The following is a 576,716-nucleotide window of genomic DNA, read 5'->3' as shown; positions in this document are numbered from 1 at the left end:
TCTGTTTCTCTCACTCTCTGTTTCTCTCACACACACTCTCTCTCACACTCTCTCTCACACACACTCTCTCTCTCTCTCTCTCTCTCTCTCTCTCTCTCTCTCTCCTCTGACAGAACACAAAGTCTCTCTGTGTCTCCTCTCTGTTTCTCTCCCTCTTTCTCTCACTCTATCCTCTGACAGAACACAAACTCTCTCTGTGTCTCCTCTCTGTTTCTCTCCCTCTTTCTCTCACTCTCTCTCTCTATCTCTCTCTCATCTGACAGAACAGTCTCTCTCCTCAGTCCCTCTCTCTATCTCTCTCTCATCTGACAGAACAGTCTCTCTCCTCAGTCTCTCTCTCTCATCCTTCTTTCTCTCTCCCTCTGACAGAACACAAACTCTCTCTCCTCTCTCTCTGTTTCTCTCCCTCTTTCTCTCTCTCTCCTCTCTCTCTTTATCTCTCTCTCCTCTGACAGAACAGACTCTCTCCTCAGTCTCTCTCTCTCTCTCCTCTCTCTCTCTTTATCTCTTTCTCATCTGACAGAACACAGTCTCTCTCCTCAGTCTCTCTCTCTCTCTCTCTCTCTCTCTCTCTCTCTCTCTCTCTCTCTCTCTCTCTCTCTCTCTCTCTCTCTCTCTCTCTCTCTCTCTCTCTCCCTCTGACAGAATATAGTGTGTCTCCTCTCAATTCAATTCAATTCAAAGGCTTTATTGGCATGGGGAAACATATGTTCACATTGCCTACACAAGTGAAATAGATAATAAACAAAAGTGAAATAAACAATTAAAAAAGTACAGTAAACATTATACTCACAGAAGTTCCAAAAGAATAAAGACATTTCAAATGTCATATTATGTCTATATACAGTGTTGTAACGATGTGCAAATAGTTAAAGTACAAAATGGAAAATAAGTAACCATAAATATAGGTTGTATTTACAATGGTGTTTGTTCTTCACTGGTTGACCTTTTCTTGTGGCAACAGGTCACAAATCTTGCTGCTGTGATGTCACACTATGGTATTTCACCCAGTAGATATGGAAGTTTATCAAAATTGGGTTTATTTTCTAATTCTTTGTGGATCTGTGTAATGTGAGGGAAATATGTGTCTCTAATATGGTCATACACATGGCAGGAGGTTAGGAAGTGCAGCTCAGTTTCCACCTCATTTTGTGGGCAGTGTTGCACATAGCCTGTCTTCTCTTGAGAGCCAGGTCTGCCTACGGCGGCCTTTCTCAATAGCAAGGCTATGCTCACTGAGTCTGTACATAGTCAAAGCTTTCTTTATGTTCGGGTCAGTCACAGTGGTCAGGTATTCTGCCACTGTGTTCTCTCTGTTTAGGGCCAAATAGCATTCTAGTTTACTTTTTTGTTGTTCATTCTTATCAATGTGTCAAGTAATTATCTTTTTGTTTTCTCATGATTTGGTTGGGTCTAATTGTGTTGCTGTCCTGGGGCTCTGTGGGGTGTGTTTGTGTTTGTGAACAGAGCCCCAGGACCAGCTTGCTTAGGGGACTCTTCTCCAGGTTCATCTCTCTATAGGTGATGGCTTTGTTATGGAAGGTTTGGGAATCACTTCCTTTTAGGTGATTGTAGAATTTAACTACTCTTTTCTGGATTTTCATAATTAGTGGGTATCGGCCTAATTCTGCTCTGCATTATTTGGTGTTTTATGTTATGCACTGAGGATATTTTAGCAGAATTCTGCATGCAGAGTCTCAATTTGGTGTTTGTCCCATTTTGTGAATTGTTGGTTGGTGAGCGGACCCCAAACCTCACAACCATAAAGGGCAATGGGTTCTATAACTGATTCAAGTATTTTTAGCCAGATCCTAATTGGTATGTCCCTCTCCCTCTCTCCCTCTCTCCCTCTCCCTCTCCCTCTCCCTCTCTCACTCTCCCTCTCACTCTCCCTGCCTCTCTCTGCCTCTCTCTGCCTCTCTCCCTTTCTCTTTCAATTCGCTTTATTGGCATGACTTAACAATGTACATATTTGCCAAAGCGTACCTTGGAGATTAAGTGATTCATTTACAATATTTACATCATTAAAATAATAATAATGAATATTGTCAACGGGACAATCAGTAGCAACAATAGTCAACGGGTCAAAATAACCATTCAATGGACAATAACAATAACAATAAGCATAGAGGATATGTGCAGTTGGTTGGTCTGTCAGACACTGTCCCTCATCTTATGGCAGACAGCAATGTAGTGCGCTGCCAAGCCACAGCTCTCTGTGTCCTCCCCCAACAGGATGGGTAGCCTACTCTCATCAGAGAGGTCTTTGAAACCTTGAATAAGGGTTTAACATTTGGGGAAATTACACTCTTTAATTGTTTTATATGTTGTACATTTTTATAGGAAATGCAGCTCTGTCTCAGGTTCTGCTGTTGTGCAGTGGCTGCAGGGAGCCAGGTTTTCCTGTGTCTACCCTTCTCAATGGAAAGGCTGTGCTCACTGAGCCTGTACGTTGACAAGGTTTTTCTAAGGTTTTGATCAAAAAGTTTGCCATGGTGTACAGGTCAATTTAGGGCCAGATAGCACTGCATATTGCTTGTGCTTGTGTTTCCCAATAGGTAATGTAGTTTAGTTTTGACTGTTGTTGTAATTTGGTTTATTCTGTTTGATTGGATGTTCTGGTCCTGAGGCTTCAGTGTGTTAGTAGAACAGGTTTGTGAACTCAGCCCCAGGACCAGCTGGATGAGTGTCCTGAGGCTTCAGTGTGTTAGTAGAACAGGTTTGTGAACTCAGCCCCAGGACCAGCTGGATTAGGGTCCTGAGGCTTCAGTGTGTTGGTAGAACAGGTTAGTGAACTCAGCCCCAGGACCAGCTGGATGAGGCTCCTGAGGCTTCAGTGTGTTAGTAGAACAGGGTAGTGAACTCAGCCCCAGGACCAGCTGGATGAGGGTCCTGAGGCTTCAGTGTGTTAGTAGAACAGGTTTGTGAACTCAGCCCCAGGACCAGCTGGATGAGGGTCCTGAGGCTTCAGTGTGTTAGTAGAACAGGTTTGTGAACTCAGCCCCAGGACCAGCTGGATGAGGGTCCTGAGGCTTCAGTGTGTTAGTAGAACAGGTTTGTGAACTCAGCCCCAGGACCAGCTGGATGAGGGTCCTGAGGCTTCAGTGTGTTAGTAGAACAGGTTTGTGAACTCAGCCCCAGGACCAGCTGGATGAGGGGACTCTTTTCTTTGCTCAGCTCTTGGCATTGCAGGGCTTGGTAATGATATGAGAGGGGGTCACTGTATTTTAGATGTTTCCAAAACTGAATTGCTATTTTTTGAGTTTTTATTATTAGTGGATATTGGCCTAATTCTGCCCTGCATGCATTGTTTGTAGTTTTCCTCTGGACATGTAGGAGAATCTTCCAGAACTCTGCATGGAGGGTTTCAATGGGGTGTTTGTCTCTTTGGGTAAAATCTTGTTTTGCAAGTGGACCCCACACCTCGTTACTTTAAAGAGCAATTAGTTCAATGACACATTCAATTAGTTTCAGCCACATTTTTATAGGTATTTCAATTTTAATTTGTTTTTTAATGGCGTATAATGCTCTGCGTGTTTTCTCTCTCAGTTCGTTCACTTCCTCATTTAGGTGTCCAATAGAGCTTATATTCAAACCTCAGGAACTGTAGTGTACAGTACTCTATATATTCAAACCTCAGGAACTATAGTGTACAGTACTCTATATATTTAAACCTCAGGAACTGTAGTGTGGACAGTACTATATATATTTAAACCTCAGGAACTGTAGTGTGGACAGTACCCTATATATTTATACCTCAGTAATTGTAGTGTGTACAGTACTATATATATTTAAACCTCAGGAACTGTATTGTGGACAGTACTCTATATATTTAAACCTAAGTATTTGTAGTGTTAGAGTTTAATGGCTGTGATAGGAGAAAACTGAGAATGGATCAACAACATTGTAGTTACTCCACAATATGAACCTAAATGACTGGCACAACCCGTAAGGCTGGCACAACCCGTCCTGGCTGAATGCTTACTTTAGCCTGGCAAGTGCGGGGCGCTGGTACAGGATGAACTGGGCTGTGAAGGGGCACTGGTGACACAGTGAGTAGAGCTGGCGCAGGATATCCTGGACCGAGGAGGCGTACTGGAGACCAGGAACGCTGAGCCGGCACAATCCGTCCTGGCTGAATGCCCACTCTAGCATGGCAAATGCGGGGCGCAGGCACAGTGCACACTGGGCGACGAATGCGCACTGGAGATACAGTGCGCATCATAGCATAACACGGCGCCTGGCTGTTCACCTGATCCCCACGGTTACCACGGGGAGTTGGCTCAGGTCTCCACCCTGTCTCTGCCAATCTCCCCGTGTGACCCCCCCCCCAAAAAAAATGTGGGGGCTGCCTCTCGTGCTTCCGTCGTTGCCGCGCTAGTTCCTCGTACCGTTGCCGTTCCTCTCTCGCTGTCTCCACCTGCTTCCATGGCAGGGTCTTGTCCCCTGCCATTACCTCCTCCCAGGTCCAGGACGTCCTCCACTCTCTCTTCTCCCGGGCCCAGGATCCCTGCTCCTCCTGGGTACGCTGCTCGGTCTTTTTGTGGTGGGATCTTCTGTAACGTTCGTTGTTATGGGTAGACCAAGGCACAGCGTGAGTTGGGTTCATCATAATTTTATTTAAGGTGAACCAGAAAAAAACAACAACACAACGAACGAAAAGTCTTGCAGGCTTCTAACAGCTATAAAAAAACAAGATCCCACAACTAAAGGTGGGAAAAAGGGCTGCCTAAGTATGATTCCCAATCAGAGACAACGATAGACAGCTGCCTCTGATTAGGAACCATACTCGGCCAAACACAAAGAAATAGAAAACATAGAATAGAACATAGAAATACAAAACCAAAATAGAGAAATAAAAGGGCTCTCTATGGTCAGGGCGTGACACTGCAGCCGTATCTTACGGCAGAAAAGAGCTTCTGGATATCAGGACAGCGATCACTCACCTCGGATTAGACTAAGATTTATTCTTCAAAAATGTTCTTCAGACACCCGACAAGGCCGAAATCCCTGTCATTTGGCAAGAGAAAGAGACCCAGGTATAGAGGACTCAGGGCGGGGTGCCTTGTAAGGATCTGCCGACGGCCAGTGGGAAATCTGCCCATCAATATTACTTGCCAACGTACAATCATTGGACAGTAAATTAGACGAAGTACGATCACGAATATCCTAACAATGGGACATTAAAGACTGTATTATGTTTCACCGAGTCGTGGCTGAATGACGACATGGATAACATTCAGCTGGCAGGATATACGCTGCACCGGCTAGACAGAACAGCACACTCCGGTAAGACGAGGGGGGGCGGTCTGTGTATATTTGTAAACAACAGCTGGTGCATGAAATCTAAGGAAGTCTCTAGATTTTGCTCACCTGGAGTAAAGTATCTCATGATAAGTTGTAGACAACACTATTTGCCCAAAAAGTTTTCATCTATTTTATTTGTGGCTGTTTATTTACAGACACTGGCACTAAGACCGCTCTGAGTCAGCAGTATAAGGATATAAGCAAATAGGCAACCGCTCACCCAGAGGCGGCACTCCTAGTGGCCGGAGACTTTGATGCAGGGAAACTTAAATCAGTTTTACATCATTTCTATCAGCATGTTAAATGCGCAACCAGAGGGAAATACATTCTAGATCACCTTTACTCCACACACAGAGACGCGTAAAAAGCTCTCCCTCGCCCTCCAATTGGCAAATGTGAACATAATTCAATCCTGCTGATTCCTGCTTACAAGCAAAAATTAAAGCAGGAAGCACCAGTGACTCGGCCTATAAAAAAGTGGTCAGATGAAGCAGATGCTAAGCTACAGGACTGTTTTGCTAGAACAGATTGGAATATGTTCCGGGATTCTTCTGATGGCATTGAGGAGTACACCACATCAGTCACTGGCTTTATCAATAAGTGCATCGAGGACATCGTCCTCACAGTGACTGTACGTACATACCCCAACCAGAAGCCATGGATTACAGGCAACATCCGCACTGAGCTAAAGATTAGAGCTGCTGATTTGAAGGTGCGGGACTCTCTTTTAACCTCTATGGGCTAGGTGGGACGCAGGCGTCCCACCCGTGGTGCACTCCATCAACAGCAGGTGCATTTCAAGAGCGGCAAATTTGAATCCAAATAAATGTCAAAATTCAAATTTTTCAAACATACAACTATTTTACACCCTTTACAAGATAAACATCTCCTTAATCTAACCACGTTTTACGATTTCAAAAAGGTTTTACGGCGAAAGCATAAATTTAGAGTATGTTAGGACAGTACATTTACAAGAGTTGTGTGTAATGTTTTGTCAATTCAAAGACAGGGTCACCAAAACCATAAAACCAGCTAAAATGATGCACTAACCTTCTATAATCTCCATCAGATGACACTCCTAGGACATTATGTTAGACAATGCATGCATTTTTAGTTCTATCAAGTTCATATTTATATCCAAAAACAGCGTTTTACTATGGCATTGATGTTGAGGAAATCATTTCCCTCCAATAACCGGCAGTCAAGTCAGCATCACAAATTAAATAATTAAAATTAGAAAACATTGGTAAAATATTATATTGTCATTTAACCTGTTAGGGCTAGGGGGCAGCATTTGCACGTCTGGATAAAAAAAATGTACCCGATTTAATCTGGTTACTAATCCTACCCAGTAACTAGAATATGCATATACTTATTATATATGGATAGAAAACACTCTAAAGTTTCTAAAACTGTTTGAATGGTGTCTGTGAGTATAACAGAACTCATTTGGCAGGCAAAACCCTGAGACATTTTCTGACAGGAAGTGGATACCTGATGTGTTGTATTGACTTTAAACCTATCCCATTGAAAAACACAGGGGTTTAGGAATATTTTGGCACTTCCTATTGCTTCCACTAGATGTCACCAGCCTTTACAAAGTGTTTTGAGTCTTCTGGAGGGAGATCTGACCGAACAAGAGCCATGGAACGATGATGTCCCATTAGACACCTGGCGCGCGAGTTCATGTTGGGTACCCTCGTTCCAATACGTTATAAAAGAGTATGCATTCGTCCACCTTGAATATTATTCATGTTCTGGTTAAAAAAGGCCCTAATGATTTATGCTATACAACGTTTGACATGTTTGAACGAACGGAAATATATTTTTTCCCCTCGTTCATGACGAGAAGTCCGGCTGGCTGAGATCATGTGCTAAGAAGACGGAGATTTTTGGACATAAATGATGAGCTTTTTTGAACAAAACTACATTCGTTATGGACCTGTGATACCTGGAAGTGACATCTGATGAAGAGAATCAAAGGTAATGGATTATTTACATAGTATTTTCGATTTTAGATCTCCCCAACATGACGTCTAGTCTGTATCGCAACGCGTATTTTTCTGGGCGCAGTGCTCAGATTATTGCAAAGTGTGATTTCCCAGTAAGGTTATTTTTAAATCTGGCAAGTTGATTGCGTTCAAGAGATGTAAATATATAATTCTTTAAATGACAATATAATATTTTACCAATGTTTTCTAATTTTAATTATTTAATTTGTGACGCTGACTTGACTGCCGGTTATTGGAGGGAAACGATTTCCTCAACATCAATGCCATAGTAAAACGCTGTTTTTGGATATAAATATGAACTTGATAGAACTAAAAATGCATGCATTGTCTAACATAATGTCCTAGGAGTGTCATCTGATGGAGATTGTAAAAGGTTAGTGCATCATTTTAGCTGGTTTTATGGTTTTGGTGACCCTGTCTTGACAAAACATTACAAACATTACACACAACTCTTGTAAATGTACTGTCCTAACATACTCTAAATTTATGCTTTCGCCGTAAAACCTTTTTGAAATCGTAAAACGTGGTTAGATTAAGGAGATGTTTATCTTTCAAATGGTGTAAAATAGTTGTATTTTTGAAAAATTTGAATTTTGACATTTATTTGGATTCAAATTTGCCGCTCTTGAAATGCACCTGCTGTTGATGGAGTGCACCACGGGTGGCACGCTAGCGTCCCACCTAGCCCATAGAGGTTAAAGAATTATAGATTTACATCTCTTGAACGCAATCAACTTGCCAGATTTAAAAATAACCTTACTGGGAAATCACACTTTGCAATAATCTGAGCACTGCGCCCAGAAAAATACGCGTTGCGATACAGACTAGTCGTCATGTTGGGGAGATCTAAAATCGAAAATACTATGTAAATAATCCATTACCTTTGATTCTCTTCATCAGATGTCACTTCCAGGTATCACAGGTCCATAACGAATGTAGTTTTGTTCAAAAAAGCTCATAATTTATGTCCAAAAATCTCCGTCTTGTTAGCACATGATCTAAGCCCGCCGGACTTCACTTCATGAACGAGGGGAAAAAATATATTTACGTTCGTTCAAACATGTCAAACGTTGTATAGCATAAATCATTAGGGCCTTTTTTAACCAGAACATTAATAATATTCAAGGTGGACGAATGCATACTCTTTTATAACGTATTGGAACGAGGGTACCCAACATGAACTCGCTCGCCAGGTGTCTAATGGGCCATCATCGTTCCATGGCTCTTGTTCGGTCAGATCTCCCTCCAGAAGACTCAAAACACTTTGTAAAGGCTGGTGACATCTAGTGGAAGCAATAGGAAGTGCCAAAATATTCCTCAGCCCCTGTGTTTTTCAATGGCATAGGTTTAAAGGTAATACAACACATCAGGTATCCACTTCCTGTCAGAAAATGTCTCAGGGTTTTGCCTGCCAAATGAGTTCTGTTATACTCACAGACACCATTCAAACAGTTTTAGAAACTTTAGAGTGTTTTCTATCCATATATAATAAGTATATGCATATTCTAGTTACTGGGTAGGATTAGTAACCAGATTAAATCGGGTACATTTTTTTTATCCAGCCGTGCAAATACTGCCCCCTAGCCCTAACAAGTTAAGAAATCCTGCTATGCCCTCCGATGAACCATCAAACAGGCAAAGCTTCAATACAGGACTAAGATCGAGTCGTACTACACCGGCTCCGACGCATGTCGGATGTGGCAGGGCTTGCAAACTATTACAGACTACAAAGGGAAGCACAGCCGCGAGCTGCCCAGTGACACGAGCCTACCAGACGAGCTAAATCACTTCTATGCTCGTTTCGAGGTAAGCAACACTGAGGCATGCATGAGAGCATCATCTGTTCCGGACGACTGTGTGATCACGCTCTCCGTAGCTGACGTGAGTAAGACCTTTAAACAGGTCAACATACACAAGGCTGCGGGGCCAGACGGATTACCAGGACGTGTGCTGACCAACTGGCAGGTGACTTCACTGACATTTTCAACATCTCCCTGTCTGAGTCTGTGATACCATTTACATCATTTACATTTAAGTCATTTAGCAGACGCTCTTATCCAGAGCGACTTACAAATTGGTGCATTCACCTTATAATATCCAGTGGAACAACCACTTTACAATAGTGCATCTAAATCTTTAAGGGGGGGTTAGAAGGATTACTTTATCCTATCCCAGGTATTCCTTAAAGAGGTGGGGTTTCAGGTGACTCCGGAAGGTGGTGATTGACTCCGCTGTCCTGGCGTCGTGAGGGAGCTTGTTCCACCATTGGGGTGCCAGAGCGGCGAACAGTTTTGACTGGGCTGAGCGGGAACTGTGCTTCCTCAGAGGTAGGGAGGCGAGCAGGCCAGAGGTGGATGAACGCAGTGCCCTTGTTTGGGTGTAGGGCCTGATCAGAGCCTGAAGGTACGGAGGTGCCGTTCCCCTCACAGCTCCGTAGGCAAGCACCATGGTCTTGTAGCGGATGCGAGCTTCGACTGGAAGCCAGTGGAGAGAGCGGAGGAGCGGGGTGACGTGAGAGAACTTGGGAAGGTTGAACACCAGACGGGCTGCGGCGTTCTGGATGAGTTGTAGGGGTTTAATGGCACAGGCAGGGAGCCCAGCCAACAACGAGTTGCAGTAATCCAGACGGGAGATGACAAGTGCCTGGATTAGGACCTGCGCCGCTTCCTGTGTGAGGCAGGGTCGTACTCTGCGAATGTTGTAACCTCTATGGGCTAGGTGGGACGCTTGCATCCTCAGGAAAGGAACTTATCAAGGCGTCAAGCTCATTGATGAACTCTCCAAGGGAACCTGGAGGGCGATAAATGATAAGGATGTTAACCTCTATGGGCTAGGTACTCAACAGCCAGTTGAATCCTGTGGCGCGTTATTCAAATCCTTAGATATGCTATTACTTCATTTTTTCAAAAATATGACTATTTTACACCATTTTAAAGATAAGACTCTCGTTAATCTAACCACACTGTCCGATTTCAAAAAGGCTTTACAACGAAAGCAAAACATTAGATTATGTCAGCAGAGTACCCAGCCAGAAATAATCAGACACCCATTTTTCAAGCTAGCATATAATGTCACATAAACCCAAACCACAGCTAAATGTAGCGCTAACCTTTGATGATCTTCATCAGATGACAACCCTAGGACATTATGTTATACAATACATGCATGTTTTGTTCAATCAAGTTCATATTTATATCAAAAACCAGCTTTTTACATTAGCATGTGACTAGCATGTGACTAGCATTCCCACCGAACACTGCCGGTGAATTTACTAAATTACTCACGATAAACGTTCACAAAAAGAATAACAATTATTTTAAGAATTATAGATACAGAACTCCTCTTTGCACTCGATATGTCCGATTTTAAAATAGCTTTTCGGTGAAAGCACATTTTGCAATATTCTCAGTAGATAGCCCGGCATCACAGGGCTAGCTATTTAGACACCCAGCAGGTTTAGCACTCATCAAAGTCAGATTTACTATAAGAAAAATGTTATTACCTTTGTTGTCTTCGTCAGAATGCACTCCCAGGACTTCTACTTCAATAACAAATGTTGGTTTGGTCCAAAATAATCCATCGTTATATCCAAACAGCGGCGTTTTGTTCGTGCGTTCTAGACACTATCCTAAAGGCTAAATAAGGGTGACGAGCATGGCGCAATTCGTGACAAAAGAATTCTAAATATTCCATTACCGTACTTCGAAGCATGTCAACCGCTGTTTAAAATCAATTTTTATGCCATTTTTCTCATAAAAAAGCGATAATATTCCGACCGGGAATCAGCGTTTAGATAAACAGACAAAGGAAAAGAAAGCATTCGGTCGAAACGGGCACGCGCCTAAGCCCATAGTACTCTGAGTGGCCACTTGCCAAAAGCGATAAAGTGTTTCAGCCAGAGCCTGCCTCGATATCGTTCAACTTTTTCCTGGGCTCTGAGACCCTATGGAAGACGTAGGAAGTGTCACGTTATTGCACAGATCCTGAGTCTTCAATAAAAAGAGCCAAGATGAAACACTACTTCTCAGACAGGCCACTTCCTGCTTGAAATCTTCTCAGGTTTTGACCTGCCATATGAGTTCTGTTATACTCACAGACACCATTCAAACAGTTTTAGAAACTTTAGGGTGTTTTCTATCCAAAGCCAATAAGTATATGCATATTCTAGTTACTGGGCAGGAGTAGTAACCAGATTAAATCGGGTACGTTTTTTATCCAGCCGTGTCAATACTGCCCCCTAGCCCTAACAGGTTAAGCAGACCCTCATAGTCCCTGTGCCCAAGAACACAAAGGTAACCTGCCTAAATGACTACAGACCCGTAGCACTCACGTCCGTAGCCATGAAGTGCTTTGAAAGGTTAGTAATGGCTCACATCAAAACCATTATCCCAGAAACCCTAGACCCACTCCAATTTGCATAACGCCCAAACAGATCCACAGAAGATGCAATCTCTATTGCACACCACACTGCCCTTTCACACCTGGACAAAAGGAACACTTATGTGAGAATGCTATTCATTGACTACAACTCAGCGTTCAACACCATAGTACCCTCAAAGCTCATCACTAAGCTAAGGATCCTGAGACTAAATAAACTCACTGAAATACCAAATAGAGTAGGAATGGAGGCAGGCTGCGTAGTGTGTGTGTTAGTCCTTACCCATGAGGCCAGTGTAGGACAGGAGGCAGGCTGCGTAGTGTGTGTGTGTGTTAGTCCTTTCCCCATGAGGCCAGAGTAGGACAGAAGACAGGCTGCGTAGTGTGTGTGTGTGTTTAGTCCTTACCCATGAGGCCAGAGTAGGACAGGAGGCAGGCTGCGTAGTGTGTGTGTTAGTCCTTACCCATGAGGCCAGAGTAGGACAGGAGGCAGGCTGCATAGTGTGTGTGTTAGTCCTTACCCATGAGGCCAGAGTAGGACAGGAGGCAGGCTGCGTAGTGTCTGTGTGTTAGTCCTTACCCATGAGGCCAGAGCAGGACAGGAGGCAGGATGAGTAGTGTGTGTGTGTTAGTCCTTACCCATGAGGCCAGAGTAGGACAGGAGGCAGGCTGCGTAGTGTGTGTGTTAGTCCTTACCCATGAGGCCAGAGTAGGACAGGAAGCAGGCTGCGTAGTGTGTGTGTGTTAGTCCTTACCCATGAGGCCAGAGTAGGACAGGAGGCAGGCTGCGTAGTGTGTGTGTGTTAGTCCTTACCCATGAGGCCAGAGTAGGACAGGAGGCAGTCTGCGTAGTGTGTGTGTTAGACTTTACCCATGAGGCCAGTGTAGGATAGGAGGCAGGCTGCGTAGTGTGTGTGTGTTAGTTCTTACCCATGAGGCCAGAGTAGGACAGGAGGCAGGCTGCGTAGTGTGTGTGTGTTAGTCCTTACCCATGAGGCCAGAGTAGGACAGGAGGCAGGCTGCGTAGTTTGTGTGTTAGTCCTTACCCATGAGGCCAGAGTAGGACAGGACGCAGGCTCCGTAGTGTGTGTGTTAGTCCTTACCCATGAGGCCAGAGTAGGACAGGAGGCAGGCTGCGTAGTGTGTGTGTGTGTGTGTGTGTTAGTCCTTACCCATTAGGACAGGAGGCAGGCTGCGTAGTGTGTGTTAGTCCTTACCCATGAGGCCAGAATAGGACAGGAAGCAGGCTGCGTAGTGTGTGTATGTTAGTCCTTACCCATGAGGCCAGAGTAGGACAGGAGGCAGGCAGTGTAGTGTGTGTATTAGTCCTTACCCATGAGGCCAGAGTAGGACAGGAGGCAGGCTGCGTAGTGTGTGTATGTTAGTCCTTACCCATGAGCCCAGAGTAGGACAGGAAGCAGGCTGCGTAGTGTGTGTGTGTTAGTCCTTACCCATGAGGCCAGAGTAGGACAGGAGGCAGGCTGCGTAGTGTGTGTGTGCTAGTCCTTACCCATGAGGCCAGTGTAGGATAGGAGGCAGGCTGCGTAGTGTGTGTGTTAGTCCTTACCCATGAGGCCACAGTAGGACAGGAGGCAGGCTGCGTAGTGTGTGTGTGTTAGTCCTTACCCATGAGGCCAGAGTAGGACAGGAGGCAGGCTGCGTAGTGTGTGTGTGTGTTAGTCCTTATCCATGAGGCCAGAGTAGGACAGGAGGCAGGCTGCGTAGTGTGTGTGTGTTAGTCCTTACCCATGAGGCCAGAGTAGGACAGGAGGCAGGCTGTGTAGTGTGTGTGTTAGTCCTTACCCATGAGGCCAGAGTAGGACAGGAGGCAGGCTGCGTAGTGTGTGTGTGCTAGTCCTTACCCATGAGGCCAGTGTAGGATAGGAGGCAGGCTGCGTAGTGTGTGTGTTAGTCCTTACCCATGAGGCCAGAGGAGGACAGGATGCAGGCTGCGCAGTGTGTGTGTTAGTCCTTACCCATGAGGCCATCGTAGGAAAGGAGGCAGGCTGCGTAGTGTGTGTGTGTTAGTCCTTACCCATGAGGCCAGAGTAGGACAGGAGGCAGGCTGCGTAGTGTGTGTGTTAGTCCTTACCCATGAGGCCAGACTAGGACAAGAGGCAGGCTGCGTAGTGTGTGTGTGTTAGTCCTTACCCATGAGGCCAGTGTAGGATAGGAGGCAGGCAGCTTAGTGTGTGTTTTAGTCCTTACCCATGAGGCCAGAGTAGGACAGGAAGCAGGCTGCGTAGTGTGTGTGTTAGTCCTTACCCATGAGGCCAGAGTAGGACAGGAGACAGGCTGTGTAGTGTGTGTGTGTTAGACCTTACCAATGAGGCCAGAGTAGGACAGGAGGCAGGCTGCGTAGTGTGTGTGTTAGTCCTTACCCATGAGCCCAGAGTAGGACAGGAAGCAGGCTGCGTAGTGTTTGTGTTAGTCCTTACCCATGAGGCCAGAGTAGGACAGGAGGCAGGCTGCATAGTGTGTGTGTGTTAGTCCTTACCCATGAGGCCAGAGTAGGACAGGAGGAAGGCTGTGTAGTGTGTGTGTTAGTCCTTACCCATGAGGCCAGAGTAGGACAGGAGGCAGGCTGCGTAGTGTGTGTATGTTAGTCCTTACCCATGAGGCCAGAGTAGGACAGGAAGCAGGCTGCGTAGTGTGTTTGTGTTAGTCCTTACCCATGAGGCCAGAGTAGGACAGGAGGCAGGCTGCGTAGTGTGTGTGTGTTAGTCCTTACCCATGAGGCCAGAGTAGGACAGGAGGCAGGCTGCGTAGTGTGTGTGTGTGTTAGTCCTTATCCATGAGGCCAGAGTAGGACAGGAGGCAGGCTGCGTAGTGTGTGTGTGTTAGTCCTTACCCATGAGGCCAGAGTAGGACAGGAGGCAGGCTGTGTAGTGTGTGTGTTAGTCCTTACCCATGAGGCCAGAGTAGGACAGGAGCCAGGCTGCGTAGTGTGTGTGTGCTAGTCCTTACCCATGAGGCCAGTGTAGGATAGGAGGCAGGCTGCGTAGTGTGTGTGTTAGTCCTTACCCATGAGGCCAGAGTAGGACAGGATGCAGGCTGCGCAGTGTGTGTGTTAGTCCTTACCCATGAGGCCATCGTAGGAAAGGAGGCAGGCTGCGTAGTGTGTGTGTGTTAGTCCTTACCCATGAGGCCAGAGTAGGACAGGAGGCAGGCTGCGTAGTGTGTGTGTTAGTCCTTACCCATGAGGCCAGACTAGGACAAGAGGCAGGCTGCGTAGTGTGTGTGTGTTAGTCCTTACCCATGAGGCCAGTGTAGGATAGGAGGCAGGCAGCTTAGTGTGTGTTTTAGTCCTTACCCATGAGGCCAGAGTAGGACAGGAAGCAGGCTGCTTAGTGTGTGTGTTAGTCCTTACCCATGAGGCCAGAGTAGGACAGGAGACAGGATGCGTAGTGTGTGTGTGTTAGTCCTTACCCATGAGGCCAGAGTAGGACAGGAGGCAGGCTGCGTAGTGTGTGTGTTAGTCCTTACCCATGAGCCCAGAGTAGGACAGGAAGCAGGCTGCGTAGTGTTTGTGTTAGTCCTTACCCATGAGGCCAGAGTAGGACAGGAGGCAGGCTGCATAGTGTGTGTGTGTTAGTCCTTACCCATGAGGCCAGAGTAGGACAGGAGGCAGGCTGTGGAGTGTGTGTGTTAGCCCTTACCCATGAGGCCAGAGTAGGAATGGAGGCAGGCTGCGTAGTGTCTGTGTTAGTCCTTACCCATGAGGCCAGAGTAGGACAGGAGGCAGGCTGTGTAGTGTGTGTGTTAGTCCTTACCCATGAGGCCAGAGTAGGACAGGAGGCAGGCTGCGTAGTGTGTGTATGTTAGTCCTTACCCATGAGGCCAGAGTAGGACAGGAAGCAGGATGCGTAGTGTGTTTGTGTCAGTCCTTACCCATGAGGCCAGAGTAGGACAGGAAGCAGGCTGCGTAGTGTGTGTGTTAGTCCTTACCCATGAGGCCAGAGTAGGACAGGAGGCAGGCTGCGTAGTGTGTGTGTGTTAGTCCTTACCCATGAGGCCAGAGTAGGACAGGAGGCAGACTGAGTAGTGTGTGTGTTAGTCCTTACCCATGAGGCCAGAGTAGGACAGGAGGCAGGCTGTGTAGTGTTTGTGTGTTAGTCCTTACCCATGAGGCCAGAGTAGGACAGGAGGCAGGCTGCGTAGCGTGTGTGTGTTAGTCCTTACCCATGAGGCCAGAGTAGGACAGGAAGCAGGCTGCGTAGTGTGTGTGTGTTAGTCCTTACCCATGAAGCCAGAGTAGGACAGCAGACAGGCTGCGTAGTGTGTGTGTGTGTGTGTTAGTCCTTACCCATGAGGCCAGAGTAGGACAGGAAGCAGGCTGCGTAGTGTGTGTTAGTCCTTACCCATGAGGCCAGAGTAGGACAGGAGAAAGGCTGCGTAGTGTGTGTGTTAGTCCTTACCCATTAGGCCAGAGTAGGACAGAAGGCAGGCTGAATAGTGTGTGTGTGTTAGTCCTTACCCATGAAGCCAGAGTAGGACAGGAGGCAGGCTACGTAGTGTGTGTGTTAGTCCTTACCAATGAGGTCAGAGTAGGACAGGACGCAGGCTGCGTAGTGTGTGTATGTTAGTCCTTACCCATGAGGCCAGAGAAGGACAGGAGGCAGGCTGCATAGTGTGTGTGTGTTAGTCCTTACCCATGAGGCCAGAGTAGGCCAGGAGGTAGGCTGCATAGTGTGTGTGTGTTAGTCCTTACCCATGAGGCCAGAGTAGGACAGAAGTCAGGCTGCGTAGTGTGTGTGTGTTAGTCCTTACCCATGAGACCAGAGTAGGACAGGAAGCAGGCTGCGTAGTGTGTGTGTGTTATTCGTTACCCATGAGGCCAGAGTAGGACAGGAGGCAGGCTGCGTAGTGTGTGTGTGTTAGTCCTTACCCATGAGGCCAGTGTAGGATAGGAGGCAGGCTGCGTAGTGAGTGTGTTAGTCCTTACCCATGAGGCCAGAGTAGGACAGGAGGCAGGCTGCGTAGTGTATGTGTTAGTCCTTACCCATGAGGCCATCGTAGGACAGGAGGCAGGCTGCGTAGTGTATGTGTGTTAGTCCTTACCCATGAGGCCAGAGTAGGACAGGAGGCAGGCTGTGTAGTGTGTGTGTTAGTCCTTACCCATGAGGCCAGAGTAGGAATGGAGGCAGGCTGCGTAGTGTGTTTGTTAGTCCTTACCCATGAGGCCAGAGTAGGACAGGAGGCAGGCTGCGTAGTGTGTGTGTGTTTGTCCTTACACATGAGGCCAGTGTAGGATAGGATGCAGGCTGTGTAGTGTGTGTGTTAGTCCTTACCAATGAGGCCAGAGTAGGACAAGAAGCAGGCTGCGTAGTGTGTGTGTTAGTCCTTACCCATGAGGCCAGAGTAGGACAGGAGGCAGGCTGCGTAGTGTGTGTGTGTTAGTCCTTACCCATGAGGCCAGAGTAGAACAGGAGGCAGGCTGCGTAGTGTGTGTGTGTTAGTCCTTAACCATGAGGCCAGAGTAGGACAGGAAGCAGGCTGCGTAGTGTGTGTGTGTTAGTCCTTACCCATGAGGCCGGAGTAGGACAGGAGGCAGGCTGCTTAGTGTGTGTATGTTAGTCCTTACCCATGAGGCCAGAGTAGGACAGGAAGCAGGCTGCGTAGTGTGTGTGTGTTAGTCCTTACCCATGAGGCCAGAGTAGGACAGGAGACAGGCTGCGTAGGGAGTGTGTTAGTCCTTACCCATGAGGCCATCGTAGGACAGGAGGCAGGCTGCGTAGTGTATGTGTGTTAGTCCTTACCCATGAGGCCAGAGTAGGACAGGAGGCAGGCTGTGTAGTGTGTGTGTTAGTCCTTACCCATGAGGCCAGAGTAGGACAGAAGGCAGGCTGAATAGTGTGTGTGTGTTAGTCCTTACCCATGAGGCCAGAGTAGGACAATAGGCAGGCTACGTAGTGTGTGTGTTAGTCCTTACCCATGATGTCAGAGTAGGACAGGACGCAGGCTGCGTAGTGTGTGTGTTAGTCCTTACCCATGAGGCCAGAGTAGGACAGGAGGCAGGCTGCATAGTGTGTGTGTGTTAGTCCTTACCCATGAGGCCAGAGTAGGACAGGAGGCAGTCTGCGTAGTGTGTGTGTTAGACTTTACCCATGAGGCCAGTGTAGGATAGGAGGCAGGCTGCGTAGTGTGTGTGTGTTAGTTCTTACCCATGAGGCCAGAGTAGGACAGGAGGCAGGCTGCGTAGTGTGTGTGTGTTAGTCCTTACCCATGAGGCCAGAGTAGGACAGGAGGCAGGCTGCGTAGTTTGTGTGTTAGTCCTTACCCATGAGGCCAGAGTAGGACAGGACGCAGGCTCCGTAGTGTGTGTGTTAGTCCTTACCCATGAGGCCAGAGTAGGACAGGAGGCAGGCTGCGTAGTGTGTGTTAGTCCTTACCCATGAGGCCAGAATAGGACAGGAAGCAGGCTGCGTAGTGTGTGTATGTTAGTCCTTACCCATGAGGCCAGAGTAGGACAGGAGGCAGGCTGTGTAGTGTGTGTATTATTCCTTACCCATGAGGCCAGAGTAGGACAGGAGGCAGGCTGCGTAGTGTGTGTATGTTAGTCCTTACCCATGAGCCCAGAGTAGGACAGGAAGCAGGCTGCGTAGTGTGTGTGTGTTAGTCCTTACCCATGAGGCCAGAGTAGGACAGGAGGCAGGCTGCGTAGTGTGTGTGTGCTAGTCCTTACCCATGAGGCCAGTGTAGGATAGGAGGCAGGCTGCGTAGTGTGTGTGTTAGTCCTTACCCATGAGGCCAGAGTAGGACAGGAGGCAGGCTGCGTAGTGTGTGTGTGTTAGTCCTTACCCATGAGGCCAGAGTAGGACAGGAGGCAGGCTGCGTAGTGTGTGTGTGTGTTAGTCCTTATCCATGAGGCCAGAGTAGGACAGGAGGCAGGCTGCGTAGTGTGTGTGTGTTAGTCCTTACCCATGAGGCCAGAGTAGGACAGGAGGCAGGCTGTGTAGTGTGTGTGTTAGTCCTTACCCATGAGGCCAGAGTAGGACAGGAGGCAGGCTGCGTAGTGTGTGTGTGCTAGTCCTTACCCATGAGGCCAGTGTAGGATAGGAGGCAGGCTGCGTAGTGTGTGTGTTAGTCCTTACCCATGAGGCCAGAGTAGGACAGGATGCAGGCTGCGCAGTGTGTGTGTGTTAGTCCTTACCCATGAGGCCAGAGTAGGACAGGAGGCAGGCTGCGTAGTTTGTGTGTTAGTCCTTACCCATGAGGCCAGAGTAGGACAGGACGCAGGCTCCGTAGTGTGTGTGTTAGTCCTTACCCATGAGGCCAGAGTAGGACAGGAGGCAGGCTGCGTAGTGTGTGTTAGTCCTTACCCATGAGGCCAGAATAGGACAGGAAGCAGGCTGCGTAGTGTGTGTATGTTAGTCCTTACCCATGAGGCCAGAGTAGGACAGGAGGCAGGCTGTGTAGTGTGTGTATTATTCCTTACCCATGAGGCCAGAGTAGGACAGGAGGCAGGCTGCGTAGTGTGTGTATGTTAGTCCTTACCCATGAGCCCAGAGTAGGACAGGAAGCAGGCTGCGTAGTGTGTGTGTGTTAGTCCTTACCCATGAGGCCAGAGTAGGACAGGAGGCAGGCTGCGTAGTGTGTGTGTGCTAGTCCTTACCCATGAGGCCAGTGTAGGATAGGAGGCAGGCTGCGTAGTGTGTGTGTTAGTCCTTACCCATGAGGCCAGAGTAGGACAGGAGGCAGGCTGCGTAGTGTGTGTGTGTTAGTCCTTACCCATGAGGCCAGAGTAGGACAGGAGGCAGGCTGCGTAGTGTGTGTGTGTGTTAGTCCTTATCCATGAGGCCAGAGTAGGACAGGAGGCAGGCTGCGTAGTGTGTGTGTGTTAGTCCTTACCCATGAGGCCAGAGTAGGACAGGAGGCAGGCTGTGTAGTGTGTGTGTTAGTCCTTACCCATGAGGCCAGAGTAGGACAGGAGGCAGGCTGCGTAGTGTGTGTGTGCTAGTCCTTACCCATGAGGCCAGTGTAGGATAGGAGGCAGGCTGCGTAGTGTGTGTGTTAGTCCTTACCCATGAGGCCAGAGTAGGACAGGATGCAGGCTGCGCAGTGTGTGTGTTAGTCCTTACCCATGAGGCCATCGTAGGAAAGGAGGCAGGCTGCGTAGTGTGTGTGTGTTAGTCCTTACCCATGAGGCCAGAGTAGGACAGGAGGCAGGCTGCGTAGTGTGTGTGTTAGTCCTTACCCATGAGGCCAGACTAGGACAAGAGGCAGGCTGCGTAGTGTGTGTGTGTTAGTCCTTACCCATGAGGCCAGTGTAGGATAGGAGGCAGGCTGCTTAGTGTGTGTTTTAGTCCTTACCCATGAGGCCAGAGTAGGACAGGAAGCAGGCTGCGTAGTGTGTGTGTTAGTCCTTACCCATGAGGCCAGAGTAGGACAGGAGACAGGCTGCGTAGTGTGTGTGTGTTAGTCCTTACCCATGAGGCCAGAGTAGGACAGGAGGCAGGCTGCGTAGTGTGTGTGTTAGTCCTTACCCATGAGCCCAGAGTAGGACAGGAAGCAGGCTGCGTAGTGTTTGTGTTAGTCCTTACCCCATGAGGCCAGAGTAGGACAGGAGGCAGGCTGCGTAGTGTGTGTGTGTTAGTCCTTCCCCATGAGTCCAGAGTAGGACAGGAGGCAGACTGCGTAGTGTGTGTGTTAGTCCTTACCCATGAGGCCAGAGTAGGACAGGAGGCAGGCTGCGTAGTGTGTGTGTGTTAGTCCTTACCCATGAGGCCAGACTAGGACAGGAGGCAGGCTGCGTAGTGTGTGTGTGTTAGTCCTTACCCATGAGGCCAGTGTAGGATAGGAGGCAGGCTGCGTAGTGTGTGTTTTAGTCCTTACCCATGAGGCCAGAGTAGGACAGGAAGCAGGCTGCATAGTGTGTGTGTTAGTCCTTACCCATGAGGCCAGAGTAGGACAGGAGGCAGGCTGCGTAGTGTGTGTGTGTTAGTCCTTACCCATGAGGCCAGAGTAGGACAGGAGGCAGGCTGCGTAGTGTGTGTGTTAGTCCTTACCCATGAGCCCAGAGTAGGACAGGAAGCAGGCTGCGTAGTGTGTGTGTGTTAGTCCTTACCCATGAGGCCAGAGTAGGACAGGAGGCAGGCTGCATAGTGTGTGTGTGTTAGTCCTTACCCATGAGGCCAGAGTAGGACAGGAGGCAGTCTGCGTAGTGTGTGTGTTAGACTTTACCCATGAGGCCAGTGTAGGATAGGAGGCAGGCTGCGTAGTGTGTGTGTGTTAGTTCTTACCCATGAGGCCAGAGTAGGACAGGATGCAGGCTGCGTAGTGTGTGTGTGTTAGTCCTTACCCATGAGGCCAGAGTAGGACAGGAGGCAGGCTGCGTAGTTTGTGTGTTAGTCCTTACCTATGAGGCCAGAATAGGACAGGACGCAGGCTCCGTAGTGTGTGTGTTAGTCCTTACCCATGAGGCCAGAGTAGGACAGGAGGCAGGCTGCGTAGTGTGTGTTAGTCCTTACCCATGAGGCCAGAATAGGACAGGAAGCAGGCTGCGTAGTGTGTGTATGTTAGTCCTTACCCATGAGGCCAGAGTAGGACAGGAGGCAGGCTGTGTAGTGTGTGTATTATTCCTTACCCATGAGGCCAGAGTAGGACAGGAGGCAGGCTGCGTAGTGTGTGTATGTTAGTCCTTACCCATGAGCCCAGAGTAGGACAGGAAGCAGGCTGCGTAGTGTGTGTGTTAGTCCTTACCCATGAGGCCAGAGTAGGACAGGAGGCAGGCTGTGTAGTGTGTGTGTTAGTCCTTACCCATGAGGCCAGAGTAGGACAGGAGGCAGGCTGCGTAGTGTGTGTGTGCTAGTCCTTACCCATGAGGCCAGTGTTGGATAGGAGGCAGGCTGCGTAGTGTGTGTGTTAGTCCTTACCCATGAGGCCAGAGTAGGACAGGATGCAGGCTGCGTAGTGTGTGTGTTAGTCCTTACCCATGAGGCCATCGTAGGAAAGGAGGCAGGCTGCGTAGTGTGTGTGTGTTAGTCCTTACCCATGAGGCCAGAGTAGGACAGGAGGCAGGCTGCGTAGTGTGTGTGTTAGTCCTTACCCATGAGGCCAGACTAGGACAAGAGGCAGGCTGCGTAGTGTGTGTGTGTTAGTCCTTACCCATGAGGCCAGTGTAGGATAGGAGGCAGGCTGCTTAGTGTGTGTTTTAGTCCTTACCCATGAGCCCAGAGTAGGACAGGAAGCAGGCTGCGTAGTGTTTGTGTTAGTCCTTACCCATGAGGCCAGAGTAGGACAGGAGACAGGCTGCGTAGTGTGTGTGTGTTAGTCCTTACCCATGAGGCCAGAGTAGGACAGGAGGCAGGCTGCGTAGTGTGTGTGTTAGTCCTTACCCATGAGCCCAGAGTAGGACAGGAAGCAGGCTGCGTAGTGTTTGTGTTAGTCCTTACCCATGAGGCCAGAGTAGGACAGGAGGCAGGCTGCGTAGTGTGTGTGTGTTAGTCCTTACCCATGAGTCCAGAGTAGGACAGGAGGCAGACTGCGTAGTGTGTGTGTTAGTCCTTACCCATGAGGCCAGAGTAGGACAGGAGGCAGGCTGCGTAGTGTGTGTGTGTTAGTCCTTACCCATGAGGCCAGACTAGGACAGGAGGCAGGCTGCGTAGTGTGTGTGTGTTAGTCATTACCCATGAGGCCAGTGTAGGATAGGAGGCAGGCTGCGTAGTGTGTGTTTTAGTCCTTACCCATGAGGCCAGAGTAGGACAGGAAGCAGGCTGCGTAGTGTGTGTGTTAGTCCTTACCCATGAGGCCAGAGTAGGACAGGAGGCAGGCTGCGTAGTGTGTGTGTGTTAGTCCTTACCCATGAGGCCAGAGTAGGACAGGAGGCAGGCTGCGTAGTGTGTGTGTTAGTCCTTACCCATGAGCCCAGAGTAGGACAGGAAGCAGGCTGCGTAGTGTGTGTGTGTTAGTCCTTACCCATGAGCCCAGAGTAGGACAGGAAGCAGGCTGCGTAGTGTGTGTGTGTTAGTCCTTACCCATGAGGCCAGAGTAGGACAGGAGGCAGGCTGCGTAGTGTGTGTGTGTTAGTCCTTACCCATGAGGCCAGAGTAGGACAGGAGGCAGGCTGTGTAGTGTGTGTGTGTTAGTCCTTACCCATGAGACCAGAGTAGGACAGGAGGCAGGCTGCATAGTGTGTGTGTGTTAGTCCTTACCCATGAGGCCAGAGTAGGACAGGAGGCAGGCTGCATAGTGTGTGTGTGTTAGTCCTTACACATGAGGCCAGAGTAGGACAGGAGGAAGGCTGTGTAGTGTGTGTGTTAGTCCTTACCCATGAGGCCAGAGTAGGACAGGAGGCAGGCTGCGTAGTGTCTTTGTGTTAGTCCTTACCCATGAGGCCAGAGTAGGACAGGAAGAAGGCTGCGTAGTGTCTTTGTGTTAGTCCTTACCCATGAGGCCAGAGTAGGACAGGAGGCAGGCTGCGTAGTGTGTGTGTGTTAGTCCTTACCCATGAGGCCAGTGTAGGATAGGAGACAGGCTGCGTAGTGTGTGTGTTAGCCCTTACCCATGAGGCCAGAGTAGGACAGGAGGCAGGCTGCGTAGTGTGTGTGTTAGTCGTTACCCATGAGGCCATCGTAGGACAGGAGGCAGGCTGCGTAGTGTGTGTGTGTGTTAGTCCTTACCCATGAGGCCAGAGTAGGACAGGAGGCAGGCTGTGGAGTGTGTGTGTTAGCCCTTACCCATGAGGCCAGAGTAGGAATGGAGGCAGGCTGCGTAGTGTCTGTGTTAGTCCTTACCCATGAGGCCAGAGTAGGACAGGAGGCAGGCTGTGTAGTGTGTGTGTTAGTCCTTACCCATGAGGCCAGAGTAGGACAGGAGGCAGGCTGCGTAGCGTGTGTGTGTTAGTCCTTACCCATGAGGCCAGAGTAGGACAGGAAGCAGGCTGCGTAGTGTGTGTGTGTTAGTCCTTACCCATGAAGCCAGAGTAGGACAGCAGACAGGCTGCGTAGTGTGTGTGTGTGTGTTAGTCCTTACCCATGAGGCCAGAGTAGGACAGGAAGCAGGCTGCGTAGTGTGTGTTAGTCCTTACCCATGAGGCCAGAGTAGGACAGGAGAAAGGCTGCGTAGTGTGTGTGTTAGTCCTTACCCATTAGGCCAGAGTAGGACAGAAGGCAGGCTGAATAGTGTGTGTGTGTTAGTCCTTACCCATGAGGCCAGAGTAGGACAGGAGGCAGGCTACGTAGTGTGTGTGTTAGTCCTTACCAATGAGGTCAGAGTAGGACAGGACGCAGGCTGCGTAGTGTGTGTGTTAGTCCTTACCCATGAGGCCAGAGTAGGACAGGAGGCAGGCTGCATAGTGTGTGTGTGTTAGTCCTTACCCATGAGGCCAGAGTAGGCCAGGAGGTAGGCTGCGTAGTGTGTGTGTGTTAGTCCTTACCCATGAGACCAGAGTAGGACAGGAAGCAGGCTGCGTAGTGTGTGTGTGTTATTCGTTACCCATGAGGCCAGAGTAGGACAGGAGGCAGGCTGCGTAGTGTGTGTGTGTTAGTCCTTACCCATGAGGCCAGTGTAGGATAGGAGGCAGGCTGCGTAGTGAGTGTGTTAGTCCTTACCCATGAGGCCAGAGTAGGACAGGAGGCAGGCTGCGTAGTGTATGTGTTAGTCCTTACCCATGAGGCCATCGTAGGACAGGAGGCAGGCTGCGTAGTGTATGTGTGTTAGTCCTTACCCATGAGGCCAGAGTAGGACAGGAGGCAGGCTGTGTAGTGTGTGTGTTAGTCCTTACCCATGAGGCCAGAGTAGGAATGGAGGCAGGCTGCGTAGTGTGTTTGTTAGTCCTTACCCATGAGGCCAGAGTAGGACAGGAGGCAGGCTGCGTAGTGTGTGTGTGTTAGTCCTTACCCATGAGGCCAGTGTAGGATAGGATGCAGGCTGTGTAGTGTGTGTGTTAGTCCTTACCCATGAGGCCAGAGTAGGACAGGAAGCAGGCTGCGTAGTGTGTGTGTTAGTCCTTACCCATGAGGCCAGAGTAGGACAGGAAGCAGGCTGCGTAGTGTGTGTGTGTTAGTCCTTACCCATGAGGACAGAGTAGACCAGGAGGCAGGCTGCGTAGTGTGTGTGTGTTAGTCCTTAACCATGAGGCCAGAGTAGGACAGGAAGCAGGCTGCGTAGTGTGTGTGTGTTAGTCCTTACCCATGAGGCCAGAGTAGGACAGGAGGCAGGCTGCTTAGTGTGTGTATGTTAGTCCTTACCCATGAGGCCATCGTAGGACAGGAGGCAGGCTGCGTAGTGTATGTGTGTTAGTCCTTACCCATGAGGCCAGAGTAGGACAGGAGGCAGGCTGTGTAGTGTGTGTGTTAGTCCTTACCCATGAGGACAGAGTAGGACAGGAGGAAGGCTGTGTAGTGTGTGTGTTAGTCCTTACCCATGAGGCCAGAGTAGGACAGGAGGCAGGCTGCGTAGTGTGTGTATGTTAGTCCTTACCCATGAGGCCAGAGTAGGACAGGAAGAAGGCTGCGTAGTGTCTTTGTGTTAGTCCTTACCCATGAGGCCAGAGTAGGACAGGAGGCAGGCTGCGTAGTGTGTGTGTGTTAGTCCTTACCCATGAGGCCAGTGTAGGATAGGAGACAGGCTGCGTAGTGTGTGTGTTAACCCTTACCCATGAGGCCAGAGTAGGACAGGAGGCAGGCTGCGTAGTGTGTGTGTTAGTCGTTACCCATGAGGCCATCGTAGGACAGGAGGCAGGCTGCGTAGTGTGTGTGTGTGTTAGTCCTTACCCATGAGGCCAGAGTAGGACAGGAGGCAGGCTGTGTAGTGTCTGTGTTAGTCCTTACCCATGAGGCCAGAGTAGGACAGGAGGCAGGCTGTGTAGTGTGTGTGTTAGTCCTTAACCATGAGGCCAGAGTAGGACAGGAGGCAGTCTGCGTAGTGTGTGTGTGTTAGTCCTTACCCATGAGGCCAGTGTAGGACAGGAGGCAGGCTGCGTAGCGTGTGTGTGTTAGTCCTTACCCATGAGGCCAGAGTAGGACAGGAAGCAGGCTGCGTAGTGTGTGTGTGTGTTAGTCCTTACCCATGAAGCCAGAGTAGGACAGCAGACAGGCTGCGTAGTGTGTGTGTGTGTGTGTTAGTCCTTACCCATGAGGCCAGAGTAGGACAGGAAGCAGGCTGCGTAGTGTGTGTTAGTCCTTACCCATGAGGCCAGAGTAGGACAGGAGAAAGGCTGCGTAGTGTGTGTGTTAGTCCTTACCCATTAGGCCAGAGTAGGACAGAAAGCAGGCTGAATAGTGTGTGTGTGTTAGTCCTTACCCATGAGGCCAGAGTAGGACAGGAGGCAGGCTACGTAGTGTGTGTGTTAGTCCTTACCAATGAGGTCAGAGTAGGACAGGAGGCAGGCTGCATAGTGTGTGTGTGTTAGTCCTTACCCATGAGGCCAGAGTAGGCCAGGAGGTAGGCTGCGTAGTGTGTGTGTGTTAGTCCTTACCAATGAGACCAGAGTAGGACAGGAAGCAGGCTGCGTAGTGTGTGTGTGTTATTCGTTACCCATGAGGCCAGAGTAGGACAGGAGGCAGGCTGCGTAGTGTGTGTGTGTTAGTCCTTACCCATGAGGCCAGTGTAGGATAGGAGGCAGGCTGCGTAGTGAGTGTGTTAGTCCTTACCCATGAGGCCAGAGTAGGACAGGAGCAGCCGGCGTAGTGTATGTGTTAGTCCTTACACATGAGGCCATCGTAGGACAGGAGGCAGGCTGCGTAGTGTATGTGTGTTAGTCCTTACCCATGAGGCCAGAGTAGGACAGGAGGCAGGCTGTGTAGTGTGTGTGTTAGTCCTTACCCATGAGGCCAGAGTAGGAATGGAGGCAGGCTGCGTAGTGTGTTTGTTAGTCCTTACCCATGAGGCCAGAGTAGGACAGGAGGCAGGCTGAGTAGTGTGTGTGTGTTAGTCCTTACCCATGAGGCCAGTGTAGGATAGGATGCAGGCTGTGTAGTGTGTGTGTTAGTCCTTACCCATGAGGCCAGAGTAGGACAGGAAGCAGGCTGCGTAGTGTGTGTGTTAGTCCTTACCCATGAGGCCAGAGTAGGACAGGAAGCAGGCTGCGTAGTGTGTGTGTGTTAGTCCTTACCCATGAGGCCAGAGTAGAACAGGAGGCAGGCTGCGTAGTGTGTGTGTGTTAGTCCTTAACCATGAGGCCAGAGTAGGACAGGAAGCAGGCTGCGTAGTGTGTGTGTGTTAGTCCTTACCCATGAGGCCAGAGTAGGACAGGAGGCAGGCTGCTTAGTGTGTGTATGTTAGTCCTTACCCATGAGGCCAGAGTAGGACAGGAAGCAGGCTGCGTAGTGTGTGTGTGTTAGTCCTTACCCATGAGGCCAGAGTAGGACAGGACGCAGGCTGCGTAGTGTGTGTGTTAGTCCTTACCCATGAGGCCAGAGTAGGACAGGAGGCAGGCTGCATAGTGTGTGTGTGTTAGTCCTCACCCATGAGGCCAGAGTAGGCCAGGAGGTAGGCTGCATAGTGTGTGTGTGTTAGTCCTTACCCATGAGGCCAGAGTAGGACAGGAGGCAGGCTACGTAGTGTGTGTGTTAGTCCTTACCAATGAGGTCAGAGTAGGACAGGAGGCAGGCTGCATAGTGTGTGTGTGTTAGTCCTTACCCATGAGGCCAGAGTAGGCCAGGAGGTAGGCTGCGTAGTGTGTGTGTGTTAGTCCTTACCCATGAGACCAGAGTAGGACAGGAAGCAGGCTGCGTAGTGTGTGTGTGTTATTCGTTACCCATGAGGCCAGAGTAGGACAGGAGGCAGGCTGCGTAGTGTGTGTGTGTTAGTCCTTACCCATGAGGCCAGTGTAGGATAGGAGGCAGGCTGCGTAGTGAGTGTGTTAGTCCTTACCCATGAGGCCAGAGTAGGACAGGAGGCAGGCTGCGTAGTGTATGTGTTAGTCCTTACCCATGAGGCCATCGTAGGACAGGAGGCAGGCTGCGTAGTGTATGTGTGTTAGTCCTTACCCATGAGGCCAGAGTAGGACAGGAGGCAGGCTGTGTAGTGTGTGTGTTAGTCCTTACCCATGAGGCCAGAGTAGGAATGGAGGCAGGCTGCGTAGTGTGTTTGTTAGTCCTTACCCATGAGGCCAGAGTAGGACAGGAGGCAGGCTGAGTAGTGTGTGTGTGTTAGTCCTTACCCATGAGGCCAGTGTAGGATAGGATGCAGGCTGTGTAGTGTGTGTGTTAGTCCTTACCCATGAGGCCAGAGTAGGACAGGAAGCAGGCTGCGTAGTGTGTGTGTGTTAGTCCTTACCCATGAGGCCAGAGTAGGACAGGAAGCAGGCTGCGTAGTGTGTGTGTGTTAGTCCTTACCCATGAGGCCAGAGTAGAACAGGAGGCAGGCTGCGTAGTGTGTGTGTGTTAGTCCTTAACCATGAGGCCAGAGTAGGACAGGAAGCAGGCTGCGTAGTGTGTGTGTGTTAGTCCTTACCCATGAGGCCAGAGTAGGACAGGAGGCAGGCTGCTTAGTGTGTGTATGTTAGTCCTTACCCATGAGGCCAGAGTAGGACAGGAAGCAGGCTGCGTAGTGTGTGTGTGTTAGTCCTTACCCATGAGGCCAGAGTAGGACAGGAGACAGGCTGCGTAGGGAGTGTGTTAGTCCTTACCCATGAGGCCATCGTAGGACAGGAGGCAGGCTGCGTAGTGTATGTGTGTTAGTCCTTACCCATGAGGCCAGAGTAGGACAGGAGGCAGGCTGTGTAGTGTGTGTGTTAGTCCTTACCCATGAGGCCAGAGTAGGACAGAAGGCAGGCTTAATAGTGTGTGTGTGTTAGTCCTTACCCATGAGGCCAGAGTAGGACAGGAGGCAGGCTACGTAGTGTGTGTGTTAGTCCTTACCCATGAGGTCAGAGTAGGACAGGACGCAGGCTGCGTAGTGTGTGTGTTAGTCCTTACCCATGAGGCCAGAGTAGGACAGGAGGCAGGCTGCATAGTGTGTGTGTGTTAGTCCTCACCCATGAGGCCAGAGTAGGCCAGGAGGTAGGCTGCATAGTGTGTGTGTGTTAGTCCTTACCCATGAGGCCAACGTAGGACAGAAGTCAGGCTGCGTAGTGTGTGTGTGTTAGTCCTTACCCATGAGACCAGAGTAGGATAGGAGGCAGGCTTCGTAGTGAGTGTGTTAGTCCTTACCCATGAGGCCAGAGTAGGACAGGAGGCAGGCTGCGTAGTGTATGTGTGTTAGTCCTTACCCATGAGGCCAGAGTAGGACAGGAGGCAGGCTGTGTAGTGTGTGTGTTAGTCCTTACCCATGAGGCCAGAGTAGGAATGGAGGCAGGCTGCGTAGTGTGTGTGTTAGTCCTTACCCATGAGGCCAGAGTAGGACAGGAGGCAGGCTGCGTAGTGTGTGTGTGTTAGTCCTTACCCATGAGGCCAGTGTAGGATAGGATGCAGGCTGTGTAGTGTGTGTGTTAGTCCTTACCCATGAGGCCAGAGTAGGACAGGAAGCAGGCTGCGTAGTGTGTGTGTTAGTCCTTACCCATGAGGCCAGAGTAGGACAGGAGGCAGGCTGCGTAGTGTGTGTGTGTTAGTCCTTACCCATGAGGCCAGAGTAGAACAGGAGGCAGGCTGCGTAGTGTGTGTGTGTTAGTCCTTAACCATGAGGCCAGAGTAGGACAGGAAGCAGGCTGCGTAGTGTGTGTGTGTTAGTCCTTACCCATGAGGCCAGAGTAGGACAGGAGGCAGGCTGCGTAGTGTGTGTATGTTAGTCCTTACCCATGAGGCCAGAGTAGGACAGGAAGCAGGCTGCGTAGTGTGTGTGTGTTAGTCCTTACCCATGAGGCCAGAGTAGGACAGGAGACAGGCTGCGTAGGGAGTGTGTTAGTCCTTACCCATGAGGCCAGAGTAGGACAGGAGGAAGGCTGCGTAGTGTGTGTGTTAGTCCTTACACATGAGGCCATCGTAGGACAGGAGGCAGGCTGCGTAGTGTATGTGTGTTAGTCCTTACCCATGAGGCCAGAGTAGGACAGGAGGCAGGCTGCATAGTGTGTGTGTGTTAGTCCTCACCCATGAGGCCAGAGTAGGCCAGGAGGTAGGCTGCATAGTGTGTGTGTGTTAGTCCTTACCCATGAGGCCAACGTAGGACAGAAGTCAGGCTGCGTAGTGTGTGTGTGTTAGTCCTTACCCATGAGACCAGAATAGGACAGGAAGCAGGCTGCGTAGTGTGTGTGTGTTATTCCTTACCCATGAGGCCAGAGTAAGACAGGAGGCAGGCTGCGTGGTGTTTGTGTGTTAGTCCTTACCCATGAGGCCAGTGTAGGATAGGAGGCAGGCTGCGTAGTGAGTGTGTTAGTCCTTACCCATGAGGCCAGAGTAGGACAGGAGACAGGCTGCGTAGTGTATGTGTTAGTCCTTACCCATGAGGCCATCGTAGGACAGGAGGCAGGCTGCGTAGTGTATGTGTGTTAGTCCTTACCCATGAGGCCAGAGTAGGACAGGAGGCAGGCTGTGTAGTGTGTGTGTTAGTCCTTACCCATGAGGCCAGAGTAGGAATGGAGGCAGGCTGCGTAGTGTGTGTGTTAGTCCTTACCCATGAGGCCAGAGTAGGACAGGAGGCAGGCTGCGTAGTGTGTGTGTGTTAGTCCTTACCCATGAGGCCAGTGTAGGATAGGATGCAGGCTGTGTAGTGTGTGTGTTAGTCCTTACCCATGAGGCCAGATTAGGACAGGAAGCAGGCTGCGTAGTGTGTGTGTTAGTCCTTAACCATGAGACCAGAGTAGTACAGGAGGCAGGCTGCGTAGTGTGTGTGTGTTAGTCCTTACCCATGAGGCCAGAGTAGAACAGGAGGCAGGCTGCGTAGTGTGTGTGTGTTAGTCCTTAACCATGAGGCCAGAGTAGGACAGGAAGCAGGCTGCGTAGTGTGTGTGTGTTAGTCCTTACCCATGAGGCCAGAGTAGGACAGGAGGCAGGCTGCGTAGTGTGTGTATGTTAGTCCTTACCCATGAGGCCAGAGTAGGACAGGAAGCAGGCTGCGTAGTGTGTGTGTGTTAGTCCTTACCCATGAGGCCAGAGTAGGACAGGAGACAGGCTGCGTAGGGAGTGTGTTAGTCCTTACCCATGAGGCCAGAGTAGGACAGGAGGAAGGCTGCGTAGTGTGTGTGTTAGTCCTTACACATGAGGCCATCGTAGGACAGGAGGCAGGCTGCGTAGTGTATGTGTGTTAGTCCTTACCCATGAGGCCAGAGTAGGACAGGAGGCAGGCTGTGTAGTGTGTGTGTTAGTCCTTACCCATGAGGCCAGAGTAGGAATGGAGGCAGGCTGCGTAGTGTGTGTGTTAGTCCTTACCCATTAGGCCAGATTAGGACAGGAGGCAGGCTGCGTAGTGTGTGTGTGTTAGTCCTTACCCATGAGGCCAGTGTAGGATAGGATGCAGGCTGCGTAGTGTGTGTGTTAGTCCTTACCCATGAGGCCAGAGTAGGACAGGAGACAGGCTGCGTAGGGAGTGTGTTAGTCCTTAACCATGAGGCCAGAGTAGGACAGGAAGAAGGCTGCGTAGTGTGTGTGTTAGTCCTTACCCATGAGGCCATCGTAGGACAGGAGGCAGGCTGCGTAGTGTATGTGTGTTAGTCCTTACAAATGAGGCCAGAGTAGGACAGGAGGCAGGCTGTGTAGTGTGTGTGTTAGTCCTTACCCATGAGGCCAGAGTAGGAATGGAGGCAGGCTGCCTAGTGTGTGTGTTAGTCCTTACCTATGAGGCCAGAGTAGGACAGGAGGCAGGCTGCGTAGTGTGTGTGTTAGTCCTTACCCATGAGGCCATCGTAGGACAGGAGGCAGGCTGCGTAGTGTATGTGTGTTAGTCCTTACCCATGAGGCCAGAGTAGGACAGGAGGCAGGCTGTGTAGTGTGTGTGTTAGTCCTTACCCATGAGGCCAGAGTAGGAATGGAGGCAGGTTGCGTAGTGTGTGTGTTAGTCCTTACCCATGAGGCCAGAGTAGGACAGGAGACAGGCTGCGTAGGGAGTGTGTTAGTCCTTAACCTTGAGGTCAGAGTTGGACAGGAGGCAGGCTGCGTAGTGTGTGTGTTAGTCCTTACCCATGAGGCCATCGTAGGACAGGAGGCAGGCTGCGTAGTGTATGTGTGTTAGTCCTTACCCATGAGGCCAGAGTAGGACAGGAGGCAGGCTGTGTAGTGTGTGTGTTAGTCCTTACCCATGAGGCCAGAGTAGGAATGGAGGCAGGCTGCGTAGTGTGTTTGTTAGTCCTTACCCATGAGACCAGAGTAGGACAGGAGGCAGGCTGCGTAGTGTGTGTGTGTTAGTCCTTACCCATGAGGCCAGTGTAGGATAGGATGCAGGCTGCGTAGTGTGTGTGTTAGTCCTTACCCATGAGGCCAGAGTAGGACAGGAAGCAGGCTGCGTAGTGTGTGTGTTAGTCCTTACCCATGAGGCCAGAGTAGGACAGGAGGCAGGCTGCGTAGTGTGTGTGTGTTAGTCCTTACCCATGAGGCCAGAGTAGGACAGGAGGCAGGCTGCGTAGTGTGTGTGTGTTAGTCCTTAACCATGAGGCCAGAGTAGGACAGGAAGCAGGCTGCGTAGTGTGTGTTTGTTAGTCCTTACCCATGAGGCCATCGTAGGACAGGAGGCAGGCTGCGTAGTGTATGTGTGTTAGTCCTTACCCATGAGGCCAGAGTAGGACAGGAGGTAGGCTGTGTAGTGTGTGTGTTTGTCCTTACCCATGAGGCCAGAGTAGGAATGGAGGCAGGCTGCGTAGTGTGTGTGTTAGTCCTTACCCATGAAGCCAGAGTAGGACAGGAGGCAGGCTGCGTAGTGTGTGTGTGTTAGTCCTTACCCATGAGGCCAGTGTAGGATAGGATGCAGGCTGCGTAGTGTGTGTGTTAGTCCTTACCCATGAGGCCAGAGTAGGACAGGAAGCAGGCTGCGTAGTGTGTGTGTTAGTCCTTACCCATGAGGCCAGAGTAGGACAGGAGGCAGGCTGAGTAGTGTGTGTGTGTTAGTCCTTACCCATGAGGCCAGAGTAGGACAGGAGGCAGGCTGCGAAATGTGTGTGTGTGTTAGTCCTTAACCATGAGGCCAGAGTAGGACAGGAAGCAGGCTGTGTAGTGTGTGTTAGTCCTTACCCATGAGGCCAGAGTAGGACAGGAGGCAGGCTGCGTAGTGTGTGTGTTAGTCCTTACCCATGAGGCCAGAGTAGGACAGAAGGCAGGCTGTGTAGTGTGTGTGTGTTAGTCCTTACCCATGAGGCCAGAGTAGGACAGGAGGCAGGCTGCGTTTTGTGTGTGTGTTAGTCCTTACCCATGAGGCCAGGGTAGGACAGGAGGCAGGCTTCGTAGTGTGTGTATGTTAGTCCTAACCCATGAGGCCAGAGTAGGACAGGAAGCAGGCTGCGTAGTGTGTGTGTGTTAGTCCTTACCCATGAGGCCAGAGTAGGACAGGAGGCAGGCTGCGTAGTGTGTGTGTGTTAGTCCTTACCCATGAGGCCAGTGTAGGATAGGAGGCAGGCTGCGTAGTGTGTGTGTGTTAGTCCTTACCCATGAGGCCAGAGTAGGACAGGAGGCAGGCTGCGTAGTGTGTGTGTTGGTCCTTACCCATGAGGCCATCGTAGGACAGGAGGCAGGCTGCGTAGTGTGTCTGTGTTAGTCCTTACCCATGAGGCCAGAGTAGGACAGGACGCAGGCTGTGTAGTGTGTGTTTTAGTCCTTACCCATGAGGCCAGAGTAGGAATGGATGCAAGCTGCGTAGTGTGTGTGTTAGTCATTACCCATGAGGCCAGAGTAGGACAGGAGACAGGCTGCGTAGTGTGTGTGTGTTAGTCCTTACCCATGAGGCCAGAGTTGGACAGGAAGCAGGCTGCGTAGTGTGTGTGTTAGTCCTTACCCATGAGGCCAGAGTAGGACAGGAGGCAGGCTGCGTAGTGTGTGTGTGTTAGTCCTTACCCATGAGGCCAGAGTAGGACAGGAGGCAGACTGCGTAGTGTGTGTTAGTCCTTACCCATGAGGCCAGAGTAGGACAGGAGGCAGGCTGCGTAGTTTGTGTGTGTTAGTCCTTACCCATGAGGCCAGAGTAGGACAGGAGGCATGCTACGTTGTGTGTGTGTGTTAGTCCTTACCCATGAGGCCAGAGTAGGACAGGAGGCAGGCTGCGTAGTGTGTGTGTGTTAGTCCTTACCCATGAGGCCAGAGTAGGACAGGAAGCAGGCTGCGTAGTGTGTGTGTGTTAGTCCTTACCCATGAGGCCAGAGTAGGACAGGAGGCAGGCTGCATAGTGTGTGTGTGTGTGTGTGTTAGTCCTTACCCATGAGGCCAGAGTAGGACAGGAAGCAGGCTGCATAGTGTGTGTTAGTCCTTACCCATGAGGCCAGAGTAGGACAGGAGGCAGGCTGCGTAGTGTTTGTGTTAGTCCATACCCATGAGGCCAGAGTAGGACAGGAGGCAGGCTGCACAGTGTGTGTGTTAGTCCTTACCCATGAGGCCATCATAGGTAAGGAGGCAGGCTGCGTAGTGTGTGTGTTAGTCCTTACCCATGAGGCCAGAGTAGGACATTAGGCAGGCTGCGTAGTGTGTGTGTGTTAGTCCTTACCCATGAGGCCAGAGTAGGACAGGAGGCAGGCTGCGTAGTGTGTGTGTGTTAGTCCTTACCCATGAGGCCAGTGTAGGATAGGATGCAGGCTGCGTAGTGTGTGTGTTAGTCCTTACCCATGAGGCCAGAGTAGGACAGGAGGCAGGCTGCGTAGTGTGTGTGTGTTAGTCCTTACCCATGAGGCCAGAGTAGGACAGGAAGCAGGCTGCGTAGTGTGTGTGTGTGTTAGTCCTTACCCATGAGGCCAGAGTAGGACAGGAGGCAGTCTGCATAGTGTGTGTGTGTGTGTGTGTTAGTCCTTACCCATGAGGCCAGAGTAGGACAGGAAGCAGGCTGCGTAGTGTGTGTTAGTCCTTACCCATGAGGCCAGAGTAGGACAGGAGGCAGGCTGCGTAGTGTTTGTGTTAGTCCATACCCATGAGGCCAGAGTAGGACAGGAGGCAGGCTGCACAGTGTGTGTGTTAGTCCTTACCCATGAGGCCATCATAGGTAAGGAGGCAGGCTGCGTAGTGTGTGTGTGTTAGTCCTTACCCATGAGGCCAGAGTAGGACAGGAAGCAGGCTGTGTAGTGTGTGTGTTAGTCCTTAGTCATGAGGCCAGAGTAGGACAGGAGGCAGGCTGCGTAGTGTGTGTGTTAGTCCTTACCCATGAGGTCAGAGTAGGACAGGACGCAGGCTGCGTAGTGTGTGTGTTAGTCCTTACCCATGAGGCCAGAGTAGGACAGGAGGCAGGCTGCGTAGTGTGTGTGTTAGTCCTTACCCATGAGGCCAGAGTAGGACATTAGGCAGGCTGCGTAGTGTGTGTGTGTTAGTCCTTACCCATGAGGCCAGAGTAGGACAGGAGGCAGGCTGCGTAGTGTGTGTGTGTTAGTCCTTACCCATGAGGCCAGTGTAGGATAGGATGCAGGCTGCGTAGTGTGTGTGTTAGTCCTTACCCATGAGGCCAGAGTAGGACAGGAAGCAGGCTGCGTAGTGTGTGTGTTAGTCCTTACCCATGAGGCCAGAGTAGGACAGGAGGCAGGCTGCGTAGTGTGTGTGTGTTAGTCCTTACCCATGAGGCCAGAGTAGGACAGGAGGCAGGCTGCGTAGTGTGTGTGTGTTAGTCCTTAACCATGAGGCCAGAGTAGGACAGGAAGCAGGCTGCGTAGTGTGTGTGTGTTAGTCCTTACCCATGAGACCAGAGTAGGACAGGAGGCAGGCTGCGTAGTGTGTGTGTGTGTGTTAGTCCTTACCCATGAGGCCATCGTAGGACAGGAGGCAGGCTGCGTAGTGTATGTGTGTTAGTCCTTACCCATGAGGCCAGAGTAGGACAGGAGGCAGGCTGTGTAGTGTGTGTGTTAGTCCTTACCCATGAGGCCAGAGTAGGAATGGAGGCAGGTTGCGTAGTGTGTGTGTTAGTCCTTACCCATGAGGCCAGAGTAGGACAGGAGACAGGCTGCGTAGGGAGTGTGTTAGTCCTTAACCATGAGGCCAGAGTAGGACAGGAGGCAGGCTGCGTAGTGTGTGTGTTAGTCCTTACCCATGAGGCCATCGTAGGACAGGAGGCAGGCTGCGTAGTGTATGTGTGTTAGTCCTTACCCATGAGGCCAGAGTAGGACAGGAGGCAGGCTGTGTAGTGTGTGTGTTAGTCCTTACCCATGAGGCCAGAGTAGGAATGGAGGCAGGCTGCGTAGTGTGTTTGTTAGTCCTTACCCATGAGACCAGAGTAGGACAGGAGGCAGGCTGCGTAGTGTGTGTGTGTTAGTCCTTACCCATGAGGCCAGTGTAGGATAGGATGCAGGCTGCGTAGTGTGTGTGTTAGTCCTTACCCATGAGGCCAGAGTAGGACAGGAAGCAGGCTGCGTAGTGTGTGTGTTAGTCCTTACCCATGAGGCCAGAGTAGGACAGGAGGCAGGCTGCGTAGTGTGTGTGTGTTAGTCCTTACCCATGAGGCCAGAGTAGGACAGGAGGCAGGCTGCGTAGTGTGTGTGTGTTAGTCCTTAACCATGAGGCCAGAGTAGGACAGGAAGCAGGCTGCGTAGTGTGTGTTTGTTAGTCCTTACCCATGAGGCCATCGTAGGACAGGAGGCAGGCTGCGTAGTGTATGTGTGTTAGTCCTTACCCATGAGGCCAGAGTAGGACAGGAGGTAGGCTGTGTAGTGTGTGTGTTTGTCCTTACCCATGAGGCCAGAGTAGGAATGGAGGCAGGCTGCGTAGTGTGTGTGTTAGTCCTTACCCATGAAGCCAGAGTAGGACAGGAGGCAGGCTGCGTAGTGTGTGTGTGTTAGTCCTTACCCATGAGGCCAGTGTAGGATAGGATGCAGGCTGCGTAGTGTGTGTGTTAGTCCTTACCCATGAGGCCAGAGTAGGACAGGAAGCAGGCTGCGTAGTGTGTGTGTTAGTCCTTACCCATGAGGCCAGAGTAGGACAGGAGGCAGGCTGAGTAGTGTGTGTGTGTTAGTCCTTACCCATGAGGCCAGAGTAGGACAGGAGGCAGGCTGCGAAATGTGTGTGTGTGTTAGTCCTTAACCATGAGGCCAGAGTAGGACAGGAAGCAGGCTGTGTAGTGTGTGTGTGTTAGTCCTTACCCATGAGACCAGAGTAGGACAGGAGGCAGGCTGCGTAGTGTGTGTGTGTGTTAGTCCTTACCCATGAGGCCAGAGTAGGACAGGAAGCAGGCTGCGTAGTGTGTGTTAGTCCTTACCCATGAGGCCAGAGTAGGACAGGAGGCAGGCTGCGTAGTGTGTGTGTTAGTCCTTACCCATGAGGCCAGAGTAGGACAGAAGGCAGGCTGTGTAGTGTGTGTGTGTTAGTCCTTACCCATGAGGCCAGAGTAGGACAGGAGGCAGGCTGCGTAGTGTGTGTGTGTTAGTCCTTACCCATGAGGCCAGGGTAGGACAGGAGGCAGGCTTCGTAGTGTGCGTATGTTAGTCCTTACCCATGAGGCCAGAGTAGGACAGGAAGCAGGCTGCGTAGTGTGTGTGTGTTAGTCCTTACCCATGAGGCCAGAGTAGGACAGGAGGCAGGCTGCGTAGTGTGTGTGTGTTAGTCCTTACCCATGAGGCCAGTGTAGGATAGGAGGCAGGCTGCGTAGTGTGTGTGTGTTAGTCCTTACCCATGAGGCCAGAGTAGGACAGGAGGCAGGCTGCGTAGTGTGTGTGTTGGTCCTTACCCATGAGGCCATCGTAGGACAGGAGGCAGGCTGCGTAGTGTGTCTGTGTTAGTCCTTACCCATGAGGCCAGAGTAGGACAAGACGCAGGCTGTGTAGTGTGTGTTTTAGTCCTTACCCATGAGGCCAGAGTAGGAATGGATGCAAGCTGCGTAGTGTGTGTGTTAGTCATTACCCATGAGGCCAGAGTAGGACAGGAGACAGGCTGCGTAGTGTGTGTGTGTTAGTCCTTACCCATGAGGCCAGAGTTGGACAGGAAGCAGGCTGCGTAGTGTGTGTGTTAGTCCTTACCCATGAGGCCAGAGTAGGACAGGAGGCAGGCTGCGTAGTGTGTGTGTGTTAGTCCTTACCCATGAGGCCAGAGTAGGACAGGAGGCAGACTGCGTAGTGTGTGTTAGTCCTTACCCATGAGGCCAGAGTAGGACAGGAGGCAGGCTGCGTAGTTTGTGTGTGTTAGTCCTTACCCATGAGGCCAGAGTAGGACAGGAGGCATGCTACGTTGTGTGTGTGTGTTAGTCCTTACCCATGAGCCCAGAGTAGGACAGGAGGCAGGCTGCGTAGTGTGTGTGTGTTAGTCCTTACCCATGAGGCCAGAGTAGGACAGGAAGCAGGCTGCGTAGTGTGTGTGTGTTAGTCCTTACCCATGAGGCCAGAGTAGGACAGGAGGCAGGCTGCATAGTGTGTGTGTGTGTGTGTGTTAGTCCTTACCCATGAGGCCAGAGTAGGACAGGAAGCAGGCTGCATAGTGTGTGTTAGTCCTTACCCATGAGGCCAGAGTAGGACAGGAGGCAGGCTGCGTAGTGTTTGTGTTAGTCCATACCCATGAGGCCAGAGTAGGACAGGAGGCAGGCTGCACAGTGTGTGTGTTAGTCCTTACCCATGAGGCCATCATAGGTAAGGAGGCAGGCTGCGTAGTGTGTGTGTTAGTCCTTACCCATGAGGCCAGAGTAGGACATTAGGCAGGCTGCGTAGTGTGTGTGTGTTAGTCCTTACCCATGAGGCCAGAGTAGGACAGGAGGCAGGCTGCGTAGTGTGTGTGTGTTAGTCCTTACCCATGAGGCCAGTGTAGGATAGGATGCAGGCTGCGTAGTGTGTGTGTTAGTCCTTACCCATGAGGCCAGAGTAGGACAGGAGGCAGGCTGCGTAGTGTGTGTGTGTTAGTCCTTACCCATGAGGCCAGAGTAGGACAGGAAGCAGGCTGCGTAGTGTGTGTGTGTGTTAGTCCTTACCCATGAGGCCAGAGTAGGACAGGAGGCAGGCTGCATAGTGTGTGTGTGTGTGTGTGTTAGTCCTTACCCATGAGGCCAGAGTAGGACAGGAAGCAGGCTGCGTAGTGTGTGTTAGTCCTTACCCATGAGGCCAGAGTAGGACAGGAGGCAGGCTGCGTAGTGTTTGTGTTAGTCCATACCCATGAGGCCAGAGTAGGACAGGAGGCAGGCTGCACAGTGTGTGTGTTAGTCCTTACCCATGAGGCCATCATAGGTAAGGAGGCAGGCTGCGTAGTGTGTGTGTGTTAGTCCTTACCCATGAGGCCAGAGTAGGACAGGAGGCAGGCTGCGTAGTGTGTGTGTTAGTCGTTACCCATGAGGCCAGACTAGGACAGGAGGCAGGCTGCGTAGTGTGTGTGTGTTAGTCCTTACCCATGAGGCCAGTGTAGGATAGGAGGCAGGCTGCGTAGTGTGTGTTTTAGTCCTTACCCATGAGGCCAGAGTAGGACAGGAAGCAGGCTGTGTAGTGTGTGTGTTAGTCCTTAGTCATGAGGCCAGAGTAGGACAGGAGGCAGGCTGCGTAGTGTGTGTGTTAGTCCTTACCCATGAGGTCAGAGTAGGACAGGACGCAGGCTGCGTAGTGTGTGTGTTAGTCCTTACCCATGAGGCCAGAGTAGGACAGGAGGCAGGCTGCGTAGTGTGTGTGTTAGTCCTTACCCATGAGGCCAGAGTAGGACATTAGGCAGGCTGCGTAGTGTGTGTGTGTTAGTCCTTACCCATGAGGCCAGAGTAGGACAGGAGGCAGGCTGAGTAGTGTGTGTGTGTTAGTCCTTACCCATGAGGCCAGTGTAGGATAGGATGCAGGCTGCGTAGTGTGTGTGTTAGTCCTTACCCATGAGGCCAGAGTAGGACAGGAAGCAGGCTGCGTAGTGTGTGTGTTAGTCCTTACCCATGAGGCCAGAGTAGGACAGGAGGCAGGCTGCGTAGTGTGTGTGTGTTAGTCCTTACCCATGAGGCCAGAGTAGGACAGGAGGCAGGCTGCGTAGTGTGTGTGTGTTAGTCCTTAACCATGAGGCCAGAGTAGGACAGGAAGCAGGCTGCGTAGTGTGTGTGTGTTAGTCCTTACCCATGAGACCAGAGTAGGACAGGAGGCAGGCTGCGTAGTGTGTGTGTGTGTGTTAGTCCTTACCCATGAGGCCAGAGTAGGACAGGAAGCAGGCTGCGTAGTGTGTGTTAGTCCTTACCCATGAGGCCAGAGTAGGACAGGAAGCAGGCTGCGTAGTGTGTGTGTGTTAGTTCTTACCAATGAGGCCAGAGAAGGACAGGAGGCAGGCTGCGTAGTGTGTGTGTGTTAGTCTTTACCCATGAGGCCAGTGTAGGATAGGAGGCAGGCTGCGTAGTGAGTGTGTTAGTCCTTACCCATGAGGCCAGAGTAGGACAGGAGGCAGGCTGCGTAGTGTGTGTGTTAGTCCTTACCCATGAGGCCATCGTAGGACAGGAGGCAGGCTGCGTAGTGTATGTGTGTTAGTCCTTACCCATGAGGCCAGAGTAGGACAGGAGGTAGGCTGTGTAGTGTGTGTGTTTGTCCTTACCCATGAGGCCAGAGTAGGAATGGAGGCAGGCTGCGTAGTGTGTGTGTTAGTCCTTACCCATGAGGCCAGAGTAGGACAGGAGGCAGGCTGCGTAGTGTGTGTGTGTTAGTCCTTACCCATGAGGCCAGTGTAGGAATGGAGGCAGGCTGCGTAGTGTGTGTGTTAGTCCTTACCTTTGAGGCCAGAGTAGGACAGGAGACAGGCTGCGTAGGGAGTGTGTTAGTCCTTAACCATGAGGCCAGAGTAGGACAGGAGGCAGGCTGCGTAGTGTGTGTGTGTTAGTCCTTACCCATGAGGCCAGTGTAGGAATGGAGGCAGTCTGCATAGTGTGTGTGTTAGTCCTTACCCATGAGGCCAGAGTAGGACAGGAGACAGGCTGCGTAGGGAGTGTGTTAGTCCTTAACCATGAGGCCAGAGTAGGACAGGAGGCAGGCTGCGTAGTGTGTGTGTTAGTCCTTACCCATGAGGCCATCGTAGGACAGGAGGCAGGCTGCGTAGTGTATGTGTGTTAGTCCTTACCCATGAGGCCAGAGTAGGACAGGAGGCAGGCTGTGTAGTGTGTGTGTTAGTCCTTACCCATGAGGCCAGAGTAGGAATGGAGGCAGGCTGCGTAGTGTGTGTGTTAGTCCTAACCCATGAGGCCAGAGTAGGACAGGAGGCAGGCTGCGTAGTGTGTGTGTGTTAGTCCTTACCCATGAGGCCAGAGTAGGACAGGAGGCAGGCTGCGTAGTGTGTGTGTGTTAGTCCTTACCCATGAGGCCAGTGTAGGAATGGAGGCAGGCTGCGTAGTGTGTGTTAGTCCTTACCCATGAGGCCAGAGTAGGACAGGAGACAGGCTGCGTAGGGAGTGTGTTAGTCCTTAACCATGAGGCCAGAGTAGGACAGGAGGCAGGCTGCGTAGTGTGTGTGTTAGTCCTTACCCATGAGGCCATCGTAGGACAGGAGGCAGGCTGCGTAGTGTATGTGTGTTAGTCCTTACCCATGAGGCCAGAGTAGGACAGGAGGTAGGCTGTGTAGTGTGTGTGTTTGTCCTTACCCATGAGGCCAGAGTAGGAATGGAGGCAGGCTGCGTAGTGTGTGTGTTAGTCCTTACCCATGAGGCCAGAGTAGGACAGGAAGCAGGCTGCGTAGTGTGTGTGTGTTAGTCCTTACCCATGAGGCCAGTGTAGGAATGGAGGCAGGCTGCGTAGTGTGTGTGTTAGTCCTTACCCATGAGGCCAGAGTAGGACAGGAGACAGGCTGCGTAGGGAGTGTGTTAGTCCTTAACCATGAGGCCATCGTAGGACAGGAGGCAGGCTGCGTAGTGTATGTGTGTTAGTCCTTACCCATGAGGCCAGAGTAGGACAGGAGGCAGGCTGTGTAGTGTGTGTGTTAGTCCTTACCCATGAGGCCAGAGTAGGAATGGAGGCAGGCTGCGTAGTGTGTGTGTTAGTCCTTACCCATGAGGCCAGAGTAGGACAGGAGGCAGGCTGCGTAGTGTGTGTGTGTTAGTCCTTACCCATGAGGCCAGTGTATGATAGGATGCAGGCTGCGTAGTGTGTGTGTTAGTCCTTACCCATGAGGCCAGAGTAGGACAGGAAGCAGGCTGCGTAGTGTGTGTGTTAGTCCTTACCCATGAGGCCAGAGTAGGACAGGAGGCAGGCTGCGTAGTGTGTGTGTGTTAGTCCTTAACCATGAGGCCAGAGTAGGACAGGAAGCAGGCTGCGTAGTGTGTGTTTGTTAGTCCTTACCCATGAGACCAGAGTAGGACAGGAGGCAGGCTGCGTAGTGTGTGTGTGTGTGTTAGTCCTTACCCATGAGGCCAGAGTAGGACAGGAAGCAGGCTGCGTAGTGTGTGTGTTAGTCCTTACCCATGAGGCCAGAGTAGGACAGGAGGCAGGCTGCGTAGTGTGTGTTTGTTAGTCCTTACCCATGAGGCCAGAGTAGGACAGGAGGCAGGCTGTGTAGTGTGTGTGTGTTAGTCCTTAACCATGAGGCCAGAGTAGGACAGGAAGCAGGCTGCGTAGTGTGTGTGTGTTAGTCCTTACCCATGAGACCAGAGTAGGACAGGAGGCAGGCTGCGTAGTGTGTGTGTGTGTGTTAGTCCTTACCCATGAGGCCAGAGTAGGACAGGAAGCAGGCTGCGTAGTGTGTGTTAGTCCTTACCCATGAGGCCAGAGTAGGACAGGAAGCAGGCTGCGTAGTGTGTGTGTGTTAGTCCTTACCCATGAGGCCAGAGTAGGACAGGAGGCAGGCTGCGTAGTGTGTGTGTGTTAGTCCTTACCCATGAGGCCAGTATAGGATAGGAGGCAGGCTGCGTAGTGAGTGTGTTAGTCCTTACCCATGAGGCCAGAGTAGGACAGGAGGCAGGCTGCGTAGTGTGTGTGTTAGTCCTTACCCATGAGGCCATCGTAGGACAGGAGGCAGGCTGCGTAGTGTATGTGTGTTAGTCCTTAATCATGAGGCCAGAGTAGGACAGGAGGTAGGCTGTGTAGTGTGTGTGTTTGTCCTTACCCATGAGGCCAGAGTAGGAATGGAGGCAGGCTGCGTAGTGTGTGTGTTAGTCCTTACCCATGAGGCCAGAGTAGGACAGGAGGCAGGCTGCGTAGTGTGTGTGTGTTAGTCCTTACCCATGAGGCCAGTGTAGGATAGGATGCAGGCTGCGTAGTGTGTGTGTTAGTCCTTACCCATGAGGCCAGAGTAGGACAGGAAGCAGGCTGCGTAGTGTGTGTGTTAGTCCTTACCCATGAGGCCAGAGTAGGACAGGAAGCAGGCTGCGTAGTGTGTGTGTTAGTCCTTACCCATGAGGCCAGAGTAGGACAGGAGGCAGGCTGAGTAGTGTGTGTGTGTTAGTCCTTACCCATGAGGCCAGAGTAGGACAGGAGGCAGGCTGCGAAATGTGTGTGTGTGTTAGTCCTTAACCATGAGGCCAGAGTAGGACAGGAAGCAGGCTGCGTAGTGTGTGTGTGTTAGTCCTTACCCATGAGACCAGAGTAGGACAGGAGGCAGGCTGCGTAGTGTGTGTGTGTGTTAGTCCTTACCCATGAGGCCAGAGTAGGACAGGAAGCAGGCTGCATAGTGTGTGTTAGTCCTTACCCATGAGGCCAGAGTAGGACAGGAGGCAGGCTGCGTAGTGTGTGTGTTAGTCCTTACCCATGAGGCCAGAGTAGGACAGAAGGCAGGCTGTGTAGTGTGTGTGTGTTAGTCCTTACCCATGAGGCCAGAGTAGGACAGGAGGCAGGCTGCGTAGTGTGTGTGTGTTAGTCCTTACCCATGAGGCCAGGGTAGGACAGGAGGCAGGCTTCGTAGTGTGTGTATGTTAGTCCTTACCCATGAGGCCAGAGTAGGACAGGAAGCAGGCTGCGTAGTGTGTGTGTGTTAGTCCTTACCCATGAGGCCAGAGTAGGACAGGAGGCAGGCTGCGTAGTGTGTGTGTGTTAGTCCTTACCCATGAGACCAGAGTAGGACAGGAGGCAGGCTGCGTAGTGTGTGTGTGTGTTAGTCCTTACCCATGAGGCCAGAGTAGGACAGGAAGCAGGCTGCATAGTGTGTGTTAGTCCTTACCCATGAGGCCAGAGTTGGACAGGAGGCAGGCTGCGTATTGTGTGTGTTAGTCCTTACCCATGAGGCCAGAGTAGGACAGGAGGCAGGCTGCTTAGTGTGTGTGTGTTAGTCCTTACCCATGAGGCCAGTGTAGGATAGGAGGCAGGCTGCGTAGTGTGTGTGTGTTAGTCCTTACCCATGAGGCCAGAGTAGGACAGGAGGCAGGCTGCGTAGTGTGTGTGTTGGTCCTTACCCATGAGGCCATCGTAGGACAGGAGGCAGGCTGCGTAGTGTGTCTGTGTTAGTCCTTACCCATGAGGCCAGAGTAGGACAGGACGCAGGCTGTGTAGTGTGTGTTTTAGTCCTTACCCATGAGGCCAGAGTAGGAATGGATGCAAGCTGCGTAGTGTTTGTGTTAGTCATTACCCATGAGGCCAGAGTAGGACAGGAGACAGGCTGCGTAGTGTGTGTGTGTTAGTCCTTACCCATGAGGCCAGAGTTGGACAGGAAGCAGGCTGCGTAGTGTGTGTGTTAGTCCTTACCCATGAGGCCAGAGTAGGACAGGAGGCAGGCTGCGTAGTGTGTGTGTGTTAGTCCTTACCCATGAGGCCAGAGTAGGACAGGAGGCAGACTGCGTAGTGTGTGTTAGTCCTTACCCATGAGGCCAGAGTAGGACAGGAGGCAGGCTGCGTAGTTTGTGTGTGTTAGTCCTTACCCATGAGGCCAGAGTAGGACAGGAGGCATGCTACGTTGTGTGTGTGTGTTAGTCCTTACCCATGAGGCCAGAGTAGGACAGGAGGCATGCTGCGTAGTGTGTGTGTGTTAGTCCTTACCCATGAGGCCAGAGTAGGACAGGAAGCAGGCTGCGTAGTGTGTGTGTGTTAGTCCTTACCCATGAGGCCAGAGTAGGACAGGAGGCAGGCTGCATAGTGTGTGTGTGTGTGTGTGTTAGTCCTTACCCATGAGGCCAGAGTAGGACAGGAAGCAGGCTGCATAGTGTGTGTTAGTCCTTACCCATGAGGCTAGAGTAGGACAGGAGGCAGGCTGCGTAGTGTTTGTGTTAGTCCATACCCATGAGGCCAGAGTAGGACAGGAGGCAGGCTGCACAGTGTGTGTGTTAGTCCTTACCCATGAGGCCATCATAGGTAAGGAGGCAGGCTGCGTAGTGTGTGTGTGTTAGTCCTTACCCATGAGGCCAGAGTAGAACAGGAGTCAGGCTGCGTAGTGTGTGTGTGTTAGTCCTTACCCATGAGGCCAGTGTAGGATAGGAGGCAGGCTGCGTAGTGTGTGTTTTAGTCCTTACCCATGAGGCCAGAGTAAGACAGGAAGCAGGCTGTGTAGTGTGTGTGTTAGTCCTTAGTCATGAGGCCAGAGTAGGACAGGAGGCAGGCTGCGTAGTGTGTGTGTTAGTCCTTACCCATGAGGTCAGAGTAGGACAGGATGCAGGCTGCGTAGTGTGTGTGTTAGTCCTTACCCATGAGGCCAGAGTAGGACAGGAGGCAGGCTGCGTAGTGTGTGTGTTAGTCCTTACCCATGAGGCCAGAGTAGGACATTAGGCAGGCTGCGTAGTGTGTGTGTGTTAGTCCTTACCCATGAGGCCAGAGTAGGACAGGAGGCAGGCTGCGTAGTGTGTGTGTGTTAGTCCTTACCCATGAGGCCAGTGTAGGATAGGATGCAGGCTGCGTAGTGTGTGTGTTAGTCCTTACCCATGAGGCCAGAGTAGGACAGGAGGCAGGCTGCGTAGTGTGTGTGTGTTAGTCCTTACCCATGAGGCCAGAGTAGGACAGGAAGCAGGCTGCGTAGTGTGTGTGTGTGTTAGTCCTTACCCATGAGGCCAGAGTAGGACAGGAGGCAGGCTGCATAGTGTGTGTGTGTGTGTGTTAGTCCTTACCCATGAGGCCAGAGTAGGACAGGAAGCAGGCTGCGTAGTGTGTGTTAGTCCTTACCCATGAGGCCAGAGTAGGACAGGAGGCAGGCTGCGTAGTGTTTGTGTTAGTCCATACCCATGAGGCCAGAGTAGGACAGGAGGCAGGCTGCACAGTGTGTGTGTTAGTCCTTACCCATGAGGCCATCATAGGTAAGGAGGCAGGCTGCGTAGTGTGTGTGTGTTAGTCCTTACCCATGAGGCCAGAGTAGGACAGGAGGCAGGCTGCGTAGTGTGTGTGTTAGTCCTTACCCATGAGGCCAGACTAGGACAGGAGGCAGGCTGCGTAGTGTGTGTGTGTTAGTCCTTACCCATGAGGCCAGTGTAGGATAGGAGGCAGGCTGCGTAGTGTGTGTTTTAGTCCTTACCCATGAGGCCAGAGTAGGACAAGGAAGCAGGCTGTGTAGTGTGTGTGTTAGTCCTTACCCATGAGGCCAGAGTAGGACATTAGGCAGGCTGCGTAGTGTGTGTGTGTTAGTCCTTACCCATGAGGCCAGAGTAGGACAGGAGGCAGGCTGCGTAGTGTGTGTGTGTTAGTCCTTAACCATGAGGCAAGAGTAGGACAGGAAGCAGGCTGCATAGTGTGTGTGTGTTAGTCCTTACCCATGAGACCAGAGTAGGACAGGAGGCAGGCTGCGTAGTGTGTGTGTGTGTGTTAGTCCTTACCCATGAGGCCAGAGTAGGACAGGAAGCAGGCTGCGTAGTGTGTGTGTTAGTCCTTACCCATGAGGCCAGAGTAGGACAGGAGGCAGGCTGCGTAGTGTGTGTGTGTTAGTCCTTACCCATGAGGCCAGAGTAGGACAGGAGGCAGGCTGCGTAGTGTGTGTGTGTTAGTCCTTAACCATGAGGCCAGAGTAGGACAGGAAGCAGGCTGCGTAGTGTGTGTGTGTTAGTCCTTACCCATGAGACCAGAGTAGGACAGGAGGCAGGCTGCGTAGTGTGTGTGTGTGTGTTAGTCCTTACCCATGAGGCCAGAGTAGGACAGGAAGCAGGCTGCGTAGTGTGTGTTAGTCCTTACCCATGAGGCCAGAGAAGGACAGGAGGCAGGCTGCGTAGTGTGTGTGTGTTAGTCCTTACCCATGAGGCCAGTGTAGGATAGGAGGCAGGCTGCGTAGTGAGTGTGTTAGTCCTTACCCATGAGGCCAGAGTAGGACAGGAGGCAGGCTGCGTAGTGTGTGTGTTAGTCCTTACCCATGAGGCCATCGTAGGACAGGAGGCAGGCTGCGTAGTGTATGTGTGTTAGTCCTTACCCATGAGGCCAGAGTAGGACAGGAGGTAGGCTGTGTAGTGTGTGTGTTTGTCCTTACCCATGAGGCCAGAGAAGGAATGGAGGCAGGCTGCGTAGTGTGTGTGTTAGTCCTTACCCATGAGGCCAGAGTAGGACAGGAGGCAGGCTGCGTAGTGTGTGTGTGTTAGTCCTTACCCATGAGGCCAGTGTAGGAATGGAGGCAGGCTGCGTAGTGTGTGTGTTAGTCCTTACCCATGAGGCCAGAGTAGGACAGGAGCAGGCTGCGTAGGGAGTGTGTTAGTCCTTAACCATGAGGCCAGAGTAGGACAGGAGGCAGGCTGCGTAGTGTGTGTGTGTTAGTCCTTACCCATGAGGCCAGTGTAGGAATGGAGGCAGTCTGCGTAGTGTGTGTGTTAGTCCTTACCCATGAGGCCAGAGTAGGACAGGAGACAGGCTGCGTAGGGAGTGTGTTAGCCCTTAACCATGAGGCCAGAGTAGGACAGGAGGGAGGCTGCGTAGTGTGTGTGTTAGTCCTTACCCATGAGGCCATCGTAGGACAGGAGGCAGGCTGCGTAGTGTATGTGTGTTAGTCCTTACCCATGAGGCCAGAGTAGGACAGGAGGCAGGCTGTGTAGTGTGTATGTTAGTCCTTACCCATGAGGCCAGAGTAGGAATGGAGGCAGGCTGCGTAGTGTGTGTGTTAGTCCTTACCCATGAGGCCAGAGTAGGACAGGAGGCAGGCTGCGTAGTGTGTGTGTGTTAGTCCTTACCCATGAGGCCAGAGTAGGACAGGAGGCAGGCTGCGTAGTGTGTGTGTGTTAGTCCTTACCCATGAGGCCAGTGTAGGAATGGAGGCAGGCTGCGTAGTGTGTGTTAGTCCTTACCCATGAGGCCAGAGTAGGACAGGAGACAGGCTGCTTAGGGAGTGTGTTAGTCCTTAACCATGAGGCCAGAGTAGGACAGGAGGCAGGCTGCGTAGTGTGTGTGTTAGTCCTTACCCATGAGGCCATCGTAGGACAGGAGGCAGGCTGCGTAGTGTATGTGTGTTAGTCCTTACCCATGAGGCCAGAGTAGGACAGGAGGTAGGCTGTTTAGTGTGTGTGTTTGTCCTTACCCATGAGGCCAGAGTAGGAATGGAGGCAGGCTGCGTAGTGTGTGTGTTAGTCCTTACCCATGAGGCCAGAGTAGGACAGGAAGCAGGCTGCGTAGTGTGTGTGTGTTAGTCCTTACCCATGAGGCCAGTGTAGGAATGGAGGCAGGCTGCGTAGTGTGTGTGTTAGTCCTTACCCATGAGGCCAGAGTAGGACAGGAGACAGGCTGCGTAGGGAGTGTGTTAGTCCTTAACCATGAGGCCAGAGTAGGACAGGAGGCAGGCTGCGTAGTGTGTGTGTTAGTCCTTACCCATGAGGCCATCGTAGGACAGGAGGCAGGCTGCGTAGTGTATGTGTGTTAGTCCTTACCCATGAGGCCAGAGTAGGACAGGAGGCAGGCTGTGTAGTGTGTGTGTTAGTCCTTACCCATGAGGCCAGAGTAGGAATGGAGGCAGGCTGCGTAGTGTGTGTGTTAGTCCTTACCCATGAGGCCAGAGTAGGACAGGAGGCAGGCTGCGTAGTGTGTGTGTGTTAGTCCTTACCCATGAGGCCAGTGTATGATAGGATGCAGGCTGCGTAGTGTGTGTGTTAGTCCTTACCCATGAGGCCAGAGTAGGACAGGAAGCAGGCTGCGTAGTGTGTGTGTTAGTCCTTACCCATGAGGCCAGAGTAGGACAGGAGGCAGGCTGCGTAGTGTGTGTGTGTTAGTCCTTACCCATGAGGCCAGAGTAGGACAGGAGGCAGGCTGCGTAGTGTGTGTGTGTTAGTCCTTAACCATGAGGCCAGAGTAGGACAGGAAGCAGGCTGCGTAGTGTGTGTTTGTTAGTCCTTACCCATGAGACCAGAGTAGGACAGGAGGCAGGCTGCGTAGTGTGTGTGTGTGTGTTAGTCCTTACCCATGAGGCCAGAGTAGGACAGGAGGCAGGCTGCGTAGTGTGTGTTTGTTAGTCCTTACCCATGAGGCCAGGGTAGGACAGGAGGCAGGCTTCGTAGTGTGTGTATGTTAGTCCTTACCCATGAGGCCAGAGTAGGACAGGAAGCAGGCTGCGTAGTGTGTGTTTGTTAGTCCTTACCCATGAGACCAGAGTAGGACAGGAGGCAGGCTGCGTAGTGTGTGTGTGTGTGTTAGTCCTTACCCATGAGGCCAGAGTAGGACAGGAAGCAGGCTGCGTAGTGTGTGTGTTAGTCCTTACCCATGAGGCCAGACTAGGACAGGAGGCAGGCTGCGTAGTGTGTGTTTGTTAGTCCTTACCCATGAGGCCAGAGTAGGACAGGAGGCAGGCTGCGTAGTGTGTGTGTGTTAGTCCTTAACCATGAGGCCAGAGTAGGACAGGAAGCAGGCTGCGTAGTGTGTGTGTGTTAGTCCTTACCCATGAGACCAGAGTAGGACAGGAGGCAGGCTGCGTAGTGTGTGTGTGTGTGTTAGTCCTTACCCATGAGGCCAGAGTAGGACAGGAAGCAGGCTGCGTAGTGTGTGTTAGTCCTTACCCATGAGGCCAGAGTAGGACAGGAAGCAGGCTGCGTAGTGTGTGTGTGTTAGTCCTTACCCATGAGGCCAGAGTAGGACAGGAGGCAGGCTGCGTAGTGTGTGTGTGTTATTCCTTACCCATGAGGCAAGTGTAGGATAGGAGGCAGGCTGCGTAGTGAGTGTGTTAGTCCTTACCCATGAGGCCAGAGTAGGACAGGAGGCAGGCTGCGTAGTGTGTGTGTTAGTCCTTACCCATGAGGCCATCGTAGGACAGGAGGCAGGCTGCGTAGTGTGTGTGTGTTAGTCCTTACCCATGAGGCCAGAGTAGGACAGGAGGCAGGCTGCGTAGTGTGTGTGTGTTAGTCCTTAACCATGAGGCCAGAGTAGGACAGGAAGCAGGCTGCGTAGTGTGTGTGTGTTAGTCCTTACCCATGAGACCAGAGTAGGACAGGAGGCAGGCTGCGTAGTGTGTGTGTGTGTTAGTCCTTACCCATGAGGCCAGAGTAGGACAGGAAGCAGGCTGCGTAGTGTGTGTTAGTCCTTACCCATGAGGCCAGAGTAGGACAGGAGGCAGGCTGCGTAGTGTGTGTGTTAGTCCTTACCCATGAGGCCAGAGTAGGACAGAAGGCAGGCTGTGTAGTGTGTGTGTGTTAGTCCTTACGCATGAGGCCAGAGTAGGACAGGAGGCAGGCTGCGTAGTGTGTGTGTGTTAGTCCTTACCCATGAGGCCAGGGTAGGACAGGAGGCAGGCTTCGTAGTGTGTGTATGTTAGTCCTTACCCATGAGGCCAGAGTAGGACAGGAAGCAGGCTGCGTAGTGTGTGTGTGTTAGTCCTTACCCATGAGGCCAGAGTAGGACAGGAGGCAGGCTGCGTAGTGTGTGTGTGTTAGTCCTTACCCATGAGGCCAGTGTAGGATAGGAGGCAGGCTGCGTAGTGTGTGTGTGTTAGTCCTTACCCATGAGGCCAGAGTAGGACAGGAGGCAGGCTGCGTAGTGTGTGTGTTAGTCCTTACCCATGAGGCCATCGTAGGACAGGAGGCAGGCTGCGTAGTGTGTCTGTGTTAGTCCTTACCCATGAGGCCAGAGTAGGACAGGACGCAGGCTGTGTAGTGTGTGTGTTAGTCCTTACCCATGAGGCCAGAGTAGGAATGGATGCAAGCTGCGTAGTGTGTGTGTTAGTCATTACCCATGAGGCCAGAGTAGGACAGGAGTCAGGCTGCGTAGTGTGTGTGTGTTAGTCCTTACCCATGAGGCCAGAGTAGGACAGGAAGCAGGCTGCGTAGTGTGTGTGTTAGTCCTTACCCATGAGGCCAGAGTAGGACAGGAGGCAGGCTGCGTAGTGTGTGTGTGTTAGTCCTTACCCATGAGGCCAGAGTAGGACAGGAGGCAGACTGCGTAGTGTGTGTTAGTCCTTACCCATGAGGCCAGAGTAGGACAGGAGGCAGGCTGCGTAGTTTGTGTGTGTTAGTCCTTACCCATGAGGCCAGAGTAGGACAGGAGGCATGCTACGTTGTGTGTGTGTGTTAGTCCTTACCCATGAGGCCAGAGTAGGACAGGAGGCAGGCTGCGTAGTGTGTGTGTGTTAGTCCTTACCCATGAGGCCAGAGTAGGACAGGAAGCAGGCTGCGTAGTGTGTGTGTTAGTCCTTACCCATGAGGCCAGAGTAGGACAGGAGGCAGGCTGCATAGTGTGTGTGTGTGTTAGTCCTTACCCATGAGGCCAGAGTAGGACAGGAAGCAGGCTGCGTAGTGTGTGTTAGTCCTTACACATGAGGCCAGAGTAGGACATTAGGCAGGCTGCGTAGTGTTTGTGTTAGTCCATACCCATGAGGCCAGAGTAGGACAGGAGGCAGGCTGCACAGTGTGTGTGTTAGTCCTTACCCATGAGGCCATCATAGGTAAGGAGGCAGGCTGCGTAGTGTGTGTGTGTTAGTCCTTACCCATGAGGCCAGAGTAGGACAGGAGGCAGGCTGCGTAGTTTGTGTGTTAGTCCTTACCCATGAGGCCAGACTAGGACAGGAGGCAGGCTGCGTAGTGTGTGTGTGTTAGTCCTTACCCATGAGGCCAGTGTAGGATAGGAGGCAGGCTGCGTAGTGTGTGTTTTAGTCCTTACCCATGAGGCCAGAGTAGGACAGGAAGCAGGCTGTGTAGTGTGTGTGTTAGTCCTTAGTCATGAGGCCAGAGTAGGACAGGAGGCAGGCTGCGTAGTGTGTGTGTTAGTCCTTACCCATGAGGTCAGAGTAGGACAGGACGCATGCTGCGTAGTGTGTGTGTTAGTCCTTACCCATGAGGCCAGAGTAGGACAGGAGGCAGGCTGCGTAGTGTGTGTGTTAGTCCTTACCCATGAGGCCAGAGTAGGACATTAGGCAGGCTGCGTAGTGTGTGTGTGTTAGTCCTTACCCATGAGGCCAGAGTAGGACAGGAGGCAGGCTGCGTAGTGTGTGTGTGTTAGTCCTTACCCATGAGGCCAGTGTAGGATAGGATGCAGGCTGCGTAGTGTGTGTGTTAGTCCTTACCCATGAGGCCAGAGTAGGACAGGAAGCAGGCTGCGTAGTGTGTGTGTTAGTCCTTACCCATGAGGCCAGAGTAGGACATTAGGCAGGCTGCGTAGTGTGTGTGTGTTAGTCCTTACCCATGAAGCCAGAGTAGGACAGGAAGCAGGCTGCGTAGTGTGTGTGTTAGTCCTTACCCATGAGGCCAGAGTAGGACAGGAGGCAGGCTGCGTAGTGTGTGTGTGTTAGTCCTTACCCATGAGGCCAGAGTAGGACAGGAGGCAGGCTGCGTAGTGTGTGTGTGTTAGTCCTTAACCATGAGGCCAGAGTAGGACAGGAAGCAGGCTGCGTAGTGTGTGTGTGTTAGTCCTTACCCATGAGACCAGAGTAGGACAGGAGGCAGGCTGCGTAGTGTGTGTGTGTGTGTTAGTCCTTACCCATGAGGCCAGAGTAGGACAGGAAGCAGGCTGCGTAGTGTGTGTTAGTCCTTACCCATGAGGCCAGAGTAGGACAGGAAGCAGGCTGCGTAGTGTGTGTGTGTTAGTTCTTACCCATGAGGCCAGAGTAGGACAGGAGGCAGGCTGCGTAGTGTGTGTGTGTTAGTCCTTACCCATGAGGCCAGTGTAGGATAGGAGGCAGGCTGCGTAGTGAGTGTGTTAGTCCTTACCCATGAGGCCAGAGTAGGACAGGAGGCAGGCTGCGTAGTGTGTGTGTTAGTCCTTACCCATGAGGCCATCGTAGGACAGGAGGCAGGGTGCGTAGTGTATGTGTGTTAGTCCTTACCCATGAGGCCAGAGTAGGACAGGAGACAGGCTGCGTAGTATGTGTGTGTTAGTCCTTACCCATGAGGCCAGAGTAGGAATGGAGGCAGGCTGCGTAGTGTGTGTGTTAGTCCTTACCCATGAGGCCAGAGTAGGACAGGAAGCAGGCTGCGTAGTGTGTGTGTGGTATTCGTTACCCATGAGTCCAGAGTAGGACAGGAGGCAGGCTGCCTAGTGTGTGTGTGTTAGTCCTTACCCATGAGGCCAGAGTAGGACAGGAGGCAGGCTGCGTAGTGTGTGTGTGTTAGTCCTTAACCATGAGGCCAGAGTAGGACAGGAAGCAGGCTGCGTAGTGTGTGTGTGTTAGTCCTTACCCATGAGACCAGAGTAGGACAGGAGGCAGGCTGCGTAGTGTGTGTGTGTTAGTCCTTACCCATGAGGCCAGAGTAGGACAGGAGGCAGGCTTCGTAGTGTGTGTATGTTAGTCCTTACCCATGAGGCCAGAGTAGGACAGGAAGCAGGCTGCGTAGTGTGTGTGTTAGTCCTTACCCATGAGGCCAGAGTAGGACAGGAGGCAGGCTGCGTAGTGTGTGTGTGTTAGTCCTTACCCATGATGCCAGTGTAGGATAGGAGGCAGGCTGCGTAGTGTGTGTGTGTTAGTCCTTACCCATGAGGCCAGAGTAGGACAGGAGGCAGGCTGCGTAGTGTGTGTGTTAGTCCTTACCCATGAGGCCAGAGTAGGACAGGAGGCAGGCTGCGTAGTGTGTGTGTGTTAGTCCTTACCCATGAGGCCAGAGTAGGATAGGACGCAGGCTGTGTAGTGTGTGTGTTAGTCCTTACCCATGAGGCCAGAGTAGGAATGGAGGCAGGCTGCGTAGTGTGTGTGTTAGTCCTTACCCATGAGGCCAGAGTAGGACAGGAGGCAGGCTGTGTAGTGTGTGTGTGTTAGTCCTTACCCAAGAGGCCAGAGTAGGACAGGAAGCAGGCTGCGTAGTGTGTGTGTTAGTCCTTACCCATGAGGCCAGAGTAGGACAGGAGGCAGGATGCGTAGTGTGTGTGTGTTAGTCCTTACCCATGAGGCCAGAGTAGGACAGGAGGCAGACTGCGTAGTGTGTGTGTTAGTCCTTACCCATGAGGCCAGAGTAGGACAGGAGGCAGGCTGCGTAGTTTGTGTGTGTTAGTCCTTACCCATGAGGCCAGAGTAGGACAGGAGGCATTCTACGTTGTGTGTGTGTGTTAGTCCTTACCCATGAGGCCAGAGTAGGACAGGAGGCAGGCTTCGTAGTGTGTGTGTGTTAGTCCTTACCCATGAGGCCAGAGTAGGACAGGAAGCAGGCTGCGTAGTGTGTGTGTGTTAGTCCTTACCCATGAGGCCAGAGTAGGACAGGAGGCAGGCTGCGTAGTGTGTGTGTGTGTGTGTGTGTTAGTCCTTACCCATGAGGCCAGAGTAGGACAGAAGGCAGGCTGCGTAGTGTGTGTGTGTTATTCCTTACCCATGAGGCCAGAGTATGACAGGAGGCAGGCTGCGTAGTGTGTTTGTTAGTCCTTACCCATGAGGTCAGAGTAGGACAGGACGCAGGCTGCGTAGTGTGTGTGTTAGTCCTTACCCATGAGGCCAGAGTAGGACAGGAGGCAGGCTGCGTAGTGTGTGTGTGTGTGTGTTAGTCCTTACCCATGAGGCCAGAGTAGGCCAGGAGGCAGGCTGCATAGTGTGTGTGTGTTAGTCCTTACCCATGAGGCCAGAGTAGGACAGGAGGCAGGCTGCGTAGTGTGTGTGTGTTAGTCCTTACCCATGAGGCAAGAGTAGGACAGGAGGAGGTTGCGTGGTGTGTGTGTGTTAGTCCTTACCCATGAGGCCAGAGTAGGACAGGAGGCAGGCTGCGTAGTGTGTGTGTTAGTCCTTACCCATGAGGCCAGTGTAGGACAGGAAGCAGGCTGCGTAGTTTGTGTGTTAGTCCTTACCCATGAGGCCAGTGTAGGACAGGAGGCAGGCTGCGTAGTTGTCCTGTTTGCAGCCGCTGGCAAAGTGCTCTGAGGGCTGACAGTCGTACTGGAACTGGGCCCAGCGGGACCTGGGTGGGAAACACAAGACAACATCCATCAGTTAGGAACTGGGCCCAGTGTCCCCAGTCTCCCTAGTCTCCCCTGTCTCCCCAGTCTCCCCTGTCTCATCTGTCTCATCTGTCTCCCCTGTCTCCCCTGACTCCCCTGTCTCCCCTATCTCCCCTGTCTTTATCTCCTCTGTCTCCCCTGTCTCCCCAGTGTCCCCAGTGTGCCCAGTGTCCCCAGTGTCCCCTGTCTCCCCTGTCTCCCCTGTCTCCCCTGTCTTTATCTCCTCGTCTCCTCTGTCTCCCCTGTCTCCCCTGTCTCCCCTGTCTTTATCTCCTCTGTCTCCTCTGTCTCCCCTGTCTCCCCTGTCTCCTCTGTCTCCTCTGTCTTCTCTGTCTCTCCTGTCTCCCCTGTCTCTCTCCTGTCTCTCCTGTCTCTCCCCTGTCTCCTCTGTCTTCCCTGTCTTCCCTGTCTCCCCTGTCTCCCCTTTGTCATCTGACTCGCCTGTCTCTCCAGTCTCCCTTTCCTCCCATGTCTCCTCTATCTCCCCTTCCTCCCCTGTCTCCTCTGTCTCTCCTGTCTCCCCTGTCTCTCTCCTGTCTCCCCTGTCTCTGTCTTCCCTGTCTCCCCTTTCTTCCCTGTCTCCACTTTCTTCCCTGTCTCCTCTGTCTCCTCTGTCTTCCCTGTCTCCCCTTTGTCATCTGACTCGCCTGTCTCCCCTGTCTCCTCTCTCCTCTGTCTCCCCTGTCTCCCCTGTCTCCTCTGTCTCCCCTGTCTCCCCTGCCTCCTCTGTCTCCTCTGTCTCCCCTGCCTCCTCTCTCTCCTCTGTCTCCTCTGTCTATCCTGTCTTCCCTGTCTCCTCTGTCTCCCCTGTCTCCCCTGTCTCCTCTGTCTTCACTGTCTCCCCTTTGTCATCTGACTCGCCTGTCTCCCCTGTCTCCCCTGTCTCCTCTGTCTTCCCTGTCTCCCCTTTGTCATCTGACTCGCCTGTCTCTCCAGTCTCCCTTTCCTCCCATGTCTCCTCTATCTCCCCTTCCTCCCCTGTCCCCTCTGTCTCCCCTGTCTCCTCTGTCTCCTCTGTCTCCCCTGTCTCCCCTTCCTCCCCTGTCCCCTCTGTCTCCTCTGTCTCCTCTGTCTCCCCTGTCTCCTCTGTCTCCCCTGTCTCCTCTGTCTCCCCTGTCTCCTCTGTCTCCCCTTGTCTCCTCTGTCTCCTCTGTCTCTTCTGACTGCCAGTCAGTTAATATTGTCTGACAGGAGTAAGTTAAAAATCTAATGGACTGAGGCTGTGTTTCTACTGAGCTGACGTATGGAACTGTAATGAGACGGCCATAGCAAGGATAATTTGTTTGATTTAGAATTTGGCCTTACTGCTATTATCATGACAGAAATTATATGAATAACATATTCATCTCTAAACAGATGGCAGGAACACAGTGTGTAGCTCAATCTGTTTTGGACTCTACAGACAGAAGTTGGCAGATCGGCGGTGTTGACTTCAGACGAGTCCCGTGACGCCGGCGAAGGGGGTCGTGAGAGTCTCATCTTTCCGTAGAGGGGGTGACATTAAATTCTAACCGTTCAGACTCTGAAGACGTTTTCGTGAGAAATCCAATTTTTGGGATGTCTCTCTAGCTCTTTCATCTTCCACAGCAGACTGAGACTCAGCCCTACCATCTTCTACTGCAGATTGAGACTCAGCCCTACCATCTTCCACAGCAGATTGAGACTCAGCACTACCATCTTCCATTACAGATTGAGACTCAGCCCTACCATCTTCCAGAGCAGATTGAGACTCAGCCCTACCATCTTCCACCTCAGATTGAGACGCAGCCCTACCATCTTCCAGAGCAGATAGAGACTCAGCCCTACCATCTTCCAGAGCAGATAGAGACTCAGCCCTACCATCTTCCAGAGCAGATAGAGACTCAGCCCTACCATCTTCCAGAGCAGATTGAGACTCAGCCCTACCATCTTCCACCGCAGATTGAGACTCAGCCCTACCGTCTTCCACCGCAGATAGAGACTCAGCCCTACCATCATCCACCGCAGATTGAGACTCAGCCCTACCATCCAGCCCTATCATCTTTCACCGCAGATTGAGACTCAGCCCTACCATCTTCCATGCAGATTGAGACTCAGCCCTATCATCTTCCACCGCAGATTGAGACTCAGCCCTACCATCTTCCACCGCAGATTGAGACTCAGCCCTACCATCTTCCACCGCAGATTGAGACTCAGCCCTACCATCTTCCACAGCAGATTGAGACTCAGCCCATGCCAAAAAAACAAATATTTCTACCTCATATTAAAAGATTTTGATGGGGATTTTTTTATTGGGGCCCGGACATCGACTCTTGCTCATATTATGTAACTGGAGTAAGATTGGCGAACCTGCACACCGTGGAACCCAAAACAAACAACAACACGAAGACTTCTCTTCTCTTTTTGGACTTACAACAAAGAACCAAGAGAAAAAACATATACGTGATAATTTACAAACCTTATAATCAACTATTAAAGACTACCACTGGATTCACTGCCTTCTACACCATCAAAAGGAACATGAAATTCAACATACCAATTAGTATCTGGCTAAAAAATACATCAGTTATAGAACCCATTGCCCTTTATGGTTGTGAGGTCTGGGGTCCGCTCACCAACCAAGAATTCACTAATTCACTCTGCATGCAGAATTCTTTTAAAATACGCTTATTGTACAACGCAAAACCCCAAACAATGCATGCAGAGCAGAATTTTACCCGCTACTAATCAAAATCCAGAAAAGTGCTGTTAAATTCTTCTACAACCACCTAAAAGGAAGTGATGTCCACACATTCCACCACAAAGCCCTCACCTACAGAGAAATGAACCTGGAGAAGAGTCCCCTAAGCAAGCTGGTTCCTGGGGCTCTGTTCACAAACACCAACAGACCCCACAGAGCCCCAGGACAGCAACACAATTAGACCCAACCAAATCATGAGAAATGTTTTATACACTGGAAAGAATCAATAAAAAAACAGAGCAAACTAAAATGCTATTTGGCCCTAAACAGAGAGTACACAGTGGCAGAATACCTGACCACTTTGACTGATGTGGCGGATGAATCAGAATGAGTTGGGTAACATAGATAATTAAGATGTTTTATTTGCATAATATGCTTATGTGAGATACTTGTCATATGTGAATGTATCTGTTAAACCATGTGAAAGGATGACGTGATTAATGGGGAACCAATTACTTGTCTCCACAATGTCTGTGTGCAAGTCACTCCCTCCTTTGGCATTGTGGGAAGGTGTATGGCCGTGTCTGGGACCATTGTATGTCCTCTCTGATGTTGCACTTATCTTGGGATAGTGTATGACCTAGAGGCTCACTCCCCTCAGTGAGCTTGTCCAGGAGTGGAGTCAAGAGGGGGTTTTACTTGAGATGGGAGTATCTAGAGTTGTCAATTGATTTATGCCATTGGATGAGCTAATGGTTCTGTTCTATACCGTACCAGGGAGAGACGGGTCCAGTTTGGAGTAGGAGGACCAGACACTGGTCTGTTCTATACCGTACCAGGGAGAGAAGGATCCAGTTTGGAGTAGGAGGACCAGACACTGGTCTATACAATGAAAACTGTTGCCACAGCAGTTGCTGTCTGCTATGTTTTATAGATATCTTTCATACATAGAATGGGTCACAAGGTTAAGTTTTGTATCTGTGGTTTGTCATGTACATTGAGAGGGGTGTATCTTGGCTATAAAATATCTTTGTACTTTTGTGTTGTCACTTTCAATGGTTCATTAGAAATGGTGCATCATTGAAAGTCAAAGGGCTTTTGCAAAAAGCTCTTAATAATTAACCTGTTAGGGCTAGGGGGCAGTATTGACACTGCTGGATAAAAAACATACCCGATTTAATCTGGTTACCACTCCTACCCAGTAACTAGAATATGCATATACTTATTACATATGGATAGAAAACACCCTAAATTTTCTAAAACTGTTTGAATGGTGTCTGTGAGTATAACAGAACTCAAATGACAGGTCAAAACCTGAGAGATTCCTTTACAGGAAGTGGCCTGTCTGACCGTTTCTTGAACTTCTTTTCCATCTCTATCATTTACTAAGGATCTCTGCTCTAACGTGACACTTCCCACGTCGTCCATAGGCGCTCAGAGCCCGGGAAAAAACAGAATGTCGTCATTCCAGCCCCAGGCTGAAACACATTATCGCCTTTCTCAAGTGGCCGATCAAGGGACACTGGGCTTAGGCGCGTGACCCGACCGCCCCCGCCTTTGGGATTTTTTCCTCTGTTTGCCGAAAAGGAGATTCCCTGTCGGAATATTATCGCTTTTCTACGAGAAAAATGTCGTAAAAATTGATTTTAAACAGCGGTTGACATGCTTCGAAGTACGGTAATGGAATATTTAGAATTTTATTGTCACGAATTGCGCCATGCGCGCGACACTTCTTTACTATTTCGGATAGTGTCTGGAACGCACGAACAAAACGCCGCTATTCGGATATAACGATGGATTATTTTGGACCAAACCAACATTTGTTATTGAAGTAGCAGTCCTGGGTGTGCATTCTGACGAAGACAACAAAAGGTAATCAAACTTTTATAATAGTAAATATGATTATGGTGAGTGCTAAACTTGCCGGGTGTCTAAATAGCGAGCCCGTGATGCCTGGGCTATGTACTTAGAATATTGCAAAATGTGCTTTCACCAAAAAGCTATTTTAAAATCGGACATATCGAGTGCATAGAGGAGGTCTGTATCTATAATTCTTAAAATAATTGTTCTGCTTTTTGTGAACGTTTATCGTGAGTAATTTAGTAAAATGTTAGCGAATTCCCCGGAAGTTTGCGGGGGGTATGCTAGTTCTGAACGTCACATGCTAATGTAAAAAGCTGGTTTTTTATATAAATATGAACTTGATTGAACAAAACATGCATGTATTGTATAACATAATGTCCTAGGGTTGTCATCTGATGAAGATCATCAAAGGTGAGTGCTGCATTTAGCTGTCTTCTGGGTTTTGGTGACATTATATGCTGGCTTGAAAAATGGGTGTCTGATTATTTCTGGCTTGGTACTCTGCTGACATAATCTAATGTTTTACTTTCGTTGTAAAGCCTTTTTGAAATCGGACAGTGTGGTTAGATTAACGAGAGTCTTGTCTTTAAATAGCTGTAAAATAGTCATATGTTTGAGAAATTGAAGTAATAGGATTTGAAAATCACGCCACAGGCTGCCAGTGGCTGTTAGCCCATAGAGGTTAAAGATGTAGTTATAAGTATAACTCTGACTGGTGTGTGAAGTTTGTAACTCTCCTCATTTGGTAATGCAGAAATTAGCCACCACACTGACCCTAAATTAAGAAAATCCTTGACTATATACAGACTCCGTGAGCATAGCCTTGCTATTGAGAGAGGCCGCCGTAGGCAGACCTGGCTCTCAAGAGAAGACAGACTATGTGCAACACTGCCCTCAAAACGAGGTGGAAACTGAGCTGCACTTCCTAACCTCCTGCCAAATGTATGACCATATTAGAGACACATATTTCCCTCAGATTACAGACACACAAAGAATTAGAAAACAAATCAAACATTGATAAACTCCCATATCTGTTGGGCAAAATATTGCAGTGTGCCATCAAAGCAGCAAGATTTGTGGCCCGTTGCCATGAGAAAAGGGCAACCAGTGAATACAACCTACAGTGGCGAGAAAAAGTATGTGAACCCTTTGGAAATGCCTGGATTTCTGCATAAATTGGTCATCAAATTTGATCACAACAACAGATAAACACAGTCTGCTTAAACTAATAACACACACATTATTGTGTTTTTCTTGTCTATATTCAATACATCATTTAAACATTCACAGTGTAGGTTGGAAAAAGTATGTGAACCCCTAGACTAATGACTTCTCCAAAAGCTAATTGGAGTCAGGAGTCAGCTAACCTGGAGTCCAATCAATGAGACGAGATTGGAAATGTTGGTTAGAGCTGCCTTGCCCTATAAAAACACTCACAAAAATTGAGTTTTCTATTCACAAGAAGCACTGCCTGATGTGAACCATGCCTCTAACAAAAGAGATCTCAGAAGACCTAAGATTAAGAATTGTTGACTTGCATAAAGCTGAAAAGGGTTACAAAAGTATCTCTAAAAAGCCTTGATGTAAGGTAAGACAAACTGTCGATGAATGGAGAAAGTTAATTTGTAGCTACTCTCTCTAGGAGAGAGTAAAGATGACTGCAAGAGCACAGCACAGAATGCTCAATGAGGTTAAGAAGAATCCTAGAGTGGCAGCTAAAGACTTACAGAAATCTCTGGAACACGCTAACATCTCTGTTGACGAGTCTACGATACGTAAAACACTAAACAAGAATGGTGTTCATGGGAGGACACCACGGAAGAAGCCACTGCTGTCCAAAAAAAACAATTGCTGCACATCTGTAGTTTGCAAAAGTGCATATGGATGTTCCACAGCGCTACTGGCAAAACGATATGTGTGGAGAACAAAATGCACAGCACAGAACACCAGTACCAACTGTAAAGTATGGTGGATGGAGCATCATAGTTTGGGGCTGCTTTGCTGCATCAGGGCAAGGACAGCTTGCTATCATCGACGGAGAAATGATTTCCCAAGTTTATCAAGACATTTTGCAGGAGAATGTAATGCTATCTGTCCGCCAATAGAAGCACAACAGAAGTTGGGTGATGCAACAGGACAACGACCCAAAACACAAAACACAGAAGTAAATCAAGAACAGAATGGCTTCAACAGAAGAAAATACTCCTTCTGGAGAGTCCTGACCTCAACCTGATTGAGATGCCGTGGCCTGACCTCAAGAGAGCAGTTCACACCAGACATCCCAAGAATATTGCTGAACTGAAACAGTTTTGTAAAGAGGAACGGTCCAAAATTCCTCCTGACCGCTGTGCAGGTCTGATCCGCAACTACAGAAAATGTTTGGTTGAGGTTATTGCTGCCAAAGGAAGGTCAACCAGTTATTAAATCCAAGGGTTCACATACTTTTCCCACCCTGCACTGTGAATGTTTACAAGGTGTGTTCAATAAAGACATGAAAACCAATTTATGCAGAAATCCAGGTATTTCCAGGGTTCACATACTTTTTCTTGCCACTGTATATTTATCTGTTTTGTTTATTTTCATACTTCAACTACTTGCACATTCCTACAACACTGTACATAGTCAATAATGTAACATTTGAAATGTCTATATTCTCTAAAAACTTTTGTGAGTGTAATGTTTACCAATGTTTCAATTGTTTATTTCCCTTTTTGTTTATTGTCTATTCCATTTGCTTTGGCAATCTAAACATATGTTTCCAATGCCAATAAAGTATTTTGAATTTAATTGAGAGAGAGTGAGAGAGACCGAGAGAGAGACAGAGAGAGAGGAGAGACTGTTTCGTCAGAGGAAAGAGACAGAGAGATAGAGAGAGGGAGACAGAAAGAGAGGAGAGACTGTTTTGTCAGAAGAGAGAGAGAAAGAGACGGAGGAGACTGTGTTCTGTCATAGGAGAGAGAGAGAGGGAGACAGAGAGAGAGAGAGAGAGAGAGAAGAGAGAGACACATAATAATGATATTATTATTATATTACTGATAAACAAACAAATAAACACACACAGACAGAAACACACACACACCCACCCTACACCCCCCACCCCTACCTGCAGACGTAGTCAGCCCTGCAGAGTCGCAGCGCAGCCAGACAGTTGGGTTTGTCTTTGTCTTCATAGGAGCAGGCTGGTATGATGGTCTGTCTCCGTCTCTCAGTGCACGCCGTGTCTGGACAGTACAGGGTTATGTTTAATCTCTCTCTCTCTCTCTCTCTCTCTCTCTCTCTCTCTCTCTCTCTCTCTCTCTCTCTCTCTCTCTCTCTCTCTCTCTCTCTCTCTCTCTCTCTCTCACTCTCACTCTCTCCTGAGCACCCGTTTCATCACATATATACACTTCATGACCAAAAGTATGTGGACACCTGTTCGTCGAACATCTCATTCCAAGATCATGGGCATTAATATGGAGTTGGTCCCCCCTTTGCTGCAATAACAGCCACCCCTCTTTTGGCAAGGCTTTCCACTAGATGTTGGAACATTGTTGCGTTGGGGGGGGGGGGGGGGGGGCGACGACAATGCAAATAGTAGCCAATTGATTACCTGTTCAGGATCAGGATTACCTGTAGCTTAGCATCTGCGTCATCTGACCACTTCTTAATTGACCGAGTCACTGGTACTTCCTGCTTTAGTTTTTGCTTGTAAGCAGGAATCAGGAGGATAGAATTATGGTCAGATTTGCCAAATGGAGGGTGAGGGAGAGCTTTGTACGCGTCTCTGTGTGTGGAGTAAAGGTGATCTGGAGTTGTTTTTTTCCTCTGGTTGCACATTTAACATGTTGATAGAAATGTAATTTAAGTTTCCCTGCATTAAAGTCCCCGGCCACTAGGAGCGCCGCCTCTGGATGAGCGTTTTCCTGTTTGCTTATGGCCGTATACAGCTCATTGAGTGAGGTCTTAGTGCCAGCATTGGTTTGTGGTGGTAAATAGACAGCTATGAAAAATACAGATGAAAACTCTCTTGGTAGATAGTGTGGTCTACAGCTTATCATGAGATACTCTACCTCAGGCGAGCAAAACCTTGTGACTTTCTTAATACTAGATTTTGTGCACCAGCTGTTGTTTACAGATATACACAGACCGCCCCCCCTCGTCTTACCGGAGTGTGCTGTTCTGTCTAGCCGGTGCAGCATATATCCTGCCAGCTGAATGTTATCCATGTCGTCGTTCAGCCACGACTCGGTGAAACATAATACAGTCTTTAATGTCCCATTGGTAGGATATTCGTGAATGTAGCTCGTCTATTTTGTTATCCAAATGATTGTACGTTGGCTAATAGGACTGATGGTAGAGGCAGATTACCCAGTCGCCGTCGGATCCTTACAAGGCACCCTGACCTACGTCCTCGATATCTCCGTCTCTTTCTCATGCGCTGAACGGGGATTTGGGCCTTGTCTGGTGTCTGAAGTAAATCCTTCACGTCCGACTCATTAAAGAAAAAATCTTTGTCCAGTTCGAGGTGAGGAATCGCTGTCCTGATATCTAAAAGCTCTTTTTCGGTCATAGGAGACAGTGGCAGAAACATTATGTACAAAAATAAGTTACAAACAATGCGGGGAAAAAAACACACAGTAGCACAATTGTCCGTAAAATGGCAGCCATCTCCTCTGGCGTCATTAGCCTGGCTTCCAGTCTGCGTTCCATCCCAATGGTGTTTGATGGGGTTGAAGTCAGGGCTCTGTGCAGGCCAGTCAAGTTCTTCCACACTGATCACAACAAACCATTTCTGTATGGACCTCGCTTTATGCACAGGGGCATTGTCATGCTGAAAGAAGGAAAGGTCCTTCTCCAAACTGTTGCCACAAAGTTGGAAGCACAGAATATTCTAGAATGTCATTGTATGCTGTAGCGTTATGATTTCCCTTCACTGGAACTAAGGGGCCAAGGCCGAACCATGATAAACAGCCCCAGACCATTATTCCTCCTCCACCAAAGTTTACAGTTGGCACTATGCATTTGGGCAGGTAGCGTTCTCCGGGCATCCACCAAACCCAGATTTGTCCCTCGGACTGCCAGATGGTGAAGCGTGATTTATCAGTCCAGAGAACGTGTTTCCACTGTTCCAGAGTCCAATGGCGGCGAGTTTTACACCACTCCAGCCGACGTTTGGCGTTGAGCATTGTGATGTTAGGCTTGTGTGCGGCTGCTCGGCCATGGAAACCCATTTCATGAAGCTCCCGAAGAACAGTTATTGTGTTGATGTTGCTTCCAGAGGCAGTTTGGAACTCGGTAGTGAGTGTTGCAGCCGAGGACAGACTTTGAAAGTCACTGAGCTCTTCAGTAAGGGCCATTCTACTGCCAATGTTTGTCTATGGAGATTGCATGGCTGTGTGCTCGATTTTACACACCTGTCAGCAACGGGTGTGGCTGAAATAGACTAATCCACTAATTTGAAGGGGTGTCCACATACTTTTTTTTTTTTATATATCTATATATATATATATATACACATACACCTGCCACCCCCCCTCTCCTACCTGTGCAGGGGCAGAACAGCAGCTCGTGGGTGTAGTCAGGAGGGACCCGGTCGAAGAACTTCCTGAGAGCCTTGTTGCACCTGGCTCTGTTACAGGTGCCTGAGCGGGCCGACTGCTGGATGCAGGCCGAAACGTATTCCGTACGGAGCTTCTGACACGTCTCGTCCACGTTACACGTCTTCACCGCATCCAAGCAACGGTTCACCGTCGCTATGCCAGCTGCACCTGTTTGAAGACAAAACAAGGAAGGGCAGTTTTTAGGGTTCCAAATGGCTCCCTATTCCCTATGTAGTGCACTACTTCTGGGCAGAACCCTATGGCTTCTAAGGGTACCAGTTGGAATGCACTCGTGTCGTTTGTTTAATTGCCTTTGTAAATTGAGACATATTAAATGTCAAACAATGATTAATAACAATAATTGCAGTCTGTATTGACAAGCGTCTACAAATGAAATTAAAAGGATTCATAATTCTAAGTAAATTCAAAAGTATTTTAAATTAGATTATATCATCTGCAATAGAACACGACTCAGTAAATATTTGATGATGCTCAGCCTGTGTGTGTCAAATCAATCAAATCAAATGTAATATCTTACATGATTCGTAAACAACAGGCGTAGACTAACAGGGAACTTACGTGGGGCCCTCCCAACAGAGTGTAGTGGTATAGTGGTGTAGTGGTATAGTGGTGTAGTGGTATAGTGGTGTAGTGGTATAGTGGTATAGTGGTATAGTGGTATAGTGGTGTAGTGGTATAGTGGTATAGTGGTGTAGTGGTGTAGTGGTATAGTGGTGTAGTGGTATAGTGGTATAGTGGTGTAGTGGTATAGTGGTATGGTGGTGTGGTGGTGTAGTGGTGTAGTGGTGTGGTGGTATAGTGGTGTAGAGATATAGTGGTATAGTGTAGTGGTGTAGTGGTGTAGAGGTGTAGAGATATAGTGATGTAGTGGTGTAGTGGTGTGGTGGTATAGTGGTGTAGAGGTATAGTGGTGTAGTGGTGTGGTGGTGTACAGGTATAGTGGTGTAGTGGTGTAGTGGTGTGGTGGTGTAGTGGAGTGGTGGTGTGTTGGTGTGGTGTAGTGGTGTAGTGGTGTGGTGGTGTGGGGGTGTGGTGGTGTGGTGGTATGGTGGTGTAGTGGTGTAGTGGTGTAGCGGTGAAGCGGTGTAGTGGGATAGTGGTGTGGTGTGGTGGTGTAGTGGCGTAGAGGCATGGTGGTATAGTGGTGTGGTGGTGTGGTGGTGTGGTGGTATAGTGGTGTAGAGGTGTAGTGGTGTAGTGGTGTAGCGGTGTAGAGGTGTAGTGGTATAGTGGTAAAGTATGGTGGTGTGGTGGTGTAGAGGTGTAGAGATATAGTGATGTAGTGGTGTAGTGGTGTGGTGGTATAGTGGTATAGTGGTATAGTGGTGTAGTGGTGTAGTGGTATAGTGGTATAGTGGTATAGTGGTGTGGTGGTGTAGTGGTGTAGTGGTGTAGTGGTGTGGTGGTATAGTGGTGTAGAGATATAGTGGTATAGTGTAGTGGTGTAGTGGTGTAGAGGTGTAGAGATATAGTGATGTAGTGGTGTAGTGGTGTGGTGGTATAGTGGTGTAGAGGTATAGTGGTGTAGTGGTGTGGTGGTGTACAGGTATAGTGGTGTAGTGGTGTAGTGGTGTGGTGGTGTAGTGGAGTGGTGGTGTGTTGGTGTGGTGTAGTGGTGTAGTGGTGTGGTGGTGTGGGGGTGCGGTGGTGTGGTGGTATGGTGGTGTAGTGGTGTAGTGGTGTAGCGGTGAAGCGGTGTAGCGGTGTAGTGGGATAGTGGTGTGGTGTGGTGGTGTAGTGGCGTAGAGGCATGGTGGTATAGTGGTGTGGTGGTGTGGTGGTGTAGTGGTGTGGTGGTGTGGTGGTATAGTGGTGTAGAGGTGTAGTGGTGTAGTGGTGTAGCGGTGTAGAGGTGTAGTGGTATAGTGGTAAAGTATGGTGGTGTGGTGGTGTGGTGGTATAGTGGTGTAGTGGTGTAGTGGTGTGGTGGTGTAGTGGTGTAGTGGTGTGGTGGTATGGTGGTGTAGTGGTACGGTGGTGTAGTGGTGTGGTGGTGTGGTATGGTGGTGTAGTGGTACGGTGGTGTAGTGGTGTAGTGGTGTGGTGGTGTGGTGTAGTGGTGTAGAGGTATAGTGGTATGGTGGTGTAGTGGTGTGGTGGTGTAGTGGTGTAGAGGTATAGTGGTATAGTGGTCTAGTGGTGTAGTGGTATAGTGGTGTAGTGGTATAGTGGTGTAGAGGTGTAGTGGTGTAGTGGTATAGTGTTGTAGAGGTATGGTGGTATAGTGGTGTAGTGGTGTGGTTGTGTGGTGGTGTGGTGGTGTAGTGGTGTAGAGGTGTAGTGGTGTAGTGGTGTGGTGTGGTGGTGTGGTGTTGTGGTGTAGTGGTGTGGTGGTGTGGTGGTTTGGTGGTGTGGTGGTGTAGTGGTGTAGTGGTGTGGTGGTATGGTGGTGTAGTGGTGTAGCGGTGTAGCGGTGTAGTGGGATAGTGGTGTGGTGGTGTAGTGGTGTAGAGGTATAGTGGTGTAGTGGTGTAGTGGTAGAGTGGTGTGGTGGTTTAGTGGTAGAGTGGTGTGGTGGTATAGTGGAGTAGTGGAGTGGTGTAGTGGTGTAGTGGTGTAGTTGTGTAGTGGTGGTGTGGTGTTGTAGTGGTATAGTGGTATAGTATGGTGGTGTGGTGGTGTGGTGGTGTAGTGGTGTGGTGGTGTGGTGTTGTAGTGGGTTGGTGGTGTGGTGGTGTAGTGGTGTGGTGGTATTGTGGTGTGGTGGTGTAGTGGTACGGTGGTACAGTGGTGTAGTGGTACGGTGGTGTGGTGGTATGGTGGTGTGGTGGTGTAGTGGTGTGGTGGTGTAGTGGTGTGGTGGTGTGGTGGTATAGTGGTGTGGTGGTATAGTAGTGGTGTGGTGGTGTGGTGGTATAGTGGTGTGGTGGTGTAGTGGTGTAGTGGTGTAGTTGGTCCTATGATTAAGTATAGTCTGGCCCAGGAGTGTGAAGGTGAACGGAAAGGCTGGAGCAACGAACCGCCCTTGCTGTCTCTGCCTTGCCGGTTCCCCTCTTTCCACTGGGATTCTCTGCCTCTAACCCTATTACAGGGGCTGAGTCACTGGCTTACTGGTGTTCTTCCATGCCGTCCATGGGAGGGGTGCGTCACTTGAGTATGTTGAGTCACTGACGTGGTCTTCCTGTCTGGGTGGCGCCCCCCCCTTGGGTTGTGCCATGGCGGAGATCGTTGTGGGCTATACTCGGCCTTGTCTTAGGACGGTAAGTTGGTGGTTGGAGACATCCCTCTAGTGGTGTGGGGGCTGTGCTTTGGCAAAGTGAGTGGGGTTATATCCTGCCTGTTTGGCCCTGTCCGGGGGTATCATCGGATGGGGCCACAGTGTCTTCTGATCCCTCCTGTCTCAGCCTCCAGTATTTATGCTGCAGTAGTTTAATGGTGTCGGGGGGCTAGGGTCAGTCTGTTACATCTGGAGTATTTCTCTTGTCTTATCCGGTGTCCTGTGTGAATTTAAATATGCTCTCTCTAATTCTCTCTTTCTCTCTTTCTGTCTTTCTCTCGGAGGACCTGAGCCCTAGGACCATGCCTCAGGACTACCTGGCATGATGACTCCTTGCTGTCCCCAGTCCACCTGGCCGTGCTGCTGCTCCAGTTTCAACTGTTCTGCCTGCGGCTATGGAACCCTGACCTGTTCACCGGACGTGCTTGTTGCACCCTCGACAACTACTATGATTATTATTATTTGACCATGCTGGTCATTTATGAACATTTTAACATCTTGACCATGTTCTGCTATAATATCCACCCTGCACAGCCAGAAGAGGACTGGCCACCCCTCATAGCCTGGTTCCTCTCTAGGTTTCTTCCTAGGTTTTTGGCCTTTCTAGGGAGTTTTTCCTAGGGAGTTTTTCCTAGCCACCGTACTTCTTTCACATGCATTGCTTGCTGTTTGGGGTTTTAGGCTGGGTTTCTGTACAGCACTTTGAGATATCAGCTGATGTACGAAGGGCTATATAAATACATTTGATTTGATTTGTATAGTGGTGTGCTGGTGTAGTGGTGTGGTGGTGTAGTGGTGTAGTGGTGTGGTGGTGTGGTGTGGTGGTATGGTGGTGTGGTGGTGTGGTGTGGTGGTGTAATGGTAGAGTGGTGTGGTGGTGTGGTGGTTTAGTGGTAGAGTGGTGTGGTGGTATAGTGGAGTAGTGGAGTGGTGTAGTGGTGTAGTGGTGTAGTTGTGTAGTGGTGGTGTGGTGGTGTAGTGGTATAGTGGTATAGTATGGTGGTGTGCTGGTGTAGTGGTGTGGTGGTGTAGTGGTGTAGTGGTGTGGTGGTGTGGTGGTGTGGTGTGGTGGTGTGGTGTAGTGGTGTGGTGGTATAGTGGTGTAGTGGTGTGGTGGTGTAGTGGTGTGGTGGTGTGGTGGTGTGGTGTGGTGGTGTGGTGGTGTAGTGGTGTGGTGGTGTGGTGTGGTGGTGTGGTGGTGTGGTGGTATGGTGGTGTGGTGGTATAGTGGTGTAGTGGTATAGTGGTGTAGTGGTATTGTGTTGTAGTGTTGTAGTGGTATAGTGGTATAGTGGTGTGGTAGTATAGTGGTGTGGTCTAGTGGTGTGGTTGTATAGTGGTGTGGTGGTGTAGTGGTGTGGTGGTGTAGTGGCGTGGTGTAGCGGTGTGTAGCGTGGTGTGGTGTGGCAATGTGAAAATGTTGGATGACTGCTCAGTCTGTTCTCTGGCTGTTTAATCAGTCCTCATCTTTTCATATTATGGTTAATGTAGAGCTGTGCTTTGGACACACACAGACGGACACGGACACACACACGGACGGACACACACACAGACGGACATGGACACACACGGACGGACATGGACACACACGGACGGACACGGACACACACGAAAACACACGGACACACACGAAAACACACGGACACACATGGACACACACGGACACAGACACGGACGGACACGGACGGACACGGACACACACACGGACGGACACACACACAGACGGACATGGACACACACGGACGGACATGGACACACACGGACGGACACGGACACACACGAAAACACACGGACACACATGAAAACACACGGACACACATGGACACACACGGACACAGACACGGACACACACGGACGGACACGAACACACACGGACACACACGAACACACACACGGACACACACGGACACACACGGACACACACGAACACACACACGAACACACACACGGACACACACAACGACACACACGGACACACACGGACACACACGGACACACACGGACACACAGTATGAAAAGAAAAGCAGTGTCTCTTAAATAACGTTTGTTAACGTGAGAGAACCTTGAGAAATTACAGTGATTAAGTAGTTTTCCGAGAGAAGACAGTATGTCACCTTTAAAAAAATACAATTTCTACAGTGCATTCGGAAAGTATTCAGACCCCTCCCTTTTTCCACATTTTGTTACGTTACAGCCTTATTCTAAAATGGATTAAAGTAATTGTTTTCCTCATCGATCTACACACAATTCCCCATAATGACAAAGCCAGAAAACCTTGTGTACATTAGTATTCAGACCCTTTTCTATGAGACTCAAAATGTGGATCAGGTGCATCTTGTTTCCATTGATCATCCTTGAGATGTTTCTACAACTTTGGAGTCCACCTGTGGTAAATTCAATTGATGGGACATGATTTGGAAAGGCACACACCTGTCTAATTAAGGTCTCACAGTTGACAGTGCATGTCAGAGCAAAAACCAAGCCATGAGGTTGAAGGAAATATCCGTAGAGCTCCAAGACAGGATTGTGTCGAGGCACAGATCTGGGGAAGGGTACCAAAACATTTCTGCAGCATTGAAGGTCCCCAAGAACACAGTGGCCTCCATCATTCTTAAATGGAAGAAGTTTGGAACCGCCAAGACTCTTCCTAGAGCTGGTCGCCTGGCCAAAATGAGCAATTGGGGGAGAAGGGACTTGGTCAGGGAGGTGACCAAGAACCCAATGGCCACTCTGACAAAGCTCCAGAGTTCCTCTGTGGAGATGGGAGAACCTTCCAGAAGGACAACCATCTCTCCACCAATCAGGCCTTTATGGTAGAGTGGCCAGACGGAAGCCACTCCTCAGTAAAAGGCACGTCAGCCCACTTGGAGTTTGCCAAAAGGCACCTAAAGACTCTCAGACCATGAGAAACAAGATTCTCTGGTCTGATGAAACATGGTGAAGCATGGTGGTGGCAGCATCATGCTGTGGGGATGTTTTTCAGAGGCAAGTGCTGAGAGACTAGTCAGGATCGAGGGAAAGATGAATGGAGCAAAGTACAGAGAGATCCTTGATGAAAACCTCCTCCAGAGCACTCAGGACCTCCGACTGTGGCAAACGTTCACCTTTCAACAGGAAAACGACCCTAAGCACACAGCCAAGACAATGCAGGAGTGGCTTCGGGACAATTCTCTGAATGTCCTTGAGTGGCCCAGCCAGAGCCTGGACTTGAACCTGATCAAATATCTCTGGAGAGACCTGAAAATAGCTGTGCAGCAACGCTCCCCATCCAACCTGACAGAGCTTGAGAGGATCTGTGGAGAAGAATGGGAGAAACTCCCCAAATACAGGTGTGCCGAGCTTGTAGTGTCATACCCAAGAAGACTCAAGGCTGTAATCGCTGACAAAGGTGCTATAACAAAGTAGTGAGTAAAGGGTCATTTTTTAATTTGCTAATTTTTATTTTTTTTAACTGTTTTTGCTTTGTCATTATGTGGCATTGTTTGTAGATTGATGGGGGGAAAACAATTTAATCAATTTTAGAATAACACTGTAACTTAATAATAAAATGTTGAAAAAGTCAAGGGGTCTGAATAAGGCACTGTATGTCACTGTGCTTGTATAACGGTATAGCTTCCTTCACAATCCCTGTCCCCCTTACAGGGCTCAAACCAGTTATCCTGCTCTCCTGATTCATAAACACACGTGACAACATCTTAGCCAGTCGCGCCACCGAAGCACACCAATATGAGAAGTTCTACTGCAGGACTGTTTTGATAAATGTTTTATTTAATTTATTTAACCCTTTTTTTGAGAATAGCGATTGGAATATGTTAAAAGATTAATCCACCCAAGATGTAATCATTAACATTGAGGAATAATCATAATCAGTCACAGGAAATGTGTTAATGCTGGTTGTAACCCACAATAACAATCCGGACAGACCTCAACCAAAAACCCTGGATGAACGGAGATATCCGTATCATGCTGATAGACTGTACTGCAGCATTCAATATCAGCAGAATGAACCCCCATGACTCAGTTATACTCCATGCGTTTAAGGCTAGCAGGTACAAGTTCCACAAATCCATTAGGGACACAGAAAGACAATACAGACTGACTTTAAATGTTCGACAACTCAGACTCGTGGCGCATGTGGCAAGGACTAAAGACTATCCCAGACTATCACAGACCGCAAAGGCACATCCAGCTGTGTGGTGCCCACCAGAGCCTCCCACCCAGACGAGCTTAACACATTTAATGCTCGATTTGAAGGCAGACAATTAAAAAAAATGGTTTACCTTTATTTAACTAGGCAAGTCAGTTAAGAACGCATTTTTATTTTCAATGACAGCCTAGGAACAGTGGGTTAACTGCCTGTTCAGTGGCAGAACGACAGATTTGTACCTTGTCAGCTCAGGGATTTGAACTTGCAACCTTGCGGTTACTAGTCCAAAGCTCTCACCACTAGGCTACCCTGCCACCCCAATGATACAGAGCCATCCAGGAAGACTCTCGCTGCTCCAGACAATACCGAGCCATCCAGGAAGACTCTAGCTGTTCCAGATGACCAGACAATACCGAGCCATCCAGGAAGACTCTAGCTGCTCCAGATGACCAGATAATACAGAGCCATCAAGGAAGACTCTCGCTGCTCCAGGTGACCTGACAATACCGAGCCATCCAGGAAGACTCTCGCTTCTCCAGATGACCAGACAATACCGAGCCATCCAGGAAGACACTAGCTGCTCCAGATGACCAGACAATACCGAGCCATCCAGGAAGACTCTAGCTGCTCCAGATGACCAGATAATACCGAGCCATCCAGGAAGACTCTCGCTTCTCCAGATGACCAGACAATACCGAGCCATCCAGGAAGACTCTAGCTGTTCCAGATGACCAGACAATACCGAGCCATCCAGGAAGACTCTAGCTGCTCCAGATGACCAGACAATACCGAGCCATCCAGGAAGACTCTAGCTGTTCCAGATGACCAGACAATACCGAGCCATCCAGGAAGACTCTCGCTGCTCCAGATGACCAGACAATACCGAGCCATCCAGGAAGACTCTAGCTGCTCCAGACGGCCAGACAATACAGAGCCGTCCAGGAAGACTCTCGAAGACTGCTCCACATGACCAGACAGTACCGAGCCATCCCGGAAGACTCTAGCTGCTCCAGACGGCCAGACAATACAGAGCCGTCCTGGAAGACTCTTGAAGACTGCTCCACATGACCAGACAGTACCGAGCCATCCAGGAAGACTTTAGCTGCTCCAGACGGCCAGACAATACAGAGCCGTCCAGGAAGACTCTCGAAGACTGCTCCAGTTGGCCAGACAATACAAAGCCAACCAGGAAGACTAGATGCTCCGGATGACTACGTGCTTTCACTCTCCGTGTCTGACATGGGGAAAAACTCTAAAAAGAACCGTCCCAGATGGCATCTCTGGCCACATCCTCAGAGTGTGTGCTGACCAGCTGACGGGCATCTTGTCGGACCTCTTCAAACTGTCCCTCTCCCAGGCCGTAGTCCCCACCTGCTTCAAGGAGACCACTATCGTCCCAGTGCCCAAGAAAAACAAAGTGACATGTCCAAATGTCACACTAACCCCGGTCATCATGAAGTGCTTCGAGAGGCTTGTCATGGCCTACATCAAGGCCAGCATGCCAGGCACACTGGACCCACTCCAACATATCCATGGAAAAGTGTCATGTCCATCACGATTCACATGGCCGTAACACATCTGGATAAGAGGAACATCTTTGTGAGAATGCTGTTCATTGACTACAGTTCAGCATTCAACACTAGTGTTCCCTCCAAGCTCGACACCAAGCTCAGAGCCCTTGGTCTGGACACCGCCCTCTGCAACTGGATCCTGGACTTCCTGACGGGCCGACCACAGGCTGTGAGGATTGGCAACAACACCTCCTCCACACTGACTCTTAACACAGGGGCCCCCCAGGGATGTGTCCTCAGCCCTCTGCTGTACTCCCTGTTCACCCACAAACTGACTCATAACACAGGGGCCCCCCAGGGATGTGTCCTCAGCCCTCTGCTGTACTCCCTGTTCACCCACAAACTGACTCATAACACAGGGGGCCCCCAGGGATGTGTCCTCAGCACTCTGCTGTACTCCCTTAGGGGGCCCCCAGGGGTGTGGCCTCAGTCCTCTGCTGTACTCCCTGTTCACCCACAAACTGGGTGGCTTTGCACGACACCTACTCCATCATCTAATCTCCATGACGACACCACGATTGTAGTCCTGATAACCAACAATGACGAATTAGCCTATAGGGAGGGGGTAAGTGAACTGGAATTGTGGTGTCATGACAACAACCTCACCCTCAACATCGGCAAAACAAAAGGTGTTGATTGCTGACTTCAGGAAGCAGAGGACGGAACACCAATGGGACTGCAGTAGAGAGAGTCAGCAGTTTTAAGTTCCTCTGCATCCACATCACTGATGACTTGTCATCAACCAACAACACCACCGCCGCTCTGGTCAAGACGGCGCAACAACATCTCTACTTCCTGAGGTGGTTGAACAAATTCGGACACTACCGCTGCACCAGCGAGTACATTCTGACTGGTCGCGTCACGGCCTGGTATAGGAATTGATCCGTCCACGACCGCAAGGCCCTCCAGCGGGTGGTGAAGACGTCCCAGTACATCACTGGGGACCGTGCTCCCACCCATCCAGGACATCTAATGGAAACGGTGCCTGAGGAAGGCCCACGGCATCATCACACATCCCACACACCCCAGCCACGAGCCGAAATTTGAAACTTGACATGTCAAGCTGGGGAGTGAAGTTACGTTACAATCTCACTGCTGTTTTGAGGAAGGGGCGGAGAATGTTTCCAACTATATACATTCATGTTCTTACATATTTGACTGTATATAAATGGGTGATAACATTAAGAGGTGAGACTACAGCTTAGAGAAGCATCATCTTTCCTCTAGTGACACTCTTTACATAACAGATTTATCCAATAAAATCCCAGAGCCATATTTGTTTAGCCTTTATAAAGTCATCGTGAGATATAACTTTATCTGGCAGTTTCTGTGGAGGATGGCTGCTATCATTAAAAAACCAGTTTTCTGCTGCTCCCCCATAGACACTTCCCTTCTGCTGCTCCCTCATAGACAATTCCCTTCGGCTGCTCCCCCATAGACTCTTCCCTTCTGCTGCTCCCCATAGACAATTCCCTTCTGCTGCTCCCTCATAGACAATTCCCTTCTGCTGCTTCCCCATAGACAATTCCCTTCTGCTGCTCCCTCATAGACAATTCCCTTCTGCTGCTTCCCCATAGACAATTCCCTTCTGCTGCTCCCTCATAGACAATTCCCTTCTGCTGCTTCCCCATAGACAATTCATTTCTGCTGCTTCCCCATAGACAATTCCCTTCTGCTTCTCCCGATAAACACTTCCCTTCTGCTGCTCCCCTATAGTTAATACCCTTCTGCTGCTCCTCCATAGACAATTCCCTTCTGCTGCTCCCCTATAGTTAATTCCCTTCTGATGCTCCCCCATAGACAATTCCCTTCTGCTGCTCCCCCATAGACAATCTGAGATGGGCTCTCTGAGCTGCTATTTAATGTAAATAGGTGATTAAGGTATTTTTTACCTTGAGGGCAAACAGCACATTCTGCCCCCCTATAACTGACCCCAGCTACCCCTCCAGGAAGCAGCTGCTTCTATAGTTGCCCCTCTATAGCTGCCCCCCAGACACACATTCTGCCCCTCTACCTACCCCCCTCTACCTACCCCCCAGACACACGTTCTGCCCCTCTACCAACCCCCCTCTACCTACCCCCAGACACACGTTCTGCCCCTCTACCTACCCCCCTCTACCTACCCCCCAGACACACATTCTGCCCCTCTACCTACCCCCCAGACACACATTCTGCCCCTCTACCTACCCCCCTCTACCTACCCCCCTCTACCTAGCCCCCAGACACACGTTCTCCCCCTCTACCTACCCCCCTCTACCTACCCCCCAGACACACGTTCTGCCCCTCTACCTACCCCCCTCTACCTACCCCCCAGACACACGTTCTGCCCCTCTACCTACCCCCTCTACCTACCCCCCAGACACACATTCTGCCCCTCTACCTACCCCCCTCTACCTACCCCCTCTACCTACCCCCCAGACACACATTCTGCCCCTCTACCTACCCCCCTCTACCTACCCCCAGACACACATTCTGCCCCTCTACCTACCCCCCTCTACCTACCCCCAGACACACATTCTGCCCCCTACCTACCCCCCTCTATCTACCCCCCAGACACACGTTCTGCCCCTCTACCTACCCCCATCTACCTACCCCCCAGACACACATTCTGCCCCTCTACCTACCCCCCTCTACCAACCCCCCTCTACCAACCCCCCTCTATCTACCCCCGAGACACACGTTCTGCCCCTCTACCTACATCCCAGACACACATTTTGCCCTTCTACCTACCCCCCTCTGCCTACTCCCAGGGCAGACACAGTCAGGTCATCTATACTCCTACCAGACTCACCTGCAGCGATGGAGGCCAGGCGTACGTAGTCGAAGTCCCTCTCTTCGGGTTCGTACGGGTAACTCTCCACCAGGCTCAGTCCTGACAAGAGGAATTAATGTTTTCAAGAAGAATCACCCAACACGTTTAGTCATTAAAGTAAGTACACATTAATTCAAGACCTGACCGAGTTGGGTTCCCATGATCCTATGTCTGACCTTTAACCCCCTGAGCTCTCCCCTGGTCCTTCCTTGCTCCAGTATACAGTACCAGTCAGAAGTTTGGACACACCTACTCATTCCAGGGTTTGTCTTTCTTTATTTTTACTATTTTCTACATTGTAGAATAATAATGAAGACATTACAACTATGACATAACACATATGGAATCATGTAGTAACCAAAAAAAGTGTTAAACAAATCAACATTTATTGTATGTTATTTTGCACACTCTTGCCATTCTCTGAAACTAATTAATTGGGGTAGTCACCTGGAAGGCATTTCCATTAACAGGTGTGCCTTGTTAAAAGTTAATTTGTGGAATTTCTTTCCTTCTTAATGTGTTTGAGCCAATCAGTTGTGTTGTGACAAGGTAGGGGTGGTATACAGAGTCCTATTTGGTAAAAGACCAAGTCCATATTATGGCAAGAATAGCTCAAATAAGCAAAGAGAAACAACTTAAGACATGAAGGTCAGTCAATGCGTGAAAAAAATTCAAGAACTTTGAACGGTTCTTCATGTTCAGTCGCAAAAACCATCAAGCGCTATGATGAAATTGGCTCTCGTGAGGACCGCCACAGGAAAGGAAGACCCAGAGTTACCTCTGCTACAGAGGATAAGTTCATTAGAGTTACCTGCCTCAGACTGCAGCCCAAAAATAATTCACAGAGTTCAAGTAACAGACATCTCAACATGAACTGTTCAGAGGAGACTGCGGGAATCAGGCCTTCATAGTCGAATTGCTGCAAAGAAACCACTACTAAAGGACAACAATAAAAAGAAGAGACTTGCTTGGGCCAAGAAACACGAGCAATGGACATTAGACCAGTGGAAATATGTCCTCCTGATGAGATTTTTTGGTTCCAACCTCTGTGTCTTTGTGAGACGCAGAGTAGGTGAACGGATGATCTCCACATCTGTGGTTCCCACTGTGAAGCATGGAGGAGGAGGTGTGATGGTGTGGGGGTGCTTTGCTGGTGACACTTTCTGTGATTTATTTAGAATTCAAGGCACACTTCACCAGCATGGCTACCACAGCATTCTGCAGTGATACGCCATCCCTTCTGGTTTGCGCTTAGTGTGACTATCATTTGTTTTCAACAGGACAATGACCCAACACACCTCCAGGCTGTGTAAGGGCTGTTTGACCAAGAAGGAGAGTGATGGAGTGCTGCATCAGATGACCTGGCTACCACAATCGCCCGACCTCAACCCAATTGAGATGGTTAAGGATGAGTTGGACTGCAGACTGAAGGAAGAGCAGCCAAAAAGTGCTCAGCATATGTGGGAACTCCTTCAAGACTGTTGGAAAAGCATTCCTCGTGAAGCTGGTTGAGAGAATGCCAAGAGTGTGCAAAGTTGTCTTCAAGGCAAAGGGTGGCTACTTTGAAGAATCTAAAATATATTTTAATTTGTTTTACACTTTTTTGGGGAAGCTGTGAAGTACTGGGACAGCTGTGAAGTACTGGGGCAGCTGGGCAGAACTGGCGAAGCTGTGCGGAACTGGCGAAGCTGTGAAGCACTGGGGAAGCTGTGAAGACCTGGGGAAGCTGTGAAGACCTGGGGAAGCTGTGAAGACCTGGGGAAGCTGTGAAGCACTGGGGAAGCTGTGAAGAACTGGCGAAGCTGTGAAGAACTGGCGAAGCTGTGAAGATCTGGCGAAGCTGTGAAGGACTGAGGAAGCTGTGAAGCACTGGCAAAGCTGTGAGGAACTGGGGAAGCTGTGAGGAACTGGGGAAGCTGTGAAGCACTGGGGAAGCTGTGAAGTACTGGGGAAGCTGTGAAGACCTGGGGAAGCTGTGAAGACCTGGGGAAGCTGTGAAACACTGAGGAAGCTGTGAAGCACTGGGGAAGCTGTGATGCCAGCTGTAGTCGGTTATTAAAGAATGTGAAGCAGGGGTCTCCCGAGTGGCGCAATGGTCTAAGGTACTGCATCACAGTGCTGAGGCGCCACTACAGCCTCGGGTTCAATCCCAGGTTGTGTCACAGCCGGCCGTGACCGGGAGACCCATGGGACGGGTGCACATTTGGCCCAGCGTTATCCCAGTTAGGGGAGGGTTTGGCCGGACGGGATTTCCTTATCTAGGGACTCCTGCTGGACGGTGTTTCCTCTCATTGGTTGCGGCTGGCTTCCGGGTTAAGCGAGCAGCGTGTCAATAAGCAGCGCGGTTTGACAGCGTCGTGTTTCTGAGGGCGCACGGCTCTTGAACTTCATCTCGCCTGAGTCTTTGGGAGAAAAAAAGGGGTATAATAATAACAACAACAAAATATGTGAAACAATGTTGTGTATGTTAACTGTTTCCTGATTGTGTTCATGAGTCTGTTATTAAATGTGTACGTTCACTGCTTTTCATTAAATCATGTTAAATCGTTAAATCATTAAATCATGTTAAATCATGTTAAACCGTTAAATCATGTTAAATCATGTTAAATCATTAAATCATGTTAAATCATGTTAATCATTAAATCATTAAATCATGTTAAATCATGTTAAATCACATTAAATCATTAAATCGTTAAATCATGTTAAATCATGTTAAATCATGTTAAATCATTAAATCATGTATGGCTACAAATATTGTATTGTTCATATGGCAGAATATTATAGCGTAGAGAAATTGGTTCAGTTATGGCCTAAAATAAATGGGTTTATATGGGCCTAAATGAGTTAATCTGGGCAGAATGTTTTTTATATGAATTAATTCATATGTTTATATAAAGGCTGAAGGCTAAAACCAGCCTAAACTCATCTAGACCTATATCTAGTTCTACAATGTATTTTCCTTTTAAAGAATCTATTTTAGTTTGACCTAGTTTTCACTCCATCCATTAACACCAACCATTCACTATAAAACCTGTGCTTGTCAACAAAAAAGCTGAGCGAAATACAAAGAAATTGGCCAAAAACAAGTATACCTAATACAGTCCATTCGGAAAGTATTCATACACCCTTGCCTTTTTCGACATTTTGCAAATGTATTGAAAATAAAAAACAGAAATACCTTATTTACATAAATATTCAGACCCTTTGCTGTGAGACTCTAAATTGAGCTCAGGTGCATCCTGTTTCCATTGATCATCCTTGAGATGTTTCTACAACTTGATTGGAGTCCACCTGTGGTAAATTCAATTGATTACACATGATTTAGAAAGGCACACACCTGTCTATATAAGGTCCCACTGTTGACAGTGCATGTCAGAGCAAAAACCAAGCCATGAGGTCAAAGGAATTGTCCGTAGAGCTCCAAGACAGGATTGTGTCGAGGCACAGATCTGGGGAAGGGTACCAAAACATTTCTGCAGCATTGAAGGTCCCCAAGAACACAGTGGCCTACATCAATCTTAAATTAAAGAAGTTTGGAAACACCAAGGCTCTTCCTAGAGCTGGCCGCCCGGCCAAACTGAGCAATTGGGGGAGAAGGGCCTTGGTCAGGGAGGTGACCAAGAACCCAATGGTCACTCTGACAGAGATACAGAGTTCTTCTGTGAAGATGGGAGAACCTTCAAGAAGAACAACCTTCTCTACAGCACTCCATCAATCAGGCTTTTATGGTACAACGGCCAGACGGAAGCCACTCCTCAGTAAAAGGCACATGACAGCCCACCTGTAGTTTGCCAAAAGGCACCTAAAGACTCTCAGACTATGAGAAACAAGATTCTCTGGTCTGATGAAACGAAGATTGAACTCTTTGGCCTGAATGTCAAACGTCACGTCTGGAGGAAACCTGGCACCATCTCTACGGTGAAGCATGGTGGTGGAGGCATCATGCTGTGGGGATGTTTTTCAGCTGCAGGGACTGGAAGCCCGTTCAGGATCGAGGGAAAGATGTCCAGAGCAAACTACAGAGAGATCCTTAATGAAAACCTGCTCCAGAGCACTCAGGACCTCAGACTGGGGCGAAGGTTCACCTTCCAACAGGACAACAACCCTAAGCACACAGACAAGACAACACAGGAGTGACTTTGGGGCAAGTCTCTGAATGTCCTTGAGTGGTCCAGCCAGAGCCTGGACTTGAACCCGATCGAACATCTCATAAGAGACCTGAAAATAGCTGTGCAGCGACACTCCCCATCAAACCTGATAGAACTTGAGGGGATCTGCAGAGAAGAATGGGAGAAACTCCCCAAATACAGGTGTGCCAAGCTTGTAGCGTCATACCCAAGAAGACTCGAGGCTGTAATTGCTGCCAAAGGTGCTTCAACAAAGTATGGAGTAAAGGGTCTGAATATTTACGTAAATGTGATATTTCAGTTTGGTATTTTTAATACATTTGTTTTTGCTTTGTCATTATGGGGTATTGTGTGTAGATTGATGATGAAAAAATAAAACGTAATCAAATTTAGAATTAGGCTTTAATGTAACAAAATGTGGAAAAAGTCAAGGGGTTTGAATACTTTCCCGAATGCACTGGACATAACAAGCTTTCTTCCAATAGGTCCGACGTTCTCCCATGTTGCCTGAAAGTATGCCAGGAGCTCCTCCATTTGATTTTCTGGCCACTGAAAGATCCGGGTATCCATCATTCCTTGGACGCCGCCAGTGAGCGTCATGTGACCGAGGCGTTCAAAAGCATCCTATTCGGTAAACTTCCAGAAAGACTGCGGTCTGTCGATCCTGTCTGTACGTGTAGACTTAACGCGCCAGGATATTTATTTTTCGAAGCACAGACAGGATCAATAAGAATAATGAATGCTGGGTAGCGTGTGCTTTATTAGCATATGAACGACTTCAATTTGATATCCAAGCCATTTTATAACGATCCGGGCACTTCAAAGAAGATCGTTTCAAAGGTAATCAATTAGTTATTGTTCATTAGCAGCATCATACATTTGCCTTAATTATCTTCTCTCTCTTAAAACAGTCTTTACTCTTCTTGTGCATATGTATAGCCCACTGTACTGTTTGTCTATCTGCCTGTCTTGGTGAGAATCTTAAGTTAATAAAATAGTATTCTTGTAATGATTTTCGCTGAGAGTCGGTAAACAAGTATAGGGAGTGAGTGTTTTAATAAATAAACAAAACAATAAACACAAAACACAAACACCTGAGGAAAGAACGAAGGGGAGTGACAGATGTACAATGCCTTGCAAAAGTGTTCACCCCCCTTTGCATTTTTCAATTTTTTTTGCATTACAACCTGTAATTTAAATATATTTTTAGTTGGATTTCATGTAATGGACATACACAAAATAGTCCAAATTGATGAAGTGAAATGAAAAAAAAAAACTTGTTTCAAAAAATTCTAAAAAATAAAGAAAAAGGGAAAAGTGGTAAGTGCATATGTATTCCCCCCTTGGCTATGAAGCCCCTAAATAAGATCTGGTGCAACTAATTACCTTCAGAAGTCACATAATTAGTTAAATAAAGTCCACCTGTGTGCAATCTAAGTGTCACATGATCTGTCACATGGTCTTCATAATACAGCTGAAATAAGAAGTTTACATACACCTTAGCCAAACACATTTAAACTCAGTTTTTCACAATTCCTGACATTTAATCCCAGTAAAAATACACTGTCTTAGGTCAGTTAGGATCACCACTTTATTTTAATAATGTGAAATGTCAGAATAATAGTAGAGAAAATGATTTATTTCAGCTTTTATTTCTTTCATCACATTCCCAGTGGGTCAGAAGTTTACTTACACTCAATTAGTATTTGGTAGCATTGCCTTTAAATTGTTTAACTTGGGTCAAACGGTTCAGGTAGCCTTCCACAAGCTTCCCACAATAAGTTGAGTGAATTTTGGCCCATTCCTCCTGACAGAGCTGGTGTAACTGAGTCAGGTTTGTAGGCCTCCTTGCTCGCACACGCTTTTTCAGTTCTGCCCACAAATTTTCTATAGGATTGAGGTCAGGGACTGTGATTGCCACTCCAATACCTTGACTTTGTTGTCCTTAAGCCATTTTGCCACAACTTTGGAAGTATGCTTGGGGTCATTGTACATTTGGAAGACCCATTTGAAACCAAGCTTTAACTTCCAGACTGATGTCTTGAGATGTTGCTTCAATATATCCACATAATTTTCCATCCTCATGATGCCATCTATTCTGTGAAATGCACCAGTCCCTCCTGCAGCAAATCACCCCCAGAACATGATGCTACCACCCCCGTGCTTCATGGTTGGGATGGTGTTCTTCGGCTTGCAAGCCTCCCCCTTTTTCCTCCAAACATAACGATGGTCATTATGGCCAAACAGTTCTATTTTTGTTTCATCAGACCAGAGGACATTTCTCCAAAAAGTATGATCTTTGTCCCCATGTGCAGTGCAAACCGTAGTCTGGCTTTTTTATGGCGGTTTTGGAGCAATGGCTTCTTCCTTGCTGAGCGGCCTTTCAGGTTATGTCGATATAGGACTCGTTTTACAGTGGACATAAATACTTTTGTACCTGTTTCCTACATCATCTTCACAAGGTCATTTGCTGTTGTTCTGGGAATGATTTGCACTTTTCGCACCAAAGTATGTTCATCTCTAGGAGACAGAACGCGTCTCCTTCCTGAGCGGTATGACGGCTGCGTGGTCCCATAGTGTTTATACTTGCGTACTATTGTTTGTACAGATGAACGTGGTCCCTTCAGGCGTTTGGAAATTGCTCCCAAGGATGAACCAGACTTGTGGAGGTCTACAATTTATTTTCTGATGTCTTGGCTGATTTCTTCTGATTTTCCCATGATATCAAGCAAAGAGGCAGTGAGTTTTAAGGTAGGCCTTGAAATACTTCCACAGGTACACCTCCAATTGACTCAAATGATGTCAATTAGCCTATCAGAAGCTTCTAAAGCCATGACATAATTTTCTGGAGTTTTCCAAGCTGTTTAAAGGCACAGTCAACTTACTGTATGTAAACTTCTGACCATCTGGAATTGTGATACAGTGAATTACAAGTGAAATAATTTGTCTGTAAACAATTGTTGGAAAAATTACTTGTGTCATGCACAAAGTAGATGTCCTAACCGACTTGACAAAACTATAGTTTTGTGGAGTGGTTGAAAAACGAGTTTAATTGACTCCATCCTAAGTGTATGCAAACTTCCGACTTCAACTGTAGATACGCCTGTTCTGAAAGGCCCCAGAGTCTTCAACACCATATAGCAAGGGGCAACATGAAGACCAAGGAGCTCTCCAAACAGGTCAGGTTGTGGAGAAGTACAGATCAGGGTTGGGTTATAAAAAAGTATCTGAAACTTTGAACATCCCACGGAGCACCATTAAATCCATTATTAAAAAAATGGAAAGAATATTGCACCTCAACAAAACTGCCAAGAGAGGGCCGCCCACCAAAACTCACCGACCAGGCAAGGAGGGCTTTAATCAGACAGGCAACAAAGAGACCAAAGATAACACTGAAGGAGCTGCAAAGCACCACAGCGGAGATTGGAGTATCTGTCCATAGGACCACTTTAAGCCGTACACTCCACAGAGCTTGGCTTTACAGAAGAGTGGCCAGAAAAAAAGCCATTGCTTATAAAGAAAAAAATAAGCAAAGACGTTTGGTGTTCGCCAAAAGACATGTGGGAGACTCCCCAAACATATGGAAGAAGGGACTGGGAAACTGGTCAGAATTGAAGGAATGGCACTAAATACAGGGACATTTTTGAAGGAAACCTGTTTCAGTCTTCCAGAGATTTGAGACTGGGACGAAGGTTCACCTTCCAGCAGGACAATGACCCTAAGCATACTGCTAAAGCAACACTCGAGTGGTTTAAGGGGAAACATTTAAATGTCTTGGAATGGCTTAGTCAAAGCCCAGACCTCAATCCAATTGAGAATCTGTGGTATGACCTAAAGATTGCTGTACACCAGTGGAACCCATCCAACTTGAAGGAGCTGGAGCAGTTTTGCCCTGAAGAATGGGCACAAATCCCAGTGGCTAGATGTGCCAAGCTTATAGAGACATACCCCAAGAGACTTGCAGCTGTAATTGCTGTGAAAGGTGGCTCTACAAAGTATTGACTTTCGGGGGGGTGAATAGTTGTGCACGCTCAAGTTTTCATTTTTTTTCTTATTTCTTGTTTGTTTCACAATAAAAAATATCTTGCATCTTCAAAGTGGTAGGCATGTTGTGTCAATCAAATGATACAACCCCCCCCCCAAAAAAAATCTATCTTAATTCCAGGCTGTAAGGCAACAAAATAGGAAAAATGCTAATGGGGTGTATGATTTCGCAAGCCACAGTAGGAAAGATAAAGGAGGTGATGGAGTCCAGGTAAGTGTCATGAGGTGCAATTACTCGTTACGATGGTGACAGGTGTGCGGGATAATCAGCAGCCTGATGACCTAGAGGCCGTAGAGGGAGTATATGTGACGCTTCTTTAGTCTGCCTGGACTGTCTGCCTGGACTGTCTGCCTGGACTGTCTGCCTGGACTGTCTGCCTGGACTGTCTGCCTGGACTGTCTGCCTGGACTGTCTGCCTGGACTGTCTGCCTGGACTGTCTGCCTGGACTGTCTGCCTGGACTGTCTTGGTGAGAATCTCAAGTTAATAAAATTAGTCTTTAGAGTTTTACATTCAAGTGACTTCCTAAAACTAGATCTTTCTTTTGGCCGTCGTGGCAATTAAACATTTTAATAACATTTTACCTGTCAAAAAAATGGTGTGACATAAAACACTTTTAGTTCCTTGTATTAATAATGGCAGTGTTGTTAATCCTATCAATAATAACAATTTATCTGTGAAAATTAGACATTGAACTTGTTTCAACAAGCTGATTCAGAGAATCATTTTCAGAATGACAGTAAAAGGGAATAGTTGTTTTGATATGACACCGGAGATTTAAACAATGTTTGGATGTCTCATACCTAAACAAAAGGATAGTCCCAACTATATAGGGGAAACATATAAGCCTATAGCATTTTAAAACAGGCTAAATAGCTTTAATTTCTTGTAATCCAATGTAATCCAATGTAATCCAATAGTTTCACCTGAGTGTCCTTGCCAGCCAGGTAGGGCAGCGCTTTACAACATTCCAATGTTATAGTCCTGTGAATCTCTCTCTCTCTATATATATATTTATGTGAACAATGGGAGAGATGGGCAAATAGGCAGCCTGTCATCAGCATCTGGTTCTGAGGAGCATTCCTGGGAGATGAGGCATACCCAAAACTATTCAATAAAATTCCTTATTATATTCTGTCTCTGTCATTGAATTAAGCCTGTACTCGATTTAACTATTTTCATAACTAATATAAATTCAGTATACTATAGCCTATATATAATTGTAACGCCCTGGCCATAGAGAGGGGTTTTTTGTTCTTTATTTTGGTTAGGCCAGGGTGTTACATTGGGTGGGCGTTCTATGCTCGTTTTCTAGGTTTTTTGTATTTCTTTGTTTTGGGCCGTGTGTGGCTCCCAATCAGGCACAGCTGAAGTTCGTTGTTGCTGATTGGGAGTCACACATAAGGAGCATGTTTTTCCGTTGGGGTTTTGTGGGGGATTGTTTCTGTTTAGTGTTTGCACCTGACAGGACTGTTTGGCTGTCGGTTTTCTTGTTTTGTTTTGTATAGTGTTCTTTCTATTATTAAATTCAATGATGAACACTAACTCCGCTGCGTATTGGTCCACTTTCTCAGACGATGACTTCTCTGTTCGTCTGACGACGAAGACAACCGTTACAATAATATTCTGTTTATTTTTATAACTGATATGAATTCAGTATACTATATTCTATATATATACTGCTCAAAAAAATAAAGGGAACACTTAAACAACATATCCTAGATCTGAATGAAAGAAATAATCTTATTAAATACTTTTTTCTTTACATAGTTGAATGTGCTGACAACAAAATCACACAAAAATAATCAATGGAAATCCAATTTATCAACCCATGGAGGTCTGGATTTGGAGTCACACTCAAAATTAAAGTGGAAAACCACACTACAGGCTGATCCAACTGTGATGTAATGTCCTTAAAACAAGTCAAAATGAGGCTCAGTAGTGTGTGTTGCATCCACGTGCCTGTATGACCTCCCTACAACGCCTGGGCATGCTCCTGATGAGGTAGCGGATGGTCTCCTGAGGGATCTCCTCCCAGACCTGGACTAAAGCATCCGCCAACTCCTGGACAGTCTGTGGTGCAACGTGGCGTTGGTGGATGGAGCGAGACATGATGTCCCAGATGTGCTCAATTGGATTCAGGTCTGGGGAACGGGCGGGCCAGTCCATAGCATCAATGCCTTCCTCTTGCAGGAACTGCTGACACACTCCAGCCACATGAGGTCTAGCATTGTCTTGCATTAGGAGGAACCCAGGGCCAACCGCACCAGCATATGGTCTCACAAGGGGTCTGAGGATCTCATCTCGGTACCTAATGGCAGTCAGCCTACCTCTGGCGAGCACATGGAGGGCTGTGCGGCCCCCCAAAGAAATGCCACCCCACACCATGACCGACCCACCGCCAAACCGGTCATGCTGGAGGATGTTGCAGGCAGCAGAACGTTCTCCACGGCGTCTCCAGACTCTGTCACGTCTGTCACGTGCTCAGTGTGAACCTGCTTTCATCTGTGAAGAGCACAGGGCACCAGTGGCGATTTTGCCAATCTTGGTGTTCTCTGGCAAATGCCAAACGTCCTGCATGGTGTTGGGCTGTAAGCACAACCCCCACCTGTGGACGTCGGGCCCTCATACCACCCTCATGGAGTCTGTTTCTGACCGTTTGAGCAGACACATGCACATTTGTGGCCTGCTGGAGGTCATTTTGCAGGGCTCTGGCAGTGCTTCTCCTGCTCCTCCTTGCACAAAGGCTGAGGTAGCGGTCCTGCTGCTGGTTTGTTGCCCTCCTACGGCCTCCTCCACGTCTCCTGATGTACTGGCCTGTCTCCTGGTAGCGCCTCCATGCTCTGGACACTACGCTGACAGACACAGCAAACCTTCTTGCCACAGCTCACATTGATGTGCCATCCTGGATGAGCTGCACTACCTGAGCCACTTGTGTGGGTTGTAGACTCCGTCTCATGCTACACCTAGAGTGAAAGCACCGCCAGCATTCAAAAGTGACCAAAACATCAGCCAGGAAGCATAGGAACTGAGAAGTGGTCTGTGGTCCCCACCTGCAGAACCACTCCTTTATTGGGGGTGTCTTGCTAATTGCCAATAATTTCCACCTGTTGTCTATTCCATTTGCACAACAGCATGTGCAATTTATTGTCAATTAGTGCTGCTTCCTAAGTGGACAGTTTGATTTCACAGAAGTGTGATTAATTTGGAGTTACATTGTGTTGTTTAAGTGTTCCCTTTATTTTTTTGAGCAGTGTAATATTCAGTGTATTTTCATAACTAATATAAATTCGGTATACTATAGCCTATATCTAATATTCTGTCCATATGAACACTTGCATTTTAGGCTATATAAAGGACAGCTCTGCATGATTTAATGAAAAGCAGAAAATAGACACAACATTACTTCTCATTCTAAAACAAAAGACTCAGAAACAGGCAACAGGCTGTAGAGCTGGCTTCACAGTTTCCCTGCAAGGAAACAACTCAATTTATCTCAACGAAGTGGAGAGCGCGAGGGGGTACTGTGTGCTGCGTAGTACCTTCCTTCTCATCACCATGTAGGACAGACTGGTACGATAGATCAGGGCTAGGTGTTATACAGACTGGTACTATAGATCAGGGCTAGGTGTTATACAGACTGGTACTATAGATTAGGCTAGGTGTTATACAGACTGGTACTATAGATTAGGGCTAGGTGTTATACAGTCTGGTACTATAGATTAGGGCTAGGTGTTATATAGACTGGTGCTATACATTAGGGCTAGGTGATATACAGAGTGGTACTATAGATTAGGGCTAGGTGTTATACAGACTGGTACTATAGATTAGGGCTAGGTGTTATACAGACTGGTACTATAGATTAGGGCTAGGTGTATACAGACTGGTAATATAGATTAAGGCTAGGTGTTATACAGACTGGTACTATAGATTAGGACTAGGTGTTATACAGACTGGTACTATAGATTAGGTCTAGGTGTTATATAGACTGGTACTATAGATTAGGACTAGGTGTTATAAAGACTGGTACTATAGATTAGGACTAGGTGTTATAATCTCACCATGTAGGACAGACTGGTACTATAAATTAGGACTAGGTGTTATACAGACTGGTACTATAGATTAGTGCTAGGTGTTATACAGACTGGTACTACAGAATAGGACTAGGTGTTATACAGACTGGTACTATAGATTAGGACTATGTGTTATAATCTCACCATGTAGGACAGACTGGTACTATAGATTAGGGCTAGGTGTTGTATTCTCATCATGTAGGACAGACTGGTACTATAGATTAGGGCTAGGTGTTATACAGACTGGTGCTATAGATTAGGGCTAGGTGTTGTACAGACTGGTACTATAGATTAGGGCTAGGTGTTATCCAGACTGGTGCTATAGATTAGGGCTAAGTGTTATACAGACTGATGCTATAGATTAGGGCTAGGTGTTATACAGACTGGTGCTATAGATTAGGGCTAGGTGTGATACAGACTGGTGCTATAGATTAGGGCTAGGTGTTATACAGACTGGTGCTATAGATTAGGGCTAGGTGTGATACAGACTGGTGCTATAGATTAGGGCTAGGTGTTATACAGACTGGTACTATAGATTAGGGCTAGGTGTTATACAGACTGGTACCATAGATTAGGGCTAGGTGTTATACAGACTGGTACTATAGATCAGGGCTAGGTGTTATACAGACTGGTACTATAGATTAGGGCTAGGTGTTATATAGACTGGTACTATAGATTAGGGCTAGGTGTTATACAGACTGGTACTATAGATTAGGGCTAGGTGTTATAATCTCACCATGTAGGACAGACTGTTACGACAGATTAGGGCTATGTGTTATACAGACTGGTACTATAGATTAGGGCTAGGTGTTATACAGACTGGTACTATAGTTTAGCGCTAGGTGATATACAGACTGGTACTATAGATTAGGGCTAGGTGTTATACAGACTGGTACTATAGATTAGTGCTAGGTGTTATACAGACTGGTACTACAGATTAGGACTAGGTGTTATACAGACTGGTACTATAGATTAGGACTATGTGTTATAATCTCACCATGTAGGACAGACTGGTACTATAGATTAGGGCTAGGTGTTATAATCTCATCATGTAGGACAGACTGGTACTATAGATTAGGGCTTGGTGTTATACAGACTGGTGCTATAGATTAGGGTTAGGTGTTGTACAGACTGGTACTATAGATTAGGGCTAGGTGTTATCCAGACTGGTGCTATAGATTAGGGCTAAGTGTTATACAGACTGATGCTATAGATTAGGGCTAGGTGTTATACAGACTGGTGCTATAGATTAGGGCTAGGTGTTATACAGACTGGTGCTATAGATTAGGGCTAGGTGTTATACAGACTGGTACTATAGATTAGGGCTAGGTGTTACATAGACTGGTACTATAGATTAGGGCTAGGTGTTATACAGACTGGTACTATAGATCAGGGCTAGGTGTTATACAGACTGGTACTATAGATTAGGGCTAGGTGTTATACAGACTGGTACTATAGATTAGGGCTAGGTGTTATACAGTCTGGTACTATAGATTAGGGCTAGGTGTTATATAGACTGGTGCTATACATTAGGGCTAGGTGTTATACAGAGTGGTACTATAGATTAGGGCTAGGTGTTATACAGACTGGTACTATAGATTAGGGCTAGGTGTTATACAGACTGGTACTATAGATTAGGGCTAGGTCTATACAGACTGGTAATATAGATTAGGGCTAGGTGTTATACAGACTGGTACTATAGATTAGGACTAGGTGTTATACAGACTGGTACTATAGATTAGGGCTAGGTGTTATATAGACTGGTACTATAGATTAGGACTAGGTGTTATAAAGACTGGTACTATAGATTAGGACTAGGTGTTATAATCTCACCATGTAGGACAGACTGGTACTATAAATTAGGACTAGGTGTTATACAGACTGGTACTATAGATTAGTGCTAGGTGTTATACAGACTGGTACTACAGAATAGGACTAGGTGTTATACAGACTTTTACTATAGATTAGGACTATGTGTTATAATCTCACCATGTAGGACAGACTGGTACTATAGATTAGGGCTAGGTGTTATATTCTCATCATGTAGGACAGACTGGTACTATAGATTAGGGCTAGGTGTTATACAGACTGGTGCTATATATTAGGGCTAGGTGTTGTACAGACTGGTACTATAGATTAGGGCTAGGTGTTATCCAGACTGGTGCTATAGATTAGGGCTAAGTGTTATACAGACTGATGCTATAGATTAGGGCTAGGTGTTATACAGACTGGTGCTATAGATTAGGGCTAGGTGTGATACAGACTGGTGCTATAGATTAGGGCTAGGTGTTATACAGACTGGTGCTATAGATTAGGGCTAGGTGTGATACAGACTGGTGCTATAGATTAGGGCTAGGTGTTATACAGACTGGTACTATAGATTAGGGCTAGGTGTTATACAGACTGGTACCATAGATTAGGGCTAGGTGTTATACAGACTGGTACTATAGATCAGGGCTAGGTGTTATACAGACTGGTACTATAGATTAGGGCTAGGTGTTATATAGACTGGTACTATAGATTAGGGCTAGGTGTTATACAGACTGGTACTATAGATTAGGGCTAGGTGTTATAATCTCACCATGTAGGACAGACTGTTACGACAGATTAGGGCTATGTGTTATACAGACTGGTACTATAGATTAGGGCTAGGTGTTATACAGACTGGTACTATAGTTTAGCGCTAGGTGATATACAGACTGGTACTATAGATTAGGGCTAGGTGTTATACAGACTGGTACTATAGATTAGTGCTAGGTGTTATACAGACTGGTACTACAGATTAGGACTAGGTGTTATACAGACTGGTACTATAGATTAGGACTATGTGTTATAATCTCACCATGTAGGACAGACTGGTACTATAGATTAGGGCTAGGTGTTATAATCTCATCATGTAGGACAGACTGGTACTATAGATTAGGGCTTGGTGTTATACAGACTGGTGCTATAGATTAGGGTTAGGTGTTGTACAGACTGGTACTATAGATTAGGGCTAGGTGTTATCCAGACTGGTGCTATAGATTAGGGCTAAGTGTTATACAGACTGATGCTATAGATTAGGGCTAGGTGTTATACAGACTGGTGCTATAGATTAGGGCTAGGTGTTATACAGACTGGTGCTATAGATTAGGGCTAGGTGTTATACAGACTGGTACTATAGATTAGGGCTAGGTGTTACATAGACTGGTACTATAGATTAGGGCTAGGTGTTATACAGACTGGTACTATAGATCAGGGCTAGGTGTTATACAGACTGGTACTATAGATTAGGGCTAGGTGTTATACAGACTGGTACTATAGATTAGGGCTAGGTGTTATACAGTCTGGTACTATAGATTAGGGCTAGGTGTTATATATAGTGGTGCTATACATTAGGGCTAGGTGTTATACAGAGTGGTACTATAGATTAGGGCTAGGTGTTATACAGACTGGTACTATAGATTAGGGCTAGGTGTTATACAGACTGGTACTATAGATTAGGGCTAGGTGTATACAGACTGGTAATATAGATTAGGGCTAGGTGTTATACAGACTGGTACTATAGATTAGGACTAGGTGTTATACAGACTGGTACTATAGATTAGGGCTAGGTGTTATATAGACTGGTACTATAGATTAGGACTAGGTGTTATAAAGACTGGTACTATAGATTAGGACTAGGTGTTATAATCTCACCATGTAGGACAGACTGGTACTATAAATTAGGACTAGGTGTTATACAGACTGGTACTATAGATTAGTGCTAGGTGTTATACAGACTGGTACTACAGAATAGGACTAGGTGTTATACAGACTTTTACTATAGATTAGGACTATGTGTTATAATCTCACCATGTAGGACAGACTGGTACTATAGATTAGGGCTAGGTGTTATATTCTCATCATGTAGGACAGACTGGTACTATAGATTAGGGCTAGGTGTTATACAGACTGGTGCCATAGATTAGGGCTAGGTTTTATACAGACTGTTGCTATAGATTAGGGCTAGGTGTGATACAGACTGGTGCTATAGATTAGGGCTAGGTGTTATACAGACTGGTACTATAGATTAGGGCTAGGTGTTATACAGACTGGTACCATAGATTAGGGCTAGGTGTTATATAGACTGGTACTATAGATTAGGGCTAGGTGTTATACAGACTGGTACTATAGATCAGGGCTAGGTGTTATACAGACTGGTACTATAGATTAGGGCTAGGTGTTATACAGACTGGTACTATAGATTAAGGCTAGGTTTTATATAGACTGGTACTATAGATTAGGGCTAGGTGTTATACAGACTGGTACTATAGATTAGGGCTAGGTGTTATAATCTCACCATGTAGGACAGACTGTTACGACAGATTAGGGCTATGTGTTATACAGACTGGTACTATAGATTAAGGCTAGGTGTTATACAGACTGGTACTATAGATTAGCGCTTGGTGATATACAGACTGGTACTATAGATTAGGGCTAGGTGTTATACAGACTGGTACTATAGATTAGTGCTAGGTGTTATACAGACTGGTACTACAGATTAGGACTAGGTGTTATACAGACTGGTACTATAGATTAGGACTATGTGTTATAATCTCACCATGTAGGACAGACTGGTACAATAGATTAGGGCTAGGTGTTATAATCTCATCATGTAGGACAGACTGGTACTATAGATTAGGGCTAGGTTTTATACAGACTGGTGCTATAGATTAGGGCTAGGTGTTGTACAGACTGGTACTATAGATTAGGGCTAGGTGTTATCCAGACTGGTGCTATAGATTAGGGCTAAGTGTTATATAGACTGATGCTATAGATTAGGGCTAGGTGTTATACAGACTGGTGCTATAGATTAGGGCTAGGTGTTATACAGACTGGTACTATAGATTAGTGCTCGGTGTTACATAGACTGGTACTATAGATTAGGGCTAGGTGTTATACAGAATGGTACTATAGATCAGGGCTAGGTGTTATACAGACTGGTACTATAGATTAGGGCTAGGTGTTATAAAGACTGGTACTATAGATTAGGGCTAGGTGTTATATAGACTGGTACTATAGATTAGGACTATGTGTTATAATCTCACCATGTAGGACAGACTGGTACTATAGATTAGGGCTAGGTGTTATAATCTCATCATGTAGGACAGACTGGTACTATAGATTAGGGCTAGGTGTTATACAGACTGGTACTATAGATCAGGGCTAGGTGTTATACAGACTGGTACTATAGATTATGGCTAGGTGTTATACAGACTGGTACTATAGATTAGGGCTAGGTGTTATACAGTCTGGTACTATAGATTAGGGCTAGGTGTTATATAGACTGGTGCTATACATTAGGGCTAGGTGTTATACAGAGTGGTACTATAGATTAGGGCTAGGTGTTATACAGACTGGTACTATAGATTAGGGCTAGGTGTTATACAGACTGGTACTATAGATTAGGGCTAGGTGTATACAGACTGGTAATATAGATTAGGGCTAGGTGTTATACAGACTGGTACTATAGATTAGGACTAGGTGTTATACAGACTGGTACTATAGATTAGGGCTAGGTGTTATATAGACTGGTACTATAGATTAGGACTAGGTGTTATAAAGACTGGTACTATAGATTAGGACTAGGTGTTATAATCTCACCATGTAGGACAGACTGGTACTATAAATTAGGACTAGGTGTTATACAGACTGGTACTATAGATTAGTGCTAGGTGTTATACAGACTGGTACTACAGAATAGGACTAGGTGTTATACAGACTTTTACTATAGATTAGGACTATGTGTTATAATCTCACCATGTAGGATAGACTGGTACTATAGATTAGGGCTAGGTGTTATACAGACTGGTGCTATATATTAGGGCTAGGTGTTGTACAGACTGGTACTATAGATTAGGGCTAGGTGTTATCCAGACTGGTGCTATAGATTAGGGCTAAGTGTTATACAGACTGATGCTATAGATTAGGGCTAGGTGTTATACAGACTGGTGCTATAGATTAGGGCTAGGTGTGATACAGACTGGTGCTATAGATTAGGGCTAGGTGTTATACAGACTGGTGCTATAGATTAGGGCTAGGTGTGATACAGACTGGTGCTATAGATTAGGGCTAGGTGTTATACAGACTGGTACTATAGATTAGGGCTAGGTGTTATACAGACTGGTACCATAGATTAGGGCTAGGTGTTATACAGACTGGTACTATAGATCAGGGCTAGGTGTTATACAGACTGGTACTATAGATTAGGGCTAGGTGTTATATAGACTGGTACTATAGATTAGGGCTAGGTGTTATACAGACTGGTACTATAGATTAGGGCTAGGTGTTATAATCTCACCATGTAGGACAGACTGTTACGACAGATTAGGGCTATGTGTTATACAGACTGGTACTATAGATTAGGGCTAGGTGTTATACAGACTGGTACTATAGTTTAGCGCTAGGTGATATACAGACTGGTACTATAGATTAGGGCTAGGTGTTATACAGACTGGTACTATAGATTAGTGCTAGGTGTTATACAGACTGGTACTACAGATTAGGACTAGGTGTTATACAGACTGGTACTATAGATTAGGACTATGTGTTATAATCTCACCATGTAGGACAGACTGGTACTATAGATTAGGGCTAGGTGTTATAATCTCATCATGTAGGACAGACTGGTACTATAGATTAGGGCTTGGTGTTATACAGACTGGTGCTATAGATTAGGGTTAGGTGTTGTACAGACTGGTACTATAGATTAGGGCTAGGTGTTATCCAGACTGGTGCTATAGATTAGGGCTAAGTGTTATACAGACTGATGCTATAGATTAGGGCTAGGTGTTATACAGACTGGTGCTATAGATTAGGGCTAGGTGTTATACAGACTGGTGCTATAGATTAGGGCTAGGTGTTATACAGACTGGTACTATAGATTAGGGCTAGGTGTTACATAGACTGGTACTATAGATTAGGGCTAGGTGTTATACAGACTGGTACTATAGATCAGGGCTAGGTGTTATACAGACTGGTACTATAGATTAGGGCTAGGTGTTATACAGACTGGTACTATAGATTAGGGCTAGGTGTTATACAGTCTGGTACTATAGATTAGGGCTAGGTGTTATATATAGTGGTGCTATACATTAGGGCTAGGTGTTATACAGAGTGGTACTATAGATTAGGGCTAGGTGTTATACAGACTGGTACTATAGATTAGGGCTAGGTGTTATACAGACTGGTACTATAGATTAGGGCTAGGTGTATACAGACTGGTAATATAGATTAGGGCTAGGTGTTATACAGACTGGTACTATAGATTAGGACTAGGTGTTATACAGACTGGTACTATAGATTAGGGCTAGGTGTTATATAGACTGGTACTATAGATTAGGACTAGGTGTTATAAAGACTGGTACTATAGATTAGGACTAGGTGTTATAATCTCACCATGTAGGACAGACTGGTACTATAAATTAGGACTAGGTGTTATACAGACTGGTACTATAGATTAGTGCTAGGTGTTATACAGACTGGTACTACAGAATAGGACTAGGTGTTATACAGACTTTTACTATAGATTAGGACTATGTGTTATAATCTCACCATGTAGGACAGACTGGTACTATAGATTAGGGCTAGGTGTTATATCCTCATCATGTAGGACAGACTGGTACTATAGATTAGGGCTAGGTGTTATACAGACTGGTGCTATATATTAGGGCTAGGTGTTGTACAGACTGGTACTATAGATTAGGGCTAGGTGTTATCCAGACTGGTGCTATAGATTAGGGCTAAGTGTTATACAGACTGATGCCATAGATTAGGGCTAGGTGTTATACAGACTGTTGCTATAGATTAGGGCTAGGTGTGATACAGACTGGTGCTATAGATTAGGGCTAGGTGTTATACAGACTGGTACTATAGATTAGGGCTAGGTGTTATACAGACTGGTACCATAGATTAGGGCTAGGTGTTATATAGACTGGTACTATAGATTAGGGCTAGGTGTTATACAGACTGGTACTATAGATCAGGGCTAGGTGTTATACAGACTGGTACTATAGATTAGGGCTAGGTGTTATACAGACTGGTACTATAGATTAAGGCTAGGTTTTATATAGACTGGTACTATAGATTAGGGCTAGGTGTTATACAGACTGGTACTATAGATTAGGGCTAGGTGTTATAATCTCACCATGTAGGACAGACTGTTACGACAGATTAGGGCTATGTGTTATACAGACTGGTACTATAGATTAAGGCTAGGTGTTATACAGACTGGTACTATAGATTAGCGCTTGGTGATATACAGACTGGTACTATAGATTAGGCCTAGGTGTTATACAGACTGGTACTATAGATTAGTGCTAGGTGTTATAAAGACTGGTACTACAGATTAGGACTAGGTGTTATACAGACTGGTACTATAGATTAGGACTATGTGTTATAATCTCACCATGTAGGACAGACTGGTACAATAGATTAGGGCTAGGTGTTATAATCTCATCATGTAGGACAGACTGGTACTATAGATTAGGGCTAGGTTTTATACAGACTGGTGCTATAGATTAGGGCTAGGTGTTGTACAGACTGGTACTATAGATTAGGGCTAGGTGTTATCCAGACTGGTGCTATAGTTTAGGGCTAAGTGTTATACAGACTGATGCTATAGATTAGGGCTAGGTGTTATACAGACTGGTGCTATAGATTACGGCTAGGTGTTATACAGACTGGTGCTATAGATTAGGGCTAGGTGTTATACAGACTGGTACTATAGATTAGGGCTCGGTGTTACATAGACTGGTACTATAGATTAGGGCTAGGTGTTATACAGAATGGTACTATAGATCAGGGCTAGGTGTTATACAGACTGGTACTATAGATTAGGGCTAGGTGTTATAAAGACTGGTACTATAGATTAGGGCTAGGTGTTATATAGACTGGTACTATAGATTAGGACTATGTGTTATAATCTCACCATGTAGGACAGACTGGTACTATAGATTAGGGCTAGGTGTTATAATCTCATCATGTAGGACAGACTGGTACTATAGATTAGGGCTAGGTGTTATACAGACTGGTACTATAGATCAGGGCTAGGTGTTATACAGACTGGTACTATAGATTATGGCTAGGTGTTATACAGACTGGTACTATAGATTAGGGCTAGGTGTTATACAGTCTGGTACTATAGATTAGGGCTAGGTGTTATATAGACTGGTGCTATACATTAGGGCTAGGTGTTATACAGAGTGGTACTATAGATTAGGGCTAGGTGTTATACAGACTGGTACTATAGATTAGGGCTAGGTGTTATACAGACTGGTACTATAGATTAGGGCTAGGTGTATACAGACTGGTAATATAGATTAGGGCTAGGTGTTATACAGACTGGTACTATAGATTAGGACTAGGTGTTATACAGACTGGTACTATAGATTAGGGCTAGGTGTTATATAGACTGGTACTATAGATTAGGACTAGGTGTTATAAAGACTGGTACTATAGATTAGGACTAGGTGTTATAATCTCACCATGTAGGACAGACTGGTACTATAAATTAGGACTAGGTGTTATACAGACTGGTACTATAGATTAGTGCTAGGTGTTATACAGACTGGTACTACAGAATAGGACTAGGTGTTATACAGACTTTTACTATAGATTAGGACTATGTGTTATAATCTCACCATGTAGGACAGACTGGTACTATAGATTAGGGCTAGGTGTTATATTCTCATCATGTAGGACAGACTGGTACTATAGATTAGGGCTAGGTGTTATACAGACTGGTGCTATAGATTAGGGCTAGATGTTGTACAGACTGGTACTATAGATTAGGGCTAGGTGTTATCCAGACTGGTGCTATAGATTAGGGCTAAGTGTTATACAGACTGATGCTATAGATTAGGGCTAGGTGTTATACAGACTGGTGCTATAGATTAGGGCTAGGTGTGATACAGACTGGTGCTATAGATTAGGGCTAGGTGTTATACAGACTGGTACTATAGATTAGGGCTAGGTGTTATACAGACTGGTACCATAGATTAGGGCTAGGTGTTATATAGACTGGTACTATAGATTAGGGCTAGGTGTTATACAGACTGGTACTATAGATCAGGGCTAGGTGTTATACAGACTGGTACTATAGATTAGGGCTAGGTGTTATACAGACTGGTACTATAGATTAGGGCTAGGTGTTATATAGACTGGTACTATAGATTAGGGCTAGGTGTTATACAGACTGGTACTATAGATTAGGGCTAGGTGTTATAATCTCACCATGTAGGACAGACTGTTACGACAGATTAGGGCTATGTGTTATACAGACTGGTACTATAGATTAAGGCTAGGTGTTATACAGACTGGTACTATAGATTAGCGCTAGGTGATATACAGACTGGTACTATAGATTAGGGCTAGGTGTTATACAGACTGGTACTATAGATTAGTGCTAGGTGTTATACAAACTGGTACTACAGATTAGGACTAGGTGTTATACAGACTGGTACAATAGATTAGGACTATGTGTTATAATGTCACCATGTAGGAAAGACTGGTACTATAGATTAGGGCTAGGTGTTATAATCTCATCATGTAGGACAGACTGGTACTATAGATTAGGGCTAGGAGTTATACAGACTGGTGCTATAGATTAGGGCTAGGTGTTGTACAGACTGGTACTATAGATTAGGGCTAGGTGTTATCCAGACTGGTGCTATAGATTAGGGCTAAGTGTTATACAGACTGATGCTATAGATTAGGGCTAGGTGTTATACAGACTGGTGCTTTAGATTAGGGCTAGGTGTTATACAGACTGGTGCTATAGATTAGGGCTAGGTGTTATACAGACTGGTACTATAGATTAGGGCTAGGTGTTACATAGACTGGTACTATAGATTAGGGCTAGGTGTTATACAGACTGGTACTATAGATCAGGGCTAGGTGTTATACAGACTGGTACTATAGATTAGGGCTAGGTGTTATAAAGACTGGTACTATAGATTAGGGCTAGGTGTTATATAGACTGGTACTATAGATTAGGGCTAGGTGTTATACAGACTGGTACTATAGATTAGGGCTAGGTGTTGTACAGACTGGTACTATAGATCAGGGCTAGGTGTTATACAGACTAGTACTATAGATTAGGGCTAGGTGTTATACAGACTGGTACTATAGATTAGGGCTAGGTGTTATATAGACTGGTACTATAGATTAGGGCTAGGTGTTATACAGACTGGTACTATAGATCAGGGCTAGGTGTTATACAGACTGGTACTATAGATTAGGGCTAGGTGTTATACAGACTGGTACTATAGATTAGGGCTAGGTGTTACATAGACTGGTACTATAGATTAGGGCTAGGTGTTATACAGACTGGTACTATAGGTCAGGGCTAGGTGTTATACAGACTGGTACTATAGATTAGGGCTAGGTGTTGTACAGACTGGTACTATAGATTAGGACTGGGTGTTATACAGACTGGTACTATAGATTAGGACTAGGTGTTATAAAGACTGGTACTATAGATTAGGACTCGGTGTTATAATCTCACCATGTAGGACAGACTGGTACTATATATTAGGGCTAGGTGTTATAATCTCACCATGTCGGACAGACTGGTACTAAAGATTAGGGTTAGGTGTTATAATCTCACAATGTAGGACAGACTGGTACTATAGATTATGGCTAGGTGTTAGACAGACTGGTACTATAGATTAGGACAAGGTGTTATACAGACTGGTACTATTGATTAGGGCTGGGTGTTATACAGACTGGTGCTATAGATTAAGGCTAGGTGTTTTACAGACTGGTACTATAGATTAGGACTAGGTGTTATACAGACTGGTACTATAGTATAGGGTTAGGTGTTATACAGACTGGTACTATAGATTAGGGCTAGGTGCTTTACAGACTGGTACTATAGATTAGGGCTAGGTGTTATAATCTCACCATGTAGGACAGACTGGTACTATAGGTTAAGGCTAGGTGTTATACATATTGGTACCATAGATTAGGACTAGGTGTTATACAGACTGGTGATATAGATCAGGGCTAGGTGTTATACAGACTGGTATTATAGATTAGGGCTAGGTGTTATACAGACTGGTACTATAGATTAGGGCTAGGTGTTATACAGACTGGTACTATAGATTAGGGCTAGGTGTATACAGACTGGTAATATAGATTAGGGCTAGGTGTTATACAGACTGGTACTATAGATTAGGACTAGGTGTTATACAGACTGGTACTATAGATTAGGGCTAGGTGTTATATAGACTGGTACTATAGATTAGGACTAGGTGTTATAAAGACTGGTACTATAGATTAGGACTAGGTGTTATAATCTCACCATGTAGGACAGACTGGTACTATAAATTAGGACTAGGTGTTATACAGACTGGTACTATAGATTAGTGCTAGGTGTTATACAGACTGGTACTACAGAATAGGACTAGGTGTTATACAGACTTTTACTATAGATTAGGACTATGTGTTATAATCTCACCATGTAGGACAGACTGGTACTATAGATTAGGGCTAGGTGTTATATTCTCATCATGTAGGACAGACTGGTACTATAGATTAGGGCTAGGTGTTATACAGACTGGTGCTATAGATTAGGGCTAGATGTTGTACAGACTGGTACTATAGATTAGGGCTAGGTGTTATCCAGACTGGTGCTATAGATTAGGGCTAAGTGTTATACAGACTGATGCTATAGATTAGGGCTAGGTGTTATACAGACTGGTGCTATAGATTAGGGCTAGGTGTGATACAGACTGGTGCTATAGATTAGGGCTAGGTGTTATACAGACTGGTACTATAGATTAGGGCTAGGTGTTATACAGACTGGTACCATAGATTAGGGCTAGGTGTTATATAGACTGGTACTATAGATTAGGGCTAGGTGTTATACAGACTGGTACTATAGATCAGGGCTAGGTGTTATACAGACTGGTACTATAGATTAGGGCTAGGTGTTATACAGACTGGTACTATAGATTAGGGCTAGGTGTTATATAGACTGGTACTATAGATTAGGGCTAGGTGTTATACAGACTGGTACTATAGATTAGGGCTAGGTGTTATAATCTCACCATGTAGGACAGACTGTTACGACAGATTAGGGCTATGTGTTATACAGACTGGTACTATAGATTAAGGCTAGGTGTTATACAGACTGGTACTATAGATTAGCGCTAGGTGATATACAGACTGGTACTATAGATTAGGGCTAGGTGTTATACAGACTGGTACTATAGATTAGTGCTAGGTGTTATACAGACTGGTACTACAGATTAGGACTAGGTGTTATACAGACTGGTACAATAGATTAGGACTATGTGTTATAATGTCACCATGTAGGAAAGACTGGTACTATAGATTAGGGCTAGGTGTTATAATCTCATCATGTAGGACAGACTGGTACTATAGATTAGGGCTAGGAGTTATACAGACTGGTGATATAGATTAGGGCTAGGTGTTGTACAGACTGGTACTATAGATTAGGGCTAGGTGTTATCCAGACTGGTGCTATAGATTAGGGCTAGGTGTTATACAGACTGGTACTATAGATTAGGACTAGGTGCTTTACAGACTGGTACTATAGATTAGGGCTAGGTGTTATAATCTCACCATGTAGGACAGACTGGTACTATAGGTTAAGGCTAGGTGTTATACATATTGGTACCATAGATTAGGACTAGGTGTTATACAGACTGGTGATATAGATCAGGGCTAGGTGTTATACAGACTGGTATTATAGATTAGGGCTAGGTGTTATATAGACTGGTACTGTAGATTTGGGCTAGGTGTGATACAGACTGGTGCTATAGATTAGGGATAGGTGTGATACAGACTGGTACTATAGATTAGGGCTAGGTGTTATACAGACTGGTACTATAGATTAGGACTAGGTGTTATACAGACTGGTACTATAGATTAGGGCTAGGTGTTATAATCTCACCATGTGATACAGACTGGTGCTATAGTATAGGGCTAGGTGCTATACAGACTGGTACTATAGATTAGGACTAGGGGTTATAATCTCACCATGTAGGACAGAATGGTACTATAGATTTGGGCTAGGTGTTAAACAGACTGGTAGTATAGATTAGGGCTAGGAGTTATAATCTACCCATGTAGGACAGACTGGTAATATAGATTAGGGCTAGGTGTTATGCAGACTGGTACTATAGATTAGTGCTAGGTGTTATACAGACTGGTGCTATAGATTAGGGCTAGGTGTTATACAGACTGGTACTATAGATCAGGGCTAGGTGCTATACATACCGGTACTATAGATTAGGGCTAGGTGTTATACAGACTGGTACTATATATTAGGGCTAGGTGTTATACAGACTGGTACTATAGATTAGGGCTAGGTGTTATACAGACTGGTACTATAGATTAGGGCTAGGTGCTATACAGACTGGTACTATAGATTAGGACTAGGTGTTATAATCTCACCATGTAGGACAGATTGGTACTATAGATTTGGGCTAGGTGTTATACACACTGGTACTATAGATTAGGGCTAGGTGTTATACAGACTGGTACTATAGATTAGGGTTAGGTGCTATACAGACTGGTACTATAGATTAGGACTAGGGGTTATAATCTCACCATGTAGGACAGATTGGTACTATAGATTTGGGCTAGGTGTTAAATAGACTTGTAGTATAAATTAGGGCTAGGAGTTATAATCTACCCATGTAGGACAGACTGGTAATATAGATTAGGGCTAGGTGTTATGCAGACTGGTACTATAGATTAGGGCTAGGTGTTATACAGACTGGTACTATAGATCAGGGCTAGGTGCTATACATACTGGTACTATAGATTACGGCTAGGTGTTATACAGACTGGTACTATAGATTGGGGCTAGGTGTTATACAGACTGGTACTATAGATTAGGGCTAGGTGTTATACAGACTGGTACTATAGATTAGGGCTAGGTGTTATACAGACTGGTACTATAGATTAGGGCTAGGTGTTATACAGACTGGTACTATAGATGAGGGCAAGGTGTTATACAGACTGGTACTATAGATTAGCGCTAGGTGTTATACAGACTGGTACTATAGATTAGGGCTTGGTGTTATACAGACTGGTACTATAGATTAGGGCTAGGTGTTATACAGACTGGTACTATAGATGGGGTCTAGGTGTTATACAGACTGGTACTATAGATTAGGACTAGGTGTTATAATCTCACCATGTAGGACAGACTGGTGCTATAGATTAGGGCTAGGTGTTACATAGACTGGTACTATAGATTAGGGCTAGGTGTTATACAGACTGGTACTATAGATCAGGGCTAGGTGTTATACAGACTGGTACTATAGATTAGGGCTAGGTGTTATAAAGACTGGTACTATAGATTAGGGCTAGGTGTTATATAGACTGGTACTATAGATTAGGGCTAGGTGTTATACAGACTGGTACTATAGATTAGGGCTAGGTGTTGTACAGACTGGTACTATAGATCAGGGCTAGGTGTTATACAGACTAGTACTATAGATTAGGGCTAGGTGTTATACAGACTGGTACTATAGATTAGGGCTAGGTGTTATATAGACTGGTACTATAGATTAGGGCTAGGTGTTATACAGACTGGTACTATAGATCAGGGCTAGGTGTTATACAGACTGGTACTATAGATTAGGGCTAGGTGTTATACAGACTGGTACTATAGATTAGGGCTAGGTGTTACATAGACTGGTACTATAGATTAGGGCTAGGTGTTATACAGACTGGTACTATAGGTCAGGGCTAGGTGTTATACAGACTGGTACTATAGATTAGGGCTAGGTGTTGTACAGACTGGTACTATAGATTAGGACTGGGTGTTATACAGACTGGTACTATAGATTAGGACTAGGTGTTATAAAGACTGGTACTATAGATTAGGACTCGGTGTTATAATCTCACCATGTAGGACAGACTGGTACTATAGATTAGGGCTAGGTGTTATAATCTCACCATGTCGGACAGACTGGTACTAAAGATTAGGGTTAGGTGTTATAATCTCACAATGTAGGACAGACTGGTACTATAGATTATGGCTAGGTGTTAGACAGACTGGTACTATAGATTAGGACAAGGTGTTATACAGACTGGTACTATTGATTAGGGCTGGGTGTTATACAGACTGGTGCTATAGATTAAGGCTAGGTGTTTTACAGACTGGTACTATAGATTAGGACTAGGTGTTATACAGACGGGTACTATAGTATAGGGTTAGGTGTTATACAGACTGGTACTATAGATTAGGGCTAGGTGCTTTACAGACTGGTACTATAGATTAGGGCTAGGTGTTATAATCTCACCATGTAGGACAGACTGGTACTATAGGTTAAGGCTAGGTGTTATACAGAGTGGTACCATAGATTAGGACTAGGTGTTATACAGACTGGTGCTATAGATCAGGGCTAGGTGTTATACAGACTGGTATTATAGATTAGGGCTAGGTGTTATATAGACTGGTACTGTAGATTTGGGCTAGGTGTGATACAGACTGGTGCTATAGATTAGGGATAGGTGTGATACAGACTGGTACTATAGATTAGGGCTAGGTGTTATACAGACTGGTACTATAGATTAGGACTAGGTGTTATACAGACTGGTACTATAGATTAGGGCTAGGTGTTATAATCTCACCATGTGATACAGACTGGTGCTATAGTATAGGGCTAGGTGCTATACAGACTGGTACTATAGATTAGGACTAGGGGTTATAATCTCACCATGTAGGACAGAATGGTACTATAGATTTGGGCTAGGTGTTAAACAGACTGGTAGTATAGATTAGGGCTAGGAGTTATAATCTACCCATGTAGGACAGACTGGTAATATAGATTAGGGCTAGGTGTTATGCAGACTGGTACTATAGATTAGTGCTAGGTGTTATACAGACTGGTGCTATAGATTAGGGCTAGGTGTTATACAGACTGGTACTATAGATCAGGGCTAGGTGCTATACATACTGGTACTATAGATTAGGGCTAGGTGTTATACAGACTGGTACTATATATTAGTGCTAGGTGTTATACAGACTGGTACTATAGATTAGGGCTAGGTGTTATACAGACTGGTACTATAGATTAGGGCTAGGTGCTATACAGACTGGTACTATAGATTAGGACTAGGTGTTATAATCTCACCATGTAGGACAGATTGGTACTATAGATTTGGGCTAGGTGTTATACACACTGGTACTATAGATTAGGGCTAGGTGTTATACAGACTGGTACTATAGATTAGGGTTAGGTGCTATACAGACTGGTACTATAGATTAGGACTAGGGGTTATAATCTCACCATGTAGGACAGATTGGTACTATAGATTTGGGCTAGGTGTTAAACAGACTGGTAGTATAAATTAGGGCTAGGAGTTATAATCTACCCATGTAGGACAGACTGGTAATATAGATTAGGGCTAGGTGTTATGCAGACTGGTACTATAGATTAGGGCTAGGTGTTATACAGACTGGTACTATAGATCAGGGCTAGGTGCTATACATAATGGTACTATAGATTACGGCTAGGTGTTATACAGACTGGTACTATAGATTGGGGCTAGGTGTTATACAGACTGGTACTATAGATTAGGGCTAGGTGTTATACAGACTGGTACTATAGATTAGGGCTAGGTGTTATACAGACTGGTACTATAGATTAGGGCAAGGTGTTATACAGACTGGTACTATAGATTAGCGCTAGGTGTTATACAGACTGGTACTATAGATTAGGGCTTGGTGTTATACAGACTGGTACTATAGATTAGGGCTAGGTGTTATACAGACTGGTACTATAGATGGGGGCTAGGTGTTATACAGACTGGTACTATAGATTAGGACTAGGTGTTATAATCTCACCATGTAGGACAGACTGGTACTATAGATTAGGGCTAGGTGTTATAATCTCACCATGTGTGACAAACTGGTACTATAGATTAGGGTTAGGTGTTATAATCTCAAAATGTAGGACAGCCTGGTACTATAGATTATGGATAGGTGTTAGACAGACTGGTACTATAGATTAGGACAAGGTGTTATACAGACTGGTACTATTGATTAGGGCTGGGTGTTATACAGACTGGTGCTATAGATTAAGGCTAGGTGTTTTACAGACTGGTACTATAGATTAGGACTAGGTGTTATACAGACTGGTACTATAGTATAGGGTTAGGTGTTATACAGACTGGTACTATAGATTAGGGCTAGGTGCTTTACAGACAGGTACTATACATTAGGACTAGGTGTTATAATCTCACCAAGTAGGACAGATTGGTACTATAGATTAGGGCTAGGTGTTATACAGTCTGGTACTATAGATTAGGACTAGGTGTTATACAGACTGGTACTATAGATTAGGGCTAGGTGTTATAATCTCACCATGTGATACAGACTGGTGCTATAGTATAGGGCTAGGTGCTATACAGACTGGTACTATAGATTAGGACTAGGGGTTATAATCTCACCATGTAGGACAGAATGGTACTATAGATTTGGGCTAGGTGTTAAACAGACTGGTAGTATAGATTAGGGCTAGGAGTTATAATCTACCCATGTAGGACAGACTGGTAATATAGATTAGGGCTAGGTGTTATGCAGACTGGTACTATAGATTAGTGCTAGGTGTTATACAGACTGGTGCTATAGATTAGGGCTAGGTGTTATACAGACTGGTACTATAGATCAGGGCTAGGTGCTATACATACTGGTACTATAGATTAGGGCTAGGTGTTATACAGACTGGTACTATATATTAGGGCTAGGTGTTATACAGACTGGTACTATAGATTAGGGCTAGGTGTTATACAGACTGGTACTATAGATTAGGGCTAGGTGCTATACAGACTGGTACTATAGATTAGGACTAGGTGTTATAATCTCACCATGTAGGACAGATTGGTACTATAGATTTGGGCTAGGTGTTATACACACTGGTACTATAGATTAGGGCTAGGTGTTATACAGACTGGTACTATAGATTAGGGCTATGTGCTATACAGACCTGTACTATAGATTAGGACTAGGTATTATAATCTCACCATGTAGGACAGATTGGTACTATAGATTAGGGTTAGGTGCTATACAGACTGGTACTATAGATTAGGACTAGGGGTTATAATCTCACCATGTAGGACAGATTGGTACTATAGATTTGGGCTAGGTGTTAAACAGACTGGTAGTATAAATTAGGGCTAGGAGTTATAATCTACCCATGTAGGACAGACTGGTAATATAGATTAGGGCTAGGTGTTATGCAGACTGGTACTATAGATTAGGGCTAGGTGTTATACAGACTGGTACTATAGATCAGGGCTAGGTGCTATACATACTGGTACTATAGATTACGGCTAGGTGTTATACAGACTGGTACTATAGATTGGGGCTAGGTGTTATACAGACTGGTACTATAGATTAGGGCTAGGTGTTATACAGACTGGTACTATAGATTAGGGCTAGGTGCTATACAGACTGGTACTATAGATTAGGACTAGGTGTTATAATCTCACCATGTAGGACAGATTGGAACTATAGATTTGGGCTAGGTGTTATACACACTGGTACTATAGATTAGGGCTAGGTGTTATACAGACTGGTACTATAGATTAGGGCTAGGTGTTACACAGACTGGTACTATAGATTAGGGCTAGGTGTTATATTCTCACCATGTAGGACAGACTGGTACTATAGATTAGGGCTAGGTGTTATACAGAGCGGTACCATAGATTAGGACTAGGCGTTATACAGACTGGTACTATAAATCAGGGCTAGGTGTTATACAGACTGGTACTATAGATTAGGGCTAGGTGTTATATAGACTGGTACTATAGATTAGGGCTAGGTGTTATACAGACTGGTACTATAGATTAGGACTAGGTGTTATACAGACTGGTACTATAGATTAGGGCTAGGTGTTATACAGACTGGTACTATAGATTAGGGCTAGATGTTATACAGACTGGTACTATAGATGGGGGCTAGGTGTTATACAGACTGGTACTATAGATTAGGACTAGGTGTTATAATCTCACCATGTAGGACAGACTGGTACTATAGATTAGGGCTAGGTGTTATAATCTCACCATGTCGGACAGACTGGTACTATAGATTAGGGTTAGGTGTTATAATCTCTCAATGTAGGACAGACTGGTACTATAGATTATGGCTAGGTGTTAGACAGACTGGTACTATAGATTAGGACAAGGTGTTATACAGACTGGTACTATTGATTAGGGCTGGGTGTTATACAGACTGGTGCTATAGATTAAGGCTAGGTGTTTTACAGACTGGTACTATAGATTAGGACTAGGTGTTATACAGACTGGTACTATAGTATAGGGTTAGGTGTTATACAGACTGGTACTATAGATTAGGGCTAGGTGCTTTACAGACTGGTACTATAGATTAGGAATAGGTGTTATAATCTCACCAAGTAGGACAGACTGGTACTATAGATCAGGGCTAGGTGCTATACAGACTGGTACTCTAGATTAGGGCTAGGTGTTATACAGACTGGTACTATAGTTTAGGGCTAGGTGTTATACAGTCTGGTACTATAGATTAGGGCTAGGTTTTATATAGACTGGTGCTATACATTAGGACTAGGTGTTATATAGACTGGTACTATAGATTAGGACAAGGTGTTATAATCTCACCATGTAGGACAGACTGGTACTATAGATTAGGGCTAGGTGTTATACAGAGTGGTGCTATAGATTAGGGCTAGGTGTTATACAGACTGGTACTATAGATTAGGGCTAGGTGTTATACAGACTGGTACTATAGATCAGGGCTAGGTGTTATACAGACTGGTACTATAGATTAGGGCTAGGTGTTATATAGACTGGTACTGTATATTAGGGCTAGGTGTGATACAGACTGGTGCTGTAGATTAGGGATAGGTGTGATACAGACTGGTGCTATAGTATAGGGCTAGGTATTTTACAGACTGGTACTATAGATTAGGGCTAGGTGTTATATAGACTGGTACTATAGATTAGGGCTAGGTGTTATATAGACTGGTACTATAGATTAGGGCTAGGTGTTATACAGACTGGTACTATAGATTAGGGCTAGGTGTTATAATCTCACCATGCAGGACAGACTGGTACTATAGATTAGGACTAGGTGTTATATAGACTGGTACTATAGGTTAGGGCTAGGTGTTATATAGACTGGTGCTATAGATTAGGGATAGGTATTATACAGACTGGTACTATAGATTAGGGCTAGGTGTTATAATCTACCCATGTAGGACAGACTGGTAATATAGATTAGGGCTAGGTGTTATGCAGACTGGTACTATAGATTAGGGCTAGGTGTTATACAGACTGGTACTATAGATTAGGGCTAGGTGTAATACAGACTGGTACTATAGATTAGGGCTAGGTGTTATACAGACTGGTACTATAGATTAGGGCTAGTTGCTATACAGACTGGTACTATAGATTAGGACTAGGTGTTATAATCTCACCATGTAGGACAGATTGGAACTATAGATTTGGGCTAGGTGTTATACACACTGGTACTATAGATTAGGGCTAGGTGTTATACAGACTGGTACTATAGATTAGGGCTATGTGCTATACAGACTGGTACTATAGATTAGGACTAGGTATTATAATCTCACCATGTAGGACAGATTGGTACTATAGATTAGGGCTAGGTGTTATACAGACTGGTACTATAGATTAGGGCTAGGTGTTATACAGACTGGTACTATAGATTAGGGCTAGGTGTTATATTCTCACCATGTAGGACAGACTGGTACTATAGATTAGGGCTAGGTGTTATACAGAGCGGTACCATAGATTAGGACTAGGTGTTATACAGACCGGTGCTATAGATTAGGGCTAGGTGTTATACAGACTGGTACTATTGATTAGGGCTAGGTGTTATACAGACTGGTACTATAGATCAGGGCTTGGTGTTATACAGACTGGTACTATAGATTAGGGCTAGGTGTTATATAGACTGGTACTATAGATTAGGGCTAGGTGTTATAATCTCACCATGTAGGACAGACTTGTACTATAGATTAGGGCTAGGTGTTATAATCTCACCATGTCGGACAGACTGGTACTATAGATTAGGGTTAGGTGTTATAATCTCTCAATGTAGGACACACTGGTACTATAGATTATGGCTAGGTGTTAGACAGACTGGTACTATAGATTAGGACAAGGTGTTATACAGACTGGTACTATTGATTAGGGCTGGGTGTTATACAGACTGTTGCTATAGATTAAGGCTAGGTGTTTTACAGACTGGTACTATAGATTAGGGCTAGGTGTAATACAGACTGGTACTATAGATTAGGACTAGGTGTTATACAGACTGGTACTATAGATTAGGGTTAGGTGTTATAATCTCACCATGTAGGACATACTGGTACTATAGATTAGGGCTAGGTGTTATACAGACTGGTACTATAGATTAGGGCTAGGTGAAATACAGACTGGTACTATAGATTAAGGCTAGGTGTTATACAGACTGGTACTACAGATTAGGACTAGGTGTTATACAGACTGGTACTATAGATTAGGACTAGGTGTTATAATCTCACCATGTAGGACAGACTGGTATTATAGATTAGGGCTAGGTGTTATAATCTCACCATGTAGGACAGACTGGTACTATAGATTAGGGTTAGGTGTTATAATCTCACAATGTAGGACAGACTGGTACTATAGATTAGGGCTAGGTGTTAGACAGACTGGTACTATAGATTAGGACTAGGTGTTATACAGACTGGTACAATTGATTAGGGCTGGGTGTTATACAGACTGGTGCTATAGATTAGGACTAGGTGTTATACAGACTGGTACAATAGTATAGGGCTAGGTGTTTTACAGACTGGTACGATAGATTAGGACTAGGTGTTATACAGACTGGTACAATAGTATAGGGTTAGGTGTTATACAGACTGGTACTATAGATTAGGGCTAGGTACTATACAGACTGGTACTATAGATTAGGACTAGGTGTTATAATCTCACCATGTGATACAGACTGGTGCTATAGTATAGGGCTAGGTGCTATACAGACTGGTACTATAGAATAGGACTAGGGGTTATAATCTCACCATGTAGGACAGACTGGTAATATAGATTAGGGCTAGGTGTTATGCATACTGGTACTATAGATTAGGGCTAGGTGTTATACAGACTGGTGCTATAGATTAGGGCTAGGTGTTATACAGACTGGTACTATAGATCAGGGCTAGGTGCTATACATACTGGTACTATAGATTAGGGCTAGGTGTTATACAGACTGGTACTATAGATTAGGGCTAGGTGTTATACAGACTGGTACTATAGATTAGGGCTAGGTGTTATACAGACTGGTACTATAGATTAGGGCTAGGTGCTATACAGACTGGTACTATAGATTAGGACTAGGTGTTATAATCTCACCATGTAGGACAGATTGGTACTATAGATTTGGGCTAGGTGTTATACACACTGGTACTATAGATTAGGGCTAGGTGTTATACAGACTGGTACTATAGATTAGGGTTATGTGCTATACAGACTGGTACTATAGATTAGGACTAGGTATTATAATCTCACCATGTAGGACAGATTGGTACTATAGATTAGGGCTAGGTGTTATACAGAGTGGTGCTATAGATTAGGGCTAGGTGTTATACAGACTGGTACTATAGATTAGGGCTAGGTGTTATACAGACTGGTACTATAGATCAGGGCTAGGTGTTATACAGACTGGTACTATAGATTAGGGCTAGGTGTTATATAGACTGGTACTGTATATTAGGGCTAGGTGTGATACAGACTGGTGCTGTAGATTAGGGATAGGTGTGATACAGACTGGTGCTATAGTATAGGGCTAGGTGTTTTACAGACTGGTACTATAGATTAGGGCTAGGTGTTATATAGACTGGTACTATAGATTAGGGCTAGGTGTTATATAGACTGGTACTATAGATTAGGGCTAGGTGTTATACAGACTGGTACTATAGATTAGGGCTAGGTGTTATAATCTCACCATGCAGGACAGACTGGTACTATAGATTAGGACTAGGTGTTATATAGACTGGTACTATAGGTTAGGGCTAGGTGTTATATAGACTGGTGCTATAGATTAGGGATAGGTATTATACAGACTGGTACTATAGATTAGGGCTAGGTGTTATAATCTACCCATGTACGACAGACTGGTAATATAGATTAGGGCTAGGTGTTATGCAGACTGGTACTATAGATTAGGGCTAGGTGTTATACAGACTGGTACTATAGATTAGGGCTAGGTGTAATACAGACTGGTACTATAGATTAGGGCTAGGTGTTATACAGACTGGTACTATAGATTAGGACTAGGTATATAATCTCACCATGTAGGACATATTGGAACTATAGATTTGGGCTAGGTGTTATACAGACTGGTACTATAGATTAGGGCTATGTGCTATACAGACTGGTACTATAGATTAGGACTAGGTATTATAATCTCACCATGTAGGACAGATTGGTACTATAGATTAGGGCTAGGTGTTATACAGACTGGTACTATAGATTAGGGCTAGGTGTTATACAGACTGGTACTATAGATTAGGGCTAGGTGTTATATTCTCACCATGTAGGACAGACTGGTACTATAGATTAGGGCTAGGTGTTATACAGAGCGGTACCATAGATTAGGACTAGGCGTTATACAGACCGGTGGTATAGATTAGGGCTAGGTGTTATACAGACTGGTACTATTGATTAGGGCTAGGTGTTATACAGACTGGTACTATAGATCAGGGCTAGGTGTTATACAGACTGGTACTATAGATTAGGGCTAGGTGTTATATAGACTGGTACTATAGATTAGGGCTAGGTGTTATAATCTCACCATGTAGGACAGACTTGTACTATAGATTAGGGCTAGGTGTTATAATCTCACCATGTCGGACAGACTGGTACTATAGATTAGGGTTAGGTGTTATAATCTCTCAATGTAGGACACACTGGTACTATAGATTATGGCTAGGTGTTAGACAGACTGGTACTATAGATTAGGACTAGGTGTTATACAGACTGGTACAATTGATTAGGGCTGGGTGTTATACAGACTGGTGCTATAGATTAAGGCTAGGTGTTTTACAGACTGGTACGATAGATTAGGACTAGGTGTTATACAGACTGGTACAATAGTATAGGGTTAGGTGTTATACAGACTGGTACTATAGATTAGGGCTAGGTGCTATACAGACTGGTACTATAGATTAGGACTAGGTGTTATAATCTCACCATGTGATACAGACTGGTGCTATAGTATAGGGCTAGGTGCTATACAGACTGGTACTATAGAATAGGACTAGGGGTTATAATCTCACCATGTAGGACAGAATGGTACTATAGATATGGGCTAGGTGTTAAACAGACTGGTAGTATAGATTAGGGCTAGTAGTTATAATCTACCCATGTAGGACAGACTGGTAATATAGATTAGGGCTAGGTGTTATGCATACTGGTACTATAGATTAGGGCTAGGTGTTATACAGACTGGTGCTATAGATTAGGGCTAGGTGTTATACAGACTGGTACTATAGATCAGGGCTAGGTGCTATACATACTGGTACTATAGATTAGGGCTAGGTGTTATACAGACTGGTACTATAGATTAGGGCTAGGTGTTATACAGACTGGTACTATAGATTAGGGCTAGGTGTTATACAGACTGGTACTATAGATTAGGGCTAGGTGCTATACAGACTGGTACTATAGATTAGGACTAGGTGTTATAATCTCACCATGTAGGACAGATTGGTACTATAGATTTGGGCTAGGTGTTATACACACTGGTACTATAGATTAGGGCTAGGTGTTATACAGACTGGTACTATAGATTAGGGTTATGTGCTATACAGACTGGTACTATAGATTAGGACTAGGTATTATAATCTCACCATGTAGGACAGATTGGTACTATAGATTAGGGCTAGGTGTTATACAGAGTGGTGCTATAGATTAGGGCTAGGTGTTATACAGACTGGTACTATAGATTAGGGCTAGGTGTTATACAGACTGGTACTATAGATCAGGGCTAGGTGTTATACAGACTGGTACTATAGATTAGGGCTATGTGTTATATAGACTGGTACTGTATATTAGGGCTAGGTGTGATACAGACTGGTGCTGTAGATTAGGGATAGGTGTGATACAGACTGGTGCTATAGTATAGGGCTAGGTGTTTTACAGACTGGTACTATAGATTAGGGCTAGGTGTTATATAGACTGGTACTATAGATTAGCGCTAGGTGTTATATAGACTGGTACTATAGATTAGGGCTAGGTGTTATACAGACTGGTACTATAGATTAGGGCTAGGTGTTATAATCTCACCATGCAGGACAGACTGGTACTATAGATTAGGACTAGGTGTTATATAGACTGGTACTATAGGTTAGGGCTAGGTGTTATATAGACTGGTGCTATAGATTAGGGATAGGTATTATACAGACTGGTACTATAGATTAGGCCTAGGTGTTATAATCTACCCATGTACGACAGACTGGTAATATAGATTAGGGCTAGGTGTTATGCAGACTGGTACTATAGATTAGGGCTAGGTGTTATACAGACTGGTACTATAGATTAGGGCTAGGTGTAATACAGACTGGTACTATAGATTAGGGCTAGGTGTTATACAGACTGGTACTATAGATTAGGGCTAGTTGCTATACAGACTGGTACTATAGATTAGGACTAGGTGTTATAATCTCACCATGTAGGACAGATTGGAACTATAGATTTGGGCTAGGTGTTATACACACTGGTACTATAGATTAGGGCTAGGTGTTATACAGACTGGTACTATAGATTAGGGCTATGTGCTATACAGACTGGTACTATAGATTAGGACTAGGTATTATAATCTCACCATGTAGGACAGATTAGTACTATAGATTAGGGCTAGGTGTTATACAGACAGGTACTATAGATTAGGGCTAGGTGTTATACAGACTGGTACTATAGATTAGGGCTAGGTGTTATATTCTCACCATGTAGGACAGACTGGTACTATAGATTAGGGCTAGGTGTTATACAGAGCGGTACCATAGATTAGGACTAGGCGTTATACAGACCGGTGCTATAGATTAGGGCTAGGTGTTATACAGACTGGTACTATTGATTAGGGCTAGGTGTTATACAGACTGGTACTATAGATCAGGGCTAGGTGTTATACAGACTGGTACTATAGATTAGGGCTAGGTGTTAAATAGACTGGTACTATAGATTAGGGCTAGGTGTTATAATCTCACCATGTAGGACAGACTTGTACTATAGATTAGGGCTAGGTGTTATAATCTCACCATGTCGGACAGACTGGTACTATAGATTAGGGTTAGGTGTTATAATCTCTCAATGTAGGACACACTGGTACTATAGATTATGGCTAGGTGTTAGACAGACTGGTACTATAGATCATGACAAGGTGTTATACAGACTGGTACTATTGATTAGGGCTGGGTGTTATACAGACTGGTGCTATAGATTAAGGCTAGGTGTTTTACAGACTGGTACTATAGATTAGGGCTAGGTGTAATACAGACTGGTACTATAGATTAGGACTAGGTGTTATACAGACTGGTACTATAGATTAGGGTTAGGTGTTATAATCTCACCATGTAGGACAGACTGGTACTATAGATTAGGGCTAGGTGTTATACAGACTGGTACTATAGATTAGGGCTAGGTGAAATACAGACTGGTACTATAGATTAGGGCTAGGTGTTATACAGACTGGTACTACAGATTAGGACTAGGTGTTATACAGACTGGTACTATAGATTAGGACTAGGTGTTATAATCTCACCATGTAGGACAGACTGGTATTATAGATTAGGGCTAGGTGTTATAATCTCATCATGTAGGACAGACTGGTACTATAGATTAGGGTTAGGTGTTATAATCTCACAATGTAGGACAAACTGGTACTATAGATTAGGGCTAGGTGTTAGACAGACTGGTACTATAGATTAGGACTAGGTGTTATACAGACTGGTACAATTGATTAGGGCTGGGTGTTATACAGACTGGTGCTATAGATTAAGGCTAGGTGTTTTACAGACTGGTACGATAGATTAGGACTAGGTGTTATACAGACTGGTACAATAGTATAGGGTTAGGTGTTATACAGACTGGTACTATAGATTAGGGCTAGGTGCTATACAGACTGGTACTATAGATTAGGACTAGGTGTTATAATCTCACCATGTGATACAGACTGGTGCTATAGTATAGGGCTAGGTGCTATACAGACTGGTACTATAGAATAGGACTAGGGGTTATAATCTCACCATGTAGGACAGAATGGTACTATAGATATGGGCTAGGTGTTAAACAGACTGGTAGTATAGATTAGGGCTAGGAGTTATAATCTACCCATGTAGGACAGACTGGTAATATAGATTAGGGCTAGGTGTTATGCAGACTGGTACTATAGATTAGGGCTAGGTGTTATACAGACTGGTGCTATAGATTAGGGCTAGGTGTTATACAGACTGGTACTATAGATCAGGGCTAGGTGCTATACATACTGGTACTATAGATTAGGGCTAGGTGTTATACAGAATGGTACTATAGATTAGGGCTAGGTGTTATACAGACTGGTACTATAGATTAGGGCTAGGTGTTATACAGACTGGTACTATAGATTAGGGCTAGGTGCTATACAGACTGGTACTATAGATTAGGACAAGGTGTTATAATCTCACCATGTAGGACAGATTGGTACTATAGATTTGGGCTAGGTGTTATACACATTGGTACTATAGATTAGGGCTAGGTGTTATACAGACTGGTACTATAGATTAGGGTTATGTGCTATACAGACTGGTACTATAGATTAGGATTAGGTATTATAATCTCACCATGTAGGACAGATTGGTACTATAGATTAGGGCTAGGTGCTATACAGACTGGTACTATAGATTAGGACTAGGGGTTATAATCTCACCATGTAGGACAGATTGGTACTATAGATTTGGGCTAGGTGTTAAACAGACTGGTAGTATAAATTAGGGCTAGGAGTTATAATCTACCCATGTAGGACAGACTGGTACTATAGATTAGGGCTAGGTGTTATACAGACTGGTACTATAGATTAGGGCTAGGTGTTATACAGAATATTACTATAGATTAGGGCTAGGTGTTATACAGACTGGTACTATAGATTAGGCTAGGTGCTATACAGACTGGTGCTATAGATTAGGAAAAGGTGTTATAGTCTACCCATGTAGGACAGACTGGTAATATAGATTAGGGCTAGGTGTTATGCAGACTGGTACTATAGATTAGGGCTACGTGTTATACAGACTGGTGCTATAGATTAGGGCTAGGTGTTATACAGACTGGTACTATAGATCAGGGCTAGGTGCTATACATACTGGTACTATAGATTAGGGCTTGGTGTTATACAGACTGGTACTATAGATTAGGGCTAGGTGTTATACAGACTGGTACTATAGATTAGGGCTAGGTGTTATACAGACTGGTACTATAGATTAGGGCTAGGTGTTATACAGACTGGTACTATAGATTAGGGCAAGGTGCTATACAGACTGGTACTGTAGATTAGGACTAGGTGTTATAATCTCACCATGAAGGACAGATTGGTACTATAGATTAGGGCTAGGTGTTATACAGACTGGTACTATAGATTAGGGCTAGGTGTTATACAGACTGGTACTAAAGATTAGGGTTAGGTGTTATACAGACTGGTACTATAGATTAGTGCTAGGTGTTATACAGACTGGTACTATAGATTAGGGCTAGGTGTTATACAGACTGGTACTATAGATCGGGGCTAGGTGTTATATAGACTGGTACTAAAGATTAGGGCTAGGTGTTATAATCTCACCATGTAGGACAGACTGGTACTATAGATTAGGGCTAGGTGTTATATACACTGGTGCTATAGATTAGGACTAGGTGTTATACAGACTGGTACTATAGATTAGGGCTAGGTGTTATAATCTCACCATGCAGGACAGGCTGGTACTATAGATTAGGACTAAGTGTTATATAGACTGGTACTATAGGTTAGGGCTAGGTGTTATACAGACTGGTATGATAGATTAGGACTAGGTGTTATACAGACTGGTACTATAGATTAGGGCTAGGTGTGATACAGACTGGTACTATATATTAGGGCAAGGTGTTATAGAGACTGTTACTATAGACTAGGGCTCATTTTTATACAGACTGGTACTATAGATTAGGGCTAGGTGTTATAATCTACCCATGTGGGACAGACTGGTAATATAGATTAGGGCTAGGTGTTATGCAGACTGGTACTATAGATTAGGGCTAGGTGTTATACAGACTGGTACTATAGATTAGGATTAGGTGTTATACAGACTGGTACTATAGATTAGGGATAGGTGTTATACAGACTGGTACTATAGATCAGGGCTAGGTGCTATACAGACTGGTACTATTGATTAGGGCTAGGTGTTATACAGACTGGTACTATAGATTAGGATTAGGTGTTATACAGACTGGTACTATAGAATAGGGCTAGGTGTTATACAGACTGGTACTATAGATTAGGGCTAGGTGTTATACAGACTGGTACTATAGATCGGGGCTAGGTGTTATATAGACTGGTACTAAAGATTAGGGCTAGGTGTTATAATCTCACCATGTAGGACAGACTGGTACTATAGATTAGGGCTAGGTGTTATATACACTGGTGCTATAGATTAGGACTAGGTGTTATACAGACTGGTACTATAGATTAGGGCTAGGTGTTATAATCTCACCATGCAGGACAGGCTGGTACTATAGATTAGGACTAAGTGTTATATAGACTGGTACTATAGGTTAGGGCTAGGTGTTATACAGACTGGTACGATAGATTAGGACTAGGTGTTATACAGACTGGTACTATAGATTAGGGCTAGGTGTGATACAGACTGGTACTATATATTAGGGCAAGGTGTTATAGAGACTGTTACTATAGACTAGGGCTCATTTTTATACAGACTGGTACTATAGATTAGGGCTAGGTGTTATAATCTACCCATGTGGGACAGACTGGTAATATAGATTAGGGTACTATATTGTGTTATGCAGACGTGTACTATAGATTAGGGCTAGGTGTTATACAGACTGGTACTATAGATTAGGATTAGGTGTTATACAGACTGGTACTATAGATTAGGGATAGGTGTTATACAGACTGGTACTATAGATCAGGGCTAGGTGCTATACAGACTGGTACTATTGATTAGGGCTAGGTGTTATACAGACTGGTACTATAGATTAGGATTAGGTGTTATACAGACTGGTACTATAGATTAGGGCTAGGTGTTATACAGACTGGTACTATAGATTAGGGCTAGGTGTTATACAGACTGGTACTATAGATCGGGGCTAGGTGTTATATAGACTGGTACTAAAGCTTAGGGCTAGGTGTTATAATCTCACCATTGAGGACAGACTGGTACTATAGATTAGGGCTAGGTGTTATATACACTGGTGCTATAGATTAGGACTAGGTGTTATACAGACTGGTACTATAGATTAGGGCTAGGTGTTATAATCTCACCATGCAGGACAGGCTGGTACTATAGATTAGGACTAAGTGTTATATAGACTGGTACTATAGGTTAGGGCTAGGTTTTATACAGACTGGTACTATATATTAGGACTAGGTGTTATACAGACTGGTACTATAGATTATGGCTAGGTGTGATACAGACTGGTACTATATATTAGGGCTAGGTGTTATAGAGACTGTTACTATAGACTAGGGCTCATTTTTATACAGACTGGTACTATAGATTAGGGCTAGGTGTTATACAGACTGGTACTATAGATTAGGGCTAGGTGTTATATAGACTGGTACTATAGTATAGGGCTAGGTGTTTTACAGACAAGTGCTATAGATTAGGTCTAGGTGTTATACAGACTGGTACTATAGAATAGGGCTAGGTGTTATACAGACTGGTGCTATAGATTAGGACTAGGTGCTATACATACTGGTACTATAGATTAGGGCTAGGTGTTATACAGACCGGTACTATAGATTAGGGCTAGGTATTATACAGACTGGTACTATAGATTAGGGCTAGGTGTTATATAGTCTGGTACTATAGTATAGGGCTAGGTGTTTTACAGACTGGTGCTATAGATTAGGGCTAGGTGTTATACAGACTGGTACTATAGAATAGGGCTAGGTGTTATACAGACTGGTGCTATAGATCAGGGCTAGGTGCTATACAGACTGGTGCTATAGATTAGGGCTAGGTGTTATACAGACTGGTACTATAGATCAGGGCTAGGTGCTATACAGACTGGTACTATTGATTAGGGCTAGGTGTTATACAGACTGGTACTATAGATTAGGGCTAGGTGTTATACAGACTGGTACTATAGATTAGGGCTAGGTGTTATACAGACTGGTACTATAGATTAGGGCTAGGTGTTATACAGACTGGTACTATAGATCGGGGCTAGGTGTTATATAGACTGGTACTAATGATTAGGGCTAGGTGTTATAATCTCACCATGTAGGACAGACTGGTACTATAGATTAGGGCTAGGTGTTATATACACTGGTGCTATAGATTAGGGCTAGGTGTTATACAGACTGGTACTATAGATTAGGGCTAGGTGTTATAATCTCACCATGCAGGACAGGCTGGTACTATAGATTAGGACTAAGTGTTATATAGACTGGTACTATAGGTTAGGGCTAGGTGTTATACAGACTGGTACTATATATTAGGGCTAGGTGTTATAGAGACTGTTACTATAGACTAGGGCTCATTTTTATACAGACTGGTACTATAGATTAGGGCTAGGTGTTATACAGACTGGTACTATAGATTAGGGCTAGGTGTTATATAGACTGTAATATAGTATAGGGCTAGGTGTTTTACAGACAAGTGCTATAGATTAGGGCTAGGTGTTATACAGACTGGTACTATAGAATAGGGCTAGGTGTTATACAGACTGGTGCTATAGATTAGGACTAGGTGCTATACATACTGGTACTATAGATTAGGGCTAGGTGTTATACAGACCGGTACTATAGATTAGGGCTAGGTATTATACAGACTGGTACTATAGATTAGGGCTATGTGTTATATAGACTGGTACTATAGTATAGGGCTAGGTGTTTTACAGACTGGTGCTATAGATTAGGGCTAGGTGTTATACAGACTGGTACTATAGAATAGGGCTAGGTGTTATATAGACTGGTACTATAGATTAGGGCTATGTTATTATATAGACTGGTACTATTGATTAGGGCTAGGTGTTATAATCTCACCATGTAGGACAGACTGGTACTATAGATTAGGACTAGGTGTTATACAGACTGGTACTATAGATTAGGGCTAGGTGTTATAATCTCACCATATAGGACAGACTGGTACTATAGATTAGGGCTAGGTGTTATACAGACTGGTACTATAGATTAGAGCTAGGTGTTATACATACTGGTACTATAGATTAGGGCTAGGTGTTATACAGACTGGTACTATAGATTAGGGCTAGGTGTTATACAGACTGGTACTATAGATTAGGACTAGGTGTTATAATGTCACCATGCAGGACAGACTGGTGCTATAGATTAGGGCTAGGTGTTATACAGACTGGTACTATAGATTAGGGCTAGGTGTTATAATCTCACCATATAGGACAGACTGGTACTGTAGATTAGGACTAGGTGTTTTACAGACTGGTGCTATAGATTAGGGCTAGGTGTTATATGTACTGGTACTATAGATGAGGGCTATGTGTTATAAAGACTGGTACTATAGATTAGGGATAGGTGTTATACAGACTGGTACTATAGATTAGGGCTAGGTGTTATACAGACTGGTACTATAGATTATTGCTAGGTGCTATACAGACTGGTGCTATAGATTAGGGCTAGGTGTTATACAGACTGGTACTATAGAATAGGGCTAGGTGTTATACAGACTGGTGCTATAGATTAGGACTAGGTGCTATACATACTGGTACTATAGATTAGGGCTAGGTATTATAAAGACTGGTACTATTGATTAGGGCTACGTGTTATAATCTCACCATGTAGGACAGACTGGTACTATAGATTAGGACTAGGTGTTATACAGACTGGTACTATAGATTAGGGCTAGGTGTTATAATCTCACCATATAGGACAGACTGGTACTATAGATTAGGGCTAGGTGTTATACAGACTGGTACTATAGATTAGAGCTAGGTGTTATACATACTGGTACTATAGATTAGGGCTAGGTGTTATACAGACTGGTACTATAGATTAGGGCTAGGTGTTATACAGACTGGTACTATAGATTAGGACTAGGTGTTATAATGTCACCATGCAGGACAGACTGGTGCTATAGATTAGGGCTAGGTGTTATACAGACTGGTACTATAGATTAGGGCTAGGTGTTATAATCTCACCATATAGGACAGACTGGTACTGTAGATTAGGACTAGGTGTTTTGCAGACTGGTGCTATAGATTAGGGCTAGGTGTTATATGTACTGGTACTATAGATGAGGTCTAGGTGTTATACAGACTGGTACTATAGATTAGGGATAGGTGTTATACAGACTGGTACTATAGATTAGGGCTAGGTGTTATACAGACTGGTACTATAGATTAGGGCTAGGTGCTATACAGACTGGTGCTATAGATTAGGACTAGGTGTTATAATCTCACCATGTAGGACAGACTGGTGCAAGCTCCAATAGATACTGAGGCAGTTCTTTTCTCTCTTCATGCCTCGTTTACACTGGCAGCCGTGGAGCGGTGAGGACAGCAGGGCCGTGACTGCGTTCTCACACTGGTTCCTGGCCCCGGGGCCCAGCTTCACACTGCCGTCCCCCGCCACACACTGTCTCAGCGTCCGAAGGCGAGGGCTGCACGCGTCATCACTGGAGCAGGTGTCCCCAGCCTGTAGACAGTCTCTGTCCCGCCCTGTAGACATAGCGAGTGGGAACCCTGAGGAAGAGGAAGAGCGCTCATTAAAATAGTTTCAGATGGAAGTACAGCGCCATGTCATCAAACTGGTTAGGACTAGGTGATACTACTGGTTAGTACTACTGTAGGTGATACTACTGGTTAGGACTAGGTGATACTACTGGTTAGTACTAGGTGATACTACTGGTTAGGACTATGTGATACTACTGGTTAGTACTAGGTGATACTACTGGTTAGGACTAGGTGATACTATTGGTTAGTACTAGGTGATACTACTGGTTAGGACTAGGTGATACTACTGGTTAGTACTAGGTGATACTACTGGTTAGTACTAGGTGATACTACTGGTTAGTACTACTGTAGGTGATACTACTGGTTAAGACTAGGTGATACTACTGGTTAGTACTACTGTAGGTAATACTACTGGTTAGGACTAGGTGATACTACTGGTTAGTACTACTGTAGGTGATACTACTGGTTAGGACTAGGTAATACTACTGGTTAGGACTAGGTAATACTACTGGTTAGGACTAGGTGATACTACTGGTTAGGACTAGGTGATACTACTGGTTAGGACTAGGTGATACTACTGGTTAGGATTAGGTGATACTACTGGTTAGTACTAGGTGAAACTACTGGTTAGTACTACTGTAGGTGATACTACTGGTTAGGACTAGGTGATACTACTGGTTAGGACTAGGTGATACTACTGGTTAGGACTAGGTGATACTACTGCTTAGGACTAGGTAATACTACTGGTTAGGACTAGGTGATACTACTGGTTAGGACTAGGTGATACTACTGGTTAGGACTAGGTGATACTACTGGTTAGGACTACTGTAGGTGATACTACTGGTAGAAATATATATCATAGAAAATGAAGTGTCTTGGATTTACGTACAGAATAATAGAAAGTGCTGTGAGACTAAGTTGCTTTTTGAGAACACACACAGTACAGGTTAGGAACAGCTCATGATATCATATGTCATATTGTGTTTGATTGTTGTGTTATTGTTTTCAGGGCACTTTTGTGAATGAAACCCTGGTCTCAATGGGTTTTTTCCTGAATAAATAAAGAATAAATAAATCCATAAATAAATTCAATAAATTGTTTAACAACAAGGTGTTCTGTGTTTTCAGGGCAACCTGGCAAGAGGTCAGTAGGAGCTACAAACAGACAACAGTATAGCAGACATGGGTTAGGACTAATAATGTTATGTTTCTGATGTGTTATGTCATGTTTCTGAAGTGTTATGTCATGTTTCTGAAGTGCTATGCCATGTTTCTGAAGTGTTATGTCATGTTTCGGATGGTGGTACAGCAGAATTCTCCGTTAATGAACAGGAAGATGTAGCGAAATTAAGACACTCAGCAACTTGACAGAGAGAGACTCCCAACCTAATTATCATCAGTGATTTACTTGAATCCCAGGCCAACACAACAACCAAAAGGCTATTTTTATAGCTACTGCAAATTAGTAGAGGGAGGGAGGGAGGGAGGGAGGGAGGGAGGGAGGGAGGGAGGGAGGGAGGGAGGGAGGGAGGGAGGGAGGGAGGGAGGGAGGGAGGGAGGGAGGGAAAGAGAGTGAGAGTCAGAGACAGAGGCAGAGAGAGAGAGAGAGAGAGATGAGGGAGAGCAATAAGGAGAGAGAGAGAGAGAGAGAGACAGAGGCAGAGAGAGAGGCAGAGAGAGAGAGAGAGAGAGAGAGAGATGAGGGAGAGCAAGAAGGAGAGAGAGAAGCAGAGAGAGAGAGAGAGAGAGAGAGAGAGAAAGATGAGGGAGAGCAAGAAGGAGAGAGATAGACAGAGGCAGAGAGCGGTAGCGAGAGTCAGAGACAGAGGCAGAGAGAGAGACTGAGGGGGTGAAGAGACAGAGACAGAGGGAGAGGCAGAGACAGAGGGAGAGGCAGAGAGGCAGAGAGAGAGAGAGACTGAGGCAGAGAGAGATAGGGAGTGGATGAGGGAAAAAGAGGGAGAAGCGAGAGAGAGATACAAATACAAATTCCATCTAGACACCGTTGCCCCAGAGCACACAAAAAACGATATATACTTCGGCCTAAACATCAGCGTCACAGGTAACTTCCACAAAGCTTTGAAAGAGCTGAGAGACAAGGCAAGAAGGGCCTTTTATGCCATCAAAAGGAACATTAAATTCAACGTACCAATTAGGATCTGGCTAAAAAATACATGAATCAGTTATAGAACCCATTGCCTTTTATGGTTGTGAGGTCTGGGGTCCGCTCACCTACCAAGAATTCACAAAATGGGACAAACACCAAATTGAAACTCTGCATGCAGAATTCTCCAAAAATATCCTCTGGGTACAGCGTAAAACACCAAATAATGTATGCAGAGCAGAATTAGGCCAATACCAGCTAAATATCAAAATCCAGAAAAGAGCCGTTAAATTCTATAACCACCTAAAAGGAAGCGATTCCCAAACCTTCCATAACAAAGCCATCACCTACAGAGAGATGAACCTGGAGAAGAGTCCCCAAAGCAAGCTGGTCCTGGGGCTCTGTTCACAAACACAAACAGACCCCACAGAGCTCTAGGACAGCAACACAATTAGACCCAACTGAGCTGCACTTCCTAACCTCCTGCCAAATGTATGACCATATTGGGGAACATATTTCTCTCAGATTACACAGACCTACAAATAATTAAAAAACAAACCCCATTTTGATAAACTCCCATATCTACTGGGTGAAATATGTTTCCCATGCCAAAAAAACCCTTTGAATTGAACTGAAAGAAGGAGAAGTAGAGAGAGTCAAATTAAATCAAATTAAATTTTATTGGTCACATACACATGTTTAGCAGATGTTAATGCGAGTTTAGCGAAATGCTTGTGCTTCTAGTTCCGACAGCGCAGTAATATCTAACAAGTAATCTTTCATGACGTTGCCCTCTTTGGGTACATCGAGCACTATACCCCCCCTCCCTCTGCACCAGCCCTTTTCTATGCACCACCCCCCTACCTCTATACTCCTGACACCAGGCTCTGTCAGAAGAGGTCGTAAATTCCTATGAGGAGATCCTCTCCTCATGGCCACAGTATAGAGAGAGAGTGAGTTTTCATAGAGAGGACAAAGGAATTTCTTCCACCTCACAGGACTGGAGAACCGAACGACATTTATGTTCTGGAGAAGGTATAAAAGATCGGTGAAGAATCCAGCTACGAACTGGTCCGTTTGGTACAATTTTGTGAAACTCATGAGAGACAATACCACCACATTGCCATAACCATGTTTATAGAAGAGTCTCAGGTATGAGACTTACATCTAATGGTTGTATAAAATGAATGAATAAGGATGAAGCTATTTGTGAGATGATGGAATGCTATGTAATGATGTTAATGTGAGAGAATGGTATTTCTGTTTAAAGTTTCAGTAAGTGCTTGGCACACCCCCAGGGGCACAGACAGGACCTGGCGTCATGAGACAGCCTTTTCAATGTTCCGAATAAAACCCCCACCTAGGTTTTCTATCACCAGACCAGCTTACCTCGATAGCGAGAGGGCCAAGGTTTGAGAGGAGACCAAGCTTACCTCGATAACGAGAGGGCCAAGGTTTGAGAGGAGACCAGCTTACCTCAATAACGAGAGGGCCAAGGTTTGAGACCATGCATTTCTCTTGCTGAACTTTTAACCATACCACGTGGTTAAACTCTTAGACTATCGATACCGACAGAATAAGAACAAGTCTTTGATATTAATTACTTGTCTGCAGCCAGGAATTCGGTATCATTGAACGTGAAAACCGACAACCGCCGAAACAGCTATTCTATAACGACAAGAATGAATGTTACTCTGAACTATCCATTCTAACCACGACAGAGAGAGAGAGAGAGAGATGGCGGACAGACTCTCCAACAGAAACAAACTTTTCAACAGAGATCCCGACGACATACTGAGCGTAAATATATATATTGATTGCAATTGTTTCCAAATGAGTGAGCGTTCATGTGCAAAGGATTAGCATTTCAATTGTTATAATATTCAACTCTGTAGTGTCTCCTCAGCTGAACCCCCCACTCCCCTTTTGTCTAACAAGCCACGATACCGGTTTAGCCCACTAGGGCACATTCCCCTATCATGTCTTTGTAACCATATCTACTGTTTGTTGTGCATTTCTGTGAATTACTTAGTTAGTGAATAAATGATTTTAAGACTGTGATTTTTGGTCCCATGTGGCTCAGTTGGTAGAGCATGGTGTTTGCAATGCCAGGGTTGTGGGTTTGATTCCCATGGGGGACCAGTATGGAGAATATATATATTTTTTAATGAAAGGTATGCATTCACTACTGTAAGTCGCTCTGGATAAGAGCGTCTGCTAAATGACTAAAATGTAAAATGTAAGACAATTGATGTATGGATGACTCATAGTGAAGATTGGGTTCGTGCAGATAACCAACAATTTGGAATGAGACTGACGTGAGGTAAATAATAATTCATTAATTCGAAGACTAATTGATCAGATATTAAAATATCTGAAAGTTATATTAGGAAAATTATAACTTTGTAATCTGAATATTTTCCTTGGTGCCCCGAATTCCTAGTTAATTACAGTTACATGATTAATCAGTTTAATCGCATAATAATAATTACAGAGAGTTATTTGATAAATACGTCTTCAGTTTTAATGATGCCAAAGACACGACAAATCTAACAAATTTACAATGACTACCTTATACACACAATGTAAGGGGATGGAATAAGAATATGTACATATAAATATATGGATACCGCGATGTCCGTGCGGCATAGGCAAGATGCAGTAGATGGTATATAATACAGTATATACATATGAGATGAGTAATGTAGGTTATGTAAACATTATTAGTGGCAATGTTTAAAGTGACTAGTGATACATTTATTCCATCCAATTTTTAATTATTAAAGTGGCTAGTGATACCATTATTAAATACATTCATTAAAGTGGACAATGATTTGAGTCTGTATGTTGGCAGCAGCCTCTCTATGTTAGTGATGGCTGTTTAACAGTCTGATGGCCTTCAGATAGAAGCTGTTTTTCAGTCTCTCAGGTCCCAGCTTTGATGCACCTGTACTGACCTCGCCTTCTGGATGATAGCGGGGTGAACAGGCAGTGGCTCGGGTGGTTGTTGTCCTTGATGATCTTTTTGTCCTTCCTATTACATCGGGTGGTGTAGGTGTCCTGGAGGGCAGGTAGTTTGTCCCCGGTGATGCGTTGTGCAGACCTCACTACCCTCTGGAGAGCCTTGCGGTTGTGGGCAGAGCAGTTGCCGTACCAGGCGGTGATACAGCCCGACAGGATGCTCTCGATTGTGCATCTGTAAAAGTTTGTGAGTGTTTTAATTAACAAGTCAAATTTCAGCCTCCTGAGGTTGAAGAGGCGCTGTTGCGCCTTCTTCACCACGCTGTCTGTGTGAGTGGACCATTTCAGTTTGTCCGTGATGTGTATGCAGAGGAACTTAAAACTTTCCACCTTCTTCACTGCTGTCCCGTCGATGTGGATAGGGGGGGTGCTCCCTCTGCTGTTTCCTGAAGTCCACAATCATCTCCTTTGTTTTGTTGACGTTGCGTGTGAGGTTATTTTCCTGACCCCACACTCCGAGGGCCCTCACCTCCTCCCTGTAGGCTGTCTCATCGTTGTTGGTAATCAAGCCTACCACTGTAGTGTCGTCTGCAAACTTGATGATTGAGTTGGAGGCGTGCATGGCCACGCAGTCATGGGTGAACAGGGAGTACAGGAGAGGGCTGAGAACACACCCTTGTGGGGCCCCAGTGTTGAGGATCAGCGAGGTGGATATGTTGTTTCCTACCTTCACCACCTGGTGGCGGCCCGTCAGGAAGTCCAGGACCCAGTTGCACAGGGCGGTGTTCAGACCCAGGGCCTCGAGCTTAATGATGAGCTTGGAGGGTACTATGGTGTTAAATGCTGAGCTGTAGTCAATGAACAGCATTGTTACATTGGATTTCCTCTTGTCCAGATGGGATAGGGCAGTGTGCAGTTTGATGGCAATTGCATCGTCTGTGGACCTATTGGGGCGGTAAGCAAATTGGAGTGGGTCTAGGGTGTCAGGTAAGGTAGAGGTGATATGATCCTTGACTAGTCTCTCAAAGCACTTCATGATGATAGAAGTAAGTGCTACGGGGAGATAGTCATTTAGCTCAGTTACCTTTGCTTTCTTGGGTACAGGAACAATGGTGGACATCTTGAAGCATGTGGGGACAGCAGACTGGGATAGGGAGAGATTGAATATGTCCATAAACACACCAGCTAGCTGGTCTGCGCATGCTCTGAGGATGCGGCTAGGGATGCCATCTGGGCCGGCAGCCTTGCGAGGGTTAACATGTTTAAATGTTTTACTCAAGTCGGCCACGGAGAAGGAGAGCCCACAGTCTTTGGTAGCGGGCCGTGTCGTTGGCACTGTATTGTCTTCAAAGCGCACAAAGAACTTGTTTAGTTTGTCTGGGAGCGAGATGTCGATGTCTCCGATGGGGCTGGTTCTCTTTTTGTAATCGGTGATTGTCTGTAGACCCTGCTACATACGTCTCGTGTTTGAGCCGTTGAATTGTGGCTCTACTTTGTCTCTATACTGACGCTTTGCTTGTTTGATTGCCTTGCGGAGGGAATAGCTACACTGTTTGTATTCGGTCATGTTTCCAGTCGCCTTGCCATGATTAAATGTGGTGGTTTACGCTTTCAGTTTTGTGCATATGCTGCCATCAATTCACTGTTTCTGGTTAGGGAAGGTTTTAATAGTCACAGTGGGTACAACATCTCTTAACCTCTATGGGCTAGGTGGGACGCTTGCCCACCTACTCAACAGCCAGTTGAATCCTGTGGCGCGTTATTCAAGTCCTTAGATATGCTATTACTTCAATTTTTCAAAAATATGACTATTTTACACCATTTTAAAGATAAGACTCTCGTTAATCTAACCACACTGTCCGATTTCAAAAAGGCTTTACAACGAAAGCAAAACATTAGATTATGTCAGCAGAGTACCGAGCCAGAAATAATCAGACACCCATTTTTCAAGCTAGCATATAATGTCACATAAACCCAAACCACAGCTAAATGTAGCACTAACCTTTGATGATCTTCATCAGATGACAACCCTAGGATATTATGTTATACAATACATGCATGTTTTGTTCAATCAAGTTCATATTTATATCAAAAACCAGCTTTTTACATTAGCATGTGACTAGCATGTGACTAGCATTCCCACCGAACACTGCCGGTGAATTTACTAAATTACTCACGATAAACGTTCACAAAAAGCATAACAATTATTTTAAGAATTATAGATACAGAACTCCTCTATGCACTCGATATGTCCGATTTTAAAATAGCTTTTCGGTGAAAGCACATTTTGCAATATTCTCAGTAGATAGCCCGGCATCACAGGGCTAGCTATTTAGACACCCAGCAGGTTTAGCACTCATCAAAGTCAGATTTACTATAAGAAAAATGTTCTTACCTTTGTTGTCCTCGTCAGAATGCACTCCCAGGACTTCTACTTCAATAACAAATGTTGGTTTGGTCCAAAATAATCCATCGTTATATCCAAACAGCGGCGTTTTGTTAGTGCGTTCTAGACACTATCCTAAAGACTAAATAAGGGTGACGAGCATGGCGCAATTCGTGACAAAAGAATTCTAAATATTCCATTACCGTACTTCGAAGCATGTCAACCGCTGTTTAAAATCAATTTTTATGCAATTTTTCTCATAAAAAAGCGATAATATTCCGACCGGGAATCTGCGTTTAGATAAACAGACAAAGGAAAACAAAGCATTCGGTCGAAGCGGGCACGCGCCTAAGCCCATAGTACTCTGAGTGGCCACTTGCCAAAAGCGATAAAGTGTTTCAGCCAGAGCCTGCCTGGATATCGTTCAATGTTTTCCCGGGCTCTGAGACCCTATGGAAGACGTAGGAAGTGTCACGTTATTGCACAGATCCTGAGTCTTCAATAAAAAGAGCCAAGATGAAACACTACTTCTCAGACAGGCCACTTCCTGCTTGAAATCTTCTCAGGTTTTGGCCTGCCATAGGAGTTCTGTTATACTCACAGACACCATTCAAACAGTTTTAGAAACTTTAGGGTGTTTTCTATCCAAAGCCAATAATTATATGCATATTCTAGTTACTGGGCAGGAGTAGTAACCAGATTAAATCGGGTACGTTTTTTATCCAGCCGTGTCAATACTGCCCCCTAGCCCTAACAGGTTAATAAACTCACTCACCGAGTCAGCGTATACGTCGATGTTATTGTCTGAGGCTACCCGGAACATATCCCAGTCCACGTGATCGAAGCAATCTTAAAGCGTGGAATCCGATTGGTCAGACCAGCATTGGATAGACCTAAGCATGGGCGCGACCTGTTTTAGTTTCTCCCTCTAGGAGGGGAGCAACAAGATGGAGTCGTGGTCAGATTTGCCGAAGGGAGGGCAGGGGAGGTCCTTGTATGCATTGCGGAAGTTAGAGTAGCAGTGGTCCAATGTTTTGCTCGAGCGGGTACTACAATCAATGTGCAGGTAGAATTTAGGTAGCCTTGTTCTCAAATTAGCTTTGTTAAAATCCCCAGCTACAATAAATGCAGCCTCAGGATACATGGTTTCCAGTTTATATAGAGTCCAGTGAAGTTCTTTCAGGGCCGTCGAGGTATCTGCTTGGGAGGGGATAAACACGGCTGTGACTATAATCTAAGAGAATTCTCATGGAAGATAATGCGGTCGGCATTTGATTGTAAGCAATTATTGGTCAGGTGAACAAAAGGACTTGAGTTCCTGTATGTTGTTATGATTGCACCATGAGTCGTCAACTCAGAAACGGAGGCAGAGAGAAAGAGAGAGGGAGAGTCAGAGACGAAGGCAGAGAGAGAGAGAGGGAGAGTCAGAGACGAAGGCAGAGAGAGAGAGAGAGAGAGAGGGAGAGTCAATAGAGTGAGAGAGAGAAGAACCTGCATTTAATGACATAAAGAAATGTCATTACATTGTGTTTGTTCCGGACTAATACAGGCAGACAGCTTCAGAGTACTGAGCTAAAGGGAAATGGATAAACACATTATACTCCTAGAGGTCTTTAGAGTACTGAGCTAAAGGGAAATGGATTTCAACATTATAGTCTTCTTGCTAACTTCTACAACACACTCTTGTTGTCTACAGTCAGAGTGCTACAGTCTCTATAGTCTACAGTCAGAGTACTACAGTCTCTATTGTCTACAGTCAGAGAACTACAGTCTCTATAGTCTACAGTCAGAGTACTACAGTCTCTATTGTCTACAGTCAGAGTACTACAGTCTCTATTGTCTACAGTCAGAGTACTACAGTCTCTATAGTCTACAGTCAGAGTACTACAGTCTCTATTGTCTACAGTCAGAGTACTACAGTCTCTATAGTCTACAGTCAGAGTGATACAGTCTCTATTGTCTACAGTCAGAGTGCTAGTCTCTATTGTCTACAGTCAGAGTGATACAGTCTCTATTGTCTACAGTCAGAGTACTAGAGTCACCTATTGTCTACAGTCAGAGTACTACAGTCTCTATTGTCTACAGTCAGAGTACTACAGTCTCTATAGTCTACAGTCAGAATACTACAGTCTCTATTGTCTACAGTCAGAGTGCTACAGTCTCTATTTTCTACAGTCAGAGTGCTACACTCTCTATTGTCTACAGTCAGAGTACTACAGTCTCTATAGTCTACAGTCAGAGTGATACAGTCTCTATAGTCTACAGTCAGAGTACTACAGTGTCTATAGTCTACAGTCAGAGTACTATAGTCTCTATTGTCTACAGTCAGAGTACTACAGTCTCTATTGTCTACAGTCAGAGTACTACAGTCTCTATAGTCTACAGTCAGAGTACTACAGTCTCTATTGTCTACAGTCAGAGTACTACAGTCTCTATAGTCTACAGTCAGAGTGATACAGTCTCTATTGTCTACAGTCAGAGTGCTAGTCTCTATTGTCTACAGTCAGAGTGATACAGTCTCTATTGTCTACAGTCAGAGTACTAGAGTCACCTATTGTCTACAGTCAGAGTACTACAGTCTCTATTGTCTACAGTCAGAGTACTACAGTCTCTATAGTCTACAGTCAGAATACTACAGTCTCTATTGTCGACAGTCAGAGTGCTACAGTCTCTATTTTCTACAGTCAGAGTGCTACAGTCTCTATTGTCTACAGTCAGAGTACTACAGTCTCTATAGTCTACAGTCAGAGTGATACAGTCTCTATAGTCTACAGTCAGAGTACTACAGTCTCTATAGTCTACAGTCAGAGTACTACAGTCTCTATAGTCTACAGTCAGAGTACTACAGTCTCTATAGTCTACAGTCAGAGTACTACAGTCTCTATAGTCTACAGTCAGAGTACTACAGTCTCTATAGTCTACAGTCAGAGTACTACAGTCTATATAGTCTACAGTCAGAGTACTACAGTCTCTATAGTCTACTGTCAGAGTACTAGAGTCTCTATAGTCTACAGTCAGAGTACTACAGTCTCCAATGTATTTTCCAATGTCTAATCTCTCCCCCTGCTTTTTGCTCTGCTACCTGACAGTTCAGACATGATTAGTAGATAACAGAGATGTATAGGTCTGATTGTCAGACATGATTAGCAGTTAACAGAGAGATGTATAGGTCTGATGGTCAGACATGATTAGTAGATAACAGAGATGTATATTTCTGATTGTCAGACATGATTAGTAGATAACAGAGCTGTATAGGTCTGATGGCCAGACATGATTAGTAGATAACAGAGCTGTATAGGTCTGATGGTCAGACATGATTAGTAGATAACAGAGAGATGTATAGGTCTGATGGTCAGACATGATTAGTAGATAACAGAGCTGTATATTTCTGATTGTGAGACATGATTAGTATATCTTTTTATATTTTTGTTTAACCTTTATTTAACTAGGCAAGTGCTATATTAGCACAGTACCCCTCTGTTAAGAGAGGCAGTGTTAACGAGGGGTGGAAACTCAGGATACTTGACAACGAGGACTCTGAGTCAGCTAATATAAATCTTTATAAGTCTGGAACAGTATTGGTATGGGGCAACCCCCCCAAACAAATTCAGCGGGACTTTAACGTAATCAACAGCCTTTACGACCAGGTCCACCTCTACAAGGCAGCAGTGCCCACCTTCGCACGGACCCTAAAGGACATCGCCCTCAACGGCCATCCCAACACCTCACACAGGAGCAACAAATCAACAGACACCCCGCCCAGACCAGCGAGACACTCTCCCAGACCTGCGGGACCCCCCCCCGGACCTACATCCAGACCACACCCCCCACCCCAACCAATCAACACCCCCCCCCCCCACAAGCCAACCATGCCCACACCCTATTTAGGCCCCCCTCAGATCAGACCAATGCCCCTCCTGCCCACCCCATGCCCCCCACTCCCACAAAGAGGACCTCAACATGGAAGTCACACATACGTCCAGGACGTGGAGCAGGCAAACAGGCCCAACCCCCACTCTTACACTAGCCCAAGCCAATGGCATGTACCAGATGCTCAGCAGGCTCTGCTCACACTTACTGGTCTGAGGCCAAACCACACGACCAACAACATTAGACACTTTATGGAACACAAAGTCTTCACTATCTAATCCTGGAATATCCAAGGCCTGAGGTCATCTGGCTTTGGCCTAAAGAGCAGGAACCTGGACTTCACCAAAGAAATTGATAATACAGACATTGTCATCCTGCAAGAAACACGGTATAGAGGAGACGGACCCACTGGTTGCCCTCTAGGTTACAGAGAGCTGGTAGTCCCATCCACCAGACTACCAGGTGGGTGGTATAGAGGAGACGGACCCACTGGTTACCCTCTAGGTTACAGAGAGCTGGTAGTCTCATCCACCACACTACCAGGTGGGTGGTATAGAGGAGACGGACCCACTGGTTGCCCTCTAGGTTACAGAGAGCTGGTAGTCTCATCCACCACACTACCAGGTGTGAAACAGGGAAGGGACTCAGGGGGTATGCTAATTTGGTATAGAGCAGACCTAACTCACTATTAAATTAATCAAAACAGGAACATTTTACATTTGGCTAGAAATTCAAAAGGAAATTATCTTAACAGAGAATAATATCCTCCTGGGTGCTACCTATATCCCCCCACTAGAATCCCCATACTTTAATGAAGACAGCTTCTCCATCCTACCTATATCCCCCCACTAGAATCCCCATACTTTAATGAAGACAGCTTCTCCATCCTACCTATATCCCCCCATTAGAATCCCCATACTATAATGAAGACAGCTTCTCCATCCTACCTATATCCCCCCACTAGAATCCCCATACTATAATGAAGACAGCTTCTCCATCCTGGAGGGAGAAATCAATTATTTCCAGGCCCAGGGTCATGTACTATTCTGTGGCGACCTAAATGCCAGAACTGGACAAGAACCTGACACCCTCAGCACACATGGGGACAAACACCTACCTGGAGGTGACAGCATTCCCTCCCCCATATGCCCCTCTAGGCACAACTACGACAACATAACCAACAAAAACAGGTCACAACTCCTGCAGCTCTGTCGCACGCTGGGTCTGTACATAGTCAATGGTAGGCTTCGAGGGGACTCCTATGGTAGAAACACCTACAGCTCATCTCTTGGCAGTAGTACTGTAGACTACTTTAATCACTGACCTCAACCCCGAGTCTCAGACCGTTCACAGTCAGTAACAGAATATTTGACCTCTCAGCTTCCCTACCAAATCAAAAAATATCAAACAGAAAACCCGAAGAAAATGAACAACAATTACAAATGGTTTGATGAAGAATGCAAAAACCTAAGAAAGAAATTGAGAAACCAGTCCAACCAAAAACATAGAGACCTGAGTCATTAAAATAATACAGAAATACACTACGGAAAAAGAAGGAACAGCATGTCAGAAACCAGCTCAATGTAATTGAAGAATCCATAGACTAACCACTTCTGGGGAAATTGGAAAACTCTAAACAAACAACAACACGAAGAGTTATCTATCCAAAACAGAGATGTGTGGAGAAACCCCTTCTCCAATCTTTTTGGCTCTATAACACAGAACAAACAGCAAAAACATATAACATGATCAAATACAAATCTTAGAATCAACTATTAAAGACTACCAGAACCCACTGGATTCTCCAATTACATTGAATGAACTACAGGACAAAATACAAACCCTCCAACCCAAAAAGGCCTGTGGTGTTGATGGTATTCTCACTGAAATGATCAAATATACAGACCACAGATTCCAATTGGCTATACTTAAACTCTTTAACATCATCCTCAGCTCTGGCATCTTCCCCAATATTTGGAACCAAGGACTGATCACCCCAATCCACAAAAATGGAGGCAATTTGACCACAATAACTACCGTGGGATTTGTGTCAACAACAACTTTGAGGAAATCCTCAGCTTTATCATTAACAGCAGATATAGATATAGAAGAGAGGAGATACAGAAGAGAGGAGATATAGGAGAGAGGAGAGGAGATATAGAAGAGAGGAGAGGAGATATAGGGGAGAGGAGATATAGGAGAGAGGAGATATAGAAGAGAGGAGAGGAGATAGAAGAGAGGAGAGGAGATATAGGAGAGAGGAGATATAGAAGAGAGGAGAGGAGATATAGGAGAGAGGAGAGGAGATACAGAAAAGAGGAGAGGAGATATAGGAGAGAGGAGAGGAGATACAGAAGAGAGGAGAGGAGATATAGGAGAGGGGGACATAGAAGAGAGGAGAGGAGATACAGAAGAGAGGAGATATAGAAGAGAGGAGAGGAGATATAGAGGAGAGGAGATACAGAAGAGAGGAGAGGAGATACAGAAGAGAGGAGAGGAGATGTAGAAGAGAGGAGATATAGAAGATAGGAGAGGAGATACAGAAGAGTGGAGAATGAGATACAGAAGAGAGGAGAAGGAGATACAGAAGAGAGGAGAGGAGATACAGAAGAGAGGAGAGGAGATATAGAAGAGAGGAGATATAGAAGAGAGGAGAGGAGATACAGAAGAGAGGAGAGGGGATATAAAGAAGAGAGGAGATATAGAAGAGAGGAGAAGGATATATAGAAGAGAGGAGAGGGGATATAAAGAAGAGAGGAGATATAGAAGAGAGGAGAAGGATATGTAGAAGAGAGGAGAGGGGATATAAAGAAGAGAGGAGAGGAGATACAGAAGAGAGGAGATATAGAAGAGAGGAGAGGAGATACAGAAGAGAGGAGAGGGGATATAAAGAAGAGAGGAGAGGGGATATATAGAAGAGAGGAGATACAGAAGAGAGGAGAAGGATATATAGAAGGGAGGAGAGGGGATATATAGAAGAGAGGAGATACAGAAGATAGGAGAGGAGATACAGAAGAGAGGAGATATAGAAGAGAGGAGAGGAGATACAGAAGAGAGGAGATATAGAAGAGAGGAGATACAGAAGATAGGAGAGGAGATATAGAAGAGAGGAGAGGAGATACAGAAGAGAGGAGATATAGAAGAGAGGAGATACAGAAGCGAGGAGATATGTTTGACATTACTCTGATACATTAAGTGGCACTCTAGATGAGGAAGATATGAAAGAGAAGAGATATGTTTGATATAATTCTGAGACATTAATTAAGCAGTACTCTAGATGAGGGAGAGAATAAGGCTGAGGCCTAAACAGAGTACAGACAGTTCAAACAAACACAGCCTAAAGCAATTATGGGAAATCATTTGGCTTGTCAATCACAATCGTTCCATCCTGCAGGCCACCCTCTGTTTATCTCGTGGAGGTAAAGAATCTCTTTGAGCTGAGCTCTCTCTCTCATTCTCTTTATGTCTCTCTCGCTTTCTGTCTCTCTCTCTCTCATTCTCTTTATGTCTCTCTCTCTTTCTGTCTCTCTCTCTCTTTCTCTCCCGTCTCTCTCTCTCTCTCATTCTCTTTATGTCTCTCTCTTTCTGTCTCTCTCTCTCGTTCTCTCCCGTCGCTCTCTCTCTCTCTCTCTCTCTCTCTCATTCTCTTTATGTCTCTCTCTCTTTCTGTCTCTCTCTCTCTTTCTCTCCCGTCTCTCTCTCTCTCTCTCTCATTCTCTTTATGTCTCTCTCTCTTTCTGTCTCTCTCTCTCTTTCTCTCCCGTCTCTCTCTCTCTCTCTGTCTGTCTGTCTGTCTGTCTGTCTGTCTGTCTGTCTGTCTGTCTGTCTGTCTGTCTGTCTGTCTGTCTGTCTGTCTGTCTGTCTGTCTGTCTGTCTGTCTGTCTGTCTGTCTGTCTGTCCCGTCTCTCTGTCCCGTCTCTATCTCTCTCTCTCTCTCTCTCTCTCTCTCTCTCTCGCTTTCTCTCTCCCGTCTCTCTCTGTCTGTCTGTCTGTCTGTCTGTCTGTCTGTCTGTCTGTCTGTCTGTCTGTCTGTCTGTCTGTCTGTCTGTCTGTCTGTCTGTCTGTCTGTCTGTCTGTCTGTCTCTCTCGCTTTCTCTCTCCCGTCTCTCTCTGTCTGTCTGTCTGTCTGTCTGTCTGTCTGTCTGTCTGTCTGTCTGTCTGTCTGTCTGTCTGTCTGTCTGTCTGTCTGTCTGTCTGTCTGTCTGTCTGTCTGTCTGTCTGTCTGTCTGTCTGTCTGTCTGTCTGTCTGTCTCTCTCTCTCTCTCTCTCTCTCTCTCTTTCTCTTTCTCTTTCTCTTATCACAGTTTGATGCTGAAATTGCAACATTAATATCCAGTGGTGTATTAGTGTGTTACAGAAGAGCTTCAGAAGCTACACTTCTCTGGAATGTGTTCCTATTGAAATACACTACAGTGTTCTCATTCTTCCAGTCAGTCTGTAATTAAGGCGTTAGGTAGAGAGAACATTGTCACTGGTGTTAGACTACTACTGTATGGACGCACACACACACACACACACACACACACACACACACACACACACACACACACACACACACACACACACACACACACACACACACACACACACACACACACACACACACACACACACACACACACACACACACACACGATACACACAGCATGATCCAGACAAATTAGTGTTGATTTAACAGCCTGGTGATTCTGGGAGATGAGATGACCCTGCAGGGCCACCGTAGTTAATCAGGTAAATGGTACGGTCCTGTCAATCAGCTGGAGATGAGCTAAATTACGTCCTATTGCATCATCAATCTAGTGGCATAGCAATGTTGTACAGGCTGCCATCAGAAGCCTTTGGTTTGATGATCCAAAGACAGGACATATTTTATGATGTAAAGGCTGGGTCCCTCCAACTCGTGTAGTTGGGGACCCCTGATCTATAGTGACATGAAAATAAACACCAGGGTACACAGTTCTAAACAGATGGGTTAGGATCCAGTCTCCTAAATAGATGGGTTAGGGTCCTGTCTCCTAAACAGATGGGTTAGGATCCAGTCTCCTAAATAGATGGGTTAGGGTCCAGTCTCCTAAATAGATGGGTTAGGGTCCAGTCTCCTAAATAGATGGGTTAGGGTCCAGTCTCCTAAATAGATGGTTTAGGATCCAGTCTTCTAAACAGATGGGATAGGGTCCAGTCTCCTAAACAGATGGGTTAGGGTCCAGTCTCCTAAATAGATGGGTTAGGGTCCAGTCTCATAAATAGATAGGTTAGGGTCCAGTCTCCTAAATAGATAGGTTAGGGTCCAGTCTCCTAAACAGATGGGTTAGGATCCAGTCTCCTAAATAGATGGGTTAGGGTCCAGTCTCCTAAATAGATGGGTTAGGGTCCAGTCTCCTAAATAGATGGGTTAGGGTCCAGTCTCCTAAACAGATGGGTAAGGGTCCAGTCTCCTAAATAGATGGGTTAGGATCCAGTCTCCTAAACAGATGGGGTAGGGTCCAGTCTCCTAAATAGATGGGTTAGGGTCCAGTCTCCTAAACAGATGGGTTAGGGTCTAGTCTCCTAAATAGATGGGTTAGGGTCCAGTCTCCTAAACAGATGGGTTAGGGTCCAGTCTACTAAATAGATGGGTTAGGGTCCAGTCTCCTAAATAGATGGGTTAGGGTCCAGTCTCCTAAATAGATGGGTTAGGGTCCAGTCTCCTAAATAGATGGGTTAGGATCCAGTCTCCTAAACAGATGGGTTAGGGTCCAGTCTCCTAAAGAGATGGGTTAGGGTCCAGTCTCCTAAATAGATGGGTTAGGGTCCAGTCTCCTAAATAGATGGGTTAGGATCCAGTCTCCTAAACAGATGGGTTAGGGTCCAGTCTCCTAAACAGATGGGTTAGGGTCCAGTCTCCTAATGAGATGGGTTAGGGTCCAGTCTCCTAAACAGATGTGTTAGGATCCAGTCTCCTAAACTGATGGGTTAGGGTCCAGTCTCTTAAATGGGAGAATTTATCAGAAACAAGAGGCCATCAGCTGCTAGGATCAATGATTAATTAACTAGAAGAGTCCCTTGAGGACTTTTCTAATATGCGTCCCAAATAGCACCCTATTCCCTATATACTGTGAGAGCTCCATGTGAACAGAGCAGCACCCTATTCCCTATATAATGACATTCTCTGGTCAAAAGTCATATAACTACCACAATCTCTCTCTGGTGTAGGCCATTCCCCCTTTCTCTCGTCCCCCTCTCTCTCTCTCTCATCCCCCTTTCTCTCTCTCTCTTCCCATTCTCTCTCTCTCATCCCCTCTTTCTCTCTCTCTCTCTCTCTCTCTCTCTCTCTCTCTCTCTCTCTCTCTCTCTCTCTATCTTCCCCCTCTTTCTCTCTCTCCTCCCCCTCTCACTCTCTCTCTCTTCCCCCTCTCTCTCTATTGGGGTCGAATTTGTCTCCACATTTGTGAATTGGGGTTATCAGTCCTTGGTTCCAAATATTGGGGAAGATGCCAGAGCTGAGGATGACGTTAAAGAGTTTTAGTATAGCCAATTGGAGTTTGTTGTCTGATATTTGATCATTTCAGTGAGAATACCATCAACCCCACAGGCCTTTTTGGGTTGGAGGGTTTGTATTTTGTCCTGTAGTTCATTCAATGTAATTTGAGAATCCAGTGGGTTCTGGTAGTCTTTAAGAGTTGATTCTAAGATTTGTATTTCATCATGTTATATGTTTTTGCTGTTTGTTCTTTGTTATAGAGCCAAAAAGATTGGAGAAGGGGTTTCTCCACACATCTTCGTTTTGGATAGATAACTCTTCGTGCTGTTGTTTAGAGTTTTCCAATTTCCCCAAAAGTGGTTAGTCTATGGATTCTTCAATTACATTGAGCTGGTTTCTGACATGCTGTTTCTTCTTTTTCCGTAGTGTATTTCTGTATTGTTTTAGTGATTCACCATAGTGAAGGCGTAGACTCAGATTTTCTGGGGTCTCTATGTTCTTGGTTGGACTGGTTTTTCAATTTCTTTCTTAGGTTTTTGCATTCTTCATCAAACCATTTGTAATTGTTGGTAATTTTCTTCAGTTTTCTGTTTTAAATTTTTAGATTTGGTAGGGAAGCTGAGAGGTCAAATATACTGTTAAGATTTTCTACTGCGAAGTTTATACTTTCACTATTACAGTGAAACGTTTTGTCCAGGAAGTTGTCTAAAAGGGATTGAATTTGTTTTTTGGTAAGTTTCCACACTACTTTCCTTCCATCTATTGCAATTCCTAATATTATTCAGTTCCTTTGGTTTTGATGCCTCATGATTGAGTATTGCTCAGTTCAAGTAGACTTTGATTTTGCTGTAATCTGATAGGGGTGTCAGTGGGCTGACTGTGAACGCTCTGAGAGATTCTGGGTTAAGGTCAGTGATAAAGTAGTCTACAGTACTACTGCCAAGAGATGAGCTATAGGTGTACCTACCATAGGAGTCCCCTTGAAGCCTACCATTGACTATGTACAGACCCAGCGTGCGACAGAGCTGCAGGAGTTGTGACAAAGTAATGGTGGCAAAGTAAATACAATATAGCAAGTAAAACACTGGAATGGTAGATTTGTAATGGAAGAAAGTGCAAAGTAGAAATAGAAATAATGGGGTGCATTGAGCAAAATAAATAAATAAATAAATACAGTAGGGGAAGAGGTAGTTGTTTGGGCTAAATTATAGATGGGCTATGTACAGGTGCAGTGATCTGTGAGCTGCTCTGACAGCTGGTGCTTAAAGCTAGTGAGGGAGATAAGTGTTTCCAGTTTCAGAGATTTTTGTAGCTCGTTCCAGTCATTGGCAGCAGAGAACTGGAAGGAGAGACGGCCAAAGGAGGAATTGGCTTTGGGGGTGACTAGAGATGTGTGCTGAGGGTGTAAGGTTCTTGTCCGGTTCTGACATTTAGGTCACCACAGACTAGCACATATCCCTGGCCCTGGAAATGGTTGATCTCCCCCTCTAGGATGGAGATGTATGAGGATTCTAGTGGGGGAATATAGGTAGGTCTCTCTCTCTCTCTCTGTCTCTCTCTCTCTCTCTCCCTGTCTCTTTCGCTTTCTATCTACATCTATCTCTAACTCTCTCTCTCTGTCTGTCTCGCTGTCTGTTTGTCTCTCCAGGATGGAGATGTATGGTGATTCTAGTGGATGGGATATACAGTGGTTTGCGAAAGTATTCACCCCATTGGCATTTTTCCTATTTTGTTGTCTTACAACCTGGAATTAAAATAGATTTTTAAGGAGTTTGTATCATTTCATTTATACAACATGCCTACCACTTTGAAGATGCAAAATATTTGTAATTGTTAAATAAACAAGAAATAAAACAAAAAAAACGGAAAACTTGAGTGTCCATAACTATTCACCCCCTCAAAGTCAATACTTTGTAAAGCCACCTTTTGCAGCCATTACAGCTGCAAGTCTCTTGGGGTATGACTGTATAAGCTTGGCACATCTAGCCACTGGGATTATTGCCCATTCTTCAAGGCAAAACTGCTCCAGCTCTTTCAAGTTGGATGGGTTCTGCTGGTGTATAGCAATCTTTAAGTCATACCACAGATTCCCAATTGGATTGAGGTCTGGGCTTTGACTAGGCCATTCCAAGACATTTAAATGTTTCCCCAAAAACCACTCGAGTGTTGCTTTAGCAGTATGCTTAGAGTCATTGTCCTGCTGGAAGGTAAACCGCCATCCCAGTCTCAGATCTCTGGAAAACTGAAACAGGTTTCCCTCAAGAATTTCCCTGTACTTAGCGCCATCCATCATTCCTTCAATTCTGACCAGTTTCCCAGTCCCTGCCGATGAAACACATTCCCACAGCATGATGCTGCCACCAGCATGCTTCACTGTGGGGATGGTGTTCTCGGGATGATGAGAGGTGTTGGGTTTGTGCCAGACATGGCATTTTCCTTGATTGCCAAAAAGTTCAATTTTAGTCTCATCTAACCAGAATACCTTCTTCCATATTTTTGGGGAGTCTCCCACATGCCTTTTTGCGAAGACCAAACCTGTTTGCTTTTTGTTTTTTCTTTAAGCAATGGCTTTTTTCTGACCACACACTCTTGTTTTCTGGCCACCCCCCCTCAACCCCCAGTTGTGCCCTGGACTCCATATGCGCCCCATTTATCTTCAAAGTTTGTACTGTTAGGCAACCTAAACTACGATATGCTTAACACCCCAGCTGTCCTACAATCTAAGCAAGATGCCCTCAATCTCACACAAATTATCAAGGAACCTACCAGGTACAACCCTAAATCCGTAAACACGGGCACCCTCATAGATATCATCCTGACCAACCTGCCCTCTAAATACACCTCTGCTGTCTTCAACCAGGATCTCAGCAATCACTGCCTCATTGCCTGCATCCGTAATGGGTCTGCGGTCAAACGACCACCCCTCATCACTGTCAAACGCTCCCTAAAACACTTCAGCGAGCAGGCCTTTCTAATCGACCTGGCCCAGGTATCCTTGAAGGATATTAACCTCATCTGGTCAGTAGAGGATGCCTGGTAATTCTTTAAAAGTTCTTGCCTCACCATCTTAAATAAGCATGCCCCATTCAAAAAATGTAGAACTAAGAACAGATATAGCCCTTGGTTCACTCCAGACTTGACTGCCCTTGAACAGCACAAAAACATCCAGTGGCGTGCTGCATTATCATTGAATAGCCCACACGATATGCAACTTTATATGCAAAGTCAGGAACCAATATGCAAAGTTAGGAACCAATATACAGTCAGTTAGGAAAGCAAAGCCCAGCTTTTTCAAACAGAAATCTGCATCCTGTAGCACAAATTCCCAAAAGTTTTGGGACACTAAATTCCATGAAGAATAAGAGCACCTCCTCCCAGCTGTCCACTGCATTGAGGCTAGGAAACACTGTCACCACCGATAAATCCACGATAAGCGAGAATTTCAATAAGCATCTTTCTAGGGCTACCCATACCCCGGCCAACAGCTCTGCACCCGCCGCAGCAACTTGCCAAAGCCCCCACAGCTTCTCCTTCACCCAAATCCAGATAGTATATGTTCTGAAAGAGCTGCAAAATCTGGACCCCTACAAATCAGCTGGGCTAGACAATCTGGACCCTCTCTAATATTATCAGCCGCCATTGTTTGTGGAGTGGTTGAAAAACGAGTTTTAATGACTCCATATATATATGGCTCCCGAGGGGCGCAGCGGTCTAAGGCACTGCATTTCGGTGCAAGAGGCTTTACTACAGTCCCTGGTTTGAATTCAGGGGTGTCACATCCAACCGTGATTGGGAGTGCCATAGGGTGGCGCGCAATTGGCCCAGCGTCATCCGGGTTTTGCCGGGGTAGGCCGTCATTGTAAATAAGAATTTGTTCCTACCTGACTTGCCTAGTTAAATAAAGGTTCCATATTTTTTTTAAATGGTGGCAACCGCAGCGCAAGGTAGGAGGAGGTGAACAGTAGGAGGTAGGAGGAGGTGAACAGAAGGAGGTAGGAGGAGGTGAACAGTAGGAGGTAGGAGGAGGTAGAAGGAGGTGAACAGTAGGAGGTAGGAGGAGGTGAACAGTGGGAGATAGGAGGAGGTGAACAGTAGGAGGTAGGAGGAGGTGAACAGTAGGAGGTAGGAGGAGGTGAACAGTAGGAGGTAGGAGGAGGTGAACAGTGGGAGGTAGGAGGAGGTGAACAGTGGGAGGTAGGAGGAGGTGAACAGTAGGAGGTAGGAGGAGGTGAACAGTAGGAGGTAGGAGGAGGTGAACAGTAGGAGGTAAGAGTAGGTGAACAGTAGGAGGTAGGAGGAGGTGAACAGTAGGAGGTAGGAGGAGGTAAACAGTAGGAGGTAGGAGGAGGTGAACAGTTGGAGGTAAGAGGAGGTGAACAGTAGGAGGTAGGAGGAGGTGAAGAGTAGGAGGTAGGAGGAGGTGAACAGTAGGAGGAGGTGAACAGTAGGAGGTAGGAGGAGGTGAACAGTAGGAGGTAAGAGGAGGTGAACAGTAGGAGGTAGAAGGAGGTGAACAGTAGGAGGTAGGAGGAGGTGAACAGTAGGAGGTAGGAGGAGGTGAACAGTAGGAGGCAGGAGGAGGTGAACAGTAGGAGGAGGTGAACAGTAGGAGGAGGTGAAAAGTAGGAGGTAGGAGGAGATGAACAGAAGGAGGTAGGAGGAGGTGAACAGTGGGAGGTAGGAGGAGGTGAACAGTGAAGGTAGGAAGGGGGTGAACAGTAGGAGGTAAGAGGAGGTGAACAGTAGGAGGTAAGAGGAGGTGAACAGTAGGAGGTAAGAGGAGGTGAACTGTAGGAGGCAGGAGGAGGTGAACGGTAGGAGGCAGGAGGAGGTGAACGGTAGGAGGTAGGTGGAGGTGAACGGTAGGAGGTAGGAGGAGGTGAACGGTAGGAGGTAGGTGGAGGTGAACGGTAGGAGGTAGGAGGAGGTGAACGGTAGGAGGTAAGAGGAGGTGAACAGTAGGAGGTAGGAGGAGGTGAACTGTAGGAGGTAGGAGGAGGTGAACAGTAGGAGGTAAGAGGAGGTGAACAGTAGGAGGTAGGAGGACGTGAACAGTAGGAGGTAGGAGGAGGTGAACAGTGGGAGGTACGAGGAGGTGAACAGTAGGAGGTAGGAGGAGGTGAACAGTAGGAGGTAGGAGGAGGTGAACAGTAGGAGGAGGTGAACAGTAGGAGGAGGTGAAAAGTAGGAGGTAAGAGGAGGTGAACTGTAGGAGGCAGGAGGAGGTGAACAGTAGGAGGCAGGAGGAGGTGAACAGCAGGAGGTAGGAGGAGGTGAACAGTAGGAGGTAGGTGGAGGTGAACGGTAGTAGGTAGGAGGTGAACGGTAGGAGGTAGGTGGAGGTGAACGGTAGGAGGTAGGAGGAGGTGAACAGTAGGAGGTAAGAGGAGGTGAGCAGAGGGAGGTAGGATGAGAGGAACAGTGGTAGGTAGGAGGAGGTGAACAGTAGGAGGTAGGGGGAGATGAACAGTAGGAGGTAGGAGGAGGTGAACAGTGGGAGGTAGGAGGATGTGAACAGTGGGAGGTAGGAGGAGGTGAACAGTAGGAGGTAGGAGGAGGTGAACAGTAGGAGGTAGGAGGAGGTGAACAGTAGGAGGTAGGACGAGGTGAACAGTAGGAGGTAGGACGAGGTGAACAGTAGGAGGTAGGACGAGGTGAACAGTAGGAGGTAGGAGGAGGTGAACAGTAGTAGGAGGAGGTGAACAGTAGGAGGTAGGAGGAGGTGAACAGTAGGAGGTAGGAGGAGGTGAACAGTAGGAGGTAGGAGGAGGTGAACAATAGGAGGTAGGAGGAGGTGAACGGTAGGAGGTAGGTGGAGGTGAACGGTAGGAGGTAGGAGGAGGTGAACGGTAGGAGGTAGGAGGAGGTGAACGGTAGGAGGTAGGAGGAGGTGAACAGAGGGAGGTAGGAGGAGGTGAACAGTGGGAGGTAGGAGGAGGTGAACAGTGGGAGGTAGGAGGAGGTGAACAGTAGGAGGTAAGAGGAGGTGAACTGTGGGAGGTAGGAGGAGGTGAACAGTGGGAGGTAGGAGGAGGTGAACAGTAGGAGGTAGGAGGTGAACAGTAGGAGGAGGTGAACAGTAGGAGGTAGGAGGAGGTGAACAGTAGGAGGTAGGAGGAGGTGAACAGTAGTAGGAGGAGGTGAACAGTAGGAGGTAGGAGGAGGTGAACAGTAGGAGGTAGGAGGAGGTGAACAGTAGGAGGTAGGAGTAGGTGAACAGCAGGAGGTAGGAGGTGAACAGTAGGAGGTAGGAGGAGGTGAACAGTAGTAGGAGGAGGTGAACAGTAGGAGTTAGGAGGAGGTGAACAGTAGGAGGTAGGAGGAGGTGAACAGTAGGAGGTAGGAGGTGAACAGTAGGAGGTAGGAGGAGGTGAACAGTGGGAGGTACGAGGAGGTGAACAGTGGGAGGTACGAGGAGGTGAACAGTAGGAGGTAGGAGGAGGTGAACAGTAGGAGATAGGAGGAGGTGAACAGTAGGAGGAGGTGAACAGTAGGAGGAGGTGAAAAGTAGGAGGTAGGAGGAGATGAACAGAAGGAGGTAGGAGGAGGTGAACAGTAGGAGGTAAGAGGAGGTGAACAGTAGGAGGTAGGAGGAGGTGAACAGTGGGAGGTAGGAGGAGGTGAACAGTAGGAGGTAGGAGGTGAACAGTAGGAGGAGGTGAACAGTAGGAGGTAGGAGGAGGTGAACAGTAGGAGGTAGGAGGAGGTGAACAGTAGTAGGAGGAGGTGAACAGTAGGAGGTAGGAGGAGGTGAACAGTAGGAGGTAGGAGGAGGTGAACAGTAGGAGGTAGGAGTAGGTGAACAGCAGGAGGTAGGAGGTGAAAAGTAGGAGGTAGGAGGAGGTGAACAGTAGTAGGAGGAGGTGAACAGTAGGAGTTAGGAGGAGGTGAACAGTAGGAGGTAGGAGTAGGTGAACAGTAGGAGGTAGGAGGTGAACAGTAGGAGGTAGGAGGAGGTGAACAGTGGGAGGTACGAGGAGGTGAACAGTGGGAGGTACGAGGAGGTGAACAGTAGGAGGTAGGAGGAGGTGAACAGTAGGAGGTAGGAGGAGGTGAACAGTAGGAGGAGGTGAACAGTAGGAGGAGGTGAAAAGTAGGAGGTAGGAGGAGATGAACAGAAGGAGGTAGGAGGAGGTGAACAGTAGGAGGTAAGAGGAGGTGAACAGTAGGAGGTAAGAGGAGGTGAACAGTAGGAGGTAAGAGGAGGTGAACAGTAGGAGGTAAGAGGAGGTGAACTGTAGGAGGCAGGAGGAGGTGAACAGTAGGAGGCAGGAGGATGTGAACAGTAGGAGGTAGGAGGAGGTGAACAGTAGGAGGTAGGTGGAGGTGAACGGTAGGAGGTAGGAGGTGAACGGTAGGAGGTACGTGGAGGTGAACGTTAGGAGGTAGAAGGAGGTGAACAGTAGGAGGTAAGAGGAGGTGAACAGATGGAGGTAGGATGAGAGGAACAGTGGGAGGTAGGAGGAGGTGAACAGTAGGAGGTAGGGGGAGGTGAACAGTAGGAGATAGGAGGAGGTGAACAGTGGGAGGCAGGAGGAGGTGAACAGTGGGAGGTAGGAGGAGGTGAACAGTAGGTGAACAGTAGGAGGAGGTGAACAGTTGGAGGTAGGAGGAGGTGAACAGTAGGGGGTAGGAGGAGGTGAACAGTAGGAGGTAGGACGAGGTGAACAGTAGGAGGTAGGAGGAGGTGAACAGTAGTAGGAGGAGGTGAACAGTAGGAGGTAGGAGGAGGTGAACAGTAGGAGGTAGGAGGAGGTGAACAGTAGGAGGTAGGAGGAGGTGAACAATAGGAGGTAGGAGGAGGTGAACGGTAGGAGGTAGGTGGAGGTGAACGGTAGGAGGTAGGAGGAGGTGAACAGTAGGAGGTAGGAGGAGGTGAACAGTAGGAGGTAGGTGGAGGTGAACGGTAGGAGGTAGGAGGTGAACGGTAGGAGGTACGTGGAGGTGAACGTTAGGAGGTAGAAGGAGGTGAACAGTAGGAGGTAAGAGGAGGTGAACAGAGGGAGGTAGGATGAGAGGAACAGTGGGAGGTAGGAGGAGGTGAACAGTAGGAGGTAGGGGGAGGTGAACAGTAGGAGATAGGAGGAGGTGAACAGTGGGAGGTAGGAGGAGGTGAACAGTGGGAGGTAGGAGGAGGTGAACAGTAGGTGAACAGTAGGAGGAGGTGAACAGTTGGAGGTAGGAGGAGGTGAACAGTAGGGGGTAGGAGGAGGTGAACAGTAGGAGGTAGGACGAGGTGAACAGTAGGAGGTAGGAGGAGGTGAACAGTAGTAGGAGGAGGTGAACAGTAGGAGGTAGGAGGAGGTGAACAGTAGGAGGTAGGAGGAGGTGAACAGTAGGAGGTAGGAGGAGGTGAACAATAGGAGGTAGGAGGAGGTGAACGGTAGGAGGTAGGTGGAGGTGAACGGTAGGAGGTAGGAGGAGGTGAACAGTAGGAGGTAGGAGGAGGTGAACAGTAGGAGGTAGTAGGAGGTGAACAGAGGGAGGTAGGAGGAGGTGAACAGTGGGAGGTAGGAGGAGGTGAACAGTAAGTGGTAAGAGGAGGTGAACTGTGGGAGGTAGTAGGAGGTGAACAGTGGGAGGTAGGAGGAGGTGAACAGTAGGAGGTAGGAGGAGGTGAACAGTAGTAGGAGGAGGTGAACAGTAGGAGGTAGGAGGAGGTGAACAGTAGGAGGTAGGAGGAGGTGAACAGTAGGAGGTAGGAGTAGGTGAACAGTAGGAGGTAGGAGGTGAACAGTAGGAGGTAGGAGGAGGTGAACAGTAGTAGGAGGAGGTGAACAGTAGGAGTTAGGAGGAGGTGAACAGTAGTAGGAGGAGGTGAACAGTAGGAGGTAGGAGGAGGTGAACAGTAGGAGGTAGGAGGAGGTGAACAGTAGGAGGTAGGAGGTGAACAGTAGGAGGTAGGAGGAGGTGAACAGTAGTAGGAGGAGGTGAACAGTAGGAGGTAGGAGGAGGTGAACAGTAGGGGGTAGGAGGAGGTGAACAGTAGGAGGTAGGACGAGGTGAACAGTAGGAGGTAGGAGGAGGTGAACAGTAGTAGGAGGAGGTGAACAGTAGGAGGTAGGAGGAGGTGAACAGTAGGAGGTAGGAGGAGGTGAACAGTAGGAGGTAGGAGGAGGTGAACAATAGGAGGTAGGAGGAGGTGAACGGTAGGAGGTAGGTGGAGGTGAACGGTAGGAGGTAGGAGGAGGTGAACAGTAGGAGGTAGGAGGAGGTGAACAGTAGGAGGTAGTAGGAGGTGAACAGAGGGAGGTAGGAGGAGGTGAACAGTGGGAGGTAGGAGGAGGTGAACAGTAAGTGGTAAGAGGAGGTGAACTGTGGGAGGTAGTAGGAGGTGAACAGTGGGAGGTAGGAGGAGGTGAACAGTAGGAGGTAGGAGGAGGTGAACAGTAGTAGGAGGAGGTGAACAGTAGGAGGTAGGAGGAGGTGAACAGTAGGAGGTAGGAGGAGGTGAACAGTAGGAGGTAGGAGTAGGTGAACAGTAGGAGGTAGGAGGTGAACAGTAGGAGGTAGGAGGAGGTGAACAGTAGTAGGAGGAGGTGAACAGTAGGAGTTAGGAGGAGGTGAACAGTAGTAGGAGGAGGTGAACAGTAGGAGGTAGGAGGAGGTGAACAGTAGGAGGTAGGAGGAGGTGAACAGTAGGAGGTAGGAGGTGAACAGTAGGAGGTAGGAGGAGGTGAACAGTAGTAGGAGGAGGTGAACAGTAGGAGGTAGGAGGAGGTGAACAGTAGGAGGTAGGAGGAGGTGAACAGTAGGAGGTAGGAGGAGGTGAACAATAGGAGGTAGGAGGAGGTGAACGGTAGGAGGTAGGTGGAGGTGAACGGTAGGAGGTAGGAGGAGGTGAACAGAGGGAGGTAGGAGGAGGTGAACGGTAGGAGGTAGGAGGAGGTGAACAGAGGGAGGTAGGAGGAGGTGAACAGTGGGAGGTAGGAGGAGGTGAACAGTAGTAGGAGGAGGTGAACAGTAGGAGGTAGGAGGAGGTGAACAGTAGGAGGTAGGAGGAGGTGAACAGTAGGAGGTAGGAGGAGGTGAACAATAGGAGGTAGGAGGAGGTGAACGGTAGGAGGTAGGTGGAGGTGAACGGTAGAAGGTAGTAGGAGGTGAACAGAGGGAGGTAGGAGGAGGTGAACAGTGGGAGGTAGGAGGAGGTGAACAGTGGGAGGTAGGAGGAGGTGAACAGTAAGTGGTAAGAGGAGGTGAACTGTGGGAGGTAGTAGGAGGTGAACAGTGGGAGGTAGGAGGAGGTGAACAGTAGGAGGTAAGAGGTGAAAAGTAGGAGGAGGTGAACAGTAGGAGGTAGGAGGAGGTGAACAGTAGGAGGTAGGAGGAGGTGAACAGTAGTAGGAGGAGGTGAACAGTAGGAGGTAGGAGGAGGTGAACAGTAGGAGGTAGGAGGAGGTGAACAGTAGGAGGTAGGAGTAGGTGAACAGTAGGAGGTAGGAGGTGAACAGTAGGAGGTAGGAGGAGGTGAACAGTAGTAGGAGGAGGTGAACAGTAGGAGTTAGGAGGAGGTGAACAGTAGGAGGTAGGAGGAGGTGAACAGTAGGAGGTAGGAGGTGAACAGTAGGAGGAGGTGAACAGTAGGAGGTAGGAGGAGGTGAACAGTAGTAGGAGGAGGTGAACAGTAGGGGGTAGGAGGAGGTGAACAGTAGGAGGTAGGAGGAGGTGAACAGTAGGAGGTAGGAGGAGGTGAACAATAGGAGGTAGGAGGAGGTGAACGGTAGGAGGTAGGTGGAGGTGAACGGTAGGAGGTAGGAGGAGGTGAACGGTAGGAGGTAGGAGGAGGTGAACGGTAGGAGGTAGGAGGAGGTGAACAGAGGGAGGTAGGAGGAGGTGAACAGTGGGAGGTAGGAGGAGGTGAACAGTGGGAGAAGGAGGAGGTGAACAGTAGGAGGTAAGAGGAGGTGAACTGTGGGAGGTAGGAGGAGGTGAACAGTGGGAGGTAGGAGGAGGTGAACAGTAGGAGGTAGGAGGAGGTGAACAGTAGGAGGTAGGAGGAGGTGAACAGTAGTAGGAGGAGGTGAACAGTAGGAGGTAGGAGGAGGTGAACAGTAGGAGGTAGGAGGAGGTGAACAGTAGGAGGTAGGAGGAGGTGAACAGTAGGAGGTAGGAGTAGGTGAACAGCAGGAGGTAGGAGGTGAACAGCAGGAGGTAGGAGGAGGTGAACAGTAGTAGGAGGAGGTGAACAGTAGGAGTTAGGAGGAGGTGAACAGTAGGAGGTAGGAGGAGGTGAACAGTAGGAGGTAGGAGGGGAACAGTAGGAGGAAGGAGGAGGTGAACAGTGGGAGGTACGAGGAGGTGAACAGTGGGAGGTACGAGGAGGTGAACAGTAGGAGGTAGGAGGAGGTGAACAGTAGGAGGTAGGAGGAGGTGAACAGTAGGAGGAGGTGAACAGTAGGAGGAGGTGAAAAGTAGGAGGTAGGAGGAGATGAACAGAAGGAGGTAGGAGGAGGTGAACAGTAGGAGCTAAGAGGAGGTGAACAGTAGGAGGTAAGAGGAGGTGAACGGTAGGAGGTAAGAGGAGGTGAACAGTAGGAGGTAAGAGGAGGTGAACTGTAGGAGGCAGGAGGAGGTGAACAGTAGGAGGCAGGAGGAGGTGAACGGTAGGAGGTAGGAGGTGAACGGTAGGAGGTAGGAGGAGGTGAACAATAGGAGGTAGGAGGAGGTGAACGGTAGGAGGTAGGTGGAGGTGAACGGTAGGAGGTAGGAGGAGGTGAACGGTAGGAGGTAGGAGGAGGTGAACGGTAGGAGGTAGGAGGAGGTGAACAGAGGGAGGTAGGAGGAGGTGAACAGTGGGAGGTAGGAGGAGGTGAACAGTGGGAGAAGGAGGAGGTGAACAGTAGGAGGTAAGAGGAGGTGAACTGTGGGAGGTAGGAGGAGGTGAACAGTGGGAGGTAGGAGGAGGTGAACAGTAGGAGGTAGGAGGAGGTGAACAGTAGGAGGTAGGAGGAGGTGAACAGTAGTAGGAGGAGGTGAACAGTAGGAGGTAGGAGGAGGTGAACAGTAGGAGGTAGGAGGAGGTGAACAGTAGGAGGTAGGAGGAGGTGAACAGTAGGAGGTAGGAGTAGGTGAACAGCAGGAGGTAGGAGGTGAACAGCAGGAGGTAGGAGGAGGTGAACAGTAGTAGGAGGAGGTGAACAGTAGGAGTTAGGAGGAGGTGAACAGTAGGAGGTAGGAGGAGGTGAACAGTAGGAGGTAGGAGGGGAACAGTAGGAGGAAGGAGGAGGTGAACAGTGGGAGGTACGAGGAGGTGAACAGTGGGAGGTACGAGGAGGTGAACAGTAGGAGGTAGGAGGAGGTGAACAGTAGGAGGTAGGAGGAGGTGAACAGTAGGAGGAGGTGAACAGTAGGAGGAGGTGAAAAGTAGGAGGTAGGAGGAGATGAACAGAAGGAGGTAGGAGGAGGTGAACAGTAGGAGCTAAGAGGAGGTGAACAGTAGGAGGTAAGAGGAGGTGAACGGTAGGAGGTAAGAGGAGGTGAACAGTAGGAGGTAAGAGGAGGTGAACTGTAGGAGGCAGGAGGAGGTGAACAGTAGGAGGCAGGAGGAGGTGAACGGTAGGAGGTAGGAGGTGAACGGTAGGAGGTAGTTGGAGGTGAACGTTAGGAGTTAGGAGGAGGTGAACAGTAGGAGGTAAGAGGAGGTGAACAGAGGGAGGTAGGATGAGAGGAACAGTGGGAGGTAGGAGGAGGTGAACAGTAGGTGAACAGTAGGAGGAGGTGAACAGTAGGAGGTAGGAGGAGGTGAACAGTAGGAGGTAGGATGAGGTGAACAGTAGGAGGTAGGACAAGGTGAACAGTAGGAGGTAGGAGGAGATGAACAGTAGGAGGTAGGAGGAGGTGAACAGTAGGAGGTAGGAGGAGGTGAACAGTAGGAGGTAGGAGGAGGTGAACAGTAGGAGGTAGGAGGAGGTGAACAATAGGAGGTAGGAGGAGGTGAACGGTAGGAGGTAGGTGGAGGTGAACGGTAGGAGGTAGGAGGAGGTGAACGGTAGGAGGTAGGAGGAGGTGAACGGTAGTAGGTAGGAGGAGGTGAACAGTGGGAGGTACGAGGAGGTGAACAGTGGGAGGTACGAGGAGGTGAACAGTAGGAGGTAGGAGGAGGTGAACAGTATGTGGTAGGAGGAGGTGAACAGTAGGAGGAGGTGAACAGTAGGAGGAGGTGAAAAGTAGGAGGTAGGAGGAGATGAACAGAAGGAGGTACAAGGAGGTGAACAGTAGGAGGTAAGAGGAGGTGAACAGTAGGAGGTAGGAGGAGGTGAACAGTGGGAGGTAGGAGGAGGTGAACAGTAGGAGGTAGGAGGTGAACAGTAGGAGGAGGTGAACAGTAGGAGGTAGGAGGAGGTGAACAGTAGGAGGTAGGAGGAGGTGAACAGTAGTAGGAGGAGGTGAACAGTAGGAGGTAGGAGGAGGTGAACAGTAGGAGGTAGTAGGAGGTGAACAGTAGGAGGTAGGAGTAGGTGAACAGCAGGAGGTAGGAGGTGAACAGTAGGAGGTAGGAGGAGGTGAACAGTAGTAGGAGGAGGTGAACAGTAGGAGTTAGGAGGAGGTGAACAGTAGGAGGTAGGAGGAGGTGAACAGTAGGAGGTAGGAGGTGAACAGTAGGAGGTAGGAGGAGGTGAACAGTGGATAGGTACGAGGAGGTGAACAGTGGGAGGTACGAGGAGGTGAACAGTAGGAGGTAGGAGGAGGTGAACAGTAGGAGGTAGGAGGAGGTGAACAGTAGGAGGAGGTGAACAGTAGGAGGAGGTGAAAAGTAGGAGGTAGGAGGAGGTGAACAGTAGGAGGTAAGAGGAGGTGAACAGTAGGAGGTAAGAGGAGGTGAACAGTAGGAGGTAAGAGGAGGTGAACAGTAGGAGGTAAGAGGAGGTGAACAGTAGGAGGTAAGAGGAGGTGAACTGTAGGAGGCAGGAGGAGGTGAACAGTAGGAGGCAGGAGGAGGTGAACAGTAGGAGGTAGGAGGAGGTGAACAGTAGGAGGTAGGTGGAGGTGAACGGCAGGAGGTAGGAGGTGAACGGTAGGAGGTAGGTGGAGGTGAACGTTAGGAGGTAGGAGGAGGTGAACAGGAGGAGGTAAGAGGAGGTGAACAGAGGGAGGTAGGATGAGAGGAACAGTGGGAGGTAGGAGGAGGTGAACAGTAGGAGGTAGGGGGAGGTGAACAGTAGGAGGTAGGAGGAGGTGAACAGTGGGAGGTAGGAGGAGGTGAACAGTGGGAGGTAGGAGGAGGTGAACAGTAGGTGAACAGTAGGAGGAGGTGAACAGTTGGAGGTAGGAGGAGAGGAACAGTAGGAGGTAGGAGGAGGTGAACAGTAGGAGGTAGGACGAGGTGAAAAGTAGGAGGTAGGAGGAGGTGAACAGTAGTAGGAGGAGGTGAACAGTAGGAGGTAGGAGGAGGTGAACAGTAGGAGGTAGGAGGAGGTGAACAGTAGTAGGAGGAGGTGAACAGTAGGAGGTAGGAGGAGGTGAACAGTAGGAGGTAGGAGGAGGTGAACAGTAGGAGGTAGGAGTAGGTGAACAGTAGGAGGTAGGAGGTGAACAGTAGGAGGTAGGAGGAGGTGAACAGTAGTAGGAGGAGGTGAACAGTAGGAGTTAGGAGGAGGTGAACAGTAGGAGGTAGGAGGAGGTGAACAGTAGGAGGTAGGAGGTGAACAGTAGGAGGAGGTGAACAGTAGGAGGTAGGAGGAGGTGAACAGTAGTAGGAGGACGTGAACAGTAGGAGGTAGGAGGAGGTGAACAGTAGGAGGTAGGAGGAGGTGAACAGTAGGAGGTAGGAGGAGGTGAACAATAGGAGGTAGGAGGAGGTGAACGGTAGGAGGTAGGTGGAGGTGAACGGTAGGAGGTAGGAGGAGGTGAACGGTAGGAGGTAGGAGGAGGTGAACGGTAGGAGGTAGGAGGTGAACAGTAGGAGGAGGTGAACAGTAGGAGGTAGGAGGAGGTGAACAGTAGGAGGTAGGAGGAGGTGAACAGTAGGAGGTAGGAGGAGGTGAACAGTAGTAGGAGGAGGTGAACAGTAGGAGGTAGGAGGAGGTGAACAGTAGGAGGTAGGAGGAGGTGAACAGTAGGAGGTAGGAGTAGGTGAACAGCAGGAGGTAGGAGGTGAACAGTAGGAGGTAGGAGGAGGTGAACAGTAGTAGGAGGAGGTGAACAGTGGGAGGTAGGAGGAGGTGAACAGTAGTAGGAGGAGGTGAACAGTAGGAGGTAGGAGGAGGTGAACAGTAGGAGGTAGGAGGAGGTGAACAGTAGGAGGTAGGAGGAGGTGAACAATAGGAGGTAGGAGGAGGTGAACGGTAGGAGGTAGGTGGAGGTGAACGGTAGGAGGTAGGAGGAGGTGAACGGTAGGAGGTAGGAGGAGGTGAACGGTAGGAGGTAGTAGGAGGTGAACAGAGGGAGGTAGGAGGAGGTGAACAGTGGGAGGAATGAGGAGGTGAACAGTGGGAGGTAGGAGGAGGTGAACAGTAAGTGGTAAGAGGAGTGGAACTGTGGGAGGTAGTAGGAGGTGAACAGTGGGAGGTAGGAGGAGGTGAACAGTAGGAGGTAGGAGGTGAAAAGTAGGAGGAGGTGAACAGTAGGAGGTAGGAGGAGGTGAACAGTAGGAGGTAGGAGGAGGTGAACAGTAGTAGGAGGAGGTGAACAGTAGGAGGTAGGAGGAGGTGAACAGTAGGAGGTAGGAGGAGGTGAACAGTAGGAGGTAGGAGTAGGTGAACAGCAGGAGGTAGGAGGTGAACAGTAGGAGGTAGGAGGAGGTGAACAGTAGTAGGAGGAGGTGAACAGTGGGAGGTAGGAGGAGGTGAACAGTGGGAGGTAGGAGGAGGTGAACAGTAGTAGGTAGGAGGAGGTGAACAGTAGGAGGTAGGAGGAGGTGAACAGTAGGAGGTAGGAGGAGGTGAACAATAGGAGGTAGGAGGAGGTGAACGGTAGGAGGTAGGTGGAGGTGAACGGTAGGAGGTAGGAGGAGGTGAACGGTAGGAGGTAGGAGGAGGTGAACGGTAGGAGGTAGTAGGAGGTGAACAGAGGGAGGTAGGAGGAGGTGAACAGTGGGAGGAATGAGGAGGTGAACAGTGGGAGGTAGGAGGAGGTGAACAGTAAGTGGTAAGAGGAGTGGAACTGTGGGAGGTAGTAGGAGGTGAACAGTGGGAGGTAGGAGGAGGTGAACAGTAGGAGGTAGGAGGTGAAAAGTAGGAGGAGGTGAACAGTAGGAGGTAGGAGGAGGTGAACAGTAGGAGGTAGGAGGAGGTGAACAGTAGTAGGAGGAGGTGAACAGTAGGAGGTAGGAGGAGGTGAACAGTAGGAGGTAGGAGGAGGTGAACAGTAGGAGGTAGGAGTAGGTGAACAGTAGGAGGTAGGAGGTGAACAGTAGGAGGTAGGAGGAGGTGAACAGTAGTAGGAGGAGGTGAACAGTAGGAGTTAGGAGGAGGTGAACAGTAGGAGGTAGGAGGAGGTGAACAGTAGGAGGTAGGAGGTGAACAGTAGGAGGAGGTGAACAGTAGGTGGTAGGAGGAGGTGAACAGTAGTAGGAGGAGGTGAACAGTAGGAGGTAGGAGGAGGTGAACAGTAGGAGGTAGGAGGAGGTGAACAGTAGGAGGTAGGAGGAGGTGAACAATAGGAGGTAGGAGGAGGTGAACGGTAGGAGGTAGGTGGAGGTGAACGGTAGGAGGTAGGAGGAGGTGAACGGTAGGAGGTAGGAGGAGGTGAACAGTGGGAGGTAGGAGGAGGTGAATAGTGGGATGTAGGAGGAGGTGAACAGTAGGAGGTAGGAGGTGAACAGTAGGAGGAGGTGAACAGTAGCAGGTAGGAGGAGGTGAACAGTAGGAGGTAGGAGGAGGTGAACAGTAGTAGGAGGAGGTGAACAGTAGGAGTTAGGAGGAGGTGAACAGTAGGAGGTAGGAGGAGGTGAACAGTAGGAGGTAGGAGTAGGTGAACCGCAGGAGGTAGGAGGTGAACAGCAGGAGGTAGGAGGAGGTGAACAGTAGTAGGAGGAGGGAACAGTAGGAGTTAGGAGGAGGTGAACAGTAGGAGGTAGGAGGAGGTGAACAGTAGGAGGTAGGAGGAGGTGAACAGTAGTAGGAGGAGGTGAACAGTAGGAGTTAGGAGGAGGTGAACAGTAGGAGGTAGGAGGAGGTGAACAGTAGGAGGTAGGAGTAGGTGAACAGCAGGAGGTAGGAGGTGAACAGCAGGAGGTAGGAGGAGGTGAACAGTAGTAGGAGGAGGGAACAGTAGGAGTTAGGAGGAGGTGAACAGTAGGAGGTAGGAGGAGGTGAACAGTAGGAGGTAGGAGGTGAACAGTAGGAGGAAGGAGGAGGTGAACAGTGGGAGGTACGAGGAGGTGAATAGTGGGAGGTACGAGGAGGTGAACAGTAGGAGGTAGGAGGAGGTGAACAGTAGGAGGTAGGAGGAGGTGAACAGTAGGAGGAGGTGAACAGTAGGAGGAGGTGAAAAGTAGGAGGTAGGAGGAGATGAACAGAAGGAGGTAGGAGGAGGTGAACAGTAGGAGGTAAGAGGAGGTGAACAGTAGGAGGTAAGAGGAGGTGAACAGTAGGAGGTAAGAGGAGGTGAACAGTAGGAGGTAAGAGGAGGTGAACTGTAGGAGGCAGGAGGAGGTGAACAGTAGGAGGCAGGAGGAGGTGAACAGTAGGAGGTAGGAGGAGGTGAACAGTAGGAGGTAGGTGGAGGTGAACGGTAGGGGGTAGGAGGTGAACGGTAGGAGGTAGTTGGAGGTGAACGTTAGGAGGTAGGAGGAGGTGAACAGTAGGAGGTAAGAGGAGGTGAACAGAGGGAGGTAGGATGAGAGGAACAGTGGGAGGTAGGAGGAGGTGAACAGTAGGTGAACAGTAGGAGGAGGTGAACAGTAGGAGGTAGGAGGAGGTGAACAGTAGGAGGTAGGAGGAGGTGAACAGTAGGAGGTAGGACGAGGTGAACAGTAGGAGGTAGGAGGCGGTGAACAGTAGTAGGAGGAGGTGAACAGTAGGAGGTAGGAGGAGGTGAACAGTAGGAGGTAGGAGGAGGTGAACAGTAGGAGGTAGGAGGAGGTGAACAATAGGAGATAGGAGGAGGTGAAATGTAGGAGGTAGGTGGAGGTGAACGGTAGGAGGTAGGCGGAGGTAAACGGTAGGAGGTAGGAGGAGGTGAACGGTAGGAGGTAGGAGGAGGTGAACAGAGGGAGGTAGGAGGAGGTGAACAGTGGGAAGTAGGAGGAGGTGAACAGTGGGAGGTAGGAGCAGGTGAACAGTAGGAGGTAAGAGGAGGTGAACTGTGGGAGGTAGGAGGAGGTGAACAGTGGGAGGTAGGAGGAGGTGAACAGTAGGAGGTAGGAGGTGAAAAGTAGGAGGAGGTGAACAGTAGGAGGTAGGAGGAGGTGAACAGTAGGAGGTAGGAGGAGGTGAACAGTAGTAGGAGGAGGTGAACAGTAGGAGGTAGGAGGAGGTGAACAGTAGGAGGTAGGAGGAGGTGAACAGTAGGAGGTAGGAGTAGGTGAACAGTAGGAGGTAGGAGGTGAACAGTAGGAGGTAGGAGGAGGTGAACAGTAGTAGGAGGAGGTGAACAGTAGGAGTTAGGAGGAGGTGAACAGTAGGAGGTAGGAGGAGGTGAACAGTAGGAGGTAGGAGGTGAACAGTAGGAGGAGGTGAACAGTAGGAGGTAGGAGGAGGTGAACAGTAGTAGGAGGAGGTGAACAGTCGGAGGTAGGAGGATGTGAACAGTAGGAGGTAAGAGGAGGTGAACAGTAGGAGGTAGGAGGAGGTGAACAGTTGGAGGTAAGAGGAGGTGAACAGTAGGAGGTAGGAGGAGGTGAAGAGTAGGAGGTAGGAGGAGGTGAACAGTGGCTGATGCTGAAAATATAGCTAACTTGTTATGCATACCAACAGATGGAGAAAACCTACACTAGTCGAAAAAATCATTTCAACAATAATCTTCATTTTAATTTGAGTTCTCAAACAACAAGAGGGGTTAATTGGAGTTTATTTCTTCAGTGCCTAGACCTATATAAAATAACTTAACTGGCTGAGGTAGGCTATGAGGCATATTAGCTTGATAGAAGTAGGATTTTTTTTATTAGGCCTATTTACAATTGCAAATGGTCAAAAATGCAGCATCCTACATAAAACAATAATTTAAAGAAAAAAAAGTCTGAACTAAAACAATGTAACTAATAATTAAAAGCGCACATTTGTAAATCACCAAACTATAAAAGTCAATGGAAAGGTAGATACAAATGATGTGTGACACAATAAAGAATGTAAACAAGATGTAAACCAGATTCTGTGTTTTTATTTACAGTAGTGATGGACAATTGAAGGCATTTTGAAAACAGGTTTTCAAACACTTGTTTTTCACAAATGTACTGTAGCACTGTAGCAGGTGTAGTACTGTGGTACTGTAGCAGGTGTATTACTGTAGTACTGTAGCAGGTGTATTACTGTAGTACTGTAGCAGGTGTAGTACTGTGGTACTGTAGCAGGTGTATTACTGTAGTACTGTAGCAGGTGTATTACTGTAGTACTGTAGCAGGTGTATTACTGTAGTACTGTAGCAAGTGTAGTACTGTAGTACTGTAGCAGGTGTAGTACTGTAGTACTGTATTACTGTAGTACTGTAGTACTGTAGTACTGTAGCAGGTATAGCCCATCATGCAAATGTTTCCTATTAGCAGGACAATAGACTTTTTATAACCCGGCTACTGTTGTGAAAATCACTCAACTTGCAAAGTATTCGATGCTGAGGAACTCTAAAGTTTTACATTTCTAACTCAAAACAGCAGTACAGTATTTCTTCAGCAACATCTTTATGCTTTCGTTAATAAAATAAAATAACGAGAAAAAAAGACATTCAAATGCGGATGTTTATATAAGCTACATTTTAGTCGCACTTCCACCCAGCTACACGACCACAGGTAAAACCTTGCTGAGATTATCAATGTATTTGTTGCATTGTTGTATCGTCAATATCTCAAGCCAAAACATCTTGATGGCCTTGACCAGTTCATCTTTCCTTGTCGGCTTGGCAGAGATACGGATGAATGTTTTCAGTTGATGCCAAACAAGTTCGATTCGGTTTAAAACAGGAGACCTGCATATAGAGATGAAAACAATCTGTTTAGATATACTGTAGGCCTACCGAAGGTGTTGTAGGTCTTTAATTTATTTTTATTTAACCTTTATTTTACTACATAAAGTTCTACTTACTCTGCTGGCGTTTTGACCCAGTTTATGCCCTAATTTGCAATGCAAACCCGGGCCGGCAGTGTGTTTTGGGTCATTGTTTGCATTTGGAGAAGAAAAAGACATTTAGCCGAACAGCCAAAATTAGGTACAATAATAGAAATATATATGTAATAGGCCTAAACGTAACAAAATCTTGCTATAATCCTTGAAAGAAACGATGTGGTCCCAGAAACACCTGTCTGACATATAGGGTAGGGTAGTTCTTCCTCATAGAAATCTCGAGCCATGATACCTGAAAAAAAGGAACACTGAATTATTGTGGAACACATAACAGTCCGTGAGGTGTAGGCTACAATATTTTATGTACCTTTTTGCTTTGTAAATAGCCAAATTTACCATAAAAAAAATCAAATATGGGCCTGGTTCCTGGCGAGAAATGTGGAGTTTGAGCGGATGCTTGGGATTCGGTTTGCTTGATCTTCTTCCTTTTTTTCTGTAGCAATTTTGAGAAAATTGCTCAAGGGCCACGGTTGATTCGTCTGTGAAGATGACGTCATTGAATGTCTGGCCAGCTTTGATCCATGCCTGGGCCTGCAGGACACGAATGTCTTTGTTTGTCAGACGAATCATTGGATTGAAACTACAGAACAGTACAAAACAAGCGAACACATACTGTATGGTTAATGTTCTGAAAATATATATATATATATATATATACTGCTCAAAAAAATAAAGGGAACACTTAAACAACACATCCTAGATCTGAATGAAATAAATAATCTTATTAAATACTTTTTTCCTTACATAGTTGAATGTGCTGACAACAAAATCACACAAAAATAATCAATGGAAATCCAATTTATCAACCCATGGAGGTCTGGATTTGGAGTCACACTCAAAATTAAAGTGGAGAACCACACTACAGGCTAATCCAACTTTGATGTAATGTCCTTAAAACAAGTCAAAATGAGGCTCAGTAGTGTGTGTGGCCTCCACGTGCCTGTATGACCTCCCTACAACGCCTGGGCATGCTCCTGATGAGGTGGTGGATGATCTCCTGAGGGATCTCCTCCCAGACCTGGACTAAAGCATCCGCCAACTCCTGGACAGTCTGTGGTGCAACATGGCGTTGGTGGATGGAGCGAGACATGATGTCCCAGATGTGCTCAATTGGATTCAGGTCTGGGGAACAGGCGGGCCAGTCCATAGCATCAATGCCTTCCTCTTGCAGGAACTGCTGACACACTCCAGCCACATGAGGTCTAGCATTGTCTTGCATTAGGAGGAACCCAGGGCCAACCGCACCAGCATATGGTCTCACAAGGGGTCTGAGGATCTCATCTCGGTACCTAATGGCAGTCAGGCTACCTCTGGCGAGCACATGGAGGGCTGTGCGGCCCCCAAAGAAATGCCACCCCACACCATGACTGACCCACCGCCAAACCGGTCATGCTGGAGGATGTTGCAGGCAGCAGAACGTTCTCCACGGCATCTCCAGACTCTGTCACGTCTGTCACGTGCTCAGTGTGAACCTGCTTTCATCTGTGAAGAGCACAGGGCGCCAGTGGCGAATTTGCCAATCTTGGTGTCCTCTGGCAAATGCCAAACGTCCTGCACGGTGTTGGGCTGTAAGCACAACCCCCACCTGTGGACGTCGGGCCCTCATACCACCCTCATGGAGTCTGTTTCTGACCGTTTGAGCAGACACATGCACATTTGTGGCCTGCTGGAGGTCATTTTGCAGGGCTCTGGCAGTGCTTCTCCTGATCCTCCTTGCACAAAGGCGGAGGTAGCGGTCCTGCTGCTGGATTGTTGCCCTCCTACGGCCTCCTCCACGTCTCCTGATGTACTGGCCTGTCTCCTGGTAGCGCCTCCATGCTCTGGACACTACGCTGACAGACACAGCAAACCTTCTTGCCACAGCTTGCATTGATGTGCCATCCTGGATGAGCTGCACTACCTGAGCCACTTGTGTGGGTTGTAGACTCCGTCTCATGCTACCACTAGAGTGAAAGCACCGCCAGCATTCAAAAGTGACCAAAACATTAGCCAATGAAGCATAGGAACTGAGAAGTGGTCTGTGGTCCCCACCTGCAGAACCACTCCTTTATTGGGGGTGTCTTGATAATTGCCTATAATTTCCACCTGTTGTCTATTCCATTTGCACAACAGCATGTGAAATGTATTGTCAATCAGTGTTGCTTCCTAAGTGGACAGTTTGATTTCACAGAAGTGTGATTGACTTGGAGTTACTTTGTGTTGTTTAAGTGTTCCCTTTATTTTTTGAGCAGTGTATATACAGTTGATATCGGAAGTTACATACACTTAGTATGGAGTCATTAAAACTTGTTTTTCAACCACTCCACAAATTTCTTGTTAACTAACTCTAGTTTCGGCAAGTCGGTTAGGACATCTAATTTGTGCATGACACAAGTCATTTTTCCAACAATTGTTTACAGACAGATTATTTCACTTATAATTCACTGCATCACAATTCCAGTGGGTCAGAAGTTGACTGTGCCTTTAAATATCTTGGAAAATCCTATATTGACATTAACTGAAAGGCCGCTCAGCAAGGAAGAAGCCACTGCTCCAAAAGCACCTTAAGGACATTACATCAAATTTGGATCAGTCTGTAGTGTGGTTTTCCACCTTAATTTTGAGTGTGACTCCAAATCCAGACCTCCATGGGTTGATAAATTGGATTTCCATTGATTATTTTTGTGTGATTTTGTTGTCAGTACATTCAACTATGTAAAGAAAAAAGTATTTAATAACATTATTTCATTCATTCAGATCTAGGATGTGTTATTTTAGTGTTCCCTTTATTTTTTTGAGCAGTGTATATATATATATATATATATATATATATATATATATATATGAAAATATTTCTTTACGGAGCCTTTCCATAAGTCCACGCAAACACAATGTGAAAATGTGCAGCATACAGTAAAAACCAGTAGTCGATTTATTTAATCATTACTGTTTAGCATTATTAGGCCTAGTTTACAGTATTGTAGCCTACTGCACCTGTTCATTTTCCTGGGCTTTCGAGTTTGGTGTAAAACATCCTGACAGGCATCTGATGATAGTGTTTGCGAACAGCACTGTCCGTGACCAAAATCCCCAAGTCCACCTGTATTTTTTTAAATGTCTCCAGGCGATTTTCCGTTCCTCCTGAAAGCCTTAATCTGCTCACTTAATAAATGAATAGAGATACTGGTCATGGTGCTACAGTATAATCAGTGAAGACAGTCGGCAATCTGCTGTTTACTTATAGCCTGTTGTAACTTGAAAGTTACACCTCTCCTCACCCTGTCCAAAACTCCACCCTTAACACAGTTACCATTCAAAAACAAGCGGTTAATCAAAAAAAAAAGACATTGCGACCAAAAAGAACGGAGGAAATTGACATAGTTTTTCATCAAGTCAGCTTATTTCTATAGTGCCACCCATTCCAGGGTTAGGACCATAACCACCAGCTTCTTTTTATAGTGCTACCCATTCCAGGGTTAGGACTGTAACCACCAGCTTCTTTCTATAGTGCTACCCGTTCCAGGGTTAGGACTGTAACCACCAGCTTCTTTCTATAGTGCTACCCGTTCCAGGGTTAGGACCGTAACCACCAGCTTCTTTCTATGGTGCTACCCGTTCCAGGGTTAGGACTGTAACCACCAGATTCTTTCTATAGTGCTACCCGTTCCAGGGTTAGGACCATAATCACCAGCTTCTTTCTATAGTTCTACCCGTTCCAGGGTTAGGACTGTAACCATCAGCTTCTTTCTATAGTGCTACCCGTTCCAGGGTTAGGACTGTAACCACCAGCTTCTTTCTATAGTGCTACCCGTTCCAGGGTTAGGACTGTAACCACCAGCTTCTTTCTATGGTGCTACCCGTTCCAGGGTTAGGACCGTAACCACCAGCTTCTTTCTATAGTGCTACCCATTCCAGGGTTAGGACTGTAACCACCAGCTTCTTTCTATAGTGCTACCCGTTCCAGGGTTAGGACTGTAACCACCAGCTTCTTTCCATAGTGCTACCCGTTCCAGGGTTAGGACTGTAACCACCAGCTTCTTTCTATAGTGCTACCCATTCCAGGGTTAGGACCGTAACCACCAGCTTCGTTCTATAGCGCTACCCGTTCCAGGGTTAGGACTGTGTCGTGTCTTTGGCTATGCCCGATTAAGTGATATGACATGCTAACCTATAAAATTCTTTCTCTAATTAATATTACCTGATTCAGCTAATCATGTAAATGTATTTAACTAGAAAGTCGGGGCACCACGGAAGAACGTTTATAGAGCCGTTATCTTCCGAATAAACTCTTAAAATACTTAGTAATATTTTACATCGATAGCAGTCAATATTAACCCTTATCTTATTTTCAGTCTCATAATGAAAGTTGTAAATTCTTGGTTATCTTCACGAACCCTGGCTAACAAGTTGAATCAGCAATACAAAATTGGGTTTAATTATTTATTTACTAAATACCTAAACTAATCACACAGAATTACAAATACACAGAATACAAATGATGTCATACAGAATTCATCCCTGGTTAACGGAACCTGTATGAAAGCTGGTTACACAAAGGAAAGGGGGTTGGGCTTGAATGAAAGAGCGGGAAGATTTAGGAACAAACAAACAGCAGCTATGCTATCGTAAATACATTATCTTATGCATTCTAAATTACCGCCCATTTGGAAAAGGAAAATGCAATAAATATTTACTCTGAGCTGCGCTTCGGTAGATTGGTCGTAGATGCTGGCCGGGTTGGTCAACAGATCTTCCGGTCCTTGGAAGAATGTCTCTGGTGGTAAATTGGATACGTGGTGGTATCTTCGTCTGTCTGTTAGACTGGATCCGTCGTCCGTCCTTTCCTAGCCCACGTCTACAGCGGCCGCTGCTAACTCAACGGCTAGGAAGTATCACTTCTGTAGTGAATAAGCTCAAAGTTCATACCATTCGCCACCAAAGCTCACGCCGAGGTTGGCTTAGTTCTGTCCTTGACATGTGTGTCCTTCTAACGTAGAGGCTGCAGACCTCACGTGCTGGAACAACCTGGTTATCTTTCCGTCAAAGGCTTATATAGTGGAGAGGGGGGAAGGATGTGTTTCATCGTTTATAACCCCTCCTCTTCACAGGGGTGGGCCACTGATCAAGCAGGGCACTTTCCTTATGAAAACCCAATTCTCTCATTTGGAAGCTAAAATTACATTTAATCTCCTAACAAACAATTTCAATATCAAACATTTCAATTGCATAACAATTCCATGTGACTCTGATAACTAGAGGGTGTATACTTTCCCAGGTACAGTTTATGTCGTCCTGTCATCAGTCATAATGTCTCAGATAACAACGAACTGACATCCATACTCATTACGTTATCAAGCATATTTCCAACTGGTTTTATTACCAAAATATGGTTCCTTTCCCCATTTGTTTGATGTTCCCAGACTCTCTACATTTAACAGGACAGCAGTCCTTCAGTAGGGTCAGTAAGAGAGGGGAAGGGAGAAAGGTATTTATGGGGGGGTCATAAACCTTACCCACAGGCCAACGTCATGACAACTGTAACCACCAGCTTCTTTCTATGGTGCTACCCGTTCCAGGGTTAGGACCGTAACCACCAGCTTCTTTCTATGGTGCTACCCGTTCCAGGGTTAGGACCGTAACCACCAGCTTCTTTCTATGGTGCTACCCATTCCAGGGTTAGGACTGTAACCACCAGCTTCTTTCTATAGTGCTGCCATTTCCAGGGTTAGGACCGTAACCACCAGCTTCTTTCTATAGTGCTACCCGTTCCAGGGTTAGGACCATAATCACCAGCTTCTTTCTATAGTGCTACCCGTTCCAGGGTTAGGACTGTAACCACCAGCTTCTTTCTATAGTGCTACCCGTTCCAGGGTTCGGACCGTAACCACCAGAGGACTTGAACATGAGCCGGAGCTGAGAGGATCATTAAAACTAAAAGGTATTTTGGTTTCAGAGCATTTTATTTAAAAAACTTTTTTATAGCCCATCAATGTGTAGGCATACTGTGTAATGAAATCAATAATTGTGTACTAAAAACATGAATATGTTTTTTGCAGAGCTTACCACCATGTAGACAACCATCTTTGGAGATCAGTGGACAAAGGGCTGGACAACAGGCTGCACCGAAAAAACGTATGGTTGCCAAGAAAGCGATTAGTTAAGCTAGATTCTTAAAATATGTACGCAGCATTTGTGTGTTGGAGTCACTTTTAATTCTTAACTGATCTACCGTTTCTATCATAGGCCACTGTAATCGATGGGGGCTCTTGGCGATACCATTCTGCTCATCTGATGAAGGTGCACATGGATCAGATTCAAACTTTGAAGACTGAGATCGAGTCATTGAAGGCAGACCAGCAGAAAGAGAAACGTTCTCTGAGGGCAGAGATACCGTCGACAGCTGATGCATTGGTCCAGAGCCAGGCGGCATTGGTGGAGAGTCAGGTGGAGAATGACACATTGAAAAAGGGAGAGGAAAGAGATGGAGTCACAATCCATGCCAGGCACACTTCTGAGCTCTGGAACTCCACCTCCGACAGGCAGAGTCAACGTACGTGGCGGGTTCGTCAGGTCATCGGTTCACCCTGACATTTCCATTCCTCTTCTGACAACAGAACTTGACCAACTGCTCACCAGGTACAGCAAGGGCAGTCCGGACCTTTATGCTGTTCTGCTATTTCAAGGATGTGTAACCGAAAAGAGATACCACGAGTGGACACAGAATACCAACTGGGATGGATCCAGAGGAAAATGTGGCTTACCAGTGAACCTCCGGGTGTTCATCATTAATACTGTGTCTCAGAAGTTTCTGTCCATGACTGATGCAACCCGAAAAAGCATTCAAGACAGAGTTAATGAGTACTTGATATCACCGAGAAAAGTCTGGACATGGCCTGCTCTCCCTTATGTAAGGAATTAGGCACTTTACCATGTTTACTAAAGTATGTACTGTAGGCTATGTTTACTTGTCAGGCTGCACAGTAGCCTAATAAACAAAAGCAGGGAGGGGGCTTATAACTTCAAAATGCTTTAAATTCTTTATTATCCAAATGTAAAAGCATATACTGTACAGTACTATATTTCTTCATCAGCATCTTTATGCATTTGTTAACAAAATAATGATAATAACAAAATACTCTTTAAAAATGCTGATGTTTATTCAAATATTCCATGATATTCTTAAGATTTGTTTGACTGAATATAAGCAAGTGATGTCTGCTAAATAATCAAGTTAGGTTTCTCCAGAAATAAATAATTCTAAATAACAAACTGGCTTCATTTACAAATTAGTGAGAATGTCTCAAGAATTGCCTTTTTCTCGCTATATTTTATGTTCCATCAAGTACCAGTCAAAAGTTTGTACACACCTACTCATTCCAGGATTTTTTCTATATTTGTACTATTTTCTACATTGTAGAATAATAGTGAAGACATCACAACTATGAAATAACACATATGGAATCAGTTAAGAACAAATTCTTATTTACAAGGACAGCCTACTCCTTCCGCCCCAATGGGGATTTGAACTCCGGTCTCCCGCGTGCCCCGCATTCTGTAGTACAGACATGGCCTGCTTCTTTTTAATGTAAGGAATTAGGCTCTTTCCCATTTTTACTACAGTATGTATTGTAGACTGCACAGAAGCCTAATAAACAAATAAACACATTTTGTTAATAAAATAATGATAAAAAAATACACTTTCAAAATGCAGATGTTGATTTAGTTATGGATCCATAACGAATTACTATGGGAATAAATATCACTGATTTACAAAACTATTGGAACATAGTTGTTTAACCTCTATGGGCTAGGTGGGACGCTAGCGTGCCACCCGTGGTGCACTCCATCAACAGCAGGTGCATTTCAAGAGCGGCAAATTTGAATCCAAATAAATGTCAAAATTCAAATTTTTCAAACATACAACTATTTTACACCCTTTGAAAGATAAACATCTCCTTAATCTAACCACGTTTTACGATTTCAAAAAGGTTTTACGGCGAAAGCATAAATTTAGAGTATGTTAGGACAGTACATTTACAAGAGTTGTGTGTAATGTTTTGTCAAGTCAAAGACAGGGTCACCAAAACCATAAAACCAGCTAAAATGATGCACTAACCTTTTACAATCTCCATCAGATGACACTCCTAGGACATTATGTTAGACAATGCATGCATTTTTAGTTCTATCAAGTTCATATTTATATCCAAAAACAGCGTTTTACTATGGCATTGATGTTGAGGAAATCGTTTCCCTCCAATAACCGGCAGTCAAGTCAGCGTCACAAATTAAATAATTAAAATTAGAAAACATTGGTAAAATATTATATTGTCATTTAAAGAATTATAGATTTACATCTCTTGAACGCAATCAACTTGCCAGATTTAAAAATAACCTTACTGGGAAATCACACTTTGCAATAATCTGAGCACTGAGCCCAGAAAAATACGCGTTGCGATACAGACTAGACGTCATGTTGGGGAGATCTAAAATCGAAAATACTATGTAAATAATCCATTACCTTTGATTCTCTTCATCAGATGTCACTTCCAGGTATCACAGGTCCATAACGAATGTAGTTTTGTTCAAAAAAGCTCATCATTTATGTCCAAAAATCTCCGTCTTGTTAGCACATGATCTAAGCCAGCCGGACTTCTCGTCATGAACGAGGGGAAAAAATATATTTCCGTTCGTTCAAACATGTCAAACGTTGTATAGCATAAATCATTAGGGCCTTTTTTAACCAGAACATGAATAATATTCAAGGTGGACGAATGCATACTCTTTTATAACGTATTGGAACGAGGGTACCCAACATGAACTCGCGCGCCAGGTGTCTAATGGGACATCATCGTTCCATGGCTCTTGTTCGGTCAGATCTCCCTCCAGAAGACTCAAAACACTTTGTAAAGGCTGGTGACATCTAGTGGAAGCAATAGGAAGTGCCAAAATATTCCTCAGCCCCTGTGTTTTTCAATGGGATAGGTTTAAAGTCAATACAACACATCAGGTATCCACTTCCTGTCAGAAAATGTCTCAGGGTTTTGCCTGCCAAATGAGTTCTGTTATACTCACAGACACCATTCAAACAGTTTTAGAAACTTTAGAGTGTTTTCTATCCATATATAATAAGTATATGCATATTCTAGTTACTGGGTAGGATTAGTAACCAGATTAAATCGGGTACATTTTTTTTATCCAGACGTGCAAATGCTGCCCCCCTAGCCCTAACAGGCTAATGAAGGCAAACCATTCAGAATCCTCCAATCCTGTAGCCTAATCCCGACCGTCACGTTGTACAGCCCCATATTTTCCATTCCCTCCTAACGGAAACCCTGAGGGTTTCGTTTTTCGTTTTTCTCTGAATAGAAACAACATAATATTAATATTAATCAAATTAATTAAGCCACATTTCTTATAATCAATCTCATATACTATGTTTTTACAAAACATGTTTTAAATTCTCTGGTAATGCCAATACGGAAAACTATCAAATGCTTCTCAAAGATGCCCTCTGGTGGTCAAACTAGTAATAACTTGCAGTAACAGAAAAAAATGGCTGACAATTAAATGACGTGCCACAGAATGCTGCAGCAGCACGCAAGGTGTACCGCAGTATGACGCAAATTTTAAAGGATGAACCATTGTACAACGATGAGACAGCCTATAGGGAGCATTTACCCGCTGTATGGTAGCAGGGTGGAAGTCTTTTCGTGATAGCAGGGTGAAGATAAATCACTCCCTTGAGTGCTGTGGCCACCCTTTCCTGCTATGTTCTCAGGTCGTTTGTGCCTGTGTGTATTATTATGTGGCTTGGTGACCCTAGTTGGTCCTCAGACAGAAGGTCTAGCCTCTATGGGCTAGGCGGGACGAATTCGTCCCACCTACGTAACAGCCAGTCTAATCCAGTGGCGCGATTTTTGAATCGTTTGAAATACTATTACTTCAATTTCTCAAACATATGACTATTTTACAGCTATTTAAAGACAAGACTCTCGTTTATCTAACCACACTGTCCAATTTCAAAAAGGCTTTACAACGAAAGCAAAACATTAGATTATGTCAGGAGAGTGCCCAGCCAGAAATAATCAGACACCCATTTTTCAAGCTAGCATATAATGTCACCAAAAACCCAAACCACAGCTAAATGCAACACTAACCTTTTATGATCTTCATCAGATGACACACCTAGGACATTATGTTATACAATACATGCATGTCTGTTCAATCAAGTTCATATTTATATCAAAAAACAGCTTTTTACATTAGCATGTGACGTTCAGAAAAAGCATACCCCCCGCAAACTTCCGGGGAATTTCCTAACAGTTTGCTAAATTACTCACGATAAATGTTCACAAAAAGCATAACAATTATTTTAAGAATTATAGATACATTACGCCTCTATGCACTCGATATGTCCGATTTTAAAATAGCTATTCGGATGAAGCACATTTTGCAATATTCTAAGTACATAGCCCAGCCATCACGGCTAGCTATTTAGACACCCGGCAAGATTAGCCTTCACCATAATCACATTTCCTATAAGAAAAATGTTCTTACCTTTCCTGTTCTTTGTCAGAATGCACTCCCAGGACTTCTACTTCAATAACAAATGTAGGTTTGGTCCCAAATAATCCATAGTTATATCCAAATAGCGTCGTTTTGTTTGTGCGTTCTAGACACTATCAGAATGGTAATCCACGGTCGCACGCATGGCGCATGGCGTGACAAAAAATGTCTAAATATTCCATTACCGTACTTCGAAGCATGTCAACCGCTGTTTAAAACCAATTTTTATGCCATTTATCTCGTAGTAAAGCGATAATATTCCGACCGGGAATCTGCAATAAACTAAACAGCCGAATTAAAATACTCCACGGGGGCTAATCGCGCACGCGCCTCATTCCATTGTCACCTAATGGGACACTTGAATAAGGTGATAATCTGTTTCAGCCTGAGGCTGCCTCGTCAACCTTCATGATTTTCCCGGCTTCTGAGAGCCTATTGGAGCCCTGGGAATTGTCACGTTACAGCTAAGATCCTTACTCTTCAATAAACAGATGCAAGACGCACGACTCCTTGTCAGACAGGCCACTTCCTGCATGAAACCTTGTCAGGTTTTTGCCTGCCATAGGAGTTCTGTTATACTCACAGACACCATTCAAACAGTTTTAGAAACTTTAGGGTGTTTTCTATCCAAACCTGAACAATAATATGCATATTCTAGCTTCTGAGTTGGTGTAGGAGGCAGTTAAAAATGGGCACATATTTTTTCCAAAATTCTCAATACTGCCCCCTAGCCCAAACAGGTTAAGGCACACTGAGTGTTTGGACACCAGAATTTAAACACTGGGTGTTTATTTTCTTGTATAGTCCATAAGGAGTACAATCTGTGGCTTTTGTATGTCCTCAGTGAGTGTGGAGGGATTGTCAGGAGGGCTATCAGGGTGGCTGATGGGGGGGGGGGTGCTCAGACAGGGTGGGATCCCCTGGGCTTGGGGTTCTTTATTTGATCCCCTAGCCTTCCCCGTAGTTCAGTTGGTAGAGCATGGTGTTTGCAATGTCAGGGTTGTGGGTTCGATTCCCACGGGGGGCCAAGTACGAAAAAAAATATAAAAAATGTATGAAATGAAAATGAAATGTACGCATTCAATACTGTAAGTCGCTCTGGATAAGAGCGTCTGCTAAATGACTAAAATGTAATGTTCTTCATTTGTCTGTTCTGCTGTGGTGTTGAGGCTATGGTCTGGGTCTTTTCTGCTGTGGTGTTGAGGCTATGGTCTGGGTCTGAGGTGGACTGTCCTGCTGGCTTCTCTGCAGGGGGGGCACCTCTCTAATGGGTTGTTCTCTGTCACATGTCATTGTTCTCACCTTCTCCTCCATCCCCCTCTCCCTCTCCTCCAGCAGTCTGATCCTCTCCTCTACCGCTCTATTCTTCTCCTGCTCCTGCTCTTTCTCCTGTTGATGTTGTCTCACCACAGTCCAGAGTGCAGATACAGTGAGGGAAAAAAGTATTTGATCCCCTGCTGATTTTGTACGTTTGCCCACTGACAAAGAAATGATCAGTCTATAATTTTAATGGTAGGTTTATTTGAACAGTGAGAGACAGAATAACAACAAAAAAATCCAGAAAAACGCATGTCAAAAATGTTATAAATTGATTTGCATTTTAATGAGGGAAATAAGTATTTGACCCCTCTGCAAAACATGACTTAGAACTTGGTGGCAAAACCCTTGTTGGCAATCACAGAGGTCAGACGTTTCTTGTAGTTGGCCACAAGGTTTGCACACATCTCAGGAGGGATTTTGTCCCACTCCTCTTTGCAGATCTTCTCCAAGTCATGAAGGTTTCGAGGCTGACGTTTGGCACTCGAACCTTCAGGTACCTCCACAGATTTTCTATGGGATTAAGGTCTGGAGACTGGCTAGGCCACTCCAGGACCTTAATGTGCTTCTTCTTGAGCCACTCCTTTGTTGCCTTGGCGGTGTGTTTTGGGTCATTGTCATGCTGGAATACCCATCCACGACCCATTTTCAATGCCCTGGCTGAGGGAAGGAGGTTCTCACCCAAGATTTGATGGTACATGGCCCCGTCCATTGTCCCTTTGATGCGGTGAAGTTGTCCTGTCCCCTTAGCAGAAAAACACCCCCAAAGCATAATGTTTCCACCTCCATGTTTGACGGTGGGGATGGTGTTCTTGGGGTCATAGGCAGCATTCCTCCTCCTCCAAACACGGCGAGTTGAGTTGATGCCAAAGAGCTCCATTTTGGTCTCATCTGACCACAACACTTTCACCCAGTTGTCCTCTGAATCATTCAGATGTTCATTGGCAAACTTCAGACGGGCATGTATATGTGCTTTCTTGAGCAGGGGGACCTTGCGGGCGCTGCAGGATTTCAGTTCTTCACGGAGTAGTGTGTTACCAATTGTTTTCTTGGTGACTATGGTCCCAGCTGCCTTGAGATAATTGACAAGATCCTCCCGTGTAGTACTGGGCTGATTCCTCACCGTTCTCATGATCATTGCAACTCCACGAGGTGAGATCTTGCATGGAGCCCCAGGCCGAGGGAGATTGACAGTTCTTTTGTGTTTCTTCCATTTGCAAATAATCGCACCAACTGTTGTCACCTCCTCACCAAGCTGCTTGGCGATGGTTTTGTAGCCCATTCCAGCCTTGCGTAGGTCTACAATCTTGTCCCTGACATCCTTGGAGAGCTCTTTGGTCTTGGCCATGGTGAAGAGTTTGGAATCTGTTTGATTGATTGCTTCTGTGGACAGGTGTCTTTTATACAGGTAACAAACTGAGATTAGGAGCACTCCCTTTAAGAGTGTGCTCCTAATCTCAGCTCGTTACCTGTATAAAAGACACCTGGGAGCCAGAAATCTTTCTGATTGAGAGGGGGTCAAATACTTATTTCCCTCATTAAAATGTTCAAATAAACCTACCATTAAAATTAAAGACTGATCATTTCTTTGTCAGTGGGCAAACGTACAAAATCAGCAAGGGGATCAAATACTTTTTTTCCCCTCACTGTATGTCTCTCTCCACCTCCAGCTCTCTGGGTCTGGTTGAGGTTGTTGAGCTGGACATTTTTTTTTGTGCTGACTGGAGTGTTTTCACCTGCTGTTCCAGCTCCACATGTCTTACCTCCAGCTGGGTGAATTTATCCTTCATTTCAATGAGGGAGTATTACTCTGTGCTGGGAGGTTGATTTTCCACTGTGGGGGTTATATAATGAAGAGGTCTGTTCTGACACGCTTGGGGGGTATCTTTCTCAAGAGAGAGCTTCTCCTGCTGAGCTAATCTATTTGATAATGTGAAAGTCCAGATGAAACTGTTTGGGAGTTGCCATTACTGTTCCACATTAACATTGGCTGACCATTGTCCTTGTTGTCTAATATCCTGAGTTTCCAACCATCGCTAATACCCCCCCCCCCCCCCCCCCCAGGGGATGGTCTGGTTAATATAGCACTGTGCCATGCCAGGGGATGGTCTGGTAAATATAGCACTGTGCCATGCCAGGGGATGGTCTGGTTGATATAGCACTGTGTCATGCCAGGGGATGGTCTGGTTAATATAGCACTGTGCCATGCCAGGGGATGGTCTGGTTAATATAGCACTGTGCCAGGGGATGGTCTGGTTAATATAGCACTCTACCAGGGGATGGTCTGGTTAATATAGCACTGTGCCAGGGGATGGTCTGGTTAATATAGCACTCTGCCATGCCAGGGTATGGTCTGGTTAATATAGCACTGTGTCATGCCAGGGGATGGTCTGGTTAATATAGCACTGTGCCATGCCAGGGGATGGTCTGGTAAATATAGCACTGTGCCATGCCAGGAGATGGTCTGGTTAATATAGCACTGTGTCATGCCAGGGGATGGTCTGGTCAATATAGCACTGTGCCATGCCAGGAGATGGTCTGGTTAATATAGCACTGTGTCATGCCAGGGGGTGGTCTGGTTAATACAGCACTGTGTCATGCCAGGGGATGGTCTGGTTAATATAGCACTGTGTCATGCCAGGGAATGGTCTGGTTAATATAGCACTGTGTCATGCCAGGGGATGGTCTGGTTAATATAGCACTGTGTCATGCCAGGGGATGGTCTGGTTAATATAGCACTGTGCCAGGGGATGGTCTGGTTAATATAGCACTGTGCCAGGGGATGGTCTGGTTAATATAGCACTGTGCCAGGGGATGGTCTGGTTAATATAGCACTGTGTCATGCCAGGGGATGGTCTGTCTTAATATAGCACTGTGCCATGCCAGGGGATGGTCTGGTTAATATAGCACTGTGCCAGGGGATGGTCTGGTTAATATAGCACTGTGCCAGGGGATGGTCTGGTTAATATAGCACTGTGCCAGGGGATGGTCTGGTTAATATAGCACTGTGCCATGCCAGGGGATGGTCTGGTTAATATAGCACTGTGCCATGCCAGGGGATGGTCTGGTTAATATAGCACTGTGCCAGGGGATGGTCTGGTTAATATAGCACTGTGCCAGGGGATGGTCTGGTTAATATAGCACTGTGCCAGGGGATGGTCTGGTTAATATAGCACTGTGCCAGGGGATGGTCTGGTTAATATAGCACTGTGTCATGCCAGGGGATGGTCTGTGTTAATATAGCACTGTGCCATGCCAGGGGATGGTCTGTGTTAATATAGCACTGTGCCAGGGATGGTCTGTGTTAATACAGCACTGTGCCATGCCAGGGGATGGTCTGGTTAATATAGCACTGTGCCAGGGGATGGTCTGGTTAATACAGCACTGTGTCATGCCAGGGGATGGTCTGGTTAATATAGCACTGTGTCATGCCAAGGGATGGTCTGGTTAATATAGCACTGTGTCATGCCAGGGGATGGTCTGGTTAATATAGCACTGTGCCATGCCAGGGGATGGTCTGGTTAATATAGCACTGTGCCATGCCAGGGGATGGTCTGGTTAATATAGCACTGTGCCAGGGGATGGTCTGGTTAATATAGCACTGTGCCAGGGGATGGTCTGGTAATATAGCACTGTGCCATGCCAGGGGATGTTCTGGTTAATATAGCACTGTGCCAGGGGATGGTCTGGTTAATATAGCACTGCATCATGCCAGGGGATGGTCTGGTTAATATAGCACTGTGCCATGCCAGGGGATGGTTTGGTTAATATAGCACTGTGTCATGCCAGGGGATGGTCTGGTTAATATAGCACTGTGTCATGCCATGGGATGGTCTGGTTGATATAGCACTGTGCCATGCCAGGGGATGATCTTGTTAATATAGCACTGTGCCAGGGGATGGTCTGGTTAATATAGCACTGTGCCAGGGGATGGTCTGGTTAATATAGCACTGTGCCATGCCAGGGGATGGTCTGGTTAATATAGCACTGTGCCATGCCAGGGGATGGTCTGGTTAATATAGCACTGTGCCATGCCAGGGGATGGTCTGTGTGGAAGATTTATTGCTTATGTTCCCGTTTTTATAACAGTCAGTAAAAAAGTGCCTCTTGATTTTCCATAAGGACCTTCTCTTTGTATTCTTTGCGTGCCTTATCATTATTTTTTTTTACATCCGGAGGACACTGTATTGTAATGACCTCTGAACAGTGGGAGGGGCCTTCAAAGGCCTCTGCATTAGGGGGAGGCTGTGAGACTCTCCTGACGTTGTTGGCCTCAAGGGCTTTGACACCTCTCACTTCACACCTCAGTACTAATTGAAGTTGCAGTCAGATCTGTTCTGTTCTAACGAGCTTGGTAGCCTGAACTTAACATTCAGTCCTTATAAAGTAAACTATATGATTGTAATGTATTTTTCTTCTTGAGTTTAAAAATATCTTCAGACTAAACATGACTCACTCAGTATCAGGTTGGATGGTGTTTTCAGGTTTCTAGTTTTTTTGTCTGCCAGAGCATTTGCTGTATAGCTTAGACAATAACAATCGTTGGTAGTAGGAATCCTTCCAGGTGATTTAGTTCAGAATCAGGAGGTTAGGAGTTTTCATTTCAAGTGAAGGTTATGATATGGAGGGTAATATTCTCTATATGTCCTGGAAAAATACAAGTTTTTGTAAAAAACATTCTCTTTCTCTCTCACACATAACCAGACTCCCTCCCTCCCTCTCTCCTCTCCCCTCCCTCCCTCCCTCCCTCCCTCCCTCCCTCCCTCCCTCCCTCCCTCCCTCCCTCCCTCCCTCCCTCCCTCCCTCCCTCCCTCCCTCCCTCCCTCTCACCTCCCGCCCTCCCTCCCTCCCTCTCCCCTCCCACCCTCCCTCTCACTCTCCCCTCCCTCCCTCTCCCCTCCCTCCCTCCCTCCCTCCCTCCCTCCCTCCCTCCCTCCCTCCCTCCCTCCCTCCCTCCCTCCCTCTGTTGCATGTGCTTTCTCTGGTACAAGCCACACACCCTCTTTCTCTATACTTCTCCTCTCTCTCTCGCTCTCTCAATTCAATTCAATTCAATTCAAGGGGCTTTATTGGCATGGGAAACATATGTAAACATTGCCAAACAAATGAAGTAGATAATATACAAAAGTGAATTAAACAATAAAAATGAACAGTAAACATTACACTCACAGAAGTTCCAAAAGAATAAAGACATTACAAATGTCTTATTATGTCTATATACAGTGTTGTAACGATGTGCAAATGGTTAGAGTACAAAAGGGAAAATAAATAATCTCTCTCTCTGTCTCTCTGTGCACAAACACAAACCCAACAACACACACATAGGAACATGGTCCCCTCCAGAGAAGCAATAGCCCTAACATGACCTCTGCTAAACCCCCTGACTCCTCACTGACTCCCCCCTGACTCCTCCCGACTCCCCCCCGACTCCCCCCCGACTCCCCCTGACTCCCCCCTGACTCCTCCCCGACTCCCCCCGACTCCCCCCCGACTCCTCCCGACTCCTCCCGACTCCCCCCCGACTCCTCCCGACTCCCCCCCGACTCCTCCCGACTCCCCCGACTCCCCCTGACTCCTCCCTGACTCCCCCCTGACTCCTCCCGACTCCTCCCTGACTCCTCCTGACTCCTCCCTGACTCCTCCCTGACTCCTCCCTGACTCGTCATGACTCCCCCTGACTCCCCCCCGACTCCCCCCCGACTCCTCCCGACTCCCCCAGACTCCCCCCTGACTCCTCCCGACTCCCCCCGACTCCTCCCTGACTCCCCCCTGACTCCTCCTGACTCCTCCCTGACTCCCCCTGACTCCTCCTGACTCCTCCCTGACTCCCCCTGACTCCTCCTGACTCCTCCCTGACTCCTCCCTGACTCCCCCTGACTCCCCCTGACTCCTCCTGACTCCCCCTGACTCCTCCTGACTCCTCCCTGACTCCCCCTGACTCCTCATGACTCCCACTGACTCGTCCTGACTCGTCCTGACTCATCCTGACTCGTCCTGACTCCCCCATGACTCCCCCCTGACTCGTCCTGACTCCCCCCTGACCAGGCAGGTGGAGGGAAAAGGGAAGGGAGGGATGGAAGGAAGGAAGAAGGGAAGGGATGGAGAGAATAGAGATGGGAAAGGAGGGATGGAGCAGATGCTAAACTACTGGACTGTTTTGTAAGCACAGACTGGAATATGTTCCGGGATTCTTCCTATGGCATTGAGGAGTACACCACCTCAGTCATTGGCTTCATCAATAAGTGCATCGATGACATCGTCCCTACAGTGGCCGTACGTACATACCCTAACCAGAAGCCATGGAATACAGGCAACATCTGCACTGAGCTAAAGGCTAGAGCTGCCGCTTTCAAAGGAGCGGGAGACTAACCCGGAATCTTATAAGAAATCCCTCTACCCCCTCAGATGAACCATCAAACAGGCAAAAGAACCATCTACTGCATCTTGCCATCTGATGTAATTAAATGTATCACTAGCCACTTTAAACAATGCCACTTTATATAATGTTTTCATACCCTACATTGCTCATCTCATATGTATATACTGTACGCTATACCATCTACTGCATCTTGCCTATGCCGCACGGCCATCACTCATTTATATATTTTTATGTACATATTCTTATTCATTCCTTTACACTTGTGTGTATAAGGTAGTTGTTTGGAATTGTTAGGTTAGATCACTTGTTAGATATTACTGCACGGTCGGAACTGGAAGCACAAGCATTTCGCTACACTTGCATTAACACCTGCTAACCATGTGTATGTGACAAATAAATTTGATTTGATTTGTGTCAATACAGGACTAAGATTTAATCGTACTACACCGGCTTCGATGCTCGTCGGATGTGGCAGGGCTTGCAAACCATTACAGACTACAAAGGGAAGCACACCCGAGAGCTGCCCAGTGACACGAGCCTACCAGACAGCTAAACTACATCTATGCTCGCTTCGAGGCAAGCAACACTGAAACATGCATGAGAGTACCAGCTGTTCCGGATGCCTGTGTGATCACGCTCTCCGTAGCCGATGTGAGTAAGACCTTTAAACAGGTCAACATACACAAGGCTGTGGGGCCAGATGGGATAGGGCAGTGTGCAGTTTGATGGCAATTGCATCGTCTGTGGACCTATTGGGGCGGGTGTCTTGAACGCACGAACAAAACGCCGCTGTTTGGATATAACTATGGATTATTTTGAACCAAACCAACATTTGTTATTGAAGTAGAAGTCCTGGGAGTGCATTCTGACGAAGACAGCAAAGGTAATAACATTTTTCTTATAGTAAATCTGACTTTGGTGAGTGCTAAACTTGCTGGGTGTCTAAATAGCTATCCCTGTGATGCCGGGCTATCTACTGAGAATATTGCAAAATGTGCTTTCACCGAAAAGCTATTTTAAAATCGGACATATCGAGTGCATAGAGGAGTTCTGTATCTATAATTCTTAAAATAATTGTTATGCTTTTTGTGAACGTTTATCGTGAGTAATTTAGTAAATTCACCGGCAGTGTTCGGTGGGAATGCTAGTCACATGCTAGTCACATGCTAATGTAAAAAGCTGGTTTTTGATATAACTATGAACTTGATTGAACAAAACATGCATGTATTGTATAACATAATGTCCTAGGGTTGTCATCTGATGAAGATCATCAAAGGTTAGTGCTGCATTTAGCTGTGGTTTGGGTTTATGTGACATTATATGCTAGCTTGAAAAATGGGTGTCTGATTATTTCTGGCTCGGTACTCTGCTGACATAATCTAATGTTTTGCTTTCGTTGTAAAGCCTTTTTGAAATCGGACAGTGTGGTTAGATTAACGAGAGTCTTGTCTTTAAAATGGTGTAAAATAGTCATATGTTTGAAAAATTGAAGCTTTTGCATTTTTGAGGTTTTTGAATAACGCGCCACGGGATTACACTGGCTGTTACGTAGGTGGGACGATTTGGTGCCACCTACCCTAGAGAGGTTAAATTTCGCGCTCTGCTATTTCACCGGATGTTATCGAGGTGTCCCACTAGCGGCACGTCAAGCCGTAACAGGTTTTCAGAGGCTATTAAAATACAACGTAGAAACAGATTGAAATGAAACCCTGTGCAGCACCACTTGGTCCTGTGTCCTAGTTGGTAGAGCATGGTGCTTTCAACGCCAGGGTTGAGGAATCGATTCCCACAAGGAACCCGTTCCGAAAAGGTGATGCACTCACTACTGTAAGTGTCTCTGGATCAGAGAGTCTGCTAAATGACTCACTACTGTAGTGGCTCTGGACCAGAGAGTCTGCTAAATGACTCCCACCTGCTAAATGACTCACTAATGTAGTGGCTCTGGATCAGAGAGTCTGCTAAATGACTCACTACTGTAGTGACTCTGGATCAGAGAGTCTGCTAAATTACTCACTACTGTAGTGGCTCTGGATCAGAGAGACTGCTAAATGACTCACTATTGTAAGTGGCTCTGGATAAGAGAGTCTGCTAAATGACTCCCTACTGTAGTGGCTCTGGATCAGAGAGTCTACTAAATGACTCACTACTGTAGTGACTCTGGATCAGAGAGTCTGCTAAATGACTCCCTACTGTAGTGGCTCTGGATCAGAGAGTCTGCTAAATGACTCACTGCTGCAGTGGCTCTGGATCAGAGAGTCTGCTAAATGACTCACTACTGTAGTGGCTCTGGATCAGAGAGTCTGCTAAATGACTCACTACTGTAGTGGCTCTGGATCAGAGAGTCTGCTAAATGACTCACTACTGTAGTGGCTCTGAATCAGAGAGTCTGCTAAATGACTCACTACTGTAGTGGCTCTGGATCAGAGAGTCTGCTAAATGACTCACTACTGTAGTGGCTCTGGATCAGAGAATCTGCTAAATGACTCACTACTGTAGTGGTTCTGGATCAGAGAGTCTGCAAAATGACTCACTACTGTAGTGACTCTGGATCAGAGAGTCTGCTAAATGACTCACTACTGTAGTGGCTCTGGATCAGAGAGACTGCTAAATGACTCCCTACTGTAGTGGCTCTGGATCAGAGAGTCGACTAAATGACTCACTACCGTAGTGACTCTGGATCAGAGAGTCTGCTAAATGACTCCCTACTGTAGTGGCTCTGGATCAGAGAGTCTGCTAAATGACTCACAACTGTAGTGGCTCTGGATCAGAGAGTCTGCTAAATGACTCACTGCTGCAGTGGCTCTGGATCAGAGAGTCTGCTAAATGACTCACTACTGTAGTGGCTCTGGATCAGAGAGTCTGCTAAATGACTCACTACTGTAGTGGCTCTGGATCAGAGAGTCTGCTAAATGACTCACTACTGTAGTGGCTCTGAATCAGAGAGTCTGCTAAATGACTCACTACTGTAGTGGCTCTGGATCAGAGAGTCTGCTAAATGACTCACTACTGTAGTGGCTCTGGATCAGAGAATCTGCTAAATGACTCACTACTGTAGTGGTTCTGGATCAGAGAGTCTGCTAAATGACTCACTACTGTAGTGACTCTGGATCAGAGAGTCTGCTGAATGACTCACTACTGTAGTGGCTCTGGATCAGAGAGACTGCTAAATGACTCACTACTGTAAGTGGCTCTGGATAAGAGAGTCTGCTAAATGACTCCCTACTGTAGTGGCTCTGGTTCAGAGAGTCTACTAAATGACTCACTACTGTAGTGACTCTGGATCAGAGAGTCTGCTAAATGACTCCCTACTGTAGTGGCTCTGGATCAGAGAGTCTACTAAATGACTCACTACTGTAGTGACTCTGGATCAGAGAGTCTGCTAAATGACTCCCTACTGTAGTGGTTCTGGATCAGAGAGTCTGCTAAATGACTCACTACTGTAGTGACTCTGGATCAGAGAGTCTGCTAAATGACTCACTACTGTAGTGGCTCTGGATCAGAGAGACTGCTAAATGACTCACTACTGTAGTGGCTCTGGATCAGAGAGTCTACTAAATGACTCACTACTGTAGTGACTCTGGATCAGAGAGTCTGCTAAATGACTCCCTACTGTAGTGGCTCTGGATCAGAGAGTCTGCTAAATGACTCACTACTGTAGTGGCTCTGGATCAGAGTGTCTGCTAAATGACTCACTGCTGCAGTGGCTCTGGATCAGAGAGTCTGCTAAATGACTCACTACTGTAGTGGCTCTGGATCAGAGAGTCTGCTAAATGACTCACTACTGTAGTGGCTCTGAATCAGAGAGTCTGCTAAATGACTCACTACTGTAGTGGCTCTGAATCAGAGAGTCTGCTAAATGACTCACTACTGTAGTGGCTCTGGATCAGAGAGTCTGCTAAATGACTCACTACTGTAGTGGCTCTGGATCAGAGAATCTGCTAAATGACTCACTACTGTAGTGGTTCTGAATCAGAGAGTCTGCTAAATGACTCACTACTGTAGTGACTCTGGATCAGAGAGTCTGCTAAATGACTCACTACTGTAGTGGCTCTGGATCAGAGAGACTGCTAAATGACTCACTACTGTAAGTGGCTCTGGATAAGAGAGTCTGCTAAATGACTCCCTACTGTAGTGGCTCTGGATCGGAGAGTCTGCTAAATGACTCACTACTGTAGTGGCTCTGGATCAGAGAGTCTGCTAAATGACTCACTGCTGCAGTGGCTCTGGATCAGAGAGTCTGTTAAATGACTCACTACTGTAGTGGCTCTGGATCAGAGAGTCTACTAAATGACTCACTACTGTAGTGACTCTGGATCAGAGAGTCTGCTAAATGACTCCCTACTGTAGTGGCTCTGGATCAGAGAGTCTGCTAAATGACTCACTACTGTAGTGGCTCTGGATCAGAGAGTCTGCTAAATGACTCACTGCTGCAGTGGCTCTGGATCAGAGAGTCTGTTAAATGACTCACTACTGTAGTGGCTCTGGATCAGATAGTCTGCTAAATGACTCACTACTGTAGTGGCTCTGAATCAGAGAGTCTGCTAAATGACTCACTACTGTAGTGGCTCTGGATCAGAGAGTCTGCTAAATGACTCACTACTGTAGTGGCTCTGGATCAGAGAATCTGCTAAATGACTCACTACTGTAGTGGTTCTGGATCAGAGAGTCTGCTAAATGACTCCCTACTGTAGTGGCTCTGGATCGGAGAGTCTGCTAAATGACTCACTACTGTAGTGGCTCTGGATCAGAGAGTCTGCTAAATGACTCACTGCTGCAGTGGCTCTGGATCAGAGAGTCTGTTAAATGACTCACTACTGTAGTGGCTCTGGATCAGAGAGTCTACTAAATGACTCACTACTGTAGTGACTCTGGATCAGAGAGTCTGCTAAATGACTCCCTACTGTAGTGGCTCTGGATCAGAGAGTCTGCTAAATGACTCACTACTGTAGTGGCTCTGGATCAGAGAGTCTGCTAAATGACTCACTGCTGCAGTGGCTCTGGATCAGAGAGTCTGTTAAATGACTCACTACTGTAGTGGCTCTGGATCAGATAGTCTGCTAAATGACTCACTACTGTAGTGGCTCTGAATCAGAGAGTCTGCTAAATGACTCACTACTGTAGTGGCTCTGGATCAGAGAGTCTGCTAAATGACTCACTACTGTAGTGGCTCTGGATCAGAGAATCTGCTAAATGACTCACTACTGTAGTGGTTCTGGATCAGAGAGTCTGCTAAATGACTCACTACTGTAGTGGCTCTGGATCAGAGAGTCTGCTAAATGACTCACTACTGTAGTGGTTCTGGATCCGAGAGTCTGCTAAATTACTCACTACTGTAGTGTCTCTGGATCAGAGAGTCTGTTAAATGACTCACTACTGTAAGTGGCTCTGGATAAGAGAGTCTGCTAAATGACTCACTACTGTAGTGACTCTGGATCAGAGAGTCTGCTAAATGACTCCCTACTGTAGTGGCTCTGGATCAGAGAGTCTGCTAAATGACTCACTACTGTAGTGGCTCTGGATCAGAGAGTCTGCTAAATGACTCACTGCTGCAGTGGCTCTGGATCAGAGAGTCTGTTAAATGACTCACTACTGTAGTGGCTCTGGATCAGATAGTCTGCTAAATGACTCACTACTGTAGTGGCTCTGAATCAGAGAGTCTGCTAAATGACTCACTACTGTAGTGGCTCTGGATCAGAGAGTCTGCTAAATGACTCACTACTGTAGTGGCTCTGGATCAGATAGTCTGCTAAATTACTCACTACTGTAGTGTCTCTGGATCAGAGAGTCTGTTAAATGACTCACTACTGTAGTGGTTCTGGATAAGAGAGTCTGTTAAATGACTCACTACTGTAAGTGGCTCTGGATCAGAGAGTCTGTTAAATGACTCAGTCAGATAGACAGTCAGTACTGTCATTCCTCTGTTATATCCAATACCTACAGTAATGTTTGGTCTTGCTGCTCCGACTGTATATTCCCTCGCTCCCTCTCTCCCTCTCCCCCTCTGTCCCTATCCCACTCACTACCGCTCTCCCTCTTCTCTCCGTCTCCCCCTCTCTCTCTGTCCCTCTCCCCCTCACTACCACTCTCCCTCTTCTCTCTGTCTCCCCCTCTCTCCCTCTCTCTCCCTCTCTCTCCCTCTCCCCCTCTGTCCCTTTCCCCCTCACTACCGCTCTCCCTCTTCTCTCCGTCTCCCCCTCTCTCCCTCTCTGTCCCTCTCTGTCCCTCTCCCCCTCACTTCCGCTCTCCCTCTTCTCTCCGTGTCCCCCTCTCTCCCTCTCCCCCTCTGTCCCTCTCCCCCTCACTACCGCTCTCCCTTTTCTCTCCGTCTCCCCTCTCTCCCTCTCTGTCCCTCTCCCCCTCACTACCACTCTCCCTCTTCTCTCTGTCTCCCCCTCTCTCCCTCTCTCTCCCTCTCTCTCCCTCTCCCCCTCTGTCCCTTTCCCCCTCACTACCGCTCTCCCTCTTCTCTCCGTCTCCCCCTCTCTCCCTCTCTGTCCCTCTCTGTCCCTCTCCCCCTCACTACCGCTCTCCCTCTTCTCTCCGTCTCCCCCTCTCTCCCTCTCCCCCTCTGTCCTTCTCCTCCTTGCTCACTCGCTACCGCTCTCCCTCACCCCTTTTCTCCCTCTCCCCCTCTCTCCCTCTCCCCCTCTCTCTCTCCACCTCTATCCCTCTCCCCATCGCCAACTCGCTACCGCTCTCCCTCTCCTCTTCTCTCCGTCTCCCCCTCTCTCCCTCTCCCTCTCTGTCCCTCTCCCCCTCACTACCGCTCTCCCTCTTCTCTCCCTCTCCCCCTCTGTCCCTCTCCCCCTCTGTCCCTCTCCCCCTCACTACTGCTCTCCCTCTTCTTTCTGTCTCCCCCTCGCTCCCTCTCTCTCCCTCTCCCCCTTTGTCCCTTTCCCCCTCACTACCGCTCTCCCTCTTCTCTCCGTCTCCCCCTCTCTCCCTCTCTGTCCCTCTCTGTCCCTCTCCCCCTCACTACCTCTCTCCCTCTTCTCTCCGTCTCCCCCTCTCTCCCTCTCCCCCTCTGTCTCTCTCACCCTCACTACCGCTCTCCCTTTTCTCTCCGTCTCCCCTCTCTCCCTCTCTGTCCTTCTCCCCCTCACTACCGCTCTCCCTCTTCTCTCCATCTCCCCCTCTCTCCCTCTCCCCCTCTGTCCTTCTCCTCCTTGCCCACTCGCTACCGCTCTCCCTCACCCCTTTTCTCCCTCTCCCCCTCTCTCCCTCTCCCCCTCTCTCTCTCCCCCTCTATCCCTCTCCCCCTTGCCCACTCGCTACCGCTCTCCCTCTCCCCTTCTCTCCGTCTCCTCCTCTCTCCCTCTCCCCCACTCTCTCTCCCCCTCTCTCCCTCTCCCCATCGCCCACTCGTTACCGCTCTCCTTCACCCCTTTTCTCCCTCTCCCCCTCTCCCCCTCTCTCCCTCTCCCTCGCTCTCTCCCTCTCCCTCTCCCTCGCCCTCTCCCTCTGCAGCTGTCTTTCGTCCATTTGTTCCAGCGGGTTTCTATTGACTGATTGTGGACATTACTGACATCGTTCTGATGATATAAATCGATCTAGAACTTTGTTGTCGTCCCGTTTAGCTCTATTTCCATGGTCTGGGAGATGACTCGTGATGAGAGGAGGAGGGGAAAGAGGAGAGATGACTTGTGATGAGAGGGGGAGAGGAGAGATGACTCGTGATGAGAGGAGGAGGGGAAAGAGGACTCATAATGAGAGGAGGAGAGGAGAGATGACCTGTGATGAGAGGAGGAGGGGAGAGAGGAGAGATGACTCGTGATGAGAGGAGGAGAGGAGAGATGACACGTGACGAGAGGAGGAGGGGAGAGAGGACCTGTGATGAGAGGAGGAGGGGAGAGATGACTCGTGATGAGAGGAGGAGGGGAGAGATGACTCGTGATGAGAGGGAGAGGGGAGAGATGACTTGTGATGAGAGGGGGAGGGGAGAGAGGACCTGTGATGAGAGTAGGAGGGGAGAGAGGACCTGTGATAAGAGGAGGAGGGGAGAGAGGACCTGTGATGAGAGGGGGAGGGGAGAGAGGACCTGTGATGAGAGGAGGACACCTTCCGGTTTGGAGCGAGCAGTCGCACTACGCTTCGCTCCACAGGTAATATTACACTTCACTACATTACATCGGCTTGATTTGTTTGATCTGAGCAATTCTTCTTAGCTAGCTACATAGCCGTCTTTGTATCAAAGATAATTGTGTAGTTTAGAGTAATTGAGTAATTATCGAGGCTAGCTATCTTCGTCCTCCTAACGTAGTCAACACTGCTAGCTGCTAGCTAGCTAGTCATCACTGCTAGCTAGCCAACTTCTACCGACTAGCAGCACTGCAGAAACTATTACATTACAATGTAACGACTTGATTAGTGTGGTGTTAGTGTTAGTTAGCTGGCTACATAGTTGTCTTTGCTGTCTCTGTATCTAAGATAATTGTGTAGTTTGAGTAATTATCGAGGTGAGCTAGCCAGCCGCGACGCGGCGCCAGACTTAGTCAACACACCTAGTCATCATTAACCCACTGCTAGCTAGCCAACCGTTACCGACTAGCAGCGCTGTAGATACTAATACTTTACAACGGAACGATTTGACTAGTGCAGTGTTAGCTAGCTAGCTACTTAGTTGTCTTTGTCATAGCTTGATAATTGTGTAGTTTAGTAATTACTGAGGTTAGCTAGCCAGCCATCGAGGTTAGCTAGCCAGCTATTTCCGTCCCCCGCGACGCCATTTTTCCTAACCCAGCCAACTATTACCGACGAGCAGCATTGTAGAAACTAAATACATTACAAGGAACGTCTTGATTAGTGTTATGTTAGCTAGCTAGCTACAAAGTTGCTTTGTATCATGACAAGGTGTAGTACTGAAACTATCGAGGTTACCTAGCCAGCTACACGTTCAAAGTCAACAACGCAGCCACTGCTAGCTAGCCTACTCCACCAGCCAGCAGTACTGTATCATTTTAGTCAATAAGATTTTTGCAACGTAAGCTTAACTTTCTGAACATTCGAGACGTGTAGTCCACTTGTCATTCCAATCTCCTTTGCATTAGCGTAGCCTCTTCTGTAGCTTGTCTACTATGTGTCTGTCTATCCCTGTTCTCTCCCCTCTGCACAGGCCATACAAATGCTCCACACCGCGTGGCCGCTGCCACTCTAACCTGGTGGTCCCAGCGCGCACGACCCACGTGGAGTTCCAGGTCTCCGGCAGCCTCTGGAACTACCGGTCTGCGGCCAACAAGGCTGAGTTCATCTCAGCCTATGCTACCCTCCAGTCCCTAGACTTCCTGGCGCTGACGGAAACATGGATTACCACAGATAACACTGCTACTCCTACTGCTCTCTCCTCGTCTGACTACGTGTTCTCGCATACCCCTAGAGCATCGAGCCAGCGGGGTGGTGGCACTGGAATCCTCATCTCTCCCAAGTGGACATTCTCTCTTTCTCCCCTGACCCATCTGTCTATCTCCTCATTTGAATTCCATGCTGTCACAGTTACCAGCCCTTTCAAGCTTAACATCCTTATCATTTATCGCCCTCCAGGTTCCCTTGGAGAGTTCATCAATGAGCTTGACGCCTTGATAAGTTCCTTTCCTGAGGATGGCTCACCTCTCACAGTTCTGGGTGACTTTAACCTGTTTGGGATAGGGGGCAGTATTTTCACGTCCGGATAAAAAACGTACCCGATTTAATCTGGTTACCACTCCTACCCAGTAACTAGAATATGCATATACTTATTACATATGGATAGAAAACACCCTAAAGTTTCTAAAACTGTTTGAATGGTGTCTGTGAGTATAACAGAACTCATTTGGCAGGCAAAAACCTGATATGGTTTCATGCAGGAAGTGGCCTGTCTGACAAGGTGTTGTTGTTCTTGCTTCTGTTTATTGAAGAGTCAGGATCTTAGCTGTAATGTGACATTTCCTAGGGCTCCAATAGGCTCTCAGAGCCCGGGAAAAACCTGAACGATGACGAGGCAGCCTCAGGCTGAAACACATTATCGCCTTTGCCAAGTGGCCCATCAGAGGACAATGGAATTAGGAGCGTGCCCGATTCGACCCAGTGATATATTTTCCTTCGGCTGTTTATCTAATTGCAGATTCCCGGTCGGAATATTATCGCTTTTTTACGAGAAAAATGGCATAAAAATTGATTTTAAACAGCGGTTGACATGCTTCGAAGTAGGGTAATGAAATATTTAGAAATCTTTTGTCACGAAATGCGCCGTGCGTGCGACCGTTATTTACCATTGGGATAGTGTCTGGGACGCACGAACAAAACGTCGCTGTTGGAACATAACTATGGATTATTTTGGACCAAACCTACATTTGTTATTAAAGTAGAAGTCCTGGGAGTGCATTCTGACGAAGAACAGGAAAGGTAAGACCATTTTTCTTATAGTAAATCTGATATTGGTGAGTGCTAAACCTGCTGGGTGTCTAAATAGCTAGCCCTGTGATGCCGGGCTATGTACTTAGAATATTGCAAAATGTGCTTTCACCGAAAAGCTATTTTAAAATCGGACATATCGAGTGCATAGAGGAGTAATGTATCTATAATTCTTAAAATAATTGTTATGCTTTTTGTGAACGTTTATCGTGAGTAATTTAGTAAATTGTTAGCAAATTCCCCGGAAGTTTGCGGGGGGTATGCTAGTTCTGAACGTCACATGCTAATGTAAAAAGCTGTTTTTTGATATAAATATGAACTTGATTGAACAAAACATGCATGTATTGTATAACATAATGTCCTAGGTGTGTCATCTGATGAAGATCATCAAAGGTTAGTGCTGCATTTAGCTGTCTTCTGGGTTTTTGTGACATTATATGCTAGCTTGAAAAATGGGTGTCTGATTATTTCTGGCTTGGTACTCTGCTGACATAATCTAATGTTTTGCTTTCGTTGTAAAGCCTTTTTGAAATCGGACAGTGTGGTTAGATTAACGAGAGTCTTGTCTTTAAATAGCTGTAAAATAGTCATATGTTTGAGAAATTGAAGTAATAGGATTTTTTAAGGTATTTGAAAATCGCGTCACAGGCTTCAACTGGCTGTTATGTAGGTGGGACGAATTCGTCCCACCTAGCCCATAGAGGTTAACCTCCCCACGTCTACCTTCGACTCATTCCTCTCTGCCTCCTTCTTTCCACTCCTCTCCTCTTTCGACATCACCCTCTCACCTTCCCCCCCTACTCACAAGGCAGGCAATACGCTTGACCTCATCTTTACTAGATGCTGTTCTTCCACTAATCTCATTGCAACTCCCCTCCAAGTCTCCGACCACTACCTTGTATCCTTTTCCCTCTCGCTCTCATCCAACACTTCTCACTCTGCCCCTACTCGGATGGTACTGCGCCGTCCCAACCTTCGCTCTCTCTCTCTCCCGCTACTCTCTCCTCTTCCATCCTATCATCTCTTCCCTCTGCTCAAACCTTCTCCAACCTATCTCCTGATTCTGCCTCCTCAACCCTCCTCTCCTCCCTCTCTGCATCCTTTGATTTCCTCTGTCCCCTATCCTCCAGGCCGGCTCGGTCCTCCCCTCCTGCTCCGTGGCTCGACGACTCACTGCGAGCTCACAGAACAGGGCTCCGGGCAGCCGAGCGGAAATGGAGGAAAACTCGCCTCCCTGCGGACCTGGCATCCTTTCACTCCCTCCTCTCTACATTTTCCTCTTCTGTCTCTGCTGCTAAAGCCACTTTCTACCACTCTAAACTCCAAGCATCTGCCTCTAACCCTAGGAAGCTCTTTGCTACCTTCTCCTCCCTCCTGAATCCCCCTCCCCCTCCCCCCCCTCCTCCCTCTCTGCGGATGACTTCGTCAACCATTTTGAAAAGAAGGTTGACGACATCCGATCCTCGTTTGCTAAGTCAAACGACACTGCTGGTCCTGCTCACACTGCCCTACCCTGTTGTTTGACCTCTTTCTCACTTCTCTCTCCAGATGAAATCTCGCGTCTTGTGACGGCCGGCCGCCCAACAACCTGCCCACTTGACCCTATCCCCTCCTCTCTTCTCCAGACCATTTCCGGAGACCTTCTCCCCTACCTCACCTCGCTCATCAACTCATCCTTGACCGCTGGCTACGTCCCTTCCGTCTTCAAGAGAGCGAGAGTTGCACCCCTTCTGAAAAAACCTACACTCGATCCCTCCGATGTCAACAACTACAGACCAGTATCCCTTCTTTCCTTTCTCTCCAAAACACTTGAACGTGCCGTCCTTGGCCAGCTCTCTTGCTATCTCTCTCAGAATGACCTTCTTGATCCTAATCAGTCAGGTTTCAAGACTGGGCATTCAACTGAGACTGCTCTTCTCTGTGTCACGGAGGCTCTCCGCACTGCTAAAGCTAACTCTCTCTCCTCTGCTCTCATCCTTCTAGACCTATCTGCTGCCTTTGATACCGTGAACCATCAGATCCTCCTCTCCACCCTCTCCGAGCTGGGCATCTCCGGCGCGGCCCACGCTTGGATTGCGTCCTACCTGACAGGTCGCTCCTACCAGGTGGCGTGGCGAGAATCTGTCTCCGCACCACGTGCTCTCACCACTGGTGTCCCCCAGGGCTCTGTTCTAGGCCCACTCCTATTCTCGCTATACACCAAGTCACTTGGCTCTGTCATATCCTCACATGGTCTCTCATATCATTGCTATGCAGATGACACACAATTAATCTTCTCCTTTCCCCCTTCTGACAACCAGGTGGCGAATCGCATCTCTGCATGTCTGGCAGACATATCAGTGTGGATGACGGATCACCACCTCAAGCTGAACCTCGGCAAGACGGAGCTGCTCTTCCTCCCGGGGAAGGACTGCCCGTTCCATGATCTCGCCATCACGGTTGACAACTCCCTTGTGTCCTCCTCCCAGAGTGCTAAGAGCCTCGGCGTGACCCTGGACAACACCCTGTCGTTCTCCACTAACATCAAGGCGGTGACCCGATCCTGTAGGTTCATGCTCTACAACATTCGCAGAGTACGACCCTGCCTCACACAGGAAGCGGCGCAGGTCCTAATCCAGGCACTTGTCATCTCCCGTCTGGATTACTGCAACTCGCTGTTGGCTGGGCTCCCTGCCTGTGCCATTAAACCCCTACAACTCATCCAGAACGCCGCAGCCCGTCTGGTGTTCAACCTTCCCAAGTTCTCTCACGTCACCCCGCTCCTCCGCTCTCTCCACTGGCTTCCAGTCGAAGCTCGCATCCGCTACAAGACCATGGTGCTTGCCTACGGAGCTGTGAGGGGAACGGCACCTCCGTACCTTCAGGCTCTGATCAGGCCCTACACCCAAACAAGGGCACTCCGTTCATCCACCTCTGGCCTGCTCGCCTCCCTACCTCTGAGGAAGCACAGTTCCCGCTCAGCCCAGTCTAAACTGTTCGCTGCTCTGGCACCCCAATGGTGGAACAAGCTCCCTCACGACGCCAGGACAGCGGAGTCAATCACCACCTTCCGGAGACACCTGAAACCCCACCTCTTTAAGGAATACCTGGGATAGGATAAAGTAATCCTTCTAACCCCCCCTTAAAAGATTTAGATGCACTATTGTAAAGTGGTTGTTCCACTGGATATTATAAGGTGAATGCACCAATTTGTAAGTCGCTCTGGATAAGAGCGTCTGCTAAATGACTTAAATGTAAATGTAAATGTAAGGAGGAGGGGAGAGAGGACCTGTGATGAGAGGGGGAGGGGAGAGAGGACCTGTGATGAGAGGAGGAGGGGAGAGAGGACCTGTGATGAGAGGAGGAGGGGAGAGAAGACCTGTGATGAGAGGGGAGGGGAGAGAGGACCTGTGATGAGAGGAGGGGAGAGAGGACCTGTGATGAGAGGGGGAGGCGAGAGAGGACCTGTGATGAGAGGAGAAGGCTTTATCTGTCATTATATAGCTGTGGATTAAAGAAGAGATATGTTTCATTATAGAGCTGTGGATTAAAGAGGAGATATGTTGCATTATAGCAGGCTGGATCATATTATAGGAGTTGTAGAGAGCGAAAGACATGGAGAGATGGAGAGATGGAGAGAAGGAGAGATGGTAAATAGAGGGATATAGATGGAGAGATGGAGAGATGGAGAGATGGAGAGAAGATGGTAAATAGAGGGAGATAGATGGAGAGATGGAGAGAGAATGGTAAATAGAGAGAGATAAAGCTTTAGAGTGAGAGGGAGAGATGGAGAGATGGGGAGATGGGGTGAAGATGGTAAACAGAGAGAGAGATGGAGAGATGGGGTGAAGATGGTAAACAGAGAGAGAGATGGAGAGATGGGGAGATGGAGAGATGAGGAGATGGGGAGATGGGGAGAAGATGGTAAACAGAGAGAGAGATGGAGAGATGGAGAGAAGATGGTAAACAGAGAGAGATGGAGAGATGGGGTGAAGATGGTAAATAGAGAGAGAGATGGAGAGATGGGGTGAAGATGGTAAATAGAGAGAGAGATGGAGAGATGGGGTGAAGATGGTAAATAGAGAGAGATAAGGCTTTAGAGTGAGAGGGAGAGATGGAGAGACGGAGAGATGGGGTGAAGATGGTAAACAGAGAAAGAGATGGAGAGATGGGGTGAAGATGGTAAACAGAGAGAAAGATGGAGAGAAGATGGTAAACAGAGAGAGATGGAGAGATGGGGTGAAGATGGTAAATAGAGAGAGAGATGGAGAGATGGGGGAAGATGGTAAATAGGGAGAGATGGAGAGATGGAGTGAAGATGGTAAATAGAGAGAGATAAAGCTTTAGAGTGAGAGGGAGAGATGGAGAGATGTGATGAAGATGGTAAACAGAGAGAGAGATGGAGAGATGGGGTGAAGATGGTAAATAGGGAGAGATGGAGTGAAGATGGTAAATAGAGAGAGATAAAGCTTTAGAGTGAGAGGGAGAGATGGAGAGATGGGGAGATGGGGTGAAGATGGTAAATAGAGAGAGATGGAGAGATGGGGAGATGGAGAGAAGATGGTACCCAGAGAGAGAGATGGCGAGATGGGGTGAAGATGGTAAACAGAGAGATGGGGAGATGGAGAGATGGAGAGATGGGGAGATGGAGAGATGGAGAGATGGGGAGATGGCGAGATGGGGAGATGGAGAGATGGGGAGAAGATGGTAAACAGAGAGAGATGGAGAGATGGGGTGAAGATGGTAAACAGAGAGAGAGATGGAGAGATGGAGAGATGGGGAGATGGAGAGATGGAGAGATGGGGAGAAGATGGTAAACAGAGAGAGATGGAGAGATCGGGTGAAGATGGTAAACAGAGAGAGAGATGGAGAGATGGGGTGAAGATGGTAAACAGAGAGAGAGATGGAGAGATGGGATGAAGATGGTAAATAGAGAGAGATGGAGAGATGGAGAGATGGGGAGATGGAGAGATGGAGAGATGGGGAGATGGAGAGATGGGGAGATGGAGAGATGGGGAGATGGGGAGATGGAGAGATGGTAAATAGAGGGAGATAGATGGAGAGATGGAGAGATGGTAAATAGAGGGAGAGAGATGGAGAGATGGAGAGATGGGGAGAAGATGGTAAACAGAGAGAGATGGAGAGATGGGGAGATGGAGAGATGGGGAAATGGAGAGATGGGGAGATGGAGAGATGGTAAATAGAGGGAGATAGATGGAGAGATGGAGAGATGGTAAATAGAGGGAGAGAGATGGAGAGATCGAGAGAAGATGGTAACTATAGAGAGAGATGGAGAGATGGGGAGATGGAGAGATGGGGAGATGGAGAGATGGTAAATAGAGGGAGATAGATGGAGAGATGGAGAGATGGGGAGATGGAGAGAAGATGGTAAACAGAGAGAGAGATGGCGAGATGGGGTGAAGATGGTAAACAGAGAGATGGAGAGATGGGGAGATGGGGAGATGGAGAGATGGGGAGATGGAGAGATGGAGAGATGGGGAGATGGAGAGATGGTAAATAGAGGGAGATAGATGGAGAGATGGTAAATAGAGGGAGAGAGATGGAGAGATGGAGAGATGGGGAGAAGATGGTAAACAGAGAGAGATGGAGAGATGGGGAGATGGAGAGATGGGGAAATGGAGAGATGGGGAGATGGAGAGATGGTAAATAGAGGGAGATAGATGGAGAGATGGAGAGATGGTAAATAGAGGGAGAGAGATGGAGAGATCGAGAGAAGATGGTAACTATAGAGAGAGATGGGGAGATGGAGAGATGGGGAGATGGAGAGATGGTAAATAGAGGGAGATAGATGGAGAGATGGAGAGATGGGGAGATGGAGAGAAGATGGTAAACAGAGAGAGAGATGGCGAGATGGGGTGAAGATGGTAAACAGAGAGATGGAGAGATGGGGAGATGGGGAGATGGAGAGATGGGGAGATGGCGAGATGGAGAGATGGGGAGATGGCGAGATGGGGAGATGGAGAGATGGGGAGAAGATGGTAAACAGAGAGAGATGGAGAGATGGGGTGAAGATGGTAAACAGAGAGAGAGATGGAGAGATGGAGAGATGGGGAGATGGAGAGATGGGGAGAAGATGGTAAACAGAGAGAGATGGAGAGATCGGGTGAAGATGGTAAACAGAGAGAGAGATGGAGAGATGGGATGAAGATGGTAAATAGAGAGAGATGGAGAGATGGAGAGATGGGGAGATGGAGAGATGGAGAGATGGGGAGATGGAGAGATGGAGAGATGGGGAGATGGAGAGATGGTAAATAGAGGGAGATAGATGGAGAGATGGAGAGATGGTAAATAGAGGGAGAGAGATGGAGAGATGGGGAGAAGATGGTAAACAGAGAGAGATGGAGAGATGGGGAGATGGAGAGATGGGGAAATGGAGAGATGGGGAGATGGAGAGATGGTAAATAGAGGGAGATAGATGGAGAGATGGAGAGATGGTAAATAGAGGGAGAGAGATGGAGAGATCGAGAGAAGATGGTAACTATAGAGAGAGATGGAGAGATGGGGTGAAGATGGTAAACAGAGAGAGATAAAGCTTTAGAGTGAGAGAGAGAGAGAGAGAGAGAGAGAGAGATTGAGAAATTATTATTGTGAAACTTTTGGGAGCGTAATGTTTACAATTAATTATTTCACTTGCTTTCGAAATGTTAAGATATGTTTCCCATGCCAATAAAGCCCCTTGAATTGAACTGAATTGAATTTAAGTTGATTGAGATGGAGTGACAGTGCGCTCAATAGTGACATCCTGAATAATCCAGTGAAAGATACTGCAGAAGAGGACAAGTGGAAAAATAAAGAGAAAAGGATAATTAATAGTTGGGATCTCTCTCTCTCTCTCCTCTCTCTCTCCTCTCTCTCTCCTCTCTCCCCTCTCTCCCCTCTCTCTCCTCTCTCTCCCCTCTCTCTCCCCTCTCTCTCCCCTCTCTCCTCTCCCCTCTCTCTCTCTCCCCTCTCTCCCCTCTCTCTCCTCTCTATCCCTTCTCTACTTTATCCTTTCTCCACCCCCGGGTCGCTCCTCCCTTTTTTCTTCTCTCTCTCCCTTCTCTATCTCTTCTCCCTACCTTCTCTCTCTCTCATCTCTCCCTTTCCCTTCTCTATCTCTTCTCTCTACCTTTTCTCTCTCATCTCTCCTGTTCCCTTCTCTATCTCTTCTCTCTACCTTCTCTCTTCTCTGTCTCAACCTCTATCATTCTTCTCACTACCTCCCGCTCTCTCTTGTCCTCTCTCTCTCTCTCTCTCTCTCTCTTGTCCTCTCTCTCTCTCTCTCTCTCTCTCGCTCTCTCTCTCTCTCTCTCTCTCTCTCTCTCTCTCTCTCTCACTCTCTCTCTCTCTCTCTCCTCTGTACCTTTCTCTCCTCTCTATCCCTCCCCCCTCATTCCCTTGGTCTCCCTGGTCCATAGTGAAGGTTAATCTCTCTAGTTTCCCTGGTGTATAGTGAAGTGATAGGGTCTGTATAGGGAGGTCTATCTTTACAGGTAATTAATGTACTTCCTGACATTGATTAGAAGGAAGAGAAACAGAGGGTGAGAGAACAAGGGAAAGGAATAGAAATACAATAGGTATTTTAGGTGGTAAAGACTGAGCCAGGCTTTAGCTACGTTGATAATACCGTGTGTTAATTGGCCAGTGTATTAGCTGACATTGATAAGGAGAGCGGCCATTGTTAGGGATTTAAGAACCTACCGGAACATTCCCAACGTCCTAATTATACAATAAGATGGAAGGGGTCTCCAGGGTGTGTGTGTGTGTGTCTGTGTGTGTGTATGTGATCTTAATTTGTATACACACACACACCACACACACACACACAGTATGCTTCAACACAAACAGACATCAAATTGCCAGTGTAGAGGCAAAGGAGAATTTTGTAATGGATTTAAACAGTTGTATAGTGCAGATGAACATTCCCATCGAGACGCTGACTTGAACAGTACATTTACTCGGGGAATTGTACTGATTAAAAAGGAAAACCTATGTGCTCATTCAGCAGCAGAGGTTGAAGGCATTACCCAAAAATATGATACTATGAAATGTTTTTGTTGAAAAAAAAAAATGAAAAAAAAAACGTTTTCAATGTCAACTTAAACGACTCAAACCAGATATAAAGTATGTCGAAGATATAACGGAACTATATATTTATATATATTTATTTATATTTATATATGTTTAATATATTTATTATATTTTATATTTATAAATAAGATCATCTTTGAGTACTAACAATCACCAAATAAAAACTAAAAAATTATTGACGGTCAAGGAGAATCTGAAATAACACAAATGTCACCGAGGACCCCCATTTTATTAATTTATTTTACCTACTCACTGTCACAGTCATACTCTGGACCTAGTTTTGTCCCGTGGAATAAATATTGTGGATCTTAATGTTTTTCCTCATAATCCTGGACTATCGGACCACCATTTTATTACGTTTGTAATCGCAACAAATAATCTGCTGAGACCCCAACCAAGGAGCATCAAAAAGTCGTGCTATAAATTCTCAGATAACCCAAAGATTCCTTGATGCCCTTCCAGACTCCCTCTGCCTGCCCAAGGACGTCATTACAATGTAGACTAGACCCTACATTACAATGTTGACTAGACCCTGCATTATAATGTTGACTAGACCCTACATTACAATGTAGACTAGACCAAACATTACAATGTAAACTAGACCCTACATTACAATGTAGACGAGACCCTACATTACAATGTAGACTAGACCCTACATTACTAGACCCTACATTACAATGTTGACTAGACCCGACATTACAATGTAGACTAGAACCTACATTACAATGTAGACTATTCCCTACATTACTAGACCCTACATTACTAGACCCTACATTACAATGTTGACTAGACCCTACAGTACAATGTAGACTAGACCCTACATTACAATGTAGACTAGACCCTACATTACAATGTAGACTAGACCCTACATTACAATGTAGACTAGACCCTACATTACATTGTAGACTAGACCCTACATTACTAGACCCTACATTACTAGACCCTACATTACTAGACAATACATTACAATGTTGACTAGACCCTACATTACAATGTAGACTAGACCCTACATTACAATGTAGACTAGACCCTACATTACTAGACCCTACATTACTAGACCCTACATTACTAGACTCTACATTACAATGTTGACTAGACCCTACATTACAATGTAGACTAGAACCTACATTACAATGTTGACTAGACCCTACATTACAATGTTGACTAGACCCTACATTACAATGTTGACTAGACCCTACATTACAATGTAGACTAGACCCTACATTACAATGTAAACTAGACCCTACATTACAATGTAGACGAGACCCTACATTACAATGTAGACTAGACCCTACATTACTAGAACCTACATTACAATGTTGACTAGACCCTACATTACAATGTAGACTAGACCCTACATTACAATGTAGACTATTCCCTACATTACTAGAACCTACATTACTAGACCCTACATTACAATGTTGACTAGACCCTACAGTACAATGTAGACTAGACCCTACATTACAATGTAGACTAGACCCTACATTACAATGTAGACTAGACCCTACATTACAATGTAGACTAGACCCTACATTACATTGTAGACTAGACCCTACATTACTAGACCCTACATTACTAGACCCTACATTACAATGTTGACTAGACCCTACATTACAATGTAGACTAGACCCTACATTACAATGTAGACTAGACCCTACATTACTAGACCCTACATTACTCGACTCTACATTACAATGTTGACTAGACCCTACATTACAATGTAGACTAGAACCTACATTACAATGTAGACTAGACCCTACATTACAATGTTGACTAGACCCTACATTACAATGTTGACTACATCCTACATTACAATGTTGACTAGACCCTACATTACAATGTTGACTAGACCCTACATTACAAAGTAGACTAGACCCTACATTACAATGTAGACTAGACCCTACATAACAATGTAGACTAGACCCTACATTACAAAGTAAACTAGACCCTACATTACAAGGTAGACTAGACTCTACATTACAATGTAGACTAGACCCTACATTACTAGACCCTACATTATAATGTTAACTAGACACTACATTACAATGTAGACTAGACCCTACATTACAATGTAGACTAGACCCTACATTACAATGTAGACTAGACCCTACATTACAATGTAGACTAGACCCTACATTACTAGACTCTACATTACTAGACCCTACATTACAATGTTGACTAGACCCTACATTACAATGTAGACTAGACCCTACATTACAATGTAGACTAGAACCTACATTACAATGTTGACTAGACCCTACATTACAATGTTGACTAGACCCTACATTACAATGTAGTCTATTCCCTACATTACTAGACCCTACATTACTAGACCCTACATTACAATGTTGACTAGACCCTACAGTACAATGTAGACTAGACCCTACATTACAATGTAGACTAGACCCTACATTACAATGTAGACTAGACCCTACATTACAATGTAGACTAGACCCTACATTACATTGTAGACTAGACCCTACATTACTAGACCCTACATTACTAGACCCTACATTACTAGACCCTACATTACAATGTTGACTAGACCCTACATTACAATGTAGACTAGAACCTACATTACAATGTAGACTAGACCCTACATTACAATGTAGACTAGACCCTACATTACAATGTAGACTAGACCCTACATTACAATGTAGACTAGACCCTACATTACTAGACTCTACATTACTAGACCCTACATTACAATGTTGACTAGACCCTACATTACAATGTAGACTAGACCCTACATTACAATGTAGACTAGAACCTACATTACAATGTTGACTAGACCCTACATTACAATGTTGACTAGACCCTACATTACAATGTTGACTAGACCCTACATTACAATGTTGACTAGACCCTACATTACAATGTAGACTAGACCCTACATTACATTGTAGACTAGACCCTACATTACTAGACCCTACATTACTAGACCCTACATTACAATGTTGACTAGACCCTACAGTACAATGTAGACTAGACCCTACATTACAATGTAGACTATACCCTACATTACAATGTAGACTAGACCCTACATTACAATGTAGACTAGACCCTACATTACATTGTAGACTAGACCCTACATTACTAGACCCTACATTACTAGACCCTACATTACTAGACCCTACATTACTAGACCCTACATTACAATGTTGACTAGACCCTACATTACAATGTAGACTAGACCCTACATTACAAAGTAAACTAGACCCTACATTACAATGTAGACCAAACCCTACATTACAATGTAGACTAGACCCTACATTACTAGAACCTACATTACAATGTTGACTAGACCCTACATTACAATGTAGACTAGACCCTACATTACAATGTAGACTATTCCCTACATTACTAGACCCTACATTACTAGACCCTACATTACAATGTTGACTAGACCCTACATTACAATGTTGACTAGACCCTACATTACAATGTAGACTAGACCCTACATTACAATGTAAACTAGACCCTACATTACAATGTAGACTAGACCCTACATTACAATGTAGACTAGACCCTACATTACTAGAACCTACATTACAATGTTGACTAGACCCTACATTACAATGTAGACTAGACCCTACATTACAATGTAGACTATTCCCTACATTACTAGACCCTACATTACTAGACCCTACATTACAATGTTGACTAGACCCTACAGTACAATGTAGACTAGACCCTACATTACAATGTAGACTAGACCCTACATTACAATGTAGACTAGACCCTACATTACAATGTAGACTAGACCCTACATTACATTGTAGACTAGACCCTACATTACTAGACCCTACATTACTAGACCCTACATTACTAGACCCTACATTACAATGTTGACTAGACCCTACATTACAATGTAGACTAGACCCTACATTACAATGTAGACTAGACCCTACATTACTAGACCCTACATTACTAGACTCTACATTACAATGTTGACTAGACCCTACATTACAATGTAGACTAGAACCTACATTACAATGTAGACTAGACCCTACATTACAATGTTGACTAGACCCTACATTACAATGTTGACTAGACCCTACATTACTAGACCCTACAATATAATGTTAACTAGACACTACATTACAATGTAGACTAGACCCTACATTACAATGTAGACTAGACCCTACATTACAATGTAGACTAGACCCTACATTACAATGTAGACTAGACCCTACATTACAATGTAGACTAGACCCTACATTACTAGACTCTACATTACTAGACCCTACATTACAATGTTGACTAGACCCTACATTACAATGTAGACTAGACCCTACATTACAATGTAGACTAGAACCTACATTACAATGTTGACTAGACCCTACATTACAATGTTGACTAGACCCTACATTACAATGTAGACTATTCCCTACATTACTAGACCCTACATTACAATGTTGACTAGACCCTACAGTACAATGTAGACTAGACCCTACATTACAATGTAGACTAGACCCTACATTACAATGTAGACTAGACCCTACATTACATTGTAGACTAGACCCTACATTACTAGACCCTACATTACTAGACCCTACATTACTAGACCCTACATTACAATGTTGACAAGACCCTACATTACAATGTAGACTAGACCCTACATTACAATGTAGACTAGAACCTACATTACAATGTAGACTAGACCCTACATTACAATGTAGACTAGACCCTACATTACAATGTTGACTAGACCCTACATTACAATGTTGACTAGACCCTACATTACAATGTTGACTAGACCCTACATTACAATGTAGACTAGACCCTACATTACAATGTAGACTAGACCCTACATAACAATGTAGACTAGACCCTACATTACAATGTAGACTAGACCCTACATTACAATGTAGACTAGACCCTACATTACAATGTAGACTAGACCCTACATTACAATGTAGACTAGACCCTACATTACTAGACTCTACATTACTAGACCCTACATTACAATGTTGACTAGACCCTACATTACAATGTAGACTAGACCCTACATTACAATGTAGACTAGAACCTACATTACAATGTTGACTAGACCCTACATTACAATGTTGACTAGACCCTACATTACAATGTTGACTAGACCCTACATTACAATGTTGACTAGACCCTACATTACAATGTAGACTAGACCCTACATTACATTGTAGACTAGACCCTACATTACTAGACCCTACATTACTAGACCCTACATTACAATGTTGACTAGACCCTACAGTACAATGTAGACTAGACCCTACATGACAATGTAGACTAGACCCTACATTACAATGTAGACTAGACCCTACATTACAATGTAGACTAGACCCTACATTACATTGTAGACTAGACCCTACATTACTAGACCCTACATTACTAGACCCTACATTACTAGACCCTACATTACAATGTTGACTAGACCCTACATTACAATGTAGACTAGACCCTACATTACAATGTAAACTAGACCCTACATTACAATGTAGACGAGACCCTACATTACAATGTAGACTAGACCCTACATTACTAGAACCTACATTACAATGTTGACTAGACCCTACATTACAATGTAGACTAGACCCTACATTACAATGTAGACTATTCCTTACATTACTAGACCCTACATTACTAGACCCTACATTACAATGTTGACTAGACCCTACATTACAATGTTGACTAGACCCTACATTACAATGTAGACTAGACCCTACATTACAATGTAAACTAGACCCTACATTACAATGTAGACTAGACCCTACATTACAATGTAGACTAGACCCTACATTACTAGAACCTACATTACAATGTTGACTAGACCCTACATTACAATGTAGACTAGACCCTACATTACAATGTAGACTATTCCCTACATTACTAGACCCTACATTACTAGACCCTACATTACAATGTTGACTAGACCCTACAGTACAATGTAGACTAGACCCTACATTACAATGTAGACTAGACCCTACATTACAATGTAGAGACCCTACATTACAATGTTGACTAGACCCTACATTACAATGTAGACTAGACCCTACATTACAATGTAAACTAGACCCTACATTACAATGTAGACGAGACCCTACATTACAATGTAGACTAGACCCTACATTACTAGAACCTACATTACAATGTTGACTAGACCCTACATTACAATGTAGACTAGACCCTACATTACAATGTAGACTATTCCCTACATTACTAGACCCTACATTGACCCTACATTACAATGTAGACTAGACCCTACATTACAATGTTGACTAGACCCTACAGTACAATGTAGACTAGACCCTACATTACTAGACTGTACAGTACTAGACCCTACATTACAATGTTGACTAGACCCTACATTACAATGTAGACTAGACCCTACATTACAATGTAGACTAGAACCTACATTACAATGTTGACTAGACCCTACATTACAATGTTGACTAGACCCTACATTACAATGTAGACTATTCCCTACATTACTAGACCCTACATTACAATGTTGACTAGACCCTACAGTACAATGTAGACTAGACCCTACATTACAATGTTGACTAGACCCTACATTACAATGTAGACTAGACCCTACATTACATTGTAGACTAGACCCTACAGTACTAGACCCTACATTACTAGACCCTACATTACTAGACCCTACATTACAATGTTGACAAGACCCTACATTACAATGTAGACTAGACCCTACATTACAATGTAGACTAGAACCTACATTACAATGTAGACTAGACCCTACATTACAATGTAGACTAGACCCTACATTACAATGTTGACTAGACCCTACATTACAATGTTGACTAGACCCTACATTACAATGTTGACTAGACCCTACATTACAATGTAGACTAGACCCTACATTACAATGTAGACTAGACCCTACATAACAATGTAGACTAGACCCTACATTACAATGTAGACTAGACCCTACATTACAATGTAGACTAGACCCTACATTACAATGTAGACTAGACCCTACATTACAATGTAGACTAGACCCTACATTACTAGACTCTACATTACTAGACCCTACATTACAATGTTGACTAGACCCTACATTACAATGTAGACTAGACCCTACATTACAATGTAGACTAGAACCTACATTACAATGTTGACTAGACCCTACATTACAATGTTGACTAGACCCTACATTACAATGTTGACTAGACCCTACATTACAATGTTGACTAGACCCTACATTACAATGTAGACTAGACCCTACATTACATTGTAGACTAGACCCTACATTACTAGACCCTACATTACTAGACCCTACATTACAATGTTGACTAGACCCTACAGTACAATGTAGACTAGACCCTACATTACAATGTAGACTAGACCCTACATTACAATGTAGACTAGACCCTACATTACAATGTAGACTAGACCCTACATTACATTGTAGACTAGACCCTACATTACTAGACCCTACATTACTAGACCCTACATTACTAGACCCTACATTACAATGTTGACTAGACCCTACATTACAATGTAGACTAGACCCTACATTACAATGTAAACTAGACCCTACATTACAATGTAGACGAGACCCTACATTACAATGTAGACTAGACCCTACATTACTAGAACCTACATTACAATGTTGACTAGACCCTACATTACAATGTAGACTAGACCCTACATTACAATGTAGACTATTCCTTACATTACTAGACCCTACATTACTAGACCCTACATTACAATGTTGACTAGACCCTACATTACAATGTTGACTAGACCCTACATTACAATGTAGACTAGACCCTACATTACAATGTAAACTAGACCCTACATTACAATGTAGACGAGACCCTACATTACAATGTAGACTAGACCCTACATTACTAGAACCTACATTACAATGTTGACTAGACCCTACATTACAATGTAGACTAGACCCTACATTACAATGTAGACTATTCCCTACATTACTAGACCCTACATTACTAGACCCTACATTACAATGTTGACTAGACCCTACAGTACAATGTAGACTAGACCCTACATTACAATGTAGACTAGACCCTACATTACAATGTAGACTAGACCCTACATTACAATGTAGACTAGACCCTACATTACATTGTAGACTAGACCCTACATTACATTGTAGACTAGACCCTACATTACTAGACCCTACATTACTAGACCCTACATTACTAGACCCTACATTACAATGTTGACTAGACCCTACATTACAATGTAGACTAGACCCTACATTACAATGTAGACTAGACCCTACATTACTAGACCCTACATTACTAGACTCTACATTACAATGTTGACTAGACCCTACATTACAATGTAGACTAGAACCTACATTACAATGTAGACTAGACCCTACATTACAATGTTGACTAGACCCTACATTACAATGTTGACTAGACCCTACATTACAATGTTGACTAGACCCTACATTACAATGTTGACTAGACCCTACATTACAATGTAGACTAGACCCTACATTACAATGTAGACTAGACCCTACATAACAATGTAGACTAGACCCTACATTACAAAGTAAACTAGACCCTACATTACAAGGTAGACTAGACTCTACATTACAATGTAGACTAGACCCTACATTACTAGACCCTACATTATAATGTTAACTAGACACTACATTACAATGTAGACTAGACCCTACATTACAATGTAGACTAGAACCTACATTACAATGTTGACTAGACCCTACATTACAATGTTGACTAGACCCTACATTACAATGTTGACTAGACCCTACATTACAATGTTGACTAGACCCTACATTACAATGTAGACTAGACCCTACATTACATTGTAGACTAGACCCTACATTACTAGACCCTACATTACTAGACCCTACATTACAATGTTGACTAGACCCTACAGTACAATGTAGACTAGACCCTACATTACAATGTAGACTAGACCCTACATTACAATGTAGACTAGACCCTACATTACAATGTAGACTAGACCCTACATTACATTGTAGACTAGACCCTACATTACTAGACCCTACATTACTAGACCCTACATTACAATGTTGACTAGACCCTACATTACAATGTAGACTAGACCCTACATTACAATGTAAACTAGACCCTACATTACAATGTAGACGAGACCCTACATTACAATGTAGACTAGACCCTACATTACTAGAACCTACATTACAATGTTGACTAGACCCTACATTACAATGTAGACTAGACCCTACATTACAATGTAGACTATTCCTTACATTACTAGACCCTACATTACTAGACCCTACATTACAATGTTGACTAGACCCTACATTACAATGTTGACTAGACCCTACATTACAATGTAGACTAGACCCTACATTACAATGTAAACTAGACCCTACATTACAATGTAGACGAGACCCTACATTACAATGTAGACTAGACCCTACATTACTAGAACCTACATTACAATGTTGACTAGACCCTACATTACAATGTAGACTAGACCCTACATTACAATGTAGACTATTCCCTACATTACTAGACCCTACATTACTAGACCCTACATTACAATGTTGACTAGACCCTACAGTACAATGTAGACTAGACCCTACATTACAATGTAGACTAGACCCTACATTACAATGTAGACTAGACCCTACATTACAATGTAGACTAGACCATACATTACATTGTAGACTAGACCCTACATTACATTGTAGACTAGACCCTACATTACTAGACCCTACATTACTAGACCCTACATTACTAGACCCTACATTACAATGTTGACTAGACCCTACATTACAATGTAGACTAGACCCTACATTACAATGTAGACTAGACCCTACATTACTAGACCCTACATTACTAGACTCTACATTACAATGTTGACTAGACCCTACATTACAATGTAGACTAGAACCTACATTACAATGTAGACTAGACCCTACATTACAATGTTGACTAGACCCTACATTACAATGTTGACTAGACCCTACATTACAATGTTGACTAGACCCTACATTACAATGTTGACTAGACCCTACATTACAATGTAGACTAGACCCTACATTACAATGTAGACTAGACCCTACATAACAATGTAGACTAGACCCTACATTACAAAGTAAACTAGACCCTACATTACAAGGTAGACTAGACTCTACATTACAATGTAGACTAGACCCTACATTACTAGACCCTACATTATAATGTTAACTAGACACTACATTACAATGTAGACTAGACCCTACATTACAATGTAGACTAGACCCTACATTACAATGTAGACTAGACCCTACATTACAATGTAGACTAGACCCTACATTACAATGTAGACTAGACCCTACATTACTAGACTCTACATTACTAGACCCTACATTACAATGTTGACTAGACCCTACATTACAATGTAGAATAGACCCTACATTACAATGTAGACTAGAACCTACATTACAATGTTGACTAGACCCTACATTACAATGTTGACTAGACCCTACATTACAATGTAGACTATTCCCTACATTACTAGACCCTACATTACTAGACCCTACATTACAATGTTGACTAGACCCTACAGTACAATGTAGACTAGACCCTACATTACAATGTAGACTAGACCCTACATTACAATGTAGACTAGACCCTACATTACAATGTAGACTAGACCCTACATTACATTGTAGACTAGACCCTACATTACTAGACCCTACATTACTAGACCCTACATTACAATGTTGACTAGACCCTACATTACAATGTAGACTAGAACCTACATTACAATGTAGACTAGACCCTACATTACAATGTTGAATTGACCCTACATTACAATGTTGACTAGACCCTACATTACAATGTTGACTAGACCCTACATTACAATGTTGACTAGACCCTACATTACAATGTAGACTAGACCCTACATAACAATGTAGACTAGACCCTACATTACAATGTAAACTAGACCCTACATTACAAGGTAGACTAGACTCTACATTACAATGTAGACTAGACCCTACATTACTAGACCCTACATTATAATGTTAACTAGACACTACATTACAATGTAGACTAGACCCTACATTACAATGTAGACTAGACCCTACATTACAATGTAGACTAGACCCTACATTACAATGTAGACTAGACCCTACATTACAATGTAGACTAGACCCTATATTACTAGACTCTACATTACTAGACCCTACATTACAATGTTGACTAGACCCTACATTACAATGTAGACTAGACCCTACATTACAATGTAGACTAGACCCTACATTACAATGTAAACTAGACCCTACATTACAATTTAGACGAGACCCTACATTACAATGTAGACTAGACCCTACATTACTAGAACCTACATTACAATGTTGACTAGACCCTACATTACAATGTAGACTAGACCCTACATTACAATGTAGACTATTCCCTACATTACTAGACCCTACATTACTAGACCCTACATTACAATGTTGACTAGACCCTACAGTACAATGTAGACTAGACCCTACATTACAATGTAGACTAGACCCTACATTACAATGTAGACTAGACCCTACATTACAATGTAGACTAGACCCTACATTACATTGTAGACTAGACCCTACATTACTAGACCCTACATTACTAGACCCTACATTACTAGACCCTACATTACAATGTAGACTAGACCCTACATTACATTGTAGACTAGACCCTACATTACATTGTAGACTAGACCCTACATTACTAGACCCTACATTACTAGACCCTACATTACTAGACCCTACATTACAATGTTGACTAGACCCTACATTACAATGTAGACTAGACCCTACATTACAATGTAGACTAGACCCTACATTACTAGACCCTACATTACTAGACTCTACATTACAATGTTGACTAGACCCTACATTACAATGTAGACTAGAACCTACATTACAATGTAGACTAGACCCTACATTACAATGTTGACTAGACCCTACATTACAATGTTGACTAGACCCTACATTACAATGTTGACTAGACCCTACATTACAATGTTGACTAGACCCTACATTACAATGTAGACTAGACCCTACATTACAATGTAGACTAGACCCTACATAACAATGTAGACTAGACCCTACATTACAAAGTAAACTAGACCCTACATTACAAGGTAGACTAGACTCTACATTACAATGTAGACTAGACCCTACATTACTAGACCCTACATTATAATGTTAACTAGACACTACATTACAATGTAGACTAGACCCTACATTACAATGTAGACTAGACCCTACATTACAATGTAGACTAGACCCTACATTACAATGTAGACTAGACCCTACATTACAATGTAGACTAGACCCTACATTACTAGACTCTACATTACTAGACCCTACATTACAATGTTGACTAGACCCTACATTACAATGTAGAATAGACCCTACATTACAATGTAGACTAGAACCTACATTACAATGTTGACTAGACCCTACATTACAATGTTGACTAGACCCTACATTACAATGTAGACTATTCCCTACATTACTAGACCCTACATTACTAGACCCTACATTACAATGTTGACTAGACCCTACATTACAATGTTGACTAGACCCTACATTACAATGTTGACTAGACCCTACATTACAATGTAGACTAGACCCTACATAACAATGTAGACTAGACCCTACATTACAATGTAAACTAGACCCTACATTACAAGGTAGACTAGACTCTACATTACAATGTAGACTAGACCCTACATTACTAGACCCTACATTATAATGTTAACTAGACACTACATTACAATGTAGACTAGACCCTACATTACAATGTAGACTAGACCCTACATTACAATGTAGACTAGACCCTACATTACAATGTAGACTAGACCCTACATTACAATGTAGACTAGACCCTATATTACTAGACTCTACATTACTAGACCCTACATTACAATGTTGACTAGACCCTACATTACAATGTAGACTAGACCCTACATTACAATGTAGACTAGACCCTACATTACAATGTAAACTAGACCCTACATTACAATTTAGACGAGACCCTACATTACAATGTAGACTAGACCCTACATTACTAGAACCTACATTACAATGTTGACTAGACCCTACATTACAATGTAGACTAGACCCTACATTACAATGTAGACTATTCCCTACATTACTAGACCCTACATTACTAGACCCTACATTACAATGTTGACTAGACCCTACAGTACAATGTAGACTAGACCCTACATTACAATGTAGACTAGACCCTACATTACAATGTAGACTAGACCCTACATTACAATGTAGACTAGACCCTACATTACATTGTAGACTAGACCCTACATTACTAGACCCTACATTACTAGACCCTACATTACTAGACCCTACATTACAATGTAGACTAGACCCTACATTACATTGTAGACTAGACCCTACATTACATTGTAGACTAGACCCTACATTACTAGACCCTACATTACTAGACCCTACATTACTAGACCCTACATTACAATGTTGACTAGACCCTACATTACAATGTAGACTAGACCCTACATTACAATGTAGACTAGACCCTACATTACTAGACCCTACATTACTAGACTCTACATTACAATGTTGACTAGACCCTACATTACAATGTAGACTAGAACCTACATTACAATGTAGACTAGACCCTACATTACAATGTTGACTAGACCCTACATTACAATGTTGACTAGACCCTACATTACAATGTTGACTAGACCCTACATTACAATGTTGACTAGACCCTACATTACAATGTAGACTAGACCCTACATTACAATGTAGACTAGACCCTACATAACAATGTAGACTAGACCCTACATTACAAAGTAAACTAGACCCTACATTACAAGGTAGACTAGACTCTACATTACAATGTAGACTAGACCCTACATTACTAGACCCTACATTATAATGTTAACTAGACACTACATTACAATGTAGACTAGACCCTACATTACAATGTAGACTAGACCCTACATTACAATGTAGACTAGACCCTACATTACAATGTAGACTAGACCCTACATTACAATGTAGACTAGACCCTACATTACTAGACTCTACATTACTAGACCCTACATTACAATGTTGACTAGACCCTACATTACAATGTAGAATAGACCCTACATTACAATGTAGACTAGAACCTACATTACAATGTTGACTAGACCCTACATTACAATGTTGACTAGACCCTACATTACAATGTAGACTATTCCCTACATTACTAGACCCTACATTACTAGACCCTTCATTACAATGTTGACTAGACCCTACAGTACAATGTAGACTAGACCCTACATTACAATGTAGACTAGACCCTACATTACAATGTAGACTAGACCCTACATTACAATGTAGACTAGACCCTACATTACATTGTAGACTAGACCCTACATTACTAGACCCTACATTACTAGACCCTACATTACAATGTTGATTAGACCCTACATTACAATGTAGACTAGAACCTACATTACAATGTAGACTAGACCCTACATTACAATGTTGAATTGACCCTACATTACAATGTTGACTAGACCCTACATTACAATGTTGACTAGACCCTACATTACAATGTTGACTAGACCCTACATTACAATGTAGACTAGACCCTACATAACAATGTAGACTAGACCCTACATTACAATGTAAACTAGACCCTACATTACAAGGTAGACTAGACTCTACATTACAATGTAGACTAGACCCTACATTACTAGACCCTACATTATAATGTTAACTAGACACTACATTACAATGTAGACTAGACCCTACATTACAATGTAGACTAGACCCTACATTACAATGTAGACTAGACCCTACATTACAATGTAGACTAGACCCTACATTACAATGTAGACTAGACCCTATATTACTAGACTCTACATTACTAGACCCTACATTACAATGTTGACTAGACCCTACATTACAATGTAGACTAGACCCTACATTACAATGTAGACTAGACCCTACATTACAATGTAAACTAGACCCTACATTACAATGTAGACGAGACCCTACATTACAATGTAGACTAGACCCTACATTACTAGAACCTACATTACAATGTTGACTAGACCCTACATTACAATGTAGACTAGACCCTACATTACAATGTAGACTATTCCCTACATTACTAGACCCTACATTACTAGACCCTACATTACAATGTTGACTAGACCCTACAGTACAATGTAGACTAGACCCTACATTACAATGTAGACTAGACCCTACATTACAATGTAGACTAGACCCTACATTACAATGTAGAATAGACCCTACATTACATTGTAGACTAGACCCTACATTACTAGACCCTACAGTACTAGACCCTACATTACTAGACCCTACATTACAATGTTGACTAGACCCTACATTACAATGTAGACTAGACCCTACATTACAATGTAGACTAGACCCTACATTACTAGACCCTACATTACTAGACTCTACATTACAATGTTGACTAGACCCTACATTACAATGTAGACTAGAACCTACATTACAATGTAGACTAGACCCTACATTACAATGTTGACTAGACCCTACATTACAATGTTGACTAGACCCTACATTACAATGTTGACTAGACCCTACATTACAATGTTGACTAGACCCTACATTACATAGTAGACTAGACCCTACATTACAATGTAGACTAGACCCTACATAACAATGTAGACTAGACCCTACATTACAAAGTAAACTAGACCCTACATTACAAGGTAGACTAGACTCTACATTACAATGTAGACTAGACCCTACATTACTAGACCCTACATTATAATGTTAACTAGACACTACATTACAATGTAGACTAGACCCTACATTACAATGTAGACTAGACCCTACATTACAATGTAGACTAGACCCTACATTACAATGTAGACTAGACCCTACATTACAATGTAGACTAGACCCTACATTACTAGACTCTACATTACTAGACCCTACATTACAATGTTGACTAGACCCTACATTACAATGTAGACTAGACCCTACATTACAATGTAGACTAGAACCTACATTACAATGTTGACTAGACCCTACATTACAATGTTGACTAGACCCTACATTACAATGTAGACTATTCCCTACATTACTAGACCCTACATTACTAGACCCTACATTACAATGTTGACTAGACCCTACAGTACAATGTAGACTAGACCCTACATTACAATGTAGACTAGACCCTACATTACAATGTAGACTAGACCCTACATTACAATGTAGACTAGACCCTACATTACATTGTAGACTAGACCCTACATTACTAGACCCTACATTACTAGACCCTACATTACTAGACCCTACATTACAATGTTGACTAGACCCTACATTACAATGTAGACTAGAACCTACATTACAATGTAGACTAGACCCTACATTACAATGTTGAATTGACCCTACATTACAATGTTGACTACACCCTACATTACAATGTTGACTAGACCCTACATTACAATGTTGACTAGACCCTACATTACAATGTAGACTAGACCCTACATAACAATGTAGACTAGACCCTACAATACAATGTAAACTAGACCCTACATTACAAGGTAGACTAGACTCTACATTACAATGTAGACTAGACCCTACATTACTAGACCCTACATTATAATGTTAACTAGACACTACATTACAATGTAGACTAGACCCTACATTACAATGTAGACTAGACCCTACATTACAATGTAGACTAGACCCTACATTACAATGTAGACTAGACCCTATATTACTAGACTCTACATTACTAGACCCTACATTACAATGTTGACTAGACCCTACATTACAATGTAGACTAGACCCTACATTACAATGTAGACTAGAACCTACATTACAATGTTGACTAGACCCTACATTACAATGTTGACTAGACCCTACATTACAATGTTGACTAGACCCTACATTACAATGTTGACTAGACCCTACATTACAATGTTGACTAGACCCTACATTACAATGTTGACTAGACCCTACATTACATAGTAGACTAGACCCTACATTACAATGTAGACTAGACCCTACATAACAATGTAGACTAGACCCTACATTACAAAGTAAACTAGACCCTACATTACAAGGTAGACTAGACTCTACATTACAATGTAGACTAGACCCTACATTACTAGACCCTACATTATAATGTTAACTAGACACTACATTACAATGTAGACTAGACCCTACATTACAATGTAGACTAGACCCTACATTACAATGTAGACTAGACCCTACATTACAATGTAGACTAGACCCTACATTACAATGTAGACTAGACCCTACATTACTAGACTCTACATTACTAGACCCTACATTACAATGTTGACTAGACCCTACATTACAATGTAGACTAGACCCTACATTACAATGTAGACTAGAACCTACATTACAATGTTGACTAGACCCTACATTACAATGTTGACTAGACCCTACATTACAATGTAGACTATTCCCTACATTACTAGACCCTACATTACTAGACCCTACATTACAATGTTGACTAGACCCTACAGTACAATGTAGACTAGACCCTACATTACAATGTAGACTAGACCCTACATTACAATGTAGACTAGACCCTACATTACAATGTAGACTAGACCCTACATTACATTGTAGACTAGACCCTACATTACTAGACCCTACATTACTAGACCCTACATTACTAGACTCTACATTACAATGTTGACTAGACCCTACATTACAATGTAGACTAGAACCTACATTACAATGTAGACTAGACCCTACATTACAATGTTGAATTGACCCTACATTACAATGTTGACTACACCCTACATTACAATGTTGACTAGACCCTACATTACAATGTTGACTAGAACCTACATTACAATGTAGACTAGACCCTACATAACAATGTAGACTAGACCCTACATTACAATGTAAACTAGACCCTACATTACAAGGTAGACTAGACTCTACATTACAATGTAGACTAGACCCTACATTACTAGACCCTACATTATAATGTTAACTAGACACTACATTACAATGTAGACTAGACCCTACATTACAATGTAGACTAGACCCTACATTACAATGTAGACTAGACCCTACATTACAATGTAGACTAGACCCTATATTACTAGACTCTACATTACTAGACCCTACATTACAATGTTGACTAGACCCTACATTACAATGTAGACTAGACCCTACATTACAATGTAGACTAGAACCTACATTACAATGTTGACTAGACCCTACATTACAATGTTGACTAGACCCTACATTACAATGTTGACTAGACCCTACATTACAATGTTGACTAGACCCTACATTACAATGTAGACTAGACCCTACATTACATTGTAGACTAGACCCTACATTACTAGACCCTACATTACTAGACCCTACATTACAATGTTGACTAGACCCTACAGTACAATGTAGACTAGACCCTACATTACAATGTAGACTAGACCCTACATTACAATGTAGACTAGACCCTACATTACATTGTAGACTAGACCCTACATTACTAGACCCTACATTACTAGACCCTACATTACAATGTTGACTAGACCCTACATTACAATGTAGACTAGACCCTACATTACAATGTAGACTAGACCCTACATTACTAGACCCTACATTACTAGACTCTACATTACAATGTTGACTAGACCCTACATTACAATGTAGACTAGAACGTACATTACAATGTAGACTTTTTCCCTACATTACTAGACACTACATTACTAGACCCTACATTACAATGTTGACTAGACCCTACAGTACAATGTAGACTAGACCCTACATTACAATGTAGACTAGACCCTACATTACATTGTAGACTAGACCCTACATTACTAGACCCTACATTACTAGACCCTACATTACAATGTTGACTAGACCCTACATTACAATGTAGACTAGACCCTACATTACAATGTAGACTAGACCCTACATTACTAGACCCTACATTACTAGACCCTACATTACTAGACTCTACATTACAATGTTGACTAGACCCTACATTACAATGTTGACTAGACCCTACATTACAATGTAGACTAGACCCTACATTACAATGTAAACTAGACCCTACATTACAATGTAGACGAGACCCTACATTACAATGTAGACTAGACCCTACATTACTAGACCCTACATTACAATGTTGACTAGACCCTACATTACAATGTAGACTAGACCCTACATTACAATGTAGACTATTCCCTACATTACTAGACCCTACATTACTAGACCCTACATTACAATGTTGACTAGACCCTACAGTACAATGTAGACTAGACCCTACATTACAATGTAGACTAGACCCTACATTACAATGTAGACTAGACCCTACATTACAATGTAGACTAGACCCTACATTACATTGTAGACTAGACCCTACATTACTAGACCCTACATTACTAGACCCTACATTACAATGTTGACTAGACCCTACATTACAATGTAGACTAGACCCTACATTACTAGACCCTACATTACTAGACTCTACATTACAATGTTGACTAGACCCTACATTACAATGTAGACTAGAACCTACATTACAATGTAGACTAGACCCTACATTACAATGTTGACTAGACCCTACATTACAATGTTGACTAGACCCTACATTACAATGTAGACTAGACCCTACATTACAATGTAGACTAGACCCTACATTACAATGTTGACTAGACCCTACATTACAATGTAGACTAGACCCTACATTACAATGTAGACTAGACCCTACATTACTAGACCCTACATTACTAGACCCTACATTACTAGACTCTACATTACAATGTTGACTAGACCCTACATTACAATGTAGACTAGAACGTACATTACAATGTAGACTTTTTCCCTACATTACTAGACACTACATTACTAGACCCTACATTACAATGTTGACTAGACCCTACAGTACAATGTAGACTAGACCCTACATTACAATGTAGACTAGACCCTACATTACATTGTAGACTAGACCCTACATTACTAGACCCTACATTACTAGACCCTACATTACAATGTTGACTAGACCCTACATTACAATGTAGACTAGACCCTACATTACAATGTAGACTAGACCCTACATTACTAGACCCTACATTACTAGACCCTACATTACTAGACTCTACATTACAATGTTGACTAGACCCTACATTACAATGTAGACTAGAACCTACATTACAATGTAGACTAGACCCTACATTACAATGTTGACTAGACCCTACATTACAATGTTGACTAGACCCTACATTACAATGTTGACTAGACCCTACATTACAATGTTGACTAGACCCTACATTACAATGTAGACTAGACCCTACATTACAATGTAAACTAGACCCTACATTACAATGTAGACGAGACCCTACATTACAATGTAGACTAGACCCTACATTACTAGACCCTACATTACAATGTTGACTAGACCCTACATTACAATGTAGACTAGACCCTACATTACAATGTAGACTATTCCCTACATTACTAGACCCTACATTACTAGACCCTACATTACAATGTTGACTAGACCCTACAGTACAATGTAGACTAGACCCTACATTACAATGTAGACTAGACCCTACATTACAATGTAGACTAGACCCTACATTACAATGTAGACTAGACCCTACATTACATTGTAGACTAGACCCTACATTACTAGACCCTACATTACTAGACCCTACATTACAATGTTGACTAGACCCTACATTACAATGTAGACTAGACCCTACATTACTAGACCCTACATTACTAGACTCTACATTACAATGTTGACTAGACCCTACATTACAATGTAGACTAGAACCTACATTACAATGTAGACTAGACCCTACATTACAATGTTGACTAGACCCTACATTACAATGTTGACTAGACCCTACATTACAATGTAGACTAGACCCTACATTACAATGTAGACTAGACCCTACATTACAATGTTGACTAGACCCTACATTACAATGTAGACTAGAACCTACATTACAATGTAGACTATTCCCTACATTACTAGACCCTACATTACTAGACCCTACATTACAATGTTGACTAGACCCTACAGTACAATGTAGACTAGACCCTACATTACAATGTAGACTAGACCCTACATTACAATGTAGACTAGACCCTACATTACAATGTAGACTAGACCCTACATTACATTGTAGACTAGACCCTACATTACTAGACCCTACATTACTAGACCCTACATTACTAGACCCTACATTACAATGTTGACTAGACCCTACATTACAATGTAGACTAGAACCTACATTACAATGTAGACTAGACCCTACATTACAATTTAGACTAGACCCTACATTACAATGTAGACTAGACCCTACATTACTAGACCCTACATTACAATGTTGACTAGACCCTACATTACAATGTAGACTACAACCTACATTACAATGTAGACTATTCCCTACATTACTAGACCCTACATTACTAGACCCTACATTACAATGTTGACTAGACCCTACAGTACAATGTAGACTAGACCCTACATTACAATGTAGACTAGACCCTACATTACAATGTAGACTAGACCCTACATTACAATGTAGACTATTCCCTACATTACTAGACCCTACATTACTAGACCCTACATTACAATGTTGACTAGACCCTACAGTACAATGTAGACTAGACCCTACATTACAATGTAGACTAGACCCTACATTACATTGTAGACTAGACCCTACATTACTAGACCCTACATTACTAGACCCTACATTACAATGTTGACTAGACCCTACATTACAATGTAGACTAGACCCTACATTACAATGTAGACTAGACCCTACATTACTAGACCCTACATTACTAGACCCTACATTACTAGACTCTACATTACAATGTTGACTAGACCCTACATTACAATGTAGACTAGAACCTACATTACAATGTAGACTAGACCCTACATTACAATGTTGACTAGACCCTACATTACAATGTTGACTAGACCCTACATTACAATGTTGACTAGACCCTACATTACAATGTTGACTAGACCCTACATTACAATGTAGACTAGACCCTACATTACAATGTAAACTAGACCCTACATTACAATGTAGACGAGACCCTACATTACAATGTAGACTAGACCCTACATTACTAGACCCTACATTACAATGTTGACTAGACCCTACATTACAATGTAGACTAGACCCTACATTACAATGTAGACTATTCCCTACATTACTAGACCCTACATTACTAGACCCTACATTACAATGTTGACTAGACCCTACAGTACAATGTAGACTAGACCCTACATTACAATGTAGACTAGACCCTACATTACAATGTAGACTAGACCCTACATTACAATGTAGACTAGACCCTACATTACATTGTAGACTAGACCCTACATTACTAGACCCTACATTACTAGACCCTACATTACAATGTTGACTAGACCCTACATTACAATGTAGACTAGACCCTACATTACTAGACCCTACATTACTAGACTCTACATTACAATGTTGACTAGACCCTACATTACAATGTAGACTAGAACCTACATTACAATGTAGACTAGACCCTACATTACAATGTTGACTAGACCCTACATTACAATGTTGACTAGACCCTACATTACAATGTAGACTAGACCCTACATTACAATGTAGACTAGACCCTACATTACAATGTTGACTAGACCCTACATTACAATGTAGACTAGAACCTACATTACAATGTAGACTATTCCCTACATTACTAGACCCTACATTACTAGACCCTACATTACAATGTTGACTAGACCCTACAGTACAATGTAGACTAGACCCTACATTACAATGTAGACTAGACCCTACATTACAATGTAGACTAGACCCTACATTACAATGTAGACTAGACCCTACATTACATTGTAGACTAGACCCTACATTACTAGACCCTACATTACTAGACCCTACATTACTAGACCCTACATTACAATGTTGACTAGACCCTACATTACAATGTAGACTAGAACCTACATTACAATGTAGACTAGACCCTACATTACAATTTAGACTAGACCCTACATTACAATGTAGACTAGACCCTACATTACTAGACCCTACATTACAATGTTGACTAGACCCTACATTACAATGTAGACTACAACCTACATTACAATGTAGACTATTCCCTACATTACTAGACCCTACATTACTAGACCCTACATTACAATGTTGACTAGACCCTACAGTACAATGTAGACTAGACCCTACATTACAATGTAGACTAGACCCTACATTACAATGTAGACTAGACCCTACATTACAATGTAGACTATTCCCTACATTACTAGACCCTACATTACTAGACCCTACATTACAATGTTGACTAGACCCTACAGTACAATGTAGACTAGACCCTACATTACAATGTAGACTAGACCCTACATTACATTGTAGACTAGACCCTACATTACTAGACCCTACATTACTAGACCCTACATTACAATGTTGACTAGACCCTACATTACAATGTAGACTAGACCCTACATTACAATGTAGACTAGACCCTACATTACAATGTAGACTAGACCCTACATTACAATGTAGACTAGAACCTACATTACAATGTAGACTAGACCCTACATTACAATGTTGACTAGACCCTACATTACAATGTTGACTAGACCCTACATTACAATGTAGACTAGACCCTACATTACAATGTAGACTAGACCCTACATTACAATGTTGACTAGACCCTACATTACAATGTAGACTAGAACCTACATTACAATGTAGACTATTCCCTACATTACTAGACCCTACATTACTAGACCCTACAGTACAATGTAGACTAGACCCTACATTACAATGTAGACTAGACCCTACATTACAATGTAGACTAGACCCTACATTACAATGTAGACTAGACCCTAAATTACATTGTAGACTAGACCCTACATTACTAGACCCTACATTACTAGACCCTACATTACTAGACCCTACATTACAATGTTGACTAGACCCTACATTACAATGTAGACTAGACCCTACATTACAATGTAGACTAGACCCTACATTACTAGACCCTACATTACTAGACACTACATTACTAGACTCTACATTACAATGTTGACTAGACCCTACATTACAATGTAGACTAGAACCTACATTACAATATAGACTAGACCCTACATTACAATGTAGACGAGACCCTACATTACAATGTAGACTATTCCCTACATTACTAGACCCTACATTACTAGACCCTACATTACAATGTTGACTAGACCCTACAGTACAATGTAGACTAGACCCTACATTACAATGTAGACTAGACCCTACATTACAATGTAAACTAGACCCTACATTACAATGTAGACTATTCCCTACATTACTAGACCCTACATTACTAGACCCTACATTACAATGTTGACTAGACCCTACAGTACAATGTAGACTAGACCCTACATTACAATGTAGACTAGACCCTACATTACATTGTAGACTAGACCCTACATTACTAGACCCTACATTACTAGACCCTACATTACAATGTTGACTAGACCCTACATTACAATGTAGACTAGACCCTACATTACAATGTAGACTAGACCCTACATTACTAGACCCTACATTACTAGACCCTACATTACTAGACTCTACATTACAATGTTGACTAGACCCTACATTACAATGTAGACTAGAACCTACATTACAATGTAGACTAGACCCTACATTACAATGTTGACTAGACCCTACATTACAATATTGACTAGACCCTACATTACAATGTTGACTAGACCCTACATTACAATGTTGACTAGACCCTACATTACAATGTAGACTAGACCCTACATTACAATGTAAACTAGACCCTACATTACAATGTAGACGAGACCCTACATTACAATGTAGACTAGACCCTACATTACTAGACCCTACATTACAATGTTGACTAGACCCTACATTACAATGTAGACTAGACCCTACATTACAATGTAGACTATTCCCTACATTACTAGACCCTACATTACTAGACCCTACATTACAATGTTGACTAGACCCTGCAGTACAATGTAGACTAGACCCTACATTACAATGTAGACTAGACCCTACATTACAATGTAGACTAGACCCTACATTACAATGTAGACTAGACCCTACATTACATTGTAGACTAGACCCTACATTACTAGACCCTACATTACTAGACCCTACATTACAATGTTGACTAGACCCTACATTACAATGTAGACTAGACCCTACATTACAATGTAGACTAGACCCTACATTACTAGACCCTACATTACAATGTTGACTAGACCCTACATTACAATGTAGACTATTCCCTACATTACTAGACCCTACATTACTAGACCCTACATTACAATGTTGACTAGACCCTACAGTACAATGTAGACTAGACCCTACATTACAATGTAGACTAGACCCTACATTACAATGTAGACTAGACCCTACATTACAATGTAGACTAGACCCTACATTACATTGTAGACTAGACCCTACATTACTAGACCCTACATTACTAGACCCTACATTACAATGTTGACTAGACCCTACATTACAATGTAGACTAGACCCTACATTACAATGTAGACTAGACCCTACATTACTAGACCCTACATTACTAGACTCTACATTACAATGTTGACTAGACCCTACATTACAATGTAGACTAGAACCTACATTACAATGTAGACTAGACCCTACATTACAATGTTGACTAGACCCTACATTACAATGTTGACTAGACCCTACATTACAATGTAGACTAGACCCTACATTACAATGTAGACTAGACCCTACATTACAATGTTGACTAGACCCTACATTACAATGTAGACTAGAACCTACATTACAATGTAGACTATTCCCTACATTACTAGACCCTACATTACTAGACCCTACATTACAATGTTGACTAGACCCTACAGTACAATGTAGACTAGACCCTACATTACAATGTAGACTAGACCCTACATTACAATGTAGACTAGACCCTACATTACAATGTAGACTAGACCCTACATTACATTGTAGACTAGACCCTACATTACTAGACCCTACATTACTAGACCCTACATTTCTAGACCCTACATTACAATGTTGACTAGACCCTACATTACAATGTAGACTAGAACCTACATTACAATGTAGACTAGACCCTACATTACAATGTAGACGAGACCCTACATTACAATGTAGACTAGACCCTACATTACTAGACCCTACATTACAATGTTGACTAGACCCTACATTACAATGTAGACTAGACCCTACATTACAATGTAGACTATTCCCTACATTACTAGACCCTACATTCCTAGACCCTACATTACAATGTTGACTAGACCCTACAGTACAATGTAGACTAGACCCTACATTACAATGTAGACTAGACCCTACATTACAATGTAGACTAGACCCTACATTACAATGTAGACTATTCCCTACATTACTAGACCCTACATTACTAGACCCTACATTACAATGTTGACTAGACCCTACAGTACAATGTAGACTAGACCCTACATTACAATGTAGACTAGACCCTACATTACATTGTAGACAAGACCCTACATTACTAGACCCTACATTACTAGACCCTACATTACAATGTTGACTAGACCCTACATTACAATGTAGACTAGACCCTACATTACAATGTAGACTAGACCCTACATTACAATGTAGACTAGAACCTACATTACAATGTAGACTAGACCCTACATTACAATGTTGACTAGACCCTACATTACAATGTTGACTAGACCCTACATTACAATGTAGACTAGACCCTACATTACAATGTAGACTAGACCCTACATTACAATGTTGACTAGACCCTACATTACAATGTAGACTAGAACATACATTACAATGTAGACTATTCCCTACATTACTAGACCCTACATTACTAGACCCTACATTACAATGTTGACTAGACCCTACAGTACAATGTAGACTAGACCCTACATTACAATGTAGACTAGACCCTACATTACAATGTAGACTAGACCCTACATTACAATGTAGACTAGACCCTACATTACATTGTAGACTAGACCCTACATTACTAGACCCTACATTACTAGACCCTACATTACTAGACCCTACATTACAATGTTGACTAGACCCTACATTACAATGTAGACTAGACCCTACATTACAATGTAGACTAGACCCTACATTACTAGACCCTACATTACTAGACCCTACATTACTAGACTCTACATTACAATGTTGACTAGACCCTACATTACAATGTAGACTAGAACCTACATTACAATGTAGACTAGACCCTACATTACAATGTAGACGAGACCCTACATTACAATGTAGACTAGACCCTACATTACTAGACCCTACATTACAATGTTGACTAGACCCTACATTACAATGTAGACTAGACCCTACATTACAATGTAGACTATTCCCTACATTACTAGACCCTACATTACTAGACCCTACATTACAATGTTGACTAGACCCTACAGTACAATGTAGACTAGACCCTACATTACAATGTAGACTAGACCCTACATTACAATGTAAACTAGACCCTACCTTACAATGTAGACTATTCCCTACATTACTAGACCCTACATTACTAGACCCTACATTACAATGTTGACTAGACCCTACAGTACAATGTAGACTAGACCCTACATTACAATGTAGACTAGACCCTACATTACATTGTAGACTAGACCCTACATTACTAGACCCTACATTACTAGACCCTACATTACAATGTTGACTAGACCCTAAATTACAATGTAGACTAGACCCTACATTACAATGTAGACTAGACCCTACATTACTAGACCCTACATTACTAGACCCTACATTACTAGACTCTACATTACAATGTTGACTAGACCCTACATTACAATGTAGACTAGAACCTACATTACAATGTAGACTAGACCCTACATTACAATGTTGAAAAAACCCTACATTACAATATTGACTAGACCCTACATTACAATGTTGACTAGACCCTACATTACAATGTTGACTAGACCCTACATTACAATGTAGACTAGACCCTACATTACAATGTAGACTAGACCCTACATAACAATGTAGACTAGACCCTACATTACAAAGTAAACTAGACCCTACATTACAAGGTAGACTAGACTCTACATTACAATGTAGACTAGACCCTACATTACTAGACCCTACATTATAATGTTAACTAGACACTACATTACAATGTAGACTAGACCCTACATTACAATGTAGACTAGACCCTACATTACAATGTAGACTAGACCCTACATTACAATGTAGACTAGACCCTACATTACAATGTAGACTAGACCCTACATTACTAGACTCTACATTACTAGACCCTACATTACAATGTTGACTAGACCCTACATTACAATGTAGACTAGAACCTACATTACAATGTAGACTAGACCCTACATTACAATGTAGACGAGACCCTACATTACAATGTAGACTAGACCCTACATTACTAGACCCTACATTACAATGTTGACTAGACCCTACATTACAATGTAGACTAGACCCTACATTACAATGTAGACTATTCCCTACATTACTAGACCCTACATTCCTAGACCCTACATTACAATGTTGACTAGACCCTACAGTACAATGTAGACTAGACCCTACATTACAATGTAGACTAGACCCTACATTACAATGTAGACTAGACCCTACATTACAATGTAGACTATTCCCTACATTACTAGACCCTACATTACTAGACCCTACATTACAATGTTGACTAGACCCTACAGTACAATGTAGACTAGACCCTACATTACAATGTAGACTAGACCCTACATTACATTGTAGACAAGACCCTACATTACTAGACCCTACATTACTAGACCCTACATTACAATGTTGACTAGACCCTACATTACAATGTAGACTAGACCCTACATTACAATGTAGACTAGACCCTACATTACAATGTAGACTAGAACCTACATTACAATGTAGACTAGACCCTACATTACAATGTTGACTAGACCCTACATTACAATGTTGACTAGACCCTACATTACAATGTAGACTAGACCCTACATTACAATGTAGACTAGACCCTACATTACAATGTTGACTAGACCCTACATTACAATGTAGACTAGAACATACATTACAATGTAGACTATTCCCTACATTACTAGACCCTACATTACTAGACCCTACATTACAATGTTGACTAGACCCTACAGTACAATGTAGACTAGACCCTACATTACAATGTAGACTAGACCCTACATTACAATGTAGACTAGACCCTACATTACAATGTAGACTAGACCCTACATTACATTGTAGACTAGACCCTACATTACTAGACCCTACATTACTAGACCCTACATTACTAGACCCTACATTACAATGTTGACTAGACCCTACATTACAATGTAGACTAGACCCTACATTACAATGTAGACTAGACCCTACATTACTAGACCCTACATTACTAGACCCTACATTACTAGACTCTACATTACAATGTTGACTAGACCCTACATTACAATGTAGACTAGAACCTACATTACAATGTAGACTAGACCCTACATTACAATGTAGACGAGACCCTACATTACAATGTAGACTAGACCCTACATTACTAGACCCTACATTACAATGTTGACTAGACCCTACATTACAATGTAGACTAGACCCTACATTACAATGTAGACTATTCCCTACATTACTAGACCCTACATTACTAGACCCTACATTACAATGTTGACTAGACCCTACAGTACAATGTAGACTAGACCCTACATTACAATGTAGACTAGACCCTACATTACAATGTAAACTAGACCCTACCTTACAATGTAGACTATTCCCTACATTACTAGACCCTACATTACTAGACCCTACATTACAATGTTGACTAGACCCTACAGTACAATGTAGACTAGACCCTACATTACAATGTAGACTAGACCCTACATTACATTGTAGACTAGACCCTACATTACTAGACCCTACATTACTAGACCCTACATTACAATGTTGACTAGACCCTAAATTACAATGTAGACTAGACCCTACATTACAATGTAGACTAAACCCTACATTACTAGACCCTACATTACTAGACCCTACATTACTAGACTCTACATTACAATGTTGACTAGACCCTACATTACAATGTAGACTAGAACCTACATTACAATGTAGACTAGACCCTACATTACAATGTTGACTAGACCCTACATTACAATATTGACTAGACCCTACATTACAATGTAGACTAGACCCTACATTACAATGTAGACTATTCCCTACATTACTAGACCCTACATTACTAGACCCTACATTACAATGTTGACTAGACCCTACAGTACAATGTAGACTAGACCCTACATTACAATGTAGACTAGACCCTACATTACAATGTAAACTAGACCCTACCTTACAATGTAGACTATTCCCTACATTACTAGACCCTACATTACTAGACCCTACATTACAATGTTGACTAGACCCTACAGTACAATGTAGACTAGACCCTACATTACTAGACCCTACATTACTAGACCCTACATTACAATGTTGACTAGACCCTAAATTACAATGTAGACTAGACCCTACATTACAATGTAGACTAAACCCTACATTACTAGACCCTACATTACTAGACCCTACATTACTAGACTCTACATTACAATGTTGACTAGACCCTACATTACAATGTAGACTAGAACCTACATTACAATGTAGACTAGACCCTACATTACAATGTTGACTAGACCCTACATTACAATATTGACTAGACCCTACATTACAATGTTGACTAGACCCTACATTACAATGTTGACTAGACCCTACATTACAATGTAGACTAGACCCTACATTACAATGTAGACTAGACCCTACATAACAATGTAGACTAGACCCTACATTACAAAGTAAACTAGACCCTACATTACAAGGTAGACTAGACTCTACATTACAATGTAGACTAGACCCTACATTACTAGACCCTACATTATAATGTTAACTAGACACTACATTACAATGTAGACTAGACCCTACATTACAATGTAGACTAGACCCTACATTACAATGTAGACTAGACCCTACATTACAATGTAGACTAGACCCTACATTACAATGTAGACTAGACCCTACATTACTAGACTCTACATTACTAGACCCTACATTACAATGTTGACTAGACCCTACATTACAATGTAGACTAGACCCTACATTACAATGTAGACTAGAACCTACATTACAATGTAGACTAGACCCTACATTACAATGTTGACTAGACCCTACATTACAATGTAGACTATTCCCTACATTACTAGACCCTACATTACTAGACCCTACATTACAATGTTGACTAGACCCTACAGTACAATGTAGACTAGACCCTACATTACAATGTAGACTAGACCCTACATTACAATGTAGACTAGACCCTACATTACAATGTAGACTAGACCCTACATTACATTGTAGACTAGACCCTACATTACTAGACCCTACATTACTAGACCCTACATTACTAGACCCTACATTACAATGTTGACTAGACCCTACATTACAATGTAGACTAGAACCTACATTACAATGTAGACTAGACCCTACATTACAATGTTGAATTGACCCTACATTACAATGTTGACTAGACCCTACATTACAATGTTGACTAGACCCTACATTACAATGTTGACTAGACCCTACATTACAATGTAGACTAGACCCTACATAACAATGTAGACTAGACCCTACATTACAATGTAAACTAGACCCTACATTACAAGGTAGACTAGACTCTATATTACAATGTAGACTAGACCCTACATTACTAGACCCTACATTATAATGTTAACTAGACACTACATTACAATGTAGACTAGACCCTACATTACAATGTAGACTAGACCCTACATTACAATGTAGACTAGACCCTACATTACAATGTAGACTAGACCCTACATTACAATGTAGACTAGACCCTATATTACTAGACTCTACATTACTAGACCCTACATTACAATGTTGACTAGACCCTACATTACAATGTAGACTAGACCCTACATTACAATGTAGACTAGAACCTACATTGCAATGTTGACTAGACCCTACATTACAATGTTGACTAGACCCTACATTACAATGTTGACTAGACCCTACATTACAATGTTGACTAGACCCTACATTACAATGTAGACTAGACCCTACATTACATTGTAGACTAGACCCTACATTACTAGACCCTACATTACTAGACCCTACATTACAATGTTGACTAGACCCTACAGTACAATGTAGACTAGACCCTACATTACAATATAGACTAGACCCTACATTACAATGTAGACTAGACCCTACATTACAATGTAGACTAGACCCTACATTACATTGTAGACTAGACCCTACATTACTAGACCCTACATTACTAGACCCTACATTACTAGACCCTACATTACAATGTTGACTAGACCCTACATTACAATGTAGACTAGACCCTACATTACAATGTAGACTAGACCCTACATTACTAGACCCTACATTACTAGACCCTACATTACTAGACTCTACATTACAATGTTGACTAGACCCTACATTACAATGTAGACTAGAACCTACATTACAATGTAGACTTTTCCCTACATTACTAGACCCTACATTACTAGACCCTACATTACAATGTTGACTAGACCCTACAGTACAATGTAGACTAGACCCTACATTACAATGTAGACTAGACCCTACATTACATTGTAGACTAGACCCTACATTACTAGACCCTACATTACTAGACCCTACATTACAATGTTGACTAGACCCTACATTACAATGTAGACTAGACCCTACATTACAATGTAGACTAGACCCTACATTACTAGACCCTACATTACTAGACCCTACATTACTAGACTCTACATTACAATGTTGACTAGACCCTACATTACAATGTAGACTAGAACCTACATTACAATGTAGACTAGACCCTACATTACAATGTTGACTAGACCCTACATTACAATGTTGACTAGACCCTACATTACAATGTTGACTAGACCCTACATTACAATGTTTACTAGACCCTACATTACAATGTAGACTAGACCCTACATTACAATGTAAACTAGACCCTACAATACAATGTAGACGAGACCCTACATTACAATGTAGACTAGACCCTACATTACTAGACCCTACATTACAATGTTGACTAGACCCTACATTACAATCTAGACTAGACCCTACATTACAATGTAGACTATTCCCTACATTACTAGACCCTACATTACTAGACCCTACATTACAATGTTGACTAGACCCTACAGTACAATGTAGACTAGACCCTACATTACAATGTAGACTAGACCCTACATTACAATGTAGACTAGACCCTACATTACAATGTAGACTAGACCCTACATTACATTGTAGACTAGACCCTACATTACTAGACCCTACATTACTAGACCCTACATTACAATGTTGACTAGACCCTACATTACAATGTAGACTAGACCCTACATTACAATGTAGACTAGACCCTACATTACTAGACCCTACATTACTAGACTCTACATTACAATGTTGACTAGACCCTACATTACAATGTAGACTAGAACCTACATTACAATGTAGACTAGACCCTACATTACAATGTTGACTAGACCCTACATTACAATGTTGACTAGACCCTACATTACAATGTAGACTAGACCCTACATTACAATGTAGACTAGACCCTACATTACAATGTTGACTAGACCCTACATTACAATGTAGACTAGAACCTACATTACAATGTAGACTATTCCCTACATTACTAGACCCTACATTACTAGACCCTACATTACAATGTTGACTAGACCCTACAGTACAATGTAGACTAGACCCTACATTACAATGTAGACTAGACCCTACATTACAATGTAGACTAGACCCTACATTACAATGTAGACTAGACCCTACATTACATTGTAGACTAGACCCTACATTACTAGACCCTACATTACTAGACCCTACATTACTAGACCCTACATTACAATGTTGACTAGACCCTACATTACAATGTAGACTAGAACCTACATTACAATGTAGACTAGACCCTACATTACAATGTAGACGAGACCCTACATTATAATGTAGACTAGACCCTACATTACTAGACCCTACATTACAATGTTGACTAGACCCTACATTACAATGTAGACTAGAACCTACATTACAATGTAGACTATTCCCTACATTACTAGACCCTACATTACTAGACCCTACATTACAATGTTGACTAGACCCTACAGTACAATGTAGACTAGACCCTACATTACAATGTAGACTAGACCCTACATTACAATGTAGACTAGACCCTACATTACAATGTAGACTATTCCCTACATTACTAGACCCTACATTACTAGACCCTACATTACAATGTTGACTAGACCCTACAGTACAATGTAGACTAGACCCTACATTACAATGTAGACTAGACCCTACATTACATTGTAGACTAGACCCTACATTACTAGTCCCTACATTACTAGACCCTACATTACAATGTTGACTAGACCCTACATTACAATGTAGACTAGACCCTACATTACAATGTAGACTAGACCCTACATTACAATGTAGACTAGACCCTACATTACAATGTAGACTAGAACCTACATTACAATGTAGACTAGACCCTACATTACAATGTTGACTAGACCCTACATTACAATGTTGACTAGAACCTACATTACAATGTAGACTAGACCCTACATTACAATGTAGACTAGACCCTACATTACAATGTTGACTAGACCCTACATTACAATGTAGACTAGAACCTACATTACAATGTAGACTATTCCCTACATTACTAGACCCTACATTACTAGACCCTACAGTACAATGTAGACTAGACCCTACATTACAATGTAGACTAGACCCTACATTACAATGTAGACTAGACCCTATATTACAATGTAGACTAGACCCTACATTACATTGTAGACTAGACCCTACATTACTAGACCCTACATTACTAGACCATACATTACTAGACCCTACATTACAATGTTGACTAGACCCTACATTACAATGTAGACTAGACCCTACATTACAATGTAGACTAGACCCTACATTACTAGACCCTACATTACTAGACCCTACATTACTAGACTCTACATTACAATGTTGACTAGACCCTACATTACAATGTAGACTAGAACCTACATTACAATGTAGACTAGACCCTACATTACAATGTAGACGAGACCCTACATTACAATGTAGACTATTCCCTACATTACTAGACCCTACATTACTAGACCCTACATTACAATGTTGACTAGACCCTACAGTACAATGTAGACTAGACCCTACATTACAATGTAGACTAGACCCTACATTACAATGTAAACTAGACCCTACATTACAATGTAGACTATTCCCTACATTACTAGACCCTACATTACTAGACCCTACATTACAATGTTGACTAGACCCTACAGTACAATGTAGACTAGACCCTACATTACAATGTAGACTAGACCCTACATTACAATGTAGACTAGACCCTACATTACATTGTAGACAAGACCCTACATTACTAGACCCTACATTACTAGACCCTACATTACAATGTTGACTAGACCCTACATTACAATGTAGACTAGACCCTACATTACAATGTAGACTAGACCCTACATTACAATGTAGACTAGAACCTACATTACAATGTAGACTAGACCCTACATTACAATGTTGACTAGACCCTACATTACAATGTTGACTAGACCCTACATTACAATGTAGACTAGACCCTACATTACAATGTAGACTAGACCCTACATTACAATGTTGACTAGACCCTACATTACAATGTAGACTAGAACATACATTACAATGTAGACTATTCCCTACATTACTAGACCCTACATTACTAGACCCTACATTACAATGTTGACTAGACCCTACAGTACAATGTAGACTAGACCCTACATTACAATGTAGACTAGACCCTACATTACAATGTAGACTAGACCCTACATTACAATGTAGACTAGACCCTACATTACATTGTAGACTAGACCCTACATTACTAGACCCTACATTACTAGACCCTACATTACTAGACCCTACATTACAATGTTGACTAGACCCTACATTACAATGTAGACTAGACCCTACATTACAATGTAGACTAGACCCTACATTACTAGACCCTACATTACTAGACCCTACATTACTAGACTCTACATTACAATGTTGACTAGACCCTACATTACAATGTAGACTAGAACCTACATTACAATGTAGACTAGACCCTACATTACAATGTAGACGAGACCCTACATTACAATGTAGACTAGACCCTACATTACTAGACCCTACATTACAATGTTGACTAGACCCTACATTACAATGTAGACTAGACCCTACATTACAATGTAGACTATTCCCTACATTACTAGACCCTACATTACTAGACCCTACATTACAATGTTGACTAGACCCTACAGTACAATGTAGACTAGACCCTACATTACAATGTAGACTAGACCCTACATTACAATGTAAACTAGACCCTACCTTACAATGTAGACTATTCCCTACATTACTAGACCCTACATTACTAGACCCTACATTACAATGTTGACTAGACCCTACAGTACAATGTAGACTAGACCCTACATTACAATGTAGACTAGACCCTACATTACATTGTAGACTAGACCCTACATTACTAGACCCTACATTACTAGACCCTACATTACAATGTTGACTAGACCCTAAATTACAATGTAGACTAGACCCTACATTACAATGTAGACTAGACCCTACATTACTAGACCCTACATTACTAGACCCTACATTACTAGACTCTACATTACAATGTTGACTAGACCCTACATTACAATGTAGACTAGAACCTACATTACAATGTAGACTAGACCCTACATTACAATGTTGACTAGACCCTACATTACAATATTGACTAGACCCTACATTACAATGTTGACTAGACCCTACATTACAATGTTGACTAGACCCTACATTACAATGTAGACTAGACCCTACATTACAATGTAGACTAGACCCTACATAACAATGTAGACTAGACCCTACATTACAAAGTAAACTAGACCCTACATTACAAGGTAGACTAGACTCTACATTACAATGTAGACTAGACCCTACATTACTAGACCCTACATTATAATGTTAACTAGACACTACATTACAATGTAGACTAGACCCTACATTACAATGTAGACTAGACCCTACATTACAATGTAGACTAGACCCTACATTACAATGTAGACTAGACCCTACATTACAATGTAGACTAGACCCTACATTACTAGACTCTACATTACTAGACCCTACATTACAATGTTGACTAGACCCTACATTACAATGTAGACTAGAACCTACATTACAATGTAGACTAGACCCTACATTACAATGTAGACGAGACCCTACATTACAATGTAGACTAGACCCTACATTACTAGACCCTACATTACAATGTTGACTAGACCCTACATTACAATGTAGACTAGACCCTACATTACAATGTAGACTATTCCCTACATTACTAGACCCTACATTCCTAGACCCTACATTACAATGTTGACTAGACCCTACAGTACAATGTAGACTAGACCCTACATTACAATGTAGACTAGACCCTACATTACAATGTAGACTAGACCCTACATTACAATGTAGACTATTCCCTACATTACTAGACCCTACATTACTAGACCCTACATTACAATGTTGACTAGACCCTACAGTACAATGTAGACTAGACCCTACATTACAATGTAGACTAGACCCTACATTACATTGTAGACAAGACCCTACATTACTAGACCCTACATTACTAGACCCTACATTACAATGTTGACTAGACCCTACATTACAATGTAGACTAGACCCTACATTACAATGTAGACTAGACCCTACATTACAATGTAGACTAGAACCTACATTACAATGTAGACTAGACCCTACATTACAATGTTGACTAGACCCTACATTACAATGTTGACTAGACCCTACATTACAATGTAGACTAGACCCTACATTACAATGTAGACTAGACCCTACATTACAATGTTGACTAGACCCTACATTACAATGTAGACTAGAACATACATTACAATGTAGACTATTCCCTACATTACTAGACCCTACATTACTAGACCCTACATTACAATGTTGACTAGACCCTACAGTACAATGTAGACTAGACCCTACATTACAATGTAGACTAGACCCTACATTACAATGTAGACTAGACCCTACATTACAATGTAGACTAGACCCTACATTACATTGTAGACTAGACCCTACATTACTAGACCCTACATTACTAGACCCTACATTACTAGACCCTACATTACAATGTTGACTAGACCCTACATTACAATGTAGACTAGACCCTACATTACAATGTAGACTAGACCCTACATTACTAGACCCTACATTACTAGACCCTACATTACTAGACTCTACATTACAATGTTGACTAGACCCTACATTACAATGTAGACTAGAACCTACATTACAATGTAGACTAGACCCTACATTACAATGTAGACGAGACCCTACATTACAATGTAGACTAGACCCTACATTACTAGACCCTACATTACAATGTTGACTAGACCCTACATTACAATGTAGACTAGACCCTACATTACAATGTAGACTATTCCCTACATTACTAGACCCTACATTACTAGACCCTACATTACAATGTTGACTAGACCCTACAGTACAATGTAGACTAGACCCTACATTACAATGTAGACTAGACCCTACATTACAATGTAAACTAGACCCTACCTTACAATGTAGACTATTCCCTACATTACTAGACCCTACATTACTAGACCCTACATTACAATGTTGACTAGACCCTACAGTACAATGTAGACTAGACCCTACATTACAATGTAGACTAGACCCTACATTACATTGTAGACTAGACCCTACATTACTAGACCCTACATTACTAGACCCTACATTACAATGTTGACTAGACCCTAAATTACAATGTAGACTAGACCCTACATTACAATGTAGACTAGACCCTACATTACTAGACCCTACATTACTAGACCCTACATTACTAGACTCTACATTACAATGTTGACTAGACCCTACATTACAATGTAGACTAGAACCTACATTACAATGTAGACTAGACCCTACATTACAATGTTGACTAGACCCTACATTACAATATTGACTAGACCCTACATTACAATGTTGACTAGACCCTACATTACAATGTTGACTAGACCCTACATTACAATGTAGACTAGACCCTACATTACAATGTAGACTAGACCCTACATAACAATGTAGACTAGACCCTACATTACAAAGTAAACTAGACCCTACATTACAAGGTAGACTAGACTCTACATTACAATGTAGACTAGACCCTACATTACTAGACCCTACATTATAATGTTAACTAGACACTACATTACAATGTAGACTAGACCCTACATTACAATGTAGACTAGACCCTACATTACAATGTAGACTAGACCCTACATTACAATGTAGACTAGACCCTACATTACAATGTAGACTAGACCCTACATTACTAGACTCTACATTACTAGACCCTACATTACAATGTTGACTAGACCCTACATTACAATGTAGACTAGACCCTACATTACAATGTAGACTAGAACCTACATTACAATGTAGACTAGACCCTACATTACAATGTTGACTAGACCCTACATTACAATGTAGACTATTCCCTACATTACTAGACCCTACATTACTAGACCCTACATTACAATGTTGACTAGACCCTACAGTACAATGTAGACTAGACCCTACATTACAATGTAGACTAGACCCTACATTACAATGTAGACTAGACCCTACATTACAATGTAGACTAGACCCTACATTACATTGTAGACTAGACCCTACATTACTAGACCCTACATTACTAGACCCTACATTACTAGACCCTACATTACAATGTTGACTAGACCCTACATTACAATGTAGACTAGAACCTACATTACAATGTAGACTAGACCCTACATTACAATGTTGAATTGACCCTACATTACAATGTTGACTAGACCCTACATTACAATGTTGACTAGACCCTACATTACAATGTTGACTAGACCCTACATTACAATGTAGACTAGACCCTACATAACAATGTAGACTAGACCCTACATTACAATGTAAACTAGACCCTACATTACAAGGTAGACTAGACTCTATATTACAATGTAGACTAGACCCTACATTACTAGACCCTACATTATAATGTTAACTAGACACTACATTACAATGTAGACTAGACCCTACATTACAATGTAGACTAGACCCTACATTACAATGTAGACTAGACCCTACATTACAATGTAGACTAGACCCTACATTACAATGTAGACTAGACCCTATATTACTAGACTCTACATTACTAGACCCTACATTACAATGTTGACTAGACCCTACATTACAATGTAGACTAGACCCTACATTACAATGTAGACTAGAACCTACATTACAATGTTGACTAGACCCTACATTACAATGTTGACTAGACCCTACATTACAATGTTGACTAGACCCTACATTACAATGTTGACTAGACCCTACATTACAATGTAGACTAGACCCTACATTACATTGTAGACTAGACCCTACATTACTAGACCCTACATTACTAGACCCTACATTACAATATAGACTAGACCCTACATTACAATGTAGACTAGACCCTACATTACAATGTAGACTAGACCCTACATTACATTGTAGACTAGACCCTACATTACTAGACCCTACATTACTAGACCCTACATTACTAGACCCTACATTACAATGTTGACTAGACCCTACATTACAATGTAGACTAGACCCTACATTACAATGTAGACTAGACCCTACATTACTAGACCCTACATTACTAGACCCTACATTACTAGACTCTACATTACAATGTTGACTAGACCCTACATTACAATGTAGACTAGAACCTACATTACAATGTAGACTTTTCCCTACATTACTAGACCCTACATTACTAGACCCTACATTACAATGTTGACTAGACCCTACAGTACAATGTAGACTAGACCCTACATTACAATGTAGACTAGACCCTACATTACATTGTAGACTAGACCCTACATTACTAGACCCTACATTACTAGACCCTACATTACAATGTTGACTAGACCCTACATTACAATGTAGACTAGACCCTACATTACAATGTAGACTAGACCCTACATTACTAGACCCTACATTACTAGACCCTACATTACTAGACTCTACATTACAATGTTGACTAGACCCTACATTACAATGTAGACTAGAACCTACATTACAATGTAGACTAGACCCTACATTACAATGTTGACTAGACCCTACATTACAATGTTGACTAGACCCTACATTACAATGTTGACTAGACCCTACATTACAATGTTGACTAGACCCTACATTACAATGTAGACTAGACCCTACATTACAATGTAAACTAGACCCTACAATACAATGTAGACGAGACCCTACATTACAATGTAGACTAGACCCTACATTACTAGACCCTACATTACAATGTTGACTAGACCCTACATTACAATGTAGACTAGACCCTACATTACAATGTAGACTATTCCCTACATTACTAGACCCTACATTACTAGACCCTACATTACAATGTTGACTAGACCCTACAGTACAATGTAGACTAGACCCTACATTACAATGTAGACTAGACCCTACATTACAATGTAGACTAGACCCTACATTACAATGTAGACTAGACCCTACATTACATTGTAGACTAGACCCTACATTACTAGACCCTACATTACTAGACCCTACATTACAATGTTGACTAGACCCTACATTACAATGTAGACTAGACCCTACATTACAATGTAGACTAGACCCTACATTACTAGACCCTACATTACAATGTTGACTAGACCCTACATTACAATGTAGACTATTCCCTACATTACTAGACCCTACATTACTAGACCCTACATTACAATGTTGACTAAACCCTACAGTACAATGTAGACTAGACCCTACATTACAATGTAGACTAGACCCTACATTACAATGTAGACTAGACCCTACATTACAATGTAGACTAGACCCTACATTACATTGTAGACTAGACCCTACATTACTAGACCCTACATTACTAGACCCTACATTACAATGTTGACTAGACCCTACATTACAATGTAGACTAGACCCTACATTACAATGTAGACTAGACCCTACATTACTAGACCCTACATTACTAGACTCTACATTACAATGTTGACTAGACCCTACATTACAATGTAGACTAGAACCTACATTACAATGTAGACTAGACCCTACATTACAATGTTGACTAGACCCTACATTACAATGTTGACTAGACCCTACATTACAATGTAGACTAGACCCTACATTACAATGTAGACTAGACCCTACATTACAATGTTGACTAGACCCTACATTACAATGTAGACTAGAACCTACATTACAATGTAGACTATTCCCTACATTACTAGACCCTACATTACTAGACCCTACATTACAATGTTGACTAGACCCTACAGTACAATGTAGCCTAGACCCTACATTACAATGTAGACTAGACCCTACATTACAATGTAGACTAGACCCTACATTACAATGTAGACTAGACCCTACATTACATTGTAGACTAGACCCTACATTACTAGACCCTACATTACTAGACCCTACATTACTAGACCCTACATTACAATGTTGACTAGACCCTACATTACAATGTAGACTAGAACCTACATTACAATGTAGACTAGACCCTACATTACAATGTAGACGAGACCCTACATTACAATGTAGACTAGACCCTACATTACTAGACCCTACATTACAATGTTGACTAGACCCTACATTACAATGTAGACTAGACCCTATATTACAATGTAGACTATTCCCTACATTACTAGACCCTACATTCCTAGACCCTACATTACAATGTTGACTAGACCCTACAGTACAATGTAGACTAGACCCTACATTACAATGTAGACTAGACCCTACATTACAATGTAGACTAGACCCTACATTACAATGGAGACTATTCCCTACATTACTAGACCCTACATTACTAGACCCTACATTACAATGTTGACTAGACCCTACAGTACAATGTAGACTAGACCCTACATTACAATGTAGACTAGACCCTACATTACATTGTAGACTAGACCCTACATTACTAGACCCTACATTACTAGACCCTACATTACAATGTTGACTAGACCCTACATTACAATGTAGACTAGACCCTACATTACAATGTAGACTAGACCCTACATTACAATGTAGACTAGAACCTACATTACAATGTAGACTAGACCCTACATTACAATGTTGACTAGACCCTACATTACAATGTTGACTAGACCCTACATTACAATGTAGACTAGACCCTACATTACAATGTAGACTAGACCCTACATTACAATGTTGACTAGACCCTACATTACAATGTAGACTAGAACATACATTACAATATTGACTAGACCCTACATTACAATGTTGACTAGACCCTACATTACAATGTTGACTAGACCCTACATTACAATGTAAACTAGACCCTACATTACAATGTAGACGAGACCCTACATTACAATGTAGACTAGACCCTACATTACTAGACCCTACATTACAATGTTGACTAGACCCTACATTACAATGTAGACTAGACCCTACATTACAATGTAGACTATTCCCTACATTACTAGACCCTACATTACTAGACCCTACATTACAATGTTGACTAGACCCTGCAGTACAATGTAGACTAGACCCTACATTACAATGTAGACTAGACCCTACATTACAATGTAGACTAGACCCTACATTACAATGTAGACTAGACCCTACATTACATTGTAGACTAGACCCTACATTACTAGACCCTACATTACTAGACCCTACATTACAATGTTGACTAGACCCTACATTACAATGTAGACTAGACCCTACATTACAATGTAGACTAGACCCTACATTACTAGACCCTACATTACAATGTTGACTAGACCCTACATTACAATGTAGACTATTCCCTACATTACTAGACCCTACATTACTAGACCCTACATTACAATGTTGACAAAACCCTACAGTACAATGTAGACTAGACCCTACATTACAATGTAGACTAGACCCTACATTACAATGTAGACTAGACCCTACATTACAATGTAGACTAGACCCTACATTACATTGTAGACTAGAACCTACATTACTAGACCCTACATTACTAGACCCTACATTACAATGTTGACTAGACCCTACATTACAATGTAGACTAGACCCTACATTACAATGTAGACTAGACCCTACATTACTAGACCCTACATTACTAGACTCTACATTACAATGTTGACTAGACCCTACATTACAATGTAGACTAGAACCTACATTACAATGTAGACTAGACCCTACATTACAATGTTGACTAGACCCTACATTACAATGTTGACTAGACCCTACATTACAATGTAGACTAGACCCTACATTACAATGTAGACTAGACCCTACATTACAATGTTGACTAGACCCTACATTACAATGTAGACTAGAACCTACATTACAATGTAGACTATTCCCTACATTACTAGACCCTACATTACTAGACCCTACATTACAATGTTGACTAGACCCTACAGTACAATGTAGCCTAGACCCTACATTACAATGTAGACTAGACCCTACATTACAATGTAGACTAGACCCTACATTACAATGTAGACTAGACCTTACATTACATTGTAGACTAGACCCTACATTACTAGACCCTACATTACTAGACCCTACATTACTAGACCCTACATTACAATGTTGACTAGACCCTACATTACAATGTAGACTAGAACCTACATTACAATGTAGACTAGACCCTACATTACAATGTAGACGAGACCCTACATTACAATGTAGACTAGACCCTACATTACTAGACCCTACATTACAATGTTGACTAGACCCTACATTACAATGTAGACTAGACCCTATATTACAATGTAGACTATTCCCTACATTACTAGACCCTACATTCCTAGACCCTACATTACAATGTTGACTAGACCCTACAGTACAATGTAGACTAGACCCTACATTACAATGTAGACTAGACCCTACATTACAATGTAGACTATTCCCTACATTACTAGACCCTACATTACTAGACCCTACATTACAATGTTGACTAGACCCTACAGTACAATGTAGACTAGACCCTACATTACAATGTAGACTAGACCCTACCTTACATTGTAGACTAGACCCTACATTACTAGACCCTACATTACTAGACCCTACATTACAATGTTGACTAGACCCTACATTACAATGTAGACTAGACCCTACATTACAATGTAGACTAGACCCTACATTACAATGTAGACTAGAACCTACATTACAATGTAGACTAGACCCTACATTACAATGTTGACTAGACCCTACATTACAATGTTGACTAGACCCTACATTACAATGTAGACTAGACCCTACATTACAATGTAGACTAGACCCTACATTACAATGTTGACTAGACCCTACATTACAATGTAGACTAGAACATACATTACAATGTAGACTATTCCCTACATTACTAGACCCTACATTACTAGACCCTACATTACAATGTTGACTAGACCCTACAGTACAATGTAGACTAGACCCTACATTACAATGTAGACTAGACCCTACATTACAATGTAGACTAGACCCTACATTACAATGTAGACTAGACCCTACATTACATTGTAGACTAGACCCTACATTACTAGACCCTACATTACTAGACCCTACATTACTAGACCCTACATTACAATGTTGACTAGACCCTACATTACAATGTAGACTAGACCCTACATTACAATGTAGACTAGACCCTACATTACTAGACCCTACATTACTAGACCCTACATTACTAGACTCTACATTACAATGTTGACTAGACCCTACATTACAATGTAGACTAGAACCTACATTACAATGTAGACTAGACCCTACATTACAATGTAGACGAGAACCTACATTACAATGTAGACTAGACCCTACATTACTAGACCCTACATTACAATGTTGACTAGACCCTACATTACAATGTAGACTAGACCCTACATTACAATGTAGACTATTCCCTACATTACTAGACCCTACATTACTAGACCCTACATTACAATGTTGACTAGACCCTACAGTACAATGTAGACTAGACCCTACATTACAATGTAGACTAGACCCTACATTACAATGTAAACTAGACCCTACCTTACAATGTAGACTATTCCCTACATTACTAGACCCTACATTACTAGACCCTACATTTCAATGTTGACTACACCCTACAGTACAATGTAGACTAGACCCTACATTACAATGTAGACTAGACCCTACATTACATTGTAGACTAGACCCTACATTACTAGACCCTACATTACTAGACCCTACATTACAATGTTGACTAGACCCTACATTACAATGTAGACTAGACCCTACATTACAATGTAGACTAGACCCTACATTGCTAGACCCTACATTACTAGACCCTACATTACTAGACTCTACATTACAATGTTGACTAGACCCTACATTACAATGTAGACTAGAACCTACATTACAATGTAGACTAGACTCTACATTACAATGTTGACTAGACACAACATTACAATATTGACTAGACCCTACATTACAATGTTGACTAGACCCTACATTACAATGTTGACTAGACCCTACATTACAATGTAGACTAGACCCTACATTACAATGTAAACTAGACCCTACATTACAATGTAGACGAGACCCTACATTACTAGACCCTACATTACAATGTTGACTAGACCCTACATTACAATGTAGACTAGACCCTACATTACAATGTAGACTATTCCCTACATTACTAGACCCTACATTACTAGACCCTACATTACAATGTTGACTAGACCCTGCAGTACAATGTAGACTAGACCCTACATTACAATGTAGACTAGACCCTACATTACAATGTAGACTAGACCCTACATTACAATGTAGACTAGACCACACATTACATTGTAGACTAGACCCTACATTACTAGACCCTACATTACTAGACCCTACATTACTAGACCCTACATTACAATGTTGACTAGACCCTACATTACAATGTAGACTAGACCCTACATTACAATGTAGACTAGACCCTACATTACTAGACCCTACATTACTAGACTCTACATTACAATGTTGACTAGACCCTACATTACAATGTAGACTAGACCCTACATTACAATGTAGACTAGACCCTACATTACTAGACCCTACATTACTAGACCCTACATTACAATGTTGACTAGACCCTACATTACAATGTAGACTAGACCCTACATTACAATGTAGACTAGACCCTACATTACTAGACCCTACATTACTAGACCCTACATTACTAGACTCTACATTACAATGTTGACTAGACCCTACATTACAATGTAGACTAGAACCTACATTACAATGTAGACTAGACCCTACATTACAATGTTGACTAGACCCTACATTACAATATTGACTAGACCCTACATTACAATGTTGACTAGACCCTACATTACAATGTTGACTAGACCCTACATTACAATGTAGACTAGACCCTACATTACAATGTAAACTAGACCCTACATTACAATGTAGACGATACCCTACATTACAATGTAGACTAGACCCTACATTACTAGACCCTACATTACAATGTTGACTAGACCCTACATTACAATGTAGACTAGACCCTACATTACAATGTAGACTATTCCCTACATTACTAGACCCTACATTACTAGACCCTACATTACAATGTTGACTAGACCCTGCAGTACAATGTAGACTAGACCCTACATTACAATGTAGACTAGACCCTACATTACAATGTAGACTAGACCCTACATTACAATGTAGAAAAGACCCTACATTACATTGTAGACTAGACCATACATTACTAGACCCTACATTACTAGACCCTACATTACAATGTTGACTAGACCCTACATTACAATGTAGACTAGACCCTACATTACAATGTAGACTAGACCCTACATTACTAGACCCTACATTACAATGTTGACTAGACCCTACATTACAATGTAGACTAGACCCTACATTACAATGTAGACTATTCCCTACATTACTAGACCCTACATTACTAGACCCTACATTACAATGTTGACTAGACCCTGCAGTACAATGTAGACTAGACCCTACATTACAATGTAGACTAGACCCTACATTACAATGTAGACTAGACCCTACATTACAATGTAGACTAGACCCTACATTACATTGTAGACTAGACCCTACATTACTAGACCCTACATTACTAGACCCTACATTACAATGTTGACTAGACCCTACATTACAATGTAGACTAGACCCTACATTACAATGTAGACTAGACCCTACATTACTAGACCCTACATTACTAGACTCTACATTACAATGTTGACTAGACCCTACATTACAATGTAGACTAGACCCTACATTACAATGTAGACTAGACCCTACATTACTAGACCCTACATTACTAGACCCTACATTACAATGTTGACTAGACCCTACATTACAATGTAGACTAGACCCTACATTACAATGTAGACTAGACCCTACATTACTAGACCCTACATTACTAGACTCTACATTACAATGTTGACTAGACCCTACATTACAATGTAGACTAGAACCTACATTACAATGTAGACTAGACCCTACATTACAATGTTGACTAGACCCTACATTACAATATTGACTAGACCCTACATTACAATGTTGACTAGACCCTACATTACAATGTTGACTTGACCCTACATTACAATGTAGACTAGACCCTACATTACAATGTAAACTAGACCCTACATTACAATGTAGACGAGACCCTACATTACAATGTAGACTAGAACCTACATTACTAGACCCTACATTACAATGTTGACTAGACCCTACATTACAATGTAGACTAGACCCTACATTACAATGTAGACTATTCCCTACATTACTAGACCCTACATTACTAGACCCTACATTACAATGTTGACTAGACCCTGCAGTACAATGTAGACTAGACCCTACATTACAATTTAGACTAGACCCTACATTACAATGTAGACTAGACCCTACATTACAATGTAGACTAGACCCTACATTACATTGTAGACTAGACCCTACATTACTAGACCCTACATTACTAGACCCTACATTACAATGTTGACTAGACCATACATTACAATGTAGACTAGACCCTACATTACAATGTAGACTAGACCCTACATTACTAGACCCTACATTACTAGACTCTACATTACAATGTTGACTAGACCCTACATTACAATGTAGACTAGAACCTACATTACAATGTAGACTAGACCCTACATTACAATGTTGACTAGACCCTACATTACAATGTTGACTAGACCCTACATTACAATGTAGACTAGACCCTACATTACAATGTAGACTAGGCCCAACATTACAATGTTGACTAGAACCTACATTACAATGTAGACTAGAAACTACATTACAATGTAGACTATTCCCTACATTACTAGACCCTACATTACTAGACCCTACATTACAATGTTGACTAGACCCTACAGTACAATGTAGACTAGACCCTACATTACAATGTAGACTAGACCCTACATTACAATGTAGACTAGACCCTACATTACAATGTAGACTAGACCCTACATTACATTGTAGACTAGACCCTACATTACTAGACCCTACATTACTAGACCCTACATTACAATGTTGACTAGACCCTACATTACAATGTAGACTAGACCCTACATTAAAATGTAGACTAGACCCTACATTACTAGACCCTACATTACTAGACCCTACATTACTAGACTCTACATTACAATGTCGACTAGACCCTACATTACAATGTAGACTAGAACCTACATTACAATGTAGACTAGACCCTACATTACAATGTTGACTAGACGCTACATTACAATGTTGACTAGACCGTACATTACAATGTTGACTAGACCCTACATTACAATGTTGACTAGACCCTACATTACAATGTAGACTAGACCCTACATTACAATGTAAACTAGACCCTACATTACAATGTAGACTAGACCCTACATTACTAGACCCTACATTACAATGTTGACTAGACCCTACATTACAATGTAGACTAGACCCTACATTACAATGTAGACTATTCCCTACATTACTAGACCCTACATTACTAGACCCTACATTACAATGTTGACTAGACCCTACAGTACAATGTAGACGAGACCCTACATTACAATGTAGACTAGACCCTACATTACAATGTAGACTAGACCCTACATTACAATGTAGACTAGACCCTACATTACATTGTAGACTAGACCCTACATTACTAGACCCTACATTACTAGACCCTACATTACAATGTAGACTAGACCCTACATTACTAGACCCTACATTACTAGACTCTACATTACAATGTTGACTAGACCCTACATTACAATGTAGACTAGAACCTACATTACAATGTAGACTAGACCCTACATTACAATGTTGACTAGACCCTACATTACAATGTTGACTAGACCCTACATTACAATGTAGACTAGACCCTACATTACTAGACCCTACATTACTAGACCCTACATTACAATGTTGACTAGACCCTACATTACAATGTAGACTAGACCCTACATTAAAATGTAGACTAGACCCTACATTACAATGTAGACTAGGCCCTACATTACAATGTTGACTAGAACCTACATTACAATGTAGACTAGAACCTACATTACAATGTAGACTATTCCCTACATTACTAGACCCTACATTACTAGACCCTACATTACAATGTTGACTAGACCCTACAGTACAATGTAGACTAGACCCTACATTACAATGTAGACTAGACCCTACATTACAATGTAGACTAGACCCTACATTACAATGTAGACTAGACCCTACATTACATTGTAGACTAGACCCTACATTACTAGACCCTACATTACTAGACCCTACATTACTAGACCCTACATTACAATGTTGACTAGACCCTACATTACAATGTAGACTAGACCCTACATTAAAATGTAGACTAGACCCTACATTACTAGACCCTACATTACTAGACCCTACATTACTAGACTCTACATTACAATGTTGACTAGACCCTACATTACAATGTAGACTAGAACCTACATTACAATGTAGACTAGACCCTACATTACAATGTTGACTAGACCCTACATTACAATGTTGACTAGACCCTACATTAAAATGTAGACTAGAACATACATTACAATGTAGACTATTCCCTACATTACTAGACCCTACATTACTAGACCCTACATTACAATGTTGACTAGACCCTACAGTACAATGTAGACTAGACCCTACATTACAATGTAGACTAGACCCTACATTACAATGTAGACTAGACCCTACATTACAATGTAGACTAGACCCTACATTACATTGTAGACTAGACCCTACATTACTAGACCCTACATTACTAGACCCTACATTACAATGTTGACTAGACCCTACATTACAATGTAGACTAGACCCTACATTACAATGTAGACTAGACCCTACATTACTAGACCCTACATTACTAGACCCTACATTACTAGACTCTACATTACAATGTTGACTAGACCCTACATTACAATGTAGACTAGAACCTACATTACAATGTAGACTAGACCCTACATTACAATGTAGACGAGAACCTACATTACAATGTAGACTAGACCCTACATTACTAGACCCTACATTACAATGTTGACTAGACCCTACAGTACAATGTAGACTAGACCCTACATTACAATGTAGACTAGACCCTACATTACAATGTAAACTAGACCCTACCTTACAATGTAGACTATTCCCTACATTACTAGACCCTACATTACTAGACCCTACATTACAATGTTGACTAGACCCTACAGTACAATGTAGACTAGACCCTACATTACAATGTAGACTAGACCCTACATTACATTGTAGACTAGACCCTACATTACATTGTAGACTAGACCCTACATTACTAGACCCTACATTACTAGACCCTACATTACAATGTTGACTAGACCCTACATTACAATGTTGACTAGACCCTACATTACAATGTAGACTAGACCCTACATTACTAGACCCTACATTACTAGACCCTACATTACTAGACTCTACATTACAATGTTGACTAGACCCTACATTACAATGTAGACTAGAACCTACATTACAATGTAGACTAGACCCTACATTACAATGTTGACTAGACACAACATTACAATATTGACTAGACCCTACATTACAATGTTGACTAGACCCTACATTACAATGTTGACTAGACCCTACATTACAATGTAGACTAGACCCTACATTACAATGTAAACTAGACCCTACATTACAATGTAGACGAGACCCTACATTACAATGTAGACTAGACCCTACATTACTAGACCCTACATTACAATGTTGACTAGACCCTACATTACAATGTAGACTAGACCCTACATTACAATGTAGACTATTCCCTACATTACTAGACCCTACATTACTAGACCCTACATTACAATGTTGACTAGACCCTGCAGTACAATGTAGACTAGACCCTACATTACAATGTAGACTAGACCCTACATTACAATGTAGACTAGACCACACATTACATTGTAGACTAGACCCTACATTACTAGACCCTACATTACTAGACCCTACATTACAATGTTGACTAGACCCTACATTACAATGTAGACTAGACCCTACATTACAATGTAGACTAGACCCTACATTACTAGACCCTACATTACTAGACTCTACATTACAATGTTGACTAGACCCTACATTACAATGTAGACTAGACCCTACATTACAATGTAGACTAGACCCTACATTACTAGACCCTACATTACTAGACCCTACATTACAATGTTGACTAGACCCTACATTACAATGTAGACTAGACCCTACATTACAATGTAGACTAGACCCTACATTACTAGACCCTACATTACTAGACCCTACATTACTAGACTCTACATTACAATGTTGACTAGACCCTACATTACAATGTAGACTAGAACCTACATTACAATGTAGACTAGACCCTACATTACAATGTAGACTAGACCCTACATTACAATGTAAACTAGACCCTACATTACAATGTAGACGATACCCTACATTACAATGTAGACTAGACCCTACATTACTAGACCCTACATTACAATGTTGACTAGACCCTACATTACAATGTAGACTAGACCCTACATTACAATGTAGACTATTCCCTACATTACTAGACCCTACATTACTAGACCCTACATTACAATGTTGACTAGACCCTGCAGTACAATGTAGACTAGACCCTACATTACAATGTAGACTAGACCCTACATTACAATGTAGACTAGACCCTACATTACAATGTAGAAAAGACCCTACATTACATTGTAGACTAGACCATACATTACTAGACCCTACATTACTAGACCCTACATTACAATGTTGACTAGACCCTACATTACAATGTAGACTAGACCCTACATTACAATGTAGACTAGACCCTACATTACTAGACCCTACATTACAATGTTGACTAGACCCTACATTACAATGTAGACTAGACCCTACATTACAATGTAGACTATTCCCTACTTTACTAGACCCTACATTACTAGACCCTACATTACAATGTTGACTAGACCCTGCAGTACAATGTTGACTAGACCCTACATTACAATGTAGACTAGACCCTACATTACAATGTAGACTAGACCCTACATTACTAGACCCTACATTACTAGACTCTACATTACAATGTTGACTAGACCCTACATTACAATGTAGACTAGACCCTACATTACAATGTAGACTAGACCCTACATTACTAGACCCTACATTACTAGACCCTACATTACAATGTTGACTAGACCCTACATTACAATGTAGACTAGACCCTACATTACAATGTAGACTAGACCCTACATTACTAGACCCTACATTACTAGACTCTACATTACAATGTTGACTAGACCCTACATTACAATGTAGACTAGAACCTACATTACAATGTAGACTAGACCCTACATTACAATGTTGACTAGACCCTACATTACAATATTGACTAGACCCTACATTACAATGTTGACTAGACCCTACATTACAATGTTGACTAGACCCTACATTACAATGTAGACTAGACCCTACATTACAATGTAAACTAGACCCTACATTACAATGTAGACGAGACCCTACATTACAATGTAGACTAGACCCTACATTACTAGACCCTACATTACAATGTTGACTAGACCCTACATTACAATGTAGACTAGACCCTACATTACAATGTAGACTATTCCCTACATTACTAGACCCTACATTACTAGACCCTACATTACAATGTTGACTAGACCCTGCAGTACAATGTAGACTAGACCCTACATTACAATGTAGACTAGACCCTACATTACAATGTAGACTAGACCCTACATTACAATGTAGACTAGACCCTACATTACATTGTAGACTAGACCCTACATTACTAGACCCTACATTACTAGACCCTACATTACAATGTTGACTAGACCCTACATTACAATGTTGACTAGACCCTACATTACAATGTAGACTAGACCCTACATTACTAGACCCTACATTACTAGACCCTACATTACTAGACTCTACATTACAATGTTGACTAGACCCTACATTACAATGTAGACTAGAACCTACATTACAATGTAGACTAGACCCTACATTACAATGTTGACTAGACCCTACATTACAATGTTGACTAGACCCTACATTACAATGTAGACTAGACCCTACATTACAATGTAGACTAGGCCCTACATTACAATGTTGACTAGAACCTACATTACAATGTAGACTAGAAACTACATTACAATGTAGACTATTCCCTACATTACTAGACCCTACATTACTAGACCCTACATTACAATGTTGACTAGACCCTACAGTACAATGTAGACTAGACCCTACATTACAATGTAGACTAGACCCTACATTACAATGTAGACTAGACCCTACATTACAATGTAGACTAGACCCTACATTACATTGTAGACTAGACCCTACATTACTAGACCCTACATTACTAGACCCTACATTACAATGTTGACTAGACCCTACATTACAATGTAGACTAGACCCTACATTAAAATGTAGACTAGACCCTACATTACTAGACCCTACATTACTAGACCCTACATTACTAGACTCTACATTACAATGTCGACTAGACCCTACATTACAATGTAGACTAGAACCTACATTACAATGTAGACTAGACCCTACATTACAATGTTGACTAGACGCTACATTACAATGTTGACTAGACCGTACATTACAATGTTGACTAGACCCTACATTACAATGTTGACTAGACCCTACATTACAATGTAGACTAGACCCTACATTACAATGTAAACTAGACCCTACATTACATTGTAGACTAGACCCTACATTACTAGACCCTACATTACAATGTTGACTAGACCCTACATTACAATGTAGACTATTCCCTACATTACTAGACCCTACATTACTAGACCCTACATTACAATGTTGACTAGACCCTACAGTACAATGTAGACGAGACCCTACATTACAATGTAGACTAGACCCTACATTACAATGTAGACTAGACCCTACATTACAATGTAGACTAGACCCTACATTACATTGTAGACTAGACCCTACATTACTAGACCCTACATTACTAGACCCTACATTACAATGTAGACTAGACCCTACATTACTAGACCCTACATTACTAGACTCTACATTACAATGTTGACTAGACCCTACATTACAATGTAGACTAGAACCTACATTACAATGTAGACTAGACCCTACATTACAATGTTGACTAGACCCTACATTACAATGTTGACTAGACCCTACATTACAATGTAGACTAGACCCTACATTACTAGACCCTACATTACTAGACCCTACATTACAATGTTGACTAGACCCTACATTACAATGTAGACTAGACCCTACATTAAAATGTAGACTAGACCCTACATTACAATGTAGACTAGGCCCTACATTACAATGTTGACTAGAACCTACATTACAATGTAGACTAGAACCTACATTACAATGTAGACTATTCCCTACATTACTAGACCCTACATTACTAGACCCTACATTACAATGTTGACTAGACCCTACAGTACAATGTAGACTAGACCCTACATTACAATGTAGACTAGACCCTACATTACAATGTAGACTAGACCCTACATTACAATGTAGACTAGACCCTACATTACATTGTAGACTAGACCCTACATTACTAGACCCTACATTACTAGACCCTACATTACTAGACCCTACATTACAATGTTGACTAGACCCTACATTACAATGTAGACTAGACCCTACATTAAAATGTAGACTAGACCCTACATTACTAGACCCTACATTACTAGACCCTACATTACTAGACTCTACATTACAATGTTGACTAGACCCTACATTACAATGTAGACTAGAACCTACATTACAATGTAGACTAGACCCTACATTACAATGTTGACTAGACCCTACATTACAATGTTGACTAGACCCTACATTAAAATGTAGACTAGAACATACATTACAATGTAGACTATTCCCTACATTACTAGACCCTACATTACTAGACCCTACATTACAATGTTGACTAGACCCTACAGTACAATGTAGACTAGACCCTACATTACAATGTAGACTAGACCCTACATTACAATGTAGACTAGACCCTACATTACAATGTAGACTAGACCCTACATTACATTGTAGACTAGACCCTACATTACTAGACCCTACATTACTAGACCCTACATTACAATGTTGACTAGACCCTACATTACAATGTAGACTAGACCCTACATTACAATGTAGACTAGACCCTACATTACTAGACCCTACATTACTAGACCCTACATTACTAGACTCTACATTACAATGTTGACTAGACCCTACATTACAATGTAGACTAGAACCTACATTACAATGTAGACTAGACCCTACATTAAAATGTAGACGAGAACCTACATTACAATGTAGACTAGACCCTACATTACTAGACCCTACATTACAATGTTGACTAGACCCTACAGTACAATGTAGACTAGACCCTACATTACAATGTAGACTAGACCCTACATTACAATGTAAACTAGACCCTACCTTACAATGTAGACTATTCCCTACATTACTAGACCCTACATTACTAGACCCTACATTACAATGTTGACTAGACCCTACAGTACAATGTAGACTAGACCCTACATTACAATGTAGACTAGACCCTACATTACATTGTAGACTAGACCCTACATTACTAGACCCTACATTACTAGACCCTACATTACAATGTTGACTAGACCCTACATTACAATGTTGACTAGACCCTACATTACAATGTAGACTAGACCCTACATTACTAGACCCTACATTACTAGACCCTACATTACTAGACTCTACATTACAATGTTGACTAGACCCTACATTACAATGTAGACTAGAACCTACATTACAATGTAGACTAGACCCTACATTACAATGTTGACTAGACACAACATTACAATATTGACTAGACCCTACATTACAATGTTGACTAGACCCTACATTACAATGTTGACTAGACCCTACATTACAATGTAGACTAGACCCTACATTACAATGTAAACTAGACCCTACATTACAATGTAGACGAGACCCTACATTACAATGTAGACTAGACCCTACATTACTAGACCCTACATTACAATGTTGACTAGACCCTACATTACAATGTAGACTAGACCCTACATTACAATGTAGACTATTCCCTACATTACTAGACCCTACATTACTAGACCCTACATTACAATGTTGACTAGACCCTGCAGTACAATGTAGACTAGACCCTACATTACAATGTAGACTAGACCCTACATTACAATGTAGACTAGACCACACATTACATTGTAGACTAGACCCTACATTACTAGACCCTACATTACTAGACCCTACATTACAATGTTGACTAGACCCTACATTACAATGTAGACTAGACCCTACATTACAATGTAGACTAGACCCTACATTACTAGACCCTACATTACTAGACTCTACATTACAATGTTGACTAGACCCTACATTACAATGTAGACTAGACCCTACATTACAATGTAGACTAGACCCTACATTACTAGACCCTACATTACTAGACCCTACATTACAATGTTGACTAGACCCTACATTACAATGTAGACTAGACCCTACATTACAATGTAGACTAGACCCTACATTACTAGACCCTACATTACTAGACCCTACATTACTAGACTCTACATTACAATGTTGACTAGACCCTACATTACAATGTAGACTAGAACCTACATTACAATGTAGACTAGACCCTACATTACAATGTAGACTAGACCCTACATTACAATGTAAACTAGACCCTACATTACAATGTAGACGATACCCTACATTACAATGTAGACTAGACCCTACATTACTAGACCCTACATTACAATGTTGACTAGACCCTACATTACAATGTAGACTAGACCCTACATTACAATGTAGACTATTCCCTACATTACTAGACCCTACATTACTAGACCCTACATTACAATGTTGACTAGACCCTGCAGTACAATGTAGACTAGACCCTACATTACAATGTAGACTAGACCCTACATTACAATGTAGACTAGACCCTACATTACAATGTAGAAAAGACCCTACATTACATTGTAGACTAGACCATACATTACTAGACCCTACATTACTAGACCCTACATTACAATGTTGACTAGACCCTACATTACAATGTAGACTAGACCCTACATTACAATGTAGACTAGACCCTACATTACTAGACCCTACATTACAATGTTGACTAGACCCTACATTACAATGTAGACTAGACCCTACATTACAATGTAGACTATTCCCTACATTACTAGACCCTACATTACTAGACCCTACATTACAATGTTGACTAGACCCTGCAGTACAATGTAGACTAGACCCTACATTACAATGTAGACTAGACCCTACATTACAATGTAGACTAGACCCTACATTACAATGTAGACTAGACCCTACATTACATTGTAGACTAGACCCTACATTACTAGACCCTACATTACTAGACCCTACATTACAATGTTGACTAGACCCTACATTACAATGTAGACTAGACCCTACATTACAATGTAGACTAGACCCTACATTACTAGACCCTACATTACTAGACTCTACATTACAATGTTGACTAGACCCTACATTACAATGTAGACTAGACCCTACATTACAATGTAGACTAGACCCTACATTACTAGACCCTACATTACTAGACCCTACATTACAATGTTGACTAGACCCTACATTACAATGTAGACTAGACCCTACATTACAATGTAGACTAGACCCTACATTACTAGACCCTACATTACTAGACTCTACATTAAAATGTTGACTAGACCCTACATTACAATGTAGACTAGAACCTACATTACAATGTAGACTAGACCCTACATTACAATGTTGACTAGACCCTACATTACAATATTGACTAGACCCTACATTACAATGTTGACTAGACCCTACATTACAATGTTGACTAGACCCTACATTACAATGTAGACTAGACCCTACATTACAATGTAAACTAGACCCTACATTACAATGTAGACGAGACCCTACATTACAATGTAGACTAGACCCTACATTACTAGACCCTACATTACAATGTTGACTAGACCCTACATTACAATGTAGACTAGACCCTACATTACAATGTAGACTATTCCCTACATTACTAGACCCTACATTACTAGACCCTACATTACAATGTTGACTAGACCCTGCAGTACAATGTAGACTAGACCCTACATTACAATGTAGACTAGACCCTACATTACAATGTAGACTAGACCCTACATTACAATGTAGACTAGACCCTACATTACATTGTAGACTAGACCCTACATTACTAGACCCTACATTACTAGACCCTACATTACAATGTTGACTAGACCCTACATTACAATGTTGACTAGACCCTACATTACAATGTAGACTAGACCCTACATTACTAGACCCTACATTACTAGACCCTACATTACTAGACTCTACATTACAATGTTGACTAGACCCTACATTACAATGTAGACTAGAACCTACATTACAATGTAGACTAGACCCTACATTACAATGTTGACTAGACACAACATTACAATATTGACTAGACCCTACATTACAATGTTGACTAGACCCTACATTACAATGTTGACTAGACCCTACATTACAATGTAGACTAGACCCTACATTACAATGTAAACTAGACCCTACATTACAATGTAGACGAGACCCTACATTACAATGTAGACTAGACCCTACATTACTAGACCCTACATTACAATGTTGACTAGACCCTACATTACAATGTAGACTAGACCCTACATTACAATGTAGACTATTCCCTACATTACTAGACCCTACATTACTAGACCCTACATTACAATGTTGACTAGACCCTGCAGTACAATGTAGACTAGACCCTACATTACAATGTAGACTAGACCCTACATTACAATGTAGACTAGACCACACATTACATTGTAGACTAGACCCTACATTACTAGACCCTACATTACTAGACCCTACATTACAATGTTGACTAGACCCTACATTACAATGTAGACTAGACCCTACATTACAATGTAGACTAGACCCTACATTACTAGACCCTACATTACTAGACTCTACATTACAATGTTGACTAGACCCTACATTACAATGTAGACTAGACCCTACATTACAATGTAGACTAGACCCTACATTACTAGACCCTACATTACTAGACCCTACATTACAATGTTGACTAGACCCTACATTACAATGTAGACTAGACCCTACATTACAATGTAGACTAGACCCTACATTACTAGACCCTACATTACTAGACCCTACATTACTAGACTCTACATTACAATGTTGACTAGACCCTACATTACAATGTAGACTAGAACCTACATTACAATGTAGACTAGACCCTACATTACAATGTTGACTAGACCCTACATTACAATATTGACTAGACCCTACATTACAATGTTGACTAGACCCTACATTACAATGTTGACTAGACCCTACATTACAATGTAGACTAGACCCTACATTACAATGTAAACTAGACCCTACATTACAATGTAGACGATACCCTACATTACAATGTAGACTAGACCCTACATTACTAGACCCTACATTACAATGTTGACTAGACCCTACATTACAATGTAGACTAGACCCTACATTACAATGTAGACTATTCCCTACATTACTAGACCCTACATTACTAGACCCTACATTACAATGTTGACTAGACCCTGCAGTACAATGTAGACTAGACCCTACATTACAATGTAGACTAGACCCTACATTACAATGTAGACTAGACCCTACATTACAATGTAGAAAAGACCCTACATTACATTGTAGACTAGACCATACATTACTAGACCCTACATTACTAGACCCTACATTACAATGTTGACTAGACCCTACATTACAATGTAGACTAGACCCTACATTACAATGTAGACTAGACCCTACATTACTAGACCCTACATTACAATGTTGACTAGACCCTACATTACAATGTAGACTAGACCCTACATTACAATGTAGACTATTCCCTACATTACTAGACCCTACATTACTAGACCCTACATTACAATGTTGACTAGACCCTGCAGTACAATGTAGACTAGACCCTACATTACAATGTAGACTAGACCCTACATTACAATGTAGACTAGACCCTACATTACAATGTAGACTAGACCCTACATTACATTGTAGACTAGACCCTACATTACTAGACCCTACATTACTAGACCCTACATTACAATGTTGACTAGACCCTACATTACAATGTAGACTAGACCCTACATTACAATGTAGACTAGACCCTACATTACTAGACCCTACATTACTAGACTCTACATTACAATGTTGACTAGACCCTACATTACAATGTAGACTAGACCCTACATTACAATGTAGACTAGACCCTACATTACTAGACCCTACATTACTAGACCCTACATTACAATGTTGACTAGACCCTACATTACAATGTAGACTAGACCCTACATTACAATGTAGACTAGACCCTACATTACTAGACCCTACATTACTAGACTCTACATTACAATGTTGACTAGACCCTACATTACAATGTAGACTAGAACCTACATTACAATGTAGACTAGACCCTACATTACAATGTTGACTAGACCCTACATTACAATATTGACTAGACCCTACATTACAATGTTGACTAGACCCTACATTACAATGTTGACTAGACCCTACATTACAATGTAGACTAGACCCTACATTACAATGTAAACTAGACCCTACATTACAATGTAGACGAGACCCTACATTACAATGTAGACTAGACCCTACATTACTAGACCCTACATTACAATGTTGACTAGACCCTACATTACAATGTAGACTAGACCCTACATTACAATGTAGACTATTCCCTACATTACTAGACCCTACATTACTAGACCCTACATTACAATGTTGACTAGACCCTGCAGTACAATGTAGACTAGACCCTACATTACAATGTAGACTAGACCCTACATTACAATGTAGACTAGACCCTACATTACAATGTAGACTAGACCCTACATTACATTGTAGACTAGACCCTACATTACTAGACTCTACATTACAATGTTGACTAGACCCTACATTACAATGTAGACTAGAACCTACATTACAATGTAGACTAGACCCTACATTACAATGTTGACTAGACCCTACATTACAATATTGACTAGACCCTACATTACAATGTTGACTAGACCCTACATTACAATGTTGACTAGACCCTACATTACAATGTAGACTAGACCCTACATTACAATGTAAACTAGACCCTACATTACAATGTAGACGATACCCTACATTACAATGTAGACTAGACCCTACATTACTAGACCCTACATTACAATGTTGACTAGACCCTACATTACAATGTAGACTAGACCCTACATTACAATGTAGACTATTCCCTACATTACTAGACCCTACATTACTAGACCCTACATTACAATGTTGACTAGACCCTGCAGTACAATGTAGACTAGACCCTACATTACAATGTAGACTAGACCCTACATTACAATGTAGACTAGACCCTACATTACAATGTAGAAAAGACCCTACATTACATTGTAGACTAGACCATACATTACTAGACCCTACATTACTAGACCCTACATTACAATGTTGACTAGACCCTACATTACAATGTAGACTAGACCCTACATTACAATGTAGACTAGACCCTACATTACTAGACCCTACATTACAATGTTGACTAGACCCTACATTACAATGTAGACTAGACCCTACATTACAATGTAAACTAGACCCTACATTACAATGTAGACGAGACCCTACATTACAATGTAGACTAGACCCTACATTACTAGACCCTACATTACAATGTTGACTAGACCCTACATTACAATGTAGACTAGACCCTACATTACAATGTAGACTATTCCCTACATTACTAGACCCTACATTACTAGACCCTACATTACAATGTTGACTAGACCCTGCAGTACAATGTAGACTAGACCCTACATTACAATGTAGACTAGACCCTACATTACAATGTAGACTAGACCACACATTACATTGTAGACTAGACCCTACATTACTAGACCCTACATTACTAGACCCTACATTACAATGTTGACTAGACCCTACATTACAATGTAGACTAGACCCTACATTACAATGTAGACTAGACCCTACATTACTAGACCCTACATTACTAGACTCTACATTACAATGTTGACTAGACCCTACATTACAATGTAGACTAGACCCTACATTACAATGTAGACTAGACCCTACATTACTAGACCCTACATTACTAGACCCTACATTACAATGTTGACTAGACCCTACATTACAATGTAGACTAGACCCTACATTACAATGTAGACTAGACCCTACATTACTAGACCCTACATTACTAGACCCTACATTACTAGACTCTACATTACAATGTTGACTAGACCCTACATTACAATGTAGACTAGAACCTACATTACAATGTAGACTAGACCCTACATTACAATGTAGACTAGACCCTACATTACAATGTAAACTAGACCCTACATTACAATGTAGACGATACCCTACATTACAATGTAGACTAGACCCTACATTACTAGACCCTACATTACAATGTTGACTAGACCCTACATTACAATGTAGACTAGACCCTACATTACAATGTAGACTATTCCCTACATTACTAGACCCTACATTACTAGACCCTACATTACAATGTTGACTAGACCCTGCAGTACAATGTAGACTAGACCCTACATTACAATGTAGACTAGACCCTGCATTACAATGTAGACTAGACCCTACATTACAATGTAGAAAAGACCCTACATTACATTGTAGACTAGACCATACATTACTAGACCCTACATTACTAGACCCTACATTACAATGTTGACTAGACCCTACATTACAATGTAGACTAGACCCTACATTACAATGTAGACTAGACCCTACATTACTAGACCCTACATTACAATGTTGACTAGACCCTACATTACAATGTAGACTAGACCCTACATTACAATGTAGACTATTCCCTACATTACTAGACCCTACATTACTAGACCCTACATTACAATGTTGACTAGACCCTGCAGTACAATGTAGACTAGACCCTACATTACAATGTAGACTAGACCCTACATTACAATGTAGACTAGACCCTACATTACAATGTAGACTAGACCCTACATTACATTGTAGACTAGACCCTACATTACTAGACCCTACATTACTAGACCCTACATTACAATGTTGACTAGACCCTACATTACAATGTAGACTAGACCCTACATTACAATGTAGACTAGACCCTACATTACTAGACCCTACATTACTAGACTCTACATTACAATGTTGACTAGACCCTACATTACAATGTAGACTAGACCCTACATTACAATGTAGACTAGACCCTACATTACTAGACCCTACATTACTAGACCCTACATTACAATGTTGACTAGACCCTACATTACAATGTAGACTAGACCCTACATTACAATGTAGACTAGACCCTACATTACTAGACCCTACATTACTAGACTCTACATTAAAATGTTGACTAGACCCTACATTACAATGTAGACTAGAACCTACATTACAATGTAGACTAGACCCTACATTACAATGTTGACTAGACCCTACATTACAATATTGACTAGACCCTACATTACAATGTTGACTAGACCCTACATTACAATGTTGACTAGACCCTACATTACAATGTAGACTAGACCCTACATTACAATGTAAACTAGACCCTACATTACAATGTAGACGAGACCCTACATTACAATGTAGACTAGACCCTACATTACTAGACCCTACATTACAATGTTGACTAGACCCTACATTACAATGTAGACTAGACCCTACATTACAATGTAGACTATTCCCTACATTACTAGACCCTACATTACTAGACCCTACATTACAATGTTGACTAGACCCTGCAGTACAATGTAGACTAGACCCTACATTACAATGTAGACTAGACCCTACATTACAATGTAGACTAGACCCTACATTACAATGTAGACTAGACCCTACATTACATTGTAGACTAGACCCTACATTACTAGACCCTACATTACTAGACCCTACATTACAATGTTGACTAGACCCTACATTACAATGTTGACTAGACCCTACATTACAATGTAGACTAGACCCTACATTACTAGACCCTACATTACTAGACCCTACATTACTAGACTCTACATTACAATGTTGACTAGACCCTACATTACAATGTAGACTAGAACCTACATTACAATGTAGACTAGACCCTACATTACAATGTTGACTAGACACAACATTACAATATTGACTAGACCCTACATTACAATGTTGACTAGACCCTACATTACAATGTTGACTAGACCCTACATTACAATGTAGACTAGACCCTACATTACAATGTAAACTAGACCCTACATTACAATGTAGACGAGACCCTACATTACAATGTAGACTAGACCCTACATTACTAGACCCTACATTACAATGTTGACTAGACCCTACATTACAATGTAGACTAGACCCTACATTACAATGTAGACTATTCCCTACATTACTAGACCCTACATTACTAGACCCTACATTACAATGTTGACTAGACCCTGCAGTACAATGTAGACTAGACCCTACATTACAATGTAGACTAGACCCTACATTACAATGTAGACTAGACCACACATTACATTGTAGACTAGACCCTACATTACTAGACCCTACATTACTAGACCCTACATTACAATGTTGACTAGACCCTACATTACAATGTAGACTAGACCCTACATTACAATGTAGACTAGACCCTACATTACTAGACCCTACATTACTAGACTCTACATTACAATGTTGACTAGACCCTACATTACAATGTAGACTAGACCCTACATTACAATGTAGACTAGACCCTACATTACTAGACCCTACATTACTAGACCCTACATTACAATGTTGACTAGACCCTACATTACAATGTAGACTAGACCCTACATTACAATGTAGACTAGACCCTACATTACTAGACCCTACATTACTAGACCCTACATTACTAGACTCTACATTACAATGTTGACTAGACCCTACATTACAATGTAGACTAGAACCTACATTACAATGTAGACTAGACCCTACATTACAATGTTGACTAGACCCTACATTACAATATTGACTAGACCCTACATTACAATGTTGACTAGACCCTACATTACAATGTTGACTAGACCCTACATTACAATGTAGACTAGACCCTACATTACAATGTAAACTAGACCCTACATTACAATGTAGACGATACCCTACATTACAATGTAGACTAGACCCTACATTACTAGACCCTACATTACAATGTTGACTAGACCCTACATTACAATGTAGACTAGACCCTACATTACAATGTAGACTATTCCCTACATTACTAGACCCTACATTACTAGACCCTACATTACAATGTTGACTAGACCCTGCAGTACAATGTAGACTAGACCCTACATTACAATGTAGACTAGACCCTACATTACAATGTAGACTAGACCCTACATTACAATGTAGAAAAGACCCTACATTACATTGTAGACTAGACCATACATTACTAGACCCTACATTACTAGACCCTACATTACAATGTTGACTAGACCCTACATTACAATGTAGACTAGACCCTACATTACAATGTAGACTAGACCCTACATTACTAGACCCTACATTACAATGTTGACTAGACCCTACATTACAATGTAGACTAGACCCTACATTACAATGTAGACTATTCCCTACATTACTAGACCCTACATTACTAGACCCTACATTACAATGTTGACTAGACCCTGCAGTACAATGTAGACTAGACCCTACATTACAATGTAGACTAGACCCTACATTACAATGTAGACTAGACCCTACATTACAATGTAGACTAGACCCTACATTACATTGTAGACTAGACCCTACATTACTAGACCCTACATTACTAGACCCTACATTACAATGTTGACTAGACCCTACATTACAATGTAGACTAGACCCTACATTACAATGTAGACTAGACCCTACATTACTAGACCCTACATTACTAGACTCTACATTACAATGTTGACTAGACCCTACATTACAATGTAGACTAGACCCTACATTACAATGTAGACTAGACCCTACATTACTAGACCCTACATTACTAGACCCTACATTACAATGTTGACTAGACCCTACATTACAATGTAGACTAGACCCTACATTACAATGTAGACTAGACCCTACATTACTAGACCCTACATTACTAGACTCTACATTACAATGTTGACTAGACCCTACATTACAATGTAGACTAGAACCTACATTACAATGTAGACTAGACCCTACATTACAATGTTGACTAGACCCTACATTACAATATTGACTAGACCCTACATTACAATGTTGACTAGACCCTACATTACAATGTTGACTAGACCCTACATTACAATGTAGACTAGACCCTACATTACAATGTAAACTAGACCCTACATTACAATGTAGACGAGACCCTACATTACAATGTAGACTAGACCCTACATTACTAGACCCTACATTACAATGTTGACTAGACCCTACATTACAATGTAGACTAGACCCTACATTACAATGTAGACTATTCCCTACATTACTAGACCCTACATTACTAGACCCTACATTACAATGTTGACTAGACCCTGCAGTACAATGTAGACTAGACCCTACATTACAATGTAGACTAGACCCTACATTACAATGTAGACTAGACCCTACATTACAATGTAGACTAGACCCTACATTACATTGTAGACTAGACCCTACATTACTAGACTCTACATTACAATGTTGACTAGACCCTACATTACAATGTAGACTAGAACCTACATTACAATGTAGACTAGACCCTACATTACAATGTTGACTAGACCCTACATTACAATATTGACTAGACCCTACATTACAATGTTGACTAGACCCTACATTACAATGTTGACTAGACCCTACATTACAATGTAGACTAGACCCTACATTACAATGTAAACTAGACCCTACATTACAATGTAGACGATACCCTACATTACAATGTAGACTAGACCCTACATTACTAGACCCTACATTACAATGTTGACTAGACCCTACATTACAATGTAGACTAGACCCTACATTACAATGTAGACTATTCCCTACATTACTAGACCCTACATTACTAGACCCTACATTACAATGTTGACTAGACCCTGCAGTACAATGTAGACTAGACCCTACATTACAATGTAGACTAGACCCTACATTACAATGTAGACTAGACCCTACATTACAATGTAGAAAAGACCCTACATTACATTGTAGACTAGACCATACATTACTAGACCCTACATTACTAGACCCTACATTACAATGTTGACTAGACCCTACATTACAATGTAGACTAGACCCTACATTACAATGTAGACTAGACCCTACATTACTAGACCCTACATTACAATGTTGACTAGACCCTACATTACAATGTAGACTAGACCCTACATTACAATGTAGACTATTCCCTACATTACTAGACCCTACATTACTAGACCCTACATTACAATGTTGACTAGACCCTGCAGTACAATGTAGACTAGACCCTACATTACAATGTAGACTAGACCCTACATTACAATGTAGACTAGACCCTACATTACAATGTAGACTAGACCCTACATTACATTGTAGACTAGACCCTACATTACTAGACCCTACATTACTAGACCCTACATTACAATGTTGACTAGACCCTACATTACAATGTAGACTAGACCCTACATTACAATGTAGACTAGACCCTACATTACTAGACCCTACATTACTAGACTCTACATTACAATGTTGACTAGACCCTACATTACAATGTAGACTAGACCCTACATTACAATGTAGACTAGACCCTACATTACTAGACCCTACATTACTAGACCCTACATTACAATGTTGACTAGACCCTACATTACAATGTAGACTAGACCCTACATTACAATGTAGACTAGACCCTACATTACTAGACCCTACATTACTAGACTCTACATTACAATGTTGACTAGACCCTACATTACAATGTAGACTAGAACCTACATTACAATGTAGACTAGACCCTACATTACAATGTTGACTAGACCCTACATTACAATATTGACTAGACCCTACATTACAATGTTGACTAGACCCTACATTACAATGTTGACTAGACCCTACATTACAATGTAGACTAGACCCTACATTACAATGTAAACTAGACTCTACATTACAATGTAGACGAGACCCTACATTACAATGTAGACTAGACCCTACATTACTAGACCCTACATTACAATGTTGACTAGACCCTACATTACAATGTAGACTAGACCCTACATTACAATGTAGACTATTCCCTACATTACTAGACCCTACATTACTAGACCCTACATTACAATGTTGACTAGACCCTGCAGTACAATGTAGACTAGACCCTACATTACAATGTAGACTAGACCCTACATTACAATGTAGACTAGACCCTACATTACAATGTAGACTAGACCCTACATTACATTGTAGACTAGGCCCTACATTACTAGACCCTACATTACTAGACCCTACATTACAATGTTGACTAGACCCTACATTACAATGTAGACTAGACCCTACATTACAATGTAGACTAGACCCTACATTACTAGACCCTACATTACTAGACTCTACATTACAATGTTGACTAGACCCTACATTACAATGTAGACTAGAACCTACATTACAATGTAGACTAGACCCTACATTACAATGTTGACTAGACCCTACATTACAATGTTGACTAGACCCTACATTACAATGTAGACTAGACCCTACATTACAATGTAGACTAGGCCCTACATTACAATGTTGACTAGAACCTACATTACAATGTAGACTAGAAACTACATTACAATGTAGACTATTCCCTACATTACTAGACCCTACATTACTAGACCCTACATTACAATGTTGACTAGACCCTACAGTACAATGTAGACTAGACCCTACATTACAATGTAGACTAGACCCTACATTACAATGTAGACTAGACCCTACATTACAATGTAGACTAGACCCTACATTACATTGTAGACTAGACCCTACATTACTAGACCCTACATTACTAGACCCTACATTACTAGACCCTACATTACAATGTTGACTAGACCCTACATTACAATGTAGACTAGACCCTACATTAAAATGTAGACTAGACCCTACATTACTAGACCCTACATTACTAGACCCTACATTACTAGACTCTACATTACAATGTCGACTAGACCCTACATTACAATGTAGACTAGAACCTACATTACAATGTAGACTAGACCCTACATTACAATGTTGACTAGACCCTACATTACAATGTAGACTAGACCCTACATTACAATGTAGACTATTCCCTACATTACTAGACCCTACATTACTAGACCCTACATTACAATGTTGACTAGACCCTGCAGTACAATGTAGACTAGACCCTACATTACAATGTAGACTAGACCCTACATTACAATGTAGACTAGACCCTACATTACAATGTAGACTAGACCCTACATTACATTGTAGACTAGACCCTACATTACTAGACCCTACATTACTAGACCCTACATTACAATGTTGACTAGACCCTACATTACAATGTAGACTAGACCCTACATTACAATGTAGACTAGACCCTACATTACTAGACCCTACATTACTAGACTCTACATTACAATGTTGACTAGACCCTACATTACAATGTAGACTAGAACCTACATTACAATGTAGACTAGACCCTACATTACAATGTTGACTAGACCCTACATTACAATGTTGACTAGACCCTACATTACAATGTAGACTAGACCCTACATTACAATGTAGACTAGGCCCTACATTACAATGTTGACTAGAACCTACATTACAATGTAGACTAGAAACTACATTACAATGTAGACTATTCCCTACATTACTAGACCCTACATTACTAGACCCTACATTACAATGTTGACTAGACCCTACAGTACAATGTAGACTAGACCCTACATTACAATGTAGACTAGACCCTACATTACAATGTAGACTAGACCCTACATTACAATGTAGACTAGACCCTACATTACATTGTAGACTAGACCCTACATTACTAGACCCTACATTACTAGACCCTACATTACTAGACCCTACATTACAATGTTGACTAGACCCTACATTACAATGTAGACTAGACCCTACATTAAAATGTAGACTAGACCCTACATTACTAGACCCTACATTACTAGACCCTACATTACTAGACTCTACATTACAATGTCGACTAGACCCTACATTACAATGTAGACTAGAACCTACATTACAATGTAGACTAGACCCTACATTACAATGTTGTCTAGACCCTACATTACAATGTTGACTAGACCGTACATTACAATGTTGACTAGACCCTACATTACAATGTTGACTAGACCCTACATTACAATGTAGACTAGACCCTACATTACAATGTAAACTAGACCCTACATTACAATGTAGACTAGACCCTACATTACTAGACCCTACATTACAATGTTGACTAGACCCTACATTACAATGTAGACTAGACCCTACATTACAATGTAGACTATTCCCTACATTACTAGACCCTACATTACTAGACCCTACATTACAATGTTGACTAGACCCTACAGTACAATGTAGACGAGACCCTACATTACAATGTAGACTAGACCCTACATTACAATGTAGACTAGACCCTACATTACAATGTAGACTAGACCCTACATTACATTGTAGACTAGACCCTACATTACTAGACCCTACATTACTAGACCCTACATTACAATGTAGACTAGACCCTACATTACTAGACCCTACATTACTAGACTCTACATTACAATGTTGACTAGACCCTACATTACAATGTAGACTAGAACCTACATTACAATGTAGACTAGACCCTACATTACAATGTTGACTAGACCCTACATTACAATGTTGACTAGACCCTACATTACAATGTTGACTAGACCCTACATTACAATGTAGACTAGACCCTACATTACAATGTAAACTAGACCCTACATTACAATGTAGACGAGACCCTACATTACAATGTAGACTAGACCCTACATTACTAGACCCTACATTACTAGACCCTACATTACAATGTTGACTAGACCCTACATTACAATGTAGACTAGACCCTACATTAAAATGTAGACTAGACCCTACATTACAATGTAGACTAGGCCCTACATTACAATGTTGACTAGAACCTACATTACAATGTAGACTAGAACCTACATTACAATGTAGACTATTCCCTACATTACTAGACCCTACATTACTAGACCCTACATTACAATGTTGACTAGACCCTACAGTACAATGTAGACTAGACCCTACATTACAATGTAGACTAGACCCTACATTACAATGTAGACTAGACCCTACATTACAATGTAGACTAGACCCTACATTACATTGTAGACTAGACCCTACATTACTAGACCCTACATTACTAGACCCTACATTACTAGACCCTACATTACAATGTTGACTAGACCCTACATTACAATGTAGACTAGACCCTACATTAAAATGTAGACTAGACCCTACATTACTAGACCCTACATTACTAGACCCTACATTACAATGTTGACTAGACCCTACAGTACAATGTAGACGAGACCCTACATTACAATGTAGACTAGACCCTACATTACAATGTAGACTAGACCCTACATTACAATGTAGACTAGACCCTACATTACATTGTAGACTAGACCCTACATTACTAGACCCTACATTACTAGACCCTACATTACAATGTAGACTAGACCCTACATTACTAGACCCTACATTACTAGACTCTACATTACAATGTTGACTAGACCCTACATTACAATGTAGACTAGAACCTACATTACAATGTAGACTAGACCCTACATTACAATGTTGACTAGACCCTACATTACAATGTTGACTAGACCCTACATTACAATGTTGACTAGACCCTACATTACAATGTAGACTAGACCCTACATTACAATGTAAACTAGACCCTACATTACAATGTAGACGAGACCCTACATTACAATGTAGACTAGACCCTACATTACTAGACCCTACATTACTAGACCCTACATTACAATGTTGACTAGACCCTACATTACAATGTAGACTAGACCCTACATTAAAATGTAGACTAGACCCTACATTACAATGTAGACTAGGCCCTACATTACAATGTTGACTAGAACCTACATTACAATGTAGACTAGAACCTACATTACAATGTAGACTATTCCCTACATTACTAGACCCTACATTACTAGACCCTACATTACAATGTTGACTAGACCCTACAGTACAATGTAGACTAGACCCTACATTACAATGTAGACTAGACCCTACATTACAATGTAGACTAGACCCTACATTACAATGTAGACTAGACCCTACATTACATTGTAGACTAGACCCTACATTACTAGACCCTACATTACTAGACCCTACATTACTAGACCCTACATTACAATGTTGACTAGACCCTACATTACAATGTAGACTAGACCCTACATTAAAATGTAGACTAGACCCTACATTACTAGACCCTACATTACTAGACCCTACATTACTAGACTCTACATTACAATGTTGACTAGACCCTACATTACAATGTAGACTAGAACCTACATTACAATGTAGACTAGACCCTACATTACAATGTTGACTAGACCCTACATTACAATGTTGACTAGACCGTACATTACAATGTTGACTAGACCCTACATTACAATGTTGACTAGACCCTACATTACAATGTAGACTAGACCCTACATTACAATGTAAACTAGACCCTACATTACAATGTAGACTAGAACCTACATTACTAGACCCTACATTACAATGTTGACTAGACCCTACATTACAATGTAGACTAGACCCTACATTACAATGTAGACAATTCCCTACATTACTAGACCCTACATTACAATGTAGACTAGAACCTACATTACAATGTAGACTAGACCCTACATTACAATGTTGACTAGACCCTACATTACAATATTGACTAGACCCTACATTACAATGTTGACTAGACCCTACATTACAATGTTGACTAGACCCTACATTACAATGTAGACTAGACCCTACATTACAATGTAAACTAGACCCTACATTACAATGTAGACGATACCCTACATTACAATGTAGACTAGACCCTACATTACTAGACCCTACATTACAATGTTGACTAGACCCTACATTACAATGTAGACTAGACCCTACATTACAATGTAGACTATTCCCTACATTACTAGACCCTACATTACTAGACCCTACATTACAATGTTGACTAGACCCTGCAGTACAATGTAGACTAGACCCTACATTACAATGTAGACTAGACCCTACATTACAATGTAGACTAGACCCTACATTACAATGTAGAAAAGACCCTACATTACATTGTAGACTAGACCATACATTACTAGACCCTACATTACTAGACCCTACATTACACTGTTGACTAGACCCTACATTACAATGTAGACTAGACCCTACATTACAATGTAGACTAGACCCTACATTACAATGTAGACTAGACCCTACATTACTAGACCCTACATTACAATGTTGACTAGACCCTACATTACAATGTAGACTAGACCCTACATTACAATGTAGACTATTCCCTACATTACTAGACCCTACATTACTAGACCCTACATTACAATGTTGACTAGACCCTGCAGTACAATGTAGACTAGACCCTACATTACAATGTAGACTAGACCCTACATTACAATGTAGACTAGACCCTACATTACAATGTAGACTAGACCCTACATTACATTGTAGACTAGACCCTACATTACTAGACCCTACATTACTAGACCCTACATTACAATGTTGACTAGACCCTACATTACAATGTAGACTAGACCCTACATTACAATGTAGACTAGACCCTACATTACTAGACCCTACATTACTAGACTCTACATTACAATGTTGACTAGACCCTACATTACAATGTAGACTAGACCCTACATTACAATGTAGACTAGACCCTACATTACTAGACCCTACATTACTAGACCCTACATTACAATGTTGACTAGACCCTACATTACAATGTAGACTAGACCCTACATTACAATGTAGACTAGACCCTACATTACTAGACCCTACATTACTAGACTCTACATTACAATGTTGACTAGACCCTACATTACAATGTAGACTAGAACCTACATTACAATGTAGACTAGACCCTACATTACAATGTTGACTAGACCCTACATTACAATATTGACTAGACCCTACATTACAATGTTGACTAGACCCTACATTACAATGTTGACTAGACCCTACATTACAATGTAGACTAGACCCTACATTACAATGTAAACTAGACCCTACATTACAATGTAGACGAGACCCTACATTACAATGTAGACTAGACCCTACATTACTAGACCCTACATTACAATGTTGACTAGACCCTACATTACAATGTAGACTAGACCCTACATTACAATGTAGACTATTCCCTACATTACTAGACCCTACATTACTAGACCCTACATTACAATGTTGACTAGACCCTGCAGTACAATGTAGACTAGACCCTACATTACAATGTAGACTATTCCCTACATTACTAGACCCTACATTACTAGACCCTACATTACAATGTTGACTAGACCCTACAGTACAATGTAGACGAGACCCTACATTACAATGTAGACTAGACCCTACATTACAATGTAGACTAGACCCTACATTACAATGTAGACTAGACCCTACATTACATTGTAGACTAGACCCTACATTACTAGACCCTACATTACTAGACCCTACATTACAATGTAGACTAGACCCTACATTACTAGACCCTACATTACTAGACTCTACATTACAATGTTGACTAGACCCTACATTACAATGTAGACTAGAACCTACATTACAATGTAGACTAGACCCTACATTACAATGTTGACTAGACCCTACATTACAATGTTGACTAGACCCTACATTACAATGTTGACTAGACCCTACATTACAATGTAGACTAGACCCTACATTACAATGTAAACTAGACCCTACATTACAATGTAGACGAGACCCTACATTACAATGTAGACTAGACCCTACATTACTAGACCCTACATTACTAGACCCTACATTACAATGTTGACTAGACCCTACATTACAATGTAGACTAGACCCTACATTAAAATGTAGACTAGACCCTACATTACAATGTAGACTAGGCCCTACATTACAATGTTGACTAGAACCTACATTACAATGTAGACTAGAACCTACATTACAATGTAGACTATTCCCTACATTACTAGACCCTACATTACTAGACCCTACATTACAATGTTGACTAGACCCTACAGTACAATGTAGACTAGACCCTACATTACAATGTAGACTAGACCCTACATTACAATGTAGACTAGACCCTACATTACAATGTAGACTAGACCCTACATTACATTGTAGACTAGACCCTACATTACTAGACCCTACATTACTAGACCCTACATTACTAGACCCTACATTACAATGTTGACTAGACCCTACATTACAATGTAGACTAGACCCTACATTAAAATGTAGACTAGACCCTACATTACTAGACCCTACATTACTAGACCCTACATTACTAGACTCTACATTACAATGTTGACTAGACCCTACATTACAATGTAGACTAGAACCTACATTACAATGTAGACTAGACCCTACATTACAATGTTGACTAGACCCTACATTACAATGTTGACTAGACCGTACATTACAATGTTGACTAGACCCTACATTACAATGTTGACTAGACCCTACATTACAATGTAGACTAGACCCTACATTACAATGTAAACTAGACCCTACATTACAATGTAGACTAGACCCTACATTACTAGACCCTACATTACAATGTTGACTAGACCCTACATTACAATGTAGACTAGACCCTACATTACAATGTAGACAATTCCCTACATTACTAGACCCTACATTACTAGACCCTACATTACAATGTAGACTAGAACCTACATTACAATGTAGACTAGACCCTACATTACAATGTTGACTAGACCCTACATTACAATATTGACTAGACCCTACATTACAATGTTGACTAGACCCTACATTACAATGTTGACTAGACCCTACATTACAATGTAGACTAGACCCTACATTACAATGTAAACTAGACCCTACATTACAATGTAGACGATACCCTACATTACAATGTAGACTAGACCCTACATTACTAGACCCTACATTACAATGTTGACTAGACCCTACATTACAATGTAGACTAGACCCTACATTACAATGTAGACTATTCCCTACATTACTAGACCCTACATTACTAGACCCTACATTACAATGTTGACTAGACCCTGCAGTACAATGTAGACTAGACCCTACATTACAATGTAGACTAGACCCTACATTACAATGTAGACTAGACCCTACATTACAATGTAGAAAAGACCCTACATTACATTGTAGACTAGACCATACATTACTAGACCCTACATTACTAGACCCTACATTACAATGTTGACTAGACCCTACATTACAATGTAGACTAGACCCTACATTACAATGTAGACTAGACCCTACATTACAATGTAGACTAGACCCTACATTACTAGACCCTACATTACAATGTTGACTAGACCCTACATTACAATGTAGACTAGACCCTACATTACAATGTAGACTATTCCCTACATTACTAGACCCTACATTACTAGACCCTACATTACAATGTTGACTAGACCCTGCAGTACAATGTAGACTAGACCCTACATTACAATGTAGACTAGACCCTACATTACAATGTAGACTAGACCCTACATTACAATGTAGACTAGACCCTACATTACATTGTAGACTAGACCCTACATTACTAGACCCTACATTACTAGACCCTACATTACAATGTTGACTAGACCCTACATTACAATGTAGACTAGACCCTACATTACAATGTAGACTAGACCCTACATTACTAGACCCTACATTACTAGACTCTACATTACAATGTTGACTAGACCCTACATTACAATGTAGACTAGACCCTACATTACAATGTAGACTAGACCCTACATTACTAGACCCTACATTACTAGACCCTACATTACAATGTTGACTAGACCCTACATTACAATGTAGACTAGACCCTACATTACAATGTAGACTAGACCCTACATTACTAGACCCTACATTACTAGACTCTACATTACAATGTTGACTAGACCCTACATTACAATGTAGACTAGAACCTACATTACAATGTAGACTAGACCCTACATTACAATGTTGACTAGACCCTACATTACAATATTGACTAGACCCTACATTACAATGTTGACTAGACCCTACATTACAATGTTGACTAGACCCTACATTACAATGTAGACTAGACCCTACATTACAATGTAAACTAGACCCTACATTACAATGTAGACGAGACCCTACATTACAATGTAGACTAGACCCTACATTACTAGACCCTACATTACAATGTTGACTAGACCCTACATTACAATGTAGACTAGACCCTACATTACAATGTAGACTATTCCCTACATTACTAGACCCTACATTACTAGACCCTACATTACAATGTTGACTAGACCCTGCAGTACAATGTAGACTAGACCCTACATTACAATGTAGACTAGACCCTACATTACAATGTAGACTAGACCCTACATTACAATGTAGACTAGACCCTACATTACATTGTAGACTAGACCCTACATTACTAGACCCTACATTACTAGACCCTACATTACAATGTTGACTAGACCCTACATTACAATGTAGACTAGACCCTACATTACAATGTAGACTAGACCCTACATTACTAGACCCTACATTACTAGACTCTACATTACAATGTTGACTAGACCCTACATTACAATGTAGACTAGAACCTACATTACAATGTAGACTAGACCCTACATTACAATGTTGACTAGACCCTACATTACAATGTTGACTAGACCCTACATTACAATGTAGACTAGACCCTACATTACAATGTAGACTAGGCCCTACATTACAATGTTGACTAGAACCTACATTACAATGTAGACTAGAAACTACAGTACAATGTAGACTATTCCCTACATTACTAGACCCTACATTACTAGACCCTACATTACAATGTTGACTAGACCCTACAGTACAATGTAGACTAGACCCTACATTACAATGTAGACTAGACCCTACATTACAATGTAGACTAGACCCTACATTACAATGTAGACTAGACCCTACATTACATTGTAGACTAGACCCTACATTACTAGACCCTACATTACTAGACCCTACATTACTAGACCCTACATTACAATGTTGACTAGACCCTACATTACAATGTAGACTAGACCCTACATTAAAATGTAGACTAGACCCTACATTACTAGACCCTACATTACTAGACCCTACATTACTAGACTCTACATTACAATGTCGACTAGACCCTACATTACAATGTAGACTAGAACCTACATTACAATGTAGACTAGACCCTACATTACAATGTTGACTAGACCCTACATTACAATGTTGACTAGACCGTACATTACAATGTTGACTAGACCCTACATTACAATGTTGACTAGACCCTACATTACAATGTAGGCTAGACCCTACATTACAATGTAAACTAGACCCTACATTACAATGTAGACTAGACCCTACATTACTAGACCCTACATTACAATGTTGACTAGACCCTACATTACAATGTAGACTAGACCCTACATTACAATGTAGACTATTCCCTACATTACTAGACCCTACATTACTAGACCCTACATTACAATGTTGACTAGACCCTACAGTACAATGTAGACGAGACCCTACATTACAATGTAGACTAGACCCTACATTACAATGTAGACTAGACCCTACATTACAATGTAGACTAGACCCTACATTACATTGTAGACTAGACCCTACATTACTAGACCCTACATTACTAGACCCTACATTACAATGTAGACTAGACCCTACATTACTAGACCCTACATTACTAGACTCTACATTACAATGTTGACTAGACCCTACATTACAATGTAGACTAGAACCTACATTACAATGTAGACTAGACCCTACATTACAATGTTGACTAGACCCTACATTACAATGTTGACTAGACCCTACATTACAATGTTGACTAGACCCTACATTACAATGTAGACTAGACCCTACATTACAATGTAAACTAGACCCTACATTACAATGTAGACGAGACCCTACATTACAATGTAGACTAGACCCTACATTACTAGACCCTACATTACTAGACCCTACATTACAATGTTGACTAGACCCTACATTACAATGTAGACTAGACCCTACATTAAAATGTAGACTAGACCCTACATTACAATGTAGACTAGGCCCTACATTACAATGTTGACTAGAACCTACATTACAATGTAGACTAGAACCTACATTACAATGTAGACTATTCCCTACATTACTAGACCCTACATTACTAGACCCTACATTACAATGTTGACTAGACCCTACAGTACAATGTAGACTAGACCCTACATTACAATGTAGACTAGACCCTACATTACAATGTAGACTAGACCCTACATTACAATGTAGACTAGACCCTACATTACATTGTAGACTAGACCCTACATTACTAGACCCTACATTACTAGACCCTACATTACTAGACCCTACATTACAATGTTGACTAGACCCTACATTACAATGTAGACTAGACCCTACATTAAAATGTAGACTAGACCCTACATTACTAGACCCTACATTACTAGACCCTACATTACTAGACTCTACATTACAATGTTGACTAGACCCTACATTACAATGTAGACTAGAACCTACATTACAATGTAGACTAGACCCTACATTACAATGTTGACTAGACCCTACATTACAATGTTGACTAGACCCTACATTACAATGTAGACTAGAACATACATTACAATGTAGACTATTCCCTACATTACTAGACCCTTCATTACTAGACCCTACATTACAATGTTGACTAGACCCTACAGTACAATGTAGACTAGACCCTACATTACAATGTAGACTAGACCCTACATTTCAATGTAGACTAGACCCTACATTACAATGTAGACTAGACCCTACATTACATTGTAGACTAGACCCTACATTACTAGACCCTACATTACTAGACCCTACATTACAATGTTGACTAGACCCTACATTACAATGTAGACTAGACCCTACATTACAATGTAGACTAGACCCTACATTACTAGACCCTACATTACTAGACCCTACATTACTAGACTCTACATTACAATGTTGACTAGACCCTACATTACAATGTAGACTAGAACCTACATTACAATGTAGACTAGACCCTACATTACAATGTAGACGAGAACCTACATTACAATGTAGACTAGACCCTACATTACTAGACCCTACATTACAATGTTGACTAGACCCTACATTACAATGTAGACTAGACCCTACATTACAATGTAGACTATTCCCTACATTACTAGACCCTACATTACTAGACCCTACATTACAATGTTGACTAGACCCTACAGTACAATGTAGACTAGACCCTACATTACAATGTAGACTAGACCCTACATTACAATGTAAACTAGACCCTACCTTACAATGTAGACTATTCCCTACATTACTAGACCCTACATTACTAGACCCTACATTACAATGTTGACTAGACCCTACAGTACAATGTAGACTAGACCCTACATTACAATGTAGACTAGACCCTACATTACATTGTAGACTAGACCCTACATTACTAGACCCTACATTACTAGACCCTACATTACAATGTTGACTAGACCCTACATTACAATGTAGACTAGACCCTACATTACAATGTAGACTAGACCCTACATTACTAGACCCTACATTACTAGACCCTACATTACTAGACTCTACATTACAATGTTGACTAGACCCTACATTACAATGTAGACTAGAACCTACATTACAATGTAGACTAGACCCTACATTACAATGTTGACTAGACACAACATTACAATATTGACTAGACCCTACATTACAATGTTGACTAGACCCTACATTACAATGTTGACTAGACCCTACATTACAATGTAGACTAGACCCTACATTACAATGTAAACTAGACCCTACATTACAATGTAGACGAGACCCTACATTACAATGTAGACTAGACCCTACATTACTAGACCCTACATTACAATGTTGACTAGACCCTACATTACAATGTAGACTAGACCCTACATTACAATGTAGACTATTCCCTACATTACTAGACCCTACATTACTAGACCCTACATTACAATGTTGACTAGACCCTGCAGTACAATGTAGACTAGACCCTACATTACAATGTAGACTAGACCCTACATTACAATGTAGACTAGACCCTACATTACAATGTAGACTAGACCACACATTACATTGTAGACTAGACCCTACATTACTAGACCCTACATTACTAGACCCTACATTACAATGTTGACTAGACCCTACATTACAATGTAGTCTAGACCCTACATTACAATGTAGACTAGACCCTACATTACTAGACCCTACATTACTAGACTCTACATTACAATGTTGACTAGACCCTACATTACAATGTAGACTAGACCCTACATTACAATGTAGACTAGACCCTACATTACTAGACCCTACATTACTAGACCCTACATTACAATGTTGACTAGACCCTACATTACAATGTAGACTAGACCCTACATTACAATGTAGACTAGACCCTACATTACTAGACCCTACATTACTAGACCCTACATTACTAGACTCTACATTACAATGTTGACTAGACCCTACATTACAATGTAGACTAGAACCTACATTACAATGTAGACTAGACCCTACATTACAATGTTGACTAGACCCTACATTACAATATTGACTAGACCCTACATTACAATGTTGACTAGACCCTACATTACAATGTTGACTAGACCCTACATTACAATGTAGACTAGACCCTACATTACAATGTAAACTAGACCCTACATTACAATGTAGACGATACCCTACATTACAATGTAGACTAGACCCTACATTACTAGACCCTACATTACAATGTTGACTAGACCCTACATTACAATGTAGACTAGACCCTACATTACAATGTAGACTATTCCCTACATTACTAGACCCTACATTACTAGACCCTACATTACAATGTTGACTAGACCCTGCAGTACAATGTAGACTAGACCCTACATTACAATGTAGACTAGACCCTACATTACAATGTAGACTAGACCCTACATTACAATGTAGAAAAGACCCTACATTACATTGTAGACTAGACCATACATTACTAGACCCTACATTACTAGACCCTACATTACAATGTTGACTAGACCCTACATTACAATGTAGACTAGACCCTACATTACAATGTAGACTAGACCCTACATTACTAGACCCTACATTACAATGTTGACTAGACCCTACATTACAATGTAGACTAGACCCTACATTACAATGTAGACTATTCCCTACATTACTAGACCCTACATTACTAGACCCTACATTACAATGTTGACTAGACCCTGCAGTACAATGTAGACTAGACCCTACATTACAATGTAGACTAGACCCTACATTACAATGTAGACTAGACCCTACATTACAATGTAGACTAGACCCTACATTACATTGTAGACTAGACCCTACATTACTAGACCCTACATTACTAGACCCTACATTACAATGTTGACTAGACCCTACATTACAATGTAGACTAGACCCTACATTACAATGTAGACTAGACCCTACATTACTAGACCCTACATTACTAGACTCTACATTACAATGTTGACTAGACCCTACATTACAATGTAGACTAGACCCTACATTACAATGTAGACTAGACCCTACATTACTAGACCCTACATTACTAGACCCTACATTACAATGTTGACTAGACCCTACATTACAATGTAGACTAGACCCTACATTACAATGTAGACTAGACCCTACATTACTAGACCCTACATTACTAGACTCTACATTACAATGTTGACTAGACCCTACATTACAATGTAGACTAGAACCTACATTACAATGTAGACTAGACCCTACATTACAATGTTGACTAGACCCTACATTACAATATTGACTAGACCCTACATTACAATGTTGACTAGACCCTACATTACAATGTTGACTAGACCCTACATTACAATGTAGACTAGACCCTACATTACAATGTAAACTAGACCCTACATTACAATGTAGGCGAGACCCTACATTACAATGTAGACTAGACCCTACATTACTAGACCCTACATTACAATGTTGACTAGACCCTACATTACAATGTAGACTAGACCCTACATTACAATGTAGACTATTCCCTACATTACTAGACCCTACATTACTAGACCCTACATTACAATGTTGACTAGACCCTGCAGTACAATGTAGACTAGACCCTACATTACAATGTAGACTAGACCCTACATTACAATGTAGACTAGACCCTACATTACAATGTAGACTAGACCCTACATTACATTGTAGACTAGACCCTACATTACTAGACCCTACATTACTAGACCCTACATTACAATGTTGACTAGACCCTACATTACAATGTAGACGCCCTACATTACAATGTAGACTAGACCCTACATTACTAGACCCTACATTACTAGACTCTACATTACAATGTTGACTAGACCCTACATTACAATGTAGACTAGAACCTACATTACAATGTAGACTAGACCCTACATTACAATGTTGACTAGACCCTACATTACAATGTTGACTAGACCCTACATTACAATGTAGACTAGACCCTACATTACAATGTAGACTAGGCCCTACATTACAATGTTGACTAGAACCTACATTACAATGTAGACTAGAAACTACATTACAATGTAGACTATTCCCTACATTACTAGACCCTACATTACTAGACCCTACATTACAATGTTGACTAGACCCTACAGTACAATGTAGACTAGACCCTACATTACAATGTAGACTAGACCCTACATTACAATGTAGACTAGACCCTACATTACAATGTAGACTAGACCCTACATTACATTGTAGACTAGACCCTACATTACTAGACCCTACATTACTAGACCCTACATTACTAGACCCTACATTACAATGTTGACTAGACCCTACATTACAATGTAGACTAGACCCTACATTAAAATGTAGACTAGACCCTACATTACTAGACCCTACATTACTAGACCCTACATTACTAGACTCTACATTACAATGTCGACTAGACCCTACATTACAATGTAGACTAGAACCTACATTACAATGTAGACTAGACCCTACATTACAATGTTGACTAGACCCTACATTACAATGTTGACTAGACCGTACATTACAATGTTGACTAGACCCTACATTACAATGTTGACTAGACCCTACATTACAATGTAGACTAGACCCTACATTACAATGTAAACTAGACCCTACATTACAATGTAGACTAGACCCTACATTACTAGACCCTACATTACAATGTTGACTAGACCCTACATTACAATGTAGACTAGACCCTACATTACAATGTAGACTATTCCCTACATTACTAGACCCTACATTACTAGACCCTACATTACAATGTTGACTAGACCCTACAGTACAATGTAGACGAGACCCTACATTACAATGTAGACTAGACCCTACATTACAATGTAGACTAGACCCTACATTACAATGTAGACTAGACCCTACATTACATTGTAGACTAGACCCTACATTACTAGACCCTACATTACTAGACCCTACATTACAATGTAGACTAGACCCTACATTACTAGACCCTACATTACTAGACTCTACATTACAATGTTGACTAGACCCTACATTACAATGTAGACTAGAACCTACATTACAATGTAGACTAGACCCTACATTACAATGTTGACTAGACCCTACATTACAATGTTGACTAGACCCTACATTACAATGTTGACTAGACCCTACATTACAATGTAGACTAGACCCTACATTACAATGTAAACTAGACCCTACATTACAATGTAGACGAGACCCTACATTACAATGTAGACTAGACCCTACATTACTAGACCCTACATTACTAGACCCTACATTACAATGTTGACTAGACCCTACATTACAATGTAGACTAGACCCTACATTAAAATGTAGACTAGACCCTACATTACAATGTAGACTAGGCCCTACATTACAATGTTGACTAGAACCTACATTACAATGTAGACTAGAACCTACATTACAATGTAGACTATTCCCTACATTACTAGACCCTACATTACTAGACCCTACATTACAATGTTGACTAGACCCTACAGTACAATGTAGACTAGACCCTACATTACAATGTAGACTAGACCCTACATTACAATGTAGACTAGACCCTACATTACAATGTAGACTAGACCCTACATTACATTGTAGACTAGACCCTACATTACTAGACCCTACATTACTAGACCCTACATTACTAGACCCTACATTACAATGTTGACTAGACCCTACATTACAATGTAGACTAGACCCTACATTAAAATGTAGACTAGACCCTACATTACTAGACCCTACATTACTAGACCCTACATTACTAGACTCTACATTACAATGTTGACTAGACCCTACATTACAATGTAGACTAGAACCTACATTACAATGTAGACTAGACCCTACATTACAATGTTGACTAGACCCTACATTACAATGTTGACTAGACCGTACATTACAATGTTGACTAGACCCTACATTACAATGTTGACTAGACCCTACATTACAATGTAGACTAGACCCTACATTACAATGTAAACTAGACCCTACATTACAATGTAGACTAGACCCTACATTACTAGACCCTACATTACAATGTTGACTAGACCCTACATTACAATGTAGACTAGATCCTACATTACAATGTAGACTATTCCCTACATTACTAGACCCTACATTACTAGACCCTACATTACAATGTTGACTAGACCCTACAGTACAATGTAGACGAGACCCTACATTACAATGTAGACTAGACCCTACATTACAATGTAGACTAGACCCTACATTACAATGTAGACTAGACCCTACATTACATTGTAGACTAGACCCTACATTACTAGACCCTACATTACTAGACCCTACATTACAATGTAGACTAGACCCTACATTACTAGACCCTACATTACTAGACTCTACATTACAATGTTGACTAGACCCTACATTACAATGTAGACTAGAACCTACATTACAATGTAGACTAGACCCTACATTACAATGTTGACTAGACCCTACATTACAATGTTGACTAGACCCTACATTACAATGTTGACTAGACCCTACATTACAATGTAGACTAGACCCTACATTACAATGTAAACTAGACCCTACATTACAATGTAGACGAGACCCTACATTACAATGTAGACTAGACCCTACATTACTAGACCCTACATTACTAGACCCTACATTACAATGTTGACTAGACCCTACATTACAATGTAGACTAGACCCTACATTAAAATGTAGACTAGACCCTACATTACTAGACCCTACATTACTAGACCCTACATTACTAGACTCTACATTACAATGTTGACTAGACCCTACATTACAATGTAGACTAGAACCTACATTACAATGTAGACTAGACCCTACATTACAATGTTGACTAGACCCTACATTACAATGTTGACTAGACCGTACATTACAATGTTGACTAGACCCTACATTACAATGTTGACTAGACCCTACATTACAATGTAGACTAGACCCTACATTACAATGTAAACTAGACCCTACATTACAATGTAGACTAGACCCTACATTACTAGACCCTACATTACAATGTTGACTAGACCCTACATTACAATGTAGACCAGACCCTACATTACAATGTAGACTATTCCCTACATTACTAGACCCTACAATACTAGACCCTACATTACAATGTTGACTAGACCCTACAGTACAATGTAGACTAGACCCTACATTACAATGTAGACTAGACCCTACATTACAATGTAGACTAGACCCTACATTACAATGTAGACTAGACCCTACATTACATTGTAGACTAGACCCTACATTACTAGACTCTACATTACTAGACCCTACATTACAATGTAGACTAGACCCTACATTACTAGACCCTACATTACTAGACTCTACATTACAATGTTGACTAGACCCTACATTACAATGTAGAATAGAACCTACATTACAATGTAGACTAGACCCTACATTACAATGTTGACTAGACCCTACATTACAATGTTGACTAGACCCTACATTACAATGTTGACTAGACCCTACATTACAATGTAGACTAGACCCTACATTACAATGTAAACTAGACCCTACATTACAATGTAGACGAGACCCTACATTACAATGTAGACTAGACCCTACATTACTAGACCCTACATTACTAGACCCTACATTACAATGTTGACTAGACCCTGCAGTACAATGTAGACTAGACCCTACATTACAATGTAGACTAGACCCTACATTACAATGTAGACTAGACCCTACATTACAATGTAGACTAGACCCTACATTACATTGTAGACTAGACCCTACATTACTAGACCCTACATTACTAGACCCTACATTACAATGTTGACTAGACCCTACATTACAATGTAGACTAGACCCTACATTACAATGTAGACTAGACCCTACATTACTAGACCCTACATTACTAGACTCTACATTACAATGTTGACTAGACCCTACATTACAATGTAGACTAGAACCTACATTACAATGTAGACTAGACCCTACATTACAATGTTGACTAGACCCTACATTACAATGTTGACTAGACCCTACATTACAATGTAGACTAGACCCTACATTACAATGTAGACTAGGCCCTACATTACAATGTTGACTAGACCCTACATTACAATGTAGACTAGACCCTACATTACTAGACCCTACATTACTAGACCCTACATTACAATGTTGACTAGACCCTACATTACAATGTAGACTAGACCCTACATTAAAATGTAGACTAGACCCTACATTACTAGACCCTACATTACTAGACCCTACATTACTAGACTCTACATTACAATGTTGACTAGACCCTACATTACAATGTAGACTAGAACCTACATTACAATGTAGACTAGACCCTACATTACAATGTTGACTAGACCCTACATTACAATGTTGACTAGACCGTACATTACAATGTTGACTAGACCCTACATTACAATGTTGACTAGACCCTACATTACTATGTAGACTAGACCCTACATTACAATGTAAACTAGACCCTACATTACAATGTAGACTAGACCCTACATTACTAGACCCTACATTACAATGTTGACTAGACCCTACATTACAATGTAGACCAGACCCTACATTACAATGTAGACTATTCCCTACATTACTAGACCCTACAATACTAGACCCTACATTACAATGTTGACTAGACCCTACAGTACAATGTAGACTAGACCCTACATTACAATGTAGACTAGACCCTACATTACAATGTAGACTAGACCCTACATTACAATGTAGACTAGACCCTACATTACATTGTAGACTAGACCCTACATTACTAGACTCTACATTACTAGACCCTACATTACAATGTAGACTAGACCCTACATTACTAGACCCTACATTACTAGACTCTACATTACAATGTTGACTAGACCCTACATTACAATGTAGAATAGAACCTACATTACAATGTAGACTAGACCCTACATTACAATGTTGACTAGACCCTACATTACAATGTTGACTAGACCCTACATTACAATGTTGACTAGACCCTACATTACAATGTAGACTAGACCCTACATTACAATGTAAACTAGACCCTACATTACAATGTAGACGAGACCCTACATTACAATGTAGACTAGACCCTACATTACTAGACCCTACATTACTAGACCCTACATTACAATGTTGACTAGACCGTGCAGTACAATGTAGACTAGACCCTACATTACAATGTAGACTAGACCCTACATTACAATGTAGACTAGACCCTACATTACAATGTAGACTAGACCCTACATTACATTGTAGACTAGACCCTACATTACTAGACCCTACATTACTAGACCCTACATTACAATGTTGACTAGACCCTACATTACAATGTAGACTAGACCCTACATTACAATGTAGACTAGACCCTACATTACTAGACCCTACATTACTAGACTCTACATTACAATGTTGACTAGACCCTACATTACAATGTAGACTAGAACCTACATTACAATGTAGACTAGACCCTACATTACAATGTTGACTAGACCCTACATTACAATGTTGACTAGACCCTACATTACAATGTAGACTAGACCCTACATTACAATGTAGACTAGGCCCTACATTACAATGTTGACTAGAACCTACATTACAATGTAGACTAGAACCTACATTACAATGTAGACTATTCCCTACATTACTAGACCCTACATTACTAGACCCTACATTACAATGTTGACTAGACCCTACAGTACAATGTAGACTAGACCCTACATTACAATGTAGACTAGACCCTACATTACAATGTAGACTAGACCCTACATTACAATGTAGACTAGACCCTACATTACATTGTAGACTAGACCCTACATTACTAGACCCTACATTACTAGACCCTACATTACTAGACCCTACATTACTAGACTCTACATTACAATGTTGACTAGACCCTACATTACAATGTAGACTAGAACCTACATTACAATGTAGACTAGACCCTACATTACAATGTTGACTAGACCCTACATTACAATGTTGACTAGACCCTACATTACAATGTAGACTAGACCCTACATTACAATGTAAACTAGACCCTACATTACAATGTAGACGAGACCCTACATTACAATGTAGACTAGACCCTACATTACTAGACCCTACATTACAATGTTGACTAGACCCTACATTACAATGTAGACTAGACCCTACATTACAATGTAAACTAGACCCTACATTACAATGTAGACGAGACCCTACATTACAATGTAAACTAGACCCTACATTACTAGACCCTACATTACAATGTTGACTAGACCCTACATTACAATGTAGACTAGACCCTACATTACAATGTAGACTATTCCCTACATTACTAGACCCTACATTACTAGACCCTACATTACAATGTTGACTAGACCCTGCAGTACAATGTAGACTAGACCCTACATTACAATGTAGACTAGACCCTACATTACAATGTAGACTAGACCCTACATTACAATGTAGACTAGACCCTACATTACATTGTAGACTAGACCCTACATTTCTAGACCCTACATTACTAGACCCTACATTACAATGTTGACTAGACCCTACATTACAATGTAGACTAGACCCTACATTACAATGTAGACTAGACCCTACATTACTAGACCCTACATTACTAGACTCTACATTACAATGTTGACTAGACCCTACATTACAATGTAGACTAGAACCTACATTACAATGTAGACTAGACCCTACATTACAATGTTGACTAGACCCTACATTACAATGTTGACTAGACCCTACATTACAATGTAGACTAGACCCTACATTACAATGTAGACTAGGCCCTACATTACAATGTTGACTAGAACCTACATTACAATGTAGACTAGAACCTACATTACAATGTAGAAAATTCCCTACATTACTAGACCCTACATTACTAGACCCTACATTACAATGTTGACTAGACCCTACAGTACAATGTAGACTAGACCCTACATTACAATGTAGACTAGACCCTACATTACAATGTAGACTAGACCCTACATTACAATGTAGACTAGACCCTACATTACATTGTAGACTAGACCCTACATTACTAGACCCTACATTACTAGACCCTACATTACTAGACCCTACATTACAATGTTGACTAGACCCTACATTACAATGTAGACTAGACCCTACATTAAAATGTAGACTAGACCCTACATTACTAGACCCTACATTACTAGACCCTACATTACTAGACTCTACATTACAATGTTGACTAGACCCTACATTACAATGTAGACTAGAACCTACATTACAATGTAGACTAGACCCTACATTACAATGTTGACTAGACCCTACATTACAATGTTGACTAGACCGTACATTACAATGTTGACTAGACCCTACATTACAATGTTGACTAGACCCTACATTACAATGTAGACTAGACCCTACATTACAATGTAAACTAGACCCTACATTACAATGTAGACTAGACCCTACATTACTAGACCCTACATTACAATGTTGACTAGACCCTACATTACAATGTAGACTAGACCCTACATTACAATGTAGACTATTCCCTACATTACTAGACCCTACATTACTAGACCCTACATTACAATGTTGACTAGACCCTACAGTACAATGTAGACGAGACCCTACATTACAATGTAGACTAGACCCTACATTACAATGTAGACTAGACCCTACATTACATTGTAGACTAGACCCTACATTACTAGACCCTACATTACTAGACCCTACATTACAATGTAGACTAGACCCTACATTACTAGACCCTACATTACTAGACTCTACATTACAATGTTGACTAGACCCTACATTACAATGTAGACTAGAACCTACATTACAATGTAGACTAGACCCTACATTACAATGTTGACTAGACCCTACATTACAATGTTGACTAGACCCTACATTACAATGTAGACTAGACCCTACATTACAATGTAGACTAGGCCCTACATTACAATGTTGACTAGAACCTACATTACAATGTAGACTAGAACCTACATTACAATGTAGACTATTCCCTACATTACTAGACCCTACATTACAATGTTGACTAGACCCTACAGTACAATGTAGACTAGACCCTACATTACAATGTAGACTAGACCCTACATTACAATGTAGACTAGACCCTACATTACAATGTAGACTAGACCCTACATTACATTGTAGACTAGACCCTACATTACTAGACCCTACATTACTAGACCCTACATTACTAGACCCTACATTACAATGTTGACTAGACCCTACATTACAATGTAGACTAGACCCTACATTAAAATGTAGACTAGACCCTACATTACTAGACCCTACATTACTAGACCCTACATTACTAGACTCTACATTACAATGTTGACTAGACCCTACATTACAATGTAGACTAGAACCTACATTACAATGTAGACTAGACCCTACATTACAATGTTGACTAGACCCTACATTACAATGTTGACTAGACCGTACATTACAATGTTGACTAGACCCTACATTACAATGTTGACTAGACCCTACATTACTATGTAGACTAGACCCTACATTACAATGTAAACTAGACCCTACATTACAATGTAGACTAGACCCTACATTACTAGACCCTACATTACAATGTTGACTAGACCCTACATTACAATGTAGACCAGACCCTACATTACAATGTAGACTATTCCCTACATTACTAGACCCTACAATACTAGACCCTACATTACAATGTTGACTAGACCCTACAGTACAATGTAGACTAGACCCTACATTACAATGTAGACTAGACCCTACATTACAATGTAGACTAGACCCTACATTACAATGTAGACTAGACCCTACATTACAATGTTGACTAGACCCTACATTACTAGACTCTACATTACTAGACCCTACATTACAATGTAGACTAGACCCTACATTACTAGACCCTACATTACTAGACTCTACATTACAATGTTGACTAGACCCTACATTACAATGTAGAATAGAACCTACATTACAATGTAGACTAGACCCTACATTACAATGTTGACTAGACCCTACATTACAATGTTGACTAGACCCTACATTACAATGTTGACTAGACCCTACATTACAATGTAGACTAGACCCTACATTACAATGTAAACTAGACCCGACATTACAATGTAGACGAGACCCTACATTACAATGTAGACTAGACCCTACATTACTAGACCCTACATTACTAGACCCTACATTACAATGTTGACTAGACCCTGCAGTACAATGTAGACTAGACCCTACATTACAATGTAGACTAGACCCTACATTACAATGTAGACTAGACCCTACATTACAATGTAGACTAGACCCTACATTACATTGTAGACTAGACCCTACATTACTAGACCCTACATTACTAGACCCTACATTACAATGTTGACTAGACCCTACATTACAATGTAGACTAGACCCTACATTACAATGTAGACTAGACCCTACATTACTAGACCCTACATTACTAGACTCTACATTACAATGTTGACTAGACCCTACATTACAATGTAGACTAGAACCTACATTACAATGTAGACTAGACCCTACATTACAATGTTGACTAGACCCTACATTACAATGTTGACTAGACCCTACATTACAATGTAGACTAGACCCTACATTACAATGTAGACTAGGCCCTACATTACAATGTTGACTAGAACCTACATTACAATGTAGACTAGAACCTACATTACAATGTAGACTATTCCCTACATTACTAGACCCTACATTACTAGACCCTACATTACAATGTTGACTAGACCCTACAGTACAATGTAGACTAGACCCTACATTACAATGTAGACTAGACCCTACATTACAATGTAGACTAGACCCTACATTACAATGTAGACTAGACCCTACATTACATTGTAGACTAGACCCTACATTACTAGACCCTACATTACTAGACCCTACATTACTAGACCCTACATTACTAGACTCTACATTACAATGTTGACTAGACCCTACATTACAATGTAGACTAGAACCTACATTACAATGTAGACTAGACCCTACATTACAATGTTGACTAGACCCTACATTACAATGTTGACTAGACCCTACATTACAATGTAGACTAGACCCTACATTACAATGTAAACTAGACCCTACATTACAATGTAGACGAGACCCTACATTACAATGTAGACTAGACCCTACATTACTAGACCCTACATTACAATGTTGACTAGACCCTACATTACAATGTAGACTAGACCCTACATTACAATGTAAACTAGACCCTACATTACAATGTAGACGAGACCCTACATTACAATGTAAACTAGACCCTACATTACTAGACCCTACATTACAATGTTGACTAGACCCTACATTACAATGTAGACTAGACCCTACATTACAATGTAGACTATTCCCTACATTACTAGACCCTACATTACTAGACCCTACATTACAATGTTGACTAGACCCTGCAGTACAATGTAGACTAGACCCTACATTACAATGTAGACTAGACCCTACATTACAATGTAGACTAGACCCTACATTACAATGTAGACTAGACCCTACATTACATTGTAGACTAGACCCTACATTTCTAGACCCTACATTACTAGACCCTACATTACAATGTTGACTAGACCCTACATTACAATGTAGACTAGACCCTACATTACAATGTAGACTAGACCCTACATTACTAGACCCTACATTACTAGACTCTACATTACAATGTTGACTAGACCCTACATTACAATGTAGACTAGAACCTACATTACAATGTAGACTAGACCCTACATTACAATGTTGACTAGACCCTACATTACAATGTTGACTAGACCCTACATTACAATGTAGACTAGACCCTACATTACAATGTAGACTAGGCCCTACATTACAATGTTGACTAGAACCTACATTACAATGTAGACTAGAACCTACATTACAATGTAGAAAATTCCCTACATTACTAGACCCTACATTACTAGACCCTACATTACAATGTTGACTAGACCCTACAGTACAATGTAGACTAGACCCTACATTACAATGTAGACTAGACCCTACATTACAATGTAGACTAGACCCTACATTACAATGTAGACTAGACCCTACATTACATTGTAGACTAGACCCTACATTACTAGACCCTACATTACTAGACCCTACATTACTAGACCCTACATTACAATGTTGACTAGACCCTACATTACAATGTAGACTAGACCCTACATTAAAATGTAGACTAGACCCTACATTACTAGACCCTACATTACTAGACCCTACATTACTAGACTCTACATTACAATGTTGACTAGACCCTACATTACAATGTAGACTAGAACCTACATTACAATGTAGACTAGACCCTACATTACAATGTTGACTAGACCCTACATTACAATGTTGACTAGACCGTACATTACAATGTTGACTAGACCCTACATTACAATGTTGACTAGACCCTACATTACAATGTAGACTAGACCCTACATTACAATGTAAACTAGACCCTACATTACAATGTAGACTAGACCCTACATTACTAGACCCTACATTACAATGTTGACTAGACCCTACATTACAATGTAGACTAGACCCTACATTACAATGTAGACTATTCCCTACATTACTAGACCCTACATTACTAGACCCTACATTACAATGTTGACTAGACCCTACAGTACAATGTAGACGAGACCCTACATTACAATGTAGACTAGACCCTACATTACAATGTAGACTAGACCCTACATTACATTGTAGACTAGACCCTACATTACTAGACCCTACATTACTAGACCCTACATTACAATGTAGACTAGACCCTACATTACTAGACCCTACATTACTAGACTCTACATTACAATGTTGACTAGACCCTACATTACAATGTAGACTAGAACCTACATTACAATGTAGACTAGACCCTACATTACAATGTTGACTAGACCCTACATTACAATGTTGACTAGACCCTACATTACAATGTAGACTAGACCCTACATTACAATGTAGACTAGGCCCTACATTACAATGTTGACTAGAACCTACATTACAATGTAGACTAGAACCTACATTACAATGTAGACTATTCCCTACATTACTAGACCCTACATTACAATGTTGACTAGACCCTACAGTACAATGTAGACTAGACCCTACATTACAATGTAGACTAGACCCTACATTACAATGTAGACTAGACCCTACATTACAATGTAGACTAGACCCTACATTACATTGTAGACTAGACCCTACATTACTAGACCCTACATTACTAGACCCTACATTACTAGACCCTACATTACAATGTTGACTAGACCCTACATTACAATGTAGACTAGACCCTACATTAAAATGTAGACTAGACCCTACATTACTAGACCCTACATTACTAGACCCTACATTACTAGACTCTACATTACAATGTTGACTAGACCCTACATTACAATGTAGACTAGAACCTACATTACAATGTAGACTAGACCCTACATTACAATGTTGACTAGACCCTACATTACAATGTTGACTAGACCGTACATTACAATGTTGACTAGACCCTACATTACAATGTTGACTAGACCCTACATTACAATGTAGACTAGACCCTACATTACAATGTAAACTAGACCCTACATTACAATGTAGACTAGACCCTACATTACTAGACCCTACATTACAATGTTGACTAGACCCTACATTACAATGTAGACTAGACCCTACATTACAATGTAGACTATTCCCTACATTACTAGACCCTACATTACTAGACCCTACATTACAATGTTGACTAGACCCTACAGTACAATGTAGACGAGACCCTACATTACAATGTAGACTAGACCCTACATTACAATGTAGACTAGACCCTACATTACAATGTAGACTAGACCCTACATTACATTGTAGACTAGACCCTACATTACTAGACCCTACATTACTAGACCCTACATTACAATGTAGACTAGACCCTACATTACTAGACCCTACATTACTAGACTCTACATTACAATGTTGACTAGACCCTACATTACAATGTAGACTAGAACCTACATTACAATGTAGACTAGACCCTACATTACAATGTTGACTAGACCCTACATTACAATGTTGACTAGACCCTACATTACAATGTTGACTAGACCCTACATTACAATGTAGACTAGACCCTACATTACAATGTAAACTAGACCCTACATTACAATGTAGACGAGACCCTACATTACAATGTAGACTAGACCCTACATTACTAGACCCTACATTACTACACCCTACATTACAATGTTGACTAGACCCTACATTAAAATGTAGACTAGACCCTACATTACTAGACCCTACATTACTAGACCCTACATTACTAGACTCTACATTACAATGTTGACTAGACCCTACATTACAATGTAGACTAGAACCTACATTACAATGTAGACTAGACCCTACATTACAATGTTGACTAGACCCTACATTACAATGTTGACTAGACCGTACATTACAATGTTGACTAGACCCTACATTACAATGTTGACTAGACCCTACATTACAATGTAGACTAGACCCTACATTACAATGTAAACTAGACCCTACATTACAATGTAGACTAGACCCTACATTACTAGACCCTACATTACAATGTTGACTAGACCCTACATTACAATGTAGACTAGACCCTACATTACAATGTAGACTATTCCCTACATTACTAGACCCTACATTACTAGACCCTACATTACAATGTTGACTAGACCCTACAGTACAATGTAGACTAGACCCTACATTACAATGTAGACTAGACCCTACATTACAATGTAGACTAGACCCTACATTACAATGTAGACTAGACCCTACATTACATTGTAGACTAGACCCTACATTACTAGACCCTACATTACTAGACCCTACATTACAATGTTGACTAGACCCTACATTACAATGTAGACTAGACCCTACATTACAATGTAGACTAGACCCTACATTACTAGACCCTACATTACTAGACTCTACATTACAATGTTGACTAGACCCTACATTACAATGTAGACTAGAACCTACATTACAATGTAGACTAGACCCTACATTACAATGTTGACTAGACCCTACATTACAATGTTGACTAGACCCTACATTACAATGTAGACTAGACCCTACATTACAATGTAGACTATTCCCTACATTACTAGACCCTACATTACTAGACCCTACATTACAATGTTGACTAGACCCTACAGTACAATGTAGACGAGACCCTACATTACAATGTAGACTAGACCCTACATTACAATGTAGACTAGACCCTACATTACAATGTAGACTAGACCCTACATTACATTGTAGACTAGACCCTACATTACTAGACCCTACATTACTAGACCCTACATTACAATGTAGACTAGACCCTACATTACTAGACCCTACATTACTAGACTCTACATTACAATGTTGACTAGACCCTACATTACAATGTAGACTAGAACCTACATTACAATGTAGACTAGACCCTACATTACAATGTTGACTAGACCCTACATTACAATGTTGACTAGACCCTACATTACAATGTAGACTAGACCCTACATTACAATGTAGACTAGGCCCTACATTACAATGTTGACTAGAACCTACATTACAATGTAGACTAGAACCTACATTACAATGTAGACTATTCCCTACATTACTAGACCCTACATTACTAGACCCTACATTACAATGTTGACTAGACCCTACAGTACAATGTAGACTAGACCCTACATTACAATGTAGACTAGACCCTACATTACAATGTAGACTAGACCCTACATTACAATGTAGACTAGACCCTACATTACATTGTAGACTAGACCCTACATTACTAGACCCTACATTACTAGACCCTACATTACTAGACCCTACATTACAATGTTGACTAGACCCTACATTACAATGTAGACTAGACCCTACATTAAAATGTAGACTAGACCCTACATTACTAGACCCTACATTACTAGACCCTACATTACTAGACCCTACATTACAATGTTGACTAGACCCTACAGTACAATGTAGACGAGACCCTACATTACAATGTAGACTAGACCCTACATTACAATGTAGACTAGACCCTACATTACAATGTAGACTAGACCCTACATTACATTGTAGACTAGACCCTACATTACTAGACCCTACATTACTAGACCCTACATTACAATGTAGACTAGACCCTACATTACTAGACCCTACATTACTAGACTCTACATTACAATGTTGACTAGACCCTACATTACAATGTAGACTAGAACCTACATTACAATGTAGACTAGACCCTACATTACAATGTTGACTAGACCCTACATTACAATGTTGACTAGACCCTACATTACAATGTAGACTAGACCCTACATTACAATGTAGACTAGGCCCTACATTACAATGTTGACTAGAACCTACATTACAATGTAGACTAGAACCTACATTACAATGTAGACTAATCCCTACATTACTAGACCCTACATTACTAGACCCTACATTACAATGTTGACTAGACCCTACAGTACAATGTAGACTAGACCCTACATTACAATGTAGACTAGACCCTACATTACAATGTAGACTAGACCCTACATTACAATGTAGACTAGACCCTACATTACATTGTAGACTAGACCCTACATTACTAGACCCTACATTACTAGACCCTACATTACTAGACCCTACATTACAATGTTGACTAGACCCTACATTACAATGTAGACTAGACCCTACATTAAAATGTAGACTAGACCCTACATTACTAGACCCTACATTACTAGACCCTACATTACTAGACTCTACATTACAATGTTGACTAGACCCTACATTACAATGTAGACTAGAACCTACATTACAATGTAGACTAGACCCTACATTACAATGTTGACTAGACCCTACATTACAATGTTGACTAGACCGTACATTACAATGTTGACTAGACCCTACATTACAATGTTGACTAGACCCTACATTACAATGTAGACTAGACCCTACATTACAATGTAAACTAGACCCTACATTACAATGTAGACTAGACCCTACATTACTAGACCCTACATTACAATGTTGACTAGACCCTACATTACAATGTAGACTATTCCCTACATTACTAGACCCTACATTACTAGACCCTACATTACAATGTTGACTATACCCTACAGTACAATGTAGACGAGACCCTACATTACAATGTAGACTAGACCCTACATTACAATGTAGACTAGACCCTACATTACAATGTAGACTAGACCCTACATTACATTGTAGACTAGACCCTACATTACTAGACCCTACATTACTAGACCCTACATTACAATGTAGACTAGACCCTACATTACTAGACCCTACATTACTAGACTCTACATTACAATGTTGACTAGACCCTACATTACAATGTAGACTAGAACCTACATTACAATGTAGACTAGACCCTACATTACAATGTTGACTAGACCCTACATTACAATGTTGACTAGACCCTACATTACAATGTAGACTAGACCCTACATTACAATGTAAACTAGACCCTACATTACAATGTAGACAAGACCCTACATTACAATGTAGACTAGACCCTACATTACTAGACCCTACATTACTACACGCTACATTACAATGTTGACTAGACCCTACATTAAAATGTAGACTAGACCCTACATTACTAGACCCTACATTACTAGACCCTACATTACTAGACTCTACATTACAATGTTGAGTAGACCCTACATTACAATGTAGACTAGAACCTACATTACAATGTAGACTAGACCCTACATTACAATGTTGACTAGACCCTACATTACAATGTTGACTAGACCGTACATTACAATGTTGACTAGACCCTACATTACAATGTTGACTAGACCCTACATTACAATGTAGACTAGACCCTACATTACAATGTAAACTAGACCCTACATTACAATGTAGACTAGACCCTACATTACTAGACCCTACATTACAATGTTGACTAGACCCTACATTACAATGTAGACTAGACCCTACATTACAATGTAGACTATTCCCTACATTACTAGACCCTACATTACTAGACCCTACATTACAATGTTGACTAGACCCTACAGTACAATGTAGACTAGACCCTACATTACAATGTAGACTAGACCCTACATTACAATGTAGACTAGACCCTACATTACAATGTAGACTAGACCCTACATTACATTGTAGACTAGACCCTACATTACTAGACCCTACATTACTAGACCCTACATTACAATGTTGACTAGACCCTACATTACAATGTAGACTAGACCCTACATTACAATGTAGACTAGACCCTACATTACTAGACCCTACATTACTAGACTCTACATTACAATGTTGACTAGACCCTACATTACAATGTAGACTAGAACCTACATTACAATGTAGACTAGACCCTACATTACAATGTTGACTAGACCCTACATTACAATGTTGACTAGACCCTACATTACAATGTAGACTAGACCCTACATTACAATGTAGACTAGACCCTACATTACAATGTAGACTAGAACCTACATTACAATGTAGACTATTCCCTACATTACTAGACCCTACATTACTAGACCCTACATTACAATGTTGACTAGACCCTACAGTACAATGTAGACTAGACCCTACATTACAATGTAGACTAGACCCTACATTACAATGTAGACTAGACCCTACATTACAATGTAGACTAGACCCTACATTACTAGACCCTACATTACTAGACCCTACATTACAATGTAGACTAGACCCTACATTACTAGACCCTACATTACTAGACTCTACATTACAATGTTGACTAGACCCTACATTACAATGTAGACTAGAACCTACATTACAATGTAGACTAGACCCTACATTACAATGTTGACTAGACCCTACATTACAATGTTGACTAGACCCTACATTACAATGTTGACTAGACCCTACATTACAATGTAGACTAGACCCTACATTACAATGTAAACTAGACCCTACATTACAATGTTGACTAGACCCTACATTACAATGTAGACTAGACCCTACATTACAATGTAGACTATTCCCTACATTACTAGACCCTACATTACTAGACCCTACATTACAATGTTGACTAGACCCTACAGTACAATGTAGACTAGACCCTACATTACAATGTAGACTAGACCCTACATTACAATGTAGACTAGACCCTACATTACAATGTAGACTAGACCCTACATTACATTGTAGACTAGACCCTACATTACTAGACCCTACATTACTAGACCCTACATTACAATGTTGACTAGACCCTACATTACAATGTAGACTAGACCCTACATTACAATGTAGACTAGACCCTACATTACTAGACCCTACATTACTAGACTCTACATTACAATGTTGACTAGACCCTACATTACAATGTAGACTAGAACCTACATTACAATGTAGACTAGACCCTACATTACAATGTTGACTAGACCCTACATTACAATGTTGACTAGACCCTACATTACAATGTAGACTAGACCCTACATTACAATGTAGACTATTCCCTACATTACTAGACCCTACATTACTAGACCCTACATTACAATGTTGACTAGACCCTACAGTACAATGTAGACGAGACCCTACATTACAATGTAGACTAGACCCTACATTACAATGTAGACTAGACCCTACATTACAATGTAGACTAGACCCTACATTACATTGTAGACTAGACCCTACATTACTAGACCCTACATTACTAGACCCTACATTACAATGTAGACTAGACCCTACATTACTAGACCCTACATTACTAGACTCTACATTACAATGTTGACTAGACCCTACATTACAATGTAGACTAGAACCTACATTACAATGTAGACTAGACCCTACATTACAATGTTGACTAGACCCTACATTACAATGTTGACTAGACCCTACATTACAATGTAGACTAGACCCTACATTACAATGTAGACTAGGCCCTACATTACAATGTTGACTAGAACCTACATTACAATGTAGACTAGAACCTACATTACAATGTAGACTATTCCCTACATTACTAGACCCTACATTACTAGACCCTACATTACAATGTTGACTAGACCCTACAGTACAATGTAGACTAGACCCTACATTACAATGTAGACTAGACCCTACATTACAATGTAGACTAGACCCTACATTACAATGTAGACTAGACCCTACATTACATTGTAGACTAGACCCTACATTACTAGACCCTACATTACTAGACCCTACATTACTAGACCCTACATTACAATGTTGACTAGACCCTACATTACAATGTAGACTAGACCCTACATTAAAATGTAGACTAGACCCTACATTACTAGACCCTACATTACTAGACCCTACATTACTAGACCCTACATTACAATGTTGACTAGACCCTACAGTACAATGTAGACGAGACCCTACATTACAATGTAGACTAGACCCTACATTACAATGTAGACTAGACCCTACATTACAATGTAGACTAGACCCTACATTACATTGTAGACTAGACCCTACATTACTAGACCCTACATTACTAGACCCTACATTACAATGTAGACTAGACCCTACATTACTAGACCCTACATTACTAGACTCTACATTACAATGTTGACTAGACCCTACATTACAATGTAGACTAGAACCTACATTACAATGTAGACTAGACCCTACATTACAATGTTGACTAGACCCTACATTACAATGTTGACTAGACCCTACATTACAATGTAGACTAGACCCTACATTACAATGTAGACTAGGCCCTACATTACAATGTTGACTAGAACCTACATTACAATGTAGACTAGAACCTACATTACAATGTAGACTATTCCCTACATTACTAGACCCTACATTACTAGACCCTACATTACAATGTTGACTAGACCCTACAGTACAATGTAGACTAGACCCTACATTACAATGTAGACTAGACCCTACATTACAATGTAGACTAGACCCTACATTACAATGTAGACTAGACCCTACATTACATTGTAGACTAGACCCTACATTACTAGACCCTACATTACTAGACCCTACATTACTAGACCCTACATTACAATGTTGACTAGACCCTACATTACAATGTAGACTAGACCCTACATTAAAATGTAGACTAGACCCTACATTACTAGACCCTACATTACTAGACCCTACATTACTAGACTCTACATTACAATGTTGACTAGACCCTACATTACAATGTAGACTAGAACCTACATTACAATGTAGACTAGACCCTACATTACAATGTTGACTAGACCCTACATTACAATGTTGACTAGACCGTACATTACAATGTTGACTAGACCCTACATTACAATGTTGACTAGACCCTACATTACAATGTAGACTAGACCCTACATTACAATGTAAACTAGACCCTACATTACAATGTAGACTAGACCCTACATTACTAGACCCTACATTACAATGTTGACTAGACCCTACATTACAATGTAGACTATTCCCTACATTACTAGACCCTACATTACTAGACCCTACATTACAATGTTGACTATACCCTACAGTACAATGTAGACGAGACCCTACATTACAATGTAGACTAGACCCTACATTACAATGTAGACTAGACCCTACATTACAATGTAGGACTAGACCCTACATTACATTGTAGACTAGACCCTACATTACTAGACCCTACATTACTAGACCCTACATTACAATGTAGACTAGACCCTACATTACTAGACCCTACATTACTAGACTCTACATTACAATGTTGACTAGACCCTACATTACAATGTAGACTAGAACCTACATTACAATGTAGACTAGACCCTACATTACAATGTTGACTAGACCCTACATTACAATGTTGACTAGACCCTACATTACAATGTAGACTAGACCCTACATTACAATGTAAACTAGACCCTACATTACAATGTAGACAAGACCCTACATTACAATGTAGACTAGACCCTACATTACTAGACCCTACATTACTACACCCTACATTACAATGTTGACTAGACCCTACATTAAAATGTAGACTAGACCCTACATTACTAGACCCTACATTACTACACCCTACATTACTAGACTCTACATTACAATGTTGAGTAGACCCTACATTACAATGTAGACTAGAACCTACATTACAATGTAGACTAGACCCTACATTACAATGTTGACTAGACCCTACATTACAATGTTGACTAGACCGTACATTACAATGTTGACTAGACCCTACATTACAATGTAGACTAGACCCTACATTACAATGTAAACTAGACCCTACATTACAATGTAGACTAGACCCTACATTACTAGACCCTACATTACAATGTTGACTAGACCCTACATTACAATGTAGACTAGACCCTACATTACAATGTAGACTATTCCCTACATTACTAGACCCTACATTACTAGACCCTACATTACAATGTTGACTAGACCCTACAGTACAATGTAGACTAGACCCTACATTACAATGTAGACTAGACCCTACATTACAATGTAGACTAGACCCTACATTACAATGTAGACTAGACCCTACATTACATTGTAGACTAGACCCTACATTACTAGACCCTACATTACTAGACCCTACATTACAATGTTGACTAGACCCTACATTACAATGTAGACTAGACCCTACATTACAATGTAGACTAGACCCTACATTACTAGACCCTACATTACTAGACTCTACATTACAATGTTGACTAGACCCTACATTACAATGTAGACTAGAACCTACATTACAATGTAGACTAGACCCTACATTACAATGTTGACTAGACCCTACATTACAATGTTGACTAGACCCTACATTACAATGTAGACTAGACCCTACATTACAATGTAGACTAGACCCTACATTACAATGTTGACTAGACCCTACATTACAATGTAGACTAGAACCTACATTACAATGTAGACTATTCCCTACATTACTAGACCCTACATTACTAGACCCTACATTACAATGTTGACTAGACCCTACAGTACAATGTAGACTAGACCCTACATTACAATGTAGACTAGACCCTACATTACAATGTAGACTAGACCCTACATTACAATGTAGACTAGACCCTACATTACATTGTAGACTAGACCCTACATTACTAGACCCTACATTACAAGACTCTACATTACTAGACCCTACATTACAATGTTGACTAGACCCTACATTACAATGTAGACTAGACCCTACATTACAATGTAGACTAGACCCTACATTACTAGACCCTACTTTACTAGACCCTACATTACTAGACTCTACATTACAATGTTGACTAGACCCTACATTACAATGTAGACTAGAACCTACATTACAATGTAGACTAGACCCTACATTACAATGTTGACTAGACCCTACATTACAATGTTGACTAGACCCTACATTACAATGTTGACTAGACCCTACATTACAATGTTGACTAGACCCCACATTACAATGTAGACTAGACCCTACATTACAATGTAAACTAGACCCTACATTACAATGTAGACGAGACCCTACATTACAATGTAGACTAGACCCTACATTACTAGACCCTACATTACAATGTTGACTAGACCCTACATTACAATGTAGACTAGACCCTACATTACAATGTAGACTATTCCCTACATTACTAGACCCTACATTACTAGACCCTACATTACAATGTTGACTAGACCCTACAGTACAATGTAGACTAGACCCTACATTACAATGTAGACTAGACCCTACATTACAATGTAGACTAGACCCTACATTACAATGTAGACTAGACCCTACATTACATTGTAGACTAGACCCTACATTTCTAGACCCTACATTACTAGACCCTACATTACAATGTAGACTAGACCCTACATTACTAGACCCTACATTACTAGACTCTACATTACAATGTTGACTAGACCCTACATTACAATGTAGACTAGAACCTACATTACAATGTAGACTAGACCCTACATTACAATGTTGACTAGACCCTACATTACAATGTTGACTAGACCCTACATTACAATGTTGACTAGACCCTACATTACAATGTAGACTAGACCCTACATTACAATGTAGACTAGACCCTACATAACAATGTAGACTAGATCCTACATTACAATGTAAACTAGACCCTACATTACAAGGTAGACTAGACTCTACATTACAATGTAGACTAGACCCTACATTACTAGACCCTACATTACAATGTAGACTAGACCATACATTACAATGTTGACTAGACCCTACATTACAATGTTGACTAGACCCTACATTACAATGTAGACTAGACCCTACATTACAATGTAGACTAGACCCTACATTACAATGTAGACTAGACCCTACATTACTAGACCCTACATTACTAGACTCTACATTACAATGTTGACTAGACCCTACATTACAATGTAGACTAGAACCTACATTACAATGTAGACTAGACCCTACATTACAATGTTGACTAGACCCTACATTACAATGTTGACTAGACCCTACATTACAATGTAGACTAGACCCTACATTACAATGTAGACTAGACCCTACATTACAATGTTGACTAGACCCTACATTACAATGTAGACTAGAACCTACATTACAATGTAGACTATTCCCTACATTACTAGACCCTACATTACTAGACCCTACATTACAATGTTGACTAGACCCTACAGTACAATGTAGACTAGACCCTACATTACAATGTAGACTAGACCCTACATTACAATGTAGACTAGACCCTACATTACAATGTAGACTAGACCCTACATTACATTGTAGACTAGACCCTACATTACTAGACCCTACATTACTAGACTCTACATTACTAGACCCTACATTACAATGTTGACTAGACCCTACATTACAATGTAGACTAGACCCTACATTACAATGTAGACTAGACCCTACATTACTAGACCCTACATTACTAGACCCTACATTACTAGACTCTACATTACAATGTTGACTAGACCCTACATTACAATGTAGACTAGAACCTACATTACAATGTAGACTAGACCCTACATTACAATGTTGACTAGACCCTACATTACAATGTTGACTAGACCCTACATTACAATGTTGACTAGACCCTACATTACAATGTTGACTAGACCCTACATTACAATGTAGACTAGACCCTACATTACAATGTAAACTAGACCCTACATTACAATGTAGACGAGACCCTACATTACAATGTAGACTAGACCCTACATTACTAGACCCTACATTACAATGTTGACTAGACCCTACATTACAATGTAGACTAGACCCTACATTACAATGTAGACTATTCCCTACATTACTAGACCCTACATTACTAGACCCTACATTACAATGTTGACTAGACCCTACAGTACAATGTAGACTAGACCCTACATTACAATGTAGACTAGACCCTACATTACAATGTAGAATAGACCCTACATTACAATGTAGACTAGACCCTACATTACATTGTAGACTAGACCCTACATTTCTAGACCCTACATTACTAGACCCTACATTACAATGTAGACTAGACCCTACATTACTAGACCCTACATTACTAGACTCTACATTACAATGTTGACTAGACCCTACATTACAATGTAGACTAGAACCTACATTACAATGTAGACTAGACCCTACATTACAATGTTGACTAGACCCTACATTACAATGTTGACTAGACCCTACATTACAATGTTGACTAGACCCTACATTACAATGTAGACTAGACCCTACATTACAATGTAGACTAGACCCTACATAACAATGTAGACTAGATCCTACATTACAATGTAAACTAGACCCTACATTACAAGGTAGACTAGACTCTACATTACAATGTAGACTAGACCCTACATTACTAGACCCTACATTACAATGTAGACTAGACCATACATTACAATGTTGACTAGACCCTACATTACAATGTTGACTAGACCCTACATTACAATGTAGACTAGACCCTACATTACAATGTAGACTAGACCCTACATAACAATGTAGACTAGACCCTACATTACAATGTAAACTAGACCCTACATTACAAGGTAGACTAGACTCTACATTACAATGTAGACTAGACCCTACATTACTAGACCCTACATTATAATGTTAACTAGACACTACATTACAATGTAGACTAGACCCTACATTACAATGTAGACTAGACCCTACATTACAATGTAGACTAGACCCTACATTACAATGTTGACTAGACCCTACATTACAATGTTGACTAGACCCTACATTGCAATGTTGACTAGACCCTACATTACAATGTTGACTAGACCCTACATTACAATGTAGACTAGACCCTACATTACAATGTAAACTAGACCCTACATTACAATGTAGACGAGACCCTACATTACAATGTAGACTAGACCCTACATTACTAGACCCTACATTACAATGTTGACTAGACCCTACAATACAATGTAGACTAGACCCTACATTACAATGTAGACTATTCCCTACATTACTAGACCCTACATTACTAGACCCTACATTACAATGTTGACTAGACCCTACAGCACAATGTAGACTAGACCCTACATTACAATGTAGACTAGACCCTACATTACAATGTAGACTAGACCCTACATTACAATGTAGACTAGACCCTACATTACATTGTAGACTAGACCCTACATTACTAGACCCTACATTACTAGACCCTACATTACAATGTTGACTAGACCCTACATTACAATGTAGACTAGACCCTACATTACTAGACCCTACATTACTAGACTCTACATTACAATGTTGACTAGACCCTACATTACAATGTAGACTAGAACCTACATTACAATGTAGACTAGACCCTACATTACAATGTTGACTAGACCCTACATTACAATGTTGACTAGACCCTACATTACAACGTAGACTAGACCCTACATTACAATGTAGACTAGACCCTACATTACAATGTTGACTAGACCCTTCATTACAATGTAGACTAGAACCTACATTACAATGTAGACTATTCCCTACATTACTAGACCCTACATTACTAGACCCTACATTACAATGTTGACTAGACCCTACAGTACAATGTAGACTAGACCCTACATTACAATGTAGACTAGACCCTACATTACAATGTAGACTAGACCCTACATTACAATGTAGACTAGACCCTACATTACATTGTAGACTAGACCCTACATTACTAGACCCTACATTACTAGACCCTACATTACAATGTTGACTAGACCCTACATTACAATGTAGACTAGACCCTACATTACAATGTAGACTAGACCCTACATTACTAGACCCTACATTACTAGACCCTACATTACTAGACTCTACATTACAATGTTGACTAGACCCTACATTACAATGTAGACTAGAACCTACATTACAATGTAGACTAGACCCTACATTACAATGTTGACTAGACCCTACATTACAATGTTGACTAGACCCTACATTACAATGTTGACTAGACCCTACATTACAATGTTGACTAGACCCTACATTACAATGTAGACTAGACCCTACATTACAATGTTGACTAGACCCTACATTACAATGTTGACTAGACCCTACATTACAATGTAGACTAGACCCTACATTACAATGTAAACTAGACCCTACATTACAATGTAGACGAGACCCTACATTACAATGTAGACTAGACTCTACATTACAATGTAGACTAGACCCTACATTACTAGACCCTACATTACAATGTAGACTAGACCCTACATTACAATGTTGACTAGACCCTACATTACAATGTTGACTAGACCCTACATTACAATGTAGACTAGACCCTACATTACAATGTAGACTAGACCCTACATAACAATGTAGACTAGACCCTACATTACAATGTAAACTAGACCCTACATTACAAGGTAGACTAGACTCTACATTACAATGTAGACTAGACCCTACATTACTAGACCCTACATTATAATGTTAACTAGACAATACATTACAATGTAGACTAGACCCTACATTACAATGTAGACTAGACCCTACATTACAATGTAGACTAGACCCTACATTACAATGTAGACTAGACCCTACATTAGTAGACCCTACATTACTAGACCCTACATTACTAGACCCTACATTACAATGTAGACTAGACCCTACATTAAAATGTTGACTAGACCCTACATTACTAGACTCTACATTACAATGTTGACTAGACCCTACATTACAATGTAGACTAGAACCTACATTACAATGTAGACTAGACCCTACATTACAATGTTGACTAGACCCTACATTACAATGTTGACTAGACCCTACATTACAACGTAGACTAGACCCTACATTACAATGTAGACTAGACCCTACATTACAATGTTGACTAGACCCTTCATTACAATGTAGACTAGAACCTACATTACAATGTAGACTATTCCCTACATTACTAGACCCTACATTACTAGACCCTACATTACAATGTTGACTAGACCCTACAGTACAATGTAGACTAGACCCTACATTACAATGTAGACTAGACCCTACATTACAATGTAGACTAGACCCTACATTACAATGTAGACTAGACCCTACATTACATTGTAGACTAGACCCTACATTACTAGACCCTACATTACTAGACCCTACATTACAATGTTGACTAGACCCTACATTACAATGTAGACTAGACCCTACATTACAATGTAGACTAGACCCTACATTACTAGACCCTACATTACTAGACCCTACATTACTAGACTCTACATTACAATGTTGACTAGACCCTACATTACAATGTAGACTAGAACCTACATTACAATGTAGACTAGACCCTACATTACAATGTTGACTAGACCCTACATTACAATGTAGACGAGACCCTACATTACAATGTAGACTAGACTCTACATTACAATGTAGACTAGACCCTACATTACTAGACCCTACATTACAATGTAGACTAGACCCTACATTACAATGTTGACTAGACCCTACATTACAATGTAGACGAGACCCTACATTACAATGTAGACTAGACTCTACATTACAATGTAGACTAGACCCTACATTACTAGACCCTACATTACAATGTAGACTAGACCCTACATTACAATGTTGACTAGACCCTACATTACAATGTTGACTAGACCCTACATTACAATGTAGACTAGACCCTACATTACAATGTAGACTAGACCCTACATAACAATGTAGACTAGACCCTACATTACAATGTAAACTAGACCCTACATTACAAGGTAGACTAGACTCTACATTACAATGTAGACTAGACCCTACATTACTAGACCCTACATTATAATGTTAACTAGACAATACATTACAATGTAGACTAGACCCTACATTACAATGTAGACTAGACCCTACATTACAATGTAGACTAGACCCTACATTACAATGTAGACTAGACCCTACATTAGTAGACCCTACATTACTAGACCCTACATTACTAGACCCTACATTACAATGTAGACTAGACCCTACATTACAATGTTGACTAGACCCTACATTACTAGACTCTACATTACAATGTTGACTAGACCCTACATTACAATGTAGACTAGAACCTACATTACAATGTAGACTAGACCCTACATTACAATGTTGACTAGACCCTACATTACAATGTTGACTAGACCCTACATTACAACGTAGACTAGACCCTACATTACAATGTAGACTAGACCCTACATTACAATGTTGACTAGACCCTTCATTACAATGTAGACTAGAACCTACATTACAATGTAGACTATTCCCTACATTACTAGACCCTACATTACTAGACCCTACATTACAATGTTGACTAGACCCTACAGTACAATGTAGACTAGACCCTACATTACAATGTAGACTAGACCCTACATTACAATGTAGACTAGACCCTACATTACAATGTAGACTAGACCCTACATTACATTGTAGACTAGACCCTACATTACTAGACCCTACATTACTAGACCCTACATTACAATGTTGACTAGACCCTACATTACAATGTAGACTAGACCCTACATTACAATGTAGACTAGACCCTACATTACTAGACCCTACATTACTAGACCCTACATTACTAGACTCTACATTACAATGTTGACTAGACCCTACATTACAATGTAGACTAGAACCTACATTACAATGTAGACTAGACCCTACATTACAATGTTGACTAGACCCTACATTACAATGTTGACTAGACCCTACATTACAATGTTGACTAGACCCTACATTACAATGTTGACTAGACCCTACATTACAATGTAGACTAGACCCTACATTACAATGTTGACTAGACCCTACATTACAATGTTGACTAGACCCTACATTACAATGTAGACTAGACCCTACATTACAATGTAAACTAGACCCTACATTACAATGTAGACGAGACCCTACATTACAATGTAGACTAGACTCTACATTACAATGTTGACTAGACCCTACATTACAATGTTGACTAGACCCTACATTACAACGTAGACTAGACCCTACATTACAATGTAGACTAGACCCTACATTACAATGTTGACTAGACCCTTCATTACAATGTAGACTAGAACCTACATTACAATGTAGACTATTCCCTACATTACTAGACCCTACATTACTAGACCCTACATTACAATGTTGACTAGACCCTACAGTACAATGTAGACTAGACCCTACATTACAATGTAGACTAGACCCTACATTACAATGTAGACTAGACCCTACATTACAATGTAGACTAGACCCTACATTACATTGTAGACTAGACCCTACATTACTAGACCCTACATTACTAGACCCTACATTACAATGTTGACTAGACCCTACATTACAATGTAGACTAGACCCTACATTACAATGTAGACTAGACCCTACATTACTAGACCCTACATTACTAGACCCTACATTACTAGACTCTACATTACAATGTTGACTAGACCCTACATTACAATGTAGACTAGAACCTACATTACAATGTAGACTAGACCCTACATTACAATGTTGACTAGACCCTACATTACAATGTTGACTAGACCCTACATTACAATGTTGACTAGACCCTACATTACAATGTTGACTAGACCCTACATTACAATGTAGACTAGACCCTACATTACAATGTTGACTAGACCCTACATTACAATGTTGACTAGACCCTACATTACAATGTAGACTAGACCCTACATTACAATGTAAACTAGACCCTACATTACAATGTAGACGAGACCCTACATTACAATGTAGACTAGACTCTACATTACAATGTAGACTAGACCCTACATTACTAGACCCTACATTACAATGTAGACTAGACCCTACATTACAATGTTGACTAGACCCTACATTACAATGTTGACTAGACCCTACATTACAATGTAGACTAGACCCTACATTACAATGTAGACTAGACCCTACATAACAATGTAGACTAGACCCTACATTACAATGTAAACTAGACCCTACATTACAAGGTAGACTAGACTCTACATTACAATGTAGACTAGACCCTACATTACTAGACCCTACATTATAATGTTAACTAGACACTACATTACAATGTAGACTAGACCCTACATTACAATGTAGACTAGACCCTACATTACAATGTAGACTAGACCCTACATTACAATGTAGACTAGACCCTACATTACTAGACCCTACATTACTAGACCCTACATTACTAGACCCTACATTACAATGTAGACTAGACCCTACATTACAATGTTGACTAGACCCTACATTACTAGACTCTACATTACAATGTTGACTAGACCCTACATTACAATGTAGACTAGAACCTACATTACAATGTAGACTAGACCCTACATTACAATGTTGACTAGACCCTACATTACAATGTTGACTAGACCCTACATTACAATGTTGACTAGACCCTACATTACAATGTAGACTAGACCCTACATTACAATGTAAACTAGACCCTACATTACAATGTAGACGAGACCCTACATTACAATGTAGACTAGACCCTACATTACTAGACCCTACATTACTAGACCCTACATTACAATGTTGACTAGACCCTACATTACAATGTAGACTAGACCCTACATTAAAATGTAGACTAGACCCTACATTACAATGTAGACTAGGCCCTACATTACAATGTTGACTAGAACCTACATTACAATGTAGACTAGAACCTACATTACAATGTAGACTATTCCCTACATTACTAGACCCTACATTACTAGACCCTACATTACAATGTTGACTAGACCCTACAGTACAATGTAGACTAGACCCTACATTACAATGTAGACTAGACCCTACATTACAATGTAGACTAGACCCTACATTACAATGTAGACTAGACCCTACATTACATTGTAGACTAGACCCTACATTACTAGACCCTACATTACTAGACCCTACATTACTAGACCCTACATTACAATGTTGACTAGACCCTACATTACAATGTAGACTAGACCCTACATTAAAATGTAGACTAGACCCTACATTACTAGACCCTACATTACTAGACCCTACATTACTAGACTCTACATTACAATGTTGACTAGACCCTACATTACAATGTAGACTAGAACCTACATTACAATGTAGACTAGACCCTACATTACAATGTTGACTAGACCCTACATTACAATGTTGACTAGACCCTACATTACAATGTAGACTAGAACATACATTACAATGTAGACTATTCCCTACATTACTAGACCCTACATTACTAGACCCTACATTACAATGTTGACTAGACCCTACAGTACAATGTAGACTAGACCCTACATTACAATGTAGACTAGACCCTACATTACAATGTAGACTAGACCCTACATTACAATGTAGACTAGACCCTACATTACATTGTAGACTAGACCCTACATTACTAGACCCTACATTACTAGACCCTACATTACTAGACCCTACATTACAATGTTGACTAGACCCTACATTACAATGTAGACTAGACCCTACATTACAATGTAGACTAGACCCTACATTACTAGACCCTACATTACTAGACCCTACATTACTAGACTCTACATTACAATGTTGACTAGACCCTACATTACAATGTAGACTAGAACCTACATTACAATGTAGACTAGACCCTACATTACAATGTAGACGAGAACCTACATTACAATGTAGACTAGACCCTACATTACTAGACCCTACATTACAATGTTGACTAGACCCTACATTACAATGTAGACTAGACCCTACATTACAATGTAGACTATTCCCTACATTACTAGACCCTACATTACTAGACCCTACATTACAATGTTGACTAGACCCTACAGTACAATGTAGACTAGACCCTACATTACAATGTAGACTAGACCCTACATTACAATGTAAACTAGACCCTACCTTACAATGTAGACTATTCCCTACATTACTAGACCCTACATTACTAGACCCTACATTACAATGTTGACTAGACCCTACAGTACAATGTAGACTAGACCCTACATTACAATGTAGACTAGACCCTACATTACATTGTAGACTAGACCCTACATTACTAGACCCTACATTACTAGACCCTACATTACAATGTTGACTAGACCCTACATTACAATGTAGACTAGACCCTACATTAAAATGTAGACTAGACCCTACATTACAATGTAGACTAGGCCCTACATTACAATGTTGACTAGAACCTACATTACAATGTAGACTAGAACCTACATTACAATGTAGACTATTCCCTACATTACTAGACCCTACATTACTAGACCCTACATTACAATGTTGACTAGACCCTACAGTACAATGTAGACTAGACCCTACATTACAATGTAGACTAGAGCCTACATTACAATGTAGACTAGACCCTACATTACAATGTAGACTAGACCCTACATTACATTGTAGACTAGACCCTACATTACTAGACCCTACATTACTAGACCCTACATTACTAGACCCTACATTACAATGTTGACTAGACCCTACATTACAATGTAGACTAGACCCTACATTAAAATGTAGACTAGACCCTACATTACTAGACCCTACATTACTAGACCCTACATTACTAGACTCTACATTACAATGTTGACTAGACCCTACATTACAATGTAGACTAGAACCTACATTACAATGTAGACTAGACCCTACATTACAATGTTGACTAGACCCTACATTACAATGTTGACTAGACCCTACATTACAATGTAGACTAGAACATACATTACAATGTAGACTATTCCCTACATTACTAGACCCTACATTACTAGACCCTACATTACAATGTTGACTAGACCCTACAGTACAATGTAGACTAGACCCTACATTACAATGTAGACTAGACCCTACATTACAATGTAGACTAGACCCTACATTACAATGTAGACTAGACCCTACATTACATTGTAGACTAGACCCTACATTACTAGACCCTACATTACTAGACCCTACATTACTAGACCCTACATTACAATGTTGACTAGACCCTACATTACAATGTAGACTAGACCCTACATTACAATGTAGACTAGACCCTACATTACTAGACCCTACATTACTAGACCCTACATTACTAGACTCTACATTACAATGTTGACTAGACCCTACATTACAATGTAGACTAGAACCTACATTACAATGTAGACTAGACCCTACATTACAATGTAGACGAGAACCTACATTACAATGTAGACTAGACCCTACATTACTAGACCCTACATTACAATGTTGACTAGACCCTACATTACAATGTAGACTAGACCCTACATTACAATGTAGACTATTCCCTACATTACTAGACCCTACATTACTAGACCCTACATTACAATGTTGACTAGACCCTACAGTACAATGTAGACTAGACCCTACATTACAATGTAGACTAGACCCTACATTACAATGTAAACTAGACCCTACCTTACAATGTAGACTATTCCCTACATTACTAGACCCTACATTACTAGACCCTACATTACAATGTTGACTAGACCCTACAGTACAATGTAGACTAGACCCTACATTACAATGTTGACTAGACCCTACATTACAATGTAGACTAGACCCTACATTACAATGTAAACTAGACCCTACATTACAATGTAGACGAGACCCTACATTACAATGTAGACTAGACCCTACATTACTAGACCCTACATTACTAGACCCTACATTACAATGTTGACTAGACCCTACATTACAATGTAGACTAGACCCTACATTAAAATGTAGACTAGACCCTACATTACAATGTAGACTAGGCCCTACATTACAATGTTGACTAGAACCTACATTACAATGTAGACTAGAACCTACATTACAATGTAGACTATTCCCTACATTACTAGACCCTACATTACTAGACCCTACATTACAATGTTGACTAGACCCTACAGTACAATGTAGACTAGACCCTACATTACAATGTAGACTAGACCCTACATTACAATGTAGACTAGACCCTACATTACAATGTAGACTAGACCCTACATTACATTGTAGACTAGACCCTACATTACTAGACCCTACATTACTAGACCCTACATTACTAGACCCTACATTACAATGTTGACTAGACCCTACATTACAATGTAGACTAGACCCTACATTAAAATGTAGACTAGACCCTACATTACTAGACCCTACATTACTAGACCCTACATTACTAGACTCTACATTACAATGTTGACTAGACCCTACATTACAATGTAGACTAGAACCTACATTACAATGTAGACTAGACCCTACATTACAATGTTGACTAGACCCTACATTACAATGTTGACTAGACCCTACATTACAATGTAGACTAGAACATACATTACAATGTAGACTATTCCCTACATTACTAGACCCTACATTACTAGACCCTACATTACAATGTTGACTAGACCCTACAGTACAATGTAGACTAGACCCTACATTACAATGTAGACTAGACCCTACATTACAATGTAGACTAGACCCTACATTACAATGTAGACTAGACCCTACATTACATTGTAGACTAGACCCTACATTACTAGACCCTACATTACTAGACCCTACATTACTAGACCCTACATTACAATGTTGACTAGACCCTACATTACAATGTAGACTAGACCCTACATTACAATGTAGACTAGACCCTACATTACTAGACCCTACATTACTAGACCCTACATTACTAGACTCTACATTACAATGTTGACTAGACCCTACATTACAATGTAGACTAGAACCTACATTACAATGTAGACTAGACCCTACATTACAATGTAGACGAGAACCTACATTACAATGTAGACTAGACCCTACATTACTAGACCCTACATTACAATGTTGACTAGACCCTACATTACAATGTAGACTAGACCCTACATTACAATGTAGACTATTCCCTACATTACTAGACCCTACATTACTAGACCCTACATTACAATGTTGACTAGACCCTACAGTACAATGTAGACTAGACCCTACATTACAATGTAGACTAGACCCTACATTACAATGTAAACTAGACCCTACCTTACAATGTAGACTATTCCCTACATTACTAGACCCTACATTACTAGACCCTACATTACAATGTTGACTAGACCCTACAGTACAATGTAGACTAGACCCTACATTACAATGTAGACTAGACCCTACATTACATTGTAGACTAGACCCTACATTACTAGACCCTACATTACTAGACCCTACATTACAATGTTGACTAGACCCTACATTACAATGTAGACTAGACCCTACATTAAAATGTAGACTAGACCCTACATTACAATGTAGACTAGGCCCTACATTACAATGTTGACTAGAACCTACATTACAATGTAGACTAGAACCTACATTACAATGTAGACTATTCCCTACATTACTAGACCCTACATTACTAGACCCTACATTACAATGTTGACTAGACCCTACAGTACAATGTAGACTAGACCCTACATTACAATGTAGACTAGAGCCTACATTACAATGTAGACTAGACCCTACATTACAATGTAGACTAGACCCTACATTACATTGTAGACTAGACCCTACATTACTAGACCCTACATTACTAGACCCTACATTACTAGACCCTACATTACAATGTTGACTAGACCCTACATTACAATGTAGACTAGACCCTACATTAAAATGTAGACTAGACCCTACATTACTAGACCCTACATTACTAGACCCTACATTACTAGACTCTACATTACAATGTTGACTAGACCCTACATTACAATGTAGACTAGAACCTACATTACAATGTAGACTAGACCCTACATTACAATGTTGACTAGACCCTACATTACAATGTTGACTAGACCCTACATTACAATGTAGACTAGAACATACATTACAATGTAGACTATTCCCTACATTACTAGACCCTACATTACTAGACCCTACATTACAATGTTGACTAGACCCTACAGTACAATGTAGACTAGACCCTACATTACAATGTAGACTAGACCCTACATTACAATGTAGACTAGACCCTACATTACAATGTAGACTAGACCCTACATTACATTGTAGACTAGACCCTACATTACTAGACCCTACATTACTAGACCCTACATTACTAGACCCTACATTACAATGTTGACTAGACCCTACATTACAATGTAGACTAGACCCTACATTACAATGTAGACTAGACCCTACATTACTAGACCCTACATTACTAGACCCTACATTACTAGACTCTACATTACAATGTTGACTAGACCCTACATTACAATGTAGACTAGAACCTACATTACAATGTAGACTAGACCCTACATTACAATGTAGACGAGAACCTACATTACAATGTAGACTAGACCCTACATTACTAGACCCTACATTACAATGTTGACTAGACCCTACATTACAATGTAGACTAGACCCTACATTACAATGTAGACTATTCCCTACATTACTAGACCCTACATTACTAGACCCTACATTACAATGTTGACTAGACCCTACAGTACAATGTAGACTAGACCCTACATTACAATGTAGACTAGACCCTACATTACAATGTAAACTAGACCCTACCTTACAATGTAGACTATTCCCTACATTACTAGACCCTACATTACTAGACCCTACATTACAATGTTGACTAGACCCTACAGTACAATGTAGACTAGACCCTACATTACAATGTAGACTAGACCCTACATTACATTGTAGACTAGACCCTACATTACTAGACCCTACATTACTAGACCCTACATTACAATGTTGACTAGACCCTACATTACAATGTAGACTAGACCCTACATTACAATGTAGACTAGACCCTACATTACTAGACCCTACATTACTAGACCCTACATTACTAGACTCTACATTACAATGTTGACTAGACCCTACATTACAATGTAGACTAGAACCTACATTACAATGTAGACTAGACCCTACATTACAATGTTGACTAGACACAACATTACAATATTGACTAGACCCTACATTACAATGTTGACTAGACCCTACATTACAATGTTGACTAGACCCTACATTACAATGTAGACTAGACCCTACATTACAATGTAAACTAGACCCTACATTACAATGTAGACGAGACCCTACATTACAATGTAGACTAGACCCTACATTACTAGACCCTACATTACTAGACCCTACATTACAATGTTGACTAGACCCTACAGTACAATGTAGACTAGACCCTACATTACAATGTAGACAAGACCCTACATTACAATGTAGACTAGACCCTACATTACAATGTAGACTAGACCCTACATTACATTGTAGACTAGACCCTACATTACTAGACCCTACATTACTAGACCCTACATTACTAGACCCTACATTACAATGTTGACTAGACCCTACATTACAATGTAGACTAGACCCTACATTACAATGTAGACTAGACCCTACATTACTAGACCCTACATTACTAGACCCTACATTACTAGACTCTACATTACAATGTTGACTAGACCCTACATTACAATGTAGACTAGAACCTACATTACAATGTAGACTAGACCCTACATTACAATGTAGACGAGAACCTACATTACAATGTAGACTAGACCCTACATTACTAGACCCTACATTACAATGTTGACTAGACCCTACATTACAATGTAGACTAGACCCTACATTACAATGTAGACTATTCCCTACATTACTAGACCCTACATTACTAGACCCTACATTACAATGTTGACTAGACCCTACAGTACAATGTAGACTAGACCCTACATTACAATGTAGACTAGACCCTACATTACAATGTAAACTAGACCCTACCTTACAATGTAGACTATTCCCTACATTACTAGACCCTACATTACTAGACCCTACATTACAATGTTGACTAGACCCTACAGTACAATGTAGACTAGACCCTACATTACAATGTAGACTAGACCCTACATTACATTGTAGACTAGACCCTACATTACTAGACCCTACATTACTAGACCCTACATTACAATGTTGACTAGACCCTACATTACAATGTAGACTAGACCCTACATTACAATGTAGACTAGACCCTACATTACTAGACCCTACATTACTAGACCCTACATTACTAGACTCTACATTACAATGTTGACTAGACCCTACATTACAATGTAGACTAGAACCTACATTACAATGTAGACTAGACCCTACATTACAATGTTGACTAGACACAACATTACAATATTGACTAGACCCTACATTACAATGTTGACTAGACCCTACATTACAATGTTGACTAGACCCTACATTACAATGTAGACTAGACCCTACATTACAATGTAAACTAGACCCTACATTACAATGTAGACGAGACCCTACATTACAATGTAGACTAGACCCTACATTACTAGACCCTACATTACAATGTTGACTAGACCCTACATTACAATGTAGACTAGACCCTACATTACAATGTAGACTATTCCCTACATTACTAGACCCTACATTACTAGACCCTACATTACAATGTTGACTAGACCCTGCAGTACAATGTAAAGTAGACCCTACATTACAATGTAGACTAGACCCTACATTACAATGTAGACTAGACCCTACATTACAATGTAGACTAGACCACACATTACATTGTAGACTAGACCCTACATTACTAGACCCTACATTACTAGACCCTACATTACAATGTTGACTAGACCCTACATTACAATGTAGACTAGACCCTACATTACAATGTAGACTAGACCCTACATTACTAGACCCTACATTACTAGACTCTACATTACAATGTTGACTAGACCCTACATTACAATGTAGACTAGACCCTACATTACAATGTAGACTAGACCCTACATTACTAGACCCTACATTACTAGACCCTACATTACAATGTTGACTAGACCCTACATTACAATGTAGACTAGACCCTACATTACAATGTAGACTAGACCCTACATTACTAGACCCTACATTACTAGACCCTACATTACTAGACTCTACATTACAATGTTGACTAGACCCTACATTACAATGTAGACTAGAACCTACATTACAATGTAGACTAGACCCTACATTACAATGTTGACTAGACCCTACATTACAATATTGACTAGACCCTACATTACAATGTTGACTAGACCCTACATTACAATGTTGACTAGACCCTACATTACAATGTAGACTAGACCCTACATTACAATGTAAACTAGACCCTACATTACAATGTAGACGATACCCTACATTACAATGTAGACTAGACCCTACATTACTAGACCCTACATTACAATGTTGACTAGACCCTACATTACAATGTAGACTAGACCCTACATTACAATGTAGACTATTCCCTACATTACTAGACCCTACATTACTAGACCCTACATTACAATGTTGACTAGACCCTGCAGTACAATGTAGACTAGACCCTACATTACAATGTAGACTAGACCCTACATTACAATGTAGACTAGACCCTACATTACAATGTAGAAAAGACCCTACATTACATTGTAGACTAGACCATACATTACTAGACCCTACATTACTAGACCCTACATTACAATGTTGACTAGACCCTACATTACAATGTAGACTAGACCCTACATTACAATGTAGACTAGACCCTACATTACTAGACCCTACATTACAATGTTGACTAGACCCTACATTACAATGTAGACTAGACCCTACATTACAATGTAGACTATTCCCTACATTACTAGACCCTACATTACTAGACCCTACATTACAATGTTGACTAGACCCTGCAGTACAATGTAGACTAGACCCTACATTACAATGTAGACTAGACCCTACATTACAATGTAGACTAGACCCTACATTACACTGTAGACTAGACCCTACATTACATTGTAGACTAGACCCTACATTACTAGACCCTACATTACTAGACCCTACATTACAATGTTGACTAGACCCTACATTACAATGTAGACTAGACCCTACATTACAATGTAGACTAGACCCTACATTACTAGACCCTACATTACTAGACTCTACATTACAATGTTGACTAGACCCTACATTACAATGTAGACTAGACCCTACATTACAATGTAGACTAGACCCTACATTACTAGACCCTACATTACTAGACCCTACATTACAATGTTGACTAGACCCTACATTACAATGTAGACTAGACCCTACATTACTATGTAGACTAGACCCTACATTACTAGACCCTACATTACTAGACCCTACATTACAATGTTGACTAGACCCTACATTACAATGTAGACTAGACCCTACATTACAATGTAGACTAGACCCTACATTACTAGACCCTACATTACTAGACTCTACATTACAATGTTGACTAGACCCTACATTACAATGTAGACTAGAACCTACATTACAATGTAGACTAGACCCTACATTACAATGTTGACTAGACCCTACATTACAATATTGACTAGACCCTACATTACAATGTTGACTAGACCCTACATTACAATGTTGACTAGACCCTACATTACAATGTAGACTAGACCCTACATTACAATGTAAACTAGACCCTACATTACAATGTAGACGAGACCCTACATTACAATGTAGACTAGACCCTACATTACTAGACCCTACATTACAATGTTGACTAGACCCTACATTACAATGTAGACTAGACCCTACATTACAATGTAGACTATTCCCTACATTACTAGACCCTACATTACTAGACCCTACATTACAATGTTGACTAGACCCTGCAGTACAATGTAGACTAGACCCTACATTACAATGTAGACTAGACCCTACATTACAATGTAGACTAGACCCTACATTACAATGTAGACTAGACCCTACATTACATTGTAGACTAGACCCTACATTACTAGACCCTACATTACTAGACCCTACATTACAATGTTGACTAGACCCTACATTACAATGTAGACTAGACCCTACATTACAATGTAGACTAGACCCTACATTACTAGACCCTACATTACTAGACTCTACATTACAATGTTGACTAGACCCTACATTACAATGTAGACTAGAACCTACATTACAATGTAGACTAGACCCTACATTACAATGTTGACTAGACCCTACATTACAATGTTGACTAGACCCTACATTACAATGTAGACTAGACCCTACATTACAATGTAGACTAGGCCCTACATTACAATGTTGACTAGAACCTACATTACAATGTAGACTAGAAACTACATTACAATGTAGACTATTCCCTACATTACTAGACCCTACATTACTAGACCCTACATTACAATGTTGACTAGACCCTACAGTACAATGTAGACTAGACCCTACATTACAATGTAGACTAGACCCTACATTACAATGTAGACTAGACCCTACATTACAATGTAGACTAGACCCTACATTACATTGTAGACTAGACCCTACATTACTAGACCCTACATTACTAGACCCTACATTACTAGACCCTACATTACAATGTTGACTAGACCCTACATTACAATGTAGACTAGACCCTACATTAAAATGTAGACTAGACCCTACATTACTAGACCCTACATTACTAGACCCTACATTACTAGACTCTACATTACAATGTCGACTAGACCCTACATTACAATGTAGACTAGAACCTACATTACAATGTAGACTAGACCCTACATTACAATGTTGACTAGACCCTACATTACAATGTTGACTAGACCGTACATTACAATGTTGACTAGACCCTACATTACAATGTTGACTAGACCCTACATTACAATGTAGACTAGACCCTACATTACAATGTAAACTAGACCCTACATTACAATGTAGACTAGACCCTACATTACTAGACCCTACATTACAATGTTGACTAGACCCTACATTACAATGTAGACTAGACCCTACATTACAATGTAGACTATTCCCTACATTACTAGACCCTACATTACTAGACCCTACATTACAATGTTGACTAGACCCTACAGTACAATGTAGACGAGACCCTACATTACAATGTAGACTAGACCCTACATTACAATGTAGACTAGACCCTACATTACAATGTAGACTAGACCCTACATTACATTGTAGACTAGACCCTACATTACTAGACCCTACATTACTAGACCCTACATTACAATGTAGACTAGACCCTACATTACTAGACCCTACATTACTAGACTCTACATTACAATGTTGACTAGACCCTACATTACAATGTAGACTAGAACCTACATTACAATGTAGACTAGACCCTACATTACAATGTTGACTAGACCCTACATTACAATGTTGACTAGACCCTACATTACAATGTTGACTAGACCCTACATTACAATGTAGACTAGACCCTACATTACAATGTAAACTAGACCCTACATTACAATGTAGACGAGACCCTACATTACAATGTAGACTAGACCCTACATTACTAGACCCTACATTACTAGACCCTACATTACAATGTTGACTAGACCCTACATTACAATGTAGACTAGACCCTACATTAAAATGTAGACTAGACCCTACATTACAATGTAGACTAGGCCCTACATTACAATGTTGACTAGAACCTACATTACAATGTAGACTAGAACCTACATTACAATGTAGACTATTCCCTACATTACTAGACCCTACATTACTAGACCCTACATTACAATGTTGACTAGACCCTACAGTACAATGTAGACTAGACCCTACATTACAATGTAGACTAGACCCTACATTACAATGTAGACTAGACCCTACATTACAATGTAGACTAGACCCTACATTACATTGTAGACTAGACCCTACATTACTAGACCCTACATTACTAGACCCTACATTACTAGACCCTACATTACAATTTTGACTAGACCCTACATTACAATGTAGACTAGACCCTACATTAAAATGTAGACTAGACCCTACATTACTAGACCCTACATTACTAGACCCTACATTACTAGACTCTACATTACAATGTCGACTAGACCCTACATTACAATGTTGACTAGACCGTACATTACAATGTTGACTAGACCCTACATTACAATGTTGACTAGACCCTACATTACAATGTAGACTAGACCCTACATTACAATGTAAACTAGACCCTACATTACAATGTAGACTAGACCCTACATTACTAGACCCTACATTACAATGTTGACTAGACCCTACATTACAATGTAGACTAGACCCTACATTACAATGTAGACTATTCCCTACATTACTAGACCCTACATTACTAGACCCTACATTACAATGTTGACTAGACCCTACAGTACAATGTAGACGAGACCCTACATTACAATGTAGACTAGACCCTACATTACAATGTAGACTAGACCCTACATTACAATGTAGACTAGACCCTACATTACATTGTAGACTAGACCCTACATTACTAGACCCTACATTACTAGACCCTACATTACAATGTAGACTAGACCCTACATTACTAGACCCTACATTACTAGACTCTACATTACAATGTTGACTAGACCCTACATTACAATGTAGACTAGAACCTACATTACAATGTAGACTAGACCCTACATTACAATGTTGACTAGACCCTACATTACAATGTTGACTAGACCCTACATTACAATGTTGACTAGACCCTACATTACAATGTAGACTAGACCCTACATTACAATGTAAACTAGACCCTACATTACAATGTAGACGAGACCCTACATTACAATGTAGACTAGACCCTACATTACTAGACCCTACATTACTAGACCCTACATTACAATGTTGACTAGACCCTACATTACAATGTAGACTAGACCCTACATTAAAATGTAGACTAGACCCTACATTACAATGTAGACTAGGCCCTACATTACAATGTTGACTAGAACCTACATTACAATGTAGACTAGAACCTACATTACAATGTAGACTATTCCCTACATTACTAGACCCTACATTACTAGACCCTACATTACAATGTTGACTAGACCCTACAGTACAATGTAGACTAGACCCTACATTACAATGTAGACTAGACCCTACATTACAATGTAGACTAGACCCTACATTACAATGTAGACTAGACCCTACATTACATTGTAGACTAGACCCTACATTACTAGACCCTACATTACTAGACCCTACATTACTAGACCCTACATTACAATGTTGACTAGACCCTACATTACAATGTAGACTAGACCCTACATTAAAATGTAGACTAGACCCTACATTACTAGACCCTACATTACTAGACCCTACATTACTAGACTCTACATTACAATGTTGACTAGACCCTACATTACAATGTAGACTAGAACCTACATTACAATGTAGACTAGACCCTACATTACAATGTTGACTAGACCCTACATTACAATGTTGACTAGACCGTACATTACAATGTTGACTAGACCCTACATTACAATGTTGACTAGACCCTACATTACAATGTAGACTAGACCCTACATTACAATGTAAACTAGACCCTACATTACAATGTAGACTAGACCCTACATTACTAGACCCTACATTACAATGTTGACTAGACCCTACATTACAATGTAGACTAGACCCTACATTACAATGTAGACTATTCCCTACATTACTAGACCCTACATTACTAGACCCTACATTACAATGTTGACTAGACCCTACAGTACAATGTAGACGAGACCCTACATTACAATGTAGACTAGACCATACATTACAATGTAGACTAGACCCTACATTACAATGTAGACTAGACCCTACATTACATTGTAGACTAGACCCTACATTACTAGACCCTACATTACTAGACCCTACATTACAATGTAGACTAGACCCTACATTACTAGACCCTACATTACTAGACTCTACATTACAATGTTGACTAGACCCTACATTACAATGTAGACTAGAACCTACATTACAATGTAGACTAGACCCTACATTACAATGTTGACTAGACCCTACATTACAATGTTGACTAGACCCTACATTACAATGTTGACTAGACCCTACATTACAATGTAGACTAGACCCTACATTACAATGTAGACTATTCCCTACATTACTAGACCCTACATTACTAGACCCTACATTACAATGTTGACTAGACCCTACAGTACAATGTAGACGAGACCCTACATTACAATGTAGACTAGACCCTACATTACAATGTAGACTAGACCCTACATTACAATGTAGACTAGACCCTACATTACATTGTAGACTAGACCCTACATTACTAGACCCTACATTACTAGACCCTACATTACAATGTAGACTAGACCCTACATTACTAGACCCTACATTACTAGACTCTACATTACAATGTTGACTAGACCCTACATTACAATGTAGACTAGAACCTACATTACAATGTAGACTAGACCCTACATTACAATGTTGACTAGACCCTACATTACAATGTTGACTAGACCCTACATTACAATGTTGACTAGACCCTACATTACAATGTAGACTAGACCCTACATTACAATGTAAACTAGACCCTACATTACAATGTAGACGAGACCCTACATTACAATGTAGACTAGACCCTACATTACTAGACCCTACATTACTAGACCCTACATTACAATGTTGACTAGACCCTACATTACAATGTAGACTAGACCCTACATTAAAATGTAGACTAGACCCTACATTACTAGACCCTACATTACTAGACCCTACATTACTAGACTCTACATTACAATGTTGACTAGACCCTACATTACAATGTAGACTAGAACCTACATTACAATGTAGACTAGACCCTACATTACAATGTTGACTAGACCCTACATTACAATGTTGACTAGACCGTACATTACAATGTTGACTAGACCCTACATTACAATGTTGACTAGACCCTACATTACAATGTAGACTAGACCCTACATTACAATGTAAACTAGACCCTACATTACAATGTAGACTAGACCCTACATTACTAGACCCTACATTACAATGTTGACTAGACCCTACATTACAATGTAGACCAGACCCTACATTACAATGTAGACTATTCCCTACATTACTAGACCCTACAATACTAGACCCTACATTACAATGTTGACTAGACCCTACAGTACAATGTAGACTAGACCCTACATTACAATGTAGACTAGACCCTACATTACAATGTAGACTAGACCCTACATTACAATGTAGACTAGACCCTACATTACATTGTAGACTAGACCCTACATTACTAGACTCTACATTACTAGACCCTACATTACAATGTAGACTAGACCCTACATTACTAGACCCTACATTACTAGACTCTACATTACAATGTTGACTAGACCCTACATTACAATGTAGAATAGAACCTACATTACAATGTAGACTAGACCCTACATTACAATGTTGACTAGACCCTACATTACAATGTTGACTAGACCCTACATTACAATGTTGACTAGACCCTACATTACAATGTAGACTAGACCCTACATTACAATGTAAACTAGACCCTACATTACAATGTAGACGAGACCCTACATTACAATGTAGACTAGACCCTACATTACTAGACCCTACATTACTAGACCCTACATTACAATGTTGACTAGACCCTGCAGTACAATGTAGACTAGACCCTACATTACAATGTAGACTAGACCCTACATTACAATGTAGACTAGACCCTACATTACAATGTAGACTAGACCCTACATTACATTGTAGACTAGACCCTACATTACTAGACCCTACATTACTAGACCCTACATTACAATGTTGACTAGACCCTACATTACAATGTAGACTAGACCCTACATTACAATGTAGACTAGACCCTACATTACTAGACCCTACATTACTAGACTCTACATTACAATGTTGACTAGACCCTACATTACAATGTAGACTAGAACCTACATTACAATGTAGACTAGACCCTACATTACAATGTTGACTAGACCCTACATTACAATGTTGACTAGACCCTACATTACAATGTAGACTAGGCCCTACATTACAATGTTGACTAGAACCTACATTACAATGTAGACTAGAACCTACATTACAATGTAGACTATTCCCTACATTACTAGACCCTACATTACTAGACCCTACATTACAATGTTGACTAGACCCTACAGTACAATGTAGACTAGACCCTACATTACAATGTAGACTAGACCCTACATTACAATGTAGACTAGACCCTACATTACAATGTAGACTAGACCCTACATTACATTGTAGACTAGACCCTACATTACTAGACCCTACATTACTAGACCCTACATTACTAGACCCTACATTACTAGACTCTACATTACAATGTTGACTAGACCCTACATTACAATGTAGACTAGAACCTACATTACAATGTAGACTAGACCCTACATTACAATGTTGACTAGACCCTACATTACAATGTTGACTAGACCCTACATTACAATGTTGACTAGACCCTACATTACAATGTAGACTAGACCCTACATTACAATGTAAACTAGACCCTACATTACAATGTAGACGAGACCCTACATTACAATGTAGACTAGACCCTACATTACTAGACCCTACATTACAATGTTGACTAGACCCTACATTACAATGTAGACTAGACCCTACATTACAATGTAAACTAGACCCTACATTACAATGTAGACGAGACCCTACATTACAATGTAGACTAGACCCTACATTACTAGACCCTACATTACAATGTTGACTAGACCCTACATTACAATGTAGACTAGACCCTACATTACAATGTAGACTATTCCCTACATTACTAGACCCTACATTACTAGACCCTACATTACAATGTTGACTAGACCCTGCAGTACAATGTAGACTAGACCCTACATTACAATGTAGACTAGACCCTACATTACAATGTAGACTAGACCCTACATTACAATGTTGACTAGACCCTGCAGTACAATGTAGACTAGACCCTACATTACAATGTAGACTAGACCCTACATTACAATGTAGACTAGACCCTACATTACAATGTAGACTAGACCCTACATTACATTGTAGACTAGACCCTACATTTCTAGACCCTACATTACTAGACCCTACATTACAATGTTGACTAGACCCTACATTACAATGTAGACTAGACCCTACATTACAATGTAGACTAGACCCTACATTACTAGACCCTACATTACTAGACTCTACATTACAATGTTGACTAGACCCTACATTACAATGTAGACTAGAACCTACATTACAATGTAGACTAGACCCTACATTACAATGTTGACTAGACCCTACATTACAATGTTGACTAGACCCTACATTACAATGTAGACTAGACCCTACATTACAATGTAGACTAGGCCCTACATTACAATGTTGACTAGAACCTACATTATAATGTAGACTAGAACCTACATTACAATGTAGAAAATTCCCTACATTACTAGACCCTACATTACTAGACCCTACATTACAATGTTGACTAGACCCTACAGTACAATGTAGACTAGACCCTACATTACAATGTAGACTAGACCCTACATTACAATGTAGACTAGACCCTACATTACAATGTAGACTAGACCCTACATTACATTGTAGACTAGACCCTACATTACTAGACCCTACATTACTAGACCCTACATTACTAGACCCTACATTACAATGTTGACTAGACCCTACATTACAATGTAGACTAGACCCTACATTAAAATGTAGACTAGACCCTACATTACTAGACCCTACATTACTAGACCCTACATTACTAGACTCTACATTACAATGTTGACTAGACCCTACATTACAATGTAGACTAGAACCTACATTACAATGTAGACTAGACCCTACATTACAATGTTGACTAGACCCTACATTACAATGTTGACTAGACCGTACATTACAATGTTGACTAGACCCTACATTACAATGTTGACTAGACCCTACATTACAATGTAGACTAGACCCTACATTACAATGTAAACTAGACCCTACATTACAATGTAGACTAGACCCTACATTACTAGACCCTACATTACAATGTTGACTAGACCCTACATTACAATGTAGACTAGACCCTACATTACAATGTAGACTATTCCCTACATTACTAGACCCTACATTACTAGACCCTACATTACAATGTTGACTAGACCCTACAGTACAATGTAGACGAGACCCTACATTACAATGTAGACTAGACCCTACATTACAATGTAGACTAGACCCTACATTACATTGTAGACTAGACCCTACATTACTAGACCCTACATTACTAGACCCTACATTACAATGTAGACTAGACCCTACATTACTAGACCCTACATTACTAGACTCTACATTACAATGTTGACTAGACCCTACATTACAATGTAGACTAGAACCTACATTACAATGTAGACTAGACCCTACATTACAATGTTGACTAGACCCTACATTACAATGTTGACTAGACCCTACATTACAATGTAGACTAGACCCTACATTACAATGTAGACTAGGCCCTACATTACAATGTTGACTAGAACCTACATTACAATGTAGACTAGAACCTACATTACAATGTAGACTATTCCCTACATTACTAGACCCTACATTACAATGTTGACTAGACCCTACAGTACAATGTAGACTAGACCCTACATTACAATGTAGACTAGACCCTACATTACAATGTAGACTAGACCCTACATTACAATGTAGACTAGACCCTACATTACATTGTAGACTAGACCCTACATTACTAGACCCTACATTACTAGACCCTACATTACTAGACCCTACATTACAATGTTGACTAGACCCTACATTACAATGTAGACTAGACCCTACATTAAAATGTAGACTAGACCCTACATTACTAGACCCTACATTACTAGACCCTACATTACTAGACTCTACATTACAATGTTGACTAGACCCTACATTACAATGTAGACTAGAACCTACATTACAATGTAGACTAGACCCTACATTACAATGTTGACTAGACCCTACATTACAATGTTGACTAGACTGTACATTACAATGTTGACTAGACCCTACATTACAATGTTGACTAGACCCTACATTACAATGTAGACTAGACCCTACATTACAATGTTGACTAGACCCTACATTACAATGTTGACTAGACCCTACATTACAATGTAGACTAGACCCTACATTACAATGTAAACTAGACCCTACATTACAATGTAGACGAGACCCTACATTACAATGTAGACTAGACCCTACATTACTAGACCCTACATTACTAGACCCTACATTACAATGTTGACTAGACCCTGCAGTACAATGTAGACTAGACCCTACATTACAATGTAGACTAGACCCTACATTACAATGTAGACTAGACCCTACATTACAATGTAGACTAGACCCTACATTACATTGTAGACTAGACCCTACATTACTAGACCCTACATTACTAGACCCTACATTACAATGTTGACTAGACCCTACATTACAATGTAGACTAGACCCTACATTACAATGTAGACTAGACCCTACATTACTAGACCCTACATTACTAGACTCTACATTACAATGTTGACTAGACCCTACATTACAATGTAGACTAGAACCTACATTACAATGTAGACTAGACCCTACATTACAATGTTGACTAGACCCTACATTACAATGTTGACTAGACCCTACATTACAATGTAGACTAGGCCCTACATTACAATGTTGACTAGAACCTACATTACAATGTAGACTAGAACCTACATTACAATGTAGACTATTCCCTACATTACTAGACCCTACATTACTAGACCCTACATTACAATGTTGACTAGACCCTACAGTACAATGTAGACTAGACCCTACATTACAATGTAGACTAGACCCTACATTACAATGTAGACTAGACCCTACATTACAATGTAGACTAGACCCTACATTACATTGTAGACTAGACCCTACATTACTAGACCCTACATTACTAGACCCTACATTACTAGACCCTACATTACTAGACTCTACATTACAATGTTGACTAGACCCTACATTACAATGTAGACTAGAACCTACATTACAATGTAGACTAGACCCTACATTACAATGTTGACTAGACCCTACATTACAATGTTGACTAGACCCTACATTACAATGTTGACTAGACCCTACATTACAATGTAGACTAGACCCTACATTACAATGTAAACTAGACCCTACATTACAATGTAGACGAGACCCTACATTACAATGTAGACTAGACCCTACATTACTAGACCCTACATTACAATGTTGACTAGACCCTACATTACAATGTAGACTAGACCCTACATTACAATGTAAACTAGACCCTACATTACAATGTAGACGAGACCCTACATTACAATGTAGACTAGACCCTACATTACTAGACCCTACATTACAATGTTGACTAGACCCTACATTACAATGTAGACTAGACCCTACATTACAATGTAGACTATTCCCTACATTACTAGACCCTACATTACTAGACCCTACATTACAATGTTGACTAGACCCTGCAGTACAATGTAGACTAGACCCTACATTACAATGTAGACTAGACCCTACATTACAATGTAGACTAGACCCTACATTACAATGTTGACTAGACCCTGCAGTACAATGTAGACTAGACCCTACATTACAATGTAGACTAGACCCTACATTACAATGTAGACTAGACCCTACATTACAATGTAGACTAGACCCTACATTACATTGTAGACTAGACCCTACATTTCTAGACCCTACATTACTAGACCCTACATTACAATGTTGACTAGACCCTACATTACAATGTAGACTAGACCCTACATTACAATGTAGACTAGACCCTACATTACTAGACCCTACATTACTAGACTCTACATTACAATGTTGACTAGACCCTACATTACAATGTAGACTAGAACCTACATTACAATGTAGACTAGACCCTACATTACAATGTTGACTAGACCCTACATTACAATGTTGACTAGACCCTACATTACAATGTAGACTAGACCCTACATTACAATGTAGACTAGGCCCTACATTACAATGTTGACTAGAACCTACATTACAATGTAGACTAGAACCTACATTACAATGTAGAAAATTCCCTACATTACTAGACCCTACATTACTAGACCCTACATTACAATGTTGACTAGACCCTACAGTACAATGTAGACTAGACCCTACATTACAATGTAGACTAGACCCTACATTACAATGTAGACTAGACCCTACATTACAATGTAGACTAGACCCTACATTACATTGTAGACTAGACCCTACATTACTAGACCCTACATTACTAGACCCTACATTACTAGACCCTACATTACAATGTTGACTAGACCCTACATTACAATGTAGACTAGACCCTACATTAAAATGTAGACTAGACCCTACATTACTAGACCCTACATTACTAGACCCTACATTACTAGACTCTACATTACAATGTTGACTAGACCCTACATTACAATGTAGACTAGAACCTACATTACAATGTAGACTAGACCCTACATTACAATGTTGACTAGACCCTACATTACAATGTTGACTAGACCGTACATTACAATGTTGACTAGACCCTACATTACAATGTTGACTAGACCCTACATTACAATGTAGACTAGACCCTACATTACAATGTAAACTAGACCCTACATTACAATGTAGACTAGACCCTACATTACTAGACCCTACATTACAATGTTGACTAGACCCTACATTACAATGTAGACTAGACCCTACATTACAATGTAGACTATTCCCTACATTACTAGACCCTACATTACTAGACCCTACATTACAATGTTGACTAGACCCTACAGTACAATGTAGACGAGACCCTACATTACAATGTAGACTAGACCCTACATTACAATGTAGACTAGACCCTACATTACATTGTAGACTAGACCCTACATTACTAGACCCTACATTACTAGACCCTACATTACAATGTAGACTAGACCCTACATTACTAGACCCTACATTACTAGACTCTACATTACAATGTTGACTAGACCCTACATTACAATGTAGACTAGAACCTACATTACAATGTAGACTAGACCCTACATTACAATGTTGACTAGACCCTACATTACAATGTTGACTAGACCCTACATTACAATGTAGACTAGACCCTACATTACAATGTAGACTAGGCCCTACATTACAATGTTGACTAGAACCTACATTACAATGTAGACTAGAACCTACATTACAATGTAGACTATTCCCTACATTACTAGACCCTACATTACAATGTTGACTAGACCCTACAGTACAATGTAGACTAGACCCTACATTACAATGTAGACTAGACCCTACATTACAATGTAGACTAGACCCTACATTACAATGTAGACTAGACCCTACATTACATTGTAGACTAGACCCTACATTACTAGACCCTACATTACTAGACCCTACATTACTAGACCCTACATTACAATGTTGACTAGACCCTACATTACAATGTAGACTAGACCCTACATTAAAATGTAGACTAGACCCTACATTACTAGACCCTACATTACTAGACCCTACATTACTAGACTCTACATTACAATGTTGACTAGACCCTACATTACAATGTAGACTAGAACCTACATTACAATGTAGACTAGACCCTACATTACAATGTTGACTAGACCCTACATTACAATGTTGACTAGACTGTACATTACAATGTTGACTAGACCCTACATTACAATGTTGACTAGACCCTACATTACAATGTAGACTAGACCCTACATTACAATGTAAACTAGACCCTACATTACAATGTAGACTAGACCCTACATTACTAGACCCTACATTACAATGTTGACTAGACCCTACATTACAATGTAGACTAGACCCTACATTACAATGTAGACTATTCCCTACATTACTAGACCCTACATTACTAGACCCTACATTACAATGTTGACTAGACCCTACAGTACAATGTAGACGAGACCCTACATTACAATGTAGACTAGACCCTACATTACAATGTAGACTAGACCCTACATTACAATGTAGACTAGACCCTACATTACATTGTAGACTAGACCCTACATTACTAGACCCTACATTACTAGACCCTACATTACAATGTAGACTAGACCCTACGTTACTAGACCCTACATTACTAGACTCTACATTACAATGTTGACTAGACCCTACATTACAATGTAGACTAGAACCTACATTACAATGTAGACTAGACCCTACATTACAATGTTGACTAGACCCTACATTACAATGTTGACTAGACCCTACATTACAATGTTGACTAGACCCTACATTACAATGTAGACTAGACCCTACATTACAATGTAAACTAGACCCTACATTACAATGTAGACGAGACCCTACATTACAATGTAGACTAGACCCTACATTACTAGACCCTACATTACTACACCCTACATTACAATGTTGACTAGACCCTACATTAAAATGTAGACTAGACCCTACATTACTAGACCCTACATTACTAGACCCTACATTACTAGACTCTACATTACAATGTTGACTAGACCCTACATTACAATGTAGACTAGAACCTACATTACAATGTAGACTAGACCCTACATTACAATGTTGACTAGACCCTACATTACAATGTTGACTAGACCGTACATTACAATGTTGACTAGACCCTACATTACAATGTTGACTAGACCCTACATTACAATGTAGACTAGACCCTACATTACAATGTAAACTAGACCCTACATTACAATGTAGACTAGACCCTACATTACTAGACCCTACATTACAATGTTGACTAGACCCTACATTACAATGTAGACTAGACCCTACATTACAATGTAGACTATTCCCTACATTACTAGACCCTACATTACTAGACCCTACATTACAATGTTGACTAGACCCTACAGTACAATGTAGACTAGACCCTACATTACAATGTAGACTAGACCCTACATTACAATGTAGACTAGACCCTACATTACAATGTAGACTAGACCCTACATTACATTGTAGACTAGACCCTACATTACTAGACCCTACATTACTAGACCCTACATTACAATGTTGACTAGACCCTACATTACAATGTAGACTAGACCCTACATTACAATGTAGACTAGACCCTACATTACTAGACCCTACATTACTAGACTCTACATTACAATGTTGACTAGACCCTACATTACAATGTAGACTAGAACCTACATTACAATGTAGACTAGACCCTACATTACAATGTTGACTAGACCCTACATTACAATGTTGACTAGACCCTACATTACAATGTAGACTAGACCCTACATTACAATGTAGACTATTCCCTACATTACTAGACCCTACATTACTAGACCCTACATTACAATGTTGACTAGACCCTACAGTACAATGTAGACGAGACCCTACATTACAATGTAGACTAGACCCTACATTACAATGTAGACTAGACCCTACATTACAATGTAGACTAGACCCTACATTACATTGTAGACTAGACCCTACATTACTAGACCCTACATTACTAGACCCTACATTACAATGTAGACTAGACCCTACATTACTAGACCCTACATTACTAGACTCTACATTACAATGTTGACTAGACCCTACATTACAATGTAGACTAGAACCTACATTACAATGTAGACTAGACCCTACATTACAATGTTGACTAGACCCTACATTACAATGTTGACTAGACCCTACATTACAATGTAGACTAGACCCTACATTACAATGTAGACTAGGCCCTACATTACAATGTTGACTAGAACCTACATTACAATGTAGACTAGAACCTACATTACAATGTAGACTATTCCCTACATTACTAGACCCTACATTACTAGACCCTACATTACAATGTTGACTAGACCCTACAGTACAATGTAGAGTAGACCCTACATTACAATGTAGACTAGACCCTACATTACAATGTAGACTAGACCCTACATTACAATGTAGACTAGACCCTACATTACATTGTAGACTAGACCCTACATTACTAGACCCTACATTACTAGACCCTACATTACTAGACCCTACATTACAATGTTGACTAGACCCTACATTACAATGTAGACTAGACCCTACATTAAAATGTAGACTAGACCCTACATTACTAGACCCTACATTACTAGACCCTACATTACTAGACTCTACATTACAATGTTGACTAGACCCTACATTACAATGTAGACTAGAACCTACATTACAATGTAGACTAGACCCTACATTACAATGTTGACTAGACCCTACATTACAATGTTGACTAGACCGTACATTACAATGTTGACTAGACCCTACATTACAATGTTGACTAGACCCTACATTACAATGTAGACTAGACCCTACATTACAATGTAAACTAGACCCTACATTACAATGTAGACTAGACCCTACATTACTAGACCCTACATTACAATGTTGACTAGACCCTACATTACAATGTAGACTATTCCCTACATTACTAGACCCTACATTACTAGACCCTACATTACAATGTTGACTAGACCCTACAGTACAATGTAGACGAGACCCTACATTACAATGTAGACTAGACCCTACATTACAATGTAGACTAGACCCTACATTACAATGTAGACTAGACCCTACATTACATTGTAGACTAGACCCTACATTACTAGACCCTACATTACTAGACCCTACATTACAATGTAGACTAGACCCTACATTACTAGACCCTACATTACTAGACTCTACATTACAATGTTGACTAGACCCTACATTACAATGTAGACTAGAACCTACATTACAATGTAGACTAGACCCTACATTACAATGTTGACTAGACCCTACATTACAATGTTGACTAGACCCTACATTACAATGTAGACTAGACCCTACATTACAATGTAAACTAGACCCTACATTACAATGTAGACAAGACCCTACATTACAATGTAGACTAGACCCTACATTACTAGACCCTACATTACTACACCCTACATTACAATGTTGACTAGACCCTACATTAAAATGTAGACTAGACCCTACATTACTAGACCCTACATTACTAGACCCTACATTACTAGACTCTACATTACAATGTTGAGTAGACCCTACATTACAATGTAGACTAGAACCTACATTACAATGTAGACTAGACCCTACATTACAATGTTGACTAGACCCTACATTACAATGTTGACTAGACCGTACATTACAATGTTGACTAGACCCTACATTACAATGTTGACTAGACCCTACATTACAATGTAGACTAGACCCTACATTACAATGTAAACTAGACCCTACATTACAATGTAGACTAGACCCTACATTACTAGACCCTACATTACAATGTTGACTAGACCCTACATTACAATGTAGACTAGACCCTACATTACAATGTAGACTATTCCCTACATTACTAGACCCTACATTACTAGACCCTACATTACAATGTTGACTAGACCCTACAGTACAATGTAGACTAGACCCTACATTACAATGTAGACTAGACCCTACATTACAATGTAGACTAGACCCTACATTACAATGTAGACTAGACCCTACATTACATTGTAGACTAGACCCTACATTACTAGACCCTACATTACTAGACCCTACATTACAATGTTGACTAGACCCTACATTACAATGTAGACTAGACCCTACATTACAATGTAGACTAGACCCTACATTACTAGACCCTACATTACTAGACTCTACATTACAATGTTGACTAGACCCTACATTACAATGTAGACTAGAACCTACATTACAATGTAGACTAGACCCTACATTACAATGTTGACTAGACCCTACATTACAATGTTGACTAGACCCTACATTACAATGTAGACTAGACCCTACATTACAATGTAGACTAGACCCTACATTACAATGTTGACTAGACCCTACATTACAATGTAGACTAGAACCTACATTACAATGTAGACTATTCCCTACATTACTAGACCCTACATTACTAGACCCTACATTACAATGTTGACTAGACCCTACAGTACAATGTAGACTAGACCCTACATTACAATGTAGACTAGACCCTACATTACAATGTAGACTAGACCCTACATTACAATGTAGACTAGACCCTACATTACATTGTAGACTAGACCCTACATTACTAGACCCTACATTACTAGACTCTACATTACTAGACCCTACATTACAATGTTGACTAGACCCTACATTACAATGTAGACTAGACCCTACATTACAATGTAGACTAGACCCTACATTACTAGACCCTACTTTACTAGACCCTACATTACTAGACTCTACATTACAATGTTGACTAGACCCTACATTACAATGTAGACTAGAACCTACATTACAATGTAGACTAGACCCTACATTACAATGTTGACTAGACCCTACATTACAATGTTGACTAGACCCTACATTACAATGTTGACTAGACCCTACATTACAATGTTGACTAGACCCCACATTACAATGTAGACTAGACCCTACATTACAATGTAAACTAGACCCTACATTACAATGTAGACGAGACCCTACATTACAATGTAGACTAGACCCTACATTACTAGACCCTACATTACAATGTTGACTAGACCCTACATTACAATGTAGACTAGACCCTACATTACAATGTAGACTATTCCCTACATTACTAGACCCTACATTACTAGACCCTACATTACAATGTTGACTAGACCCTACAGTACAATGTAGACTAGACCCTACATTACAATGTAGACTAGACCCTACATTACAATGTAGACTAGACCCTACATTACAATGTAGACTAGACCCTACATTACATTGTAGACTAGACCCTACATTTCTAGACCCTACATTACTAGACCCTACATTACAATGTAGACTAGACCCTACATTACTAGACCCTACATTACTAGACTCTACATTACAATGTTGACTAGACCCTACATTACAATGTAGACTAGAACCTACATTACAATGTAGACTAGACCCTACATTACAATGTTGACTAGACCCTACATTACAATGTTGACTAGACCCTACATTACAATGTTGACTAGACCCTACATTACAATGTAGACTATTCCCTACATTACTAGACCCTACATTACTAGACCCTACATTACAATGTTGACTAGACCCTACAGTACAATGTAGACGAGACCCTACATTACAATGTAGACTAGACCCTACATTACAATGTAGACTAGACCCTACATTACAATGTAGACTAGACCCTACATTACATTGTAGACTAGACCCTACATTACTAGACCCTACATTACTAGACCCTACATTACAATGTAGACTAGACCCTACATTACTAGACCCTACATTACTAGACTCTACATTACAATGTTGACTAGACCCTACATTACAATGTAGACTAGAACCTACATTACAATGTAGACTAGACCCTACATTACAATGTTGACTAGACCCTACATTACAATGTTGACTAGACCCTACATTACAATGTAGACTAGACCCTACATTACAATGTAGACTAGGCCCTACATTACAATGTTGACTAGAACCTACATTACAATGTAGACTAGAACCTACATTACAATGTAGACTATTCCCTACATTACTAGACCCTACATTACTAGACCCTACATTACAATGTTGACTAGACCCTACAGTACAATGTAGACTAGACCCTACATTACAATGTAGACTAGACCCTACATTACAATGTAGACTAGACCCTACATTACAATGTAGACTAGACCCTACATTACATTGTAGACTAGACCCTACATTACTAGACCCTACATTACTAGACCCTACATTACTAGACCCTACATTACAATGTTGACTAGACCCTACATTACAATGTAGACTAGACCCTACATTAAAATGTAGACTAGACCCTACATTACTAGACCCTACATTACTAGACCCTACATTACTAGACTCTACATTACAATGTTGACTAGACCCTACATTACAATGTAGACTAGAACCTACATTACAATGTAGACTAGACCCTACATTACAATGTTGACTAGACCCTACATTACAATGTTGACTAGACCGTACATTACAATGTTGACTAGACCCTACATTACAATGTTGACTAGACCCTACATTACAATGTAGACTAGACCCTACATTACAATGTAAACTAGACCCTACATTACAATGTAGACTAGACCCTACATTACTAGACCCTACATTACAATGTTGACTAGACCCTACATTACAATGTAGACTATTCCCTACATTACTAGACCCTACATTACTAGACCCTACATTACAATGTTGACTAGACCCTACAGTACAATGTAGACGAGACCCTACATTACAATGTAGACTAGACCCTACATTACAATGTAGACTAGACCCTACATTACAATGTAGACTAGACCCTACATTACATTGTAGACTAGACCCTACATTACTAGACCCTACATTACTAGACCCTACATTACAATGTAGACTAGACCCTACATTACTAGACCCTACATTACTAGACTCTACATTACAATGTTGACTAGACCCTACATTACAATGTAGACTAGAACCTACATTACAATGTAGACTAGACCCTACATTACAATGTTGACTAGACCCTACATTACAATGTTGACTAGACCCTACATTACAATGTAGACTAGACCCTACATTACAATGTAAACTAGACCCTACATTACAATGTAGACAAGACCCTACATTACAATGTAGACTAGACCCTACATTACTAGACCCTACATTACTACACCCTACATTACAATGTTGACTAGACCCTACATTAAAATGTAGACTAGACCCTACATTACTAGACGCTACATTACTAGACCCTACATTACTAGACTCTACATTACAATGTTGAGTAGACCCTACATTACAATGTAGACTAGAACCTACATTACAATGTAGACTAGACCCTACATTACAATGTTGACTAGACCCTACATTACAATGTTGACTAGACCGTACATTACAATGTTGACTAGACCCTACATTACAATGTTGACTAGACCCTACATTACAATGTAGACTAGACCCTACATTACAATGTAAACTAGACCCTACATTACAATGTAGACTAGACCCTACATTACTAGACCCTACATTACAATGTTGACTAGACCCTACATTACAATGTAGACTAGACCCTACATTACAATGTAGACTATTCCCTACATTACTAGACCCTACATTACTAGACCCTACATTACAATGTTGACTAGACCCTACAGTACAATGTAGACTAGACCCTACATTACAATGTAGACTAGACCCTACATTACAATGTAGACTAGACCCTACATTACAATGTAGACTAGACCCTACATTACATTGTAGACTAGACCCTACATTACTAGACCCTACATTACTAGACCCTACATTACAATGTTGACTAGACCCTACATTACAATGTAGACTAGACCCTACATTACAATGTAGACTAGACCCTACATTACTAGACCCTACATTACTAGACTCTACATTACAATGTTGACTAGACCCTACATTACAATGTAGACTAGAACCTACATTACAATGTAGACTAGACCCTACATTACAATGTTGACTAGACCCTACATTACAATGTTGACTAGACCCTACATTACAATGTAGACTAGACCCTACATTACAATGTAGACTAGACCCTACATTACAATGTTGACTAGACCCTACATTACAATGTAGACTAGAACCTACATTACAATGTAGACTATTCCCTACATTACTAGACCCTACATTACTAGACCCTACATTACAATGTTGACTAGACCCTACAGTACAATGTAGACTAGACCCTACATTACAATGTAGACTAGACCCTACATTACAATGTAGACTAGACCCTACATTACAATGTAGACTAGACCCTACATTACATTGTAGACTAGACCCTACATTACTAGACCCTACATTACTAGACTCTACATTACTAGACCCTACATTACAATGTTGACTAGACCCTACATTACAATGTAGACTAGACCCTACATTACAATGTAGACTAGACCCTACATTACTAGACCCTACTTTACTAGACCCTACATTACTAGACTCTACATTACAATGTTGACTAGACCCTACATTACAATGTAGACTAGAACCTACATTACAATGTAGACTAGACCCTACATTACAATGTTGACTAGACCCTACATTACAATGTTGACTAGACCCTACATTACAATGTTGACTAGACCCTACATTACAATGTTGACTAGACCCCACATTACAATGTAGACTAGACCCTACATTACAATGTAAACTAGACCCTACATTACAATGTAGACGAGACCCTACATTACAATGTAGACTAGACCCTACATTACTAGACCCTACATTACAATGTTGACTAGACCCTACATTACAATGTAGACTAGACCCTACATTACAATGTAGACTATTCCCTACATTACTAGACCCTACATTACTAGACCCTACATTACAATGTTGACTAGACCCTACAGTACAATGTAGACTAGACCCTACATTACAATGTAGACTAGACCCTACATTACAATGTAGACTAGACCCTACATTACAATGTAGACTAGACCCTACATTACATTGTAGACTAGACCCTACATTTCTAGACCCTACATTACTAGACCCTACATTACAATGTAGACTAGACCCTACATTACTAGACCCTACATTACTAGACTCTACATTACAATGTTGACTAGACCCTACATTACAATGTAGACTAGAACCTACATTACAATGTAGACTAGACCCTACATTACAATGTTGACTAGACCCTACATTACAATGTTGACTAGACCCTACATTACAATGTTGACTAGACCCTACATTACAATGTAGACTAGACCCTACATTACAATGTAGACTAGACCCTACATAACAATGTAGACTAGATCCTACATTACAATGTAAACTAGACCCTACATTACAAGGTAGACTAGACTCTACATTACAATGTAGACTAGACCCTACATTACTAGACCCTACATTACAATGTAGACTAGACCATACATTACAATGTTGACTAGACCCTACATTACAATGTTGACTAGACCCTACATTACAATGTAGACTAGACCCTACATTACAATGTAGACTAGACCCTACATTACAATGTAGACTAGACCCTACATTACTAGACCCTACATTACTAGACTCTACATTACAATGTTGACTAGACCCTACATTACAATGTAGACTAGAACCTACATTACAATGTAGACTAGACCCTACATTACAATGTTGACTAGACCCTACATTACAATGTTGACTAGACCCTACATTACAATGTAGACTAGACCCTACATTACAATGTAGACTAGACCCTACATTACAATGTTGACTAGACCCTACATTACAATGTAGACTAGAACCTACATTACAATTTAGACTATTCCCTACATTACTAGACCCTACATTACTAGACCCTACATTACAATGTTGACTAGACCCTACAGTACAATGTAGACTAGACCCTACATTACAATGTAGACTAGACCCTACATTACAATGTAGACTAGACCCTACATTACAATGTAGACTAGACCCTACATTACATTGTAGACTAGACCCTACATTACTAGACCCTACATTACTAGACTCTACATTACTAGACCCTACATTACAATGTTGACTAGACCCTACATTACAATGTAGACTAGACCCTACATTACAATGTAGACTAGACCCTACATTACTAGACCCTACATTACTAGACCCTACATTACTAGACTCTACATTACAATGTTGACTAGACCCTACATTACAATGTAGACTAGAACCTACATTACAATGTAGACTAGACCCTACATTACAATGTTGACTAGACCCTACATTACAATGTTGACTAGACCCTACATTACAATGTTGACTAGACCCTACATTACAATGTTGACTAGACCCTACATTACAATGTAGACTAGACCCTACATTACAATGTAAACTAGACCCTACATTACAATGTAGACGAGACCCTACATTACAATGTAGACTAGACCCTACATTACTAGACCCTACATTACAATGTTGACTAGACCCTACATTACAATGTAGACTAGACCCTACATTACAATGTAGACTATTCCCTACATTACTAGACCCTACATTACTAGACCCTACATTACAATGTTGACTAGACCCTACAGTACAATGTAGACTAGACCCTACATTACAATGTAGACTAGACCCTACATTACAATGTAGAATAGACCCTACATTACAATGTAGACTAGACCCTACATTACATTGTAGACTAGACCCTACATTTCTAGACCCTACATTACTAGACCCTACATTACAATGTAGACTAGACCCTACATTACTAGACCCTACATTACTAGACTCTACATTACAATGTTGACTAGACCCTACATTACAATGTAGACTAGAACCTACATTACAATGTAGACTAGACCCTACATTACAATGTTGACTAGACCCTACATTACAATGTTGACTAGACCCTACATTACAATGTTGACTAGACCCTACATTACAATGTAGACTAGACCCTACATTACAATGTAGACTAGACCCTACATAACAATGTAGACTAGATCCTACATTACAATATAAACTAGACCCTACATTACAAGGTAGACTAGACTCTACATTACAATGTAGACTAGACCCTACATTACTAGACCCTACATTACAATGTAGACTAGACCATACATTACAATGTTGACTAGACCCTACATTACAATGTTGACTAGACCCTACATTACAATGTAGACTAGACCCTACATTACAATGTAGACTAGACCCTACATAACAATGTAGACTAGACTCTACATTACAATGTAAACTAGACCCTACATTACAAGGTAGACTAGACTCTACATTACAATGTAGACTAGACCCTACATTACTAGACCCTACATTATAATGTTAACTAGACACTACATTACAATGTAGACTAGACCCTACATTACAATGTAGACTAGACCCTACATTACAATGTAGACTAGACCCTACATTACAATGTTGACTAGACCCTACATTACAATGTTGACTAGACCCTACATTGCAATGTTGACTAGACCCTACATTACAATGTTGACTAGACCCTACATTACAATGTAGACTAGACCCTACATTACAATGTAAACTAGACCCTACATTACAATGTAGACGAGACCCTACATTACAATGTAGACTAGACCCTACATTACTAGACCCTACATTACAATGTTGACTAGACCCTACAATACAATGTAGACTAGACCCTACATTACAATGTAGACTATTCCCTACATTACTAGACCCTACATTACTAGACCCTACATTACAATGTTGACTAGACCCTACAGCACAATGTAGACTAGACCCTACATTACAATGTAGACTAGACCCTACATTACAATGTAGACTAGACCCTACATTACAATGTAGACTAGACCCTACATTACATTGTAGACTAGACCCTACATTACTAGACCCTACATTACTAGACCCTACATTACAATGTTGACTAGACCCTACATTACAATGTAGACTAGACCCTACATTACAATGTAGACTAGACCCTACATTACTAGACCCTACATTACTAGACTCTACATTACAATGTTGACTAGACCCTACATTACAATGTAGACTAGAACCTACATTACAATGTAGACTAGACCCTACATTACAATGTTGACTAGACCCTACATTACAATGTTGACTAGACCCTACATTACAACGTAGACTAGACCCTACATTACAATGTAGACTAGACCCTACATTACAATGTTGACTAGACCCTTCATTACAATGTAGACTAGAACCTACATTACAATGTAGACTATTCCCTACATTACTAGACCCTACATTACTAGACCCTACATTACAATGTTGACTAGACCCTACAGTACAATGTAGACTAGACCCTACATTACAATGTAGACTAGACCCTACATTACAATGTAGACTAGACCCTACATTACAATGTAGACTAGACCCTACATTACATTGTAGACTAGACCCTACATTACTAGACCCTACATTACTAGACCCTACATTACAATGTTGACTAGACCCTACATTACAATGTAGACTAGACCCTACATTACAATGTAGACTAGACCCTACATTACTAGACCCTACATTACTAGACCCTACATTACTAGACTCTACATTACAATGTTGACTAGACCCTACATTACAATGTAGACTAGAACCTACATTACAATGTAGACTAGACCCTACATTACAATGTTGACTAGACCCTACATTACAATGTTGACTAGACCCTACATTACAATGTTGACTAGACCCTACATTACAATGTTGACTAGACCCTACATTACAATGTAGACTAGACCCTACATTACAATGTTGACTAGACCCTACATTACAATGTTGACTAGACCCTACATTACAATGTAGAATAGACCCTACATTACAATGTAAACTAGACCCTACATTACAATGTAGACGAGACCCTACATTACAATGTAGACTAGACTCTACATTACAATGTAGACTAGACCCTACATTACTAGACCCTACATTACAATGTAGACTAGACCCTACATTACAATGTTGACTAGACCCTACATTACAATGTTGACTAGACCCTACATTACAATGTTGACTAGACCCTACATTACAATGTAGACTAGACCCTACATTACAATGTAGACTAGACCCTACATAACAATGTAGACTAGACCCTACATTACAATGTAAACTAGACCCTACATTACAAGGTAGACTAGACTCTACATTACAATGTAGACTAGACCCTACATTACTAGACCCTACATTATAATGTTAACTAGACACTACATTACAATGTAGACTAGACCCTACATTACAATGTAGACTAGACCCTACATTACAATGTAGACTAGACCCTACATTACAATGTTGACTAGACCCTACATTACAATGTTGACTAGACCCTACATTGCAATGTTGACTAGACCCTACATTACAATGTTGACTAGACCCTACATTACAAAGTAGACTAGACCCTACATTACAATGTAAACTAGACCCTACATTACAATGTAGACGAGACCCTACATTACAATGTAGACTAGACCCTACATTACTAGACCCTACATTACAATGTTGACTAGACCCTACAATACAATGTAGACTAGACCCTACATTACAATGTAGACTATTCCCTACATTACTAGACCCTACATTACTAGACCCTACATTACAATGTTGACTAGACCCTACAGCACAATGTAGACTAGACCCTACATTACAATGTAGACTAGACCCTACATTACAATGTAGACTAGACCCTACATTACAATGTAGACTAGACCCTACATTACATTGTAGACTAGACCCTACATTACTAGACCCTACATTACTAGACCCTACATTACAATGTTGACTAGACCCTACATTACAATGTAGACTAGACCCTACATTACAATGTAGACTAGACCCTACATTACTAGACCCTACATTACTAGACTCTACATTACAATGTTGACTAGACCCTACATTACAATGTAGACTAGAACCTACATTACAATGTTGACTAGACCCTACATTACAATGTTGACTAGACCCTACATTACAATGTTGACTAGACCCTACATTACAATGTAGACTAGACCCTACATTACAATGTTGACTAGACCCTACATTACAATGTTGACTAGACCCTACATTACAATGTAGAATAGACCCTACATTACAATGTAAACTAGACCCTACATTACAATGTAGACGAGACCCTACATTACAATGTAGACTAGACTCTACATTACAATGTAGACTAGACCCTACATTACTAGACCCTACATTACAATGTAGACTAGACCCTACATTACAATGTTGACTAGACCCTACATTACAATGTTGACTAGACCCTACATTACAATGTTGACTAGACCCTACATTACAATGTAGACTAGACCCTACATTACAATGTAGACTAGACCCTACATAACAATGTAGACTAGACCCTACATTACAATGTAAACTAGACCCTACATTACAAGGTAGACTAGACTCTACATTACAATGTAGACTAGACCCTACATTACTAGACCCTACATTATAATGTTAACTAGACACTACATTACAATGTAGACTAGACCCTACATTACAATGTAGACTAGACCCTACATTACAATGTAGACTAGACCCTACATTACAATGTTGACTAGACCCTACATTACAATGTTGACTAGACCCTACATTGCAATGTTGACTAGACCCTACATTACAATGTTGACTAGACCCTACATTACAAAGTAGACTAGACCCTACATTACAATGTAAACTAGACCCTACATTACAATGTAGACGAGACCCTACATTACAATGTAGACTAGACCCTACATTACTAGACCCTACATTACAATGTTGACTAGACCCTACAATACAATGTAGACTAGACCCTACATTACAATGTAGACTATTCCCTACATTACTAGACCCTACATTACTAGACCCTACATTACAATGTTGACTAGACCCTACAGCACAATGTAGACTAGACCCTACATTACAATGTAGACTAGACCCTACATTACAATGTAGACTAGACCCTACATTACAATGTAGACTAGACCCTACATTACATTGTAGACTAGACCCTACATTACTAGACCCTACATTACTAGACCCTACATTACAATGTTGACTAGACCCTACATTACAATGTAGACTAGACCCTACATTACAATGTAGACTAGACCCTACATTACTAGACCCTACATTACTAGACTCTACATTACAATGTTGACTAGACCCTACATTACAATGTAGACTAGAACCTACATTACAATGTAGACTAGACCCTACATTACAATGTTGACTAGACCCTACATTACAATGTTGACTAGACCCTACATTACAACGTAGACTAGACCCTACATTACAATGTAGACTAGACCCTACATTACAATGTTGACTAGACCCTTCATTACAATGTAGACTAGAACCTACATTACAATGTAGACTATTCCCTACATTACTAGACCCTACATTACTAGACCCTACATTACAATGTTGACTAGACCCTACAGTACAATGTAGACTAGACCCTACATTACAATGTAGACTAGACCCTACATTACAATGTAGACTAGACCCTACATTACAATGTAGACTAGACCCTACATTACATTGTAGACTAGACCCTACATTACTAGACCCTACATTACTAGACCCTACATTACAATGTTGACTAGACCCTACATTACAATGTAGACTAGACCCTACATTACAATGTAGACTAGACCCTACATTACTAGACCCTACATTACTAGACCCTACATTACAATGTAGACTAGACCCTACATTACAATGTTGACTAGACCCTACATTACAATGTTGACTAGACCCTACATTACAATGTAGACTAGACCCTACATTACAATGTAGACTAGACCCTACATAACAATGTAGACTAGACCCTACATTACAATGTAAACTAGACCCTACATTACAAGGTAGACTAGACTCTACATTACAATGTAGACTAGACCCTACATTACTAGACCCTACATTATAATGTTAACTAGACACTACATTACAATGTAGACTAGACCCTACATTACAATGTAGACTAGACCCTACATTACAATGTAGACTAGACCCTACATTACAATGTTGACTAGACCCTACATTACAATGTTGACTAGACCCTACATTGCAATGTTGACTAGACCCTACATTACAATGTTGACTAGACCCTACATTACAATGTAGACTAGACCCTACATTACAATGTAAACTAGACCCTACATTACAATGTAGACGAGACCCTACATTACAATGTAGACTAGACCCTACATTACTAGACCCTACATTACAATGTTGACTAGACCCTACAATACAATGTAGACTAGACCCTACATTACAATGTAGACTATTCCCTACATTACTAGACCCTACATTACTAGACCCTACATTACAATGTTGACTAGACACTACAGCACAATGTAGACTAGACCCTACATTACAATGTAGACTAGACCCTACATTACAATGTAGACTAGACCCTACATTACAATGTAGACTAGACCCTACATTACATTGTAGACTAGACCCTACATTACTATGTTGACTAGACCCTACATTACAATGTAGACTAGACCCTACATTACAATGTAGACTAGACCCTATATTACTAGACCCTACATTACTAGACTCTACATTACAATGTTGACTAGACCCTACATTACAATGTAGACTAGAACCTACATTACAATGTAGACTAGACCCTACATTACAATGTTGACTAGACCCTACATTACAATGTTGACTAGACCCTACATTACAACGTAGACTAGACCCTACATTACAATGTAGACTAGACCCTACATTACAATGTTGACTAGACCCTTCATTACAATGTAGACTAGAACCTACATTACAATGTAGACTATTCCCTACATTACTAGACCCTACATTACTAGACCCTACATTACAATGTTGACTAGACCCTACAGTACAATGTAGACTAGACCCTATATTACAATGTAGACTAGACCCTACATTACAATGTAGACTAGACCCTACATTACAATGTAGACTAGACCCTACATTACATTGTAGACTAGACCCTACATTACTAGACCCTACTTTACTAGACCCTACATTACAATGTTGACTAGACCCTACATTACAATGTAGACTAGACCCTACATTACAATGTAGACTAGACCCTACATTACTAGACCCTACATTACTAGACCCTACATTACTAGACTCTACATTACAATGTTGACTAGACCCTACATTACAATGTAGACTAGAACCTACATTACAATGTAGACTAGACCCTACATTACAATGTTGACTAGACCCTACATTACAATGTTGACTAGACCCTACATTACAATGTTGACTAGACCCTACATTACAATGTAGACGAGACCCTACATTACAATGTAGACTAGACCCTACATTACTAGACCCTACATTACAATGTTGACTAGACCCTACATTACAATGTAGACTAGACCCTACATTACAATGTAGACTATTCCCTACATTACTACACCCTACATTACTAGACCCTACATTACAATGTTGACTAGACCGTACAGTACAATGTAGACTAGACCCTACATTACAATGTAGACTAGACCCTACATTACAATGTAGACTAGACCCCACATTACAATGTAGACTAGACCCTACATTACATTGTAGACTAGACCCTACATTACTAGACCCTACATTACTAGACTCTACATTACAATGTTGACTAGACCCTACATTACAATGTTGACTAGACCCTACATTACAATGTTGACTAGACCCTACATTACAATATAGACTAGACCCTACATTACAATGTAGACTAGACCCTACATTACAATGTTGACTAGACCCTACATTACAATGTTGACTAGACACTACATTACAATGTAGACTAGACCCTACATTACAATGTAGACTAGACCCTACATAACAATGTAGACTAGACCCTACATTACAATGTAAACTAGACCCTACATTACAAGGTAGACTAGACTCTACATTACAATGTAGACTAGACACTACATTACTAGACCCTACATTATAATGTTAACTAGACACTACATTACAATGTAGACTAGACCCTACATTACAATGTAGACTAGACCGTACATTACAATGTAGACTAGACCCTACATTACAATGTAGACTAGATCCTACATTACTAGACTCTACATTACTAAACCCTACATTACAATGTTGACTAGACCCTACATTACAATGTAGACTAGACCCTACATTACAATGTAGACTAGAACCTACATTACAATGTTGACTAAACCCTACATTACAATGTTGACTAGACCCTACATTACAATGTTGACTAGACCCTACATTACAATGTTGACTAGACCCTACATTACAATGTAGACTAGACCCTACATTACAATGTAGACTAGAACCTACATTACAATGTAGACTAGACCCTACATTACAATGTTGACTAGACCCTACATTACAATGTTGACTAGACCCTACATTACAATGTAGACTAGACCCTACATTACAATGTAGACTAGACCCTACATTACAATGTTGACTAGACCCTACATTACAATGTAGACTAGAACCTACATTACAATGTAGACTATTCCCTACATTACTAGAGCCTACATTACTAGACCCTACATTACAATGTTGACTAGACCCTACAGTACAATGTAGACTAGACCCTACATTACAATGTAGACTAGACCCTACATTACAATGTAGACTAGACCCTACATTACAATGTAGACTAGACCCTACATTACATTGTAGACTAGACCCTACATTACTAGACCCTACATTACTAGACTCTACATTACTAGACCCTACATTACAATGTTGACTAGACCCTACATTACAATGTAGACTAGACCCTACATTACAATGTAGACTAGACCCTACATTACTACACCCTACATTACTAGACCCTACATTACTAGACTCTACATTACAATGTTGACTAGACCCTACATTACAATGTAGACTTTAACCTACATTACAATGTAGACTAGACTCTACATTACAATGTTGACTAGACCCTACATTACAATGTTGACTAGACCCTACATTACAATGTTGACTAGACCCTACATTACAATGTTGACTAGACCCTACATTACAATGTAGACTAGACCCTACATTACAATGTAAACTAGACCCTACATTACAATGTAGACGAGACCCTACATTACAATGTAGACTAGACCCTACATTACTAGCCCCTACATTTCAATGTTGACTAGACCCTACATTACAATGTAGACTAGACCCTACATTACAATGTAGACTATTCCCTACATTACTAGACCCTACATTACTAGACCCTACATTACAATGTTGACTAGACCCTACAGTACAATGTAGACTAGACCCTACATTACAATGTAGACTACACCCTACATTACAATCTAGACTAGACCCTACATTACAATGTAGACTAGACCCTACATTACATTGTAGACTAGACCCTACATTACTAGACCCTACATTACTAGACCCTACATTACAATGTAGACTAGACCCTACATTACTAGACCCTACATTACTAGACTCTACATTACAATGTTGACTAGACCCTACATTACAATGTAGACTAGAACCTACATTACAATGTAGACTAGACCCTACATTACAATGTTGACTAGACCCTACATTACAATGTTGACTAGACCCTACATTACAATGTAGACTAGAACCTACATTACAATGTAGACTATTCCCTACATTACTAGAGCCTACATTACTAGACCCTACATTACAATGTTGACTAGACCCTACAGTACAATGTAGACTAGACCCTACATTACAATGTAGACTAGACCCTACATTACAATGTAGACTAGACCCTACATTACAATGTAGACTAGACCCTACATTACATTGTAGACTAGACCCTACATTACTAGACCCTACATTACTAGACTCTACATTACTAGACCCTACATTACAATGTTGACTAGACCCTACATTACAATGTAGACTAGACCCTACATTACAATGTAGACTAGACCCTACATTACTACACCCTACATTACTAGACCCTACATTACTAGACTCTACATTACAATGTTGACTAGACCCTACATTACAATGTAGACTTTAACCTACATTACAATGTAGACTAGACCCTACATTACAATGTTGACTAGACCCTACATTACAATGTTGACTAGACCCTACATTACAATGTTGACTAGACCCTACATTACAATGTTGACTAGACCCTACATTACAATGTAGACTAGACCCTACATTACAATGTAAACTAGACCCTACATTACAATGTAGACGAGACCCTACATTACAATGTAGACTAGACCCTACATTACTAGACCCTACATTTCAATGTTGACTAGACCCTACATTACAATGTAGACTAGACCCTACATTACAATGTAGACTATTCCCTACATTACTAGACCCTACATTACTAGACCCTACATTACAATGTTGACTAGACCCTACAGTACAATGTAGACTAGACCCTACATTACAATGTAGACTAGACCCTACATTACAATCTAGACTAGACCCTACATTACAATGTAGACTAGACCCTACATTACATTGTAGACTAGACCCTACATTACTAGACCCTACATTACTAGACCCTACATTACAATGTAGACTAGACCCTACATTACTAGACCCTACATTACTAGACTCTACATTACAATGTTGACTAGACCCTACATTACAATGTAGACTAGAACCTACATTACAATGTAGACTAGACCCTACATTACAATGTTGACTAGACCCTACATTACAATGTTGACTAGACCCTACATTACAATGTTGACTAGACCCTACATTACAATGTAGACTAGACCCTACATTACAATGTAGACTAGACCCTACATAACAATGTAGACTAGATCCTACATTACAATGTAAACTAGACCCTACATTACAAGGTAGACTAGACTCTACATTACAATGTAGACTAGACCCTACATTACTAGACCCTACATTACAATGTAGACTAGACCATACATTACAATGTTGACTAGACCCTACATTACAATGTTGACTAGACCCTACATTACAATGTAGACTAGACCCTACATTACAATGTAGACTAGACCCTACATAACAATGTAGACTAGACCCTACATTACAATGTAAACTAGACCCTACATTACAAGGTAGACTAGACTCTACATTACAATGTAGACTAGACCCTACATTACTAGACTCTACATTATAATGTTAACTAGACACTACATTACAATGTAGACTAGACCCTACATTACAATGTAGACTAGACCCTAGATTACAATGTAGACTAGACCCTACATTACAATGTTGACTAGACCCTACATTACAATGTTGACTAGACCCTACATTGCAATGTTGACTAGACCCTACATTACAATGTTGACTAGACCCTACATTACAATGTAGACTAGACCCTACATTACAATGTAAACTAGACCCTACATTACAATGTAGACGAGACCCTACATTACAATGTAGACTAGACCCTACATTACTAGACCCTACATTACAATGTTGACTAGACCCTACAATACAATGTAGACTAGACCCTACATTACAATGTAGACTATTCCCTACATTACTAGACCCTACATTACTAGACCCTACATTACAATGTTGACTAGACCCTACAGTACAATGTAGACTAGACCCTATGTAGACTAGACCCTACATTACAATGTAGACTAGACCCTACATTACAATGTAGACTAGACCCTACATTACATTGTAGACTAGACCCTACATTACTAGACCCTACATTACTAGACCCTACATTACAATGTTGACTAGACCCTACATTACAATGTAGACTAGACCCTACATTACAATGTAGACTAGACCCTACATTACAATGTAGACTAGAACCTACATTACAATGTAGACTAGACCCTACATTACAATGTTGACTAGACCCTACATTACAATGTTGACTAGACCCTACATTACAATGTAGACTAGACCCTACATTACAATGTAGACTAGACCCTACATTACAATGTTGACTAGACCCTACATTACAATGTAGACTAGAACCTACATTACAATGTAGACTATTCCCTACATTACTAGACCCTACATTACTAGACCCTACATTACAATGTAGACTAGACCCTACATTACAATGTAGACTAGACCCTACATTACAATGTAGACTAGACCCTACATTACTAGACCCTACATTACTAGACCCTACATTACTAGACTCTACATTACAATGTTGACTAGACCCTACATTACAATGTAGACTAGAACCTACATTACAATGTAGACTAGACCCTACATTACAATGTTGACTAGACCCTACATTACAATGTTGACTAGACCCTACATTACAATGTTGACTAGACCCTACATTACAATGTTGACTAGACCCTACATTACAATGTAGACTAGACCCTACATTACAATGTAAACTAGACCCTACATTACAATGTAGACGAGACCCTACATTACAATGTAGACTAGACCCTACATTACTAGACCCTACATTACAATGTTGACTAGACCCTACATTACAATGTAGACTAGACCCTACATTACAATGTAGACTATTCCCTACATTACTAGTCCCTACATTACTAGACCCTACATTACAATGTTGACTAGACCCTACAGTACAATGTAGACTAGACCCTACATTACAATGTAGACTAGACCCTACATTACAATGTAGACTAGACCCTACATTACAATGTAGACTAGACCCTACATTACATTGTAGACTAGACCCTACATTACTAGACCCTACATTACTAGACCCTACATTACAATGTAGACTAGACCCTACATTACTAGACCCTACATTACTAGACTCTACATTACAATGTTGACTAGACCCTACATTACAATGTAGACTAGAACCTACATTACAATGTAGACTAGACCCTACATTACAATGTTGACTAGACCCTACATTACAATGTTGACTAGACCCTACATTACAATGTTGACTAGACCCTACATTACAATGTAGACTAGACCCTACATTACAATGTAGACTAGACCCTACATAACAATGTAGACTAGATCCTACATTACAATGTAAACTAGACCCTACATTACAAGGTAGACTAGACTCTACATTACAATGTAGACTAGACCCTACATTACTAGACCCTACATTACAATGTAGACTAGACCATACATTACAATGTTGACTAGACCCTACATTACAATGTTGACTAGACCCTACATTACAATGTTGACTAGACCCTACATTACAATGTAGACTAGACCCTACATTACAATGTTGACTAGACCCTACATTACAATGTTGACTAGACCCTACATTACAATGTTGACTAGACCCTACATTACAATGTAGACTAGACCCTACATTACAATGTAGACTAGACCCTACATAACAATGTAGACTAGATCCTACATTACAATGTAAACTAGACCCTACATTACAAGGTAGACTAGACTCTACATTACAATGTAGACTAGACCCTACATTACTAGACCCTACATTACAATGTAGACTAGACCATACATTACAATGTTGACTAGACCCTACATTACAATGTTGACTAGACCCTACATTACAATGTAGACTAGACCCTACATTACAATGTAGACTAGACCCTACATAACAATGTAGACTAGACCCTACATTACAATGTAAACTAGACCCTACATTACAAGGTAGACTAGACTCTACATTACAATGTAGACTAGACCCTACATTACTAGACTCTACATTATAATGTTAACTAGACACTACATTACAATGTAGACTAGACCCTAAATTACAATGTAGACTAGACCCTAGATTACAATGTAGACTAGACCCTACATTACAATGTTGACTAGACCCTACATTACAATGTTGACTAGACCCTACATTGCAATGTTGACTAGACCCTACATTACAATGTTGACTAGACCCTACATTACAATGTAGACTAGACCCTACATTACAATGTAAACTAGACCCTACATTACAATGTAGACGAGACCCTACATTACAATGTAGACTAGACCCTACATTACTAGACCCTACATTACAATGTTGACTAGACCCTACAATACAATGTAGACTAGACCCTACATTACAATGTAGACTATTCCCTACATTACTAGACCCTACATTACTAGACCCTACATTACAATGTTGACTAGACCCTACAGTACAATGTAGACTAGACCCTATGTAGACTAGACCCTACATTACAATGTAGACTAGACCCTACATTACAATGTAGACTAGACCCTACATTACATTGTAGACTAGACCCTACATTACTAGACCCTACATTACTAGACCCTACATTACAATGTTGACTAGACCCTACATTACAATGTAGACTAGACCCTACATTACAATGTAGACTAGACCCTACATTACAATGTAGACTAGAACCTACATTACAATGTAGACTAGACCCTACATTACAATGTTGACTAGACCCTACATTACAATGTTGACTAGACCCTACATTACAATGTAGACTAGACCCTACATTACAATGTAGACTAGACCCTACATTACAATGTTGACTAGACCCTACATTACAATGTAGACTAGAACCTACATTACAATGTAGACTATTCCCTACATTACTAGACCCTACATTACTAGACCCTACATTACAATGTAGACTAGACCCTACATTACAATGTAGACTAGACCCTACATTACAATGTAGACTAGACCCTACATTACTAGACCCTACATTACTAGACCCTACATTACTAGACTCTACATTACAATGTTGACTAGACCCTACATTACAATGTAGACTAGAACCTACATTACAATGTAGACTAGACCCTACATTACAATGTTGACTAGACCCTACATTACAATGTTGACTAGACCCTACATTACAATGTTGACTAGACCCTACATTACAATGTTGACTAGACCCTACATTACAATGTAGACTAGACCCTACATTACAATGTAAACTAGACCCTACATTACAATGTAGACGAGACCCTACATTACAATGTAGACTAGACCCTACATTACTAGACCCTACATTACAATGTTGACTAGACCCTACATTACAATGTAGACTAGTCCCTACATTACAATGTAGACTATTCCCTACATTACTAGTCCCTACATTACTAGACCCTACATTACAATGTTGACTAGACCCTACAGTACAATGTAGACTAGACCCTACATTACAATGTAGACTAGACCCTACATTACAATGTAGACTAGACCCTACATTACAATGTAGACTAGACCCTACATTACATTGTAGACTAGACCCTACATTACTAGACCCTACATTACTAGACCCTACATTACAATGTAGACTAGACCCTACATTACTAGACCCTACATTACTAGACTCTACATTACAATGTTGACTAGACCCTACATTACAATGTAGACTAGAACCTACATTACAATGTAGACTAGACCCTACATTACAATGTTGACTAGACCCTACATTACAATGTTGACTAGACCCTACATTACAATGTTGACTAGACCCTACATTACAATGTAGACTAGACCCTACATTACAATGTAGACTAGACCCTACATAACAATGTAGACTAGATCCTACATTACAATGTAAACTAGACCCTACATTACAAGGTAGACTAGACTCTACATTACAATGTAGACTAGACCCTACATTACTAGACCCTACATTACAATGTAGACTAGACCATACATTACAATGTTGACTAGACCCTACATTACAATGTTGACTAGACCCTACATTACAATGTAGACTAGACCCTACATTACAATGTAGACTAGACCCTACATAACAATGTAGACTAGACCCTACATTACAATGTAAACTAGACCCTACATTACAAGGTAGACTAGACTCTACATTACAATGTAGACTAGACCCTACATTACTAGACCCTACATTATAATGTTAACTAGACACTACATTACAATGTAGACTAGACCCTACATTACAATGTAGACTAGACCCTACATTACAATGTAGACTAGACCCTACATTACAATGTTGACTAGACCCTACATTACAATGTTGACTAGACCCTACATTGCAATGTTGACTAGACCCTCCATTACAATGTTGACTAGACCCTACATTACAATGTAGACTAGACCCTACATTACAATGTAAACTAGACCCTACATTACAATGTAGACGAGACCCTACATTACAATGTAGACTAGACCCTACATTACTAGACCCTACATTACAATGTTGACTAGACCCTACAATACAATGTAGACTAGACCCTACATTACAATGTAGACTATTCCCTACATTACTAGACCCTACATTACTAGACCCTACATTACAATGTTGACTAGACCCTACAGTACAATGTAGACTAGACCCTACATTACAATGTAGACTAGACCCTACATTACAATGTAGACTAGACCCTACATTACAATGTAGACTAGACCCTACATTACATTGTAGACTAGACCCTACATTACTAGACCCTACATTACTAGACCCTACATTACAATTTTGACTAGACCCTACATTACAATGTAGACTAGACCCTACATTACAATGTAGACTAGACCCTACATTACTAGACCCTACATTACTAGACTCTACATTACAATGTTGACTAGACCCTACATTACAATGTAGACTAGAACCTACATTACAATGTAGACTAGACCCTACATTACAATGTTGACTAGACCCTACATTACAATGTTGACTAGACCCTACATTACAACGTAGACTAGACCCTACATTACAATGTAGACTAGACCCTACATTACAATGTTGACTAGACCCTACATTACAATGTAGACTAGAACCTACATTACAATGTAGAGTATTCCCTACATTACTAGACCCTACATTACTAGACCCTACATTACAATGTTGACTAGACCCTACAGTACAATGTAGACTAGACCCTACATTACAATGTAGACTACACCCTACATTACAATGTAGACTAGACCCTACATTACAATGTAGACTAGACCCTACATTACATTGTAGACTAGACCCTACATTACTAGACCCTACATTACTAGACCCTACATTACAATGTTGACTAGACCCTACATTACAATGTAGACTAGACCCTACATTACAATGTAGACTAGACCCTACATTACTAGACCCTACATTACTAGACCCTACATTACTAGACTCTACATTACAATGTTGACTAGACCCTACATTACAATGTAGACTAGAACCTACATTACAATGTAGACTAGACCCTACATTACAATGTTGACTAGACCCTACATTACAATGTTGACTAGACCCTACATTACAATGTTGACTAGACCCTACATTACAACGTAGACTAGACCCTACATTACAATGTAGACTAGACCCTACATTACAATGTTGACTAGACCCTTCATTACAATGTAGACTAGAACCTACATTACAATGTAGACTATTCCCTACATTACTAGACCCTACATTACTAGACCCTACATTACAATGTTGACTAGACCCTACAGTACAATGTAGACTAGACCCTACATTACAATGTAGACTAGACCCTACATTACAATGTAGACTAGACCCTACATTACAATGTAGACTAGACCCTACATTACATTGTAGACTAGACCCTACATTACTAGACCCTACATTACTAGACCCTACATTACAATGTTGACTAGACCCTACATTACAATGTAGACTAGACCCTACATTACAATGTAGACTAGACCCTACATTACTAGACCCTACATTACTAGACCCTACATTACTAGACTCTACATTACAATGTTGACTAGACCCTCCATTACAATGTAGACTAGAACCTACATTACAATGTAGACTAGACCCTACATTACAATGTTGACTAGACCCTACATTACAATGTTGACTAGACCCTACATTACAATGTTGACTAGACCCTACATTACAATGTTGACTAGACCCTACATTACAATGTAGACTAGACCCTACATTACAATGTTGACTAGACCCTACATTACAATGTTGACTAGACCCTACATTACAATGTAGACTAGACCCTACATTACAATGTAAACTAGACCCTACATTACAATGTAGACGAGACCCTACATTACAATGTAGACTAGACTCTACATTACAATGTAGACTAGACCCTACATTACTAGACCCTACATTACAATGTAGACTAGACCCTACATTACAATGTTGACTAGACCCTACATTACAATGTTGACTAGACCCTACATTACAATGTAGACTAGACCCTACATTACAATGTAGACTAGACCCTACATAACAATGTAGACTAGACCCTACATTACAATGTAAACTAGACCCTACATTACAAGGTAGACTAGACTCTACATTACAATGTAGACTAGACCCTACATTACTAGACCCTACATTATAATGTTAACTAGACACTACATTACAATGTAGACTAGACCCTACATTACAATGTAGACTAGACCCTACATTACAATGTAGACTAGACCCTACATTACAATGTTGACTAGACCCTACATTACAATGTTGACTAGACCCTACATTGCAATGTTGACTAGACCCTACATTACAATGTTGACTAGACCCTACATTACAATGTAGACTAGACCCTACATTACAATGTAAACTAGACCCTACATTACAATGTAGACGAGACCCTACATTACAATGTAGACTAGACCCTACATTACTAGACCCTACATTACAATGTTGACTAGACCCTACAATACAATGTAGACTAGACCCTACATTACAATGTAGACTATTCCCTACATTACTAGACCCTACATTACTAGACCCTACATTACAATGTTGACTAGACACTACAGCACAATGTAGACTAGACCCTACATTACAATGTAGACTAGACCCTACATTACAATGTAGACTAGACCCTACATTACATTGTAGACTAGACCCTACATTACTATGTTGACTAGACCCTACATTACAATGTAGACTAGACCCTACATTACAATGTAGACTAGACCCTATATTACTAGACCCTACATTACTAGACTCTACATTACAATGTTGACTAGACCCTACATTACAATGTAGACTAGAACCTACATTACAATGTAGACTAGACCCTACATTACAATGTTGACTAGACCCTACATTACAATGTTGACTAGACCCTACATTACAACGTAGACTAGACCCTACATTACAATGTAGACTAGACCCTACATTACAATGTTGACTAGACCCTTCATTACAATGTAGACTAGAACCTACATTACAATGTAGACTATTCCCTACATTACTAGACCCTACATTACTAGACCCTACATTACAATGTTGACTAGACCCTACAGTACAATGTAGACTAGACCCTACATTACAATGTAGACTAGACCCTACATTACAATGTAGACTAGACCCTACATTACAATGTAGACTAGACCCTACATTACATTGTAGACTAGACCCTACATTACTAGACCCTACTTTACTAGACCCTACATTACAATGTTGACTAGACCCTACATTACAATGTAGACTAGACCCTACATTACAATGTAGACTAGACCCTACATTACTAGACCCTACATTACTAGACCCTACATTACTAGACTCTACATTACAATGTTGACTAGACCCTACATTACAATGTAGACTAGAACCTACATTACAATGTAGACTAGACCCTACATTACAATGTTGACTAGACCCTACATTACAATGTTGACTAGACCCTACATTACAATGTTGACTAGACCCTACATTACAATGTAGACGAGACCCTACATTACAATGTAGACTAGACCCTACATTACTAGACCCTACATTACAATGTTGACTAGACCCTATATTACAATGTAGACTAGACCCTACATTACAATGTAGACTATTCCCTACATTACTACACCCTACATTACTAGACCCTACATTACAATGTTGACTAGACCCTACAGTACAATGTAGACTAGACCCTACATTACAATGTAGACTAGACCCTACATTACAATGTAGACTAGACCCTACATTACATTGTAGACTAGACCCTACATTACTAGACCCTACATTACAATGTAGACTATTCCCTACATTACTACACCCTACATTACTAGACCCTACATTACAATGTTGACTAGACCCTACAGTACAATGTAGACTAGACCCTACATTACAATGTAGACTAGACCCTACATTACAATGTAGACTAGACCCTACATTACAATGTAGACTAGACCCTACATAACAATGTAGACTAGACCCTACATTACAATGTAAACTAGACCCTACATTACAAGGTAGACTAGACTCTACATTACAATGTAGACTAGACCCTACATTACTAGACCCTACATTATAATGTTAACTAGACACTACATTACAATGTAGACTAGACCCTACATTACAATGTAGACTAGACCCTACATTACAATGTAGACTAGACCCTACATTACAATGTTGACTAGACCCTACATTACAATGTTGACTAGACCCTACATTGCAATGTTGACTAGACCCTCCATTACAATGTTGACTAGACCCTACATTACAATGTAGACTAGACCCTACATTACAATGTAAACTAGACCCTACATTACAATGTAGACGAGACCCTACATTACAATGTAGACTAGACCCTACATTACTAGACCCTACATTACAATGTTGACTAGACCCTACAATACAATGTAGACTAGACCCTACATTACAATGTAGACTATTCCCTACATTACTAGACCCTACATTACTAGACCCTACATTACAATGTTGACTAGACCCTACAGTACAATGTAGACTAGACCCTACATTACAATGTAGACTAGACCCTACATTACAATGTAGACTAGACCCTACATTACAATGTAGACTAGACCCTACATTACATTGTAGACTAGACCCTACATTACTAGACCCTACATTACTAGACCCTACATTACAATTTTGACTAGACCCTACATTACAATGTAGACTAGACCCTACATTACAATGTAGACTAGACCCTACATTACTAGACCCTACATTACTAGACTCTACATTACAATGTTGACTAGACCCTACATTACAATGTAGACTAGAACCTACATTACAATGTAGACTAGACCCTACATTACAATGTTGACTAGACCCTACATTACAATGTTGACTAGACCCTACATTACAACGTAGACTAGACCCTACATTACAATGTAGACTAGACCCTACATTACAATGTTGACTAGACCCTACATTACAATGTAGACTAGAACCTACATTACAATGTAGAGTATTCCCTACATTACTAGACCCTACATTACTAGACCCTACATTACAATGTTGACTAGACCCTACAGTACAATGTAGACTAGACCCTACATTACAATGTAGACTAGACCCTACATTACAATGTAGACTAGACCCTACATTACAATGTAGACTAGACCCTACATTACATTGTAGACTAGACCCTACATTACTAGACCCTACATTACTAGACCCTACATTACAATGTTGACTAGACCCTACATTACAATGTAGACTAGACCCTACATTACAATGTAGACTAGACCCTACATTACTAGACCCTACATTACTAGACCCTACATTACTAGACTCTACATTACAATGTTGACTAGACCCTACATTACAATGTAGACTAGAACCTACATTACAATGTAGACTAGACCCTACATTACAATGTTGACTAGACCCTACATTACAATGTTGACTAGACCCTACATTACAATGTTGACTAGACCCTACATTACAACGTAGACTAGACCCTACATTACAATGTAGACTAGACCCTACATTACAATGTTGACTAGACCCTTCATTACAATGTAGACTAGAACCTACATTACAATGTAGACTATTCCCTACATTACTAGACCCTACATTACTAGACCCTACATTACAATGTTGACTAGACCCTACAGTACAATGTAGACTAGACCCTACATTACAATGTAGACTAGACCCTACATTACAATGTAGACTAGACCCTACATTACAATGTAGACTAGACCCTACATTACATTGTAGACTAGACCCTACATTACTAGACCCTACATTACTAGACCCTACATTACAATGTTGACTAGACCCTACATTACAATGTAGACTAGACCCTACATTACAATGTAGACTAGACCCTACATTACTAGACCCTACATTACTAGACCCTACATTACTAGACTCTACATTACAATGTTGACTAGACCCTCCATTACAATGTAGACTAGAACCTACATTACAATGTAGACTAGACCCTACATTACAATGTTGACTAGACCCTACATTACAATGTTGACTAGACCCTACATTACAATGTTGACTAGACCCTACATTACAATGTTGACTAGACCCTACATTACAATGTAGACTAGACCCTACATTACAATGTTGACTAGACCCTACATTACAATGTTGACTAGACCCTACATTACAATGTAGACTAGACCCTACATTACAATGTAAACTAGACCCTACATTACAATGTAGACGAGACCCTACATTACAATGTAGACTAGACTCTACATTACAATGTAGACTAGACCCTACATTACTAGACCCTACATTACAATGTAGACTAGACCCTACATTACAATGTTGACTAGACCCTACATTACAATGTTGACTAGACCCTACATTACAATGTAGACTAGACCCTACATTACAATGTAGACTAGACCCTACATAACAATGTAGACTAGACCCTACATTACAATGTAAACTAGACCCTACATTACAAGGTAGACTAGACTCTACATTACAATGTAGACTAGACCCTACATTACTAGACCCTACATTATAATGTTAACTAGACACTACATTACAATGTAGACTAGACCCTACATTACAATGTAGACTAGACCCTACATTACAATGTAGACTAGACCCTACATTACAATGTTGACTAGACCCTACATTACAATGTTGACTAGACCCTACATTGCAATGTTGACTAGACCCTACATTACAATGTTGACTAGACCCTACATTACAATGTAGACTAGACCCTACATTACAATGTAAACTAGACCCTACATTACAATGTAGACGAGACCCTACATTACAATGTAGACTAGACCCTACATTACTAGACCCTACATTACAATGTTGACTAGACCCTACAATACAATGTAGACTAGACCCTACATTACAATGTAGACTATTCCCTACATTACTAGACCCTACATTACTAGACCCTACATTACAATGTTGACTAGACACTACAGCACAATGTAGACTAGACCCTACATTACAATGTAGACTAGACCCTACATTACAATGTAGACTAGACCCTACATTACATTGTAGACTAGACCCTACATTACTATGTTGACTAGACCCTACATTACAATGTAGACTAGACCCTACATTACAATGTAGACTAGACCCTATATTACTAGACCCTACATTACTAGACTCTACATTACAATGTTGACTAGACCCTACATTACAATGTAGACTAGAACCTACATTACAATGTAGACTAGACCCTACATTACAATGTTGACTAGACCCTACATTACAATGTTGACTAGACCCTACATTACAACGTAGACTAGACCCTACATTACAATGTAGACTAGACCCTACATTACAATGTTGACTAGACCCTTCATTACAATGTAGACTAGAACCTACATTACAATGTAGACTATTCCCTACATTACTAGACCCTACATTACTAGACCCTACATTACAATGTTGACTAGACCCTACAGTACAATGTAGACTAGACCCTACATTACAATGTAGACTAGACCCTACATTACAATGTAGACTAGACCCTACATTACAATGTAGACTAGACCCTACATTACATTGTAGACTAGACCCTACATTACTAGACCCTACTTTACTAGACCCTACATTACAATGTTGACTAGACCCTACATTACAATGTAGACTAGACCCTACATTACAATGTAGACTAGACCCTACATTACTAGACCCTACATTACTAGACCCTACATTACTAGACTCTACATTACAATGTTGACTAGACCCTACATTACAATGTAGACTAGAACCTACATTACAATGTAGACTAGACCCTACATTACAATGTTGACTAGACCCTACATTACAATGTTGACTAGACCCTACATTACAATGTTGACTAGACCCTACATTACAATGTAGACGAGACCCTACATTACAATGTAGACTAGACCCTACATTACTAGACCCTACATTACAATGTTGACTAGACCCTATATTACAATGTAGACTAGACCCTACATTACAATGTAGACTATTCCCTACATTACTACACCCTACATTACTAGACCCTACATTACAATGTTGACTAGACCCTACAGTACAATGTAGACTAGACCCTACATTACAATGTAGACTAGACCCTACATTACAATGTAGACTAGACCCTACATTACAATGTAGACTAGACCCTACATTACATTGTAGACTAGACCCTACATTACTAGACCCTACATTACTAGACTCTACATTACAATGTTGACTAGACCCTACATTACAATGTTGACTAGACCCTACATTACAATGTTGACTAGACCCTACATTACAATATAGACTAGACCCTACATTACAATGTAGACTAGACCCTACATTACAATGTTGACTAGACCCTACATTACAATGTTGACTAGACACTACATTACAATGTAGACTAGACCCTACATTACAATGTAGACTAGACCCTACATAACAATGTAGACTAGACCCTACATTACAATGTAAACTAGACCCTACATTACAAGGTAGACTAGACTCTACATTACAATGTAGACTAGACACTACATTACTAGACCCTACATTATAATGTTAACTAGACACTACATTACAATGTAGACTAGACCCTACATTACAATGTAGACTAGACCGTACATTACAATGTAGACTAGACCCTACATTACAATGTAGACTAGACCCTACATTACTAGACTCTACATTACTAAACCCTACATTACAATGTTGACTAGACCCTACATTACAATGTAGACTAGACCCTACATTACAATGTAGACTAGAACCTACATTACAATGTTGACTAAACCCTACATTACAATGTTGACTAGACCCTACATTACAATGTTGACTAGACCCTACATTACAATGTTGACTAGACCCTACATTACAATGTAGACTAGACCCTACATTACAATGTAGACTAGAACCTACATTACAATGTAGACTAGACCCTACATTACAATGTTGACTAGACCCTACATTACAATGTTGACTAGACCCTACATTACAATGTAGACTAGACCCTACATTACAATGTAGACTAGACCCTACATTACAATGTTGACTAGACCCTACATTACAATGTAGACTAGAACCTACATTACAATGTAGACTATTCCCTACATTACTAGAGCCTACATTACTAGACCCTACATTACAATGTTGACTAGACCCTACAGTACAATGTAGACTAGACCCTACATTACAATGTAGACTAGACCCTACATTACAATGTAGACTAGACCCTACATTACAATGTAGACTAGACCCTACATTACATTGTAGACTAGACCCTACATTACTAGACCCTACATTACTAGACTCTACATTACTAGACCCTACATTACAATGTTGACTAGACCCTACATTACAATGTAGACTAGACCCTACATTACAATGTAGACTAGACCCTACATTACTACACCCTACATTACTAGACCCTACATTACTAGACTCTACATTACAATGTTGACTAGACCCTACATTACAATGTAGACTTTAACCTACATTACAATGTAGACTAGACCCTACATTACAATGTTGACTAGACCCTACATTACAATGTTGACTAGACCCTACATTACAATGTTGACTAGACCCTACATTACAATGTAGACTAGACCCTACATTACAATGTAAACTAGACCCTACATTACAATGTAGACGAGACCCTACATTACAATGTAGACTAGACCCTACATTACTAGACCCTACATTTCAATGTTGACTAGACCCTACATTACAATGTAGACTAGACCCTACATTACAATGTAGACTATTCCCTACATTACTAGACCCTACATTACTAGACCCTACATTACAATGTTGACTAGACCCTACAGTACAATGTAGACTAGACCCTACATTACAATGTAGACTAGACCCTACATTACAATCTAGACTAGACCCTACATTACAATGTAGACTAGACCCTACATTACATTGTAGACTAGACCCTACATTACTAGACCCTACATTACTAGACCCTACATTACAATGTAGACTAGACCCTACATTACTAGACCCTACATTACTAGACTCTACATTACAATGTTGACTAGACCCTACATTACAATGTAGACTAGAACCTACATTACAATGTAGACTAGACCCTACATTACAATGTTGACTAGACCCTACATTACAATGTTGACTAGACCCTACATTACAATGTAGACTAGAACCTACATTACAATGTAGACTATTCCCTACATTACTAGAGCCTACATTACTAGACCCTACATTACAATGTTGACTAGACCCTACAGTACAATGTAGACTAGACCCTACATTACAATGTAGACTAGACCCTACATTACAATGTAGACTAGACCCTACATTACAATGTAGACTAGACCCTACATTACATTGTAGACTAGACCCTACATTACTAGACCCTACATTACTAGACTCTACATTACTAGACCCTACATTACAATGTTGACTAGACCCTACATTACAATGTAGACTAGACCCTACATTACAATGTAGACTAGACCCTACATTACTACACCCTACATTACTAGACCCTACATTACTAGACTCTACATTACAATGTTGACTAGACCCTACATTACAATGTAGACTTTAACCTACATTACAATGTAGACTAGACCCTACATTACAATGTTGACTAGACCCTACATTACAATGTTGACTAGACCCTACATTACAATGGTGACTAGACCCTACATTACAATGTTGACTAGACCCTACATTACAATGTAGACTAGACCCTACATTACAATGTAAACTAGACCCTACATTACAATGTAGACGAGACCCTACATTACAATGTAGACTAGACCCTACATTACTAGACCCTACATTTCAATGTTGACTAGACCCTACATTACAATGTAGACTAGACCCTACATTACAATGTTGACTAGACCCTTCATTACAATGTAGACTAGAACCTACATTACAATGTAGACTATTCCCTACATTACTAGACCCTACATTACTAGACCCTACATTACAATGTTGACTAGACCCTACAGTACAATGTAGACTAGACCCTACATTACAATGTAGACTAGACCCTACATTACAATGTAGACTAGACCCTACATTACAATGTAGACTAGACCCTACATTACATTGTAGACTAGACCCTACATTACTAGACCCTACATTACTAGACCCTACATTACAATGTTGACTAGACCCTACATTACAATGTAGACTAGACCCTACATTACAATGTAGACTAGACCCTACATTACTAGACCCTACATTACTAGACCCTACATTACTAGACTCTACATTACAATGTTGACTAGACCCTCCATTACAATGTAGACTAGAACCTACATTACAATGTAGACTAGACCCTACATTACAATGTTGACTACACCCTACATTACAATGTTGACTAGACCCTACATTACAATGTTGACTAGACCCTACATTACAATGTTGACTAGACCCTACATTACAATGTAGACTAGACCCTACATTACAATGTTGACTAGACCCTACATTACAATGTTGACTAGACCCTACATTACAATGTAGACTAGACCCTACATTACAATGTAAACTAGACCCTACATTACAATGTAGACGAGACCCTACATTACAATGTAGACTAGACTCTACATTACAATGTAGACTAGACCCTACATTACTAGACCCTACATTACAATGTAGACTAGACCCTACATTACAATGTTGACTAGACCCTACATTACAATGTTGACTAGACCCTACATTACAATGTAGACTAGACCCTACATTACAATGTAGACTAGACCCTACATAACAATGTAGACTAGACCCTACATTACAATGTTGACTAGACCCTACATTACAATGTTGACTAGACCCTACATTACAATGTAGACTAGAACCTACATTACAATGTAGACTATTCCCTACATTACTAGAGCCTACATTACTAGACCCTACATTACAATGTTGACTAGACCCTACAGTACAATGTAGACTAGACCCTACATTACAATGTAGACTAGACCCTACATTACAATGTAGACTAGACCCTACATTACAATGTAGACTAGACCCTACATTACATTGTAGACTAGACCCTACATTACTAGACCCTACATTACTAGACTCTACATTACTAGACCCTACATTACAATGTTGACTAGACCCTACATTACAATGTAGACTAGACCCTACATTACAATGTAGACTAGACCCTACATTACTACACCCTACATTACTAGACCCTACATTACTAGACTCTACATTACAATGTTGACTAGACCCTACATTACAATGTAGACTTTAACCTACATTACAATGTAGACTAGACCCTACATTACAATGTTGACTAGACCCTACATTACAATGTTGACTAGACCCTACATTACAATGTTGACTAGACCCTACATTACAATGTTGACTAGACCCTACATTACAATGTAGACTAGACCCTACATTACAATGTAAACTAGACCCTACATTACAATGTAGACGAGACCCTACATTACAATGTAGACTAGACCCTACATTACTAGACCCTACATTTCAATGTTGACTAGACCCTACATTACAATGTAGACTAGACCCTACATTACAATGTTGACTAGACCCTTCATTACAATGTAGACTAGAACCTACATTACAATGTAGACTATTCCCTACATTACTAGACCCTACATTACTAGACCCTACATTACAATGTTGACTAGACCCTACAGTACAATGTAGACTAGACCCTACATTACAATGTAGACTAGACCCTACATTACAATGTAGACTAGACCCTACATTACAATGTAGACTAGACCCTACATTACATTGTAGACTAGACCCTACATTACTAGACCCTACATTACTAGACCCTACATTACAATGTTGACTAGACCCTACATTACAATGTAGACTAGACCCTACATTACAATGTAAACTAGACCCTACATTACAATGTAGACGAGACCCTACATTACAATGTAGACTAGACTCTACATTACAATGTAGACTAGACCCTACATTACTAGACCCTACATTACAATGTAGACTAGACCCTACATTACAATGTTGACTAGACCCTACATTACAATGTTGACTAGACCCTACATTACAATGTAGACTAGACCCTACATTACAATGTAGACTAGACCCTACATAACAATGTAGACTAGACCCTACATTACAATGTAAACTAGACCCTACATTACAAGGTAGACTAGACTCTACATTACAATGTAGACTAGACCCTACATTACTAGACCCTACATTATAATGTTAACTAGACACTACATTACAATGTAGAATAGACCCTACATTACAATGTAGACTAGACCCTACATTACAATGTAGACTAGACCCTACATTACAATGTTGACTAGACCCTACATTACAATGTTGACTAGACCCTACATTGCAATGTTGACTAGACCCTACATTACAATGTTGACTAGACCCTACATTACAATGTAGACTAGACCCTACATTACAATGTAAACTAGACCCTACATTACAATGTAGACGAGACCCTACATTACAATGTAGACTAGACCCTACATTACTAGACCCTACATTACAATGTTGACTAGACCCTACAATACAATGTAGACTAGACCCTACATTACAATGTAGACTATTCCCTACATTACTAGACCCTACATTACTAGACCCTACATTACAATGTTGACTAGACACTACAGCACAATGTAGACTAGACCCTACATTACAATGTAGACTAGACCCTACATTACAATGTAGACTAGACCCTACATTACAATGTAGACTAGACCCTACATTACATTGTAGACTAGACCCTACATTACTATGTTGACTAGACCCTACATTACAATGTAGACTAGACCCTACATTACAATGTAGACTAGACCCTATATTACTAGACCCTACATTACTAGACTCTACATTACAATGTTGACTAGACCCTACATTACAATGTAGACTAGAACCTACATTACAATGTAGACTAGACCCTACATTACAATGTTGACTAGACCCTACATTACAATGTTGACTAGACCCTACATTACAACGTAGACTAGACCCTACATTACAATGTAGACTAGACCCTACATTACAATGTTGACTAGACCCTTCATTACAATGTAGACTAGAACCTACATTACAATGTAGACTATTCCCTACATTACTAGACCCTACATTACTAGACCCTACATTACAATGTTGACTAGACCCTACAGTACAATGTAGACTAGACCCTACATTACAATGTAGACTAGACCCTACATTACAATGTAGACTAGACCCTACATTACAATGTAGACTAGACCCTACATTACATTGTAGACTAGACCCTACATTACTAGACCCTACTTTACTAGACCCTACATTACAATGTTGACTAGACCCTACATTACAATGTAGACTAGACCCTACATTACAATGTAGACTAGACCCTACATTACTAGACCCTACATTACTAGACCCTACATTACTAGACTCTACATTACAATGTTGACTAGACCCTACATTACAATGTAGACTAGAACCTACATTACAATGTAGACTAGACCCTACATTACAATGTTGACTAGACCCTACATTACAATGTTGACTAGACCCTACATTACAATGTTGACTAGACCCTACATTACAATGTAGACGAGACCCTACATTACAATGTAGACTAGACCCTACATTACTAGACCCTACATTACAATGTTGACTAGACCCTACATTACAATGTAGACTAGACCCTACATTACAATGTAGACTATTCCCTACATTACTACACCCTACATTACTAGACCCTACATTACAATGTTGACTAGACCCTACAGTACAATGTAGACTAGACCCTACATTACAATGTAGACTAGACCCTACATTACAATGTAGACTAGACCCTACATTACAATGTAGACTAGACCCTACATTACATTGTAGACTAGACCCTACATTACTAGACCCTACATTACTAGACTCTACATTACAATGTTGACTAGACCCTACATTACAATGTTGACTAGACCCTACATTACAATGTTGACTAGACCCTACATTACAATATAGACTAGACCCTACATTACAATGTAGACTAGACCCTACATTACAATGTTGACTAGACCCTACATTACAATGTTGACTAGACACTACATTACAATGTAGACTAGACCCTACATTACAATGTAGACTAGACCCTACATAACAATGTAGACTAGACCCTACATTACAATGTAAACTAGACCCTACATTACAAGGTAGACTAGACTCTACATTACAATGTAGACTAGACACTACATTACTAGACCCTACATTATAATGTTAACTAGACACTACATTACAATGTAGACTAGACCCTACATTACAATGTAGACTAGACCGTACATTACAATGTAGACTAGACCCTACATTACAATGTAGACTAGACCCTACATTACTAGACTCTACATTACTAAACCCTACATTACAATGTTGACTAGACCCTACATTACAATGTAGACTAGACCCTACATTACAATGTAGACTAGAACCTACATTACAATGTTGACTAAACCCTACATTACAATGTTGACTAGACCCTACATTACAATGTTGACTAGACCCTACATTACAATGTTGACTAGACCCTACATTACAATGTAGACTAGACCCTACATTACAATGTAGACTAGAACCTACATTACAATGTAGACTAGACCCTACATTACAATGTTGACTAGACCCTACATTACAATGTTGACTAGACCCTACATTACAATGTAGACTAGACCCTACATTACAATGTAGACTAGACCCTACATTACAATGTTGACTAGACCCTACATTACAATGTAGACTAGAACCTACATTACAATGTAGACTATTCCCTACATTACTAGAGCCTACATTACTAGACCCTACATTACAATGTTGACTAGACCCTACAGTACAATGTAGACTAGACCCTACATTACAATGTAGACTAGACCCTACATTACAATGTAGACTAGACCCTACATTACAATGTAGACTAGACCCTACATTACATTGTAGACTAGACCCTACATTACTAGACCCTACATTACTAGACTCTACATTACTAGACCCTACATTACAATGTTGACTAGACCCTACATTACAATGTAGACTAGACCCTACATTACAATGTAGACTAGACCCTACATTACTACACCCTACATTACTAGACCCTACATTACTAGACTCTACATTACAATGTTGACTAGACCCTACATTACAATGTAGACTTTAACCTACATTACAATGTAGACTAGACCCTACATTACAATGTTGACTAGACCCTACATTACAATGTTGACTAGACCCTACATTACAATGTTGACTAGACCCTACATTACAATGTAGACTAGACCCTACATTACAATGTAAACTAGACCCTACATTACAATGTAGACGAGACCCTACATTACAATGTAGACTAGACCCTACATTACTAGACCCTACATTTCAATGTTGACTAGACCCTACATTACAATGTAGACTAGACCCTACATTGCAATGTAGACTATTCCCTACATTACTAGACCCTACATTACTAGACCCTACATTACAATGTTGACTAGACCCTACAGTACAATGTAGACTAGACCCTACATTACAATGTAGACTAGACCCTACATTACAATCTAGACTAGACCCTACATTACAATGTAGATTAGACCCTACATTACATTGTAGACTAGACCCTACATTACTAGACCCTACATTACTAGACCCTACATTACAATGTAGACTAGACCCTACATTACTAGACCCTACATTACTAGACTCTACATTACAATGTTGACTAGACCCTACATTACAATGTAGACTAGAACCTACATTACAATGTAGACTAGACCCTACATTACAATGTTGACTAGACCCTACATTACAATGTTGACTAGACCCTACATTACAATGTAGACTAGAACCTACATTACAATGTAGACTATTCCCTACATTACTAGAGCCTACATTACTAGACCCTACATTACAATGTTGACTAGACCCTACAGTACAATGTAGACTAGACCCTACATTACAATGTAGACTAGACCCTACATTACAATGTAGACTAGACCCTACATTACAATGTAGACTAGACCCTACATTACATTGTAGACTAGACCCTACATTACTAGACCCTACATTACTAGACTCTACATTACTAGACCCTACATTACAATGTTGACTAGACCCTACATTACAATGTAGACTAGACCCTACATTACTACACCCTACATTACTAGACCCTACATTACTAGACTCTACATTACAATGTTGACTAGACCCTACATTACAATGTAGACTTTAACCTACATTACAATGTAGACTAGACCCTACATTACAATGTTGACTAGACCCTACATTACAATGTTGACTAGACCCTACATTACAATGTTGACTAGACCCTACATTACAATGTTGACTAGACCCTACATTACAATGTAGACTAGACCCTACATTACAATGTAAACTAGACCCTACATTACAATGTAGACGAGACCCTACATTACAATGTAGACTAGACCCTACATTACTAGACCCTACATTTCAATGTTGACTAGACCCTACATTACAATGTAGACTAGACCCTACATTACAATGTAGACTATTCCCTACATTACTAGACCCTACATTACTAGACCCTACATTACAATGTTGACTAGACCCTACAGTACAATGTAGACTAGACCCTACATTACAATGTAGACTAGACCCTACATTACAATCTAGACTAGACCCTACATTACAATGTAGACTAGACCCTACATTACATTGTAGACTAGACCCTACATTACTAGACCCTACATTACTAGACCCTACATTACAATGTAGACTAGACCCTACATTACTAGACCCTACATTACTAGACTCTACATTACAATGTTGACTAGACCCTACATTACAATGTAGACTAGAACCTACATTACAATGTAGACTAGACCCTACATTACAATGTTGACTAGACCCTACATTACAATGTTGACTAGACCCTACATTACAATGTTGACTAGACCCTACATTACAATGTAGACTAGACCCTACATTACAATGTAGACTAGACCCTACATAACAATGTAGACTAGATCCTACATTACAATGTAAACTAGACCCTACATTACAAGGTAGACTAGACTCTACATTACAATGTAGACTAGACCCTACATTACTAGACCCTACATTACAATGTAGACTAGACCATACATTACAATGTTAACTAGACACTACATTACAATGTAGACTAGACCCTACATTACAATGTAGACTAGACCGTACATTACAATGTAGACTAGACCCTACATTACAATGTAGACTATTCCCTACATTACTACACCCTACATTACTAGACCCTACATTACAATGTTGACTAGACCCTACAGTACAATGTAGACTAGACCCTACATTACAATGTAGACTAGACCCTACATTACAATGTAGACTAGACCCTACATTACAATGTAGACTAGACCCTACATTACATTGTAGACTAGACCCTACATTACTAGACCCTACATTACTAGACTCTACATTACAATGTTGACTAGACCCTACATTACAATGTTGACTAGACCCTACATTACAATGTTGACTAGACCCTACATTACAATATAGACTAGACCCTACATTACAATGTAGACTAGACCCTACATTACAATGTTGACTAGACCCTACATTACAATGTTGACTAGACACTACATTACAATGTAGACTAGACCCTACATTACAATGTAGACTAGACCCTACATAACAATGTAGACTAGACCCTACATTACAATGTAAACTAGACCCTACATTACAAGGTAGACTAGACTCTACATTACAATGTAGACTAGACACTACATTACTAGACCCTACATTATAATGTTAACTAGACACTACATTACAATGTAGACTAGACCCTACATTACAATGTAGACTAGACCTTACATTACAATGTAGACTAGACCCTACATTACAATGTAGACTAGACCCTACATTACTAGACTCTACATTACTAAACCCTACATTACAATGTTGACTAGACCCTACATTACAATGTAGACTAGACCCTACATTACAATGTAGACTAGAACCTACATTACAATGTTGACTAAACCCTACATTACAATGTTGACTAGACCCTACATTACAATGTTGACTAGACCCTACATTACAATGTTGACTAGACCCTACATTACAATGTAGACTAGACCCTACATTACAATGTAGACTAGAACCTACATTACAATGTAGACTAGACCCTACATTACAATGTTGACTAGACCCTACATTACAATGTTGACTAGACCCTACATTACAATGTAGACTAGACCCTACATTACAATGTAGACTAGACCCTACATTACAATGTTGACTAGACCCTACATTACAATGTAGACTAGAACCTACATTACAATGTAGACTATTCCCTACATTACTAGAGCCTACATTACTAGACCCTACATTACAATGTTGACTAGACCCTACAGTACAATGTAGACTAGACCCTACATTACAATGTAGACTAGACCCTACATTACAATGTTGACTAGACCCTACATTACAATGTAGACTAGACCCTACATTACAATGTAGACTAGACCCTACATTACTACACCCTACATTACTAGACCCTACATTACTAGACTCTACATTACAATGTTGACTAGACCCTACATTACAATGTAGACTTTAACCTACATTACAATGTAGACTAGACCCTACATTACAATGTTGACTAGACCCTACATTACAATGTTGACTAGACCCTACATTACAATGTTGACTAGACCCTACATTACAATGTAGACTAGACCCTACATTACAATGTAAACTAGACCCTACATTACAATGTAGACGAGACCCTACATTACAATGTAGACTAGACCCTACATTACTAGACCCTACATTTCAATGTTGACTAGACCCTACATTACAATGTAGACTAGACCCTACATTACAATGTAGACTATTCCCTACATTACTAGACCCTACATTACTAGACCCTACATTACAATGTTGACTAGACCCTACAGTACAATGTAGACTAGACCCTACATTACAATGTAGACTAGACCCTACATTACAATCTAGACTAGACCCTACATTACAATGTAGACTAGACCCTACATTACATTGTAGACTAGACCCTACATTACTAGACCCTACATTACTAGACCCTACATTACAATGTAGACTAGACCCTACATTACTAGACCCTACATTACTAGACTCTACATTACAATGTTGACTAGACCCTACATTACAATGTAGACTAGAACCTACATTACAATGTAGACTAGACCCTACATTACAATGTTGACTAGACCCTACATTACAATGTTGACTAGACCCTACATTACAATGTAGACTAGAACCTACATTACAATGTAGACTATTCCCTACATTACTAGAGCCTACATTACTAGACCCTACATTACAATGTTGACTAGACCCTACAGTACAATGTAGACTAGACCCTACATTACAATGTAGACTAGACCCTACATTACAATGTAGACTAGGACCCTACATTACAATGTAGACTAGACCCTACATTACATTGTAGACTAGACCCTACATTACTAGACCCTACATTACTAGACTCTACATTACTAGACCCTACATTACAATGTTGACTAGACCCTACATTACAATGTAGACTAGACCCTACATTACAATGTAGACTAGACCCTACATTACTACACCCTACATTACTAGACCCTACATTACTAGACTCTACATTACAATGTTGACTAGACCCTACATTACAATGTAGACTTAACCTACATTACAATGTAGACTAGACCCTACATTACAATGTTGACTAGACCCTACATTACAATGTAGACTAGACCCTACATTACAATGTTGACTAGACCCTACATTACAATGTTGACTAGACCCTACATTACAATGTAGACTAGACCCTACATTACAATGTAAACTAGACCCTACATTACAATGTAGACGAGACCCTACATTACAATGTAGACTAGACCCTACATTACTAGACCCTACATTTCAATGTTGACTAGACCCTACATTACAATGTAGACTAGACCCTACATTACAATGTAGACTATTCCCTACATTACTAGACCCTACATTACTAGACCCTACATTACAATGTTGACTAGACCCTACAGTACAATGTAGACTAGACCCTACATTACAATGTAGACTAGACCCTACATTACAATCTAGACTAGACCCTACATTACAATGTAGACTAGACCCTACATTACATTGTAGACTAGACCCTACATTACTAGACCCTACATTACTAGACCCTACATTACAATGTAGACTAGACCCTACATTACTAGACCCTACATTACTAGACTCTACATTACAATGTTGACTAGACCCTACATTACAATGTAGACTAGAACCTACATTACAATGTAGACTAGACCCTACATTACAATGTTGACTAGACCCTACATTACAATGTTGACTAGACCCTACATTACAATGTTGACTAGACCCTACATTACAATGTAGACTAGACCCTACATTACAATGTAGACTAGACCCTACATAACAATGTAGACTAGATCCTACATTACAATGTAAACTAGACCCTACATTACAAGGTAGACTAGACTCTACATTACAATGTAGACTAGACCCTACATTACTAGACCCTACATTACAATGTAGACTAGACCATACATTACAATGTTAACTAGACACTACATTACAATGTAGACTAGACCCTACATTACAATGTAGACTAGACCGTACATTACAATGTAGACTAGACCCTACATTACAATGTAGACTATTCCCTACATTACTACACCCTACATTACTAGACCCTACATTACAATGTTGACTAGACCCTACAGTACAATGTAGACTAGACCCTACATTACAATGTAGACTAGACCCTACATTACAATGTAGACTAGACCCTACATTACAATGTAGACTAGACCCTACATTACATTGTAGACTAGACCCTACATTACTAGACCCTACATTACTAGACTCTACATTACAATGTTGACTAGACCCTACATTACAATGTTGACTAGACCCTACATTACAATGTTGACTAGACCCTACATTACAATATAGACTAGACCCTACATTACAATGTAGACTAGACCCTACATTACAATGTTGACTAGACCCTACATTACAATGTTGACTAGACACTACATTACAATGTAGACTAGACCCTACATTACAATGTAGACTAGACCCTACATAACAATGTAGACTAGACCCTACATTACAATGTAAACTAGACCCTACATTACAAGGTAGACTAGACTCTACATTACAATGTAGACTAGACACTACATTACTAGACCCTACATTATAATGTTAACTAGACACTACATTACAATGTAGACTAGACCCTAAATTACAATGTAGACTAGACCGTACATTACAATGTAGACTAGACCCTACATTACAATGTAGACTAGACCCTACATTACTAGACTCTACATTACTAAACCCTACATTACAATGTTGACTAGACCCTACATTACAATGTAGACTAGACCCTACATTACAATGTAGACTAGAACCTACATTACAATGTTGACTAAACCCTACATTACAATGTTGACTAGACCCTACATTACAATGTTGACTAGACCCTACATTACAATGTTGACTAGACCCTACATTACAATGTAGACTAGACCCTACATTACAATGTAGACTAGACCCTACATTACATTGTAGACTAGACCCTACATTACTAGACCCTACATTACTAGACTCTACATTACAATGTTGACTAGACCCTACATTACAATGTTGACTAGACCCTACATTACAATGTTGACTAGACCCTACATTACAATATAGACTAGACCCTACATTACAATGTAGACTAGACCCTACATTACAATGTTGACTAGACCCTACATTACAATGTTGACTAGACACTACATTACAATGTAGACTAGACCCTACATTACAATGTAGACTAGACCCTACATAACAATGTAGACTAGACCCTACATTACAATGTAAACTAGACCCTACATTACAAGGTAGACTAGACTCTACATTACAATGTAGACTAGACACTACATTACTAGACCCTACATTATAATGTTAACTAGACACTACATTACAATGTAGACTAGACCCTACATTACAATGTAGACTAGACCGTACATTACAATGTAGACTAGACCCTACATTACAATGTAGACTAGACCCTACATTACTAGACTCTACATTACTAAACCCTACATTACAATGTTGACTAGACCCTACATTACAATGTAGACTAGACCCTACATTACAATGTAGACTAGAACCTACATTACAATGTTGACTAAACCCTACATTACAATGTTGACTAGACCCTACATTACAATGTTGACTAGACCCTACATTACAATGTTGACTAGACCCTACATTACAATGTAGACTAGACCCTACATTACAATGTAGACTAGAACCTACATTACAATGTAGACTAGACCCTACATTACAATGTTGACTAGACCCTACATTACAATGTTGACTAGACCCTACATTACAATGTAGACTAGACCCTACATTACAATGTAGACTAGACCCTACATTACAATGTTGACTAGACCCTACATTACAATGTAGACTAGAACCTACATTACAATGTAGACTATTCCCTACATTACTAGAGCCTACATTACTAGACCCTACATTACAATGTTGACTAGACCCTACAGTACAATGTAGACTAGAACCTACATTACAATGTAGACTAGACCCTACATTACAATGTTGACTAGACCCTACATTACAATGTAGACTAGACCCTACATTACAATGTAGACTAGACCCTACATTACTACACCCTACATTACTAGACCCTACATTACTAGACTCTACATTACAATGTTGACTAGACCCTACATTACAATGTAGACTTTAACCTACATTACAATGTAGACTAGACCCTACATTACAATGTTGACTAGACCCTACATTACAATGTTGACTAGACCCTACATTACAATGTTGACTAGACCCTACATTACAATGTAGACTAGACCCTACATTACAATGTAAACTAGACCCTACATTACAATGTAGACGAGACCCTACATTACAATGTAGACTAGACCCTACATTACTAGACCCTACATTTCAATGTTGACTAGACCCTACATTACAATGTAGACTAGACCCTACATTACAATGTAGACTATTCCCTACATTACTAGACCCTACATTACTAGACCCTACATTACAATGTTGACTAGACCCTACAGTACAATGTAGACTAGACCCTACATTACAATGTAGACTAGACCCTACATTACAATCTAGACTAGACCCTACATTACAATGTAGACTAGACCCTACATTACATTGTAGACTAGACCCTACATTACTAGACCCTACATTACTAGACCCTACATTACAATGTAGACTAGACCCTACATTACTAGACCCTACATTACTAGACTCTACATTACAATGTTGACTAGACCCTACATTACAATGTAGACTAGAACCTACATTACAATGTAGACTAGACCCTACATTACAATGTTGACTAGACCCTACATTACAATGTTGACTAGACCCTACATTACAATGTAGACTAGAACCTACATTACAATGTAGACTATTCCCTACATTACTAGAGCCTACATTACTAGACCCTACATTACAATGTTGACTAGACCCTACAGTACAATGTAGACTAGACCCTACATTACAATGTAGACTAGACCCTACATTACAATGTAGACTAGACCCTACATTACAATGTAGACTAGACCCTACATTACATTGTAGACTAGACCCTACATTACTAGACCCTACATTACTAGACTCTACATTACTAGACCCTACATTACAATGTTGACTAGACCCTACATTACAATGTAGACTAGACCCTACATTACAATGTAGACTAGACCCTACATTACTACACCCTACATTACTAGACCCTACATTACTAGACTCTACATTACAATGTTGACTAGACCCTACATTACAATGTAGACTTTAACCTACATTACAATGTAGACTAGACCCTACATTACAATGTTGACTAGACCCTACATTACAATGTTGACTAGACCCTACATTACAATGTTGACTAGACCCTACATTACAATGTTGACTAGACCCTACATTACAATGTAGACTAGACCCTACATTACAATGTAAACTAGACCCTACATTACAATGTAGACGAGACCCTACATTAAAATGTAGACTAGACCCTACATTACTAGACCCTACATTTCAATGTTGACTAGACCCTACATTACAATGTAGACTAGACCCTACATTACAATGTAGACTATTCCCTACATTACTAGACCCTACATTACTAGACCCTACATTACAATGTTGACTAGACCCTACAGTACAATGTAGACTAGACCCTACATTACAATGTAGACTAGACCCTACATTACAATCTAGACTAGACCCTACATTACAATGTAGACTAGACCCTACATTACATTGTAGACTAGACCCTACATTACTAGACCCTACATTACTAGACCCTACATTACAATGTAGACTAGACCCTACATTACTAGACCCTACATTACTAGACTCTACATTACAATGTTGACTAGACCCTACATTACAATGTAGACTAGAACCTACATTACAATGTAGACTAGACCCTACATTACAATGTTGACTAGACCCTACATTACAATGTTGACTAGACCCTACATTACAATGTTGACTAGACCCTACATTACAATGTAGACTAGACCCTACATTACAATGTAGACTAGACCCTACATAACAATGTAGACTAGATCCTACATTACAATGTAAACTAGACCCTACATTACAAGGTAGACTAGACTCTACATTACAATGTAGACTAGACCCTACATTACTAGACCCTACATTACAATGTAGACTAGACCATACATTACAATGTTAACTAGACACTACATTACAATGTAGACTAGACCCTACATTACAATGTAGACTAGACCGTACATTACAATGTAGACTAGACCCTACATTACAATGTAGACTAGACCCTACATTACTAGACTCTACATTACTAAACCCTACATTACAATGTTGACTAGACCCTACATTACAATGTAGACTAGACCCTACATTACAATGTAGACTAGAACCTACATTACAATGTTGACTAAACCCTACATTACAATGTTGACTAGACCCTACATTACAATGTTGACTAGACCCTACATTACAATGTTGACTAGACCCTACATTACAATGTAGACTAGACCCTACATTACAATGTAGACTAGAACCTACATTACAATGTAGACTAGACCCTACATTACAATGTTGACTAGACCCTACATTACAATGTTGACTAGACCCTACATTACAATGTAGACTAGACCCTACATTACAATGTAGACTAGACCCTACATTACAATGTTGACTAGACCCTACATTACAATGTAGACTAGAACCTACATTACAATGTAGACTATTCCCTACATTACTAGAGCCTACATTACTAGACCCTACATTACAATGTTGACTAGACCCTACAGTACAATGTAGACTAGACCCTACATTACAATGTAGACTAGACCCTACATTACAATGTAGACTAGACCCTACATTACAATGTAGACTAGACCCTACATTACATTGTAGACTAGACCCTACATTACTAGACCCTACATTACTAGACTCTACATTACTAGACCCTACATTACAATGTTGACTAGACCCTACATTACAATGTAGACTAGACCCTACATTACAATGTAGACTAGACCCTACATTACTACACCCTACATTACTAGACCCTACATTACTAGACTCTACATTACAATGTTGACTAGACCCTACATTACAATGTAGACTTTAACCTACATTACAATGTAGACTAGACCCTACATTACAATGTTGACTAGACCCTACATTACAATGTTGACTAGACCCTACATTACAATGTTGACTAGACACTACATTACAATGTAGACTAGACCCTACATTACAATGTAAACTAGACCCTACATTACAATGTAGACGAGACCCTACATTACAATGTAGACTAGACCCTACATTACTAGACCCTACATTTCAATGTTGACTAGACCCTACATTACAATGTAGACTAGACCCTACATTACAATGTAGACTATTCCCTACATTACTAGACCCTACATTACTAGACCCTACATTACAATGTTGACTAGACCCTACAGTACAATGTAGACTAGACCCTACATTACAATGTAGACTAGACCCTACATTACAATCTAGACTAGACCCTACATTACAATGTAGACTAGACCCTACATTACATTGTAGACTAGACCCTACATTACTAGACCCTACATTACTAGACCCTACATTACAATGTAGACTAGACCCTACATTACTAGACCCTACATTACTAGACTCTACATTACAATGTTGACTAGACCCTACATTACAATGTAGACTAGAACCTACATTACAATGTAGACTAGACCCTACATTACAATGTTGACTAGACCCTACATTACAATGTTGACTAGACCCTACATTACAATGTAGACTAGAACCTACATTACAACGTAGACTATTCCCTACATTACTAGAGCCTACATTACTAGACCCTACATTACAATGTTGACTAGACCCTACAGTACAATGTAGACTAGACCCTACATTACAATGTAGACTAGACCCTACATTACAATGTAGACTAGACCCTACATTACAATGTAGACTAGACCCTACATTACATTGTAGACTAGACCCTACATTACTAGACCCTACATTACTAGACTCTACATTACTAGACCCTACATTACAATGTTGACTAGACCCTACATTACAATGTAGACTAGACCCTACATTACAATGTAGACTAGACCCTACATTACTACACCCTACATTACTAGACCCTACATTACTAGAATCTACATTACAATGTTGACTAGACCCTACATTACAATGTAGACTTTAACCTACATTACAATGTAGACTAGACCCTACATTACAATGTTGACTAGACCCTACATTACAATGTTGACTAGACCCTACATTACAATGTTGACTAGACCCTACATTACAATGTTGACTAGACCCTACATTACAATGTAGACTAGACCCTACATTACAATGTAAACTAGACCCTACATTACAATGTAGACGAGACCCTACATTACAATGTAGACTAGACCCTACATTACTAGACCCTACATTTCAATGTTGACTAGACCCTACATTACAATGTAGACTAGACCCTACATTACAATGTAGACTATTCCCTACATTACTAGACCCTACATTACTAGACCCTACATTACAATGTTGACTAGACCCTACAGTACAATGTAGACTAGACCCTACATTACAATGTAGACTAGACCCTACATTACAATCTAGACTAGACCCTACATTACAATGTAGACTAGACCCTACATTACATTGTAGACTAGACCCTACATTACTAGACCCTACATTACTAGACCCTACATTACAATGTAGACTAGACCCTACATTACTAGACCCTACATTACTAGACTCTACATTACAATGTTGACTAGACCCTACATTACAATGTAGACTAGAACCTACATTACAATGTAGACTAGACCCTACATTACAATGTTGACTAGACCCTACATTACAATGTTGACTAGACCCTACATTACAATGTTGACTAGACCCTACATTACAATGTAGACTAGACCCTACATTACAATGTAGACTAGACCCTACATAACAATGTAGACTAGATCCTACATTACAATGTAAACTAGACCCTACATTACAAGGTAGACTAGACTCTACATTACAATGTAGACTAGACCCTACATTACTAGACCCTACATTACAATGTAGACTAGACCATACATTACAATGTTGACTAGACCCTACATTACAATGTTGACTAGACCCTACATTACAATGTAGACTAGACCCTACATTACAATGTAGACTAGACCCTACATAACAATGTAGACTAGACCCTACATTACAATGTAAACTAGACCCTACATTACAAGGTAGACTAGACTCTACATTACAATGTAGACTAGACCCTACATTACTAGACTCTACATTATAATGTTAACTAGACACTACATTACAATGTAGACTAGACCCTACATTACAATGTAGACTAGACCCTAGATTACAATGTAGACTAGACCCTACATTACAATGTTGACTAGACCCTACATTACAATGTTGACTAGACCCTACATTGCAATGTTGACTAGACCCTACATTACAATGTTGACTAGACCCTACATTACAATGTAGACTAGACCCTACATTACAATGTAAACTAGACCCTACATTACAATGTAGACGAGACCCTACATTACAATGTAGACTAGACCCTACATTACTAGACCCTACATTACAATGTTGACTAGACCCTACAATACAATGTAGACTAGACCCTACATTACAATGTAGACTATTCCCTACATTACTAGACCCTACATTACTAGACCCTACATTACAATGTTGACTAGACCCTACAGTACAATGTAGACTAGACCCTATGTAGACTAGACCCTACATTACAATGTAGACTAGACCCTACATTACAATGTTGACTAGACCCTACATTACAATGTTGACTAGACCCTACATTACAATGTTGACTAGACCCTACATTACAATGTAGACTAGACCCTACATTACAATGTAGACTAGACCCTACATAACAATGTAGACTAGATCCTACATTACAATGTAAACTAGACCCTACATTACAAGGTAGACTAGACTCTACATTACAATGTAGACTAGACCCTACATTACTAGACCCTACATTACAATGTAGACTAGACCATACATTACAATGTTGACTAGACCCTACATTACAATGTTGACTAGACCCTACATTACAATGTAGACTAGACCCTACATTACAATGTAGACTAGACCCTACATAACAATGTAGACTAGACCCTACATTACAATGTAAACTAGACCCTACATTACAAGGTAGACTAGACTCTACATTACAATGTAGACTAGACCCTACATTACTAGACTCTACATTATAATGTTAACTAGACACTACATTACAATGTAGACTAGACCCTACATTACAATGTAGACTAGACCCTAGATTACAATGTAGACTAGACCCTACATTACAATGTTGACTAGACCCTACATTACAATGTTGACTAGACCCTACATTGCAATGTTGACTAGACCCTACATTACAATGTTGACTAGACCCTACATTACAATGTAGACTAGACCCTACATTACAATGTAAACTAGACCCTACATTACAATGTAGACGAGACCCTACATTACAATGTAGACTAGACCCTACATTACTAGACCCTACATTACAATGTTGACTAGACCCTACAATACAATGTAGACTAGACCCTACATTACAATGTAGACTATTCCCTACATTACTAGACCCTACATTACTAGACCCTACATTACAATGTTGACTAGACCCTACAGTACAATGTAGACTAGACCCTATGTAGACTAGACCCTACATTACAATGTAGACTAGACCCTACATTACAATGTTGACTAGACCCTACATTACAATGTTGACTAGACCCTACATTACAATGTTGACTAGACCCTACATTACAATGTAGACTAGACCCTACATTACAATGTAGACTAGACCCTACATAACAATGTAGACTAGATCCTACATTACAATGTAAACTAGACCCTACATTACAAGGTAGACTAGACTCTACATTACAATGTAGACTAGACCCTACATTACTAGACCCTACATTACAATGTAGACTAGACCATACATTACAATGTTGACTAGACCCTACATTACAATGTTGACTAGACCCTACATTACAATGTAGACTAGACCCTACATTACAATGTAGACTAGACCCTACATAACAATGTAGACTAGACCCTACATTACAATGTAGACTAGACCCTACATTACAATGTAAACTAGACCCTACATTACAAGGTAGACTAGACTCTACATTACAATGTAGACTAGACCCTACATTACTAGACTCTACATTATAATGTTAACTAGACACTACATTACAATGTAGACTAGACCCTACATTACAATGTAGACTAGACCCTAGATTACAATGTAGACTAGACCCTACATTACAATGTTGACTAGACCCTACATTACAATGTTGACTAGACCCTACATTGCAATGTTGACTAGACCCTACATTACAATGTTGACTAGACCCTACATTACAATGTAGACTAGACCCTACATTACAATGTAAACTAGACCCTACATTACAATGTAGACGAGACCCTACATTACAATGAAGACTAGACCCTACATTACTAGACCCTACATTACAATGTTGACTAGACCCTACAATACAATGTAGACTAGACCCTACATTACAATGTAGACTATTCCCTACATTACTAGACCCTACATTACTAGACCCTACATTACAATGTTGACTAGACCCTACAGTACAATGTAGACTAGACCCTATGTAGACTAGACCCTACATTACAATGTAGACTAGACCCTACATTACAATGTTGAATAGACCCTACATTACAATGTTGACTAGACCCTACATTACAATGTTGACTAGACCCTACATTACAATGTAGACTAGACCCTACATTACAATGTAGACTAGACCCTACATAACAATGTAGACTAGATCCTACATTACAATGTAAACTAGACCCTACATTACAAGGTAGACTAGACTCTACATTACAATGTAGACTAGACCCTACATTACTAGACCCTACATTACAATGTAGACTAGACCATACATTACAATGTTGACTAGACCCTACATTACAATGTTGACTAGACCCTACATTACAATGTAGACTAGACCCTACATTACAATGTAGACTAGACCCTACATAACAATGTAGACTAGACCCTACATTACAATGTAAACTAGACCCTACATTACAAGGTAGACTAGACTCTACATTACAATGTAGACTAGACCCTACATTACTAGACTCTACATTATAATGTTAACTAGACACTACATTACAATGTAGACTAGACCCTACATTACAATGTAGACTAGACCCTAGATTACAATGTAGACTAGACCCTACATTACAATGTTGACTAGACCCTACATTACAATGTTGACTAGACCCTACATTGCAATGTTGACTAGACCCTACATTACAATGTTGACTAGACCCTACATTACAATGTAGACTAGACCCTACATTACAATGTAAACTAGACCCTACATTACAATGTAGACGAGACCCTACATTACAATGTAGACTAGACCCTACATTACTAGACCCTACATTACAATGTTGACTAGACCCTACAATACAATGTAGACTAGACCCTACATTACAATGTAGACTATTCCCTACATTACTAGACCCTACATTACTAGACCCTACATTACAATGTTGACTAGACCCTACAGTACAATGTAGACTAGACCCTATGTAGACTAGACCCTACATTACAATGTAGACTAGACCCTACATTACAATGTTGACTAGACCCTACATTACAATGTTGACTAGACCCTACATTACAATGTTGACTAGACCCTACATTACAATGTAGACTAGACCCTACATTACAATGTAGACTAGACCCTACATAACAATGTAGACTAGATCCTACATTACAATGTAAACTAGACCCTACATTACAAGGTAGACTAGACTCTACATTACAATGTAGACTAGACCCTACATTACTAGACCCTACATTACAATGTAGACTAGACCATACATTACAATGTTGACTAGACCCTACATTACAATGTTGACTAGACCCTACATTACAATGTAGACTAGACCCTACATTACAATGTAGACTAGACCCTACATAACAATGTAGACTAGACCCTACATTACAATGTAAACTAGACCCTACATTACAAGGTAGACTAGACTCTACATTACAATGTAGACTAGACCCTACATTACTAGACCCTACATTATAATGTTAACTAGACACTACATTACAATGTAGACTAGACCCTACATTACAATGTAGACTAGACCCTACATTACAATGTTGACTAGACCCTACATTACAATGTTGACTAGACCCTACATTGCAATGTTGACTAGACCCTCCATTACAATGTTGACTAGACCCTACATTACAATGTAGACTAGACCCTACATTACAATGTAAACTAGACCCTACATTACAATGTAGACGAGACCCTACATTACAATGTAGACTAGACCCTACATTACTAGACCCTACATTACAATGTTGACTAGACCCTACAATACAATGTAGACTAGACCCAACATTACAATGTAGACTATTCCCTACATTACTAGACCCTACATTACTAGACCCTACATTACAATGTTGACTAGACCCTACAGTACAATGTAGACTAGACCCTACATTACAATGTAGACTAGACCCTACATTACAATGTAGACTAGACCCTACATTACAATGTAGACTAGACCCTACATTACATTGTAGACTAGACCCTACATTACTAGACCCTACATTACTAGACCCTACATTACAATGTTGACTAGACCCTACATTACAATGTAGACTAGACCCTACATTACAATGTAGACTAGACCCTACATTACTAGACCCTACATTACTAGACTCTACATTACAATGTTGACTAGACCCTACATTACAATGTAGACTAGAACCTACATTACAATGTAGACTAGACCCTACATTACAATGTTGACTAGACCCTACATTACAATGTTGACTAGACCCTACATTACAACGTAGACTAGACCCTACATTACAATGTAGACTAGACCCTACATTACAATGTTGACTAGACCCTACATTACAATGTAGACTAGAACCTACATTACAATGTAGAGTATTCCCTACATTACTAGACCCTACATTACTAGACCCTACATTACAATGTTGACTAGACCCTACAGTACAATGTAGACTAGACCCTACATTACAATGTAGACTAGACCCTACATTACAATGTAGACTAGACCCTACATTACAATGTAGACTAGACCCTACATTACATTGTAGACTAGACCCTACATTACTAGACCCTACATTACTAGACCCTACATTACAATGTTGACTAGACCCTACATTACAATGTAGACTAGACCCTACATTACAATGTAGACTAGACCCTACATTACTAGACCCTACATTACTAGACCCTACATTACTAGACTCTACATTACAATGTTGACTAGACCCTACATTACAATGTAGACTAGAACCTACATTACAATGTAGACTAGACCCTACATTACAATGTTGACTAGACCCTACATTACAATGTTGACTAGACCCTACATTACAATGTTGACTAGACCCTACATTACAATGTTGACTAGACCCTACATTACAATGTAGACTAGACCCTACATTACAATGTAAACTAGACCCTACATTACAATGTAGACGAGACCCTACATTACAATGTAGACTAGACCCTACATTACTAGACCCTACATTACAATGTTGACTAGAACCTACATTACAATGTAGACTAGACCCTACATTACAATGTAGACTATTCCCTACATTACTAGACCCTACATTACTAGACCCTACATTACAATGTTGACTAGACCCTACAGTACAATGTAGACTAGACCCTACATTACAATGTAGACTAGACCCTACATTACAATGTAGACTAGACCGTACATTACAATGTAGACTAGACCCTACATTACATTGTAGACTAGACCCTACATTACTAGACCCTACATTACTAGACCCTACATTACAATGATGACTAGACCCTACATTACTAGACTCTACATTACAATGTTGACTAGACTCTACATTACAATGTTGACTAGACCCTACATTACAATGTTGACTAGACCCTACATTACAATGTTGACCAGACCCTACATTACAATGTAGACTAGACCCTACTTTACAATGTAGACTAGACCCTACATTACAATGTTGACTAGACCCTACATTACAATGTTGACTAGACCCTACATTACAATGTAGACTAGACCCTACATTACAATGTAGACTAGACCCTACATAACAATGTAGACTAGACCCTACATTACAATGTAAACTAGACCCTACATTACAAGGTAGACTAGACTCTACATTACAATGTAGACTAGACCCTACATTACTAGACCCTACATTATAATGTTAACTAGACACTACATTACAATGTAGACTAGACCCTACATTACAATGTAGACTAGACCCTACATTACAATGTAGACTAGACCCTACATTACAATGTAGACTAGACCCTACATTACTAGACTCTACATTACTAAACCCTACATTACAATGTTGACTAGACCCTACATTACAATGTAGACTAGACCCTACATTACAATGTAGACTAGAACCTACATTACAATGTTGACTAAACCCTACATTACAATGTTGACTAGACCCTACATTACAATGTTGACTAGACCCTACATTACAATGTTGACTAGACCCTACATTACAATGTAGACTAGACCCTACATTACAATGTAGACTATTCCCTACATTACTAGACCCTACATTACTAGACCCTACATTACAATGTTGACTAGACCCTACAGTACAATGTAGACTAGACCCTACATTACAATGTAGACTAGACCCTACATTACAATGTAGACTAGACCCTACATTACAATGTAGACTAGACTCTACATTACATTGTAGACTAGACCCTACATTACTAGACCCTACATTACTAGACCCTACATTACTATACCCTACATTACAATGTTGACTAGACCCTACATTACAATGTAGACTAGACCCTACATTACAATGTAGACTAGACCTTACATTACAATGTTGACTAGACCATACATTACAATGTAGACTAGACCCTACATTACAATGTAGACTAGACTCTACATTACAATGTAGACTAGACCCTACATTACAATGTAGACTAGACCCTACATTACTAGACCCTACATTACTAGACCCTACATTACTAGACCCTACATTACAATGTTGACTAGACCCTACATTACAATGTAGACTAGACCCTACATTACAATGTAGACTAGACCCTACATTACTAGACCCTACATTACTAGACATTACATTACTAGACTCTACATTACAATGTTGACTAGACCCTACATTACAATGTAGTCTAGAACCTACATTACAATGTAGACTAGACCCTACATTACAATGTTGACTAGACCCTACATTACAATGTTGACTAGACCCTACATTACAATGTAGACTAGACCCTACATTACAATGTAGACTAGACCCTACATTACAATGTAGACTAGACCCTACATTACATTGTAGACTAGACCCTACATTACTAGACCCTACATTACTAGACCCTACATTACTAGACCCTACATTACAATGTTGACTAGACCCTACATTACAATGTAGACTAGACCCTACATTACAATGTAGACTAGACCCTACATTACTAGACCCTACATTACTAGACCCTACATTACTAGACTCTACATTACAATGTTGACTAGACCCTACATTACAATGTAGACTAGAACCTACATTACAATGTAGACGAGACCCTACATTACAATGTAGACTAGACCCTACATTACAATGTAGACTATTCCCTACATTACTAGACCCTACATTACTAGACCCTACATTACAATGTTGACTAGACCCTACATTACAATGTAGACTAGACCCTACATTACAATGTAGACTATTCCCTACATTACTAGACCCTACATTACTAGACCCTACATTACAATGTTGACTAGACCCTACAGTACAATGTAGACTAGACCCTACATTACAATGTAGACTAGACCCTACATTACAATGTAGACTAGACCGTACATTACAATGTAGACTAGACCCTACATTACATTGTAGACTAGACCCTACATTACTAGACCCTACATTACTAGACCCTACATTACAATGATGACTAGACCCTACATTACTAGACTCTACATTACAATGTTGACTAGACTCTACATTACAATGTTGACTAGACCCTACATTACAATGTTGACTAGACCCTACATTACAATGTTGACCAGACCCTACATTACAATGTAGACTAGACCCTACATTACAATGTAGACTAGACCCTACATTACAATGTTGACTAGACCCTACATTACAATGTTGACTAGACCCTACATTACAATGTAGACTAGACCCTACATTACAATGTAGACTAGACCCTACATAACAATGTAGACTAGACCCTACATTACAATGTAAACTAGACCCTACATTACAAGGTAGACTAGACTCTACATTACAATGTAGACTAGACCCTACATTACTAGACCCTACATTATAATGTTAACTAGACACTACATTACAATGTAGACTAGACCCTACATTACAATGTAGACTAGACCCTACATTACAATGTAGACTAGACCCTACATTACAATGTAGACTAGACCCTACATTACTAGACTCTACATTACTAAACCCTACATTACAATGTTGACTAGACCCTACATTACAATGTAGACTAGACCCTACATTACAATGTAGACTAGAACCTACATTACAATGTTGACTAAACCCTACATTTCAATGTTGACTAGACCCTACATTACAATGTTGACTAGACCCTACATTACAATGTTGACTAGACCCTACATTACAATGTAGACTAGACCCTACATTACAATGTAGACTATTCCCTACATTACTAGACCCTACATTACTAGACCCTACATTACAATGTTGACTAGACCCTACAGTACAATGTAGACTAGACCCTACATTACAATGTAGACTAGACCCTACATTACAATGTAGACTAGACCCTACATTACAATGTAGACTAGACTCTACATTACATTGTAGACTAGACCCTACATTACTAGACCCTACATTACTAGACCCTACATTACTAGACCCTACATTACAATGTTGACTAGACCCTACATTACAATGTAGACTAGACCCTACATTACAATGTAGACTAGACCTTACATTACAATGTTGACTAGACCCTACATTACAATGTAGACTAGACCCTACATTACAATGTAGACTAGACTCTACATTACAATGTAGACTAGACCCTACATTACAATGTAGACTAGACCCTACATTACTAGACCCTACATTACTAGACCCTACATTACTAGACCCTACATTACAATGTTGACTAGACCCTACATTAAAATGTAGACTAGACCCTACATGACAATGTAGACTAGACCCTACATTACATTGTAGACTAGACCCTACATTACTAGACCCTACATTACTAGACCCTACATTACAATGTTGACTAGACCCTACATTACAATGTAGACTAGACCCTACATTACAATGTAGACTAGACCCTACATTACTAGACCCTACATTACTAGACCCTACATTACTAGACTCTACATTACAATGTTGACTAGACCGTACATTACCATGTAGACTAGAACCTACATTACAATGTAGACGAGACCCTACATTACAATGTAGACTAGACCCTACATTACAATGTAGACTAGACCCTACATTACAATGTAGACTATTCCCTACATTACTAGACCCTACATTACTAGACCCTACATTACAATGTTGACTAGACCCTGCAGTACAATGTAGACTAGACCCTACATTACAATGTAGACTAGACCCTACATTACAATGTAGACTAGACCCTACATTACAATGTAGACTAGACCCTACATTACATTGTAGACTAGACCCTACATTACTAGACCCTACATTACTAGACCCTACATTACAATGTTGACTAGACCCTACATTACAATGTAGACTAGACCCTACATTACAATGTAGACTAGACCCTACATTACTAGACCCTACATTACTAGACTCTACATTACAATGTTGACTAGACCCTACATTACAATGTAGACTAGAACCTACATTACAATGTAGACTAGACCCTACATTACAATGTTGACTAGACCCTACATTACAATGTTGACTAGACCCTACATTACAATGTAGACTAGACCCTACATTACAATGTAGACTAGACCCTACATTACAATGTTGACTAGACCCTACATTACAATGTAGACTATTCCCTACATTACTAGACCCTACATTACTAGACCCTACATTACAATGTTGACTAGACCCTACAGTACAATGTAGACTAGACCCTACATTACAATGTAGACTAGACCCTACATTACAATGTAGACTAGACCCTACATTACAATGTAGACTAGATCCTACATTACAATGTAGACTAGACCCTACATTACATTGTAGACTAGACCCTACATTACTAGACCCTACATTACTAGACCCTACATTACAATGTTGACTAGACCCTACATTACAATGTAGACTAGATCCTACATTACAATGTAGACTAGACCCTACATTACTAGACCCTACATTACTAGACCCTACATTACAATGTTGACTAGACCCTACAGTACAATGTAGACTAGACCCTACATTACAATGTAGACTAGACCCTACATTACAATGTAGACTAGACCCTACATTACAATGTAGACTAGACCCTACATTACATTGTAGACTAGACCCTACATTACTAGACCCTACATTACATTGTAGACTAGACCCTACATTACTAGACCCTACATTACAATGTTGACTAGACCCTACATTACAATGTAGACTAGAACCTACATTACAATGTAGACTAGACCCTACATTACAATGTTGACTAGACCCTACATTACAATGTTGACTAGACCCTACATTACAATGTTGACTAGACCCTACATTACAATGTTGACTAGACCCTACATTACAATGTAGACTAGACCCTACATTACAATGTAGACTAGACCCTACATAACAATGTAGACTAGACCCTACATTACTAGACCCTACATTACTAGAGCCTACATTACTAGACCCTACATTACAATGTTGACTAGACCCTACATTACAATGTAGACTAGACCCTACATTACAAAGTAAACTAGACCCTACATTACAATGTAGACGAGACCCTACATTACAATGTAGACTAGACCCTACATTACTAGACCCTACATTACTAGACCCTACATTACAATGTTGACTAGACCCTACATTACAATGTTGACTAGACCCTACATTACAATGTAGACTAGACCCTACATTACAATGTAAACTAGACCCTACATTACAATGTAGACGAGACCCTACATTACAATGTAGACTATTCCCTACATTACTAGACCCTACATTACTAGACCCTACATTACAATGTTGACTAGACCCTACAGTACAATGTAGACTAGACCCTACATTACAATGTAGACTAGACCCTACATTACAATGTAGACTAGACCCTACATTACATTGTAGACTTGACCCTACATTACTAGACCCTACATTACTAGACCCTACATTACTAGACCCTACATTACAATGTTGACTAGACCCTACATTACAATGTAGACTAGACCCTACATTACAATGTAGACTAGACCCTACATTACTAGACCCTACATTACTAGACTCTACATTACAATGTTGACTAGACCCTACATTACAATGTAGACTAGAAACTACATTACAATGTAGACTAGACCCTACATTACAATGTTGACTAGACCCTACATTACAATGTTGACTAGACCCTACATTACAATGTTGACTAGACCCTACATTACAATGTTGACGAGACCCTACATTACAATGTAGACTAGACCCTACATTACAATGTAGACTAGACCCTACATAACAATGTAGACTAGACCCTACATTACAAAGTAAACTAGACCCTACATTACAAGGTAGACTAGACTCTACATTACAATGTAGACTAGATCCTACATTACTAGACCCTACATTATAATGTTAACTAGACACTACATTACAATGTAGACTAGACCCTACATTACAATGTAGACTAGACCCTACATTACAATGTAGACTAGACCCTACATTACAATGTAGACTACACCCTACTTTACAATGTTGACTAGACCCTACATTACAATGTAGACTATTCCCTACATTACTAGACCCTACATTACTAGACTCTACATTACTAGACCCTACATTACAATGTTGACTAGACCCTACATTACAATGTAGACTAGACCCTACATTACAATGTAGACTAGAACCTACATTACAATGTTGACTAGACCCTACATTACAATGTTGACTAGACCCTACATTACAATGTAGACTATTCCCTACATTACTAGACCCTACATTACTAGACCCTACATTACAATGTTGACTAGACCCTACAGTACAATGTAGACTAGACCCTACATTACAATGTAGACTAGACCCTACATTACAATGTAGACTAGACCCTACATTACAATGTAGACTAGACCCTACATTACATTGTAGACTAGACCCTACATTACTAGACCCTACATTACTAGACCCTACATTACTAGACCCTACATTACAATGTTGACTAGACCCTACATTACAATGTAGACTAGAACCTACATTACAATGTAGACTAGACCCTACATTACAATGTTGCCTAGACCCTACATTACAATGTTGACTAGACCCTACATTACAATGTTGACTAGACCCTACATTACAATGTTGACTAGACCCTACATTACAATGTAGACTAGACCCTACATAGCAATGTAGACTAGACCCTACATTACAATGTAAACTAGACCCTACATTACAAGGTAGACTAGACTCTACATTACAATGTAGACTAGACCCTACATTACAATGTAGACTAGACCCTACATTACAATGTAGACTAGACCCTACATTACAATGTAGACTAGACCCTACATTACAATGTAGACTAGACCCTACATTACAATGTAGACTAGACCCTACATTACTAGACTCTACATTACTAGACCCTACATTACAATGTTGACTAGACCCTACATTACAATGTAGACTAGACCCTACATTACAATGTAGACTAGAACCTACATTACAATGTTGACTAGACCCTACATTACAATGTTGACTAGACCCTACATTACAATGTTGACTAGACCCTACATTACAATGTTGACTAGACCCTACATTACAATGTAGACTAGACCCTACATTACATTGTAGACTAGACCCTACATTACTAGACCCTACATTACTAGACCCTACATTACAATGTTGACTAGACCCTACAGTACAATGTAGACTAGACCCTACATTACAATGTAGACTAGACCCTACATTACAATGTAGACTAGACCCTACATTACAATGTAGACGAGACCCTACATTACATTGTAGACTAGACCCTACATTACTAGACCCTACATTACTAGACCCTACATTACTAGACCCTACATTACAATGTTGACTAGACCCTACATTACAATGTAGACTAGACCCTACATTACAATGTAAACTAGACCCTACATTACAATGTAGACGAGACCCTACATTACAATGTAGACTAGACCCTACATTACTAGAACCTACATTACAATGTTGACTAGACCCTACATTACAATGTAGACTAGACCCTACATTACAATGTAGACTATTCCCTACATTACTAGACCCTACATTACTAGACCCTACATTACAATGTTGACTAGACCCTACATTACAATGTTGACTAGACCCTACATTACAATGTAGACTAGACCCTACATTACAATGTAAACTAGACCCTACATTACAATGTAGACGAGACCCTACATTACAATGTAGACTAGACCCTACATTACTAGAACCTACATTACAATGTTGACTAGACCCTACATTACAATGTAGACTAGACCCTACATTACAATGTAGACTATTCCCTACATTACTAGACCCTACATTACTAGACCCTACATTACAATGTTGACTAGACCCTACAGTACAATGTAGACTAGACCCTACATTACAATGTAGACTAGACCCTACATTACAATGTAGACTAGACCCTACATTACAATGTAGACTAGACCCTACATTACATTGTAGACTAGACCCTACATTACTAGACCCTACATTACTAGACCCTACATTACTAGACCCTACATTACAATGTTGACTAGACCCTACATTACAATGTAGACTGGACCCTACATTACAATGTAGACTAGACCCTACATTACTAGACCCTACATTACTAGACTCTACATTACAATGTTGACTAGACCCTACATTACAATGTAGACTAGAACCTACATTACAATGTTGACTAGACCCTACATTACAATGTTGACTAGACCCTACATTACAATGTTGACTAGACCCTACATTACAATGTTGACTAGACCCTACATTACAATGTAGACTAGACCCTACATTACAAAGTAAACTAGACCCTACATTACAAGGTAGACTAGACTCTACATTACAATGTAGACTAGACCCTACATTACTAGACCCTACATTATAATGTTAACTAGACACTACATTACAATGTAGACTAGACCCTACATTACAATGTAGACTAGACCCTACATTACAATGTAGACTAGACCCTACATTACAATGTAGACTAGACCCTACATTACAATGTAGACTAGACCCTACATTATTAGACTCTACATTACTAGACCCTACATTACAATGTTGACTAGACCCTACATTACAATGTAGACTAGACCCTACATTACAATGTAGACTAGAACCTACATTACAATGTTGACTAGACCCTACATTACAATGTTGACTAGACCCTACATTACAATGTAGACTATTCCCTACATTACTAGACCCTACATTACTAGACCCTACATTACAATGTTGACTAGACCCTACAGTACAATGTAGACTAGACCCTACATTACAATGTAGACTAGACCCTACATTACAATGTAGACTAGACCCTACATTACAATGTAGACTAGACCCTACATTACATTGTAGACTAGACCCTACATTACTAGACCCTACATTACTAGACCCTACATTACAATGTTGACTAGACCCTACATTACAATGTAGACTAGAACCTACATTACAATGTAGACTAGACCCTACATTACAATGTTGAATAGACCCTACATTACAATGTTAACTAGACCCTACATTACAATGTTGACTAGACCCTACATTACAATGTTGACTAGACCCTACATTACAATGTAGACTAGACCCTACATTACAATGTAGACTAGACCCTACATAACAATGTAGACTTGACCCTACATTACAATGTAAACTAGACCCTACATTACAAGGTGGACTAGACTCTACATTACAATGTAGACTAGACCCTACATTACCAGACCCTACATTATAATGTTAACTAGACACTACATTACAATGTAGACTAGACCCTACATTACAATGTAGACTAGACCCTATATTACAATGTAGACTAGACCCTACATTACAATGTAGACTAGACCCTACATTACAATGTAGACTAGACCCTACATTACAATGTAGACTAGACCCTACATTACTAGACTCTACATTACTAGACCCTACATTACAATGTTGACTAGACCCTACATTACAATATAGACTAGACCCTACATTACAATGTAGACTAGAACCTACATTACAATGTTGACTAGACCCTACATTACAATGTTGACTAGACCCTACATTACAATGTTGACTAGACCCTACATTACAATGTTGACTAGACCCTACATTACAATGTAGACTAGACCCTACATTACATTGTAGACTAGACCCTACATTACTAGACCCTACATTACTAGACCCTCCATTACAATGTTGACTAGACCCTACAGTACAATGTAGACTAGACCCTACATTACAATGTAGACTAGACCCTACATTACAATGTTGACTAGACCCTACATTACAATGTAGACTAGACCCTACATTACATTGTAGACTAGACCCTACATTACTAGACCCTACATTACTAGACCCTACATTACAATGTTGACTAGACCCTACAGTACAATGTAGACTAGACCCTACATTACAATGTAGACTAGACCCTACATTACATTGTAGACTAGACCCTACATTACTAGACCCTACATTACTAGACCCTACATTACTAGACCCTACATTACAATGTTGACTAGAACCTACATTACAATGTAGACTAGACCCTACATTACAATGTAAACTAGACCCTACATTACAATGTAGACGAGACCCTACATTACAATGTAGACTAGACCCTACATTACTAGAACCTACATTACAATGTTGACTAGACCCTACATTACAATGTAGACTAGACCCTACATTACAATGTAGACTATTCCCTACATTACTAGACCCTACATTACTAGACCCTACATTACAATGTTGACTAGACCCTACATTACAATGTTGACTAGACCCTACATTACAATGTAGACTAGACCCTACATTACAATGTAAACTAGACCCTACATTACAATGTAGACGAGACCCTACATTACAATGTAGACTAGACCCTACATTACTAGAACCTACATTACAATGTTGACTAGACCCTACATTACAATGTAGACTAGACCCTACATTACAATGTAGACTATTCCCTACATTACTAGACCCTACATTACTAGACCCTACATTACAATGTTGACTAGACCCTACAGTACAATGTAGACTAGACCCTACATTACAATGTAGACTAGACCCTACATTACAATGTAGACTAGACCCTACATTACAATGTAGACTAGACCCTACATTACATTGTAGACTAGACCCTACATTACTAGACCCTACATTACTAGACCCTACATTACTAGACCCTACATTACAATGTTGACTAGACCCTACATTACAATGTAGACTAGACCCTACATTACAATGTAGACTAGACCCTACATTACTAGACCCTACATTACTAGACTCTACATTACAATGTTGACTAGACCCTACATTACAATGTAGACTAGAACCTACATTACAATGTTGACTAGACCCTACATTACAATGTTGACTAGACCCTACATTACAATGTTGACTAGACCCTACATTACAATGTTGACTAGACCCTACATTACAATGTAGACTAGACCCTACATTACAATGTAGACTAGACCCTACATAACAATGTAGACTAGACCCTACATTACAAAGTAAACTAGACCCTACATTACAAGGTAGACTAGACTCTACATTACAATGTAGACTAGACCCTACATTACTAGACCCTACATTATAATGTTAACTAGACACTACATTACAATGTAGACTAGACCCTACATTACAATGTAGACTAGACCCTACATTACAATGTAGACTAGACCCTACATTACAATGTAGACTAGACCCTACATTACAATGTAGACTAGACCCTACATTATTAGACTCTACATTACTAGACCCTACATTACAATGTTGACTAGACCCTACATTACAATGTAGACTAGACCCTACATTACAATGTAGACTAGAACCTACATTACAATGTTGACTAGACCCTACATTACAATGTTGACTAGACCCTACATTACAATGTAGACTATTCCCTACATTACTAGACCCTACATTACTAGACCCTACATTACAATGTTGACTAGACCCTACAGTACAATGTAGACTAGACCCTACATTACAATGTAGACTAGACCCTACATTACAATGTAGACTAGACCCTACATTACAATGTAGACTAGACCCTACATTACATTGTAGACTAGACCCTACATTACTAGACCCTACATTACTAGACCCTACATTACAATGTTGACTAGACCCTACATTACAATGTAGACTAGAACCTACATTACAATGTAGACTAGACCCTACATTACAATGTTGAATAGACCCTACATTACAATGTTAATTAGACCCTACATTACAATGTTGACTAGACCCTACATTACAATGTTGACTAGACCCTACATTACAATGTAGACTAGACCCTACATTACAATGTAGACTAGACCCTACATAACAATGTAGACTAGACCCTACATTACAATGTAAACTAGACCCTACATTACAAGGTGGACTAGACTCTACATTACAATGTAGACTAGACCCTACATTACCAGACCCTACATTATAATGTTAACTAGACACTACATTACAATGTAGACTAGACCCTACATTACAATGTAGACTAGACCCTACATTACAATGTAGACTAGACCCTACATTACAATGTAGACTAGACCCTACATTACAATGTAGACTAGACCCTACATTACAATGTAGACTAGACCCTACATTACTAGACTCTACATTACTAGACCCTACATTACAATGTTGACTAGACCCTACATTACAATATAGACTAGACCCTACATTACAATGTAGACTAGAACCTACATTACAATGTTGACTAGACCCTACATTACAATGTTGACTAGACCCTACATTACAATGTTGACTAGACCCTACATTACAATGTTGACTAGACCCTACATTACAATGTAGACTAGACCCTACATTACATTGTAGACTAGACCCTACATTACTAGACCCTACATTACTAGACCCTCCATTACAATGTTGACTAGACCCTACAGTACAATGTAGACTAGACCCTACATTACAATGTAGACTAGACCCTACATTACAATGTAGACTAGACCCTACATTACAATGTAGACTAGACCCTACATTACATTGTAGACTAGACCCTACATTACTAGACCCTACATTACTAGACCCTACATTACTAGACCCTACATTACAATGTTGACTAGACCCTACATTACAATGTTGACTAGACCCTACATTACAATGTAGACTAGACCCTACATTACAATGTAAACTAGACCCTACATTACAATGTAGACGAGACCCTACATTACAATGTAGACTAGACCCTACATTACTAGAACCTACATTACAATGTTGACTAGACCCTACATTACAATGTAGACTAGACCCTACATTACAATGTAGACTATTCCCTACATTACTAGACCCTACATTACTAGACCCTACATTACAATGTTGACTAGACCCTACAGTACAATGTAGACTAGACCCTACATTACAATGTAGACTAGACCCTACATTACAATGTAGACTAGACCCTACATTACAATGTAGACTAGACCCTACATTACATTGTAGACTAGACCCTACATTACTAGACCCTACATTACTAGACCCTACATTACTAGACCCTACATTACAATGTTGACTAGACCCTACATTACAATGTAGACTGGACCCTACATTACAATGTAGACTAGACCCTACATTACTAGACCCTACATTACTAGACTCTACATTACAATGTTGACTAGACCCTACATTACAATGTAGACTAGAACCTACATTACAATGTTGACTAGACCCTACATTACAATGTTGACTAGACCCTACATTACAATGTTGACTAGACCCTACATTACAATGTTGACTAGACCCTACATTACAATGTAGACTAGACCCTACATTACAAAGTAAACTAGACCCTACATTACAAGGTAGACTAGACTCTACATTACAATGTAGACTAGACCCTACATTACTAGACCCTACATTATAATGTTAACTAGACACTACATTACAATGTAGACTAGACCCTACATTACAATGTAGACTAGACCCTACATTACAATGTAGACTAGACCCTACATTACAATGTAGACTAGACCCTACATTACAATGTAGACTAGACCCTACATTATTAGACTCTACATTACTAGACCCTACATTACAATGTTGACTAGACCCTACATTACAATGTAGACTAGACCCTACATTACAATGTAGACTAGAACCTACATTACAATGTTGACTAGACCCTACATTACAATGTTGACTAGACCCTACATTACAATGTAGACTATTCCCTACATTACTAGACCCTACATTACTAGACCCTACATTACAATGTTGACTAGACCCTACAGTACAATGTAGACTAGACCCTACATTACAATGTAGACTAGACCCTACATTACAATGTAGACTAGACCCTACATTACAATGTAGACTAGACCCTACATTACATTGTAGACTAGACCCTACATTACTAGACCCTACATTACTAGACCCTACATTACAATGTTGACTAGACCCTACATTACAATGTAGACTAGAACCTACATTACAATGTAGACTAGACCCTACATTACAATGTTGAATAGACCCTACATTACAATGTTAACTAGACCCTACATTACAATGTTGACTAGACCCTACATTACAATGTTGACTAGACCCTACATTACAATGTAGACTAGACCCTACATTACAATGTAGACTAGACCCTACATAACAATGTAGACTTGACCCTACATTACAATGTAAACTAGACCCTACATTACAAGGTGGACTAGACTCTACATTACAATGTAGACTAGACCCTACATTACCAGACCCTACATTATAATGTTAACTAGACACTACATTACAATGTAGACTAGACCCTACATTACAATGTAGACTAGACCCTACATTACAATGTAGACTAGACCCTACATTACAATGTAGACTAGACCCTACATTACAATGTAGACTAGACCCTACATTACAATGTAGACTAGACCCTACATTACTAGACTCTACATTACTAGACCCTACATTACAATGTTGACTAGACCCTACATTACAATATAGACTAGACCCTACATTACAATGTAGACTAGAACCTACATTACAATGTTGACTAGACCCTACATTACAATGTTGACTAGACCCTACATTACAATGTTGACTAGACCCTACATTACAATGTTGACTAGACCCTACATTACAATGTAGACTAGACCCTACATTACATTGTAGACTAGACCCTACATTACTAGACCCTACATTACTAGACCCTCCATTACAATGTTGACTAGACCCTACAGTACAATGTAGACTAGACCCTACATTACAATGTAGACTAGACCCTACATTACAATGTTGACTAGACCCTACATTACAATGTAGACTAGACCCTACATTACATTGTAGACTAGACCCTACATTACTAGACCCTACATTACTAGACCCTACATTACAATGTTGACTAGACCCTACAGTACAATGTAGACTAGACCCTACATTACAATGTAGACTAGACCCTACATTACATTGTAGACTAGACCCTACATTACTAGACCCTACATTACTAGACCCTACATTACTAGACCCTACATTACAATGTTGACTAGAACCTACATTACAATGTAGACTAGACCCTACATTACAATGTAAACTAGACCCTACATTACAATGTAGACGAGACCCTACATTACAATGTAGACTAGACCCTACATTACTAGAACCTACATTACAATGTTGACTAGACCCTACATTACAATGTAGACTAGACCCTACATTACAATGTAGACTATTCCCTACATTACTAGACCCTACATTACTAGACCCTACATTACAATGTTGACTAGACCCTACATTACAATGTTGACTAGACCCTACATTACAATGTAGACTAGACCCTACATTACAATGTAAACTAGACCCTACATTACAATGTAGACGAGACCCTACATTACAATGTAGACTAGACCCTACATTACTAGAACCTACATTACAATGTTGACTAGACCCTACATTACAATGTAGACTAGACCCTACATTACAATGTAGACTATTCCCTACATTACTAGACCCTACATTACTAGACCCTACATTACAATGTTGACTAGACCCTACAGTACAATGTAGACTAGACCCTACATTACAATGTAGACTAGACCCTACATTACAATGTAGACTAGACCCTACATTACAATGTAGACTAGACCCTACATTACATTGTAGACTAGACCCTACATTACTAGACCCTACATTACTAGACCCTACATTACTAGACCCTACATTACAATGTTGACTAGACCCTACATTACAATGTAGACTAGACCCTACATTACAATGTAGACTAGACCCTACATTACTAGACCCTACATTACTAGACTCTACATTACAATGTTGACTAGACCCTACATTACAATGTAGACTAGAACCTACATTACAATGTTGACTAGACCCTACATTACAATGTTGACTAGACCCTACATTACAATGTTGACTAGACCCTACATTACAATGTTGACTAGACCCTACATTACAATGTAGACTAGACCCTACATTACAATGTAGACTAGACCCTACATAACAATGTAGACTAGACCCTACATTACAAAGTAAACTAGACCCTACATTACAAGGTAGACTAGACTCTACATTACAATGTAGACTAGACCCTACATTACTAGACCCTACATTATAATGTTAACTAGACACTACATTACAATGTAGACTAGACCCTACATTACAATGTAGACTAGACCCTACATTACAATGTAGACTAGACCCTACATTACAATGTAGACTAGACCCTACATTACAATGTAGACTAGACCCTACATTATTAGACTCTACATTACTAGACCCTACATTACAATGTTGACTAGACCCTACATTACAATGTAGACTAGACCCTACATTACAATGTAGACTAGAACCTACATTACAATGTTGACTAGACCCTACATTACAATGTTGACTAGACCCTACATTACAATGTAGACTATTCCCTACATTACTAGACCCTACATTACTAGACCCTACATTACAATGTTGACTAGACCCTACAGTACAATGTAGACTAGACCCTACATTACAATGTAGACTAGACCCTACATTACAATGTAGACTAGACCCTACATTACAATGTAGACTAGACCCTACATTACATTGTAGACTAGACCCTACATTACTAGACCCTACATTACTAGACCCTACATTACAATGTTGACTAGACCCTACATTACAATGTAGACTAGAACCTACATTACAATGTAGACTAGACCCTACATTACAATGTTGAATAGACCCTACATTACAATGTTAACTAGACCCTACATTACAATGTTGACTAGACCCTACATTACAATGTTGACTAGACCCTACATTACAATGTAGACTAGACCCTACATTACAATGTAGACTAGACCCTACATAACAATGTAGACTAGACCCTACATTACAATGTAAACTAGACCCTACATTACAAGGTGGACTAGACTCTACATTACAATGTAGACTAGACCCTACATTACCAGACCCTACATTATAATGTTAACTAGACACTACATTACAATGTAGACTAGACCCTACATTACAATGTAGACTAGACCCTACATTACAATGTAGACTAGACCCTACATTACAATGTAGACTAGACCCTACATTACAATGTAGACTAGACCCTACATTACAATGTAGACTAGACCCTACATTACTAGACTCTACATTACTAGACCCTACATTACAATGTTGACTAGACCCTACATTACAATATAGACTAGACCCTACATTACAATGTAGACTAGAACCTACATTACAATGTTGACTAGACCCTACATTACAATGTTGACTAGACCCTACATTACAATGTTGACTAGACCCTACATTACAATGTTGACTAGACCCTACATTACAATGTAGACTAGACCCTACATTACATTGTAGACTAGACCCTACATTACTAGACCCTACATTACTAGACCCTCCATTACAATGTTGACTAGACCCTACAGTACAATGTAGACTAGACCCTACATTACAATGTAGACTAGACCCTACATTACAATGTAGACTAGACCCTACATTACAATGTAGACTAGACCCTACATTACATTGTAGACTAGACCCTACATTACTAGACCCTACATTACTAGACCCTACATTACTAGACCCTACATTACAATGTTGACTAGACCCTACATTACAATGTAGACTAGACCCTACATTACAATGTAAACTAGACCCTACATTACAATGTAGACGAGACCCTACATTACAATGTAGACTAGACCCTACATTACTAGATCCTACATTACAATGTTGACTAGACCCTACATTACAATGTAGACTAGACCCTACATTACAATGTAGACTATTCCCTACATTACTAGACCCTACATTACTAGACCCTACATTACAATGTTGACTAGACCCTACATTACAATGTTGACTAGACCCTACATTACAATGTAGACTAGACCCTACATTACAATGTAAACTAGACCCTACATTACAATGTAGACGAGACCCTACATTACAATGTAGACTAGACCCTACATTACTAGAACCTACATTACAATGTAGACTAGACCCTACATTACAATGTAGACTAGACCCTACATTACTAGACCCTACATTACAATGTAGACTAGACCCTACATTACAATGTAGACTATTCCCTACATTACTAGACCCTACATTACTAGACCCTACATTACAATGTTGACTAGACCCTACAGTACAATGTAGACTAGACCCTACATTACAATGTAGACTAGACCCTACATTAAAATGTAGACTAGACCCTACATTACAATGTAGACTAGACCCTACATTACATTGTAGACCCTACATTACTAGACCCTACATTACTAGACCCTACATTACTAGACCCTACATTAAAATGTTGACTAGACCCTACATTACAATGTAGACTAGACCCTACATTACAATGTAGACTAGACCCTACATTACTAGACCCTACATTACTAGACCCTACATTACTAGACCCTACATTACAATGTTGACTAGACCCTACATTACAATGTAGACTAGACCCTACATTACAATGTAAACTAGACCCTACATTACAATGTAGACGAGACCCTACATTACAATGTAGACTAGACCCTACATTACTAGAACCTACATTACAATGTTGACTAGACCCTACATAACAATGTAGACTAGACCCTACATTACAATGTAGACTATTCCCTACATTACTAGACCCTACATTACTAGACCCTACATTACAATGTTGACTAGACCCTACATTACAATGTTGACTAGACCCTACATTACAATGTAGACTAGACCCTACATTACAATGTAAACTAGACCCTACATTACAATGTAGACGAGACCCTACATTACAATGTAGACTAGACCCTACATTACTAGAACCTACATTACAATGTAGACTAGACCCTACATTACAATGTAGACTAGACCCTACATTACTAGACCCTACATTACAATGTAGACTAGACCCTACATTACAATGTAGACTATTCCCTACATTACTAGACCCTACATTACTAGACCCTACATTACAATGTTGACTAGACCCTACAGTACAATGTAGACTAGACCCTACATTACAATGTAGACTAGACCCTACATTAAAATGTAGACTAGACCCTACATTACAATGTAGACTAGACCCTACATTACATTGTAGACTAGACCCTACATTACTAGACCCTACATTACTAGACCCTACATTACTAGACCCTACATTAAAATGTTGACTAGACCCTACATTACAATGTAGACTAGACCCTACATTACAATGTAGACTAGACCCTACATTACTAGACCCTACATTACAATGTTGACTAGACCCTACATTACAATGTAGACTAGACCCTACATTACAATGTAGACTATTCCCTACATTACTAGACCCTACATTACTAGACCCTACATTACAATGTTGACTAGACCCTACATTACAATGTTGACTAGACCCTACATTACAATGTAGACTAGACCCTACATTACAATGTAAACTAGACCCTACATTACAATGTAGACGAGACCCTACATTACAATGTAGACTAGACCCTACATTACTAGAACCTACATTACAATGTAGACTAGACCCTACATTACAATGTAGACTAGACCCTACATTACTAGACCCTACATTACAATGTAGACTAGACCCTACATTACAATGTAGACTATTCCCTACATTACTAGACCCTACATTACTAGACCCTACATTACAATGTTGACTAGACCCTACAGTACAATGTAGACTAGACCCTACATTACAATGTAGACTAGACCCTACATTAAAATGTAGACTAGACCCTACATTACAATGTAGACTAGACCCTACATTACATTGTAGACTAGACCCTACATTACTAGACCCTACATTACTAGACCCTACATTACTAGACCCTACATTAAAATGTTGACTAGACCCTACATTACAATGTTGACTAGAACCTACATTACATTGTAGACTAGACCCTACATTACTAGACCCTACATTACTAGACCCTACATTACTAGACCCTACATTAAAATGTTGACTAGACCCTACAGTACAATGTTGACTAGAACCTACATTACAATGTAGACGAGACCCTACATTACAATGTAGACTAGACCCTACATTACAATGTAGACTAGACCCTACATTACAATGTAGACTATTCCCTACATTACTAGACCCTACATTACTAGACCCTACATTACAATGTTGACTAGACCCTGCAGTACAATGTAGACTAGACCCTACATTACAATGTAGACTAGACCCTACATTACAATGTAGACTAGACCCTACATTACAATGTAGACTAGACCCTACATTACATTGTAGACTAGACCCTACATTACTAGACCCTACATTACTAGACCCTACATTACAATGTTGACTAGACCCTACATTACAATGTAGACTAGACCCTACATTACAATGTAGACTAGACCCTACATTACTAGACCCTACATTACTAGACTCTACATTACAATGTTGACTAGACCCTACATTACAATGTAGACTAGAACCTACATTACAATGTAGACTAGACCCTACATTACAATGTTGACTAGACCCTACATTACAATGTTGACTAGACCCTACATTACAATGTAGACTAGACCCTACATTACAATGTAGACTAGACCCTACATTACAATGTTGACTAGACCCTACATTACAATGTAGACTATTCCCTACATTACTAGACCCTACATTACTAGACCCTACATTACAATGTTGACTAGACCCTACAGTACAATGTAGACTAGACCCTACATTACAATGTAGACTAGACCCTACATTACAATGTAGACTAGACCCTACATTACAATGTAGACTAGATCCTACATTACAATGTAGACTAGACCCTACATTACATTGTAGACTAGACCCTACATTACTAGACCCTACATTACTAGACCCTACATTACAATGTTGACTAGACCCTACATTACAATGTAGACTAGATCCTACATTACAATGTAGACTAGACCCTACATTACTAGACCCTACATTACTAGACCCTACATTACAATGTTGACTAGACCCTACAGTACAATGTAGACTAGACCCTACATTACAATGTAGACTAGACCCTACATTACAATGTAGACTAGACCCTACATTACAATGTAGACTAGACCCTACATTACATTGTAGACTAGACCCTACATTACTAGACCCTACATTACATTGTAGACTAGACCCTACATTACTAGACCCTACATTACAATGTTGACTAGACCCTACATTACAATGTAGACTAGAACCTACATTACAATGTAGACTAGACCCTACATTACAATGTTGACTAGACCCTACATTACAATGTTGACTAGACCCTACATTACAATGTTGACTAGACCCTACATTACAATGTTGACTAGACCCTACATTACAATGTAGACTAGACCCTACATTACAATGTAGACTAGACCCTACATAACAATGTAGACTAGACCCTACATTACTAGACCCTACATTACTAGAGCCTACATTACTAGACCCTACATTACAATGTTGACTAGACCCTACATTACAATGTAGACTAGACCCTACATTACAAAGTAAACTAGACCCTACATTACAATGTAGACGAGACCCTACATTACAATGTAGACTAGACCCTACATTACTAGACCCTACATTACTAGACCCTACATTACAATGTTGACTAGACCCTACATTACAATGTTGACTAGACCCTACATTACAATGTAGACTAGACCCTACATTACAATGTAAACTAGACCCTACATTACAATGTAGACGAGACCCTACATTACAATGTAGACTATTCCCTACATTACTAGACCCTACATTACTAGACCCTACATTACAATGTTGACTAGACCCTACAGTACAATGTAGACTAGACCCTACATTACAATGTAGACTAGACCCTACATTACAATGTAGACTAGACCCTACATTACATTGTAGACTTGACCCTACATTACTAGACCCTACATTACTAGACCCTACATTACTAGACCCTACATTACAATGTTGACTAGACCCTACATTACAATGTAGACTAGACCCTACATTACAATGTAGACTAGACCCTACATTACTAGACCCTACATTACTAGACTCTACATTACAATGTTGACTAGACCCTACATTACAATGTAGACTAGAAACTACATTACAATGTAGACTAGACCCTACATTACAATGTTGACTAGACCCTACATTACAATGTTGACTAGACCCTACATTACAATGTTGACTAGACCCTACATTACAATGTTGACGAGACCCTACATTACAATGTAGACTAGACCCTACATTACAATGTAGACTAGACCCTACATAACAATGTAGACTAGACCCTACATTACAAAGTAAACTAGACCCTACATTACAAGGTAGACTAGACTCTACATTACAATGTAGACTAGATCCTACATTACTAGACCCTACATTATAATGTTAACTAGACACTACATTACAATGTAGACTAGACCCTACATTACAATGTAGACTAGACCCTACATTACAATGTAGACTAGACCCTACATTACAATGTAGACTACACCCTACTTTACAATGTTGACTAGACCCTACATTACAATGTAGACTATTCCCTACATTACTAGACCCTACATTACTAGACTCTACATTACTAGACCCTACATTACAATGTTGACTAGACCCTACATTACAATGTAGACTAGACCCTACATTACAATGTAGACTAGAACCTACATTACAATGTTGACTAGACCCTACATTACAATGTTGACTAGACCCTACATTACAATGTAGACTATTCCCTACATTACTAGACCCTACATTACTAGACCCTACATTACAATGTTGACTAGACCCTACAGTACAATGTAGACTAGACCCTACATTACAATGTAGACTAGACCCTACATTACAATGTAGACTAGACCCTACATTACAATGTAGACTAGACCCTACATTACATTGTAGACTAGACCCTACATTACTAGACCCTACATTACTAGACCCTACATTACTAGACCCTACATTACAATGTTGACTAGACCCTACATTACAATGTAGACTAGAACCTACATTACAATGTAGACTAGACCCTACATTACAATGTTGCCTAGACCCTACATTACAATGTTGACTAGACCCTACATTACAATGTTGACTAGACCCTACATTACAATGTTGACTAGACCCTACATTACAATGTAGACTAGACCCTACATAGCAATGTAGACTAGACCCTACATTACAATGTAAACTAGACCCTACATTACAAGGTAGACTAGACTCTACATTACAATGTAGACTAGACCCTACATTACAATGTAGACTAGACCCTACATTACAATGTAGACTAGACCCTACATTACAATGTAGACTAGACCCTACATTACAATGTAGACTAGACCCTACATTACAATGTAGACTAGACCCTACATTACTAGACTCTACATTACTAGACCCTACATTACAATGTTGACTAGACCCTACATTACAATGTAGACTAGACCCTACATTACAATGTAGACTAGAACCTACATTACAATGTTGACTAGACCCTACATTACAATGTTGACTAGACCCTACATTACAATGTTGACTAGACCCTACATTACAATGTTGACTAGACCCTACATTACAATGTAGACTAGACCCTACATTACATTGTAGACTAGACCCTACATTACTAGACCCTACATTACTAGACCCTACATTACAATGTTGACTAGACCCTACAGTACAATGTAGACTAGACCCTACATTACAATGTAGACTAGACCCTACATTACAATGTAGACTAGACCCTACATTACAATGTAGACGAGACCCTACATTACATTGTAGACTAGACCCTACATTACTAGACCCTACATTACTAGACCCTACATTACTAGACCCTACATTACAATGTTGACTAGACCCTACATTACAATGTAGACTAGACCCTACATTACAATGTAAACTAGACCCTACATTACAATGTAGACGAGACCCTACATTACAATGTAGACTAGACCCTACATTACTAGAACCTACATTACAATGTTGACTAGACCCTACATTACAATGTAGACTAGACCCTACATTACAATGTAGACTATTCCCTACATTACTAGACCCTACATTACTAGACCCTACATTACAATGTTGACTAGACCCTACATTACAATGTTGACTAGACCCTACATTACAATGTAGACTAGACCCTACATTACAATGTAAACTAGACCCTACATTACAATGTAGACGAGACCCTACATTACAATGTAGACTAGACCCTACATTACTAGAACCTACATTACAATGTTGACTAGACCCTACATTACAATGTAGACTAGACCCTACATTACAATGTAGACTATTCCCTACATTACTAGACCCTACATTACTAGACCCTACATTACAATGTTGACTAGACCCTACAGTACAATGTAGACTAGACCCTACATTACAATGTAGACTAGACCCTACATTACAATGTAGACTAGACCCTACATTACAATGTAGACTAGACCCTACATTACATTGTAGACTAGACCCTACATTACTAGACCCTACATTACTAGACCCTACATTACTAGACCCTACATTACAATGTTGACTAGACCCTACATTACAATGTAGACTGGACCCTACATTACAATGTAGACTAGACCCTACATTACTAGACCCTACATTACTGGACTCTACATTACAATGTTGACTAGACCCTACATTACAATGTAGACTAGAACCTACATTACAATGTTGACTAGACCCTACATTACAATGTTGACTAGACCCTACATTACAATGTTGACTAGACCCTACATTACAATGTTGACTAGACCCTACATTACAATGTAGACTAGACCCTACATTACAATGTAGACTAGACCCTACATAACAATGTAGACTAGACCCTACATTACAAAGTAAACTAGACCCTACATTACAAGGTAGACTAGACTCTACATTACAATGTAGACTAGACCCTACATTACTAGACCCTACATTATAATGTTAACTAGACACTACATTACAATGTAGACTAGACCCTACATTACAATGTAGACTAGACCCTACATTACAATGTAGACTAGACCCTACATTACAATGTAGACTAGACCCTACATTACAATGTAGACTAGACCCTACATTATTAGACTCTACATTACTAGACCCTACATTACAATGTTGACTAGACCCTACATTACAATGTAGACTAGACCCTACATTACAATGTAGACTAGAACCTACATTACAATGTTGACTAGACCCTACATTACAATGTTGACTAGACCCTACATTACAATGTAGACTATTCCCTACATTACTAGACCCTACATTACTAGACCCTACATTACAATGTTGACTAGACCCTACAGTACAATGTAGACTAGACCCTACATTACAATGTAGACTAGACCCTACATTACAATGTAGACTAGACCCTACATTACAATGTAGACTAGACCCTACATTACATTGTAGACTAGACCCTACATTACTAGACCCTACATTACTAGACCCTACATTACAATGTTGACTAGACCCTACATTACAATGTAGACTAGAACCTACATTACAATGTAGACTAGACCCTACATTACAATGTTGAATAGACCCTACATTACAATGTTAACTAGACCCTACATTACAATGTTGACTAGACCCTACATTACAATGTTGACTAGACCCTACATTACAATGTAGACTAGACCCTACATTACAATGTAGACTAGACCCTACATAACAATGTAGACTTGACCCTACATTACAATGTAAACTAGACCCTACATTACAAGGTGGACTAGACTCTACATTACAATGTAGACTAGACCCTACATTACCAGACCCTACATTATAATGTTAACTAGACACTACATTACAATGTAGACTAGACCCTACATTACAATGTAGACTAGACCCTACATTACAATGTAGACTAGACCCTACATTACAATGTAGACTAGACCCTACATTACAATGTAGACTAGACCCTACATTACAATGTAGACTAGACCCTACATTACTAGACTCTACATTACTAGACCCTACATTACAATGTTGACTAGACCCTACATTACAATATAGACTAGAACCTACATTACAATGTAGACTAGAACCTACATTACAATGTTGACTAGACCCTACATTACAATGTTGACTAGACCCTACATTACAATGTTGACTAGACCCTACATTACAATGTTGACTAGACCCTACATTACAATGTAGACTAGACCCTACATTACATTGTAGACTAGACCCTACATTACTAGACCCTACATTACTAGACCCTCCATTACAATGTTGACTAGACCCTACAGTACAATGTAGACTAGACCCTACATTACAATGTAGACTAGACCCTACATTACAATGTTGACTAGACCCTACATTACAATGTAGACTAGACCCTACATTACATTGTAGACTAGACCCTACATTACTAGACCCTACATTACTAGACCCTACATTACAATGTTGACTAGACCCTACAGTACAATGTAGACTAGACCCTACATTACAATGTAGACTAGACCCTACATTACAATGTAGACTAGACCCTACATTACAATGTAGACTAGACCCTACATTACATTGTAGACTAGACCCTACATTACTAGACCCTACATTACTAGACCCTACATTACTAGACCCTACATTACAATGTTGACTAGAACCTACATTACAATGTAGACTAGACCCTACATTACAATGTAAACTAGACCCTACATTACAATGTAGACGAGACCCTACATTACAATGTAGACTAGACCCTACATTACTAGAACCTACATTACAATGTTGACTAGACCCTACATTACAATGTAGACTAGACCCTACATTACAATGTAGACTATTCCCTACATTACTAGACCCTACATTACTAGACCCTACATTACAATGTTGACTAGACCCTACATTACAATGTTGACTAGACCCTACATTACAATGTAGACTAGACCCTACATTACAATGTAAACTAGACCCTACATTACAATGTAGACGAGACCCTACATTACAATGTAGACTAGACCCTACATTACTAGAACCTACATTACAATGTTGACTAGACCCTACATTACAATGTAGACTAGACCCTACATTACAATGTAGACTATTCCCTACATTACTAGACCCTACATTACTAGACCCTACATTACAATGTTGACTAGACCCTACAGTACAATGTAGACTAGACCCTACATTACAATGTAGACTAGACCCTACATTACAATGTAGACTAGACCCTACATTACAATGTAGACTAGACCCTACATTACATTGTAGACTAGACCCTACATTACTAGACCCTACATTACTAGACCCTACATTACTAGACCCTACATTACAATGTTGACTAGACCCTACATTACAATGTAGACTAGACCCTACATTACAATGTAGACTAGACCCTACATTACTAGACCCTACATTACTAGACTCTACATTACAATGTTGACTAGACCCTACATTACAATGTAGACTAGAACCTACATTACAATGTTGACTAGACCCTACATTACAATGTTGACTAGACCCTACATTACAATGTTGACTAGACCCTACATTACAATGTTGACTAGACCCTACATTACAATGTAGACTAGACTCTACATTACAATGTAGACTAGACCCTACATTACTAGACCCTACATTATAATGTTAACTAGACACTACATTACAATGTAGACTAGACCCTACATTACAATGTAGACTAGACCCTACATTACAATGTAGACTAGACCCTACATTACAATGTAGACTAGACCCTACATTACAATGTAGACTAGACCCTACATTATTAGACTCTACATTACTAGACCCTACATTACAATGTTGACTAGACCCTACATTACAATGTAGACTAGACCCTACATTACAATGTAGACTAGAACCTACATTACAATGTTGACTAGACCCTACATTACAATGTTGACTAGACCCTACATTACAATGTAGACTATTCCCTACATTACTAGACCCTACATTACTAGACCCTACATTACAATGTTGACTAGACCCTACAGTACAATGTAGACTAGACCCTACATTACAATGTAGACTAGACCCTACATTACAATGTAGACTAGACCCTACATTACAATGTAGACTAGACCCTACATTACATTGTAGACTAGACCCTACATTACTAGACCCTACATTACTAGACCCTACATTACAATGTTGACTAGACCCTACATTACAATGTAGACTAGAACCTACATTACAATGTAGACTAGACCCTACATTACAATGTTGAATAGACCCTACATTACAATGTTAACTAGACCCTACATTACAATGTTGACTAGACCCTACATTACAATGTTGACTAGACCCTACATTACAATGTAGACTAGACCCTACATTACAATGTAGACTAGACCCTACATAACAATGTAGACTTGACCCTACATTACAATGTAAACTAGACCCTACATTACAAGGTGGACTAGACTCTACATTACAATGTAGACTAGACCCTACATTACCAGACCCTACATTATAATGTTAACTAGACACTACATTACAATGTAGACTAGACCCTACATTACAATGTAGACTAGACCCTACATTACAATGTAGACTAGACCCTACATTACAATGTAGACTAGACCCTACATTACAATGTAGACTAGACCCTACATTACAATGTAGACTAGACCCTACATTACTAGACTCTACATTACTAGACCCTACATTACAATGTTGACTAGACCCTACATTACAATATAGACTAGACCCTACATTACAATGTAGACTAGAACCTACATTACAATGTTGACTAGACCCTACATTACAATGTTGACTAGACCCTACATTACAATGTTGACTAGACCCTACATTACAATGTTGACTAGACCCTACATTACAATGTAGACTAGACCCTACATTACATTGTAGACTAGACCCTACATTACTAGACCCTACATTACTAGACCCTCCATTACAATGTTGACTAGACCCTACAGTACAATGTAGACTAGACCCTACATTACAATGTAGACTAGACCCTACATTACAATGTTGACTAGACCCTACATTACAATGTAGACTAGACCCTACATTACATTGTAGACTAGACCCTACATTACTAGACCCTACATTACTAGACCCTACATTACAATGTTGACTAGACCCTACAGTACAATGTAGACTAGACCCTACATTACAATGTAGACTAGACCCTACATTACAATGTAGACTAGACCCTACATTACAATGTAGACTAGACCCTACATTACATTGTAGACTAGACCCTACATTACTAGACCCTACATTACTAGACCCTACATTACTAGACCCTACATTACAATGTTGACTAGAACCTACATTACAATGTAGACTAGACCCTACATTACAATGTAAACTAGACCCTACATTACAATGTAGACGAGACCCTACATTACAATGTAGACTAGACCCTACATTACTAGAACCTACATTACAATGTTGACTAGACCCTACATTACAATGTAGACTAGACCCTACATTACAATGTAGACTATTCCCTACATTACTAGACCCTACATTACTAGACCCTACATTACAATGTTGACTAGACCCTACATTACAATGTTGACTAGACCCTACATTACAATGTAGACTAGACCCTACATTACAATGTAAACTAGACCCTACATTACAATGTAGACGAGACCCTACATTACAATGTAGACTAGACCCTACATTACTAGAACCTACATTACAATGTTGACTAGACCCTACATTACAATGTAGACTAGACCCTACATTACAATGTAGACTATTCCCTACATTACTAGACCCTACATTACTAGACCCTACATTACAATGTTGACTAGACCCTACAGTACAATGTAGACTAGACCCTACATTACAATGTAGACTAGACCCTACATTACAATGTAGACTAGACCCTACATTACAATGTAGACTAGACCCTACATTACATTGTAGACTAGACCCTACATTACTAGACCCTACATTACTAGACCCTACATTACAATGTTGACTAGACCCTACATTACAATGTAGACTAGACCCTACATTACAATGTAGACTAGACCCTACATTACTAGACCCTACATTACTAGACTCTACATTACAATGTTGACTAGACCCTACATTACAATGTAGACTAGAACCTACATTACAATGTTGACTAGACCCTACATTACAATGTTGACTAGACCCTACATTACAATGTTGACTAGACCCTACATTACAATGTTGACTAGACCCTACATTACAATGTAGACTAGACCCTACATTACAATGTAGACTAGACCCTACATAACAATGTAGACTAGACCCTACATTACAAAGTAAACTAGACCCTACATTACAAGGTAGACTAGACTCTACATTACAATGTAGACTAGACCCTACATTACTAGACCCTACATTATAATGTTAACTAGACACTACATTACAATGTAGACTAGACCCTACATTACAATGTAGACTAGACCCTACATTACAATGTAGACTAGACCCTACATTACAATGTAGACTAGACCCTACATTACAATGTAGACTAGACCCTACATTATTAGACTCTACATTACTAGACCCTACATTACAATGTTGACTAGACCCTACATTACAATGTAGACTGGACCCTACATTACAATGTAGACTAGAACCTACATTACAATGTTGACTAGACCCTACATTACAATGTTGACTAGACCCTACATTACAATGTAGACTATTCCCTACATTACTAGACCCTACATTACTAGACCCTACATTACAATGTTGACTAGACCCTACAGTACAATGTAGACTAGACCCTACATTACAATGTAGACTAGACCCTACATTACAATGTAGACTAGACCCTACATTACAATGTAGACTAGACCCTACATTACATTGTAGACTAGACCCTACATTACTAGACCCTACATTACTAGACCCTACATTACAATGTTGACTAGACCCTACATTACAATGTAGACTAGAACCTACATTACAATGTAGACTAGACCCTACATTACAATGTTGAATAGACCCTACATTACAATGTTAACTAGACCCTACATTACAATGTTGACTAGACCCTACATTACAATGTTGACTAGACCCTACATTACAAGTAGACTAGACCCTACATTACAATGTAGACTAGACCCTACATAACAATGTAGACTAGACCCTACATTACAATGTAAACTAGACCCTACATTACAAGGTGGACTAGACTCTACATTACAATGTAGACTAGACCCTACATTACCAGACCCTACATTATAATGTTAACTAGACACTACATTACAATGTAGACTAGACCCTACATTACAATGTAGACTAGACCCTACATTACAATGTAGACTAGACCCTACATTACAATGTAGACTAGACCCTACATTACAATGTAGACTAGACCCTACATTACAATGTAGACTAGACCCTACATTACTAGACTCTACATTACTAGACCCTACATTACAATGTTGACTAGACCCTACATTACAATATAGACTAGACCCTACATTACAATGTAGACTAGAACCTACATTACAATGTTGACTAGACCCTACATTACAATGTTGACTAGACCCTACATTACAATGTTGACTAGACCCTACATTACAATGTTGACTAGACCCTACATTACAATGTAGACTAGACCCTACATTACATTGTAGACTAGACCCTACATTACTAGACCCTACATTACTAGACCCTCCATTACAATGTTGACTAGACCCTACAGTACAATGTAGACTAGACCCTACATTACAATGTAGACTAGACCCTACATTACAATGTAGACTAGACCCTACATTACAATGTAGACTAGACCCTACATTACATTGTAGACTAGACCCTACATTACTAGACCCTACATTACTAGACCCTACATTACTAGACCCTACATTACAATGTTGACTAGACCCTACATTACAATGTAGACTAGACCCTACATTACAATGTAAACTAGACCCTACATTACAATGTAGACGAGACCCTACATTACAATGTAGACTAGACCCTACATTACTAGATCCTACATTACAATGTTGACTAGACCCTACATTACAATGTAGACTAGACCCTACATTACAATGTAGACTATTCCCTACATTACTAGACCCTACATTACTAGACCCTACATTACAATGTTGACTAGACCCTACATTACAATGTTGACTAGACCCTACATTACAATGTAGACTAGACCCTACATTACAATGTAAACTAGACCCTACATTACAATGTAGACGAGACCCTACATTACAATGTAGACTAGACCCTACATTACTAGAACCTACATTACAATGTAGACTAGACCCTACATTACAATGTAGACTAGACCCTACATTACTAGACCCTACATTACAATGTAGACTAGACCCTACATTACAATGTAGACTATTCCCTACATTACTAGACCCTACATTACTAGACCCTACATTACAATGTTGACTAGACCCTACAGTACAATGTAGACTAGACCCTACATTACAATGTAGACTAGACCCTACATTAAAATGTAGACTAGACCCTACATTACAATGTAGACTAGACCCTACATTACATTGTAGACCCTACATTACTAGACCCTACATTACTAGACCCTACATTACTAGACCCTACATTAAAATGTTGACTAGACCCTACATTACAATGTAGACTAGACCCTACATTACAATGTAGACTAGACCCTACATTACTAGACCCTACATTACTAGACCCTACATTACTAGACCCTACATTACAATGTTGACTAGACCCTACATTACAATGTAGACTAGACCCTACATTACAATGTAAACTAGACCCTACATTACAATGTAGACGAGACCCTACATTACAATGTAGACTAGACCCTACATTACTAGAACCTACATTACAATGTTGACTAGACCCTACATAACAATGTAGACTAGACCCTACATTACAATGTAGACTATTCCCTACATTACTAGACCCTACATTACTAGACCCTACATTACAATGTTGACTAGACCCTACATTACAATGTTGACTAGACACTACATTACAATGTAGACTAGACCCTACATTACAATGTAAACTAGACCCTACATTACAATGTAGACGAGACCCTACATTACAATGTAGACTAGACCCTACATTACTAGAACCTACATTACAATGTAGACTAGACCCTACATTACAATGTAGACTAGACCCTACATTACTAGACCCTACATTACAATGTAGACTAGACCCTACATTACAATGTAGACTATTCCCTACATTACTAGACCCTACATTACTAGACCCTACATTACAATGTTGACTAGACCCTACAGTACAATGTAGACTAGACCCTACATTACAATGTAGACTAGACCCTACATTAAAATGTAGACTAGACCCTACATTACAATGTAGACTAGACCCTACATTACATTGTAGACTAGACCCTACATTACTAGACCCTACATTACTAGACCCTACATTACTAGACCCTACATTAAAATGTTGACTAGACCCTACATTACAATGTAGACTAGACCCTACATTACAATGTAGACTAGACCCTACATTACTAGACCCTACATTACAATGTTGACTAGACCCTACATTACAATGTAGACTAGACCCTACATTACAATGTAGACTATTCCCTACATTACTAGACCCTACATTACTAGACCCTACATTACAATGTTGACTAGACCCTACATTACAATGTTGACTAGACCCTACATTACAATGTAGACTAGACCCTACATTACAATGTAAACTAGACCCTACATTACAATGTAGACGAGACCCTACATTACAATGTAGACTAGACCCTACATTACTAGAACCTACATTACAATGTAGACTAGACCCTACATTACAATGTAGACTAGACCCTACATTACTAGACCCTACATTACAATGTAGACTAGACCCTACATTACAATGTAGACTATTCCCTACATTACTAGACCCTACATTACTAGACCCTACATTACAATGTTGACTAGACCCTACAGTACAATGTAGACTAGACCCTACATTACAATGTAGACTAGACCCTACATTAAAATGTAGACTAGACCCTACATTACAATGTAGACTAGACCCTACATTACATTGTAGACTAGACCCTACATTACTAGACCCTACATTACTAGACCCTACATTACTAGACCCTACATTAAAATGTTGACTAGACCCTACATTACAATGTAGACTAGACCCTACATTACAATGTAGACTAGACCCTACATTACTAGACCCTACATTACTAGACTCTACATTACAATGTTGACTAGACCCTACATTACAATGTAGACTAGAACCTACATTACAATGTTGACTAGACCCTACATTACAATGTTGACTAGACCCTACATTACAATGTTGACTAGACCGTACATTACAATGTTGACTAGACCCTACATTACAATGTAGACTAGACCCTACATTACAATGTAGACTAGACCCTACATAACAATGTAGACTAGACCCTACATTACAATGTAGACTAGACCCTACATTACAATGTAGACTAGACCCTACATTACTAGACTCTACATTACTAGACCCCACATTACAATGTTGACTAGACCCTACATTACAATGTAGACTAGACCCTACATTACAATGTAGACTAGAACCTACATTACAATGTTGACTAGACCCTACATTACAATGTTGACTAGACCCTACATTACAATGTAGACTATTCCCTACATTACTAGACCCTACATTACTAGACCCTACATTACAATGTTGACTAGACCCTACAGTACAATGTAGACTAGACCCTACATTACAATGTAGACTAGACCCTACATTACAATGTAGACTAGACCCTACATTACAATGTAGACTAGACCCTACATTACATTGTAGACTAGACCCTACATTACTAGACCCTACATTACTAGACCCTACATTACTAGACCCTACATTACTAGACCCTACATTACAATGTTGACTAGACCCTACATTACAATGTAGACTAGAACCTACATTACAATGTAGACTAGACCCTACATTACAATGTTGACTAGACCCTACATTACAATGTTCACTAGACCCTACATTACAATGTTGACTAGACCCTACATTACAATGTTGACTAGACCCTACATTACAATGTAGACTAGACCCTACATAACAATGTAGACTAGACCCTACATTACAATGTAAACTAGACCCTACATTACAAGGTAGACTAGACTCTACATTACAATGTAGACTAGACCCTACATTACTAGACCCTACATTATAATGTTAACTAGACACTACATTACAATGTAGACTAGACCCTACATTACAATGTAGACTAGACCCTACATTACAATGTAGACTAGACCCTACATTACAATGTAGACTAGACCCTACATTACAATGTAGACTAGACCCTACATTACTAGACTCTACATTACTAGACCCTACATTACAATGTTGACTAGACCCTACATTACAATGTAGACTAGACCCTACATTACAATGTAGACTAGAACCTACATTACAATGTTGACTAGACCCTACATTACAATGTTGACTAGACCCTACATTACAATGTTGACTAGACCCTACATTACAATGTTGACTAGACCCTACATTACAATGTAGACTAGACCCTACATTACATTGTAGACTAGACCCTACATTACTAGACCCTACATTACTAGACCCTACATTACAATGTTGACTAGACCCTACAGTACAATGTAGACTAGACCCTACATTACAATGTAGACTAGACCCTACATTACAATGTAGACTAGACCCTACATTACAATGTAGACTAGACCCTACATTACATTGTAGACTAGACCCTACATTACTAGACCCTACATTACTAGACCCTACATTACTAGACCCTACATTACAATGTTGACTAGACCCTACATTACAATGTAGACTAGACCCTACATTACAATGTAAACTAGACCCTACATTACAATGTAGACGAGACCCTACATTACAATGTAGACTAGACCCTACATTACTAGAACCTACATTACAATGTTGACTAGACCCTACATTACAATGTAGACTAGACCCTACATTACAATGTAGACTATTCCCTACATTACTAGACCCTACATTACTAGACCCTACATTACAGTGTTGACTAGACCCTACATTACAATGTTGACTAGACCCTACATTACAATGTAGACTAGACCCTACATTACAATGTAAACTAGACCCTACATTACAATGTAGACGAGACCCTACATTACAATGTAGACTAGACCCTACATTACTAGAACCTACATTACAATGTTGACTAGACCCTACATTACAATGTAGACTAGACCCTACATTACAATGTAGACTATTCCCTACATTACTAGACCCTACATTACTAGACCCTACATTACAATGTTGACTAGACCCTACAGTGCAATGTAGACTAGACCCTACATTACAATGTAGACTAGACCCTACATTACAATGTAGACTAGACCCTACATTACAATGTAGACTAGACCCTACATTACATTGTAGACTAGACCCTACATTACTAGGCCCTACATTACTAGACCCTACATTACTAGACCCTACATTACAATGTTGACTAGACCCTACATTACAATGTAGACTAGACCCTACATTACAATGTAGACTAGACCCTACATTACTAGACCCTACATTACTAGACTCTACATTACAATGTTGACTAGACCCTACATTACAATGTAGACTAGACCCTACATTACAATGTAGACTAGACCCTACATTACAATGTAGACTAGACCCTACATTACTAGACTCTACATTACTAGACCCTACATTACAATGTTGACTAGACCCTACATTACAATGTAGACTAGACCCTACATTACAATGTAGACTAGAACCTACATTACAATGTTGACTAGACCCTACATTACAATGTTGACTAGACCCTACATTACAATGTAGACTATTCCCTACATTACTAGACCCTACATTACTAGACCCTACATTACAATGTTGACTAGACCCTACAGTACAATGTAGACTAGACCCTACATTACAATGTAGACTAGACCCGACATTACAATGTAGACTAGACCCTACATTACAATGTAGACTAGACCCTACATTACATTGTAGACTAGACCCTACATTACTAGACCCTACATTACTAGACCCTACATTACAATGTTGACTAGACCCTACATTACAATGTAGACTAGAACCTACATTACAATGTAGACTAGACCCTACATTACAATGTTGACTAGACCCTACATTACAATGTTGACTAGACCCTACATTACAATGTTGACTAGACCCTACATTACAATGTTGACTAGACCCTACATTACAATGTAGACTAGACCCTACATAACAATGTAGACTAGACCCTACATTACAATGTAAACTAGACCCTACATTACAAGGTAGACTAGACTCTACATTACAATGTAGACTAGACCCTACATTACTAGACCCTACATTATAATGTTAACTAGACACTACATTACAATGTAGACTAGACCCTACATTACAATGTAGACTAGACCCTACATTACAATGTAGACTAGACCCTACATTACAATGTAGACTAGACCCTACATTACAATGTAGACTAGACCCTACATTACTAGACCCTACATTACTAGACCCTACATTACAATGTTGAATAGACCCTACATTACAATGTTGACTAGACCCTACATTACAATGTTGACTAGACCCTACATTACAATGTAGACTAGACCCTACATTACATTGTAGACTAGACCCTACATTACTAGACCCTACATTACTAGACCCTACATTACAATGTTGACTAGACCCTACAGTACAATGTAGACTAGACCCTACATTACAATATAGACTAGACCCTACATTACAATGTAGACTAGACCCTACATTACAATGTAGACTAGACCCTATATTACATTGTAGACTAGACCCTACATTACTAGACCCTACATTACTAGACCCTACATTACTAGACCCTACATTACAATGTTGACTAGACCCTACATTACAATGTAGACTAGACCCTACATTACAATGTAGACTAGACCCTACATTACTAGACCCTACATTACTAGACCCTACATTACTAGACTCTACATTACAATGTTGACTAGAACCTACATTACAATGTAGACTAGACCCTACATTACAATGTTGACTAGACCCTACATTACAATGTCGACTAGACCCTACATTACAATGTAGACTAGACCCTACATTACAATGTTGACTAGACCCTACATTACAATGTAGCCTAGAACCTACATTACAATGTAGACTATTCCCTACATTACTAGACCCTACTTTAATAGACCCTACATTACAATGTTGACTAGACCCTACAGTACAATGTAGACTAGACCCTACATTACAATGTAGACTAGACCCTACATTACATTGTAGACTAGACCCTACATTACTAGACCCTACATTACTAGACCCTACATTACAATGTTGACTAGACCCTACATTACAATGTAGACTAGACCCTACATTACTAGACCCTACATTACTAGACCCTACATTACTAGACTCTACATTACAATGTTGACTAGACCCTACATTACAATGTAGACTAGAACCTACATTACAATGTAGACTAGACCCTACATTACAATGTTGACTAGACCCTACATTACAATGTTGACTAGACCCTACATTACAATGTTGACTAGACCCTACATTACAATGTTGACTAGACCCTACATTACAATGTAGACTAGACCCTACATTACAATGTAAACTAGACCCTACATTACAATGTAGACGAGACCCTACATTACAATGTAGACTAGACCCTACATTACTAGACCCTACATTACAATGTTGACTAGACCCTACATTACAATGTAGACTAGACCCTACATTACAATGTAGACTATTCCCTACATTACTAGACCCTACATTACTAGACCCTACATTACAATGTTGACTAGACCCTACAGTACAATGTAGACTAGACCCTACATTACAATGTAGACTAGACCCTACATTACAATGTAGACTAGACCCTACATTACAATGTAGACTAGACCCTACATTACATTGTAGACTAGACCCTACATTACTAGACCCTACATTACTAGACCCTACATTACAATGTTGACTAGACCCTACATTACAATGTAGACTAGACCCTACATTACAATGTAGACTAGACCCTACATTACTAGACCCTACATTACTAGACTCTACATTACAATGTTGACTAGACCCTACATTACAATGTAGACTAGAACCTACATTACAATGTAGACTAGACCCTACATTACAATGTTGACTAGACCCTACATTACAATGTAGACTAGACCCTACATTACAATGTAGACTAGAACCTACATTACAATGTTGACTAGACCCTACATTACAATGTTGACTAGACCCTACATTACAATGTAGACTATTCCCTACATTACTAGACCCTACATTACTAGACCCTACATTACAATGTTGACTAGACCCTACAGTACAATGTAGACTAGACCCTACATTACAATGTAGACTAGACCCTACATTACAATGTAGACTAGACCCTACATTACAATGTAGACTAGACTCTACATTACTAGACCCTACATTACTAGACCCTACATTACTAGACTCTACATTACAATGTTGACTAGACCCTACATTACAATGTAGACTAGAACCTACATTACAATGTAGACTAGACCCTACATTACAATGTTGACTAGACCCTACATTACAATGTTGACTAGACCCTACATTACAATGTTGACTAGACCCTACATTACAATGTTGACTAGACCCTACATTACAATGTAGACTAGACCCTACATTACAATGTAAACTAGACCCTACATTACAATGTAGACGAGACCCTACATTACAATGTAGACTAGACCCTACATTACTAGACCCTACATTACAATGTTGACTAGACCCTACATTACAATGTAGACTAGACCCTACATTACAATGTAGACTATTCCCTACATTACTAGACCCTACATTACTAGACCCTACATTACAATGTTGACTAGACCCTACAGTACAATGTAGACTAGACCCTACATTACAATGTAGACTAGACCCTACATTACATTGTAGACTAGACCCTACATTACTAGACCCTACATTACTAGACCCTACATTACAATGTTGACTAGACCCTACATTACAATGTAGACTAGACGCTACATTACAATGTAGACTAGACCCTACATTACTAGACCCTACATTACTAGACTCTACATTACAATGTTGACTAGACACTACATTACAATGTAGACTAGAACCTACATTACAATGTAGACTAGACCCTACATTACAATGTTGACTAGACCCTACATTACAATGTAGACTAGACCCTACATTACAATGTAGACTAGACCCTACATTACAATGTAGACTAGACCCTACATTACTAGACCCTACATTACTAGACCCTACATTACAATGTTGAATAGACCCTACATTACAATGTTGACTAGACCCTACATTACAATGTTGACTAGACCCTACATTACAATGTAGACTAGACCCTACATTACATTGTAGACTAGACCCTACATTACTAGACCCTACATTACTAGACCCTACATTACAATGTTGACTAGACCCTACAGTACAATGTAGACTAGACCCTACATTACAATATAGACTAGACCCTACATTACAATGTTGACTAGACCCTACATTACAATGTAGACTATTCCCTACATTACTAGACCCTACATTACTAGACCCTACATTACAATGTTGACTAGACCCTACAGTACAATGTAGACTAGACAATACATTACAATATAGACTAGACCCTACATTACAATGTAGACTAGACCCTACATTACAATGTAGACTAGACCCTACATTACATTGTAGACTAGACCCTACATTACTAGACCCTACATTACTAGACCCTACATTACTAGACCCTACATTACAATGTTGACTAGACCCTACATTACAATGTAGACTAGACCCTACATTACAATGTTGACTAGACCCTACATTACTAGACCCTACATTACTAGACCCTACATTACTAGACTCTACATTACAATGTTGACTAGAACCTACATTACAATGTAGACTAGACCCTACATTACAATGTTGACTAGACCCTACATTACAATGTAGACTAGACCCTACATTACAATGTAGACTAGACCCTACATTACAATGTTGACTAGACCCTACATTACAATGTAGCCTAGAACCTACATTACAATGTAGACTATTCCCTACATTACTAGACCCTACTTTAATAGACCCTACATTACAATGTTGACTAGACCCTACAGTACAATGTAGACTAGACCCTACATTACAATGTAGACTAGACCCTACATTACATTGTAGACTAGACCCTACATTACTAGACCCTACATTACTAGACCCTACATTACAATGTTGACTAGACCCTACATTACAATGTAGACTAGACCCTACATTACTAGACCCTACATTACTAGACCCTACATTACTAGACTCTACATTACAATGTTGACTAGACCCTACATTACAATGTAGACTAGAACCTACATTACAATGTAGACTAGACCCTACATTACAATGTTGACTAGACCCTACATTACAATGTTGACTAGACCCTACATTACAATGTAGACTAGACCCTACATTACAATGTAAACTAGACCCTACATTACAATGTAGACGAGACCCTACATTACAATGTAGACTAGACCCTACATTACTAGACCCTACATTACAATGTTGACTAGACCCTACATTACAATGTAGACTAGACCCTACATTACAATGTAGACTATTCCCTACATTACTAGACCCTACATTACTAGACCCTACATTACAATGTTGACTAGACCCTACAGTACAATGTAGACTAGACCCTACATTACAATGTAGACTAGACCCTACATTACAATGTAGACTAGACCCTACATTACAATGTAGACTAGACCCTACATTACATTGTAGACACTACATTACTAGACCCTACATTACTAGACCCTACATTACAATGTTGACTAGACCCTACATGACAATGTAGACTAGACCCTACATTACAATGTAGACTAGACCCTACATTACTAGACCCTACATTACTAGACTCTACATTACAATGTTGACTAGACCCTACATTACAATGTAGACTAGAACCTACATTACAATGTAGACTAGACCCTACATTACAATGTTGACTAGACCCTACATTACAATGTAGACTAGACCCTACATTACAATGTAGACTAGAACCTACATTACAATGTTGACTAGACCCTACATTACAATGTTGACTAGACCCTACATTACAATGTAGACTATTCCCTACATTACTAGACCCTACATTACTAGACCCTACATTACAATGTTGACTAGACCCTACAGTACAATGTAGACTAGACCCTACATTACAATGTAGACTAGACCCTACATTACAATGTAGACTAGACCCTACATTACAATGTAGACTAGACCCTACATTACATTGTAGACTAGACCCTCACATTACTAGACCCTACATTACTAGACCCTACTTTACAATGTTGACTAGACCCTACATTACAATGTAGACTAGACCCTACATTACTAGACCCTACATTACTAGACTCTACATTACAATGTTGACTAGACCCTACATTACAATGTAGACTAGAACCTACATTACAATGTAGACTAGACCCTACATTACAATGTTGACTAGACCCTACATTACAATGTTGACTAGACCCTACATTACAATGTTGACTAGACCCTACATTACAATGTTGACTAGACCCTACATTACAATGTAGACTAGACCCTACATTACAATGTAAACTAGACCCTACATTACAATGTAGACGAGACCCTACATTACAATGTAGACTAGACCCTACATTACTAGACCCTACATTACAATGTTGACTAGACCCTACATTACAATGTAGACTAGACCCTACATTACAATGTAGACTATTCCCTACATTACTAGACCCTACATTACTAGACCCTACATTACAATGTTGACTAGACCCTACAGTACAATGTAGACTAGACCCTACATTACAATGTAGACTAGACCCTACATTACATTGTAGACTAGACCCTACATTACTAGACCCTACATTACTAGACCCTACATTACAATGTTGACTAGACCCTACATTACAATGTAGACTAGACCCTACATTACAATGTAGACTAGACCCTACATTACTAGACCCTACATTACTAGACTCTACATTACAATGTTGACTAGACACTACATTACAATGTAGACTAGAACCTACATTACAATGTAGACTAGACCCTACATTACAATGTTGACTAGACCCTACATTACAATGTAGACTAGACCCTACATTACAATGTAGACTAGAACCTACATTACAATGTTGACTAGACCCTACATTACAATGTTGACTAGACCCTACATTACAATGTAGACTATTCCCTACATTACTAGACCCTACATTACTAGACCCTACATTACAATGTTGACTAGACCCTACAGTACAATGTAGACTAGACCCTACATTACAATGTAGACTAGACCCTACATTACAATGTAGACTAGACCCTACATTACAATGTAGACTAGACCCTACATTACATTGTAGACTAGACCCTACATTACTAGACCCTACATTACTAGACCCTACATTACAATGTTGACTAGACCCTACATTACAATGTAGACTAGAACCTACATTACAATGTAGACTAGACCCTACATTACAATGTTGACTAGACCCTACATTACAATGTTGACTAGACCCTACATTACAATGTTGACTAGACCCTACATTACAATGTTGACTAGACCCTACATTACAATGTAGACTAGACCCTACATAACAATGTAGACTAGACCCTACATTACAATGTAAACTAGACCCTACATTACAAGGTAGACTAGACTCTACATTACAATGTAGACTAGACCCTACATTACTAGACCCTACATTATAATGTTAACTAGACACTACATTACAATGTAGACTAGACCCTACATTACAATGTAGACTAGACCCTACATTACAATGTAGACTAGACCCTACATTACAATGTAGACTAGACCCTACATTACAATGTAGACTAGACCCTACATTACTAGACCCTACATTACTAGACCCTACATTACAATGTTGAATAGACCCTACATTACAATGTTGACTAGACCCTACATTACAATGTTGACTAGACCCTACATTACAATGTAGACTAGACCCTACATTACATTGTAGACTAGACCCTACATTACTAGACCCTACATTACTAGACCCTACATTACAATGTTGACTAGACCCTACAGTACAATGTAGACTAGACCCTACATTACAATATAGACTAGACCCTACATTACAATGTAGACTAGACCCTACATTACAATGTAGACTAGACCCTACATTACATTGTAGACTAGACCCTACATTACTAGACCCTACATTACTAGACCCTACATTACTAGACCCTACATTACAATGTAGACTAGACCCTACATTACAATGTAGACTAGACCCTACATTACAATGTAGACTAGACTCTACATTACTAGACCCTACATTACTAGACCCTACATTACTAGACTCTACATTACAATGTTGACTAGACCCTACATTACAATGTAGACTAGAACCTACATTACAATGTAGACTAGACCCTACATTACAATGTTGACTAGACCCTACATTACAATGTTGACTAGACCCTACATTACAATGTTGACTAGACCCTACATTACAATGTTGACTAGACCCTACATTACAATGTAGACTAGACCCTACATTACAATGTAAACTAGACCCTACATTACAATGTAGACGAGACCCTACATTACAATGTAGACTAGACCCTACATTACTAGACCCTACATTACAATGTTGACTAGACCCTACATTACAATGTAGACTAGACCCTACATTACAATGTAGACTATTCCCTACATTACTAGACCCTACATTACTAGACCCTACATTACAATGTTGACTAGACCCTACAGTACAATGTAGACTAGACCCTACATTACAATGTAGACTAGACCCTACATTACATTGTAGACTAGACCCTACATTACTAGACCCTACATTACTAGACCCTACATTACAATGTTGACTAGACCCTAAATTACAATGTAGACTAGACCCTACATTACAATGTAGACTAGACCCTACATTACTAGACCCTACATTACTAGACTCTACATTACAATGTTGACTAGACACTACATTACAATGTAGACTAGAACCTACATTACAATGTAGACTAGACCCTACATTACAATGTTGACTAGACCCTACATTACAATGTAGACTAGACCCTACATTACAATGTAGACTAGAACCTACATTACAATGTTGACTAGACCCTACATTACAATGTTGACTAGACCCTACATTACAATGTAGACTATTCCCTACATTACTAGACCCTACATTACTAGACCCTACATTACAATGTTGACTAGACCCTACAGTACAATGTAGACTAGACCCTACATTACAATGTAGACTAGACCCTACATTACAATGTAGACTAGACCCTACATTACAATGTAGACTAGACCCTACATTACATTGTAGACTAGACCCTACATTACTAGACCCTACATTACTAGACCCTACATTACAATGTTGACTAGACCCTACATTACAATGTAGACTAGAACCTACATTACAATGTAGACTAGACCCTACATTACAATGTTGACTAGACCCTACATTACAATGTTGACTAGACCCTACATTACAATGTTGACTAGACCCTACATTACAATGTTGACTAGACCCTACATTACAATGTAGACTAGACCCTACATAACAATGTAGACTAGACCCTACATTACAATGTAAACTAGACCCTACATTACAAGGTAGACTAGACTCTACATTACAATGTAGACTAGACCCTACATTACTAGACCCTACATTATAATGTTAACTAGACACTACATTACAATGTAGACTAGACCCTACATTACAATGTAGACTAGACCCTACATTACAATGTAGACTAGACCCTACATTACAATGTAGACTAGACCCTACATTACTAGACCCTACATTACTAGACCCTACATTACAATGTTGAATAGACCCTACATTACAATGTTGACTAGACCCTACATTACAATGTTGACTAGACCCTACATTACAATGTAGACTAGACCCTACATTACATTGTAGACTAGACCCTACATTACTAGACCCTACATTACTAGACCCTACATTACAATGTTGACTAGACCCTACAGTACAATGTAGACTAGACCCTACATTACAATATAGACTAGACCCTACATTACAATGTAGACTAGACCCTACATTACAATGTAGACTAGACCCTACATTACATTGTAGACTAGACCCTACATTACTAGACCCTACATTACTAGACCCTACATTACTAGACCCTACATTACAATGTTGACTAGACCCTACATTACAATGTAGACTAGACCCTACATTACAATGTAGACTAGACCCTACATTACTAGACCCTACATTACTAGACCCTACATTACTAGACTCTACATTACAATGTTGACTAGAACCTACATTACAATGTAGACTAGACCCTACATTACAATGTTGACTAGACCCTACATTACAATGTAGACTAGACCCTACATTACAATGTTGACTAGACCCTACATTACAATGTAGACTAGAACCTACATTACAATGTAGACTATTTCCTACATTACTAGACCCTACATTACTAGACCCTACATTACAATGTTGACTAGACCCTACAGTACAATGTAGACTAGACCCTACATTACAATGTAGACTAGACCCTACATTACATTGTAGACTAGACCCTACATTACTAGACCCTACATTACTAGACCCTACATTACAATGTTGACTAGACCCTACATTACAATGTAGACTAGACCCTACATTACAATGTAGACTAGACCCTACATTACTAGACCCTACATTACTAGACCCTACATTACTAGACTGTACATTACAATGTTGACTAGACCCTACATTACAATGTAGACTAGAACCTACATTACAATGTAGACTAGACCCTACATTACAATGTTGACTAGACCCTACATTACAATGTTGACTAGACCCTACATTACAATGTTGACTAGACCCTACATTACAATGTTGACTAGACCCTACATTACAATGTAGACTAGACCCTACATAACAATGTAGACTAGACCCTACATTACAATGTAAACTAGACCCTACATTACAAGGTAGACTAGACTCTACATTACAATGTAGACTAGACCCTACATTACTAGACCCTACATTATAATGTTAACTAGACACTACATTACAATGTAGACTAGACCCTACATTACAATGTAGACTAGACCCTACATTACAATGTAGACTAGACCCTACATTACAATGTAGACTAGACCCTACATTACTAGACCCTACATTACTAGACCCTACATTACAATGTTGAATAGACCCTACATTACAATGTTGACTAGACCCTACATTACAATGTTGACTAGACCCTACATTACAATGTAGACTAGACCCTACATTACATTGTAGACTAGACCCTACATTACTAGACCCTACATTACTAGACCCTACATTACAATGTTGACTAGACCCTACAGTACAATGTAGACTAGACCCTACATTACAATATAGACTAGACCCTACATTACAATGTAGACTAGACCCTACATTACAATGTAGACTAGACCCTACATTACATTGTAGACTAGACCCTACATTACTAGACCCTACATTACTAGACCCTACATTACTAGACCCTACATTACAATGTTGACTAGACCCTACATTACAATGTAGACTAGACCCTACATTACAATGTAGACTAGACCCTACATTACTAGACCCTACATTACTAGACCCTACATTACTAGACTCTACATTACAATGTTGACTAGAACCTACATTACAATGTAGACTAGACCCTACATTACAATGTTGACTAGACCCTACATTACAATGTAGACTAGACCCTACATTACAATGTTGACTAGACCCTACATTACAATGTAGACTAGAACCTACATTACAATGTAGACTATTTCCTACATTACTAGACCCTACATTACTAGACCCTACATTACAATGTTGACTAGACCCTACAGTACAATGTAGACTAGACCCTACATTACAATGTAGACTAGACCCTACATTACATTGTAGACTAGACCCTACATTACTAGACCCTACATTACTAGACCCTACATTACAATGTTGACTAGACCCTACATTACAATGTAGACTAGACCCTACATTACAATGTAGACTAGACCCTACATTACTAGACCCTACATTACTAGACCCTACATTACTAGACTGTACATTACAATGTTGACTAGACCCTACATTACAATGTAGACTAGAACCTACATTACAATGTAGACTAGACCCTACATTACAATGTTGACTAGACCCTACATTACAATGTTGACTAGACCCTACATTACAATGTTGACTAGACCCTACATTACAATGTTGACTAGACCCTACATTACAATGTAGACTAGACCCTACATTACAATGTAAACTAGACCCTACATTACAATGTAGACGAGACCCTACATTACAATGTAGACTAGACCCTACATTACTAGACCCTACATTACAATGTTGACTAGACCCTACATTACAATGTAGACTAGACCCTACATTACAATGTAGACTAGACCCTACATTACAATGTAGACTAGACCCTACATTACAATGTAGACTAGACCCTACATTACAATGTAGACTAGACCCTACATTACATTGTAGACTAGACCCTACATTACTAGACCCTACATTACTAGACCCTACATTACAATGTTGACTAGACCCTACATTACAATGTAGACTAGAACCTACATTACAATGTAGACTAGACCCTACATTACAATGTTGACTAGACCCTACATTACAATGTTGACTAGACCCTACATTACAATGTTGACTAGACCCTACATTACAATGTTGACTAGACCCTACATTACAATGTAGACTAGACCCTACATAACAATGTAGACTAGACCCTACATTACAATGTAAACTAGACCCTACATTACAAGGTAGACTAGACTCTACATTACAATGTAGACTAGACCCTACATTACTAGACCCTACATTATAATGTTAACTAGACACTACATTACAATGTAGACTAGACCCTACATTACAATGTAGACTAGACCCTACATTACAATGTAGACTAGACCCTACATTACAATGTAGACTAGACCCTACATTACTAGACCCTACATTACTAGACCCTACATTACAATGTTGAATAGACCCTACATTACAATGTTGACTAGACCCTACATTACAATGTTGACTAGACCCTACATTACAATGTAGACTAGACCCTACATTACATTGTAGACTAGACCCTACATTACTAGACCCTACATTACTAGACCCTACATTACAATGTTGACTAGACCCTACAGTACAATGTAGACTAGACCCTACATTACAATATAGACTAGACCCTACATTACAATGTAGACTAGACCCTACATTACAATGTAGACTAGACCCTACATTACATTGTAGACTAGACCCTACATTACTAGACCCTACATTACTAGACCCTACATTACTAGACCCTACATTACAATGTTGACTAGACCCTACATTACAATGTAGACTAGACCCTACATTACAATGTAGACTAGACCCTACATTACTAGACCCTACATTACTAGACCCTACATTACTAGACTCTACATTACAATGTTGACTAGAACCTACATTACAATGTAGACTAGACCCTACATTACAATGTTGACTAGACCCTACATTACAATGTAGACTAGACCCTACATTACAATGTTGACTAGACCCTACATTACAATGTAGACTAGAACCTACATTACAATGTAGACTATTTCCTACATTACTAGACCCTACATTACTAGACCCTACATTACAATGTTGACTAGACCCTACAGTACAATGTAGACTAGACCCTACATTACAATGTAGACTAGACCCTACATTACATTGTAGACTAGACCCTACATTACTAGACCCTACATTACTAGACCCTACATTACAATGTTGACTAGACCCTACATTACAATGTAGACTAGACCCTACATTACAATGTAGACTAGACCCTACATTACTAGACCCTACATTACTAGACCCTACATTACTAGACTGTACATTACAATGTTGACTAGACCCTACATTACAATGTAGACTAGAACCTACATTACAATGTAGACTAGACCCTACATTACAATGTTGACTAGACCCTACATTACAATGTTGACTAGACCCTACATTACAATGTTGACTAGACCCTACATTACAATGTTGACTAGACCCTACATTACAATGTAGACTAGACCCTACATTACAATGTAAACTAGACCCTACATTACAATGTAGACGAGACCCTACATTACAATGTAGACTAGACCCTACATTACTAGACCCTACATTACAATGTTGACTAGACCCTACATTACAATGTAGACTAGACCCTACATTACAATGTAGACTATTCCCTACATTACTAGACCCTACATTACAATGTTGACTAGACCCTACAGTACAATGTAGACTAGACCCTACATTACAATTTAGACTAGACCCTACATTACAATGTAGACTAGACCCTACATTACAATGTAGACTAGACCCTACATTACATTGTAGACTAGACCCTACATTACTAGACCCTACATTACTAGACCCTACTTTACAATGTTGACTAGACCCTACATTACAATGTAGACTAGACCCTACATTACTAGACCCTACATTACTAGACTCTACATTACAATGTTGACTAGACCCTACATTACAATGTAGACTAGAACCTACATTACAATGTAGACTAGACCCTACATTACAATGTTGACTAGACCCTACATTACAATGTTGACTAGACCCTACATTACAATGTTGACTAGACCCTACATTACAATGTAGACTAGACCCTACATTACAATGTAAACTAGACCCTACATTACAATGTAGACGAGACCCTACATTACAATGTAGACTAGACCCTACATTACTAGACCCTACATTACAATGTTGACTAGACCCTACATTACAATGTAGACTAGACCCTACATTACAATGTAGACTATTCCCTACATTACTAGACCCTACATTACTAGACCCTACATTACAATGTTGACTAGACCCTACAGTACAATGTAGACTAGACCCTACATTACAATGTAGACTAGACCCTACATTACATTGTAGACTAGACCCTACATTACTAGACCCTACATTACTAGACCCTACATTACAATGTTGACTAGACCCTACATTACAATGTAGACTAGACCCTACATTACAATGTAGACTAGAACCTACATTACAATGTTGACTAGACCCTACATTACAATGTTGACTAGACCCTACATTACAATGTAGACTATTCCCTACATTACTAGACCCTACATTACTAGACCCTACATTACAATGTTGACTAGACCCTACAGTACAATGTAGACTAGACCCTACATTACAATGTAGACTAGACCCTACATTACAATGTAGACTAGACCCTACATTACAATGTAGACTAGACCCTACATTACATTGTAGACTAGACCCTACATTACTAGACCCTACATTACTAGACCCTACATTACAATGTTGACTAGACCCTACATTACAATGTAGACTAGAACCTACATTACAATGTAGACTAGACCCTTCATTACAATGTTGACTAGACCCTACATTACAATGTTGACTAGACCCTACATTACAATGTAGACTAGACCCTACATAACAATGTAGACTAGACCCTACATTACAATGTAAACTAGACCCTACATTACAAGGTAGACTAGACTCTACATTACAATGTAGACTAGACCCTACATTACTAGACCCTACATTATAATGTTAACTAGACACTACATTACAATGTAGACTAGACCCTACATTACAATGTAGACTAGACCCTACATTACAATGTAGACTAGACCCTACATTACAATGTAGACTAGACCCTACATTACTAGACCCTACATTACTAGACCCTACATTACAATGTTGAATAGACCCTACATTACAATGTTGACTAGACCCTACATTACAATGTTGACTAGACCCTACATTACAATGTAGACTAGACCCTACATTACATTGTAGACTAGACCCTACATTACTAGACCCTACATTACTAGACCCTACATTACAATGTTGACTAGACCCTACAGTACAATGTAGACTAGACCCTACATTACAATATAGACTAGACCCTACATTACAATGTAGACTAGACCCTACATTACAATGTAGACTAGACCCTACATTACATTGTAGACTAGACCCTACATTACTAGACCCTACATTACTAGACCCTACATTACTAGACCCTACATTACAATGTTGACTAGACCCTACATTACAATGTAGACTAGACCCTACATTACAATGTAGACTAGACCCTACATTACTAGACCCTACATTACTAGACCCTACATTACTAGACTCTACATTACAATGTTGACTAGAACCTACATTACAATGTAGACTAGACCCTACATTACAATGTTGACTAGACCCTACATTACAATGTAGACTAGACCCTACATTACAATGTAGACTAGACCCTACATTACAATGTTGACTAGACCCTACATTACAATGTAGACTAGAACCTACATTACAATGTAGACTATTCCCTACATTACTAGACCCTACATTACTAGACCCTACATTACAATGTTGACTAGACCCTACAGTACAATGTAGACTAGACCCTACATTACAATGTAGACTAGACCCTACATTACATTGTAGACTAGACCCTACATTACTAGACCCTACATTACTAGACCCTACATTACAATGTTGACTAGACCCTACATTACAATGTAGACTAGACCCTACATTACAATGTAGACTAGACCCTACATTACTAGACCCTACATTACTAGACCCTACATTACTAGACTGTACATTACAATGTTGACTAGACCCTACATTACAATGTAGACTAGAACCTACATTACAATGTAGACTAGACCCTACATTACAATGTTGACTAGACCCTACATTACAATGTTGACTAGACCCTACATTACAATGTTGACTAGACCCTACATTACAATGTTGACTAGACCCTACATTACAATGTAGACTAGACCCTACATTACAATGTAAACTAGACCCTACATTACAATGTAGACGAGACCCTACATTACAATGTAGACTAGACCCTACATTACTAGACCCTACATTACAATGTTGACTAGACCCTACATTACAATGTAGACTAGACCCTACATTACAATGTAGACTATTCCCTACATTACTAGATCCTACATTACTAGACCCTACATTACAATGTTGACTAGACCCTACAGTACAATGTAGACTAGACCCTACATTACAATTTAGACTAGACCCTACATTACAATGTAGACTAGACCCTACATTACAATGTAGACTAGACCCTACATTACATTGTAGACTAGACCCTACATTACTAGACCCTACATTACTAGACCATACGTTACAATGTTGACTAGACCCTACATTACAATGTAGATTAGACCCTACATTACTAGACCCTACATTACTAGACTCTACATTACAATGTTGACTAGACCCTACATTACAATGTAGACTAGAACCTACATTACAAAGTAGACTAGACCCTACATTACAATGTTGACTAGACCCTACATTACAATGTTGACTAGACCCTACATTACAATGTAGACTAGACCCTACATTACTAGACTCTACATTACTAGACCCTACATTACAATGTTGACTAGAACCTACATTACAATGTAGACTAGACCCTACATTACAATGTAGACTAGAACCTACATTACAATGTAGACTAGACCCTACATTACATTGTAGACTAGACCCTACATTACTAGACCATACATTACTAGACCCTACATTACAATGTTGACTAGACCCTACATTACAATGTTGACTAGACCCTACATTACAATGTTGACTAGACCCTACATTACAATGTAGACTAGACCCTACATTACAATGTAAACTAGACCCTACATTACAATATAGACTAGACCCTACATTACAATGTAGACTAGACCCTACATTACAATGTAGACTAGACCCTACATTACATTGTAGACTAGACCCTACATTACTAGACCCTACATTACTAGACCCTACATTACTAGACCCTACATTACAATGTTGACTAGACCCTACATTACAATGTAGACTAGACCCTACATTACAATGTAGACTAGACCCTACATTACTAGACCCTACATTACTAGACCCTACATTACTAGACTCTACATTACAATGTTGACTAGAACCTACATTACAATGTAGACTAGACCCTACATTTTAATGTTGACTAGACCCTACATTACAATGTAGACTAGACCCTACATTACAATGTTGACGAGACCCTACATTACAATGTTGACTAGACCCTACATTACAATGTTGACTAGACCCTACATTACAATGTAGACTAGACCCTACATTACAATGTAGACTAGACCCTACATAACAATGTAGACTAGACCCTACATTACAAAGTAAACTAGACCCTACATTACAAGGTAGACTAGACTCTACATTACAATGTAGACTAGACCCTACATTACTAGACCCTACATTATAATGTTAACTAGACACTACATTACAATGTAGACTAGACCCTACATTACAATGTAGACTAGACCCTACATTACAATGTAGACTAGACCCTACATTACAATGTAGACTAGACCCTACATTACAATGTAGACTATTCCCTACATTACTAGACCCTACATTACTAGACCCTACATTACAATGTTGACTAGACCCTACAGTACAATGTAGACTATACCCTACATTACAATGTAGACTAGACCCTACATTACAATGTAGACTAGACCCTACATTACAATGTTAACTATACACTACATTACAATGTAGACTAGACCCTACATTACAATGTAGACTAGACCCTACATTACAATGTAGACTAGACCCTACATTACAATGTAGACTAGACCCTACATTACAATGTAGACTAGACCCTACATTACAATGTAGACTAGACCCTACATTACTAGACTCTACATTACTAGACCCTACATTACAATGTTGACTAGACCCTACATTACAATGTAGACTAGACCCTACATTACAATGTAGAATAGAACCTACATTACAATGTTGACTAGACCCTACATTACAATGTTGACTAGACCCTACATTACAATGTAGACTATTCCCTACATTACTAGACCCTACATTACTAGACCCTACATTACAATGTTGACTAGACCCTACAGTACAATGTAGACTATACCCTACATTACAATGTAGACTAGACCCTACATTACAATGTAGACTAGACCCTACATTACAATGTAGACTAGACCATACATTACATTGTAGACTAGACCCTACATTACTAGACCCTACATTACTAGACCCTACATTACTAGACCCTACATTACAATGTTGACTAGACCCTACATTACAATGTAGACTAGAACCTACATTACAATGTAGACTAGACCCTACATTACAATGTTGACTAGACCCTACATTACAATGTTGACTAGACCCTACATTACAATGTTGACTAGACCCTACATTACAATGTTGACTAGACCCTACATTACAATGTAGACTAGACCCTACATAACAATGTAGACTAGACCCTACATTACAATGTAAAATAGACCCTACATTACAAGGTAGACTAGACTCTACATTACAATTTAGACTAGACCCTACATTACTAGACCCTACATTATAATGTTAACTAGACACTACATTACAATGTAGACTAGACCCTACATTACAATGTAGACTAGACCCTACATTACAATGTAGACTAGACCCTACATTACAATGTAGACTAGACCCTACATTACAATGTAGACTAGACCCTACATTACAATGTAGACTAGACCCTACATTACAATGTAGACTATTCCCTACATTACTAGACCCTACATTACTAGACCCTACATTACAATGTTGACTAGACCCTACAGTACAATGTAGACTATACCCTACATTACAATGTAGACTAGACCCTACATTACAATGTAGACTAGACCCTACATTACAATGTTAACTATACACTACATTACAATGTAGACTAGACCCTACATTACAATGTAGACTAGACCCTACATTACAATGTAGACTAGACCCTACATTACAATGTAGACTAGACCCTACATTACAATGTAGACTAGACCCTACATTACAATGTAGACTAGACCCTACATTACTAGACTCTACATTACTAGACCCTACATTACAATGTTGACTAGACCCTACATTACAATGTAGACTAGACCCTACATTACAATGTAGAATAGAACCTACATTACAATGTTGACTAGACCCTACATTACAATGTTGACTAGACCCTACATTACAATGTAGACTATTCCCTACATTACTAGACCCTACATTACTAGACCCTACATTACAATGTTGACTAGACCCTACAGTACAATGTAGACTATACCCTACATTACAATGTAGACTAGACCCTACATTACAATGTAGACTAGACCCTACATTACAATGTAGACTAGACCATACATTACATTGTAGACTAGACCCTACATTACTAGACCCTACATTACTAGACCCTACATTACTAGACCCTACATTACAATGTTGACTAGACCCTACATTACAATGTAGACTAGAACCTACATTACAATGTAGACTAGACCCTACATTACAATGTTGACTAGACCCTACATTACAATGTTGACTAGACCCTACATTACAATGTTGACTAGACCCTACATTACAATGTTGACTAGACCCTACATTACAATGTAGACTAGACCCTACATAACAATGTAGACTAGACCCTACATTACAATGTAAAATAGACCCTACATTACAAGGTAGACTAGACTCTACATTACAATTTAGACTAGACCCTACATTACTAGACCCTACATTATAATGTTAACTAGACACTACATTACAATGTAGACTAGACCCTACATTACAATGTAGACTAGACCCTACATTACAATGTAGACTAGACCCTACATTACAATGTAGACTAGACCCTACATTACAATGTAGACTAGACCCTACATTACTAGACTCTACATTACTAGACCCTACATTACAATGTTGACTAGACCCTACATTACAATGTAGACTAGACCCTACATTACAATGTAGACTAGAACCTACATTACAATGTTGACTAGACCCTACATTACAATGTTGACTAGACCCTACATAACAATGTTGACTAGACCCTACATTACAATGTTGACTAGACCCTACATTACAATGTAGACTAGACCCTACATTACATTGTAGACTAGACCCTACATTACTAGACCCTACATTACTAGACCCTACATTACAATGTTGACTAGACCCTACAGTACAATGTAGACTAGACCCTACATTACAATGTTAACTAGACACTACATTACAATGTAGACTAGACCCTACATTACAATGTAGACTAGACCCTACATTACAATGTAGACTAGACCCTACATTACAATGTAGACTAGACCCTACATTACAATGTAGACTAGACCCTACATTACAATGTAGACTAGACCCTACATTACTAGACTCTACATTACTAGACCCTACATTACAATGTTGACTAGACCCTACATTACAATGTAGACTAGACCCTACATTACAATGTAGAATAGAACCTACATTACAATGTTGACTAGACCCTACATTACAATGTTGACTAGACCCTACATTACAATGTAGACTATTCCCTACATTACTAGACCCTACATTACTAGACCCTACATTACAATGTTGACTAGACCCTACAGTACAATGTAGACTATACCCTACATTACAATGTAGACTAGACCCTACATTACAATGTAGACTAGACCCTACATTACAATGTAGACTAGACCATACATTACATTGTAGACTAGACCCTACATTACTAGACCCTACATTACTAGACCCTACATTACTAGACCCTACATTACAATGTTGACTAGACCCTACATTACAATGTAGACTAGAACCTACATTACAATGTAGACTAGACCCTACATTACAATGTTGACTAGACCCTACATTACAATGTTGACTAGACCCTACATTACAATGTTGACTAGACCCTACATTACAATGTTGACTAGACCCTACATTACAATGTAGACTAGACACTACATAACAATGTAGACTAGACCCTACATTACAATGTAAAATAGACCCTACATTACAAGGTAGACTAGACTCTACATTACAATTTAGACTAGACCCTACATTACTAGACCCTACATTATAATGTTAACTAGACACTACATTACAATGTAGACTAGACCCTACATTACAATGTAGACTAGACCCTACATTACAATGTAGACTAGACCCTACATTACAATGTAGACTAGACCCTACATTACAATGTAGACTAGACCCTACATTACTAGACTCTACATTACTAGACCCTACATTACAATGTTGACTAGACCCTACATTACAATGTAGACTAGACCCTACATTACAATGTAGACTAGAACCTACATTACAATGTTGACTAGACCCTACATTACAATGTTGACTAGACCCTACATAACAATGTTGACTAGACCCTACATTACAATGTTGACTAGACCCTACATTACAATGTAGACTAGACCCTACATTACATTGTAGACTAGACCCTACATTACTAGACCCTACATTACTAGACCCTACATTACAATGTTGACTAGACCCTACAGTACAATGTAGACTAGACCCTACATTACAATGTAGACTAGACCCTACATTACAATGTAGACTAGACCCTACATTACAATGTAGACTAGACCCTACATTACATTGTAGACTAGACCCTACATTACTAGACCCTACATTACTAGACCCTACATTACTAGACCCTACATTACAATGTTGACTAGACCCTACATTACAATGTTGACTAGACCCTACATTACAATGTTGACTAGACCCTACATTACAATGTAGACTAGACCCTACATAACAATGTAGACTAGACCCTACATTACAATGTAAAATAGACCCTACATTACAAGGTAGACTAGACTCTACATTACAATTTAGACTAGACCCTACATTACTAGACCCTACATTATAATGTTAACTAGACACTACATTACAATGTAGACTAGACCCTACATTACAATGTAGACTAGACCCTACATTACAATGTAGACTAGACCCTACATTACAATGTAGACTAGACCCTACATTACAATGTAGACTAGACCCTACATTACTAGACTCTACATTACTAGACCCTACATTACAATGTTGACTAGACCCTACATTACAATGTAGACTAGACCCTACATTACAATGTAGACTAGAACCTACATTACAATGTTGACTAGACCCTACATTACAATGTTGACTAGACCCTACATAACAATGTTGACTAGACCCTACATTACAATGTTGACTAGACCCTACATTACAATGTAGACTAGACCCTACATTACATTGTAGACTAGACCCTACATTACTAGACCCTACATTACTAGACCCTACATTACAATGTTGACTAGACCCTACAGTACAATGTAGACTAGACCCTACATTACAATGTAGACTAGACCCTACATTACAATGTAGTCTAGACCCTACATTACAATGTAGACTAGACCCTACATTACATTGTAGACTAGACCCTACATTACTAGACCCTACATTACTAGACCCTACATTACTAGACCCTACATTACAATGTTGACTAGACCCTACATTACAATGTAGACTAGACCCTACATTACAATGTAAACTAGACCCTACATTACAATGTAGACGAGACCCTACATTACAATGTAGACTAGACCCTACATTACTAGAACCTACATTACAATGTTGACTAGACCCTACATTACAATGTAGACTAGACCCTACATTACAATGTAGACTATTCCCTACATTACTAGACCCTACATTACTAGACCCTACATTACAATGTTGACTAGACCCTACATTACAATGTTGACTAGACCCTACATTACAATGTAGACTAGACCCTACATTACAATGTAAACTAGACCCTACATTACAATGTAGACGAGACCCTACATTACAATGTAGACTAGACCCTACATTACTAGAACCTACATTACAATGTTGACTAGACCCTACATTACAATGTAGACTAGACCCTACATTACAATGTAGACTATTCCCTACATTACTAGACCCTACATTACTAGACCCTACATTACAATGTTGACTAGACCCTACAGTACAATGTAGACTAGACCCTACATTACAATGTAGACTAGACCCTACATTACAATGTAGACTAGACCCTACATTACATTGTAGACTAGACCCTACATTACTAGACCCTACATTACTAGAACCTACATTACTAGACCCTACATTACAATGTTGACTAGACCCTACATTACAATGTAGACTAGACCCTACATTACAATGTAGACTAGACCCTACATTACTAGACCCTACGTTACTAGACTCTACATTACAATGTTGACTAGACCCTACATTACAATGTAGACTAGAACCTACATTACAATGTTGACTAGACACTACATTACAATGTTGACTAGACCCTACATTACAATGTTGACTAGACCCTACATTACAATGTTGACTAGACCCTACATTACAAGGTAGACTAGACTCTACATTACAATGTAGACTAGACCCTACATTACTAGACCCTACATTATAATGTTAACTAGACACTACATTACAATGTAGACTAGACCCTACATTACAATGTAGACTAGACCCTACATTACAATGTAGACTAGACCCTACATTACAATGTAGACTAGACCCTACATTACAATGTAGACTAGACCCTACATTACTAGACTCTACATTACTAGACCCTACATTACAATGTTGACTAGACCCTACATTACAATGTAGACTAGACCCTACATTACAATGTAGACTAGAACCTACATTACAATGTTGACTAGACCCTACATTACAATGTTGACTAGACCCTACATTACAATGTAGACTATTCCCTACATTACTAGACCCTACATTACTAGACCCTACATTACAATGTTGACTAGACCCTACAGTACAATGTAGACTAGACCCTACATTACAATGTAGACTAGACCCTACATTACAATGTAGACTAGACCCTACATTACAATGTAGACTAGACCCTACATTACATTGTAGACTAGACCCTACATTACTAGACCCTACATTACTAGACCCTACATTACTAGACCCTACATTACAATGTTGACTAGACCCTACATTACAATGTAGACTAGAACCTACATTACAATATAGACTAGACCCTACATTACAATGTTGACTAGACCCTACATTACAATGTTGACTAGACCCTACATTACAGTGTTGACTAGACCCTACATTACAATGTAGACTAGACCCTACATTACATTGTAGACTAGACCCTACATTACTAGACCCTACATTACTAGACCCTACATTACTAGACCCTACATTACAATGTTGACTAGACCCTACATTACAATGTAGACTAGACCCTACATAACAATGTAGACTAGACCCTACATCACAATGTAAACTAGACCCTACATTACAAGGTAGACTAGACTCTACATTACAATGTAGACTAGACCCTACATTACTAGACCCTACATTATAATGTTAACTAGACACTACATTACAATGTAGACTAGACCCTACATTACAATGTAGACTAGACCCTACATTACAATGTAGACTAGACCCTACATTACAATGTAGACTAGACCCTACATTACAATGTAGACTAGACCCTACATTACTAGACTCTACATTACTAGACCCTACATTACAATGTTGACTAGACCCTACATTACAATGTAGACTAGAACCTACATTACAATGTAGACTAGAACCTACATTACAATGTTGACTAGACCCTACATTACAATGTTGACTAGACCCTACATTACAATGTTGACTAGACCCTACATTACAATGATGACTAGACCCTACATTACAATGTAGACTAGACCCTACATTACATTGTAGACTAGACCCTACATTACTAGACTCTACATTACTAGACCCTACATTACAATGTTGACTAGACCCTACAGTACAATGTAGACTAGACCCTACATTACAATATAGACTAGACCCTACATTACAATGTAGACTAGACCCTACATTACAATGTAGACTAGACCCTACATTACATTGTAGACTAGACCCTACATTACTAGACCCTACATTACTAGACCCTACATTACTAGACCCTACATTACAATGTTGACTAGACCCTACATTACAATGTAGACTAGACCCTACATTACAATGTAGACTAGACCCTACATTACTAGACCCTACATTACTAGACCCTACATTAATAGACTCTACATTACAATGTTGACTAGAACCTACATTACAATGTAGACTAGACCCTACATTACAATGTTGACTAGACCCTACATTACAATGTAGACTAGACCCTACATTACAATGTAGACTAGACCCTACATTACAATGTTGACTAGACCCTACATTACAATGTAGACTAGAACCTACATTACAATGTAGACTATTCCCTACATTACTAGACCCTACATTACTAGACCCTACATTACAATGTTGACTAGACCCTACAGTACAATGTAGACTAGACCCTACATTACAATGTAGACTAGACCCTACATTACATTGTAGACTAGACCCTACATTACTAGACCCTACATTACTAGACCCTACATTACAATGTTGACTAGACCCTACATTACAATGTAGACTAGACCCTACATTACAATGTAGACTAGACCCTACATTACTAGACCCAACATTACTAGACCCTACATTACTAGACTCTACATTACAATGTTGACTAGACCCTACATTACAATGTAGACTAGAACCTACATTACAATGTAGACTAGACCCTACATTACAATGTTGACTAGACCCTACATTACAATGTTGACTAGACCCTACATTACAATGTTGACTAGACCCTACATTACAATGTTGACTAGACCCTACATTACAATGTAGACTAGACCCTACATTACAATGTAAACTAGACCCTACATTACAATGTAGACGAGACCCTACATTACAATGTAGAATAGACCCTACATTACTAGACCCTACATTACAATGTTGACTAGACCCTACATTACAATGTAGACTAGACCCTACATTACAATGTAGACTATTCCCTACATTACTAGACCCTACATTACTAGACACTACATTACAATGTTGACTAGACCCTACAGTACAATGTAGACTAGACCCTACATTACAATGTAGACTAGACCCTACATTACAATGTAGACTAGACCCTACATTACAATGTAGACTAGACCCTACATTACATTGTAGACCAGACCCTACATTACTAGACCCTACATTACTAGACCCTACATTACAATGTTGACTAGACCCTACATTACAATGTAGACTAGAACCTACATTACAATGTAGACTAGAACCTACATTACAATGTTGACTAGACCCTACATTACAATGTTGACTAGACCCTACATTACAATGTTGACTAGACCCTACATTACAATGATGACTAGACCCTACATTACAATGTAGACTAGACCCTACATTACATTGTAGACTAGACCCTACATTACTAGACTCTACATTACTAGACCCTACATTACAATGTTGACTAGACCCTACAGTACAATGTAGACTAGACCCTACATTACAATATAGACTAGACCCTACATTACAATGTAGACTAGACCCTACATTACAATGTAGACTAGACCCTACATTACATTGTAGACTAGACCCTACATTACTAGACCCTACATTACTAGACCCTACATTACTAGACCCTACATTACAATGTTGACTAGACCCTACATTACAATGTAGACTAGACCCTACATTACAATGTAGACTAGACCCTACATTACTAGACCCTACATTACTAGACCCTACATTAATAGACTCTACATTACAATGTTGACTAGAACCTACATTACAATGTAGACTAGACCCTACATTACAATGTTGACTAGACCCTACATTACAATGTAGACTAGACCCTACATTACAATGTAGACTAGACCCTACATTACAATGTTGACTAGACCCTACATTACAATGTAGACTAGAACCTACATTACAATGTAGACTATTCCCTACATTACTAGACCCTACATTACTAGACCCTACATTACAATGTTGACTAGACCCTACAGTACAATGTAGACTAGACCCTACATTACAATGTAGACTAGACCCTACATTACATTGTAGACTAGACCCTACATTACTAGACCCTACATTACTAGACCCTACATTACAATGTTGACTAGACCCTACATTACAATGTAGACTAGACCCTACATTACAATGTAGACTAGACCCTACATTACTAGACCCAACATTACTAGACCCTACATTACTAGACTCTACATTACAATGTTGACTAGACCCTACATTACAATGTAGACTAGAACCTACATTACAATGTAGACTAGACCCTACATTACAATGTTGACTAGACCCTACATTACAATGTTGACTAGACCCTACATTACAATGTTGACTAGACCCTACATTACAATGTTGACTAGACCCTACATTACAATGTAGACTAGACCCTACATTACAATGTAAACTAGACCCTACATTACAATGTAGACGAGACCCTACATTACAATGTAGAATAGACCCTACATTACTAGACCCTACATTACAATGTTGACTAGACCCTACATTACAATGTAGACTAGACCCTACATTACAATGTAGACTATTCCCTACATTACTAGACCCTACATTACTAGACACTACATTACAATGTTGACTAGACCCTACAGTACAATGTAGACTAGACCCTACATTACAATGTAGACTAGACCCTACATTACAATGTAGACTAGACCCTACATTACAATGTAGACTAGACCCTACATTACATTGTAGACCAGACCCTACATTACTAGACCCTACATTACTAGACCCTACATTACAATGTTGACTAGACCCTACATTACAATGTAGACTAGACCCTACATTACAATGTAGACTAGACCCTACATTACTAGACCCTACATTACTAGACTCTACATTACAATGTTGACTAGACCCTACATTACAATGTAGACTAGAACCTACATTACAATGTAGACTAGACCCTACATTACAATGTTGACTAGACCCTACATTACAATGTTGACTAGACCCTACATTACAATGTAGACTAGACCCTACATTACTAGACTCTACATTACTAGACCCTACATTACAATGTTGACTAGACCCTACATTACAATGTAGACTAGACCCTACATTACAATGTAGACTAGAACCTACATTACAATGTTGACTAGACCCTACATTACAATATTGACTAGACCCTACATTACTAGACCCTACATTACAATGTTGACTAGACCCTACAGTACAATGTAGACTAGACCCTACATTACAATATAGACTAGACCCTACATTACAATGTAGACTAGACCCTACATTACAATGTAGACTAGACCCTACATTACATTGTAGACTAGACCCTACATTACTAGACCCTACATTACTAGACCCTACATTACAATGTTGACTAGACCCTACATTACAATGTAGACTAGACCCTACATTACAATGTAGACTAGACCCTACATTACTAGACCCTACATTACTAGACCCTACATTACTAGACTCTACATTACAATGTTGACTAGACCCTACATTACAATGTAGACTAGAACCTACATTACAATGTAGACTAGACCCTACATTACAATGTTGACTAGACCCTACATTACAATGTTGACTAGACCCTACATTACAATGTTGACTAGACCCTACATTACAATGTTGACTAGACCCTACATTACAATGTAGACTAGACCCTACATTACAATGTAAACTAGACCCTACATTACAATGTAGACGAGACCCTACATTACAATGTAGACTAGACCCTACATTACTAGACCCTACATTACAATGTTGACTAGACCCTACATTACAATGTAGACTAGACCCTACATTACAATGTAGACTATTCCCTACATTACTAGACCCTACATTACTAGACCCTACATTACAATGTTGACTAGACCCTACAGTACAATGTAGACTAGACCCTACATTACAATGTAGACTAGACCCTACATTACAATGTAGACTAGACCCTACATTACAATGTAGACTAGACCCTACATTACATTGTAGACCAGACCCTACATTACTAGACCCTACATTACTAGACCCTACATTACAATGTTGACTAGACCCTACATTACAATGTAGACTAGACCCTACATTACAATGTAGACTAGACCCTACATTACTAGACCCTACATTACTAGACTCTACATTACAATGTTGACTAGACCCTACATTACAATGTAGACTAGAACCTACATTACAATGTAGACTAGACCCTACATTACAATGTTGACTAGACCCTACATTACAATGTTGACTAGACCCTACATTACAATGTAGACTAGACCCTACATTACTAGACTCTACATTACTAGACCCTACATTACAATGTTGACTAGACCCTACATTACAATGTAGACTAGACCCTACATTACAATGTAGACTAGAACCTACATTACAATGTTGACTAGACCCTACATTACAATGTTGACTAGACCCTACATTACAATGTTGACTAGACCCTACATTACAATGTTGACTAGACCCTACATTACAATGTAGACTAGACCCTACATTACATTGTAGACTAGACCCTACATTACTAGACCCTACATTACTAGACCCTACATTACAATGTTGACTAGACCCTACAGTACAATGTAGACTAGACCCTACATTACAATGTAGACTAGACCCTACATTACATTGTAGACTAGACCCTACATTACTAGACCCTACATTACTAGACCCTACATTACAATGTTGACTAGACCCTACAGTACAATGTAGACTAGACCCTACATTACAATGTAGACTAGACCCTACATTACAATGTAGACGAGACCCTACATTACAATGTAGACTAGACCCTACATTACTAGAACCTACATTACAATGTTGACTAGACCCTACATTACAATGTAGACTAGACCCTACATTACAATGTAGACTATTCCCTACATTACTAGACCCTACATTACTAGACCCTACATTACAATGTTGACTAGACCCTACATTACAATGTTGACTAGACCCTACATTACAATGTAGACTAGACCCTACATTACAATGTAAACTAGACCCTACATTACAATGTAGACGAGACCCTACATTACAATGTAGACTAGACCCTACATTACTAGAACCTACATTACAATGTTGACTAGACCCTACATTACAATGTAGACTAGACCCTACATTACAATGTAGACTATTCCCTACATTACTAGACCCTACATTACTAGACCCTACATTACAATGTTGACTAGACCCTACAGTACAATGTAGACTAGACCCTACATTACAATGTAGACTAGACCCTACATTACAATGTAGACTAGACCCTACATTACATTGTAGACTAGACCCTACATTACTAGACCCTACATTACTAGAACCTACATTACTAGACCCTACATTACAATGTTGACTAGACCCTACATTACAATGTAGACTAGACCCTACATTACAATGTAGACTAGACCCTACATTACTAGACCCTACATTACTAGACTCTACATTACAATGTTGACTAGACCCTACATTACAATGTAGACTAGAACCTACATTACAATGTTGACTAGACCCTACATTACAATGTTGACTAGACCCTACATTACAATGTTGACTAGACCCTACATTACAATGTTGACTAGACCCTACATTACAATGTAGACTAGATCCTACATTACAATGTAGACTAGACCCTACATAACAATGTAGACTAGACCCTACATTACAAAGTAAACTAGACCCTACATTACAAGGTAGACTAGACTCTACATTACAATGTAGACTAGACCCTACATTACTAGACCCTACATTATAATGTTAACTAGACACTACATTACAATGTAGACTAGACCCTACATGACAATGTAGACTAGACCCTACATTACAATGTAGACTAGACCCTACATTACAATGTAGACTAGACCCTACATTACAATGTAGACTAGACCCTACATTACTAGACTCTACATTACTAGACCCTACATTACAATGTTGACTAGACCCTACATTACAATGTAGACTAGAACCTACATTACAATGTTGACTAGACCCTACATTACAATGTTGACTAGACCCTACATTACAATGTAGACTATTCCCTACATTACTAGACCCTACATTACTAGACCCTACATTACAATGTTGACTAGACCCTACAGTACAATGTAGACTAGACACTACATTACAATGTAGACTAGACCCTACATTACAATGTAGACTAGACCCTACATTACAATGTAGACTAGACCCTACATTACATTGTAGACTAGACCCTACATTACTAGACCCTATATTACTAGACCCTACATTACTAGACCCTACATTACAATGTTGACTAGACCCTACATTACAATGTAGACTAGAACCTACATTACAATATAGACTAGACCCTACATTACAATGTTGACTAGACCCTACATTACAATGTTGACTAGACCCTACATTACAGTGTTGACTAGACCCTACATTACAATGTAGACTAGACCCTACATTACATTGTAGACTAGACCCTACATTACTAGACCCTACATTACTAGACCCTACATTACTAGACCCTACATTACAATGTTGACTAGACCCTACATTACAATGTAGACTAGACCCTACATAACAATGTAGACTAGACCCTACATTACAATGTAAACTAGACCCTACATTACAAGGTAGACTAGACTCTACATTACAATGTAGACTAGACCCTACATTACTAGACCCTACATTATAATGTTAACTAGACACTACATTACAATGTAGACTAGACCCTACATTACAATGTAGACTAGACCCTACATTACAATGTAGACTAGACCCTACATTACAATGTAGACTAGACCCTACATTACAATGTAGACTAGACCCTACATTACTAGACTCTACATTACTAGACCCTACATTACAATGTTGACTAGACCCTACATTACAATGTAGACTAGAACCTACATTACAATGTAGACTAGAACCTACATTACAATGTTGACTAGACCCTACATTACAATGTTGACCATACCCTACATTACAATGTTGACTAGACCCTACATTACAATGTAGACTAGACCCTACATTACATTGTAGACTAGACCCTACATTACTAGACTCTACATTACTAGACCCTACATTACAATGTTGACTAGACCCTACAGTACAATGTAGACTAGACCCTACATTACAATGTAGACTAGACCCTACATTACATTGTAGACTAGACCCTACATTACTAGACCCTACATTACTAGACCCTACATTACTAGACCCTACATTACAATGTTGACTAGACCCTACATTACAATGTAGACTAGACCCTACATTACAATGTAGACTAGACCCTACATTACTAGACCCTACATTACTAGACCCTACATTAATAGACTCTACATTACAATGTTGACTAGAACCTACATTACAATGTAGACAAGACCCTACATTACAATGTTGACTAGACCCTACATTACAATGTAGACTAGACCCTACATTACAATGTAGACTAGACCCTACATTACAATGTTGACTAGACCCTACATTACAATGTAGACTAGAACCTACATTACAATGTAGACTATTCCCTACATTACTAGACCCTACATTACTAGACCCTACATTACAATGTTGACTAGACCCTACAGTACAATGTAGACTAGACCCTACATTACAATGTAGACTAGACCCTACATTACATTGTAGACTAGACCCTACATTACTAGACCCTACATTACTAGACCCTACATTACAATGTTGACTAGACCCTACATTACTAGACCCTACATTACTAGACCCTACATTACTAGACTCTACATTACAATGTTGACTAGACCCTACATTACAATGTAGACTAGAACCTACATTACAATGTAGACTAGACCCTGCATTACAATGTTGACTAGACCCTACATTACAATGTTGACTAGACCCTACATTACAATGTTGACTAGACCCTACATTACAATGTTGACTAGACCCTACATTACAATGTAGACTAGACCCTACATTACAATGTAAACTAGACCCTACATTACAATGTAGACGAGACCCTACATTACAATGTAGACTAGACCCTACATTACTAGACCCTACATTACAATGTTGACTAGACCCTACATTACAATGTAGACTAGACCCTACATTACAATGTAGACTATTCCCTACATTACTAGACCCTACATTACTAGACCCTACATTACAATGTTGACTAGACCCTACAGTACAATGTAGACTAGACCCTACATTACAATGTTGACTAGACCCTACATTACAATGTAGACTAGACCCTACATTACATTGTAGACTAGACCCTACATTACTAGACCCTACATTACTAGACCCTACATTACAATGTTGACTAGACCCTACATTACAATGTAGACTAGACCCTACATTACAATGTAGACTAGACCCTACATTACTAGACCCTACATTACTAGACCCTACATTACTAGACTCTACATTACAATGTTGACTAGACCCTACATTACAATGTAGACTAGAACCTACATTACAATGTAGACTAGACCCTACATTACAATGTTGACTAGACCCTACATTACAATGTTGACTAGACCCTACATTACAATGTTGACTAGACCCTACATTACAATGTTGACTAGACCCTACATTACAATGTAGACTAGACCCTACATTACAATGTAAACTAGACCCTACATTACAATGTAGACGAGACCCTACATTACAATGTAGACTAGACCCTACATTACTAGACCCTACATTACAATGTTGACTAGACCCTACATTACAATGTAGACTAGACCCTACATTACAATGTAGACTATTCCCTACATTACTAGACCCTACATTACTAGACCCTACATTACAATGTTGACTAGACCCTACAGTACAATGTAGACTAGACCCTACATTACAATGTAGACTAGACCCTACATTACAATGTAGACTAGACCCTACATTACAATGTAGACTAGACCCTACATTACATTGTAGACCAGACCCTACATTACTAGACCCTACATTACTAGACCCTACATTACAATGTTGACTAGACCCTACATTACAATGTAGACTAGACCCTACATTACAATGTAGACTAGACCCTACATTACTAGACCCTACATTACTAGACTCTACATTACAATGTTGACTAGACCCTACATTACAATGTAGACTAGAACCTACATTACAATGTAGACTAGACCCTACATCACAATGTTGACTAGACCCTACATTACAATGTTGACTCGACCCTACATTACAATGTAGACTAGACCCTACATTACTAGACTCTACATTACTAGATCCTACATTACAATGTTGACTAGACCCTACATTACAATGTAGACTAGACCCTACATTACAATGTAGACTAGAACCTACATTACAATGTTGACTAGACCCTACATTACAATGTTGACTAGACCCTACATTACAATGTTGACTAGACCCTACAGTACAATGTAGACTAGACCCTACATTACAATGTAGACTAGACCCTACACTACAATGTAGACTAGACCCTACATTACATTGTAGACTAGACCCTACATTACTAGACCCTACATTACTAGACCCTACATTACAATGTTGACTAGACCCTACATTACAATGTAGACTAGACCCTACATTACAATATAGACTAGAACATACATTACAATGTAGACTAGACCCTACACTACAATGTAGACTAGACCCTACATTACATTGTAGACTAGACCCTACATTACTAGACCCTACATTACTAGACCCTACATTACAATGTTGACTAGACCCTACATTACAATGTAGACTAGACCCTACAGTACAATGTAGACTAGACCCTACATTACAATGTAGACTAGACCCTACATTACAATGTAGACTAGACCCTACATTACATTGTAGACTAGACCCTACATTACTAGACCCTACATTACTAGTCCCTACATTACTAGACCCTACATTACAATGTTGACTAGACCCTACATTACAATGTAGACTAGACCCTACATTACAATGTAAACTAGACCCTACATTACAATGTAGACGAGACCCTACATTACAATGTAGACTATTCCCTACATTACTAGACCCTACATTACTAGACCCTACATTACAATGTTGACTAGACCCTACATTACAATGTTGACTAGACCCTACATTACAATGTAGACTAGACCCTACATTACAATGTAAACTAGACCCTACATTACAATGTAGACGAGACCCTACATTACAATGTAGACTAGACCCTACATTACTAGAACCTACATTACAATGTTGACTAGACCCTACATTACAATGTAGACTAGACCCTACATTACAATGTAGACTATTCCCTACATTACTAGACCCTACATTACTAGACCCTACATTACAATGTTGACTAGACCCTACATTACAATGTTGACTAGACCCTACATTACAATGTAGACTAGACCCTACATTACAATGTAAACTAGACCCTACATTACAATGTAGACGAGACCCTACATTACAATGTAGACTAGACCCTACATTACTAGAACCTACATTACAATGTTGACTAGACCCTACATTACAATGTAGACTAGACCCTACATTACAATGTAGACTATTCCCTACATTACTAGACCCTACATTACTAGACCCTACATTACAATGTTGACTAGACCCTACAGTACAATGTAGACTAGACCCTACATTACAATGTAGACTAGACCCTACATTACAATGTAGACTAGACCCTACATTACATTGTAGACTAGACCCTACATTACTAGACCCTACATTACTAGAACCTACATTACTAGACCCTACATTACAATGTTGACTAGACCCTACATTACAATGTAGACTAGACCCTACATTACAATGTAGACTAGACCCTACATTACTAGACCCTACATTACTAGACTCTACATTACAATGTTGACTAGACCCTACATTACAATGTAGACTAGAACCTACATTACAATGTTGACTAGACCCTACATTACAATGTTGACTAGACCCTACATTACAATGTTGACTAGACCCTACATTACAATGTTGACTAGACCCTACATTACAATGTAGACTAGATCCTACATTACAATGTAGACTAGACCCTACATAACAATGTTGACTAGACCCTACATTACAATGTAGACTAGAACCTACATTACAATGTTGACTAGACCCTACATTACAATGTTGACTAGACCCTACATTACAATGTTGACTAGACCCTACATTACAATGTTGACTAGACCCTACATTACAATGTAGACTAGACCCTACATTACATTGTAGACTAGAGCCTACATTACTAGACCCTACATTACTAGACCCTACATTACTAGACCCTACATTACAATGTTGACTAGACCCTACATTACAATGTAGACTAGAACCTACATTACAATATAGACTAGACCCTACATTACAATGTTGACTAGACCCTACATTACAATGTTGACTAGACCCTACATTACAGTGTTGACTAGACCCTACATTACAATGTAGACTAGACCCTACATTACATTGTAGACTAGACCCTACATTACTAGACCCTACATTACTAGACCCTACATTACTAGACCCTACATTACAATGTTGACTAGACCCTACATTACAATGTAGACTAGACCCTACATAACAATGTAGACTAGACCCTACATTACAATGTAAACTAGACCCTACATTACAAGGTAGACTAGACTCTACATTACAATGTAGACTAGACCCTACATTACTAGACCCTACATTATAATGTTAACTAGACACTACATTACAATGTAGACTAGACCCTACATTACAATGTAGACTAGACCCTACATTACAATGTAGACTAGACCCTACATTACAATGTAGACTAGACCCTACATTACAATGTAGACTAGACCCTACATTACTAGACTCTACATTACTAGACCCTACATTACAATGTTGACTAGACCCTACATTACAATGTAGACTAGAACCTACATTACAATGTAGACTAGAACCTACATTACAATGTTGACTAGACCCTACATTACAATGTTGACTAGACCCTACATTACAATGTAGACTAGACCCTACATTACATTGTAGACTAGACCCTACATTACTAGACTCTACATTACTAGACCCTACATTACAATGTTGACTAGACCCTACAGTACAATGTAGACTAGACCCTACATTACAATGTAGACTAGACCCTACATTACATTGTAGACTAGACCCTACATTACTAGACCCTACATTACTAGACCCTACATTACTAGACCCTACATTACAATGTTGACTAGACCCTACATTACAATGTAGACTAGACCCTACATTACAATGTAGACTAGACCCTACATTACTAGACCCTACATTACTAGACCCTACATTAATAGACTCTACATTACAATGTTGACTAGAACCTACATTACAATGTAGACTAGACCCTACATTACAATGTTGACTAGACCCTACATTACAATGTAGACTAGACCCTACATTACAATGTAGACTAGACCCTACATTACAATGTTGACTAGACCCTACATTACAATGTAGACTAGAACCTACATTACAATGTAGACTATTCCCTACATTACTAGACCCTACATTACTAGACCCTACATTACAATGTTGACTAGACCCTACAGTACAATGTAGACTAGACCCTACATTACAATGTAGACTAGACCCTACATTACATTGTAGACTAGACCCTACATTACTAGACCCTACATTACTAGACCCTACATTACAATGTTGACTAGACCCTACATTACAATGTAGACTAGACCATACATTACAATGTAGACTAGAGCCTACATTACTAGACCCTACATTACTAGACCCTACATTACTAGACTCTACATTACAATGTTGACTAGACCCTACATTACAATGTAGACTAGAACCTACATTACAATGTAGACTAGACCCTGCATTACAATGTTGACTAGACCCTACATTACAATGTTGACTAGACCCTACATTACAATGTTGACTAGACCCTACATTAAAATGTTGACTAGACCCTACATTACAATGTAGACTAGACCCTACATTACAATGTAAACTAGACCCTACATTACAATGTAGACGAGACCCTACATTACAATGTAGACTAGACCCTACATTACTAGACCCTACATTACAATGTTGACTAGACCCTACATTACAATGTAGACTAGACCCTACATTACAATGTAGACTATTCCCTACATTACTAGACCCTACATTACTAGACCCTACATTACAATGTTGACTAGACCCTACAGTACAATGTAGACTAGACCCTACATTACAATGTAGACTAGACCCTACATTACAATGTAGACTAGACCCTACATTACAATGTAGACTAGACCGTACATTACATTGTAGACCAGACCCTACATTACTAGACCCTACATTACTAGACCCTACATTACAATGTTGACTAGACCCTACATTACAATGTAGATTAGACCCTACATTACAATGTCGACTTGACCCTACATTACAATGTTGACTAGACCCTACATTACAATGTTGACTAGACCCTACATTACAATGTTGACTAGACCCTACATTACAATGTAGACTAGACCCTACATTACAATGTAGACTAGACCCTACAATACAAAGTAAACTAGACCCTACATTACAATGTAGACTAGACCCTACATTACAATGTAGACTAGACGCTACATTACTAGACCCTACATTACAATGTTGACTAGACCCTACATTACAATGTAGACTAGACTCTACATTACCAGACCCTACATTACTAGACCCTAAATGACAATGTAGAATAGACCCTACATTACAATGTAGACTAGACCCTACATTACAATGTAGACTAGACCCTACATTACAATGTAGACTAGACCCTACATTACTAGACCCTACATTACAATGTTGACTAGACCCTACATTACAATGTAGACTAGACCCTACATTACAATGTAGACTGGACCCTACATTACAATGTTGACTAGACCCTACATTACAATGTTGACTAGACCCTACATTACAATGTAGACTAGACCCTACATTACAATGTAGACTAGACCCTACATTACAATGTAGACTAGACCCTACATTACAATGTACACTAGACCCTACATTACAATGTAGACTAGACCCTACATTACAATGTAGACTAGACCCTACATTACAATGTAGACTAGACCCTACATTACTAGACCCTACATTAGTAGACCCTACATTACAATGTTGACTAGACCCTACATTACAATGTAGACTAGACCCTACATTACAATGTTGACTAGACCCTACATTACAATGTTGACTAGACCCTACATTACAATGTAGACTAGACCCTACATTACAATGTAGACTGGACCCTACATTACAATGTTGACTAGACCCTACATTACAATGTTGACTAGACCCTACATTACAATGTTGACTAGACCCTACAGTACAAGGTAGACTAGACCCTACATTACAATGTAGACTAGACCCTACATTACTAGACCCTATATTACAATGTTAACTAGACCCTACATTACAATGTAGACTAGACCCTACATTACAATGTAGACTAGACCCTACATTACAATGTAGACTAGACCCTACATTAGAATGTAGACTAGACCCTACATTACAATGTAGACTAGACCCTACATTACAATGTTGACTAGACCCTACATTACAATGTTGACTAGACCCTACATTACAATGATGACTAGACCCTACATTACAATGTTGACTAGACCCTACATTACAATGTAGAATAGACCCTACATTACTAAACCCTATATTACAATGTAGACTAGACCCTACATGATAATGTACACTAGACCCTACATTACAATGTAGACTATACCCTACATTACAATGTAGACTAGACCCTACATTACAATGTAGACTAGACCCTACATTACAATGTAGACTAGACCCTAAATTACAATGTAGACTAGACCCTACATTACAATGTAGACTAGACCCTACATTACAATGTAGACTAGACCATTCATTACTAGACCCTACATTACTAGACCCTACATTACAATGTTGACTAGACCCTACATTACAATGTAGACTAGACCCTACATTACAATGTAGACTAGACCCTACATTACAATGTAGACTAGACCCTACATTACTACACCCTACATTACTAGACCCTATATTACAATGTTGACTGGACCCTACATTACAATGTAGACTAGACCCTACATTACAATGTAGACTAGACCCTACATTACAATGTAGACTAGACCCTACATTACAATGTAGATTAGACCCTACATTACAATGTCGACTTGACCCTACATTACAATGTTGACTAGACCCTACATTACAATGTTGACTAGACCCTACATTACAATGTTGACTAGACCCTACATTACAATGTAGACTAGACCCTACATTACAATGTAGACTAGACCCTACATTACAAAGTAAACTAGACCCTACATTACAATGTAGACTAGACCCTACATTACAATGTAGACTAGACGCTACATTACTAGACCCTACATTACAATGTTGACTAGACCCTACATTACAATGTAGACTAGACTCTACATTACCAGACCCTACATTACTAGACCCTACATTACTAGACCCTAAATGACAATGTAGAATAGACCCTACATTACAATGTAGACTAGACCCTACATTACAATGTAGACTAGACCCTACATTACAATGTAGACTAGACCCTACATTACTAGACCCTACATTACAATGTTGACTAGACCCTACATTACAATGTAGACTAGACCCTACATTACAATGTAGACTGGACCCTACATTACAATGTTGACTAGACCCTACATTACAATGTTGACTAGACCCTACATTACAATGTAGACTAGACCCTACATTACAATGTAGACTAGACCCTACATTACAATGTAGACTAGACCCTACATTACAATGTACACTAGACCCTACATTACAATGTAGACTAGACCCTACATTACAATGTAGACTAGACCCTACATTACAATGTAGACTAGACCCTACATTACTAGACCCTACATTAGTAGACCCTACATTACAATGTTGACTAGACCCTACATTACAATGTAGACTAGACCCTACATTACAATGTTGACTAGACCCTACATTACAATTTTGACTAGACCCTACATTACAATGTAGACTAGACCCTACATTACAATGTAGACTGGACCCTACATTACAATGTTGACTAGACCCTACATTACAATGTTGACTAGACCCTACATTACAATGTTGACTAGACCCTACAGTACAAGGTAGACTAGACCCTACATTACAATGTAGACTAGACCCTACATTACTAGACCCTATATTACAATGTTAACTAGACCCTACATTACAATGTAGACTAGACCCTACATTACAATGTAGACTAGACCCTACATTACAATGTAGACTAGACCCTACATTACAATGTAGACTAGACCCTACATTACAATGTTGACTAGACCCTACATTACAATGTTGACCAGACCCTACATTACAATGATGACTAGACCCTACATTACAATGTTGACTAGACCCTACATTACAATGTAGAATAGACCCTACATTACTAAACCCTATATTACAATGTAGACTAGACCCTACATGATAATGTACACTAGACCCTACATTACAATGTAGACTATACCCTACATTACAATGTAGACTAGACCCTACATTACAATGTAGACTAGACCCTACATTACAATGTAGACTAGACCCTAAATTACAATGTAGACTAGACCCTACATTACAATGTAGACTAGACCCTACATTACAATGTAGACTAGACCCTACATTACTAGACCCTACATTATTAGACCCTACATTACAATGTTGACTAGATCCTACATTACAATGTAGACTAGACCCTACATTACAATGTAGACTAGACCCTACATTACAATGTAGACTAGACCCTACATTACTAGACCCTACATTACAATGTTAACTAGACCCTACATTACAATGTAGACTAGACCCTACATTACAATGTTGACTAGACCCTACATTACAATGTAGACTAGACCCTACATTACAATGTAGACTAGACCCTACATTACTAGACCCTACATTACTAGACCCTATATTACAATGTTGACTGGACCCTACATTACAATGTAGACTAGACCCTACATTACAATGTAGACTAGACCCTACATTACAATGTAGACTACACCCTACATTACAATGTAGATTAGACCCTACATTACAATGTCGACTTGACCCTACATTACAATGTTGACTAGACCCTACATTACAATGTTGACTAGACCCTACATTACAATGTTGACTAGACCCTACATTACAATGTAGACTAGACCCTACATTACAATGTAGACTAGACCCTACATTACAAAGTAAACTAGACCCTACATTACAATGTAGACTAGACCCTACATTACTAGACCCTATATTACAATGTTAACTAGACCCTACATTACAATGTAGACTAGACCCTACATTACAATGTAGACTAGACCCTACATTACAATGTAGACTAGACCCTACATTACAATGTAGACTAGACCCTACATTACAATGTTGACTAGACCCTACATTACAATGTTGACTAGACCCTACATTACAATGATGACTAGACCCTACATTACAATGTTGACTAGACCCTACATTACAATGTAGAATAGACCCTACATTACTAAACCCTATATTACAATGTAGACTAGACCCTACATGATAATGTACACTAGACCCTACATTACAATGAACTATACCCTACATTACAATGTAGACTAGACCCTACATTACAATGTAGACTAGACCCTACATTACAATGTAGACTAGACCCTAAATTACAATGTAGACTAGACCCTACATTACAATGTAGACTAGACCCTACATTACAATGTAGACTAGACCCTACATTACTAGACCCTACATTACTAGACCCTACATTACAATGTTGACTAGATCCTACATTACAATGTAGACTAGACCCTACATTACAATGTAGACTAGACCCTACATTACAATGTAGACTAGACCCTACATTACTAGACCCTACATTACTAGACCCTATATTACAATGTTGACTGGACCCTACATTACAATGTAGACTAGACCCTACATTACAATGTAGACTAGACCCTACATTACAATGTAGACTAGACCCTACATTACAATGTAGATTAGACCCTACATTACAATGTCGACTTGACAATACATTACAATGTTGACTAGACCCTACATTACAATGTTGACTAGACCCTACATTACAATGTAGACTAGACCCTACATTACAAAGTAAACTAGACCCTACATTACAATGTAGACTAGACCCTACATTACAATGTAGACTAGACTCTACATTACTAGACCCTACATTACAATGTAGACTAGACTCTACATTACCAGACCCTACATTACTAGACCCTAAATGACAATGTAGAATAGACCCTACATTACAATGTAGACTAGACCCTACATTACAATGTAGACTAGACCCTACATTACAATGTAGACTAGACCCTACATTACTAGACCCTACATTACAATGTTGACTAGACCCTACATTACAATGTAGACTAGACCCTACATTACAATGTAGACTGGACCCTACATTACAATGTTGACTAGACCCTACATTACAATGTTGACTAGACCCTACATTACAATGTAGACTAGACCCTACATTACAATGTAGACTAGACTTTACATTACAATGTAGACTAGACCCTACATTACAATGTACACTAGACCCTACATTACAATGTAGACTAGACCCTACATTACAATGTAGACTAGACCCTACATTACTAGACCCTACATTACTAGACCCTACATTACAATGTTGACTAGACCCTACATTACAATGTAGACTAGACCCTACATTACAATGTTCACTAGACCCTACATTACAATGTTGACTAGACCCTACATTACAATGTAGACTAGACCCTACATTACAATGTAGACTGGACCCTACATTACAATGTTGACTAGACCCTACATTACAATGTTGACTAGACCCTACATTACAATGTTGACTAGACCCTACAGTACAAGGTAGACTAGACCCTACATTACAATGTAGACTAGACCCTACATGATAATGTACACTAGACCCTACATTACAATTTAGACTAGACCCTACATTACAATGTAGACTAGACCCTACATTACAATGTAGACTAGACCCTACATTACAATGTAGACTAGACCCTACATTACAATGTAGACTAGACCCTACATTACAATGTAGACTAGACCCTACATTACTAGACCGTACATTACTTGACCCTACATTACAATGTTGACTAGACCCTACATTACAATGTAGACTAGACCCTACATTACAATGTTGACTAGACCCTACATTACAATGTAGACTAGACCCTACATTACAATGTAGATTAGACCCTACATTACAATGTAGACTAGACCCTACATTACAATGTAGACTAGACCCTACATTACTAGACCCTACATTACAATGTTGACTAGACCCTACATTACAATGTAGACTAGACCCTACATTACTAGACCCTACATTACTAGACCCTACATTACAATGTAGACTAGACCCTACATTACAATGTAGACTAGACCCTACATTACAATGTAGACTAGACCCTACATTACAATGTAGATTAGACCCTACATTACAATGTCGACTTGACCCTACATTACAATGTTGACTAGACCCTACATTACAATGTTGACTAGACCCTACATTACAATGTTGACTAGACCCTACATTACAATGTAGACTATACCCTACATTACAATATAGACTAGACCCTACATTACAAAGTAAACTAGACCCTACATTACAATGTAGACTAGACCCTACATTACAATGTAGACTAGACGCTACATTACTAGACCCTACATTACAATGTTGACTAGACCCTACATTACAATGTAGACTAGACCCTACATTACAATGTAGACTAGACTCTACATTACCAGACCCTACATTACTAGACCCTACATTACTAGACCCTAAATGACAATGTAGAATAGACCCTACATTACAATGTAGACTAGACCCTACATTACAATGTAGACTAGACCCTACATTACTAGACCCTACATTACAATGTTGACTAGACCCTACATTACAATGTAGACTAGACCCTACATTACAATGTAGACTGGACCCTACATTACAATGTTGACTAGACCCTACATTACAATGTTGACTAGACCCTACATTACAATGTAGACTAGACCCTACATTACAATGTAGACTAGACCCTACATTACAATGTAGACTAGACCCTACATTACAATGTACACTAGACCCTACATTACAATGTAGACTAGACCCTACATTACAATGTAGACTAGACCCTACATTACAATGTAGACTAGACCCTACATTACAATGTAGATTAGACCCTACATTACAATGTCGACTTGACCCTACATTACAATGTTGACTAGACCCTACATTACAATGTTGACTAGACCCTACATTACAATGTTGACTAGACCCTACATTACAATGTAGACTATACCCTACATTACAATGTAGACTAGACCCTACATTACAAAGTAAACTAGACCCTACATTACAATGTAGACTAGACCCTACATTACAATGTAGACTAGACGCTACATTACTAGACCCTACATTACAATGTTGACTAGACCCTACATTACAATGTAGACTAGACCCTACATTACAATGTAGACTAGACTCTACATTACCAGACCCTACATTACTAGACCCTACATTACTAGACCCTAAATGACAATGTAGAATAGACCCTACATTACAATGTAGACTAGACCCTACATTACAATGTAGACTAGACCCTACATTACAATGTAGACTAGACCCTACATTACTAGACCCTACATTACAATGTTGACTAGACCCTACATTACAATGTAGACTAGACCCTACATTACAATGTAGACTGGACCCTACATTACAATGTTGACTAGACCCTACATTACAATGTTGACTAGACCCTACATTACAATGTAGACTAGACCCTACATTACAATGTAGACTAGACCCTACATTACAATGTAGACTAGACCCTACATTACAATGTACACTAGACCCTACATTACAATGTAGACTAGACCCTACATTACAATGTAGACTAGACCCTACATTACAATGTAGACTAGACCCTACATTACAATGTAGATTAGACCCTACATTACAATGTCGACTTGACCCTACATTACAATGTTGACTAGACCCTACATTACAATGTTGACTAGACCCTACATTACAATGTAGACTATACCCTACATTACAATGTAGACTAGACCCTACATTACAAAGTAAACTAGACCCTACATTACAATGTAGACTAGACCCTACATTACAATGTAGACTAGACGCTACATTACTAGACCCTACATTACAATGTTGACTAGACCCTACATTACAATGTAGACTAGACCCTACATTACAATGTAGACTAGACTCTACATTACCAGACCCTACATTACTAGACCCTACATTACTAGACCCTAAATGACAATGTAGAATAGACCCTACATTACAATGTAGACTAGACCCTACATTACAATGTAGACTAGACCCTACATTACAATGTAGACTAGACCCTACATTACTAGACCCTACATTACAATGTTGACTAGACCCTACATTACAATGTAGACTAGACCCTACATTACAATGTAGACTGGACCCTACATTACAATGTTGACTAGACCCTACATTACAATGTTGACTAGACCCTACATTACAATGTAGACTAGACCCTACATTACAATGTAGACTAGACCCTACATTACAATGTAGACTAGACCCTACATTACAATGTACACTAGACCCTACATTACAATGTAGACTAGACCCTACATTACAATGTAGACTAGACCCTACATTACAATGTAGACTAGACCCTACATTACTAGACCCTACATTACTAGACCCTACATTACAATGTTGACTAGACCCTACATTACAATGTAGACTAGACCCTACATTACAATGTTTACTAGACCCTACATTACAATGTTGACTAGACCCTACATTACAATGTAGACTAGACCCTACATTACAATGTAGACTGGACCCTACATTACAATGTTGACTAGACCCTACATTACAATGTAGACTAGACCCTACATTACAATGTAGACTAGACCCTACATTACAATGTAGACTAGACCCTACATTACAATGTAGACTAGACCCTACATTACAATGTAGACTAGACCCTACATTACAATGTAGACTAGACCCTACATTACAATGTAGACTAGACCCTACATTACAATGTCGACTTGACCCTACATTACAATGTAGACTAGACCCTACATTACAATGTAGACTAGACCCTACATTACAATGTTGACTAGACCCTACATTACTAGACCGTACATTCTTGACCCTACATTACAATGTTGACTAGACCCTACATTACAATGTAGACTAGACCCTACATTACAATGTAGACTAGACCCTACATTACAATGTTGACTAGACCCTACATTACAATGTTGACTAGACCCTACATTACAATGTTGACTAGACCCTACATTACAATGTTGACTAGACCCTACATTACAATGTAGACAAGACCCTACATTACAATGTTGACTAGACCCTACATTACAATGATGACTAGACCCTACCTTACAATGTAGACTAGACCCTACATTACTAGACCCTATATTACAATGTTAGACTAGACCCTACATTACAATGTAGACTAGACCCTACATTACAATGTTGACTAGACCCTACATTACAATGTAGACTAGACCCTACATTACAATGTTGACTAGACCCTACATTACAATGTAGACTAGACCCTACATTACAATGTAGACTAGACCCAACATTACAATGTAGACTAGACCCTACATTACAATGTAGACTAGACCCTACATTACTGAGGACCCTATATTACAATGTTAGAGTAGACCCTACATTACAATGTAGACTAGACCCTACATTACAATGTTGACTAGACCCTACATTACAATGTAGACTAGACCCTACATTACAATGTAGACTAGACCCTACATTACTAGACCCTACATTACTAGACCCTATATTACAATGTTGACTGGACCCTACATTACAATGTAGACTAGACCCTACATTACAATGTAGACTAGACCCTACATTACAATGTAGACTAGACCCTACATTACAATGTAGATTAGACCCTACATTCCAATGTCGACTTGACCCTACATTACAATGTTGACTAGACCCTACATTACAATGTTGACTAGACCCTACATTACAATGTTGACTAGACCCTACATTACAATGTAGACTAGACCCTACATTACAATGTAGACTAGACCCTACATTACAATGTAGACTAGACTCTACATTACCAGACCCTACATTACTAGACCCTACATTACTAGACCCTAAATGACAATGTAGAATAGACCCTACATTACAATGTAGACTAGACCCTACATTACAATGTAGACTAGACCCTACATTACAATGTAGACTACACCCTACATTACTAGACCCTACATTACAATGTTGACTAGACCCTACATTACAATGTAGACTAGACCCTACATTACAATGTAGACTGGACCCTACATTACAATGTTGACTAGACCCTACATTACAATGTAGACTAGACCCTACATTACAATGTAGACTAGACCCTACATTACAATGTAGACTAGACCCTACATTACAATGTACACTAGACCCTACATTACAATGTAGACTAGACCCTACATTACAATGTAGACTAGACCCTACATTACAATGTAGACTAGACCCTACATTACTAGACCCTACATTACTAGACCCTACATTACAATGTTGACTAGACCCTACATTACAATGTAGACTAGACCCTACATTACAATGTTGACTAGACCCTACATTACAATGTAGACTAGACCCTACATTACAATGTAGACTAGACCCTACATTACAATGTAGACTGGACCCTACATTACAATGTTGACTAGACCCTACATTACAATGTTGACTAGACCCTACATTACAATGTTGACTAGACCCTACAGTACAAGGTAGACTAGACCCTACATTACAATGTAGACTAGACCCTACAAGATAATGTACACTAGACCCTACATTACAATTTAGACTAGACCCTACATTACAATGTAGACTAGACCCTACATTACAATGTAGACTAGACCCTACATTACAATGTAGACTAGACCCTACATTACAATGTAGACTAGACCCTACATTACTAGACCGTACATTACTTGACCCTACATTACAATGTTGACTAGACCCTACATTACAATGTAGACTAGACCCTACATTACAATGTTGACTAGACCCTACATTACAATGTAGACTAGACCCTACATTACAATGTAGATTAGACCCTACATTACAATGTAGACTAGACCCTACATTACAATGTAGACTAGACCCTACATTACAATGTAGACTAGACCCTACATTACTAGACCCTATATTACTAGACCCTACATTACAATGTTGACTAGACCCTACATTACAATGTAGACTAGACCCTACATTACAATGTTGACTAGACCCTACATTACAATGTTGACTAGACCCTACATTACAATGTAGACTAGACCCTACATTACAATGTAGACTGGACCCTACATTACACTGTTGACTAGACCCTACATTACAATGTTGACTAGACCCTACATTACAATGTTGACTAGACCCTACAGTACAAGGTAGACTAGACCCTACATTACAATGTAGACTAGACCCTACAAGATAATGTACACTAGACCCTACATTACAATTTAGACTAGACCCTACATTACAATGTAGACTAGACCCTACATTACAATGTAGACTAGACCCTACATTACAATGTAGACTAGACCCTACATTACAATGTAGACTAGACCCTACATTACTAGACCCTATATTACAATGTTAAGTAGACCCTACATTACAATGTAGACTAGACCCTACATTACAATGTTGAATAGACCCTACATTACAATGTAGACTAGACCCTACATTACAATGTAGACTAAACCCTACATTACTAGACCCTACATTACTAGACCCTATATTACAATGTTGACTGGACCCTACATTACAATGTAGACTAGACCCTACATTACAATGTAGACTAGACCCTACATTACAATGTAGACTAGACCCTACATTACAATGTAGATTAGACCCTACATTCCAATGTCGACTTGACCCTACATTACAATGTTGACTAGACCCTACATTACAATGTTGACTAGACCCTACATTACAATGTTGACTAGACCCTACATTACAATGTAGACTAGACCCTACATTACAATGTAGACTAGACCCTACATTACAATGTAGACTAGACTCTACATTACCAGACCCTACATTACTAGACCCTACATTACTAGACCCTAAATGACAATGTAGAATAGACCCTACATTACAATGTAGACTAGACCCTACATTACAATGTAGACTAGACCCTACATTACAATGTAGACTACACCCTACATTACTAGACCCTACATTACAATGTTGACTAGACCCTACATTACAATGTAGACTAGACCCTACATTACAATGTAGACTGGACCCTACATTACAATGTTGACTAGACCCTACATTACAATGTAGACTAGACCCTACATTACAATGTAGACTAGACCCTACATTACAATGTAGACTAGACCCTACATTACAATGTACACTAGACCCTACATTACAATGTAGACTAGACCCTACATTACAATGTAGACTAGACCCTACATTACAATGTAGACTAGACCCTACATTACTAGACCCTACATTACTAGACCCTACATTACAATGTTGACTAGACCCTACATTACAATGTAGACTAGACCCTACATTACAATGTTGACTAGACCCTACATTACAATGTAGACTAGACCCTACATTACAATGTAGACTAGACCCTACATTACAATGTAGACTGGACCCTACATTACAATGTTGACTAGACCCTACATTACAATGTTGACTAGACCCTACATTACAATGTTGACTAGACCCTACAGTACAAGGTAGACTAGACCCTACATTACAATGTAGACTAGACCCTACAAGATAATGTACACTAGACCCTACATTACAATTTAGACTAGACCCTACATTACAATGTAGACTAGACCCTACATTACAATGTAGACTAGACCCTACATTACAATGTAGACTAGACCCTACATTACAATGTAGACTAGACCCTACATTACTAGACCGTACATTACTTGACCCTACATTACAATGTTGACTAGACCCTACATTACAATGTAGACTAGACCCTACATTACAATGTTGACTAGACCCTACATTACAATGTAGACTAGACCCTACATTACAATGTAGATTAGACCCTACATTACAATGTAGACTAGACCCTACATTACAATGTAGACTAGACCCTACATTACAATGTAGACTAGACCCTACATTACTAGACCCTATATTACTAGACCCTACATTACAATGTTGACTAGACCCTACATTACAATGTAGACTAGACCCTACATTACAATGTTGACTAGACCCTACATTACAATGTTGACTAGACCCTACATTACAATGTAGACTAGACCCTACATTACAATGTAGACTGGACCCTACATTACACTGTTGACTAGACCCTACATTACAATGTTGACTAGACCCTACATTACAATGTTGACTAGACCCTACAGTACAAGGTAGACTAGACCCTACATTACAATGTAGACTAGACCCTACAAGATAATGTACACTAGACCCTACATTACAATTTAGACTAGACCCTACATTACAATGTAGACTAGACCCTACATTACAATGTAGACTAGACCCTACATTACAATGTAGACTAGACCCTACATTACAATGTAGACTAGACCCTACATTACAATGTAGACTAGACCCTACATTACTAGACCGTACATTACTTGACCCTACATTACAATGTTGACTAGACCCTACATTACAATGTAGACTAGACCCTACATTACAATGTTGACTAGACCCTACATTACAATGTAGACTAGACCCTACATTACAATGTAGATTAGACCCTACATTACAATGTAGACTAGACCCTACATTACAATGTAGACTAGACCCTACATTACTAGACCCTACATTACAATGTTGACTAGACCCTACATTACAATGTTGACTAGACCCTACATTACAATGTTGACTAGACCCTACATTACAATGTAGACTAGACCCTACATTACAATGTAGACTAGACCCTACATTACAATGTTGACTAGACCCTACATTACAATGTTGACTAGACCCTACATTACAATGTTGACTAGACCCTACATTACAATGTTGACTAGACCCTACATTACAATGTAGACAAGACCCTACATTACAATGTTGACTAGACCCTACATTACAATGATGACTAGACCCTACCTTACAATGTAGACTAGACCCTACATTACTAGACCCTATATTACAATGTTAACTAGACCCTACATTACAATGTAGACTAGACCCTACATTACAATGTTGACTAGACCCTACATTACAATGTAGACTAGACCCTACATTACAATGTTGACTAGAACCTACATTACAATGTAGACTAGACCCTACATTACAATGTAGACTAGACCCAACATTACAATGTAGACTAGACCCTACATTACAATGTAGACTAGACTCTATATTACAATGTAGACTAGACCCTACATTACTTGACCCTACATTACAATGTTAACTAGACCCTACATTACAATGTAGACTAGACCCTACATTGCAATGTAGACTAGACCCTACATTACAATGTAGACTAGACCCTACATTACAATGTAGACTAGACCCTACATTACAATGTAGACTAGACCCTACATTACTAGACCCTACATTACTAGACCCTACATTACAATGTTGACTAGACCCTACATTACAATATAGACTAGACCCTACATTACAATGTCGACTTGACCCTACATTACAATGTTGACTAGACCCTACATTACAATGTTGACTAGACCCTACATTACAATGTTGACTAGACCCTACATTACAATGTAGACTAGACCCTACATTACAATGTAGACTAGACCCTACATTACAAAGTAATCTAGACCCTACATTACAATGTAGACTAGACCCTACATTACAATGTAGACTAGACGCTACATTACTAGACCCTACATTACAATGTTGACTAGACCCTACATTACAATGTAGACTAGACCCTACATTACAATGTAGACTAGACTCTACATTACCAGACCCTACATTACTAGACCCTACATTACTAGACCCTAAATGACAATGTAGAATAGACCCTACATTACAATGTAGACTAGACCCTACATTACAATGTAGACCAGACCCTACATTACAATGTAGACTAGACCCTACATTACTAGACCCTACATTACAATGTTGACTAGACCCTACATTACAATGTAGACTAGACCCTACATTACAATGTAGACTGGACCCTACATTACAATGTTGACTAGACCCTACATTACAATGTTGACTAGACCCTACATTACAATGTAGACTAGACCCTACATTACAATGTAGACTAGACCCTACATTACAATGTAGACTAGACCCTACATTACAATGTAGACTAGACCCTACATTACAATGTAGACTAGACCCTACATTACAATGTAGACTAGACCCTACATTACAATGTAGACTAGACCCTACATTACAATGTAGACTAGACCCTACATTACAATGTAGACTAGACCCTACATTACAATGTAGACTAGACCCTACATTACTAGACCGTACATTACTTGACCCTACATTACAATGTTGACTAGACCCTACATTACAATGTAGACTAGACCCTACATTACAATGTTGACTAGACCCTACATTACAATGTAGACTAGACCCTACATTACAATGTAGATTAGACCCTACATTACAATGTAGACTAGACCCTACATTACAATGTAGACTAGACCCTACATTACTAGACCCTACATTACTAGACCCTACATTACAATGTTGACTAGACCCTACATTACAATGTAGACTAGACCCTACATTACAATGTAGACTAGACCCTACATTACAATGTTGACTAGACCCTACATTACAATGTTGACTAGACCCTACATTACAATGTTGACTAGACCCTACATTACAATGTTGACTAGACCCTACATTACAATGTAGACAAGACCCTACATTACAATGTTGACTAGATCCTACATTACAATGTTGACTAGACCCAACAGTACAAGGTAGACTAGACCCTACATTACAATGTAGACTAGACCCTACATTACAATGTAGATTAGACCCTACATTACAATGTCGACTTGACCCTACATTACAATGTTGACTAGACCCTACATTACAATGTTGACTAGACCCTACATTACAATGTAGACTAGACCCTACATTACAATGTAGATTAGACCCTACATTACAATGTCGACTTGACCCTACATTACAATGTTGACTAGACCCTACATTACAATGTTGACTAGACCCTACATTACAATGTAGACTAGACCCTACATTACAATGTAGACTAGACCCTACATTACAATGTAGATTAGACCCTACATTACAATGTCGACTTGACCCTACATTACAATGTTGACTAGACCCTACATTACAATGTTGACTAGACCCTACATTACAATGTAGACTAGACCCTACATTACAATGTAGATTAGACCCTACATTACAATGTCGACTTGACCCTACATTACAATGTTGACTAGACCCTACATTACAATGTTGACTAGACCCTACATTACAATGTTGACTAGACCCTACATTACAATGTAGACTAGACCCTACATTACAATGTAGACTAGACCCTACATTACAATGTAGACTAGACTCTACATTACCAGACCCTACATTACTAGACCCTACATTACTAGACCCTAAATGACAATGTAGAATAGACCCTACATTACAATGTAGACTAGACCCTACATTACAATGTAGACTAGACCCTACATTACAATGTAGACTACACCCTACATTACTAGACCCTACATTACAATGTTGACTAGACCCTACATTACAATGTAGACTAGACCCTACATTACAATGTAGACTGGACCCTACATTACAATGTTGACTAGACCCTACATTACAATGTAGACTAGACCCTACATTACAATGTAGACTAGACCCTACATTACAATGTAGACTAGACCCTACATTACAATGTACACTAGACCCTACATTACAATGTAGACTAGACCCTACATTACAATGTAGACTAGACCCTACATTACAATGTAGACTAGACCCTACATTACTAGACCCTACATTACTAGACCCTACATTACAATGTTGACTAGACCCTACATTACAATGTAGACTAGACCCTACATTACAATGTTGACTAGACCCTACATTACAATGTAGACTAGACCCTACATTACAATGTAGACTAGACCCTACATTACAATGTAGACTGGACCCTACATTACAATGTTGACTAGACCCTACATTACAATGTTGACTAGACCCTACATTACAATGTTGACTAGACCCTACAGTACAACGTAGACTAGACCCTACATTACAATGTAGACTAGACCCTACAAGATAATGTACACTAGACCCTACATTACAATTTAGACTAGACCCTACATTACAATGTAGACTAGACCCTACATTACAATGTAGACTAGACCCTACATTACAATGTAGACTAGACCCTACATTACAATGTAGACTAGACCCTACATTACTAGACCGTACATTACTTGACCCTACATTACAATGTTGACTAGACCCTACATTACAATGTAGACTAGACCCTACAAGATAATGTACACTAGACCCTACATTACAATTTAGACTAGACCCTACATTACAATGTAGACTAGACCCTACATTACAATGTAGACTAGACCCTACATTAAAATGTAGATTAGACCCTACATTACAATGTAGACTAGACCCTACATTACAATGTAGACTAGACCCTACATTACAATGTAGACTGGACCCTACATTACAATGTTGACTAGACCCTACATTACAATGTTGACTAGACCCTACATTACAATGTTGACTAGACCCTACAGTACAAGGTAGACTAGACCCTACATTACAATGTAGACTAGACCCTACAAGATAATCTACACTAGACCCTACATTACAATTTAGACTAGACCCTACATTACAATGTAGACTAGACCCTACATTACAATGTAGACTAGACCCTATATTACAATATAGACTAGACCCTACATTACAATGTAGACTAGACCCTACATTACAATGTAGACTAGACCCTACATTACTAGACCGTACATTACTTGACCCTACATTACAATGTTGACTAGACCCTACATTACAATGTAGACTAGACCCTACATTACAATGTTGACTAGACCCTCCATTACAATGTAGACTAGACCCTACATTACAATGTAGATTAGACCCTACATTACAATGTAGACTAGACCCTACATTACAATGTAGACTAGACCCTACATTACTAGACCCTACATTACAATGTTGACTAGACCCTACATTACAATGTAGACTAGACCCTACATTACTAGACCCTACATTACTAGACCCTACATTACAATGTTGACTAGACCCTACATTACAATGTAGACTAGACCCTACATTACAATGTAGACTAGACCCTACATTACAATGTTGACTAGACCCTACATTACAATGTTGACTAGACCCTACATTACAATGTTGACTAGACCCTACATTACAATGTTGACTAGACCCTACATTACAATGTAGACAAGACCCTACATTACAATGTTGACTAGACCCTACATTACAATGATGACTAGACCCTACCTTACAATGTAGACTAGACCCTACATTACTAGACCCTATATTACAATGTTAACTAGACCCTACATTACAATGTAGACTAGACCCTACATTACAATGTTGACTAGACCCTACATTACAATGTAGACTAGACCCTACATTACAATGTTGACTAGAACCTACATTACAATGTAGACTAGACCCTACATTACAATGTAGACTAGACCCAACATTACAATGTAGACTAGACCCTACATTACAATGTAGACTAGACCCTACATTACTAGACCCTATATTACAATGTTAAGTAGACCCTACATTACAATGTAGACTAGACCCTACATTACAATGTTGAATAGACCCTACATTACAATGTAGACTAGACCCTACATTACAATGTAGACTAAACCCTACATTACTAGACCCTACATTACTAGACCCTATATTACAATGTTGACTGGACCCTACATTACAATGTAGACTAGACCCTACATTACAATGTAGACTAGACCCTACATTACAATGTAGACTAGACCCTACATTACAATGTAGACTAGACTCTACATTACCAGACCCTACATTACTAGACCCTAAATGACAATGTAGAATAGACCCTACATTACAATGTAGACTAGACCCTACATTACAATGTAGACTAGACCCTACATTACAATGTAGACTACACCCTACATTACTAGACCCTACATTACAATGTTGACTAGACCCTACATTACAATGTAGACTAGACCCTACATTACAATGTAGACTGGACCCTACATTACAATGTTGACTAGACCCTACATTACAATGTAGACTAGACCCTACATTACAATGTAGACTAGACCCTACATTACAATGTAGACTAGACCCTACATTACAATGTACACTAGACCCTACATTACAATGTAGACTAGACCCTACATTACAATGTAGACTAGACCCTACATTACAATGTAGACTAGACCCTACATTACTAGACCCTACATTACTAGACCCTACATTACAATGTTGACTAGACCCTACATTACAATGTAGACTAGACCCTACATTACAATGTTGACTAGACCCTACATTACAATGTAGACTAGACCCTACATTACAATGTAGACTAGACCCTACATTACAATGTAGACTGGACCCTACATTACAATGTTGACTAGACCCTACATTACAATGTTGACTAGACCCTACATTACAATGTTGACTAGACCCTACAGTACAAGGTAGACTAGACCCTACATTACAATGTAGACTAGACCCTACAAGATAATGTACACTAGACCCTACATTACAATTTAGACTAGACCCTACATTACAATGTAGACTAGACCCTACATTACAATGTAGACTAGACCCTACATTACAATGTAGACTAGACCCTACATTACAATGTAGACTAGACCCTACATTACTAGACCGTACATTACTTGACCCTACATTACAATGTTGACTAGACCCTACATTACAATGTAGACTAGACCCTACATTACAATGTTGACTAGACCCTACATTACAATGTAGAGTAGACCCTACATTACAATGTAGATTAGACCCTACATTACAATGTAGACTAGACCCTACATTACAATGTAGACTAGACCCTACATTACAATGTAGACTAGACCCTACATTACTAGACCCTATATTACTAGACCCTACATTACAATGTTGACTAGACCCTACATTACAATGTAGACTAGACCCTACATTACAATGTTGACTAGACCCTACATTACAAGGTTGACTAGACCCTACATTACAATGTAGACTAGACCCTACATTACAATGTAGACTGGACCCTACATTACACTGTTGACTAGACCCTACATTACAATGTTGACTAGACCCTACATTACAATGTTGACTAGACCCTACAGTACAAGGTAGACTAGTCCCTACATTACAATGTAGACTAGACCCTACAAGATAATGTACACTAGACCCTACATTACAATTTAGACTAGACCCTACATTACAATGTAGACTAGACCCTACATTACAATGTAGACTAGACCCTACATTACAATGTAGACTAGACCCTACATTACAATGTAGACTAGACCCTACATTACAATGTAGACTAGACCCTACATTACAATGTAGACTAGACCCTACATTACTAGACCCTACATTACAATGTTGACTAGACCCTACATTACAATGTAGACTAGACCCTACATTACTAGACCCTACATTACTAGACCCTACATTACAATGTTGACTAGACCCTACATTACAATGTAGACTAGACCCTACATTACAATGTAGACTAGACCCTACATTACAATGTTGACTAGACCCTACATTACAATGTTGACTAGACCCTACATTACAATGTTGACTAGACCCTACATTACAATGTTGACTAGACCCTACATTACAATGTAGACAAGACCCTACATTACAATGTTGACTAGACCCTACATTACAATGATGACTAGACCCTACCTTACAATGTAGACTAGACCCTACATTACTAGACCCTATATTACAATGTTAACTAGACCCTACATTACAATGTAGACTAGACCCTACATTACAATGTTGACTAGACCCTACATTACAATGTAGACTAGACCCTACATTACAATGTTGACTAGAACCTACATTACAATGTAGACTAGACCCTACATTACAATGTAGACTAGACCCAACATTACAATGTAGACTAGACCCTACATTACAATGTAGACTAGACCCTACATTACTAGACCCTATATTACAATGTTAAGTAGACCCTACATTACAATGTAGACTAGACCCTACATTACAATGTTGAATAGACCCTACATTACAATGTAGACTAGACCCTACATTACAATGTAGACTAAACCCTACATTACTAGACCCTACATTACTAGACCCTATATTACAATGTTGACTGGACCCTACATTACAATGTAGACTAGACCCTACATTACAATGTAGACTAGACCCTACATTACAATGTAGACTAGACCCTACATTACAATGTAGATTAGACCCTACATTCCAATGTCGACTTGACCCTACATTACAATGTTGACTAGACCCTACATTACAATGTTGACTAGACCCTACATTACAATGTTGACTAGACCCTACATTACAATGTAGACTAGACCCTACATTACAATGTAGACTAGACCCTACATTACAATGTAGACTAGACTCTACATTACCAGACCCTACATTACTAGACCCTACATTACTAGACCCTAAATGACAATGTAGAATAGACCCTACATTACAATGTAGACTAGACCCTACATTACAATGTAGACTAGACCCTACATTACAATGTAGACTACACCCTACATTACTAGACCCTACATTACAATGTTGACTAGACCCTACATTACAATGTAGACTAGACCCTACATTACAATGTAGACTGGACCCTACATTACAATGTTGACTAGACCCTACATTACAATGTAGACTAGACCCTACATTACAATGTAGACTAGACCCTACATTACAATGTAGACTAGACCCTACATTACAATGTACACTAGACCCTACATTACAATGTAGACTAGACCCTACATTACAATGTAGACTAGACCCTACATTACAATGTAGACTAGACCCTACATTACTAGACCCTACATTACTAGACCCTACATTACAATGTTGACTAGACCCTACATTACAATGTAGACTAGACCCTACATTACAATGTTGACTAGACCCTACATTACAATGTAGACTAGACCCTACATTACAATGTAGACTAGACCCTACATTACAATGTAGACTGGACCCTACATTACAATGTTGACTAGACCCTACATTACAATGTTGACTAGACCCTACATTACAATGTTGACTAGACCCTACAGTACAAGGTAGACTAGACCCTACATTACAATGTAGACTAGACCCTACAAGATAATGTACACTAGACCCTACATTACAATTTAGACTAGACCCTACATTACAATGTAGACTAGACCCTACATTACAATGTAGACTAGACCCTACATTACAATGTAGACTAGAACCTACATTACAATGTAGACTAGACCCTACATTACAATGTACACTAGACCCTACATTACAATGTAGACTAGACCCTACATTACAATGTAGACTAGACCCTACATTACAATGTAGACTAGACCCTACATTACTAGACCCTACATTACTAGACCCTACATTACAATGTTGACTAGACCCTACATTACAATGTAGACTAGACCCTACATTACAATGTTGACTAGACCCTACATTACAATGTAGACTAGACCCTACATTACAATGTAGACTAGACCCTACATTACAATGTAGACTGGACCCTACATTACAATGTTGACTAGACCCTACATTACAATGTTGACTAGACCCTACATTACAATGTTGACTAGACCCTACAGTACAAGGTAGACTAGACCCTACATTACAATGTAGACTAGACCCTACAAGATAATGTACACTAGACCCTACATTACAATTTAGACTAGACCCTACATTACAATGTAGACTAGACCCTACATTACAATGTAGACTAGACCCTACATTACAATGTAGACTAGACCCTACATTACAATGTAGACTAGACCCTACATTACTAGACCGTACATTACTTGACCCTACATTACAATGTTGACTAGACCCTACATTACAATGTAGACTAGACCCTACATTACAATGTTGACTAGACCCTACATTACAATGTAGACTAGACCCTACATTACAATGTAGATTAGACCCTACATTACAATGTAGACTAGACCCTACATTACAATGTAGACTAGACCCTACATTACAATGTAGACTAGACCCTACATTACTAGACCCTATATTACTAGACCCTACATTACAATGTTGACTAGACCCTACATTACAATGTAGACTAGACCCTACATTACAATGTTGACTAGACCCTACATTACAAGGTTGACTAGACCCTACATTACAATGTAGACTAGACCCTACATTACAATGTAGACTGGACCCTACATTACACTGTTGACTAGACCCTACATTACAATGTTGACTAGACCCTACATTACAATGTTGACTAGACCCTACAGTACAAGGTAGACTAGACCCTACATTACAATGTAGACTAGACCCTACAAGATAATGTACACTAGACCCTACATTACAATTTAGACTAGACCCTACATTACAATGTAGACTAGACCCTACATTACAATGTAGACTAGACCCTACATTACAATGTAGACTAGACCCTACATTACAATGTAGACTAGACCCTACATTACAATGTAGACTAGACCCTACATTACAATGTAGACTAGACCCTACATTACAATGTAGACTAGACCCTACATTACTAGACCCTACATTACAATGTTGACTAGACCCTACATTACAATGTAGACTAGACCCTACATTACTAGACCCTACATTACTAGACCCTACATTACAATGTTGACTAGACCCTACATTACAATGTAGACTAGACCCTACATTACAATGTAGACTAGACCCTACATTACAATGTTGACTAGACCCTACATTACAATGTTGACTAGACCCTACATTACAATGTTGACTAGACCCTACATTACAATGTTGACTAGACCCTACATTACAATGTAGACAAGACCCTACATTACAATGTTGACTAGACCCTACATTACAATGATGACTAGACCCTACCTTACAATGTAGACTAGACCCTACATTACTAGACCCTATATTACAATGTTAACTAGACCCTACATTACAATGTAGACTAGACCCTACATTACAATGTTGACTAGACCCTACATTACAATGTAGACTAGACCCTACATTACAATGTTGACTAGAACCTACATTACAATGTAGACTAGACCCTACATTACAATGTAGACTAGACCCAACATTACAATGTAGACTAGACCCTACATTACAATGTAGACTAGACCCTACATTACTAGACCCTATATTACAATGTTAAGTAGACCCTACATTACAATGTAGACTAGACCCTACATTACAATGTTGAATAGACCCTACATTACAATGTAGACTAGACCCTACATTACAATGTAGACTAAACCCTACATTATTAGACCCTACATTACTAGACCCTATATTACAATGTTGACTGGACCCTACATTACAATGTAGACTAGACCCTACATTACAATGTAGACTAGACCCTACATTACAATGTAGACTAGACCCTACATTACAATGTAGATTAGACCCTACATTCCAATGTCGACTTGACCCTACATTACAATGTTGACTAGACCCTACATTACAATGTTGACTAGACCCTACATTACAATGTTGACTAGACCCTACATTACAATGTAGACTAGACCCTACATTACAATGTAGACTAGACTCTACATTACCAGACCCTACATTACTAGACCCTACATTACTAGACCCTAAATGACAATGTAGAATAGACCCTACATTACAATGTAGACTAGACCCTACATTACAATGTAGACTAGACCCTACATTACAATGTAGACTACACCCTACATTACTAGACCCTACATTACAATGTTGACTAGACCCTACATTACAATGTAGACTAGACCCTACATTACAATGTAGACTGGACCCTACATTACAATGTTGACTAGACCCTACATTACAATGTAGACTAGACCCTACATTACAATGTAGACTAGACCCTACATTACAATGTAGACTAGACCCTACATTACAATGTACACTAGACCCTACATTACAATGTAGACTAGACCCTACATTACAATGTAGACTAGACCCTACATTACAATGTAGACTAGACCCTACATTACTAGACCCTACATTACTAGACCCTACATTACAATGTTGACTAGACCCTACATTACAATGTAGACTAGACCCTACATTACAATGTTGACTAGACCCTACATTACAATGTAGACTAGACCCTACATTACAATGTAGACTAGACCCTACATTACAATGTAGACTAGACCCTACATTACAATGTAGATTAGACCCTACATTACAATGTAGACTAGACCCTACATTACTAGACCGTACATTACTTGACCCTACATTACAATGTTGACTAGACCCTACATTACAATGTAGACTAGACCCTACATTACAATGTTGACTAGACCCTACATTACAATGTAGACTAGACCCTACATTACAATGTAGATTAGACCCTACATTACAATGTAGACTAGACCCTACATTACAATGTAGACTAGACCCTACATTACAATGTAGACTAGACCCTACATTACTAGACCCTATATTACTAGACCCTACATTACAATGTTGACTAGACCCTACATTACAATGTTGACTAGACCCTACATTACAATGTTGACTAGACCCTACAGTACAAGGTAGACTAGACCCTACATTACAATGTAGACTAGACCCTACAAGATAATGTACACTAGACCCTACATTACAATTTAGACTAGACCCTACATTACAATGTAGACTAGACCCTACATTACAATGTAGACTAGACCCTACATTACAATGTAGACTAGACCCTACATTACAATGTAGACTAGACCCTACATTACAATGTAGACTAGACCCTACATTACAATGTAGACTAGACCCTACATTACTAGACCCTACATTACAATGTTGACTAGACCCTACATTACAATGTAGACTAGACCCTACATTACTAGACCCTACATTACTAGACCCTACATTACAATGTTGACTAGACCCTACATTACAATGTAGACTAGACCCTACATTACAATGTAGACTAGACCCTACATTACAATGTTGACTAGACCCTACATTACAATGTTGACTAGACCCTACATTACAATGTTGACTAGACCCTACATTACAATGTTGACTAGACCCTACATTACAATGTAGACAAGACCCTACATTACAATGTTGACTAGACCCTACATTACAATGATGACTAGACCCTACCTTACAATGTAGACTAGACCCTACATTACTAGACCCTATATTACAATGTTAACTAGACCCTACATTACAATGTAGACTAGACCCTACATTACAATGTTGACTAGACCCTACATTACAATGTAGACTAGACCCTACATTACAATGTTGACTAGAACCTACATTACAATGTAGACTAGACCCTACATTACAATGTAGACTAGACCCAACATTACAATGTAGACTAGACCCTACATTACAATGTAGACTAGACCCTACATTACTAGACCCTATATTACAATGTTAAGTAGACCCTACATTACAATGTAGACTAGACCCTACATTACAATGTTGAATAGACCCTACATTACAATGTAGACTAGACCCTACATTACAATGTAGACTAAACCCTACATTACTAGACCCTACATTACTAGACCCTATATTACAATGTTGACTGGACCCTACATTACAATGTAGACTAGACCCTACATTACAATGTAGACTAGACCCTACATTACAATGTAGACTAGACCCTACATTCCAATGTCGACTTGACCCTACATTACAATGTTGACTAGACCCTACATTACAATGTTGACTAGACCCTACATTACAATGTTGACTAGACCCTACATTACAATGTAGACTAGACCCTACATTACAATGTAGACTAGACCCTACATTACAATGTAGACTAGACTCTACATTACCAGACCCTACATTACTAGACCCTACATTACTAGACCCTAAATGACAATGTAGAATAGACCCTACATTACAATGTAGACTAGACCCTACATTACAATGTAGACTAGACCCTACATTACAATGTAGACTACACCCTACATTACTAGACCCTACATTACAATGTTGACTAGACCCTACATTACAATGTAGACTAGACCCTACATTACAATGTAGACTGGACCCTACATTACAATGTTGACTAGACCCTACATTACAATGTAGACTAGACCCTACATTACAATGTAGACTAGACCCTACATTACAATGTAGACTAGACCCTACATTACAATGTACACTAGACCCTACATTACAATGTAGACTAGACCCTACATTACAATGTAGACTAGACCCTACATTACAATGTAGACTAGACCCTACATTACTAGACCCTACATTACTAGACCCTACATTACAATGTTGACTAGACCCTACATTACAATGTAGACTAGACCCTACATTACAATGTTGACTAGACCCTACATTACAATGTAGACTAGACCCTACATTACAATGTAGACTAGACCCTACATTACAATGTAGACTGGACCCTACATTACAATGTTGACTAGACCCTACATTACAATGTTGACTAGACCCTACATTACAATGTTGACTAGACCCTACAGTACAAGGTAGACTAGACCCTACATTACAATGTAGACTAGACCTTACAAGATAATGTACACTAGACCCTACATTACAATTTAGACTAGACCCTACATTACAATGTAGACTAGACCCTACATTACAATGTAGACTAGACCCTACATTACAATGTAGACTAGACCCTACATTACAATGTAGACTAGACCCTACATTACTAGACCGTACATTACTTGACCCTACATTACAATGTTGACTAGACCCTACATTACAATGTAGACTAGACCCTACATTACAATGTTGACTAGACCCTACATTACAATGTAGACTAGACCCTACATTACAATGTAGATTAGACCCTACATTACAATGTAGACTAGACCCTACATTACAATGTAGACTAGACCCTACATTACAATGTAGACTAGACCCTACATTACTAGACCCTATATTACTAGACCCTACATTACAATGTTGACTAGACCCTACATTACAATGTAGACTAGACCCTACATTACAATGTTGACTAGACCCTACATTACAAGGTTGACTAGACCCTACATTACAATGTAGACTAGACCCTACATTACAATGTAGACTGGACCCTACATTACACTGTTGACTAGACCCTACATTACAATGTTGACTAGACCCTACATTACAATGTAGACTAGACCCTACATTACAATGTAGACTAGACCCTACATTACTAGACCGTACATTACTTGACCCTACATTACAATGTTGACTAGACCCTACATTACAATGTAGACTAGACCCTACATTACAATGTTGACTAGACCCTACATTACAATGTAGACTAGACCCTACATTACAATGTAGATTAGACCCTACATTACAATGTAGACTAGACCCTACATTACAATGTAGACTAGACCCTACATTACTAGACCCTACATTACAATGTTGACTAGACCCTACATTACAATGTTGACTAGACCCTACATTACAATGTTGACTAGACCCTACATTACAATGTAGACTAGACCCTACATTACAATGTAGACTAGACCCTACATTACAATGTTGACTAGACCCTACATTACAATGTTGACTAGACCCTACATTACAATGTTGACTAGACCCTACATTACAATGTAGACAAGACCCTACATTACAATGTTGACTAGACCCTACATTACAATGATGACTAGACCCTACCTTACAATGTAGACTAGACCCTACATTACTAGACCCTATATTACAATGTTAACTAGACCCTACATTACAATGTAGACTAGACCCTACATTACAATGTTGACTAGACCCTACATTACAATGTAGACTAGACCCTACATTACAATGTTGACTAGAACCTACATTACAATGTAGACTAGACCCTACATTACAATGTAGACTAGACCCAACATTACAATGTAGACTAGACCCTACATTACAATGTAGACTAGACTCTATATTACAATGTAGACTAGACCCTACATTACTTGACCCTACATTACAATGTTAACTAGACCCTACATTACAATGTAGACTAGACCCTACATTGCAATGTAGACTAGACCCTACATTACAATGTAGACTAGACCCTACATTACAATGTAGACTAGACCCTACATTACTAGACCCTACATTACTAGACCCTACATTACAATGTTGACTAGACCCTACATTACAATGTAGACTAGACCCTACATTACAATGTCGACTTGACCCTACATTACAATGTTGACTAGACCCTACATTACAATGTTGACTAGACCCTACATTACAATGTTGACTAGACCCTACATTACAATGTAGACTAGACCCTACATTACAATGTAGACTAGACCCTACATTACAAAGTAATCTAGACCCTACATTACAATGTAGACTAGACCCTACATTACAATGTAGACTAGACGCTACATTACTAGACCCTACATTACAATGTTGACTAGACCCTACATTACAATGTAGACTAGACCCTACATTACAATGTAGACTAGACTCTACATTACCAGACCCTACATTACTAGACCCTACATTACTAGACCCTAAATGACAATGTAGAATAGACCCTACATTACAATGTAGACTAGACCCTACATTACAATGTAGACTAGACCCTACATTACAATGTAGACTAGACCCTACATTACTAGACCCTACATTACAATGTTGACTAGACCCTACATTACAATGTAGACTAGACCCTACATTACAATGTAGACTGGACCCTACATTACAATGTTGACTAGACCCTACATTACAATGTTGACTATACCCTACATTACAATGTAGACTAGACCCTACATTACAATGTAGACTAGACCCTACATTACAATGTAGACTAGACCCTACATTACAATGTAGACTAGACCCTACATTACAATGTAGACTAGACCCTACATTACAATGTAGACTAGACCCTACATTACAATGTAGACTAGACCCTACATTACAATGTAGACTAGACCCTACATTACAATGTAGACTAGACCCTACATTACAATGTAGACTAGACCCTACATTACTAGACAGTACATTACTTGACCCTACATTACAATGTTGACTAGACCCTACATTACAATGTAGACTAGACCCTACATTACAATGTTGACTAGACCCTACATTACAATGTAGACTAGACCCTACATTACAATGTAGATTAGACCCTACATTACAATGTAGACTAGACCCTACATTACAATGTAGACTAGACCCTACATTACTAGACCCTACATTACTAGACCCTACATTACAATGTTGACTAGACCCTACATTACAATGTAGACTAGACCCTACATTACAATGTAGACTAGACCCTACATTACAATGTTGACTAGACCCTACATTACAATGTTGACTAGACCCTACATTACAATGTTGACTAGACCCTACATTACAATGTTGACTAGACCCTACATTACAATGTAGACAAGACCCTACATTACAATGTGACTAGATCCTACATTACAATGTTGACTAGACCCAACAGTACAAGGTAGACTAGACCCTACATTACAATGTAGACTAGACCCTACATTACAATGTAGACTAGACCCTACATTACAATGTAGATTAGACCCTACATTACAATGTCGACTTGACCCTACATTACAATGTTGACTAGACCCTACATTACAATGTTGACTAGACCCTACATTACAATGTTGACTAGACCCTACATTACAATGTAGACTAGACCCTACATTACAATGTAGACTAGACCCTACATTACAATGTAGACTAGACTCTACATTACCAGACCCTATATTACTAGACCCTACATTACTAGACCCTAAATGACAATGTAGAATAGACCCTACATTACAATGTAGACTAGACCCTACATTACAATGTAGACTAGACCCTACATTACAATGTAGACTACACCCTACATTACTAGACCCTACATTACAATGTTGACTAGACCCTACATTACAATGTAGACTAGACCCTACATTACAATGTAGACTGGACCCTACATTACAATGTTGACTAGACCCTACATTACAATGTAGACTAGACCCTACATTACAATGTAGACTAGACCCTACATTACAATGTAGACTAGACCCTACATTACAATGTACACTAGACCCTACATTACAATGTAGACTAGACCCTACATTACAATGTAGACTAGACCCTACATTACAATGTAGACTAGACCCTACATTACTAGACCCTACATTACTAGACCCTACATTACAATGTTGACTAGACCCTACATTACAATGTAGACTAGACCCTACATTACAATGTTGACTAGACCCTACATTACAATGTAGACTAGACCCTACATTACAATGTAGACTGGACCCTACATTACAATGTTGACTAGACCCTACATTACAATGTTGACTAGACCCTACATTACAATGTTGACTAGACCCTACAGTACAAGGTAGACTAGACCCTACATTACAATGTAGACTAGACCCTACAAGATAATGTACACTAGACCCTACATTACAATTTAGACTAGACCCTACATTACAATGTAGTCTAGACCCTACATTACAATGTAGACTAGACCCTACATTACAATGTAGACTAGACCCTACATTACAATGTAGACTAGACCCTACATTACTAGACCGTACATTACTTGACCCTACATTACAATGTTGACTAGACCCTACATTACAATGTAGACTAGACCCTACATTACAATGTTGACTAGACCCTACATTACAATGTAGACTAGACCCTACATTACAATGTAGATTAGACCCTACATTACAATGTAGACTAGACCCTACATTACAATGTAGACTAGACCCTACATTACAATGTAGACTAGACCCTACATTACTAGACCCTACATTACTAGACCCTACATTACAATGTTGACTAGACCCTACATTACAATGTAGACTAGACCCTACATTACAATGTTGACTAGACCCTACATTACAATGTTGACTAGACCCTACATTACAATGTAGACTAGACCCTACATTACAATGTAGACTGGACCCTACATTACACTGTTGACTAGACCCTACATTACAATGTTGACTAGACCCTACATTACAATGTTGACTAGACCCTACAGTACAAGGTAGACTAGACCCTACATTACAATGTAGACTAGACCCTACAAGATAATGTACACTAGACCCTACATTACAATTTAGACTAGACCCTACATTACAATGTAGACTAGACCCTACATTACAATGTAGACTAGACCCTACATTACAATGTAGACTAGACCCTACATTACAATGTAGACTAGACCCTACATTACAATGTAGACTAGACCCTACATTACTAGACCGTACATTACTTGACCCTACATTACAATGTTGACTAGACCCTACATTACAATGTAGACTAGACCCTACATTACAATGTTGACTAGACCCTACATTACAATGTAGACTAGACCCTACATTACAATGTAGATTAGACCCTACATTACAATGTAGACTAGACCCTACATTACAATGTAGACTAGACCCTACATTACTAGACCCTACATTACAATGTTGACTAGACCCTACATTACAATGTTGACTAGACCCTACATTACAATGTTGACTAGACCCTACATTACAATGTAGACTAGACCCTACATTACAATGTAGACTAGACCCTACATTACAATGTTGACTAGACCCTACATTACAATGTTGACTAGACCCTACATTACAATGTTGACTAGACCCTACATTACAATGTTGACTAGACCCTACATTACAATGTAGACAAGACCCTACATTACAATGTTGACTAGACCCTACATTACAATGATGACTAGACCCTACCTTACAATGTAGACTAGACCCTACATTACTAGACCCTATATTACAATGTTAACTAGACCCTACATTACAATGTAGACTAGACCCTACATTACAATGTTGACTAGACCCTACATTACAATGTAGACTAGACCCTACATTACAATGTTGACTAGAACCTACATTACAATGTAGACTAGACCCTACATTACAATGTAGACTAGACCCAACATTACAATGTAGACTAGACCCTACATTACAATGTAGACTAGACTCTATATTACAATGTAGACTAGACCCTACATTACTTGACCCTACATTACAATGTTAACTAGACCCTACATTACAATGTAGACTAGACCCTACATTGCAATGTAGACTAGACCCTACATTACAATGTAGACTAGACCCTACATTACAATGTAGACTAGACCCTACATTACAATGTAGACTAGACCCTACATTACTAGACCCTACATTACTAGACCCTACATTACAATGTTGACTAGACCCTACATTACAATGTAGACTAGACCCTACATTACAATGTCGACTTGACCCTACATTACAATGTTGACTAGACCCTACATTACAATGTTGACTAGACCCTACATTACAATGTTGACTAGACCCTACATTACAATGTAGACTAGACCCTACATTACAATGTAGACTAGACCCTACATTACAAAGTAATCTAGAACCTACATTACAATGTAGACTAGACCCTACATTACAATGTAGACTAGAAGCTACATTACTAGACCCTACATTACAATGTTGACTAGACCCTACATTACAATGTAGACTAGACCCTACATTACAATGTAGACTAGACTCTACATTACCAGACCCTACATTACTAGACCCTACATTACTAGACCCTAAATGACAATGTAGAATAGACCCTACATTACAATGTAGACTAGACCCTACATTACAATGTAGACTAGACCCTACATTACAATGTAGACTAGACCCTACATTACTAGACCCTACATTACAATGTTGACTAGACCCTACATTACAATGTAGACTAGACCCTACATTACAATGTAGACTGGACCCTACATTACAATGTTGACTAGACCCTACATTACAATGTTGACTAGACCCTACATTACAATGTAGACTAGACCCTACATTACAATGTAGACTAGACCCTACATTACAATGTAGACTAGACCCTACATTACAATGTAGACTAGACCCTACATTACAATGTAGACTAGACCCTACATTACAATGTAGACTAGACCCTACATTACAATGTAGACTAGACCCTACATTACAATGTAGACTAGACCCTACATTACTAGATCGTACATTACTTGACCCTACATTACAATGTTGACTAGACCCTACATTACAATGTAGACTAGACCCTACATTACAATGTTGACTAGACCCTACATTACAATGTAGACTAGACCCTACATTACAATGTAGATTAGACCCTACATTACAATGTAGACTAGACCCTACATTACAATGTAGACTAGACCCTACATTACTAGACCCTACATTACTAGACCCTACATTACAATGTTGACTAGACCCTACATTACAATGTAGACTAGACCCTAATTACAATGTAGACTAGACCCTACATTACAATGTTGACTAGACCCTACATTACAATGTTGACTAGACCCTACATTACAATGTTGACTAGACCCTACATTACAATGTTGACTAGACCCTACATTACAATGTAGACAAGACCCTACATTACAATGTTGACTAGATCCTACATTACAATGTTGACTAGACCCAACAGTACAAGGTAGACTAGACCCTACATTACAATGTAGACTAGACCCTACATGATAATGTACACTAGACCCTACATTACAATGTAGACTAGACCCTACATTACTAGACCCTACATTACAATGTTAACTAGACCCTACATTACAATGTAGACTAGACCCTACATTACAATGTTGACTAGACCCTACATTACAATGGTAACTAGACCCTACATTACAATGTTGACTAGACCCTATATTACAATGTTGACTAGACCCTACATTACAATGTAGACTAGACCCTACATTACTAGACCCTACATTGCAATGTTGACTAGACCCTACATAACAATGTAGACTAGACCCTACATTACAATGTTGACTAGACCCTACATTACAATGTAGACTAGACCCTACATTACAATGTAGACTAGACCCTACATTACAATGTTGACTACACCCTACATTACAATGTAGACTAGACCCTACATTACAATGTTGACTAGACCCTACATTACAATGTAGACTAGACCCTACATTACTAGACCCTACATTGCAATGTTGACTAGACCCTACATTACAATGTTGACTAGACCCTACATTACAATGTAGACTAGACCCTACATTACAATGTAGACTAGACCCTACATTACAATGTAGACTAGACCCAACATTACAATGTAGACTAGACCCTACATTACAATGTAGACTAGACTCTATATTACAATGTAGACTAGACCCTACATTACTAGACCCTACATTACAATGTTAACTAGACCCTACATTACAATGTAGACTAGACCCTACATTACAATGTTGACTAGACCCTACATTACAATGTTAACTAGACCCTACATTACAATGTTGACTAGACCCTATATTACAATGTTGACTAGACCCTACATTACAATGTAGACTAGACCCTACATTACTAGACCCTACATTGCAATGTTGACTAGACCCTACATAACAATGTAGACTAGACCCTACATTACAATGTTGACTAGACCCTACATTACAATGTAGACTAGACCCTACATTACAATGTAGACTAGACCCTACATTACAATGTTGACTACACCCTACATTACAATGTAGACTAGACCCTACATTACAATGTTGACTAGACCCTACATTACAATGTAGACTAGACCCTACATTACTAGACCCTACATTGCAATGTTGACTAGACCCTACATTACAATGTTGACTAGACCCTACATTACAATGTAGACTAGACCCTACATTACAATGTAGACTAGACCCTACATTACAAAGTAAACTAGACCCTACATTACAATGTAGACTAGACCCTACATTACAATGTAGACTAGACGCTACATTACTAGACCCTACATTACAATGTTGACTAGACCCTACATTACAATGTAGACTAGACCCTACATTACAATGTAGACTAGACTCTACATTACCAGACCCTACATTACTAGACCCTACATTACTAGACCCTAAATGACAATGTAGAATAGACCCTACATTACAATGTAGACTAGACCCTACATTACAATGTAGACTAGACCCTACATTACAATGTAGACTAGACCCTACATTACTAGACCCTACATTACAATGTTGACTAGACCCTACATTACAATGTAGACTAGACCCTACATTACAATGTAGACTGGACCCTACATTACAATGTTGACTAGACCCTACATTACAATGTAGACTAGACCCTACATTACAATGTAGACTAGACCCTACATTACAATGTAGACTAGACCCTACATTACAATGTAGACTAGACCCTACATTACAATGTAGACTAGACCCTACATTACAATGTAGACTAGACCCTACATTACAATGTAGACTAGACCCTACATTACAATGTAGACTAGACCCTACATTACTAGACCGTACATTACTTGACCCTACATTACAATGTTGACTAGACCCTACATTACAATGTAGACTAGACCCTTCATTACAATGTTGACTAGACCCTACATTACAATGTAGACTAGACCCTACATTACAATGTAGATTAGACCCTACATTACAATGTAGACTAGACCCTACATTAATTTGTAGACTAGACCCTACATTACTAGACCCTACATTACAATGTTGACTAGACCCTACATTACAATGTAGACTAGACCCTACATTACAATGTAGACTAGACCCTACATTACAATGTTGACTAGACCCTACATTACAATGTTGACTAGACCCTACATTACAATGTTGACTAGACCCTACATTACAATGTTGACTAGACCCTACATTACAATGTAGACAAGACCCTACATTACAATGTTGACTAGATCCTACATTACAATGTTGACTAGACCCAACAGTACAAGGTAGACTAGACCCTACATTACAATGTAGACTAGACCCTACATGATAATGTACACTAGACCCTACATTACAATTTAGACTAGACCCTACATTACAATGTAGACTAGACCCTACATTACAATGTAGACTAGACCCTACATTACAATGTAGACTAGACCCTACATTACTAGACCGTACATTACTTGACCCTACATTACAATGTTGACTAGACCCTACATTACAATGTAGACTAGACCCTACATTACAATGTTGACTAGACCCTACATTACAATGTAGACTAGACCCTACATTACAATGTAGATTAGACCCTACATTACAATGTAGACTAGACCCTACATTACAATGTAGACTAGACCCTACATTACTAGACCCTACATTACAATGTTGACTAGACCCTACATTACAATGTAGACTAGACCCTACATTACTAGACCCTACATTACTAGCCCCTACATTACAATGTTGACTAGACCCTACATTACAATGTAGACTAGACCCTACATTACAATGTAGACTAGACCCTACATTACAATGTTGACTAGACCCTACATTACAATGTTGACTAGACCCTACATTACAATGTTGACTAGACCCTACATTACAATGTTGACTAGACCCTACATTACAATGTAGACAAGACCCTACATTACAATGTTGACTAGACCCTACATTACAATGATGACTAGACCCTACCTTACAATGTAGACTAGACCCTACATTACTAGACCCTATATTACAATGTTAACTAGAGCCTACATTACAATGTAGACTAGACCCTACATTACAATGTTGACTAGACGCTACATTACAATGTAGACTAGACCCTACATTACAATGTTGACTAGAACCTACATTACAATGTAGACTAGACCCTACATTACAATGTAGACTAGACCCAACATTACAATGTAGACTAGACCCTACATTACAATGTAGACTAGACTCTATATTACAATGTAGACTAGACCCTACATTACTAGACCCTACATTACAATGTTAACTAGACCCTACATTACAATGTAGACTAGACCCTACATTGCAATGTAGACTAGACCCTACATTACAATGTAGACTAGACCCTACATTACAATGTTGACTACACCCTACATTACAATGTAGACTAGACCCTACATTACAATGTTGACTAGACCCTACATTACAATGTAGACTAGACCCTACATTACTAGACCCTACATTGCAATGTTGACTAGACCCTACATTACAATGTAGACTAGACCCTACATTACAATGTTGACTAGACCCTACATTACAATGTTGACTAGACCCTACATTACAATGTAGACTAGACCCTACATTACTAGACCCTATATTACAATGTTAACTAGACCCTACATTACAATGTAGACTAGACCCTACATTACAATGTTGACTAGACCCTACATTACAATGTAGACTAGACCCTACATTACAATGTTGACTAGACCCTACATTACAATGTTGACTAGACCCTACATTACAATGTTGACTAGACCCTACATTACAATGTTGACTAGACCCTACATTACAATGTAGACAAGACCCTACATTACAATGTTGACTAGATCCTACATTACAATGTTGACTAGACCCAACAGTACAAGGTAGACTAGACCCTACATTACAATGTAGACTAGACCCTACATGATAATGTACACTAGACCCTACATTACAATGTAGACTAGACCCTACATTACTAGACCCTACATTACAATGTTAACTAGACCCTACATTACAATGTAGACTAGACCCTACATTACAATGTTGACTAGACCCTACATTACAATGGTAACTAGACCCTACATTACAATGTTGACTAGACCCTATATTACAATGTTGACTAGACCCTACATTACAATGTAGACTAGACCCTACATTACTAGACCCTACATTGCAATGTTGACTAGACCCTACATAACAATGTAGACTAGACCCTACATTACAATGTTGACTAGACCCTACATTACAATGTAGACTAGACCCTACATTACAATGTAGACTAGACCCTACATTACAATGTTGACTACACCCTACATTACAATGTAGACTAGACCCTACATTACAATGTTGACTAGACCCTACATTACAATGTAGACTAGACCCTACATTACTAGACCCTACATTGCAATGTTGACTAGACCCTACATTACAATGTTGACTAGACCCTACATTACAATGTAGACTAGACCCTACATTACAATGTAGACTAGACCCTACATTACAATGTAGACTAGACCCAACATTACAATGTAGACTAGACCCTACATTACAATGTAGACTAGACTCTATATTACAATGTAGACTAGACCCTACATTACTAGACCCTACATTACAATGTTAACTAGACCCTACATTACAATGTAGACTAGACCCTACATTACAATGTTGACTAGACCCTACATTACAATGTTAACTAGACCCTACATTACAATGTTGACTAGACCCTATATTACAATGTTGACTAGACCCTACATTACAATGTAGACTAGACCCTACATTACTAGACCCTACATTGCAATGTTGACTAGACCCTACATAACAATGTAGACTAGACCCTACATTACAATGTTGACTAGACCCTACATTACAATGTAGACTAGACCCTACATTACAATGTAGACTAGACCCTACATTACAATGTTGACTACACCCTACATTACAATGTAGACTAGACCCTACATTACAATGTTGACTAGACCCTACATTACAATGTAGACTAGACCCTACATTACTAGACCCTACATTGCAATGTTGACTAGACCCTACATTACAATGTTGACTAGACCCTACATTACAATGTAGACTAGACCCTACATTACAATGTAGACTAGACCCTACATTACAAAGTAAACTAGACCCTACATTACAATGTAGACTAGACCCTACATTACAATGTAGACTAGACGCTACATTACTAGACCCTACATTACAATGTTGACTAGACCCTACATTACAATGTAGACTAGACCCTACATTACAATGTAGACTAGACTCTACATTACCAGACCCTACATTACTAGACCCTACATTACTAGACCCTAAATGACAATGTAGAATAGACCCTACATTACAATGTAGACTAGACCCTACATTACAATGTAGACTAGACCCTACATTACAATGTAGACTAGACCCTACATTACTAGACCCTACATTACAATGTTGACTAGACCCTACATTACAATGTAGACTAGACCCTACATTACAATGTAGACTGGACCCTACATTACAATGTTGACTAGACCCTACATTACAATGTAGACTAGACCCTACATTACAATGTAGACTAGACCCTACATTACAATGTAGACTAGACCCTACATTACAATGTAGACTAGACCCTACATTACAATGTAGACTAGACCCTACATTACAATGTAGACTAGACCCTACATTACAATGTAGACTAGACCCTACATTACAATGTAGACTAGACCCTACATTACTAGACCGTACATTACTTGACCCTACATTACAATGTTGACTAGACCCTACATTACAATGTAGACTAGACCCTTCATTACAATGTTGACTAGACCCTACATTACAATGTAGACTAGACCCTACATTACAATGTAGATTAGACCCTACATTACAATGTAGACTAGACCCTACATTAATTTGTAGACTAGACCCTACATTACTAGACCCTACATTACAATGTTGACTAGACCCTACATTACAATGTAGACTAGACCCTACATTACAATGTAGACTAGACCCTACATTACAATGTTGACTAGACCCTACATTACAATGTTGACTAGACCCTACATTACAATGTTGACTAGACCCTACATTACAATGTTGACTAGACCCTACATTACAATGTAGACAAGACCCTACATTACAATGTTGACTAGATCCTACATTACAATGTTGACTAGACCCAACAGTACAAGGTAGACTAGACCCTACATTACAATGTAGACTAGACCCTACATGATAATGTACACTAGACCCTACATTACAATTTAGACTAGACCCTACATTACAATGTAGACTAGACCCTACATTACAATGTAGACTAGACCCTACATTACAATGTAGACTAGACCCTACATTACTAGACCGTACATTACTTGACCCTACATTACAATGTTGACTAGACCCTACATTACAATGTAGACTAGACCCTACATTACAATGTTGACTAGACCCTACATTACAATGTAGACTAGACCCTACATTACAATGTAGACTAGACCCTACATTACAATGTAGACTAGACCCTACATTACAATGTAGACTAGACCCTACATTACAATGTAGACTAGACCCTACATTACAATGTAGACTAGACCCTACATTACAATGTAGACTAGACCCTACATTACAATGTAGACTAGACCCTACATTACTAGACCGTACATTACTTGACCCTACATTACAATGTTGACTAGACCCTACATTACAATGTAGACTAGACCCTTCATTACAATGTTGACTAGACCCTACATTACAATGTAGACTAGACCCTACATTACAATGTAGATTAGACCCTACATTACAATGTAGACTAGACCCTACATTAATTTGTAGACTAGACCCTACATTACTAGACCCTACATTACAATGTTGACTAGACCCTACATTACAATGTAGACTAGACCCTACATTACAATGTAGACTAGACCCTACATTACAATGTTGACTAGACCCTACATTACAATGTTGACTAGACCCTACATTACAATGTTGACTAGACCCTACATTACAATGTTGACTAGACCCTACATTACAATGTAGACAAGACCCTACATTACAATGTTGACTAGATCCTACATTACAATGTTGACTAGACCCAACAGTACAAGGTAGACTAGACCCTACATTACAATGTAGACTAGACCCTACATGATAATGTACACTAGACCCTACATTACAATTTAGACTAGACCCTACATTACAATGTAGACTAGACCCTACATTACAATGTAGACTAGACCCTACATTACAATGTAGACTAGACCCTACATTACTAGACCGTACATTACTTGACCCTACATTACAATGTTGACTAGACCCTACATTACAATGTAGACTAGACCCTACATTACAATGTTGACTAGACCCTACATTACAATGTAGACTAGACCCTACATTACAATGTAGATTAGACCCTACATTACAATGTAGACTAGACCCTACATTACAATGTAGACTAGACCCTACATTACTAGACCCTACATTACAATGTTGACTAGACCCTACATTACAATGTAGACTAGACCCTACATTACTAGACCCTACATTACTAGCCCCTACATTACAATGTTGACTAGACCCTACATTACAATGTAGACTAGACCCTACATTACAATGTAGACTAGACCCTACATTACAATGTTGACTAGACCCTACATTACAATGTTGACTAGACCCTACATTACAATGTTGACTAGACCCTACATTACAATGTTGACTAGACCCTACATTACAATGTAGACAAGACCCTACATTACAATGTTGACTAGACCCTACATTACAATGATGACTAGACCCTACCTTACAATGTAGACTAGACCCTACATTACTAGACCCTATATTACAATGTTAACTAGAGCCTACATTACAATGTAGACTAGACCCTACATTACAATGTTGACTAGACGCTACATTACAATGTAGACTAGACCCTACATTACAATGTTGACTAGAACCTACATTACAATGTAGACTAGACCCTACATTACAATGTAGACTAGACCCAACATTACAATGTAGACTAGACCCTACATTACAATGTAGACTAGACTCTATATTACAATGTAGACTAGACCCTACATTACTAGACCCTACATTACAATGTTAACTAGACCCTACATTACAATGTAGACTAGACCCTACATTGCAATGTAGACTAGACCCTACATTACAATGTAGACTAGACCCTACATTACAATGTTGACTACACCCTACATTACAATGTAGACTAGACCCTACATTACAATGTTGACTAGACCCTACATTACAATGTAGACTAGACCCTACATTACTAGACCCTACATTGCAATGTTGACTAGACCCTACATTACAATGTAGACTAGACCCTACATTACAATGTTGACTAGACCCTACATTACAATGTTGACTAGACCCTACATTACAATGTAGACTAGACCCTACATTACTAGACCCTATATTACAATGTTAACTAGACCCTACATTACAATGTAGACTAGACCCTACATTACAATGTTGACTAGACCCTACATTACAATGTAGACTAGACCCTACATTACAATGTTGACTAGACCCTACATTACAATGTTGACTAGACCCTACATTACAATGTTGACTAGACCCTACATTACAATGTTGACTAGACCCTACATTACAATGTAGACAAGACCCTACATTACAATGTTGACTAGATCCTACATTACAATGTTGACTAGACCCAACAGTACAAGGTAGACTAGACCCTACATTACAATGTAGACTAGACCCTACATGATAATGTACACTAGACCCTACATTACAATGTAGACTAGACCCTACATTACTAGACCCTACATTACAATGTTAACTAGACCCTACATTACAATGTAGACTAGACCCTACATTACAATGTTGACTAGACCCTACATTACAATGGTAACTAGACCCTACATTACAATGTTGACTAGACCCTATATTACAATGTTGACTAGACCCTACATTACAATGTAGACTAGACCCTACATTACTAGACCCTACATTGCAATGTTGACTAGACCCTACATAACAATGTAGACTAGACCCTACATTACAATGTTGACTAGACCCTACATTACAATGTAGACTAGACCCTACATTACAATGTAGACTAGACCCTACATTACAATGTTGACTACACCCTACATTACAATGTAGACTAGACCCTACATTACAATGTTGACTAGACCCTACATTACAATGTAGACTAGACCCTACATTACTAGACCCTACATTGCAATGTTGACTAGACCCTACATTACAATGTTGACTAGACCCTACATTACAATGTAGACTAGACCCTACATTACAATGTAGACTAGACCCTACATTACAATGTAGACTAGACCCAACATTACAATGTAGACTAGACCCTACATTACAATGTAGACTAGACTCTATATTACAATGTAGACTAGACCCTACATTACTAGACCCTACATTACAATGTTAACTAGACCCTACATTACAATGTAGACTAGACCCTACATTACAATGTTGACTAGACCCTACATTACAATGTTAACTAGACCCTACATTACAATGTTGACTAGACCCTATATTACAATGTTGACTAGACCCTACATTACAATGTAGACTAGACCCTACATTACTAGACCCTACATTGCAATGTTGACTAGACCCTACATAACAATGTAGACTAGACCCTACATTACAATGTTGACTAGACCCTACATTACAATGTAGACTAGACCCTACATTACAATGTAGACTAGACCCTACATTACAATGTTGACTACACCCTACATTACAATGTAGACTAGACCCTACATTACAATGTTGACTAGACCCTACATTACAATGTAGACTAGACCCTACATTACTAGACCCTACATTGCAATGTTGACTAGACCCTACATTACAATGTTGACTAGACCCTACATTACAATGTAGACTAGACCCTACATTACAATGTAGACTAGACCCTACATTACAAAGTAAACTAGACCCTACATTACAATGTAGACTAGACCCTACATTACAATGTAGACTAGACGCTACATTACTAGACCCTACATTACAATGTTGACTAGACCCTACATTACAATGTAGACTAGACCCTACATTACAATGTAGACTAGACTCTACATTACCAGACCCTACATTACTAGACCCTACATTACTAGACCCTAAATGACAATGTAGAATAGACCCTACATTACAATGTAGACTAGACCCTACATTACAATGTAGACTAGACCCTACATTACAATGTAGACTAGACCCTACATTACTAGACCCTACATTACAATGTTGACTAGACCCTACATTACAATGTAGACTAGACCCTACATTACAATGTAGACTGGACCCTACATTACAATGTTGACTAGACCCTACATTACAATGTAGACTAGACCCTACATTACAATGTAGACTAGACCCTACATTACAATGTAGACTAGACCCTACATTACAATGTAGACTAGACCCTACATTACAATGTAGACTAGACCCTACATTACAATGTAGACTAGACCCTACATTACAATGTAGACTAGACCCTACATTACAATGTAGACTAGACCCTACATTACTAGACCGTACATTACTTGACCCTACATTACAATGTTGACTAGACCCTACATTACAATGTAGACTAGACCCTTCATTACAATGTTGACTAGACCCTACATTACAATGTAGACTAGACCCTACATTACAATGTAGATTAGACCCTACATTACAATGTAGACTAGACCCTACATTAATTTGTAGACTAGACCCTACATTACTAGACCCTACATTACAATGTTGACTAGACCCTACATTACAATGTAGACTAGACCCTACATTACAATGTAGACTAGACCCTACATTACAATGTTGACTAGACCCTACATTACAATGTTGACTAGACCCTACATTACAATGTTGACTAGACCCTACATTACAATGTTGACTAGACCCTACATTACAATGTAGACAAGACCCTACATTACAATGTTGACTAGATCCTACATTACAATGTTGACTAGACCCAACAGTACAAGGTAGACTAGACCCTACATTACAATGTAGACTAGACCCTACATGATAATGTACACTAGACCCTACATTACAATTTAGACTAGACCCTACATTACAATGTAGACTAGACCCTACATTACAATGTAGACTAGACCCTACATTACAATGTAGACTAGACCCTACATTACTAGACCGTACATTACTTGACCCTACATTACAATGTTGACTAGACCCTACATTACAATGTAGACTAGACCCTACATTACAATGTTGACTAGACCCTACATTACAATGTAGACTAGACCCTACATTACAATGTAGATTAGACCCTACATTACAATGTAGACTAGACCCTACATTACAATGTAGACTAGACCCTACATTACTAGACCCTACATTACAATGTTGACTAGACCCTACATTACAATGTAGACTAGACCCTACATTACTAGACCCTACATTACTAGCCCCTACATTACAATGTTGACTAGACCCTACATTACAATGTAGACTAGACCCTACATTACAATGTAGACTAGACCCTACATTACAATGTTGACTAGACCCTACATTACAATGTTGACTAGACCCTACATTACAATGTTGACTAGACCCTACATTACAATGTTGACTAGACCCTACATTACAATGTAGACAAGACCCTACATTACAATGTTGACTAGACCCTACATTACAATGATGACTAGACCCTACCTTACAATGTAGACTAGACCCTACATTACAATGTTGACTAGACCCTACATTACAATGTAGACTAGACCCTACATTACTAGACCCTACATTGCAATGTTGACTAGACCCTACATTACAATGTTGACTAGACCCTACATTACAATGTAGACTAGACCCTACATTACAATGTAGACTAGACCCTACATTACAATGTAGACTAGACCCAACATTACAATGTAGACTAGACCCTACATTACAATGTAGACTAGACTCTATATTACAATGTAGACTAGACCCTACATTACTAGACCCTACATTACAATGTTAACTAGACCCTACATTACAATGTAGACTAGACCCTACATTACAATGTTGACTAGACCCTACATTACAATGTTAACTAGACCCTACATTACAATGTTGACTAGACCCTATATTACAATGTTGACTAGACCCTACATTACAATGTAGACTAGACCCTACATTACTAGACCCTACATTGCAATGTTGACTAGACCCTACATAACAATGTAGACTAGACCCTACATTACAATGTTGACTAGACCCTACATTACAATGTAGACTAGACCCTACATTACAATGTAGACTAGACCCTACATTACAATGTTGACTACACCCTACATTACAATGTAGACTAGACCCTACATTACAATGTTGACTAGACCCTACATTACAATGTAGACTAGACCCTACATTACTAGACCCTACATTGCAATGTTGACTAGACCCTACATTACAATGTTGACTAGACCCTACATTACAATGTAGACTAGACCCTACATTACAATGTAGACTAGACCCTACATTACAAAGTAAACTAGACCCTACATTACAATGTAGACTAGACCCTACATTACAATGTAGACTAGACGCTACATTACTAGACCCTACATTACAATGTTGACTAGACCCTACATTACAATGTAGACTAGACCCTACATTACAATGTAGACTAGACTCTACATTACCAGACCCTACATTACTAGACCCTACATTACTAGACCCTAAATGACAATGTAGAATAGACCCTACATTACAATGTAGACTAGACCCTACATTACAATGTAGACTAGACCCTACATTACAATGTAGACTAGACCCTACATTACTAGACCCTACATTACAATGTTGACTAGACCCTACATTACAATGTAGACTAGACCCTACATTACAATGTAGACTGGACCCTACATTACAATGTTGACTAGACCCTACATTACAATGTAGACTAGACCCTACATTACAATGTAGACTAGACCCTACATTACAATGTAGACTAGACCCTACATTACAATGTAGACTAGACCCTACATTACAATGTAGACTAGACCCTACATTACAATGTAGACTAGACCCTACATTACAATGTAGACTAGACCCTACATTACAATGTAGACTAGACCCTACATTACTAGACCGTACATTACTTGACCCTACATTACAATGTTGACTAGACCCTACATTACAATGTAGACTAGACCCTTCATTACAATGTTGACTAGACCCTACATTACAATGTAGACTAGACCCTACATTACAATGTAGATTAGACCCTACATTACAATGTAGACTAGACCCTACATTAATTTGTAGACTAGACCCTACATTACTAGACCCTACATTACAATGTTGACTAGACCCTACATTACAATGTAGACTAGACCCTACATTACAATGTAGACTAGACCCTACATTACAATGTTGACTAGACCCTACATTACAATGTTGACTAGACCCTACATTACAATGTTGACTAGACCCTACATTACAATGTTGACTAGACCCTACATTACAATGTAGACAAGACCCTACATTACAATGTTGACTAGATCCTACATTACAATGTTGACTAGACCCAACAGTACAAGGTAGACTAGACCCTACATTACAATGTAGACTAGACCCTACATGATAATGTACACTAGACCCTACATTACAATTTAGACTAGACCCTACATTACAATGTAGACTAGACCCTACATTACAATGTAGACTAGACCCTACATTACAATGTAGACTAGACCCTACATTACTAGACCGTACATTACTTGACCCTACATTACAATGTTGACTAGACCCTACATTACAATGTAGACTAGACCCTACATTACAATGTTGACTAGACCCTACATTACAATGTAGACTAGACCCTACATTACAATGTAGATTAGACCCTACATTACAATGTAGACTAGACCCTACATTACAATGTAGACTAGACCCTACATTACTAGACCCTACATTACAATGTTGACTAGACCCTACATTACAATGTAGACTAGACCCTACATTACTAGACCCTACATTACTAGCCCCTACATTACAATGTTGACTAGACCCTACATTACAATGTAGACTAGACCCTACATTACAATGTAGACTAGACCCTACATTACAATGTTGACTAGACCCTACATTACAATGTTGACTAGACCCTACATTACAATGTTGACTAGACCCTACATTACAATGTTGACTAGACCCTACATTACAATGTAGACAAGACCCTACATTACAATGTTGACTAGACCCTACATTACAATGATGACTAGACCCTACCTTACAATGTAGACTAGACCCTACATTACTAGACCCTATATTACAATGTTAACTAGAGCCTACATTACAATGTAGACTAGACCCTACATTACAATGTTGACTAGACGCTACATTACAATGTAGACTAGACCCTACATTACAATGTTGACTAGAACCTACATTACAATGTAGACTAGACCCTACATTACAATGTAGACTAGACCCAACATTACAATGTAGACTAGACCCTACATTACAATGTAGACTAGACTCTATATTACAATGTAGACTAGACCCTACATTACTAGACCCTACATTACAATGTTAACTAGACCCTACATTACAATGTAGACTAGACCCTACATTGCAATGTAGACTAGACCCTACATTACAATGTAGACTAGACCCTACATTACAATGTTGACTACACCCTACATTACAATGTAGACTAGACCCTACATTACAATGTTGACTAGACCCTACATTACAATGTAGACTAGACCCTACATTACTAGACCCTACATTGCAATGTTGACTAGACCCTACATTACAATGTAGACTAGACCCTACATTACAATGTTGACTAGACCCTACATTACAATGTTGACTAGACCCTACATTACAATGTAGACTAGACCCTACATTACTAGACCCTATATTACAATGTTAACTAGACCCTACATTACAATGTAGACTAGACCCTACATTACAATGTTGACTAGACCCTACATTACAATGTAGACTAGACCCTACATTACAATGTTGACTAGAACCTACATTACAATGTAGACTAGACCCTACATTACAATGTAGACTAGACCCAACATTACAATGTAGACTAGACCCTACATTACAATGTAGACTAGACTCTATATTACAATGTAGACTAGACCCTACATTACTAGACCCTACATTACAATGTTAACTAGACCCTACATTACAATGTAGACTACACCCTACATTGCAATGTAGACTAGACCCTACATTACAATGTAGACTAGACCCTACATTACAATGTAGACTAGAACCTACATTACAATGTAGACTAGACCCTACATTACTAGACCCTACATTACTAGACCCTACATTACAATGTTGACTAGACCCTACATTACAATGTAGACTAGACCCTATATTACAATGTAGACTAGACCCTACATTACAATGTTGACTAGACCCTACATTACAATGTTGACTAGACCCTACATTACAATGTTGACTAGACCCTATATTACAATGTTGACTAGACCCTACATTACAATGTAGACTAGACCCTACATTACTAGACCCTACATTGAAATGTTGACTAGACCCTACATAACAATGTAGACTAGACCCTACATTACAATGTTGACTAGACCCTACATTACAATGTAGACTAGACCCTACATTACAATGTAGACTAGACCCTACATTACTAGACCCTACATTGCAATGTTGACTAGACCCTACATAACAATGTAGACTAGACCCTACATTACAATGTTGACTAGACCCTACATTACAATGTAGACTAGACCCTACATTACAATGTAGACTAGACCCTACATTACAATGTTGACTACACCCTACATTACAATGTAGACTAGACCCTACATTACAATGTAGACTAGACCCTACATTACAATGTTGACTAGACCCTACATTACAATGTTGACTAGACCCTACATTACAATGTTGACTAGACCCTACATTACAATGTTGACTAGACCCTACATTACAATGTAGACAAAACCCTACATTACAATGTTGACTAGACCCTACATTACAATGATGACTAGACCCTACCTTACAATGTAGACTAGACCCTACATTACTAGACCCTATATTACAATGTTAACTAGACCCTACATTACAATGTAGACTAGACCCTACATTACAATGTTGACTAGACGCTACATTACAATGTAGACTAGACCCTACATTACAATGTTGACTAGAACCTACATTACAATGTAGACTAGACCCTACATTACAATGTAGACTAGACCCAACATTACAATGTAGACTAGACCCTACATTACAATGTAGACTAGACTCTATATTACAATGTAGACTAGACCCTACATTACTAGACCCTACATTACAATGTTAACTAGACCCTACATTACAATGTAGACTAGACCCTACATTGCAATGTAGACTAGACCCTACATTACAATGTAGACTAGACCCTACATTACAATGTAGACTAGAACCTACATTACAATGTAGACTAGACCCTACATTACTAGACCCTACATTACTAGACCCTACATTACAATGTTGACTAGACCCTACATTACAATGTAGACTAGACCCTATATTACAATGTAGACTAGACCCTACATTACAATGTTGACTAGACCCTACATTACAATGTTGACTAGACCCTACATTACAATGTTGACTAGACCCTATATTACAATGTTGACTAGACCCTACATTACAATGTAGACTAGACCCTACATTACTAGACCCTACATTGCAATGTTGACTAGACCCTACATAACAATGTAGACTAGACCCTACATTACAATGTTGACTAGACCCTACATTACAATGTAGACTAGACCCTACATTACAATGTAGACTAGACCCTACATTACTAGACCCTACATTGCAATGTTGACTAGACCCTACATAACAATGTAGACTAGACCCTACATTACAATGTTGACTAGACCCTACATTACAATGTAGACTAGACCCTACATTACAATGTAGACTAGACCCTACATTACAATGTTGACTACACCCTACATTACAATGTAGACTAGACCCTACATTACAATGTAGACTAGACCCTACATTACAATGTTGACAAGACCCTACATTACAATGTTGACTAGACCCTACATTACAATGTTGACTAGACCCTACATTACAATGTTGACTAGACCCTACATTACAATGTAGACAAGACCCTACATTACAATGTTGACTAGACCCTACATTACAATGATGACTAGACCCTACCTTACAATGTAGACTAGACCCTACATTACTAGACCCTATATTACAATGTTAACTAGACCCTACATTACAATGTAGACTAGACCCTACATTACAATGTTGACTAGACGCTACATTACAATGTAGACTAGACCCTACATTTCAATGTTGACTAGAACCTACATTACAATGTAGACTAGACCCTACATTACAATGTAGACTAGACCCAACATTACAATGTAGACTATACCCTACATTACAATGTAGACTAGACTCTATATTACAATGTAGACTAGACCCTACATTACTAGACCCTACATTACAATGTTAACTAGACCCTACATTACAATGTAGACTAGACCCTACATTGCAATGTAGACTAGACCCTACATTACAATGTAGACTAGACCCTACATTACAATGTAGACTAGAACCTACATTACAATGTAGACTAGACCCTACATTACTAGACCCTACATTACTAGACCCTACATTACAATGTTGACTAGACCCTACATTACAATGTAGACTAGACCCTATATTACAATGTAGACTAGACCCTACATTACAATGTTGACTAGACCTTACATTACAATGTTAACTAGACCCTACATTACAATGTTGACTAGACCCTATATTACAATGTTGACTAGACCCTACATTACAATGTAGACTAGACCCTACATTACTAGACCCTACATTGCAATGTTGACTAGACCCTACATAACAATGTAGACTAGACCCTACATTACAATGTTGACTAGACCCTACATTACAATGTAGACTAGACCCTACATTACAATGTAGACTAGACCCTACATTACAATGTTGACTACACCCTACATTACAATGTAGACTAGACCCTACATTACAATGTTGACTAGACCCTACATTACAATGTAGACTAGACCCTACATTACTAGACCCTACATTGCAATGTTGACTAGACCCTACATTACAATGTAGACTAGACCCTACATTACAATGTTGACTAGACCCTACATTACAATGTTGACTAGACCCTACATTACAATGTAGACTAGACCCTACATTACTAGACCCTATATTACAATGTTAACTAGACCCTACATTACAATGTAGACTAGACCCTACATTACAATGTTGACTAGACCCTACATTACAATGTAGACTAGACCCTACATTACAATGTTGACTAGAACCTACATTACAATGTAGACTAGACCCTACATTACAATGTAGACTAGACCCAACATTACAATGTAGACTAGACCCTACATTACAATGTAGACTAGACTCTATATTACAATGTAGACTAGACCCTACATTACTAGACCCTACATTACAATGTTAACTAGACCCTACATTACAATGTAGACTAGACCCTACATTGCAATGTAGACTAGACCCTACATTACAATGTAGACTAGACCCTACATTACAATGTAGACTAGAACCTACATTACAATGTAGACTAGACCCTACATTACTAGACCCTACATTACTAGACCCTACATTACAATGTTGACTAGACCCTACATTACAATGTAGACTAGACGTTATATTACAATGTAGACTAGACCCTACATTACAATGTTGACTAGACCCTACATTACAATGTTGACTAGACCCTACATTACAATGTTGACTAGACCCTATATTACAATGTTGACTAGACCCTACATTACAATGTAGACTAGACCCTACATTACTAGACCCTACATTGCAATGTTGACAAGACCCTACATTACAATGTAGACTAGACCCTACATTACAATGTTGACTACACCCTACATTACAATGTAGACTAGACCCTACATTACAATGTTGACTAGACTCTACATTACAATGTAGACTAGACCCTACATTACTAGACCCTACATTGCAATGTTGACTAGACCCTACATTACAATGTAGACTAGACCCTACATTACAATGTTGACTAGACCCTACATTACAATGTTGACTAGACCCTACATTACAATGTAGACTAGACCCTACATTACTAGACCCTATATTACAATGTAGACTAGACCCTACATTACAATGTTGACTAGACCCTACATTACAATGTTGACTAGACCCTAAATTACAATGTAGACTAGACCCTACATTACAATGAAGACTAGACCCTACATTACAATGTAAACTAGACCCTACATTACAATGTAGATTAGACCCTACATTACAATGTAGACTAGTCCCGACATTACAATGTAGACTAGACCCTACATTACAATGTAGACTAGACCCTACATTACTAGACCCTACATTACAATGTAGACTAGACCCTACATTACAATGTAGACTAGACCCTACATTACAATGTTGACTAGACCCTACATTACAATGTAGACTAGACCCAACATTACAATGTAGACTAGACCCTACATTACTAGACCCTACATTGCAATGTTGACTAGACCCTACATTACAATGTAGACTAGACCCTACATTACAATGTAGACTATTCCCTACATTACTAGACCCTACATTACTAGACCCTACATTACTAGACCCTACATTACAATGTTGACTAGACCCTACAGCACAATGTAGACTAGACCCTACATTACAATGTAGACTAGACCCTACATTACATTGTAGACTAGACCCTACATTACTAGACCCTACATTACTAGACCCTACATTACAATGTTGACTAGACCCTACATTACAATGTAGACCAGAACCTACATAACAATGTAGACTAGACCCTACATTACAATGTTGACTAGACCCTACATTACAATGTAGACGAGAGCCTACATAACAATGTAGACTAGACCCTACATTACAATGTAGACTAGACCCTACATTACAATGTAGACTAGACCCAACATTACAATGTCGACTAGACCCTACATTACTAGACCCTACATTGCAATGTTGACTAGACCCTACATTACAATGTAGACCAGACCCTACATTACAATGTAGACTATTAACCTACATTAATAGACCCTACATTGCTAGACCCGACATTACAATGTTGAACAAGACCATACAGTACAATGTAGACTAGACCCTACATTTCAATGTAGACTAGACCCTACATTACAATGTAGACTAGACCCTACATTACAATGTAGACTAGAGCCTACATTACAATGTAAACTAGACCCTACATTACAATGTAGACTAGACCCTACATTACTAGAACCTACATTACAATGTAGACTAGACCCTACATTACAGTGTTAACTAGACCCTACATTACAATGTTAACTAGACCCTACATTACAATGTAGACTAGACCCTACATTACAATGTTGACTAGACCCTACATTACAATGTTAACTAGACCCTACATTACAATGTTGACTAGACCCTATATTACAATGTTGACTAGACCCTACATTACAATGTAGACTAGACCCTACATTACTAGACCCTACATTGCAATGTTGACTAGACCCTACATAACAATGTAGACTAGACCCTACATTACAATGTTGACTAGACCCTACATTACAATGTAGACTAGACCCTACATTACAATGTAGACTAGACCCTACATTACAATGTTGACTACACCCTACATTACAATGTAGACTAGACCCTACATTACAATGTTGACTAGACCCTACATTACAATGTAGACTAGACCCTACATTACTAGACCCTACATTGCAATGTTGACTAGACCCTACATTACAATGTTGACTAGACCCTACATTACAATGTAGACTAGACCCTACATTACAATGTAGACTAGACCCTACATTACAAAGTAAACTAGACCCTACATTACAATGTAGACTAGACCCTACATTACAATGTAGACTAGACGCTACATTACTAGACCCTACATTACAATGTTGACTAGACCCTACATTACAATGTAGACTAGACCCTACATTACAATGTAGACTAGACTCTACATTACCAGACCCTACATTACTAGACCCTACATTACTAGACCCTAAATGACAATGTAGAATAGACCCTACATTACAATGTAGACTAGACCCTACATTACAATGTAGACTAGACCCTACATTACAATGTAGACTAGACCCTACATTACTAGACCCTACATTACAATGTTGACTAGACCCTACATTACAATGTAGACTAGACCCTACATTACAATGTAGACTGGACCCTACATTACAATGTTGACTAGACCCTACATTACAATGTAGACTAGACCCTACATTACAATGTAGACTAGACCCTACATTACAATGTAGACTAGACCCTACATTACAATGTAGACTAGACCCTACATTACAATGTAGACTAGACCCTACATTACAATGTAGACTAGACCCTACATTACAATGTAGACTAGACCCTACATTACAATGTAGACTAGACCCTACATTACTAGACCGTACATTACTTGACCCTACATTACAATGTTGACTAGACCCTACATTACAATGTAGACTAGACCCTTCATTACAATGTTGACTAGACCCTACATTACAATGTAGACTAGACCCTACATTACAATGTAGATTAGACCCTACATTACAATGTAGACTAGACCCTACATTAATTTGTAGACTAGACCCTACATTACTAGACCCTACATTACAATGTTGACTAGACCCTACATTACAATGTAGACTAGACCCTACATTACAATGTAGACTAGACCCTACATTACAATGTTGACTAGACCCTACATTACAATGTTGACTAGACCCTACATTACAATGTTGACTAGACCCTACATTACAATGTTGACTAGACCCTACATTACAATGTAGACAAGACCCTACATTACAATGTTGACTAGATCCTACATTACAATGTTGACTAGACCCAACAGTACAAGGTAGACTAGACCCTACATTACAATGTAGACTAGACCCTACATGATAATGTACACTAGACCCTACATTACAATTTAGACTAGACCCTACATTACAATGTAGACTAGACCCTACATTACAATGTAGACTAGACCCTACATTACAATGTAGACTAGACCCTACATTACTAGACCGTACATTACTTGACCCTACATTACAATGTTGACTAGACCCTACATTACAATGTAGACTAGACCCTACATTACAATGTAGACTAGACCCTACATTACAATGTTGACTACACCCTACATTACAATGTAGACTAGACCCTACATTACAATGTTGACTAGACCCTACATTACAATGTAGACTAGACCCTACATTACTAGACCCTACATTGCAATGTTGACTAGACCCTACATTACAATGTTGACTAGACCCTACATTACAATGTAGACTAGACCCTACATTACAATGTAGACTAGACCCTACATTACAAAGTAAACTAGACCCTACATTACAATGTAGACTAGACCCTACATTACAATGTAGACTAGACGCTACATTACTAGACCCTACATTACAATGTTGACTAGACCCTACATTACAATGTAGACTAGACCCTACATTACAATGTAGACTAGACTCTACATTACCAGACCCTACATTACTAGACCCTACATTACTAGACCCTAAATGACAATGTAGAATAGACCCTACATTACAATGTAGACTAGACCCTACATTACAATGTAGACTAGACCCTACATTACAATGTAGACTAGACCCTACATTACTAGACCCTACATTACAATGTTGACTAGACCCTACATTACAATGTAGACTAGACCCTACATTACAATGTAGACTGGACCCTACATTACAATGTTGACTAGACCCTACATTACAATGTAGACTAGACCCTACATTACAATGTAGACTAGACCCTACATTACAATGTAGACTAGACCCTACATTACAATGTAGACTAGACCCTACATTACAATGTAGACTAGACCCTACATTACAATGTAGACTAGACCCTACATTACAATGTAGACTAGACCCTACATTACAATGTAGACTAGACCCTACATTACTAGACCGTACATTACTTGACCCTACATTACAATGTTGACTAGACCCTACATTACAATGTAGACTAGACCCTTCATTACAATGTTGACTAGACCCTACATTACAATGTAGACTAGACCCTACATTACAATGTAGATTAGACCCTACATTACAATGTAGACTAGACCCTACATTAATTTGTAGACTAGACCCTACATTACTAGACCCTACATTACAATGTTGACTAGACCCTACATTACAATGTAGACTAGACCCTACATTACAATGTAGACTAGACCCTACATTACAATGTTGACTAGACCCTACATTACAATGTTGACTAGACCCTACATTACAATGTTGACTAGACCCTACATTACAATGTTGACTAGACCCTACATTACAATGTAGACAAGACCCTACATTACAATGTTGACTAGATCCTACATTACAATGTTGACTAGACCCAACAGTACAAGGTAGACTAGACCCTACATTACAATGTAGACTAGACCCTACATGATAATGTACACTAGACCCTACATTACAATTTAGACTAGACCCTACATTACAATGTAGACTAGACCCTACATTACAATGTAGACTAGACCCTACATTACAATGTAGACTAGACCCTACATTACTAGACCGTACATTACTTGACCCTACATTACAATGTTGACTAGACCCTACATTACAATGTAGACTAGACCCTACATTACAATGTTGACTAGACCCTACATTACAATGTAGACTAGACCCTACATTACAATGTAGATTAGACCCTACATTACAATGTAGACTAGACCCTACATTACAATGTAGACTAGACCCTACATTACTAGACCCTACATTACAATGTTGACTAGACCCTACATTACAATGTAGACTAGACCCTACATTACTAGACCCTACATTACTAGCCCCTACATTACAATGTTGACTAGACCCTACATTACAATGTAGACTAGACCCTACATTACAATGTAGACTAGACCCTACATTACAATGTTGACTAGACCCTACATTACAATGTTGACTAGACCCTACATTACAATGTTGACTAGACCCTACATTACAATGTTGACTAGACCCTACATTACAATGTAGACAAGACCCTACATTACAATGTTGACTAGACCCTACATTACAATGATGACTAGACCCTACCTTACAATGTAGACTAGACCCTACATTACAATGTTGACTAGACCCTACATTACAATGTAGACTAGACCCTACATTACTAGACCCTACATTGCAATGTTGACTAGACCCTACATTACAATGTTGACTAGACCCTACATTACAATGTAGACTAGACCCTACATTACAATGTAGACTAGACCCTACATTACAATGTAGACTAGACCCAACATTACAATGTAGACTAGACCCTACATTACAATGTAGACTAGACTCTATATTACAATGTAGACTAGACCCTACATTACTAGACCCTACATTACAATGTTAACTAGACCCTACATTACAATGTAGACTAGACCCTACATTACAATGTTGACTAGACCCTACATTACAATGTTAACTAGACCCTACATTACAATGTTGACTAGACCCTATATTACAATGTTGACTAGACCCTACATTACAATGTAGACTAGACCCTACATTACTAGACCCTACATTGCAATGTTGACTAGACCCTACATAACAATGTAGACTAGACCCTACATTACAATGTTGACTAGACCCTACATTACAATGTAGACTAGACCCTACATTACAATGTAGACTAGACCCTACATTACAATGTTGACTACACCCTACATTACAATGTAGACTAGACCCTACATTACAATGTTGACTAGACCCTACATTACAATGTAGACTAGACCCTACATTACTAGACCCTACATTGCAATGTTGACTAGACCCTACATTACAATGTTGACTAGACCCTACATTACAATGTAGACTAGACCCTACATTACAATGTAGACTAGACCCTACATTACAAAGTAAACTAGACCCTACATTACAATGTAGACTAGACCCTACATTACAATGTAGACTAGACGCTACATTACTAGACCCTACATTACAATGTTGACTAGACCCTACATTACAATGTAGACTAGACCCTACATTACAATGTAGACTAGACTCTACATTACCAGACCCTACATTACTAGACCCTACATTACTAGACCCTAAATGACAATGTAGAATAGACCCTACATTACAATGTAGACTAGACCCTACATTACAATGTAGACTAGACCCTACATTACAATGTAGACTAGACCCTACATTACTAGACCCTACATTACAATGTTGACTAGACCCTACATTACAATGTAGACTAGACCCTACATTACAATGTAGACTGGACCCTACATTACAATGTTGACTAGACCCTACATTACAATGTAGACTAGACCCTACATTACAATGTAGACTAGACCCTACATTACAATGTAGACTAGACCCTACATTACAATGTAGACTAGACCCTACATTACAATGTAGACTAGACCCTACATTACAATGTAGACTAGACCCTACATTACAATGTAGACTAGACCCTACATTACAATGTAGACTAGACCCTACATTACTAGACCGTACATTACTTGACCCTACATTACAATGTTGACTAGACCCTACATTACAATGTAGACTAGACCCTTCATTACAATGTTGACTAGACCCTACATTACAATGTAGACTAGACCCTACATTACAATGTAGATTAGACCCTACATTACAATGTAGACTAGACCCTACATTAATTTGTAGACTAGACCCTACATTACTAGACCCTACATTACAATGTTGACTAGACCCTACATTACAATGTAGACTAGACCCTACATTACAATGTAGACTAGACCCTACATTACAATGTTGACTAGACCCTACATTACAATGTTGACTAGACCCTACATTACAATGTTGACTAGACCCTACATTACAATGTTGACTAGACCCTACATTACAATGTAGACAAGACCCTACATTACAATGTTGACTAGATCCTACATTACAATGTTGACTAGACCCAACAGTACAAGGTAGACTAGACCCTACATTACAATGTAGACTAGACCCTACATGATAATGTACACTAGACCCTACATTACAATTTAGACTAGACCCTACATTACAATGTAGACTAGACCCTACATTACAATGTAGACTAGACCCTACATTACAATGTAGACTAGACCCTACATTACTAGACCGTACATTACTTGACCCTACATTACAATGTTGACTAGACCCTACATTACAATGTAGACTAGACCCTACATTACAATGTTGACTAGACCCTACATTACAATGTAGACTAGACCCTACATTACAATGTAGATTAGACCCTACATTACAATGTAGACTAGACCCTACATTACAATGTAGACTAGACCCTACATTACTAGACCCTACATTACAATGTTGACTAGACCCTACATTACAATGTAGACTAGACCCTACATTACTAGACCCTACATTACTAGCCCCTACATTACAATGTTGACTAGACCCTACATTACAATGTAGACTAGACCCTACATTACAATGTAGACTAGACCCTACATTACAATGTTGACTAGACCCTACATTACAATGTTGACTAGACCCTACATTACAATGTTGACTAGACCCTACATTACAATGTTGACTAGACCCTACATTACAATGTAGACAAGACCCTACATTACAATGTTGACTAGACCCTACATTACAATGATGACTAGACCCTACCTTACAATGTAGACTAGACCCTACATTACTAGACCCTATATTACAATGTTAACTAGAGCCTACATTACAATGTAGACTAGACCCTACATTACAATGTTGACTAGACGCTACATTACAATGTAGACTAGACCCTACATTACAATGTTGACTAGAACCTACATTACAATGTAGACTAGACCCTACATTACAATGTAGACTAGACCCAACATTACAATGTAGACTAGACCCTACATTACAATGTAGACTAGACTCTATATTACAATGTAGACTAGACCCTACATTACTAGACCCTACATTACAATGTTAACTAGACCCTACATTACAATGTAGACTAGACCCTACATTGCAATGTAGACTAGACCCTACATTACAATGTAGACTAGACCCTACATTACAATGTTGACTACACCCTACATTACAATGTAGACTAGACCCTACATTACAATGTTGACTAGACCCTACATTACAATGTAGACTAGACCCTACATTACTAGACCCTACATTGCAATGTTGACTAGACCCTACATTACAATGTAGACTAGACCCTACATTACAATGTTGACTAGACCCTACATTACAATGTTGACTAGACCCTACATTACAATGTAGACTAGACCCTACATTACTAGACCCTATATTACAATGTTAACTAGACCCTACATTACAATGTAGACTAGACCCTACATTACAATGTTGACTAGACCCTACATTACAATGTAGACTAGACCCTACATTACAATGTTGACTAGAACCTACATTACAATGTAGACTAGACCCTACATTACAATGTAGACTAGACCCAACATTACAATGTAGACTAGACCCTACATTACAATGTAGACTAGACTCTATATTACAATGTAGACTAGACCCTACATTACTAGACCCTACATTACAATGTTAACTAGACCCTACATTACAATGTAGACTACACCCTACATTGCAATGTAGACTAGACCCTACATTACAATGTAGACTAGACCCTACATTACAATGTAGACTAGAACCTACATTACAATGTAGACTAGACCCTACATTACTAGACCCTACATTACTAGACCCTACATTACAATGTTGACTAGACCCTACATTACAATGTAGACTAGACCCTATATTACAATGTAGACTAGACCCTACATTACAATGTTGACTAGACCCTACATTACAATGTTGACTAGACCCTACATTACAATGTTGACTAGACCCTATATTACAATGTTGACTAGACCCTACATTACAATGTAGACTAGACCCTACATTACTAGACCCTACATTGAAATGTTGACTAGACCCTACATAACAATGTAGACTAGACCCTACATTACAATGTTGACTAGACCCTACATTACAATGTAGACTAGACCCTACATTACAATGTAGACTAGACCCTACATTACTAGACCCTACATTGCAATGTTGACTAGACCCTACATAACAATGTAGACTAGACCCTACATTACAATGTTGACTAGACCCTACATTACAATGTAGACTAGACCCTACATTACAATGTAGACTAGACCCTACATTACAATGTTGACTACACCCTACATTACAATGTAGACTAGACCCTACATTACAATGTAGACTAGACCCTACATTACAATGTTGACTAGACCCTACATTACAATGTTGACTAGACCCTACATTACAATGTTGACTAGACCCTACATTACAATGTTGACTAGACCCTACATTACAATGTAGACAAAACCCTACATTACAATGTTGACTAGACCCTACATTACAATGATGACTAGACCCTACCTTACAATGTAGACTAGACCCTACATTACTAGACCCTATATTACAATGTTAACTAGACCCTACATTACAATGTAGACTAGACCCTACATTACAATGTTGACTAGACGCTACATTACAATGTAGACTAGACCCTACATTACAATGTTGACTAGAACCTACATTACAATGTAGACTAGACCCTACATTACAATGTAGACTAGACCCAACATTACAATGTAGACTAGACCCTACATTACAATGTAGACTAGACTCTATATTACAATGTAGACTAGACCCTACATTACTAGACCCTACATTACAATGTTAACTAGACCCTACATTACAATGTAGACTAGACCCTACATTGCAATGTAGACTAGACCCTACATTACAATGTAGACTAGACCCTACATTACAATGTAGACTAGAACCTACATTACAATGTAGACTAGACCCTACATTACTAGACCCTACATTACTAGACCCTACATTACAATGTTGACTAGACCCTACATTACAATGTAGACTAGACCCTATATTACAATGTAGACTAGACCCTACATTACAATGTTGACTAGACCCTACATTACAATGTTGACTAGACCCTACATTACAATGTTGACTAGACCCTATATTACAATGTTGACTAGACCCTACATTACAATGTAGACTAGACCCTACATTACTAGACCCTACATTGCAATGTTGACTAGACCCTACATAACAATGTAGACTAGACCCTACATTACAATGTTGACTAGACCCTACATTACAATGTAGACTAGACCCTACATTACAATGTAGACTAGACCCTACATTACTAGACCCTACATTGCAATGTTGACTAGACCCTACATAACAATGTAGACTAGACCCTACATTACAATGTTGACTAGACCCTACATTACAATGTAGACTAGACCCTACATTACAATGTAGACTAGACCCTACATTACAATGTTGACTACACCCTACATTACAATGTAGACTAGACCCTACATTACAATGTAGACTAGACCCTACATTACAATGTTGACAAGACCCTACATTACAATGTTGACTAGACCCTACATTACAATGTTGACTAGACCCTACATTACAATGTTGACTAGACCCTACATTACAATGTAGACAAGACCCTACATTACAATGTTGACTAGACCCTACATTACAATGATGACTAGACCCTACCTTACAATGTAGACTAGACCCTACATTACTAGACCCTATATTACAATGTTAACTAGACCCTACATTACAATGTAGACTAGACCCTACATTACAATGTTGACTAGACGCTACATTACAATGTAGACTAGACCCTACATTTCAATGTTGACTAGAACCTACATTACAATGTAGACTAGACCCTACATTACAATGTAGACTAGACCCAACATTACAATGTAGACTATACCCTACATTACAATGTAGACTAGACTCTATATTACAATGTAGACTAGACCCTACATTACTAGACCCTACATTACAATGTTAACTAGACCCTACATTACAATGTAGACTAGACCCTACATTGCAATGTAGACTAGACCCTACATTACAATGTAGACTAGACCCTACATTACAATGTAGACTAGAACCTACATTACAATGTAGACTAGACCCTACATTACTAGACCCTACATTACTAGACCCTACATTACAATGTTGACTAGACCCTACATTACAATGTAGACTAGACCCTATATTACAATGTAGACTAGACCCTACATTACAATGTTGACTAGACCTTACATTACAATGTTAACTAGACCCTACATTACAATGTTGACTAGACCCTATATTACAATGTTGACTAGACCCTACATTACAATGTAGACTAGACCCTACATTACTAGACCCTACATTGCAATGTTGACTAGACCCTACATAACAATGTAGACTAGACCCTACATTACAATGTTGACTAGACCCTACATTACAATGTAGACTAGACCCTACATTACAATGTAGACTAGACCCTACATTACAATGTTGACTACACCCTACATTACAATGTAGACTAGACCCTACATTACAATGTTGACTAGACCCTACATTACAATGTAGACTAGACCCTACATTACTAGACCCTACATTGCAATGTTGACTAGACCCTACATTACAATGTAGACTAGACCCTACATTACAATGTTGACTAGACCCTACATTACAATGTTGACTAGACCCTACATTACAATGTAGACTAGACCCTACATTACTAGACCCTATATTACAATGTTAACTAGACCCTACATTACAATGTAGACTAGACCCTACATTACAATGTTGACTAGACCCTACATTACAATGTAGACTAGACCCTACATTACAATGTTGACTAGAACCTACATTACAATGTAGACTAGACCCTACATTACAATGTAGACTAGACCCAACATTACAATGTAGACTAGACCCTACATTACAATGTAGACTAGACTCTATATTACAATGTAGACTAGACCCTACATTACTAGACCCTACATTACAATGTTAACTAGACCCTACATTACAATGTAGACTAGACCCTACATTGCAATGTAGACTAGACCCTACATTACAATGTAGACTAGACCCTACATTACAATGTAGACTAGAACCTACATTACAATGTAGACTAGACCCTACATTACTAGACCCTACATTACTAGACCCTACATTACAATGTTGACTAGACCCTACATTACAATGTAGACTAGACGTTATATTACAATGTAGACTAGACCCTACATTACAATGTTGACTAGACCCTACATTACAATGTTGACTAGACCCTACATTACAATGTTGACTAGACCCTATATTACAATGTTGACTAGACCCTACATTACAATGTAGACTAGACCCTACATTACTAGACCCTACATTGCAATGTTGACAAGACCCTACATTACAATGTAGACTAGACCCTACATTACAATGTTGACTACACCCTACATTACAATGTATACTAGACCCTACATTACAATGTTGACTAGACTCTACATTACAATGTAGACTAGACCCTACATTACTAGACCCTACATTGCAATGTTGACTAGACCCTACATTACAATGTAGACTAGACCCTACATTACAATGTTGACTAGACCCTACATTACAATGTTGACTAGACCCTACATTACAATGTAGACTAGACCCTACATTACTAGACCCTATATTACAATGTAGACTAGACCCTACATTACAATGTTGACTAGACCCTACATTACAATGTTGACTAGACCCTAAATTACAATGTAGACTAGACCCTACATTACAATGAAGACTAGACCCTACATTACAATGTAAACTAGACCCTACATTACAATGTAGATTAGACCCTACATTACAATGTAGACTAGTCCCGACATTACAATGTAGACTAGACCCTACATTACAATGTAGACTAGACCCTACATTACTAGACCCTACATTACAATGTAGACTAGACCCTACATTACAATGTAGACTAGACCCTACATTACAATGTTGACTAGACCCTACATTACAATGTAGACTAGACCCAACATTACAATGTAGACTAGACCCTACATTACTAGACCCTACATTGCAATGTTGACTAGACCCTACATTACAATGTAGACTAGACCCTACATTACAATGTAGACTATTCCCTACATTACTAGACCCTACATTACTAGACCCTACATTACTAGACCCTACATTACAATGTTGACACTAGACCCTACATTACAATGTACACTAGACCCTACATTACAATGTTGACTAGAACCTACATTACAATGTAGACTAGACCCTACATTACAATGTAGACTAGACCCAACATTACAATGTAGACTAGACCCTACATTACAATGTAGACTAGACTCTATATTACAATGTAGACTAGACCCTACATTACTAGACCCTACATTACAATGTTAACTAGACCCTACATTACAATGTAGACTAGACCCAACATTGCAATGTAGACTAGACCCTACATTACAATGTAGACTAGACCCTACATTACAATGTAGACTAGAACCTACATTACAATGTAGACTAGACCCTACATTACTAGACCCTACATTACTAGACCCTACATTACAATGTTGACTAGACCCTACATTACAATGTAGACTAGACGTTATATTACAATGTAGACTAGACCCTACATTACAATGTTGACTAGACCCTACATTACAATGTTGACTAGACCCTACATTACAATGTTGACTAGACCCTATATTACAATGTTGACTAGACCCTACATTACAATGTAGACTAGACCCTACATTACTAGACCCTACATTGCAATGTTGACAAGACCCTACATTACAATGTAGACTAGACCCTACATTACAATGTTGACTACACCCTACATTACAATGTAGACTAGACCCTACATTACAATGTTGACTAGACCCTACATTACAATGTAGACTAGACCCTACATTACTAGACCCTACATTGCAATGTTGACTAGACCCTACATTACAATGTAGACTAGACCCTACATTACAATGTTGACTAGACCCTACATTACAATGTTGACTAGACCCTACATTACAATGTAGACTAGACCCTACATTACTAGACCCTATATTACAATGTAGACTAGACCCTACATTACAATGTTGACTAGACCCTACATTACAATGTTGACTAGACCCTAAATTACAATGTAGACTAGACCCTACATTACAATGAAGACTAGACCCTACATTACAATGTAAACTAGACCCTACATTACAATGTAGATTAGACCCTACATTACAATGTAGACTAGTCCCGACATTACAATGTAGACTAGACCCTACATTACAATGTAGACTAGACCCTACATTACTAGACCCTACATTACAATGTAGACTAGACCCTACATTACAATGTAGACTAGACCCTACATTACAATGTTGACTAGACCCTACATTACAATGTAGACTAGACCCAACATTACAATGTAGACTAGACCCTACATTACTAGACCCTACATTGCAATGTTGACTAGACCCTACATTACAATGTAGACTAGACCCTACATTACAATGTAGACTATTCCCTACATTACTAGACCCTACATTACTAGACCCTACATTACTAGACCCTACATTACAATGTTGACTAGACCCTACAGCACAATGTAGACTAGACCCTACATTACAATGTAGACTAGACCCTACATTACATTGTAGACTAGACCCTACATTACTAGACCCTACATTACTAGACCCTACATTACAATGTTGACTAGACCCTACATTACAATGTAGACTAGACGTTATATTACAATGTAGACTAGACCCTACATTACAATGTTGACTAGACCCTACATTACAATGTTGACTAGACCCTACATTACAATGTTGACTAGACCCTATATTACAATGTTGACTAGACCCTACATTACAATGTAGACTAGACCCTACATTACAGAACCTACATTACAATGTAGACTAGACCCTACATTACAGTGTTAACTAGACCCTACATTACAATGTAGACTAGACCCTACATTGCAATGTAGACTAGACCCTACATTACAATGTAGACTAGACCCTACATTACAATGTACACAAGACCCTACATTACAATGTAGACTAGACCCTACATTACTAGACCCTACATTACTAGACCCTACATTACAATGTTGACTAGACCCTACATTACAATGTAGACTAGACCCTACATTACAATGTAGACTAGAGCCTACATTACAATGTTGACTAGACCCTACATTACAATGTTGACTAGACCCTACATTACAATGTTGACTAGACCCTACATTACAATGTTGACTAGACCCTACATTACAATGTAGACTAGACCCTACATTACAATGTAGACTAGACCCTACATTACTAGACCCTACATTACAATGTTGACTAGACCCTACATTACAATGTAGACTAGACCCTACATTACAATGTTGACTAGACCCTACATTACAATGTTGACTAGACCCTACATTACAATGTAGACTAGACCCTACATTACAATGTAGACTAGACCCTACATTACTAGACCCTACATTACTAGACCCTACATTACAATGTTGACTAGACCCTACATTACAATGTAGACTAGACCCTACATTACAATGTTGACTAGACCCTACATTACAATGTTGACTAGACCCTACATTACAATGTTGACTAGACCCTACATTACAATGTTGACTAGGCCCTACATTACAATGTTGACTAGACCCTACATTACAATGTAGACTAGACCCTACATTACAATGAAGACTAGACCCTACATTACAATGTTGACTAGACCCTACATTACAATGTTGACTAGACCCTACATTACAATGTTGACTAGACCCTACATTACAATGTTGACTAGACCCTAAATTACAATGTAGACTAGACCCTACATTACAATGTAGACTAGACCCGACATTACAATGTAGACTAGACCCTACATTACAATGTAGAATAGACCCTACATTACTAGACCCTACATTACTAGACCCTACATTACAATGTTGACTAGACCCTACATTACAATGTTGACTAGACCATACATTACAATGTTGAATAGACCCTACATTACAATGTTGACTAGACCCTACATTACAATGTAGACTAGACCCTACATTACTAGACCCTACATTACTAGACCCAACATTACAATGTAGACTAGACCCTACATTACAATGTTGACTAGACCCTACATTACAATGTTGAATAGACCCTACATTACAATGTTGACTAGACCCTACATTACAATGTAGACTAGACCCTACATTACAATGTAGACTAGACCCTACATTACAATGTTGACTAGACCCTACATTACAATGTAGACTAGACCCTACATTACTAGACCCTATATTACAATGTTAACTAGACCCTACATTACAATGTAGACTAGACCCTACATTACAATGTAGACTAGACCCTACATTACAATGTAGACTAGACCCTACATTACAATGTAGACTAGACCCAACATTACAATGTTGACTAGACCCTACATTACTAGACCCTACATTGCAATGTTGACTAGACCCTACATTACAATGTAGACTAGACCCTACATTACAATGTAGACTATTCCCTACATTACTAGACCCTACATTACTAGACCCTACATTACTAGACCCTACATTACAATGTTGACTAGACCTTACAGTACAATGTAGACTAGACCCTACATTACAATGTAGACTAGACCCACATTACAATGTAGACTAGACCCTACATTACAATGTAGACTAGACCATACATTACAGTGTAGACTAGACCCAACATTACTAGACCCTACATTACTAGACCCTACATTACAATGTTGACTAGACCCTACATTACAATGTAGACTAGACCCTACATTACTAGACCCTACATTACTAGACCCTACATTAAAATGTTGACTAGACCCTACATTACAATGTAGACTAGACCCTACATTACAATGTTGACTAGACCCTACATTACAATGTAGACCAGAACCTACATAACAATGTAGACTAGACCCTACATTACAATTTTGACTAGACCCTACAGTACAATGTAGACTAGACCCTACATTACAATGTAGACTAGACCCAACATTACAATGTAGACTAGACCCTACATTACTAGACCCTACATTGCAATGTTGACTAGACCCTACATTACAATGTAGACTAGACCCTACATTACAATGTAGACTATTCCCTACATTACTAGACCCTACATTACTAGACCCTACATTACAATGTTGACTAGACCCTACAGTACAATGTAGACTAGACCCTACATTTCAATGTAGACTAGACCCTACATTACAATGTAGACTAGACCCTACATTACAATGTAGACTAGACCCTACATTACAATGTAAACTAGACCCTACATTACAATGTAGACTAGAACCTACATTACTAGAACCTACATTACAATGTAGACTAGACCCTACATTACAGTGTTAACTAGACCCTACATTACAATGTAGACTCTACATTGCAATGTAGACTAGACCCTACATTACAATGTAGACTAGACCCTACATTACTTGACCCTACATTACTAGACCCTACATTACAATGTTGACTAGACCCTACATTACAATGTAGACTAGACCCTACATTACAATGTAGACTAGAGCCTACATTACAATGTTGACTAGACCCTACATTACAATGTTGACTAGACCCTACATTACAATGTTGACTAGACCCTACATTACAATGTTGACTAGACCCTACATTACAATGTAGACTAGACCCTACATTACAATGTAGACTAGACCCTACATTACTAGATCCTACATTACTAGACCCTACATTACAATGTTGACTAGACCCTACATTACAATGTAGACTAGACCCTACATTACAATGTTGACTAGACCCTACATTACAATGTTGACTAGACCCTACATTACAATGTAGACTAGACCCTACATTACAATGTAGACTAGACCCTACATTACTAGACCCTACATTACTAGACCCTACATTACAATGTTGACTAGACCCTACATTACAATGTAGACTAGACCCTACATTACAATGTTGACTAGACCCTACATTACAATGTTGACTAGACCCTACATTACAATGTAGACTAGACCCTACATTACAATGTACACTAGACCCTACATTACAATGTAGACTAGACCCTACATTACTAGACCCTACATTACTAGACCCTACATTACAATGTTGACTAGACCCTACATTACAATGTAGACTATACCCTACATTACAATGTTGACTAGACCCTACATTACAATGTAGACTAGACCCTACATTACAATGTAGACTAGACCCTACATTACAATGTTGACTAGGCCCTACATTACAATGTAGACTAGACCCTACATTACTAGACCCTATATTACAATGTTAACTAGACCCTACATTACAATGTAGACTAGACCCTACATTACAATGTAGACTAGACCCTACATTACAATGTAGACTAGACCCTACATTACAATGTAGACTAGACCCAACATTACAATGTTGACTAGACCCTACATTACTAGACCCTACATTGCAATGTTGACTAGACCCTACATTACAATGTAGACTAGACCCTACATTACAATGTAGACTATTCCCTACATTACTAGACCCTACATTACTAGACCCTACATTACTAGACCCTACATTACAATGTTGACTAGACCTTACAGTACAATGTAGACTAGACCCTACATTACAATGTAGACTAGACCCTACATTACAATGTAGACTAGACCCTACATTACAATGTAGACTAGACCATACATTACAGTGTAGACTAGACCCAACATTACTAGACCCTACATTACTAGACCCTACATTACAATGTTGACTAGACCCTACATTACAATGTAGACTAGATCCTACATTACAATGTAGACTAGACCCTACATTACTATACCCTACATTACTAGACCCTACATTACAATGTTGACTAGACCCTACATTACAATGTAGACTAGACCCTACATTACAATGTTGACTAGACCCTACATTACAATGTAGACCAGAACCTACATAACAATGTAGACTAGACCCTACATTACAATGTTGACTAGACCCTACAGTACAATGTAGACTAGACCCTACATTACAATGTAGACTAGACCCAACATTACAATGTAGACTAGACCCTACATTACTAGACCCTACATTGCAATGTTGACTAGACCCTACATTACAATGTAGACTAGACCCTACATTACAATGTAGACTATTCCCTACATTACTAGACCCTACATTACTAGACCCTACATTACAATGTTGACTAGACCCTACAGTACAATGTAGACTAGACCCTACATTTCAATGTAGACTAGACCCTACATTACAATGTAGACTAGACCCTACATTACAATGTAGACTAGACCCTACATTACAATGTAAACTAGACCCTACATTACAATGTAGACTAGAACCTACATTACTAGAACCTACATTACAATGTAGACTAGACCCTACATTACAGTGTTAACTAGACCCTACATTACAATGTAGACTCTACATTGCAATGTAGACTAGACCCTACATTACAATGTAGACTAGACCCTACATTACTAGACCCTACATTACTACACCCTACATTACAATGTTGACTAGACCCTACATTACAATGTAGACTAGACCCTACATTACAATGTAGACTAGAGCCTACATTACAATGTTGACTAGACCCTACATTACAATGTTGACTAGACCCTACATTACAATGTTGACTAGACCCTACATTACAATGTTGACTAGACCCTACATTACAATGTAGACTAGACCCTACATTACAATGTAGACTAGACCCTACATTACTAGATCCTACATTACTAGACCCTACATTACAATGTTGACTAGACCCTACATTACAATGTAGACTAGACCCTACATTACAATGTTGACTAGACCCTACATTACAATGTTGACTAGACCCTACATTACAATGTAGACTAGACCCTACAATACAATGTAGACTAGACCCTACATTACTAGACCCTACATTACTAGACCCTACATTACAATGTTGACTAGACCCTACATTACAATGTAGACTAGACCCTACATTACAATGTTGACTAGACCCTACATTACAATGTTGACTAGACCCTACATTACAATGTAGACTAGACCCTACATTACAATGTACACTAGACCCTACATTACAATGTAGACTAGACCCTACATTACTAGACCCTACATTACTAGACCCTACATTACAATGTTGACTAGACCCTACATTACAATGTAGACTAGACCCTACATTACAATGTTGACTAGACCCTACATTACAATGTTGACTAGACCCTACATTACAATGTAGACTAGACCCTACATTACTAGACCCTACATTACTAGACCCTACATTACAATGTTGACTAGACCCTACATTACAATGTAAACTAGACCCTACATTACAATGTAGACTAGACCCTACATTACTAGACCCTACATTACAATGTAAACTAGACCCTACATTACAATGTTGACTAGACCCTACATTACAATGTAGACTCGAACCTACATTACTAGACCCTACATTACAATGTAAACTAGACCCTACATTACAATGTAGACTAGACCCTACATTACAATGTAGACTAGACCCAACATTACAATGTTGACTAGACCCTACATTACTAGACCCTACATTGCAATGTTGACTAGACCCTACATTACAATGTAGACTAGACCCTACATTACAATGTAGACTATTCCCTACATTACTAGACCCTACATTACTAGACCCTACATTACTAGACCCTACATTACAATGTTGACTAGACCTTACAGTACAATGTAGACTAGACCCTACATTACAATGTAGACTAGACCCTACATTACAATGTAGACTAGACCCTACATTACAATGTAGACTAGACCATACATTACAGTGTAGACTAGACCCAACATTACTAGACCCTACATTACTAGACCCTACATTACAATGTTGACTAGACCCTACATTACAATGTAGACTAGATCCTACATTACAATGTAGACTAGACCCTACATTACTATACCCTACATTACTAGACCCTACATTACAATGTTGACTAGACCCTACATTACAATGTAGACTAGACCCTACATTACAATGTTGACTAGACCCTACATTACAATGTAGACCAGAACCTACATAACAATGTAGACTAGACCCTACATTACAATGTTGACTAGACCCTACAGTACAATGTAGACTAGACCCTACATTACAATGTAGACTAGACCCAACATTACAATGTAGACTAGACCCTACATTACTAGACCCTACATTGCAATGTTGACTAGACCCTACATTACAATGTAGACTAGACCCTACATTACAATGTAGACTATTCCCTACATTACTAGACCCTACATTACTAGACCCTACATTACAATGTTGACTAGACCCTACAGTACAATGTAGACTAGACCCTACATTTCAATGTAGACTAGACCCTACATTACAATGTAGACTAGACCCTACATTACAATGTAGACTAGACCCTACATTACAATGTAAACTAGACCCTACATTACAATGTAGACTAGAACCTACATTACTAGAACCTACATTACAATGTAGACTAGACCCTACATTACAGTGTTAACTAGACCCTACATTACAATGTAGACTCTACATTGCAATGTAGACTAGACCCTACATTACAATGTAGACTAGACCCTACATTACTAGACCCTACATTACTACACCCTACATTACAATGTTGACTAGACCCTACATTACAATGTAGACTAGACCCTACATTACAATGTTGACTAGACCCTACATTACAATGTTGACTAGACCCTACATTACAATGTTGACTAGACCCTACATTACAATGTTGACTAGACCCTACATTACAATGTAGACTAGACCCTACATTACAATGTAGACTAGACCCTACATTACTAGATCCTACATTACTAGACCCTACATTACAATGTTGACTAGACCCTACATTACAATGTAGACTAGACCCTACATTACAATGTTGACTAGACCCTACATTACAATGTTGACTAGACCCTACATTACAATGTAGACTAGACCCTACAATACAATGTAGACTAGACCCTACATTACTAGACCCTACATTACTAGACCCTACATTACAATGTTGACTAGACCCTACATTACAATGTAGACTAGACCCTACATTACAATGTTGACTAGACCCTACATTACAATGTTGACTAGACCCTACATTACAATGTAGACTAGACCCTACATTACAATGTACACTAGACCCTACATTACAATGTAGACTAGACCCTACATTACTAGACCCTACATTACTAGACCCTACATTACAATGTTGACTAGACCCTACATTACAATGTAGACTAGACCCTACATTACAATGTTGACTAGACCCTACATTACAATGTTGACTAGACCCTACATTACAATGTAGACTAGACCCTACATTACTAGACCCTACATTACTAGACCCTACATTACAATGTTGACTAGACCCTACATTACAATGTAAACTAGACCCTACATTACAATGTAGACTAGACCCTACATTACTAGACCCTACATTACAATGTAAACTAGACCCTACATTACAATGTTGACTAGACCCTACATTACAATGTAGACTCGAACCTACATTACTAGACCCTACATTACAATGTAAACTAGACCCTACATTACAATGTTGACTAGACCCTACAATACAATGTAGACTAGACCCGACATTACAATGTTGACCTGGACAATAAATGTACTAGACTACTGTTGTGTAATTGCACTAGTCTACTGTTGTGTAAAGATATTGCAACCCTTTCTGCTGTGGGCTTTCAAGACAAAGTAGCCATGTTAGCACCAGGTATAAAGGGAAGCAAACAGAAACAGTAAACGTGGGCACAATCAGAATGTAGACTAGATAAGGACAAAGGACCCATAGCCCCGGTACATCTCAGGGGCCAAGCTTCCTGCCATCCTGCCATCCAGGATCTATATACTAGGCGGTGTCAGAGGAAAGCCCCAAAAAATTGTCAAAGACTCCAGTCACCCAAGTCATAGACTGTTTTCTCTGATAAGCGGTACCCAAAAGGCTTCTTAACAGCTTCTACCCCCCAAGCCATTAGACTGCTGAACAATTAATCAAATGGCCACCGGACTATTTACATTGACCCCCCCCCCCCCCCAATTTGTTTTTACACTGCTGCTACTCGCTGTTTATTATCTATGCATAGTCACTTCACCCCTACTTACATGTACAAATTACCTCAACTAACCTTTACCCCTACACATTGACTTGGTACCGGTACCCCCTGTATATAGCCTCCACACTGACTCTGTACCGGTACCCCCTGTATATAGCCTCCACATTGACAAAATAAGCAAAACGCCAACAGGGGGATGAATACTTTTGCAAGGTACTGTAATAACTCTACCTACATGTACATATTATCTCAATGACCTTGACACCAGTGCCTCCGCACATTGACTCTGTACCGGTACACCCTGTATATAGCCTCCACATTGCCTCTGTACCGGTACCCCCTGTATATAGCCTTCACATTGACTCTGTACCGGTACCCCCTGTATAAAGCCTCCGCACATTGACTCTGTACCGGTACACCCTGTATATAGCCTCCACATTGACTCTGTACCGGTACCCCCTGTATATAGCCTCCACATTGACTCTGTACCGGTACCCCCTGTATATAGCCTCCACATTGACTCTGTACCGGTACCCCCTGTATATAGCCTCCACATTGACTCTGTACCGGTACCCCCTGTATATAGCCTCCACATTGACTCTGTACCGGTACACCCTGTATATAGTCTCCACATTGACTCTGTCCCGGTACCTCCTGTATATAGCCTCCACATTGACTCTGTACCGGTACCTCCTGTATATAGCCTCCACATTGACTCTGTACCGGTACCCCCTGTATATAGCCTCCACATTGACTCTGTACCGGTACCCCCTGTATATAGCCTCCACATTGACTCTGTATCGGTACCCCTGTATATAGCCTCCACATTGACTCTGTACCGGTACCCCCTGTATATAGCCTCCACATTGACTCTGTACCGGTACACCCTGTATATAGTCTCCACATTGACTCTGTACCGGTACCCCCTGTATATAATCTCCACATTGACTCTGTACCGGTACCCCCTGTATATAGCCTCCACATTGACTCTGTACCGGTACCCCCTGTATATAGACTCCACATTGACTCTGTACCGGTACCCCCTGTATATAGCCTCCACACTGACTCGGTACCAGTACCCCCTGTATATAGCCTCCACATTGACTCTGTACCGGTACCCCCTGTATATAGCCTCCACATTGACTCTGTAATGGTCCCCCCTGTATATAGCCTCCACATTGACTCTGTACCGGTACCCCCTGTATATAGCCTCCACATTGACTCTGTACCGGTACCCCCTGTATATAGCCTCCACATTGACTCTGTACTGGTACCCCCTGTATATAGCCTCCACATTGACTCCCTACCCCCTGTATATAGCCTTGTTATTGTTATGTTATTGTGTTACTTTTAATTATTTTTTACTTTAGTTTATTCGGTAAATATTTTCTTAACTCATCTTGAACTGCACTGTTGGTTAAGGGCTTGTTAGTAAGCGTTTCGCGATAAGGTCTACACTTGTTGTATTCGACGCATGTGACAAATAAAGTTTGATTTGATTTTGATTTGATGTTAGCACCAGGTATAAAGGGAAGTAAACAGAAAATCACATGACTGACTGCTGCGTTCACTGCAGTATATTTTTATTTATTTATTTCACCTTTATTTAACCAGGTAGGCTAGTTGAGAACAAGTTCTCATTTACAACTGCGACCTGGCCAAGATAAAGCAAAGCAGTTCGACACATACAACAACACAGAGTTATACATGGAATAAACAAACATACAGTCAATAACACAATATCAACTTTACATCTCAAAGGGAACCCTATTCCCTATATATAGTGCACTACTTTAGACCAGAGCCCTATGGCACCCTATTCCCTATATATATAGTGCACTACTTTAGACCAGAGCCCTATGGCACCCTATTCCCTATATATAGTGCACTACTTTTGACCAGAGCCCTATGGCACCCTATTCACTATATAGTGCACTACTTTTGACCAGAGCCTTATGGCACCCTATTCCCTATATAGTGCACTACTTTAGACCAGAGCCCTATGGCACCCTATTCCCTATATAGTGCACTACTTTAGAGCAGGGCCTTATGGCACCCTATTCCCTATATAGTGCACTACTTTAGACCAGAGCCCTATGGCACCCTATTCCCTATATAGTGCACTACTTTAGACCAGAGCCCTATGGCACCCTATTCCCTATATATAGTGCACTACTTTAGACCAGAGCCCTATGGCACCCTATTTCCTATATATAGTGCACTACTTTTGACCAGAGCCCTATGGCACCCTATTCCCTATATATATAGTGCACTACTTTAGACCAGAGCCCTATGGCACCCTATTCCCTATATATATAGTGCACTACTTTTGACCAGAGCCCTATGGCACCCTATTCCCTATATATATAGTGCACTACTTTTGACCAGAGCCCTATGGCACCCTATTCCCTATATATATAGTGCACTACTTTAGACCAGAGCCCTATGGCACCCTATTCCCTATATATATAGTGCACTACTTTAGACCAGAGCCCTATGGCACCCTATTCCCTATATATATAGTGCACTACTTTAGACCAGAGCCCTATGGCACCCTATTCACTATATAGTGCACTCCTTTAGACCAGAGCCCTATGGCACTCTATTCCCTATATAGTGCACTACTTTTGACAACAGCCCTATGAGTCCTGGTCAAAACTATTGCACTATATACTGTGGTATAAACATCTAAGGAGTTAAAGCTATTTAAGGGATCATCTAGCATATGAAGCACAAGTCCTGCTGTAAATCTACCCCTGTGTCAATTTCAAATAACACGTTCAGTCTAAACTCAATTTAATTCAGTCTAAACTCAATTTAATTCGGTCTAAACTCAATTTAATTCAGTCTAAACGTAATTTAACTCTAACCCTGTGTCTCTGAATGAGAGCAGTTTTTTTGCCTTAGAGAACATACATTTTAAGTAATTTAATTTATTTTTAATTAAAGTGTAGCGCTGCTAATAAAAAAGAGGTAATTGTTTTCTTTCATTTTATCGTCAGCTGCTGAGACCGCTGCTCTGTGAAAGCATTCCTCCTGCTGCTCTGTGAAAGCATTCCTCCTGCCTCCAGACCGCTGCTCTGTGAAAGCATTCCTACTGCTGCTCTGTGAAAGCATTCCTTCTGCCTCCAGACCGCTGCTCTATGAAAGCATTCGTCCTGCTGCTCTGTGAAGGCATTCCTCCTGCCTCCAGACCGCTGCTCTGTGAAAGCATTCCTCCTGCTGCTCTGTGAAACCATTCCTCCTGCCTCCAGACTGATGCTCTGTGAAAGCATTCCTTCTGCCTCCAGACCGCTGCTCTGTGAAAGCATTCCTCCTGCTGCTCTGTGAAAGCATTCCTCCTGCCTCCAGACCGCTGCTCTGTGAAAGCATTCCTCCTGTCTCCAGACCGCTGCTCTGTGAAAGCATTCCTTCTGCCTCCAGACCGCTGCTCTGTGAAAGCATTCCTTCTGCCTCCAGACTGCTGCTCTGTGAAAGCATTCCTTTTGCTGCTCTGTGAAAGCATTCCTCCTGTCTCCAGACCGCTGCTCTGTGAAAGCAATCCTCCTGCTGCTCTGTGAAAGCATTCCTTCTGCCTCCAGACCGCTGCTCTGTGAAAGCATTCCTCCTGCTGCTCTGTGAAAGCATTCCTCCTGCTTCCAGACCGCTGCTCTGTGAAAGCATTCCTCCTGCCTCCAGACCGCTGCTCTGTGAAAGCATTCCTCCTGCTGCTCTGTGAAAGCATTCCTCCTGCTTCCAGACCGCTGCTCTGTGAAAGCATTCCTTCTGCCTCCAGACCGCTGCTCTGTGAAAGCATTCCTACTGCTGCTCTGTGAAAGCATTCCTTCTGCCTCCAGACCGCTGCTCTGTGAAAGCATTCTATCTGCTGCTCTGTGAAAGCATTCCTTCTGCTGCTCTGTGAAAGCATTCCTTCTGCTGCTCTGTGAAAGCTTTCCTCCTGCCTCCAGACCGCTGCTCTGTGAAAGCATTCCTCCTGTCTCCAGACTGCTGCTCTGTGAAAGCATTCCTTCTGCTGCTCTGTGAAAGTATTCCTTCTGCCTCCAGACCACTGCTCTGTGAAAGCATTCCTTCTGTCTCCAGACTAACTTTCTTCTTTAATCTGCATTTCATTGTAAGATCCGCGCTTCAACAGCTACACATGCAATTAATGAATGAAGCACATGGAAAGCTGAACTTCTACTTAAAGGTAGAACAGATGCAATGTCTTACTGGACGGTCTCCTCTCCTCTTCCTATCTTAATGGGCCAAGGTGCTGAAGAGGCTCACAGAGAGTCAGTCAGCGTGAAGTGGCTCTAATGGGCTCACAGAGAGTCAGTCAGCGTGAAGAGGCTCTACTGGGCTCACAGAGAGTCAGTCAGCGTGAAGGGGCTCTACTGGGCTCACAGAGAGTCAGTCAGCGTGAAGGGGCTCTACTGCGCTCACAGAGAGTCAGTCAGCGTGAAGAGGCTCTACTGCGCTCACAGAGAGTCAGTCAGCGTGAAGGGGCTCTACTGGGCTCACAGAGAGTCAGTCAGTGTGAAGAGGCTCTACTGGGCTCACAGAGTCAGTCAGCGTGAAGAGGCTCTACTGCGCTCACAGAGAGTCAGTCAGCGTGAAGGGGCTCTACTGGGCTCACAGAGAGTCAGTCAGCGTGAAGTGGCTCTACTGCGCTCACAGAGAGTCAGTCAGCGTGAAGGGGCTCTACTGGGCTCACAGAGAGTCAGTCAGTGTGAAGAGGCTCTACTGGGCTCACAGAGTCAGTCAGCGTGAAGAGGCTCTACTGCGCTCACAGAGAGTCAGTCAGCGTGAAGGGGCTCTACTGCGCTCACAGAGAGCCTGCATCCCAAACCGCACCCTATTCCCTACATAATGCACAGCATTTGACCAGGCCTCAAAAGGGTTTGGATTAACGAAGGGCACTATATAGAGAAGAGGGTTCCATTTGGGATACACTCACGGTCTATAGAGCTCACAGAGAGAAAGAGACTAGTTTAACAGGTCTATACCTCCAGTTTATAGTCTATTGACTGACCCTCCTGTAGGTTTACACTCCTACCCTGTTCCTGGAGAAAGACCCTCCTGTAGGTTTTAACTCCGACCCTATTCCTGGAGAGATACCCTCCTGTAGGTTTTAACTCCAACCCTGTTCCTGGAGAGATACCCTCCTGTAGGTTCTCCAACCCTGTTCCTGGAGAGGTACCCTCCTGTAGGTCTGCAGAATTGGTGTAGTTGATGTTGATATAGACTACTGCAGTATATTACACTACTACTACTACTACTGTAGTATATTACACTACTACTACTACTACTGCAGTATATTACACTACTACTACTACTACTGCAGTATATTACACTACTACTACTGAAGTATATTACACTACTACTACTGTAGTATATTACACTACTACTACTACTACTGTAGTATATTACACTACTACTACTACTACTGTAATATATTACACTACTACTACTACTACTGTAGTATATTGCACTACTACTACTACGGTATGTTGATATAGACTACTGCAGTATATTACACTACTACTACTGTAGTATATTACACTACTACTACTACTACTACTGCAGTATATTACACTACTACTACTACTGTAGTATATTACACTACTACTACTGTAGTATATTACACTACTACTACTACTGTAGTATATTACACTACTACTACTACTACTGTAGTATATTACACTACTACTACTACTACTACTGTAGTATATTGTACTACTACTACTACTACGGTATGTTGATATAGACTACTGCAGTATATTACACTACTACTACTGTAGTATATTACACTACTACTACCACTACTACCACTACTACTACTACTACTACTACTACTACTACTGTATTATATTACACTACTACTACTACTACTGTAGTATATTGCACTACTACTACTACGGTAAGTTGATATAGACTACTGCAGTATATTACACTACTACTACTGTAGTATATTACACTATTACTACCACTACTACTACTACTACTACTACTGTATTATATTACACTACTACTACTGTAGTATATTACACTACTACTCCTGTATATTGATATAGAGATGGTATGATGGCGCCGACAGAGATGGTCACCTCAATTTGCGTTCTTAGGAAACTATGCAGTATTTAGTTTTTTTATGTATTATTTCTTACACTGTTACCCCAGGAAATCTTAAGTCTTATTACATACAGCCAGGAAGAACTATTGGATATAAGAGCAACGTCAACTTACCAACATTACAACCAGGAATACGACTTTCCCTGAAGTGGATCCTCTGTTTGGACCACCACCCAGGACAATGGATCGGATCCCAGTAGGCGACCCAAAACAATGGCGCCGCAGAAGGGGCAGACGGAGTGGTCTTCTGGTCAGGCTCCGTAGACGGGCACATGGCTCACCGCTCCCGACTATACTATTCGCCAATGTCCAGTCTCTTGACAACAAGGTAGACGAAATTCGAGCGAGGGTTGCCTTCCAGAGAGACATCAGAGATTGTAACATTCTCTGTTTCACAGAAACATGGCTCACTCGGGATACGTTATCAGAGTCGGTACAGCCACCCGTTTTTTTCACGCATCGCGCCGACAGAAACAAACACCTTATGATTAACGACTCATGGTGTGATCATAACAACATACAGGAACTCAAGTCCTTTTGTTCACCTGACCTAGAATTCCTTACAATCAAATGCCGACCGCATTATCTTCCAAGAGAATTCTCTTAGATTATAATCACAGCAGTGTTTATCCCCCCCCAAGCAGATACCTCGACGGCCCTGAAAGACCGACACTGGACTCTATATAAACTGGAAACCATATATCCTAAGGCTGCGTTTATTGTAGCTGGGGATTTTAACTAATCTGAAAACAAGGCTCCCTAAATTTGATCAGCATATCGAATGAGCAACCCGGGCTGGCAGCATTCTGGATGATTGCTACTCTAACTTACGCGACGTATACAAAGCCTTCCCTTGCCCAACTTTCGGCAAATCTGACCACGACTCCATTTTGTTGCTCCCAGCCTATAGACAGAAACTAAAACAGGAAACGCCCATGCTCAGGTCTGTTCAACGCTGGTCTGACCAATCGGATTCCACGCTTCAAGATTGTTCCAATCACGTGGACTGGGATATGTTCCGCATAGCGTCGGACAACAACATTGATGTATACGCTGATTCGATGAGCGAGTTTATCAGGAAGTGCATCGGTGATGTTGTACCCACAGTGACTATTAAAACCTTCCCCAACCAGAAACCGCGGATTGATGGCAGCATTCATGCAAAACTGAAAGCGCGAACCATTGCTTTTAACCATGGCAAGGCGACTGGAAACATGACCGAATACAAACACATCAATCCCTATCCCAGTCTGCTGTTACCACATGCTTCAAGATGTCCACCATTGTTCCTGTTCCCAAGAAAGCAAAGGTAACTGAGCTAAATGACTATCGCCCCGTAGCACTCACTTCCGTCATCATGAAGTGCTTTGAGAGACTAGTCAAGGATCATATTACCTCCACCTTACCTGACACCCTAGACCCACTCCAATTTGCTTACCGCCCCAATAGGTCCACAGACGACGCAATCACAATCACACTGCACACTGCCTTGTCCCATCCGGACAAGAGGAAATCCTATGTAAGAATGCTGTTCATTGAGTACAGCTCAGCATTCAACACAATAGTACCCTCCAAACTCGTCATTAAGCTCGAGACCCTGGGTCTCGACCCCGCCCTGTGCAACTGGGTCCTGGACTTTCTGACGGGCCGCCCCCCAGGTGGTGAGGGTAGGAAACAACATCTCCACCCCGCTGATCCTCAACACTGGGGCCCAACAAGGGTGCGTTCTCAGCCCTCTCCTGTACTCCATGTTCACCCATGACTGTGTGGCCATACACGCATCCAACTCAATCACCAGGTTCGCAGACGACACTACAGTAGTAGGCTTGATTACCAACAACGACGAGACGGCCTACAGGGAGGAGGTGAGGGCCCTTGGAGTGTGGTGTCAGGAAAATAACCTCACCAGCAATGTCAACAAAACAAAGGAGATGATCGTGGACTTCAGGAAACAGCAGAGGGAGTATCCCCCCTATCCACATCGACGGGACAGTAGTGGAGAAGGTGGAAAGTTTTAAGTTCCTCGGCGTACACATCACGGACAAACTGAAATGGTCCACCCACACAGACAGCGTGGTGAAGAAGGCGCAACAGCGCCTCTTCAACCTCAGGAGGCTGAAGAAATTTGGTTTGTCACCGAAAACACTCACAAACCTTTACAGATGCACAATCGAGAGCATCCTGTCGGGCTGTATCACCGCCTGGTACGGCAACTGCTCCGCCCACAACCGTAAGGCTCTCCAGAGGGTGGTGCGGTCTGCATAATGCATCACCGGGGGCAAACTACCTGCCCTCCAGGACACCTACACCACCTGATGTCATAGGACGGCCAAAAAGATCAACAAGGACAACAACCATCCGAGCCAATGCCTGTTCACCCCGCTATCAGTACAGGTGCATCAAAGCTGGGACCGAGAGACTGAAAAACAGCTTCTATCTCAAGGCCATCAGACTGTTAAACAGCCATCACTAACATTGAGTGGCTGCTGCCAACATACTGACTCAATCTCTAGCCACTTTAATAATTTTAATAATTAAACATTGGATGGAACAAATGTATCACTAGTCACTTTAAACAATGGCACTTTATATAATGTTTACATACCCTAAAGTTCTCATCTCATATGTATATACTGTACTCTTTACCATCTACTGCATCGTGCCTATGCGGCACGGCCATCGCTCATCCATATATTTATATGTACATAATCTTATTCATTCCTTTGCACTTGTATGTATACGGGAGTTGTTGTGAAATTGTTAGATTACTTGTTAGATATTACTGCACGGTCGGAACTAGAAGCACAAGAATTTCGCTACTCTCGCATTAACATCTGCTGACCATGTGTATGTGACCAATAACATCTGCTGACCATGTGTATGTGACCAATAAAATTTGATTTGATTTGAGACTACTGTAGTATATTACACTACTACTACTGCTACTGTATGTTGTTGTAGACTACTGTAGTATATTACACTACTACTACTGCTACTGTATGTTGTTGTAGACTACTGTAGTATATTACACTACTACTACTGCTACTGTATGTTGTTGTAGACTACTGTAGTATATTACACTACTACTACTGCTACTGTATGTTGTTGTAGACTACTGTAGTATATTACACTACTACTACTACTACTGAATGTTGTTGTAGACTACTGTAGTATATTACACTACTACTACTACTACTACTACTACTACTATTGTAGTATATTAAACTACTACTACTACTACTACTACTACAACTGTATGTTCATATAGACTACTGTAGTATATTACACTACTGCTACTACTGCAGTATATTGTGCTACTACTACTGTAGTATATTACACTACTACTACTGTAGTATATTACACTACTACTACTGTATGTTGTTGTAGACTACAGTAGTATATTACACTACTACTACTGTAGTATATTACACTACTACTACTGTAGTATACTACACTACTACTGTAGTATATTACACTACTACTACTGTAGTATACTACACTACTACTACTGTAGTATACTACACTACTCCTACTGTATGTTGTTGTAGACTACTGTAGTATATTACACTACTACTACTGTAGTATATTACACTACTACTACTGTAGTATATTACTACTACTGTATGTTGTTGTAGACTACTGTAGTATATTACACTACTGCTACTACTACTACTACTGTAGTATATTACACTACTCCTACTACTGCAGTATATTACACTACTAAAAAGCTGTTGCACAGCAACTCACTGCCTTCCTGAAGACAAACAATGTATACGAAACGCTTCAGTCTGGTTTTAGACCCCATCATAGCACTGAGACTGCACTTGTGAAGGTGGTAAATGACCTTTTAATGACGTCAGACCGAGGCTCTGCATCTGTCCTCGTGCTCCTAGATCTTAGTGCCGCTTTTGATACCATCGATCACCACATTCTTTTGGAGAGATTGGAAACCCAAATTGGTCTACATGGACAAGTTCTGGCCTGGTTTAGATCTTATCTGTCGGAAAGATATCAGTTTGTCTCTGTGAATGGTTTGTCCTCTGACAAATCAAATTTAAATTTCGGTGTTCCTCAAGGTTCCGTTTTAGGACCACTATTGTTTTCACTATATATTTTACCTCTTGGGGATGTCATTCGAAAACATAATGTTAAATTTCACTGCTATGCGGATGACACACAGCTGTACATTTCAATGAAACATGGTGAAGCCCCAAAATTGCCCTCGCTAGAAGCCTGTGTTTCAGACATAAAGAAGTGGATGGCTGCAAACTTTCTAGTTTTAAACTCGGACAAAACAGAGATGCTTGTTCTAGGTCCCAAGAAACAAAGAGATCTTCTGTTGAATCTGACAATTAATCTGGATGGTTGTACAGTCGTCTCAAATAAAACTGTGAAGGACCTCGGCGTTACTCTGGACCCTGATCTCTCTTTTGAAGAACATATCAAGACTGTTTCAAGGACAGCTTTTTTCCATCTACGTAACATTGCAAAAATCAGAAACTTTCTGTCCAAAAATGACGCAGAAAAATTAATCCATGCTTTTGTTACTTCTAGGCTGGACTACTGCAATGCTCTACTTTCCGGCTACCCGGATAAAGCACTAAACAAACTTCAGTTAGTGCTAAATACGGCTGCTAGAATCCTGACTAGAACCCAAAAATTTTATCATAGTACACTGGCTTCCACCTGTTGGGGCTAGGGGGCAGTATTGAGAATTTTGAAAAAAATATGTGCCCATTTTTAACTGCCTCCTACACCAACTCAGAAGCTAGGATATGCATATTATTGCCAGATTTGGATAGAAAACACTCTGAATTTTCTAAAACTGTTTGAATGGTGTCTGTAAGTATAACAAAACTCATATGGCAGGCAAAAACCTGAGAAAAAAAATTAATTTTGTGGCTGTACTATTTTTTTGGAGTCATTGTTAATAGATAACACAGTGAGAAAGGATTCATTTCGCACTTCCTACGGCTTCCACTAGATGTCAACGATCTTTATAAAGTTGTTTGAAGCATCTATGATGAACAGAGACCGGATGACAAGGAAGAGAAGTTGACCTCCCTGGGATGTCGTCACTTCATTATTGGCTGCACCTGCACAATCATGTGATGCGATACATTTTTCAAATACGTTTTTCAAGACACAGGAGAGGTCGGGTTGAAACATTACTGATGTTTCACGTTAAAAATGGCTCTAAAGATTGATGCTAAACAACGTTTGACATGTTTGAACGAACGTAAATAGATTATTTTTTTTACTTTTCGCCGTGACTTCCCCCCCCCCGCGCTACTTTTTAGTAGCCTACCGAAGCGCTAACAACTTGGAGTTATTTGGACATCAATTATGAACTTTGTTGAAAGAAACCACATTTGTTGTGGACATGGGATTCCTGGAAGTGCCAATGGATGAAGATAATCAAAGGTAAGGGATTATTGACAATAGTAAATTTGATATTACATGGTTACAAGATGGTGCTAACCTGTATAGCCTAGCCTATTGTTCTTAGCACAGCACCCGGTTTATTGCAAATTGTGATTTCCCAGTGAAGTTATTTTGAAATCTGGCAATGCAGTAGCATTTACGAAATGTTAAACTATGAATATTTGAATGACAATATTATAATTTACCAATGTTTTCGAATAGTAATTTTGTAATTTGTAACGTTGTTCACCGGAAGCATTTGAGAGAAAAAAAAAATCTGAATTTCACCGCTACTGTAAAATTCTGTTTTTGGATATAAATATGAACTTGATGGAACAAAAAATGCATGTATTGTATAACATAATGTCTTAGGAGTGTCATCTGAGGAAGATTGTCAAAGGTTAGTGCATAATTCTAGCTGGTTATCCGCTTTTGGTGACACCTGTCTTTGAATTGACAAAACATTACACACAGCTATTTTCAATGTACTCTCCTAACATAACCTAACTTTATGCTTTCGCCGTAAAGCCTCTTTGAAATCGGACAATGTGGTTGGATTTAGGAGATGTTTATCTTTCAAATTGTGAGAAATAGTTGATTGTTTGAGAAATTGAAATTATTAGATTCTTGCAGTTTTGAATTTCCCGCCATGGTCTCTTGACAATGAATCCCTATACCGGGATAAGATCCCCAACAGGTTTTAAGGCAAGGGCTGATTTCAAGGTTTTACTGCTAACCTACAAAGCATTACATGGGCTTGCTCCTACCTATCTCACAAGACGCAGGCCTCCTAATTGTCCCTAGAATTTCTAAGCAAACGGCTGGAGGTAGGGCTTTCTCCTATAGAGCTCCATTTTTATGGAATGGTCTGCCTACCAATGTGAGAGACGCAGACTCAGTCTCAACCTTTAAGTCTTTACTGAAGACTTATCTCTTCAGTAGGTCCTATGATTAAGTAGTCTGGCCCAGGAGTGTGAAGGTGAACGGAAAGGCTGGAGCAACGAACCGCCCTTGCTGTCTCTGCCTTGCCGGTTCCCCTCTTTCCACTGGGATTCTCTGCCTCTAACCCTATTACAGGGGCTGAGTCACTGGCTTACTGGTGTTCTTCCATGCCGTCCATGGGAGGGGTGCGTCACTTGAGTGGGTTGAGTCACTGACGTGGTCTTCCTGTCTGGGTTGGCGCCCCCCCCTTGGGTTGTGCCATGGCGGAGATCGTTGTGGGCTATACTCGGCCTTGTCTTAGGACGGTAAGTTGGTGGTTGGAGACATCCCTCTAGTGGTGTGGGGGCTGTGCTTTGGCAAAGTGAGTGGGGTTATATCCTGCCTGTTTGGCCCTGTCCGGGGGTATCATCGGATGGGGCCACAGTGTCTTCTGATCCCTCCTGTCTCAGCCTCCAGTATTTATGCTGCAGTAGTTTATGTGTCGGGGGGCTAGGGTCAGTCTGTTACATCTGGAGTATTTCTCTTGTCTTATCCGGTGTCCTGTGTGAATTTAAATATGCTCTCTCTAATTCTCTCTTTCTCTCTTTCTGTCTTTCTCTCGGAGGACCTGAGCCCTAGGACCATGCCTCAGGACTACCTGGCACGATGACTCCTTGCTGTCCCCAGTCCACCTGGCCGTGCTGCTGCTCCAGTTTCAACTGTTCTGCCTGCGGCTATGGAACCCTGACCTGTTCACCGGACGTGCTTGTTGCACCCTCGACAACTACTATGATTATTATTATTTGACCATGCTGGTCATTTATGAACATTTTAACATCTTGACCATGTTCTGTTATAATATCCACCCTGCCACGCCAGAAGAGGACTGGCCACCCCTCATAGCCTGGTTCCTCTCTAGGTTTCTTCCTAGGTTTTTGGCCTTTCTAGGGAGTTTTTCCTAGGGAGTTTTTCCTAGCCACCGTGCTTCTTTCACATGCATTGCTTGCTGTTTGGGGTTTTAGGCTGGGTTTCTGTACAGCACTTTGAGATATCAGCTGATGTACGAAGGGCTATATAAATATTTTTGATTTGATTTGATTACTACTACTGTAGTATATTACACTACTACTACTACTGCAGTATATTACACTACTACTACTGTAGTATATTACACTACTCCTACTGTAGTATATTACTACTACTGTAGTATATTACTACTACTGTATGTTGTTGTAGACTACTGTAGTATATTACACTACTGTTACAACTACTACCGTATGTTCATATAGACTACTGTATTATATTACACTACTGCTACTACTGCAGTATATTACACTACTACTACTGTAGTATATTACTACTACTGTAGTATATTACTACTACTGTATGTTGTTGTAGACTACTGTAGTATATTACACTACTACTAGTGTAGTATATTGCGCTACTACTACTACTGTATGTTGTTGTAGACTACTGTAGTATATTACACTACTACTACTGTAGTATATTGCACTACTACTACTACTGTATGTTGTTGTAGACTACAGAAGTATATTACACTACTACTACTGTAGTATATTACACTACTACTACTGTATGTTGTTGTAGACTACTGTAGTATAATACACTACTACTACTGTAGTATATTACACTACTACTACTGTATGTTTTTGTAGACTACCGTAGTATATTATACTACTACTACTACTACTGTATATTCATATATACTACTGTAGTATATTACACTACTGCTACTACTACTACTACTACTGTAGTATATTACACTACTCCTACTACTGCAGTATATTACACTACTACTACTGTAGTATATTACACTACTCCTACTGTAGTATATTACTACTACTGTAGTATATTACTACTACTGTATGTTGTTGTAGACTACTGTAGTATATTACACTACTGCTACTACTACTACTACTGTATGTTCATAAGGACTACTGTAGTATATTACACTACTCCTACTACTGCAGTATATTACACTTCTACTACTGTAGTATATTACTACTACTGTATGTTGTTGTAGACTACTGTAGTATATTACACTACTGTTACTACTACTACTGTATGTTCATATAGACTACTGTAGTATATTACACTACTGCTACTACTACTACTACTGTATGTTGATATAGACTATAGTAGTATATTACCCTACTACCACTACTACTGTAATCTATTACACTACTACTACTACTACTACTACTACTACTGTAGCATATTACAATACTACTACTGGTACTGCTACTGGTACTGCTACTACTACTACTACTACTAGTACTAATGTGACTCCGAATGCAACTGCGAATACAACTACGACTACTACCACTACTACTACTACATGTTGATATAGACTACTGTAGTATATTACACCACCACTACTACCACTACTACTACTACTACACTACTACTACTGTATGTTGTTGTAGACTACTGTAGTATATTACACTACTACTACTGTAGTATATTACACTACTACTACTGTAGTATACTACACTACTACTACTGTAGTACATTACATGACTACTGCATGTTGTTGTAGACTACTGTAGTATATAACACTACTATTACTACTACTACTACTAATACTACTACTACCACCACTACTACTACTACTACCACTACCACCACCACTACTACTACTACTACTACTACTACTACTACCACCACCACTACTACTACTACTACTACTACTATTACTACTACCACTACCACTACTCCCACTACTACTACTACTACTACTACTACCACTACCACCACTACCACTACCACTACCACTACTACTACCACTACCACTACCACTACCACTACCACTACTATCACAACTGCTACCACAACTACTACTTCTACTACTAATACCATGAATACTACTACCACTACCAGTACTACTACTACTACTACTACTGCTAATACTACTACTACTCTTACTGCTGCTACTACTACTACTACTACTACTACTACTACTACCAAAATGGAACCCTATATGGCCAATATACCATGGCTAAGGGCTGTTCTTAGGCACGTGCCTGTATACAGCTCTTAGCCGTGGTATATTGGCCATTTTCCACAAACCCCCGAGGTGCCTTATTGCTATTATAAACTGGTTACCAACATAATTAGAACAGTAAAAATGTATGTTTTGTCATACTCATGGTATATGGTCTCAGCCAATCAACATTCAGCCACTCATCAGATGCCACGGTGTTTACTAAACTGGACCTCCGGAATGCCTACGACCTTGTCCACATCAGAGAGGGGACGAGTAGAAGACTGCGTTCAACACACCACTTGGACACTTTGAGTATTTGGTCATGCCGTTTGGTCTCACAAACGCCCCTGCTGTTTTTCAGAGCCTGGTGAATGATGTTTTGAGGGATGTTATTGGATGCTTTGTTTTTTGTCTAAGTGGATGACATTCTTATTTTTTTCAAAAGACCTTGAGGCTCACAAGCAACACGTTCACCAAGTCCTCCAACGGCTGGAGAATAAACATTTGTGTCAAGGCTGAGAAATGTGAGTTTCATGTTTCCTCTGTGTCCTTCTTGGGTTACAGGACAGCTACGAATGGACCCAGCCAAGGTTAGGGCAGTCACAGAGTGGCCTGTGCCCTCGAATCTGAAGCAGTTACAGTATTTCCTGGGGTTTGCCAATTTTTACAGACGTTTCATCCATGACTACAGTCGTTTGGCAGCTCCTATCACCACTCTCACCTCCACCTCCGTTCCACCGGTCCCCCGAGGCAGAGGCAGCGTTCCGGAAACTCAAGCACTGTTTCACTTCCGCTCCAATCCTTACCCAGCAAGACCCAGAACTCCAGTTTGTCCTCGAGGTGGACGCTTCCGACACCGAGGTAGGTGCAGTCCTGTCTCAACGTTCACCCTCTGATCAGAAGCTCCATCCATGTGCCTTCTTGTCAAGCAAGCTCTCACCTGCAGAGAGAAATTTTGACATAGGTAACCGGGAACTTCTGTCCGTGAAGCTTGCTCTTGAAGAATGGCGTCACTGAATGGAGTCACTGGTCATTAACCATCATGCATCTGAAACTCCCAGATTCTCTCAAAATCCACCCCACTTTCCATGTGTCTTTGATTAAACCAGTCTGATCCAGTCCCCTGTCCCCCCCTACAGCTGCTCCTCCACCCCCTCGGCTCATCGAGGACTATCCTGCCTATACCGTCCGGCGGCTTCTGGATGTACACCGTCGGGGTCGTGGTTGGCAGTATCTGGTGGACTGGGAGGGATACGGGCCTGAGGAGAGCTGCTGGGTGCCCCGTTGTCACATTCTGGACCCATCCCTGCTACAGGATTTCCATACCTCACACCTTGACAAGCCTGGTTGTTCGCCAAGTGGTGGAAGGGGGGGAGGGGGGGTACTGTCACATCTGCTCCTGCTATACCCCCTAGTGGACATCCGGTGTCTCCTTGACCTGTAGCCATTCCCCCAGTTCTCTCCCTCTTCTTCTCTCTCTGTTTGTGTGGTTGGAGACAGGTGTGCTGGAGTCAGAGCAGTTCCTTACCAGCTGCAACCATTCCATAATCAAGACCTCTACAAATACTCAGTCCTGCCACTTCCACTCTGCCAGATCGTAATCTCGGTTCAGTCAGTTCATGCTTATATCTATTTGTTGTTATTTAAGATCCTGTATCCTGCTGTGCCTATTTCCTTGCCTGACGCTGTTTCTCCTCTCACTGCAGTTTTGCCGCTCTGACTCTGGTTACTGTCTCCCGTTCCACATCTCACCACCCTGCTACCCTGTTCTGGATTTAACTCATCATCACTCCCTTGGATTCCCCTCCGGACCTGTTTACCCTGTCCCAACCTAGCTCACTCCAACCTCAGCCTCCACATCTGGTTTCCTACAACTCATCCAATCTTCCCAGGGTTTCTGCACTTCATCTCTCCCTGTGTTACAATAAATATATTGGTTCATGCATCCCTGTTTCCTGGTCTGAGTCTGTTCTTGGGTTCCCCTGTGCTGCTCCGCTTAACATTTTGTCCCATTTTGTGAATTCTTGGTTGGTGAGCGGACCCCAGACCTCACAGCCATAAAAGGCAATGGGTTCTATAACTGATTCAAGTATTTTTTTGCCAGATCCTAATTGGTAATGGTATTGTCAAAATGTATGTTCCTTTTGTTCCTTCTTGTCTTGTCTTTCAGATCGTTCACAGCTTTGTGGAAGTTACCTGTAGTGATATTTAGGCCGAGGTATGTATAGTTTTTGTGTGTGCTCTAGGGCAACGGTGTCTAGATGGAATTTGTATTTGTGGTCCTGGTGACTGGACCTTTTTTTGGAACACCATTATTTTGGTATTACTGGGATTTACTGTCAGGGCCCAGGTCTGACAGAATCTGTGCAGAAGATCTAGGTGCTGCTGTAGGCCCTCCTTGGTTGGGGACAGAAGCACCAGATCATTAGCAAACAGTAGACATTTGATTTTCTTTGTCCAGTAGGGTGAGGCCAATTCATTGATATGCTGTACACATTGCCTTCGGAAAGTATTCAGACCCATTGACTTCTTCCACATGTTGTTACATTACAGCCTTCATTCTAAAATATATATTGGTTGTACTCCTCAGCCATCTACACACAATACCCCATAATGACAAATCAAAAACAGGTTTTTAGCTTACAATAAAAACAAAACAAACCATTTTTACATAAGTATTCAGACCCTTTGCTATGAGACTTGAAATTGAGCTCAGGTGCTTCCTGTTTCTTCAATGATCATCCTCTCACACCATGAGAAACAAGATTCTTTGGTCTGATAAACCAAGATTCAACTCTTTGCCCTGAATGCCAAGCGTCACATCTAGAGGAATCCTGGCACCATCCCTACGGTGAAGCATGCTGTAGGGACGATTTTCAGCGGCAGGGACAGGGAGACTAGTCATGATCAAGGCAAAGATGAATGGAGCAAAGTACAGAGAGATCCTTGATTAAAAACCTGCTCCAGAGTGCTCAGGACCTCAGACTGGGCCGAAGGTTCACCTTCCAACAGGACAACGACCCTAAGCACACAGCCAATTATTTTGAAGTAGGCCTTTAGGCCAATTAGTAAGTTACGTTAAAACGGCTACAGTAAACAGGACTCTTAGGCTTACAGATCCATGTAATTTCAATAACTTCATTTAAATAAAAACCCTGAATCCACCTGTTCCTGAATGTTGCTAAATATGTGTATTTTACACTCTAGCAGAATACCTACATCCTCAGATCCTCAAAAGGTTCTACAGCTGCACCATCGAGAGCATCCTGAGGGGTTGCATCAGAGCCTGGTATGGCAACTGCTCGGCCTCCGACCGCAAGGCGCTACAGAGGGTAGTGCGTACGGCCCAGTACATCACCGGGGCCAAGCTTCCTGCCATCCAGGACCTCTATACCAGGCGGTGTCAGAGGAAGGCCTTAAAAATTGTCAAAGACTCCAGCCATCCTAGTCATAGACTGTCCTCTCTGCTACCGCACGGCAAGCGCTACCGGAGCGGCAAGTCTAGGTCCAAGAGGCTTCTAAACAGCTTCTACCCCGAAGCCATAAGACTCCTGAACAGCTAATCAAATGGCTACCCAGACTACTTGTATTGCCCCCCCCCCTTCTACGCTGCTGCTACTCTCTGTTATTATCTATGCATAGTCACTTTACAGTGGCTTGTGAAAGTATTCACCCCCCTTGGCATTTTTCCTATTTTGTTGCCTTACAACCTGGACTTAAAATTGATTTTTTTGTGGGTTTGTATTATTTGAGTTACACAACATGCCTACCACTTTGAAGATGCAAAATATATTTTATTGTGAAACAAACAAGTAAGACCAAAAAAACAGAAAACTTGAGCGTGCGTAACTATTCACCCCCCCAAAGTCAATACTTTGTAGAGCCACCTTTTGCAGCAATTACTGCTGCAAGTCTCTTGAGGTATGTCTCTATAAACTTGGCACATCTAGCCACTGGGATTTCTGCCCATTTTTCAAGGCAAAACTGCTCGAGCTCGTTGAAGTTGGATGGATTCCGCTGGTGTACAGCAATCTTTAAGTCATACCACAGATTCTCAATTGGATTGAGGTCTGGGCTTTGACTAGGCCATCCCAATACATTTAAATGTTTCCCCTTAAACCACTCGAGTGTTGCTTTAGCAGTATGCTTTGGGTCATTGTCCTGTTGAAAGGTGAACTTCCGTCCCAATCTCAAATCACTAGAAAACTGAAACAGGTTGCCCTCAAGAATTTCCTTGTATTTAGAGCCATCAATCATTCCTTCAATTCTGACCAGTTTCCCAGTCCCTGCCGATGAAAAACATCCCCACAGCATGATGCTGCCACCACCATGCTTCACTGTGGGGATGAGAGGTGTTGGGTTTGCACCAGACATAGCGTTTTCCTTAATGACCAAAAAGCTACATTTTTCTCTCATCTGACTAGAGCACCTTCTTCCATATGTTTGGGGAGTCTCCCACATGCCTTTTGGTGAACACCAAACGCATTTGCTTACTTTTTTCTTTAAGCAATGGCTTTTTTTTCTGGCCACTCTTCCATAAAGCCCAGCTCTGTGGAGTGTATGGCTTAAAGTGGTCCTATGGACAGATATTCCAATCTCCGCTGTGGAGCTTTGCAGTTCTTTCACAGTTATCGTTGGTCTCTTTGTTGCCTCTCTGATTAATGCCCTCCTTGCCTAGTCTGTGAGTTTTCGTGGGCGGCCCTCTCTTGGCAGGTTTGTTGTAGTGCCATATTCTTTCCATTTTTTAATAATGGATTTAATGGTGCTCCGTGGGATGTTCAAAGTTTCAGATATTTTTTTTATAACCCAACCCTGATCTGTACTTCTCCACAACTTGGTCCCTGGCCTGTTGAGAGAGCTCCTTGGTCTTCATAGTGCTGCTTGCTTAGTGGTGCCCCTTGCTTAGTGGTGTTGCAGACTCTGGGGCCTTTCAGAACAGGTGTATATATACTGAGACCATGTGACAGATCATGTGACACTTAGATTGCACACAGGTGGAGTTTATTTAATTAACTAATTATGTGACTTCTGAAGGTAATTGGTTGCACCAAATCTTATTTAGGGGCTTCATAGCAAAGGGGGTAAATACATATGCACGCACCACTTTTCCATTATTTTATAAGTAAGTTATTTTTTCCATTTCACTTCACCAATTTGGAGATTTTTTTTTTTTAATGTACTTACATGAAATCCAAATCCATTTAAATTACAGGTTGTAATGCAACAAAATAAGCAAAACGCCAACAGGGGGATGAATACTTTTGCAAGGTACTGTAATAACTCTACCTACATGTACATATTATCTCAATGACCTCGACACCAGTGCCTCCGCACATTGACTCTGTACCGGTACACCCTGTATATAGCCTCCACATTGCCTCTGTACCGGTACCCCCTGTATATAGCCTTCACATTGACTCTGTACCGGTACCCCCTGTATAAAGCCTCCGCACATTGACTCTGTACCGGTACACCCTGTATATAGCTTCCACATTGACTCTGTACCGGTACCCCCTGTATATAGCCTCCACATTGACTCTGTACCGGTACCCCTGTATATAGCCTCCACATTGACTCTGTACCGGTACCCCCTGTATATAGCCTCCACATTGACTCTGTACCGGTACCCCCTGTATATAGTCTCCACATTGACTCTGTACCGGTCCCCCCTGTATATAGCCTTCACATTGACTCAGTACCAGTACCCCCTGTATATAGCCTCCACATTGACTCTGTACCGTAACACCCTGTATATAGCCTCCACATTGACTCTGTACCGTAACACCCTGTATATAGCCTCCACATTAACTCTGTACCGGTACCCCCTGTATATAGCCTCCACATTGACTCTGTACCGGTACCCCCTGTATATAGCCTCCACATTGACTCTGTATCGGTACCCCCTGTATCTAGTCTCCACATTGACTCTGTACCGTAATACCATGTATATAGTCTCCACATTGACTCTGTACTATAATACCCTGCATATAGCCCCGCTATTGTTATTTACCACGGCTCTTTAATTATTTGTTATTCTTATCTCTTACTTTTTGGGGGGGTATTTTTCTTAAAACTGCATTGTTGGTTAAAGGCTTGTAAAGTAAGTATTTCACTACACCTGTTGTAATCAGCGCATGTGACAAATAAAATTGGATTTGATTTGATTTGACTTGAGAGATAAACATGAAAGACTAGAACTTTCCGAGCGTGTCAAAGCGCCGTGAAGGTCTGCAGTGCGGTATGCAGTAGAACGGCCGGGACTCAACAAGTAGCCTACCAATAGCCGCCAGTCTAAAAAATCAATTTAGTCACAAAGAAATCCATCAATATTATGTTTAGGAAGATACACAACACCTCCTTTGGCCGCCTTTCCTTCCAGTTCTCTGCTGCCAGTGACTGGAAAGAATTGAAAAAAATCGGTGAAGCTGGAGACTTACATTTCCCTCACTAACTTTAAACATCATCTATCTGAGCAGCTAACCGATCGCTGCAGCTCTACATAGCCCATCTGTAAATAGCCCACCCAATCTACCTACCTCATCCCCATATTGTTTTTATTTACTTTTCTGCTCTTTTGCACACCAGTATTTCTACTTGCACACCATCATGTGCTCATCTATCACTCCAGTGTTAATCTGCTAAATTGTAATTACTTCACTACTATTGGCCTATTTATTGCCTTACCTCCTCACACCATTTGCACACACTGTATATAGACTTTCTTTCTTTTCTATTGTGTTATTGACTGTATGTTTTGTTTATTCCATGTGTAACTCTGTTGTTGTTGTCTGTGTCACACTGCTTTGCTTTATCTTGGCCAGGTCGCAATTGTAAATGAGAACTTATTCTCAACTGGCCTACCTGGTTAAATAAAGGTGAAATAAAAAAAATAAAAACATATTATAAAAAGCATTTCAAAAGAACATAATAGCAGGTTTTATTTATCTGTGCTGTTGTAGCTCAGACTGCACCATGTCAATGAAATGAACTTGTTCATTCAGCAGACATCGCTATATATTCCCCAGCCTGAGCTGACAAGGGGGAAAACAGTTGATGTGCAAAGCACTGAACACCTTACTAGAGAGTCTATAACGACGCCTGGTTCCCTGCCATGTTTAATAGACGGTAGGTTAACAGAGGGTAGTTTAGTAGAGGGCAGTTTAGTAGAGGGTAGTTTAATAGAGGTTAGTTTAATAGACGGTAGGTTAAGAGAGGGTAGTTTAACAGAGGGTTGTTTAATAAAGGGTCGTTTAGTAGAGGGTCATTTAATAGAGGGTAGTTTAACAGAGGGTAGTTTAATAAAGGGTAGTTTAGTAGAGGGTAGTTTAACAGAGGGTAGTTTAATTAAGGGTAGTTTAATAGACGGTAGGTTAAGAGAGGGTTGTTGATTTGAGGGTAGGTGAACAGAGGGTTGTTTAATTAAGGGTAGTTTAATTAAGGGTAGTTTAAATAAGGGTAGTTTAACAGAGGGTAGGTGAATAGAAGGTATTTTAATAGAGGGTAGTTTAATAGAGGGTAGGTGAATAGAGGGTAGGTGGATAGAGGGTAGTGTCTTAGAGGGTAGTTTAATAGAGGGTTGTTTAATTAAGGGTAGTTTAATTAAGGGTAGGTTAATAGAAGGTATTTTAATAGAGGGTAGTTTAATAGAGGGTAGGTGAATAGAGGGTAGGTGGATAGAGGGTAGTGTATTAGAGGGTAGTTTAATAGAAGGTTGTTTAATTAAGGGTAGTTTAATTAAGGGTAGGTTAATAGAAGGTATTTTAATAGAGGGTAGTTTAATAGAGGGTAGGTGAATAGAGGGTAGGTGGATAGAGGGTAGTGTATTAGAGGGTCGTTTAATAGAGGGTTGTTTAATTAAGGGTAGTTTAATTAAAGGTAGGTTAATAGAAGGTATTTTAATAGAGGGTAGTTTAATAGAGGGTAGGTGATTAGAGGGTAGGTGCATAGAGGGCTGTTTAATAGAGGGTAGTTTAATTGATGGTAGTTTAATAGAGGGTAGTTTAATAGAAGGTAGGTAAATAGAGGGTAGTTTAACAGAGGGTAGGTTAATAGAGGGTAGTTTAGCAGAGGGTAGTTTAGTAGAGGGTAGTTTAATAGAGGGTAGTTTAATAGAGGGTAGTTTAATTAAGGGTAGGTTAATAGAAGGTATTTTAATAGAGGGTAGTTTAATAGAGGGTAGGTGAATAGAGGGTAGGTGGATAGAGGGTAGTGTATTAGAGGGTCGTTTAATAGAGGGTTGTTTAATTAAGGGTAGTTTAATTAAAGGTAGGTTAATAGAAGGTATTTTAATAGAGGGTAGTTTAATAGAGGGTAGGTGATTAGAGGGTAGGTGCATAGAGGGCTGTTTAATAGAGGGTAGTTTAATTGATGGTAGTTTAATAGAGGGTAGTTTAATAGAAGGTAGGTAAATAGAGGGTAGTTTAACAGAGGGTAGGTTAATAGAGGGTAGTTTAGCAGAGGGTAGTTTAGTAGAGGGTAGTTTAATAGAGGGTAGTTTAATAGAGGGTAGTTTAATTAAGGGTAGTTTAATAAAGGGTGGTTTAATAGAGGGTAGTTTAATAGAGGGTAGTTTAATAAAGGGTAGTTTAATAAAGGGCAGTTTAATAGAGGGTAGTTTAGTAGACGGTAGTTTAGTAGAGGGTAGTTTAACCCTAACCCTAACCCAGTGGTATGTGGGTCAGGGTAACCTTTTTCCCCGGCTATCTGACAGCCTTTCCCATTTCAGCTACTAGCTGTTAGCTAGCTTCAAAACAAAGAATTGATTGATGCTTCTGATGGTGGTGCTATGGCAACAATGGTAGCTCGCTAACTTGCTAGCTTACTAGCTTGCTAAATGTGATGCTTTCATCAGGAGTTCTGCTGTTGCTGTTGTTACTGCTTCAGAGTTCTGTACTCTGTCTCTCTCTCTCTACCTCTCTGTCTCTCTCTCTCTGTCTCTCTCTCTTTGTCTCTCCCTCTGTCTCTCTCTCTCTGTCTCTCCCTCTGTCTCTCTCTCTCTCGCTCTCTCTCTCTCTCTCTCTCTCTCTGTCTCTCCCTCTCTCTACCTCTCTCTCTCTCTCTCTCTCTCTCTCTGTCTCTCCCTCTACCTCTCTCTCTCTCTCTCTCTCCCTCTCTCTCTCCCTCTCTCTCTCTGTCTCTCTGTCTCTCTGTCTCTACCTCTCTTTCTCTGTCTCTACCTCTCTCTCTCTGTATCTCTCACTCTGTCTCTACCTCTCTCTCTCTCTCTCTCTCTCTCTGTCTCTCCCTCTCTCTCTCTCTCTCTCTCTCTCTCTCTCTCTCTCTCTACCTCTCTCTCTCTGCCTCTCTCTCTCTCTCTCTCTCTATCTCTCTCTCTCTCTCTCTCTCTCTCTCTGTCTCTCTCTCTACCTCTCTGTCTCTCTCTCTCTCTCTCTCTCTCTCTCTGTCTCTACCTCTCTCTCTCTCTCTCTCTCTCTCTCTCTCGCTGTCTCTCTCTCTCTCTACCTCTCTGTCTCTCTCTATCTCTCTCTCTCTCTGTCTCTACCTCTCTCTCTCTCTCTCTCTCTCTGTCTCTCTCTCTCTCTCTACCTCTCTGTCAATTCAATTCAATTCGCTTTATTGGCATGACGTAACAATATACATATTGCCAAAGCTTATTTTGGATATTTACAATATAAAAATAAATAAAAAATGAGAATCAAAAATTGTCAACGGGACAACAGTAACAACAATAACCAAGGGTCAAAATAACCATACATTCAACAATAACAATAATCATACAGTAGAGAACATGTGCAGGTTTAATGGTCTGTCAGACACTGTCCCTCAACTTATGGCATGCAGCAATGTAGTGCGCTGCCAACCCACAGCTCTCTGCGTCCTCCCCCAACAGGACGGGTAGCCTATCCTCATCAGAGAGGTCTTTGAAACCTTGAATAAGGGTTTCAAATTTGGGGAAATGACACTCTCTAATTGTTTTATATTTTTGACATTTTGTCTCTCTCTCTCCTCTCTCTCTCTCTCTCTCTCTCTCTCTCTGTCTCTCTGTCTCTCTCTCCTCTCACTCTCCTCTCCTCTCTCTCTCTCTCTCTCTCTCTCTCTCTCTCTCTCTCTCTCTCTCTCTCTCCTCTCTCTCTCTCTCTCTCTCTACCTCTCTGTCCCTCTCTCTGTCTCGTTCAATTTAATTCAATAGGGCTTTATTGGCATGGGAAACATGTTTACATTGCCAAAGCAAGTGAAATAACAACTCTTGGGGTGGGGGGGGTCTCCACCAACTCTTGGGGTGGGGGGGGTCTCCACCAACTCTTGGGGTGGGGGGGTCTCCAATAACTCTTGGGGTGCGGGGGGGGTCTCCACCCCCCTGCAGCTCAGCTAGTCTCTTGGAGTCTGCTGCCATTAAACATCCCTGCAGGCCCAGGGCCCATGAGCCTGGTGGGTGGGCCGAGAAGGTCAGTGGACCACCAATTGAGGGTATTACATGGAGCCCTGGTCATCAGTAGCTGTTTGGTTGAGGTTGACCCGGGAGTCTGGGGAAGGGTGTCTCGTGCAACGACTTAAGACTGTTCAACATGTTACTGTCTGTCTGTGGTAGGGTAATGTTGTTACTGTCTGTCTGTCTGTCTGTGGTAGGGTAATGTTGTTACTGTCTGTCTGTCTGTGGTAGGGTAATGTTGTTACTGTCTGTCTGTGGTAGGGTAATGCTGTTACTGTCTGTCTGTGGTAGGGTAATGTTGATACTGTCTGTTTGTGGTAGGGTTATGTTGTTACTGTCTGTCTGTTGTAGGGTAATGTTGTTACGGTCTGTCTGTGGTAGGGTAATGTTGTTACTGCCTGTCTGTGGTAGGGTTATGTTGTTACTGCCTGTCTGTGGTAGGGTAATGTTGTTACTGTCTGTCTGTGGTAGGGTAATGTTGTTACTGTCTGTCTGTGGTAGGGTAATGTTGTTACTGTCTGTCTGTGGTAGGGTAATGTTGTTACTGTATTTCTGTGGTAGGGTAATGTTGTTACTGTCTGTCTGTGGTAGGGTAATGCTGTTACTGTCTGTCTGTGGTAGGGTAATGCTGTTACTGCCTGTGTGTGGTAGGGTAATGTTGTTACTGTCTGTCTGTGGTAGGGTATTGTTGTAACTGTCTGTCTGTGGTAGGGTTATGTTGTTACTGTCTGTCTGTGGTAGGGTAATGCTGTTACTGTCTGTCTGTGGTAGGGTAATGCTGTTACTGTCTGTCTGTGGTAGGGTAATGCTGTTACTGTCTGTCTGTGGTAGAGTAATGCTGTTACTGCCTGTGTGTGGTAGGGTAATGTCGTTACTGCCTGTCTGTGCTAGGGTACGGTTGTTACTGTCTGTCTGTGGTAGGGTAATGCTGTTACTGTCTGTCTGTGGTATGGTTATGTTGTTACTGTCTGTCTGTGGTAGGGTGATGTTGTTACTGTTGGAATCTCTGTCTGTGGCAGGGTAATGTTGTTACTGTCTGTCTGTGGTAGGGTAATGTTGTACTGTCTGTCTGTGGTAGGGTTATGTTGTTACTGTCTGTCTGTGGTAGGGTTATGTTGTTACTGTCTGTCTGTGGTAGAGTAATGTTGTTACTGT

The sequence above is a fragment of the Salmo salar genome, chromosome 09, assembly GCF_965601325.2.
Source record: "Salmo salar chromosome 09, fSalSal1, whole genome shotgun sequence".
Lineage (NCBI taxonomy): Eukaryota > Metazoa > Chordata > Actinopteri > Salmoniformes > Salmonidae > Salmo > Salmo salar.
Note: the sequence above shows the minus strand (reverse complement) of the source record.